Source organism: Elephas maximus, chromosome 14, assembly GCF_024166365.1.
Source record: "Elephas maximus indicus isolate mEleMax1 chromosome 14, mEleMax1 primary haplotype, whole genome shotgun sequence".
Classification (NCBI taxonomy): domain Eukaryota; kingdom Metazoa; phylum Chordata; class Mammalia; order Proboscidea; family Elephantidae; genus Elephas; species Elephas maximus.
In genome coordinates, this window is record NC_064832.1 from 95,786,427 (window position 1) to 96,358,102 (window position 571,676).

The following is a 571,676-nucleotide window of genomic DNA, read 5'->3' on the forward strand; positions in this document are numbered from 1 at the left end:
GCACCCTGGTGGCGCAGTGATTACGAGCTTGGCTGCTAACCCAAAGTTCGGCAGTTTGAATCCACCAGCAGCTCTTTGGCAACCCTATGGGGCACTTCTATCTACTCTGTCCTGGAGGGTTGCTATGAGTCAGAATCAACTCAATGGCAACAGATTTGGTTTGTTTTGGCTTAAAATCCTTTACCTCTGTTCAGAAAAGCAACTCAAAATAATATATTGTTGTTGTTAGATGCCGTCGAGTCGATTCCGACTCCTAGTGACCCTATAGGATAGAGTAGAACTGCCCCACAGGGTTTCCGAGGCTGTCATCTTTATCGAAGCAGGCCTCCATATCTTTCTCCCGAGGAGTGGCTGGTGGGTTCGAATTGCCGACCTTTCAGTTAGCAGCCAAGCGCTTAACCACTGTGGCCCAGGGCTCCTTCTTCTGAGCAAAGACAGGGACAGGACTTCACCAGATGGCCTCTAAGGCTTTTGTGGCTCAAATATTGATTCTGAACACACAGGGAAGGCTGTGGTGCCACAGCTGGGCAAATGTTCACACGGGACCTAGGGGAACTACTAGCTATACCCCACCCCTAAAAAGGATGGAGAATGGCTTCTGTGTGGCCAGTGCTGAGCTCTGGGCTTGCAAACAATGAGTTTGTTTTTCTTTTCTGAGTTTGTGTCGATTAGAAGTCTCACGTGCTCCAGGGCGTTGCGATAAGAACATTCATTCGATGCCTCATTTATCAAAACGATTTGCAAGCGAGGGACAAAGGCTTCCGTCTCAGGAGCAGGTGTTGTGGGATAAGGAGGGACATGCTGGCTGATGTGCTGTCATTCAAATTCACAGAAATTTCTGGGACCCTGGGCAGGCCTGACACCATTCTGGGGAGAGAGCTAAGGGGGCGCATCTCCTGAAGAAATGAGTCCATGTATTCCATTTCTGTTTCTGCAGAAGACAGCCTTGGCAGGAGCCCAAAGAAGCATCGCGGGGGAAAAATTGCCTTATTTTCTGCTTTCGCCGACAGCATTTTCCTGCCCAGGCTCTGCAAAACAGACTTGCCTAGCTTTGCAGGTTCCTCCAGTCGCCACTGTTCCTCTCTGGCCTTCTGGTTCCCCACTCCCCTGGCTTGCTCAGGCATCCTCAGTTCCATGATTTGCCCTCCAAACCATTTTTATTTAATTTTTCCCTCTCTCCACCACACTGGTATCCATTCACCCCTTTCCCTTCCTTCTGTGTCCTTCTACCTTCTATACTCTCTCCCTGTCACCTCTTGGAGTCCCTGGGTGGTGCAGATGGTTAACGCATTGGGCCACTGATGGGAAGGTTGTCGGTTCAAGTCCACCCAGAGGTGCCATGGAAGAAAGGCCTGATGATCTAATTCCAAAAAACCAGCCTCTGAAAACCCTCTGGGGCACAGTTCTGCTCTGACCAGGCAGAGTCACCATGAGTCAGAAGCGGCAGGACAGCAGGGTCACTATTTCCCAAGCACTGCAGTGAATTTACTTCATCTACTAAAAGATGAGTCGGAATTGACTCGACGGTACTGGGTATGCTAGTGAAGTGAAAGTTCATAAATTCACCCCCTAAGGCCAATTACTTCTCTCTGTCTGTGGCCCCTTGGTGGTGCAAACAGTTGATGTGCAACATTGGAGGTTTGAGTCCACCCAGAGGTGCCTTGGAAGAAAGGCCTGGCAATCTACTTTCAAAAAAAACCAGGCACTGAAAGCCCTACAGAACGCAGCTCCACCCTGACACACATAGGAGCACCTTGAGCCGGAGTCGACTGCTTGGCAACTGGTTTACCACCCTCTCCTGTTTCTCTATCACTGCTGTTTGTTTCCAAGGACGGCCGTAACAAAGTACCATAAACTGGGTGGCCTTAAAATGTCACAAATGTATTCTGTCACAGCCCTGGAGGCTAGAAGTCAGAGGAGTCAGCAGGACCGTGTTCTCCCTGAAAGCTCTAGAGGAAGATGCTTCTTTGCCCCTTCCCAGCTCCTGCTGGTTGCCAGCAATCCTTGGCGTTCTTCGGCCTACAGACCCATCACTCGCATCTCTGCCTCCCGTTTCTGTGTCTGAGTTTCCCTATTTCAATAAGGTCACCAGTTGTTGGATTAGGGTTCACTCTATTCCAGGGCGACATCATCTTAACTTGATGATATCTGCAAAGACCGTATTTCCAAATCAGGTCACACACACAGGTACCAGGTATCACGAGTTGAACATGTCTTTTGGGGGGATGCTATTTAACCCACGACAAGCTTCTTAGACCTTCCAGTATCGATGTTCCTAAAATCCACCTAAAATCGCAGTGTTCTGGGCATTAGGAGACACTTGTTCTATCTCTGTCCGGTGGCCTGAGTGACTTAGGCCAGACCCTCGTATGAAGACCTGGCATAATCACACAGAAGTATTTACAAGCTACTATTGAGTTGGAATTGACTAGACGGCAGTGGGTTTATTTGCTGTCCAGAGGGAATGCCAGAGCCAAGACCCCACTGTATTGCACTTGTGGGGTTAGGTAGCAGTATGTTTTAGTTCTGTAAGCATGTTGTATAGAAGTGGAGTTTGTGAAGAAGGGCAAAGATGTGAGCAAAACCAGGCAGAGCAGGGAAGACCACTTGTGCACGTGGGCTTAATTCATTCATTACCAAGTTTGCAAAGCTTTACTGAAGATGGCTGGGGAGCTGGGAAGCCCTGAGCTCCAGACTATGTTGTTGTGTGCTGTCAAGTCAAATCTGGCTCTTAGCGACCCCATGTGTTACAGAGTAGAACTGCCCCATAGAGTTTTCTAGGCTGTAATCTTCCTGGGCAGCCTTGGTGGCACAGTGGTTAAGAGTTCAGGCTGTTAATCAAAAGGTCAGCAGTTCAAATCCACATCCATCAGCTTCTCCTTGGAAACCCTATGGGGCAGTTCTATTCTGTCATGTAGGTCGCTATGAGTAGGAATTGACTTGATGGCAATGGGATTTTTAATCTCTATGGGAACCGATCACCAGGTCTTTCTCTAGCAGAGCCGTTGGGTGGGTTTGAACCACCAACCTTTCGGTTAGCAGCTGAGCACTTAACCATTACTCCACCAGGGCTCCTGACTAATTTTTAGATCCAGTTTATATGTACTACTAGAATTCATAAATTCCTCTAGAAGATTGTAAGGAGAAACAATTGACCTTATCCATAGCTTGTCATCAGGTTCTTCCCTAGAAGAGGGACAGCCTGGAACTGTGAAAGGAAACTTTTCCACTTACAGCAGGCCTTGCCTAGGGGCTAATGAAATTAAGTGTTGTATTTCATTGCAACTGATTCTAACTACCTGGAGTGAACGGAGACCCCAAACTCTTACTGGATCCAACTGAAGGTGCTTTCCTGATCAGTGAATGAGGGGACTTGTTTTAACCAAACAGGCACAGACCTTTGAATGTATTCTCCCCTATCTGAAGGAGCCCTGGTGGCACAGTGGTTAAGTGCTCAGCTATTAACCGAAAGGTTGGCACTTCGCACCCATCGAGTGGCAGGAGAAAAGACTTGGTGATCTGCTCCCATGAAGATTACAGCCTTGGAAACCCCATGGGGTAGTTCTCTGTCACATGGCGTGGCTGTGAGTCAGAATTGACTTGACAGCACCCAAGAAGATCAGGAGTGCTAGTTTTCAAGCTTTAGTCTCTGTGAACCTCCTCTTTCTAGATGAAAAACCTATTAGTACCCTAGAGTTGCTGTAACAGAGTACCACACACAGGATGGCTTGTGTCGTTGTTGTTGTTAGGCTCCATCGAGTTGGTTCCAACTCACAGCAACCCTGTGTACAACAGAACGAAACCCTACCTGGTCCTGCGCCATCCTCACAATCATTGCCGTGCTCGAGCTGATTGTAGCAGCCACTGTGTCAACCCATCTCCCTGAGGGTCTTCCCCTTTTTTTGCTGACCCTCTGCTTTACCAAGCATGACGTCCTTCTCCAGGGACTGATCCCTCCTGATAATGTGTCCAAAATATGTGAGACAAAGTCTCGCCATCCTCTCTTCCAAGGAGCATTCTGGCTGTACTTCTTTCAAGACAGACTTGTTTATTCTTCTGGCAGTCCATGGTATATCCCATATTCTTCACCAACACCATAATTCCAAGTCATCAAGTCTTCTTTGATCTTCTTTATTCATGGTCCAGCTTTCACATGCATACGAGATGACTGAAAATATCATGGCTAGGGGCACCTTAAAAAAAAAAAAAAATTTTTTTTTTTTTAGGGGCACCTTAGTCCTCCAAAATGACATCTTTACTTTTCAACACTTCAAAGAGGTCTTTTGCAGCAGATTTGCCCACTGTGATACATCGTTTGGTTTCTTGACTGCTGCTTCTATGGGTGTTGATTGTGGATCCAAGTAAGATGAAATTCCTGACAACTTCAATATTTTCTCCATTTATCATATAGGGACAGAAATTTATTGTCTTGTTGGCCTGGAGCCTGGGAGTCAGATCAGGGTATTGGCCTTGTTGATTCCATTCAAGGTTTCTGAGGGAGAACCTGTTCCATGCTTCTCTCCCAGCTTCTGATGGTGGCTGACAGTCCTTGGCTTGTAGCCACATCACTCAAATCTCTGCCTCCATCTTCACATGGTTGTCTCCCCCTGAGTCTCTTCTCCTCTTTTATAAAGACACTGTCCATATTGCACCGGGTTAGGACCCACTCTGGTGCAGTATGACCTCATGTCAACTGATAACATTTTCAAAGACCTTATTTCCAAGCAAGGCCACATTCACAGGTTCCAGGAGTTAAGACTTCAACATATCTTTTTGGGAGACATGATTTCATCCATTCCATCCCCACAGCTAACTATTCTATGAATCATTCTTCACTAGCGAATGCATCCTTGCCTGGAAAGTTAGTTAATAAGCTCAGTTTTCTGTGTTTTATTTTATTATTTTATAGCCCTAGTGGTCTTTGCTTTATTCTTTTTCAGAATCTAGGCTGGAGCCAACTAATATTTAACATCTGGAAGCAGCACGTAAATTCTGAACATTGAGAACAACTTGAAAAAACAAGATGAAACAAAACCAGTCCAAACAATAACAGCAGCAGTAACACTGTCATCAAGTCTCACCCGTCAGATAGGGCCTTGCCAGGAAACAGGCCCCAAAGCAACCCAACAGGAGTCCTGGTGGTGCAGGGCTTGAGTGCACAGCTGGGAAGAGGCTGTCCTGATGGAAGAGCTGTATCCTGAGCATTCCTAAACCTGAACTGTAACCTGTTACTTCCCTAATAATCCCTCTAAGTGTGAGTATTGTCTGTGAGTTCTGTGTGGCCATTGCAATGAATTATCGAACCCAACAGAGAAGTAGAGAGTGCGATGGGAGGGACGGTTGGTGTCAGAAAAGGTCAGCAGTTGGAACTCACCAGCTGCTCCTTGGGAGAGAGATATGGCAGTCTGCTTCCATAAAGATTTACAGCCTTGGAAACCCTATTGGAGCACTTAGTTCTACTCTGTCCTATAGGGTCGCTATGAGTCGGAATCGACTTGACAACAATGGATTTGGTTTTGGTTTTGGGTTGTGCAAATGTTAATGTGCTTGTCTGCCAACTAAAAGTTTGGAGGTTCTAGTTCACCCAGAGGCACCTGGGAAGAAAGGCTTGGCGATCCACTTCTGAAAAAATCAGCTATTGAAGACGCTGTGGAACACAGTTCTATTCTGACACATACAGGGTCTCCGTGAGTGGGAGTCCACTCGATGGCAACTGTGTTTTTTTTTTTTTTTCTTTTTACTAAAGAAAAGAGGAATCTATTTCTGGTAGGTGAATGTAGGGTGGAAAATCAGCATATTATAGGGCAACAGTGATCCTGGCTATCCAAATACTAACTTCAGTGGAATGGGTGGCTTTTGTGTGGCCTTTCTCGCTATGGACTTGTAACTGTCACCCACGTGATTGAGCGGAACTGTACAAATAAAGTAATTGTGGACCATTAAGGGGATTGGTCAGGTTTGCCTTAAAAGAGAGCCAATTAAAGAACAGAGAGAGGATCCCACCGCCACCAAGAAAGAACAGCCAGCCAGGAGCAGAGAGCGTGTCTTTTGGACCTGGGATTCCTGCGCTGGCAAGCTCCTGGACCCAGGAGACAGGGAGCAAGCTGTAACCATGAAGACAGTAAGAAGTGGTGGCAGAAGAGATGGGCAGGAGGGAACACGTAGTGGGCTTCTCAGCCCACGGAGCAAGAAAGCTGAGAGCCTTTGGGCAGGGGCAGAGGACCAGGGAGAGGCATGCTTGCAAGAATGGCTGGGAAGAGTCTGTCCTTATGGAAGTACTATATCCTGAACATTCCTAACCCTGGGTTGTAATCTCTTACTTCCCTAATAAATCCCATAGTCGTGAGTATTGTCTGAGTTCTGTGAGGCCATTGCAACGAATTATCTAACCCAGCAGAGAAGTAGAGAGTGCCGTGGGAGGGGCACTTGGTGTCAGAATTGGTAAAGATGGCAGAGAGAGGGGTACGTCTGACTTCCGCCTATAGGAATTAGCCTTGGGCTGTTGATTTTGATTATTCTTCCCCCCTGTGAAGTTAGAGAGGTCAGACACCACCCCCACGCCATTTTTATACTAATTTTCTTTCTCTTTTCTACAAAATAGAATGGCTGAGATAATCATAAATATAAGAATTACTTAAAGATTTTTAGTAACGTGCAGTTGTTGTCAGGTGCTGTTGAGTCAGTTCTGGCTCATAGCGAACCTATGTACAACGGAACTAAACGCTGCCCAGTCCTGCACCATTCTCATGATCATTGTTATGCTTGAGTCCATTGTTGCAGACAGTATGTCAATCCATTTCCTTGAGGGTCTTCCTCTTTTTCTTTGATCCTCCAATTTGCCAAGCATGATGTCCTTCTTCAGAGACTGGTCCCTCCTGATAAACATGTCCAACGTATGTGAGACAGTCTCGTCATCCTTGCTTCTAAGGAGCGTTTTGACTGTACTTCTTCCAAGACAGATTTGTTCTTTTCTTTGGCAGTCCATGGTATATTCAATATTCTTCACCAACACCGTAATTCAAAGGCATCAAATCTTCTGCAGTCTTCCTTATTCATTGTCCAGCTTTCGCCTGCATATGAGGTGACTGAAGATACCATGGCTTCAGTCAGGTGCACCTTAGTCCTCACAGTGACATCTTTGCTTTTTAACATTTCAAAGAGATCTTTTGGAGCACATTTGCCCAATGCAATGTGTCATTTGATTTCTTGACTGTCGCTTCCATGGGTGTAAATTGTGGATCCAAGTAAAATGAAATTCTTGACAATTTCAATCTTTTCTCCGTTCATCATGATGCTGCTTATTGGTCCAGTTATGAAGATTTTTGTTTGCTTTGAGGTATAATCTATACTGAAGGCTGTGGTCTTTGATCTTCATCAGTAAGTGCTTCAAGTTCTCTTCCTTTTTAGCAAGCAAGGTTGTGTCAACTGCATAACCCAAGTCGTTAGTGAGTCTTCTTCCAATCCTGATGCCCCATTCTCCTTCATATAGTCCAGCTTCTCGGATTATTTGCTCAGCATACAGAATGAATAAACATGGTGAAAGGATGTAACCTTGACACACACCTTTCCTGACTTTAAACCATGCCTCCTGATCTATGTACATGTTCCTCATGAGCACAATTAAGTGTTCTGGAATACACATTCTTTGCAATGTTATCCATAATTTGTTATGATCCACACAGTCAAATGCCTTTGCATAGTCAATAAAACAGGTAAACATCTTTCTGCTTTTCTCTGCTTTCAGCCAGTATCCATCTGACATCAGCAATGATATCCCTGGTTCCACGTCTCTTCTGAAACCAGCCTGAATTTCTGGCAGTTCCCTGTCAATGTACTGCTGCAACAGCTTTTGAATGATCTTCAGCAAAATTTTCTTAAGTGAGATATTAATGATATTGTTTGATAATTTCCAAATTCGGTTAAATCACCTTTCTTGGGAATATGTATAAATATGGATCTCTTCCAGTCAGTTGGCCAGGTAGCTATCTTCCCAATTTCTTGGCATAGATGAGTGAGCACTTACAGTGCTGCATCCATTTGTTGAAACATCTTAATTGGTATTCTACCTATCTACCTGCCCACCCACCCACTTACCTCCCTACCTACCCATCTATCTATCCATCTACTCCTACGTATATATATATATATATATATATGAAACACATTAGAATACAGAAGAGATGAAGGGTATATAAGACCCAGGCACACTGAGACAGAAAATTTTATTATTTTATGGATAAAGCTGGTTTTTTTTTTTTTTGACTCATGGTAACCCCATGTGTGTCAGAAGAGAACTGTGCTCCATGGGGTTGTTTTTTTTTAATTGTGGTGAAGTATACATGACAAAACACATACCATCTCAGTATTGCCGACATGCACAGTTCAGTGACATTGATCACGTCCACCAAGGTGTGCACCCATTCTCCCTATCCGTTCCGAATCATCCCACCGCCATTAACAGAAACCCAGTGCCCCCTAAGGAAAAAGCCCCTCTCTCCCCTCACCGCTGCTAACCACTAATAAGCTTCGGTTTCTCTATATAGATGTTCCCAGGCTCTGACCTGCAGGAAGAACGATCTCTGAAGAACAAGGGAGTTCTGCTGGTTTTAGTTCTGATTTCTCTCAGGTCAAACCCATTGCTGTCAAGTCGATTCTGACTCACAGCAACCCTGTAGGACAGAGTACAACTGTCCCATAGGGTTTCCAAGGCTGTATTCTTCACAGAAGCAGGCCGCCACATCTTTCTCCCTTGGAGCGGCTCGTAGGTTCGAACTGCCGACCTTTCGGTTAGCAGCTGAGCACTTAACCACTGTGCCATCAGGGGTCCCCTCTATCTGAGGTAGTCATTAAAAAATCAAGCTTTAAAAATAAGGCCCTCCCCATTATGTGTTCATAACCCTCACTGGCGTTAAGTGACTGATAATGGAAGGTTTTTGTTTAAATATTAAACATGAATGGTTTGGTGCTGCTCGTGAGAGTCGGAAATGAGCACCCAAACTGCCCTGCCCCTGGGGTCCAGGCTGTTTATGAAGGTGACCCTTGAGAAATGGTGGCTATAATCAGAGGGTCTGCCCTCCCCAGCACGACACAGCGGTGCAAGTCTGGTCCCTGGGTGCACCTGCCCCTGGACACGTGGGACTTCACAAAAGGTTTTCACATTTTTGTTTTCCCAGATGACCACCCCTCTGTGAGAGAGAAACCTATTGTCAGTTTCTTCTTTTCTTTGAGGCCCCCAACACGACTGGGAGACTCAGAAAGCCAAATCCTTCATCTTAACAATTGGTGTTAGTTACTGTCCTGTCGGTTCCGACTCATGTCGACCCCGTGTGTGCAGAGTAGGACTGCTCTGTAGGAATGAATAGGACCTATTTTCTGGCACTGAGCTGGCTCTTTATTATTTTATTTAAAGTTTACAAGTGCCCCATGGGTAGGAAATATTATGCCTATTTCTAATAAGAGGATATGGAGGCCTAGGAAGGTTAACTAACATTCCAAGGACACCCAGCTTGTAAGTTGTTGCTGTTAGGTGCTGTTCAGTCAGTTCCAGCTCATAGCGACCCTGTGCACTACAGAATGAAACACTGCCCGGTCCTGCGCCATCCTCACAATCGTTGTTATGCTTGAGCCCATTGTTGCAACCGCTGTGGCAATCCATCCCGTTGAGGGTTTTCTTCTTTTTTGCTGACCCTCTACTTTACCAAGCATGATGTCCCTCTCCAGGGACTGATCCCTCCTGATAACATGTCTAAAGTATGTAAGACATAACTTGTAAGTGGTAGAAGTAAAATTTGGAATAAATTCTTATCTGATTTCAAACAACATGCTCTTTCCAAGGAGCCCTGGTGGTGCAATGGCTAAGTGTTTGGCTGCTAACCAAAAGGCTGGCAGTTCAAACCTACCCAGCAGCTCCAAAGGAGAAAGACCTGTCTATCCGTACCCACGAAGATTACAGACCAGGAAACCCTGTGGGGCAGTTACTCGCGGGGGTCGCTATGAGTTGGAATTGGCTCGATGGCACGCAGCAACAACATCCCATCTAAGTAAATAATAATTAAATAGCCAGTGCAGCCCTCTTGAGACTTGGATTTTCTTCTGCTAGGCCGTTCTGCCTACTCCCTTTTTTTTTTTTTTTGAGTAAGTGTTACGTCTAGGATGATTTCAGGGTGTGAGCAACTGGGAATGGTGGCATAAACATAATAGGAAACATTTTCATTGGGTTTTACTTTGTGCCAGATGCTGTTCTAAGCACTTTATAAGTCTTCAACCATTTCACCCTCACAACAACCCTATGATGTAGGTCCCATTATTATCCTCCCACTTGACAGTTGAGGCACAGAGAGGTTAAGTAACTTTTCAAATGTCACCAGCAGTTGGCAGAGCCAGGATTTGAACGCAGGCATGCTGGGGCAGAGTCCCATGCTCATAACAGTTCACAAGTGGCCTCTCCTGCCTAAGCTTGGAAAGGCTGGGGAGGAGGTTTCAGGACAGGGCAAGGACTGGTGGTTATCAATAGCTGTATTTTAGCATGTTAAGTTTGAGGTAGACTATTGAGTATCTGCTGTGATCCCTAAAGTCTTTATTGGCTGATTTTTTGGAAGTACATTGCCAGGCCTTTCTTCCCAGTCTGTCTTAGCCTGGAAGCTCTGCTGAAACCTGTCCACCACGGGTGACCCTGCTGGTACTTGAAATACTGGTGGCATAGCTTCCAGCATCATAGCAACATGTAAGCCACCACAGTACAACACACTGACAGATACCGAAAATCTAACCCATTGCCATTGATTCGATTCCGACTCACAGTGAACCTATAGGACAGAGTAGAACTGCCCCATAGGGTTTCCAAGGAGCGCCTGGTGGATTCGAACTGCAGCCAAGCTCTTAACCACTACACTGCCAGATTTCCCAACTGATACACTGGTTATCTAGAAATCAAATGATGTACTGCGTTGGCAAATCTGTTGCAAAAGTCATTTTGATGACTAAGACATGGTCTTTTAAATCTTCTCAAGTTATGGTCTTTTTAATCACCTCATATGCATGCAAAACCTGGACAATGAAAAAGGAAGACAGAAGAGGAGCTGATGCGTTTGCATTACGGTGTTGGTGAAAAGACAGACTATATCAAGTGGCACAGCCTGAAGAATGTAACGAATGTCACTGAATTGTACGAGTAGAAATTGTTGAAGTGGTGTGTGTTTTGTTGTGTGTATTTTCACCAAATTTTTTTTTTTTAAGTTGCATGTTAAAAACCCATCATCGTAGCACAACATTGAAACAAGGATAAGTAGGTGTCACTGGCCTGACAGCTGAATTAATTATTCCATCTGTACTAAAAAAAAAAATTTTTTTTTTTTTTTTGTACTGTGGAATATTATTCTGCTGTGATTCATCAGTTAATTAGTGAGAACGGAAGACAGAAGAAGAATCGATGCGCTGAACTGTGGTGATGACAAGGAATACTGAATATGCTGTAGACCGTCAAAAGGACAAACAAATCAGCCTTGTTAGGAATACAACCGGGGTGTTCCTTAGAAGTGCGGATGACAAGACTTCAGCTCACTTGCTTTGGGCACACATGATCAGAAAAGAACAATTGCTAGAAAGGACATCAGTTTTCATGAAGCAGAAGGTCAGCGAAGGTGGAGGAAATCCTCAGTGATATTCATTCACACAAGGGCTGCAACCATGGGCTCCAACACACCAACGATCATGAGATTGATGCAGGATCAGACAACCTTTCATTCTATTGTACATAAGGTTGCCACGAATCAGAGCCGGCTTCACGGCAATTAACAGCAACACGGGATATTATGCGGTCATTCAAAAGAGCAAAGGAGATTTACAAGCATTTTCTGGAAATGCGTCCAGATAGATGACATGAAAGGAGCTTTGGTGGTGCAAAGGTTAAGCACTGGGCTGCTAACCGAAAGGTTGGCTGTTTGAACCGACCCAGCAGCTCCACCAGAGAAAGAGTAGGCCATCTGCTCCTGTAATGATTACAACCTAGGAAACCTCATGGGGCATTCTACTCTGTCCTACAGGGTCACTATGAGTCAGAATGGACTTGACCACAATGGGTTTGGTTTTCTGAATATACATGTGGGTGTAATCCCATCTGGGAATAGGGTTTTCATTGTTAAGTTAATGAGGCAGTATTAATGTAGCATGTGTCTTAAGCCAATCACTTTTTTAAAAAGAATAATATTTTATTATGTGAAGGTTTACACAGCAGTTTACATCCCCATTCAACAATTTCTACACAAGTTGTTCAGTGACATTGGTTATGTTCTTCACAAGGCATGAACATTCTCATTATTTCCATTCTGGTTGTTCCATGCCAAAGACTTTTGAGATCTAAAAGGAGCAGATTAGGCACAGAAACAAGCGACACAAACGGGGGAAGATAGATGCCACGCCTCATGAAGATCGCCAAGGAGCCAAAGAACAGAAGCTGAAAAAAGACAAGGACGTTCCCCCAAAATCCACAGGGAGAGAGAGCCTTCCCCTAGAGCCGGCCACCTGAATTCAGTCTTCTAGCCTCTTAAAAAAAAAAAAAAATTACCTACAAGAAAATAAATTTCTGTTCTTTAAAGCCACCCAATTGTAGTATTTCTGTTACAGCAGCACTCGAGAAGTGAGGCACCTTTCCTGACCAGCTGGGTTGTCCCTGCCTTGGAGAAGTCCTCATTGGCCACTCCCTTCCACCTCCAAGAAGAACGTTGTCTTCCCACAACTGTTTCCATGACACTGTGAGCAGACTCCGGTTGTGGAGCTTACCTTTGAGTCCCCGTGGCTCTGTCCTCACCGTATTCTGTGTCTCTCTTTCACTGCACTATTCATTTCTGTGCCCTTAGCACCCAACGCGGAGCCCTGGGTGTATGATTATATTAAGGAGCCCTGGTGGCTCAATGGTTAAACTTGGCTGCTAACTGAAATGTTGAAATGCACCTGGTGGCTCCATGGGAGAAAGACCTGGCAGTCTGCTCCTGTAAAGATTAAACACACCCCCCCCCGAAAACCAAACCCATTGCCATCAGTGGTTCTGACTCATAGCGACCCCATGTGACAGAGCAGAACCGTCCCATAGGGGTTCCAAGGAGCGGTTGGTGGATTTGAAATGCAGGCCTTTTGGTTAACAGCCGAGCTCTTAACCACTGCGCCACCAGGGCTCTCCTGTAAAGATTACAGCCTAAGAAACCCTATGGGGCAGTTCTACTCTGTCATATGGGGTCGCTGAGTGAGAACCAACTCCAGGGCACCTAACAACAATAGCGCCTAACCCAGCACTTGAGTTGGAGTAGGCAGGTGCTCAGCACGTGTTTGTTGAATCGGTGAGTGAGTGGTTCACAGTGGGGATATCATCCCATGATTCTGCTGTGCCCTCATCCGTCGCCCCGATCGATGACAGACAGCCTACCCACTCACTCACCTCTTTGACTTTTCTCCCCAGTCTACGCAACGGGTTGGCCTGAGAGTTCTAAATCCTGATCCCCATTCTGTCTCTGACTCACTCTAGCCCTAGAAATCATTCACTCCTGGGCTCCGATGGCGTTTGCTGGCTTATAAAGCAAGCTGCCTCTCGAGGGGTGATAATGATTGAGGGTTTATAAAAGATTTCAGAACACCATGAACTGCGTAAATGCTAAATGATGTTATGAATCAATAAAGTGGGTTAGTGAATCGAAACTGCCAAGCCCTCCTCTGCATTGCTAATGACATTACTTGTTAAATTAAAGAAGTCTGAACACCACCCCAAGGGGAGAGTCTTGGTATTCATTCTTCCTCATGACTAATTTCTTATTAAGAATAACAAATAAGAAAAGAAGTCAGAACTCCAGAAGGTGGGCTGTGGGGGTGTCTGTCTCACTCCAGTTCCCACGTTGGGTGTGTTTAAGTCTCTGTCTGCAAAGAGTGTGATGCATAATCGTACCCAAAGGCAGTTCCTGTAGAAGAAGAGAATTTAAATGTTGCCTGGACCAAGGGGTACCGAGTAAATCAAAGGTCACGGAGGATGTTTACCACCTGATTTCCCCTGCTCAGAGGGAGATTTTCAACTCTGGCTTCATTTATCAGCATCTTGTTGTTGTGGCTGGGTGCCATCCAGTCGATTCCTTCTCAGAGTGTCTCCATGTGACAGAGTAGAACTGCCCCACAGGGTTTCCTAGGCTGATTATGCCGTGGACTGCCAGAAGAACAAACATATCTGTCTTGGAGGAAATACAGCCAGAATGCGCCTTAGAAGCGAGGATGGTCAGACTTTGTCTCACATATGTTGGATGTGTTATCAGGAGGGACCAGTCCCTGGAGAAGGACATTACCCTTGGTAAAGCAGAGGGTCAGTGAAAAAGAGGAAGACCCTGAACAAGATGAACAGACACAGTGGCTGCAACAGTGGGCACAAGCATAACAAGGATTGTGAGAATGGTGCAGGACCGGGCAGTGTTTTGTTCTGTTGTACGTGGGGGGCACTATGAGTAGGAAGCGACTCGAGCGCACCTAACAACATTTAGGCGGAGGGTCAGCTTTAATTAAAGGGAACTGTGAAGTGATTTGGACTTAGACTGCTTTCGTTTATTCAGATGCTGTGCTATAAAATGTCATGCTCGGTTCTGATAAGGAAGCTGAATTTATGGCCCAGTGAGCTAAACAATTAAAAAGAAAAAGCTGTTCGCTAACTAATCAGATTGGACCAAGGCCTCAAGTAATTTCAATTTGACTCTGCTCTGTGTTCCTTCACAAGGCACGGATTTCTTGCCTGCTACTCAATGAAAAGAGATAAGGGCCCTCTCATAAGGCATTTTACCGGAAAACATATCTTTACCCACTTGAAATGTATACTTTCCGTGTTTATGATGGTTGGGATTTGTGAAACATACATACATTTAATAGTGGGAAATCAGAAGATAGCAAAAGTAGGTTCGGGGATTATATATCAATTTCACTCAAGATTAATTGTTTCATACGCAACTAACTTAAAATGAGCTGACCAATTTTCTTCCCTGTTTCCTGCCTTAAATTAAATCGCTTGTTTAATGCTCACAACATAAATTCTAGTTGAACTTTTGGTGTTTTTAGATGGTTATCGCTAGGTACAAAGAGCCCTAGTGGAGCAACTGTTAAATCCAGCAGCTCCAAGGGAAAGAAGACTTGGCGATCTGCTCCCATAAAGATTACAGCCTAGGAAATCCCATGGGGCAGTTTCAGTGTGTCACTTTGGTTTGCTAAGAGGTAGAATCGACTCAATGGCACACAACAACGACAACAGTTACTACGGACTGAATGCCCCCTACAGTTACCTTAACAAGCTCGAATCAAATAAAAATGTGCCCAACAGATTCTAATCTGAAATCAATGTGATATTTGATTCTTCCACGATACTCTAGTTTCCCCTACAACAAGGGTCCTCGTATTTGTATACCAGACACTCCAATCCCCAGGCCCTTAGCTGATATCTCCAATTACTGCATTCTTTTCCATTGAATCTTGCCATTACTTCACAGTTCTTCCCAATACAGTGGTCTGTGTGGCTTCCAGCAGTCAACTGGTGTTTGGATAAAGGCTTGACTCCTGTTTGCCATCCTTGATTTACACGGATGTGTGTGTGTCTTGTTTTCAAATCCTTAAGCCATTTGCTCCCATAAAGACTACAGCCAAGAAAGCCCTATGGGGTAGTTCTGCTCTGTCATGTGGGGTTGTTGTGAGTCGGAATCAACTCGACAGCACACATCAAGAAGTAACAAGATGTTTTTCAAATAGTGATTGTATCATTTAGAAATTGCATTTGCCTGCCAAGAACAGAGATGTGACTACGTTGGCTTTAGCAAATTAGAAGTTATTTTCTGTCACAAGAGAATTATGGACTTTGGTAGGCAATCGCGGGAAGACTGGCTTTGTAGTTTTGCCAGGGACCCAGGCTCCTCTGTACTTCATGCTTTGCCATCTTTGGTACCTGGCTTTCATCCTTAAAGTTTCCTTGCGGTACAAGATGGAAAAAGCTGCAGCAGGCGTCACATCTCCATTCCAGGGAAGAAGTGGGAGGGAGAGGGAAAGAGCCTGGGCCACTGGTCTGTGCTTCTGTTAAGAAGCTTTCCCAGAAGGCGCACTCAACACCTGACCATATCTCAGATGCCTCCCACTTGCCTTCTGTTGGCCTCACCTGTCTCTCCTGCTCAGTCACCTGGTCAACTCAGCGTGGACTCTGGCCATCCTTGCGTAGGCACAAACTGGCAGTGCTTCACCCCCTGCCTGTGTCCTGCATCTCTTGTCCCCAGACTTCCTTGTGGCCACTGAGGAGCTACAGAGTCCACCTGACAGCCATGCTCATGTGATCCGAAAGTACAGGAGAGTTGTCGCCGTGGGGCAAAGATTTGGCTAATGGCAGATAAAAGCTGTTGGAAAAATTATTTCCCAGCCCCAGAATGAGTTGTTCATTTGTCTTTTGGAATACGGTCCCATGAAAATGAGCAGTGAGTTGCCCTTGATGCCAAGTGGTAACCAGCTTGGTATACCTACCCATTGCTGCCCAGTCGATTCCAACTCATAGTGACCCTATAGGACAGAGCAGAACTGCCCCAGAGGATTCCCAAAGCTGTAATCTTTATGGAGCAGACTGCCACATCTTTTTCCTGCAGAGTGGTTGGTCAGTTAGAACCACTTTCAGTTGGTAGCCAAGCGCTTTAACCACTGTGCCACTGGGGCTCCTCCAGCTTGGTAACACACCCTCAGATTGGTTCTCTGTCCTTCCCTGTCTTATTTCATTTTTCTTTCACCCCCACTCCCCTAGGATTGCATTCCCCAATGTATTATTGTTGTTGTTTTGGGTGCTGTTGAGTCAATTCCAACCTATGGTGACCCCATGTGACAGAGTAGAGCTGCCCCACAGGGTTTTCTAGGTCTTTCTCCCACGGAGCCACCGGGTGGGTTTGAACCACCAACCTTTTGGTTAGTGGCCTAGTGTTTAACAGTTGCATCACGAGGGCTCCATCCTAATAAACTAGTAGCACACAAACTTTTGCCTCAGGCTCTACTTACTTGGGAACCCAGGTTAAGAGAGGGATGAACTCAGTGACTTGGCCAAGTTCACTTGCTGGGGAAACTGAAAAATGTAGTGGTTTAGCTGGTGATACTGATATTGCAAATAAGTTCAGACTTCTGTTGCCAAAGAAGATGGAAAAAGTCTCTGCCACAGTGGCACACAAAGTAAATAAAGGAAATGAAATGAAGCAGATAGATGGCAGGCAGTGGCCAACACAGGAGACAGACCTTGGAATTCCGTTTGCACCTTGCTCAGTCTCTTCAACTGTAGGCAAAGCCAACCAGCATTGGCAAGTTCCATCGGTTGCATTTAGTTAAACTGGCTGCACTGCTGCCTTTGGGACTGTATCACAGGAACAGAATCAAGAATGAGGTCCATCGCACCAGCTGAGATTTGTTTTTCTCTTCAGCTAGAATGGCCAGGTGGTCTACGGCAGCCTGCAGCTACAGCCCCCCATGGAATGGTGTCATTCAAACCGTGATGCTTCTAGAGGGAAGGCTGAAGTCGTCATCTAGTGCTAGCAGGAAGAAGGGTGTTGTCTTAGTCATCTAGTGCTGCTATAACAGAAATACCATAAGTGGATGGCTTTAGCAAAGAGAAATTTATTCTCTCACAGTCTAGCAGGCTTAGGAGTCCAAATTCAGGGTGTCAGCTCCAGGGGAAGGCTTTCTCTCTCTGTCGGCTCTGGAGAAAGGTCTTTCTCATCAATCTTCCCCAGGACTAGGAGCTCCTCTGAGCAGCAACACTGGGTCTAAAGGACACACTCTGCTCCCAGTGCTTCTTTCTTGGTGGTATGAGATTCCCAACTCTCTGCTTGCTTCCCTTTCCTTTTATCTCTTGAGAGATAAAAGGTGGTGCAGGCTACACTCCAACTCCAGGGGAACTCCCTTTTCATCGAATCAGGAATGTGACCTGATAAGGGTGTTACAATGCCACCCTAATCCTCTTTTACATAAAATTACAAACACAAAAATAGAGGACAGCCAAACTATATGGGGAATCATGGCCAAGCCAAATTGATACACACATTTTTGGGGGGACACAATTCAGTCTATGAGGCCTTATGAGCTCATCTCTAATGCTGCTGGTGAGGGACTTGAGAGTCTGCTGAGCTGCTTCCAAAGGCTGATTATTTTTTATTAGGACTGGAGGAAGTGGTAGACAACAGGTGCAGGTGGTGAGGCTGGAAGAAAAGTCAATGGTCTGGGGTGCTCCCAGATTTAAAAAGTTGTTGCTTTCCAGAGGGAGAAGGAGAGTCGGGAATAGGAGGAAATGAAATGTGTGGCTAACTGCCTGCATGAACAACTGCCTCCTTTGCCATGAGACCAGAATTGGATGGTGCCCTGCTACCATTGCTGAATGTTTTGATCAAAGATTCTACAGAAGAAACGGGGAAAAATGTGGAACAGAACTTCAAATTCTCATGGAATACAGGTTTCCTGGAGCCATGGAGGGTGGATTAATCCCTGAAACTATTGTCCTGAGATGATCTTTAAACCTTTAACCAAAAATATCCCCTGAAGTCTTCATTATACCAAACAATAAAAAATAGTTTAGCTTAATTAGTAAAAATGTATTCCCTGAGCATTGTGCTCTTTTTAGAACTACCTATATGGAATCAAATTGACAACAGCAACTTGAAAGGTTAGATAGGAAGCCCAGGGGGAAGAGAGTTTATGTTAACAATGGAAGAACAATTTGGAAAAGGAAGGTGAGCATAGTTGCACAACTTGAAGAATGTAATCAACTTCACTGAGTTGTACAGATAGAAATTGTTGAATTGGTGTATGTTCTATTGTGTATACTTTCAACAACTGCAAAATAAAATTAGTTATTTTTCAAAGTTGTTACTTTCATGGTCAGAGCCATCAACTACAAGAAAGAAACTGGCTAAGAAGAAACTAAAGAGTTGAAATTGGAGAAACAAAACAGAAGATGAAAACAAAGCACCTGGAATTTGATTTGTCTGAAAGTCTCCCTCGGTGGCTCAGATAGAGGGTAGCATCTTAGGGAGCCAGACAGGGTCCCCATAAGAATGGCTTGATTTTTCCAGGCTCAGCAGCTTTTTATAATTTTGGACATTACTTGTAAAATGCAAAATCTCCCGTTATTGCTCAGTTCATACCTACACAGGGATTAGTTGACAACTGCTGAACGTAATAGGACACTGGGTTGTGGAGTGCAGTGTGAGGAGGGAAATGGGGGAGAAGAGAATGGAAAGTAGCACTCAGGGACTTTAAGTGCAGAAAAGGGATGAAATGACCAGAAAAGATCCAGCTGAGGTCGATGGGCTTTTATTCCCTACCTTAAGCAACTTGGCAAAACTCAAGAATGTAAGAAACATCAGAAAAAGTACAAACAGTAACAATTACACGACAAAGCGCTACTCCAAAAATCCCAGTCCAATCCAGGGAGATCAACATTCGAGCAAAGTTAAGCCAGACTGTTCACAGCCTAATTTTATTAGGTTCTTCCTTCTCAAAGTGCAGCAGTACAGGACAAAACCAGATGGATGCTTTTGGCTGCAAGTAATAGAAAATCCAGATTCACCATCCTTTTTTCTCTTTATTGTCGTTGAAAGTATTCACAGCAAAACATATGCTGATCAATTTCTACATGTACAATTCAGTGACATAGATTACATTCTTCAAGTTGTGTAATGATGCTTGCCTTCATTTTCTTATTTCTCCCCCATTAACATAACTTCACTGCTGCCTACGTTTCCTATCTAACCTTTCGAGTTGCTATTGTAAATTTAACCCCATATAGACAATTCTTCAAAAAAGTGTGATGCTCAAGGCAAACATTCTTTATTAAATGAGTTAACCTCTTATTTGGTTTAAAGACTTCAAAGGATATTTCTGGTTTAAGGTTTAAGGATTATCTTAGAGCAACAATTTTGGGGGTTCACTCAGCCTCAATGGCTCCAAAAAGTTTGGATTCCTTGAGAATTTGGAATTCTATTCTCCATTTCCCCCCCTTTTGATCAGGATTCTTCTATCAGATTCAGCACTCTTAAATAATATGGCCAGGCTCAGAGCTGGCTACTCAGAAGGTCAACAGCATCTTTAGGATCCCAGCATTCTTTCCCTCTTTCTGGGCTGCTTTGCCATCCTCAGGGTAGCAGCTGGTCTTCCTCATGGTGCCAGGATGACTGAGTGGACCCAGACATGGGATGGAGACACAGCCATGTCCAGTGGAAGAAGAGGTGTCTGGTTATCTAGTGCTGCTGAAGCAGAAATACAGGTGGCTGGCTTTAAAGAACAGAAATTTATTTTCTTGCAGTTCAGAAGGCTTCCTGTTTTTGTTGCTGTGTGCCGTTGAGTTGGTTCCAACTCCTAGCAGCTCTGTAGGACAGAGTAGAACTGCCACATGTGGTTTCCTAGGCTGGGGTACTGGGTAGTCATTATGAGAGCTGATCACCAGGTCTTTTCTCCCACAGAGCCACTGGGAGGATTTCAACCTCCAGCTTTTTGGTTAGCAGCTGAGTGCTTAACCATTGCATCACCGGGGCTTAGGAGGCTGGAAGTCTGAATTCAGGGCATGGCTCTAGGGGGAGGTTCTTCCTCGTCTAGTCCAGCTTCTGATCAAACCAAAGAGCCAAAACCGTTGCTGTTGAGTCGACTCTGACTCAATGACCCTACAGAGCAGAGTAGAACTGCTGCACGGGGTTTCAAAACCGTAATGTTTACGGAAGCAGACTACCACATCTTTCTCTTGCAGAGCAGCTGGTGGGTTTGAACTGCAGACCTCTCAGTTAGCAGCTGAGCACATAACCACTGCACCACCAAGGCTCCTTCCAGCTTCTAGTCACCGCCAGCAATCCTTGGCTGTCCTGGGCTTTTAGACGCATCTGTCTCCCTGGTCTGTCTTCCTCCCCCACCGGCCCCTTGTGTATCTCCATGAACTCTGCTCTTTTTAAACTCAGAAGTGATTAGGTTTAGGACCCAGCCTACACTGCTATGACCTCATTAATATCATAAAGAAAACCCTACTTTCAAACAGGGTCACATCCACAGGTATGGGGCCAGGATTTCAATACAGACTCTTGGAGGACACAATTCAATTCATAACAAGAAGTGTCTCCTCTCAAGTGTCTAATTGTATCAGCAAGGATACCTTTTTCTACAAGCCATTCGGCAGACTTTCTTTCATGTCTCATTGGCCAGACCTTCCACTCCCCAAACCTCACACTGGAAAGAGGAAAGGAGCTGCTGAGATTGACTTATTGTGATACACCCCTTAGGACTGGGTTGTTGTTGCTGGTAGCCACCATCCAATTGCCCCTGACTCCTGGTGACCACGCATAACAGAATGAAACGTTGCCCGGTCTTAAGTTAACCCCATGATTGGCTGCAGATTGGACTATTGTGCTCCATAAGGGCTTCCACTGGCTGATTTTTGGAAGTAGATCACCGTGCCTGTCTTCCTAGTTTGTCTTAGTCTGGAAGCTCCATTGAAACCTGTTCAGCACCATAGCAACATGCCAGCCTGCACTGACAGGTGGCAGTCGCTCAAGAGGTGAATTGGACAGGAATCGAAACTGGGTCTCCTGCGTAGAAGGCAAGATTCCACCGCTGAACCACCACTGCCACTTGGTACTGAGACTGGGGCCATTTCCCCTAAAGAGCTCGGCCATGTGGAAAACTGACGGAAATCTTAACCTTTCTGAGGTTCAGTTTGTCTGTAAAACTGAGCTACTAGTTGTATTTCCTCACTGATTTGTGTGAGCAATGAGTGAGGTAATGGCTGCAAAGCGTGAGCCACATGGCAAACGCTTGGCAAGTTGACTTTGACTCAAAGCAACCCTACAGGACAGAGTAGATCTGCCCCATAGGGTTTCCAAGGCTGTAATCTTTATGGGAGCAGACGGCCACATCTGTCTCCCATGGAGTGGCTGGTGAGTTTGAACCACCGACCTTTTAGTTAGAAGCCGAGTACGTAGCTGCTGTGCCACCAGGGCTCTTTGCTCAGTAAGCGGTAGCTATTATTACTGTAAAGGAGGGTCAGTGAAAATGAGGGAAACCCTCAGTGAGATGGAGCGACACAGTAGCTACAATGATGGACTCGAACGTACCAACGATTACGAAGACGGCTCAGGATCAGGCAACATTTGCTTCTCTCGCACATAAGGCTGCCATGACCTGGAGCTGCCTCGGCAGCGGCTGGCAACAACAACAAACTTAAATGAAATAAATTTGGTCTTTAAAAATCCCTGGCTTTTGGTCGAACGATGATTTCTGCACTGTCTTCATCTAATTCTCTTACCCTTAACTTCAGGGTCTCTCCTCCCTCTTTGCCTGCGTACAATGCAACTTCCCACCTTGCACAGATTCCGTTTACCTTCCAAAACCCTTCCAAGACCTCCACACCTCTCTTTAGCAGCTTGTGGCCTGATGTGTTGGTTGCCAAACGCCTGAGGTACCCGTGGACAATGTGGGGGCTTCTGGGCCCCACCCCCACTGATCCTGATTCAGTGCATCTGGGGTGGGACCCAGGAAGGCAAGTGTTTCTTAAACAGCTTTATTGGGATATAATTCACATGGAGTCGTATTTTAGCAGTACCTTTGGGGATTCTGATGAACGCCCAGGCTTGGGAATCACTGGCCTAAATCTGTTATGGATTAAATTGTGTCCCCCCAAAAACGTATGTGGAAGTCCTTACCCCTGAACCTATAAATGTGGCATTGTTTGGAAACAGGGTTTTTCCTTTGTTGTCAGCTAGGTTAACGAGGTCCTGCCATGGGAAGGGGGGGTCCTGATCCTAAATCCTTCTGTGTGGCATCTTATAAAGGCAGAGGACAGACACAGAAACAGGGTCACACAGAGGGGAGACAGGCTCCCTGAGATGACAGAGGCAGACATGTCTACAAGCAGCAAGAGACACCCAGGATTGCCGGCAGCCACCAGAACTCAGAGAGAGGCATGGAGCAGTTCCCTTCTCAAAATCCTCAGAAGAAGCTGACATGGCCAAGGCCTTGATTTGGACTTCCAGTCTCCAGAACTGTGAGAAAGTAACTTTCTGTTCTTTGAATCCACCTACTCTGTGGTACTTTGTTCTGGAAGTCTTGCTAAACTAAGACACAGACAGACCAGGCACTGTTCCAGGGGACACAGACGGGGACAAGTCCTACAAAATCCCACTGTCATGAACTTTATATTCTAGTCAAGTATGTGATAGTCTGGTACTAACCCAAAGGTTGGTGGTTCGAGCCCACCTGGCAGCACTACAGAAGATAGGCCTGGCAAACTGCTTCCATAAATATTGTTGTTGTCGTGTGCCATTGAATCCATTTTTGACTCCTAGTGACCCCATGTGACAGAGTAGAACTCCCTCACAGGGTTTTTCTAGGCTGTAATTTTTACGGGAGCAGAGAGGCAGATCTTTCTCCCACAGAGACAGTGGTGGGTTCGCACTGCCAGCCTTCCAGTTAGCAGCCAAGTGCTTAACCATTGAGCCACCAGGGCTCATTCCATAAAAATTATAGCCAAGCAAACCCTATACAGCAGTTGTACCCTGTAACACATGGGGTGATCCTGAGTTGAGGGCCAACTTAACAGCAGCCAGTAGCAAACAACAGTCTATCTGCAGATAAATGAGAGGATTTCAGGTACTAGAATTGCTATAGAGAAAATAAGGTGAAGCAGAGTGACTGCGCGGCTGCTTTGGGTGGAACCAGGAAGACGCTCTGAGATATTGTTGTTTCTCTTGGCTGTGGCCAAATCCATTCTGACTCACAGCAACCCCGTGTGACAGAGTAGAACTGCCCCACAGGGTTTTCTACGCTGTAATCTGTACAGGATCTGATCACCAGGCCTTTCTCCATGGAGTCACGGGTGCCTTCGAACTGCTAAACTTTCAGTTAGCAGCCTAGCACTTAACTTTTGTGCCACCAGGATGTCTTATGGGGCATGTTGTTGTTATTGTTGTGTGCCATTGAGTCAATTTTGACTCAGAGTGAGCCTAAAGGATAGAGTGGAGCTACCTCATAGGGCATATAACCAAAACCAAACCTGTTGCCACTGAGTTGATTCCAACTAATAGCAACCCTATAAGACACAGTAGAACTGCCCCATAGGTTTTCAAAGAGTGGCTGGTGGATTTGAACTGCCAACCTTTTGGTTAGCAGTCGAGCTCTTAAACACTGCACCACCAGGGCCCCATAGGGCACATAGTTGGTTCAAAAATAAATATTTGTTTACTGAACATCTCTACCTGTCTATCTAGCCATCCGTGCATCATCATCTTCCCTTGAAAGATCTCAAAGCACTTTAAGATATGGGAGATAGCTTGGTCATTTAGATGCCAAATGAAGAAGAAGAAAAAAAAAGTAAGTAATTGACCTTAATATTAGTTAGGGTGAAGAGATAACAAATTAAGTCTAAGTGTCCTCCAAACAGAAAAATGAAGTCCATGCATTCAGCTGCTATGACTGTCTTTGACCTTAAAACACTTAATGTAAAGCAAAAATAAATAAATAAAACAAAGCCCCAATTTAAAGAAAAAAAAAAGAATTATTTGTTGTTGGGTGCTGTCGAGTTGATTCCGACTCCTAGCGCCCCCATGTGACAGAGCAGAATTGCCCCATAGGGTTTCCCGGGCTGCAGTCTTTACAGGAGCAGATGGCCTGATCTTTTCTCCCTGAGAGCGTTTGGTGGGTTCGAGCCACTGACCAGCTGAGTGCTTAAGCACTGCACCACCAGGGCTCTGTCTCCCAAGCTGTAGGTCTTTGTGCTATGATGAGAGTATTTGCATTTCAGCGGAAGGACGGGGGCGGAGCAGGGATATCTGATGCAGACAGCGAAGTGAAGGAAATTGAAGGTAATTACATGCTTCTGAAATACCTTCATGCCTTCTAAAAACCAGAGGAAAGCGCCCATCAGATGCGGCTGACAGATTGCATGTTGTTGCCTAGCACTGGCTTGAAGTGACTGGGCGTTGCTAGGCAACCCATCCTCCTGGGCTTGGTGCTCCAGCAAACTCTAGACAGATGCTGCTCCTCCACTACCCTGCCCCCTCACGATTTTCTCATCTGTGAGATTCACACCTGATTAATGCTTGCTGTGGACTTTTTTCCCCATTTGGCCAGGGCGTCGTGACGTGCAGGACGGCCTGTTCTCTAGTGAGCCTGGCCCGCTGCCTAGAGAACGCCTGGCAGCAGAGAACAAGCGATGCTGAGATTTCAGCTGGAGCTCTGGAGTGGCAGGCGAGAATCAGGACCATTGCTCGTGAAAACGATCCGATTACCATCTGCACCCAAGGTGCATGGATCTGCTGCTGGTCTCAATGCCCTGAGAAAGCCGAATTGCAAAGTCACAGAAGTTTATCCCCATCACTCTGAGTCCCTTGTGTGTGTCTGGGTGTGTGTGTGCTTTTCCCTAGCTGGAAGCTTCTGTAACTGCTCACAGGGCTTATAATTTCTAGCAAATCTGCTCACGTCCTAAGAAAGAGCCGAGTGTAAATAAAATGACTGATAGGAGCTTACTCTTACCCTCGCCCACTCTGCCCAAGAGTACTTTCGTTATTATTAGGATGCAACGGAGAATTTCAGGGAGGAGTTAAAGAAAGCCATCTTTCTTCCCCCTTTTGTCCCTCCTTTTCTTTCGGTGAAACATACATTGTCGCAGGAAAGGGGTGATGTATTTGGCTGGGCTCAGTGCTAGTTCCTGCTCCCCAGGAACTTCTGTTATAAAAGATATTAGTATATTCAAGCTAGTATTGCTGAGCAGACACTGTTAAAGCGATTGTTACTTGCTTTAGTTTTGCCAGGTCTTAGCAGTCCTTGGGTGACAGAAATGGTTGAACACCCAGCTACTATAGCCAAGGTTGGTGATTGGAGTCCACCCAGAGGTGCCTCGGAAGAAAGGCCTGGCGATCTAATTCCCAAAAATCAGCCATTGAAACCCCTGTGGAGCACAGGTCTGCTCTGGCACTCCAGGCGTTGTCGTAAGTGGGCATGGACTCGAAGGTCGCTGGTACTGGTAGGTCTACTGGAGCCATCTGGGGTAACGGGGTGGTGATTTCTACTCTGCGCAGGACATTGCTCTGTTTCCTTCCATTCATTCGGTGTTTATAACTTTCACAGTGTTTCCTCACCTGTTATCCCACTGTTCTAGAAACCCCTATGCTGTGATGCTAAGTTAATGACAAAGTTTTTCACTTAAGAGACAAAGAAAATGAAGAAAGCTATGGAGCATGGTGGGAACGATTCTCAGGCCACAGACTCTATTTAAATCAACTTCATTCTGAATCGAGACCCCACCCCACCCCACTGGGTTTGAAGAAAATTCAGTATCGGTCATTATTGATCTACAATTCAGGAGATGGAGGGGATGCCTGGGAAATGGTGTACACTTTCTGTCTACCTTGGTTGCTGCTGATATTTTCTGATTCAAACTTACGTGGTCTGTTATGGATTGAGTTGTGCCCCTCCAAAATATGTGTGGGTATGCTAACCCTTACACATGTGGAAAAGAGCCCTGGTGGCCCAGTGGTTAAGCCCTCGGCTGCTAATTGAAAGGTCAGCGGTTCTAAGCCATCAGCCACACCTTGGCAGAAAGACGTGACAGTCTGCTTCCGTAAAGATTACAGCCTTGGAAACTGCATGGGGCAGTTCTACTCTGTCCTATAGGATCTCTATGAATTGGAATCCACACAAGGGCAATGGGTTTTGTTTGGGAATAGGCTTTTCTTTGTTATGTTAACGAGGCCATAGGAGTTTAGGGTATGTCTTAAACCTGACCATTTTTGAGATACCGAAAGAGCAGCTTAGGCACAGAAGCAAACGGGGGACGATCGCCAAGGAGCCGAGGAACAGAGGCTGAGAAGAGACGATGACATTCCCTCAGGGCCCACAGAAAGAAAGCCTTCCCCTAGAGTTGGAGCCCTGAATTTGGACTTCTGACTTCTAGCCTCCTAAACTGTGAGAGGAGCCCTGGTGGTAGTGGTTAAGAGCTATGGCTGCTAACCAAAAGGTTGGCTGTTCAAATCCACCAGCCGCTCCTTGGAAACCCTATAGGGCAGTTCTACTCTGTCCTGTAGGGTCGCTATGAGTCAGAATTGGCAAGGGGTAAACTGTGAGAAAGGAGCCCTGTGGTTAAGTGCTGGACTGCTAACTGAAAGGAGGACTGAATCGAATAGATGGCACACCACAACAAGCTGTGAGAAAATAAATTTCTGTCTGTCAAAGCCACCTGTGCCTATGGTGTTTCTGTTCCAGCACCACTAAGAAACAAAGCCAAGGGCTCCTGAAGCTCTTGACTTCCGTCTTGCACGTGAGGCACGAGAATCTTTGCGGAGTCAGGGAAACCAGAGGCTGAAGGCCCCCACACAGGCATTTCCTCTGAGGGCCACAGCGCCCCTCCACTCTCTGACCTCTGGCCCTTCTCCTACTAGGAGGATTGCCCCTCCTTTCTTGATTGACCCCACTTTGCCCCGACCCTTCCAGTCTTGCTCGATCTCTTCAAAGCTTGTTGTTGTTGTTAGCTGCCCTGGAGTTGGCGCCGACTCAAGGCGACCCAATGCATAACAGAGCGAAACGCTGCCCTGTCCTGCTGCATCCCCCTGATGGGCTAAGAATCGGACTGTGGTGATCCACAGGGTCTGCAGTGACTGACTTTCAGAAGTAGAACAGCCTCTCCCACCTGGAAGGCACGAACTCTACCACTGAACCACCGATGCCCTCAAATTTCACCGGTTGTTGTTGGGTGCTGTTTGGTCTATTCCTACTCATAGGGACAGAGCAGAACTGCCCCATGGAGTTTTCTAGGCTGTAGTCTATGCGGAGAAGATTGCCAGGTCTTTCTGCCTTTCAGATAGCAGCTGTTGTACCTAATACCTACCAAAAGTCATAGGAGACATGGTCTTTGCCCATTGGGAAGACTACAATCTAGTTTGGAAATGTGCAACATTTCAGAAATAGTTTTCTTTTTTTAATTTTTGTTTTTGTTTTCAAATCTGAGTCAATATATAATTTAGAGGGATTCAAGAAATGGGAGTCTGTAGTTGGGCTTCACACTGGGATAAGCTTGGATGAGATTTAAAGGATGGAGGAGGGCTTCCAAGCTCTCCCGAGTCCTCGTCTGGTGAAATAATTAAATAGCAGTGGTATCTTTTAGCTCTGCAGGTTGGTCTTGGATTTTCAGTTGGCAGTGCAAAAATGAATAGCAAAGGTGAACCTGAACTGTACTCTGCCCCCCTGGATTTGGCTGAATGTCAGACTCCCAAGTCCATAAGTCCTGGTACGTACAGGTCTGCAATACACTTACTTCTACATGTAGATCCTGGCTGCCAACAGCCACTACCCACCAGAGACTGGGCTGAAATTGAGGTAAATATTAATCTTTCCTGGCAATGAAGTGCTCGGTTCCCCAAGTAGCAACTAGAAAGCAGATAGGAGACATCCAGTGACCTTCAGAACTGAAGATGGCTCCAAGCTCAAATCGAGAAAGGTGAATGTTGTATGTACAATCTATGTTGTAAGTATGAATGTAGGAGGTATCTCCTCGTTTTCAGAATTTTTGTTGTTGTATGCCATCCGGTCGATTCTGACTCATAGCGACCCTATTAGGCAGAGAACTGCCCCACAGGGTTTCCTAGGCTGTAATCTTTATGGGAGCAGATCTCCAGGTCTTTCTCCTGCAGAGTGTCTGGGTGGGTTTGAACCACAGACCTTTCAGTTAGCAGCTGAGTGCTTAACCATTGTGCCACCAGGGCTCCTTCATTTTTAGAATAGTTCCCTTTAAAGCTAATTGCTTTTAGAAAGCAGTTTTTTTTGACGTTTGAATGCTCTAATGTCTGGACACCATACACACACACACACACACACACGTACACATGTGCACACATGTATACACACATGCATACATACACACATACATATATACATGCACACTATACACATGTATACATGCATACACACATGCACATATATACATGCACACTACACACACAAAGCACATACACTCACAAATGTACACACATATACACACATGCACACACACATACACTCACAAATGTACACACATATACACGTATATACACACATGCACACACATACACCCACAAATGTACACACATATACATGTATATACACACGTACACCCACAGATGTACACACATATACATGTATATACACACATATACACACCTGTACACGCACATACACCCACAAATGTACACACATATACGTGTATATACACATGCACACACACATGCACACATACACATATATACTCATACACACATGTACACACACATACACACACATACACACATCCCTCCCCAGCGAGGCCCGCCCAGGTGGAGGGGGAGAGAGCAGGGCCCCTGCTCAACAGGACCACATATGACACCGTTTCAAAAGCTTTTGACAAACTGACAGGCAAGGGGTGTAACACCTCACAGACGGTGGAAAAGGTGGGAGCTGCCGTCGCTGTCAGAATTGACTCGATGGCAGTGGGTTTGGTTTTTTTGTTTTGTGTTTGATGGTGCAATGTTTAAGTGCTTGGCTGCTTACCGAAAGTTTGGCAGTTAGAACCCACTCAGCAGTTTTTGAGAAATAAGAAATAAAAACATATTATGACAGTTTACTCAAATGCGTTTGGTAATGGCCATGAGGTGTGAACAGAGGCAGGAGGGAAGTCAACAATGATGAATAGCGCTGTCTGCTGGGCTGCTCCAGACCTTTATTACATTTTTTCTAGCAGCCTCATTAATGGTCTAGGAGAGGTAGACACTAACAGAACTTGAATTAATTCATGGTGGATATAAAATTGGAAGTGACTGTGAGTCCCAGGGAAGGCGGAAAGGCAACCTGAGTCTGTGATGAGTAAGAGACAATAAATTCCGCACTAAGAGATGATGAGAAACACCGTTAAACACACCTTGCGTGGAAACAGTGAGGGGCCTGGAGAGCTGCTGACTGTGTGTCGGGCACAGCCCTGGGTGCTTTGGGGGGCTCACCCATTGGTTCTTTACAATACCCCAATGGCGTAGGTGCTGCTGTGACTCCTGTTTTGCAGATAAGGAGGTTCTGGCAGGGACAGGGGAAGTGTCTTACACAAGGTACACATGTGGCTAACCGGTTAGAAATTTTAAAAAATTAATAAATCTCCTTGAGTCTTTCTGCTTTTTGTTTCTCTCTAGAATACAAAGAAGGAGCCCTGGTGGCACAGTGGTTAAGCATGCAGCTGCCAACTGAAAGGTCTGTGGCTCGAACCCGCCAGTCGCCCCTAGAGAGAAAGATGTGGCAGTCTGCTTCCGTAAAGATTATAGCCAAGAAAACCCTATGGGGCCGTTCTACTCTGTCACATGGGGTCACTATGAGTAGAAAGTCACTGGCACCTAAGGACAAGAACAGTCTTGGCCAAGTTCCTTATGGAGGTTTCCTTGCTCACAAAGTGGGCACTGTGGTGTGTCCTCTTTCCAGACCTTACAAGATTGGGCGACTGCAACGAGAAGAGGGCTGAGACAGCAAGCGGTAGACTACACAGCACGGTACGAGCATCAGTTACTATCGTGCAATGGTGTTAGGGCCTTGCGCTATGTTTACCAAATTTGATACCCTCCCCAGGCTACTGTTTGGAAAACAGTTAAGCTAATGTAACCACTCAAATGAATTTGCTATCACAAGAAGATAGTCTGATAGTGTGCGGCTCTTTGCTTTAGAGCAGATTGCCACAGACTACCTTTTCTTTCCAGGGTGAACTTCAGAATCTTTGGGGATGGAGCCCTGCAAATGTTATTAAAAATGGTTCCATGTAAATATGACAATTGGTCTCTATTCACCTGGATCAACAGAGGAAGGAGAGCCAGGAATTGGAGAAGGACATGGCTGGCAGGTCTAATTGCCTCCATGAACGATTACCTCCTCTGTCATGAGACCAGAAGAAGTGGAAGGTGCGTGGCTATCATTACTAAAGGCATTGATCAGGGACTGCGATGGTTAAGGTTGTGTGTCAACTTGACTGGGCCATAATTCTCAGCAGTTTGGCAGCTGTGATGTAGTTTGCAGCTGTATGATGATGTGATCACTCCCATGATGAGATTTGATATAATGTGATCACCTCCATGATGGATCTGCTGTGAGTAGCCAATTGGTTGAAAGAAGTTTCCTTGGGTGTGTGGCCTGCATCCAATATAGGTGGACTTCCTGGCAAGGCTTGTGGGCTTTTGCTCGCACTGGATCCTGCAGCTGGCTCCTATTGGTCCGATCTCCGATTCTTGGTACTTGAGCTAGCAGCTTACCTGTGGTCTTGCCTGCCCGCCTTAGGGTTCGTCTGTCTTCACAGCCTGTGAGCCAGAGCCCTGCTATCTGACTTGCCGATTTTGGATTTGCCAGTCCGTGCAGCTACATGCTTCAGTAGAAAGCTCCAGCCTGATCCGTGTTCCAGCCTCTACAACTGTGTGAGCCATTTCCTTAATATAAATCTCTCTGTATATACATTTATATGCATATGCTTTACTGGTTTTGCTTCTCTAGAGAACCCAGCCTGAGACGAATGAAATCAAAATGAAGAAAACTGAGGAATGGAACTTCAAAGTCTTATTGGAAATCATATTCACTGGACACACTGAGACTGGAGGGACCTCCGAATCTATTGCCTGGAAGCAACTTTTGAACTTTGAGCTGAAACTATCCCACAAAGTCATCATTAAATGAACCAACAATTTACCTCAATAAATACAGAATGTCTGACTTGAGCTTTGCGCTGTATTGAAGAATTACCTACATGAGATTGAAATGACAACAGTAACTCTGAAGCAGATGAATGAAGGGAAGAAAGTCTAAGTTAATGGTGAAACCATGGGGACAGAGATAGGGAGAACGGTGATGTAATGTGAAGTAGGTAACCATTGTCTATGAACCATATGTGTAAAAATTATTGAATGGGAGTATGTTTTGTTGTGTATATTTTCACCAAAAAAATTAAAAAAGGCTCCATGTGATTGTGATCAGCAATGTTTGAGGATGATGGGTTGAAGGGAAGAAGTGTATCCTAGGGGGATAATAGAAAGAGGTAGGGCTGGGAGAATGAATGGCCAGAAGGCAAGTAAGTGGCCAAAAGCTTGGGAAAGAGTGGGCAACCTTGACTTTTGGCAGGGAAGGTGTCAAAGCCAAGGTCGGAGAATGTGCCTTGCTTGAGTAGCAAAGATGGCTCCTGTGGCTGAGCCAAGGGTGAGGACTCTTCTAGTCCTGGTAACAGAGCATCATCTTCCCAATAGAGCTTAGTTATTTTAGGCTTGGTTTCATAACTGCCTTAGTTATCTAGTGCTGCTATAACAGAAATACCACAAGTGGGTGACTTTAATCAACACAAATTTATTCTTTCACAGTTTAGGAGGCTAAAAGCCTGAATTCAGGGCATCAGCTCTAGGGGAAGTCTTCCTCTCTCTGCTGGGCTTGGGGAAAGGTCCTTGTTCCTTGGCTCCTCATTGACCTTCATGTGGTGTGGCACCTATCTTCCCTCCACTTCCCTGTTTAAGCTCTCTTATATCTCGGAAGAGATTGACTGAAAACACATCCTGCACTAATATTGTCTCGTTAACATAACAAGGAAAACCTATTTCCAGCAGGATTATAACCGCAGGTGTAGGGTGAGGCTTCACAACACATTTTGGGGGGACACAATTCTATCCACAACAATACCATTGACTGAACTCCCTCCAAACTTTGAGTTGTATTGTTGTTGGGTGCTGTTGAGTCAATTCTGACTCACAGCCACTCCACGTGTGAGAGAGTAGAACTGCCCAATAGGGTTTCATAGGCTGTAATCTTTACAGAAGCAGATCTCCAGCCACGTCTTTCTCCCGAAGAGCCACTGGGTGGGTTTGCACAGCTAGCCTTTCAGTTAGCAGCTGAGCACTTAGCCATCACACCACCAGGGTTCCTTAGAGTTGTATCTGTTCACCTTTTCTTTGTACCTTCTGACCCATTTATTTCCCCATGACCAGCAGTGGCTGAAATTATGGTCATTCATTGGTTCAACAATTATTGATTAAACATCTACTATGTGCTGGGGCCTGGGGTCAGGGAGAATGTTGCTATCGTGTGCCGCCAAGTCAGTTCTGACTCAGAGACTCTATAGGGCAGAGCAGAACTGCCCCATAGGGTTCCCAAGGCTGTAATCTTTATGGGAGCAGACTACCACATCTTTCTCCCACAGAGCAGCTGGTGAATTCAAACCACCAACTGTTCACTTAACAGCCGAGGGCTTAACCACTGTACCACCAGGGCTCTTTTTCAGCAGCCATGACACATAAAAAAATCACTGCAGGTGATTTTTAAGCCTGTAAAGTTTGAGGATCCTTGTCACAGACAAATGTACTGTGTGCTATGTTGTTGTTGTTAGGTGCTGTACAGTCTATTTCAACTTGTAGTCACCCTGTGTACAACAGAATGAAACACTGCCCGGTCCTGCGCCATCCTCACAATCGTTGTTATGCTTGAGCCCGTTGTTGCAGCCACTGTGTCAGTCCATTTAGTTGAGGACTTCCTCTTTTTCTCTGACCCTCTACTTTACTAAATATGATGTCCTTCTGCAGGAACTGGTTCCTCCTGATAACATGTCCAAAGTACATGAGACTATCTTTACTTCTAAGGAGTGTTCTGGCTATACTTCTTCCAAAACAGATTTGTTTGTTAGTCTGGCAGCTCATGGTATATTCACTATTCTTCAACAACACTGTAATTCAAAGGTGCCAATTCTTCTGTCTTCCTTGTTCATTGTCCAGCTTTCACATGCATATAATGTGATTGAAAATACCATAGTTTGGGTCAGTCACACATTCATCTTCAAAGTGACATCTTTGCTTTTTAACACTTTACAGAGGTCTTTTACAGCAGATTTGCCTGATGCAATACATCCTTTGATGTCTTGACTGCTGTTTCCATGGCTGTTGATTGTGGATCCAGGTAAAATGAAATCCTTGACAACTTCAATCTTTTCTCCATTTATCACGATGTTGCTTATCCAGTTGTGAAGATTTCTGTTTTCTTTATGTTGAGATGTAATCTATACTGAATGCTGTAATCTTTACTCTTCATCAGTAAGTGCTTCAAGTCCTCTTCACTTTCAACAAGCAGGATTGTGCCATCTGCATATCACAGGTTGTTAATGAGTCTTCTTCCAATCCTCATGTCTCATTCTTCTTCATATAGCCCAGCTTCTTGGATTATTTGCTCAGCATTCAGATTGAATAAGTATGGTGAAAGGATACAGCCCTGACACACACCTCTCCTGACTTTAAACCACGTAGTATGCCCTTGTTTTATTTGAACGACTGCCTCTTGCTTTACTTACTGGTTCCTCATGAGCACAATTAAGTGTTCTGGAACTCCCTTTCTTCTCAATGTTATCCATAATTTGTTATGATCCACACAACCGAATGCCTTTGCATAGTCAATAAAACACAGGTAAACATCTGAAGGAGAAACAAGCCTTGGGAGGCCAAACCTGAGCACCCTCATGTGGTCAGCCAGCTCTCTACAGTTTGCATTCTTATATAAGCCCTTGGCGTGGAGCCAGTATTGTGCACCACCACTATAAAACCTCTGCCTTCCTGTGGTGTGGAGCAGAAATCCGCTTTGGTCCTGCAGCCACTCAGAACTTGCCTCCTGTGTAAGTTTCCCTAATAAACTTCTTTGCTGCCACCCTGGAGTGGCCTGTCTCAGCACCCTCCATTTTTGGAGACAAATTTCAAGTTACTGGTCCATGCCTGAACAATATCTTTCCGGTATTCTCTGCTTTCAGCCAAGGCCTATCTAATGTCAGCAATGATATCCATCGTTTCACGTCTTCTTCTAAATCTGGCTTGAATTTCTGGCAGTTCCCTGTTGATGTACTACTGCAACTGCCCTTGAATGATCTTCAGCAAAATTTTACTTGCGTGTGATATTAATGATATGGTTTGATAATTTCCCCATTCTGTTGGATCACCTTTCTTTGGAATGGGCAAAAATATGGGTCTCTTTCAGTCAGCTGACTAGGTAGCTGTCTTCCAAATTTCTTGGTATAGACAAGTGAGCACCTCCAGTGCTGCATCCGTTTGCTGAAACATCTCAGTTGGTATTTTGTCAATTCTTGGAGCCTTGTTTTTTGTCAATGCCTCAGTGCAGCCTGGACTCCTTCCTACAGTAACATTTGTTCTTGATCATATGCTACCTCCTGAAATAGTGCTAGATGAGGGGAAAGAAGGGAAATCAATCCCATGTATCTGCCCTGAAGGATTTATTATTAGGTTGAGAAACCTACATGGAAGCATGAAATCAGAAGGAAACACGCTATAGCACAGAATTGCTAAACTTCAAGAGATCTTTGCTGACATCTAGCCCAATCCTTTCTTTTTACAAATGACTAATTAAAACCAAGGAGGCTGACTAACCCAGGTCACACAGTTAGTGTGAGTGCTGGGATTTGGATCCAGGCCCCTAGTTCAGCACTTGGTCCCCTCTATGGTGATACGTCCACCACCATCTGTCAGGTTGTTGTACTACGATGGCTTGTGTGTTGTTATGATGCTAGAAGCTATGCCACTAGTATTTCAAATACCAGCAGGGTCACTCCTGGTGGACAGGTTCTAGCAGAGCCTTCAGACTAAGGCAGACTAGGAAGGAAGCCTGGCAATCTACTTCCAAAAATTAGCCAGTGGAAATTCCACAGATCACAACAGAATATTGTCCAACTTAGTGCTGGGATGTGAGCCCCCTAGGTTGAAAGGAAGTCAAAATACACAGTGGCGTAAACAATGGACTTGAGCAGACCAACGATTGTGAAGATGATGCAGGACCAGGCAGCGTTTCATTCTGTTGTACGTGTTTCATTCTGAGTCAGAGCCAACTCGACGGCAACTTACAACGACGTGGTGATACAATGGTCACTATCCCGTGTCACCTTGTAAAGAAAAAATACTGACAAATAGGGATTGACTAGCTTTCTATTTAGGATGCTTGATTTGTGTTTTTTAAGGGAGCTCTTTTCCAAGTTTGAAATAATAAAATCATGAAAACCTCCTGCAAAGCATGGGGAAAATCTCACCATCAGTTCTGGCTGTTGACTGGAACATTGGTGGAAAAAAGGGTCACCCAGCGTGTACGCGCGTGACCTGTTGAGCTTCAGTGATTCCTGGAATTCTGCAGTAGTCTTCTGGAATTAATCTCTAACTTATGTAAGTGTGTTTCTTAAAATAAGATTTCCATCTTGCTGAGAAAAAAAAAAAAGGGATTGGAGATTACTTTATCCTAAACTATTGAGGGAGATTTACTATCTTTACAAATGCTAAGTGTTTTATATAAGATAGAAATGGAGAAGAAATAATTATAGTGCACCATGAGGAATATGGACTAAAAGCACAGAAAATCTTCCAGATTCAGAGAGTTCCAACTTTAGAAACAGTTGCTGAGGACATGGCTTCAACCACCTCCTATATTCTGTTGTTGTTTTTAGCTGCCGTCAAGTTGTCCCCGACTCATGGCGACCCATGCACAATGGGATGAAATACTGCCTGGTCCTGCACCATCCCCATGATCAGTGGATGACTCCTTCAGTCCTCAGATAGGGGTTCTAGGCAGCACGGCACAGCGTTGTGACGGTCCACCCTTTCACCTCTTGGACCCTTTTGTTGTGTATGGATTCTGGAAAGAGGTCCTCAGGACTCTTTTCCCGGGCAAACTGAAAAGAGGAAGGTTCATGGGCTCTACTACAGCCCTCACTGTGCCATCGGTCAGAGGCTGCAACTCCTCATTATCTCCCTCCTCCGCTCCTCATTCTAGATCCCCTCAGCCTCAGCTTGCCCCTCTGATAACCTAGGAGGCTCAGCTGGTGGGCGATCCAGACCCTTGCCCCTGAGGGATGCCACCTTGTTTGCATTCTGTTCTCAGGCTGTGGTTCTTGTACTGATGCACCAGCTGTCCAGTTGACCAAGGGAGTACAAAGATCCCTACATCTAACAGCAGCTCCATCTCCTCCTGGCAGCCAAGATCCATTTCCTCTGTCAGAGCAGCGACCCTCTTCTTGCCTGCTTGTCGCTTGGTCTAAGGACCCCAAATGCCTGGGCAGCAGATGGAGCTTGAAATCCAGTGAGACTTACCGTGTTCACCGGTGGAGGTATTCTCCCTTTGAAAGCCAGACCTGTTAACCCCCAGAGCTGAGAGGTGCAGGGACAGGAAGCACAAACTCCCCAAATGGTGGTAAGTGGAGGCACTGCTGCACCCACCCCTGGGTTCTAGGACCTGTGTGTTTTTCCAACTGAGGACAATAAATCTCTGTATTAATGATAATTAATTTAGGATAAATGCTGTGTCCTGGAAGATGGCACCCCATCACACAGCTGCACCTTCCACAGAGTATTCTGTCCCTATTTCAGGCCAGCCTAGAAGCCCAGGTGGCACAATGGTTAAGTGTTTGGCTGCTAACCAAAATGTCAACAGTTCAATCCTACCCAGTGGCTCCATGGGAGAAAGACTGGTGATCTCCAGTAAAGACTACAGCCTAGAAAACCCTGTGGGGCAGTTCTACTCTGTCACATGCGGTCACTATGAGTCACAACTGAGTCCATGGCATACGACAGCATCAGACCAGCAGCTCCTGGGTGATGAGTATGAGGACCGTGGATCTCATGGTCATGTGAGGCTCTTAATGTTACACGGGCTGCAGTGTTATGGGGGTGCTGTGACTATACGGGCTGCAGTATTATGGGGGTGCTATGACTGTAGATAGGACAATCTGTAAGCCTTCAGACCGTGGTCCTGGCTGAGACCCTGTGAGCAAGAAAGGCAAAGCCACAGCAGTGTAAGGTCAACTCTGAGGGAATTGTTGAATGGTTGCCCCTTCCAAGTTGGAAGAGGTGTCCCACATAGTCATTTTGCCACCAAGGGGCTGGTTGTTCTCCTTGGGGGAAGGTTTTGTATTGAAGATTTTCACTCAACAGAGACAGTAGCCAGGCTAGCCTAGGCGAGAGGAAGGCTGTGCTGTTGGCCGTGAGTGGCCCCCATCCCTGGCCCACAACTACTCTGTCCATGTGAGTATATTGTGAGCATAACTAATGAATGATTCTTGTAACACTTGCTCAGTTGAGATTTGAAATACAGTTGTTGTGGTTGTTTGCTGCCATTGCATTGACTCTGACTCACGGTGACCCCATGCACAAGAGAATGAAACATTGCCTGGTCCTGCGTCATCCTCACAATCACTAGAACGTTCGATTCCATCGTTACAGCTACTTTGCCAATCCATCTCACCAAAGGTCTTTCTCCCTCTCGTTGACCCTCTACTTCATCAAACATGATGTCCTCCTCCTGATGATGCGTCCAACAATCATGATTGATTCCTCCTGATGATGAGTCCTAAGCAAGCAAATTGGATAATGTTCTGTTGTGAACCATAGGGTTTTCATTTGGTAATTTTTGGAAGTAGATCACGGCCTTTCTTCCTAGTCTGTCTTAGTCTGGGTGCTCCACTGAAACCTGCCCAGCATGGGTGACCTTGCTGGTGTTTGAAATAGATAAAGAAATGAAATGCATACTAATTGCCTGTATGAACAACTGGTCCCTTTGCCATGAGACCAGAAGAACTGTATGATGCCCGGCTACCATTACTAAAAGTTTTGGTTAAAGATTCTATAGAAGAATCCTGATCAAATGGGAGTAAATGCAGAACAGAATTTCAGATTATAATGGAAACCAGACTTTCTGGAACATTTAAGGCTGGATGAACCCCTGAAACTATTGGCAAGAGATAATCTTTGAATCTTAAACCAAAAATATCCCCTGAAGTCTTTTTAAAACTAAGTAATAATTTAGCTTAACTAGTAAACAATGTCCACTGTGCTCTTTTAAAGATCTATCTATATGGGATCAAACTGACAATGCAACTTGAAAGGTTAGATAGGAATCTTAGGGGGCAGTGAGTTTACGTTAATGCTAATAGGGAAGGAACAACTTGGAAAAGGCGAGCGAGAATGGTTGCACAACTCAAGAATGTAATCAGTGTGACTGAATTGTACATGGAAAATGTATTGAATTGCTGTGTGACCTCCTGTGTACATTCTCAACAAAGAAAATAAAATAAAATTTAAAAAGGCATAAAGCACACACACAAAAAAGATGTGGCAGGTGCCTGGGACAGCGAGCAGCATGCATACATCTAGGAGCAAATGCCTTTCAGAAGTGCTGAGTAGTCTGTGTGTCTGAATATTGTCGTTGCTAGGTGCTGTTGAGTCGATTCTGACTCATAGGGACTCCATGCGACAGATGAGAACTGTCCCATAGGGTTTCCTAGGCTGTGATCTTTATGGGAGCAGATCGTCAGGTCTTTCTCCTCAGGAGCCACTAGGTGGGTTTGAACTGCCGACTTTTTGGTTAGCAGCCAAGCACACAGCTGTTGTGCCACCAGAGCTCCTGAATATTAGAGATCTACATTTACAGCTGAATTTACAGGGATTCAGAAAAGAGTGCAACCAATAGAGCCCTGTGGAACTGGGTGGGTGCCAAGCAGCTACAGGGGAAAGTGGCAGAAATGCTTTTAACAAATAATTGCACTGTGGGTGCTCAGGGCAGAGAGACTGCTGGAGTGAGGTTTAAACGAGATTGCTGATCACGTCCCCTGACTCCCCTGACGCAGAGCCACGGGCTCCTGGGCTCACTTGTGCTGCAAGTCCAGCACGAAGCCTGCACAGATTTATTTTCCTTCTGAGAGGGAAGGTCCAGTCCCCAAATGCCCAGAACTGAAATGTGTGAAATTGGGTGTTCCTAGAAATTTTACAGAAGCCGACAAAGCATTTTGAAATTCAAGTAGGGGCTCTATTGCCCAGTAGAGTTGTATAAAACCAAGAACCAAACCGAACTCATTACTGTCGAGTTGACTCTGACTCAGAGCCCTGGTGGCAGAGTGGTTAAGAGTTCAGGCTGCTGTCCAAAATGTTGGCAGCTCGTGTTCACGAGTGCTGGATAGAGGCCTCTGAATTGTCGGAATGGCTCTTGTCGTCGGTATCTAGTGTTGCTATCACAGAAATACCACAAGGGGGTGGCTTTAACAACCAGAAATTCATTTTTCCCACAGTTTAGGAGGCTAGAAGTCCAAATTCAGGGTGCTGGCTCTAGGGAAAGGCTTTCTGTCTCTATCAGCTCTGGGGAAAGGTCTTTGTTTCAACTTCTGTTTCCTGGTTTCTTGGAGATGGCCATGTGGCTTGAGCATCCATCTTCCCTTGTCTCTGCTTGCTTAATCTGTTCCTTAACCTTATGAGGCAGTTCTACTCTGCCACATGGGGTCGCTATGAGTCGGAATCTACTCGACAATACACAACAACATAAGCTATCTAGGAGACTACCACCTCCATTAGAAGAATAATTGCTTGAGGAAGGTCTTTGAACTGGAATTTAGGCCTGAAATACAGAATTATCCTGTATTTTCAGGTTATTTGTCCCCCCATCCCCCACAAATTCTTTTAGAATGGTGGGTGGGTGAGGTTCTATGTGTGAGTGTACATGTATATATATATTTTTTAAAGATACTGAAAGTTCACAACACATTTGAGGGTCGGGAAGATTGAAGCCAATGGAATAGAATTGCGTTAAATGGAGTCTAATTGCAAGGAATAGCCAGAAGAAGGAACAGATCTGTCCTGGAAGAAGCACAGGCAGGATCCTCCTTAGAAGTAAAGATGGTGAGACTTCATCTCATGTACTTTGGACATGTTACCAGGAGGGGTCAGCCCCTGGAGAAGGACATCATGCTTGGTGAAGTAAAGTAGATGGTCAGTGAAAAAGAGGAAGACCCTCAATGAGATGGATTGACTCAATGGCTGCAACAATGGGCTCAAGCATAACAGCCATTGTGAGGGTGGCGCAGGACCAGGCAGTGTTCCGTTCTGTTGTACATAGGGTTGCTGTGAGTCCAAACCAACTTGACAGCACCTAACACACAACAACAAACAGGGAGGCGTGGTGGTGCAGTGGTTAATGCTTGGCTGCTAAGTGAAAGATTGGCAGTTCAAAGTCACCCAGCTACTTCACAGGAGAAAGGCCTGGCTATCTGTTCCCATAAAGATTAACCAAAAACCCAAACCCACTGCCGTCGAGTCAATTCCGACTCATAGCAACCCTGTAGGACAGAGCAGAACTGCCCCATAGAGTTTCCAAGGAGCACCTGGTGGATTTAAACTACTGACCTTTATGGTTAGCAGCCGTAGACTTAACCACTACACCACCAGGGTTTCCACTCATAAAGATTACAGCCTAGGAAACCCTATGGGGCAGTTCTACTGTCACATGGAATGGCTATGAGTAAAGATTACAGCCTGGAAAACCCCATGGGGCAGCTCTACTCTGTCCCATGGGTCACTATGAGTCAGAATCAACCGGAGGGCACCTAACAACAACCACAAAACCAAAACCACTGCTGTTGAGCTGACTTCAACTCATATCAACCCTATAGGACAGAGCAGAACAGCTCCAGAGGGTTCCCAAGGCTTAAATCTTTACCGAAGCAGACTGCCGCCTCTTCCTCCTGTGGAGGAGGGGTTGGTGAGTTTGAACCGCTGACGTTATGGTTAGTGGTGTCTGATCGGATGTGGAATTTAATAGAGAAGGAGGAGTCAAAGGTGGCTTTCTGAGCCCAGGACACAGAGAGGACAAAGTTTCTCTTGTCAGGTGCTTGACCTGAAAATAAAGGACTGAGCTTGAGATGTGGCAAGTCTGAGGCAACAGGAAGTGTTCCAAGAGGACCGTCTGGCATGAGCTTGGGGGTGGATTCTGGTGATAGTTCAAAGCTTCATGGTTGATTTGAGAGTTGCCTACACAGACTAGATCATTGTCATTGAAAATTGAAAGTGAATGAAGTGAGGGAGGGGTTTTGGAGAGAAATGTTTGAGGGGCATGCCTAAAGCAAGTCTACAAAAGGAAGAAGGGACGTTAGTGAATAAGTTCAAAGAAGGTCCCACGAAGAGGGAGGTAGAGAATCAGATGGTGGCTTATAGAAGGACAGCATAGGAAAGAGTTTCAAGGAGGAATCGGTGAGCAATGTTGTGAGTTGACTCGGCGGCAATGGGGGTGGTTTTTTTGGTTCCAGTCTAAAAACATTTGCTCCAATTCTTCATTACTTTTTAAAACTCTGAGAATGTAAATTAATAGTGCTACGTCTACAGCCAGCATGCTGTTGTTGTTGTTGGGTGCCATCCGGTTAGTTCCAACTCATAGCGACCCCATGTGACAGAGTAAAACTGCACCATAGGGTTTTCTAGGCAATAATCTTTACAGGTGCAGATCACCAGGTCTTTCTCCCTCAGGTCTTTCTCCTTCAGTTAGCAGCTGAGTGCTTAACAGGGCTTCTTCGACTGGCATAAGTAACAACAAAGAAATATGTACGGTAAGAAATTTGAGATGATGGAGCTTATAGAAATGAGTATATCCTGGGAGGGAATTGTGGCTGCTCTCTCTGTCTGGGTGATGTTACCTACCAGGAGTGAGACCTGTAGGCACAGCGTGGCATGCTTTGGGAAGAACCCTAGGAGAAGGCACAAAAGAAAGAAAGGAACAGTGGAAGGAAGATAAAGCAAACATAGAGCAACAACAAAAACTATAGTGAGAGCAGTGGTTTACCAGATGGCCCATTCACAGAGAGTTAGGAGTGATAGGGAAGAAAATTTTTCTCAGAAGCATTTTTTTGCTTTCTTGCTTGTAGTACTATGAGCTGTGTAGGAACACTTAGAGGTCACTTTTCTGATAATACTGAACTTTGGACAATACCTATCAGTGCTCAAAGTGAGCACTTTTAAAAAATTGTACTTTAGATGAAGGTTTACAGAACAAACTAGCTTCTCATTAAACAGTTAGTACACATATAGTTTTATGACATTGGTTAACAACCCTACAACATGTCAACACTCTCCTTTCTCGACTTTGGGTCCCCTGTTACCAGTTTTCCTGTCCCCTCCTGCCTTCTAGTCTTTGCCCCTGGGCTGCTCTGCCCCTGTTCTCATTTTGTTTTATGGGCCTGTATAATCTTTGGCTGAAGGGTGAACCTCAGGAATGACATCATTACTGAGCTAAAAGGATGTCCAGGGGCCGTACTCTCACGGTTTCCCCAGTTTCTGTCAGGTCAGCAAGTCTGGTCGTTCTTTTTGAGTTAGAATTTTGTTCTACATTTTTCTCCAGTTCTGTCCAGGACCCTCTATTGTGATCTCTGTCAGAGCAGTCAGTGGTGGTATCCGGGCACCATTTAGGTGTACTGGACTCAGGTTGGTGGAGGCCGTGGTAGGTGTGGTTCATTAGTCCTTTGGAGTAACCTTTCCTTTGTATCTTTAGTTTTCTTCATTCTCATAGTGAGTACTTTTTAAATCTATTGTTGTTGTTAGGTGCTGTCGAGTTAATTCTGACTCATAATGACTCCATGTGACAGCGTAGAACCACCCCATAAGGTTTCCGAAGCTGTAATCTTTACAGAAGCGGATCGCCAGGTCTTTCTCTCATGAAGCAGCTGGTGGGTTCAAACTGCCAAGCTTTGGGTTAGCAGCTGAGTGCTTGCCTGTGGTGCCACCAGGGCTCCTTTTAAAGTGCAGGTAATAAAGTATTTATACGTTTTAAATATAGATAATGCAGACTTTTTGGCACACTTTGGTGCATGGGTAATAATTTACGCTTCCAGAGTACTTAATAATTGTGATCTTTGACAGAAAGAGAGAAATGGCATTAGATGGAGCAGTGTTTCACAAGACCTCAGAAGCTTCCAGAAAAGGGGTCGAAAGCTTTGCCTTCCAAGCTGGGTACAGCTCTATGGCACGGCTCTCCTTTAGACCCTGCACAATGCCGTCCTCGGCATCTGATCCTCTTTCCCACTGTGCTCCGCTCCATCACTCGTTTTTACTATCATAGTCTTTGACCCATCCTTGTGGATCTCATGGGGAAAGGGGACAGTGGTGAGAAAGTGGCTAGAAGTCTAAGCTCATCACTCCCTCATCCCTTGGTTAAAATGAGCCGTTCTCTCTTCGTTCTTTTACTGTGTTTTGTAATCTTGATTAAAACAAAAACAAAAACACCCCAAATTCATTGCTGTCGAATTGATTCTGACTCATAGTGGCCCTGTAGAACAGAGTAGAACCACTCCATAGGGTTACCAAGGAGCAGCTGGTTAGCAACCAAGCTCTATACCACTGCACCACCAGGGCTACCCTCTTGATTACAGCACTTATTATGGTGACAACTATCTGTAACTCCCTGTTTCATTAGGTGGTGAGGGTTAGGGCTGCAAAGTCCTGTCTCATTTACCTTCCCATCTTCTAGGGGACTCGGCACAGGCCTGTTAGATATTGTGTGCATCACAAGCAGTTGGTGAATTGAATTGAGTTGAAATGGAATGACCTAAATTATCCCAGGAAGAAATGGTTGGCCAAGGTCTGCGACAACACAGCATAAACATCAAGGACGTAGAGTTTCCAGTAAGACCAGTGAAGGCCCTAGAATTTCCTCCCATATTGGATGAGTTTAGAAGTGACAATAGAAATCGCATTGTTTTGACTAAATTGAATATTTGCTGCAGATGAGTATGAGTTAAAATCACCAAGCCCCAGTGTTCACATCTGTAAAATGGGAAGAATAATAATAATGACCCCATCAGCATATTGTGAAGATTACTGAGATAATGTGTGGTACCTATTTAATTTTGGCCTGGCACAAAAAAAAAAAAAAAAAAATTTTTTGACACAGTAAGCACTCAGTAAAAGCTAATTGTCATAATTATTGCCATGATATCTTCAGCTGGTGATATTCATAAAATGTTACAGTGTTATAGCTAGACGGGACCTCAGAAACAGCAAAGAATTCTGTCTCTGCTCCTTGCTGGCAGGATGATCTTGGGTAAATTAAAATCAAACAAACAAACAAACAAAAATCCAGTTGTCACTGAGTTGATGCCAACTCATGGTGACTCCATGTGTGTTAGAGAAGAACTGTGCTCCACAGGGTTTTCAGTGGCTGATTTTTGGAAGTAGATTGTCAAGCCTTTCTTCCAAGGCATCTCTGGGTAGATTTGAACTTCCAACCTTTTGGTTAACAGTCAAGACTATACTCAATAAAATCTTGGTTTGCAAGACTCACCCAGACGTGTTAAACTTCAAATTCCAAGGCCTTACCACTAGAAATTCTGATTAAGTCATCTTATAGTGGGGCCTAGGGTCTGCATTTTACAAGTTCCCAGGTGAATCTGATCCATGAACTGTAGAGACCATAGTTTGTGAAGTGTTCATTTAACTCTTGAATTCTCAGGTTTTTCTCCCATAAAGTGGGGACCATGATATATGCCTCACAGTTTTGTCTATGGACATCTGGCTCATCGTAGATCCTCAGAAACTTTTTTTTCCCTTTATTTTTTAAAATTTATTTTATTTTTGTCGTTGTTTTTGAAAATATACACAATAGAACACACATCAATTCAACAGTTTCTACATGTACAATTCAGTGACATTGATTATATTTTTCAAGTTCTGCAACCATTCTCACCCTCTTTTTCCCGGTTGCTCTTCCTGCATTGACATAAACTCTCAGCTCCCTAACTAACCTTTTGAGTTGCTATTGTCAATTTGACTTCATATCGATAGTTCTTTAAAAAAGCAAGATGCTCTTGGCAGACATTCTTTACTAATTAAGCTAAGCTATTGTTTTATTTTATTTATTTATTTATTTTATTGTTTGGTTTAAAGAAGACTTCAGAGGATATTATTGATTTAAGGTTTAAAGATTATCACAAGACAATAGTTTTGGGGCTTCATCTGGCCTCCAAGGCCCTGGAAAGTCTGCATTCCATTAGAATTTGAAATTCCCTTTCACGTTTTCCCCCTTTTGATCAAGATTTTTCTATAGAATCTTTGATCAAAAGGTTCAGTAATGGTAGCTGGGCACCATCCATTTCTTTTGGTCTCATGGTAAAGGAAGCAATTGTTCATGGAGGCAATTACCCACACATTCCTTTTCTCCTCCTATTTCTGACTTTCTTTCTTCCTTTGTTGCTCCAGGCAAATAGAGACCAATTGTTCTACTTTGGATGGCCATGTGCAAGCTTTCAAGACCCTAGGCACTACACAACGAAATAGGAGGTAGAAGAGAAGCACTAAACATGTTATTAGGCCAATAACTGGGATGTCCCATGAAAACATGACCCTAAACCTCAAAACCAAGAAACCAAATCCCATGAGGTGTTTGGTTGTATATAAGCAGCTTCAGCTGCTGTTCTTCTCCTTTGTTGTTGTTGTAAAAATATACATCACACAACATTTGCCAATTCAACTTTTTACAGGTGTTCAACTTAGTGACATCAATTATATTAATCACCTGTGCAATCGTGACTCTTAATGAGAATTTTCCACCACCATAAACAGAAACTTAGTGCTCTACAAGCAATAACCTCCCCTTTCTCCAGTTCTCTTCCTTTTAAATATCATCAGTTCAACTATTTTGTCTAACTATACATTGTCAATTTCAGAAAAGAGACCAAAATCTCTAGAATGTGTTAGAAGTTGATGGAAATCATTTAACAAACGAAGGGCCATCAAACAGGAAGAGTACAAAAAGTCTGTGAAGCCCATCTACCATATTTTGAAGAATATGGGCCAGTAACAGAATGGATTTCCCTCCACAAATCAGCCCTGAAAAGAAGTCAAAGGTTCCACTTGGATGAGCACATTTCTCTGCTGTCAAATGACAGAAACCAAGTGGGCCGTGAGCAAGGCCTATGCCATGAACGTTGGCAGCAACCAGTTTTGTGATGTAATGAGTCTTGGAAATTTCACCACTGGCCTTTCTCTAATTCATTAATGTAATATTAGAATAAAATTAACAGGCTAAGATGACCTCAGGGGATATTTCAGGTGAAGGCTAAGTGCTTGCTGGACAGAGCCAGCTACGAAGAAAACGGAACTTCAGTTTGCCCACGTGCACTGTAGCTTTTCGCGTTCTCGGTTGCCATGTACCCTTCATCTTAGCTGCCAAGTGCGGCTGCTGTTGCCATAGCAGGGGAACCTTTGAAGCTCTGTTCCTATAATAAGCTCCGTGAGCCACCAACTACTGTCTTTTCCTTCCTCTTGTACTTTAAGTATATTAAGCTGCTATTTAACTTTGAATTGTCACCATCTGTGGGAGGCATAATGATATAATTTCTTTGTCATGTAGTTGATAAAGAACTTTCTGATGTTTCTGATTGGAAGGCAAACAACAAAATCCATAGAGAAAGAGAAGGCTGTGCTTATATAAATGCAAAAATGATCAACACGCCCAAAAATGAGTTGGGCAAAAAAAAAAAAAAAACTAAGACTTTCTTTGCTTCCACACAAAGAAAGCATTTTAAATGGATTTTTTTCCTCTTCTACCTGTTGTTGGTGGACAAAGGGTATATAGCTGCAGGGGAGGAAAGAAGAAAAATCTACTGAAAGCTGGTTCCCTTTAACAATCCATGCCTGCTTTATGGAGAAACATTTGCAATTACAAACGCTCAAATAAAGCTTTGAAACAGAGTCTGATTTGTCTATGGCAAGCTTGTTTAAAAAATAACTTATTATTTTCTTGTTGGTCAGAATATGCACAGGAGAACATCCACCAATTTAACAATTTCTACAAGTATAATTCAGTAACACTGATTGCATTCTTCAAGTTGTACAACCATTCTCACCCTCCTTTTCCAAATTGTTCCTCCCCATTAACATAAACTCACTGACCCTAAACTTCCTCTCTAACCCTTTGAGTTGCTGTTGTCAATTGGATCCCATCTAGACAGTTCTTTAAAAGGGCACGATGCTCAAAGCAGACATTATTTACTAATTAAGCTAAACTGTTGTTTGATTTAAAGAAGACTTCAGCGAATATTTTTGGTTCAAAGTTTAAAAATTATCTCAGGGCAATAGTTTCAGGAGTTAGTCCAGCCTCCAGGGACCCAGAAAGTCTAGATTCCATGAGAATTTGAAATTCTGTTCTGAATCTTTCCCCCTTTTGAATAGAATTATTGTATAAAATCTTTGATCCAAATGTTTAGCAGTGGTAGCTGGGCACCATCTAGTTCTTTGGGTCTCGTGGAAAAGGAGGCAATTTTTCATGGAGGCAATTAGCCTTGCTTTCTATTTCTTCCTCCTATTCTTGACTCTCCTTCTTCCTCTGTTGCTCCAGGTGAACTGAGACCATTTATTATATCTTGGATGGATTCTTCTATGGCAAGCTTTTTTTTTTTTTTTTTAATTATTCATACAACAAGCATTGGCTGCCTACATCTGTGCTAGACAGTGGCAAAGGGAGCTAAAGATAGAATTTCTGCCCTCAAGGAGTGCTATGCTACTCCTCTTTTCAGCATCCATGGAGCTCTGTGTGTGTTCTAGACAGCATGCTCTACATTTATTCAAACTACTTATCCCACGAATATTTGTTGAGCATTTCCTCTATGTCAAGAACAGGGCTACACGGTCCCTGCCTATTCTGTGGGGCTTTGGTGAGGATTAGCCAAAATGAAACCAGCTGCCGTGGAGCTGACTCTGACGCCACGTGTGTCGGAGTTGAGCTGCTCTCCACGGGGTTTTCAGTGGCTGATTTTTCAGAAGTAGATCACTAGACCTGTCTTCCGAGACACCTCTGGGTGGACTGGAACCTCCACCTTTCAGTTACCAGCTGAGCTTGTTAACCTTTTGGGCCACTCAGGGACTCCGTGTGAGGATTAAATGGGTTAATATGAGTAAAGTGCTTAGCACCACACCTCTGAGGTGTAACCCCTTGCTCCTGTGTTGATGCTGACTCATGGCGACTCTATAGGACAGGGTAGAACTGCCCCAGAGTGTTTCCAAAGCTGTAATCTTTACAGAAGCAGGCTGCCACATCTTTTTCCTGTGGAGCAGCTGGTGGGCTCAAACCTCTGACAGTTAGCAGCCGAATGCTTAACCGTTGCACCGCCAGGCTCCTGCCTGGGGCACAGAAGGTACTTAACAGAGGATGACTGAATGCCCAGTTGGAAATTATTACTGGGAAAAGATCGATAGTGACCCTGTGGAGGCGGATGTCAACAGCAGCCTCCAGAGATGATGGAGAAGTACCTTAGTCATCTAGTGCTGCTGTAACAGAAATACCACAAGTGGGTGGTTTTAACAAACAGAAATTTATCTTCTCCCAGTTTAGAAGGCTAGGAGTCTGATTCAGGGTGTCCGCTCTCGGGGAAGGGCCTTCTCTGTCTGGTGGCTCCGGGCGCGGGGGGTGGGGCTTCCTCGGCTCCTTGGTTGGTCGTCACGTGGCATCTATCTTCCTTTATCTCTGCTTGCGCTTGCTTCCTTGCTTGCTCCATCTGCTCTTTTTATATCTCAAAAGAGATTAATTTAAGACACACCCTACACTAATGCTGCCTCACTGACATAACAAAGAAAGCTCTCCCAGATGGGACCGCAACCGCTGGAACAGGGGCTAGGATTACAACACACAGTTTCGAGGACACAGTTCAATCCATGACAGACAGACGAAGGGTTTTGTGACCTCTGTCAGTAGTCTGCATTACTTCCTGCACCCACGTTTTTTGATCTTCTGGAACCATCTACTTTGGCTTAGGTTACTCTCTTTGACCTCTGTTCCTTTGTGGCCTTCTCGGTTCTCATGTCCATTCTGTACATACTATTGTCGTGAAACCCAAGCACTGTTTACTCCACCAGATTTTCTCAAAGTGACATGAGGGCAGTCATCGGGGCTAGGCTCCCTGGGAGAACCTCTCAGGGATACCGACTCATTGGCCCCATTACAGTTAAAGCAGAGGGCATGCTCAGCCCCTGCGTGTGAGCTGATCTGAGGACATGTTGCTGTTGCTGGTTGACATGGGGTCGGCTCCAACTCGTGGTGACCCCATGTAAAACAAACAGAATGTTGCTGGTCCTGCGCCACCTTCACGATGGTTGCTGCGTCTGAGTCCATCGTTGTGACTGTGTCAGCCCACCTTGTTGGGATTTCCTCCATTTCCATTGGCGTTAAGGGATAGTTCCAAAGCAGAACTTTAAATCGCCGATATGAGTTCCAGTAAGGTGATAAGTGTTTGAAAAACTCAGAGTTGACAGGATGACACCCATACTAGTACAGGGAAACCCTCAGTGTTGCCCAAGGCTGGCTGTTACTATCAGGATCTAAGCATTCACCCTGTAAGGGGGCTCAGTTCCAGGCTGCAGGAGCGGAGGGAATAATTTATGTGGGAGAGATGAGAAAACAAAACCAAACAAAACCCTGACTGCAGCTTATTGAGAATAATTCTCTAGTTTTAGCATCCGTAAATTAAATTGCCAGACCCGAGGTACTGGAGTAATCCCTGGGTATATGGACACCAAATGGATGAACTCCGCAGGGGTAGTTTAAATGACTGACTTGAATCACTACACATTCTGATTAGTTAGGTGGCATTTGGGTTTAAATCAGATCAAAATATGCGTGAATGGCTAAGAGGTTGATACACCATTTCTTTCTAAGAGACAGTCACATTCTAAGAATCAGACATTTAAAAGAAACTTAAAAAAATTAATACAAATATAAAATAAGATCTCAGAACTGTATCTATCACTAAATTATTGGATTACATTGATAATCGGTTGATAAGAGCTGGCGAACACTTTGATATGATGGATTTTCCTCCCATGAAATCATTTTCCATGACATCATGTTAGTGTTGTTGTTGTCGTTAGCTGTCGTTAGCTCACGATGACCTTATGTACAACAGAACGAAACTTTGCCTGGTCCTGCGTCATCCTCACAATCAAGTCCATTGCTGGGGCTATTGTGCCAATCTATCTCACTGAGGGTCTCCCATACCCTTGTTGGTCCTTGACTTCACCAAACAAGATGCCTGTTATGGACTGAATTGTGTCCCTCAAAAACGTGTGTCAATGTGGCTAGGCCATGATTCCCAGTATTGTGTGGCTGTCTACCATTTTGTCATCTGATGCGATATTCCTGCGTGTTGTGAATCTCCCACTATCGTGTTAATGAGGCGGAATCAGAGGCAGTTATATTAATGAGGCAGGACTTAATCTACAAGATTAGGTTGTGTCTTGAGTTAATCTCTTTTGAGATATAAAATAGAGAAGGGAGCAGAGAGACAGGGGGACCAGCAAGAAAGCAGCACCAGGGGCAGAGCACATCCTTTGGACCCAGGGTTCCTGTGCTGAGAAGGTCCTAGACCAAGGGAAAATTTATGACAAGGACCTTCCCTGAGAGCCGACAGAGAGAGAAACCTTCCCCTGAAGCTGGAGCCCTGAATCTGAACTTCTAGCCTCCTAGGCTGTGAGAGAATAAATTTCTATTTGTCAAAGCCATCCACTTGTGGTATTTCTGTTATAGCAGCGCTAGATAACTAAGACATCCACTTGTGGTATTTCCGTTACAGCAGCACTAGGTGACTAAGGCATCCACTTGTGGTATTTCTATTACAGCAGCACCAGGTGACTAAGACATCCACTTGTGGTATTTCTGTTACAGCAGCACTAGGTGACTGAGACATCCACCTGTGGTATTTCTGTTATAGCAGCACTAGGTGACTAAGACATCCACCTGTGGTATTTCTGTTACAGCAGCACTAGGTGACTAAGACATCCACCTGTGGTATTTCTGTTACAGCAGCACTAGGTGACTAAGGCATCCACCTGTGGTATTTCTGTTACAGCAGCACTAGGTGACTAAGACATCCACTTGTGGTATTTCTGTTACAGCAGCACTAGGTGACTAAGACATCCACTTGTGGTATTTCTGTTATAGCAGCACTAGGTGACTGAGACGTCCACTTGTGGTATTTCTGTTACAGCAGCACTAGGTGACTAAGGCATCCACTTGTGGTATTTCTATTACAGCAGCACTAGGTGACTAAGACATTTACTTGTGGTGTTTCTGTTATAGCAGCACTAGATGACTAAGACATCCACCTGTGGTATTTCTGTTATAGCAGCACTAGGTGACTAAGACATCCACCTGTGGTATTTCTGTTATAGCAGCACTAGGTGACTAAGACATCCACCTGTGGTATTTCTGTTATAGCAGCACTAGGTGACTAAGACATCCACCTGTGGTATTTCTGTTATAGCAGCACTAGGTGACTAAGACATTTACTTGTGGTGTTTCTGTTATAGCAGCACTAGGTGACTAAGACATCCACCTGTGGTATTTCTGTTATAGCAGCACTAGGTGACTAAGACATTTACTTGTGGTGTTTCTGTTATAGCAGCACTAGGTGACTAAGGCATCCACTTGTGGTATTTCTGTTACAGCAGGACTAGGTGACTAAGGCATCCACTTGTAGTATTTCTGTTACAGCAGCACTAGGTGACTAAGACAACCACTTGTGGTATTTCTGTTATAGCAGCACTAGGTGACTAAGACATCCACCTGTGGTATTTCTGTTATAGCAGCACTAGGTGACTAAGACATCCACTTGTGGTATTTCTGTTACAGCAGCACTAGGTGACTAAGACATCCACTTGTGGTATTTCTGTTACAGCAGCACTAGGTGACTAAGGCATCCACTGTGGTATTTCTGTTATAGCAGCACTAGGTGACTAAGACATCCACTTGTGGTATTTCTGTTACAGCAGCACCAGGTGACTAAGACATCCACTTGTGGTATTTCTGTTACAGCAGCACTAGGTGACTAAGACATCCACTTGTGGTATTTCTGTTATAGCAGCACCAGGTGACTACGACATCCACTTGTGGTATTTCTGTTATAGCAGCACTAGGTAACTAAGACGATGCCCTTTTCTAACAATTGATGCCTCCGGATGATGTGTCCAAAGCGAGGTAGGACATCTGCTGAGATCCATAAGGTTTTCATTGTCTAATTTTTAGAAGTATATCGCCAGGCTTTTCTTCCTAGTCTGTCTTAGTCTGGAAGCTCTGCTGAAACCTGTCTAGCATGGGTGACTCTTCTAGTACTTGAAATACGAGTGGCAAGGCTTCTAGCATCGCAGCAACAGGCATGCCACTGTAGTATGACAAATAGACAGTCAAGTCATGGGTGTTATCGATAGAGGTTTCCAAACCATAACTAAGCAGTAGTTACCTCCTGTGTTAAGGATAATGACTAAAGTGCGTTTTAGGGAACTGATGGAGTATGTCTATAAGCAAGCAGCTGAATTGGACACAATTGAAAGCTTTAGTCCTCTAATTTGCTACGCCTCATTAAGATGGTATTTGGAGCAGAGGGACAATTATTCCTTGGCCCCTGGTGATTGCATACTTGTACCCACAGGCCACAGAGAAAAGAAACACCCAAGTCTTGTCCTTGCATCTGTTTAGCCACACACGGATACACATGGCTATTATTTTCAATGCCAGTGAGCCCAAACACAAGAATATTATTTCTGAATATTGCCAATATCCTTAATGGAGCTGCTTACAAAATTAGATTTACAAAATAAGACTATATGAGGGTGTCTTTCTACTACATCATTCCAACTCTTTTTTGTTGTTATTGTTTAGTGTCAATCACTGGCATTTTCCTTTTTGTTAAATTCTCTTGAAATGTGTAGTACTCAAAGACAGAAATAAATGGGTCGAGGGCACCTTTCTCTAAAGGGTACAATTCTGGGCTGTCAAATTTGGTCAAGAATCTTGATGGCAACTGTCATCAGAGCCCACCTGGTCTTGATCTTTTCCCCTTGCAATATCTGAGGGGAGGGGGTCCTTACTTACGATTTGATGAGGACAACAACAGAACTAGCTGAGGATGTACTTCCTCGAGTATCACGTGGCATCTTACACATTCATGAGTAGCCACCCAAGATACGATTGGTCTCTATTCGTCTGGAACAGCAGAGGAAGAAGGAGAGTCAAGAACTGGAGAAGGAAATGGACTGCAGGTCTAACTGCCTCCATGAACTATTGTCTCCTCTGTCATGAGACCAGAAGGACTGGATGGTGCCCAGCTACCATTACTGAACATTTCAATCACGGACCCAACAGATGGATCCTGATCAAATGGAGGAAAAGCGTAGACAGAGCTTCAAACTCATATGGAAACCAGACTTAGTAGATAGTTTGAGGCTGGGGGAACCCCCAAATGTAATACCCAGACATAATCTTCAAACCTTGAACCGAAACTATCCCATGAAGCCATTGTTAAGCTAAACAACAGTTTTGCCCAATTGATAAAGAATGTTTGGCTAGAGTACAGCGCTCTTATGAAGAATTATCTATATGGCTGTAAACTGACAACAGCTAATCTAAAGCACAGATGAGAACTTTAAGAGGAAGAGAGCCTGAACTAATGGTGGTGAGACAATATGGGCAGAGATGGGGAGAATAGTAACACAATGTGAAGTGTGTAACCAGTGTCATTGAACTGCTCTTGTAGAAACTGTGAATGGATGTATGCTTGGTTGTATATATTGACACCAAAAATAAATAAAATATTAAAAAAAAAGAACTAGCTGAGGAGGATTAAAATTGTGCTATAAATTAGAATGACAAAGATACACAGTTCACTTTAAATGTAACTCATGTATGGTTTTATGAAATGGGGCCCCCCAATGACAGAGCCCAAGCTGTGTTTTAAATTTTTAATTTTTTGGATAAAGTTGCCAGTAGCTTCTTTGTATGGGCAGGCATGGGGTCACGTTGGGGCATCTCTTTTTGGATATGACCTCTTTGTGTTATGAAGATGTAAGTAAGGCCAGCAACCCTCTGCCCTGGACTTTTTGTTGAACTCAGTTGGGTCTCTCCCTTTAGTGTTCAGGGCTGGGGACAGGTGGACTAACTGCCACAAGTGCTTAGGGGCCTTATTGATGAGAAGTGGCGCGCAGGCCTAGATCTCAGTCCCTTTCCAGACTGACAGCACAGCACTGGGGCGTCACCACTAGAGAGAAAGGGGAGCACTTTACCACTTGATGTGTTACACCAGTAAGCTTCCTCTCAGTGCACCTGTCAGTGGAGGCTTGCGTGTGGCTGTGATGCTGAACAAGTTTCAGATGAGCTTCCGGACAAAGACGGCCTAGGAAGAAAGGTCTGGTGATCTATTTCCAAACATCAGCAGATGAAAAGCCCATGAATCGCAATGGTCAGATCCACCCACCACCGATCACGGGAATGGTGCAGGACTGGTCAGCGTTTTGTTCTGTTGTACAGGGAGTCGCTATGAGCGGGAGCCAACTTGAGGGCACCTAACAACATAATTTCTGTGGCATACAAAACTCAAGCCCTTAAAACCATACGTGAGTCAGTATATTGGACCATGTCTCTTTTTTTGTTTTTTCTCGTCTAGGTGTATTACTAAATAACTGAATCATCCTTGCTGATAAAGAAAGCTCGGTGACCTCAATTTTCAATCACCTGGATGTAAAATGAGGCAATGTTGCTATTTAGGTCATGTGAAATGATTTTATGTGAGAAACGTATTGAATTAAATTTTAGTGATTATAACATTGACACACATTGAATGTTTAATATTCACCAGATAGTTCTAAGTGTGTCACTTACGTTAGCTAATTTAATTAAAGAGAGGGAACAAGCATCATAGAAAATATAATTTTTATTATTGGCACAGCAATGCATTTTTAAAGAGGCCCTGGTGGCGCGATGGTTAAGTGCTCAGCTGCTAAAAGTTGGCAGTTTGAACCCACCCAGTAGCTCTGCAGGAAGAAGACTTGGTGATCTGTTCTTGTAATGATTACAGACTAGAAAACCCTACGAGACAGTTCTACTCTGTCCTATAGGGTCACTATGAGTCGGAATCAACTTGACAGCAACAGGTTTGTACTCATTCACTTGGCAAAAATCAGAGAGCTGGGTGATGTCTGCTGCTCGTGAGTGTTGGAGGTGAGGCGCTCTCCTCCTACTGGCAGAAGTAAGTATACTAGCGCAGCATCCCGGAGAGCGGGAGACCACACACCCTAGTTAAGTGCGCGCATACCCTACGACCCAGCCATTCTGCCCCAGGGAAGGCCCCTGGGAACTCCCATTTCAGCCCCATAGGAGACACGCACAGGGGTTCACTGCAGGTTGTTTGTGGGGGTGGGGTGGGGGGACAATATATCACAGAGGACTGATTAATTACTGTCTTGGTTATCTAAACTCATTGCCTTTGAGTCATTCTAACTCACAGTGACCCTACAGGACAGAGTAGAACTGCCCCATAGGGTTCCCAAGGAGCGGCTGGTAGATTCTAACTACCGACCTTCTGGTTAGCAGCCGAGCTCTTAACCACTGTGACACCAGGGCTTCTTTCATTATCTAGTGCTGCTATAACAGAAATACCACAAACGGATGGCTTTAACAAACAGAAATTTATTCTCTCACAGTTTAGGAGGCTAGAACTCCAAATTCAAGCCACCAGCTCCAGGGGAAGGCTTTCTCCCCCTGTCGGATTCCGACTGATAGTGACCCTACAGGACAGAGTAGAACTGCCCCATAGGGCTTCCAAGGAGTGTCTGGTGGGTTCAAACTGCTGACCTTTCGGTTAGCAGACATAATTCTTAACCACTACGCCACCAGGGTTTCCACTCGATAGCAACAGGTTTGGTTTTCCTGTGCCACTAGGGCTCCTTAAACACAGGTATAGGGGTTAGGATTTACAACATATATTTTTTGGAGACACAAGTGGTTAACAGATTGACTGGCAGCCAAAAGGTCAGAAGTTCGAATCCACCAGCCGCTCCTTGGAAATCCTATGGGGCTGCTCTACTCTGTCCTATAGCATTGCTAAGAGTCGAAATCAACTTGACAGCAATGGGTTTTGGTTTTAGTGCTGCCTTAATGAAAACAACCACAACGGATGGCTTTAAAGAACAAGAACATATTGTCTCACAGGTTTGGAGGCTGGAAGTCTGAATCAGGGCATCGGCTCTAGGGGAGGAACCTGCCTTGTCAGTAGCCCCAGGAGAGTTCCTTGTTGCTTCTTGGCATTCTTTGACGTCTGTCTTCCCCCTATGTGTGAGCCTCTGTGTCTATTCTGCTTTTTTTATGAAACACCATTCAGAAATGATTAGGTTTAGGATCCACCCTGCTCTGGTATGACCTCATTAACATAACAACAGAAAACCTCTGTTTCCTAACAGGGTCATATTTATAGGTACAGGGGTTAGGACTTCACTATTTTGAGGGGACAAGATTCAGCTTGTACAAGGAATACGCCTCAGTTAGAAACAACAGATTCGATTTTCAAGTAGTGACACAGATCTTTAAATATACTGGTGAGACCAGAAGAACTAGATGGTGCCCAGCCATCACTATGCAACATCCCGATCAGGGACACAATAGATGAATCCTTATAAAAGGGAGAAAAATGTGCAAGAGAACTTCAAATTCTTAAAGAATCCAGACTTACTGGATCTGTTGAGTCTGGGGAAGTCCCTGAGACTACGGCCCTGAGTTGCTCTTCGAACCTTGAATTGAAACTGTTCCTTTAAACTAAGTAACAGTTTAGCCCAAGGGTAAAGATTGTCTCCCTGAGTATTGCGTTCCTGGAAGAAAAAAATTATCTTTATAACGCCAAAGGATCAATAACACCAAAGGATCTTAAAGCACAGATGAGAAAGATGCAGGGGGCAGGGAGTTTAAATAAATGGAAGTGAAACAGCTAGAACAGAAATAAGGAGAATGCTGACACACTGTGAAGAATGTTACTAATGTCACTGGTCATTATGTCTAGAAACTGTGGAAAGGGAGCGGGTTCTGTCATGTGTATTTTCAGACACACACAAAAAAGTAACCATAAAATTGAAATATGGTTAATAGGATGAACACAAGTTCAGTTATATAAATTAATATAAATAGAAAATAACAATAGATCTGCACAAAATACATACGGTTGGCCCTTTGTATCCATGGGTTCTGCATCCACAGATTCAACCAAGCTGGGATCAAAAATTTTTGAAAAAAGAAAGTTACGTTGTTGCTCACATGTACTCTGTAGTTAGGCCTTAGATGGTTGTGTCTGTACTGAACATGTACTATGTAGTCAGGCCTTGGATGGTTGTGTCTGTACTGAACATGTACTGTGTAGTCAGGCCTTGGATGGTTGTGTCTGTACTGAACATGTACTATGTGGTTGGGCCTTGGATGGTTGTGTCTGTACTGTACTATGTAGTTAGGGCTTGGATGGTTGTGTCTGTACTGAATATGTACTGTGTAGTTGTATCTTGGATGGTTGTGTCTGTACTGAACATGTACTATGTGGTTGGGCCTTGGATGGTTGTGTCTGTACTGAACATGTACTATGTGGTTGGGCCTTGGATGGTTGTGGTGTCTGTACTGAACATGTACTATGTGGTCGGGCCTTGGATGGTTGTGTCTGTACTGAACATGTACTGTGTAGTTGTATCTTGGATGGTTGTGTCTGTACTGAACATGTACTATGTGGTCGGGCCTTGGATGGTTGTGTCTGTACTGAACATGTACTATGTAGTCAGGCCTTGGATGTTTGTGTCTGTACTGAACATGTACAGACTCATTTTCTGGTCATTTTATCCCCTAGACAACACAGTATGACAACTATTTTCATGGCATTTACACTGTATTACGTATTATAAGTCATCTGGAGAAGATTGAAAGTATTCAGGAGGATGTGTGTAGGTTATGTGCAATCCTGCGCCGTTTAATATAAAGAGCTTATTTAAGAATCAGGGGATTTTGGGGTCCTCGGGGGTCCTACAACTAAGCCCCTCGGACACCGAGGGACACCTGTATACACATTTTAAAAGAACCCATGTCAAGATATTTATTAAGCACACCAGAATGTTTAATGGGGGGCAGGGAAGGGGCTGGCTCCAAGGCTCAAGAGGAATCATCCAGTAAATGGGAAGGGAGGAAGGAAATATTTGTGATTGCTCATGTCTGCTCAGTGTAATAAACGTGGACTGAGGCTCCGCTCTTTCCAAACATTTTATTTGAATTTGCTCTGTCTGATGGTATCTGAGCCTAAATGTAAATAATGGACACAAGGTAATGAAATTGTTTGTGATTTTAGATCGAGAATTACACGTGCCACAAGAACAGGAGGAAAGATAAAAATTTATTACGGCAAAGAGCATCTTCTAAAGCTCATGAGGTAAAAGAAACTGATTTATAATAAAGGAGATTATATCTTCAATGTGGCTTTTATTGCCAGTGATGCTGGAAACCATTACAAGCCAAGAAATACAATTAAAAATAAGCTATAACATAAATGATGTGTTAGATGTGAGACAGGTTAAATGTTACTTAAGCTATTTCTATAGTTAAGCTTCTATGGAAAATAAAGCCTTGGAGATATACTTGGATATTTCTAAATCTCAAGTTACCACAAACTCAACTTGTCCTAATAAAAAACATTCCTTGGAACCCCCAAGAGCATTCATTCATTAAAAAAATATTTATTAGCTACCATTACTGAATGTTTTATCAAGAACCCAAGAGATGGATGCTGATCAAAAAGAGGAAAAACATGCAACAGTATTTCAAATTCTTGTAGAAACCGGACTTATGGACCCACCGGGACAAGAGAGCCCTAGACTATTGCCCTGAAATAATCTTTAAGCCTTGAACTGAAGCTGTTCCATGTGGCCATCTTTAAACTAAACAACAGTTCAGCTCAACTAGTAAAGAATGTTCGCTTTGAGCAGTGGAGTCTTTTAAATAATTATCTTTATGAGATCAAATTGACAACAGTAGCTCTGAAACACAGAGTAGGAGTTTAGGGGACAGAGAGTCTAAGTCAACGGTGGTCAAACGATGGGGCAGAGACAGAGAGAACGGTGACACAATGCAAAGAATGTAACCAATGTCACTGAACTGTACATGCAGAAAACGTTGAATGGTTGTAGGCTTTGTTACGTATATTTTCACCAAAAATAATCCAAAAAGTATTTATTAAACACTTACCATGTGCCAGATAAAAAAAAAATCAAACCACTGCTGTGGAGTTGATTCTTATCCCACTGACTCATAGTGATCCTACAGGACAGAGTAGAACTACCCCATAGGGTTTCCAAAGCTGTAAATCTTTTTTTTTTTTCTTTCTTTCTACTTTTATCATACTTTAGATGAAGGTTTACAGAACAAACTAGCTTCTCATTAAACAGTACACATATTGTTATATGACATTGGTTAACAACCCCACAACATGTCAACACTCTCCCTTCTCGACCCTGGGTTCCCTATTACCAGCTTTCCTGTCCCCTCCTGCCTTCTAGTCCTTGCCCCTGGGCTGGTGTGCCCCTTTAGTCTCGTTTTGTTTTGTAGGCCTGGCTAATCGTTGGCTGAAAGGGTGAACCTCAGGAACCAAGGCTGTAAATCTTTATGAAAGCAGACTGCCATCTTTCTCCCCTGGAGCCACTGGGTGGGCCCAAACTGCAGCCAAGTGCTTAACCACTGCATCACAAGGTCTCCTATATGCCAGATTAAAAAAAAAAATTTTTTTTTGATACTGGGGCTAAATTCCCGTTTTTACACCATGACTTCCAAATTTATACCTCTACCCAGACTTCTCTGACTTCCAGGCCGAAGCAGCTTTCTTTACATTATTGCTTGGTTGTCTCAAAGGACCTCAAACACAACACGCCCCAAACCAAACCCCTGACTCATCCCCCCGAACTGTTCTTTCAGTTTTCCTCTCAGAGAATGGCTGCAGCACCTGCCTGATCAGCACAAGTCAGACCTTGAGGGGTTGACCTTGACTTTCTCTTCTGCAGTCGCTCACCAAGGCCTGCTGCTTTGATCTTTTTTTAATAATATTTTATTGTGTTTTCAGTGAAGGTTTATACAGCAGTTTAGGTTCCCATTTTAACAGTTTCCACTCAAGTTGTTCAGCGATGTTGGTTACGTTCTTCACAATGTGTGAACATGTTCATTATTTCTGTTCTGGTTGTTCCATTTCCATTCATCTTGTTTCCCTGCCCCCTTACATTCTCATCTTTGTTTTCAAGTAATTGTTTGGTCTCATACAGATGATTTTCTAAGGAAGCACAGTCCTCACGGGTGACATTCTTTATGTCGTGAGCCAATCTGTTATTTAGCTAAAAGGTGACCTCAGGAACTGGGTTCAGTTCAAGGTTTACAGAGCATCTCAGGGTGAGAGTCCTGGGGAGACTTCCAATCTCCACTGGTCCAGCAAGTCTGTTTTTGTTTTTAAAAATATGAGTTCTGTTCCTCATTTGTCACCCATTCTATCGGGGCCCACCTACTGCGACCCCGATCAGCACGGTCAGTGGCGGTGGTTGAACACCATCTGGTGCTTCTGGTCTTGGAGTAGATGAGGCTGTGGTTCACGGAGACTGTTAGTCCCGATGTTGCCTTTATCTTTGAAACGTTTCTCACATTCACCCACTGTCCTTCACCTTCAGCCACCATCCCAGTCCAAGCTACTATTATCTCTCATCTCTTGACTGGACTCCCGGCTTTAAATCTGTCCAACCTTCACCTTTTTCCCTACCCTGAAGACAAATCTGCTCAGGCCTTTGCCTATCCTGCCCACCCCGCCACTCTTCAAAAACCTCCCTTCAGTTGAAGAACAAACTCTCCAAGGTGGCCAGTGATGCCCGGTGTTCTCCCACCCACCTTCCCATCCTCATTGCATCTCACCCACCCCCTCACTCTCTTTGCCCTTCTACACTGGTGTTTTTGTCGTTGTTGTGTGCTATCAAGTCGAGTCTGACTTACAGGCTCCCTGTGACACAGTGGAAGTGCCCCATAGGATTTCCAAGGAGCAGCTGGTGGATTTGAACTGCCAAACTTTGGTTAACAGCCGAGTTCTTAATCACAGTGCCACCAGGGCTCCTCTGTAAAGATTACAGCCTTGGATATCCTATGGGGCAGTTCTACTGTGTCACATGGGATCACTGGGAGTCAGAATCGACTCGATGGCAGCCAACAACAACAACATACAGGATTCAGGTCGTTTCATTCTTACATGTACCCATGTCCTCCCCATTTCAATGTTCCCTGCCCTGAACTCCTCTAAGCCCTAATCTTCTGTCATGATCTTCTGGGACAAGCCAACCACCTCATGCTGGCGAATGTCCCTCAGCAGCATACTTAAGATTCCTGAGGGAACCATCACCCAGTCTCCCTCTTCAGATGACTGCTCATGTTTGAACAGACAGATTTGGGGAAATTGGTTAAAGTACTCAGCTGCTAACCAAAAAGTTGGTGGTTCAAACCCACCCAGTGGCTCTGTGGAAGACAGATGTGGCAATGTGCTTCCATAAAGATTCCAGCCTAGAAAACCCTAAGGGCAGTTCTACTCTATCACATCGGGTTGCTATGAGTCAGAATCAACTTGACGACAACCGGAGCCAGTGGAGAGACAAAAAGGTCCAAGAAAGAAAGACACTTAGAAGGGAGATCACGAGACCTGGAGCCCAGCGAGGCACAGAATTTGTAGACGGAATGACTGTTTGGATTTCTTTCTGGGCTCATCATAGTCCAGCTCTACACTGTCCGATACAGTAGCTCCGGGCCACATGTGACTATTGAGCACTTTCAATGTGACAGGTCCGGATGAGATGATCTAGAAGGGCAAAATACCTATTGAATTTCAAAGACTTAGAGTGCCAAAAATAATGGAATATAGCTCATTAAGAACGTCTATTGATTACATGTTGAAATGATAATATTTTGGATACAGTGGGTTAAATGAAAGGTGCTATTAAAATGAATTCCACTCATTTTTCCTTTTTTAATGTGGCTACTAAGCAATTTAAGGAGTCCTGGCGCCCAAGAGTTAAGAGCCTGGCTGCTAAATGAAAGGCTGGCAGTTCAAACTCACCCAGAGGCTCCACGGGAGAAAGATCTGGCAATCTGTTTCCATAAAGATTATGGCCTAGACAACACTATGGGGCAGTTCTACTCTGTCACGTAGGGTCACTATGAGTTGAAATTGGCTCAATAGCACCCAACAACAACACTAGGCAATTTAAAGCATCATACATGGCTCTCATTGTATTTCCATCGGACAGTGCTGGGCTAGGCCATCTGTTGAGAGCGGGCATCAGAAATGGAATGCGTGATCTTAAATGGAATGGTGAGGGTGGTACCGCCCTCAGACCCAGCACACAGCCCCTCCTGGGAAACGCTATGCTTTGGAGCACCTTCCTCAAAATGTTTGAAGTCTCCCTCTGGTGCCTGGGAACATCCAGGTCTACAGTGCCATTTGGGCAGAGTGCCCTGACCTCCAACAGAGGCTCTGTCTCTCGCCTTTGGGGTGCTCTCCAAACCTTAGGCACCTCGCCGACATGTGGGGTTGACCAGACACCCAAGGAGCTCTGGGACCTTCACCCATGGGGTCGCCCTGGGGTACTACAGAAGACTGGGGTCAAGTGGCTCCCTCCCACTGCCTGGCAGGGTACTTCTTTCATATGATCACACGGGATGGGCCACCAGATTGGTGCCCACGTGGTGATTTTTAGTAACTCTCACTCCTACTGGCCAGGGTCAAGAATCTTCACAGCACTGATTGGACAATTGATTTTGTTGGGCGCCATCTGGAACCGATTCTGGCTCATGGAGACCCCATAGGACAGAGTAGAATTGTCCCATAGGGTTTCCTAGACTGTAATCTTTACCGAAGCAGATTGATATGTCTTTCTCCTGTGAAGCTGCTGATGGGTTCGAACTGTCAACCTTTCAGTTAACAGACAAACACTTAGCCTCTGTGCCACCAGGACTCCTTGACTGGACAATAAACAAGCACATGAAATGCGTACCTCATGTTCACCCATTATTCTAAATTTTTGTCAATAAATCACTATTCCTCATCTGGACCCGTGAATTTATAAAACATTTTAAGATCAATTGGTTCATTTAGTCAGGGGCCCTGGAAACATAGTTGCCTGGCTAGGGCAGCCTCGGTGAGGGTGTGGAATAGCTGTGGTGGAGAATGGAAGAGATTTGGTCAGATACACATAAAAGGGTGCCCTAGAAATGTGAAAATTTAGGGCATAGAAAGCTGAGGGTTCTGTTTGTATTTAAACAGCTTTAGAACAAAGCTGTAGAATGAAGTGAAGGGCTAAGTATTTTTCTTATGCTACACTACCTTTCAGGAGCCCTGGTGGCACAACAGTTAAGTGCTCGGCTGCTAACTGAAAGGTTGGTAGTTCCAATCCACCCAGAGACTCTATGGGAGAAAGACCTGGCTATCTGCTTCCATAAAGATTCCACCCTAGAAAACCCTGTGAGGCAGTTCTACTCTGCCATATGAGTTGGAATCGACTCAAGAGCACACAACAACATCCCAGTACCCAACTCGGTGCCGTCAAGTCGATTCCAACTCATAGTGACCCTACAGGACAGGGTAGAACTGCCCCGTAGAGTTTCCAACACCATACTACCTATTTTTTCCAAACTTCGGGTCAATAAACAACAATTCATAACTGGCTCCCAGGCCCAGGTCCTTGCACCAGGCTAGTGTGCTTCAGACTGGGCTCCCAGAATCCTCCAGGGCCTCTGGCAGTGAGGTGGGGCTGGGAGGAGGGGGGTCTGTGCTCCTTTCACCTCCTCTCAGGTGAGTACTGAGGGTTTCTGGGATGCCTTCATATGTAAGGCTACCCTTAAGAAAATGGATCCTGCAGCTAAAATCACATTTGAAAGCCCTTGCTGTATGTCCTTTAAGCACAAAATCGAGGTGGCTGAGGATAGAATTCCCATGAGGGCTGGTGGTTGCGGCAAAACTGAGCCGAGGATGGCAACGCACCTCTTCCCCTGGGGCTTGACGGCCCTGACTAGGACGGCTATGCCCCAGTGATCCACAATCAACGCACAGGGAAGCAGCAGTCAAGATTGGGAAAATCTTCTGCAAAGGGTCTCTCTAAACTATTAAAAAGCAAAGATGTCACTTTGGAGACTAAGGTGTGCCTGATCCGAGCCATGGTGTTTTCAATTACCTGATATGCATGCAAAGCTGGATAATGACCAAGGACGAGCGAAGGAGAATTAGTGCCTTTGAATGACGGTGTTGGTGAAGAATATTGAATATACCATGGACGGCCAGGAAAAGGAACAAATCCGGCTTGGAAGAAAGACAACCAGAATGTTCTTTAGAAGTGAGGATGACAAGACTTATTTTGCTTATTTTGGACACGTCATCAGAAAAGAACCATCTCTAGAAAAGGACATCATGTTTGGCAAAGCGGAGGGTCAGCAAAAATGCGGGAAACCCTCAGTGAGGTGGACTGAGTCAACAGCTACCACAATGGGCTCAGACGTACCAACAGGCACGAGGATGTCTGAATCCGGCAGCGTCTCGTTCTGTTACCCATAAGGCCACCATGAACCAGAGCCAACCTGAGGGCAGCTGACAACAACGTGGTCTAGCGAGCTTTGCATTGTTAGCTGACTAACTCAAGTGCTTCCTTCATGTCAAATACTTCAGATCTAAAGTGCTGAAAACACTGTTTTCATGATTAGTGACTAGATGCTCTGTTCCACATAAATGAGAGCTCCAAACTAGATTCTCACTCACATTCGGTTGTTCTTTAAAATGATATTTTATTGTGTTTGCGGTGAAGGTTTACACAGCAGTTCAGGTTCCCATTCAACAATTTCTATACAAATTGTTCGGTGACATTGGTTACATTCTTCACAATAAGCAAACATTCCCATTATTTCCATTCTGGTTGTTTCCTTTCCATTAATCTTCTTATCTTCTCATTTTTGTTTAAAATAATTGTTGATCTGTTGACCATTTGGTCTCATCCATGTGATTTTTCAAAGGAGCACAGGACTTATGAGTGATATTTGTTATTTTTCAGCCAATTTTTTGGTTCAGGGTTTAAAGAGTATCTCAGGGCAATAGTCTTAGGGAGTCCTCCAGTCTCAACTGGTTCAGTAAGTCTGGATTTTTCAAGAACTTGAGGTTCTGTTCCATATTTTTCTCCCATTCTCTCAGGGTCCTTCTATTGTGGCCCTGATCAGAGTGGTTGTTAGCGGTAGCCAGGAACCATCTAGTTCTGGTCTCAGGGTAGATGAGGTCATGGTTCCTGTAGGTAGTTAGCCCTGTAGACTAGTTTCTTCTTTGAGTATTTGGTTTCCTCCTTTCTCTTTTGCCCCAGATGAGTAGAGACCAATAGCTATATCTTAGATGGACGCTCACACGCTTTTAAGACCCCAGACACTACTCATCATCACATTTAATTCTTGATTCTTCCTCCCACCCAGTGCTGCCAGAGGTATGTTCTTTAGACATGAGATCACCACAGACAAGAGATGGCCTTTACCTCAGGTCTGACGGCTGGAAAAGTAAATTAAAACGTGAGATTCTCCGTCTTCTTTAGATGGCAGTTGTGAAACACAGATCAATACACTATTCTGATTTTTCCAGGTTATTCTGTCTCACGGGCGTGCCTGTTCTTCTTTACTGCGTTTATCCTTTTTGGTTTTCAATGTAACATAATTGAAGGAAATTTACTTGGGATCCAAGCTGCTGAAAATTTTGAGTATACAGAGTAGCCATTATCGTGTTTTTATTCTTGAGTATTTTGCAGAAAACTACTCTTAGGTAAGTGAGTTTTCAATTTCTTTATTTTTTACATTTGTAAGTGGCTTTCCAGAACAATAGTTCACATAGTGAATTCAGCAATTTCAATTTCATACTCTGTAAAAAAAGGATCTATTTCTTATAGAGGTTTAGAGAAATGTCCCTATTGTCTCATGAGGTACTACTTACCGTGTTCCTTCTCCCACTGCAGGAAAGTTCCACCAGCTTTTCTGTACGTCATCGTCAGAAACTGTCCCTCTACACCTTTTTAAGCAAACCCATCATATCCATGCTGACTTATTCTTATTTAACATATGCTCACAACCTTGATTTCTTGGTGCTTGTTAGGGATTGAATTGTGTCCCCCGCAATATGTACTGTGAGCCCGAACCCCTGTACCTGTGGCTATGATCCCATTTGGGGGTGGGTTTCTTTTGTCACGTTCATGCAGCAGTAACAGTGTAATTTAAAAGAGCAGAGTTAGCAAGCAAGCAAGCATGAACGGAGGGGAAGAGGCAGGCCACGTGAAGATCGCCAAGGAACGGAGAAACAGAAGCTGAAAAGAGACAAGGACCTTCCCCCAGAGCCCACAGAGAGGGAAAGCCTTCCTCTAGGGCAAGTCTAACTGGAGATGTTTATAGAACAGCTTTAATCTTCAAAACCCATGCAATTAATAACGTATAAATATTTTTTACTTCCATAATCCTTAAGTATCTTCCACGTACTGTGTTTCGCGATACAATCGATGCTTGTTATTCACAGATGGCACGTCTGCGAACTTGCCTGCTGATGTGCACTGCTGAGTTGGTTCCAACCCCTAGCGACCCTGTGTGACAGGGCAGAACTGCCCCGTAGGGTTTCCGAGGCTGTAGTCTAAGGGAGCAGATGGCCAGGTCTTTCTCCTGTGGAGCTGCTGAGGGGTCCAACTGCCAACCTTCTGGTTAGCACCTGAGCACTTAACCTAACCTTCCTGCCACCTGGGCTCCTCAGGAGAAATGGTTTAGAGTTTGCTAATTCAGTGTTTGCAGTGACTTCACAGAGCGTGACTACCACGAGCAAGGAGAATCAAGTCTACGTTCATTCTTTGAAACCCCCTTGTCTCCCTCAGAGAAATGACTCAATGAGCAGGCGTCCTCCTGACCTGACTGACAGTCCCTGAGGACAGGGTCCAGGAAGGCGAGTTAGCCTCTCAGCTGCTCAGGAGAGCTTTCAGAGGCGCTGGGAACGTACTGTCTGAGAAGGTGCTTCTCCAACCCCACTTGGAGCAGGAAGTTGAACCAGATGGGCAGGGGCCTCAAGGCCAAGGTAAAGAGTTTGGGCTTTGACCTCTACATGAGGAAGGTCATTAAAGGCTTTTCAAACAGGATCAAAACAAGGTTTTGGAAAGTTAACCAGCAGAGATGGGAGTGGGAAGAGACTGAAGGCAGCCGGGAGGCTTTGGCAATAGGTAATAGGGCCCGAAGGGAGCCCTGGTGGTGCAGTGGTTAAGGCCGTGGCTGCTAACCAAAAGGTGGGTGGTTTGAATCCACCAGCTATTCTGTAGGAGGAAGATGTGGTAGTCTGCTCCTGTAAGGATTACAGCCTAGGAAGTCCTATGGGGCAGTTCTACTCTGTCCCTTAGGGTTGCTATGAGTCAGAATTGACTCAAGGGCAATGGATAATGGGGTCTGAACTGGGGAAGTAGAGGTGTAGACGAGGGGAAGGGAAGAATGTAAGAGGTGTTTTAAAGGGTGAATCAGCACCATCTGACCATGAACATGGAAGGAGTAAAAGTGGAATCCAAGGTTGTAAGACTCATTATGGGAGAACGTCAGCGCCACTGACATAAGCAAGGAAATGAGCAGGAACACTAAATTTGGAAGCAAGGTCATTTTTGAAATTAATTTTTTCTTATTTAAGAAAGCAACACAGGGTCATTGGTGGAATATTTAGAAAATACCAATTGCCGTCACAATTCCAACTCACAGCAGCCCGTGGGTGTCAGAGCAGAACTGTGCTCTGTAGGGTTTTCAGTGGCTGATTCTTCAGAAGTAGGTTGCCAGGCCTTTCTTCTGAGTCATCTCTGGGTAGACTTGAAACTTCAATCTTTCTGTTAGCAGCCGAGCGCATTAACTGTTTGCTCCACTCAGGGATTCCATTTAGAAAACACAGGGAAATAAAAAGAAGAAAATAAAAATCTTTAGAGGTAAAATTCTGGCATAGGCTTCCCGACTGTGAATGCGTGTGTGTACCTTGCCTTTCAAACAAAAATGGAATCATATTTTGCTGAATTTTTCATGACCTGACTTGTTTAAACAACAATATACTGCAAACCATCTTCCATGGCATTGCACAGTTTACTACAATGTCATTCCGAGTAACTGCAGAGTATCCTATTGTATGTAAATTTATTATACCAACCCTCTCTCTCTCTCTTAAAAGATATAATAGAGGTATAAATTTGGAAGTCTTGGTGTAAAAATGGTAACTGAGCTCCAGTATCTGGCACATAAGGATGCCTGCTGGCACAGTGGCTAAAGGCTTGGCTTCTAATAGAAAGGTCGGTGGTTCGAACCCACCCAGCGGTTCCATGGGAGAAAGATGTGGCAGTCTGTTTCCATAAAGGTTTACAGCCTTGGAAACTCTATGGGGCAGCTCTACTCTGTCCTGTGGGGTCTCTATGAGTTGGAATCAACTCGAAGGCAAAGTGTTTGGGTTCTTTTTTTTTTTTTTTTTTTAATCTGGCACATGGTAAGTGTTTAATAAATATTTTTTGTATAATTTTTGGCAAAAATATATGTAACAAAACATACAACCATGCAATATTTTCTACATGCACGGTTCAGTGACATTGGTTACATTCTTCGTTTTGTGTCACCATTCTCACTGTCTCTACTCGTGTCGTTTATCACCGTTGACTTAGACTCTCTGTCTCCTAAACTCCTCCTCAGTGTTTCAGAGCCACTGCTGGCAATCTGATCTCATACAAACAATTCTTTAAAACAGTCCACTGCTCAGGGCCAATGTTCTTTACTAGCTGAGCTAAACTGTTGTTTAGTTTAAGGATGACTTCATGGGATACTTTGAGTTCAGCACACCAACCCTCTCCTGTTGGATATCTACGTTGTTTCAATTCGTCAGTTACATCAATTCTTCGGCAATAGCCATCCATGGAGCCAAAAGCTTGTTCACCTTCAGTATTCTTTCTTTAGGTTAACTGTTAGAAGTGAAATTGTAATTCAACATTTTAAGATTTTCAACCCAAAGGGCCAGTCGCTCTTCAGAAAGGCTGCACCAGCTGTGCTCCCTGGATATCGCTCTGATTCTCCACCATGCCTAATCTCCCTTTTCCTTAAGGTAACAGATACCCCATGTTTTACCTGGGAGCCTAGCTTTCCAAGGGGCAGATTGATTTTCTAGCCTTCTGTCTCAGTTATCTAGTGTGGCTAAAACAGAAATACCACAAGTGCATGGCTTTAACAAACAAATCTATTCTCTCACAGCCTAGTAGCCTAGAAGTTCAAATTCAGGGCTCCAGCTCCAGGGGAAGGCAATCTCTTTCTGTTGACTCTGAGGGAAGGTCGTTGTCATCAATCTTCCCCTGGTCTAGAAGCTTCTCAGCACAAGAGCCCCAAGTCCAAAAGACGCACTCTGCTCCTGGCTCTTCTTGTTTGGTAGTAATGAGGCCTCTCTCCTTTCTGCTCAATTCTCTCTTTTATAGCTCAAAAGAGATTGACTCAAGATACAACATAATTCTATAGCTTGAGTCTTGCCATATTAACTTAACTGTCTCTAATCCTGCCTCACTGACATCATAGAGGGTAGGATTTACAACACGTAGGATAATCACATAAGATTACAAAATGGTGGACAATCACACAATACTGGGGATCATGGCCTAGCCATGCTGACTCACATTTTGGGGGACACAATTCAACCCATAACACCTCCCTTGCAGCCAGGCGTGGCCATGTGATGATGTCTGGGCACGTGGGGTGTGTATGGAAGGTGAGTATGCAGCCTCTAGGTCCTGCCCTTGTAGAGGCTGATGCTTGTTGAAGGCTGAGAAACGGCAACACCTGGGGCAACCTTGGAAACACACGATGGAGACGGCAGGGCCAGCACAGAGCCACAGCGGCCAACCCCTGGACTGTTTTTATATGAGTAGGAAATAAACTTTTTTTTTTTTTATTGTTGAAGGCACTGTATTTTTTTTTTTTTTTGCTGCTGTTACAGCAGCTTAAGCTGCACCCAGTTCATACCCCTGAGAGTGCAAACGGCTAACGTGCTGAGCTCCTCACCAAAAACTCTGAGCTCCAAGTCTACCCAGAGGTGCCTTGGAAGAAAGACCGGGGGATCTCCTTCCAAAAAATCAGCCACTGAAAACCCTATGCAACACAGTTCTACTCTAGCACACACGGGGTGCCAGGGGTCAGAGTCAACTCGATGGCAACTTTTTTTTTTTTTTAACTTACTGCTAAGCTGCAAGAGACCGAACACACTCTGGTTGGTTTAAGCGGGAAAGGGATTTGTTTATTAAACCTGTTAGGTTGCTCACAGAATTGTTGGGAAGCTTTTCACAACCCAGCTGAGGCTGAGCCTCCAGGAACAGTGCCCAGCACCACCACGCTGCAACACCCATCTGATGAGGGAACTGCTCCCTCTCATGTGGCTGGTGCTGCCACCAAGGGCGGGGCGCCAGCATCACCAACAAGGATTAGGTGCTATGGGGAATATTTACCGAGGCCCCCCTCTCCCACCTCCTTCCTTCGCTGCTCCAGCTCTGTGGTTTGTGTCCGCTCCTCGCCCTCTTCCTTTGCTGGCGCTGTCTCTATAAGCAGATGGGTTCCATGCTCAGAATCGCCCTGGGTATGACACCAAACCTCAGCTCTGGGAGATGGGCAGAGCTGGGAAAGAAAGGAGGGTGAGATTAGTGACTGTTCCCATTGATACGACATCACATTCATGTGGTATGACCTTCACACCCTCTGGCACTACAAAACGGGGTTCATCCCACTGTGATCACTTCACTCATGAATTCCTTTTTTTTCTCTTTCTTTTCATACCTCACCCCACCCTGGAGGAAAAAGGGCGAAGAGTAAATATTTATAAAGTAAAAATAAAGAGGAGAAGCAAATTCTCTCCTTTCATTCCTGCCTCAGAGGTAAGCATTTGATAGATCCTCAATGAAGATTTAAAAGAAAAAAAAAAGTGTGTAACATAATTTATTTAACCTTTCCCCTGTTAACAGATATTAGGGGTTTTCCTATCATCTGCTATTAAAAACAGTGCTACACTGTGCACATACGTTCTGTTATGGATTGAACTGTGTCCCCCCTCCCCCACAAAATGTGCTGTAAATCCTAATCCCTATACCTGTGGATAAGAAGCCCTGGTGTCACAATGGTTAAGCACTCAGCAAGGGAGAAAAGACCTGGCAATCTGCTTTTGTAAAGATCACCACCTGGGAAACCCTATGGGGACAGTTCTACTCTGCCACAGGGGGTCACTGTGAGTTGGAATTGACTTGATGGACCTAACAACAAATTTATAGATTATGGATATGAACCCTTTGCAAATATTTTCTTCCAACCTGTCACTCATCTTTTAACTCTGCTAATCATGTTTTTCATCATACAGTAAATTTTACAGTCTTCTCCTTTATGTTGTTTGGGTTTTGTTTTATCCTAGGGAAGGCTTTCTTCACCATGAGATTATAAAAATATTCTCCTACAGTTTTCTAGAATTTCTTATTTTTTTTTTCTATTTATTAGGAATATTTTGTTAGTATAGTGTGGAGTTAGAAGCTAAATTAATGGCCCCTAAGCCTCCCATCTAACCTTTCGAGTTGTTGCTTTCAACTGATTCCATACAGATAGTTCTTAAAAGAGCACAATGCTCAAGGCAGACATTATTTACTCATTAAGTTAAACTACTGTTTGGTTTTAAGAAGGCTTCAGGGGATATATTTGATTTAAAGTTTGAAGTTTACCTCAGGGCAATAGTTCCAGCCTCTGTGGCTCCAGAAAGGCTGGATTCTGTGAGAATCTGGAATTCTCTTCTGTATTTTCCCCTTTTGATCAGGATTCTTCTGTAGAAACTGTGATGAAACTGTTCAATAACATCAGCCAGGCACCACCCCATTCACCTGGTCTCATACCCGAGGAGACAGCTGCGCCTGAAGGCATCCACAGGGCTTCCAATGGCTGGTGTTTTGGAAGCAGATCACCATGGCTTTCTTCCAATGCTCCTCTAGGTGGGTTCGAACCGCCAATCCTTAGGTTAGTGGCCAAGCTCTTAACCGTTTGCAACCCAGGGACTCCCAAACAAGAGGAAGAGAAGACAACTTAGAATCACAAAGCCAGACGCACAAGGTTCCCTCCGTAGAGGTGAAAAGGCAGGGGCCACGCAGGGGAACCCTGATGAGAAAACCAGGTCTTCAAGCTTTCTCTTGAAGACCTGGCTGTCCAAGTGACCAAAACACTGTGGGTGGGTCATCAATATGTTGAGGTGAAGAATTGCAGGGGACTCTGGTGTCACTTGGTGAAGGGGTCAGACCCCACACCCAAGTTTAATTAGCCACACTTGGAGAGTGATGCATCCTGTGTTATTTTTCCATGCTGGTGATACATTCCAACTAATTAGTTCACTTTCCCCCCCAGTCAATGCCCCTGATGACTCACGACACCAATTTTAAGCCTGCAGCCAGGCACAGGGAGGCCTGTGGGATGCTAATTGGGCCATCCAAGCTCTGAACCCTTGACCTGGGTCCTAATTAACACATGGAACTGCCTATATTCAAGGAAACAGCAAGTTTGATTTTGTATTATGTGATAAGTATAGCTGTGTGTGATCTCAGTAATAAATAGGTCATAGAATTGTGAGTTTTTAAATGCAGGCATATAGACAACCCGAAATACTGCATAAGGTAGGATGCTGTTGTTGTCGTTGTGTGTTGTCAATTTGATTCCAACTCCTAGCAACTCCATGTGAGAGTAGAACTAGCCCACAGTGTTTACTAGCCTGTGATCTTTGCTGGTGCAGACCGCCAGGTCATTCTCCCGTGGAGCAGCTGGGTAAGTTCGAACTGCTAACATTTTGGTTACCAGTTGAGCACTTAACTATGTGCGCCACCAGGGCTCCTTCTGGTATTTAAGATAGATGAGGCTTATAGTTGCTTTGAAAATGCATGCTGTCTAGCATGATGGGGGTTTCAATCATCTTTTGTTGACTATTCAGGAAATTCACTAGCTGCTATTCTACTTTTCATACTCAGCTTGCTCACTCTTAGCAGTTCACTCAACGTTCTACTTTACAAGAGGATACGTTGTGGTTGTTAGATGCTGGCCAGTCCGTTCCGGCTCATAGCAACCCCATGTGACAGAGCAGAACTGCCTCGTAGGGTTTCCTAGGCTGCAGTCTTTACGGGAGCGGATTGCCAGATCTTTCTCCTGTGGAGTCACTGGGTGGGTTCAAACCACCGACCTTTCAGTTAGCAGCTGACGCTTAACCGTTTTTGCCACCAGGACTCTACAAGAAGATATGTTGTTGTTGTTGTTGTTAGGTGCCATAGAGTCAGTTCCGACTCATAGCGACCCTATACACAACAGAATGAAACACCACCCGGTCCCGCGCCATCCTTACAATCATTGTTACGCTTCAGCCTATTGTTGCAGCCACTGCGTCAATCTATCTCTTTGAGGTTCTTCCTCTTTTTCGCTGACCCTCTACCAAGCATGATGTCCTTCTCCACGGACTGGCTCCTCCTGCTGACATGTCCAAAGTATGTGAGACGAGGTCTCGCCATCCTTGCTTCTAAGGAACATCCTGGCTGTACTTCCTCCAAGACAGATTGATTCCTTCTTCTGGCAGTCCGTGGTATAGTCAGTGTTCTTTGCCAATTGATTCAAGTCCATCAATTTCTTCAGTCTTCCTTATCCATTGTCCAGTTTTCATATGCTTATGAAGTGACTGAAAATGCCAGGGCTTTGGTCAGGTGCACATTATTCCTCAAAGTGACATCTTTGCTTTTTATCATTTAAAGAGGTTTTTTGCAGCAGATTTGCCCAATGCAATAAGTGGTTTGATTTCTTGACTGCTTCTTCCATGGGGATTGATTATGGATCCAAATAAGATGAAATCCTTGACAATGTCAATCATTTCTCCATTTGTCATGATGTTGCATATTGGTCCAGTTATGAGGATTTTGGAGCCCATGTGGTGCAATGGTTAAGTGATGTGGCTGCTAACCAAGAGGTCGGCAGCCTGAATCCACCAGCCGCTCCTTGGAAACCCTTTGTGGCAGTTCTACTTTCTACTCTATAGTCGCCATAGTTTGGAATCAATGAGAACGGGTTTGGTTTTTTGATATGAGAATTTTTGTTTTCTTTATGTCGAGGTGTAATCATACTGGAGGCTGTAGTCTTTGATCTTCATCCATAAGTGTTTCAAGTCCTCTTCACTTTCAGCAAGTGAGATTGTGTCATCTGCATAACGCAGGTTGTTAATGAATTTTCCTCCCATCTGATGCCCTGTTCTTCCTCACATAGTCCATATAGCAGCTGAGTGCTTAGCTGTTTGTGCCACGGGCTTTCACTTGTTTTGCTTGCAAATAAGCAGAGCAAGGATACTGGTGAGTGGGCCTGCCTGCCAGTTGCCTCTCTTCCTCACGAAGGTGGCCTGCAGTTTCATGGTTTTGAAAACCTCTATGGAGTGGGGAGTTTGCTAGTGCAGAGAACCAAAGTCCCACAGTCACTGCCTTTTACATCCTTCCGGGCTTGTTAGGGATGTACCAAGGGAAGTGGGGTGTGATGGTTAATGTCATGTGTTGACTAGGCTACAATTCTCAGTGGTTTTAGTTTGGCAGACACTGGGCTGGGTGCTCTTCCACAATGTGATATAATGTAATTACCTTCTATGATGTGATCTGATGTGAGCAGCCAATCAGTTGAAAGGGGCGTTTCCTTGGGGGTGTGGCCTGCCTCCAGGTTATAAACGGTGTTCTGGCAATGCTTGCTCTCTCTCGACTCTGCACTCTTCTTCTCACCTGACCTCGGTTCCTGGGACGTAAGGCTGCAGAAGTCTCCGACCTGCTGCCTGACCTGCAGATTTTGGATTCACCAGCCCCCACAACCTGAGCCAGCAAAGGTCTCCAGCCTGCTCTCTGACCTGTGGATTTGGAACTTGCCAGCTCCCATAATTGCGTGAGCCATTTCCTTAAAATAAATCTTTGTTTATATATTTACATATACATTTCACTGGTTTTACTCCTTTAGAGAACCCAGACTAAGACATGTGGTATGGTGGCACTTAAGCCACACCACAGTTACATGCTTTTGTGTTCTATTTCCAGTTTCATCAGACCTACTTGAAGTCTCAGTAGAGTAGGCTTGGGCCATCGCCTACCATAGGATATATGTAGGATGTCCAATATGGTGCTGTGTGACCACTTCCCCCTCCTGGGCCCACGGAAGACATTGCTAATCAATCGCAGCTGCTTTTCCTCAGCCCAGATGTGGCTTCAGAGTTCTCAACACTCTGCCTCAGCCATCCCTCACCAATGGATTCATTCAGTCCACAAATAAAACGTGCAGGGGCTGGAGACGCTGCAAAGAACCAGCCAGAGGCCTACTGTCATGGAGCTTACATCCTAGTAGGGAATAAAGAAAAACAAACAAGCCAACAAGAAGATAATCTGAGAGGGCTGTAGCTCTATGAGGGAAACACAATAGAGCCCTCTGCCTCTGGCTGAGAGTAACTGGGGGTGATGACTTTGGCCTGTAGGTCAGAGGAGGCCGCTTTCAGGGAGTGGCTTCTGTCCTGAGCTCTGACTGAGGAGAAGCAGTCAGCCCTGTGAAGAGCAAGACCAGGGAATTTCAGACAAAGGAAGCACCACGTCAAAGGCCCTGGGGTCGGGAGCGCGTTAGCTTGTTCCAAGCACACCCAGGAGGCCAGTGTGACTGGAACAGAGAGAACAGTGGGGAGACTGGTATGAGAAGATGGCAGAGATTTTTCTTTCCTGTTCTGTTAACTACTTCATTTCTAGTACCTACGATAGTTCCTGGCACAGAACAAGTATTTCCTTAATGAATAAATGAAGGGTTGTTGCTATTGTTGGGTGCTGTTGAGTGGATTTCAACTCACAGCGACCCCATGTGGCAGAGTAGAACTGCCCCATATGGCTTCCTGGGCTGTCATCTTTACGGAAGTAGATCACCAAGTCTGTTCTCCCATGGAGCCGCTGGGTGGGTTTGAACTGCCGACCTTTCAGTTAGTAGCCGAGCGCTTAACTGTTGTGCCACCAGGGCTCCTTTGATCACCTTCAGGTTGTTGAAAATCATCGCCACAACAAAAGTTGGTAAGTAAATTTAAAATTTTCCTTTCCGTTGATGCATCAATAACTTCACCTTCATATTCAAAGCACCGAAAGCAGAAGCCAAACTCAGTGCTGACACGTCGATTCTGACTCACAGCCACCTTACAGGGAAGACGAGAACTGCCCCGTAGGGTTTCCAAGGAGCGGCTGGTGGATTTGAACTGCTGACCTTTGGTTAGCAGCCAAGCTCTTAACCACTGAACCACATGGACTCCATTCAAAGCATAGTAGGTAATAAATCTCTTATTTGCAGAAAGAATGGAATAAAATTCACATTTCCAATGTTTGAAAGTGGTTGTGAAAGATAAGAACCAAAATAAAACTGAACACCTGAGACGCAGCAGCAGCAGCAATTATTCACACTTCAGGAATCCGGAACTCAGTAACCATGAACAGAACTTTTTAAGCAGCGAGTTGTGGAAATACAGTTTAATTGTCACATAATCGTCATTATTGGGCGAAATTAACTGTCACTTAGGAACATCTAGGCGCTCTGGTAACACAGTGGGTAGGAACTCAGCTGCTAAACAAAAGGCTGGCAGTTCGAGTCCACCAGCTGCGCCTTGGAAACCCTACCGGCAGTTCTCCCAGCTGCTACAGGTCGGATTGACTTCACAGCAGCAGGTCTTTTAGGTTTGCGGAAGCATTTCTGCGATTGCTGAAAGCTTCGATGTCCACTTTAGGGTATGTATGTACCGGTTGGGCAGGAGTTAAGTGCTCGACTGCTAACCGAAAGGTGGTTTGAACCGAGTTAGTGGCTCTGGGGAAGAAAGACCTAGTGATCTGCTCCTGTAAGGATCACAGCCTAGGAGACCTCATGGGGGCAGGTCTGCTCTGTCATACGGGCCACTAGGAGTTGGGGGCAGGTCTGCTCTGTCATACGGGCCACTAGGAGTTGGGGGCAGTTCTGCTCTGTCATACGGGCCACTAGGAGTTGGGGGCAGTTCTGCTCTGTCATATAGGCCACTAGGAGTTGGGGGCAGTTCTGCTCTGTCATACGGGCCACTAGGAGTTGGGGGCAGGTCTGCTCTGTCATACGGGCCACTAGGAGTTGGAACTGACCTACCAGCGACAATATGTCCCCCCTCAGAAATAAATAGATTTCAAATGTGCAGCATTTAGCCAACGTGGTCCTTCTTTTTAATCGCTGCTCTAAAAGTCTCTTTTTTAAACAAAACAAAACAAAACAAAAAACCCTAGAAAACCCTGTTGGTTAAATAAAAGCAGCAATAGATACAATCCGCCCTGAGCAAACAGACCAGACATCGGTAAGTAACACTCAGCCTAAGCTGTTTTCTCTGAGATCTAGGCAGCGTTTCTAACTGAAACTTAACAAGCCACAACCCAGCTAACTCTCTAATGTCCAACTCTAGAGGGGGCATGTGATTTTACACATAGCCACAGACTTTTTAAATTAGCTTCCATGTTCATGGTCCAAGGGGTCCTGGTGGCGCAGTGGTTAAGCGCTCGACTGCTAACTGGAAGGTAGGTGGTTTGATCCCATTAGGCGTTCCAGTGGAGATAGGCCTGGCGGTCTGCTCCAGTAAAGGTGATAGCCTGGGAAGCCCTATGGAGCAGTTCTACTCTGTCACATGGGGTCACTGGGAGTCGGAGCCAACTCAACAGCAATGGGTTTTTTCATAGTTTTATTCTTTAAGCCCCAGATGTTACCATACTAAATTAAAAACGTGACTGTGTGGTTTTGTGGCTTAAGTTTTCTAGTTGCTAAAGTGTCCTGATTTGCCATTTCATATTTATTGAAAAATATAAATGCCACACTTAGCAGAAAAACAATGTCTTTGTTCCAGTCTGGTTGTTTAATCTCACTAATCATGATACATGGTACACAGACCAACAGGTAGTTATTCCAACACAACAAGGAGATACTGCGTGGTCTAAAGTCAGGAAAGGTGTGCATCATGGTTGTATTCTTTCACCATACTTATTCAGTCCGTATGCTGAGCAAAAAATCTGAGAAACTGGACTACATGAAGAAGAATGGGGCATCAGGATTGGCGGAAGGCTCATTAGATGACACAGCCTTGCTTCCTAAAAGTGAAGAGGACTTGAAGCACTTACTGATGAAGATCAGAGACTACGGCCTTCAGTATGGACTACACATCAACATAAAGAAAACAAAAAATCCTCACAACTGGACCAATAAGTAATATCATGATAAACAGAGAAAAGATTGAAGTTGTCAAGGATTTTATTTTACTTGGATCCACAATCAATGCCCATAGAAGCAGCAGTCAAGGAATCAAACCATGTATTGCATTGGGCAAATTGCTGCAAAAAACCTATTTAAAGTGTTAAAAGGCAAAGATGCCACTTTGAGTACTAAGTGCGCCTGACCCAAGTCATGGTATTTTCAATCCCCTCATATGCCTGAGAAAGCTGGACGAGTAATAAGGAAGACCAAAGAAGAATTGATGCATTTGAATTATGGTGTTAGTGAAGATACTGAATACAGTATAGACTGCCAGAAGAACGAACAAGGCTGTCTGGGAAGAATTATAGCCAGAAGGCTCCTTAGAAGCAAGGTTGGCGAGACTTTGTCTCACATACTTTGGACATTTTATCAGGAGGAACCTGTTCCTGGAGAAGGGTATCATGCTTGGTAAAGTAGAGGGCCAACAAAAAAGAGGAAGACCCTCAATGAGATGGACTGACACAGTGGCTGCAACAATGGGCGCAAGCATGACAACGACTGTGAGAATGGTTCAGGACTGGGCAGTGTTTCGTTCTGTGGTGCGTAGTGTCATTATGAGTCTGATCCAACTCAACAGCACATAACAACAACAAAAATCATGATAACAGGTGCTAGCTGAAGTTAGGAATATTTAATAAAATACTGGAATATGTTGTGCTTAGACTGTAAGGAAATTAATAAAATCGCCTCACTTGCAACATTTAAAACTATTGATTTTAAACTCATATGAATCAGTGCTGAGACGATCATTGTTGAGAATGGATTACACCTTTGTGAGGATTTTACTCATCCAACAAACGTGTGGGATTGCCAGTACTGAGTCACAGAGTGCTGGAGAGGGAGGTAAAGCAAGATCCCTGGCGGCGCCATGGCTACGCACTTGGCCGCTAACCGAAAGGTTAGCGGTTTGAACCCTGCAGCAGCTCTGTGGGAGAAAAGACCTGGCAATCTGCTCCTGTAAAGATCACAGCCTAGGAGACCCTATGGGGCAATTCTACTGTGTCACATGGGGTCGCTATGAGCTGGAATCGACTGGATGGCACTCAACAACAGTGACATTTTTCTAGGGCTTTCCATGTTTGAGTCAGTTTTGTGCTCATTTTCTCACTTGAGCTTCACAGGTCTCTAAGGTGGTGGGCAGCTACTGCTCCCCTCAGTTAACAGGAATCTTAGGCTTAGAGAGATGGACCTGCCCAAGATTACGATGATGGAGCCCAGGCCTGACTCGCCAACCGAATGCATGTCAGTCATTCACAAATCATACCTACAATTACAAACAAACACCTGACACCACACCCTCTGTCCAAGGGGCTGTTTGGCCACTGGGAAACCTTCACGGCTCTATTTGTTGTAGAGGATGGTGGAGCACTGGTTGGACTCAGTTCCCTCCCCCTCCCTTCCCTTCACAGTTCCCGTGGCATTTGTGGGTCTCAGGGACCCCCAGCTCCAGTCCAGCTGTCTTCACAACTTTTCACAGATAAATGACTCCCTCAGTTCGAGGTGGAAAGTAACACTTGGGATTATTCATAAAGCAGGTGCAACAGAACAACCAAGATAAATGAGATTTACTCAAAGTGGAAATCTTCTGTTATTTGTGTGTGTGTGTTTTAGAAGAACAATCAACAACTGTGTTTTCAAGTTTTCAGGGACTTATGCCAGATCTAACAAAAGAACAAACACTGGGTTGAAATTGTTCAAAGATAAGAGTAAGGAGGAACCCAGACTCAGTCAGCACCAAGCATAAATCTAGTTCATCTTCCGCGAAGTCTTCCTCGACTGGGGAGCTGAGGAAGCATCAGCCCATACCCTGCCCGGCAGTGTGGTCCTCAAGCGCCTCTCCTACCCAAAGGCCCCTCTTACCCAAAGGCCGTCAGGGAAGGTCCACGGCGAGTCCTTCCCCAGGATCTGGCTCTCTCCACCTTGACCTCCCTCTAGAGTGCAGCCAATTCCTAACCTGCTCTAGCAATGCCAATCTCCAGGTTTCCTCGGCCTCAGGTGGAAGACAGGGAGAGCAGGTGCTTCCCGAGGCGGCTGCGGGAGCAGCTTCCCTGGGTGTCAGGGGTTTTCCGGCGGCCAGGCAGAAACCCCGCGTCGGACTGTGCGGAAACTGCTCAGCTGCTTCCCTCCTCTTCTCCCCGGAGGGCGCGTGGATGGAAGAGCAGGCGCACGCAGAGAACTTCAGGGCTGCCCTGTCGTCCTCTCTGCGGCTCCAGGAGCAGGACCGGCATGGGCCGGTGCGCCCAAGTCCGAAGCGGCACCCTCACCTCGCCTAGTGCGCGCCGCTCCCGGGCCCGCTCGCCGGGTGCGCCCCCGCCCCTGGTCCGGGTAATGATTGCCCACGGGGGCGGGGCGCGCGGATAAAGGGCGCGCGCGGCGCTGCCAGCGCCCGGCTCCGCGCAGCATGCCCGCCCGCGCCCTCTATCCGCGCGCCCCGCCGCGCCGCCCCCGGCCGCTGTCTCCGCTGCTGCTCCTGCTGCTGACCCTGGGCGGCCGCCTGCGCGCCGAGCCCGGCGACGGTGTGCGGACCTGGGCCCGTTTCGCGCGCCCCCAGACACCCGAGGCGGCCGGCCTGCTGCACGACGCCTTCCCCGACGGCTTCCTCTGGGCCGTGGGCAGCGCCGCCTACCAGACCGAGGGCGGGTGGCAGCAGCACGGCAAAGGCGCGTCCATCTGGGATACCTTCACCCACCACCCCCCAGGGCTCCCGCGCGACCCTCCGCTCGCTGGCCGGCCGACGGGCGCCCCGTCGTCCTCCCCGCCCGCCACCGGGGACGTGGCCAGCGACAGCTACAACAATGTTTTCCGCGACACGGAGGGGCTGCGCGAACTCGGGGTCACCCACTACCGCTTCTCCATCTCCTGGGCCCGGGTCCTCCCCAATGGCAGCGCGAGCGCCCCCAACCGAGAGGGGCTGCGGTACTACCGGCGCCTGCTGGAGCGGCTTCGGGAGCTGGGCGTGCAGCCCGTGGTCACTCTGTACCACTGGGACCTGCCCCAGCGCCTGCAGGACGCCTATGGCGGCTGGGCCAACCGCGCCCTGGCGGACCTCTTCAGGGACTACGCCGAACTCTGCTTCCGCCACTTCGGCGGCCAGGTCAAGCACTGGATCACCATCGACAACCCCTACGTGGTGGCTTGGCACGGCTACGCCACCGGACGCCTGGCTCCCGGCGTCCGGGGCAGCGCGCGGCTTGGGTACCTGGTGGCGCACAACCTCCTCCTGGTGAGTGCAAGGGGCCGCGGAGGGCGCGCGGAGGAGCGGAGGCGCGCGTGCCATGGGGCGCCCAGATCTCCCCGCGAGCCCAGAGGAGGCCTCCTTTGAAAGCGTTTGAGAGGTTCCCTCTGGGCTCCCACCGCCGGGGCAACTGGGCAGTTTGGACTTCCCTTGGAAGGCGTGGAACTGGAAACGGGAGGGAGAATCTTCAGGGCGCTCGCGAGTGAGTGTCCCCTAGGGCCCCTGCGTCAGTAAGAAACAGGAATCACCCGTTTCTCTGAGGGAAAAGGGAGCTCTTTTCCATGGGGTGTGGAGGGATTATTCTTAGAGGTCAGGGCGGGCGAATTCACAGAGGTAGCGAGGGGAGAGTGACGAGGGTGGAGGAAGGAAACGCGTCTGTCCGAAGCCACGCAGGTAGCTTTGCCCTGGGCCAGAGCTTGTGCCATGTAGGAGTTCAGTAAGGTCTGTCTTGCTTGCGGCACAAGTTCACACTCCATCCACGGTGAACGTGTCCACAGCGCATCTCCAGAATAAGACTGGCAAAAATGTGTTGCCAGTTGCCGAAGGAGGAAGGTTGGGCAGTATATGGTGTTCTTTATAATGTTTCCTCTTTTTACGCATTTTCCAAGAGTTCACTTCCCCCTCCCCCAATTTTTTCTCCGGAGTAAAAAGTTGGGGGAGGGGGAAAGTGCATATCCTGTAGAGCGGGGCTTGAACTGACTTGACTTAAGCTGTCTTTGGAAGTTGGTTCTACGGTAGAGTGTAGAGTCCCTACGGCATCGGCCAACCTTACCCAGTCATCGCTGGTACGAAGGTCTCTTCCACAATCCTCAACAAAGCTGGGCATAAAAATACAGAAACAACTTCAGGGTGACACAGATTGTGTGTTACCATCCCAAAGTCCACAGTGCTCTCTCCAGTTGAAAGGGTCCGTACTTTATGAGATTATTAGCCTGACAACTAATTTTAACAACAGGTTCCCTAAATTTGGACGGTAGGACGTACCGATATGCCACAGTCAAGTTGCTCTGAAAAGATGTCTTTCTCTTTTCTTCCCTTTTCTTAGTGTTCAAAATTAGGTCTCACCTGTTTGGGGCGTTCCTTTATAATGATGTCGGTGGTTGGGTCAGTTTCTACAGATTTTTGGATCACGATAAAATATTTTATGTACACGTGGAAACATTTTAATAAAAGTGTTTAAATGTACACCTCTTTTACCGTATTTTGGTGGACTGTGGGCCTACTGAAAGACCTATTTTTAAATTTAGGATTAAACCACATATTTTGAACAAATTCAAGACAAAGACTACGTCTAAATGCTTTTAATTGAAGCCGTAGAAAATTGAAACAGAACAGTACTGGGTTATTGAGTTGGCTTAATGCCTGGAGCTGGTTGGTAAATGTTAAGTGCTGATAACATGGTTATAAGGGCTAAATTAGATTTCCTGTCAGCTCCACAAAGCTTGTTTGCTACCACCAGTCACAGAAGCCTGTTGGGTTTCTTTGACAAATTGTCATTTTAGTGATTTTACTCTGATGCATACCTTTTTATAAGAGTACTTTAGAGTAATGTCTAAAAACTTTTTCAGTCTGTGAATATTTCAAGGATCAAAAGACCCTAAAAACCACCTACCTGTTTATGGTTGGTGACAGAAACACTAGGGGAAGAACCTGCCCAGCTTTCGAAGAAAAGCACAAGGAAATTATCCATTTAGAAACCCAGAGACCCCATAGGATGGAGTAGGACTGCCCCGTAGGGTTTCCAAGGCTACAGTCTTTATGGGAGCAGACCTCCTGAGCAGGGGCTGGTGGGTTCAAACCACTGACCTTTCGGTTAGCAGCCGAGTGCTTAACCACTGCGTCACCAGGGCTCCTTTTATCAATTCTTACCAGACACTAATAAGTGATTTGTGGACCACCTGGAGGTCCTAATGGACCATTCCTGCAAAATTAGTACTTCAGATTTAAATAATACGCACTCTATTTTTATGGTGTATATAATAAACCCTGTATGTTTACAAAAGAAGACAGTTGTTTTTCTAGTGCCTTCTGTGATCACTTCATGCATACGATAAGGAATTTGGAGTGCCTGAGCTATCTGGTATTCTGACATTTTAAATAATCAACGAGCTTGGGGTTCTTATGCGCATCCTCAGCCCCGATTAACTTTTCAGTTATATTTTTGAGTCCTTACCCAAAATTTTGCCAAACGCTCACCATCCTTCCCAGAAATGCACCGGACTTTGTATTCCTAAGAAATTAGTAACAGATGGACACCTGGTTTTTGCTGATGCCGCACACAAAATGTTAGTTGCTGTAAAATATTAATTTTGCTTTCATGTGTCTTTGGGCTTGAAATTTAGTCATTCTTGTAGCTTATGAAGAAGTAAGTTGCCATTGTCAGAGAAGACTTCTTAATTTTGTTGTGCGAGATGTTTTCATTCTGTCTTCAGTGTTCTTTTTTGATGTGTTTGGGGGCGGTGTGTGATGGGGGATGTTTTGAGCTTCTTTGAAAAGGTAAAGCATATTCTGCAGAGTCTGGTAAGACGACGTCTCAGCCTGGCAGAGCCCTGGCCCTTTACATTGACAGGTATCATCAGCGTCTAGCACATTCCTTGGCCCTCGGGGATCCCATCCTGGTGAAGGTGGAAGCTGGCCAAGGCCTCTCTCCCACCCTTTTCTGTGCTTCCCTTAATTTACACATGGGCTGAGGAGAGCCCCTGGGGAAACGGGGCCTTTATGGGGCAGTACTCCTCTGTCCTATAGGGTTGCTATGAGTCAGAATCGACTCAATTGCAATGGGTTTTTTAGGTACTTGGTGAGCCTTGACACAAAATGGCATGTGTGTGTGTGTGTATGTGCGTGTGTATGTGCATGTGTATGTTTTGTGTGTGAGAGAGAGAGGGAGAAAAGGATCAGGCCACTGTTACTGCTGCTGGTCCTTACCCTGGAGCCACCCTCAGAGGCATTTGTAACAAATTTGGCCTCAACTCTGGCTATGGCCAGCCCTCACTCCCGGGATTCTAGCCAAAGTGACAGTCTTCCTGTTGTTCCTTGGGGGATTTATTGTTTTTAAATTTGTTGTTGTTATTGAGAATATTCACAACAGAACAGACACCAATTCAACAATTTCTACCTGTACAACTCCGTGGAGTTGGTGACATTCTTCTAGTTGGGCAACCATCCTCACCCTCCTTTTCCCAGTTGTTCCTCCGCCATTGACAGGAACTCACTGCCCCCTAATCTTCCTATTAACCTTTTCAGTCGCTGTTGTCAATTTGATCCCATATGGATAGTTCTTAAAAGAGCACAATGGTCAAGATAGACATTTTGTTAGTTAAGCTAAACTATTGTTTGATCTTAAGAAGGCTTCAGGAAATATTTTAGGTTTAAGGTTTACAGATTTTCTCAGGGCAGGAGTTTTAGGGGTTCACGCAGCCTCAGTGGCTCCAGAAAGTCTGAATTCCATGAATATTTGAAATTCCGTTCTGCGTTTTCCCCTTTTTGATCAGAATTCTTCTACAAAATATTCGATCAAAACATTCAGTAATGGTAGCTGAATACCATCCAGCTCTCCTGGTCTCTTGACAAAGGAAGCAGTTGTTGATGGAGGCAATTAGCCACACATTCCATATCCTCCTTCTATTCCTGACCTCCTCCTTCCTCTGTTGTTACAGGCAAATAGAGACCAATTGTCATACGTTGAGGGCTGCTTGCAAGCATTTAGGATCCTAGGCACTAGACAACAAACTAGGAGGTAGAACAGAAGTACTGAACACAATATTAGACTAACTAACTGGGATGTTCCATGAAACCATGACCCTAAACCTCCAAACCAAGAAATTAAATCCCATGAGGTGTTTGGTTGTACACAGGCAGCCTCAGCAGCTGCTGTTTTTTGTTGTTGTTGTGAATATACCTATTACACAACTCCTTGGGGGCCTTGTTACTAACACTTGTCTCTGCCTGGAATGTTCTTCCCACCCGTCCTACCCCCATAGCCACAGAACGAGCTACCCATCTCCTTTCCGTTTTGGATCAGAAGGCACTTTCTCCATGAAGCACACCTGGGCAGCCCTGTTTGAAACTGCTTCCCCGTGCCGCCCAGCCTAAGAGAGTTATTCTTGGCTGCCCAGGAACGCGTGCCGATTTGGGGACCAGTGGGGAGAGAGGGATTCACCCAAATTTCTAGGTATTACAAGTGGAACCCGGGAAGAATTTCTTGGGTCTGATTTTCTAGCCTCAGAATAGAACAAGAACAATTAAAAACAAAAAATCTCTGGCATAATGTAAGCTATTGAAAATGCAATTTGAGGTTCCTTCTGAAATCCCCAGACAGAAGTTAATTCTTTGGATTTAGAAGTTGCTCAGCACTGAAGGCCAGGAGGTTTATGTGTGTTAATTAACACCTCTGGCTGCACGTTGGCAAATCAGTCAGGCCCGAGCACCGGGAGACCAGTGTTTTGGTGAAGAACACCCTTCGGAGGTGATTTATGGTCACAAAGGGGGACCAGAAGGACAGGTTTCCCTAGACCTGGGGCTGGGTGGGGGGATTGCTGCTGCCCTTCCACACCGAGGCTGAGGAGCAGGCCCCTGGGCTCACGTGACTCTGCTTCTTGGGAAGGGAGTGGCTGGGGCTGGAAGGTGAGCTTTCGTTCCGTTTACCGTTGACTGTGCTGCTGCTGCTGCTGTCGCCCTCAGGTGATTCCGACTCCCGGCGACCCCATGTGCAGAGTAGAACTGCTCCATAGGCTTTCAAGGTTGTCACCTTTCAGAAGCAGGCTGCCAGGCCTCTCTTCTGAGGCACCTCTGAGTGGGTTTGAACCGCCAACCTTTCAGGCTAGTCGTTAAGCACTTAACTGTTTGTGCCGTTCAACTGCCTTTGACTCTGGATTAGGGTTTTTTTTTTTTTTAAATTTTTATTGAGCTTCAAGTGAACGTTTACAAATCAAGTCAGACTGTCACATATAAGTTTATTTACACCTTACTCCGTACTCCCACTTGCTCTCCCCCTAATGAGTCAGCCCTTCCAGTCTCTCCTTTCGTGACAATTTTGCCAGTTTCCCACTCTCTCTGTCCTCCCATCCCCCCTCCAGACAGGAGATGCCAACACAGTCTCAAGTGTCCACCTGATACAAGTAGCTCACTCTTCATCAGCATCTCTCTCCCACCCGCTGACCAGTCCCTTTCATGTCTGATGAGTTCCCATCCTGTGCCAACAGAAGGTTTGGGGACCATGACCGCCGGGACTCCTCTAGTCGCAGTCAGACCATTAAGTCTGGTCTTTTTATGAGAATTTGGGGTCTGCATCCCACTGATCTCCTGCTCCCTCAGGGGTTCTCTGTTGTGCTCCCTGTCAGGGCAGTCATCGGTTGTGGCCGGGCACCATCTAGTTCTTCTGGTCTCAGGATGATGTAGGTCTCTGGTTCCTGTGGATTAGGGTATATTAAAATCTGTAAGGGTACATGTTAATTTGTAGAAAATTGATGGCAATGCAAACAAATCTTGTCTGGTAGGAACACGTGAATTTTGTCTGTAGAGTTGCGAATAAAAAGATGACAACCATAGTGTGTTTAACGAAAGGAAAAGAAAAATTCAGTGAGCACCACCACAAACAAACAACATGCCGCTTCTCCTCGGCTCGTGGTTGTCCCTTACCCTGTTCCACATTTCCATGGCACTCATCATCTCCTAGCATATTCACAGAAGCCCTCGCCTACTAACCAAAAGGTCAGTGGTTCAGACCCACCCAGCGGATCCTCAAGAGAAAGACCTGGCAATCTGCTCTGGTAAAGATTATTGTTGTTGTTAGATGCCGTCAAGTCAGTTCCAACTCATAGTGACCCCACAGGACGGAGTAGAACCAGGGGGCTTTCAAGGAGCATCTGGTGCATTTGAACTGCTGACCTTTTGGTTAGCAGCCGAGCTCTTAACCAGGGCTGTGCCACCAGGGCTCTCCGGTAAAGATTACAGCCTAGGAAACCCTATGGGGCAGTTCTAGTCTGTCACATGGGATCGCTGTGAGTCAGAATTGACTTGATGGCGCCTAATGAAGACAACAACAAGCATACTTTATAAGTTATTTATTTGTTGGGTTTGTTGTTCGTTATCCCTCCCTCTGCTAAAATGTAAGCTTCATGAGGGTAGGGATTTTTGTCTGATTTGTTCACTGCTCTACCCCAAAGCACTAGAACCGTACCAGGCATATAGTAGGTGGTCAGTAAGTGCTTGCTGAATAAAAATATCCCTGACTTAGACGAGTGACTTTCAAACTTTCTTGACCTTCACCACAGTAAGAAAGACATTATACATCTTGGCACACACACAGCTGAAACAAATGTTTCAAGACATAATATTTGCCCTTACTGTACGCAGTGTCCTCCCTTGCGTGGTGTAGATGGCTAACGCGCTCGGCTGCCAGCCGAAAGATTGGAGATGCGAGTTCACCCAGAGGCTCCTCAGAAGAAAGGCCTGGTGACCTACGTCTGAAAAATCAGGCGTTGAAAACCCTCTGGGGCACAGTTCTGCTCTGACCCACGTGGGCGCCGTGAGTCAGAGCTGACTCCAGGTCGCTGGCTATGAAGTGCGCCCTGGGGCTTTCTCATCTGTCGTATTTCGTTTCAGTTTTTAAACTTGCCGGGGCTGCCAGGCACCTATTTCACGACTGGGGCCTGTGGCATGAAACACCCTGACTTATGACTGTGGAGCAGCTGCTGCCACGAAGGCAAAACGGGAACGGGGACAGGGTACAGACTGACTTCCCGCCACTCGCTGCTCCACAGGTGTAGCCCCGCAGGGTTTCCTAGGCTGTCATCTTTATGGAGCAGATCACCGGGTCTTTCCTCCTCGGAGCGGCTGAGTGGGTTCGAACCGCCAATCTTTTGTTTAGGAGCCGAGTGCTTCACCGTTGCACCACCAGGGCTCCTTGTGAGGCACAGGGAGAACATTTAAAAAGTCAAGGGGACCATTATGGAAAAAACACATTTTTCTCATTTTTGTTGGAATCAGAGAGCATTGCGGAACTGAAATCCTGAGGGTGCTATCGGGTTACTTTGGCGATTGCGGTGGCTGAGGGACCACGGGACATGCTTGCTGACCTTGCAAATATATCACTTATCTGCGCCCCTCATCCTCTTGTCTTCTCATCTAGCGACACGTCTCCCTAACTGTCCCCTCATGGGGAATTTTGCTGATATTAGAAAAACAGACACACACAAACCAGAAACTGAACCCCTCCGTGTCTCGAATAATAAGGCTGTGATTAACGGACTAGACGAATTCAGGTTACAAGCTGGATATTTTGTTAACAACACAGCACCCACAATTTGGAAGGATTTTTGGGCAGTGGGATTTAGTGTTAAATAGAATGATTTGATTCGACTGAATTTGATTAGTTCTGTGTGGATAAATTAATGAGGCACGAAGCTTAATCTGTCCTTTACTGGTGTATTTATCCAAAGTGAGTTATGAAAACATTTTTATTTCATTTTGAAGGAAGTTTTTAATTAAAAACAAATGAATAAGGTCTTTTATGTAACCTGCTTTGGAAAAGTCCAGACAAAACCTTCTCAAATGACAACTCCAAAATTCAACATGATTTTTAAAAATCAACCTTGGCCTTTATTCTGCCCAGTTGTAAGAGTGAGACCCTGGGTGGCGTAAACAGTTAAGCGCTTGGCTGCTAACTGAAAGGATGGAGGTTCAAACCCTCCGGTAGCACCTTGGAAGAACGTCCTGACAATCTAACTCTGAAAGGTCGCAGCCATAAAAACCCTATGGGTTTTTACTCTGCAACAAATGGTCACCATGACCCAGGATCAACTCAATGGCAGCTGGTTTCGTTTGGTGTTTTGTTTGTCTTTTAGCTGAGTGAATTTTTGTAGAGTCATCAGTTTGGTTATGCATGTATTAAAGAAGCCTATGCTTGCAAATCAGAAGAAAGGCCTGGCAACCTGCTTCTGAAACATCACAGCCTTGAGCGTTCTAGGCAGCACAGCTCTACGTGCACACGTGGTGTCGCCATGAAGCAGAGCTGACTTGTCTTTAATGCTTGAAATGACTAACTTGGAGGAAAGGAGAACTTATTAGAGGGACACGAGAGTCACACACAGAATAGAAGTGCCCCAGGGCTTCCGGACTTTGCCTGGTTGTAAGGGTGAGTCCCTAGGTAGTGCAAATGGTATAGCATGCAGCTGCTAAGCGAAATGTTGGAGGTTCAAACCCACAGAGAGGCACCTCGGGAGAAATGCCTGAGGATCTACTTCCGAAAGGCCACAGCCATGAAGACCCTATTGCACAGTTCTGCAACACACGGGGTCACCGTGAATCGGAACCAACTGGATGATTTTGAAAACCAACCTTGGGCTTTATTCTGCTTAGTTGTAAGAGTGAAACCCATCAAAGAGGGCCCTCTTCTTTCTCCATTACACCACACACACATCACACCCAGACCACCTGCATACACACACACACACCACACATGCCATAAGCACACACACACTAGTCAGGCCCAAACCACCTGCACACACACACTACGGACCACACACACACACTACTGCACACACGTACACCACACATGCACACTACTTGTACACAAACCACTAGCACATACACACCACACACATACTATATACCACGTGTACACATGTATACTGCACGCACACACACACACATACACAGAGTACTCAGCTTGGCTCCCCACTAGCACATACACACCACACATACTATATACCACATGCACACACACACACACACAGTACTCAGCTTGGCTCCTTTCCCTCCACCTGCAGAGGGTCCTTACCTTGTCAGCAACTCCACATTCATTTCCTTCAGCTCCAGGGAGGGAGTGACTCTTGCCTCCAGCAGAAGACTCTCAGGGAAGATGTCTCTTTGCTCTGGCTTGAGTCATTCAGCTTGAAGTAGAAAAGGATCCAATCTTCTTTTACCTTCACAGCTTTCCCCGGAAACTACCGCGTAACACTGAGTGTTTCATGAGAGCAGCTTTTGTACTTTATTCGTGTTCAACATCCTAGAACCTAGTATGATAGTCAGTGCACAAACCAAACACCAAACTCGTTGCCATCCGGTGGATTCTGACCAACAATGACCAACAATGACCCCATGTGAAATGCCCTAAGGCATTTCCAAGGCTGCAGTCTTTATGGGGGTAGATCACCAGGTCTCTCTCCAGTGGAGTGGGTTCAAACTGCCCACCTTTCGGTTAGCAGGGGAAGGTTAACCACAGTGCCACCAGGGCTAAGTACACAGTAAATGCTTGTTGTTGTTAGGTGCCATCAAGTCAGTTCTGACTCATAGTGACCCAATGTACAACAGAACAAAACACTGCCCAGTCCTGCACCATCCTCACAATCCTTGTTACGCTTGAGCCCATTGTGGCAGCCACTGCGTCAATCCATCTCATTGAGGGTCTTCCTCTTTTTCACTGATCCTCTACCTTACCAAGCATGGTGTCCTTCTCCAGGCACTGGTGTCTCCTGATAACATGTTCAAAGTGCATGGGACGAAGTCTCACCATCCTCATTTCTAAGGAGCAGTCTGGCTGTACTTCTTCCAAGACAGATTTGTTCACTCTTGTGGAAAACCAAAAACCAAACCAAACCCAGTGCCATCGAGTCGGAAGTCCATGGTATATTCAATATCCTTAGCCAACACCACAATTCAAAGGCGTCAGTTCTTCTTTGGTCTTCTGTATTCATTGTCCAGCTTTCGCATGCGTCTTCCCGCTAACCACCACTGCCATTGAGTCGATTCCAACTGATAGCGACCCTATAGAACAGAATCTTAGGCGACTGAAAATACCTTGGCTTGTGTCAGGCACACCTCAGTCCGCAAAGTGACATCTCTGCTTTTTAACAATTTAAAGGGATCTTTCGCAGCGGATTTATCCAATGCAGTATGTTATTTGATTTCTCGACTGCTGTTTTCATGGGTATTGATTGTGTATCCAAGTAAAATGAAATCCTTGACAACTTCAGTAGTTTCTCCATTTATAATGATGTTGCTTATTAGTCCAATTGTGAAGATTTTTGTTTTCCTTATGTTGCGGTATAATCCTTACTGAAGGCTATAGTCTTTGATCTTTATCAGTAAGTGCTTCAAGTCCTCTTTGCTTTCAGCAAGCAAGTAGATGCTTAATAAACCTATTATATTATTGTCCATTTCTCAAAACTAGTGGATGCTAGAATTTCTTGTGAGTTCTAGAGGAGATCTAATCTCAAATTTAGTTCTTTCCAAAATCCATTGCTGTTGAGTCAATTCCGACTCATAGAGACCCCATGCGACAGAGTACAACTGTCCCATAGGGGTTCCTAGGCTGTAATCCTTATGGGAGATCACCAGGTTCTTTCTCCTGCAAAGCTGCTGGATGGGTTCGAACTGGCAACCCTTTGGTTATCAACTGAGCTCTCAACCACTGCTCCACTAGGGCTCTTTCTTAGTCCTTTAGGACTGAATAATAAAGAGCTTTAGCAACATATATGCAGCAGGAATTAAGGTTCACCCTGAATACCTTCCTAGAAACCTGAATTAAACGTTACGACCTTTAACACACCAGTGGATTGGCCTGGGTGGAAAAGTCTTCATGTTGGGATGACGCTGTATTTTCTTTTTGGGAGAATATGGAGGTATGTTTTTCTTTCCATGTTATATATGCAGTAAGTAAAGTTATATATGTGGCTTCCAGGGAGAAAGACCTGGTGATATGCTCCCAGAAGGATTACAGCTTAGGAAGCCCTATGGGGCCGTTCTGCTCTGTCACATGGGGTCACCATGAGTTGGAATGGACTTGACAGCACCCAACACAACAACGAGAAGTAATGGCATACCCTGAAGCCCCGTGAGGGCAGAGATTTTGTGAATTTACTCATTCCCAGCAGGTATGGGCCTGAACACATAGTAGGTGTTTAGTAAATATTTGTTGCATAGAGACTAAATTTCTTAGCATGAGAACTAAGCCATTTATCAAACCGAAGCTGTTTTGGGGCGCCATCGAGTTGATTCCGACTCACAGCGACCTCATGTGGCAGAGTAGGACTGCCGCATAGGGTTTCCTGGGCTGTCAACTTTACAGGAGCAGATGGCCAGGTGTTTCTCCCGTTGAACTGCTGACCTTTCGGTTAGCAGCCTAATGCTTAACCATTGCTTCATCAGGGATCCTAAAAAAAACCCTGAAACCAGTCACTTTCAAAAATCTGCGAACTTTTGAGCCTCCGGATCCTGAGAAAGAAGAAGTCTGGCTGAAGGCAGCAGCCATGCCACCTCTCCAGGCAGACTCATTTTTCAGTCTGGTTTTGTATTACATATGAGCCGTCAGCTCTAATATGTCCCCTTTTATTGCCTCGATCGAGTCAGTTACAATGGGATTAGACTGATTGTATTAATGGCCCCTATTTCATTATCCCTTCCTGTATCCTGTGTAGATGACTATTTTTGAAAAATTGCGTGTTATATTTGATGGTTGTTTCGTGGATGGCTGCTTGAAATTCTATCAGAATGGACTGCAGGGCATAAACCACCAAGAAATCCGGATGGGAGCAAGAGGAATCAACTGGTCCCAAACCATGGGCACTACGCTAGTGGGCACACTTGTGTGACGACACCGGATAGGGATTTGCTGGGAAGCAGCCCTCACCCAGTGGCTCCTTGGGAGAAGGACCTGGAGATCTGCCTCCGTAAAGATGGCAGCCTAGGAAACCCTGCGGGGCGCAGCTCTGCTCTGTCGCGTGGCATAGCCAAGAGTCGGAGTCAACTTGACAGCACCTAACAACACAGTAAGTGCCTTCCTGGCACAACGGTTAAGCACTTGGCTGCTCACCGAAAGGTTGGTGGTTTGAACCCACCCAGCGGCTCCAACAGAAGAAAGACCTGGCAATCTGCTCCCGTAAAGGTTACAACCTAGGAAACCCCACGGGGAGGCTCTGCTCTGTCACCGGGGGGCACTATGAGTCAGAGTCGACTCAATGGCACCCAGCAACCAGTCGTTATATGATTGTGATACCTGTTCTTGAAGCTGTGGTGAACCGAGACCAGAAAGAAAAAACAATGAACCTGCAATGCTGCGAAATTCTTCTAGACCTTTGATGTTTTCCAAAAGAGTGCACCTTTAACTTACAACTAACTTAGTATCCTGAGGGCTCTTACCGAGGGGGGAGTAGACACAAAGGAGCCATTTGAATTCTTTTCTTTTTTTGAGCTTCACTTCAGTTCTTTTACCACTGGGCTTAGTAAATGTAATTAAGATATTTGCAGGATTATATTAATCCCTTAAGAATTATTGCATTTCAAATTTTTAAAAATTTAAGGAATGATAACAAAAGGTGCATTGTTGCCACTGAAATGTGTGTGAGTGATTATTAATGCCAGCGTGTCTGCTCCAGTGTTAGACTCCTACTCAGCTGCCGACCAGCATCTCCACTGGGAAATCAGATACACGGTCAGGACAGAGCTTGACCCTTCATCCCTTCCCTTCCTCAGTCCCTTATTTTTTGCTTTCTGAGTTGTCCTTTGATGCTGCTTGTAACATCCAACCCATCAGCAAGTGCTGCTGACCGTGCCTGTAATGACGGTGTAAATATGACCCATTCTCATCATGTAACCAAACCAAAACCAAACGTGTTGCCACTGAGTCAATTCCAACTCATAGCGACCCTATAGAACAGAGTAGAACAGCTGTGGAGCAGCTGGTGGGTTGGAACCGTTTGGTTCGCAGCCAAGCACTTTAACCACTGTGCCACCAGGGCTCCTGGCCTAAACCATGGCCGTCTTTGAATGACAGCAACAACTCTCCTGCTTTCATCCTGCCTTCCGAGGGTCTACTCTCCACGTAGCAGCTGGCCATCTTTTAAAAACCATAAATTAAATTACACTCCTGCCATACCTGAAAAGTAAACAATAACATGCCAGTTACAATTCCAAGAACATTCCATTTATTGGTTTATTGAATCCTCATAAAGGAGTCTGGTGGTACCATAGTTAAGTGCTCAGATGCTAACCGAAAAGTTGGTGGTTCAAACCCACCCAGCGGCTCCATGGGAGAAAGACCTGGCAATCTGCTCCCGTAAGGACTACAGCTAGAAAGCTCTATGGGAAGTTCTACTCTGTCATATGGGGTTGCTATGAGTCAGAATCGACTCGATGATACCTAACAACAATGACAACAATGTGCCAGTCACAGTTTCAAGTGTTTTCCGTATGTTAAGGAGCCCTGGTGTCCCAGTGGTTAAGCACTCAGCTGCGAACAGAAAGGTCAGTGGTTTGAACCCGCCAGCCGCTCCTCAAGAGAAAGACCTGGAGACCTGCTCCGGTAAAGATTACAGCCCTAGGAAACCCTATGGGGCAGTTCTCCTTTGTCTCATGAGGTTGCTAGGAGTCGGAATTGACTCTGTGGCACCCAGCAACAGCTGGTTAGCAGGAGTCCTTGGGGGCTGAAAATAGTTAAGGCACTAAGCTGCTAACTGAAAAACTGGAGGCTTGACTCTGCTCAGGGGCACCTCGCAGAAAGCCCTGATGATTTCCTTCAAAAAAGTCAGCCATCGAAAGTCCTGCGGAGCACACTTCTGCTCTGACATACGTAGGTCGCCGTGACGGGGCACAGCTCTGCTCTGACACGCGTAGGTCGCCGTGGGGTTGTGCTGAGTTGGAATTGTCACGATGGCAACTGCTCAGCTGATTGGCAGAATGGATAAGAAAGACTGTATTCATTCTATCTAGATTTTTCGGACCCCAGATCACGAGGTCTAAATAGATGCTGGGGAGGAAGCGAGGAGGGCATCACAAAGCAGCCTGGGCTGAGCCCCAGATTGCATCATTAACCCACCGGGAGAGAAGACAGCAGTGTCCTCAGCGCTCCCCGTGGCAAACCCCATCACGTATTCCTTTACTGGTGTTTGACCGAAAGTTCCATATTTCAAGGTCTCGGAAGTAAAACAGAGTGAAGCTACCAATGATAGAGAATTTTTCTGCTTGACAAAGGGTTCCCTCTGCCCCGGACCCTGTGACCCGGTTCTTACTGCCCACCTTCAGTCCTCCACGTCTGTGTATTACACACTTACCCTGTCTCAGATATTTTGCTGGAATCTGAGGACACAGAGACAAAAGGCCTGATCCACGTCCTCCAACACCTACCATCTAAACAAAACCACCTAGTGTCGTCGAGTCAGTTAAATAAGTCCAGCGAAATATAGCTAAGTTCACTGAGAGAGGCCAGCTGTGGACACACATGGAATAGATATTTTACGGAGCGGCGGCGGCTCAGTGGTAGATCGGAGCGCTCTATACCCACCATGGACAGGTCAAGCAGGGCCTGCCCATCCAACTGCAATGAGCCATTTTCCTTTTTCGAGTTTTAATTTTTTCCTCTCTCCAAAGCAATGTATATGTATGACGGGAGATGAAGCATAGATGAGCAAAATGAAGAGAATAGTACTGCCTATAATCTTACCCCAAAATCTCTTAGAACAAGTTATAAACACTCCCAGATCTTTAAGCACATATTTTTCTTTATTAAAAGTGCTGTCGATCTGTTTTAAAACCGTTTTTTGTTCAGTCAGTATTTTATAAACATTGGTTACATGACAACGAACATTCTTCTGCATTAGTTATAATGCCTGGGAAGTAGTATTTCTAAGGAGCCCTGGTGGCACAGTGGTTAAGGGCTCAGCTGCTAACCAAAAAGTTGGCGGTTCAAAGCCACTAGCCACTCTGCGGGAGAAAGATGTGGCAGTCTGCTTCCCTAAAGATTACAGCCTTGGAAACCCAGTAGGGCAGTTCTACTCTGTCCTTCAGGACCACTGTTGGAATTGACTTGACAGCACACAACAACAGTAGTATTTCTTTAGTCATGGTGACCCTATGTATGACAGAACAAAACGTTGCCTGGTCCTATGTCATCCTCATGGTCACTAGCATATTCGAGTCCACTGTTGAGGCTGTTGTGCCGATCCATCTCACCGAGGGTCTCCCACGCCCTTGCTGGCCCTCTACTTCACCAAACATGATGTCCTTCTCCAGGGATTGATTCCTCCTGATGGCGTGTCCAAAGCAAGCTAGTCAGACGCTATTCTGTCATGCTCCATAAGGTTTTCATTGGCTAATTTTTGGAAACAAGTGGACAGGCCTTTCTTCCTAGTCTGTCTTAGTCTGGAAGCTCCACTGAAACCTGTCCACCATGAGTGACCCTGCCAGTATTTGAAATACTGGTTGTATACCTTCCAGCATCGTGGTAATGCACAAGCCAACACAGTGTATGGGCGTAAATGCAGCTGAAGATTGGACATTTCAATCGTTTTCAATGTTTTCCTGTTGTAAGTAATATTGAGATAAACATTCTTGTTCATATCCTCATTTCCCTAAATCCTTCTTAATACCTTTATTAAATCTCAGTCTTAAGACAACAAGTTTATAAGATTAACGTACGTGAAATAATTAGAAAGTAACACAAGACCGTATCTTTTCATTATTTTTCCTTGCCTGTTGCAACATCCTAAGTGGTGGCCTGTCCCACACCCTGCCTTATAATATATATATTTTTATGTGTTTTTGGTCAAAGTTTACGTGGCAAATTAGTTTCTCATTTAACAATTTCTCCACAAATCATTCAGTAACGTTAGTTACATTTTTCACAAGTCAACATTCTCTTTAATTGTGTTCTGGTTGTTCCATTTCCAGTACTCTAGTTTCCCTTTCCCCTTGTCTTCTCATTTTGCTTTAGAGTAATTGTTGACCTTTTGGTCTCTTATAGATGGTTTTTTAATGGAGCACCGTATTCAGAGGTGATATCCTTTATTTTGCGTGCCAATCTGTTATTCACTACAAGGTGATCTCAGGGGATAGTTTTGTTCAGGGTTTAAAGAGCATCCCGGGGCAGTAGTCTCAGGGAGTCCTCTGGTCTCAAGTGGTCCAGTAAATCTGTTTTTTTTTTTTTTTTCCCACCCCTAAAGAATTTGAGTTTCATTCCACAATTTTCTCCATTCTATCAGGGTCCATTTATTGTGGCTCTGATCAGAACAGTTGGTAGTTGTAGCCGGGCACCATCTAGTTCTTCTGGTCTCAGAGTAGCCGAAGCTGTGGCTTGTGTAGGCTGTTCGCTCTGTAGACCATTTTCTTCTCTGAGACTTTGGTTTCCTTCTTTCTCTTTTGCTCTTGAGGATGCCTCATAGTATTTGATTGATTCAAATCTACCCACCGGAAAATGGATTGAACTGCCTCGTGAGGAGGTGGGAAGGCAGAGTTCAGTTCGGTTTTACAGACAGTGGGGTCCTCCGTATGCCAGAGAAGGGGAAAGGAAACTCCTTGGGAAGCTCAGTCTGGTGAGGGAGGTGCTATTTTGACATACACTGAGTGATGTTATAAGGTGTGTGTAAGACTCTGAGGGTGCCTGGAGGAGGAAGAGGCAGCTTAGAGAGGAGGACCTGGGTGTGGCGAGGGACGTCCTGGAGGAGATGCTGCACACAGATGACCACTGAAACAGGCTGCTCTACAGAGCAGTCAAGGAGCCCTAGTGGTGCAATGGTTAAGCACTCAGCTGTTAACTGAAAAGTTGATGGTTCAAACCCAACCAGAGGCTCTGTGGGAGAAAGACCTGGCAATCTGATTCCATAAGGATTACCACCTGAGAAACCCTTTGGGCAGTTCTACTTGGTCATGTGGGTTCCCTATGAGTCGGAATCGACTTGACGGCACCTAACAACAAAAACATAGCAGTCAACAGATGAAGAGGGGGTTTGGCGTGGAGTGAATGGTTAAACCAATGATACCCCAGGTGCCTTCCAGTGCTGCACATTTATACTAATGGGTTGCTAAGGGTTGGAATCGACTCGACAGCGATAGGTTTTTTTGGTTTAAAATCATTAACTACTTAACAGGCACTTTCACCTGCATCATATCACTGAATACCCATCATGTTCCTATTACAAAAGAGATATTATTCCCCTTTGTACAGATAAATAACTGTGGCTCACACTGGTAACAAGGAGCCCTGCTGGTGCAATGGTTAAGTACTTGCCTGCTTACTGAAAGGTTGGTGGTTTGAACCCACCCAGTGACTCTCTTGGAAAAAGACCTGTTGATCTTCTCCCATAAAGATTACAACCTAGAAAACCCTATGGGGAAGTTCTGCTGTATCACACGGGGTTGCCATGAGTAGACATTGACTCCATGGCACCTAACAACACCACCACACTGGTCATAGAGAGGTTGTTGGGACCCAAACCCCAGTCTTTTCTACTCCAAACCCCAGGTCATACCCATGACATTGACAGCTGCTGTGGGCTGAACCCTCCGGGTGGTGTCTCTGTTGCCAGAATGCTCTTATCTTTTGGTCTACTCATACTTTTGAGTGAGAAGGAGTAATCATTCATGGAGACTCTACTGTATGCAAATTCTGTGCTAGGTGTTTTACATAAATGATCTCATTTACTCCTCACGACAGTCCTAGGAAGAGACACAGGAGAGTTTGGCTTGCCTAGGCTAAGTAACCATGGCCACGAACACACAAATAAGATGTGAAGAGGCAGGAATTTTATCTGACATCAAAGACCACATGGACACTTCCCTATGGCCCAGGCCATTTGTCATTTCCTTACAAAACATTTCCTGAGTCACATCAGAGTACTCAAGGTTAGAAGAGTGGTCCATGACTGAGCCACATCAAAGCAACCAAAGTTAGAACAGTGGCCCATGACCGAGCGATGTCAAAGAATCCAAAGTTAGAAGAGTGGTCCATGACTGAGCCATGTCAAAGTAGCCAAAGTTAGAAGAGTGGTCCATGACCGTGCCAGGTCAGAGTACTCAGCTTAGAATAGTGGCCCACGACTGAGTCACGTCAGAGTACTCAAGGTTAGAGTAGTGGTCCGTGACTGAGCCATGTCAGAGTACTCAAGGTTAGAAGAGTGGTCAATGACCGAGCCATGTAAAGTACCCAAGGTTAGAAAAGTGGTCCATGACCAAGCCATGTCAGAGTACTCAAGATTAAAAGAATGGTCCATGACTGAGCCATGTCAGAGTAGTCAAGATTAGAAGAGTGGTGCATGACCAAGCCACATGAAGTAACCAAGGTTAGAAGAGTGGTCCATGACCAAGCCATGTCAAAGTACCCAAGGTTAGAAGAGTGGTCCATGACCAAGCCATGTCAAAGTACCCAAGGTTAGAAGAGTGGTCCATGACTGAGTCACGTCAAAGTACCCGTAGTTAGAAGAGTGTTCCATGACCAAGCAAGGTCAGAGTACTCAGAATAGTGACCCATGACCAAGCCAGGTCAAAGTACTCAAGGTTAAAAGAGTGGCTCATGACCAAGCCAGAGTGGTTCATGACCGAGCCACATCAAAGTATTCAAGATTAGTAGAGTGGTCCATGATGATAAACAATTCTATTTTATAAGTCTTACTTCAGCAATCTGAAAATTTACCCTATTAGGAAGTTCTTGGATTGCTCCAACTCCTATCTGACCCCTCCCCTGTCCCACATCCCAACTTTTGATTTACAGAGGGGTGACTTTTATATTTAGGAAATGACCGCCCTGATGATTTCATGACCTAGTGTCCTTATCACTTCAAACTGGGCCAAGTTAAGACAGTGCTTTGGTGGTGAGTCCCAAGAGGTGAATTCCTGAGTACCAGCCTGGACATTCCTTTTCTTTCCTGTTTTTCTCTTAAACAACATCATGAGATTTCCTGTCACTGGAGAAAGAGGGACTAATAAGTGCTCGTGGTGAGGAAGCAAGAGAAGGGATAGGAGATACCACAAAGCTAGAACCTACAGAGCACATAGGCAAATGCCACTGTTCTTCTGATAAACATATCATTCTTTGCTTGTTGAGGGTCTTACTCATTTTTGCTGACCCTCTACTTTACCAAGCGTGTCTTCTTCCATGGACTCATCCCTCCTGAGAGCATGTCCGAAGTACATGAGATGAAGTCTCACCATTCTCACTTCCAAGGAGTACTCTGGCTGTATTTCTTCCAAGACAGACTTACTCGTTCTTCTGGCGGTCCATGGTATATTCAATATCAGAATACATAAAGAAAACCATATGGGGCTGTTCTCTGTCATGTGGGGTCGCTATGAGTTGGTTGGAATCAACTTGACCGTGCTCAACAATAGCAGATACTCATTAAGAAACTAAAAATGAAATTTAGGCATAAAATATTTTATCCCATTGACATGTTTGGCCAAACTCATCAGAATGGTGATGAGGCCATTTTTGGATGCCAGCACTGCAATGAGACACAAGAAAAATACTTAGGAAAAATGAAGATGGTATTTGGCATTCCAAGGGAAAGAGCTTCTTCAGGCCCAGGGATTGGAGTGAAAATTGGCATGATCATCTTGGAGAACAGAAGGAGTAAACAAAGAATGCAAATCGAGTTTCCAAAGAGGATATGCTAGGGAAAAAATAGGCTGATAAGTAGCACTTGTATTTGTAGAAAACTTTAAAAAACAAACAGTTGCCATCAAGTGGATTCCAACTCATGGGGACCACATGTGTGATCTTTCTGGAGCCGACCACCAGGCCTTTCTTCCAGGGTGCCTCTGGGTGAGTTCGAACCACCAACCTTTGAGTTGATAGTCTAGCACGTAACCATTTGTGCCACACAGGGGCTCCTTGTAGAAAAATAAAAACCAAACCAAACCTGTGGCCATCCAGTCAATTTTGACTCATAGCCACCCTGTAGGACAGAGTAGAACTTCCCCATAGGGTTTCCAAGGCTGTAATCTTTACAGAAGCAGACTACCACAGCTGTCTCCTTCGGAGCAACTGGTGGGTTTGAACCGCCGACCTTTCAGTTAGCAGCCAAGCAATTAACCGCTGTGCCACCAGGGCTGCTTTGTAGAAAAATAGGGAGAGCAAATCAAGGAATTTGAAGGTAAAGAGCAACTTGGTTCAAATAGGGGAGAACAAACTATGACCCTTACTATTCTTTTAGATAAAAAGGAAATAAATGAAAACAAGACATTGAAAGTAAGATTTTATGGGAGCGTATCTCTGCTTTTATGGGTGCAAACACTTTTCGTGGCTGTAGGAAACTCCTGGCTGAGTGCTGGCTAAACAGGGAGCCCTGATCTGCTCACAGCGGCAGCACTGTTGGTGTTTTCTGCTCTGGTTTGTAGCCTGAATGCTGGTCCTGCAGGCAGCCAACAATGATGGGGAGCTCTGGAGCATGGGCCAAGGCTAAATATCGGAGCTGGTTCTTTAATTCCTGGAGCTAAGTCTTCTTAGGGAAGAACAAAGATCGTGAGGCCATGTGTTAGAATTTTAGTTATGAGAGAAGAATAGAAAATATAATTGACTCTGACAACTTGAGTCAAATTGGAAAACTCCCCAGGTCTTAGGATAAAAAAAATATAATTCTACTTAGAAATTCCTGGTGTCTTCACAGATGTGGGATTTTTTTTTTAATCCATTAATTAAAAAGCACATAATCCAAAGTCAATTAAATAGTAAGATATTTTAACAAATTCTTATTTCATGAACTTCTCAAAATGTGAATAATAACTACACACACCCAACACAGAAATTCACATGTTTTTTTTCACTGGCAGGAATCATTCTAGTCATGGTTTTGGTGGGAGTTATCTATCTCTAAAATAATTTATTGGTTCTAATTGATTTTTACATTTTGAGGTTCTCTAACCTGTTGCTGTCAAGCCGATTCTGACTCATAGCAACCCCCATGTGCCAGCGCAGAACTGCCCCATAGAGTTTTCTAGGTCATAACTGTTACGGGAATGGATCTGCCAGGTCTTTCTCCCACGAAGTGGCTGGGTGGGTTCAAACCGCCAACCTCTAAGTTAGCAGCAGAGCTCTGTTTATTGTGGCTTTAGTTATTAGGTTATGTGATGAGAAACAGATTGACCTCAATTCAGTGTGTGTTACATTTTTAGTCTCAATCAGAGACAATTCACCGTGGTTTTTCTCTTTGTAGGCTCATGCCAAAGTCTGGCATCTGTACAATACTTCTTTCCGTCCAACTCAAGGAGGCCAGGTGTCCATCGCCCTAAGCTCTCACTGGATCAGTCCTCGAAGAATGACTGATCATGGCATCAAAGAATGCCAGAAATCTCTGGACTTTGTACTCGGCTGGTTTGCGAAACCCGTATTTATTGACGGTGACTACCCTGAGAGTATGAGGAGTAACCTTTCATCTCTTCTGCCTGAGTTTACCGAATCTGAGAGAAAGTTCGTGAAGGGGACAGCTGACTTCTTTGCTCTTTCCTTTGGACCTACCTTGAGTTTCCAGCTGTTGGACCCTCACATGAAGTTCCGGCAGTTAGAATCCCCCAGCCTGAGGCAGCTGCTTTTCTGGATAGACCTTGAATATAACCACCCTCCAATATTTATTGTGGAAAATGGCTGGTTTGTCTCGGGGACCACCAAGAGAGATGATGCCAAATCTATGTATTACCTCAAAAAGTTCATAATGGAAACCTTGAAAGGTAGGACTGCAGCTAGAATTCTAATGTCCTGCCAAAACCCACTGGAATAGCAATCATTAGGATTATCTATAATCAACTGTATGCATTTGTATTGTCTAATAATAACGTAGAAATTCATTTTGGCAATAGCAGGAATGCATTTATGTAATACCTTTCTAAGGTGCCCTGGTAGTACAGTGGTTAGGCACTCAGCTGCTAATTGGAAGTTGGTGGTTTGAACCCATCGGCTGCTCCACTGAAGAAAGATGTGCCAGTCTGCTTCCGTAAAGATGACAGCCTTGGAAACTACTCTGTCCTACAGGGTGGCTATGAGTTGGAATCGACTCAATGACAATTTTTTTTTTCTTAATACCTTTCTAACTTGGGGCCTTGAGGAACTAAAATCAATTTTTAAAACTCATTTTGTAAATAGAGAAACTGGGTTATAATATGTGAAATTACTTGACTTTCAGAGTTACTAATCTAGACTTTCAGATTGTTAAGCATAAAATAAATCCCAAGATTATCTAGCTCTTTGTATATGTCTTTGAGTTCTTACTGCTTTTACTGAACACAAACACGTTTTAAAGAAAAATATCCACATTTTCTAGGGAAAAAAGTAAACATTTCATGCTTTTAAAGACTTTATTCATTTATTGCATCAGGCACAAAGCTAGGTGCCTAGGATAGAAACTGGAACAAGACATCTTTCCTGCCCCTGAGGGGCACACACTGGAAATAAAGAATTATCCAGTCTTGGTGCTGGGGAATCAAAATAAAAACATACTGGAGATAAGCTTATCTTTAAACCAGCTCCATCGAGTCAATTCTGACTCGTGGAGACCCCGAGTGGTTCAGAGTACAGCTGTACCCCATAAGGGTTTTCAATGGTGTAACCTGTCAGAAGTTCATTCGAGGCACTTCTGGGTGGATTTGAACCGTCAAATTGGTTGGTTGACAAGTGCTTAACCGTTTCCATCACCCAGGGACTGCTAAGCAAACTGAGATAAGCTTATTTTTAAAAAATATTTATTTGTAGATTAGGTTTGGTTAGAGCTTTTGTGTATGAGAAAAAACTCTTGATTTGCCAAACAATAAATGTGATGTTTAATTTATTTCAATAAGTAGTAAAACCCTCAAATGCTCTTGAATCATGAGGTGAATGCGCAGTGAAGGGTCATGTTGTTCTTGTCCTTTCTTCCCTTTGCAGCCATCAGACTGGATGGGGTCAATGTCATCGGGTACACTGCGTGGTCGCTCATGGATGGCTTCGAGTGGCACAGAGGGTACAGCGTCAGACGTGGGCTCTTCTATGTTGATTTTCTAAGCCAGGATAAGAAGCTGTGGCCCAAGTCTTCAGCCTTGTTCTACCAAAAACTGATAGAGAAAAATGGCTTCCCGCCTTTACCTGAAAACCAACCCCTAGAAGGGACATTTCCCTGTGACTTTGCATGGGGGATTGTTGATAACCACGTGCAAGTAAGTCGGCTGACAAAACCCTTCAGCAGTCTCACGTGTCCCACCACTAGTAGGTATGGTAATGCGTCCTCATGAGGCTGGGTGTCATGCCACGTGGTTAAGTCTTTGGGCAGAACGTGGCTCTTAATGAGCACATTGAGCAAACCATTTGGAATGTGGCACCCTTCTCTCCAAAAATCTTCCTAGCTACATCTTGCACTCTAAATCAGATCCGAAGGGAAAGAAATTTAAAATATATGAATATCTAAGGTCTGGTAAGAAAGTAACAAGCCCTGGTGGTACAGTGGCTAAACGCGTGGCTGGCGATCAACAGGTCAGTGGTTTGAGCCCACCCACTGCTCCTTGGGAGAGAGATATGGCAGTCTGCTTCTGTAAAGAGAGATTACAGCCTTGGAAACCCTATGGGGCAGTTCTAATCTACCCTATAGGGTCACTATGAGTCAGAGTTGACTCAACAGTGACTTTTTTTTTTCTTTTAAAGAAAGTAAAAAGATAAAATACTCTCGCTTATATAGTGGTTTTTAAGCCTTTTTAAAGCAGTTGAGTTCTTCGATGGACAGGATATTCACAGAACTCCAAAGTGTGCGAGTTTCCACTGGAGCTCCTGAGATTGAAGCAGGAACAGGAGGCAGAGCCCCCTGGATGCAAAACCGAGAATGCACTGAGCTTCAGAAACACGTCAGGAATCAACACCCTTGTTCCAGTCGTTGTGAAACAGTGTGGAAGTTCTTCACAGTCAACCAATATTTATCGAGAGCCTATGTAGTTAGCCCTCAATATCATTTTTAATTTTCCTAATTTTAAAGGGATTTGTTTTCTAGAGTCTGAATAAGTAAGCATTTATTAGATGCCTAGTGTAAATACACCGAGGACTGCCAGAAAAACAAACAAATTTTTCTTGGAAAAAATACAGCCAGAATGCTCCTTAGAAGCGAGGATGGTGAGACTTCATCTCACTTACTTTGGCCACGTTATCAGGAGGGTCCAGTCCCTGGAGAAGGACATCATGCTTGGTAAAGAAGAGGGTCAGCAAAAAAGAGGAAGGCCTTGAGCAAGATGGATTGACACAGTGGCATAACAACCATTGTGAGGATGGTGCGGGACCAGGTGGTGTTTCCTTCTTTTGTATATAGGGTCACTATGAGTTGAAACTGACTCGACTACACCTAACACCAACTAAATAGGAGCCCTGGTGGTGCAGTGGTTAAGTGCTCAGCTGCTATTGGAAAGGTTGGCGGTTAGAACCCACCCAGCGGCTCCGAGGGAGAAAGACCTGGTGACCTGCTCCCGTAAAGGTCAGAGCCTAGGAAGCCCTGTGGGGCGGTTCTGCTCTGTCACATGGGATCGCTGTGAGTCAGAACCGACTCAGGGGCACCCAACACCAACAACAAAAAGTGTGTACAAGGGTTAGTTGCTAGGTCTGCTCAGATAAGGGGAGCGCTGGCAGGGAACACTCTGAGGATGATTGGGCTCCTGCCTTCAAAGGAGCAAAGGAGTCGCTGGCGGGAAGACAGTGGATCACAAATAATGGAATGGAATGAACCACCACCTGGTGGTAGGTAAGCAGGGTAGGTTGGGTGGGAGTGGGTGCTGTTGAATGGAGTCTGAGTATGAAAGTCGTGACCAAAACAGAGACCGCATTCAGTACCCACAGACAAGCAGTGGGGTGCTTCTAGCCAATCCATTGGCTTGACGAGTGAGGGTTTCAAAAGAAGCCCTTGGAAGAGTGGAATCCCTGAGTGGTGCAAAAGGTAAACACACTGGGCTGCTAACAGCAAAGTTGGTGGTTTGGGTCCACCCAGAGGTGCCTCAGAAGAAAGACCTGATGATCTACTTATGAAAAATCAGGCGCTGAGAACCCACGGGGCACAGTTCTTCTCTGACACACATAGGGTCGCCATGAGTTGGAGCTGACCCCACGGCAACTGGTTAAAGTCCCCGTCATCTCTAAAATTGTAAAATTCTGTGCTCACAAGTATTACTTAAAGAGAGAGAGATTTCTTATTTGCATTTTCCATGCTGTGTCATTCAAGGAGCTCTGGTGGTGCAGTAGTTAAGCACTCAGCTGCTAACTGAAAGGTTGATGGTTCAAACCCGCCCCGTGGCTCCACAAGAGAAAGACCTGGCGATGTGCTTCTGTAAAGATTACAGCCTAGGAAACCCTATGGGCCAGTTCTACTCTGTCACATGAAATCACTGGGAATCTCAATGGCACCCCAAAAACAGCAACCCTTCACCTATCAGAGCTTGCCAGTTCTCTCATGCAGAGCCTACCAAACAAAATTAATTTACTTGCAAACCCAAGGTGGATGGAAATGTCTCCAGAAGCTCCCTAGTGGGAATTGGCTGCTATTGCTATTTTCTCCTTCCAGATTTCACTTCGAGCTTTGTATTATATTGGTGGGGTCCTTCCTCAGCTAACTTCCTCATTGATCAGTACCAGTTCTTTGTTATGTCAGTTCTAATATGTGTGTGTTTTATGTTTTTTAAATTTACAAACAATACTCTACATTTTTAATACATTATATTAAAACTCATTTTTCCTCTGCTGCCAGTGTTTCAAACTCTTAATATACACAGGAGTACATGTCTTTGCAAGGACTGCTGGTGGCACAACGATTTAGTGCGTGCTTAGCTGCTAACTGAAAGTTTGGTGGTTTGAACCTACCAGTCAGAAGAAAGACCTGTGTACCTACTCCTGTAAAGATTACAGCCTAGATCAACAAAATTGACAAACCACTGGCCAAACTGACAAGAAAAACAGGAGAGGATGCAAATAACTCAAATAAGAAATGAAATGGGGGACATTACAACAGACCCAACTGAAATAAAAAGGGTCATAACAGAGTATTATGAAAAACTATACTCCAACAAATTTGGAAACCTGGAAGAAACAGACACATTTCTAGAAACACACTACTTACCCAAACTAACACAAAATGATGTTGAAAATCTGAACAGACCCATAACAAGAGAAGAGATTGAAAAGGCAATAAAAAAATCTTTCAACAACAACAACAAAAAGTCCTGGCCCAGATGGCTTCACTGGAGAATTCTACCAAACATTCAAAGAAGAACTTACACCAGTGCTTCTTAAACTACTTCAGAACATAGAAAAAGCAAGTGACACTTCTGAGTTAATTCTATGAAGCCAGTACAACACAACCCTGATACCAAAACCAGGCAAAGACACCACAAAAAAAGAAAACTACAGACCAATATCTCATGAATACAGACACAAAAATTCTCAGCAAAATTCTAGCCAATAGAATTCAGCATCATATCAAAAAAATAATAACACCACGACCAAGTATGATTCATACCAGGTATGCAAGGGTGGCTCAACATTAGAAAATCAATTGACATAGTCCAGCACATAAATAAAAGGAAAGAAAAGGATCACATGATCATATCAATCAATGCAGAAAAGGCATTTGGAAAACGTCCAACACTCATTCCTGATAAAAACTCTCAACAAAATAGGTATAGAAGGGAAGTTTCTGAACATAATAAAGGGCATCTATACAAAAGCAACAGCCAACATCATTCTTAATGGAGAGAGGCTTAAAACATTCCCCTTGAGAACAGGAACAAGACAAGGGTGCCCTTTATCACCACTCCTATTTAACATTGTGCTGGAAGTTCTAGCTAGAGCGATAAGGCAGGAAAAAGAAATAAAGGGCATTCAAATTGATAATGAAGAAGCTAAACTGTCCCTATTTGTGGATGATATGATACTATACGTAGAAAACCCAAAAGACTTCACAAGAAAACTACTGGAACAAACAGAAAGATTCAGCAGAGTAGCAAGATAAAAGATAAACATACAAAAAATCAGTTGGATCCCTGTATACCAATAAAGAGAACGATGAAAAGGAAATCAGAAAAACAATACCATTTTAGTAGCCCCTAAAAAAGTAAAATACTTAGGAATAAATCTAACCAGGGATGTAAAAGACCTATACAAAAAAAACTACAAAACACTACTGCAAGAAATGAAAAGAGATCTCCATAAATGGAAAAACATACCATGCTCATGGATAGGTAGACTCAACATTGTGAAAATGACAATTCTACCCAAAGCAATTTACAAATACAATGCAATACCAATTCAAATACCAACAACATTCTTTAAAGAGATGGAAATCTAATCATTAACTTTATATGGAAAGGGAAGAAGCCATGGATAAATAAAGCACTGTTGAAGAAGAAGAATAAAGTAGGAGGACTCACACTACCTGACCTCAGAACTCACTATACAGCTATGGTCATCAAAACAGTGTGGTAATGGTACAACAACAGATACATTGACCAATGAAACAGAATTGAGAACCCAGATGTAAATCCTTCCACCTACTGTCACCTCATCTTTGACAGGGCCAAAGCCCATCAAGTGGGGAAAAGACAGTCTTTTTAACAAATGGTGCTGGCAAAACTGGATATCCATCTACAAAAAAAAATGAAACAGAACCCATGCCTTGCACCATACACAAAAACTAATTTGAAATGAATCAAAGACCTAAATATAAAGCCAAAAACTATAAAGTTCATAGAAGAAAAAATAGTATCAACGCTAGAGGCCCTAATAAATGGCATTAACAGGATACAAACCATAACCAACAACACACAAACTTCAGAAGATAAGCTAGATAACTGGGTTATTCTAAAAATTAAACACTTAATGCTCATCAAAAGACCTCACCAAAAGAGTAAAAAGAGAAACTACAGACTGGGAAAAAATTTTGGCTATTACAGACAGATCAGACACTGGTCTAATCTCTAAAACCTACAGGAAAATCCAGCACCTCTGCAAGAAAAAACAAATAATCCAATTAAAAAATAGGCAAAGGAAATGAACAGACACTTCACCAAAGAAGACATTCAAGGGGCCAACAGGCACATGAGGAAATGCTCGCAATCACTAGCCATTAGAAAAACGCAAATCAAAACTACAATGAGACATTGTCTCACCCTGGCATTACTGGCACGAATCAAAAACGCAGGAAATAACAAATGCTGGAGAGGCTGTGGGGAGATCTGAACTCTTATGCGCTGCTGGTGGGAATGCAAAATGATACAGCCATTCTGGAAAACAATATGGTGCTTCCTTAGAAAGCTGGACATAGAACTACCATATGATCCAGCAATCCCACTCCCAGGAATATATCCTAGAAAAATAATCATCACACGAATAGACATATGCACATTCATGTTCACTGAGCGATGTTCACAATAGCAAAAAGACGGAAACCACCTAGATGCCCATCAGCAGATGAATGGATAAACAAACTATGGTACATGCACACAATGGAGTATTATACAACGATAAAGAGCAACGGTGAATCTGTGAAGCATCTCATAACATGGATGACTCTGAAGGACATGCTGAGGGAAACAAGTCAATCACAAAAGGACAAACATTGTATGAGACCATTACTGTAAAAACTCATGAGAAGGTTTACACACAAAAAGAAACAATCTTTGATGGTTATGAGGGAGAGGAGGGGTGGCAATGGGAAAGCACTAAATAGACGATAGGTAAGTGGTAACTTTGGTGAAGGGTAAGACAGGACACAATACTGGGGAAGCCAGCAAAACTTGCAGAAGGTAGGGTCATGGAAGGTCCATAGACATATCCAAACTCCCTGAGGGACTGAATTGCTGGGCTGAGGGCTGTGGGGACTATGGTTTCGGGTAACATCTAGCTGAACTGGCATAACATAGTTTATAAAGAAAAAGGTCTACATTTTACTTTGGTGAGTAGCGTCTGGGGTCTTAAAAGCTCGTGAGCGGCCATCTAGACACTCCACTGGTCTTACTCTGTCTGGAGCAAATCAGAATGACGAAAACCAATGACACAAAGAAAGATTGGTCCAAAGGACTAATGGACCACATCTACCAAAGCCTCCATAAGACTGAGTCCAGTACAAATGGGTGGTGCCCGCCTACCACCACTGACTGCTCTGACAAGGATCACAATAGAGGGTCCCAGACAGAGCTGGAGAAAAATGTAGAACAAAATTCTGACTCAAAAAAAAAAGACCAGACTTACTGGCCTGACGGAGACTGGAGAAACTGGGAGAGTATGACCACCGGACGCCCTTTGAGCTCAGTAAGGAGGTCATTCCCAAGGTTCACCCTTCGGCCAAAGATTAGACAGTCCCATAAAGCAAACCAAGACTAAAGGTGAACACCAGCCCAGGGGCAAGGGCTAGGAGGCTGGTGGGGACAGGAAAGCTGGTAATAGGGAACCCAAGGTCGAGAAGGGGGAGTGTTGACATGTCGTGGGGTTGGTAATTAATGTCATAAAACAACACGTGTAGTGTTTAATGAGAAATTAGTTTGTTCTGTAAATCTTCATCTAAAGTACAGCTAAAAAATAAAACAATGCAAAAAAACTAAAAAGATAACAGCCTAGAAAACTCTATGGGGCAGCTCTACTCTGTCACATGGGGTCACTATGAGTCGGAATTGACTCGACGGCACCTAAAAACAATATTAATAAGTCAATGTTTCATCTGAAAAGCTTTAAAAATAATATGCCGGGAAGCACGCAAGCTGTCTGAAGACTGACTTCGGACTTATTCACATAGATTGTCACTTAACTTAGACTCAACTTCCCAGCTAACAGTTTTGTTTTCCAGTAACTACTAACGAGCCCTGGGGGCACAATGGTTAGGCCCTTGGCTGCTAACCCAAAGGTTGACAGTTCGAACCCACCCAGCGGCCCCGTGGGAGGAAAGACCTTGCGATCTGCTCCTGTAAAGATTACAGCCTAGGAAACCCTATGGGCCCGTTCTACTCTGTCACGTGGGGTCATTGTAAGTCTTAATCTACTTGACAGTGCCTAACACCACCACTAGGTACGGAACCTGCTGCATGCCAAGGACACAGAACTCCTGGAACTCTGGACGGCTTTGGGAAGATGTTTCGTCCATAGGGTAGTAAAGATGAGCAATTAACTTTATACCTGTTCTTTCTGAAGGGAAATTGTATTTCTCTTTTTTTTGGTAAAAAACCAGTCAACAAATTAAGGGAGGTTTGATGGAGTGTTGCCTAAAGATTCATTTCTAAATGTCATTTTTTCTTTTTTTTGTAGAAATTATATTTACTTTCACGTATCTGTTTTCAGATGAACTGAATAAAAGCTCTTGTTTTGGAGCAGTTATGGTGGTAAAGTTTTGGATTAAATCAACCCAGAATGTGGTAAACGTAATATAAAAAAATTCCGTCAGGCAATGAACGTTTTTTCCTCAGAAGAGCACGTAAACGTTTTCTGCTGTGAGGCTGAGGGGACATGATTTGTGGGTGTGTGGTGGTGGAAAAAGACTTCTGACAGGATTCCCAGAGTGTGAGGGGAAACGCATGCATGGGTGATCCACAAGGACGGACGATTCTCCAGGAAAAGCGATTTCCCTTTGACATGCTGGCTTTTTATTACTTTCCTTTGTGAACACAGCCCTGAGCCCTCCAGAGAAACAGCAGCTAATTTGCAACAGCCCCATAAAATGCAATGATACAGATTCAAACGTGGATTTGTGTGGGCCCCGATTTTATAACCAAAGCCAAACCAGCTCGAGCTGATTCCGACTCATGGCGACACCATGTGTTACGGAGAACAACTGCCCATAGGGTTTTCTTGGCTGTAATCTCTGCAGCGGATCACCATGCCTTTCTTCCGTGGCACTGCCAGCTGGGTTCAAAGGTTTAGGTTAGTGGTTCAGCAGAAACTGTCTGCACCACCGAGGGACCTCCTTCACACAGGTCAGAGGAAGGATCTGGCTCTCGAGGGGTTGTTAGCTGGAGCCGGAAACTGGAGGAAGCAGTGTGGTCTTGGGGGCAGACTTGCAGTTGGCATTTCCTCTACTGCTTTCACAGGGAAGGAAGATCATGCAATTTTGATTTTACGATTTTTCTGCTTTATCCTTGCTGCAGAAAAAGGATTTGGAAAATTAAACGGTCTACGTTAGCAAATCTCACTGTGGGTGGGTGGCAATAATGTTTCTTGTTTCTGCATTCTCAATCAGGCTTTCTAAGATCAATCAGGTTTAATTTGTTAAATTCTGCCGTGGGCCCTAATGTCAGTAAAGGGCAACAGTTAGGCTTATTTAACACATCCTCTACCTACAGCATGGAGTTCCTGGGTGGGGCAAATGGTTAACGCATTCGACTGCTGAGTAAAAAGTTAGAGACGTGAGTTCATCCAGAGGTGCCTTGGAGGACAGTCCTGGCCATCTACTTCCAAAAATCACCCACTGAGAACCCTCCGGGGCACAGCTCTACTCTGGCACACAGGAGGTTGCCCTGCTTTGGAGTCAACTCTACAACAACTCTATTTTTTTCCTACAGCAAATCTCAATTTAGAAGGAGATTTTAATAAGCACAACTTAATTTTAAATATAACTTCATTTTTTGACTAACTTAGTCCTGTCCTAAGCTTTTGTTTTTTGCCTAGGTTTTTTTTTTTAGTTTGAAAGTTTCATATCATTGTTGATCTCTTAACCGAAAATCATCCAAAAATATTCTGCTTACTTGATGCAGACGGGTGTGCGGGAATTGTTAGTGTTTGTCATCTGAAGTCACCAAACAAATTTGTTTTTTTTTTTCTTTAACGTTACAGTAACAGTTCAAACGTTAGCAAGAACTATGGGTAATCCAAGTGTGTCTAGAAGAACGGGGAGTGTCTCCTTCCTCAGGAACTTACAATTTATGAGAAGCATTTAAGTTTTCAGCTAGAAGGGCGCCAATTTCTGCTCATCCTGTTGCTTGTTTTGTTAGTTGGCGTCGAGTCAATTCCGACTTACGGCGACCCCACGTATGCAGAGTAGAACCACTCCACAGGGTTTTCAAGGCCTGTCTTCCAAGACGCCTCTGGGTGGACTTGAGCCTCCAAACTTCCTGTTAGCAGCTGAGTGCACAGACTCTTTGCACCACCCAGGGACATACCTAATAACTGTTGTTAGCCGCGTGAGCCGCTTCCAACTCATGGCGACCCCACGTGTATGGACTAGAACTGTGCTCCGTAGGGTTCTCAAGGCCATGAACTTTCGAAGGCCTAGGCCTTTCTTCTGAGGTGCCTCTGGGTGGGTTCGAACTGCCAACGTTTCAGCTGGTAACTGAGTGCTTAACTGTGTGCACCACACTGGGATTTTCTCCCTGAAGAGATTTCCCAGACTGTCCAGGTGAATCTAATGCCGACTTTGCTCTTCTCAGGTAGACACCACCCTGTCTCAGTTTACGGACCCGAATGTTTACCTGTGGGATGTCCACCACAGCAAGAGGCTCATTAAAGTGGACGGGGTGGTGACCAAGAAGAGGAAATCCTACTGTGTTGACTTTGCCGCTATCCGGCCCCAGATCGCCTTGCTCCAGGAGACGCACGTCACCCATTTCCACTTCTCCCTGGATTGGGCCCTGGTCCTCCCCTTGGGGAACCAGTCCCAGATCAACGGCACGGTCCTGCGTTACTACCGCTGCCTGGTCGGTGAGCTGGTCCGTGCCAACGTCACCCCAGTGGTGGCGCTGTGGCAGCCAGTAGCCCCACACCAAGGACTGCCAGGCCCCCTGGCCCAGCGCGGTGCCTGGGAGAACCCCCACACGGCCCTGGCATTTGTGGAGTATGCCAGACTGTGCTTTAAGGAGCTCGGCCACTCTGTCAAGCTCTGGATCACCATGAACCAGCCACCTACAAGGAACATGACCTACAGCGCCGGACACAACCTCCTGAGAGCCCACGCGCTGGCGTGGCGTGTGTATGACGAGAACTTCAGGCGTGCTCAGAAAGGCCAGGTATCCATAGCTCTGCAGGCGGACTGGATAGAGCCGGCCTGCCCTTCCTCCCAGAAGGACAAAGAAGTGGCCGACAGGGTTCTGGAGTTCGACATTGGCTGGCTCGCCGAGCCCATTTTCGGCTCTGGAGATTACCCACATGTCATGAGGGATTGGCTGAGCCAGAGAAACAATTTTCTTCTCCCCTATTTCACGGAAGATGACAAGAAGTTGATCCAGGGCTCCTTTGACTTTCTGGCATTAAGCCATTACACTACCATCCTTGTCGACTGGGAGAAGGAGGACCCAGGGAAGTACAATGATTACCTGGAAGTTCAAGAGATGACGGACATCACCTGGCTTAACTCTCCCAGTCAGGTGGCCGTGGTGCCCTGGGGCTTACGCAGAGTGCTGAACTGGCTGAAATCGAAGTACGGAGACCTCCCCATGTACGTGATAGCCAATGGAGTCGATGGCGATCCGCAGGAGACAGAGGACAAGCTGAGGGTGCATTACATACAAAACTACGTAAACGAAGCTCTGAAAGGTAAGGAGCCCCTGAGACAGGGGTCTTTGAACGTCATGTCGCCAGAGGGCATGATACCAGATAACCAGTGGCTGTAGAGTTGATTCTGACCCATGAGGACCCCTTGTGTGTCAGAGTAGAACTGTACTCCATAGGGGTCTCAGTGGCTGATTTTTTGGAAATAGATCCCCAGGCCTTTCTTCCAAGGCGCCTGTGGGTGGACTCAAGCCACCAAGCTTTTGGTTAGCAGCTGTGCTCATTAACCAACCACCTGCACCACCTGCTGTTGTTGGGTGTTGTCGAGTCAATTCCTGCTCACATCAACCCCATGGGACAGAGTAGAACCACTCCGTAGGGTTTTCTAGGCTGTAATCTTTACAGGAGCAGGTCTACAAGTCTTTCTCCAGCCACTGGGTGGGTTCCAACCGCTGACCTTTGTGTTAGCAGGCGAACGCTTAACTGTTACACCATCAGGGCTCCTTGTCTTTGCATAACGGAGCCCTTTTCAAATTTAATTTAGTCTGCAATTTTATTCAAAGGTACTGAAAATTTCCCTGAGGTAACAAAGCTATGTAAAAGTGATGTGCTGTGTGCAAAATGTTTTAATAACTGTTCTCCTGTCTTTTGTTTGTTTGTTTAGCTTACATATTGGATGGTATCAATCTTTGTGGATACTTTGCTTATTCACTGAGTGACCGCACCGCTCCCAAGTTTGGCCTCTTTCGTTATGCCGCGAATCAGTTTGAACCCAAACCGTCCATGAAACACTACAGAAAAATTATTGACAACAATGGCTTCCTGGGCCCTGGAAGTCTGGGAAGGTTCTGTCCGGAAGAATTTACCGTGTGCACAGAGTGCAGCTTCTTTCATTCCAGAAAGACTTTACTGGCTTTCCTAGCTTGCCTATTCTTTGCTTTTATTATTTCCCTTTCCCTTATTTTTTACTACTCTAAGAAAGGTCGAAGAAGTTACAAATAGTTCTGGACATTTCTATTCATTGATTTTGAAATAATTATGCAGTCACACTTCACCGTGTGGTGAAACTGTAGATTTCCTGTGTCTGAGCTTTAGAAAACCTTCTGCGTGGCCTGGGGCAGAGGTTTTGAAATGGGCCTGGTGCTGTCGTTGTTGGGTGCCATCAAGTTGATTCCGACTCACAGCAACCCCACCTGACAGAGTACAGCTGCCCCATAGGGTTTTCTAAGCTGTAAACTTTAAGGAAGCAGATTGCCAAAGCCTTTCTTCCTCAGAGCTGCTGGGTGGCTTCAGACCACCAAACTTTCAGTTAGCAGCGGAGTGCTTAAATGTTGCACCATCAGGGCATAGGTGATTATAAAGTACTGAATCATGTTAATGATGACTGGGTTAGTTCTCTTTTAGGGTGATTAAAAACTTACGGGGACCATCATTTCTGTAACATCATTTTTACTAGAGGCATGGGAATAGAAACCACACCAATGCAGAACTTGTACGGAAATTGAACGAAAAGCTTAAGAATATTTTTATCTGTGCCCTCTTCTAAATTTAATGTTTTCCTTTCAGGAAAAATTGCAAGTGTTAAAATAAAAAGTTAAGCCCCAAATCTCTCAATTGCCATGGTAATCCCTCATGCCTAAATTTCTCTGGAACCAGGTTTCCAAGGAGAAGGAAGACGGCAGATATTGGAGAGATGACAAAGGACCCTAGGTTGGAAGGTTTCATTGAAAAGTAGTATCTGTCAAATGTTGCTAATATTAACATTTGTAACTGGTTAATGGTATACTTAGCAGAGAAAATTACAGAGCCTCACATTTCCTGTGACTTTTGAGGCACTCTCTAAGCCTGAAAAACAAACAAACAAAAACCCATTGTCATCGAGTCAATTCCCTGTAGGACAGAACAGAACTGCCCCATAGGGTTTCCAAGGAGTGCCTGGTGGAGTTGAACTTCCAACCTTTTGTTTAGCAGCCGAGCTCTTAACCACTGCGGTACCAGGGTTTCCCTCTAAGCCTTGGGCCCCTTAAAACCCCAAACCAAATCCGTTGCCATCTAGTGGACTCTAAGTCATGGTGAGCTACGTGTGAGAGAGCAGAATCTAGCTTCATAGGGTTCTCTCTGCCATAATCCCTGGTGGTGCCGTGGTTAAGCACTCAGCTACTAACTGTAAAGGTCGGTGGTTTGAACCCACCCAGAAGCTCTGTGGGGCAAAGACCTGGCAGTCTGCTTCGGTAAAGGTGACAGCCTAAAAAACCCTGTGGGGCAGTTCTCCTCTGTCACATGGGCTCACCGTAGGTAGAAATCAACTTGACGGTGCCTAACAATAACTGCGGCAACAGCAAGTTCTGTGGAAGTAGATTGCCAGGCCTTTCCTCCGTGGTGCCGCTGGCTGGTTCAGACCACAACCGTTCAGCTAGGAGCTGAGCACAAACCATTTGAGCCACCCAGAGACCTTGTTTGGGTCTTTAGGGCTTTGTTTTATTGGCATCTCATTGAGGTCCTGCACATAGGAGACTTCCGATAAATGTCTGCTGAAAAATAAACGTGAATCATAGATGCTGGGCTCCTCAGGAGGCATAAAGGGATTGTGACGTGCGCTGTGTTGCAGTGGTTCTTGCGGGGGAGAGGGTGCTCATTATGATAAACATTGTGACCTCCTGGCTTAAAAAAAACCTTTTATTTAGGAGCACACCTTGGAATGAGGTGACCTTCCTTAAGAGACTAAGAACAAAACGATAGCTCATCGATTTTCTAGTCTTTAGAATGTGCCAATTTCTTTGAATTTGTAGTTTGTAATATTCTTAATTGGTTCAAAGCAGTCTGGTCTGATGAGACTGGGCAATTTGTTCTGGGGTCTCCAAGGCCCGTTTCGTCTTCTCACTGCTGCTACTGTGGAACTGGCTTGGAGCTAGTTTCGTTTTGAACGGGTACACTGAGGCACGCTACTGATTTCCTGAAAGGGCTAACTAGGTTCGGTCCTTGACTGTCCCTTGATAAGCCTCGCTGATCTGGAGACAGGGAAGTCTCTCTATTTCCACTGCAGTTGAGACGATCCGAAGATCTATTTTATAGCTAATATTGCGTCAGGCAAGCTGTGTGATAACAAGCCTCGCTGACACAGGGTGAGAGTGTAAAATAAAATATGGCACTGTAGCCCAAGCCATCTGTAGAGGTGGTATGATTTTTTCCCCCCACGAATAATAAGCTTTTTGTGGCATTCTCTTAAAAATCAGGCTTCTTATTAAAACAGGAGATTAGAAAAACAATCGTTTATGTATATATTTTTCTGATTATAAGAGTAATATATGTTCATTTTAAACAAATTTAAAATAGAAATTATATGTAAAGAAAAATAAAAATGATCTATAATCTCACAACCCAGAGGTAGCCATTATTAACATTTTCTATGTATTTTCTTTCTGTGTTTTCTAACATTTTCTTCTATGACCTGAGAGTCAGTTCATATTGTACATAGTTCTGTATCTTGCTTTATTAATTTTTACTGTATTTCCTTTGTTAGTCATCTTCAAAAAGCATGATTTTAATAGTTGTATAGTGTTCCACTGTATGAATTTGTCACAACTTATTTAATTATTCCTCTCCATTGTATAAGTTTTTTATTGTCAATTACCACTAAATAATGAATATTGTTTAAAAATGTGTTTTCTTGCTACAATATTCAGTATTTACCTTGATTTCCTTGAGTGTAAGCCAAAAACCAAACCTGTTGCAGTCAAGTCAATTCCAACTCACAGCGACCCTGTAGGACAGACTAGCGCTGCCCGTGGAAGCACATCTGTCTCCCGAGGAGCCGCCGGTGGGTTCAAACCGCTGACCTTTGGGTTAGCAGCCTAGTACTTTCACCACTGTGCCACCAGGGCTCCTTTGCTTGAGTGTAAAAAAAGAAACAAAACCCACTGCCATAGAATCAATTCCCGCTCCTAGTGATCCTTGAGTGTAGAGAGAAATAATCTATTTCTGGATAGAGTGTTGTAATATATCTGCCTGCAACTTTGCCTTCTTTCATAACCATACGAAATAAGCCTATTGAGCCACAGAGAATTCGATCCTTGTTTGTTAGGTGCTGTCCAGGGGATTCCTACTCATATCGACCCCAAGTGACAGAGTGGAACTGTCCCACAGGGTTTCCTAGACTCATCTTTAAGGCAGATCACCAGGTATATCTCCTGCAGAGCTGCTGGGTGGGTTTGAACCGCCAACCTTTCAGTTAGCAGCCAAGTACTTAGCCGTTCTGCCAGTATGGCTCCATATTATGATGGTAGTGGTGAGGAGATAGGGCTGACTGCAAGAGGCTGGAAGATGGTAGAGAAGGAGAGGGTCCTCCAGGCTGGTACTTACGGTTGAGCTTGAGAGACCATTTCAGACACATAGAGAACAAAATGGCGGATGAACTGAAAGGGACAAAACAGAGAAGTCGAGTCCCAGAGAGAAATGGCATCTAAAAAGCCTTCAGTGGAATTATAACGAAAGCTGCACGCTAACTTCCAGTTCCCAACCACCTGCAGAGGCAGCAGCTCTCTGCTGGGAGAAAAGGAGACAGCATTTTTTGGGGTCAGCCACTGGCTGGGGGGTCAGCCATGGGCTGGGGGGGCAGGTAGTAGGGGAGATTGGGGATGAGGGCCTTTCTGGTCCAGTGGGCAAAGCACACTCTTCTCTTAAACAGCTTCTCAGAGCACTACTTTCTTTCTGCTCCTGTGCTCATCTTTGAGGCCTTACTCTTGTGGATTCTGGGTTTTGAACCACTTTGTATATATTCCGAAATACAGAGATCAAAACTGGACACTGACTGACCTCGGAACTCCACCTGCTGTTACTTTGTGGGGCCAACTCAGGGGATGGTGTTAGTTGCGGGAACTCTGACTCATGGTGACCCCACGTACAACAAAAGGAAACATAGCCTGGTCCTGTGCCATCTTCACGATCGTTGGTATGAGTCCACTGTTGAGGCCGCTGTGTATTTTGAGTGTCTTCCAACCTAGAGGGCTCGTCTTCCAGCACTATATCAGACAACAGTCTGTTGTGACCCATAGGGTTTTTATTGGCTGATTTCTGGAAGCAGACAGCCAGGCTCTTCTTCCCAGCCTGTCTTAGTCTGGAAGCTCTGCTGAAACCCGTCTATCATGGGTGACCCTGCTGGTATTTGAAATACCGGTGACAAAGCTTCCAGGATCACAGCAACAGGCAAGGCCCCACAGTACAACAGACTGGCAGATGGGTAGTGGTGGCCAGCTCTGTAGGGATATAAGTAACAGTAAGCTGTTGGTTCCCTGAGGCCTCTTGGCTGTTTTCTGCCTTGTCTGCATTTGCCCTATATTCATGGTTCATTCTTGCAAACCAAGGTGGGCCCCTTGTATTTATCCCCAGTTCATTTTGCCTTGATTTGGAAGGATGATTTTTCATGTTCATTAAGGACATTTTTCATTTTATTTTTGTCTTCCATAGATAATAGTTAGAATCCACTAATGCCCTGAAGAAGCCCTGGTGGTGCCATGGTTAAGCACTTGGCTGCTAACTGAAAGGCTGGTGGTTTGAACCCGTATAGCGGCTCCGTGGGAGAAGGACCTGGCCACCTGCTCCCGTAAAAATTACAGCCTAGGAAGCCCTGTGGTCACATGGGGTCACTATGAATCAGAACCGACTCGACATAACCTTTATATTATTTATAACACTGCTATCCAGCAGAGGTAGAATGCAAGCCAGATAGTTTTAACACAATCACATTGGAAAAATAAAGAGTCATAGATGAAGCTCTAAGGATGGGTTGGATGGCAGCAGGGGACAAGGCCTGCAGTAAGGCCAGCCCTGGGTGATGAAAACTGTCAATGCACTGGGTTGCTGACTGAAAGGTTGATGGCTCGAGCCCACCCAGAGGTGCCTCGGAGGAAAGTCCCGGTGATCTGCTTCCGGAAAATCGGCCCCTGAAAACCCTGCAGAGCGTCATTCCACTGCGATGCACGTGGGGGCGCCGTAAGTTGGGACTGACTGCGACTGGTTTTCGCTGGTTTTATACACCAAAAAGCCAAACCCACTGCCACGGAGTCAATTTCCACTCCCAGGAACCCTGTAGGTCCTAGCAGAACTGCCCCTAGGGTTCCCAGGCTGTAATCTTTCCGGAATCAGACGCCACGTCTTTCTCCTGAGAAGCGGCCGCTGGGCTCAAACCACCGCTGTTTCGGACGGTAGCTGAACACTTAACCACCGGGCCACTAGGGCTTCTTCTGGTTTTATAAAGGCTCTAAAATTCATCCATATAATTGACATGGAAATTTACAGTTAAGCTGAACTACTCATTAAAACAAGTATTTTTTAAAGCACCTATGCGGAAGGAAGAATCCTGGAAACCTAGTTCTAAACATTGTAGCAGTTCAGGTGGAATTAAACTGCTTTTCTTTTCATGTAGCCTACAAACTCAGTCTTTTCTCTAACTCAGATTTCCCCTTTTTAAATTAATAGGGTGATTTGATTGCCATGTAGCATCTCCATTTGATATTTAATATTGTGTAGTGCCTGGGGTCTTGAAAGCTTGTTGGCAGCCACCCAAGTTACAATTACGGGTCTCTGTTCACCTGGAGCAACAGAGGAAGAAGAAGGGTCAGGAACAGGAGCGGGGAATGGAGTGTGTGGCTGACTGCCTCCAGGGACGACTGCCTCCTTTACCGCGGGGACAGAAGAACTGGATGGTGCTCCGCTACCATCGCTGGACGCTTGGATCAAAGATTCTTTAGGGAAATCCTGATGAAAAGAGGAAACAATGTGGAAATATTTCACTCTCATGGAATCCAGAATTTCTGGAGCTGTTGAAGCTGGATGAACTCCCAAACTCTTGCCCTGAGATAACCTTTAAACTTAAGCCAAAAATATCCCAACGTCATCTTTAAACCAAATCATAACCCGATAACCCATTGCCATCAAGTCAATGTCAACTCACAGTGACCCTTTAGGACAGAGTAGAACTGCCCCAGAGGGGTTCCAAAGCTGTAATCTTAATGGAAGCAGATGGCCACATCTTTCTCCCCTGGAGCAGTTGGTGGGTTCAAACCGTCAACCTTTTGGTTAGCAGCTGAACACCTAACCACTGTGCCACCAGAGCTCCTTAAACCAAATAATAATATAGATTAATTAGTAAAGTATGTCTGCATGACCATTGAGCTCTTTTAAAGAATTATCTTTATGGGATCATTTGACAACAACAACTCAAAAGGTTAGGTAGGAAGCCTCAAGGGGCACAGAGTTTATGCTAGGAGCCCGGGCGGAGCAGTGGTTAAAAGCTCAAAAGGTCCACAGTTCAAATCCACCAGCGGCTCCTTGGAAACCCTATAGGTCACTATGAGTTGGAATCGACTGGAACACAATGTGTAAGGAGTTTATGTTAATGGGGCGAACAAGCTGGAAAAGTGGGATGAGAATGGTTGCACAACTTGAATGTTATCAATGTTACTGAGTTGCACAGGTAGAAGGTGGTGAACTGGTGGACGTTTTGCTGTGTACATTCTCCACAACAAAGAGTAAAAGAAAGTATTTTAAAAATATTTAGTATTGAACAATGCTGCTTGAAATTTCTGCAGGAAGGAAAATGTTCACTTGACTGACATCAACCATACTTGACAGGAGGGCCTGGCTCGTGCGGTGAAAGTAGAAGCCACATCTTGTTTGTTTGGTTTCTCCGACGTCTAGCACAGTGTCTTATACGTCCTCTTGTTCAATAAATGCCGTTGATTAGCCGAATACACGTAAGAATGAATGAAGGAGCCCTGATAGTGCCACTGCTAAGTGCTCGGCGTTTCAAACCCACCCAGGGGCTCCGTGGAGAAAGACCTGGTCATCTGCTCCTGTAAAATTTACAGCCTAGGAAACCTATGGGGCAGTTCTTCTCTATTACGTGGGGTGGGTATGGGTCACAATCAACTCGACGGCACCCAACAACAACAAGAAGTAATGACAGAATAAAGGAATGAACAGAATTAGTTCATGGACATCACCTTTATCTAGAGACTAATGTAATAAGTGGGGGTTGACTGACAAGAACCAAAAACTGATAAATGATGTTAGGTGCCAAACAGCTCAGTGCTACACATTCAGGGGAAGCCAAAATATAACCTTCCGTGACCATTCTTCTAGGTGACCAAACCAAAACCAAACCCTTTGCTGTCAAGTTGATTCCAACTCATAGCGACCCTACAGAACAGAGTAGAAGTGCCCCATAGGATTTCCAAGGAGTGGCTGCTGGATTTGAACTGCCAACATCTTGGTTAGCAGCTGAGCGCCTATCCACTGCAACACCAAGGCTCCATGACTAGGATAAAAAAAATAGGACAGTAAAAAAAACAAAACAAAAAACCAAACCCGTTGCCGTCGAGTTGATTCCGACTCACAGTGACCCTATAGGACAGAGTAGAACTGCCCCATGGGGTTTCCAAGGAGCGCCTGGTGGAGTCAAACTGCCGACGTTTTGGTTTGCAGCTGTAGTACTTAACCACTATGCCACCTAAAATGCAGCGAAATTCACTTTCACAACATGAATGCTGCACACCAGAAGAGACTTGGGGGTTAACGCTCACGCCCTGTTTTTGACCCAGTAGGTTTGAAAAGGGAACTATGTTCAACTTAACATGTTAATTGAGTCAGAACGGCGTGGAGAGAAAGTCAGCCAGATCCAGGTTCAAATGGCCCCACAGGTGTGTGCTCTGGGGTAACTCAACCCTTGCTGAGCCTCAGTTTCCTCATCTTGAAATGGGAGTGGTAATATCTACCGTAGCACAGACCTAAATATGGTAGGATATAGTAGGTATAATAACCAAAGCACCTGCCCTAAACATATTTTTTTTAAGCCCAGTTACTTGTAATGCACATGTAACTTCTTGTGAATCAGCGATTTCCATCTCAGTAACGTATGATCAGGAGGCACCGGCGGTCCAGTGGTAGAATCCTCCCCTTCCACGCAGGAGACCTGGGTTTGAGTCCCAGCCGAGACACCACATGCACAGCCACCACCTCTGTGGGGTGGGGCCTTGTGTGATGCCGGACAGGTTTCAGCAGAGCGTCCAGACTAAGACAGACTAGGAAGAAAAGCCTGGCGATCTGCTTCCAAAGTCAGCCAATGAAAACCCTATGGACCTCAATGGTCCGATCCACGTTCTTCATGGGGATGGGCTGGGACTGGGCAGGATTTCATTCCACTGCGCGTGGGGTCTACACCACGGGGCTAACAACAACGACGTAAGGCCTGGAACTATCACAGTTAATATGATTAGTTATTTATGACTTCGAATATATGTTCTCATAGAATACCTTCAGTAAAGCCTTTGGTATACTCACATTTACTTGATACTAATACTTCATATGGGTATTGATTCCATTCATTCGGTTTGACCAACGGCAGTGGGTTTTTTTGGTATCGGCTTGGATTAGGAGCCAATGTTGAATTGGTAAAATCCTGAAGACGATTTGACAGAAAAGGTTCCTCTAGCAGCTTGCTGCGCCATCTGACCTTTTCAAACAGTCTAAGGACGCAGAAATGCGTTTATTTGTTATTTAGTTGGTAAACAACTGAAAGCTCATTAACTTATTATGTGATTCAAAAACCTTTGTAGAGTTTCTGATTTTAGCGTAATTTTTCAACATGCTTATTTTAGGTAAAACTCATTGATTTTCCATGACTTGACTTATCTGTATAAATCCTCTGCAGTGGGAACATTGCCCCTTAATAAGCTGCTGGAACTGGCTGTCCTTTTTTCTTCTTTAGGTCTGAGCTGATCAGCTCGTAACGTTCGGGTTCCCTTTAATATTGTAGCAATTGTTATCTGATCATGGCCTGAGGCAGAAATGTCGCCCAAGGCATTTGAGCCAATTTTGATTTGCAGCCACATGTGAATCAAAGCTTTGGCTGATTAAGATCCAAGTTATTAGTTGGCGAGGGCCCCGGTGGCGAAACAGCGCAAACTGAAAGGCAAGTGTTCAAACCCCCGCAGTCGCTCTGAGGGAAAAAGACCTTGTGATCCGCCCCTGTAAGGATTGCGGCTTGGAAACCTTATGGGGGCACTTCTGCTCTGTCACACGGGGTTGTGTGAGCCGAGCTCGGTTTGGGGTTTGTTAGACAGCAAGTTCTAGAGTGTTTCAAGGCCCTGGGGGTTGTATTTATGACATGAATGTTTTATACTTTTTTTTTTCTTTTAAATTATGGGTATCCTCAGGAGAGGTCAACACAACGGGACTAAGCCAAAAGCAAAGAAGTTTCCTGAAAAAAACTGAACGCTTTGAAAGCCAGCGTAGCAAGAACGGGGGTTTGGGGACCATGGTTCCAGGGGACATCTAGGTCAGTTAGCATAATACAATCTGTAATGAAAACATTCTGCATCCCACTTTGGAGCAAGCAGCCATCTAAGATGAATCAATTGGTCTCAACCCACCTGGGGCAGGGAAGGATGAAGACTACCAAAGACTCAAGGTAATCATAAGCCCCAAAGACAGAAAAACAAAACCAAACCCACTGCCGTCAAGTCGATTCCGACTCATAGCGACCCTACAGGACAGAGTACAACTGCCCAATAGAGTTTCCAAGGAGCACCTGGCGGATTCAAACTGTCGACCTCTTGGTTAGCAGCCATAGCACTTAACCACTACTCCACCAGGGTTTCCAAGAGACAGGAAGGATCACTTAAACCAGAGACTACATCAGCCCGAGACCAGAAGAACTAGATGGTGCCCCACCACAACCGATGACTGCCCTTACAGGAAACACAACAGAGAACCCCTGAGGGAGCAGGAGAGCAGTGGGATGCAGACCCCAAATTCTCATAAAAAGGCCAGACTTAATGGTCAGATTGAGCCTAGAAGGACCCCGGAGGTCATGGTCCCCAGACCTTCTGTTAGCCCAAGACAGGAACCATTCCCAAAGCCAACTCTTCAGACAGGAATTGGACTGGATAGAAAATGATACTGGTAAAGAATGAGCTTCTTGGATCAAGGAGACACATGAGACTATCTTGGCATCTCCTGTCTGGAGGCGAGATGAGAGGACAGAAGGGGCCAGAAGCTGGCCAAATGGACACAAGGAGAGAAAGTAGAGGGAAGGAGTGTGCTGTCTCATTAGGGGGAGAGCAATTAGGAGTATAAAACAAGGCGTATATAAATTTTTGTATGAGAGACTGACTTGATCTGTAAACTTTCACTTAAAGCACAATAAAAATTAATTTAAAAAAAGTGTAGTTAAAAAAATTATGGGTATTCTGAGTCTTTGATAAGTACTTCAAAGGCTTCGAGGTATAATATTTCAGTTAAGAGGCAGCAATAGTAAATTGTTGTTGCTGTGTGCCATTGAGTCAATCCCCACGCACAGTGACCCCGGGTGACAGAGTAGAACTGCTCCATACGGTTTCCTAGGTTGTAATCTTTACGGGAGCAGATTGTCAGGTCTTTTTCCCAAGAATTGGCTGGTGAGTTCTAACCGCCGACCTTTCGGTTAGCAGCTGAGCGCTTAACTACTGCGCCACCAGGGCTCCTTACAATAGTGATGACTACTGTAGTTCATTGCATGCAATGTGATAACCTGGAGAGGAGGCATGGGATACAGTTGAGACAGGTGGAAGGGCCAGGGAAAAATATTAGTATAAGACAACAAGAAGAAAAAGGAACCAAACAGGTACCATCCTAAAATGTCCTTAATTTGTCTGTGCCCATTGTCATGGATCTGACAATCCACCAGAACAAACGTGGTGGGGGTTGCTCAGCCAGAAGGTCAACAGGATGAGAGCTGGAAGAGTCCAGCCGTGTTGGGGACCTGGCTGCAATGGTTTAGTGAAGAGGAGGGAAGGTTATGAAGGAAGCCAGAAAGCTGGCCAGGAGCCTGCGGGATCGGGGAGAGCCCGTAGAGATTACAGCCTTGGAAACCCTATGAGGTCCCTGTGAGTCGGAATGGACTTGACGCAGTGGCTTTGCTAGTCTTTACAGAGGCAGACTGGCACATCTTTCTCCCGAGGAGCGGCTGGTGGGTTCGCACAACCAACCTTTATGTTAGCAGCTGAGCGCTTTAGCCACTGTGCCACCAGGGCTCCTTCCAGTGATTACCTTAGGGCTGTGCAAAAACTTCAAATGCTTTCTCCATCATTTAAAAGGCCATCACGTGAAGATGTCTGTTTCTAGTTAACAGAGATTCGTCCTACGTATCATTGTGGCTTATCGATTTTCAAAGAATTAAAATACAAAACAAAATCACACTAATATCACAGGGAACATTACCCTTTCTTTGATGATTAGCTCATTCAGCAGATAATTAGCAAACACTCCAAGCAAGTTAATAGGGTTATTAAGCAGCCTGTCCTACTCTAGACAATTTGTGGATATCCGAAATGCCCTACTCATCAGCTGAGCCAGATAATGGTTTCCTGTAATTAGCACGCAGTGTAATAATCCATTTTTTCAGTAACAGTAAGCAAAATATGGCTGTTTTAATATAGCTTTTTAAAATAATTTATTTCATTGTTGCTGTTAAAAATATACACAGCAGAACATACGCCAACTCCACAATTTCTCCATGTACAACTCAGTGACATTGACGACATTCTTCAACCACCGTCACCCTCCTTTTCTGAATTGTTCCTCCCCCATTAGCATAAACTCACTGCCCTTTAAGCTTCCTATCAAACCTTTCAAGTTGCTGTTGTCAATTCCATCCCATGATAGAATATTTTTGCAGAGCAATTTTTATAAAGTTACCTATAGAACAAAGTTTTCTATAAATCAGGTGTAGCCCCTGGATAGTCCTTCCCAGGGGACTTAGGGCAGGTTGGCTGTTGGGACACCATTTTCTTAAAATGCTCTCTGGAGACTGGACTATGGGATAGAAAATGATACTGGTGAAGAGTGAGCTCTTTGGATCAAGTAGACACATGAGACTATGTGGGCAGCTCCTGTCTGGAGAGGAGATGAGAGGGAGGAGTGGACACAAAAACAGAGAGTGGAGGGAAGGAGTGTGCTGTCGCATTAGAGGGAGAGCAACTAGGAGTCTATAGCAAGGTGTATGTAAGTTTTTATATGAGAGACTAACTTGGTTTGTAAACTTTGACTTAAACCACAATTAAAAAAAAAAAAAAATGCTGCCTTGACCCAGTTCAAAGGCTCTGGCTGGAGGCAGGTCGGTTCTCCTTTTTGAGCAGCTGATTAAATCCACTCTCCAACCTCTTTCCTTGTCAGGTTGTCCCACTCCTGGCCCTCTGTGCACTGTCCCAGTGACCAGGGGATAGGGCAGACTTACACCCCTGAGCCTACAGAATTATTCAAAATGCGTAATCCCCAGAAGCCCGGGAAACCTAGAGAACCTGGCCCTGTTTACCACATGTAAGTATCTCTGGCAATTCCAGCTTGCTGTTACCTTGTCCTGGGCGCTTCCCATGGTGCGCTGTGCCTCCTGTCCCTGGGACTGTCAGTCTAATAAGTGTTGACTCTTCCTCACCTCCCTGACTCCTCCTTCCAGCCTCACACCTGACTTACATCCCACGAGTTTGTTGGAGCAGCAGTCCGATCCACGTGCCTCTGACATCTGCTCCAGACCCTGGAGCGGTGGTTAGGCCTCAGCTGTTCTCCTGGCGTCTGCCCTGTGGGTGGGGAGCAGATTCAACATGAGGGTTGGAGATTCTGGCTGGGCTCTTTAAGCAGGGGCTCTCAGCCTGGAACCACCTAGGGAGCTTTCAAAACTGCTGATGCCCCGGGGACTGTGATGCAGTTGGGCTGTGATGTGGCCATGTGGTGCCAGGACCCAGTGGATGGGGCTGCCGGCCTCTCTCAGGAGACCTGACCTGGGCTCCAGTGGCACCTCCTTCTCCTTTATCCCGCCAGCCCAGAGCAGGTCATGGATTTCTGCTGTTGCTACTCTGAGGCTCCTCACCAGCCCCCGTTGGTCCTCATCCTGTCTATCGCGCTACAACCAATTCTCTGCATAAAATCCCAAATGCTGTAAAATCTCAGCACGGTTCCTCTCTTCTTGTTCACATCCTCATCTCATTGTGGCTGCTGTTTGTGGCTCTCGAGTTGCCCCGACTCCTGGTGACTCCACGCACAATGGAATGAAACACGGCCCAGTCCTGCACCATCCCCACGATGGGTTGCGGATCAGACCATTGCGACCCATATGGTTTTCACCGGGTGACTTTTGGAAGTAGATGACCAGGCCTTTCGTCCTAGTCCTTCTTAGTCTGGAAGTTCAGCTGAAGCCTGTCCAGCAACCTAGCAGCACACAAGCGTCCGCTGACGGACGGGTGGTGGCTGCTCAGGAGCTGCACTGGCCGGGAATACAAGCCGGGTCTCCTGGGTGGAGAGAGAGAATTCCAGCACTGAACCACCGCTGCCCCAAGGGTAATTAACTGTAATGAACACTTCAGCTCGTATTAGTGAAGTTGAAAGGAGCCCTGGTGGTGCAGTGGTTAGAGCAATCGGCTGCTAACGGGAAGGTTGGCGGTTCAAACCCACCAGCTGCTTCATAGAAGAAAGACGTGGCAGTCTGTTTCTGTAAAGATTGCAGCCCAGGAAACTGTCTCAGTCATCTAGTGCTGCCGTAACAGAAACGCCACAAGTGGATGGCTTTAACAAAGAGAAATTCATTTTCTCACAGCCTAGAAGGCTGGAAGTCCAAATTCAGGGCATCAGCTCCAGGGAGAGGCTTTATCTGTGTTGGCTTAGGTGGAAGGTCCCTCTGGTCGATCTTCTCCTGGACTAGGAGCTTCGCTGTGCAAGAGCCCTGGGTCCAAAGGACGCGCTCTGCTCCTGGTGCTTCTTTCTTGGTGGTGTGAGGTCCCCAACTCTCTGCTTGCTTCCCTTTCCTATCTCTTGTAAGATAAAAGGCCACACCCCAGGGAAACTCCTTTTATATTACAGGGATGAGACCTGCTAAGGGTGTTACAATCCCACCCTAATCCTCTTTAACATAAAATTACAATCACAAAATGGAGGACAGCCACACAATACTGGGAATCGTGGCCCAGCCAAGTGGGTACACACATTTCTGGGGGGACATAATTCAATCCATGACAGAAACCCTATGGGTCGGTCCCACTCTGTCCTATAGGGTTGCTACAAGTTGGAATCCACTTGACAGCAGTGGGTGGGACTGAAGTTGATAAAACCCAAAAGAGGATTTCTTCTATAATTCTGAAATCCTTTTTACCTGACTTTTTTATTGGTTTATGTTCCAAATTCACGACCAGACACAAGGTAGTCCTGAAAAGCCTCATCACAGTGAGAAAACAAACCAACACAGCCTGTTCTTTGTCTTAAGTGGTAAGAGGAGGTGGGCTGTTCTATGTTATGTAACGGCACTGTCCCGTTGGAGCTGGGCTGACAGCCCTTTGTAAAGAAGAGGAAGCACCCCCTGTAATCAGACAAAAGCCATGTGTGTTGTTGGCTGTGTGTGTAGACACTTGGGCTCTGCTTTCCAGTAAGAACAGGGCTTTTTATCCTCCCTCTCTCTCTCTCTCATCCTCTCTCAGCGAATCCTGCCTCAGCCTTTACCCAACTGTACCTGGTGGTGCAATGATTAAGTGCTTGGCTGCTAACCCAAAGGTTGGCTGTTCAAGTCCACCTAGTGGCTCCACGGCAGAAAAGACCTGGCAATCTGCTCCCCTAAAAAATATAGCCTAGAAAACCCTATTGGGTGGTTCTACTCTGTCACATGGGATCACCATGACTTGGAATGGAGTCCATAGCACCCAACCACAATAACAGCAACAACAACAAAGGCGCCTGGGCTGAGCAGTCTTTTTCCAATGTCTGGAGAACATCTTGACTCTGGAATGTGGGGACATTAGGAGGTGTTTCTTTGCACTGCCAAATCCTTGAACAACAACATAAAATTACAGGATGTTCTTCTATTTTCTCAGAGAAAGGAGGCCTGCTTCTCATTCCTGTCTGGTTCTGTGAAAGCAGCCGCAGCTGTGTGTACGATTGTTTAAACCCTTTCTTTTCATATTAAAAATATCCTGCTTGATGGCCACCATGCAATAACCTGAAGTCTGGATGGTACTCTAGTCCTCAGGGTTGTCGGGTGACACTTTGGGGTCACCGCCGAGTAGGGCTCTGTTAAATATGGACTTTGAGATTTGTGGGGACGATTAGGACAGCCACACGTTCTTCTGAAAAGTGAGTGTCGCAGCCGAACAACTGCTGCGTCTGTTTAGAATGTGGCAGGGCTCGGGAGTCGTCTTCACCGAGTCAACGGGTGTTTGCCCTTTTCACCGATGTGCGGTGTACATCTGCCACCAGCTTTATGCTGGAAAAGGAGCCCTGGTGGAGAGATGGCTAAGCTGTCAGCTGCTGACCAAAAGGTTGGTGATTCGAACCCACCGAGCGGCTCCGTGAGAGGAAGACCTGGCAGTCTACTCCTGTAAAAATTAAAAACCCAAACCTCTTGTCACTGAGTCAATTCCGGCTCACAGCAACCCTAAAGGACACAGTAGCACCGCCCCATAGGGTTTCCAAGGCTGCCATCTTTATAGAGACAGACTGCTGTGTTTCTCTCTCACGGGGCGGCTGGTGGAGTCAGAACACCCAACTTTCGGCTCAAAGCAGCCGAGTGCTTTCACCACTGTGCCACCAGGGCTCCTTTTAATCACACGGTAGTCATACATGTCTGCAACAATGGTCTCAAGCATCACAACGATTGTGAGGGTGGCGCAGGACCGGGCAGTGTTTCATTCTGTTGTACATAGGGCCGCTATGAGTCGGAACGGACTCGACCCAGCAACCACAGACATACATACATTAATTTCCCTTAGTCTGAGTTGTTGCCCTTGTTAACTGCCCTCAAATTGGCCCCCGATGCATGACAACCCCATGCAAAACAGAACAAAATGCCGCCACGGCCACCCCGTGATCAGTTGCAGACCTTACTGTTGTGATCCACAGGGTTTTCATTGGCCAGTTTTCAGAAAGAGATGTCAGGCCTTTCTTCCTAGTCTGTCTTAGCCTGGAAGCCCCACTGAAACTTCTTCAGCATCATCACAGCAACGCGCGAGTCCCCACTGACAGCTGGGTGGTGGCTGCGCCCGAGATGCATTGGTCATTGTGGAGAGTTGAACCTGGGTCTTGGAAACCCTGGTGGCGCAGTGGTTAAGAGCTCCACTGCTAACCAAAGGGTCAGCGGTTCGAATCCACCAGCCACTCCTTGGAAACACTATGGGGCAGTTCTACTCTGTCCTACAGGGTTGCTATGAGTCGCAGTCAACTCCACGACAACGGTTGTGTTTCTCTGGCATGGAAGGCGAGAATCCCACCACTGAACCACCACTGCTCGCACTGGCCTGGGTTATCTCATAAGAAACAACACTGTTGTTTCCACAGACCAGCTGAAGTGCCAGCCGAGGCAGTCCTGTGAAGAAGGTGCCTCAGGTGCGTGGCTCCTCCGCCCCCTCCTCTACGTTCCTATCCTCACCTCAGGGTTGAGCTGTCTCTCCTTTATCACCACCTTGTTCCAAAGCCCAGGAGCCCTGGTGGTGCAGCGGTTAAGTGCTCAGCTGCTAACCAAAAGGTCGGGGGAGGGGGTACGACCGCCCCACAAGCCGCTCTGTATAGATTTTTTAAAATATTGCCATCAAGTTGATTCTGACTCGTGGCGACCCTATAGGGCAGAATAGAACTGCCCCCTGTGGTGTCCAAGGAGCAGCTGGTAGATTCAAATTGCCAACCTTCTTGTCAGCAGCCACAGCTCTTAACCACTGCACCACCAGGGCTCCTCCATAAAGATTATAGCCTTGGAAGTCCTGTTGGGCTGCTCTGTCCTACAGGGTTGCTATCAGTTAAAATCGACTTGATGGTAATGGGTTTGATTTTGGTTTTGGTTCCAGAATCCCTTACCAGCCTCAGTTTCCAAAAGAGTTTGAATCAGCCACCCCACCTGCTGAACAGGTGATTGATGACATTTTAATATGAATGAGCTCCATACAGTGTTATATCACCATCATTTGCATAATTAGGCCTTTTCTGTTTTATTGGAAATCAGAGGCTTCCTCTCCTGTTACAGCCGTCAGTGGGGAAGTGGCAGCTACTTGGGGCATAAAACAGTGCCCGAAGTTATACAGCGATATAGAACAGCCTACGCCTGAGAGTCGATCTGAGATTGTTCTTCTAAGATAGCTGGATAGGGGCAGTGGTGGTTCAGGGTAGAATTCTCACCCTCCATGCTAGAGACCCGGGTTTGATTCCCAGCCGATGCACCTTGTGCACAGCCACCACCTGTCTGTCAGTGGAGGCTCTCATGTTACTATGATGCGGAACAGGTTTCAGTGGAGTTTACAGGTTAAGACAGACTAGGAAGAAAGGCCTGGCAATCTACTTCTGAAAATTAGTGAAAACCGTATGGATGACAATGGTCCATCAGTAACTGACCATGGAGATGGTGTAGGACTGGGCAGCGTTTCAGTCCATTGTACGTGGGGTTATCATGAGTCAGGCCTGATTGGATGGTAGCTAACAACACCAACAAATGAGTATGTTTTATACAGGAAATCTTGCTTCATAGCAGAAGCGTTACTTGGCATTTTGAGCTTCAGCTAAGTGAGGAGGATGTGGGCTAAGAGGCTTCTTGGTGGCCTGATGAATTAATGAATGATTAGAATGGAGGTGGTGCAAACAGTTGCGTTTGGCTGCTAGCCTAAAGGGTTCGAACCCACCCAGTGGCTCTGCAGGAAGACCTGGAGATCTGCTCCTGTAAAGACGACAGCCTAGGAAACCCTATGGGGCAGTTCTACTCCATCACACGGGGTTGCTATGAGTCTGAATCCACCTGACAGCACACAACAAACGTTACCTAAAAAAAAAAAAACTACAAAAGATTTCGTCTGTGAACCAAAAACCCATTGCCGTTAAGTCGATTCCGACTCATAACCACCCTGTAGGACAGAGCAGAACTGCCCCATAGAGTTTCCAAGGAGCGCCTGGTGGATTTGAACTGCTAACCTTTTGATTAACAGCTGTAGCACTTAACCACTACACCACCAGGGTTTCCTAGTCTGTGGAAGGACCATTAAAAACCTGTACTTCGTCAGCTGTTGAAGATTCATGGCATTGCAACATTGCAAGGTTGTGGTGTCAGGTGTTTATTTCTTCATTCCTTGTGTAGACAGCACATGCTGCCTTAGTGTTCGTGTCAGCACAGAGCAGTCCACTCGGCTGGGGGTCATTTTGTCCTTTGTCCATCACCTTCCCAAGAAGAAGTCACAGAGCCGGTTTTTCTCTGGCCAAATATCAAAAAAGTAGGACAGTATCGTAACAAAGAATTCCATGAAGAATGTTCAGAATCCAGTTTTAATTCTATTGATCCAGGGTCGCCGGGACACCATTTGAGGGCTGTGGCTTCTAGAATGATCACCACATTCTCTTCCTTCCCATAGAAAAAGGAACGGGTCAATGAAATTCCTCCTTTGCCTACTCATTGCCCTCAAGTGGATTCCGACTCGCAGCGACCCTACAGAAGAGAGTAGAACTGCCCCATAGGGTTACCTAGGCTGTAAATCCTTATGGAAACCGACTGCCACATCCTTCTCCCACAGAGCAGTTGGTGAGTTCAAACCTCTGACCTTTTGGTTGATAGCTGAGCGCTTTAACCACTGTGCCACCAGGGCTCCTTCCTCCTTTGCCTATGAAGGCAAAACTTTCAAGTAACAGGAGAAAGCATGAATGGGATGAGCAGGAAGCAGATTGAACAATTCTTGGTGGGTGTGTGCTCTATAAGGAGCCCTGGTGGTTAAGAGAATGGCTGCTTAATGAAAGGTCAAAGCCACCCAGCGGCTCCGCAGGAGAAAAGACCTGGAGACCTATTCCCGTAAAGACTACAGCCTGTCATCATGTGGGGTGGCCTTTGTCTTCCTCCATTTGTGCTTGCATATCTCTGTGTCAGTTCTGCTCCTCGTACCACTCAGGAGTGACTAAGTTTACCACACACACTGAGAGGGCCTCATTAACATAAAAAAACCTCATTTCCAGATAGGATTACATCCGAAGTTACAGTGGGGATGGTGATGATGGGGGATAATGATAATGATGTGGGATGGTGAAGTTGGGGGATGGTGATGATGGGGGATAATGATAACGATGTGGGATGGTGATGGGGATGATAATAATGATGGGGGATGGTGATGATGGGGGATGATGATGATGGGGGATGGTGATGATGGGGATGATGAAAATGATGGGGGATGGTGATGATGGGGGATGGTGATGGAGGATAGTGATGATGGGGGATGATGAAGATGGGGATGATGATGATGGAGGATGATGATGGTGGATGGTGATGATGATGGGGGATGGTGATGATGGAAGATAGTGATGATGGGGGATGATGAAGATGGTGGATGGTGATGATGGGGGATGGTGATGGAGGATGGTGATGGGGGATGGTGATGATGGGGGATAGTTATTGGGGATGGTGATGATGGGGGATGGTGATGATGGGGGATGATGAAAATGATGGGGGGTGGTGATGATGGGGGATGATGAACATTGGGAATGATGATGATGGTGGATGGTGATGGGGGAGATGGTGATGGCAATGCTGACTTTATCTGTTTAACGGAAGGCCCCAAAACATGAATAAGGGATCTAGAAACCGATTACTGGGAATAATTAACTGGATATCCTTGAACTACTCTTTTTTTCTTTTCTGGGCGTCTCATCTATAAAATAAAAACCACTTTTATTAGGTTAAAAAAAAAAAAGATTACAGGATAGGAAGCCCTATGGGACAGGTCTACCTTGTCACACAGGGTTGCCCTGAGTCCAAACCAGCCTGACAGCACACCACAACAACATGCCCTTTAGACTGCTGTGGCTTTTGCAGCCTGCAACTGAGGATGCTTGGGGGTTCCTGCTCGCTTAGCTTGGAGCTACCTTTGTTATGTTTTAAAAGTCGGGCTTGGCTACTGTCCTTGGTCTAGCAGTGAAGTTGTAAATCACTTCAAAGTTTCAATTTCTTTTCTACTCAATGAAATGCAGCTAAAGAGTCCACTAAATCTAATAAAAATTTTGTGTTTTTATAACTCTGGAATTAAGAATAATGAAATGCCTCTTCTCCAAAAAAAAAAAAAAAAAAACTCTGGAGTCCCTGGGTGGTGCAAATAGTTAATGTGCTCAACTTCTAACTGAAAGGTTGGAAGTTCAAGTCCACCCAGAGGTGCCTCAGAAGAAGGGCCTGGTGATCAGATTCTGAGCAATCATCTGTTGACAACCTCAGGGAGCACAGCTGTACTGACACAGCTAGGCGCACCACGAGCTGGGGCTGACGCGACGCAGCGGGTGTGCGGCACGGAGAAGTCCCCACCGACCACCTCACCGTCTGAGACACGGGGTGAGGCCTCTGAGGGCTGGTGAGTGTCAGCTGATAACCACACATTTTGGAGAGGACGTTGGCTGTGGTGCTGAGGTCTCCCGAAGTGGGTTTTCCACTTAAGAGACGAAGCATGAAAATCAACATGTCTTTTGTAGGAAATTGGAAATATTTAATGTATAGAAATTTATTTGCCTTGGCAGTTATTTATTTACAATTGGTGATTGATAGCCAACAACTGAGGTAAAAAATACATGAGGTATAAATACAATAATAAAATGCGATATTATATTTTATTTCCATTGGCAAGATAACAATAATAAAATACTGTGGTATTTGACAAACAAGCTTGACGCATCTTTGTCTTCCTTTTTTTCCCCTTTATTTCCTTCTTTTTTTAAAAGATGCACTGGGTTGTTACACAGCCGTGATGCGATTAGTTTCTGCATAAAAAAGTCAGGTAATTTGAAGAGAAGGGAAGTCTGAAATCCCGTCTACTCAAACTGTGGTCCGTGAACCAGCAGCAAAGGGATACCTGAGGCTCGTTAGAAATGCAGACTCTCAGATCCACCCCAGAGTCTGCAGTCTAACAAGACCCTGGATGATCCTCACACACTTCAGGGTTCGACAAGCTCTGTTGTACGTGATACAACACTCTTCACCCTTACAGTGGACATTATATTTTCCAAACATGTAAGCCCCATTTCTGGGGCAGGGCCAGTGTTTTGCTAACAAAATTATCCATGTGAATTAAAGAAATATAGCAGTTATGGTTAAATTTAAAATGCGAGAGCAGAAGTGAATTTATTTTGCTCACAGCTCATTGCCCAAATAGTAAATTATGGGTTTGCTGTTACCTTCTTAGGTAGGTGTGGAAATGAAAACCCCCTAGAACGTAATTCAAACAGTATGATTTTCTTTGCATCATATTGAACTCATATATAGCACTTTTATCCCTCTCAATAGAACAATTGCACATTGCTGATAAGAAAAAATTACATAAATCCATTTAATAAAAAAGAATGGAAAACACTTAAGTTTTTCTTTTTTGCCTCCAACATCAGTTGCTAAATCCTATCAGTCTCTGTCAGTGGCTACCAAAACAAAACAAACATAAACAAACGAAAAACAACCCTCTCCCTGAAACCAAACACAATAATTTCTCTCTCTCTGCAGTTGTTCAGTTACAGTAAAAACACAACTTATGTCCATTGGCAATTGGTTAGGAGAGTTGATTTGCTTTGTCTGTACAATAATAAATAAAGATGGGTCAAATGCATTGGGAGCTTGAGCTAGCTAACGAAGAAACACAGAATTAATAAACTTGTTTATTTTTTTTTCCAAAACTATTTAAAGAATATAGTTTTGGTCTTATGTTAGTCAAAAACCCTGTCTCTCAGATGACAAGACTTTAATGAGTTATATTTTAAAAGCATCCTATGTAACAATGTGAATTCCCTGAAGGTATATGTCTAGTTCTCTTGGATAACCATTATCTTCCTTTGCTTGTATCCAGAGAAGATTCAGTGCAATCCATGGACACGAAAATATCAATTAATTGTGACCAAACAGGCCACTGGTCAAAGAGAATAACATTTAAGAACCCTAAGAAACATATCTATGAAGACTTTAGAAAGCATGGCGGTTCTATTGGCTGTGAATACGGAAAGGTGATTATATTCAGCTCTAATCTCGGGGGAAACATTGGATCTGTTTCAGTCACTCGCTCTGACTCCAATCAGAATCTGAAATCTCACCGAAACCACATCTGGCCAGGCCCAGTGGCAGCTTGTGACCTAGCCTTAAATTTGGTCATAACTTCTCACATACTGCTCTGCTTTTAGAGAAAGATATCCCTTTCTTCACTTTATTCAACACTCCACTCTCAGTTTTCGAGTGACACAGTCGACACACAAGAACCTTTGAGTGTTATTTCCCTTTGGTTAGCGAATCTTTGGTTAGACATCAAGGCAGACTGACAGGTGACATTTTCACCCCTTGGGGTCGGCAGCAGACACTGCTTGGTGTCTATTGCAGTGGGGAGATGATGGAAAAAGCTCCATGAGGACTGGGTTCACTGAGTCAAGCGCCGCTTTTCAAAGAGCTCAGCTCTGTATAAAATCGGTATCTTACATATATACAGTAAAGATAGAGATATGCACACATATGCTGTACATACATTTATTTACAGTTAAGAATATGCTTCTTGGAAGCCTTTAAATAGCAAATTAGGCAATGCACAAGGAATAATCTATTTAATTTTAAGTAACATAGATAAATGTTCTGATTTTTAAAAATATTATATTAGTAGGAATATAGCCTTCTCCAGGAGGGCTAGGAACAGTTCTCACACCTTCTTGTGTCTTGGACATTCCGACTGTGTGGCGTGTCCATTTTCAGCATGAAGCACACCTGCTGATCTCTCTCTTGCTGCCACATGTTCACGCTGTCCCACAAGTGTCTGCTTTTACTTCCTCTTCCCTGAGCTTGATGACCCACTTGGGGGAAGACTCAGATTTTAGTTTCTGGACCCTCAGCAATGAGGGGCTGAAAAGAGTTTCTGATCCTGGCAACTTCCGCTGTACACAGATGTCCAAAGCCTTTGTTGTACCACTCTGGGGAGTGACCCCTGTGGGGAGAAAAATCAGAAAGGGAGTGGAAACGTCTTTTTCTAAATCAGAATAGTCAGTCCTGGCACACAAGAGCTGTCCTCGTGCTTTGGTTTTTGGTACGTTTGCATACAGCTCGGACATGTCGCCTCGAGGGTATGAGACCCCATTGTGTCGCTGCCAAGTATTTACTGTATCTTTTCAGTACTCCTCAGGTGCTCTAGGATGATACCAGCTCCTCAGGGTGAGAGGAGACGATTCAGACTAAATGGATAATTTACTGAGATAAATCGGTAAATATCTCCCCAGACCAAATCTCTGGTTCAGCCTAATGAATGTCATCAAAAAGCTGGGTTCAAGTGCATTTCTTCCTGAAGAAGGGTGAGTGCAGAGGTCAGCAAAAGGACGCAGGCATCAAAGAAATACAAGAGAAGGGCACTTAGAATTACTGAGTGTCCACTACGGGCTACTGCTTGTGCTTGCTCCCTGCAAGAAGCACGGAGATGTAGTGGAGACAACAGCAAAATAAACCTGTCGCGTGGAGTCGATGGAGACTCCTGGGGCCCCTCACGTGTCAGAGCAGAACTGTGCTGCACAGATGCTCAGTGGCTGTGAGCTTTCAGAAGCAGATTGCCAGGCCTTTCTTCTGATGCACTTCTGGGTGGACCCAAACCGCTAACTTTTCTTTCGGTTGGCAGCCAAGCGTGTGAACTGTCTGCACCACCCAGGGACTTCTAAAATGAAAATAAAAAAAGCGCCAAGGGCTGGAGGGGAAAAGTCAGGAATTTTGAAAAGGGGAGAAGAGAGCTGGGAGAGCCATAAGTAATCGCGTATGGAAGCCTGCTAACGGCAATTAAGGAAAAGTGCAAATGATATAAAATGACAGTACTGTGGTTCCAGTCCATGTATTCTACTCAAATGGAGCACAGTGTCAGCACCCATAACAACCACGTATGCATGTGTGAGTCTGTATGTGTGTGCATATGGGCATATGTGCATGTGTGCACGGGTGAGGGCACCATGTTTTCATGTGTATTGAGTGTATGTGTTCACATGTGTGCGCACGTGTGTGCATATGTGCACATGTGCATGGGTGAGTGCACTGTTTTCATGTGTATATGAGTGTATTTGTGTGTGTGTGGGCATAGGTGAACGTGTGTATGAGTGCACTATGTTTTCATGTGTATGAGTGTGTGTTCATGTGCGTGTGTGCGTATGTGCACATGTGCATGGATGAGTGCACCATGTTTTCATGTGTATATGAGTATGTTCATGTATATGTGTGCATGTGTGCACAGGTGCATGTGTGCATGTATGAGTGCACCGTTTCCACACGTACATGAGTGTGTGTGTGTTCATGTATGTGTGTGCATGCACTGTGTATCCCAACATCTTGAGGGATGTTGGCCCCCCAACAATGCCAAGTATCACTGAGAGCCAGTGCCTTCAACAGGCAGCAAGGTGGTGGGGTAGGTGCTAGGACCAGTGCTCAGGGCATCACCTGCTCTGGAAAGGGGGCCTCTCGGGTCAAGGATATAGTATGTGGAATTCCAAGTTGGCACACCAAACACTTGGTAGGCACTTGACTAATGATGGTGCTAAGGCCGTGGGAGCTGCCAGGAGTCATCAAACATTCGTCAACCACCCCCCTACTAGGGCTTGTCTAAGCCTGAAGCTGACACAGAGGGACATTTCTGATGACACTGCTTGAGCGGTTGGTTCTGTGAGGGCCTGAAATAAAATCTTCCCAGAATTTCCAGCTAAATAAGCCAATAATCAAACCAAAACCACACCCGATTTCGACTCATAGTGACCCTACAGGACACAGTAGAACTGCCCTGTACGGTTTCCAAGGCTGTAACCTTTATGGGAGCAGGCTGCCACATCTTTCTCCCGTGGAGTGGCTGGTGGTTTGAACCACTGACTTTTGGGTTAGCAGCCGAGCACTTAACCACTGTGCCACCAGGACTCCTTAAATATGCCAATACATTATTATTATTATAAAGAAGAAAAGAAGTTAGGGGTGAAAAGCAGGATCCTCATGAATGCGCCATGTGAGCCAATTCACACACTCGCCCACAGCAGCAGTCCTCCTAGTTCATACTTACTTGAGGTCGACCCTGCAGATGTGGGTCAGTCTCGACTTCCCGGAGCCGCATGGCTCTATCAGGTACTGAGAGTCCATCACGACTGCACGCACGCCACCCATCGGCTGGGCTTCCTCATGCTCCACTGACATGGACACCAAGGTGCACATCCCTTTGGGCAGATCCGTCCTCCAGGTCCTGCGGCAAACAACCCACACAGCACAGTGATGGCCAAGTCACGGCCAAGACACACAGAGAAGCCTGAGCTTGGGCTGAGGTGGATGCTCACGTTTCCTGCCCGATGCCTAGGCTCAGACTCCAATCATAGTTATTTGGATAACGGTAATGGTTTCCAAAGGAGCAATGGTGGTGCAGTGGTTAAGCATTCAGCTGCTAACCGAAAGGCTGGGGGTTTGAACCCACCAGCGGCTCCATGGGTGAAAGACCTGGCAATCTGTTCCATAAAGATTACAGCCTAGGAAACTGTATGGGGCAGTTCTACCCTATCACACGGGGTTGCTGTGAGTCAAAATTGACTTGATGGCAATGGGTTTGTTTTGGTTTGGTTTGGAATGGTTTCCATGTAGTCCCTGGGGGTACAAACAGTTAACATGCTTGACTGCTATTGGAAAGGCTGAAGCTTCACGTCCACCCAGAGGTTCCTCAGAAGAAAAACTGGGTGATCTACTTCCTAAAAATCAGTCATTGTAAACCCTCTGACACACATGGGGTTGCCAGGAGTCAGAATCAACTCAATGGCATCTGGTTGGTTGTTGCTGTTGAATGGTTTCCTTCCTTAAGTGCATGTAAAGCTTGAACAATGCAGTTGAAAAGAAGAGTGTCGGCTCTTGGGCCTGGACGCCAGGAATGGTCTCGCAGCTCTCCAAGGTGATGCTGGGGAGGCTCCTGCCGTATTGAAGAGGTGGCCTTGTACAGCTGGAATTAGGATTCATTCATTCAATTCATTCAACAAATGTCTATTGAGCAGGTGGCCAGCTGGGCGCTGGGAAGGTGGCACTGAGGACACAGGAGAGGCCCAGCCCGCAAGAGGCATAGCTGCTCAAACAGAACGTGGGTGCACCGTGGGTCCAGACACTCTGGGATCACTCTGGGGATGGGGCACAGGTGGGGGAGGTGACCTGGAGGAGGGGATGCTTGATTCAAGTCTGACAGGATAAACCAACCAGTGGTGTTCACGTTGAAGAAAACACAGTGGGGCCCCCTAGCTACCTTCAAGTATCTGACGCCTGTTGCTGTCAAGGTGATTATAACTCATAGTGGCCCCCCGTCACAGGGTAGAACTGCCCCATAGGGTTTCCAAGGCTGTAATATGCATTGATTGATGAAGATCAAAGACTACAGCCTTCAGTATGGATTACACCTTAACATAAAGAAAACAAAAATTCTCACAACTGGACCAATAAGCAACATCATGCTAAATGGAGAAAACATTGAAGTTGTAAAGGATTTCATTTTACTTGGATCCACAATCAACACCCATGGAAGCAGCAGTCAAGAAATCAAATGACACATTGCATTGGGCAAATCTGCTGCAAAAGACCTCTTTAAAGTGTTCAAAAGCAAAGATGTCACCTTGAGGACTAAGGTGCACCTGAACCAAGCCATGGTGTTTTCAGTCACCTCATATGCATGTGAAAGCTGGACAATGAATAAGGAAGACCAAAGAAGAATTGATGCCTTTGAATTATGGTGTTGGTGAAGAATAATGAAAATATCATGGACTACCAGAAGAATGAACAAATATGTCTGAGAAGAAGTACAGCCAAAATGCTCCTTAGAAGGGAGGAATGGTGAGACTTTGTCTAATGTACTTTGGATATATTATCAGGAGGGGTAATCCCTGAAGAAGGACCTCATGCATGGTAAAGTAGAGGGTCAGCAAAAAAGAGGAAGATCCTCAATGAGATGGACCGAGACAGTCGCTGCAACAACGGACTCGAGCATAACAAAGATTGTGAGAATGGCTCAGGACCAGGCAGTGTTTCATTCTGTTGTACATAGGATTGCTATGAGTAGGAACTGACTCAACAGCACCTAACAACAACAACAACAACAACAACATTTATGGAAGCAGACTGCCACATCTTTCCCCCACAGATTGATTTGTGAATTCAAACTGCTGACCTTTAGGTTTGCAGCTGAGCACTCAGCCACTGCACCACCAGGGCTCCCTTCAAGTACCTGAGTGGCTCTTGAGTGAGAGAAGTAAATTTCGTCTAATGGGCTCCAGAAGGTATGCTTTACTTCCGTATAGACAATAGCTGTCTAACTGTGTGTGTCACCACACATGGAGTGGGCTGTCTCTGGAGGCAGTGAGTTCCTTGTTCCTGAACTATCCAAGCATGTTGTTGTTCTTAGGTGCCATTAAGTTGATTCCGATTCACAGCGACCCCGTATGACAGAGTAGAACTGCCCTGAAGGGTTTCCAAGGAACGGCTGGTAGATTCGAACTGCTGACCTTTTGGTTAGCAGCCAAGCTCTCAACCACTGCGCCACCAGGGCTCCAAGAGAACCATATAATTAAGAGAAAATCAACCCTTAAAAGTCAAGGTACTTGAGTATCAACCCAAATTCCGATAGTATTCTTTAACGAGATGGTAAAACTAATCACCAACTTTATGTGGAAAGGAAAGAGGTCCTGGATAAACAACAAAGTAGGAGGCCTCACATTGCCTCATCTCAGAACCTTCTATACCACCACAGTAGTCCAAACAGCCTGGTACTGGTACAACAACAGATACACAGACCAATGGAACAGAATTGAGAACCCAGATGTAAATCTATCCAACTATAGCAGCTGATATTTGACAAAGGGCCAAAATCTGTTAAATGGGGAAAAGACAGTCTTTTTAACAATGGTGCCGGCATAACTGGATGTCCACCTGTGAAAAAATGAAACAGGACCCATACCTCACACCATGTACAAAAACTAACTCAAAATAGATCAAAGCCCTAAATATAAAACCTAAAGCAATAAAGATCATGGGAGAAAAAATAGGGACAATGCTAGGGGCCCTAATACATGGCATAAATAGTATACAAACCATAACTAACAACGTACAAACACCAGAAGAGAAACTAGATAACTGGGAGCTCCCAAAAATCAAACAGCTATGCTTACCAAAAGACTTTACCCAAAGAGTAAAAAGAGAACTTACAGGCTGGGAAAAAGTTTTTGGCTACAAAATACTTGACAGGGGTCTAATCTCTAAAATTCATAGAATACTTCAACAACAAAAAGACAAATAATCCAATAAAAAAAATGGGCAAAGGATATGAACAGGCACTTCACCAAAGCAGCAGCTAGCTTACACATGAGGAAATCCTCATGTTCATTAGCCATTAGAGAAATGTAAATCAAAACTACAATGAGATACTATTTTTCCCAGACAATACTCCACTAATTAAAAAAAAAAAAAAGGAAACAACAGAAAATAATAAATGCTGGAGAAGTTGCATGGAGATTGGAACTCTTATGCACTGCTGGTAGGAATGTAAAATGGTACAAACACTATGGAAGAAGATATGACAACTCCTTAAAAAGCTAGAAATAGAAATACCATACAATCCAGTAATCCTACTCCTAGAAATATATCCTAGGGAAATAAGAGAGGTCAAGCAAATAGACATAGGCACATCCATGTTCACTGCAGCATTGTTCACTACAGCAAAAAGATGGAAACAATCTAAGTGTCCATCAACAGATGAATGGACAAATTATGGTATATACACACAATGGAATACTGTGCATAAAGAACAATGATGAATCTGCAGAACATCTCACAACATGGATGAATCTGGAGGGCACTATGCTGAGTGTAATAAGTCAATCACAAAAGGACAAATACTGTATGAGACCACTATTATAAAAACTCAAGAAAAAGTTAACACACAGAAAACAACATTCTTTAATGGTTACAAGGAGGTGGGTGGGGAGAACTCACTAACTAGACAATAGACTAGTGTCAACTTTGGTGAAGGGAAAGACAACACACAATATAGGGGACACCAGCACAACTTGACCAAGGCAAAGTCATAGACGTTTCCTAGGCACAACCAAACACCTTGAGGGACCATGTTGTTGGGGTGGAGGGCTGGGGCCAGAGTATTGGTGGACATCTAGGTCAACTGGCATAACATAGCTCATGAAGAAAATTTTCTACATCCTATTTTGGTGAGTAGAATCTGGGGTCTTAAAAGCTTGTGAGTGGCCACTAAGATATATCTATTGATTCCATCCCATCTGGAGCAAAGGGGAATGAAGAAAACCAAAGGCAGAAGGAAAACATTAGTCCAAAGAACTAATGGACCATATGAACCACAGCCTCCGCTAGCCTGAGCCCAGAAGAACTAGATGGTACCCAGCTACTACCACTGATAGCTCTGACAGGAATCACAACAGAGGGTTCTGGACAGAGCAGGAGAAAAATGTAGAACAAAATTCAAATTCACAAAAACAGACCAGGTCTCCAGGTTTGACAAAGACTGGTGAAACCCTCAAGACTATGGCCCTTGGACACCCTGCTAGCCCACTTTTCTGACAAAGATTAGATAGGCCTATAAAACACACAATAACACATGTGAGAAACGTGCTTCGTGCTTCTTAGTTCAATCAAATATACTAGACGAAATGGGCAACTCCTACCCAAGAGCAAGGGGAGAAGGACAGGAAACCTGGACCCAATGTGGAAAGAGGGAGGGTGCTGTCACCTTTTGAGGACTGCAACTGATGTCACAAAACAATATGTGTATAGATTTTTGAATGAGAAACTAACTTGACCTGTAAACTTTCACCTAAAGCTTAATTATAAAATAAATAAATAAAATAGTACGTAATGATGAACCAGAAAAAAGTAAATAAATAAAAGTCAAGGTACCAAGACCAATTCCAAAGGCATAATCCCTTGTGAAAAGCAACCTTTAGTTTGTCACCAAAACTAATCTCATGGAGAAAGTATTTTAAATATCCATTTGGCAATTTCACTAGTCATTCCTTTTACACTGCTAATCTCTGAGGGGAGAAAGTGCTTGTTTGTTATCAGTAATCAATATAGAAAAGAACTGGATGGTGCTTGCCTACCAGTCCTGATCGTTTTGATCAAAGAGGCTGTAGAAGAATCCTGATCCAAAGGGGGAAAAATGCAGAAGAGAATTTCAAATTCTCAATGGAATCCATACTTTCTGGAGCCATATGAGCTGGATAAAACCCTGAAACCATTGCCCCGAGATAATCTTTAAACTTTAAACTTTGAACCAAAACCGTTAGCTGAAGACTTCTTTGAACCGAAAGTTAGTTTATCTTAATAAGTAGAGTATGTCCGCCTTGAGCATGGTACTCTTTTAAAGAACTATCTATATGGGATCAAATTGACAACAGCAACTCGAAAGGTTAGATGAGAAGCTTAGGGGGCAGTGAGTTTAAGTCAATGGTGATGAAACAATTCGGAGAAGGATAGCGAGAACGTTGGCACAACTTGAAGAATGATCAATGTCACTGAGTTGTACATGTAGAAATTGTTGAAATGGTGTATGACTGTGTATATTTTCACCAAAAACAAAGAAAAAAGATATATTGCTCTAATTACATTTTATTCAAGTTCTTTGGTAGCCTCCATTGATATTCTTCCTGATGGAATACTGACTTAGCATCCCGTTTCTACTGCACCAACTTCAAAACGAGGGTGGGACATCGCATTCCACACCCAGACAGCAGGGGTCTGGAACCCAACCCAGGGATCAATCAGAAGCGGTATTTCAACAGCAGACAGAGTCAGCATGCCTGTCAGATCCTGGAATCTGTGCACATTCGAGAGTCCCACCTGGCTCCAGGCCTTCCAGGCTGTGCCACAGCTCCATCCTCAACAACTAGCTGTGAGCATTTATGTTCACACAAAGGAGTTCGTATAACACTCAAATCTCGAGAGTAACACAAACTGAAGACGTGCTTTCCTGGGGGTGGTGGGCGGGGGCAAGGAAAAATTAGGGCAAAAAGAGCCAGTCAGGCTCAATTGGCTGAATTTGGCAGCAAATGCAACGGGACAAACGGCAGCTATTCTTGGGCCTCTGTTTTGAGGAAACGAGCAATATTTATAGCCTAATAAAATATATATATATATTTTTTAATAAAATGTGTGCACCACCTGAGTGGGGCCATGAAAGAGCCCCGGCAGGCAGAGCTGTGAACTGGGTGACAGAGGCAGGAAGTCAGCAGAAAGGCGGCAAGCTCTCCTGGGGGGAAGTCGCCCGGCTGTGGGGAGTGGAGCGTGAATTTAGGGGGTGGAACGGTGAAGCGCCTGAACTGCATCTCTCCTGCGCCCTGGGTGCACAGCACCACACAACCCAGGCTTACCTGAGGACCACGAAGTCCCTGGACGGGTGGGGGGGCATGCTGTTCAGCACATACTGGTAGACCTCCGTTTGCTTGTCCAGCGCTTCCACCACCTTCCACTGCACAAAGTCCTCATCCCAGAGGTGCCGCTCTCTCAGCACCCGGTTCAGGACGACCGAGGGGGGTGCTTCCACCTCCACAGATGCCTTCCACAGCTTCAGCGGGTGCCTGTCGCCCACCTAGGGAGGATATTGCCCAAGAGCTGCTCAGAGGTGACCCGGTCCACAGAAACCCACTGTGCCTCTTCGGGCATTCAAAAAGCCACCAGTTATGTAACTTGAAACTGATTCTGCGTGCCTCAGTTTTAAAATTAAAAAATGTTAATCCTTGATGCTTAAAATAATAATAAATAACCCCAAGCCCCACCACTCACACACACAGTGGTTACTACGCCGCAGGCGCCGCCCTAACCCATTTGGTTTTTAAACAGCCCTTCTCTGATAGTGAGGAGTCTTGATGCTGCAAACAGTTAATGCGCTCAGCTGCTACCTGAAAAGTTGGAGGTTTGAATCCACGCAGAGGTGCCTTGGAAGAAAGGCCTGGCTATCTACTTCCGAACAATCAGCCATTGAAAACTCCATGGAGCACAGTTGTGCTCTGACACACACACCATTGACTGGATGGCAACTGGTTTTCTGACAGTGATACTATCATCCTGCCCATTTCACAAAGGAGAAAACTGAGGCACAGGGAGGCATGTGAGTGGCCCAGGATCACACAGCTAAGTGGCAGAGACAGGACTGGGATCCAAGCAGCCTGGCTCCATGGTCTGTATTTTTATTATTTGGGACAGGGGTGCCTCACAGTCTCCAGGCTGGTGTTTTACCTGTTTATGCGCCTACACTGTTCGTGCGGCTACCCTGTATACAGAACCAAAACCAATCAGTTGCTGTCAAGTCCCTTCTGACTCATGGTGACCCCGTGTGTCCAGAGTGGAACGGCGCTCCATAGGGTTTTCAAGGGTGCAACCTTTTGTAAGTACAGGTGGTCCCCGACTCACGTATTTGAGTTATGACGAGCCCCAGTTACCATGGTTTTTTTTTTTTGATGTATTTTTTTATGTATGTATTAAAATTATCAATAAGTTTATATGTAATGTTTCCAACCCCCAAAGACAAATAAAGATCAGATTTATAAAGATACGGATAATAAAAGGTAATAATAATGAAAACAAACAAAAAAAAAGAGGTATTCAACTTAATGTCAGAACTGACTTCTGATGGAATTGTCAGAACAGAACCTCCTTGTAAGTCAGGGCTATCTGTAGATCACCAGGCCTTTCTTCCAAGGTGCCTCTGGTTGGACTCGACCCACCAGCCTTTTGGTTAGCAGCTGAGCACTTAACCATTTGAGCCATCCAGGGACTATTGAAAGAAAAAAAAAGGTCCCTGGTGGTTAGAGTGGGCCTCTGGGGGGTACTTTTTTCCAAGCCCTGAGATCACCTTTTTGAAAGCAAGGTCTGTATTGTCTATACTGGGACAGATGACCCATCCTTTGAACTTCTCCTTGGCTTCTTTCTGGAGGCCCTGGACCAGATGCTCCAGGTACGCATGGAACGTCGCTCCGCTCTCCTCCAGATGCTTCCCCAGGTCTTCCAGAGTTGGAGAATGGATTTCAGCCTCCATGTATGAGCTTCGTGACTGTGCTATCATCTCATGAGGGACCTGAACCAACAGATGCACAGAAAGTCACACAGAGTTGAAGAAATGCTGAGACTAATAAAGAAAGCAAAGTCATTTCACCAACAACAACACATGAAGACCACTGAAGACACCATGGACTGCCAGAAGAACAAACAAATCTGTCTTGGAAGAAGTACAGCCAGAATGCTCCTCAGAAGCAAGGATGGTGAGACTTTGTCTCACACACTTTGGACATATTATCAGGAGGGACCAGTCTCTGGAGGACATCATGCTTGGTAAAGTAGAAGGTCAGTGACAAAGAGGAAGTCCCTCAAAGAGATGGACTGACACAGTGGTCACAACGATGGGCTCAAACATAGCAACAGCTGTGAGGATGGTGCAGGACTGCGTAGTGTTTCATTCTGTTGTACACAGGGTTGCTGTGAGTTGGAACCAACTTGATAGCACCTAACAACTGCGAGGTATAAGCAACAGGCTTGTGCCACAGGGGAAGAGACGTTTGCTGAAGATCCATGCCCAGGGTGGGAGGCGCCTTCTCAAGGTCAGGAAGTACAAGCGTATTTCTGAGGTTTTATTTACAGTGACACCTTTGAGAGCCAGACCTCGACAAGACTGCCTTGTTTTTCCAGGTCTCACAAGTTTTCCGCCTTTGACAGGGTGAAGTCTTATCACTTTTGTTACTCTCTGTTAGTGGAAAATATTTAAGTTTTCCTTGTCTGACAGGTTTCTGCCTTAAACAGGGTTCGGCTTTCACAGGTTTTACTGTATTATTCAAACACTGCAATGACTTCCCATTCATCCTTTCCAATTGCCTTCGATTTTACTTCGAATGTATTTTTTTTCATTTTGGCAACATGTGGGCTCAGAAGGTTTTACTAGCTGTCAATAGAGACAAACAGACCTGTTAATTGAAACATTAAATATGACTTCAAAATGTTGTTATTGTTGTTGTTAGGTGCCATGGAGTCGTCTTCGACTCACTGAAACACTGCCAGGTCCTGTGCCATCCTCACAATCGTTCGTTAAGCTTGAGCCCATCGTTACAGCCACTGTGTCAATCCAACTCATTGAGGGTCTTCCTCTTTTTCACTGACCCTCTACTTTACCAAGCATGATATCCTTCTTCAGGGACTGGTCCCTCCTGACAACATGTCCAAAAGTATGTGAGGCAAAATCTTGCTGTCCTCTCTTTCAAGGAGCCTTACCTTTTTAGCACACTTTGCCCATGTACAAATGCCAATTCTACCACAAAAAGTATGCCCCAAGTCCAGTCCACTCACTTCTTTAACATCCCTCTGGCTGTATTCGTGAGCTCACGCACACACACACAGACACGGCACCTAATCAAGTCCCGAGGTAAAGTCAAACATAACATAATTGGTAGATTGGCCTCGAACCTGGCAACCAAAGATGATACAACTGATTTGGTGAAAACCACCATCATGGTAACCCTCAGCATCTTGAAGCTGACTGTACATGTGCTGGGGGCAAAGACCACAGCTACCAAAAGTCTTATCGTCACAAAATCAGGAGTAAACAAACACAGGCCACACGGGTGGCCACCCCAGCAAGCGTCTTCTCTAGTTCTAGAAGCTTAAGAAAGACAGTGAGAGCCTTTTGCGCACCTCAAACAGCCGGTCGCACTCCACGATCATGTGGGCCAGCCCCTGCGCAGCGGCCAGGTTCTCGTTGAGGTCCTTCTGGTCTGGCTTCCCCGTGGCGTACTTCTTCTGTATGACTCTGTAATAGAATACGAGCGTCACAAGCAGACAGGAAACCCTTGTGTTTTCTCTGCGTACCCAGCTGCGGCTCAGGGTCCACACTCTCTCATCTCCACATAAAAACAACGACCATGCATCACAGATGCCCTGGGCCAGGCTGGGGTCTGACAGCTCGATCTAAACTCCCTGGGAAGGGACAAGGGCAGGAATACCTGCTGGTTGTTCACCTGCTTCTTAAAGCTTGAAACCACTTAACGGAAGGTACTTTGGTCTTAAACAAACCAAAAAAACAAAACGCAAAACCGTTTGCTGTGGAGTTGATTCCGACTCGTAGCGACCCTACAGGACAGGGCAGGACTCCCCTACAGGGTTTCCAAGGACTCATAGCGACCCTACAGGACAGGGCAGGACTCCCCTACAGGGTTTCCAAGGACTCATAGCGACCCTACAGGACAGGGCAGGACTCCCCTACAGGGTTTCCAAGGACTCATAGCGACCCTACAGGACAGGGCAGGACTCCCCTACAGGGTTTCCAAGGACTCATAGCGACCCTACAGGACAGGGCAGGACTCCCCTACAGGGTTTCCAAGGAGCGGCTGGCGGATTTGAACTGCCGACCTTTGGGTTAGCAGCTGAGCTCTTAACCACTGTGCCACCAGGGCTCCTGGTCTTCAACAGACCCCTTTTATTAGAGATTATAAAATGCTACTTTCTTTTTTTCCCCTTCCCACTCACACAAACGAAACTCCTCAGGCTTCCTGGATCATCAAAGACATTGTCAACGTGGTGATAACATGGTAAATCTATGAATGTGAGCCACGGGAATCAGGCTGCCTTGAGACATTCTCTGTCATAACATGAGTGTTGACAAATCCTCAAGCAGAAACACAGCATGGAATTTTTTCCTTTTTAATAACTTAGTCCCTGGGTGGTACAAATGGTTAAGTGCTCGACTACTAACCAAAAGGGTGGCAGCTCGAATCGACCCAGAGGTGCTTCAGAAGAAAGGTCACAGCCACGAAAACCGAATGGGGCACAGCTCTACTCTACACACACGGGGTCACCACGAGTCGGAGCTCACTCGATGGCAGCTGGGTATCTCTGTGGGAACGCCTGGTAAGAGATTACTGCGTTGCTGAGGGAAACCCACCTTGGAGAGCTTTCTTTCTTCAATAAATTAAGATGAAAAAGGGAGGGGGCCAGACACACGGCCAGGTTCATGGGTGTCATCTGATTCTCCTGCACCAAGCTGACGACATCATGGAGGAAGCACAGCAGTGTCTGGAGGACCTCCCTGTTCTCGTCAGCCAGCAGCAAGATGGCGGCCTGCACTGCCTGCAGCTGCTGCTCTTTGGGGACGTCTGAGGAAAAGCGGGGGCCAGGTCATTAGAGGAAGCGCCGCAGAAAGAGCCAGTCTCCCTGGCGGCCAGGACACACTCAGAGACAGGTGAGACAACAGGGGTCAACGCCCACTGAGTGTGTACACATTCATGCAGGCACAGGTCAAGTGCCTGTCACCAATCTTCTCAGGCCTCTGAGACTCTGTGAGGTCAGCAGACACCCTTAGTGTCCTGATGTGGGAGAGCAGGAGACAGAGGAACAAAGAAGCAGCCACAGTGTTAGGCTCACAGGTAGCAAGAGGCAGAGCTGGGATCGGAACCCCGGAAGTGCAAACCCACAACCCAGCGTTGTAACCACTAGGCCGCACTGTCAGAAAGGAACAACGCTGCCCCCCGCTTTTCACGCTCTGAGCAGTCAGACCTGCTCACTGGGTTGAAACCAGACAACCGTTTAGCTTAACTGGTAAAAAAAAAAAAAAGTTTGCCTTGTGCTCTTTTAAGATCTATCTATGTGGGATCAAATTGACAACAGCAACTCAAAAGGTTAGAGAAGAAACTTAGGGGGCAGTGCGTTCGTGTTAAGTGGGGAAGGATAACTGAGGAAAGGGTGAGGATGGTTGCCCGACTTGCAGAATGTAATCAGTGTCCCTGTATTGTACACGCAGAAACTGTTGAGCTGGTGCATGTTCTGCTGTGTACACTTTCAACAACAACAAAGAAAAAGCAGTTCTGATGACTGACTCCACGGTAGACACAAGGTTGGCTGCCTGCTAATAACCTTTCTCTCCTTCTTCCTTGCCAAGAAAACACACGTTTTGTGCAGCTAAGGGCTGCAGTGGGTCTGGTCTGGGAAGACGGACGTCTCCTCTAGTTCCAGGAGACGAACCATGTTGGCCTAAACGAAAAATAGTCATCCCACTCTCCTTTCTAGTGATTGGTTTAGGGGAACACGACACTATGGACCATTTCTGGCCAGCGGGACCAAGCAAAATGCTAGGAGCTTCGGCAAGATGTTTCTCCCTGTTAAAAAGAGACAGAGAAGCCCTTGAGCCTTCCTCTTGCCTTTGAACGTGATTCTGAGCAGGTGTGATAATTATATACTGTGGTGATCATCTTGTGATCGTAGCGGGAAGCCAAGAGAATTGCAAAGGGGCTGACTTCAGCCTTGGCATCGTTGAGATGCTGAGTTCGCCAGCTCTGGAATTATTTAAAATTCCAGATTTCTTGTCTTGTGAGATGATAAAATGTCCTTATTGCTTAAACCACTGTTGGCTGGACTTTTGGTTGGGCCTTTACAGTGGAAAGTATCCTACCTGGTATGTCCTTGAATAGCACTGGAGAACCAAGTGTCAACTCTTTACCCAAATACTCAATGCCCTTCCTTGGCATGGTCCCCAGATAATTTTTCAGTGCCATTTTGTGTTGCGTTACACGTTTACGTACACGCAAGCCAAACAGATACCCTGGATTTCCTGACAGGCCCGTGTGATCTGCTGCACCCAGAATGTATACCCCATACACCTCAACCTTTAGCTGTCATGTCCTCCACCAGGTCATCCCCAACTCATCCTCCTTGGACTTTTTTTTCCTTTGGAAACTTTCTTATGAAACTTCTCCAACCTTGTATAGCAGTTATTTATGTACTTGTCTTATCTCCCTCTGCTGTGAGATCTCCAGAGTCAGTCTTGCCCATCCATGCCCTCTGTGGTGTTCAACACGGCGCCCTGTGCACACATGTCGCTCAGTAAATGTTTGCTCAGGTAGAATCCCTGGACGGCACCAATAGTTAACATGCTTGGCTGCTCATGAAAGGGTTGGAGGTCCCCATCCACCTAGAGCTGCCTCAGAAGAAAGGCCTGGCAATCTACTTTTGAAAAATCAGCTGTTGAAATTCCTATGGAACACAGTTCTACTCTGACACACCTGTGGCTGCCATGAGGCAGAGTCCATTTGATGGCACCTGTTTTTTTCTTCTTTTTGTTTGACCTGGTTTCTTGCTATTGAGTCTCAGAAAGGGTGATAGGCATTTCTCTTGTGGAAATAACCTGGCTTCAGCCTTAGACTAGTGCCAACCTCAGCCTGAGAGCTCATTAAAGAATCAAGTCTGATGACTCCAAACGCCAAAGGAGGCATAACTGAAAAATGAGTGTCAATGCTCATGGCAACAACGTCATCAGCTCCCCGCATTTAGGCTCTAGAGTTGCATATGATCAATTAACCTGTTCACTGTGCTTAGGAGCCCTGGCGGTGCTGCTAACTGAAAGGTTGACAGTTCGAACCCACCCACTGTTCTGGGGAAGAAAGAAGTGGCAGTCTGCTTCTTGGAAACCCTGTGGGACAGTTCTACTCTGTCACATGGGGTCACTATGAGTGGGAATTAATGGCAACGGGTTTGGTTTTATTATTCACTTTGCCATGATATTATTTACCCAGTTGGTCACCAGCTTATGCTGTTTTTCCCACTGGTGCTGATGACAATACCTTCTGAACCTGCAACACTGTGGACCCTTTATACACACCGAGGGCAGGACACACCGAGGGCAGGACTCTCTACAGTGATCTTCTCCAAAATGGATCAGCTCCACACTGAGGCCCATTCCAGGCATGTTTTATTGAAAAAATGTAGAGTCCATGGGACAACTGTTTTTTTTTCTCTAAAGAACTGGGATTTGTGCCAACAAAATGTCCTAATTATAACATGAAATCTAGAAAAGAGTCATGTGTCTGTTTCTAATATCCCTCTTTGCAACTACTTGTAGTCAGATGTGCTTTTTAATCAATAATTGTTATTTTTAATGATTATTTTAATTATAGGGACTTTGCTGAGAAATATCAGTTTAATATCACTTAAAAAATTCCAAGTGCAAGTATAGACTACTCAAATTAAGCTTAAGCCTTGATTTGGTTTGCTTACTTTTGACCAGTTAAAATACCTTGTTTCACTTTTTTTTTATTTTGAATCATTTTAATACATTTGACTTTGAATTGCCTATATCCCAAGGAATTGCTTATTATTTTTTTAATTAAATAAGTTTCAATAAATACCTACATACAAAATAAATTCCATGTGTCTTCGTCATATTTTAAACTTGCTGAAAGTTAATTTTAGATCTTATACAAAACCTTACTGAGAAGGATGATCTTGCTGTTGAATGCAGAAAAAAATGGCCTGGAAATTTCCATGTGACTCAGTAAACAACGGTTACTTCTGGAGTGGAGAGGAGGATTATAACTTTTATATACTTCTTCATGGATTTATGAATTACTTGTATAATTAGAACTCTAGACAGATAGCAGGTAGAGGGATGGATGGATGAATGGCTGTGGATAGACAGACAGACAGACAGTGGATGGATGGATGGATGGATGGATGGATGGATGGATGGATGGATGGATGGATGGATGGATGGATGGATGGATGGATGGATACATAGATAGTAGATGGATGGAGGGATGGGTGGATGGATGGATAGATAGTGGATGGATGGATAGATAGAGAGTAGATGGATGGCTGGATGGCTGGATGGCTAGATGATAGATGGTAGGTAGACAAATGGATGGATGGCTAGATGATAGTAGATAGATGAATGGGTGGATGGATGGATAGATAGATAGTAGATGGATGGCTGGATGGACAGATGATAGATGGTAGATAGATGAATGGATGGATGGATAGATGATGGATAGATGATGGATAGTAGACAGATGAATGGTTGGATGGATAGAGAGTAGATGGATGGCTGGATGGCTGGCTGGATAGGTAGATAGACATAGCAAGCAAGTGCACCACTGAGGTTCCTCATGTGAATGGTGATCTACAAGATGTCAACTCACACTGGTAAATGTGGAGGAAGGTGTCGCTGAGCTTGTTGGTGAAGAGTGGCTCTGGGAGGTCCCGGAAGAACTGTTTCACCATGTCCGCCACGTCGTAAGCTGACTGGTCTTCATAGCTGACGTTCTCAGGGAAGTTCTCATTCATCTGGCGTAATGCTTGGATCCGAGACTTCACTCCCGACTTTCGGAAAAGGCCCACCTGAAACAAGCCACACGACCATGTCAGCCAGGCCACCTTTCCCCAGACACCCTCCCAGGGTGAGCACCGTGGGTGCCAGGGGAAGGCATGGGGTCAGAATGGGGTGAGCTGGAACTGCATCCAAACTAGTAACTGTGATTGACTGGCTTAGCCACTTTGGGCAGGTCACCCTCTGGACATTCACTTCGTTCTTCTGTAAAATGAAGATAAAAATAATGCCTGCTGCACAGCGCCGCTGTGGAGATTAAACGAGAAACTACAGGTGGATCTGTTTTCCAATGTGTTAGGTCTTACATAACACTTATTATAATACTGTAGACTTCATTGCTTTACTCATTTATCCAACAAATAATTGATGAATCTGCCTGCCACCCATCAGCCATACTTATAGCTACTCTAAGGGGCCCTAGTGGCACAAAGAGTTAAGCACTCGGCTGCCAACAGAAAGGCTGGTGACCCAGCGGCTCTGCGGGAGAAAGACCTGGGGGTCTGCTGCCATGAAGATTACAGCCTAGAAAACTCGAAGGAGCAGTTCTACTCCGTCCTGTAGGGTCGCTATGAGTCAGAAGGAGCTCCAGGGCAACGGGTGTGATTTTGTTATACCTGTGGGTGTTATTCCATTTGGGAACGGGCTTTTCTTTGTTCTGTTACTGAGGGCCTATCAGTGTGGGGTGTGTCTTAAACCAATCGATTTTGAGATATAAAAGGAGCAGATTAGGCACAGAGGCAAGCAAGGAGGAACTGGGGAAAATACATGCCGCAGGGAGATCTCCAAGAAGAAGCTGAGACAAGGACTTCCCCCAGAGTGGACGAGCTGGTGCCCTTTTTTTTTAGCCACCTAGACTGTGAGAAAATACATGTCGCTTCCTTAGGGCTCCCCAACTGTGGTATCTCTGTTACAGCAGCACTAGGAAACCAAGATGCCAACAAAGACTGAACTTTTCTGGAAGCCCCGGCTTGTTGTGAAATAAGGCTTCTGCTATTTTTAAACGCCTGTGGGGCTTTGACCCTCAACGTCCACTTCTCTCATTCCTCAAGGGCTGGCAGGTGGGCCCACTTGCACAAAGCGAGGTGTGGACATTCCTGAGTGGCCAGACAGGCAGGCGGTGGCCACCGGGGATCCCCTTCCTATCCCAGAAGCAGGGAGTGTCAGGTGGTCTCCCCAGCCACTCTCAGCTCAAGCTCTTTTGACTTTTGTAACAAAGGAGAAGCAACGCTAATTCTTTCAAACTGCAGCAGCAGCAAGGGAAGAATTCCAAGTAATTGGAGAACCCTCAGGGTTTTGAACATGTCAGCCGAACGCACTGAAGGGGAAATTATATCCTGCTACTCTTTTTTTTTTTTTTTTTGTGGCAATAAAAACAGAATTCTTAGTAATGCCTCCTTGCATTCCAAGGCTTCTCACTCTGATTCCACAGGTCAGGATAATCAGGCCTATTGTCCCATAAAATGGTAATTACTTCCTCTTTTATTCTTTAAGTTGGGAATGTTTTCGAGAATGCAAAACTTGGCCATACTTGGGTAGCCTTCCATGAATGACCTAAAGAACATCTGTCTTCCTCTGGTAGCAGCTCCACGTGCTTAGGGGACACTGAGCTTCTCTCAAGGGCGATGGAAGGCCTGGAAACGGAGGGTGGTGATGCCGTACTACACGAAGACGGTGACTAACGTCACTCAACTGTACCGGTGAGGGGTGTTGAAGTGGCAGGTGTTTTGTTGCAGATATATTTTCGCAATTAAAAAAGCCACATGGGATGAAAGCACATACTGTCGAAAGAAAAATCAAGGCTGTCAAATGGGTTATTACCACAGTGAGAGCACATCTTCAGGTTGTTTATATCCATTACCTGGCGGCAAAGTGGTTAAAGGTGCTTGGCTGCTAACCGAAAGGTCGGCGGTTCAAACCCACCAGTTGCTCCGCAGAGAAAGATGTGGCAATTGCCTCCCGTAAAGATTCTAAAGCCAAACCTGTTGTCATGGAGTCGATTCCGACTCATAGCAACCCTACAGGACAGGGTAGAACTGCCCCATGGGGTTTCCTAGGCTGCAGTCTTTACAGAAGCTGACGGCCACATCGTTCTCCCACTGAGCAGCTGGTTGGTTAGAACCACCGACCTTTCAGTTAGCAGCTGAGTGCTTAACCACTGTGCCATCAGGGCTCCTCACATAAAGATGACAGCCTTGGAAACCCTATGGGGCAGTTCTACTCTGTCATATAAGGTCGCTATGAGTCAGAATCGACTCAATGGCACCCAACAACAACAAGAATCTTTCTGATCCTGGAAGCTGGCCCGGCACTGTGCCCTAGGCCTCTGCAGCACTGTAGTTCTCAGATCTAAATACCGGGAAGGTGAACTCTTGAGTGTGACTCACAAATACTTATCCTCACATGACCTGGTATGGGGAGTCCTAGTGGCGCAGTGGCTAAGCACTCCACTGCTAGTAGAAAGGTCAGCAGTTCAAAACTCCACCAGCCACTCTGCAGGAGAAGGATGTGGCATCTGCTCCCATAAAGATTACAACCTTGGAGGCCCTATGGGGCAGCTGTACTCTGTCCTACAGGGTCGCTATGAGTTGGAATTGATTGGATGGCAACGGGGTGGTTTTCGAGTTGGCACGATTCTGTTTGAGACGGACTCCTAGTGATTTTTTTTTAGTACTGAAGAACTTTGGATCGGGAACTATAAAAGGAATGAAACAGGCAAGTTTTTGTGGCTCATCTGCAGAGCTTGCGTCCTCTTTGTCTGCCGCGTCTGTCTGGCTTTGTTTCTGGGTGTCCACCGCCTGACTGCACACACATTCCTGGGTGGTTTTCCTTGTACTGTTCTCTTTCCAAGTCTCCCTCTAGTTTCAGCAAATAGTGTTATTTTAATGATATTAGACTTGTCTGTAGCACTTCGGCGGCCAGCTCGGAGCTGTTTGTTTGAACTCAGATCTCACAGGGTGTCCAGAGGATCATCGGGTATTTATTTGTTGTGCCTCAAATCCTGCTAGTAACCTTCCCACCCCACCCCTGTCTTCCAAGGGAGGTGAGAAATTCTGTGGGTTCTGTGGAGTTCTCGCTGGGAGTGCAGAAAGAAATCTCTTTCCTAAACATAATAAAATCAGTAACCAGCTGCCATGGAGTTGACTCTGACTCATGGCGACCCCATGTGTGTCAGAGTAGAGCTGTGCTCCATAGGGTTTTCTTCTGAGGTGCCTCTGGGTAGACGTGAATCTCCGTCCTTTCAGTTGGCAGCCAAGGGCTTATCATTTCATCACCCAAGGACTTCATTATAAAAAATCAACACCCGTCGCTGAGTTGATTCACACTTACAGTGACCCCATGTGTGTCAGAATAGAACTGGTCTGTAGGGTTTTCAATGTTGGATATTATCAGAAGTAGATGGCCAGGCCTTTCTTCTGAGGTGTCTCTGGGTGGACTGGAACTTCCAATTTTTAGGTTTGCACCCAAGCATGTTAACTGTTGGCTTCACCGGAGGACTCCTGATAAAGGAAATGTAGTCTGACATTAGAGTGGACCCCCAATGTAGTAGTTGAGGATGGCTGAGTGGAAAGATGGAAGATATGACTGCACAGAGGAACCAACAGAGACTGGAACCACCTGCTTCCTGACTTCTTGCTGTTCCTACTGCTTAAGCTTATGGTGACTCCACGTGTCACGAGTTTGCTGCTGTTAAATGCCTTGAGTTGGTTCTGGCTCATAGTGACCCACGTACAACAGAATGAAATGCTGCCTGGTCCTGCGCCATCCCCACAGTTGTTGCTATGTTTGACCCCATTGTTGCAGCCACTGTGTCAATCCATCTCACCGAGGGTCTTCCTCTTCTTCACTGACGCTTTACTTTTCCAAGCATGATGTCCTTCTCTACGGACTGACTGATCCTTCCTGATAACATGTCCAACGTATGTGAGACAAAGTCTTGCCATCTTGGCTTCTATGGAGCATTCTGGCTGTACTTCTTCCAAGACAGATTTGTTTGTTCTTCTTGCCAGTCCACGGAATATTCAATATTCTTTCCCATCACCATAATTCAAAGGCCTCAATTCTTCTTCAGTCTTCCTTTTTCATTGTCCAGCTTTTGTATGCATATGAGGCGATTGAAAACACCATGGCTTGGGTCAGACTCACCTTAGTCCTCAAGGTGACATCTTTGCTTTTTCAAAGAGATCTTTTGAAGTAGATCTGCCCAAGGCAATATGTTGTTTGATTTCTTGACTGCTGTTTGAGCTTAAACAATAGGAAATGGGGTCACCATGAATGGAAATAGACTGGATGGCAACTGGTTTGGCTTTTTGGTTTACTGTCTAAGCCATTTTGGGTTCGTCTTCTGTTACTTGAAGAGGATGGCATCCAGAATACAGTAGGTACGGTATCTTCTTCTTAGGGTACAGAGCCCCTGAGAAAAGGTCCTGGGGCTAGAGAAAAACTCCTTTTATGCCAAACAGGTTTCAGTGGAGCTTCCAGACTAACACAGACTAGGAAGAAAGGCCAGGTGATCTCCTTCTGAAAATCAGCCAGTGATCACAAAGGTCCAATCCCGCTGTGCATGAGGTCGACTTCAGTTGGGGGCAACTTGATGGCAGCTAATGACAACAAACCCACCGTGTGGTGTCATGTGTAACCACCAAGAACTATTCAAAAAGTTTTGAAAACAGAGATAGAAGTTTGCATTTTGACTAGAGGCTTTTTTCCAGGTTAAAAAAAAAAAAAATGAAGAACGGAAGAAACATTTTAAAAAATCTGCTGCTTCTGAGGGCGTCGTCCTCTCTACACAGATGGAAGGCGGTTCCAAGGATTGTGGAACGGCCTCCCTGCGTCTCAGTTCTCCCAGCCGAGGGTGGGCAGTCGGGGTGGGCACTGGGTTTAACGCTGTCATCACTTTGAAATTCGTAATAATTTATGGACAAGGGGGCCCACGTTTTCAGATCGCACTGTCGTCGTTAGGTGCCGTGGAGTCAATTTTCAGCTCATATTGACCCCATGTGACAGAGTAGAACTTCCCCACAGGGTTTTCTAGGTTGTAATCTTTACCTGGTGGTGTAGTGGTTAAGAGCTCGGCTGTTAACCAAAAGGTCGGCAGTTCAAATCCATCAAGTGCTCCTTGGAAACCCTATGGGGTGGTTCTACTCTGTCCTACAGGGTCCCTGTGAGTCCGAATCAACTCAACGGCAATGGGTTTGATTTGCTTTTTTAAAATCTTTATGGGAGCAAATTGCCAGGTCCTTCTGTGGAACCACCGGGTGAATGTGAACCACCAACCTTTTGGTTAGCAGCTGAATGCTTAACCATTTTCCTTCTGCTCTAACCTACCTTTAAAGCTCGGCTCCAATGACCCTCTGTACAATGGGGAGAATGGTGGTTAGCAATGCAAGATTTAGTACATAGTGGGGCTGATTCTGTTACGTCTAGGTTGCATTTCCCGGTTGGCACAGGGCATTTTATAAGCATTTCTCTTGTAAGATCTCTCTCTTTTTAAGAACAATTTCTACGTGTCGATTTCAGCAACACTGACTACACTCTTCACGTGGTACAACCATCGCTGCCATCCTTTCCCAATTGTTCTACCGCCGTTAACATGAGCTCAGGGCCCCCGGCAGCAACCCCCCCCCCACACCCCTGGTGACCACTAAAAATCTTTGGTTTCCATATATTTGCTTATTTTATAGAAGTGAGATCATACAGTATTTGCCCTTTTGGGACTGACTCATTTCACTTAGCATGATGTTTTCCAGGTTCATCCATGTCGGGCATGCATCAGGACTTCATTTCTCTTTATGGCTGAGTGACGTTCCATTGTGTGTATGGACCACATTTTGTTCATCCATTCGTCTGTTGACGGACACTTGGGGTGCTTCCACCTTTTGGCAATTGTAAATAGTGCTGCAATGAACACTGGTGTATGTGTGCCTGTTCATATCCCTGCCTTCAGGTCTTTTGGGCACGTACCCAGGAGTGGAATTGCTGGGTAATACAGTAGCTCCAAAATGTGTCCACAAGTTCTTTGATACTTCTCCCTTCAAGAGGTGGGGTTTAATTCCCCTCCCCTGAGTGTTGGCTGTATTTAGTGACTCCAGTGGCCTGTGGTAGCCATCCATACTAGCATGCTTCAGGACTTCATTTCTCTTTATGGCTGAATAATACTTCATTGTATGGATATACCGCGTGTTGTTCATCCACTCATCTGTTGGTGGACACTTGAGTTGTTTCTACTCTTCGGCTACTGTGAACAGTGGGTGCAGTGACCAATGAGGCGCTGGTTTCTCTGGCTCTTTTTAAAGATAAACAGATGGCGATGAACCTTTCCTTGGTCTTGTCTTTCTCTTCTCTTTCCTTTGTCCTCCACCTAACAACCAAGCTACAGAAACAGGAGAATGCTAAGAATAATTTCGGTAGGGAACCCCGGAGCAGCCCTCGTTTTATCTGTGCTAGACGACAGGGATGTGGTGACCAGGCATGGGGCGAAGGCCACTTGTGCTAAGCACTATCTTCCCAGCGTAATTAGGCTTTTAAAACTCATGGCTCCATTAGCAGATTTGAGCAGGCGTGTGCCATTGGAATTCCAATCTTGTCTAAATGATATGAAATCTCCCACGTGGCACCCTGTGGCTGCTAATCCCCTTTGGTACTTAATGATGTTTATCATAACTGCCATTTCCTCTTCCTCAGACGTGTGCTTTACCTGACGAGAAAGGCTGGTTTCATGCAGAAAGAGAAAGGTTCTCGAACGCAGAAGGTGGCAGTTCTCACCTGGAGCTCTGCAGGGGCCTCGAGCCTTAGTATCCATCAGGAGCCGGTGTCACCTCTCCTGTGCACGGGTGATTTAGGGCAGAAATAAAGCTTCTCAGCCAGGAGGCCAGGCTCCTCTCACGCATTGCCAAGCCTGAGCACAAACAGTTCCTAGCTGAAGGAGCTGTGTCCTCGTTTCGTGTGTGGCCAGCTGCAGGGCTGCAGGGAGACTGTGGTGAGCTTCATCACCCACAGCCACTCCGCCCAGAGTGTGTGCGCTGAGAGCGCAGCGCTGCTCCGAGCCCCTGCGGCTGCGGTCAACGCCCGCGATGGCTGCTTACGCTTAACATGAATGCGCAGACATATTTGTGGAATCAATGACCACATTTCTTAGCATGGGAACTAAGCCATCTGTCAAACTGAAACTGTTGCTGGGTGCCATCGAGTTGATTGTGACTCATAGAGACCTCACGTGGCAGAGTCGAACTGCCCCATAGGGTTTCTGGGCTGCCGTCTTTACGGAAGCAGATCACCAGGTCTTTCTCCCCCGGAGCTGCTGGGTGGGCTCCAACCGACGACCTTTCAGTTAGCAGCCAAGCGCTTAACCTCTGAGCCACCAGGGCTCCTTAACTGCTACTTCTGCTGCCTTATAAAGTAGCAACCGGCTGTTGTGAAAGTCCCGTTGACATTCTACAAAGGCTGCCAGATTCTTACTTTCTTCTTGTTTTTATTGTTGTAAGAATATATATAACGCATTTGCCAATTCGGCGTTTTTCGGGTTTATAACTGAGTGATATCGATTGCAGTCATCACACTCTGCAACCATCATCCATGATCGTCGACACATCTCAGGATCTTCCTTTTGACGGACACAGAGAGAGGAAGCCTTATTCACTGTTGCTACATTTAGAATCAGTATTTATGCTCCTGAAACGAGCCTTGCTTCCTATAAAGCTTTGCTGCACATGGCTTTTCAACTGCAGAACACCAGAGAGGTACACCGTGGCATCCTCCTGGGTTTGGTAAATGGTGACGGGTTCGGTGAGGAAGCAGGACAAGCCAGTGAGAAGGGACTGAAGAGGTGTCAGTGCCCACCGAAGGAGCCCTGGAGCCCTCTTTGGTTAAGAGCTATGGCTGCTAACCAAAAGGTCGGCAGTTCAGATCTACCAGCCGCTCCTTGGAAACACTATGGGACAGTTCTACTCTGTCCTATAGAGTTGCTATGAGTTGGAATGGAATCGACTTGACGGCGAAGAGGTTTTTTGTTTTTTAATAGGGTTTTCTAGGCTGTAATTTTTTTTTTTAGGCTGTAATTTTTATGGAAGCAGACTGTCATGTCTTTCTCCTGTGGAGTGACTGGTGGGTTCGAACCTCTGACCTTTTGGTTAGCAGCCGAATGATTAACCAGTGCACCACCAGGGCTCCTTCCACAGGGACTAGAGCCTTGGAACCCCTATTAAGCAGTTGTACCCTGTCGCATAGGGTCGCTATGAGTAGGAATCAACTCAACAGTACACAATAACAACAACAAGTTATAATTAAAGGTAATCAATAAGAAAATTAAAGCAAAGGGAAAGTGGGGGTGGGAACAGTAGGTGAATCTAGCAATGAGGTTAACGTAGAAAATTCACGCGAAAATATTATGTACGTCTTCTACCGGCATACCGAAATTCGGCCCTAAGCGTCCTACTAGCCAATAAAAAAAAAAAAAAAAAAGCCAATACAGAGAGGAAAATACTCGTTGAATATTGGTCCCTAAATAAAAACAGAGAAGTTGCTCAAAGGAAACACAAGGTTTCCAAGTGCTGGGACCTGTCACAGAAGGGACACTCCATTACGTAATGACCAACATAAGTTGTGTAGGACCCCTCAATGTTGGAAATGGCATCACCCCGAAGTTTCCTGGGGAGAAGCAAATCTAATGGGGCAGCAGAAAACAGTGGTGAGAACTTCGGCTCTGCAGCCAGACAGATCTCAAAGCAAGTGTTAGCTCCATCGCTGCTACCTGTGTGATCACACTGTCCAGGTTGTTGTTGGGTGCCGTCACGTTGATTTCAGCTCACGGCAGCCCCATGTGACAGAGTAGAATGGCCCCATGGGGTTTTCTAGGCTGTAAATCTTTAGAGGAGCAGATCACCAGGTCTTTTTCCTGCAGAGCTGCTGGGTGGGTTCGAACCGCTGACCTCTGGATTAGTAGCTGAGCTCTTAACCGTTTCCACCAGGGCTTTTGGTGATCCTTACCACCAGCTTAGTTTTCTAATCCACTGTCTGTCTAGCCTGTGTTCTGACCATGCAAAACTATATGCAAGTTTCTTAAAGCTGTATTATTTTACTTTTCCCATCTGTGGCTGCAAGCCACCTGGAATAAATTCTTTGTGTCTATTCTCTCCAATACCTAGGCTGTAATCTTTACAGGGGAAGAGTGCCAGGTCTTTCTCCCTTGGAGCGTCTGAGTGGATTTGAACCGCTGGCCTTTCAGTTAGCAGCGGAGTGCTTAACCGCTGAGCCACTAGGCCTCCTTTCTCTGCCAGTGAGCAGGACTAACTCAGTCTGGCATCCCATAAATCCAAGCCCATTTGGGGATTTGTGGCCGTACCTGATCGAGGCAGTTGCTGCGCAGATACCTCAGTGCTTGCTGAATGCTCTGAGGCAGGGGCTGCCCCGTTCTCTGGACGTGAACTATGAGAGGAACGCCAAAGACAGTCTTGTCTTTGTAATCGGGAACTTTCATCCTCTTCATGAACTTTGGCATGGACCTAGAATTCACAGAAACCGGGTCATGCAAGCCTCCTGGGACACACGATGGGGAGAGGCTGTGAAAGCAAGCAAGAGGGAAGCCAAGCTTTGGTTGGAACGCCCGGCAGGCCCCAGAGGACTCAGCCTTTCTCTCTTGACTAATCGTATTACGGTCCGGGGCTACGTGTGCCCTGTGTGCTGTTAGCTCCAACTATTAAATAGCATGATTTGCGTTGTTGTTGTTAGGTGCCGTCAAGTCGGTTCCGGCTCATAGTGACCCCAGGGGACAGAGTAGAACTGCCTCATAGGTTTTCTTACACTGTCCTTGTTATGGGAGCAGATCACCAAGTCCTCCTCCTGGGGAGCCACTGGGTGGGTCTGAACCACTGACCTTTTGGTCAGCAGCCAGTTGCTTAACTGTTGCGCCACCAAGACTCCTTATGATTCACGTTAGCAGAATGTATTTACAGCTCTGTTCTCAAGTTAAGTGGACAACTTTCCAATTTAATTGTGACTGATACATTTTTCAGATGATAAACACTTAAAGGGAAAAAAAAAAAAGTTGCTATTGAGTCGATTCCAACTCGTAGCAACCCCATGTGTTTCAGAGCGGAACTGTACCCTATAGGGTTTTTAATGCTCATTGTTCACAAGCAGATTGCCCGAATTTTCTTCTGAGGCACCTCTGGGTGAACTCAAACCTCCAACCTATTGGTTAGCAGCCAAAGGTGTTAACCGTTTGTACCACCCAGGAGTTCCAGACATTTAAAGTCCTCAAGAAAATGCATGACAAAACCAAAAGAGGAAGGATAAATTTGGCTGGGGTGAGGGAAAGAGGAGAGCAGAGAAGACGGAACACATTTCTTGGCTGTGTCCTGACTTTGTAGAACTAGCTACTGTTTCTTAAAATGACATATTAATAAGCAAGTATATATTCATTTGACCAAATAATTTAGAACCTTCTAAAATATTTTACAAAGCATTATCAATTCCTTTATAAAATAATACATATCGTAGAACAATTTCTGATACTTTTTGTATTTTTTTCAAATACATCCAATCATCTAAAACAGGCCCAGAGTCAAGTTCTGACATTTTTATCGATTCCTTGTATCGACTCTTTATTACAAAGGTTCTCTGAGGGTCTTGGTTTTATTTGCCAGTGAAATAAAAGCAGAACTATCTGAATAATTAAATGCTCCATGAATGAATCAATGCTCCAGGTGCTGAGCGCCGCACCAAGCCGCAGGCACAAGTGACAGATATTCCGTCGCCAACTGCCATACTTATTTTATGGCAAGTTTGTTTTTAATTCCTCTGCTCACATTAATCATCCTCTCCTAGTCCTTTTTCTTCCTCAGGGCCTGATTGCCATGCCTGGCGACCAACCAAGAGCTGCAGATAAACAGGCTTCCTGGAGGCTCTGTCACGCCAGGCTTGGCGGCCGGAGGCCTGGGGGCTGCTGCAGACGGCCAGGCACAGCTCTGAGCGTGGATTTCAGGGCACTGTCGAACCAAATCAAATCAAACTTGCTGCCCTCAAGTTGATGCCAACTCATGACGACCCCACATGTTACAGAGTCAAACTGAGCTCTATAGGGTTTTCTTGGCTGTAGCCCTGGTGGCGCAGTGGTTAAGCACTTGGCTGCTAACCGAAAGGCTTGCAGTGCTCCCAGGGAGAAAGACCTAGTGATTTGCTCCTGTAAAGATCACAGCCTAGAAAACCCTACGGGGCAGCTCTACTCTGTCACATGGAGTCGCTATGAATTGGAATTGACTTGATGGCACCTAACAACAACAATAATCTTTAAGGAAGCAGATCGCCAGAACTTTTTTCCATGCTGCTGGGTGGGTTTGTATGGGGAGGAAACCATTTTTGCCACCCAGGGACCTCAGGGGATTGTCAGTGAAGGTAAAGAGCAGGCTCTTCAGAATTCAGAACAGAAACGCAGAGGCTTTGGCAAGATCACACCAGACCCTCAAAGGACTGATTGGCCCCGAGTGAGCGTGATACGCACCACGTCCAGCCGTGCTTGTTTGACATGGAGTACTTCTCCATGGTGGCCGTCAGGCGCAGCAGGGAGAACCGCTGCAGCAGGTTGAGCTGGCCGGCCGTCTGGCTGCTGATGAGACGGGACGCTGTGGACAGCTGGGGCTGGTGCGAGAGCTGGAAACTGCTCCACCGGAGACGCCTTTACCAGAAAGACCGCCAGAGAAGCCAGTCACAGAGGTCAGGTTATTGCAAAGTACGAGACATCGCTAACTCATTGGAATGCGTTCAGAGCCAAGAAGACCACAGAACAAATGGGACAGAAGACACAAATATCTAGAGAATAAACGGATCAAGCCTGATCAACCTGGAGAAGGTCATTTTATCTGTTTCACTGGGAGGCTTAAGTAAGCTATGTAATGAAGTTTGTTTGCTTGTTTGTGTCCTTGTTCCCAAATTGTTGAAGCAGTTTAGATTGACAGAGAGCAAGAGGGAGATAGAGAGGAAGAGAAAGAGAGGAGAGAGAGGAAACAGAGAGAAGAAAGACAGACAAGGAGAGAGAGAGAGAGAAGGGAGAGGAGAAAGAGGGAGGGAAGAGAGAAAGAGAGGGAGAGAGAAACAAAGAGTGAGCGGAGACAGGGAGTGAGTTCTCAAATTTTGGCGGCTCTAGAAAGCTCCATCTGTATGTTGCTGCAATGGCCCTGAAGTGGCGTCACAGATAAAGCCCGTGCCTGTACTGATGGCACATCCCAGGGCCCCAAGGGAGAGTGCCACATCAACCCGTCAACCGGAAACCAGCAGCAGACCCACCGTAGCTGCCTCTCGAGGTCAGGCCCTTGCAGGGCCGCTTTTCTGGGCTGCTGAAATGGTCTTTGCAAACCAGTTTTTACGGGCTACACAATCGGTATTTTAAAGCCAAACGGAATTTAGGAAGTATGCACCTTAGACCTCGGAAATTTCTCATAGGATAAAAGAAGTTTAAGGTTTTTGGTAGGGACGTGTTAATTAACACTTTTGTAAGGTCACAGTAAGTGCCCTGGGTCTCAGGTACCTGTGATTTCTCTCAGGGCCCAGCATTGTGGTTGGTACATAAGAAGCTCAAAAAAAAAAAAAAAAAAAATTTTTTTTTTTTTTAATAAAAATAAGATTGAAACAAAGGGAAAATGTGAATAAATTTGGATCCAATCACCATTAGATTTTTGCAAAAGATATAAAACCAAGAAAACCAAACCAGTTGCCCTTGAGTCAATTCCTACTTATGGCGACCCCATGTGCTTCAGGGTAGAACTGTACTCTGTGGGGTTTTCAATGGCTGTGACCTTTCAGAAGCTGATTGCCAGGCCTTTCTTCCGAGGCACTTCTGGGTGGGTCCAAACCAGCAACCTTTCAGTTAGTAGCTGCACACTTAACTGCACCACCCAGGGCCTCTGGGAATAAAGTAAATGTTTGTTAAATAAATAATTAATAAACAAACAATAACATAAAAATAATAAAAATTTGGGGAAAAAAATAAACTAAGATTACAAACAAAATTGTGGTTAAGAGTCCTTCCACAACTGCCACCAACCTGTTTGGCCTGGTTAGCGAGGCCCCTACCCCGGAATCCCTCCTTTCTCTGACCCCAGGGGCGTCGGATTCAACCAGAGAGGTTCCATCTCTGTCCACATCGCTGGGGGTGGTCTGGCCTTCGGAGATGGAATTCCCTTCAAAATCTAAGGCGATCTGGCTCGGAGCTGGGACAGGGGCCGCCCCAGGCTCTCCAGCCAGCCCTTCACGGGTTTGCAGTTCAGGCAGGATGCCCCTGGACCAGTCCTCCACCACCTCTTGCAGCCCATTGACCTGCTGCAGAATGTCGTCTAGATGGGGGAAAAGGTTATCCTTCTCCAGGTCCAGAAGGTCTCCCGTGCTGGCGTATAAGTGGGAGCTGGGGACGTTGTCGTAGATGCTCACCCGGCTCTCTCTGGGACAGGAGGCCATGAGCTGGGGCTCCCTGGCATTGGGGCCCTTCTGTTTGCCCAGAGAGAGACCCTCGGTCCTCCAGTTAACCCCGTTGCTGCTGTCTGTAGTAGGCGAAAGGCTTTCGATGGAAAGGGCCTTGGGGAAAGTGCCTGGTTTGTGGTCCTTGGGAATATGCACCACCAAGTCCTCCTGGGAATGGAAGGCATGTGTGTGGTCCCCGGGCTCCCGCAGTGCTGTCCCTGCCAGCACGTCCAGGTCTTCCAGGTACATGCCCCCTCGCTTGTTGGCCTTGTGGCACTTCCGTTCCTGTAGGCAGGGGGTGCTCACCTGGCTGCTGCTGATCTCTGACTCACTGCTGGACTTGCTGGACTTCTTGGAGGCCCCTGGGGATGGGAGCTGGAGGTCTCCGTTCGGCATCTGCACACACAGTAGGGTCTTCAAGGCTTCGGACTCCTGCTGCAGCACGGGCCCACTGATCACCAAGGCCCCCGTCCGCCCTGACCCCTTGTGCCTCCCGGGGCCCCCTTTGGCACGCAGGGTCTCCATGCGCTTCAGAAACGACTTTGCTCTGGTCCTCCCTGGCTTCTCATTCTTTGGGTGGAAAGAGTGGTTGGCAGTGTCTCTGTGGGACGGCGAGAGGAGGCTGTGGGCAGGCGTGGCGTCCAGCATGATCAGGCCTTCCGCCCAGGGCTGGGCCGGGCAGTCCCAGGCCTCGCGGCTGGTGCTGGGCTTCCCCGGCTGGCCCTGGCCCTCACTGCCTGCGCTGCTCCCGCTGTGCACCGAGGAGACCTCGGGCTCGCTCAGCTCGGTGAGCACACTCTCGCTGCTGGGCGTGGCTTTCATCCTAAGGTCTCCCAACGACCCATTTCTGTCTCCTCCTGGAAACAACGTGTGCAGGTCGTCCACGCGAGACCACCTCCGGCTGGTTCTCTGGAAAGTCCATTTGTTGCTGAGACAAAGCTCTTCCTCGTCGGAGTCGTCACCCTGAAAAACAGCAAGGAAGTGCTTGTTACGTGTCTTGTCGTCGTGGGCCCTCGAGCCGATTCCCACTCATGGAACTGCCCTTATGGAAGCAGGTCACCAGGCCTTTCTCCCACAGAGCTGCTGGGTGGGTTCAAACCACCAACCTTTCTGTTAGTAGCTGAGAGCTTAACCAGGGCTCTGCAGGAAGAGTGTTGTCGGCTGCCCGGGGACACTTTCTGTAGGGAAGCTGGTCTGCTCTCCCTTCCCAGTCTTACAGGTAGTAACTTAGGGGTCTGAAGTAGATATTGTTTCACAGAAACAAGTCCAATGCCTACGTTGTTGTTGTCAGGTACCATCGAGTGGGTTCCGACTCATAGCCACCCTGTAGGACAGAGTAGAACTGCCCCATATGGTTTCCAAGGCTGTAATCTTGATGGAAGCAGGTTGCCACATCTCTCTCCTGTGGAGCAGCTGGTGGGTTCAAACTACCAACCTTTCAGTTAGCAGTTGAGTGCTTAACCTCTTCACCACCAGAACTCCTTGGGTGGGTTTGAACTTCTGACCTTTCAGTTAGCAGCCAAGCACTTAACCACTGAGCCACCAGGGCTCCTTCAGGGTGTTATAACCTGTTGTCATTGAGTCAGTTCTGACTCATAGCGACCCCATGTGACAGAGTGGAACAGCCTTATAGGGTTTCCTAGGCAGATTGCCAGGTCTTTCTCTTGAGAAGCTCTGGGTGGGTTCCAGCTGCCAATCTTTCTGTTAGCAGCTGAGTGCTTAACTGTTGTGCCACCTACATGTACCTTGGCAAAAACTAAGTCTAGGGAAATACAGGCAGAAGCTCCCACTTCCTTTTTGTTCTTTGCTCCAATTCACACATGTCCTCGGGTTTTCTGGGCACATTTACTTGGTCCTTCCCTGGTGGTGCAAACTATTTGGGCTGGACTAACTGAAAAGTTTTTGGTTCAAACACACCCAGCGGTGACAGAAAGATCTGGTGATATGCTCTCTCAAAGATTACAGCAGAGAAAACCCTATGGGGCAGTTCTACTCTGTCGCGCATGGGGTTGCCATGAGTCGGAACTGACTTGACGGCGATGGATTTGGTTTGTGGTCCTCAGTCTTCCACTGTCCTGAACGCCTTCTTTCCCCCGATGGCTGGAGGGATCTTGTCTCCATTTGCCAAGCTTTCTTCCTTTCCGTTTTCATAGGGGTTTTGAATCCTACTTCTCTAAGAAAGGAGCCCTGGTGGCACAGTGGTTAAGCGCTCAGCTGCTAACCCAAAGGTTGGTAGTTTGAACCCATCCAGTGGCTCACAGGAGAAAGACCTGGCCATCTGCTCCCGTAAAGATGACAGCCTAGAAGACCCTATGGGGCAGTTCTAGTGTGTCACACGGGTCGCTGTGAGTCGGACTTGACTGGACGGCACCCAGCAACAACCTCTCTCGCAAGCTTTCCTTAGATGATTACAGAGAGTGTGTGGTTACCTCTCACTGGACAGTCTTGACTGTAAACCACCTGCCATGCTCCTTTTATAAAAAACTCAACCCTGCCCTAAGACGCATGTGCTTCTTTCCTGACACCCCTTCACGCAGCCCCAGGACCATGTTTCTGAGCCTCAGAGTCCATATATCCCCCAGTTAATCCTCCACATCTATCTCCTATCACATGCCCCCTTTAGGAGCATGACCTGGGGCCTTTTCTGAGGCCACAAGAGAGTCCACTGCTGCCTCGCTTGACCGGCTTTCTTGTTGACAAAATCTGAACTTTGGTATCGTCCAGGTTGCCACGTCCCCATGGTTTGCACGTCTTACCCTCTGCAGCCTCGTGCATTGATATTCTTTACCTGTTGGGTTTCTGCTCGAATTTTGCAGCCCCTGAAGGAGGAGAAGAAGCCCTGGTGGCACAGTGATTAAGTGCTCACTGCTAACAAAAAGGTCGGTGGTTTGAACCCACAAGATGCTCCGCTGGAGAAAGACCTGGCAGTCTGCTTCCATAAAGATAACAGCCTTGGAAGCCCCACGGGACAGTTCTCCTCTGTCCTATAGGGTTGCTGTGAGTCGGAATCCACTCGACGGCAACGGGTGTGGTTTGGTTGGGTTTATAGGGTTGCTATGAGTTGCAACTGGCTCCACAGCAATGGGTTTGGACAGGGGCTTGAGAGGAGAGACACTGGGCTCCCCACGGGCATCGATGGCCCTGTTAATCCTTGCACCCCCTGGTGCCCAGTACAGAGGCTGCCCTAGGGCACAGAAGCGATCATTTCCTTTTGAAGGGAACTGAACCATCCCTTGACCTCTTTCCGCTCACTGCGCATCACCAAGGCCCGACTCTGAGATGATTTTGTTTCCTCCTTCCAACCATCACTCTCATCCCCTTATTCCAGGCCCTCACCAGCCATCTCCAGCCCTATCACAGGAGCGCTCGTCCAGAGTCCTTGTCTCCAGCACCTGCCCCGTCTAAGCAGCTTCCACAGAGTAAGCCACAGCTCGGTATGTAATGTCCCACTGAGAAACCTCAGCTCCCTGTGGTCTTCCTACCTGTCTCCCCTGTGGCGGCCAAAGCCCTTCCAATTTGGCCACAGTGCACCTTCCTTGCCTCTGGTGTTCCTCTGATTTCGTGCGCTCTCCTCCCTCATCCACAACCTCAGTGTCCCAGCTCTTCTGCGGGATTGAAAGCCTAAACCAAATCAAGCCCACTGCCGCCCAGTCAATTCCAACTCATAGCGACCTATAGGACAGAGCAGAGCTGCCCCACAGGGTTTCCAAGGCTGTAAATCTTTACGGGAGCTGACTGCCATGTCTTTCTCCTGCGGTGTGGCTGGTGGGTTTGAACCACTGACCTTTTGATTAGTAGCCAAGCGCTTTAACCACTGCAGCAGCAGGCCTCTATAAGGGTATAAACGGCCCCCACTGTTGAGAATGTCCTTCCCCTGACCATTCTTGGGCACTCAGCTCACAGGCTGCATTCTCTCTGAAGCCTTTTCTGACTACCCCAAAGCAACAAGCCACTTTCTCCTCTGAGTTTCTATAGCATTTGGATTGTTGCTGTTGATGGGTGCTGTCAAGTCGATTCTGGCTCATAGCGACCCCATGTGGCAGAGTAGAACTGCCCCATGGGGTTTCCTACGCTGTTAATCTTTATGAAAGCAGACTGCCACATCTTTGTCCATGCAGCGGCTGGTGGGTTCAAACTGCTGACCTTTCGGTTAGCAGCTGAGCTCTTGAACCACTGCAGCACCAGGGCTCCTTAGATTCTGTATAGGTTATGCTAAATGACAAATTCAAACATTCCAGTATGAGGTGGAAGAATGTACAAAATCAAGATACTAACTGAGAATTCCATAGTGTTGAGATCACGATGGAACTTGCTTTTTCTTGTTTTTTTTTAACTTCTAATTTTTTTTTTTTAATGTTTAAAAGTTGCACAAAGCTTTAGTAAAAGAGTTTAAAAAGTTGTAATCGTGCCAGTAGAAATAGGGAAAGACTCTGGAATGAAAACTGCAGGAATAAACTTTCTTTGTAATATTTTATATTTCCTTTCTCCCTTTGATCGATAAAATAAAAGCCGACATCTGAGGGCCATCTATATACAAGGCCCGGTGATTGGCAGAACAGTTGAGCTTACTGGATTTTCATATCACATTGCAGGAAGTTAGTGAGAAGAATGTGGTATTAAGTAAGCATTCTGGAAAAAAAAAAAAAAGCCCTTTTAGCAAATGGTTTTTGAGAAGGCAAAAGGATAGTAGAGGAAGCTTTTAAAGAAAATGTGATATTTAAAAATAGAAACCATAATTTTTAGTGTTGACTCCAGCAAGCTGTCTCAAGCGAACCCAAACTTGGTTACAATGTGGTTTTACAGGCACACTCGTTGGATAACGACTCTTTTATTTTGGCTAAGGAGAGAGGCCAGGCTGGACAGTCTGGATGAGGGATGAAAAGCCAGCCCTTGTCTACTAAACTTTAAAAGCTTATTAAACTAACTCTGGCCAGCAGGAAGGTATTTATGACCAGACCAAAGGATAGGAAACGGCAGTAAACTCCTGGAGAAGAAGGCAAAGAGTTCAGGGAAATTTCAGTGTTTAGATGTTAACGTCACGCGTCAGCTTGGCTAGGTTGTAACTAACTCTCAGGGGTCTGACAGACGCTGCGTGACCTCCCGTTCCGTGATCTGATGTGAGCAGCCAATCAGCTGGAAGGGGCGTTTCCTTGGGGGTGTGGCTTACATTCATGATATAAACGGATGTTCTGCAAAGCTCGCACTCTCTCGATCCTGTGTTTATCCCGTTGTTGTCTGACTTCTGGTTCTTGGGACATGGTAAGTCTTCAGCCTGCCACCTGACCTACGGATTTGGGATTTGCCGGCCTCCACAACTGCATGAGCCATTTCCTTGAAGTAAACCTCTCTCTATAAATTTATATATATGCTTCAATGGTTTTGCTCCTCTAGAGAACCCAGCCTAACACAGGTGGTTAGAACCAAGACAAACAAACAAAAACCAAAGCAAACAACACACACACACAAATACCCATTCTTCTTCAGACCCCTCTACATGAAATTCTGTCATGTGCACCAGAGGATATGGAGGTGGCTTTGAGTCTGTTTCTTTCACCTGTGCAGCTTCTAGTGATGCACAGCAAGACATACGTTTTCCAGCATAACTCATGGCACACGTACAAATTAAACTACAGCCAAAAAATTCATGCTGTCTGGGGTCTTAAAAGCTTGTGAGTAGCCATCTAAGACACTCCACTGGTCTTACCCTGTCTGGAGCAAGGGAGAATGAATAAAACCAAGGACACAGGGGAAGGACTGGTCTAAGGGGCTAATGGACCACATCTACCATGGCCTCCACCAGGCTGAGTCCAGCACAACTAGATGACGCCCGGCTACCACCACCAACTGCTCTTACAGGGATCACGACAGAGGGCCCCAGACAGAGTTGAAGAAAAATATAGAACAAACTTATAGCTCACAAGAAAGACCAGACTTGCTGGCCTGACAGAGACTGGAGAAACCCTGAGGGTATGGCCCCCCCGGACACCTTTTCAGCTCAGTAATGAAGTCACTCCCGAGGTTCACCCTTTGGCTGAAGATTAGACGGACCCATAAAACAAAACGAGACAAAAGGGGCATGCCAGCCCAGGGGACTAGAAGGCAGGAGGGGACAGGAAAGCTGGTAATAGGGAGGAGGGGAAAGTGTTGACATGTCGTGGGGTTGTAAACCAATATTGCAAAGCAATATGGGTACTAATTGTTCAATGAAAAGCTAGTTTGTTCTGTAAACCTTCATCTAAAGTACAATAATAAAAAATAAAATAAAAACCCACACCATAATAATTATCCTTATTTGCACACTGATACTTTATAGTCCAGCTTAGTCTGTTTCATTAAAAAAAAAAAATTGTGACTCATTAAATTCATTCGACAACCCACAAATGGGCTGTAATCCACAGTCTGAAGAAGACATGAGTTCTTTCGGGCACTGGGGCCCCGCCAGCATCAGGCACACAGCAGATGCCCCAATAACATTTGCGGAAGTACACTGGTTGTTTAGGAGCCCTAGGGGCGAAATCGGTTAAGTGCTCGGCTGCTACCTGAAAGGTTGTGGGTTCAAACCCACCCTGCGGCTCCATGGGAGAAAGACCTGGAGATCTCCTCCCGTAAAGATTACAGGCAGGAAAACCTTATGGGGAAGTTGTACTCTGTCACATGGGGTTGCTATGACTTGGAACTGACTCAACAGCATCTCACAACCACACCAACACTGATTGTTTAAGAAATTAATCAAATTTTATCTGTTTGATAATTTTTTCAAGGTTAAAAACAGTTTGCAACATGTGAAAATGGATAGCAGTGATGGTTGCATGATATGATAAACATAATCAACGTCCCTGAATTGTATGTTTAAACACGGAAAAATGGCAAAGGTTTTTGCTGTATATATTTTACCACAAAAAAAAGAAAAGAAAAGTTTGTGATTATTTAGAAATGCAAACGGAGACATCCAGGGATCGGATGTGATTACAAAGAAAAAGACACGGCAAGCCAGCTTTCTTCCCAGCTCCGTGGGTTAGCAGACCATGGAGCATCTGGTCTCCCATCAGAGTGTCTGCATTTCAGCAAGGCAGCTGACAAGACCGGCGTGCTGTGGCCAGGATGGCGGACTGTGCTGGGCGCTGCAGACGGTTTGTTGGGAACGGATTGAGGAGCTCCACGAGAGAGTGCAGACCAAAGACTGAAGGGAACCGAGAGGGTCTCTGGAGGCGTCCCTCCAGGTTATGTCCATTTCTAAGAACAACTTGAGCAGAGCCAGAAGAACTCATGTTTTTAAAAAGTGAAGATGGCACAAGACCATTTGCTAAGTGATCTTGAGACAGGCACCCTCTCTGAGACTTAGTTTTCTCAGCTGCAAAATGGAAATGATAATATAAATCTAGCATGACCTGTCAACAGAACCAAATGAGATCACATACGAAATGCCACACAAACTTTAAAGTGCTAGGTAACACGTAGTATTGTTAACAGGGAGGGCTCTGGTGGAGCAGTGGTCAAGCACTCGACCTGCTCTGTGGGAGAAAGGTGGTTCAAACCTCCACCTGCTCTGTGGGAGAAAGCTGTGGCAACCTGCTTCTATAAAGATGAGAGCCTTGGAAACCCTACAGGGCAGTTCCACCCTGTCCCATAGGGTCGGCTATGAGTCAGAATCAACTCAGTGGCAAGGGGTTTGGTTTTTCATTGTCGTTAACAGAGAACAGCAATATTTAGATTCTGAAAGATCTTAACAGAACTGAAGGATGTCTGTTAATAAAATGGAATTCCATGAAGTAAAATTAAAAGACTTTAATTTCAGTAATTAACTACAGGATACATAGGATGGGACAAACTTGGTTCATATGTACTGCCTTGAGAACTGTAGGCAATTTAGCTCAGTGTGAGTTACCCATGTCACATGGAGCAGCGGTTGGCTCAGTGGCAGAGTTCTCCCCTTCCACGCGGGAAGACACCAGTTCAACCCCAGCCAAGGCACCTCAGGAGCAGCCATCACCCACTCTTCTGTCAGCGGAGCTGTGTGTGTTGCTACGGCGTTTCAGCAGAGCTTTCAGATTAAGGCAGACTAGGAGGAAAGGCCTGGGGATCTGCTTCAAAGATCAGCCAGCGAGAACGCTATGGATCATGATGGTGTGACCTCATTGTGCGTGGGGCTGCCGTGAGCCGGAGCCAATTTCACGGCAGGTAACAACAACAACACGGCTGTCGAACAAAGAGAAGCTAAGAGGTGTGACCAGTAGCAAGGAACACAGGACTCAGAAGTTCAGAGCCTCTGTCTTGTTGGCCATATATGCCCAGGACAATGGGCTCTTTCTAAGGGCCACGTTTAAGGAGCCCATGGAAAGGGGTGTCTTTCTAGAGAGGAGCAATCAGGATGGCTAGGGATCTAGCAGCCACATCCTCTGTAAAGGATGCTCGAAAGAACTAACAGTTTGGCTTGGAATCGGGAACTCCAGAGCAACGCTACCCACAGAGTGGCCTGTGGACTGGTGCCAGTCCCCACCTGTTAGCAGCCCTCAGTGAGATGAGCTGAGAACAAGATAAACTAAGAACAGGCATTTAAAGCTGTCACAGTTTGACAACCCTGCACTATCCAAGGTAGAGATCAGTGAGCTTGTCTCACTGAGCAGGGCAGGAGCAGCTTGGGTGTGGTCTAACCCCCACGGCGAGCTGCACGTGGTAAGAGTTGCATATTAGGTGTGCACAGTAAGTCAACGTTACAACGCGTGCCAGCTTAGGGGGAGTTTACGCCGCTCCCGCAGTCCCTGGGTGGTGCAAATGATTCACGTATGTGACTGCTAACTGAAAGGCTGGAGGTTCAAGACCATCCAGAGGCACCTCCCAGCACTGGAAACCCCATGGAACACAGCTGTACTCTGACACACATCGCACATGAGGTCACCGTGACTCGGAGTCGGCTTGACGGCAACTTGCTGTTTAAGGTTACCTCGAGGCGTATAATGTCCAGGGTCCAAGTTTTTCACAGAAAGATAATTTAAATTTCTACTGGTATAATTGTAGCACTTGGCGACTGATGAAGGATTGAAGGTGAATTTTGAAAATACAGCATTACTTCGTTTTGAATAAAAGGTCAAAAGGAACACCCTAAGCTTTTTGTTGTTGATTTTGCTTCTGTGGTTGATTTGTGACCTAAGAGACCCCTGAGATGGATAGAAGTGCCCCATGGGGTTTTTTGGCTGTAATCTTTTTTCTTAAATTGTGCTTTAGGTGAAAGTTTAGAGAGCAAATTAATTTCTCATTAAACAATTAATACACATTGTTTTGTTACATTGGTTGCCAGCCCTGTGACATGTCAACACTCTCCCCTTCTCGACCTTGGGTTCCCCATTTCCATTCGTCCAGCTTTCCTATCCCCTCCTGCCTTCTCGTCCTTGTCCCTGGGCTGGCACACATAATTCAACCACGTATGTGAGGCTAAATTGGCTGTAGTCTTTATGGGAGCAGAGAGCCAGGTCTTGACTCCCACAGAGCCACTGGGTGGGTTCGAACAACCAAGCTTTTGGTTACTAGCTGAGTGCAAACCATTTGCACTACCCAAGGACTTTACACCCTAAGCTTTTTGAAACTGCTTTTAAAAATCTCTTCTTTTATCTAGGACAGGTACTCTGTTAAGCCTGGTTTCTCCAGGAAGAGGGCTTTAAATTCAAAACAAAACATAGAAACATTTTAGATACACATTACCTGTGAGTAGCGTGGTTGTCAATCCAACCAAAATCATCTAACAAGCAAGAAACCCATATCACCTTAAAATTTTATATACTGAAGTTTTACGTAGTGTTTGTTCGCAGTGTGCAGATAAACACGTTGAAAATGAAGACGTCCGAAGTGTAATCGCGATTCTTCCTACGAATTGCCTACACCCACACTCTCAACAACAAACGGAACACTTTTTCTAATTCTTTCCTATTTCCTCATTTTTGTTTTGATTATATGTACTGGAATCTCAATCTAATATAACATTTTGACTTGTATATTGTGTAACTTTTTTTTCATTTCATATATCTAGTAATTTGCTTTTATTAATTTTACAAAAGTATCTTGGTCTGTGGCAGACTAGAAATTAAAAATAAAATAAAAATTGGGTCCTTCACCATTGCTGTTGTTGCTGGATGCCACCGAGTTGACTCCGACCCGCAGGGACCCGTGCGACAGAGCAGAGCTGCCACAGCGTTTCCCGGGCTGTGATCTTTTCAGGAGCAGATCGCCAAGTCTTTCTTCCTCGGACCCACTGCGTGGGTTCAAACTGCCTATTTTCTGGTTAGTAACCAAGTGCTTAAACATTGTGCCACCAGGGCGCCTTCATTGTGGCCCTACAGGGGAGAGGAGAACTGCCCCATAGGGTTTCCAAGGAGCGGCTGGTAGATGTGAACCGTCGACCTTTCGGTCAGCAGCCAAGCACTTAACCACTGTACCACCAGGGCTCCTCCTTCACTGTCGATAGTTGAAAATCTTTGCTCTGGATTGAGCGTTGTTGTTGTTAGGTGCTGTTGAGTCGGTCCCGACTCATAGTGACCCCTGTGCACAACAGAACAAAACACTGCCTGGTCCTGTGCCATCCTAACAGTCGTTGCTATGCTTGAGCCCATTGTTGCAGCCACTGTGTCAATCCACCTCGTTGAGGGTCTAGACTGAGCAGATGTGGGCCAAATTTTTCCATAAAAGGCCAGATAGCAAATATTTTAGGTTTTATGAGCCAAGTGGTCTCTGTCGCAACTATTCAACTCTGCCATTGTTACAAAGCAGATGGGCGTAGCTGTGTTTCAATAAAACTTTATTAACAAAAACAGGTGCAGGCAGGATTTGGCCCTTTTGGTAGCTAGCCAAGCTCTGCTTTCCAGGACAGCTGAAGGGCTGCTGTGTGAAAGGAGAAATACATATTCTGTGCTTCTCCAGAGAAAAGAGCTAGAATCAGAAGGTCAAGTTTTCGCAGGATCAGATTTTAGCTTATTATAGGAAAGACTTTTCTAGTAATTAAAACTCAGTTGCCGTCGAGTTGATACGAACTCATGGCAACCCCCATGTATGTCGGAGTAGAACTATGCTCCATAGGGTTTTCTTTTTTAATAATTTATTTTATTTTTGTTGTTGTTGAGAATATACACAGCAAAACATACAGCAATTCAACAGTTTCTATGTGTGCAATTCAACAGTTTCTATGTGTACAATTCAGTGACACGGATTGCACCCTTTGAACTGCGAAGCCATTCTCACGCTCCTTTTCCGAATTATCCTCCACCATTAACATAAACCCGCTGCCCCTTAAACTTCCTATCTAACCTTCCAAGTTGCTCTTGTCAGTTTGATCCTACATAGGTAGTTCTTTAAAAGACCACAAAGCTCCAGGCAGACATTCTTCACTAGATAAGCTAAACCATTATTTGGTTGAAAGACTTCGGGGGATATTTTTGGTTTAAGGCTTAAAATTGTTTCAGGGGTTCATCCAGCCTCAATGGCTCCAGGAAGTCTGGCTTCCATGAAAACAGGAAATTCTGTTCCCCATTTCCTCCACCTTCGATCACGATTCTTCTTAGGGTTTTTGTGTTTTTTTTTTAATTGCACTTTAGATGAAGATTTACAGAACAAACTCGCTTCTCATTAAACAGTCAGTACACATATTGTTTTATGACATTGGTTCTTAGGGTTTTTAGTGGCTGATTTTTCAGAAGTAGATCACCAGGCCTACCCTCTGAGGCACCTCTGGGTGGACTTGAACCTCCAACCTTTTGGCTCTCAGGTGAAAGTGTTAACTATTTACACCACACAGGGACTCCTTCTAACAAGTAGAGTAAAATAAGTCGCCTTGTCACGAGTTAGTCACGTCTAGACGCTTCCAAGCAGACGCTGAATGAACCCTGAGAGATGCTCCGAGAAGTAAACCTTGTACTGAGTTATTGCTGTGTGCCGTGGAGTCGACTCGGACTCAGGGCGACCCTGTGACACAGTAGAACTGCCCCCTAGGGTTTTCTAGGCTGGACTCTTCCAGGAGCAGAGTAGCAGGCCTTTCTCCTGACTTGCTGCCGGGTGGGTGTGAACCACCACCCTTGTGGTTAGCAGGCGTGGTGCCACCACGGCTCCTTCCTGTACTGCGTGAGAGGCTGGAGAAGAGGATCATCATTATGGGACCCCTCCCAACTCAAAAATCCTACGGCTCTGGGACATAAACATTCAGTTATCTTCAATTCAAGACCCTGGTACTCTGCAGCCGGATGAATTATTGAACACAGTTTAGTTTTCCTCTTTGGCTCTGCTGCTTGGAAGGGCCAGGAGATGTTTTAGTTGGTGGGAGCTGTATGGTGTGAAAGGCAGCTGGGAAGGCGGGCGGAGTTGGGTAGAGACGGGCCCTTGCTGTAGCCGCAACTCCTCCGAGCTGACTGTCAGGTCCAGGCCAGGAGGTGGTGGCTGCAGGGTGAAATCAGTCACTGTTCTGTGTTGTTCTCCACTTTTGGCCATGATTGCAGAGGGCTTTATTAAAACAATAACTCCAACCAGTGCCTTCTTCTGAAGCCGCTCTTTCTCTCTGGGGTAATCTTCTTAGGTAGAGGACAGAGCTCGGTGAGTGTACAGGTCCTTCTCATTCCTCATCGAATACACAGCTCACTGTAGGCTTCTGTCCCTGACAAGGAGCCCTGGTGGCACAAAGGTTAAGCACTCAACTGCTAGCCAAAAGGCTGGTGGTTGGAATCCACCCAGCAGCTCTGTAAAAGAACTGATGATCTGTTCCCTAAAGACTACAGCCTATGAAGTTCTAGGGGGCAGCTCTTCTCTGTCCTACAGGGTCACTATGAGTCAGAATCACAGTGGCAACACAACGCAGTGGCACACAACAACAGTCTCTGTTATTTACTTGAACAGAAGTCATAGCACACTAACTATAACTGGGATTTCCATGTCATCACTGGGGAGTGAATTTCATAGGTACGAAATAACGAAGAAGAGGAGTCCCTGGGTAGTGCAACCGGTTAACATGTTAGGCTGTTAACTGACAGCTTGGAGGTTCATATCCACTCAGAGGCACCTCGGAAGAAAGGCCTGGCCATCTACTGAAACATCAGCCATTAAACCCTATGGAGCACATTTCTACTCTGACACGCGTGGGTTTGCCGTGAATCAGTTTGACGGCAACTGGTTTTGGATATTTGGTTTTTTAAAGAAGAAACACATCCCTGAGAGTAAGCAGCTTTGCATACACCTTGAGGTTTTTAATTTTGATGGGCTCTTCCACGTTTGGCTTTTGCTAAGAATGAGAACGTTCGTGACTGAAATTATATATTGCTCAGAAACAGATGCCAACCAGATATTCAAAAAGAAAGTTTTTTTTTTTTTTTTTTAAAGTTGAATTTGGCCCTATTTTTACACTGAAAACATGAGCCTACATGGATCCACAGCTGCGAGAGGCAGTTAATCCACAGTCACACAGAATTTTAGAAATGTGTCTTCCTTCAAGAACAGCTGAGAAGAAGACCCAGGAATCGGAGAAGGGAATAGACTGCAGGTCTAACTGCCTCCGTGGGTTACTGCTTCCTTTGCTATAAGAGCAGAACTGGACGGTGCCTGGCTACCATTACTGAGCGTTTCAGTCAAGACATCAATATATGAAAGCTGATCAAAAGGGGGGAATATGGCTCAGAGTTTCAAATTCTTACAGAATCCAGACTTGCTGCATCTACTGGACCTGGAGGAAACCTCTGAATTGACCGCTCTGAGAAAACCTTCAAACCATGAGCCATAATTAGCAACAGTTTAGCTAAATTAGCAAATAATGTTCACCACGAGTGTTGTGCTCTTTTAAAGACCTATCTATATGAGACCAAACTGTCAACAGTAACTCTGAAGCACAGATGAGAAGTTTAAGGGGTGTCATTGTTGTGTGCCACTGAGCTGATTCCAAACCATACCAATCCTATATAATAGTGTTTTCTAGGCTGTAATCTTTATGGGAGCTGACCGACAGGTCTTTCCACCACGGAACCGCTGGGTGGGTCCGAAGTCCCAACCCTTCAGTTAGCAGTGGAGCACTTAACCATTGCACCACCAAGGCTTCTTTTAGGAGGTAGTGAGTCTAAGTCAATGGTGGTGAAGCAATATGGGTAGAGATGGCAAGAACGGTGACACAAAGTGAAGAAGGTAACCAATGTCATTGAACTGTACATGTAGAAACTGATGAATGGGTATATGTTCTGCTGTGTATATTTTCATCAAAATTAAACAAAAAACACAAGAAGTGTACCTTCTGCTCAAGGTAACTGAAGTTATGTGGTTGTCTGTTCAGAGGCACCAATGTGGCAGTCAGAATTCTGCAGGGGTGAGGGGCTCGCAGCCCAGGCTGGAGGACAGTAGTGCTGTCCAGCTCTCCTGAAAGGAGGCTTGGTGGGCCTTAGGAAATCTCTCAGTACATGTGAGGCCAGGGTCCAGAGCAGTCTTCTCCACCTGACCCTCACAGAGAATTGGGAGGTCATCTCAAACCCTTAAAGGACCACTTTTCTCATCTGCCAAATGGTCAGATCTCTAGTTTTTATACCATATTTTATACATACTTATAGTTTAAAGAAGGAGCCCTGGTGGCATGTGGTTAAGTGCTCCCCTGCTAACTGAAAGGTTGGTGGTTCAAATCTACCCAGTGGCTCCATGGGAGAAAGATGTGGCAATCTGCTCCCATAAAGATTACGGCCTAGAAAACCCTATGGGGCAGTTCTATTCTGTCACAAGGGGTCACTAGGAGTTGGATAGTTTAAAAGCAACGATAAGAGGAGGACCCACACACCCACCATACACCTTAACAAATAATAGGACATCAACGGTAGCTTTGAAGGCCACTGTGTGCCCCTCCCTGGTGATAAGGAGTTTCTGTTATATAAGGTTTCCATGAACGAACACCCTGATAATGGAGAGACTCGATGGGCAAAATCACACAAGACAGAGATTGGACACTTCGAGCCAAGCCAGCAGCTTCCTTTCTCTTGGAGGCTGAGATTACAGTTTGGAATATAACATTCCAAGGTTGGCCAAGAAGACAGTTGTGAAAACTGCTGTTAATAAAAACCAAACAAAACCCACTGCTGTCAAGCTGATTCCGACTCATAGCAACCCTATAGGACAGAGTAGAACTGCTCCATAGGTTTCCAAGGCTGTCATCTTTATGGAAGTAGACTGCCACATCTTTCTCCTGTGGAATGGCTGGAGGGTTCAAACTGCTGACCTTTCAGTTAGCAGCCAAGTGCTAAATCAACAATAAATAGTAGACTTCTAAAAGAAAACAAATGGTTCGGTCTTAGATCCTGTGAGGGCAAGTGCGACTCCATTTCTCACAGCGTTTTCAGAGTGGCATCTGAGGCACAAGACAGTCTGCTGAACCAGGCAGTGAGCCATCACCCTGAGGACCTTCTGGTGGACTTCTCACTTTCTGTGGTCAGCCCACCAAAACCTTGACATGTAAACAAAACCAGAGAAGGACAAGCAAAGTGTAGCAATGAGATTGGTGACTCAGTCGCTTCTAGAGAGCCAGAGGAAACGTGCCATGGAGACAATAAATACATCAATTGAGGGCTTTAGGACAGATGAAAGAAACTGCCTCTTCTCAGAGAGGGACAGGAGCTGGCTAAATGGACACAGGAAATCTCGGGTGGAAATCAGGAGTGTGCTGTCACATTACAGGGAGAGCAACTAGGGTCACACAACAATGTGTGTATGAGTTTTTGTATGAGAAACTAACTTGAGCTGTAAACTTTCACTTAAAGCACTATATATATATCAATGCAGATTCTTAAAAAAAGAAAAGAAAAAAGAAAAAGCCTCTTCTGCTTAGGTGCCTGGCTACCATCACTGACCCTTCTCACTGGGATCACAGTACATGGTCTTGGATAGAGTGGGAGAAAAGTCTAGAACGCAACTCAGGTTCTTATACAAAAGGCCAGACTTACTGGACTACCTGAGACCAGAGGACTCCCTGATACTGACACTCTTTAAACCTTGAACCAAAACTATCCCCTGAGATGACCTTTCAGTAAAACAGCAGAGTGGCGCACAGAATAAAGAATATCACCCGTAAGATTGGCAACCTACTAAAAGACCATCTAAAACAAAGATGAGAAGAAAAAGGGGCTGGAAAACTAGAGCACTGGGAATAGAACAACCTGAACGCAATTAAAGAGAAGGCTGACATATTGTGAACAATCTAACTAATGTGACTGAAGGATGTGTGGAAATCCTCAACTGGGAGCCTAACTTGCTGTGTAAACTTTCACCAGAAACAATAAAACACTAAAAAAAAAAAAAAATATATATCCCTCTTTTAAAAAACAAAACGAAACTGATAGCATCGACAGTATTAATAAGGAAATCTGACACCCTTTAGGGTTTCAGGCCAAGGACAAGAAGCTCACTCAGGTTCTGATACATTTCTGAACACCTTTGAAAGGCCAGGAGGAGTAATCTGCTGCCAAAATAAACCAAAACCAAACCCAGTGCCGTCGTCAAGTTGATTCCGACTCATAGTGACCCTACAGGACAGAAGAGAACTGCCCTATAGGGTTTCCAAGGCTAGAAATCTTTACAGAAGCAGGCTGCCACATCTTTCTCCCACAGAGCGACTGGTGGGTTCAAACCGCCAAGCTTTGGGTTAGCAGCCGATACTTAACCACTGCGCCACCAGGGCTCCTTGGTGCCACACTACCTGGGTTCAAATTCTGCCTCTCCTGTGTCTGTGTGGCTTTGGGCAAGTTGCTTCTCTGCCCTTCAGTCTGCATCTGGGAAGTGGAGATGATGACAGTGAAGTACCAGCTTAGAGTAGGCACTGGGTCAAATGTTTATTGACCCAAATGGTTAACGTGCTCGGCTGCTAACTGAAAGGCTGGTGGTTCAAGTCCACCCAGAAGTGCCTTGAAAGAAAGGCCTGGCGATCTGCTTCTGAAAAATCAGATACTGAAGAACTTATGGAGTACAGTTCTACTCTGACATACACGGGGTGGCCACGAGTTGGGGTTGACAAGACAGTAATGGGTTACTGGTTAACGTTTATTAAACAACAAACTGAACTGGGAAGCAAGCACACACAATCCCCATGGGCCCAAAGCCCCAGGCAGGAGGAGGATGACTGTGGTGCTATTCGGGGACTTCGGTCCACAGAATGAAAAGCCTGGGCCTCCATACAATGGAGGTGAGAATTCTGTTTCCATTTTTTTTTTTTTTTAATAATTTTTAAAATTTATTTTGGTTGAGAAAACACACATTGCAAAACATACACCAATTCAACAATTTCTACATGTACAATTCGGTGACACTGATTACATTCTTCAAGTTGTGCAACCATCCTCACTTTCCTCCTCCTAACTGTTCCTCCCGCATTAACGTAACCTCAGTGCCCCCCCGCCAAGTTCCCTGTCTAACCTTTTGAGTTGCTGTTGTCAGTTTGATCCCATATAGATAGCTCTTAAAAGAGCACAGTACTCAAAGCAGATATTCTTTACTAGTTAAGCTAAATTGTTGTTTGGTTTAAAGATGACTTTAGGGGATATTTTTGGTTTAAGGTTTAAAGTTTATCTCAGGGAAATAGTTTTGGGGGTTCATACAGCCTCAGTGGCTCCAGAAAGACTGGATTCCATGAGAATTTGAAATTCAGTTCTGTATTTTCTCCCTTTTGATCAAGATTCTTCTATAGAATCTTTGATCAAAACGTTCAGTAATGGTAGCTGGGCACCATCCAGTTCTAGTCTCATGGCAAAGGAGGCAGTTGTTCATGGAGGCAATCAGCCAGACATTCCACAACCTCCCTCTATCCCTGGCTCTCCTTCTTCCCCTGTTGCTCTCTATTTCTATGTCTTGATTCACTGAAAACGGGGACATACCAACAGGAAATGGTGCTGTCTCTATTTTTCTTCCAAATAAATGAAATCCAAAGTTATTCGATGTGTCATGTAGGGCCCAGTTCTCCAGTTTCACTTTCTGGTTTCAATCATTTGGTCTATTCTTAGCTCCTATTCACTCTCTAAGGAGCCCTGGTGACACAGTGGTTAAGTGCTTGGCTGTTAACCAGAAGGCGGCCGTTCAAGCCGACTCAGAGGCTCCATGGGATAAAAACCTGATGGTCTGCTCCCATAAAGACTACAGCCATGAAAACCTATGGAGTAGTTTCTACTCTGTCATATAGGTTTGCTGTGAGTCAAAATCAACTTGACAGTACCTAACAACAGCATTCATTCTCCCTATTTATTTGCAGTAAGGGGCAGATCACGGAGCACAGCCCACTGCCCAACGTCTCCTGTGTGGCTGCACAGGCCTGAGCTGTGATGATGGCTGTTATGGATTGAATTGTGTCCCCCCAAAATATGTGCTGTAAATCCTAGCCCCTATACCTGTGAAGGAGCCCTGGTGGAGCAGTGGTTAAGAGCTCGGCTTCTAACCAAATGGTCAGTGGTAAGAATCCACCAGCTGCTCCTTGGAAACCCTATGGGGCAGTTCTACTCCATCCTACAGGGTCACTATGAGTTAGGATCGACTCGACAGCAATGGGTTTTTTTGTATGCCTGTGGTTATAATAATGGATTATTATATAAATGGAAACCCTGGTGGTGTAGTGGTTAAGAGCTACAGCTGCTAACCAAAAGGTTGGCAGTTCGAATCCACCAGACCCTCCTTGGAAACTCTATGGGGCAGTTCTACTCTGTCCTATAGGGTCGCTGTGAGTCGGAATTGACTTGACGGCAACGGGTTTGGTTTTTTGGTGTTGTGTGGTTATAATCCCATTTGGGAATGGGTTTTCTTTGTTATGTTAATGAGGCAGTATTAGTGCGCAGTGTGTTAAGTCAATCTCTTCTGAGATATAAAAGAGATTAAACAAGCAAGCGGGGGAAGACAGGTGCCACACCATATGAAGACCACCAAGGAGCCAATGAGCAGAAGCTGAAGAGACAAGGACCTTCCCCCAGAGCCAACAGACAGAACACCTTCCCTGACAGCTGGTGCCCTGAATTCAGACTACCAGCCTCCTAAACGGTGAGAAAATAAACTTGTTTGTTAAAGCCCCCCACTTGTGGAATTTCTAACACTAGATAACTAAGACACTGGTCATTATTGAGTTTCATGAGTGGGGAGGAATCCCCAAGCAAGAATTATTTATTTGAAAATTTAGGCCATTTCTCCCAAGTTTACAATGTGAGAGGCAACCCTTTTATTCCAGGGGATGCAGGTGTGAGCCTTGGCTAAGCAGGGGATGGAAGGGCGTGTGCCAGACAGCCAATCAAAAGAATAAACTGGAATGTAGGATCCTGAAGTACTGGATAGTAACCTGTTCACAGAGGAACACACAGAGTCTAACAAATGTTGTTATTCAAGGCTGCCTCACACGTGGTCTTGAAAAAATGAAAGAATACAAATCCAAAGACTCAAGTTTGTTTTAAACAAACATGTCACTAGGGGCTCAAACAGAACCGAGTCCATCAGAGTTCACTTTAATACTAGTCACAATCGCCAAAAGGGAGCAACAACCCAAGTGTCCGCCAGCGGAGGACTGGATGAACAAAACGTGGTCCACACACACAATGCGATGTTACTCAGCCCTAAAGAGAAAGAGGTCCTGATATATGCTGCAGCACGGGTGAGCCTGGACAACATGACGCTAGTGAAGTCAGTCAGATGTAACGACAAATGGCATATGATGGCACTTACAGAAAATGTCTAGAATAGGCAAACGCATGAAGACCAAAGTTTATTGGTGGTCTCCAGGGGCAGGTAAGAGGGAGAAAGGTGGAGCCATTGATTAAGGGGCATCAATTTCTGTCTGAGGTGACAAAAAATTCCAGAAATGGATAGTGATAATGTTTGTACAACATATTGCTGTCATGTGCCATTGAGTCGATTTCGATTCACAGTGACCATACAGGACAGAGTAGAACTTCACCCACAGGCTTCTTAGGCTGTAATCTTTACAGGAAGAGATTGCCAGGTCTTGCCAGGTCTTTACTCCTGAGGCGCGGATGGTGGGTTCAGACTGCCGACCTTTCTGTTAGCAACTGTGTGCTTATCCATCGTGCCACCATGGCTCCTTTGTACGACATGGTGAACATAATTAATGTCTCTGGACTGTACACGTAAAAAGAGCTGAGATGGCAATATATGTCACCACAATAAAAATTTCTTAAAAAAGAAAACCAAAACACAAATCGTGTCATTAATTTTTGTGATAATTTTTCTTTTTTGATAAATTGCAGCTAATGGTCTATGCTGGCAGTATCTGGACCAGCCATTGGTGGTTCCCAGTGATCTATGCTGGCGGTACCTGGACCAGCCGTTGGTGGCACCCAGTGATCTACGGTGGCAGTTTCTGGACCAGCCGTTGGTGGTACCCACCCTTCAGGCACACAGGCATGGCTGTTTTCAGCTCTAACAAGAACCGTGTGTTACAATCCAAACAACATCTGTCCCTCTTGCTTCAAACAGCATGCATATTTCTCAAGGGGTCTCTTCAGCAAGACAGCTGTTGGGAGGTTGATTCCCACATTTTGAATTTGTCTTCGCTTGAACAAAATGCTCAGGTTTTAATATTTCTCTGGATATTGCTCTGCAGTCTTTTACCTTTATCTTGAATCTCGTGTTTCTAGCTCAAATCCCAAAGTGTTCAGAAGGTGGAGTCAATCAAAATTCATTTGATTTTTTGTGTGCTATTTCAGAGCAGAAATCCAGGTTAAAGTTATTTTTAAAGACTGGGTTACTCGGGGGTGACTTAAAACCCATTGTATTTAATGATTTCTCTGTGCAGAGTGGAATAAAGAACACTTTCTTTTGACTCAAAGATGCTTTCTCTGCTCCTTCAAAATATGCTGAGGCTTGGCTTGTAACAAATTGGAGATGTTAAACAAAAAAAAGTCACTAGTAATTTTAACTTCTAGATTTCCCAGAAGGATGAACTCAGGAGAAAGTCAGGAGCTCGGCAGGTGGTTAGGAACCTTGGTCTTGGCGTTACACACACCTGAGGTCGAAACCCTGATCTGAAAGATCTTGGGCCAATTTTTTAACCTCCTAACCTTTGTGTGTGTGGGGGGGGGTGGGCAGCAATGGCTCACAGGTAGAGTTCTTTCCTTCCATGCGGGAGGCCCGGGTTTGGTTCCCAGCCAGTGTACCTCATGCATAGCCACCACCCCTCTGTCAGTGGCTTCAGTGTTGCTAGGATCCTGAATAGGTTTCAACAGTGCTTCCAAACTAAGAAAGACTAGGAAGAAAGGCCTGGTAATCTACTTCTGAAAATTGGCCAGTGGAAACCCTATGACTTCCCAGATATAACCAAAAACCTCACAGAATTGGTTTACTGGGTTTGAAAGCTTAGGACCATAGTCTCATGGGACAACTTGGTCAACTGGCACAACATAGTCTATAAAGTTTATCTCCTACATCCTAGTTTGGTGAGTAGAGCTTATGGGGTCTTAAAAGCTTGCCACCCACCATCTAATATACAACCATTGGTCCCTATTCCTCTGGAGTGAAGAGGATGAAGGAAACCAAAGACTCAAAGAAAAAACTAGTCTTCAGGACTAATCGCCTATACAAACCACTGCCTCATCTATCCTGAGACCAGGAGAACTAGATGGTGCCTGGCTACCTCTATTGATCATTCTGATCAGGGTCACCATAGATGGTCCCAGACAGAATGGAAGAAAATTGTAGAACAGAACTCAAATTCTTAAAAAAAAGGCCAGACTTACTGGACTGGTTGAAACTAGAGGAACCCCTGAGACTATCGCCCTCAGATACTCTTTAAAATTTGAACTGATATCACATCCCGAGGTCATCTTTTGGCTAAATAACAGATTGGCTCATAAAAATAAATAACATTACCCATGAGTACTGTGCTCCTCTAAAAAAAAAAAAAAATCATCCACATAAGACTAAACGGTCAGCATTTACCCTAAAGCAAATATGAGAAGGTAAGGGAGGGCAGGGAAGCCAGATTAATGGAAACAGAGCAACCAGAAGGAGAACAATGAGAATGTTGACACAATGTGGAAAATGTAACCAGTGTCAATGAACAATATGTATCAAAATTATTAAATGGAAACCTAATCTGCTGTGTAAACTTTCACCAAAAACACAGTAAAATATTGAAAAGAAAAAGAAAACTCGATTGAGTATAATAGTCTGATTTGCAAAAGATCACGGGGATGGTGCAGAGCCAGGACTTGTGGTGTGTGGGGTTGCCCTGAGTCAGGGGCTGGTTCAAGGGCAGCTAACAATGATACCCAAGCTTACTTTCCTTATGGAGAAAATGGGGAGAATCCCTACCTCAATGGATTAAATATGATAATGCATGCTAAGCACTTATCACAGCTCCTGGAGAACAGCTAGTACTCAATAAAGTATGGTTTTGTTTCAGACTGAAATTTCCTGTCTCATTCATGCAGAGGGCATTGCACAAGCAAAGTCCTGCAAGTGAAAGGGTGCACAGTGACTTTGCAAACTGAGAGGTGTTCCCTAGAACTTCTAGAGAAAAGTCAAAAGGGAGGATGGAGGAAGATGAGGTGTCTTGGTGCTGTTACACTGTCCCCGGCCCCCTCACACCACTATGAAATGGACCCACCTGAGAACAAACACACACTTGAAATGAAATGTTGTTGGAAAGAATGAAGGAAAAGACACTTGGCATGAACCCACAGACCCGCTCCTGAACTCTCTTAATGTGCTAATCTCTGTGTGGTATTTGGTTCTCATATGGGGTTGACGTATTCAACTAAACAAACGTCTGAAAGATCACCATAAGGAACTGAGATATTGGATGTCTTTAAGGAAACCCTTTGATAAAAATGAAAGCAAAATGAAATGCCGGGGCAAACTTCTCAAAGGTTACCATAAAGAACTGAGATATTTTACATCTTTATGCAAACACTTTGATAAAAATTAAAGCAAAATGAAATGCTGGAGCAAAACCAACCTCACCGTGGGTTTATAATGGACTTATTTACGATGGTAATGATAATAACAGGATATCAGGAGGACAAACATAGATGGTCTGCTGTTCCAGCATTTGGGTTCGGTTCATCTGTTTTTAATCTATGCTGGTGAGCTGCTCCTGCTGGGACAGCTAATGGTGGCGTGAGGCATGGACACCTACCTTTTTCCTTTGGAAGTTCACATCAAGTTTCATTGAGGCACACTTGTTCAGTGTATTTAGTCGTCTAAAAAGAAAAAAAAATGGGATGATTACTACCATCAATGAACCTAAAGCTTCTTTCAGCTTGATAACCAAAAACCACCAAGCTGTAGAGCTGACTCAACTCATGGAGACCTCATGTGTGTCAGAGTAGACCTGTGCTGCACAGGGTTTTCATTGGCTGATTTTCTGGAAGTAGATTGCTTACCCTTTCTTCAGAGGTGTCTCTGGGTGGACTGGGACCTCCAGCCTTTCATTTAGCAGTTGAGCACATTAACTGTTTGTACCCCCCAGGGATTCCTTCCTGATGGATTCCCTACAGCCTTCAGTACGGATTGCACCAAACATAAAGAAAACAAAAATCCTCACCAATGGACCAATAAGCAACATCATGATAAATGGAGAAAAGATAGAAGTTGTCAAGGATTTCTTTTACTTGGATCCACAATCAATGCCCATGGAAGCAGCAGTCAAGAAATCAAAGGATGTGTTGCATTGGACAAACCTGCTGCAAAAGATCTCTTTAAAGTGTTGAAAAGCAAAGATGTCAGTTTGAGGGCTAAGATGCACCTGACCCAAGCCATGATGTTTTCAATCATCTCATATGCATGCGATAGCTGGACAATGAATAAGGAAGATGGAAGCAGAACTCATGCTTTGAATTATGGTGTTAGCAAAGAATACTGAATATACCACGGACTGCCAGAAGCGTAAACAAATTTGTCTTGGGAGAAGGATAGCCAGAATGCTCCTTAGAAGTATGGACGGTAAGACTATGTCTCATGTACTTTGGACACGTTATCAGAAGAGACCAGTCCCTGGAGAAGGATATCATGCTTGGTAAAGTAGAGGGTCAGAAAAAAGGAGGAAGACCCTCAAGGAGATGGATTGACACAGTGGCTGCAACAATGGGCTCAAGCATAATGATTGTGAAGATGGCACAGGATCAGGCAGTGTTTTGTTCTTTTGTACGTAAGGTCTCTGTGACTTGGAACCAACTCGATGGCACTTAAGAACAACAACAGCAACAACAGGGAATTCTTCCAGTTTGATAGCCAGTTGCTGTCCAGCAGAATCTGACTCATGGTGACCCCATGTGTGTCAGAGTAGAACTGTGCTCCATGGGGTTTTCAATGGCTGATTATTTGGAAGCAAGTCACCAGGCCTTACTTCCAAGGTGCCTCTAGGTGGGTTTGAACTGCCAGCCTTTCATTAGTAAGTCAAGTGTTTAACTGTTTTCATCACCCAGGGACTCCTTCCAGTTTGATAGAAACCAAACCAACTCATAGCGACACTATAGGACACAGTAGAACTGCCCCATACAGTTTCCAAGGCTGTAATCTATAGGAAAACAGGCTGGGGTTTGAGGGTTTAAAACCTTAATCTCACAGGACAATTCAGTCAACTCTCATAATACAGTTCTTAAAGTTCATGTTTTGAATCCTGGTTAGGTGAGTAGTGTCTGGGGTCTTAAAAGCTCACAAGCAGCCATCTAAGATACAACTATTGGCCTTTACTTGTTAAGAGCAAAAGAAAAAGAAGGAAACCAGAGTCTCAGAGAAGAAACCAGTCTATAGGGCTAATAGCCTACATGAGCCACAGCCTCATCTACCCTGAGGCCAGAAGAACTAGATGGTTCTGATCATGGCCATGATGTATGGATCCTAATAGAATGAGAGAAAAATGCAGAACAGAGCTCAAATTCTTAAAAAGTCCAGACTTACTGGACTAGTTGAGACCAGAAGACTCCCTGAGACAACTGCCCTGAGACACTCTTTAAACCTTGAACTGAAACTATCCCCTGAGGTCACTTTGTAGCATAATAACAGAATGGCACACAAAATAAAGGATATTATCTGTGAGTACAGTGCTCCATTAAAAAGTCATTTATTTGAGACCAAAAGGTCAACAATCACTCTAAAGCAAAGATGAGAAGGTAAGAAGGCAGGGAAACTAGAGTACTGGAAATGGAAAAACCAGAGCACAACTAAAGAGAATGGTGACACATTGTGAAAAACATAACTGATGTCACTGAACAATTTGTGTAGAAATTGTCAACGGGAGCCTAATTCGCTGGTTAGACTTTCATGAGGAACACAATAAAATATTATTAGAAAAAAAAATTGCTTCTCTGTGGGGAGAAAACATTTGTAAAACAGACACCTGACACAGAGCATATTCAGAATACATATAGACACTCTTAAACTGAATAATAAGTGAAATAATCTTATTAAGAAAAAATGAGCAAATTATTTCAGCAGACACTTCCAGCTACTGGAAGAAGCAGAACTGGTTTGTCATTCCCCAAGTGCTCCACCCCCAGAGATTTGCTATTATCTCACCTGTCTGGCTGCTCCCTGGAAACCCGACTTATAGTATTTTTCTTTGACCAGGCTCAGAGCTCATCACTGAGAATAGCTGTTTCCAAGGGTGTATGTCAAAAGTAACCAGGGACAATTATTTAACATTGTAATTGCTTGAGACAGTGATAACTGTTGAAGCAAACAAGAAGCTGACCAAAACGTAAAAGGAACAGCTGGAATGAGCTGTCCATAGAGGGCTTGGTAAAGTTCTGACATGTATAAATCTAAATGGCCATATGCATGTGTAGGACTGTGTACATTCCCAGGAAAGACCTGAGAAGGCCCTAATCTCTCACCTCTGGTTGGCCTTGACACTCTTCATAAGCAGGACGTAAATTGATGGCTGGAGCCTTGAAGATGTGCCCAGCATGTATACAGGGCCTCTTGGCAAAGGCATTTCAGGACATTTCTGTCCAATCCTTTACTGACTACTAAGGAAACTTGAGTAGAGAATTAGGAGGCCATACATGACAGAGAATACAGATTTTAGAGAATTAGTTGAGGGAAGTTACTAAACAGATATTAACAACAAATTTTGGGAAGCAGGGCTCTGATTTTTACGGTTGCCGCATAATATCTAAAGTGTCCGAATAGTCAACAAAAAATTATGAGACATAATTATGAGACAAAAAGAAACAAACCAAAAAAAGAAAAAGAAAAAAAAAAAACCCAAGAAAGTATGTTCCACACACAGGAAAAAAAGCAGTCAACACAGCTGTCACAGAGGAAGTTCAGACATTGGAGTTAGTAGACAACAACTTTAAATTAGGTATTTCAAGTATCTTCAAAGAGCTAAAGGAAACCATGTCTAAATAACTAAAGAAGTATGAGAATGATGTCTCACCAAGTTAATAATACCAATAAAGAGACAGAAATTATGAAAAAATAACCAAATAGAAATTCTGAGTTGAAAAGTACAGCAAGTGAGATGACAAATTCACTAGAGGGGCTCAACAGCAGCCTTGAGTAGACAAAAGAAAAAATCAGCAAACTTAAAGAGGTCAGTTGAGACTATACAGTCTATGGTACAGAAAGAAAAAAGATGGAAGGAAATGAAAAGAGCTTCAGGGGTCTGTGTAACACCACCAAGTGTGCCAACATATACATAGTGGGAATTCCCGAAGCAGAGGGGAGTGAGAAAAAGGACAAGGAATATTTGAAGAAATAATGGCCAAAATTTTCCCCAAATTTAAATTCAAGAAAGTCAACAAACTCCACATGAGGTAACTCAAAAAGATCCACACCTAGACGCACCATAATCAAACTGCTAAAAGCTAAAGACAAAGAGAATCGTGAAGGCAGCCAGAGAGAAGTGAGTCATCACCTAAAAGGGATTCCCAGTAAGATTAACAGCTGATTTCCAATAAGAAATCATGGAGACCAGAAGGCGGTGAGATGGTATATTCAAAGTGCTGAGAGAAAAGACTGTTAACCAAAAACTGTATCTCCAAAAAACTATCCTTCAAAAGTGAAAGAGAAATTAAGATATTCCTAGATAAACAAAAACTGAGAGAATCCATTGCTAGCCCTATAAGAAATGCTAAAAGAATCTTTCAGACTGAAATGAAAGGACACTGAACAGTAATTTGAATCCATATGAAAAAAATAAAGAGATGGGAATATATATAATACAGTAGGTTGTTGTTGTCAGGTGCCGTCAAGTCGATTTCAACCCACAGTGACCCATGTACAACAGAACGAAATACTGCCTGGTCCTGCACCGTTTTCATAATCATTGCTATGTTTGAGCCTATTGTTGCAGCCACTGTGTCGATTCATCTGGTTGAGGGTCTTCCTCTTTTTTGTTGATCCTCTGCTTTACCAAGCATAATGTCCTTCTCCAGGGACTAGTCCCTCCTGATAACATGTCCAAACTATGTCTCATCAACCTCGCTTCTAAGAAACACTCTGGCTGTACTTCCTCCAAGATAGATTTGTTTGTTCCTCTGGCACTCACTAAATGTTAGCTAGAGGTCTCTGGGTAGTACAAACAGTTAATGGGCTCAGCTGCTAACTGAAAGGTTGGAAGTTTGAGTCTACCCAGAGGACTCAAAAGGCCTGGCAATCTATTTCAGAAAAATCAGCCATTGAAAATCCTATGGAGAAAAATTATATGCAGTTGCCATGAGACAGAATCGACTTGACGGCAACTCCTTCTTCTTCTTCTTCTTTTTTTTAATATTCAGCACTATTATCTATTATCTGGCAAAGCAAGACTTTTAATGCTGCTAATTTTTTTAAATGATGAAATATAAATATCTAAAAGAAGAAAGGATAGAAGTAAATATCATTAAAAGCATAAACCCTCTCCACTCCCTCAGCCTCCCAGCTGACTTTAGTAGCTTCTCAGGGACTGCTCTTGAAAGTGTAGGCACATAAATGTCATTTGGAGCAGCTCTTTGGAAAAGGTCACATAAAAAGTCCATCAAAAAATACAAAATCAATGTTTTTTATATAAAATAATCCACACTAGTGAAATCCTCTATCTTTGACCCTACCATGTCCGTACATGACGGTGCCCCAGACTTGAGCCCCATACCATATAATTTATCATCGGGGTGAGGTTCACTGGGGGAAGGGGAAGAAGATGCTTTTTCCTGTATGTCAGTTTTATTAAAAATAAAATTTTGCTCCAGGTTGCATTAAAGTAGAAGAGTTCTGGTGGCGTGGTGGTTAAGTGCTCGGCTGCTAACCAAAAGGTTGGTGGTTCAAACCCACTAGCCCCTCTGCAGGAGAAAGACTTGGCGACCTGCTTCTGTAAAGATCAGCCTTGGAAATCCTTTGGAGCAGTTCTGTTCCACAGGATAGGGTCGCTATAAGTTGGAATCAACTCCATGGCAATGGGTTGCATTAAAGTGTTTTGGAGTTAAAATGTCTGGGTCAAAACAGCGACATCAAAATATCACGTGTTCTTATCTGGATAATTCCTACTGGCCTTAAGGTCCTTGTTCTGGGAGGCCTGTCTACCCCCCTTCCCCCATTAGGTACTCCACATCTGTACTTAACAGCGGTCATGCCATCTGTCAAAATAAATCATCATTTATTCATTTATCAACCTTGGCACTATGGGCATTTGGGGCCAGATAATCTTTTGCCTTCAGCAAAGACAGCAAACTTGAATTGTTTCTGGGCTCTAGAATTGAAAGCTACACACCCGATAATCAGGGCTGGGCTTGGGTCCTTCCTGCCATGGAGCCCTTTAGTACAATTCATCCAAACCAATAAAAAAAGGTAATACAGTTCGACAACTCTCCAAGACTAACTGCACCTAGTCCATTCATTGTCCCTGGTGGCACGAATGGCTAAGTGCTTGGCTACTAATGGAAAGGTTGGAGATTCGAGTCCACCCAGAGGCACCTTGAAGAAAGGGCTGGCCATCTACTTAAAAAAAGTAGAAATCAGCCACAGAAAATCCATAACTCTACTCTGACACATATGGGGTGGCTACGAGTCAGAACTGACTTGGCAGCAATAGGTTTGGCTTTTTTTAAAAAATCCATTTACCGTCTGTCAGAAAACCAAAGGTGAACCAGATTCTTGCCATGGATAACAACAGCAGGAGACCTTCTTCCTTTATCTACCTGGCAGAACCTACCTACCCTCCAGCTCTGGTAACTTTCACAGCCTGTACCAGCTCAGCATTTCAAACACCTGTAACCAAGGCACAGCCAAGGGAACTGTGAAAACAAAGCAGGAGCCCAGCTCCCCTCTGTGACTGCAGAGCACACCTTAGAAGAAAACACCTGTAAGCAAGGCACAGCCCAGGGAACTGTGAGAATGAGGCAGGAGCCCGGCCCCGCTCTGTGACTGCAGCGCACATAGCAGAAGAGGAACAAGATCACAACTGCTTGCTACTCTCCCAGTATAAATCATTACTTACTATCTGAATGGGCAGGCGTCTAATTAGCCACTTATCAATCTCAAAGTTTGCAAAGTGCTGGCATTCCCCTGGGGCTAGAGATCTCCCTTCTGCCTGCTTTCTGCTGTTTGCCACACGGGAATCTGCATCTTGGTGGCAGAGTGCGTGCAGAAGGCAAAGCAGCTCCATGCCTTTTCCCTTCAGCCCCCGCCTCCATCCCTGCCGACCTCCTCTGCCTGTGTCCTTTGATCCACCCCCCCATGTGCCAACTCCCTCGGCCTCTGTTCTACCCACAGCTCTGTGTCTTTTTAGCGCCTACGCCCTAAGCATCTCAGTTCACACACCTACAGCCAAACGGTTTTCTTACTTCATAATATTTTTGGAGGCATAGCTGTCATAAGAGTTATTCCAGTTATAACAGCCTCCTGCCACTGTATCTGTTTTTATCCACGCTGAACCGTTATCAACAGGTTTGTGTTGTCTGGCATAGCTGCAGTGCTACTGTTTATGCAGTGGCGCAGTGGTTAAGCACTTGGCTGCTAGCTGAAAAGTAAGCGGTTCGAACCCACCCATCGGCTCCACGGGACAAAGGCCTGTTGATCTGCTCCCATAAAGATTACAGCCTAGAAAACCAATGGGGCAGGTCTACTCTGTCACACTGGGTGGCTATGAGTCGGAGCAAACTCAGCGGCACCCAACAACAACAACAATGATTTCACATAATTATACTGGCTTGTCCCTGTAAGGTGTCCAAAAGGCTTTTTTTTTTTTTTTTTAAGAGTAGACATCGACGGAAAATTCCACAACTTAGCCAGGTACCTCAGATAACATGCAGTGGTGAGTGGGTAAGGACTTACCACCCACACGTTTGAGCTTCAAAGTTGGGCCCACTAAGTCTCATAGTCATCCTATGAATAGAACTGCACAGCCTGAGAGGATGTTTGCCTCTGAAATTCTGATTTAAAAATGTGATAGAATTTTTATTCTCAGTTTACAATATCATCTTTCATTAAAATTTTATATTTAAGCTCAAGGATTCTATGAAAAAGCTACCAGAATAATGACTGAGTTTAAAAAGATTCCAGGATATAAGGACAATACACAAAACATCTTTATAATGAACAATTGAAATTTAAAATAATTTTTTAAAAAAAGTATCGATTTTTTTTTTTTTTATCATTTAAAATAGCACCAAATCTAAAAATAAAAACAACAAAAAAAAAACCCAAACCAAGGGCTGTTTGGTTGACCCTGACTCATGGCAACCCCACGTGTATCCGAGCAGAGCTGTGCTTCGGGAGGTTTTCAGTCGTTGGCAAAAAACACGAAACCCTTAGGCACTGACGAACGTGTGCAGATCTGCCGGCAAAAAACATGAAACCCTTAGGCACTGACGAACGTGTGCGGATCTGCATGTTGACAGCTGTGAATCACGGTTGGAAAATTAACGGGATCTAAATATATATAGAGACATATACTATGTTTATGTATTGAAGACTCAATATTGTTAACATGTCAATTTTCCCCAAACTGATCTATAGATTCAACAAATTCTATTCAAAACTACAGTAAGATTTTCTTTTTATAGATCTTAATGACCGTTTCTAAAATTTATATGGAAAGGCAAAGGAACTGGAGTAGCCAAACCATCCTGACGGAGAAGAAGAAAGCAGGATTCACACCACCTGACTCTAAGACTTACCTAAAGCTAAAGTATTCCAGACAGAGCCATCCTGAAGAAAGGACAGGCACACAGATAAATGAAACAGAACAGAGTCTACGATAGACTCATACATACATGGTCAGTTGATTCACAATAAAACTGAAAGGGAAAATCCAATGAAGAAAGTATAGTCTTTTCACCTGGGTGCTGAAACAAACGGCCATCACATGCAAAAAAATGAATCTCGAGCCATACTTTGTACCACATACATCTTTGTGACCTCATGTTAGACAAAAGTTTACTAGATATCACATTAAAAGCACGAAAGGAAAAAACTGATAAAACTGGACTTGAGCAAAATTCAACACTTTTGTCTCATAAAAGAGATTGTTAAGAGATTGGAAACACAAGCTATACACTGGTAGACAGTATCTTCAAAATTCCTATTTAGCAAAGGACTTATGTCTATAACATATAAAGAACTCTCAAAGTGAAATAAGAAAATATACAACCCAGTTTAAAAAAATGGGTAAAAGATTTGAACAGACGGTTCAAATAAATGGCAAATAAACACACGAAAAAATGTTTAACACCATTAGTCACTAAGGAAATGTTGGGTGCCATCAAGTCGATTCTGACTCATAGCAACCCCATGTGACAAAGTAGGACTGCCCCACAGGGTTTCCTAGGCTGCAATCTTTACGGAAGCCAACTGCCACATATTTTTCCTCATCAACTTTTGCAAATGGCATTTTGTTCTTGTTTGTTTTCTAGTCCAAGTAGCCCATCTCTGGAATTCAGGATTTGAAGACAGCTGCTAACCAAAGGGTTGGCAGTTTGAATCCTCCAGGAGCTCCTTGGAAAATCTATGAAGCAGTTCTACTCTGTCCTGTAGGGTTGCTATGAGTTGGAATCGACTCGACGGTACTGGGTTTTGCTCTTTTACCCACTTAAGTCATTTAATTAAGGAAATTAAATTAAAATGACAATGAGATATGACTAGACACCTATTACCAAAACCGAAAACTAAACCCGTTGCTGTAGCGTCGATTCTGACTCATAGTGACCCTATTAGGATCCCTGAAAACAAAACAAAAACTGACAATACCAAGTACTGACAAAGAGGTGGGGCAACTGGAACTCTCATGCATTGTGGGTGCGAATACAAAATAGTATGGCCCATTTGGAGAACAGTTACGTGGCTTCTTGTAAAGTTAAAATACACTTATCATATTTTAACCATAATCCCATTCATAAGTTTTTATCCAAAAGAAATGAAAGCTTGTGCTAACACAAAACTTGGATATGAATGTTTACAGTGGCTTTATAATCACCTAAACTGGAAACAACTCAAATATCCTTCCACCGTTGAGTGGAAGAGTAAACTCCAGTACATCTATACAATGGTATACTAAAAAAAACAAACCAAACCCAGTGCCGTCGAGTCGATTCCGACTCATAGCGACCCTATAGAACAGAGTAGAACTGCCCCACAGAGTTTCCAAGGAGCACCTGGCAGATTCGAACTGCCGACCTTTGGTCAGCAGCTATAGCACTTAACCACTACGCCACCAGGGCTTCCAGCAGTATACCACTCGGTGATAAAAAGGAAAGAATTACCAATACGCACAACAGCACGGATGAATCTTGAGTGCTTTATTCTAAGTGAAAGAAGCCAGACTCAAAAAGTTAGTTACTTTTTTTATTTCACTTGTATGACATTCCGGAAAAAGAAAACTATAGGAACAAAAAATAATTAGTGTTTGGCAGGGGCTAGGAGTAGAGACTGAAGACAAAGGAGGACCTGGAATTTTGGGGGGTGATGCCTTTGGTGGTGGTTACATGATGGTACGCATTTGTCAAAACTCAAAAAACTGTACATGGAGAACAGTGGATTTTACTTTATACATATATGACTTAATTTAAGGACACTTGGTGGTGCAATGGTTAAGCACTCGGCTGTTAAAGGAAAGGTTGGTGCTTCAAACCCATCTAGCAGCCCCTCAGGAGAAAGACCTGGAGATCTGCTCCCACAAAGATTAAAAAAAAAAACTAAATCCATTGCCATTGAGTTGATTCCGACACACTGTGACGTTATAGGACAAAGTAGAACTGCCCCATAGGGATGGCTACGCCGTCTACTGCTAACCAGTTGCTCCGCAGGAGAAGTATGTGGCAGTTGGCATCCATAAAGACTGCAGCCTAGGAAACCCTATGGGGCAGTTCTACTCTGTCACATGGGGTCGCTATGAGTCAGAATCGACTTGATGGCACCCAACAACAACAGCAAAGAATAAGAACCTCATCAACTTTTGCAAATGGCATTTTGTTCTTGTTTGTTTCTAGTCCCAATAGCACATTTCTGGAATTTGCGATTTGAAGATTGCTTTGCTCTTTTACCCACTTAAGTAAATCCATTGTATTATTTTCCTTGAACATTCAGAGACCATTTCTTAACATAAACATATTTTTCCTCCGTATAGAAACCCTAGAGTGGCTGCCTTAAGACAAGCATATATATGTGTCTTGTTGTTGCTGTTAGGCGCCATCGAGTCGGGTCCAACTCATAGCGACCCATGCACAACAGAACGAACACTGCCCGGTCCTGCGCCATCCTCACAATCGTTATGCTTGAGCTCATTGTTGCAGCCACTGTGTCAGTCCACCTCGTTGAGGGTCTTCCTCTTTTCCGCTGACCCTGTACTCTGCCAAGCATGATGTCCTTCTCCAGGTACTGATCCCTCCTGACATGTCCAAAGTATGTAAGACACAGTCTCGCCATCCTTGCCTCTAAGGAGCATTCTGGCCGTACTTCTTCCAGGACAGATTTGTTTGTTCTTTTGGCAGTCCAAGGTATATTCAATATTCTTCGCCAACACCACAATTCAAAGGCATCAACTCTTCTTCAGTCTTCCTTATTCATTGTCCAGCTTTCACATGCATGTCCTCTTCACTTTCAGCAAGCAAGGTTGTGTCATCTGCATAACGCAGGATGTTAACGAGCCTTCCTCCAATCCTGATGCCCCGTTCTTCTTCATATAGTCCAGCTTCTTGGATTATTTGTTCAGCATACAGATTGGATTATTTGTTCAGCATACAGATTAAATAGGTATGGTGAAAGAATACAACCCTGACGCACACCTTTCCTGACTTTAAACCAATCAGTATCCCCTTGTTCTGTCTAAACAACTGCCTCTTGATATATGTAAAGGTTCCTCATGAGCACAATTAAGTGTTCTGGAATTCCCATTCTTCGCAATGTCATCCATAATTTGTTATGATCCACACAGTCGAATGCCTTTGCATAGTCAATAAAACACAGGTAAACATCCTTCTGGTATTCTCTGCTTTCAGCCAGGATCCATCTGACATCAGCAATGATATCCCTGGTTCCATGTCCTCTTCTGAAACCGGCCTGAATTTCTGGCAGTTCCCTGTTGATACACTGCTGCAGCTGTTTTTGAATGATCTTCAGCAAAATTTTGCTTGCGTGTGATATTGATGATATTGTTCTATAATTTCCACATTCGGTTGGATCACGTGTCTTGGCAATAGGCATAAACATGGATCTGTTCCAGTCAGTTGGCCAGGTACCTGTCTTTCACATTTCTTGGCATAGACGAATGAGCACCTCCAGCACTGCATCTGTTTGTTGAAACATCTCAGTTGATATTCCATCAATTCCTGGAGCCTTGTTTTTCACCAATGCCTTCAGAGCAGCTCGGACTTCTTCCTTCAGTACCATCGGTTCCTGATCATATGCCACCTCTTGAAATGGTTGAACATCGACTAATTCTTTTTGGTATAATGACTCTGTGTATTCCTTCCATCTTCTTTTGATGCTTCCTGTGTCGTTTAATATTTTCGCCATGGAATCCTTCACTATTGTAACTCGAGGCTTGAATTTTTTCTTCAGTTTTTTCAGCTTGAGAAACGCCGAGCGTGTTCTTCCCTTTTGGTTTTCCATCTCCAGCTCTTTGCACATGTCATTGTAATATTTTACTTTGTCTTCTCGAGAGGCCCTTTGAAATCTTCTGTTCAGTTCTTTTACTTTTTCAATTCTTCCTTGTGCTTTAGCTGCTTGACGCTCAAGAGCAAGTCTCAGAGTCTCCTCTGACATCCATCTTGGTCTTTTCTTTCTTTCCTGTCTTTTCAGTGACCTCTTGCTTTCTTCATGGATGATGTCCTTGACGTCATTCCACAACTTGTCTGGTCTTTGATCACTAGTGGTCAGTGCATCAAATCTGTTCTTCAGATGGTCTCTAAATTCAGGTGGGATATACTCAAGGTCATATTTTGGCTCTCGTGGACTTGCTCCGATTTTCTTCAGTTTCAGCTTGAACTTGCATATGAGCACTTGATGGCCTGTTCCACAGTCAGCCCCTGGCCTTGTTCTGACTGATGATATTGAGCTTTTCCAGCGTCTCTTTCCACAGGTGTAGTCCATTTGCTTTCTTTGTGTTCCATCTGGCGAGGTCCATGTATACAGTCACTGTTTATGTTGGTGAAAGAAGGTATTTGCAATGATGAAGTCGTTGGTCTTGTAAAATGCTCTCATTCGATCTCCGGGATTGTTTCTATCACCAAGGCCATATTTTCCAACTACTGATCCTTCTTCTTTGTTTCCAACTTTCGCATTCTAATCACCAGTAATTATCAATGCATCTTGACTGCATGTTCGATCAATTTCAGACTGCAGCAGCTGATAAAAATCTATTTCTTCATCTTTGGCCCTAGTGGTTGGTGCGTAAATTTGAATAATAGTCGTATTAACTGGTCTTCCTTGTAGGCGTATGGATATTATCCTATCACTAACAGCATTGTACTTCAGGATAGATCTTGAAACGTTCTTTTTGACGATGAACACAATATCATTCCTCTTCGAGTTGTCATTCCCAGCATAGTAGACTATATGATTGTCTGATTCCAAATGGCCAATACCAGTCCATTTCAGCTCACTAATGCCTAGGATATTGATGTTTATGCGTTCCATTTCATTTTTGACGATTTCCAATTTTCCTAGATTCATACTTCATACATTCCAGGTTCCGATTATTAATGGATGCTTGCATTTGTTTCTTCTCATTTTGAATCGTGCCACATCAGCAAATGAAGGTCCCGAAAGCTTTACTCCATCCACGTCATTAAGGTTGACTCTACTTTGAGGAGGCAGCTCTTCCCCAGTCATCTTATGAGTGCTTTCCAACCTGGGGGGTCATCATCTAGCTTTACTCTGTATGTGCCTTAAGACCAGACAAGTCTAGGACTATGTACACAGTATTCTAACATGAATGAGTCCTGGTGGAGCAACAGGTAAGCCTTGGCTGCTAACCGAAGGGTCAGTGAATCAAACCCACCCAGAGGCTGCAAGGGAGAAAGACCTGACAATCTGCTCCTGTAAAGATCACAGTCAAGAAAAACCTATGGGGTAGCTTCTACTCTATCATATGGGGTCACTATGAGTCGAAATGGACTTGATGGCAACTAATAACAGCATCTATCATAGACTGGTCTCCTTCTTGACAAAAGTTTTGCTCATTACTTTCACCTTAAGCTGCCGTCTTTCCTACATCAAATGCAGAGTCTACTAGAAAGAATGTTGGGTGGAAAGTTACAAGTACTGGGTTGATGATCAGTTCTGCCCATAACTAGCTGTGGCCTCAGAAAAACAACTCACATCTGCCAAGGTAACATTTCTCTCCAGCTCTGACTTCTCTCCAGTGCCCTAGTTAGATGACTTCAAACACCTACTGTTACAATGATATATTTTATTAAAATCCAAATTATAATTGTGACTTATTTGTTCATGTATTCATACCTGATTTCTTCACCTAGATTTCTCTAATCAGACTAGGAACTTGTTCAGGGGAGGGAATTAAGGTCTTTGCATCCTTACGGCAGATGTCACATAGCGAGATCTTCACTATACTCTGCTTTGCTGATATAATTACTGGACTTTGCAGAAAATACAGCCAAGTTCGACTACTCATGGAATTTCTCAGGGTCTTCCCTGACACTCATGCTGTGGCCGCCCATGTTGCCTCCTCCCACTGATTTGCCTGTGCCCCCAATAGCTCTCTATATCATTATCTTATACATTTGTTTAATAGCATTTAACACTCTCTGAAGTTCTCTCTATCGATCAATTGATCTATCGCTCTATCATCTATCTACCAATCACATCTGTGAATCATATCTATCATCTATATCATCTCTATTATCTCTCTCTATCATCTCTGTCTATCCTCTCTCTATCTGTATCACCTCTCTCATCTCCCTCTACGTCTTTCATCTCTATCTCTACATCTCTCTCTATTATCTCTAGCTTCATCTCTCTATATCTGTCATCTCTATCATCTCTTTCACCTGTCTGTATCATCTCTATGATCTCATTTCTATTTCATCTCTATCTCTATCATCTGTATAATCTGTTTCTCTATCATCTCTCTGTATCTATCATCTATCATCTTTATCATCTCTCTCTAACATGTCTCTATCATCTTTATCTCTATGATCTCTTTCATTTCTATCTCTTCCACCTCTATCTCTATCATCTCTCTATATCATCTCTATAATCTCTGTCTCTATCATCTTTAACATCTCTATGATTTCTGTCACTATCATTTCTATATCTGTCATCTCTGTCTCTACTATCTGTATAATCTCTATCTCTACCATCTCTATAATCTGTCACTATCATCTCTACATCTATCATCTATCTACATCATCTCTCTCATCTCTATCTCTTTCACCTCTAGCTCTATCATCTCTATAATCTCGTTCTTATCATCTCTCTCTGTATCTCATCTCTCTCTCCTTTTTCCTAATCTATATATTTTTTTATTGTCTGAAGCCTCCCACCAGGAGTCAAGCTCCATGAGATCAGGGACTGAGCATGCTCACTGCAGTACATTTAGAACCTGGACCCAGGCCTGGCATGCGGTAGGCAGTAAAAAAATAAACATACATTGAATTGTTGAATTAGCTCCTCAACAGAGAGATATGCATCGCAGACTGAACAATTAAAACAAAAATACTTCACAAGCTTTACCTGCAAAGAGGTTCTACAAGGTCCTTCTCAAGAAAATCATGATCATTCCTGACGGCCACGATGTTGATGGGGAATTGTGAATCTGAGAGAGAGAGAAAGGTATTAACACACCTGGTTTTATCTGAACGGGCACCAAAGCATCGTGGCCACCAAGGTCCTGGACAAGCCACTGATCTTAATCCAGCCGCTCCCCCTCAGGGGCATGTTGGCAGTGCTCGAGACAGCAGGTAGTCTTATTTTTACAACAACAAATGCTTTTAAGAGTACAAAGGAAGGGTGATATAGGAGAATAATCAAGTACTAGACACTGAGTACAGCTGAATACCGAGTGGCAAGTTTTTCCAGCTCACCATGGTCCCAAACATGCTGATAGGAACTCGGAGACAAGCTTCTACACTCCACCGCCTAAAGCGTAGGTCGCTGCCTTCTATCCTGATGAAGTCATGAAATATTCAGTTTTTTCTCAAGAAGGAAATTTCCCAAAACATCCCAAGCTCCGTGGTCTCAAATGCTTTCTTTCATAGCAAAATCCTGAGTCTCTTTGGAGTGGCAGCAGAATACTCAGATAACTGAATCTACCCACAGAGAAGAAGAAATTCCAGTGCCAGAACTTCTCTCCAAAAGGCTATTCAGGCCAGTGCTGGACGTCAAAGGCAACCCTTGGAGCACGGTGTTACCTGAAGGTACCCTATCCATGGAGGTAGGAGTCTGGAGATTACAGGAGTAGAGGCCATGCTTAATCTAACAGACAACGGCGGTTCATTCTCATAGCCCTCTACTCCTTTCTCTTTTTTATATTTTGCACTATCTCTTGCCATTACGACACCTATGTTGATGTTGTGTGCTGCCGAGGCAATCCCGCCACACAGCAACCTCATGGGACAGAGGAGAACTGCCCCAGGGTTTTCCAGGCCGCAGTCGCTAGGAGTCGGTATCGATTCAACGGCAATGGGTTTGGTTTGGTTTTGGTTTAATCTTTACCGGAGCAGATCACCAGGTCTTTCTCCCATGGAGCCCCTGGGTGGATTCAAACCACCAACCTTTGGGCTAGCAGCCAAGTGCTTACCCACTGCATCATCAGAGCTCCTTTGGGAAGGGATACTCATTTCTAAATTGGTATCAGCATAAGCCCTAGGCTTTGCCAAGGCTGAGGAGAAAAAGGAAGCAAAGAAAACTGGTTGAGAAAAGACCAGAAGTCAAAACACAGCCTAATTACACGAGGCTCATTTCATAAGTCTCCCCTCTGGAAGGGGCGATGTAAAGGGAAGGCTGACGTACCCTCGTAGAGCTGACAGTACTGTGGGAAGCCAGCAGCGCGGAGCCAGTCACATGCTTCCTTTGCCTCAATTTCTGAAAAACACAAGAAAGAGAAATGGATGAGTCCACCAGGCGCCCACCGGCACTCTGCCTCATTAAGCCGGGAAAGGACACTAGTGAGCATTGTGCCCAGTGATCACAAAGCAGGATTGTTCTCAGGTGAGTCTGCGCAGGCAGGCAGGCCCAGAAATGGGCTTCTTGTCACGGGGTCTATTAGGATTACCTCCAGTACTGATGCCTAAGTACTTGGATAACAACAAACCCGCAGATTACAAAACACAAAGGCTGAGCTTCAGGCAGGGAAAAGGTTTTATTTACACCCCAAGCAACCAGGGGGCTGGGCAGAGGAGGAAATACGTTATAGTCCCTTTTTTTAAGGTTTTTTTTTTTTTAAGATTTTTCTTTTTTACGTTCCAAAGATAATGATAAGAGTACTTATTCAACACCCTTTTTTCTTTCAGTCTTTGGATAACGGAAGAAGGACTAAAGCTTGTTGCCCTCAAGTGGATTCCAACTCACAGCGACCCTGTAAGACAGAGGAGAATGCCCTACGGGGTTTCTGAGGCTGTGATCTTTATGGAAGCAGACCGCCACAGCTTTCTCCCGGGGAGCAGCTGGTGGCACCGAACTGGCGACCTCTTGGTTAGTAGCTGGGCACTTAACTGTGGCACCACCAGGGCTCCTCTAAAACTGGGCAGTCTATGGAAATACATTTTCTCAAGAAGAAAGGTACTACAAAAATCCAATGTAGTAGTATTTCTTTAATTTTATTAACGACCTGAAGGCTAGATGCATTATTAATAAAAACAAACCAGTCGCCTTCGAGTCGATTCCGACCCACAGTGACTCCATGTGGGTCACAGTAGAGCTGTGCTCCATGGGGTTTTCAATGGCTGTGACCTTAGGAAGTAGACAGCCAGGCCTTTCTTCCAAGGTGCCTCGGGATGGGTTTGAAGTGCCAACCTTTTGGTTAGTTGTTGCTGTTGTTGGTACCCTGAGTCGATTCTGGCTCCTAGCAATCCTGTAGGACAGAGGGCTTAACTGCTAACACCACCACAGACTGTTCATTAGTCACGCACACTGTAAGTGTTTTAGGAGGCACAGAGCAGGAGGCCAGAGCAATGCTGATTATCACAAACTGAGAAACGAGCGTGATGGGGCTGCCCATGCCTCTGAAAGCCAAGGCCAGACCATGTCCTCTGGGTGACATTTTTTGGCAGATACAGACAGCAACGGCCCCCGTGATCACCTTCCTGGAGAAGCTGCGGGTGAGATGGGAGGGGTGCACCGTATGTGAACCAGGTCAGCATCTGACCCTGCGGATCCTGGACCACTTCCCAACCACAACTCTGCTAGAAGAATACAAACACAGGGCACAAGAGGTTCATCTGTCAAAGGGCCAGTTTCCCCAAAGGAAATTAAACAGCCCATTCTAACAGGCCCTACCCAGCCCCTCCTCTCCTGCTGGGATAGGTCCTGGGCAGGTCATTGCGTTTCCATGGAATCGGGGGCTCGTTTTTCTCCTCGGTCCAAAGCCAGAGAGGACAGGGCGTTCCTGGGACCACTGCACACGGAGGATCTGAACTAACATGGGCTGTGGCAGAGACTGTACATCTGGGCTGCACACGGGAAGTCTGAACAGCATAATGCTGAGTCTAATGGAGCTGTTTGGTGTTTGAAAACAGACCAAAGGCCTGATCTTAGCCGAAAGGGAAGAACAAAAACCTACAGCTCTGTCCCACTGATCGGGTTGCATCTGGATTAAAATTTGTCATTACATTAAGGAAAACAGAGCCTGTGGCGGCCGCTGGCCCAGGGTGCCTGTTTCTTTTGGCATCCCCTAATCCACTGTCCCTGAGGATGCCCTGGGTGGTACGAATGGTTAACCGGATTGGCTGCTACAGAAAGGTCAGAGGTTCAAGTCCACCTAGAGGTGCCTAGGAATAAAGCCCTGAAAATCTACTTCTGAAAAACTAGCCACTGGAAACCCTATGGATCAGAGTTCTACTCTGACACACATGCGGTCGCCATGAGTCGGAGTTGACTTGATGGCAGCTGGTACTGGTAAGCCACTGTCACTCCAAATATGGATAATTCTGAATCTCCAGTTTTGTCTCCGACATGAGGGTTTTTCAAGGAATAGCTACCAGCACAGACCTCGTGGGTACTCATGGCTGCTGTGTACACAGCATTCAAGGGCCCTGGTAGTGCAGTAGTTAAAAGCTTGAAAGCCAGCCAAAAGTTTGGCAGTTCTAACTTACCCAGTGGCTCTTCAAGAGAAGAGACCTGGTGCTCTTGTTCTGTAAAGATGACAGCCTAGGAGGACCTATGGGGCAGCTCTACTCTGTCACATGGGGCCACAGACTTGATCATACCCAACAACAACCTCAACCAGCCTTCAGAAACACCGGTGGTGCCGAGCTGGAAATACAGTTTTGGAAAGCATTGCTGTCAGGACGGGTGCCTCTGAGACCCACCAGTGCCAGGCAAGTGCTGTATCTGCGCTTTGTCAGCTACCTTGGGCTTTCTCTGCTGAAGGCACGAGGCGCAGTCATTGCATGGCCCGGAACTTGTCTAGTACTGGTGTGCGAATCCTCTCTGAGGGCTTCCACTTTGATAACCACACAGGTATGTCAAGGGGAGAGGGGCGCCCACTCTTCCTGCAACACGCATAATACTGGGTGAGTTCCCGTCGAGTCGCAGGTCAGCTCCTGCCTTCTCAATTTTTAAGCTTCAGGCTTGCTCTCCCTGTCAGTACAATACAGTCATCGATGTTGTTGTTGGGTTCCATCTACACATGGTGACTCACAGCAACCCCATGCAACAGAATAGAACTACCCCATAGGGCTCCCTAGGCTGTTCTCTTAATGGGAGCAGATGGATAGGTCTTTTCTCTTGTGCAGAGGCTGGGTGGGTTCGAACTGCCAACCTTCTGGTTATCAGCTGAGCGCTTAACATGTGTGTCACCAAAAGCCCGTTGCTGCCAAGTCAAATCCTACTCATAGAGACCCCGTGTGACAGAGAACTGCCCCACAGGGTTTCCAAGGCTGGAATCTTTACAGGAGCAGAGCCACCGAGATCTTTTCACCCTCAGAGCCCCTGGGTGAGCTTGAACCACCACCGTTTCAGTTAGCAGCTGAGCACTTAACCGCTGTGCTACAAGGGCTCCTTATTTATCTACAAAACCAATAAACTCAACTTGATGGACATAATTAACCAATACCAAATTTGACTTCACCCATCAAGTTGAGTTAAAAAAAAAAAGTCTTGCAATTTCTACTGAGTCCCCCACAGCCAAACACTACTGTTTCCCCAGGGTGTGTGCCCTTTCCAATGGTCAAAATGATTCGAGAATTAAAAAAGAATCATTGTTGCCATTGCCATTGTTTCACAAAGATCTCTGTAATGAGATTTAAATGACATTTAAGGAAAATGCTGTGAGGATATCTTTGTAGTTGTGCTCTTGCTGTTTTGTTGTTGGTGTCAGGTACTGCTGAGTTGTTTCTGACTTGTAGTGACCCCCCGTACAACACAACAAACCGCTGCCTGATCCTGTGCCATCCTCACAATTGTCGCTGTGTTAGAGCCCATTGTGGCAGCCACTGTATTTTGAGTGCCTTCCAACCTGGGGGACTCATCTGCCAGCACTGTACCAGACAACATTCTGTTGGGAACCGTAGGGTTTCTGTTGGATAACTTTTGGGAGTCGGTCATCCTCCAACCTGGGGGACTCACCTGCCAGCACTGTACCAGACAACATTCTGTTGGGAACCGTAGGGTTTCTGTTGGATAACTTTTGGGAGTCGGTCGTCCTCCAACCTGGGGGACTCATCTGCCAGCACTGTACCAGACAATATTCTGTTGGGAACCGCAGGGTTTCTGTTGGATAACCTTTGGGAGTCAGTCGTCAGGCCTTTCTTCGAAGTCTGTTTTTGTCTGGGAGCTCCACTGAAACCCATCCACCATGGGTGACCTGCTGGTGTTTGAAATGTTGGCAGCCTAGCTTCCAGCATCACAGCAACATGCAAACCACCGCAGGACGACAAACTGCACGAAAATGAGGCAAAACTTCTCACTTGTCGCCTCAAGCAAGTCACGAGGTGGCTTTTTGCTTAGCATGTGTTTCTGCACGTGTGTGCATGTGCTCCTCAGAGAAAGGGCACACACGACTGCCTCACTCACACGCGGGGAACATGGAGACCAGGCTCCTCAGAGCAAGAGCACACTCGACTGCCTTACTTACACACGAAGAACACGGAGACCAGGCTGGCTGAGGGGGCCCGGCTCTCTGGGTGCCTCGGGGTGTGCACTACTAGGGCCCCGAGAACAAAGGCGCCCTGTGAACAAATCGGTGCAAGTGGCGCTGTTTTTATAGTTTCATGGTTCTTCACAGCGGCTCCATGATTCGGAAATCGGCTCCCTGACACCTAACAACAACAATGTCATGTTTCTTAATTATACGTGCTCAATGTTGAAGACTTTAAAAAAGAAAGAAAGAAAGAAAAAAGTCTACTTTTGCCCCATACTAAACACATATTTTGCTGTATATTATTTGTTTCCTGGAATTGTAACATGGAACTTAATACCTTCGGCTGGCCGTCTTATTCACGCAATAATACATTGTGAATCATTTTCCATATACTACTGTTGTTTGTAAAAATGGGAAATTTACTCTCTTTTGGGCATGATGTTTACTTTTTAAATTGTTGGAATACAAAAACCCATTGCCGTTGAGTCGAGTCTGACTCTTAGCGACCCCACAGGGTTTCCAAGGCTGTAAATCTCTACGGAAGCAGACTGCCACATCTTTCTCCCACAGAGCAGCTAGTGGTTTCGAACTGCTGACCTTTCTGCTAGCAGTCCACGGCTTTAACCACTGGGCCACCAGGGCTCCTATTCTTTCTAAACTACCATAAAAATGCAAGTGAGGGACAAATTAAATTTTATGATCAGACAATTAACTGGCTAGAAGGCACCTGATCTAACCCATGCAGTTTATGAAATCTTTATGTAAGGGCATATATATGTATTTCTGTTGTTCTTACAAATCTCCCCAGATTTCTGTTGGGCAAACTGGCTCCAAGTTAAGTAGGTCTTCTTTCTTCAACGCTAATTAAAAGTGCTCTAGAAAGGCGAGGTGGAGGGCAGGGAGAGAGAAAGGCGAGGATGCATCTCCACGGGACTCAGAAAAGCGGACTTGAGAGACAGTGTTTTGTCTTTTCATTTAAACTGGCTAGCTCCGTGGGCACCCCGCTTCTGAGGGATTCCTGTTCTCACACAGCAGATGATTCAGGCACCACGAAGTGTCTGCAGTGGGTACAATGATCTCTATTAAAGCCAATCCAAGGCCTTAAAGCTTCAACAGCGCTCGTGGTTGTCGGCTTTGGACGACTCACACGGCCGAGTCAGCGTCATTACTGACGTGCTGCTGAAGATGGGAGACTCCTTGGTCTTCAGACAGAACTTCTAAAGTGAAGCTTCTATTTCTGAAGGTGTATTTCTTTGATCGCACACTAGGCCAGTTTTGTTCAAGTCAATGTCAGAATATCCATTCCGTCTATAAAGATATAGGAACCCTGGTGGCACAGTGGCTAAGAGCTTGGCTGCTGACCAAAAATGCTGGCAGTTCAAATCCACCAGCTGCTCCTTGGAAACCCAATGGGGCAGTTCTACTCTGTCCTCTACGGTCACTATGAGTAGGAAATCAACTCAATGGCAACAGGTTTGTCGTTTGTTTTCTTGGTAGCACAATGGTTAAGTTCTCGGCTGTTAACCAAAAGGTTAGAAGTTCGAACCCACCCAGCAGCTCCAAGAGAGAAAGACCTGGTGATCTGCTGCCGTAAAGATTACAGCCTAGAAAACCCTATGAGGCAATTCAACTCTGTCCTATGGGGTCGCTATGAGTTGGAATCGACTTGACGGCACCCAGTGACAACAATAACAGTAACTCAAAATATCATAGCAAGGAAATGCTACACGTGTAAGGAAAACATACTTGGTATATATTTCAGACTTATTCAGGCCATTTACACACTGCAATAAACTCATATTATTCAGAGAGTTCACAAAGGTGTGTCCTGATGCCACGCCATGGGGCTGAAATCAAAGTCTGTTACCACCGCAATACCTGGCGTCCCATCTGCACAGGTGATTAGGGCTGTAAACGCCCTCCTGGCAGAAGAGCACGGTGGTAACATAAGGTTTGGTGTAATATTAATACGCCATCATTCATATCCACATACAGTGCCATTGTTGTTGTTAGGTGCCATCAAGTGGATGCTGACTCATAGTGACCCTATGTGACGGGCTAGAACTGCCCCAATGGGTTTTCTAGGCTGTAATCTTTGTGGGGGCAGGTTGCCAGGTCTTACTCCCATGTAGCTGTTGGGTGGGTTAGAACTGCTGACCTTTTGGTTAGCAGCTGAGCACTTAACCATTGTGCCACCAGGGCTCCTCAAGCATGTCCTAGATAAAAGATCTTCCTTCCTATGGGCTCTGGAATGATGACACTTGGACATGAGGAACGACACCACAGCTGACCAGCCACTGGCATGTAATATGAGCAAGAAATAAACTTGTGCTGTTTTATGCCACCATGACTTGGGGGATGATTAGTTACAGCAGCTTCATCTAGCATAAGCTAACTAACACAGCCGCCAGCCATCTGTTCTATAGATGAAGCACGTAGGCCTTTATTTCAACTTTAAATTGCTACTGGATCTCCGTTAGTGTGTCGCAGACATGAACACAGTCAGTCTCAATGTCATCTCTGCTTGGAATCCTGCTTCCCAGCTTTCGATGCATGCTCTATATGAATTAAACAACCCTTTCATGCTCATCTCTCACACGTGTGAACGTGTGGGTGCTCACACACACGCACACACGTTCTCTCTCTCACACAAACACACTTACACCACAGAAGAACCAAAAGTTCTACTGCAAAGAACGAGAAAACTCTTCAGGAATATGATTACATGTGTATTCCCAACAGCATAAAAAGGAAAGAATTTACAACCCTCTCTAACCCATCACAAAGAAAACCAAGCAGAAACGCATGCTCTAGCGGCCAAATAGATCATTTCTACCCAGACTGTTCCGACTCAAGTTCTTCACGAGGCAGAAGTAGTCCTTTCTTCTCTTCTTTCCTTTGTGAAGCTTGTTCCTATCGGACGTTTGTGGTATTCCTCAGGGCGGCTGCACACAAGCACACGCGCAGCCCAGCTTTCTGAAGTTCTGGCACCACTGGCTACCGCTAAGTTCCAGGGGGTTCCACAGGAGGGCAGGCCGTGGACTGAAGCGCAAGGTAGCGGACCAGACGGATGATTTAGACTATTAGACCCCGTTGCCGTCAGGTCGATTCCGGCTCATAGCGACCCTGCAGGACACAGCAGAACTGCCCCATGGGGCTTCTAAGGCTGTAATCTTTACCGAAGCTGGCTGTCACATCTTTCTCCTGTGCAGCAGCGGTTGAGTTCCAACAACTGACCTTTTCAGTTTGCAGCTGAGTACTCAACCACTGTGCCACAAGGGCTCCTTTAGACAATTAGAAAGAGGTTCAGCATTTGTAGGCGTCAGCCAAAGTGCCTCCATGTTGGCTGGCCAAGACTTTTGAGTCTTGAGTAAGCTTCTTGGGACAACAGTATGAGATTCTGGAGGTGGCCTCTCTCTCTCTCACTTGGTGTCTCCGGCTCCTCTTGGAAAGGTGGGGAACAAGAGTCCACAGTAGCTGACACGATGGTGGTTCTGATCCACCCAGAGGCACCTTGGAATGGCGCCTTATAAAAAATCAGCCATTGAAAACCCTGTGGAGCGAAGTTTCCTCCAACACACACGGGGTCACCATGAGTTGGAATTGACTGGAAGGCAACTTGTCAACTGGTTCTTCTACATTGATTTAAGGCAGTTTACTTTTTAAATGTTAAAAAAAAAAAAAAAAAGTGTGAATGTTCTTAGGGAATCAGCCCTCTTCTATACCTGTTTTCAGACATATCCAAATGGCCGTAGTTGTAGAAGGTTCTCTGCTATTTCATCTGCTTGACCCACCTATTTACAGCTCTGAGCACTCTAGTTAAGCCATTGCCCTCAAGTGGATGCTGACTCATAGCAACGCTATAGGGCAGAGTAGAGTCGCCCCATAGGGTTTTCAAGGCTGTAAATCTTTACTGAAGCAAGTCGACTGCCTCATCTTTCTCCCGACAAGTGGCTGGTGGGTTCAAACCACAGATCTTTCAGTTAGCAGCCGAGTACTTAACCACCGGGGCTCCTTTCATGGACTCTGGGAAAACTATGTCCAGTAGAAGGAACACAGACTCTGTCAGGATAAAGTAACTCCAAGAATCTTGCAGTCCATTTTCTATTTTTTTTTTACTCCTAGTAGGGCAGGAATTGCTAAATGAAAGGTTAGTGATTCGAACTCAGCCAGAGGCTCCATAGGAGAAAAACCTGGTGATCTGCTCCTGTAACGATTTCAGCCTAGGAAACCCTATGGGAAAGTTCGACTCTGTCACACAGGATCACTGTGAGTCGAACTGACTCCACGGACCCGGCAGCAACAGGGGCGGGAACGGTAGGATGCAACTTGGCCAAAGCTTCTAACTCCCAACTCGAGGCTTTATGCATTGATCTCTACAGCAACTGTAATAAGTGGATCAATCAAAACTAGTTTTTGCTAACTCATGAAAAGGTTTGCACACAAGAAGAAACAATCCTTGATGGTTACGAGAGAGTGGAGGGGTGGGGATGGAGAAACACTAAATAAGACAATAGGTAAGTGGTAGCTTTGGTGAAGGGTAAGACAGTACACAATACTGGGGAAGCCAGCACAGCCTGTACAAGTCAGGGTCATGGAAGCTCCAGACACATCCAAACTCCCTGAGGGACTGAACTGCTGGGCTGAGGGCTGTGGGGACCATGGCCTCAGGGAATGTCTATCTCAATTGGCATAACATAGATTATAAAGAAAATGTTCTACATTCTACTTTGGTGAGCAGCGTCTGGGGTCTTAAAAGCCTGTGTGGGCCCATCTAAGATCCTCCACTGGTCTCACCCCTTTGGGAGCAAGGGAGAAAGGAGAAAACTAAAGTCACAACAGAAAGATTAGTCCAAAGGACTAATGGGCCACATCTACTACGGCCTCCATCAGACTGCATCCAGTACAGCTAGATGGTGCCTGGCTGTCACCACTGACTGCTCTGACAGGGATCACAATAGAGGGTCCCAGACAGAACCTACAAAAACGTAGAACAAAACTCTAACTCACACCAAACCAAAACCCAGTGCCGTCAAGTCGATTCCGACTTGTAGCGACCCTATAGGACAGAGTAGAACTGCCCCATAGAGTTTCCAAGGAGTGCCTGGCGGATTTGAACTGCCGGCCTTTTGGTTAGCAGCCATAGCACTTAACCACTACGTCGCCCCTAACTCACACACACACACACACACACACACACACACACACACACACACACACACACACACAAAGACCAGACTTACCAGCCTGTCAGAGAATGGAGAAATCCCGACAGTATAGGCCCCAGACGCCCTTTAGCTCAGAAATGAAGTCATTCCTGAGGTTCACCCTTCAGCCAAAGATTAGACAGGTCCATAAAACAAAATGAGACTAAAGAGGCACACCATCCCAGGAGCAAGGACTAGAAGGCAGGAGGGGACAGGAAAGCTAGTAATAGGGAACCCAGGGTCGAGAAGGGAGAGCGTTGACACGTCGCAGCGTTGTTAATCAATGTTACAAAACAATATGTGTTCTGTTTAATGAGAAACTGGTTTGTTCTGTAAACCTTTATCTAAAGTACAGTTAAATAAAGTGTTAAAAAGCAAAAAAAGAACACTAGCTTTTGCTTAATTTTATCCAAAGAAAAAATGTGTATGGTTCCAATGTAATTTCATTATCTGCCTGGTATATCAAAAAAGTTGCTTTCTTCCCCCTTTCTAAATTCCTTGCCACTGGTTTAGATTGTATATAAAATATTTACCGGGAATTTTTAATGTGTCTTTGCTAGTTTTCTGGAATGCTTTCTACATGTCTGATGAATATGAGTAATGGCACTGACTCTGTGTGTGATTGTGTGTGTGTGTGTGTGTGTGATAAAAACATACATAACAGAACACTTTCCCATCCAACAACTATTACAGAACAATTCAGTGACATTGATTGCATTCATCACATTGTGCAACCACTGTGGTTGCTGTTGCTGGGTGCTGTCGAGTCGATTTCGACTCATAGTGACGCCATGTGTTGCAGACACAGTAGAACTGCCCCATAGGGTTTTGATTGCCAAGTCTTTCTCGCGCAGAGCCATTGAGTGGGTTTGAACCGCTGACCTTTTGGTTAGCAGCTGAGCACTTAACTGCTGTACCACCAGGGTTTCTTGTGTAGCCATTACTACTATTCTTTTCCAGATTATTCCACCACCATGATCTGTGCATGATTTTCTAAGCATATAACACTCACCCTAGAATATAAGGATCAGATTTAAGAAATCACATTTTTATTTGATTTTCAGCTGCCTGTTCATTTTCCTCCATGTTTTTCAAGGCCAGACAGGCTGCTGAGCTAATAGCCTTGCTTTTTAAGTATTGGGATTTTCATTTTACAATTCATTAATAAACACTGGCACATTACAGAAAGAAATTTAAAATGAGTTCAGGTAGCTGAAATAGCTTTATGTGATTTGGGGTGGGGAGATTAAGCTTTCAACTAAAGAGGCGGGAAATTGAACTGGGTGTTGGAAACCCCCCTTTGCATATTCATAGAAATGCATCGTGACTTGTGTCATACTATGATCTAACCACATAGAGCAGTGATATTCAAGTCCATTGAGACATCCCACAAACACACTACAAATGTAATCAAATACACCCCACTCCTCACTTACCAGCATGGTTAGGTTCCAAAGTCCAGGTCATTATGTGAAAATTGGCTTTATGTGAAAATGGAGGATGACCACATCAGATCACAGAATGGAGGATGACTACATCATTACACAACTGCTGAATTACATCATTCCATAACCGCCAAACCACTGAGAATCATGGCCCAGCCAAGCTGAGACATAACCTTAACTATCACAGCCAGCGTTACTCTCGCCTCACACCTCAGTGTTCATTACTGCCAGATGGATGTCAATGTGCAAAACAGTTGAATAGTAGAGTTTTTACTATTGTCGTAAATGTGAAATGTCAGGTAACAAGACAGTCGATAGGTGAGGTGTAGGTAAAAAGAGTTACATAAATTACTAAAAAGTTTAATAGTTTAAAACTTATAGTAAAATTTTTGCCGTTGTTGTGTGCCACTGAATCGATTTTTGGCTCATAGCGACCCCATGTGACAGAGTAGAACTGCCCCATAGGATTTCCTAAACTGTAATCTTTATAGGAGCAGGTTGCCAGGTCTTTCTACTGCAGAGTGGAAGGGTGGGTTCAAACCCCCAACCTTTTGGTTAGCAGCTGAGTGCTTAACCATTTGTATCACCAGGGCTCATTTTGTAAAAGTTTTTGAACTTTCAAATAGTTCAATTTGTATCCTAGATAATGTAGAATTTTAAAGAAATCTTTGCGCCTTAATAATTATTGTCACTAAATCTTAATTGGTGCTCGTCAAGTCTGTAAGCAGTTTAAAAACAAACTAGGAAATGGCAGGAATATGTGTCGTGCAAACACACAGCTACTCCAAATGTAGGTCCAGGTAGCTACTTGTACAATAGGAATGCAATCTGATGACCTCGCAAGCTTGGAGGATGTAACACGCTTTACCAGTGTAGTCAAAACGATGGCCTTGGCTAGTATGCTTGCCCAGATACGGAGTTCGGGTATTAAAAAGGTCATTTTACAGAGACTGAAGGAGCCCCCAGAACTATGGCCCCCCGATGCTCTGCTAACCCAGAACTGAATCCATTCCTGAAGCCCACTTTTCAGGCAAAGATTAGACAACCCTGTAAAATAAAAAATAACACGCGTGAGGAACATGCTTCTTAGTTCAAATATATGAGACCAAATGGGCAGCTCCTGTCCAAAGGCAGGATGAGAAGGCAGGAAGGGACAGGAACTGAATGAATGGAGACAGGGAACCTGGGGTGGAAAGGCGGGGCGTGCTGTCACATTGCGGGGATAGCAGCCAATGTCACAAAACAATATGTGTATAAATTTCTGAATGATAAATTAACTTGAGCTGTAAACTTTCACCTAAAGTGCAATAAATTAAAAAAAAAAAAAAGGCCATTTTCCCTGATAACAAGCCTGAAACAAGGGAGAAAGCTAGTTAAAATCGCCCTTTAAACGAAATCTAAAGGGGTAGGAGAGGAGGGAAATCTAAACCTGAGATGGAAAACATAACACACACACACTCAAACCGAGGTTCAAGTGTGCAAATAAAACAGAAGATCACAAACAATTTAGCTATCGAGGAATCAAGGAGCGTTGGTGTCAAAGTGGTTAAAACACCCGGCTACTGACTGAAATCTGGCAATCCAACCCCCTAAAGATTACAGTCTTGGAAGCCCCATGGAGCAGTTTTACTCTGTCCTACACGGTCACTGTGAGTCAGAATCCACCCGATGGCAATTGGTCTTTTTTTTTTTTGAGTTTACCAAAGAAACTTTATTTACCAAAATACCGACAAACTTGACACTATTGCCCAATTTTGGTGGTGCTGGTTACTGATGGCCCTGACCCTCCCTTGGCCCCCTGCGCAGGCAGGGGAGGGTGAGAACCAACTCGAGAGCGGGCTGAGCAAGGAAAGCACAGGCTTCTGGCTGCATTTGAGCAGGGAGGTAGGACACACAAGGAAACGTGGCCTATCCAGCCAGCGGAGTATTGTTCAGCCACACAGAGACTGAAGTTCGGGTATATGCTATGACATGGATGAAGCTTGAAAACAGTGAAGAAAGTCGAATGCTAAAGGATAAATACGTATGATTCCACGGGTATGGGTTATCCAGATTGGGCAAATGTACAGAGACAAAAGTTTATTAGCGGCCTCCAGAGGATGGGGGGTGGGCAGTTATTTTTTAGGGAGGACTGAGTTTCTGTCGGGAGTGATGGAAAACATTTGGCAATGGACAGTGGTGACTACAATGAACATAACCAATGTCACTGACTTGCACACTTAAAAACGGTACACTGAAAATATTTTAAAAAATAATATAAAAATTACTTCATTTTTTGTTACTAAGTACAAAGATAAGCATAACTGAAAGAATGAATGAAAAGAACAATCACCCTAATTATACCACGCAGAGATTCCCACCTTTTGTTATAACGATGTAAATGCGTAGCTATACTAAGTATACTATCTATGTTACATAATCTTTAAATAAAATGGTATTCCTATTGGATATCCTGATCTGTAACCTGCTTTTTCATTTGACAATGAATTTTGAACACCTTTCCATGCCAAGAGACATCTTTCTGAACATCATTTGGGACGGCTGGATTGCATTCCTCCTGCCAGCCCTTCAAAAGGATCTCCTTTTAGCAACGTAGGCTTCCAGAACCATGGGTCAAAAATAATAAACCCCGCTCTCTGGAGGCTTTCGCTCTAAATAAAGACCCTCTTCAGAGCATGCATCCTGGTGGACGTATTTCAGGGAGTGCTTCTGGGTTGACATTTCTCATGTTATTTTACATTCTAGATGAAGACACATCTCATATGGTTTTGATTTATAGTCTCAGCAGACTTCAAAAAGGAAATTCCAAGTGGAAGTTTATTCATTCGCTACAACTATGTTTAAATGATGCTACAGGGATGGCTTAACCCAACACAAGTCAGGAAGTTCAAAGAGAAGGTTAGATTCCCAACCATGTTCCCACCTAGCCCTTGAACGTTGAAGGTATTTGGAAAGTGGAAATTTTATGTAACAGCTGTTCCCTCATCTTGAACCTCTTGCATTATGTATTTACACAATTTCCAAGATGTGTTTTGTTTTATGCAATAAAGTGCTATTTTCTAAAGGGCGTTGCTGAAGTTTCAAGGTTACACTTAAAAAACAAATAAATGAGACCAAATAAAGAAAAACTCCACATCTTGTTTTAATCACTAGATGACTATCTGGATTCTTTGTGATTCCCCAAATCCTTTAAATAACCAAAACAAACATGACTCAAAATTCTAAAACTAGCAAATTTACAACAGTCGAACTCTTCAGCACAAGACAGTTTTATTTTTGTGTAGGGTTAATGTTATTACTTTAAAAGGGAGTTTAAAATGGAGATATATACTAACTTCATTTTGCTCTTAACTAATGACCCTGGTGGTGCAGTGGTTAAGAGCTCAGCTAGTTAGCCCAAAGGTTGGCTGTTGGAACCCACCCAGCGGCTCTGCAGCACAAAGACCCAGTGATCTGCTCCGGTGAGGATCACAGCCCAGAAAGCCCCGTGGGGCAGTTTTACTCTGTCACATGGGGTCACCATGAATCAGAATCGACTTGACAGCACCCAAAAACAACGGCATATTTATTGTTTAAATAAAAGTCAAGTGTCTCCTCTTGTTGAACACATGTATTTAGTCTCAAGGATTCAGTTTTTAAGAGACTCTGTTGATTTGTTTAGAAATGGTTCCTTTGTTTTGAGGGCATAAACAGACTAATCGGAGACAAGAGGGGTCACGTGGCATAAAGTGGTCAAAGGCAAGGGCTGAGGTCAAAGTCTGGCTCCATTTTTCACTGTCTTTGTGACCCTGGTTAGTTAACTTCAGCATGCCTCGGTTACTTCATCTGTCAAATGGGAATAACAGCAGAGCCTACCTTACAGAGTTGTTATGGGGACTGAACGAGTTACTGGAGGAAAAGTGACAGATGAGATATTCGTTTCCCAGGGCTGCAATAAGGAGCCTGGTGGCACGATGGTTAAGCACTCAGCTTCTAACCCAAAGGCTGGAGATTTGAACCCCCAGTGGCTCCATAAAGATGACAGCCTAGGAAAAAACCTAAGGGGCAGCTCTACTCTGTCATGTATGGTTGCTGTGAGTCAGAATTGACTCGACTGGTGGCTTAAAACAACAGAAATGTATTCTCTCACAGTTCTGGAGGCTAGAAGTAAAAAATCAAGGTGTCTAGAAGCTCTGGGGGAAATCTGTTCCCTGCCTCTCGGCTTGTGGTGACTGCTGGCCTTCTTTGGCTTGTGACCACATCACTCCAATCTCTGTCTTCTATACTGGTGGAGCCCAATCACTCTCTTCCTCTCCTTCCAAAGGACACTCGTGATCAGATTTGGGCCCACCAGACAATCTAGGACAATCTCCCCATGCCAAATCTCTTCAATTCATCACACCAGCAAACCCTTTACCATGTGAGGTCACATTCACAGGTTCCAGGGACGTGGGTGTGTTTCTGGGAGCCACTGTCAGCCCACCATGAATGAGCACGTGGAATGCAGCATTTGCCCCTATTACTACAGCAGAGGTCCTTATTGCTGTTGTCAGGTGCCATTGAGTCAATCGCGGCTCATCACGACCCCGTGTGACAGACGAGAACTCCCTGCAGGGTTTCCTAGGCTGTAATCTTTCCAAAAGCACGCGTCCAGGCTTTCTCCCACGGAGCCGCTGGGTCGGTTCGAACTGCCAGTCTTTCGGATAGCAGTAGAGTGCTGAACCGTGTCATTTCCCGGAAATAGGAAGCAGTGAGTGCGATGGCCTCTGATTCTCCCTACAGCTCATCTTTGCTGGGTCTGCAGAAGGCCAAGCGATTTGCATCATTTATTTATTCAACAGACATCTGTTGGGTGCTTGGCAGTTGCCACTGTCTCCGACTCATGGCGACCCCACGTGCGTCAGAGTACAACTGTGCTCCACAGGGTTTTCAGTGGCCGAATTTTTGGAAGCAGATCACCAGGCCTTCCCTCTGAGGTGCCTCTGGGTGGACTAGAACCTCCAACCTTTCAGTTAGCAGCCAAGCCTGTTAACCATTTGCACCACCCAGGGACTCCTGCTGAGTGCCTAGGATGTGAAAAGTCTCCTGCAAAAAGCACTGTGGGAGGATGCAAGGCCGCGGGCTACAGGGTCCCACCTTGCAGGTCTCTGAGCCTAGCAGGGAAGACAAAGACATTATATCGCTGCAACCCAATAAAACAAAAGTCCTCCAGAGCAGGTCGCAGCCCTCCAGAGTAGGTCACAGCCCTCCAGAGCAGGTCACAGCCCTCCAGAGTGGGTCATAGCCCTCTAGGGCAGGTCACAGCCCTTCAGAGCAGGTCACAGCCCTCCAGAGCAGGTCACAGCCCTTCAGAGCAGGTCACAGCCCTCCAGAGCAGGTCACAGCCCTCCAGAGCAGGTCACAGCCCTCCAGAGCGGGTCACAGCCTTCCAGAGTGGGTCATAGCCCTCTAGGGCAGGTCACAGCCCTTCAGGGCAGGTCACAGCCCTTCAGAGCAGGTCACAGCCCTCCAGAGTGGGTCACAGCCCTCCAGAGCAGGTCACAGCCCTCCAGAGCAGGTCACAGCCCTCCAGAGCAGGTCATAGCCCTCCAGAGCGGGTCACAGCCCTCCAGAGTGGGTCATAGCCCTCTAGGGCAGGACACAGCCCTTCAGGGCAGGTCACAGCCCTTCAGAGCAGGTCACAGCCCTCCAGAGCAGGTCACAGCCCTCCAGAGCAGGTCACAGCCCTCCAGAGTGGGTCATAGCACTCTAGGGCAGGTCACAGCCCTCCAGAGCAGGACACAGCCCTCCAGAGCAACACAGAACCCTCCAGAGCAGGACAGAGCCCTCCAGAAGCTCAGAGCTAGAGGACGGCACTTTGGATAAGGTGGCCAGGAAAAGCTTTGCACAGGAGGTGAGATTTAAGCCAGGAGGCAGTTGGCTGAACAGTTCTGCCCATAGGCAATTCCTCATCTGCCCACACCCTGATACTGAAGCTGGGGTTCTCTCAGTGAACTCAGTGCTGGAAGTAAAAGCTCCTGAGCCTGGATCTGTGGTTGCAGGAGGGGGGAGTGTGGGGCCAAATGGCTCTCATCCTTTGCATCCAGATTGCTATTTTTAAATAATATTTTATTGTGTTTTCAATGAAGGTTTACACAACAGTTTAGGTTCTCATTCATCAATTTCTACCCAAGTTGTTCAGTGACATTGGTTCCATTCCTTACAGTGCGTGAACATTCTCATTATTTTCGTTCTGGTTGTTCTGTTTCTATTAATCTAGTTTCCCTGGCTCTTTACTTTCTTATCTTTGTTTGAAAGCATTTGTTGACCATTTGGTCTTGTGTTCCATTGCTGTCGAGTTGGTTCTGACTCCTAGCGACCCTGTACAGATGACATTTTAAAGGAGCACATTTCTTATGGGTGATATTCTTTATTTTGTGAGCCAATTTGTTACATTGCTAAAAGGTGACCTCAAGGGCGTGTTTTGGTTCAAAGTTTAAAGAATATCTCAGGGGAACAGTCTTGGGTAGCCTTCCAGTCTCAACCAGCCCAGCAGGTCTGAATTTTTGGTTTTTTTTTTTTAGGACTTTCAGGTTCTGTTCCACATTTTTTTCCTGTTCTCTCAGGGTCCGTCTACCGTGGCCCTGATCAGAACGGTCCGTACCTGTAGACAGATTGCCTTTTATGACAAGTATCTAATGGACGATTCCTTTTTTACATTCTATGAAACTTTTCTTACTCTGCCAAATAAATTACCACAGGAAGCCTTGTTCCACGAATGCAATGTTACAATGAGACTCTTACATGAAACCGAGGCTTGGGGAACAGTAGCGAGAGCCCCCTCAGGCCGTGGCTTTTAAGTCAGGAACTCCAGGCGGGGGAAGACAGTGTGGCCGTTGTAGTCTACAGCCCGGTTACTGGTTAACAAGTAAAATGAGTCATCCCAGACTGACATATGAGGGTCTCAGGGCTGAGAAGTGTTAGCACATACCCAAGCACTCCAGAGCCCTGGGAAAAAAACCAGCGTCAGACATGTGGGCTTCATTAAGGGAAATGCCTTCACTAGATTATTTTTCCATGTTATGAGAAAAAAAAAATCTGAACAAATACTGGAGTAATTATGATCGGGGGAACCGGGGCTTCCTGTGTGTCAGTGACTGGGAGAAGCTGAGGGTGAACAGAGCCCAAGGTCACTGCCTCCAGGGGTCATCAGCCTCCCACAAACACTTCCTGAAAAGGTCGTTCTCACTGTTAAAACCTTCAGATGGAAGGAAAGAACAAATCCTGGGTGGATATTCAAGGAGTCCTGGTGGTACCACGGTTATGTGCTCGGCTTTAACTGAAAGGTCGGCAGTGGTTCAAACCTACCCAGAGGCTCCGTGGGAAGAAGACCTGGAGATTAGCTCCCATGAAGATTACAGCCTAGAAAACCCTACGGGACAGCTCTACTCTGTCCTATATGGTCACTCTGTGTTGGATTCAACTCAACGGCAATGGAGCAGATCACCAGGTCTTTCTCCTGTGGTGCTGCTGGGGGGGGGGGGGGCTCGAACCACTGACCTCTTGGTTAGTAGCTGAAGGCTTAATGGTTGGGCCACCAGGGGTCCTTAAATATGGAACACTGTTTGATATTTTCTGTCCTATTCTATTGTATTAAAAATTGTTGGAAATACCTACCAACTGCCCTCACGAGGCCCCGTTTAAAGAGCTCTGTCATGATGACTCCTGCTTCTGTGAGAAGCATCTGGTTAAATAAATTAATGAACTAACTGAACACAGTTGTAGTAGTCTGACACCTGGGGGTTTGCGCAGCCCCTCCCCCCCCCCAATAACCCCAGGATCAGTTGACCGCTCTCTTAAATGTATTTCTCAAATTCACGCTCCTTCCCAGCCCAGCTCCCTCTGCCCTGTTTACGGGCCCTCATCTCTCCCTAGCAGGGGTCTCTGTTTCCTTTCTTGCCTTCCTTACTGACTCAAATACAAACGTGGCCCCTCGGCTTTCTCCCTGAAACTCCTTCCCGGCCTCCTGTCACCTGCTTGTGGAGAGCCAGCCCGTGACCACAGCGCGTAATGCCCGCCCTGGTCCAGCTTCTGCCTGCTTCCCTGGGACCATGGCCACTCTGGGTTCAGTTACGCAGAAGGCTGGTACACGACAAACTGACAGACAGGCGATGGCCAAGTGCTCTGCCAGGTACAAAAAGGAGGGTGACCTCTGCCCCTGAAGAGCTGATAGTCTACTGGGGAGACAGACGTGTAGCAAGGGAATCTGTGTAAGGTGCCTTACGGTGCTGGACCCTGCCCCAGCCTGTGGTGCTGGACCCTGCCCCAGCCCGGTGCTCTGGCTGCCTCCCCTCCTTTGTCACCCCTCCTACTCCTTGACACTTCAATCTTTTCTCCGTTTATTGGTCCGTTTGTGAGGTGTTCTGTTCTTTATGTTGAGGTGTAATCCATACTGAAGGCTGTGGGCTTTGATCTTCATCACTAAGTGCTTCAAGTCCTCTTCACTTTCAGCAAGCAAGGTTGTGTCACCTGCAGAATGCAGGATGTTAACGAGTCTTCCTCCAATCCTGATGCCCCGTTCTTCTTCATATAGCCCAGCTTCTCGGATTATTTGCTCAGCATACAGATTGAATAGGTATGGTGAAAGAATATAACCCTGATGCACACCTTTCCTGACTTTAAACCAATCGGCATCCCCTTGTTCTGTCTGAACAACTGCCTCTTGATCTACATGCAGGTTCTTCATGAGCACAATTAAGTGTTCTGGAATTCCCATTCTTCACAGTATTATCCACAAAGTAAAGATTACAGCTTTGGGAACCCTATGGGGCAGTTCTACTCGGTCCTATAAGGTCACTATGAATCGACTGGCCAGCAAGGGGTTTGGGTGTTTGGTTTTACTGTTGTGGTTACCAGATTATATAGAAATTCCCTTGCCACATGCCTGTCTTCCCCACTAGACTGCAAGCTCTTCAAGGGAAGATGTCACTCCACTTTTTGCACCTAGCAGAGCACTTGGCCACCATCTGTCTGTCAGTTTATGGTACCGTGGTAGCTTGTGTGTTGCTGTGATGTCACTGGTATGTCAAATACCAGCAGGGTCACCTGTGGTGGACAGGTTTCAGTGGAGCTTCCAGACTAGGGCAGACCAGGAAGAAGGGCCTGCAGATCTACTTCTGAAAATTAGCCAGTGAAAACCCTACGGATCATAACAGAACATCGTCTGATAAGAGTCCTGGAAGACAAGCTTCCTAGGTTAGAAGGGACTCAAAATACACAGCAGTCAGATCAATGGGCTCACGCATAGCAATGATCATGAAGGTGCACAGGGCCGGACAAGGCTCTGTCCTGTCGTGCACGGGGTTGCCATGAGTCAGAGCTGACTCGACAGCAGTTAACAACAGGGCACTCAGAACGCAGTGGCCAGCAAATGACGGGTTGAAGAGGAGCCTAGAATTGCTGCTTCTGTTCCAGGTACCCTCGGACATCCATCTTCACTGACTTTCTCTGTGTTAATTCCAACTCAGATAGGCTGCGGCTTCTGGCGCTCACTCCCAGTGTAGGCTCGCCACACCCCCAAGAGCCAAAGGTACCTTCTGCCTCCTGAAAATGCTCTCCTGCTTTCTCTCCTTTCCTGGGAGGATGATGGTCACTATTTGTCCCCGTCTACTTGAGAACTCGACTGCTGCCGTTGCTGGGGCTGTGTCAGCCTCCGCCTGAATCAACGACAAATCAAGGCATGGAAACTGGCATTGTGCGTGTAGCTTAGGGACCTGCTAAGTGTGTGTTTGGAAAAGCACTTGGGAGTCAGGTTGGGTTCAGGGTCATTTCCAAACTAGAGGACCCAGAGGAAGTGGGCAGTTCTGGTGATGAGCAAAGGCGTAGGTCCTCTCAAGAGCAGCTGTGAGGCGTCCTGGTGGTGCAGTGGTTAAAGTGCTCAACTGCTAACCAGAAGATCAGCAGTTTGAACCCGCCAGCTGCTCTGCAAGAGAGAGATGTGGTTGTCTGCTTCCGTGAAGACTACAGCCTTGGAAACCCTAGGAGGCAGTTCTACCCTGTCCTATAGGTGGCTATGAGTCAGAAACATCTCGACAGCAACTTTTTTTTTAACGGCTGGGGAGAGCCCTGGTGGCACAATGGTTAAGTGCTCAGCTGCTAACCAAAGAGTTGGCAGCTCAAACCCACCCAGTGGGAGAAAAGACCTGGCAATCTGTTCCCATTAAGATTACAGCCTAGGAAACCCTATGTGGGCAGTTCTACTCTGTCGCATGGGGTCACTGTGAGTCTGGATATGAGCAGATCCGAGGCCTAGTTCTGTCTGGACTATCAAGATCTCCCTGAATGTGGCCTGGAGGAAGCCCAGCTCCCATGGGCTGCCCATTCGTACCTACCATGATGGCGGCCCTAGGGTGTGGGGTGCTCTCAGTCCGTCTGCCTCTCTTCCCTGACTGTGCTTACTCTCAGGAGCAGAGGGAAGGTCTGAGACATGCTGGGTGAGCATCTTTCGGGCAGTGGACCCAGCTGGGCCTGCCTAGGCCACCTTCCCTCTCACCTGCTCAGCTGAAGCCTCTCGCTCCTGGAAGGCCTAGCTGTGGAACATTTTCTCCAAGAAGCCTCCTCCCAACCCTCTGTTACGGATTGAATTTTGTCCACCCAAAATGTATGTTGTCAATTCTAATCCCTATACCTGTGGCTGGAGCCCTGGCAGCGTGGTGGTTAAAGATCTTGACCAAAGGTCAGCAGTTAGAATCCACCAGCTGTGCTGGCTGGACAACAAAGGCCTTCTTGAATACTTTTCTATAAAATCGCTGGGGTGCTCACGTTCAGAAGGCAATCTGAGCATTTTATCCAGGAGGGCAGCCAACACCACAAAAAGGTACCTTCAGAAATGGAACCCACATCGGATAACTCCCGCCCTCCTTAAAATCCTTCATAGCTCTCAAATTCCTCTGAAGTAAAACTCAAACTTCTGAAGACAGCATAGAACTCTTGAGCTCAGCATGGGTCCCTGGTAAGTTCTGCTCCTTGCTGTTGTTGTTGGGTGCCTTCGAGTCCATTCTGACTCGTAGACGCCCCATGTGACAGAGTAGAACTGCCCCATAGGGTTTCCTAAGCTGTAGTCTTCACAGGAGCAGATGGCCAAATCTTTCTTCCACAGAGCTGCTGGGTGGGTTCGAACGACAGCCTTTCGGTTAGCAGCCGAGCGCTTTACTCTTGTACCACCACAACTCTTTTCCACGTCTCGGGAAGCCAGGTGTACTAGATAACATGCGATTCTCTAGTACCACTGCCCCCTACGTGCCCACCCTCCTCCCTGTAGGTACAGTGGAGCCTGTGAGAGCTGGAACTCACCGGGACTGCCTTGTTTTTCCAGGTCTTGCAAGTTTTCCATCTTCGACAGGGTGAAGTATTACCACTCTCAATTAGAAGAAAATATTTGCATTTTCCTTCTCGGACAGGTTTCCGCCTTATGCAGGTTCCGGCTACTGCAGATTTTACTGTACTTTGCCTTCTGTCTATAATGACCTTCTCCTGCCTCATCTGACTAGGTGATTCTTCTTTCCCCCCTACACATCTTTGAGCCCTCACTCAAGTCTGATCTCCTCTGCCAGGTCCTTGCTGACCACCCCACTCCCACCCAAGATGAAGCAAGACTCCCACCTTCCCCTGGCACCCTCTGTGGACTGCTGGTCCGGCACTCACCCCCACGCTGGCATTTTCCTTGTATTTGACTTCTCTGTTTTCCTCCTCGAGAACTGTTCACATTCTCTGCAGATGCACAGTGCCTGCACTGCAAAGGGCCTGAGAGAATTTGTGGGGAGAAGCTTCCAACACAGAGGCTCACAGCGATTCTGAGCGTGGAGCAGTCAGGAAGCTGCTCACCGCTGCTCCGCGACCTCTGAGGCATCCTGGGATTCCCAGCCTCCACACTTCCTCTCACTGTTTCCCTTCATATTAAAAGGAACACCAAGGATGCACATCGGAGATGCCAAAGACGGTCCCGGGGAGAAAGGGTTCGGTTCCCGGCAGAGCGAGTCACAAACTTTCTAAGGCACCAAAACTCTAAATATAACTGGGATGTAAGGTGGAGTGAGTGTCACAGTGGAACCTCCGAGAGCCGGAACTTGACGGGGACTGCCTTGTTCTTCCAGGCCTTGAGGGTTTTCCGCCTTTGACAGGGTATGATCTTGCCACTTTCCTATATTTGAGTTTTCCTTCTCTTAAGGTTTCCCCGTTTCACAGGTTCCAACTTTCACAGGTTTTTATTTATATAATTTATTTGTTGTTGTTCTTGTTGAGAATACACACAGCAGAACACAAACCAATTCAACAATTTCTGCCTGTACGATTCAGGGACATTGACTACTTTCTTCACGTTACGCAACCGTTGCTGTGGTCAGTTTGGCCCACACAGGTAATTCTTTAAGGGAGCACAACGCTCAAGGCAGACATGCTTTGCTAACTAACCTAAATAACGGTTGTTGGCTGCCTTGGAGTCACCCCGACTCGTGGCGACCCCATGCACGGTGGAATAAAATGCTTCCTGGTCCTGTGCCATCCCCCCAATCGGCTGCAGATCAGAGTATTGGGACCCACAGGGTTTTCACTGGCTGATTTTCAGAAGCAGATCACCAGGCCTTTCTTCCTAGTCTTAGTCTGGAAAAGCTCCGCTGAAACCTGTTCAGCATCACACAAGCCCCCGCTGACAGAGGGGTGGTGGCTACGCGTGAGGTGCACCGGCCGAGAGTAGAACCTGGGTCTCCTGCAACGAAGGCAAGAATTCTACCAGTGAACCACCTCTGCCCCCATCGGAAATAAGTAATCCCCAAGATAGCAAAAATATCCCTACAGTTTCTGTTTACCGAATTCTAGGTTTTAAAATGCTATCTGGCATAAAAGTTTCTATTTGCAAAACCTGGACACCAATGAACCACCAATAGCTTCTGCCAGCAACCCCCTATGAAGCTCTGCTTCAGGTATGTACAAACGTTCTCTTCACACTTTATCCCCTCATTTCCAATGAGGCTGTGAACATAAATGGGGCAATCCACAGAAGTGCTTTGGGATGTCTGTCTGGGAACGTGGAGGAACGTGACTCATGCTGATGTCATTCCTGAAATCCCAGCCGTGGTTGCTCCTCCGTCTGTGTTCCTTTTGTAATCTGGAATTCCCTCTCCCAGCTTACCCTCTCTACCCACTCACCTGACCCCTGGGAGAGCCACTGAGTCACTTCCTTCCTTTAAACCAGTGTAAGGACTTTCCCTTACCTAAGATCCTTGAAATAGGGTTGGGGGGAGGATAACCAGGAGGGGAGAGGGCTGCAGGGAAGGTGGGGAGACAGGAAAGAAGATCCCTTTCATATAAGTACCAGAGACAGAAAAGCTGTCAACTCTTGTGGTGCAGTGGTTAGTGTTTGGCTATTAACCGACAGGCTGGCAATTCAAACCCACCCAATGGCTCTGTGAGGGAAAGACCTGGCCATCTGTTCCCATAAAGACAGTTGTAGTTAGATGCCATCGACTTGGTTTCGACTCATAGCAACCCTATGTACAAGAGAATAAAACACTGCCCAGTTCTGCACCATCCTCACAATCGTTGTGCTTAAGCTCATTGTTGCAGCCACTGGGTCAATCCATCTCATTGAGGGTCTTCCTCTTTTTCGATGACCCTGTACTTTACCAAGCACGAAGTTCTTCTCCAGGGACTGGTTCCTCCTGATAACATGTCCAAAGTATGTGAGACGAAGTCTCGCTACCCTTGCTTCCAAGGAGTATACTGGTTGTACTTCTTCCAAGACAGATTTGTTCATTCTTCTGGCAGTCCATGGTATAGTCAGTATCGTTCACCAAAACCATAATCCAAAGGCATGAATTCTTAGATCTTCCTTCTTCGTTGTCCAGTTTTCACATGCATATGAGGCATGAAAATACCATGGCTTGGGTCAGGCACACCTTAGTCCTCAAAGTTCTACTTAGTCCTATAGGGTCACTATAAGTCAGAATCGAGTCGATGTCAAAGGGTTTTTGTTGTTGGGTGCCATCGAGTCAGTTCCAACTCATAGTGACCCAAGTGAAAAAGTAACGAACCGTAGGGTTTCATCCCACAGGGTTTCCCAGGCTATAATCTTTACAGAGGCAGACCTTTCTTCCAAGGAGCTACTTCCAAGCGCCAACCTTTTGGTTAGCCGTTGAGCTGTTAACCATGGCTCCACCAGGGCTCCTTGATGTTTTCGGAGGTGATTATTGCCAGTACAGTAATGACCCGAGTTGTGGATTATTTCACACTTTATCTCCCGTATGCTGACTTAACATATTTCCCTTTTCAGTGTTTATTTGCCACTTCAAAAAGAACGGAGGATCAAAGGAATACAAAGCACATTGACCAGGTTTACATTTATGAGAAGTCTGGTTAGGAAAACCTGAGACCTGATCACAAGTAGGTTATTGGATGGGCATGGATTTTACTGAGACTTGTATCCTTATTCATAAGGAGCCCTGGTAGTGCAGTGGTTAAATGCTTGGCTACTAACCCAAAGGCTGGCGGCTCGAACCTACCAGCTGTTCCACGGGAGAAAAAATGTGGCTATTTGCTGCCATAAAGAATACAGCATAGGAAATGCTTCGGGGCAGTTCTACTCTGTCATATGGGGTCACTACGAGTTGGAATCGGCTCGACAACACATGAAAACATCCTTATTTGTAAGAAGTCCTGGAGGTGCAATGGTTAAGTGCTTGGCTGCTAACCAAAAGGTGGGTGACTTGAACCTACCAGCCACTCCATGGGAGAAAACTCTGGTGATCTGCTCCCGTAAAAATTACAGCCAAGAAAACCCTGTGGGATAGCTGCACTGTGTCACACTGGTCACAATGAGTTGCGACGAGTCGGGATCGACTGGACGGCACACGAGAACAACACCCTCCCTTATTTACCATTAATATTCAGAAACAGGACATCATACTTGGGTCTTGAATTTCTAGGTCAGTTAATAAGCATAATATATATTTTTTTACCCATGGAAAAACTTTTTTTTTTCTAATTAAGAATTTTTAAATAATATGGTGACACAGAAGTGTTAAATGTTTAACAAGCACTCAGGTGGATGGTGGCTCCCAGACTCCCCTGTGGTTACAGCATGTGAAAGCATTCTCACCAAGGTCTGTGGGTGAGTTGGCCACGTGACCTGCACCCCTCCTCTCTATCAACCAGCCAGACCCAGTGACCAGCTGGCCTCAGACAGGTCAAGGTGGCTGAGTTTCAGTTGGCCCTGGTGTGGGGCAGTCTTCCGCCTCTGGTGTGAGCTGGAGACAAATTTTTAGGTGGTTAAGATTATAAACACTTTGGGAGCCAAAGACTCAAAGAAGCAGCTAGCCTACAGGACAAACAGTCTACACAAACCACGGCCTCGTCTGCCCTGAGCCCAGAAGAGCTAGATGGTGCCCGGCTACTACTGACCCTTCTGATAAGGGCCACAACAGACAGACCCTGATAGAACGGGAGAAAAATGTGGACTAGAACCTTAAATTCCTAAAAAAACAAAACAAAGAAACAAAAACCCCACAAACCAGACTTATTGGACTAGTTGAGACTAGAGGACCCTATTGCTCTAAAGTACTCTTCAAACAGAAACTAACCCTCTCCCAAGTTACCTTGTAACTAAATAATAGATTGGCTCAAAAAACAATGTATATCACCTGTAACTACTGTGCTCCTTTAAAAAAAATCACCTATGAGACAAAATAGCCAGTAATGACTTTAAAACAAAGATGAGAATGTAAGGGAAACTAGACTAATGGAAGCAGAGTGACCAGAATGGAAATACTGAGAACGTTCACGCAGGTTGAGGAAATAGTGAGGACGTTCACGTATGGTGAGGAAATAGTGAGGACGTTCACGTATGGTGAGGAAATAGTGAGGACGTTCACGCATGGTGAGGAAATAGTGAGAATGTTCACGCATGTTGAGGAAATAGTGAGGACGTTCACGCATGGTGAGGAAATAGTGAGGACGTTCACGCATGGTGAGGAAATAGTGAGGACGTTCACGCATGGTGAGGAAATAGTGAGGACGTTCACGCATGGTGAGGAAATAGTGAGGACGTTCACGCATGGTGAGGAAATAGTGAGGACGTTCACGCATGGTGAGGAAATAGTGAGGACGTTCACGCATGGTGAGGAAATAGTGCGGACGTTCACGCATGGTGAGGAAATAATGAGAATGTTCACGCATGGTGAGGAAATAGTGAGAATGTTCACGCATGTTGAGGAAGTAGTGAGAATGTTCACGCATGTTGAGGAAGTAGTGAGAATGCTGATGCATTGTGAAGAATGTAACCGTTGTCACCAATTTGTGCCGAAATTGTTGAATGGGAATCTAAACTGCTGTGTACACCTTCACGGAAAACACAATAAAATATTATTAAAAAAAAGATTATAAACACTTTGAGGGCAGGGACCACTGCCTTCCATGATGCTGAATCCCTACATGTCCATCATAAGTGTGGAAGAGAGTAGGCGTGTGGCCAGCGTTTCTGGGAATCATGAATGCTGAGTGCGACACGAGAGTATACACATGAAAACTCAAAATCAGCCCAGAGGATTAATTCTGAGAAAAATGTCCGGGATGCTTTCTTACAAGCACAGGCACACACACTCCATGTGCACACACACACACACAATCCACGCGAGCACACACACACCCCCACCCACCCACATGCACACACACAGGCAACGCACTCACACGCACACGCACACTATCAACCTCACTTTAAATATTGCTCAAAAACTCTTCTGTCTTTTATGCTCAGTTTTCGTTTTCATGGAGAGAATCCAGCTTTCAGTACGTACCACACGAACAGATTATGAAACAGCTTCTTTGAAGAGGGTCAGTGAAGGAGAAGACCCTTAAAGAGATGGATGGACACGGTAGATGCAACACTGGGCTCAGACCTAACAATGATGGTGAGGATGGCACAGCACTAGGCAGTGTTTCATTCTGTTGTGCACAGGGTCATCATGTGTAATGGACTGGATTGTGTCCCCACTAAAATACGTATCAACTTGGTTAGGCCATGTGTGGTTGTCCTCCATTTTGTGATTGTAATTTTATGTTGAAAGCATTAGGGTGGGATTGTAACACTACCCTTACTCAGGTCACCTCCCTGAGCCAAGGTAAAGAGAGTTTCCCGGGGGTGTGGCCTGCGCCACCTTTTATCTCTAAAGAGATGAAAGGGAAGCAAGCAGAGTTGGGGACCTCCTACCACTCAGAAAGCAGTACCAGGAGCAGAGCATGTCCTTTGGACCTGAGGTCCCTGTACCCGAGAAGCTCCTAGTCCAGGGGAAGATTGAGGACAAGGACTTTCCTCCAGAGCCGACAGAGAAGAAAGCCTCCCCTGGAGCCGATGCCCTGAATTTGGACTTGTAACCTACCAGGCTGTGAGAAAATAAATTTCTCTTTGTTAAGGCCATCCACTTCCGGTATTTTTGTTATGGCAGCACTAGATGACGGAGACACTACGAGTGGGAACCTTATGGGGAAGTTCTACTCTGTCCTGCGGGGTTGCTGTGAGTAGGAACGGAGTGGACGCAATGCGTAGGTAGTAGTAACAACAGGAAATAAAGCCCTAAGTGTATTCAGTAGTAGTGATGAAACTTTGTCGTTGTTGTTGGGGGCCATCGAGGCAATTCTGACTCACGGCGGCCCCGTGTGACTGGGTGGAACTCCCCCTAGGGTTTCGTAGGCTGAAATCTGTATGGGAGCAGATCGCCAGGTCCTTCTACTGCAGAGCTGCTGGGAGGGTTTGACCCACCAACCTTTCTGTTAGCAGTTGAGCCCTTAACCAAGGATTATAGGCAAGAAAGCAATAAAATAAAATGAAGTAAAAATAAAATAATAAATATATGGTTGGAATATTGCACCCCCTTCTCAATATGCCCAATGTAAATCACATATTCTTTAAAAAGTCCATGTATTCAAAGAGCTAAGAACAGTTTTACCCTAATGCATTATTATACTCAAGTTTCCAGCAAGATTTTGAAATTTTAAAAACATTTCACAAGGCATATTTATTTTAGTAAATTATGACACAAAGAGTAACCAAAGTGAAGTCATATCAAAACTACGTGTATGATTAATGACAAAAAGATAAATGATCCAATTAAAAAATGGGCAAAGGTTCTAGTAAAAAGACCAGATTCCTGGTCTGAGACTGGAGGGACCCCAGAGGACATGGCCCCCAGACTCTCTGTTAGCCCCAAACTAAAACCATTCCTGAAGCCAACTCTTCAGACAAAGATTAGACTGGACTATAAAACATAAAATGATACTGTGAAGAGTGAGCTTCTTAGCTCAAGTAGACACATGAGATGAGGCTATGTGGGCAGCTCCTGTCTGGAAGCGAGATGAGAAGGCAGAGGGGGACAGAAGCTGGTTGTATGGACATGGGGAATACCAGGTGGAGAGGAGTAGGCTGTCACGTTGTAGGGAGAGCAGCTAGGGTCACAAAACAATGTGTGTATAAGCTTTTGTATGAGAAACTGATATGAACTGTAAACTTTCACTTAAAGCACAATAAAAACAAAATGAGCTAAGGACTTGAATAGACAGTTTTCAAAGAAGATATACAAATGGCCAATGAGCACATGAGAAGATGCTCAACATCATTAGGGAAGCGCAATTGAAAACCACAAGGAGATACCACTTCCCATCCGCTAGCTAGGATGGCTATTACCAGAAAAAGGGACAAGAATAAGCCTTGTTGGGGATGTAGAGAACGGTCCCCCAGTGCTGGAGAGAATGGGAAATGGTGCAGCCACTGTAGAAAACAGCTTGGTGGTTCCTTAAAAATTAAACATAGAATCCCTCACCAGTACCAACTCTGATTCACGGCAACCCCGTGTGTGTCAGAATAGAACTGTGCTCCACAGGGTTTTCAACGGCTGGTTTTTTGAAAGTCGATTGCCAAGGCTTTTTTCTGAGGTGCATCTGGGTAGACTCAAACCACCAACCTTCCAGATAGTAAGTGAGCGCTTTAACGATTTGCACTACTCAGGAATGCCAGAATAACCATGGGATCCAGCACTCCACTCCTAGGTTTACACTTAAAAGTCTTGAAAGCGGATAGGTAAACAGATACTGGTACAGCACTGTCCACTGCAGCAGTATTCACAATAGCCAAGAGGTGGAAACAACCTAAATGTCCATCAACGGATGAGTGGACAAACCAAATGTGGTCTAGGCCTACAATGAAATACTATTGTTATGTGCCAGTGAGTTGATTCTGACTCCTAGCGACCCCCTGTGACAGAGTAGAGCTGCCCCATAGTGTTTCCCAGGCTGTAATCATTATGGCAGTAGATTGCTAGGCTTTATCCCGAGTAGCTGCTGGTGGGTTCAAGACACTGACCCTTTGGTTAGCAGCCAAGCCCTTAACCCCTGCACCACCAGGGCTCTTTAACAGCATTTACTCAACTATAAATAGAAATAAAGTCCTGATACATGCTAGACATGGATGGGCCTTGAAAACATGCTGACTGAAATAAGTCATTCACAAAAGGAAAGCCCACGTGAGCTCTGCAGCTGTGGGTTGTGTAAAACTGCGTTGCCAGGAAGGCGGGGCTGACAAGTTCTCATCCAAACTGCTTACATGATTTCATATCGTGGTCTCGGACATGACGAACCTAACATCGGACAAACCACAGCCTCAGCTGCCACCGCTGTCCCTGACATCCACCCAGCTCCTCTCAATTTCATTCTTTTTTTTTCTTTTAATAATTTATTTTATTTGTGTTGTTGTTGAGAATATACACAGCAGAACGTGCACCAATTCAACTGTTTCTACCTGTACGGCTCAGTGACCTTGATCACATTCTTCAGGTTGTACAACCATCCTCACCCTCCTTTTCTGAATTGTTCCTCCCCCATTGACATGAACTTACTGCCCCCTAAGCTTCCTTCCTATCTAGTCTTTCGAGTTGCAGTTGTCAACTTGATCCCATACAGGAAGTTCTTTAAAGAGCACAGTGTCCAAGGCAGGCATTCTTTACTAGTGAAACTAAACTACTGTTTGGTTGGAAGAAGACCTCAGGGGATATTTTTGGTTTAAGGTTTAAAGATTATCTCAGGGCAATAGTTTGGGGGTTCGTCCAGCCAGCCTCCGTGGCTCCCGAATCTCAATTTTATTCTGAAATGTAGAATTTCTCATTCTCTCCCTGCTCTGAAATCTGATAGTGACAAAAATGAGAAGACACACAGGGTTCTGACCGTCGGGCGATGAAGAACAAAACTGCAAATGTTTTTTCAGGCAGGCAGTTATTATAAGACAGTTGCTAAAATTTCGGGGTAAATGACGTCATATTGCAGGCCCTGCCAATCAGCTGGCCATCTAGCCCTTGGTTGCACATGGCCTTGGGCTGCTTTCTCTGAAATCAAGTTACAGGAGTCTGCAAACTTGAGTCTTGTCTCTTTTCCAGCAGTTCTCATTGCAACTGGCAGTCTGAGGCACACAGTAGCCTGGCCAAACTCAAGGACTTACCAAACTGTATTCAATAATTAGACTATTTCCCAAGTAGGGTATAAACTAATGCTGTGGATTGAATTGTGACCCACCTCAAAAAAAAAAAAAATGTGTTGTAAATACTGACCCCTATGCCTGTGGCTCAAGGAACCCTGGTGGGACAGGGGTTAAGTGTTCAGCTGCTAACCAAGAGGTCAGTGGTTCAAACCCATCAGCTGCTCTTTGGGAGGAAGACGTGGCAGTCTGCTTCCATAAAGATTATGGCCTCGGAAATTCCACGGGTCGGTTCTACTCTGTCCTATAGGGTCGCTGAGTTGTAACTGACTGGATGGCAATGGGTATACCTGTGGTTACAATCCCATTTGGAAGTAGGTTGCCTTTGTTATGTTAATGAGGCAGGATTAGTGCAGGGTGTGTCTTAAATCAATCTCTTTTTAGATATAAAAGAGCAGAGATGGGGGAAGATAGATGCCACGCCACATGGAGATTACCAAGGAACCATGAAGCAGAAGCTGAAGAGACAAGGACCTTCCTCCAGAGCAGAGACAGAAAGCCTTCTCCTAGAGCTGGCACCCTAAATGTCGACTGCTAGCCTCCTAAACTGCAAGAAAATAAATTTCTATTTGTTAATAGAGGCTAAATCAGTATATTTGTAACATTGCTTGCATTAATCCTTAATTTGTTAACCATAATCATGCCCACCTATTATTGGAATTTATCTTCTTTGAAATAAATACTATCACTAGAATGCTGCATGCCTTTTTAATGCATATTCAGGGGTAATCTACCTAACAGAAGGTCCCTGAGTGGCACAAATAGTTTTTACTTGACTATTAACCTAAAGGTTGGGGGTTCGAACCCACCCAGCGGCACCGTGTAAGAAAGGCTGGGCGATCTGCTTCCATAAAGACCGCAGCCAGGAAAATCGTGTGGGCAGCTCACCCCTGTTGCAGAGGTCACCACGAGTCAGAGTCCACCTGACAGCAGCAGGTCTGGTTTTTCGTTTTTCCACCTGATACAAACTGTATGAGGAAGTTTGATTTTATTCTTTCTTTAATTCTCTCTTATTCCATTCACACGCTGTACTAGAAAGGACGTTCACTGTTATTGTAGATACCCTGTGCCAGGTATTTCGCTAAAGCTTTACGTACGAGGGCTCATTTGGTCCTCACAACAACCTCTAAAAAGATACCACCCCTGCTTACAGGAGAAGAAAGGAAGGCTAAGGAATGTTAAATAAATTGCCCAACCTAATATTGATTTTAGTGCTTCTGTTCTACCCCCTAGTTTGATGCTTAGGGCCTGGGGTCTTAAGGGATTGCAAGTGGCCATCCAAAGTACCACAATTGGTATCTTTTCACCTGAAACAGCAGAGGAAGAAGGTAAGCCAGGAATTGGAAGAGGAACTGGAAAACATGTCCAACTGCCTTCATGAACAACTATCCCCTTTGCCATGAGACCAGAAGAACTGCATGGTGCCCAGCTACTCTTACTGAAAAATTTGGCCAAAGATTCCACAGAAGAATCCTGATCAAAAGGGGGAATACATGGAACAGAACCTGAAATTCTAATAGAATCCAGAATCTTTGGAGCCATTGAGGCTAAATGACCTCCCAAAACTTGTCTGAGGAAATCTTCAAACTTAAACTAACACTATCCCCTGAAGTCATCTTTAAACCAAACAGCAACCCGTTGCCATCGAGTGGATCCCAACTCAAGTAGTTTAGCTTAATTAGAGAAGAATATCTGCCTTGAGCACTCTGATCTTTTACAGAACCATCTATATGAGATCAAGTTGACAACAGCATCTCAAAAGGTGAGATGAGAAGTTTAGGGGGCAGCGAGTTTGTGTTGATGGTGAAACATCTAGGAAAAGGAAATGGAAAAGGGCAACACAACTTGAAGAATGTCACCAAACTGTACATGTAGAAATTGTTGAATTGGTCTATGTTTTGCTGCACACATCTTCACCAAAATAAAACAACAATAAAAAGAAAATAAGATGCCCAGTTCACACAGTGGGGACCCTACAACTCAAACCTAGGGCTTCTTCACCAATTCTAGTCCTCATTCACTCCCTAAATGGGAATGCTGTATTTTTACACAAATAAAAAGCCCCTTCTCCATTTGTTTGCCAACCGCCTTTCCCTACCTGAGGCATGTTTGTAAGCAGTATATGCTAACCTTTTCACAGCAGCATGTAAAAAACATCGGCATAGCGGCACTTACTAGACTATCTTGCAGAGGTAGGGCACAGTTGGCAAACAAACTAGGAGACACACGTTATTCACGTAAAAATATGGTCGGTAGGTAATAAACAACAAAGCTTTTCCAAATTTTTTTGAAGGGAAACCAAAACACCAAACCCATTGCTGTTGAGTTGATTCTGACTCATAGCGACTCCATGGGACAGAGTAGAACTGCCCCCACAGGGTTTCTGAGGCTGTAATCTTTACGGAAGCAGACTGCCACATCTTTCTTCCGAAGAGCAGCTGGTGGGTTTGAACTGCTCACCTTTCAGTTAGCAGCTGAGTGCTTAACCACTGTGTCACCAGGGCTCCTTTTTTTTTTTTTTTTTTTAAGGTATAAATAAAAAATAACAGAAGAAAAATAAAATACACAATTTCCCCAATTACTGATACATATTTTAACAAAGTACATAAACCAGAAAACTAGTTGCCTTGACTCCACTCCAACTCGTAGTGACCCCATGTGTGTCGGAGTAGAACTGTGCGCGCCATAGGATTTTCAATGGCTCATTTTTTGGAAGTACATTGCCAGGCCTTTCTCCCAAGTTACCTCTGGGTGGACTTGAACCTCCAACCTTTCGGTTAGCAGCTGGGTGCCCATTAGCAAACCTAGGGCTCCATTAAATACGTGTGTTGTTGTTGTGTGGCGTCAAGTCGATTCTGACTCACAGCAACCCTATGACAGAGCAGAACGGCCCCATTAGGCTTCCCAGGCTGTAATCTCTACGGGAGCAGATCGCCAGGTCTTTCTCCCATGACGCCACTGGGTAGATTCGAACTGCCGATCTTTTGATTAGCAGCCAAATACTTAACTTGGCTGTCGTGCCACAGGGCTCCTTCCATTAAATATGTACTAATTTTTTTTTTAATTGTCTATTATACATTCACCACTGTACCAGGTACTATGAGGAGTAGAAAGAGGACAACCGTTTGGCAGTGCTTGAGCTCTGAAGCAAACGAGGGTTGTCAACGATAAGAAGAAAAAGCTGAATTATCAAGCCATATTCTTCCAAAGGTCCTTGGAGAAGGTTCCATGTAGAGCACTAAGGATCCCCGTCAGCCTGAAGCCTCTAAGGTTTTGTAAGAGGAGGCCAGCAGTAACGATGAGGTCATCATCACAGCAGAGTTCGTTAGTGAACATACAACCAGGGCTAGCACAGCCAAAAAAAAAAAATCCAAACACAGCACTGGGCCCTTTATTATCTCTCCTGGTGGTGCAGTGGTTAAGAGCTTGGCTGCTGACCAAAAGATTGGCAGTTCACATCCACCAGCCACTCCTTGGAAACTCTATGGGGCAGTTCTACTCAACCCTTTCCTACAGGGTTGCTGTGAGTTGGAATCGACTCAAGGGCAATGGGTTTGGTTTTTGACACTCTGAGGTGGGCATGGTGGCCGCCATTTTGGAGATGAGCAATCCAAACTCAGTGCGGTAAGAAAGCACAACCACGCTACTTGCAAGTAACAGTGTTGGGATCCAAAGTCTTCCCACCTTTCCAGGAAGTCATGCTGCTCAAAGCTGCCTTTCTGCACTGTTGTTCTTGGCCACTACCCAGTACTTACACCAGAAAAATGAGGAAACCAAAAGCAGGATCTTAAGTTGAGGGGTGGGGGAAGGAGGAGAAAGTACAGGGCTTAGTTAAGGTGCTTATCCAGCAATCTGTACTAGTAATTAAATCCAGCCATCTACCACCTGAGTGCTAGAAGGCTCCGTGGTGGTTATCAAGGCAATCAGGATGTCAAATGGCGCTGTTAGCTAAGCATCATTGGATTATACTTTATTTTCCTCAGAACTGAAGCAAAGTTTCTTTAAGCTTAGGTTTTTATGTGTGTTTTTCTCTTTTTTTTCCTGTTAGTAACCAGGCCAGAATTATGCCAGAGACCTCGAGGGTTGTTTATGCTTATTTTCACTTATACAGGAAAACAGGGAAGTGTTCTTGCCAGGTGGAAGCAAAAGCCAAAATCATGCTTTTCCTGTGCTGCGTTGCCTCAGTCTGTACTAGCGTCCAAGTGACCGACACACGGCAGAGCGACAGGCGGCAGAAACGCCACGGGAACCCTGTAACCAACAAGGCATATGCCTCATAACTGCATTTTTGTTTGATGACTTTGGAACCATAAATATACTTAAAAAAAAACCTTTCCTTAAAGTTGCATGTTAAATACATTCTTGGGAATAAAATCTAATTTAAATATGGAGGGCTGGTTCCCATAGAGTAAAACCTGTGAAAACCAGGGACCGTGTAAGGCGCAACCCTATTGGAGAAGGAAAACGCAAATATCTTCCACTAAAGCGAGTGATAGAAAAGTGGTGACTGCACCCTGTCAAAGGCAGAAAACTTGTGAGACCTGGGAAAGCAAGGCAGTCCTGTCAAGTTCTGGCTCTCGCATGTTTCACGGTATTTCGTTTTGGAAATATTCTGTGCTTTAAAAAAAAAAAAAAAAGTTTGAAATTCAGTTTGCTAAGAGGATTAATTTTTTCACTTAAAGAAATATTTTGACTGGATCTTGAAAAAAAAATAACTGATTTATGCATCTTGTAAATGCAGATTCTTTTATGTTAAGAATATTTAAATTAACTAGAATTTGTTTCTAGATTTGAAGGAACCGCGTTCCACAAGGTTTTCCATGGCTGATTTTTCGGAAGCACATTGCTAGGCTTTTCTCCCAAGGCACTTCTGGGTGGTTTATAATTAAAGTCATACGTTAAAGCATTTAGCACAGAATGAAGCTGCTTTAATATAAACGAGATGTAATTGGCCATGTTTGTTAGTAGAAAAAATTTTAATGCTATAATGCTTTGTCAATATTTAGCAAAATAGAAGACAAAATCAAAATAGGGAAGAATCTAGAGGAAAGGAAAAAAGTTTCTCCGCTTGCAGATACGGGCTTTGGAGGGAGTGAAAACGGAGCTTTTTGTTTAGTGAGAAATGAACGACAAACTGCTTTTTAAAAGGAGATTATGTACGCTGCTAGTCCTTTAAAAAAATAAGACCATATAGCATTGGAGCGGCTCTGAGACCACATTTTTCTGGTGATACAGTCGCCTCTTGTACAAACATACACGCATACCAACATGCGATGTGAACTGCAGTTTTGCAGTGAGTTCAAGGGAAAACTTTGGTTTTATAAAAGCACTCATATTTTCCCATGCTTCTTCACATCTTGGGCAAGAGCTTTTATGGGATTCTAGGAAACTGTGTTTTCTTTAGTTTCCTTTGTTCTTCCTCTCTTACTGGAAGAGAACATTATCTGGACGTAACCACAGTCTGTAAGGAGAAATTCTGACGAAAGGGATGATTTAAATCAATGACCAAGAATTAAAATACCCAATCCCCATGCCACTTTGGATATTGCAACATAATTTTCCTGGGTCAACACGTTCGGTTATTGTGTTGTTATTGTGTGCCATCGAGCCGGTTTCCATTCACAGCGACCCCACGTGACAGAGTAGAACTGCCCCATAGGGGTTTCCAGGCTGCATCTTTACGGGAGCAGGTTGCCAGGTCTTCCTCCTGCGGAGCTGCTGAGTGGGTTCAAACAGTCAATCTTTCATTTAGCAGCCAAGCGCTTAACCGCTGCACCACCGGGGCTCCTTTCACTTACACTCACGCAGTTTGTATGTTCTTCCACAGGAAGGACGCTGTTTCAGCGACCTCCGGTTTCATCTTGGCAGGACTCAGCCACTCTGTCATAACCCTGCTACCAAAGCTGAAGTTTTATCGCCGTAGAAACAAAATGTGAGAATCACTGGCCTACTCCATCCAAGCCCCTGGAGAACATGCTCTCTTCTCGGGATCTCCTCCAGACACCTGGGGCTGACAAATATTTTCCTAATGTGAAGGACACCATGGCAACTAGACTTGTGGCGTGGGCGCAGACCAGCTACGACGGTATCACCATTCAAGCTGGAGGCAACATGTGGCACTCACAGCGGTACTATCGTTTAAGGACTTTTTTAAAAAAATAGTTTATTTTATTTTGGTGGTGGTGGTGGTGAGAACATACACAGCAGAACGTATACCAGTTTAATAGTTTCTACACTACAGTTCAGTGACATTGATGACTTTCTTCCTGTTGTGCTGTCATTCTCCCTTTCTGAGTTGTTCCTCCCCCATTCACGGAAACTCGCTGCCCCTAAGCTTCCTATCATATATTTAGAGCTGCTGTTGTCAATTCCACCCCATATAGGCAGATCTTAAAAGAGCATGATGCTCAAGGCCGACATTCTTTACTAGCTAAGCCGAACTATTATTTGGTGTCAAGAAGACTTCAGGGGATAGTTTTGGGTTAAAGGTTTAAAGATTATTTCAGGGCGATAGTTTCAGGGGAATCGTAAAGATTGAGAACTCCAAATTCCACGTTTTTTTGTGAGTCAGTTCTTTGGACACAAGAATAGAAATAACCCCAGATGCTAAGAGAAGGGAGGCAGTAGTTAAGGGCTGGAGAGACCTCGTGTTTCAAATCCATCTATTTCTTACAAACAATGCTAACTCACAGAGAAACCATGGCAAGAAGATAATATTGGTTACTAGCACAAATGGCCAATATGAAAGTGGCAGAGATGAAATTTCCCTACTCTTAGCATTGCTGTCGCAGGAGTTAAGCGCTTGGCTGTTAATGGAAAAGTCAGCAGTTGGAATCCACCAGCCCCTCCAAGGTATCTTTCTGCTTCTGTAAAGATTACAGCTTTGGAATCCCTATGGGGCAGTTCTGCTCTGACCTACAGGGTCCCTGTGAGTTGCAATCAACAGCAACAGGTTGGTTTTAGTTGAATTATTGAAGAATGCAGCTATCTGGTGCTGAGTCAGCTCCACAGACCTAGGAGAGAGAGTCTTAAAAAAAAAAAAGGACCTTTTCAGAGTCAGCCCCATAAAACTTGTCTGCATCAGAAGTGAGCTTGTTGTCAGAAGTAATTATTTATGCTCCTTCATTCTTCGCAATCTAATAAAGGAACAAACTGGGCGCATTTACAAATATTCTGTTGCCTCTCTGTCAAGAGCACATTTCATTTCTGAGGGTTCAGCATTCAGCAGTGGCCCTCACAGTGAGCACTGACACGTGCTTGCTGAGCAGAGAAAAGACGGATCCCTACACCAAAAACACCGTCCACTGGGTCTTGTATTCATGTCTAGTAAGGCCCATTTCTTATTCCTCTCAGCAGCTATTCCCAAACTCTGCCACTAATTTCCAACTCTCAGCCCTAATACCATGTGTTATGAATTGAATTGTGTTCCCCAAATATACGTGGAACAAATCCTAACCTTTCTGGCTATGGTTATTATCCCATTTGGGAATGGGTGGTCTCTGTTGTGTTAATAAGACAGCATTCCTGCATGGTGTTCCTTAAATCAATCTCCTTTGAGATATAAAAGAGATTAAACAAGCAATGGAGAGAAGCAGAGACAGGGGAAGAGAGATGCCAAGCCACGTGAAGATCGCGTAGGGGGAGAAGCTCAAAGATGCAAGGACCTTCCACCAGAGCCCAGGGAGAGAGAATGTTGTTTCTTAGAGCCAGCACCTTGAATTTGGACTTCCAGCCTCCTAACTGTGAGAAAAGTTTCTGTTTGTTAAAGCTCCCCCACTTGTGGTGTTTCTGTTATTGCCGGACTAGCTGACTGAGACATGGTGCTACTCACTCAGTTGCTTCATCTTTTCCCATGGTGAGACCATCAAGGACACCAGCAAAAGCTGTTTTAGCACCAAATATTTCTACTTAAAGGAGCCCTGGTGGTGCAGTGGTTAAGCACTCGGCTGCTAGCCAGAAGGTTGGCAGTTCAAATCCATCCAGCCATTTTGCAGGAGAGAGGCCTGGCCATCTGCTCCCATAGAGATTACAGCCTAGGAAACGCTATTGGACAGTTCTACTCTGTCACATTGGGTCGCCACGAATTGACACACAACAACATTTCTACCTAAGTCATTCAGGTTAAAAATTCCCCAGTTAGAATGGTAGAAAATATTTGCAAATCATATATCTGATAAAGGTTTGTTGTTGTTGGGTGTGGTCAAGCTGAATGTACTAAATGCCATAGAATTATATACTTCAAAATGGTACATTTTATGTTATATGTATTTTATCCCAATTAAAAAATAATCCCCAAGTTGTCTTTGACGTATTCTTTATTAACAAAATCCCATCAGTCACTATAGGATGGTTTTCTTGAACTAGCTTTTCTCCCGTCTCCTCCTTCTTCTGTCCAGCACTGACCAAATTAGACAGCCAACTCTTGAGCCTGCCTGTGGTAGAGACTTCATACTTTGTTTCCTTGGCTTGTCATGCTCTTGCCCCAGACATCCAAAGATCTTCCCAGTCCCTCCTCTTCCATCAGATCTTCGCTCCAAGAGGCCTTCTCTGGCCATTGTTTCAAAAGTCTAACCCCTCTTCCTCACATTCTATCACCCTTCCTGGTTTTAGTCTTTCTCTTTATCAACTGTCACTAAAATAAACATATTTTATTTATTTTTTATTGCTCAATGTGTGTCTTCTCCACTAGAATGTAAGGTCTGTGAGAACAGGAATATTTGCTTTTTTCTGTTTTTGTTCATTGCTATATCTCTACAGACTGAAATTGGCCCTGGCACGGTAGGTGCTCAATTAATATCTGTTGAATGGATAGAGGGATGGATGGGTGGGTGGATAGATGGATTGATGGACAGATGGGTGGATGAATGATGGATGGGATGATGGGGGAGGATGATGGATGGATAGATGGAGGATGGATGAACAGATGAATGGATGAATGATGGATGAGTGGATGGAGGATGGATGATAGACAAAGGGACAGATGTATGTATGTATGTATGGATGGGTGGGTGGATGGGTGAAGGATGGGTAGATGGATAGATGAGTGAAGGATGGATGGGTGGAGGATGGATGGATGCATAAGTGGAGGGTGGATGGGTGCATGGATGGATGACGGATGAGTGGGTGGGTGGGGAGAAGGGTGGTTGGGTGAATGGATAGATGGATGACTGCAAAGGATTTATAAATGGGGTACCTACTTCCTCTCTAATCCACCTTTCACACCAGAACATTTGTCCTAAACTTCAAGTCAAAATATCACTCCCCTCCCCAAAAGTTGTCAATAGCTACCTATGATTCATAAAATAATATCTAAAAGCCTTCAAGGATCTGGCCCTATCCTCTCTCTCAGGCCCCATTTCCCAATGAACACGGTCCCCAAACAGCCCGAGGCCCAGTCGTGCCGGGGGACCACTCATTTATTCTTGAACACATCCAATACTTTGTCTTTGCGTTTTTAGACTTATGTCCCTCTGTCCTAGATTATCTGTTCCCTACTGCATCTTCTACTGAAACTGACTGATGTTTCCATGCCCTGCATTTAACGTTCCCATTTTCCCGATGAGATTTAAACACGTGCTCCAGAGTTGCTGTCTCATTCCTCTAATTAGCACAACTCTTTCTCCTTTCAATTGTGTCTATCTCTGTCCCCAGGGTGGGACTGTAACGTCCTTGAGAAGATGTTAGAGTCTGTCTCTTTTTAACTGTGCCTTGCTCATGGTCCTGGTGGTTAAGTGCTCAGCTGCTAACTGAAAGGTTGGTGGTTTGAACCCACCCAGCAGCTCCGTGGGAGAAAGACCTGGTGATCTGCTCCCATAAAGATTACAGCCTAGAAAACTCTATGGGGCAGCTCCACTCTGTCACATGGGGGCACTACAAGTTGGAATTGACTGGACAGCACCCATCAACAACAACAACAACAATGCCCTGTTGTAGGCACGGGATTGGAACACTTGCTATTCTCTGGACATGTGGTGCTGACCCACTCCTTGTTCCTTTGCTCGGGGTCCCCTCATCTGCCTGGTGAACTTGCTCTCATTGCAGAGAGGAGGGCCTTCCTTTCCCATTCCCCTCTCCATCAGGAAGCGTTGACCAAGAGGCTTTACAGTGTCCCCTCTACACAGAGTAGGAGCCCTGATGGCACAATAGTTAAACACTCAGCTGCTAACCGAAAGGTTGGTGGTTCAAACCCACCCAGCAGCTCCGTGGGAGAAACACCTGGGGATCTGCTCCCGTAAAGATTACAGCCTAGGAAACCCCACGGGGCAGCTCGACTCTGTCACGCGAGTGGAATCAGCTCTACGGTGGTGGGTTTGGAATTGTTTGTTTTGCTTACAGTGCGTGCTCAGTAAATATTTGTTGAAATAAAATATACAATGTCACTAGCTATGGAATTTGAGACAACAAAATTGTAGTAATTCAAACATTTAGGCCTTTTGTAAAAACAATACAACACCAAATAAATGAACGTCAGTGAGACTAACAAGAAAAATAAAATGATAGCTCAGAACAGCACCAAGTGGGAGATTTTAACAGCAGACTCTCAAGTTGTGGTATCTCATTTCTTTCTTTCTGCTGTGTGGCCTGGCACAGAGAGGTCACTTAATCTGGAGTTTGATCCCCAGCTAAAAATAAACTGCTTTTATTTAAACTGAGATCCCACGATTGTTGTTGAGCTCTTTTGTGGTTTTATTCGAGTACTTGCAAGGCCCAAAACACGCCAGTCAGGATGCCTCAGTGTTACGTAAGGGTTCGTTTCACGGGGTGATTTCTGGTTAATTGTAGAAATTGCATCTCATCTGCCTGCCGGGTTTCTCGCTGTAATGCATGGAGCCAGTCATCAGCTGGGCCCAGTACACACGGTCCAGGATGCAGGATAATACATACATGTGGAAAGATCAGCCATTCTCAGGAGATGGTTCTAAATCATTGTTTTCTTGTGGGAACTAGAGAACCAGTAGTTGCAAGAAGCTCTTGTAGTATGCTCTGCGCTAAGGCAGTAGTGCTTCCAAGCCCTGCATTTAACTTCCCATTTTCCCGATGAGATTTAAACACATACTCCATAGCTGCTGTCTCATTCCTCTAATTAGCACAACTCCTTCTTCTTTCAGTTGTGTCCATCTCTGTCCCCAAGGTGGGACTGTAACGTCCTTGAGAAGGCGTTAGAGTCTGTCTCTTTTTAACCGTGCCTAGCTCACGGTCCTGGTGGTTAAGCACTCAGCTGCTAACTGAAAGGTTGTAGCAGACACCTGCATTCACTTATTCTGCCACACACGGAACACAGCTATTTAGAAACATCTGCAAGGAAGCACATGTTTCTGTGTGCTTTTGAGAAAAGAGGGACAGGCCTGTGGAGGAACTCTACCTGCCCACTGGCAATCCTTTGCCTGGCCGCTTTTTTTCTATTTTATTTTAAAAATTATTTATTTATTTTTGTTGCTTTAAACATGCACACCAGAACATACACCAATTCAACAGTTTCTACATATTCAATTCAGCAACACTGATTATATTCTTCAAGTTGTACAATCACTCTCATCCTTCTCTTCTGAGTTGTTCCTCCCTTATTAACATAAACTCACTGCCCCCCCGAGTTTCCTGTCTAACCTTTCAAGTTGCTGTTGTCAATTCATATAGACAGATCTTAAAAGAGCATAGTGCTCAAGGCAGACATTCTTTAATAAATTAAGCTAAACTATTGTCTGGTTTGGAAACCCTGGTGGCGTAGTGGTTAAGAGTTAGACTGCTAACCAAAAGGTCAGCAGTTCGAATCCACCAGCTGCTCCATGGACACCCTAGGGGGCACTTCCACTCTGTCCTATAGGGTGCTATGAGTCGGAATTGACTCAATGGCACTGAGTTTTTTTTTTTGGTTTATTGTCTCGTTTAAAGATGGCTTCAGGGAATGTTTTCGCTTTAAGGTTTAAAGATTATCTCAGGGCAAGAGTTTTGGGGGTTCATCCAGCCTCCATGAATCCAAGAGTGTTGGGGGTTCATCTAGCCTCTGTCTGGATTCCATGAGAATCTGAAATTCTCTGCTGCATTTTCTCCCTTTTTCTCACAATTCTTCTATAGATTCTTTGATCCAAACGTTCAGTAATGGTAGTGCCCTGGCCTCTTTTTTCAGTGTGTCAGCAGGTAGTACTATCAGTGGTGATACATTTTATATATTATCCCAAGAATTAAAAAAATATATAAAAACATCCTTCTTTAACACAGAGGCAGGTAATGGGTGCTGGTGTCTCAGCTGCATGGTGCTTCCTGGCCCCCTTTCCAGAACTTTACTGTTGTTGGGTGCCATCTTGTGGATTCCAACTCTTAGATAACCCATGTAACAGAGTAGAACTGCCCCATAGGGTTTCCTAGGCTGTAATCTTTACAGTTCTCCCATGGAACTGCTGGGTGGGTTCGAACCGCCGACCTTTCAGTTAACAACTGAGCACTCAACCACTGTACCACCAAGGCTCCTTAAATGGAGCTTGGACCTTCCAATTCTACCGTGTTCAACTGACTTCATGACCCCTGATTTGGTATAAGACTGTTTCAAGCATCTCTGTGATTTATCCTGATGTAACACGCAGAAACTATTATGGTAACGTGGCTTTACCTCTGCCGGTTACTCCGAGTAAGAAAAAGATTAAATCAGAGATTACAGAAAGCTTCCACAATTTACATAGTTTTCTTCACAGTCACTTAACAAGTAGACTCAAGTTTTCTCTTTTTAAACTGTTTTTAACTGAAGTTCAAAAGAAAAGATAAAACATCCAGACTTCCCATCTCAAATAGGCCCCTCCTAGCTCTAAGATTATTGTTTCATCGAAGTTTTCAACTTTGGCCTCAAAGGTTGTCTTATGTTTAACCTTTAGCAAATTCAAGGATAGCTGGTGAGCGTTTCACCACTGCAACACCAGTGCTCCATATTGTAATGATACGCCCTGTTTCCCACTGCTGTGGAGTCGATGCTGACTCACAGTGACCCTATAGAATGGAGTAGAACTGTCCCATAGGGTTTCCAAGGCTGTAATCTTCACAGGAGCAGACAGCCACATCTTTCTCCCATGGAGCTGCTGGTGGATTCAAACCGCTGAACTTTCAGAAAGGTAGGGACAGACTGACTTTCTCATTCATTCAACAGGCATAATTTGAGCTCCAACAGGTTAGGAGAAGCTAGGGTAAGCACGGGGGAATCAAAGAAACAGGGCACATCCCCCGTGTTTGTGAGCTCAGCTCTGAGGAGCAGAGAAAGAGGTAAATAATGAACTAGGAGAACAAGAGAAGGACTTCATTAGATACTAAGCACCTGGCTGTTAACCTAAAGGTTGGCAGTTGGAACCCACCCAGCAGCTCTGTGAGAGAAAGACCTGGCAATCTGCTCCCGTAAAGATTACAGCCTAGGAAACCCGATGGGGCAGCTCTACTATGTCACATGGGATGGCTATGAGTCCAAATTGACTCGACAGCACCCAACGACATCAACAATTTACATCAACATCTGTCCAGATGAGAGGAGCATCAGAGATGTCTGGAGGTTGCTGAGTTTCTGTGAAGGGTGACGAAAACACTTGGGAATGGATAGCGGTGACGGTCGAACAACATGGTTGAACAACGCTGAACCGTACACACAGATTGCTGAAGAGGTGAATGTTTTTGTTATATATATATTAATCCCCAAAACTCGTTGCCATCAAGTCGATTCTGACTTATAAGTGACCCACAGGACAGAGAAGAACTGCTCCATGGGGTTTCCAAGGAGCGGCTGGTGGATTGGAACTGCTGACCTTTTGACTAGCGGTCTGAGTTCTTAACTGCTGCGCCACCAGGGCTCCATATTAACCACACACACACACACACGCACGCACAAAAATATTCAATAATTTAAACAGAGTGAGGCCTAGGTTTTTTTGCTTCAAAAAAAGTAATTTTATGACCTTTAAAACAGCATCATCTGTGTGGCTGACCCCCCAAATCTATCAACATTTCCTTATCCCTAGGAAACCCTGATGGCGTACTGGTTAAGTGCTACAGCTGCTAACCAAAAGGTCAGCAGTTCAAATCTACCATGCACTCCTTGGAAACTCTATGGGGCAATTCTACTCTGCCCTGTAGGGTTGCTATGAGCTGGAATTGACTAGATGGTAACGGGTAATGGGTAGGTCTCTTGTAAGGAGCCCTAGTGGTGTAATGGTGAAGTGCTCGGATGTTAACCTAAAGGTTGGAACTTTAAATCTACCAGAGGCTCCACGGGAGAAAGACTGGCCATCTGCTCCCATAAAGATTATAGCCTAGAAAACCCTATGGGGCGGTTCTACTCTGTCACATGGGGTCTCTGTGAGTCGAAATTGACTTGACAACACCTAGCAACAGCAGCATACTAAGTGGAACCATAAATGAAGACTCCTCAAATTCTGAGGAGGAATCGAGTTGGAAAAGCTTTCAAAGAGAAGTGATGTTTCAGGTGGTGCTGGAGGAGGAAGAGCAGGTCAAAAAGTAGCAGAGACAGTACTTCACAGAGGCCAAAACCAAAAAAACCCACTGGTGTTGAGCCGATTCCGACTCATAGTGACCCTATAGGACAGAGTAGAGCTGCCCCGTAGAGTTTCCAAGGAGCGGCTGATGGATTCGAACTGCTGACCTTTTGTTTAGCAGCTGAGCTCTTAACTACCACGCCACCAGGGCTCCACTTCTTAGAGACGGTTGGTTCAAATGAGGAGAGGACAGAGGTGTGAAAATAGGCGGCATCTGAGAGTCCCGCAGTCAAATGGTGTGGTTCCGGGGCTGCTGTGCTTCACAACTCTGGGGGCCACCCTGCACCCTGGGTCCTGTGATGGAGCCCATGGGTATGGTGCCTCTGAGCACCCTGACTTCTATGCCGTTTGCCCTACACTAAGTTGAAAAAGAGGAAGACCCTTGAGGAGATGGATTGACACAGTGGCTGCAACAACGGGCTCAAGTATAACAATGATTGTGAGGATGGCACAGGACGGGGCAGTGTTTCGTTCTGTTGTGCAGTGGGTCGCTATGAGTCAGAACTGACTCCATGGCATCTAAAAACAACAACAAGCTGCTACCAAGGAGCCCTGGTGGTGCAACAAGTTATCAGCACTCAGCTGCTAACAGTAAATTGATGGTTCGAACTCACTCAGCTGCTTTGCCGAAGAAAGACCTGGCGATCTGCCCCGTGACGATTACAGCCCAGAAAGCCCTACGGGGCAGGTCTCGTCTGTCACAACTCGACAGCACCTAACAACAACAACAAGCTGTTACCACGTTTATCATCTAAAATGGTTAAAATGAAAATGCATTACGGGCTTCTATCTTTTACTCGTAATATCTTATATGCTGTTGCTTTTATTGCAATAATTTTGAAAGATAAAAAATAAAGATAAACATATATTTCTATAGATGCGATCACACCTATGATAGAAAAATGTAGGAAAATATTAGGCATCTTAACTGACGTTATCACCAATTTTCCTTCCTTACATTAGGAAGTAAAAAAAATTATATATATTCAACCATACTAAATCAAATCAGTATTGTACCAATTTCAACCCCATTTCTAAAAACTTTGACCTGCTTGGGGAAATGGGTAGCTTTTCAAAACATCCAGAATTATGATGAGAAAAATCAAAGAATACTTGTACATGGCGGGGGGAGGGGGAGAGGTGTGGAAATTGGCTTAACCAAAATCAAACCCAGTGCCGTCGAGTCAATTCTGACTCATAGCAACCCTATAGAACAGAGTAGAACTGCCCCATAGAGTTTACCTTCAAAAGTAGGCCCCCGAACAAAACTACTATCACAGAGGATTATACGGAGCCTGGGTGGCACAAATGGTTTGCAATCTGATGCCAACTGAGAAGTTGATGGTTCAAATCCACCCAATGGTGTCACGGAAGAAAGGCCGGGTGATCTGCTCTTGTGACGATTACAGCCTAGAAAGCCATATGGGGCAGTTCTACTCTGTCACACATGAGTTCACCATGAGTTCGGGGCTGACTTGATGGCTGCTAACAACAACAATCGCATGAGGTTGTAGAATTCTGTTTTTCACGACCTGGAGTTTCTCAGCTTTTTCCCCGCCGTGTAGAAGTTCTGTCTAAGGAAATGGGGGTGACTTCATGAAGGACACGCACTACAAGCTAACAGCACAAGCCGCATTATAAATACCCTGCTAACATTTGGAATGTCCCTGGGAGACAAAGAGATGGCTGGAATTATTTGCCAAGCTTTCAAGCAGCGAAACAGATTTATTAAAAGGTGAATTCTCTTCCCAAGGTCACAAGGTTAGGCAGCGTAAGGGTAGTGGCTGGAATCCAAGGCTTGGTCCCTGCAACAAATTCCAAACATCCTTGTGAGGTCTAACACGGCTAGTCGAAGAAACTGGGGTTCACACATTAGAATAGTAGGTCTGTCTGCTCCCCTGGAAGGAGCCCTGGTGGGGCAGCGGTTAAAGCGCTTGGTTGCTAACCAAAAGGTTGGAAGTTTGAACCCATCAGTTGTACTGCAGGAGAAAGATGTGGCAGTCTGCTTTCATAAAGATTCCAGCCTTTGAAACACTATGGGGCAGTTCTACTCTGTCCTATAGGGTCGCTTTGAGTTGGAATCAACTCAATGGCAATGGGTTTGGTTTGTTTTTGTATTTTTTCATCATCACAATCAGGAACCCTGGTAGCGAAAACGGTTCAGCACTCTGCTGCTAACCGATTTGGTGGTTTGAACTCACCAGTGGCTCCGCAGAAGACAGACCTGAGGACCTGCTTCCATAAAGATTACAGCTTAGGGACTGTGCAGTTCTACTCTGTCACGTGGGGTTGCTACGAGTCGAAAATCGACTTGGTCGTACCCAACAAAAACTGTTAAACTCCTTGTCATTGAGTAGCTTCCGACTCATGGCGACCCCATGTGACAGAGTAGAACTGCCCCATAGGGTTTTCTAGGCTGAAATTTTATGGATCGGATTGCCAGGTCTTTCTACTGCAAAGCCACTGGTGGGTTCGAACCAACAACCTTTCAGTTAGTAGCTGAGCACTTAACCACTATGCCACCAGGGCTCTAACAACAACCAAAAAACAAAAAAACAAACCCACTGATATGGAGTTGATTTCAACTCACAGCGGCCCTATAGGTCAGAGTAGAACTGCCCCATAGGGTTTCCAAGGCTCTAATCTTTACGGAAACAGACTGCCACATCTTTCTTTGAACCACTGATCTCTTGGTTGGCAGCCTAGTGCTTTAACCACTGCACTACCAGGGCTCCTAACAACAACAATCCCCTTCAAATCAAGGCTAAGGGAAACAGGCTAAACTACTCAGAGGACAGTAAGGCAAAACGTTCACCTTTCAGCTTCTGGGTCCCTCAACACAGAAAGACGTAAAGGTGGCATTTGCCACCAGGTGTGTGGCAAGGGCCCCGTGGGAGCCACGTGGTTGTCAGTGACCTCACTCAAAGGCGTCAAGGACACTAATGAGGTCAGGGTGTCAGAAAAAGCAGAAAGAGATCAATGCTCCTCCCCCACGTCTGGCTGCCCCACCACCCCTGGCTGGGCTTGCTCCATGTAAAATGGAACCAACCAGTGAGGGTTTCTGTAAAATGCAGAAAACAGTTGTCTTATAAGCTCGACCAGAAGATAAATGATTCCAGACCTTGGATTGTGGCCATTTCCCACACAGGCCGCAGAGCCCTGCCATCCATATTGGGCCATAACACTGAGTGGTTTCTGCTTTCGCCAGCTTCCCGCCAGGGCTTTCCCTTCTGCTCTGGACTAGATAGCCGGCTCCAAAGTCAGTGTAGAGTAAGTCACTCCTTCCCACGTAAACCACGAGAGAACTGCCTTTTCCAAATAAAGAGACTCTTGTGCTTCCTCTCCGAGCTTGTGCTCTTGCCCCTATAATCTTATCATTCCAAAACACTGCTTCAGACCCCTCTGGAGTTCCAAGACAAATCTGGGCCTGAGAGAAGCCACGGTGATGGCATCAACGCAGAGGGAACGCACATCAAACAGTGAAGTCCAGCTTGGTTTGAAAAATAGTAAGTTTGAAAAGGAATTGACAATAAACAGTAGGATTGTTATTTAGGGTAGCTTACGCTCTGGAAGAGAAGAATGGATTTTTTTTTTGAGGAAGAAAAACTAAAAGCAGAACCAGAAGCAGCTTCCTTTACAAATTCCGCGAACACCAGTGAAATTAACTGAAAGGCACAGAGGAAATCTAGGGAACACTGATGGCTATTTCAGTCGTGTATGCCCCAGAATTAAACATTCTAACAGGCGGGGTTTACAGCCAGCCTCTTCGATCTGAAAGATGGGCCAGTCATTGAATTGCCTTGTAGGGAGGATACCCAATGATTTTGCCCACAGTTGAAAAAATAAAATAAAAAGTTCTGTATCCATATTCATAATCCAACTGAGATTAAACAATTCCCTGAGGTTAAATAAAAGTACAGTCAATCTTATTGTAACTTCCAAATGTTTTTAAAGCAAATAATCAAAATGACAGGCACTGCTTTTTAACTTAAATCAAGATCTCCTTAAAAGAATGTTTTTCTGTCAGACCCCCTGCAAAGAGAACTTTAAAGACCAATAGCAAACCTCACCGTCCAAACAGGCAGTGACTGTCGTCCCACCCCTCACCGCGACTTCTTTTTCTGTGGGCTACAAACTTACTTTGTTCAAATGTGTCCCGGGGCTGGGCTAAGCCTTTGAAACACCACCCCTGTCTTCTTCATTTCTCGCTCTGCCTTCTTGGAAATCGCCCCGCAGAAGCCGACAGATGGTGCGTCTGTCACCCAGCGTTTCCGCTGTTATCTGGACCAGCTAATATTTCCTCTTGCTTAGCTGTCGGCTGCAAGGCTGTCCCACATCATTCTAGCCTGATCAATGTGAGCCTGGTTCCAGGCTGGCTGTAGCCCCGCCTTCAGCTCTGAGAGAAAAAACAAGAACTCACAGCTGGCTTTCCTATAAATCCTCTCTTTTAAAACTGGCTCTGCAGCTATGGCGCATGCCAGAGGGACAGGCTGCCGCTCCATCTCCAACCAAGAAGGGTGGCCCTTCTCGGAGGCCCCCCCACCGCAGGGTCAAGCGTGCATGTTACGTAACAAATTCCATTTCAGTTCACCTGAAACTTCCCACAAAGGGAGGAAGGGTTTAAAACCGGGCTTCGGTTTTTCCATGCTTTTTTAATAAGACTCAAAGGAGCCCTGGTGGCGCAGTGGTTAAGAGCTCAGCTGCTAACCAAAAGGTTGGCAGTTCATATCCACCAGCCCCTCCTTGGAAACCCTATGGGGCAGTTCTACGCTGTCATATAGGGTCACTATGAGTTGGGATAGACTCGGTGGCACACAACAAAGAACTGCCTACATGGGATCAAACTGATAACAGCAACTTGTAAGTTTAGGTAGGAAGCTTAGGGGACAGCGAGTTTATGTTAGTGGGGGAGGAACAATCTGGAACAGGAGGGTGAGAAGGGTTGCACAACCTGAAGAGTGTAATCAATGTCACTGAACTGTACATGTAGAAACTGTTCAACTGCTGTATGTTTTGCTATGTATATTTTCAAATACAACGACAAAATAAATTATTTTTTTTTAAAAATTGTGCCAACTGATTCCAAGGAGAAAAAGGAAAAGAACACGCCGAAAAAGTACATCGCAAGACTGGTACACATAGTTATCTATTCTAAAGCACAAGCCCTCATTTTATGTTCAGACAGCATTAAATTCTAACCAACAGGATTTGCTGGTATTTATACAAAACGAACTTGGTGTATCAGGAGAGCCCCTGGTATGCATTTTGGTTTTTAGATGACAGAAAATTGCATTGCTGAGTTAACTGCTACCCCGTGGGGAGGAGCCAGCCAGCCACTGTGTCCCCAGGCTGCTCTGTAAATCACTAAGACAAACCAGCCCTTTTTAGCCGTATGTATTCTGCACAGCCAGTGGGGCCACAAGTTAACAGCAAATAACTCAAAACCAAACCCAACCCATTGCCATGGAGTCGATTCCGGCTCATGGAGATTCCATGTGTTGCAGAGTAGAGCTGTGCTCCATAGGGTTTCCTTGGCTGTAATCTTTATGGAAGCAGGTTGCCAGGCGTTTCTTCTGCAGTACCACTGGGCAGGTTTGAACCACTGATATTTAGGTTAGTAGTTGAGGGCAAACTGTTTGTGCCACCCAGGGACCGAAGAGCAAATAGCATAGGTATTATTAAAATAAGGCAAAAGATCTGAATACTGTATTAGGGCTTGAATTCGAGTCTCAGCATTATTTCCTGGACGGTATCCCGAAATATGGAAACCGTCGTGGCGTAGTGGTTAAGTGCTATTGCTGCTAACCAAAGGGTTGGCAGTTCGAATCCGCCAGGCGCTCATTGGGAACTCTATGGGGCAGTTCTACTCTGTCCTATAGGGTTGCTATGAGTCGGAATCGACTCGGCACTGGGTTTGGTTTGGTTTGGTATCCCTAAATATCAGAGGCAACGCGTAATCTAAAGACCTCACAGGCGATGGCAAGATTCGATCCAGATAGCAGATGATAAAGTTCTTTGTGGTTATCACTCCTATGGTTCTCTTCAACAACAGAGGGAGTATTAAATAAATATAAACGTTTAATCTGGCACAGGGTAGCACCCAGCTATTACACTCACTTGTGATAAGGGGAACTCAGGATGGAAGGATGATGGAAGACTGTGCAGTGTACAAAGAGCAGGGTGAGGAGAACAGTGACGCGGGTTTGGAGCACTCGAAATCTACAGTGGCAGAGGATACACAGCAAGTGTAGGTCACAGTGGGTGGAGTGGCAAACGTTTGGTATGTTAATTATCCTTCGATGGTTCCACACTTAATAAAACCCTGGGGCCATCTCTGCTGTTGCTCTGTGGCTTCTGTGGGGCAGAGACCTCCACAACTGGTGGTGAAAAAAATGAATGACTGAGGCATCGAGCCAGCTAAGAGTTACCCCCTCTAAGGGAGGGAGTGGAGGTTATTGTGGGAAGCCTGATCTTGAAGCCACCTGTGGCTGAGACTACCTGTGCCTACCTGTGCACCCCCCAACTGTGGAGCTGGGATTTGCAGGGGAAGAGGCTCTTGGGGTCACTGAAGAGGTAGAGGAGTCCTTGGGTGTTACAGTTAACACTCTTGCCTGCCCACCGAAAGGCTGGAGGTTCAAGTCCACTGAGAGGTGTCTTGGAAGAAAGGCCTGGCAATCTATGTCTGAAAAAACGAGCCATTGAGAACCCTAAGGAGCACAGTTCTACTCTGACACACACAGGGTCGTCCTGAGTTGGAGTCAATGTGGTGACAGCTGATTTTGGTTTTGGTTTGAAGAGGTAGAGAGATTTTGTGCAGAGGCCTCTGAACTGATGCAGTTTTCTGCAGCACCTCCCAGCTCCTCCCCTGCCCCTTCCTCCCGGGACAGCCTCATGCCGCTGACAATGAGCTTGGGCCAAGAACCAGGATGTCTGTGAACACCCACTTTGATGACATGAAGCTCTTTAATAAATTGCTAGGGTAAATCTCCTAAACGGTGATGCGATCCCTTGCTTGTTGTGGTTAGCAAGAATCACCAGCTGTCATTGATTTGGTTCCGGCAACTACAGAGGGCAGTGGTAGTTCAGCGGTAGAATTCTCCCCTTCTGTGTGGGAGACTCAGGTTCAGTTCCTGGCCAACAGACTCATGGGCAGCCACCATCTGTCTGACAATGGAGGCCTGGTGTTGCTGTGATGCTGAAAAGGTTTCAGTGGAGCTTTCAGACTAAAATGACCTAGGAGGAAAGACCTGGTGCTCTACATCTGAAAGTCGGCCAGTGAGTACCCTATGGATCACGACGGTCCATCTTACTGTGAACGGGGTCGCCATGAGTCCGTTCCAATTCAACAGCACTAACAACAGTGGGTAGCACTAATTGACTCAAGAGGCCATTTCAGCTTGAACAGGAAGAGGAGGGTAAAAAAGGCAGGGGCTAGAGGTGGCTGCAAGAATATGAGAGCTGAGTCAAAGAAAATCCTCCTTTGTGGAATTTTGCAGACAGGTGTACAAATATTTACAGGTTTTCCTTTCATCACTAATTGTAAGGGCACAGGATTGGAAACCACCAACAGGGAATTTACAAAGAGGTGATGGTGCAGCCATACAGCGTAACAGTTCACAGCTGCTTAAAACACACGCACAGGAACCTTGAAAATGTTATACTGTTGAAACAAGTCAGACATAAAAGGACAACTATTTCATGACCCCACTTACACGAAATATCTAGAACTGGCAAATGACAGAGAGCTCAGTTTATCTAGTGGTTACCAGGGGCTGCGGGGAGGGGAGAAAGGGGAGTTATTGCTTAAGGGGTGCTGGCTGCAGAACATGGTCAGTGTCATTGACTTCACTGAACTGCATAATTAAAATTGTTAAAATGGCATGCATTTAGTTATATATATACATATTTATCATATTTATACATGTATTTTGTCATAGTACAATGGCTTGCGTGTTGCTGTGACACTAGAAGCTTTGCCACTGGTGTTTCAAATACCATCAGGGTCACCCATGGTGGACAGGTTTCAGTGGAGCTTGTAGACTAAGACAGACTAGGAAGAAAGGCCTGGTGATCAACTTCTGAAAATCAGCCAATGAAAACCCTGTGGGTCACAAATGGGCTTAAAAATACCAACGATCGCAAAGGCGGCACAGGACCAGGCAATGTTTCACTCTGTTGTACATAAGGTCACCGTGAATCAGAGCTGACTTGATGGCAACTAACACCAAATATATAAAACCAAACCCGGTGCTGTCGAGTCGATTCTGACTCATAGCTATAGGACAGAGCAGAACTGCCCCATAGGGTTCCCAAGGAGTGGCTAGCGGATTCGAACCGCCAACCTTTTGGTTAGCAGCCGGGCTCTTAACTGTTGCACCACCAGGGCTCATATGTGTATATATACATATATACATATGTATGTATGTATGTGTGTATATATATATATAATATATACATACCTATTTATACACACACATATATATGTATATATACATATGAGCCCTGGTGGCTCAATGGTTAAGCACTCAGCTGCTAACCAAAATGTTGGTGGTTGGAACTCATCCAGCAGATCTGTGGGGGAAAGCTTGGTGACCTGCTTCCATAAAGATTACAGCCTAGAAAACCCTCTGTCACATGGGGTCACTATGAGTTGGAATCAACTTGATGGCACCTGCCTAGAAGCTGTCACCTCACCTAGGGCATTCAGCTACACCGTGGAGCCCAGCTTGAACCCCATCGCTCCTCCTCCCACACTTGCAGCTGCATGTCCTTGTCTCCCTGCACAGTCCCTTCCAGTGTACGGCTTCAGTGCTTCCAGGCCAAGCTCTCTTGGACACGCTGGTTTTCAGTGCCAGCCACCCCAGAGGTTGACTTCCAGGCCAGGCTGCTCCTCACTTCTCCTCTGTGGACCCCACTGAGGTTCTGGCACAGTTCCTGGCTGCAGCGTGAACCCCTGAAGATGGACCTCAAAGTTGGGGAAGGAAGTGTGCTGACGGAGATGTGGGGGACACCTGAAAGGACAGGACACCCTTCCAGACTGTGAGGCTGGCACTGGGCTGCACATCTAACTCCCAGTTGCTGCTGAGCCGGCTCCGACCATGGTGCCCCCAAGTGTGTCGGAGAACAACTGTGCCCCGTAGGGTTTTCAATGGCTGATTTTTCAGGAGATCACCAGGCCTTTCTTCAGAGCTGCCGCTGGGTGGACTTGCACCTCCAGCCTTTGGGTTAGCAGCCGAAGGTGTTAACCATTTGCACCTCTCATGGACTCCCCATAGCTAATGGATCAAATAAAATTTGGGCAACTTCTTCCCTTTCTCTGGGCCTCAATTTGCCCCTCTGAAAAGTGAGGAGGTTCAGCTGGATGGCCTTTTAAGCTCTTTCGGCATCAATACGTACACGCTAAAGGGAAACTAGAGCAACTGAGAAGAGGCCAGTTTGCTGTCTACTGCTGACTCACAGGTAACCGCGTAAGATTTTTTTTTTCAACAACAGCTGGTTGTTGCGTGCCTGTTGGTGGATTCTGACTCATACTGGCCTCACGTGACAAGAGTAGAACTGCCCTATAGGGTCTCCTAGGCTGAAATCTTTATGGAAGTAGATCCTCAGGCCTTTCCTCCTGTACAGCGGCTAACCCAAAACCCAGTGCCCTCGAGTCGATTCCAACTTATAGCGACCCTATAGGACCGAGTAGAACTGCCCCACAGAGTTTCCAAGGAGCGCCTGGCAGATTAAAACTGCCTACCCTTTGGTTAGCAGCCTGTACAGCCGCTTGTAGGTTCAGACTGCCGATCTTTCAGTTAATAGCTGAGCGCTTAACCACTGCGCCACCAGGACTCACTTCACATTAAAATCTCTCTCTACCCAGCATTTGAAAAGGAAACCAATGCCAATGCTACCCATGCTTGGGACCTGAAGGTGCTTTTAGAAATTATACTAGATAGCAAAACAAACGGATTAGGGTTGGAAACTCCTTTGTTTTAGTAGAAGGCATGATATTTGAAGCTTCCCGTTTTTAACGTGCTCCGCGCACACCAGGTTAGTTAGCCATCCCAACAATGTCCAGGAGATGTGACTGCAGAGAAAGCTTGTGAACTAGGGGTGGCAGTGCTACGTAGGACAGACCTGCTGGTCTTCAGTGGTACAAACCACAAACTGTGGTGGTGGTTGTTGGGTGCCATCGAGCTGACTCCAACTCATAGCCTCCCCAGATGACTGAGGAGAGCTGCCCATGGAGTCTTCTAGGCTGTAATCTTTACCGGAGTAGATTCGCAGGGCTTTTCTTTTGTGCAGCCACTGAGTGGGCTCAAACCACCAATCTCTCAGTGAGCAGCTGAGCACGTAACGTTTTTGCCACCAGGGCTCCTTGAACCATAAGCTAGAGACCAATATTTGAATCATTAACCCTTCCTTTTCATTAGAGACATACAAGAAGTCAAGTCTAGCCCGGAAGAGGGGGCAGGAGGCTTACTCAGCAAGGCCCTGGGGTCTTCAGCAGCCATGCGTTGTTTGAAAGGGTAGTAATAGGATGGTGTTTAGAAGCAAGAATATATGGCTCCCTAGGGGCTTTGTGTGGAACTCTGGTGACACAGTGGTTAAGCGCTCAGCTGCTAACTGGAAGGTTAGCAATTTGAACCCACCCAGCAATTCCACAGAAGAAAGACATGGTGATCTGCTTGCCAAAAATTTGCTGCTGTTGTTGTTGTTAGGTGCTGTCAGTCAGTTCCGACTCGTAGCGACCCTACATACAACAGAACGAAACACTGCCCGGTCCTGCGCCATCCTCATAATCGTTGTTACGCTTGAGTCCACTGTTGCCATCACTGTGTCAATCCATCTCATCAAGGGTCTTCCTCTTTTCCGCTGACCCTGTACTCTGCCAAGCATGATGTCTTTCTCCAGGGACTGATCCCTCCTGACAACATGTCCAAAGTATGTAAGCTGCAGTCTTGCCAACCTCGCTTCTAAGGAGCATTCTGGTTGTACTTCTTCCAAGACAGACTTGTTCGTTCTTTTGGCAGTCCACGGTATATTCAATATTCTTCGCCAACACCAGAATTCAAAAGCATCAATTCTTCTTCCGTCTTCCTTATTCATTGTCCAGCCTTCACATGCGTGTGAGGGGATGTAGAATACTGTTGGTCTTATTTATGGAAGTGGAAATGTCTGGCTTTCGGACAGGCCACATATGGACCCGGTGCAGGAGCGAGTGGCCACACGTCGCAGTCTGCAGGTTCCACACAGACAGGTCCAGGCGAGCACAGAGGTGTAGAATGAGGGCTGGGGGACTTCCCAAAGTCTCTAATGTCATGGAACCCATTTTCAAGTGGCAACTTGTGACTCTCAGGTTCTTAGAACATTTTGTATACCTCTGACACAATTTCAGTAGCAAGCATTCCAGGTAAAGCTGCAAACCAAACAAACCCATGTTTATATTGCGCTCTAAAAACAAACTTGCCACAAACCCCTCTTCCAGGATTTACATTCTTAAACAGGCACAGCCATCTACCATATAATTTCCACGATTATTGAATTCCTTTCTTTTCCTGGGGGAACAGGAGGGGCATTACTTTCCATTATAAAATTATAAATGTTCACTTGACTGTTAGTACATGTGCTTATAAAATGGACACGTTTTTTGAAGTCAGGCTGTTTCTAGAAAGAGGCAACCAACACGCTATCTCTGGTTTTGAAGCAAATCAAGGTAACAGGGTCGGCTACTTGGATAAGTGACCCTGATGTGTGAAAGTTCTTTAACCAGGAAGATTACATGAGAAAAATCTGGCAAGAAAACCGCAGCAGGAGGGCTCTGAAAATACACTGAAGGAATAAGGACACTCAGACCTGGAGTTTGAAGGAGGACTTCATTCCGCCTTAGGTAGTCTGAAAATGTCCGCACTGCCTTATTCTATTTGGACATTTCACTGTAAATATGGGAGTTTTATTTCAAGACTTTTAGAATCCAAAATTTAGAAACCTTTGGCTTATATCAGCCACTCCTTCTCAAAAAAAAAAAAAAAAAATGGAGAGAAATGGGGAAAAAAATATTGTCAGCAAGTAGTTAATTGTACATCGGGTAGTAGTATTAAAAACTGAGAAAATGTAACCACGTGGTACAAAGATAGCTTTGTTCACAATCCGCTCAGAAGGACAGAAGCAGCTGTAGTTGTTGTTAAGTGCCACTGAGTCAGTTCTGACTCATAGTGACACTATGTAGAACAGAAGTAAGCCCTGCCCAGTCCTGTGCCATCCTCACAATCATTGTTATGCTTGAGCCCATTGTTGCAGCCACTGTGTCAATCCATCTCACTGAGGGTCTTCCTCTTTTTCACTGACCCTCCACTTAACCAAGCATGATGTCCTTCTCCAGGGACTGGTCCCTCCTGATAACATGTCCAAAGTATGTGAGACAAAGTCTCACCATCCTCCCTTCTAAGGAGTATTCCGGCTGTACTTCTTCCAAGACAGGTTTATTCATTCTTCTGGCGGTCCGTGGTACAGTCAATATTCTTCGCCAACACCGTGATTCAAAGGCACAGACTCTTCTTCAGTCTTCCTTACTCATCGCCCAGCTTTTGGATGCATATGGGATGAATGAAAATACCATGACTTCGGTCAGGCACACCTTAGTCTTCAAGGTGACATCTTTGCTTTTTAACACTTTAAAGGGGACTTTTGTAGCAAATTTCCAATACAATACGTCGTTTGATTTCTTAACTGTTGCTTCTAGGGGTGTTGATTGTGGATTCAAGTAAAACAAAATCCTTGACAACATCAACCTTTTCTCCGTTTATCATGATGTAGCTTATTGGTCCAGTTGTGAGGATTTTCGTTTTAAGTTGAGATGTAATCTGTACTGAAGGCTGTAGTCTTTGATCTCCATCAGTAAGGGCTTCAAGTCCTCTTCACATTCAGCAAGCAAGGTTGTGTCATCTGCATAACGCAGGTTGTTAATGAGTCTTCCTCCAATCCTGACGCCCCGTTCTTCTTCATATAGTCCACTTTCTAGGATTATTTGCTCAGCACACAGATTGAATACGTATGGTGAAGGGATACAGTCCTGACACACATCTTTCCTGACTTTAAAGCACGTGGTATCCCTTTGTTCTGTTCGAACGACTGCCTCTTGATCTATGTACGGGTTCCTCAAGAGCACAATTAAGTGATCTGGAATTCCTATTCTTCGTAATGTTATCCAGAATTTGTTATGGTCCCCACAGTTGAATGCCTGTGCATCGTCAATAACACACAGATCAACATCCCTCTGGTATTTTCTGCTTTCATCCAGGATCCACCTGACATCAGCAGTGATACCCTTCATTCCATGTCCTCTTCTGAATTGGGCTTGAATTTCTGGCACTTCTTTGTCGAAGTGTTGCTGCAACTGTTTTGAATGATCTTCAGCAATATTTTACTCCCGTGTGGTATTAATGATATTGGTTGAAAATTTCTGCATTCTGTTGGCTCGCCTTTCTTTAGAATGGGCATAAATATGAATCTCTTGCAGTCAGTTGGCCAGGTAGCTATCTCCCAAATTTCTTGGCATAGACGAGTGAGCGCTTTCAGCATTGCATCCATTTGTTGAAATGTCTCAATTGGTATTCCGTCAATTCCTGAAGCCTTGTTTTCCACTACTGCCTTCAGTGCAGCTTGGACTTCTCCCTTCAGTGCCAATCAAGTCTTGATGATAGCCTACCTCCTGAAATGGTTGAAAGTGGACCAATTCTTTTTGGTGCACTGACTGTGTGTATTCCTTCCATCTTCTTTTGATACTTCCTGCATCATTCAATATTTTGCCCATAGAGTCCTTCAATATTGCAACTAGAGGTTTGATTTTTTCTTTTTCTTTTTCAGTTCTTTCAGCTTGAAAAATGCCGAGAATGTTCTTTCCTTTGGTTCTCTAACTCCAAGTCTTTACACATGTCATTATAATGCTTTATTTTGTCTTCTGGAGCCACCCTTTGAAATCTTCTGTTCAGATCTTTTATTTCATCATTTCTTTCATTGGCTTTAGCTACTCTATATTCAAGAGCAAGTTTCCAAGTCTCTTCTGACATCCATTTTGGTGTTTTCTGTTTTTTAAATGACCTTTTGCTTTCTTCATATATGATGTCATTGCACAACTCATCTGGTTTTCAGACTTAGTGTTCAATTTGTCAAATCCATTCTTGAGATGGTCTCTTAATTCAGGTGGGATATACTCCAGGTCGTATTTTGGTTCTCATGGACTTGTTTTAATTTTCTTCAGCTTCGACTTGAACTTGCATATGAGCAACTGATGGTCTGTACTGCAGTTGGTCCCTGGCCTTGTTCTGGCTGATGATATTGAGCTTCTCCATGGTCTCTTTCCATCAAACCAAAAAATGAAATCATTGTTCTCAAATCGATTCTGACTCATAGCAAGTCATAGAACTGCCCCATAGGGTTTCCAAGGAGCAGCTGGTGGATTTGAACTGTCGACCTTTTGGTTAGCAGCTGATCTCTTAACCACTGTGCTGTCAGGGCTCCTCTCTTTCCACAGATGTACTCTATCTGATTCCTGTGTTTTCCATCCAGTGAGGTTTACGTTTATAGTCACCATTTATGTAGTTGAAAAAAGGTATTTTGGGTGAGAGAAAAACCAAGGTCAGAAGTGGTAAGAAAAAAAAAAAAACAGAAAGAAAGAAACTCAGAGAGGTCCCATCAGCATCTTTTTTACAAACATGGTGCTATATGGAGCGGGCGTGTTGTTTCCGTTGCCAAAGGCCTGAGTCGACGCTGGCTCTCACATGGTCTGGAAGGGTTGTGACGTCTGGTACTCAGTGGCTGCAGACCAGGGCGAGTCAGCAGTCTGGCAGAAAGCATACAACACCTGCCGCGGCAGTGCCAGCTTCAGGTACTGTGTTAGTAACAACGCGGCGAGAATAGGTTTGCCTCTTGGAACCCTGCACTACTATTCTGCAGGACTGTCTATCCAAATTCTGGCTTGTCTATTCCTCTTCGCCCCAACTCCCCACCACCCTCATTGTGCAATGGTTAAGTGCTCAGCTGCTAACTGAAAGGTTGTCAGTTGGAACCCACCAGCCACTCCATGGGAGAAAGACCTGACAATCTGCTTCTGTAAAGATGTGCTGTTGCTGCTAGCCGCCATCGAGTGCGTTCTGACTCATAGTGACCCCAGGTACAACAGAAAGAAACACGGCCCAGTCCTGCGCCATTCTCACAATCGTTGTTATGCTAGAGCCCATCTTTGCAGCCACTGTGTGAATTCTTCTTATTGAGGGGCTTCCTCTTTTTTGCTGACCCTCTCCTTTACAAGCATGATGTCCTTCTCCAGCGACTGGTCCCTCCTGATCACACGCCCAAAGTACGTGAGACGAGTCTCACCATCCTTGCTTCTAAGGAGCACTCTGGCTGTACTTCTTCCAAGACAGATCTGTTCATTCTTCTGGCAGTCCATGTATATTCGATATTGTTCACCAACAGCATAATTCAAAGGCATCAATTCTTCTTCGGTCTTACATAAAGATTACAACCAAGAAAACCTTATGAGGCAGTTCTACTTTTTCACATGGGGTCACTATGCATCAGAATAGGCTCGGTGACACACAACTATAACAACAACCCTTGACTTCTGTCAAAGAGAGGTTGATAGCAGATATCTTGCTTTGATTTTGGGGTTTTCTTACTCAGGAAACCAAATAGTCATGCTAAAGAAATTCCTGACCAAAATTAATTCTGCCAGGTGTTGTCTCTACCCCAAAGATGCAAAATCCTTTCTTTCTTGTTCAAAGCCAGGCTTACTAAATTTAAATTTCAAAAGACATGGCTGGGCGGAGGGGCAGAGACCACCTTGTGCCATCAGTTGATCTCAGCCAAAGAAGAAGGGGGCAGGATTCAGTCGATCACGTTAAGGTTAGCCAGTGGCTGATGATCTATTCTTCCTCCTCCTCCTCTCTGATTAGCCTCATTGTACCTAGCTTCTTCCATCCATTTGCTTTTTCTGGGATCAAGATGGTCTCCCTACATGCATATAGAATAACTTCTCAGAATGAACACTGTGCTGAAATTTCATCGAGTTTTGATTATTTGTAACACTCTTAAATATCAAATCTTATACTGGTCTAAGTTCCTGGGTGATGCAAACGGTTCAGCGTTCAGCTACTAATTGAAAGGCTGGTGGTTCAAAAGCATCCAGAGGTGCCTTGGAAGAAAGGCCTGACGATCTGCTTCTAAAGGTCAAACTGAAAAAACCAAACCTGTTTGCTGTTGAGTCTGCTCTGACCCCTGGCGACCCCGTGTGTGTCAGAGCAGAACTGCTCCATAGTTTTCTGGGCTACGACGGTTACAGAAGCAGATTGCCAGGCCTTTCATCCACAGGGCCCTTGAGTGGGTTCAAACCACCAGTCTTAGGCTGGCGGCCATACGCACACTGTGCCAGCGGCCAGTGAAAACCCTAAGGAGCACAGTTCTACTCTGACACGCGTGGGGTCGCCATGAGCCGGGGTTGACTCAGTGACAATTGCTTTTTTCCTTTTGGGAGTCCTGGCGGCACAGTGGTTAAGCGCTTGGCTGCTAACAGAGAAGACAGCAGTTCCAGCCCAACAGCCGCTCCAAGGGAGAAAGATGCGGCAGTCTGCTTCTGTCAAGATTTATGGCCTTGGAAACACGGTAGGGCAGTTCTGCTCTAAAATTCAACCCTGTTAGCTTTAAGCCTGGGCGGAGAAATCCAGAATTCCAGGGTAGGACACTCAGCGCAGAGGTCACCTTGACTTATAATACTAGTGGCCATCCTTGATGAACCTGAGGGCCAGACTGAACTCAGCCCCGGTCCGTCACAGGGCAAGCCCGGCTGATGGCTCCCTAAGCTGGGTTTCTCCCTGTTTTAAAGACTGAACTCAGTCCCCGTCCGTCACAGGGCAAGCCCGGCTGATGGCTCCCTAAGCTGGGTTCCTCCCTGCTTTAAAGACTGAACTCAGCCCCCGTCCGTCACAGGGCAAGGCCGGCTGATGGCTCCCTAAGCTGGGTTTCTCCCTGTTTTAAAGACTGAACTCAGTCTCCGTCCGTCACAGGGCAAGCCCGGCTGATGGCTCCCTAAGCTGGGTTTCTCCCTGTTTTAAAGACTGAACTCAGCCCCGGTCCGTCACAGGGCAAGGCCGGCTGATGGCTCCCTAAGCTGGGTTTCTCCCTGTTTTAAAGACTGAACTCAGCCCCGGTCCGTCACAGGGCAAGGCCGGCTGATGGCTCCCTAAGCTGGGTTTCTCCCTGTTTTAAAGACTGAACTCAGTCTCCGTCCGTCACAGGGCAAGCCCGGCTGATGGCTCCCTAAGCTGGGTTCCTCCCTGCTTTAAAGACTGAACTCAGCCCCCGTCCGTCACAGGGCAAGCCCGGCTGATGGCTCCCTAAGCTGGGTTTCTCCCTGTTTTAAAGACTGAACTCAGCCCCCGTCCGTCACAGGGCAAGCCCGGCTGATGGCTCCCTAAGCTGGGTTCCTCCCTGCTTTAAAGACTGAACTCAGCCCCCGTCCGTCACAGGGCAAGCCCGGCTGATGGCTCCCTAAGCTGGGTTCCTCCCTGCTTTAAAGACTGAACTCAGCCCCCGTCCGTCACAGGGCAAGCCCGGCTGATGGCTCCCTAAGCTGGGTTTCTCCCTGTTTTACAGGTTGCTTCACCTGTTATTGCCTCGCCCAATTTGGATGCAGTCTAGAGTTTGGACTTTTATTCAAGGTTAGTATCAAAAATTGGATTATGCAATGCTATTTCTAAAAAAAATCTAGTGTCTATTTTGAAGTTCACTTGGAAATTTAAGGGACAAAGACCCATTGCTGTCAAGTTGATTCTGACTTACAGCGACCCTATAAGACAGAGTAGCTCTGCCCCACAGGGTTTCCAAGGAGGGGCTGGTGGATTCGAACTGTTGGCTCTTTGGTTAGCAGCCGGGCTCTTAACCACAGAGCCACCAGGGTTCCGAGGGACAAAAGTTGACCTGAAGAAGATTCTGGAACTATAATTACACTGTCTTTTTACCACCTCTCAGACAAAAAGCACATTCCTCAGTTTTTTTGCTTCTGTCTGGTTGCTTTTCTAACAATAGTTCTCTAAGAGTTGATTGAAACCAGCTTAAAAACCAATCTTGGAGGCACACTTCTCTAACAGGTCTAGGGACCCGGGCCCCTGAAGCTTGGTTGTAGGGTTTCTTTCTCCTTTTAGTGTGAAGCACGAGTGGCCCTGAGCATCCCTGGCAGCTACGGGGCATCTGCTAATGCCTTTGGCTTTTAATGCTGTTCCTCTGATTCAGCAACATAGGCAAGTGGCGCCGGCCACAAAAGATGAGCTACTCTGCGGTAACACTACTCCCAGTAACCCGAATTCTGGGGCGTCAGCACCCCAGGGTAACTATCTAAGGCAGCTCCAGCCCTTCCATGATCAAAATGGATTAAAACTTGGGTATTGGTGGGTGCCATAGAGTTGCTTCCTTCTCATAGCGACCCGAGGGGACAGAGTAGAACTGCCCACAGGGTATGCACTTCTACTCGCCCTATTACAGGGTGGCTACGAGCCAGAATCAACTGGACAGCAAAGGTTTCTTTTTTTTTTTTTTAATCTTTATGGGAAAAGATTGCCAGGCCTTTCTCCTGTGGAGCTGCTGCGTGGGTTCAAACCACCAACCATTCATTTAGCAGCCAGGCACTTAAATGTTTCGCCACCAGGACTCCTTATTAAAAGGCTTTGCTTTTAATAAATCCCACATTCGCTCTTCCGTCACCTTAGACAACACACACACGCACACAAATGCACACACACGCACACAAATGCACACACACAGGCACGCACACAAACGCACACACATACGCACACACACACCACACACACACGCACACATGCACACACACACCCCCTCCCACACGCACACACACACGCAAACACGTGCGCATGAGCACACACAGACACACACACGCAGCCCTCCCTTCTCCTGTGACGGTAACTAAAGCCAAAAGCACGGGGGCCGTGTAGATCTGGGGTCTCCTCCACAGCTAGGATGTGCCGCAGAACACCACCCACATTTTGAGTTCAAGGTGGCCTTTACTGCCCAGAGACTCGGAGGCCACAGATCTCATGAAAAATGTGTCCAGCGGGCAGGAAGGACCTGGTTTCCAGGGAAACAAAATCTTGTTTAAATCCTGTGGAAGCATTGGTCTCTGACTGTAGTTTCTCCCCTAAGACAGAAACAGTTGCTCCTGGGAAAGAATGCATTCAGAGAACAAAAACAGCTTCGTAGGCTCCGAGGTGTGTGCTGAGCGTAAGGAATTCAGGAACGGAACGGAAATGGGCGTTTGGGGGAAATGAAGGTTTGCTGCTGAGCCTGCTAGTCTCTGATTGGTGGAATTTTCTTGCTTTCACTTAAAGCGGTTGTTGTTAGGTGCTTTCGGGTCGATTCTGACTCACAGTGGCCCTACAGGACAGAGTAGAACGGCCCCATTGGGTTTCCAAGGTTGTCATCCTTATGGAAGCAGATCACCCGATCTTCCTCCTGTGGAGCCACTGGTGGATTCGAACCACCTATCTTTTGGTTAGCAGCCGAGCGCTTAAATGCTTCGCCACCAGGGCTTGTCGTTGCTATCGTTGTGTGTTGCCAGGTGGATTGAGACTCACAGTGACCCCATGTAACAGAGTAGGACAATGTGTAACTGCCCTGTAGGGTTTTCCTGGCTGTAAACTTTACAGGAGCAGATCACTGGGTCTTTCTCCTGAGGAACGGCTGAGTGGATTTGAACCGCCAACCTTTTGGTCAGGAGCCGAGCACTTAACCATTGCACAGCCGGGTAGGCATAACCATCCCTGTTTTACATATGCAGGAACCGAAGCTCAGGGATTTAAGTGGCGCCAAAGGCTTCACGGAAGTAACCAACATCGCATTCAAATTTAAGTCTCCGTCCAGCACACGTAATTCCAACAACAACAACAACAACCAGCCAGAGCTGTCAGGTCGATCCCGCTCGTGGCGACAAGCCCAGCTGTTTCTGTGCTCCGAGGCCCGTTTCCCTTCACTGGTCTGACTGAGAGCAGCACGACGCTGTAAGAAATGCTGTCGCCTGTTTTAACACAGCAGGGGCTCGGCATAAGCTCAAGGCAACATTGCTGTGAAGTGTCCACTTCTGTCTTAGTTTTCATAAAGAACAGACAATAATTTATACATCCTTGATTCTCAGCTTAGAGAATTTGTTACGGAAAAGACAGAGAAGGACTCTTTGTGATCAACACTTACTGGCTCACATCATTCTGTGCTTGGTTGTGCTGAACAATATAAACCAAAACCAAACCCGTTGTCGTGGAGTTGATACCGACTCACAGCAACCCTATAGCACAGAGTAGAACTGCCCTGCAGGGTTTCCAAGGAAAGGCTGGTGGATATCAACTGTCAACCTTTTGGTTAGCAGCTGAGCTCTTCACCTGTACAATCATTTCTTTAAAAAGGAACTCTGGAGGTAAACATAGAACTTGGATGACTCTAAAAATAAGGGCGTTAGAAATATGCAGAGTATGTCATTGATGTTAGCTGCCACCAAGTGTCGCCCCACGCCCCATGGTGACCCCATGCCCAATGGAGCTGAACGCTGCCCAGTCCTGTGCCATCCCCATGATCGGCTGTGGGTCGGACACTTGTGCTCTGTAGTGTTTTCATAGGTGGATTTTCAGACGTTGATCGCCAGGCCTTTCTTCCTAGTCCCTGTCAGTCTGCAAGCTCTGCTGAAACCTGTTCCGCGTCACAGCAACACACAAACCTCCACTAACAGATGGGTGGTCACTGTGTATGAGGTGCACTGGCCGGGAATTGAACCCACATGAAAGGCGAGAATTCTACCACTGATGCCTCAGACACAGTATGTGTTCTTCATTTTTAAAATATAACACATCTGTGTTTACTATGTCTATTGAATACAGAGCCCTGTGTGAGCTGCTAGGGGGTGGACACGAGAATGATTAAAAGAAACCTTCAAGCAGCTTCAGTGGCACAAGGGAGAACACCCCACCGCTCCTCATAGTAGAAGGGCGCGACCACAGAGAGGGAAGCTGGATGGGCCAGCACGAAGCCAGACAGCTGCGGGGGCCAAGACTGAAATCCTGATGGGCAGAAAGGCTATTTTGAAGTTACGTCACTGTAAACACAAAAGCCAAACCGCTGCTGTCAAGTCGATTCCGACTCATAGCGACCCCGGAAGCACCTGCACAGTGAGACCCTCCCTTTCTGCTTTGCCTTCCCCTCTCTCGTGAGGCACTGAGACAGTATTCCTTCTTGTGACAGAGCAAACTGCATTAGGATAAACGAAAGGCACTCTGGTGGCATAACGCTTAAGCACTCTGCTGTTAACTGAAAGGTCAGCAGTTCAAACCCATCCAGTGGCTCCACAGGAGAAAGGCCTGGCCATCTGCTCCCATAAGGATTACAGCCTAGGAAACCCTATGGGGCGGTTCTGCTCTGTCATGTGGGGTCACCACGAATCGACTTCACAGCAGCTGTCAACAACCACAACAACTTGCACCTTCCATCATACTGTTTGCTCGCTATGTTTAACGTTCATCTCCCCCCGGATAAAGGGCCCGGGAGGCAGGGACTTGTGTATTTTACGCACACTGATGTATCTTTGGAGCGCTGGGTGCACAGTGGTTAAGAATTTGGCTGCTAACTGAAAGGTTAGCAGTTGAAATCCACCAGCCGCTCCTTGGAAAGTCTATGGGGCCCTGCACTCTGTCCTGCAGGGTCGCTGTGAGTCAGAATCCACTCAACGGCCAACTTTTGTTTGTATCTTCAGTGGCTAGAACATTGTCTAGCACATAGCAACCAACTAGCTGCTGCAGAGCCGACCCTGGCTCGTGGAGACCCTGTGTGTGTCAGAGTAAATCTGTGCTTGTCGGCTTTTCAATGGCTCATTTTAGAAACTGATTGCCAGGCCTTTCTTCCGAGGCAGCTCTGGGTGGACTCAAATTGCCAACCTTTCGGTTAGCTGCTGAGTTCACTAACCATTGCAGCACCCAGGTGATCAATATAAACCAAATGAATGAACAGCATAATCGATGAACACATTGTTTTATGTTGTAGACGATGAGTATTAGCTGGCTCTACAGAAGGAGTACTAGCTACAAGGGTGAAGATGACCCCTACTTAAAAATTAAAGAATTTAAAACACAACAGAAAACAGACAACTGAGAGTTACCAGGCTCTGATTCTAGCAGACTACACTGTGTCACCAGGAGCCCTGGTGGCACAACAGCTAAGTGCTCGGATGCTAACCTTTCTGTTTGCAGCCAAAAATGTAAACCGTTTGCACCAACAGGGACTCCACTAAAACTCCACTATCATATTTTTCCACCAATAACGCTTGCCTTATACGTTTGTTCTGCCAACCACACAACCTCCCACCCCCACACACATGCACTATTTTCATAAGGGAGGCATGCCAATTTTATAAATATGTTGCTGACTTCAATTGACCCTATGAAGACACAATTAGACTGTGAAATAAGCAGACCCAGCCTAACCTAATGGTTTCACTTCAGGTGATCTGACAAGGTTTTTGCATTCAACTCTTGAGCTAAACAGCCATAATCATCAACTTAAATTTACAGAAACAAACACACAGTTGTGGTTATTTTCCGATTACAGCGGGACTACCGAACGTGATCCACGACTTCTTGACCGTGGCTTGTCCCTTTATTATACAATTATGATAAAAAAGTAACATTTTCTTACTATTTTTATACACATAAGCAGGGGATTAAAGAAAATAAACAGAAAGAAAGAAAATGAACAGAATGATAGGATTTACCTGTAATATGGGAGGACAGGTAAATGAGGCAGAAATCCCCTTCTGGAAATGTCACAGGACACCAGTGGTATATGCCTGGGTGCGCTATGCCAGAATCGTTTTGCTTAATTTCACCATTCGGGTGTTATATGTGCGTGCGCGTTATTTACATGGACACGTTATTTGTGAAAAACATGGTATTTATCTGTATGTGGAAATATCCTCCCACTAAACTGTGAATTCCTTGAGGGCAAGAATTTATTCATTTTTAAATTTTCTTTCACTGTTTACCATTTTTTGGATGCTAGAAGGTATTCAATGCACTTTTTGGAATTAATTCTTCGCATTACGTAATGACAAAGCCCCGTCAAGGCTCAAAATAGAACAGAACAAGTTCACAACATCCCAGGGTACCTGTTGTCACCTTTCCCTACAACACACTTTATGTCCATTTCTATTGCATTTTTTTCCCTCATAGATTTCTGCATTATGGAAGAAGGGACACACCCATATGTGTTATCGTGATATACATAAATGGCAAGGCCCTAAAAATTCTCAGCCATTTGCAATTTTTAGCAATTTGTAAAATATTCAGAATCTGTTTTTGGTCATGAATAATGTCACAGATGGACAGCAGCAGTAATCTGAAGAAACACAGCCCTGAGTCCAACAGTTACCCTTCTTACTTCTTCCCAGGCTGACTTACCCTGAGACTTGATTAATGTCATGTTGATCACTGGCCTGTGCAGCTCTGAAAAGTTAAGTGGCTGCTAAAGACAACGGCTTTCAAAGAGAAAGAGAGGTTAGAAATTCATTTCTGCTTTGGAATCACTACAGAACTGAAATTTCTGAAAACAGACCACGGACCAGTTTAGTTAGGACCTGGGAGTCCACCCAAACGTGGAAGCCGTCCAACGCGCCTGAGACTACCCAGCATTTGTCGGCCGGCCCAGCGCGTGCAGACAGAGGTGAGAAGGGTTGTCTGAGGACAGGGGTCAGACAATGCCCTGGGACACACGTTCCAATGCTGGTTCCTCAAAAATAGTGTTTCTACGTTGCTGTCCTAAATTAGAAACAACCTGAATACATTCTAAAAGCTCACACATGCAACACATTTCTGGTTCTATGCTGCTGTGAGTCCGAGGCAACCCCACAGCAATGGGTTTGGTTTGGTTGGTTTTGGTATAAACACTGCCCCCCCCCACAAAAAGCAATGCTCTGTACAGTAGTTATAAGTGTGAACTCTGGTGATACACTGTCGTTGTGGTTGTTGTGTCCCGTCAAGTCGATTCTAACTCATAGTGACCCAGTTTGACAGAGCAGAACTGCCCCAGGGGGTTTCCTTGGCTGTAGTCTTTCTCCCTTGAAGCCGTTGGTGGGTTCAAACTGCTGACCTTTTGGTTAGCAGCTGAATGCTTAACCATTGCATCAGCAGGAGCCACAATGCCCAGGTTCAAATCCTGCCTCTACCACTCCTAGCAGTGTGCCCTGAACAAGTTATTTACCTTTTCCATGCCTCGGTCTACACATTTGTAAAATTGATTTTGTTTGGTTGTTACGAGGATTAAATGAATTCACGCTTGTAAGCACAGAGAACAGCGCCTGGTGTATACTAAGTGGACAGTCAAGGTCAGCCATTACTTTTCCTAGATATCTGTACCACCTCTTGCTTGCGGAGCGATGGTCACAGCTGATTGGAGGAAGACACCTCGCTCAGGGGTCCTTAACACGGGCTTATGGGGCCCGACTCCCAGTGACCCCATGAGGCAGAATAGACATGGCTGCACTCTTCAAGGGAGCAGGCCACCAGGTCTTTCTCTGAGGAGCCACCGGGTGGGTTTGAACAGCCAAACTTTCCGCTAGCAGCCAAGCACTTAACCGATTTGCAAAGTAAGAGTCAGCACGGTGATGTGCAAGGCTCTCGGGTGCTCTCCTCTGAGTAAGCACGGGAGCTCCTGTACATGTCCTCTGTGCTGTTTGGTTGACAGGCTTCTTCCACCTAACCGACGCTGCAGGAGCCCTGCTAGCTGTCTAGGGTAAGCTGGTGACGAGAATACTGCAAAACACACCACCATACTCATCGGTGGGAAGCTGAAGGTTCGGCGACAGAGACTGACAGCCCCTTCACAACTTGCGATAGCATCTTGGACATCGGCAACAAAACCGAAAGGAGCCCTGGTTGCGCAGTGGTTACGTGCTCGGCTGCTAACCGAACGGTTGACAGTTCGAACCCACTCAGCGGCTCTGCAGGAGAAAGACCTGGCAATCTGCTCCCATAAAGATGACAGCCCCCGAAACCCCATGGGGCATTTCTACTCTGTCATGGGGAGTCGCCATGAATCAGAATCGACTTGACAGGACCCAACAAACAGCCGTTTGGTTGTGTAGTGTGTATACGGTGGGGAGGGAGAAGGGGGGCAAAACGCCATTTGACTTGGGTTTGTGAAGCTACGAAGAATTTCACCAGGTGGGGAAGTGGCGGGGGGAGTAGTTTCAGCAAAGAAAACCCAGCAGCGCAGAGGTATGTGGAGGACTGGCTGCTCACAGAGACTGGCTGGGGCTGCCTGTGGACAGCAGCGGGTCCCACGCAATCCCTCCCGGGGACGTCGTTCTCCACACCCTCAGTGATGAAGCAACTAAATCGGCGGTTTCTTAATCAACTTGTGAACCAGTCAGTCATTTCGGATTGCTGATTAAAAAGCAAAAATGAATCAGTAATACAGCTGACATAAAACCATTATTTGAAGTTAAAATCATCATTCTCAACTCTCCTGAGATGAAACAGCTAGACTGATGGCTTCTTACTCAGATAATGAATCTATGAACATAGCAGTCATCTCAGATTATTGATAACAATTATGGCTTTAAAAAAAAATGAATTATGAAGACAGGTGACTGAAAGCTATCCTTTGAAGTTGAAATTGAACTGCTGTTTTACAACAGTGACTAGAATGACCCCTTTGTCAAAGAAAACTCAATTCAGTTGACCATAGGCCACAGTTGAGAACTCAATACTTTGTAGTCAAATTCAACCAAGAATTTGATTTCACCATTCTTCTTAATTTCCTTGCCCTCAAGCATGCTATTTATTTTTACATTCAATATCAAATGAAGAACATACTTCCTGGATCGACTAATTCCTACCTCAGGAATTAATACACCTGAATTCCAGATTTCCGCAGTTCCTCAACATGTCCACTAGAGGCCTGTGGAGAGCTTCTTTCTCCCATTACATGGAGTCTTGCAACAAAAGAGGCCAGAAATAACACAAATAAGAAATATTGATCAAACATCAATAAAGAACTCACTGACAGGTAACTTCACAATAAGAACCATAATTATGGATAAAATCAAGAAGATGCAATACGCTTTCAAAACTTATAAGATAATGATTTGCAAAACCCACACAACTGCTAATAACCAAAACCAAACTGGTTGTAGTTGAGTTGAATTGCCCCATAGGGTTTCCAAGGAGCAGCTGGTGGATTCGAACTTCTGCCCTTTTGGTTAGCACCTGAACGCTGAACCCCTGCGCCAGCAGAGAACCTCTACTAATACTGGCGGGAAAAAGTAAACTTAAAAGAAATGGAGTTTTAGAGGCTCCAGCCATGATCCCAAAAGGCCACCAGACCCTGGCAGGTTTTGACTACTTGGGAGTGTGCACCCCATGGTGGAGGCTGGGGAATAGAAAGCCCCGGCACCTCTTGAAGGAAGGGGGCTTTGGGCTTTTCAAGTGCATACTAAACACAAGAGAAGCCCTCATGACACAGCGGTTAAGCGCTCGGCTCTTAACCCACCACCTGTTCTGTGGAAAAAAGATGTGGCAATCTGCTCCTGTAAAGATTACAGTCTTGGAAGCTATGGGGCAGCTCTGCTCTGTCCTGTAGGGTCTCTATGAGTCAGAATGGACCCGACGGCAGTGGGTTTGGTTTTTGGTTTTTACAAAACATAAAAGGCACCCAGAGAAGGTTCCTGGGTGGGAAAGCGGCTTAGAATATAAACGGAGCAGTAATTTAAGGCAGACGGGCCAAGGAGGGACTTCCTAAATTGTGCCTATATGGAAATAAACACGGAGGAGACAGATGAGACATAGCCAGAGTGCTGAAAGGGCGCAGCCCAACACAGACCCCAGCAGCGGGGAGACTGGGGTAATTCTCAACTTGGGGAAGACAGTGGCTTCACGCAAAATGCAGAGCATATTCAATACACTAAGGCAGCTTTCTGATGAAAAGTGGATAACCAGGCTGGGAGTAAGTTAAGCTGCAAGACTGTGTACAGGAAAAATTACTAGAAGAGATGACAGGGCCTGCGACAGTCCCCTTCCCTTCTCATCAGAATGAAAGCAGGACTTCATTCACTGTCTCCACAAACAAAAACAAAAAACACTACAGCTCACGTCAACCCCTACACACATGTACACACGTCCACTGCTGTGGGTGATGTCACCTCTGTTCTGACTCCCAGCGACCCCACACGACCGAGTGGTACCGCCCCACAGGCAGCAGATCACCAGGTCTTTCTCTCGAGGAGCTGCAGGGTGGGTCTGAACCACCAACCTTTTGGTTAGCAGCAGCCAAGTGCTTCACCTTTGGGCCACCAGGGCACCACACACACACACACAGCTTCCATTTTATTTATAGCAAAGGCCTATCTTCCACCAGGTTTGGTTAATTAGCAATCTGAAAAAGAGCTGTGGGGGGTGGGGAGGGTTGAAGAAAGAACCTTTTGTTTGGGAATCCTGCGAAAATACAGCCCCAGAAGCCTGTACCTTTCCCTGCAGACCAGCGGGCCCTGAGGACAAGCCCAGGTGCCAGGTCCTCCCAGATCCCACACAGAGCTCACCGTCAGAGGCCGCACTTTCTGCTGCCCCAAGGAGCTCCACCTTTCTGGGTTTACGGTTTGCAGACTTTTCTGGAAAGCAGCTTGGCAAGTGTCGCCTGCTGCCAGGAATGGAGCAGAGACAAACCCTGGTGAATCCCACAGCTGCTGCGGCTGCGTCCTCGGTGGGGGAAGCGCAGTTGCCTGAGGCATTTCAGAGATGCCTAAGAACACAGAGGGGCTTTATGAATCCTGGAAGTGGATTTGCAATTATCGCCAGCAGATGGTCAGTCCACATAGAGCAAGGAGTTTGGAGTGGTCGTTCTCAAGTGAGGGGCATGGCAAATGGTAATTCACCAAGTCTTAGTCCATGTGCACCCCAACTGCCTGTATGGGAAAGACCCATCATCGGCTGCTAGCTAACTTTACTATCTCCTGATTTCTAACCCTAAGCAATCACGACATACAAATCTTTTTGTTGCTGACCCTATATGACAAAGTAGAGCTGCCCCATAGCGTTTCCTAAGCTGTCATCTTTATGGGAGCAGATCGCCAGGTCTTTCTCCCGTGGAGCCACTGGGCGGGTTCGAACTGCCAACCTTTCAGTTAGCACCCCAACACTTAACCACTGCACCATCAGGGCTCCTTTATGGTTTTTGTTTGTTCACCCTGGCTAAAGAGACAGACAGGTCTGGCGCCTCTGGTGGGAACACAGAGAACACCCATTCTGGCCCGCTGGGTTCCATGGAGACAGCCTCCCTCAACAGTGCCTCCAACATTATTTCATCCACTCCCTGAGTTTAGAAAATCTTCACCTTAAACCCAGACGCACGGGTGCTACAGCTTTTAACAAGTTGCATGCCGTACCCACTGTTCTTCATCATCCTTCTGGTCAGGAGCTTTCTTTTGATAAGTGGAACCCTCTTTGCTGAAACCTTGGCCTACTTCTTCCTGTTATCTTCCTGTTGGTTCATCTGAGAACCAACTTATCTCTTCGGAACACTGTTTATTTAGTCCATTATGATGCCCAGGGTCAGTATTTACTCATTTTGAACCTGACTGATTAAGTTCTTCAGTTCAAGCAAAGTACTCCTAAGTGTTCCCGACATGGAAAGGACCAGCTACGCACTGTGGAGGATGCCAGGACCAGGACTGTAAGACGCTAAATAGCTTGTGAGGAAACAGAGGCTCTAGCATGTAAATAATTCCAATATCCTAGGAAGGCTAAGATAGAAGCATCTTCAAAATGCTGTGGCAGCAACAAAAGATAAAATAGATAAGGTTGACTTCATCTCAGTGAAAACCTTTTGTGTGTCACAGGACTTTATTAGCAAAGTGAACAGACAACCTATAGAATGGGATAAAAGAGTCGGTAACCAAGCATCTGATAAGGTTTAATATGCAGAATATAGAAAGAACCTTAGTAACTCAACAAAAAAAGGCTTAAAAAAATAGGCAAATGGCTTGCATAGACATTTTTCCAAAGAATATATACGCATGGCCAATAAGCACATGAAAAGATGTCAGCATCATTAGTCATTAAGGAAATGCAAATCAAAACCACAATGAAAACCCACTGCTAAACCAAAAAACACCTGTTGCCCTCAAGTAGATTCTGACTCATAGCAACCCTATACCTGGTGGTGTAGTGCTTAAGAGCTACGGCTGCTAACCAAAAGGTCAGCAGTTCGAATCCACCAGGTGCCCCTTAGAAACACTATGGGGCAGTTCTACTCTGTCCTATAGGGTCGCTATGAGTCACACCCACTAGGATGGCTATTATCAGAAAAATGGAAAAGAACAAGGATTGGAGAGATGTGGAGAAATTGGAACCCTCGTGCATTGCTGGAATGTAAAATGGTGCAGCCACTGTGGAGAACAGTGTGATGGTTCTTCAAAAAGTTAAACATAGAATTATGATCCAAATAAAAAAAACCAAATCCATTGCTATTGAGTCAATTCCGACTTATAGCGACCCTGTAGGACAGAGCAGAACTGCTCAATAGGATTTCCAAGGAGGGGCTGATGGATACGAGCTGCCGTCTTTTTGGTTAGCAGCCAAGCTCTTAACCACTGTGCTGCCCTTCTGTGAATATACGCAAAAAAATTGAAAGCAGGGACACAAACTGATACTTGTACACCAATATTCATTGCAGCCTTATTCACAATAGAGGAAAGGTGGGAACAAACCAAGTGTCCATCAACAGATGAATGGATAAACTAAACACACAATAGAATATTGGTCAGCCATAAAGAACAATGAGGTCCAGGAGCCAAGATGAAGGAATAGGCAGACGCTTCCAGCAAGCCCTCTTACAACAAAGTCCCGAAAAAACAAGTGAAACAAGTATATTTATGACAAGCTAGGGGCTCTGAATATCAAAGGCAAGCTTAGAAAATGAACTGAGAGGCAGGGGGAGGAAGAGATGGTTCAGAAGCAGAGAGGAGTTATCGGACCTGAATCGTGGGGAGCCCGCAGGCACCATTCCTGGGAGCGGCAGTGGCAGGCGGGTACTAGTGTTTGGCCGCAGTTTCCTCAGGGAGAAGCAGCCAGCCACACAGCCTACTCACACCTCCAGAACCAGAGAAGAATGGCACTCTTGGCAAAAGCTAAGTACTTGCGTATATTTTACCATGCCCCTCGCCCCACCGCTCCCAAGCCGGCTTCAGCGGCTGATTTCCCTGGGCCTGAGATAGGCCCTGCTGGGCGCTTAGAACCATCTTCCCGGCCTTGGAGAAGGAATAAATTTGCATTCGGGGGAAAAGATAATTTGCCAGCTTCACTAACTGGGGGAGCTCAGGACAGAAGCAGCTCCTGTCCAGGCATAAACAGTCTGTGGACTTTGAGTACCTTTCCTCCCTGCATGGGCCTGTGTGGGCCTATTTCATGAGAATTGGCCCTTGTTGGCAGATTCCAACGGTTTCAGCTGTGCAGCAGAAAGATGGGTGTTTGATGTCTGACACTGCTTTGCCTATTAAACAGGGTCCTCACCTACCCACATCAGGGGCCTAAGGACTGGTGGCTCCACTCAGGTCACCCAGCCACCCATGACAGGGTCCAAGAATAACTGGTACCTCCCAGTCCTTACAACCAAAAACATTGGGTGCCCATGGTGCATCTGCAGAACCCACCCACTTATACGCTCCAGGAAAGAGGGACACGCTTCCCTCAGAAACACTTGGGGGAATGATTCTTAGCCCCCTGCCTTGTTCAGAGTGTGACCTCCTGCTGCAACCAGAAACCGGTACCTACACCAATCACCCCTGCCCTTCTAAGACTGTAGGACAGGGCCTGTACGACACACTTGATGATCAGCTACCTGGACACCTGAGCTGAATTCATACAAGAAAAGGGAATGGACTCCTAGACTGATATACCTGATAATAGATCTAGCCATCTGGGGACAGGACGTCAAAGCTCCAAAGGTAAAAATAATCAAGCTAGCTCACTCAAGCAACCCATATGGGAATATCAAAACAAAACAAAGCAAGAAGCTACAACACAGTAAGCAAACATAAATAAACTAATAAAATAACATATAGATGGCTTGAAGACAACAGTCAATATCAAGTCACATAAAGAAACAGACCATGATCACCTCAACAGGCTCTCAAAACAAAGAATCAAGGGATCTTCTAGATGAATTCCTGGAATTACCAGAGGGAGAATACAAAAGATTAATATACAGAGCCCTTCAAGACATCAGGAAGGAAATGAGGCAAAACACAGAACAAGCCAAGGAACACACAGATAAAGCAATTGAAGAAATTAAAGAGATTATTCAGGAACATAATGAAAAATTTAATAAGCTGGAAAAATCCATAGACAGACAGCAATCAGAAATTCAGAAGATTTAAAATAGAATTACAGAATTAGACAATTCAACAGAAAGTCAGAGGAGCAGAATTGAGCAAGTGGAAGGCAGAATTTCTGAACTTAAAGATAAAGCACTTGGCACTAACATATCTGAAGGAAAATCAGATAAAAGAACTTAAAAAAAAAGAAGAAATCTTAAGAATAATGTGGGACTCTATCAAGAGAAATAACCTACAAGTGATTGGAGTACCAGAACAGGGAGGGATAACAGAAAATACAGAGAGAATTGTTAAAGATTTGTTGGCAGAAAACTTCCCTGATATCGTGAAAGATGAGAAGATATCTATCTAAGATGCTCGTTGAACTCCACATAAGGTAGATTTTAAAAGAAAGTCAAACTTGCTAAAACCAAAGATAAAGAGAAATTCAAGAGCAGCTAGGATAAATAAAAAGTCACCTACAAAGGAGAGCCAATAAGAATAAGCTCGGACTACTTGGCAGAAACCATGCAGGCAAGAAGGCAATGGGATGACTTGCATAAAAAACTGAAGGAAAAAAATTGCCTGCCAAGAATCTTATATCCAGCAAAACTGTCTCTCAAATATGAATGTGAAATTATGACATTTCCAGATAAACGGAAGTTTAGGGAATTCGTAAAAAACAAACCAAAACTACAAGAAATACTAAAGGGAGTTTTTTGGTTAGAAAATCAATAATATCAGGTATCGACCCAAGACTAGAACACTAGGCAGAGCAATCAGAAGTCAACCCAAACAGGGAAATCACAAAAATAAATCAAGATTAAAAAAAAACGCTCAAAATAGGGAAACAGCAATGTTATTATATAAAAGAAGACAACATTAAAACAATAAACAGGGTTTTTTTTTTTAAGAAGTGTAGTCATAGATTTTCCATATGGAGAGGAAGACAAGGTGACACAAAGAAATAAAAGTTAGGTTTAAATTTAGAAAAATAGGGGTAAATAATAAGGTAACCACAAAGGAGACAAACTATTCTACATGTCAAAATAAAATACAGGAAAAAAATGGAGACTCAGCAGAAACAAAATCAACAACAATGAATATGAGGAAAGGACAATATATAAAGATAAGCTACTCAGCACATAAAATCAAGTGGGAAAAAGAAACTGTCAACAACACACAAAAAAAGACATCAAAATGATAGCACTAAATTCATACCTATCCATAATTACGCTGAATGTAAATGGACTAGATGCACCAATAAAGAGACAGAGAGTGGCAGAATGGATTGAAAAACAAGATCCGTCTATATGCTGCCTACAAGAGACACACCTTAGACTTAGAAACACAAACAAACTAAAACTCAAAGGATGGAAAAAAATATATCAAGCAAACAACAATCAAAAAAGAGCAGGAGTCGCAACATTAATTTCTGACAAAATAGACTTTAAAGTTAAATCCATCAGAAAGGATAAGGAAGGACACTATAAAATGATTAAAGGGATAATATACCAAGAAGATATAACCATATTAAATACTGATGCACCCAATGACAGGGCTGAAAGGTACATTAAAACAAACTCTATCAGCATTGAAAAGTGAGATAGACAGCTCCACAATAATAGTAGGAGACTTCAACACACCACTTTTGGTGAAGGACAGGACATCCAGAAAGAAGCTCAATAAAGACACAGAAGATCTAAATGCCACAATCAACCAACTTGACCTCGTAGACATATACAGAACACTCCACCCAACAGCAACCAACTATACTTTCTTTTCTAGTGCACATGGAACATTCTCTAGAATAGACCACATATTAGGTCATAAAGCAAGCCTTAGAATCCAAAACATTGAAATATTACAAAGCATCTTCTCTGACCATAAGGCCATAAAAGGGGAAATCAATAACAGGAAAAGCAGGGAAAAGAAATCAAACACTTGGAAACTGAACAATAACCTGCTCAAAAAAGACTGGATTATAGAAGACATTAAGGATGGAATAAAGAAACTCATAGAATCCAATGAGAATGAGAACACTTCCAATCAGAACCTTTGGGACACAGTGAACACAGTGGTCAGAGGTCAATTTATATCAACAAATACACACATACAAAAAGAAGAAAGGGCCAAAATCAAAGAATTATCCCTATAACTTGGATAAATAGAAAGACACCAACAAAAGAAACCCCCAGGCACCAGAAGAAAACAAATAATAAAAATTAGAGCAGAACTAAATGAAATAGAAAACTGAAAGAATTAACAAGACCAAAAGCTAGTTCTTTGAAAAAATTAACAAAATTGATAAACCATTGGCCAAACCGACAAAAGAAAAACAGGAGAGGAAGCAAATAACCTGAATGAGAAGTGAGATGGGCTATATTACAAGAGACCCAACTGAAATTAAAAGAATCATATTAGATTACTATGAAAAACTGTACTCTAATAAATTTGAAAACCTAGAAGAAATGGATGAATTCCTAGGAACACACTATCTACCTAAACTAACACAAACAGAGGTAGAACAACTAAATAGACCCATAACAAAAGAGATTGAAAAGCTAATCAAAACACTCCCAACAAAAAAAAGCCCTGGCCTGGATGGCTTCACTGCAGAGTTCTACCAAACTTTCAGAGAAGAGTTAACACCACTACTACTATAGGTATTTCAGAGCATAGAAAAGGACAGAATACTACCAAACTCATTCTATGAAGCCACCATATCCCTGATACCAAAACCAGGTAAAGACAACACAATAAAATAAAATTACAGACCTATATCCCTCATGAACTTAGATGCAAAAATCCTCAACAAAATTCTAGCCAATAGAATTCAACAACATATCAAAAAAAGAATTCACCATGACCAAGTGGGATTCATACCAGGTATGCAGGGATGGTTCAACATTAGAAAAACAATTAATGTAATCCATCATATAAATAAAACGAAAGACAAGAATCACATGATTTTATCAATTGGTGCAGAAAAGGCATTTGTCAAAGTTCAACACCCATTCATGATAAAAAGTCTCAGCAAAATAGGAATAGAAGGAAAATTCCTCAACATAATAAAGGGCATTTATACAAAGCCAACAGCCAACATCACCCTAAATGGAGGGAGTCTCAAAGCATTCCCCTTGAGATCGGGAACCAGACAAGGATGCCCTTTATCACCACTCTTACTCAACATTGTGCTGGAAGTCCTAGCCAGAGCAATTAGGCTAGATAAAGAAATAAAGGGCATCCAGATGGGCAAGGAAGAAGTAAAAGTATCTCTATTTGCAGAACACATGATCTTATAAAGAAAACCCTAAGGAATCTTCAAGAAAACTACTAAAATTAATAGAAGAGTTCAGCAGAGTATCGGGATACAAGATAAACATACAAAAATCAGCTGGATTCCTCTACACCAACAAAAAGAACATCGAAGAGGAAACCACCAAATCAATACCATTTACAGTAGCCCCCAAGGAGATAAAACACTTAGGCATAAATCTTACCAGAGATGTAAAAGACTTATACATAGAAAACTACAACCATTCTCACTCTCCTTTTCCAAGCTGTTCCCCCCTATTAACATAAATTCATCGTCCTTTAAGTTTTCCATCTAACCTTTTGAGTTACTGTTCTCAGTAACTCAACTTTACTAATTAAGCTAAGCTATTTTTTTTTTTTTATTGTTAAGCTATTAAGAAGACTTCGGGGGATATTTTTGGCTTAAGATTTCAAGATTATCTCAGGGCAACAGTTTCAGAATTCATCCAGCCTGCGTGGCCCCAGAAAGTCTGGATTTCATGAGAATTTGAAACTCTGTTCTGCATTTTCCCTCTTTTGATCAAGGTTCTTCTATAGAAACTTTGATCAAAACATTCAGTAATGGTCGCTGGGCACCATCCAGTTCTTCTGGCCTCATGGCAAAGGGGACAACTGTTCCTTCTCCTATTCCTGACTCTCTTTCTTCCTCTGTTGCTTTTTGACTTTTTGAAGACTGTCATGTAGTGAAAATGTTTTCTTCCCTTGGACATTCTCCTATTTTTAAAATGACTTTTGGTCTTCTTGGCTTTCTTTTCTTTGTTCTCCCTCTCCTTATATATGCTCTGCCCAAAGAGCTACACATTAGCCTCTTCTCTTTTCTGCCTAGAACCAGCCCTTCATAATCACATGCCGAGGAATTCAACTTCCTCCGTTGACTGGTGGCCTCTGAGTCCCTCTCCTGAAACCCCACTTGTCCTCTTTCCAAGGCCCAGTGTCAGATTTCCAACTGCTACCTGCCTATCAAATTCACCCCAACCAAAGCTGGGCTCCGTATCTTTCCCATGAAAATCTGGATTTGTCCTCCTCCGTACTTAATATTCTTAACAGAACCATCACTTTTAGCTAACAAGACCAAAAAAAAAAAAAAAGTAATCGTCTTATAATCCTTATTTTTCCTCTCACCTTCCATCCATTTCTGAATTCATAAAAGACCTACAGAGTACCTGCCAGGTGAAGGCACTGTGCTTAGTGCTGGAGACCTGAGACTTAGTCCTGTCTTCAGAAAGCTACAAGAAAACACCAGTTGCTGTCGAGTCGATCCCAGCTCATGACGACCCCGCATGTGTCAGAGTAGACCTGTGCTCCAACGGGATTTCATGGCTGTGAGCTTTCAGAAGCAGATCATCAGGTCGTTGCCCTGAGGAGCCTCTGGGTGAGTTCGAATCTCCAACCTTTCAGTTAATAGCTGAGCGCTTAACTGTTTGTGCCACCCAAGGATTTGTTCAAAAAGGTAAACAGCCCCATTTTGTAATATGTCTTATTTCTTTCTGTTTCCAACACTGCCTTAGTTATCTACTGCTGCTATAACAGAAATATTCCAAGTGTGTGGCTTTAACGAACAGAAATTTATTTCCTGACAATTTAGGAGGCTAGAAGTCTGAATTCAGAGTGCCAGCTCTAGGGAAAGGCTTTCTCTCTATGTCGGTTCTGGCGGAAGTTCCTTGTCTCTTTTGAGTTTCTGCTCCTGGGCGATCTTCATGGGGCTTGGCATCTCTCACCCCCTTCTCCGCTTCTCTTGCTTGCTTGTTTAATCTCTTTTATATCTCAAAAGAGATTGACTCAAGATATGCCCTAATCTTGCCTCATTATTATAATAAACATAACCTCATTCTCAGTGACACAGCTTAATCCAGCCTCATTAACATAAGAAACACAACCTATTCACCAACGGGATTATAATCACAGGCAGAAGTCAGGATTCACAACACATAAAATGGAGGATAATTATATAATATCACAACGTGGAGAACAATGACATCGGATCACAAAATGGCAGACAATTACATAATATTGGGAATCATAGCCTACCCAAGTTGATACATATTTTGGGGGGACACAATTCAATCCTTGACACCACCGTTGACCCATTTTAGAGAATCCTTGTTTCCTACCTGAACTATTTCAAACTGCCTCCTTTTCTGGTCTTCCTGCCTCCAGCTTCTTTCTTCTCCAGGTAATCCTACATCTGGCTGCTACATGGGGCCCTGGTGGCTCCGTGGTTAAACATTTGACTGCTAACCAAAAGATCGGCAGTTCAAATCCACCAGCCACTCCTAGGAAACCCTGGCGTAGTTCTACTCATTCCTATAGGGTCACTATGAGTAGAAATTGACTAGACAGCAATGGGTTGGCTGCTAGATACCCCTTTGTGTGATCCCTTACTCAAAAACTTCCGAGACTCCTCAAACTACTTTGTCAAAAACTCCTAAGGAAAACCCTGTCTTGATCATTACTGATGCTTGGGAAACACTCCATCTCCTCTGGATGGATTTTTACCTTTCATAATAAACTTAACCGATCTAACAAAAAAATACACTTAATCCAATGGGGACCAAGATCGGAGTACGCCAGATACAGAAAATTGCTTCATTTCTGTCTACGGCATTGTCACAAAAAAGAGACAGACCAAATTATGGCTTTCAGGAATACATCTTAGGTAAGACATACAGAGTAACTGATCACTACTATTTCTGTGAAGGGGCCCTGGTGGCACTATGGTTAAGCACTCGGCTACTAACTGAAAGGTTGGCGGTTTGAACCCACCTAGCTGCTCCCTAGGAGAAAAACCTGTCTATCTGCTTCTGTAAAGATTACAGCCTAGGAAACCCTATGGGGCAGTTCTACTCTGTCACATGGGGTCACTGTGAGTCAAAACAGACTTGATGACACACAACAACAACAACAACGTTATTTACGTACAGACCAGCAGAAAGTAGAAATGTGTATTAGGATTGCTTGTCCACTGACTACCTGTGGGAAACTCTGCATTAATTCCAGGTCAGATGTCCTAAGATTCTGTTCTAAACAGCATTTACTTTCATTTCATTCATTCACTTAATAGATAAATACAACTGACTGCTCTGACAGGGATCACAATAGAGGGTCCTGGGCAGAGCTAGAGAAAAATATAGAACAAAATTCTAGCTCACAAAGAAAGACCAGACTTACTGGTCTGACAGAGACTGGAGAAACCCCAACAGCACGGCCCCCGGATACCATTATAGCTCAGTAATGAAGTCACTCCTGAGGTTCACCCTTCAGTCAAAGATTAGACAGGCCCATAAAACAAAACAAGACTAAATGGGCACACCCGCCCAAAGGCAAGGACTAGAAGGCAGGAGGGGACGGGAAAGCTGGTACTAGGGAACCCAAGGTCCAGGTCCAGAAGGGAGAGTGTTGACATGTCGTGGGGTTGTTAACCGATGTCAGAAAATAATATGTGTATTAATTATTTAATGAGAAATTAATTTGCTCTGTAAACCTTCATCTAAAGTACAATTAAAAAAAAAAAAAAAAGAAGGGCCCTTGAATCTGGGTTTGGCCACGTGACTTGCTTTGACCAACAGTTGATGCAAAAGTGATCTTGTGCAACTTAGGAGCCTAAGCCTCAGGAGGTCTCACAGCTTCAAATATTACCCTCTTGGGATTCTGAGATCATCATTTGAAAAGAGGCCCAGGCCAGCCTCCTTGAGTTTGAGGGACCACATAGAGAGAGCAGCCTGGCTGGCAGCCGGCACAAACCACCAGACTTGTCAGTAAGGGCCACCCAGACTCCACTAAGTCACTGTATGGCTGAGCCTAGGAGACACCAGCAGAAGAACCTGCCAGCTGAGCCCTGACCCAACTGCCCACACACAGAACTGTGAGCTGACAAATGACTGTTACTTTAAGTCTTTAAGCTTCGGGTGGTTTGTTACACAGCAACAGACAAGTGACATACCCTACATCCAGCACACCACATCAAGCTGCCTCTGATGAGAGGGAGGAAGAGGGATCTCCTTGTTGCTGGCAGGTAGGAGGGAACTGGTAAATGTCAGAAGCCGCTCTGGGCATTTCAAGTTCTCATTTGAAACGCAGGCTCCTTTTTGCTAGAAGGATAGTAAACTATAACTACTGTGGATCCCCCAAGTAGTACAAATGGTTAATGGGCTCAGCTGCTAACTGAAAGGGTGGAGGTTCAATCCACCCAGGGTGTCTTGGAAGAAAGGCCTGGAGAACTACTTCCAAAAAACCAGCCATTGACAACCCTACGGAGCCCAGTTCTACCTGGACACACACGGGGTCGCCAGGAGTTGGAGTCGACTTGAAGATAAGTGGTTTTCACTATTTTATAGTTCAACCTCACTGTGAGCTAGCATTTGCTACTATTGGTGCTATAGGAGAATATTTCTCATTTGAATCAACTGATGTAGAAGCTAATTTGTGGGCAGATCGAGGGTAATTTGTTCAAACATGCTTCAGTCTGTAAAAGCAGAGGAGCGAGAAGAATGAGAAGATGGAGCCTGCTCCTCGTATCCATTTACGTCTTGGAGGGAATACTCATGAAAAAATAAAAAATCCTGTGAACATGAAAGCCTGCAGATGGGCTTTCAGAGTCCCAGTTCCAGGAAGAAAGTGTTTTTCAGCCGTAATTGAATCATTTGGGGCCACACTATGCGGGTATCCTAAGGTGATTATGTTCAGAATGGAGGCTTTCAGGCTGCCATTCGGCAGAGGAAAGCAGGACTGGATCCCAGTAATAAACTAAAGCCCTGAGGAGCTCATTGTTTATGGTACCCTAATTGAAACATATAAATGGAATCAGGCTCCTGCTGGTGACAGGGATCCGACTGACGTGTAGATGAGGGATTCGGAAATTTCGCTGCTAAGACAGGGTTTCTTCTTTGACAGAGAATATGTGATTGATCTAATTTCTGAGCCGCCAAGACGAGTGGGACTGTCACTCTGTCCTCTTACTGCAAAGATTCTTTGTCTTTTCACGTGAGAAGAATGCTGCAGAGATGCGTCTATGTGCCTGAAATAGATTTTCTTTTTTTTAAATTACTTGGAAGAAAGAAGGAAAGGAAGGAAAGAAAGAAAGAAAGGGAAGGAGGAAGGGAAGAAGAAAGAGAGAAGGAAGGAAGGACCAGCCCAGCCTATTGAGGTCAAGTCAATTCTGACTCACAGCGACCCTATAGGACAGAGTAGAACTGCCCCATTAGAGTTTCCAAGAAGCACCTGGAAGGAAGGCAGGAAGGGAAAATAATTAGAGAGAGTTGATGAAACGAACTGGTAAACTCAGGAGGTAGGTTCTCCTTCAGACGCACACGTGTGGCTACCTTACACAGCAGGAGAAGGACATGGCCCAAGGACAGCACTGACGTTTTAGTTCCTGTAAAAGAAGGAACATTTAGACAGTGCGGGGGGTGGTGGGGTGGCCTGCCTTCTAGAGGATCCTGGTCAAGAAAAAGCTCACGTGTGCCAATTCCTTAAGAATGATAATCACTCTGTGTGTGTGTGTATGTGGGGGTGTGTGTGAGGGTAACTGCACTGTATTCCTTCATATAAATGCTTGCTTTTTTCTGAAGCGAAATGATAATAAATCTTGCCATTATAATTCAAGATGTAAACATCAAACTGAAGCAAGGTGAAGTGACTCAGAGGGACAGATGACTGTCTTGTTTCACACAAGGGAGGCACTGCAGTACTGAGCATGCGGTGGAGAAAATTTCACCTATTCATTCACCTCGTGTGTCCCTGATGCACACCAGGAGCCTACACGTTGACCTCTCCAGTGTTGGCTGGAACTTAGTAGAGACCATGAGATTCTATAGCGGCGTCTAGGCCTGCTCGCGTCCCTCCAGAGGTACCTCGGAAGAAAAGCCTGGTGATCTACTTCAGAAAACCAGTCATTGAAAACCCTATGGAGCAGAGTCCTCCTCTGACACACATGGGGTCACCATGAGCTAGAATCAACTAGAAACAGAAAAACATCTCCTAAAACTGCTGGCCCATTTCAACAAACATACCTGTCCAAATTTCACTTTCATATATCTCAATCAACACTAATTTTGATTTTTATTAAAAGCTGAATGAATGTTTGCTGAGAACTTTCTACACAAAGCACGGTGCTAGGGAGACACAACAGAAAATCCAAGGGAATGTAAGATATTCACAAACCTCAGTCAGCTTATTAGATAATTAAGCTTAGAAAAAACAAAAGCAAGGGTGAAAACAACAACAGTAAAGAAAAAACTCCTGGTCATGAAACAAAAACAGATAAGTCCACAGGAAGAGAGAGGGAGAGAGAAGAAAAAAAAAAAAAAAAGTGGAGAATTTCAAAGACAAGATGGGTTATTTGTATCTGCTGGCAAGAGAATTAAGACTGCTTCATGGAAGAAGGGTCTGGAAGGTGGATAGACTGTCAACAGGCAATGACAGGGGTATGGTTAGCATGAGTCATACATACGGCCATGTAAAAGGAATGGCCAAGGAGCGCAGGTGGCACAATGATTAAATGCTCGACTGCTAAACGAAAGGTTGGCAGTTCAAAACCACCCAGCAGCTCCACAGAAGAAAGACCTGGCCGTCTGCTCCTGTAAAGATTACAGCCTAGGAAACCCAACGCAGCAGTTCTACTCTGTCACATGGGGCCGCTATGAGCCAGGATCGACGCAACCCCCAAAATAACAACAACGAAGGAATGGCCAGAAAAAGACCCGAAAGAGAATGTATTGTAGCTGGGTTTGGCTGGAGCCCGGAGAAAGGGGCAGACTCAGAGCGAAGGAACATCCCAGTGAGAAGTTTGTGCTCGCTTCAGAAAGCAGTGAGAACCATGTGAAGCCCCTGGGAAGTGCAAATGGTTAACACACTCAGCTGCTAACCAGAGGTTGGAGGTTCAAGTCCCCCCAGAGGTGCCTCAGAAGAAAGGCCTGGCAAGCTACTTCTGAAGAATCACCCCTGGAACACCCTCCCGAGCACAGTCGCGCTCTGACCCCACGGGGCCACCACGAGTCAGAGTCGGCCTGATGGCAACTGTTCAGTCCGTCTTGGGGCAATGTGATAAGCACTGTGCTTAGATGATGGAAAAGTAAACAGACTCCAGCAACGTCCCCACAGACATGGCTCCACGTGACTCGCCCCCTTCACTTTTTGGAGCTAGTCTTTTCACAGCATTTTCCAGGATACCCAAAGATTTGACCAACTTAAAAAAAAAAAAAAGTTACAAAACAATATGGTCCCAGTTATCTATACAAACCCTTAGTAGATGTGCTAGAGTCAAGGTTCACACACTCTACTACCATCGCCTAAGAGACCTGGTTCTCAGCGCTGGCCGCACAACACATCACCCACACCAGGTGCCATGGTGTTGATTCCGACCCCGTGGTGGCCCTAGAGGGTCAGTGTAGAGTGTAGAGCTGTGCTCCACAGGGTCTTCAACGGCTGATTTTTCAGAAACAGACTGCCAGGCCTTTCTCCCAAGGTGCCTCTGGGTGGACTCCAACCTCTAACCTTTCAGTTAGTAGCCGAGCGCTTAACAGTCTATACTACGCAGGGACTTCCCTCATATCATCCAAGGTACTTAAAAAATAAGCCCCACCTCAGAGCACCCCAGAGGGTGGGTCCAGATACTCTTTTTTTTTTTTTTTTAAAGTCATGCATGCCTTACTATAACTGACTTGATGGTAGCATCTTGTTCACGCTTGAGGTGCACTGGTCTGGAATCAAACTTGGGTCTCCCGCGTGGAAGGTGAGAATTCTACCATGCCTCCCCAGACAGCCTCATTTTTAATAGCTAGAAACCACCGAAGCCAAGGGTTTCTCATTCGGGTGATTTTACGTTCTCTATTGAGGGCTCCTTATATCATTATTATTTATTTATTTTTTTTATTGAGGGCTCCTTATATCATTATACTTCAAGGCCCAACTAGGCTCAAAGGAAAAATCTGAATAAATGAGCATATGATATTTTAAACAGATTTCTACTGTTGTCGTGAATTTTGCATGAGTCAGGGCTGTCATCTGGTAAAAAGGAAGAAAGAAGGAAATGTAACCAAGGCCTGTAGATCGTTATAGGAATATTTAGGACATACTTACAACCGGAAGTCGGTGACGATCCTGGGCATGTGACAACCTGTTAGAGACTCTGATGTTGTTCTTTCAGATCTAGGGCTACTTCCTCAGTGGGGTCAAGATTTGGATGGCGAGATGGGAAAGAGAGGCAGCGTGTCTGGGAGTAGAGGGACCCCCCCACCCCACACTGGGTCCTGCCCATTCCTCTTTCCCAATCTTTATGTCTCCTTTTCCTTGTGCTGGAAACCCTGGCGGCACGGTGGTTAAGTTTTGGTTGCTAACCAAAAGGTCAGCAGTTCAAATCCACCAAGCTCTCCTTGGAAACCCTATGGGGCAGTTCTACTCTGTCCTATAGGGTCACTATAAGTCAGAAACGACTCGATGGCAACAGGTTTGGTTTGGCTCCTCATGCTTTCTTCTTTCTTCTCCCGTTCCTCCATTGTTTCTCTCCCTTTCTTACCCTACATTTTCTCTGTTTCTCTTTCTTCCGATCCCTTCTTCCTCGATCATTTGTTTCTTTTTCACTTACACCTTCTCCCTTATTAACCAAAAAACCCCCCAAAACAAAAAGCCCCGAATCACAGAATATGTTAAGTATTTGGTTGTATTTACTGAATGACCTTCAGGCTCTGTATTCTTAGATTTTAAGGTGGCAAATTGAACATATCTAGTTTAAATAAGCTGCTTTTCATTAATGAATGGAACAGTAGCTCCTGATAAAGAAAACTAAACAAAACTCCTTGCTTCCTCGCCAGCTATTGCTGATAAAGGAAATGAACTGAGCGGTACATGTTAAAGGCAGCTACCGCCAGGAAATGTGCTTCCTACAAACCCTCATGGAAAATAGCTGACACTAAACTGGATGCCAGTTCCATAAATGAAAGTGAGAAATACAAGCTGATAACAATATAATGACATTTCCCAAACGTCAGAAGTGGAAACTCTTCGAGAATTCCAGCTGCCGTCACATCAGCTCACGGCGACCTCGTGTGTGTCAGAGTAGAACTGTGCTCCACAGGGTTTTCAATGGCTGATTTTTCAGAAGGAGATCGCCAGGCCTTTCTTCCAAGGCTTCTCTGGGTGTACTCAAAGCTCCAATGTTTTGGTTAGCAGCTGAGTGCATTAACTATTCGCACCCCCCAGGGCCTGGCTAAGAGGATTCAGGAGGAAGGAAATCGACATACAGCCAGAGGTGCTCATCACTGACCCTTTTAACCCCAGAGAAGCACACTATTAATCCATCCTAACCCCAGAGAAGCATGCTACTAATCCGTCCTAACCCCAGAGAAGCACGCTATTAATCCGTCCTAACCCCAGAGAAGCACGCTATTAATCCGTCCTAACCCCAGAGAAGCACGCTATTAATCCGTCCTAACCCCAGAGAAGCACGCTATTAATCCGTCCTAACCCCAGAGAAGCAAGCTATTAATCCGTCCTAACCCCAGAGAAGCACGCTATTAATCCGTCCTAACCCCAGAGAAGCACGCTATTAATCCGTCCTAACCCCAGAGAAGCACGCTATTAATCCGTCCTAACCCCAGAGAAGCACGCTATTAATCCATCCTAACCCCAGAGAAGCACGCTATCAATCTGTTTTAACCCCAGAGGAGCACGCTATTAATCCGTCCTAACCCCAGAGAAGCACACTATTAATCCGTCCTAACCCCAGAGAAGCACACTATTAATCCGTCCTAACCCCAGAGAAGCACACTATTAATCCGTCCTAACCCCAGAGGAGCACACTATCAATCTGTTCTAACCCCAGAGGAGCACACTATCAATCTGTTTTAACCCCAGAGGAGCACGCTATTAATCCGTCCTAACCCCAGAGGAGCACACTATCAATCTGTTCTAACCCCAGAGGAGCACACTATCAATCTGTTTTAACCCCAGAGGAGCACACTATCAAATGATGACCCGGCGGACACAAGAGGAAACACAACAGCACACACACAAACGCTTGACCTTGTGTCTTCGTTTTGTCATTTTCCCTGGTTGTCCTGGGTTCCTCAACACTCAGTCAGTTGTGCCCTTGACTGCCTAAGGATGAATCTCAGAAAGCATTTCTTCAAGAATCCTTCCTTGACTCGCCCCCCTTTCTTCCAATGATCTGTTTTCTCAGTTTCCTCAGCCACGGCGATGGTTAATGTCATGTGTCAACTTGGGTAGGCTGATTCTCAGTGGTTTGGCAGACACTGGACTGGGTGCTCTCCCATAATGTGGTATAATGTAATCACCTTCCATGATGTGTTTCATGTGAACAGCCAATTAGTTAAAAGGGGAGTTTCCTTGGTCAATTGCCTAACAAAGGACCTTTCACATTGTACGTGGCTGTCTTAGTCTAGGTTCTCTAGAGGAGTAAAACCAGTGAAATATATGTATAAATAGAGAGATTTACTTCAAGGAAATAGCTCACGCAATTGTGGGGTGGCACAAGGGTTAAAGCACTCAGCTGCTAACCGAAAGGTCAGTGGTTCAAACCCACTAGCTGCTCCGTGGGAGAAAGATGGGGCAGTCTGCTTCCATAAAGATGACAGCCTTGGAAACCCTACGGCACAGTTCTACTCTGACCTTCAGGGTCACTGTCAGTTGGAATCAACCTGATGGCAGTGGGTTTGATTTTTTTTGTCATTGTTACCAAGTCCCAAATCTGTAGGTTTGGAAGCAGGCTGGAGGCCTCTGCAGGCTCATGGGGTTGCTGGGGACTGGGGGATCCAACATCTGCAGGTCAGGCAGCAGGCTGAAGGCCTCTGCTGGGTTAAGACCCAGGAACCAGCAGAGGTGGAATGAGGAGGAGAATGCAGGGCTGAGCGAGAGTGGGATTTGCTAGAACTCCCATTTATACACTGGAAACAGACCCCCCAAGGCTATTTGCAATGAGGAAACTGAGGCGCTGAGAGATTAAAGAGCTTGTCTACGTCACAGTGACCCCATGCAGAGCTGGAGCCCACACCAGGTGTCTGACTCTAAGGCCAGTGTTCTTTCCACAACTTCACACTGTCTCTCCTCTGTTTCTTCCCATTGCTACCACAAGCACATCATAGACTAGCTTACTCTCTTACAGCAGCATCTCCACACCCATTTTGTCTCAGAAAACAGACTAAAATACAGTCGGCCCCCTCCACACCTATGGGTTCCACATGGCAGATTCAACCAACCTCGAATGGAAAATATTAGGGGAAAAAAAAAGCCTTCTTTTTCTTGTCATTATTCTCTAAACAGTACAGTAAAACTACTATTTACATAAAATTTACATGGTATTAGGTATTATAAGTAATGAAGAGATGTTTAAAGTATTCGGGAGGAGTGTGTAGGTTATACGCAAATACCACGCCATTTTATACAAGTAAGGGACTCAAGCATCCCCACCTATACTGAGGGACAACTGTAGTAAAAATTACTAGTGCAAGTTTGTACCCTACACATTTTGAGCAATAAGTAGACTTTACTAGGTTTGTTAAGGAAAAGCCGCTACTTTAGAAAACCAATTAATGCCTGTTTTTTTTTTTTTTATTTCATGTATACCCACTGCCGTCGAGTTGATTCTGATTCACAGACACTCCACAGGGTGTCCTAGGCTGTAGTCTCTATGGAAGCACATTGTCACATCGTTCTCCCTCGGTGGGTTCGAACCTTTTCTTTAGCAGCCGATTGTTTTAACCACTGCACCACCAAAGCCGCCTCATTTCCAAACCCAAATTCCCTATGGGGAAAGTTTATTCCTGTTGCCGTCGAGTGGATTCCAACTCATAAGGACCCTACGGCACAGAGGAGAGTTGCCCCATAGAGTTTCCAAGGCTGTAATTGTTACGGAAGCAGACTGCCACATCTTTTTCCCAGCAGCTGGCGGGTTCAAACCACCAACCTTCCGGTTAGCAGCCGAGTGCTTAACCACTGTGAGCTTATTAAAAAAAAAAAAAAGTTTCTGTCGAGTAGATTCCGATGCATAGCAACCCTATAGGACAGAGTAGAACTGCCCTATAGGGCTTCCAAGGAGTGGCTGGTGGATTTGAGCTGCTTACCTTTTGGTTAGCAGCTGAGCGCTTAACCACTTCACCACCAGGGCTCCTTAAAGCTTACTAGGGGAGAAGAATTAAATAAGCATTCTCACCTTCTACCAGGGGAAAGAGAATTGTGGGGAGTTTTATTCTCCCAAAAACAAAAAACAGAATATGCTTTCCTCAGAGTTAAACATGGAATACAACCCAGCAATTCAACTCCAAGTTATATACCCAAAAGACTTGAGATCAGGGACTCAAACAGAGACTTGTACACCAATGGTCACTGTAGCCCTGCTCACGATAGACAGCCAAAAGGGGGAAAGAATAGCCAAGTGTCCACCAAATGGTAAACAAAACTTGGTACCTACATACAAAGGAGTATTACTCCGCCATAAAGACAAACCAAGTCCTGACACACGCTACAGCATGGGTGAACCTGGAAAACATTGCACTAAGTGAAATAAGTCAGACACAAAAGGCCAAATATTATATGAAAGTAGACTGGCAGCTGGGGGTGGGAGGGATGGGCAGGTGATGATTAAAGGGCAGAGTCTACATTTGGGACAATGGAAAAGTTTGGAAACAAACCTTGACGGCTGCAAACATTGAGAGTGTGATTAATGCCATAGGACGGTGCACTTAAAAAATGATTAAAATGGCAAATCTTAGGTCATAGAATGAAAAAAAAAAAGACCAATATGTGCTATTTATTCATCAGTGTCTCCCTAAAAACAGAGAAGCCCTGTAGAAGGCTCTGGATGTGGCTCGGACACGCTGCAGACGCAGCCTAAGGCTGCACGGCTTTGAAGGCGTAACTCATCCTACTATGAAGTTGCGTCTTCCTGGTGTTGGTTTATATATTGATAAACCTGAGTGAAAGACTTGATATTTATTCCTGCTTAACTTCTTTTTAACTTCAACCAGTGGTTGTGTCTGGCCCATTGTTCCGTCCTGTTGAAATGTCTTCAAATTCTTACTCTGTCAGCGAATACACTAGCCACCTTTCCCAGGAAGCACACTGTCTACAAGCGGTTCCCCGCACCCCACTCCTGAGTCTCTACTTCGGCTCCCACTGGTTCTTGTCTGCTGCGTTATAAGCTCCATGAGGATGAGGTCCTTGTCTGTCTTCTTCCCTGTGATATCCCAGCACCTCCCACAGGCCTGCCGTGGCATAGAAGCTCTAACCAGCAACCAACTGCCGTTGGGGTGACTCCGACTCGTGGCTATCCGGTGTGTGTCAGAGTAGAACTGTGCTCCGTAGGGTTTTCAGTGGCTGAGGTTTTGGAAGTGGTTTGCCAGGACTTTCTTCCAAGGCACCTCTGGGTGGACCTGAACCTCCAAACTTCCAATGAGCAGCCGAGCTCATTAAACGTTTCACCATCCAGTGACTCCACAGAAGCTCTAACTCTTTGGCATTGAGCCAATTCTGCAACACAGCACCCCCGTGTGACAGAGCAGAGCTGCCCCCTAGGGTTTCCCAGGCTGTAATCTTTATGGGAGCAGATCACCAGGTCTTTCTCCTGCAGAGCTGCTGGACGGGTTTGAACTGCCAACCTTTAGGATAATGTTGTTGTGTGCTGTCGAGTGGAGCACAACCATTTGCGCCACAGGGACCAGCAGAAGCTCTGGATGTTTTGAATAAAGGAATGAATAAAGGGATGGGGACATGGTGACTGGATAGGACAGAATAAGGATGGGAAGGACAGACAGGGGAGCGGGGGAGAAAGGAAGAGAGAGGTAGGAGGGGTGGCAGGCTGAGACTGCAGGGCTCCGACATTCCAGGCCTTATCCTCATTTTACCAGCTCTCTGAATCATGTCTTTAAAATGGAAAATGTAGTGAAACTGCTTGCCAGGTCAGGGTGAGTCACCATCCCCAGCTGTGTCATCATCAGGAAACCATGTGGCTCAGTACAGCTGGAAAGCCTGAAGAGCCACTCGTTTGCAGGGCTCTTGGTCTCTGCGTCATTTATTTGTGCATTTTAAAGGAGGAATAGCACAGGACTTGATGTCAGCACCACATCAGAGCCCGGGGGACCTTTACAGGCTGTGTTCACATGTTGACATTTCCCAAAATTTCTCCTTTCTTCAAAAGAAAATATACACGTCTAACTGGCTATTTATATAAAGTACCAGGACAAAGGGAAAACACGAGATGCTGTCACGTCGACCCCGACTCGTGGCGCCCCCAGGTGTGTCATGAGATGCTGTCACGTCAGCCCCGACTCATGGCGCCCCCCGGTGTGTCACGAGATGCTGTCACGTCGACTCCGACTCATGGCGCCCCCAGGTGTGTCACGAGATGCTGTCACATCAGCCCCGACTCATGGCGCCCCCAGGTGTGTCACGAGATGCTGTCACGTCAGCCCCGACTCATGGCGCCCCCAGGTGTGTCACGAGATGCTGTCACGTCAGCCCCGACTCATGGCGCCCCCAGGTGTGTCACGAGATGCTGTCACGTCATCCGACTCGTGGCGCCCCCCGGTGTGTCAGGGTGGAACTGTGCTCCACAGAATTTTCAGTGGCTGGGTTTTCAGAAGCAGATCGCCGGGCCTTCCTCCAAGGTACTGCTGGCTCCGACCTTTCAGTTAGCAGCTGAGCGGGTTAACTGTTTGCACCACCCGGGGACTCTGCATAAAGTACCAAAAAACCAAAAACCAAGCCTGCTGCCATAGAGTCGGTTCTGACTCATACCGACCCGATGGGACAGAGTAGAACTGCCTCATGGGGTTTCCAAGAAGTGGCTGGTGGGTTCAAATTGCCAGTCTTTTGGTTAGCAGCCAAGCTCTTAACCACTGCGCCACCAGAGCTCCGTGCAAAGTACAGGCCTATCTATATGCTAAGGCCCCTGGGTAGAGCCAACGGTTTGTTCTCAGCTACTAACCTAAAGGAACCCTCGTGGCGCAGTGGTTAAGTGCTTGGCTGCTAACTGAAAGGTTGATGGTTTGAACTCACCAGCACCTCCATGGGAGAAAGACGTGGCAGTCTGCTTCCTTAAAGATTATAGCCCTGGAAACCCTTTAGGGCAGTTCTACTCTGTGCTGCGAGTCAGACTCAACTCAGTCGCACTGGGTTTGGTCTTTCTGATACTAACCTAAATGTTCCTGGTTCAGACTCTTCCAGTGGTGTCAAAGAAGAAAGGCCGGGCGATCAGCTTCTATAAAGATTACAGCCAAGAAAACCCTATGGAGCAGTTCTACTCTGTAACAGGTGGGGCCGCCATGAGTTGGAATCGACTCAACGGCAATGGATTTTTCTGGTTTAGCTATACGCTAGGTAATTACTTGCCTCTACAGTAAGCTGTGATGAAGTATATTTTTAATATATTAGATTAGAACTTGAAAGTCTACTTTCTGGGAACATAAGATTTAGCACCCTATTTGGCTTGTCAAATCAACCTGCTACACATATTAAGCAAGTAACCTTTATTCTTGAACAGTTTCCAGAGGAGATTACCTTCCTCTTCAAAATAGACAAACTAGCAAAAACCCTACTCTGCAGATTTCTGATAAAGGCTAAAAATCAAAACAATAAGCTTTATCCATCCAGAAAGACTGCACATATTTTTTAAAAACTAACATATTCAATAAGCTAATCTATCATTACTATAGGAGTCGCTGGGTGGCCAAAATGATTATGCGATCCACCACTAGCCAAAAGGTTGCTGGTTTGAATCCACTCAGAGGTGCTTCGGAAGACAGGCCTGGTGATCTTCTTCCGAAAGGTCACAGCCTTGAAAACCCTGTGCAGTAGCTCTTCTCTGACACAAATGGGGTCGCCATGAGTTGAATTAAACTTGACACCAAGTAACAATCATTACTGGAGTTAATATTTCCTGCATGCTAACAGGCCCTCTGGTGCTCAAAGGAAATATCTTCTAATTCAATTTATTCTGCTTAAATCTGAGATTTATCCCGGATTCTGAGTAGCTTTTACATGTCAGAAGCTGTCCTTTATTTGGAATGCCCTGCCTGTTTGTGACGAGGGGATGATGGGAACACAGGTGAGGCCACCACAAAGACAGTGATAACAGAGCACTGGGCGATCTGTGCAGGAGCCTGGAATAACTGCACCACAGCCTCCTTTTTTTTTTTTTAACCACACTGAGTGTCTGAGAAGGTTTTCACCCTCTGGGCTTTATTTAGTTTTCTCCCTTCTGCATATATTTAAATGTAGTAAACCACCAGTCTGAGCTCTGAATAAATCCCAGCATCTAAGATTGCTAAGAAGGAGTCCTAGCGGTGCAGTGGTTAAGTGCCCAGATGCTAACTGAAAGGCTGGCAGTTCGAACCCACCAGCTGCTGCAAGAGAGAAAGATCTGGCAATCTGCTTCCGTAAAGATTGTTGTTGTATGCCATTGAGTTGATCACCAGGTCTTAGCTGCTGGGTGGGTTCAAACCACCAACCTTTCAGTTAGCAGCCAGGCGCTTTACCACTGCGCAGCCAGAACTCTCCTGTAAAGATTACAGCCTAGGAAACCCTATGGTGCAGGTCTACTCTGTCACGTGGGTCACTTGTTGTCATTGTTAGGTGCTGTCGAGTTGGTTCTGACTCACAGCAACCCTATGCACAACAGAACGAAACACTGCCTGGTCCTGAGCCATCCTTACAATCGTTGTTATGCTTGAGCTCATTGTTGCAGCCACTGTGTCAATCCACCTCATTGAGGGTCTTCCTCTTTTCCACTGACCCTGTACTTTGCCAAGTGTGATGTCCTTCTCCAGGGACTGATCCCTCCTGACAACATGTCCAAAGTATGTAAGATGCAGTCTCGCCATCCTTGCTTCTAAGGAGCATTCTGGTTGTACTTCTTCTAAGACAGACTTGTTCGTTCTTTTGGCAGTCCATGGTATATTCAATATTCTTCACCAACACCACAATTCAAAGGCATCAATTCTTCTTCGGTCTTCCTTATTCACTGTCCAGCTTTCACATGCATATGATGCAATTGAAAATACCATGGCTTGTGTCAGGTGCACCTTAGTCTTCAAGGTGACATCTTTGCTCTTCAACACCTTAAAGAGGTCCTTTGTAGCAGATTTGCCCAATGCAACGCATCTTTTGATTTCTTGACTGCTGTTCCCATGGCTGTTGATTGTGGATCCAAGGAAAATGAAATCCTTGACAACTTCAATCTTTTCTCTGTTTATCATGATGTTGCTCATTGGTCCAGTTGTGAGGATTTTTGTTTTCTTTATGTTGAGGTGTAATCCATACTGAAGGCTGTGGTCTTTGATCTTCACATGGGGTTGCTACGAGTTGAAATACACTCAACAGCACCCAACAACAAGCTTGTTAATCTGATGTTGAAGTTGCTGGAGGAAAACCAATTTTGCCCCTATGAATAGCCAGATTTTCATCAAAGTGCTTTTGCAATAAAACCGGAGTGATCCATGCAAGGCACAGGAGTTCACAGTCCTGCCCACGTGTGGAATGATGAGGGCTGTATAGGACAGCACTGTGGCTCCCTGGTAAGCGCAAGGGAGTGGACCAGCCACCACAAGGTCGCCTCAACATACCAACCCTGCGCCCACTCCTTGCCCAACAATGATCTGGCCCTTCCCTATTTCCAGACTGCCTGGGAGGACAGCAGGAGCTGATACCAAATGACTTTCACATAACACCTAGATCACAACTTGGTGGTGCGGTGGGCTTTGTTTTCTTTTGGTTATGCTCACCTTGAAGGGGCCCTGGTGGTGCAGTGGTTAAAGCACTCAGCTGCTAACCAAAAGGTCAGACATTTGAGCCCACGGGAAAAAGGCTTGGGAATCTGCTTCCATAAAGATTACAGCCTAGGAAACCCTACGGGGCAGTTCTACTCTGTCACATGAGGTCACCATCAGTTGGAGTCGACTTGATGGCACCCGACAACAGCAACGTATGTACAAAGCGTGTACATGAAAGTGGTGAATGAACTTATTGGATATCATGGGTCAAGGGCAGAGTGAGCCCTGAGCTGTAGGCAGCGTCCAGGCTCAGCCTCAGTAAGGTGTCTGCCATACTTCAGAGCCACACTGTTCAACCTGTGCTTAGCAGTAACAGACAAACATGGATGCTGACACTCTGGACTTCAGGTTCTGAGAACCTCCCCACAGAATGGAGAGAAAAGTAAAATGAAATGAAAATACACTTGCTTCAAGTGGTAAAGAATTGTTGACAACAAAACAAAACAAACCCAAAAAACCCAAACCTGTTGCTGTTGAGCTGCTGCAGGTAAAGGACCCAAGGTCAGCAAGCCCACACTGGACAGTCCCATGTAAACAGAGATCAACGAAGCCTTTAAATGTATCTCCAGTTCAGGAATCATTAGGAACCTCAGCAGTGATTTCTAAATGCAAGCAAAAGTGTCCCTTTTTTGGGCAAATTCATGGCTGGGATCCACCCATAAACAGAGAATGCCTTTGCCCTTAACCACTGAGACTTAAGAATGTGCCCAGAACAGCACAACAGAGTATATACCTGAAGTCTAACTTCAACTGTTTCAGCTATATGGTGGAGAGGTAGGTTCATGACGTTTGACACTGCTCTGCCTGTTAAGCAGGGTCCTCACTTACCAACATCAGGGGCCTGAGGACTGGTGGCTCCACCTACACCACCTAGCCACCTGTGACAAGGGTTCAAGGATGAGTGCTGCCTCCCAGTCCTCATAGCCAACAGTGCTGAGTGCCCATCATCTAGCTGCAAAACCCACGCACCTAGGTGACCTAGGGAACAGGGACATGCTTTCCTCACAGACACTCTAGGGCAGTTGTCAGCCTCCTGCCTTGCTCAGCACGTGACCTCCTACCACAGCCAGATAACTGTGCCTACACCAATCACCCCTGCTCATCTAATTGTAGGTAAGAGCCTGCACGACACACCTGGTGACTGACTACCTGGACACCTGAGCTGAATCCATACAAGAAAAGTAAATGGACTCCTGGGCTCATATACCTAGTAGCAGATCTAACCACCTGGTGACAGGATGTTAGAACTTCAGAGGTGCCAATAATCAAACTAGCTCACTTGAGCAGCCTACTTGGGCATATCAAAACAAAACAAAACAAGAAGCTAGGACACAGTAATCAAACATAAATAAATAAATACAAGAACTTATTGATGGCTTGGAGACAACAGTCAATATCAAATCACATAAAGAGGCAGATCATGATGGTTTCAGCAAGCTCCCAGAACTAAGGCTGAAGAAATCTTCCAGATGAAGAGAATTAACTGGAATTAAAAAAATTACCAGAGGTAAAATACAAAGGATTAATATACAGAACTCTTCAAGAAATCAAAGAGATCTGGCAAAATGCAGAACAAGCCAAGCAGCACACAGACAAGGCACACGAGGAACTTAAGAAGTTTAGAGAAGAGCATAATGACAAATTTAATAGGCTGCAAGAATCCATAGAGAGACAGCAAACAGAAATCCAGGAGAATAACAATAAAATTTCAGAATTAGACAAATCAATAGAAAGTCATAGGAGCAGAAGTGAGGAAATGGAAGTCAGAATTAGTGAGACTGAAGATAAAGCACTTGAAACCAATATACTTGAGGAAAAATCAGATAAAAGAATTTTTAAAAAATGAATAAACTCTAAGAATTATGTAGAACTTTCTCAAGAGAAACAACCTACGAGTGACTGGAGTACCAGAACGGGGTGGGGGGAGGATAACAGAAAATACAGAGAGAATTGTTGAATATTTGTTGGCAGAAAACTTCTCTGATATCGTGAAAGATGAGAAGATATCTATCCAAGATGCTTATCGAACAACACACAAGGTAGATCCCAAAAGAAAGTCACCAAGACATATTATAATCAAACTTACCAAAACCAAAGATAGAGAATTTTAAGAGCGGCTTGGGATAAATGAAAAGTTACCTACAAAGGAGAGTCAATAAGACTAAGCTTGGACTATTCAGCAGAAGCCATGCAGGCAAGAAGGCAATGGATGACATATATAAAGCCTTGAAGGAAAAAAAATTGCCAGCCAAGAATTACATATCAAGCAAAACTGTCTCTCAAATATGAAGGTGAAATTAGGACATTTCCAGATAAACAGAAGTTTATGGAATTTGCAAAAACCAAATCAAAATTACAAGAAATACTAAAGGGAGTCCTCTGGTTAGAAACTCAGATAACAGCCCAAGACTAGAACACATGACAGAGCAACAAGATATCAACCCAGATAGGCAAACCACAAAAATAAATCAAAGCAAAAACACTCCTAACAGGGAAACAGAGATGACATTATGTAAAAGATGACAACAATAAAACAAAAAAGAGGGGCTAAAAAATGTAGTCATAGATCTTTCCTATTGGGAAGAAGTCAAGGCGATATGAAGAAATAAAAGAATGGTTTAAATTTAGAAAAATACAGGTAAGTATTAAGGTAACCACAATGGAAACTAACAATCTTACACATCAAAATAAAAAAAATAAGAAAAATGTAAAGACTCGGCAAATACAAAAGCAACAATAATGAAAAAGAGGAAAAGAAAATGCATAAAGAAAAATCACTCAGCACAGAAAATTAAATGGAAAAAAGAAACTGTCAACAACAGACACACACAAAAGACACCAAAATGATAGCAGTAAACTCATACCTATTCATAATCTTGCTGAATGTAAATGGACTAAATGCACAAATAAAGAGACAGAGAGTGGCACAATGCATAAAAAATCATGATTCATGTATAAACTTCCTACAAGAGACACACCTTAGACTTAGAAACACAAACTAAAACTCAAAGGATAGAAAAATATGTATCTAGCAAACAACAGTCAAAAAAGAGCAGGAGTAACAATGTTAATTTCTGACAAAATAGCCTTTAAAGTAAAATCTAACACAAAGGGTAATGATGGACACTACATAATGATTAAAGGGTCAATATAGCAGGAGGATATAACCATAATAAATACTTATGCACCCAACGACAGTTCTCCAAAATACATTAAAAAATCTCTAACAGAATTGAAAAGAGAGACAGACAGCTCCACAATAATAGTAGGAGACTTCAATAAACCACTTTTGGTAAAGGACAGAACATCCAGAAAGAAGCTCAATAAAGACATGGAAGATCTAAATGCCACAATCAACCAACTTGACTTCATAGACATATACATAACATGCAACAGCAGCCAAGTATACTTTCTTGTCCAAAGCACATGGAACATTCTCCGGAACAGACCATGTATTAGGCCATAAAGCAAGCCTTAACAGAATCCAAAACATCAAAATATTACAAGGCATCTTTTCTGATCATAAGGCCATAAAAGTAGAAATCAATAACATAAAAAGCCAGGAAAAAAAAATTAAACACATGGAAACTGAAGAACACCTTGCTAAAAACCCACCAGTTTACAGAAGAAATTAAGGACAAAATAAAGAAATTCATATAATCAAATGAGAATGAAAACACTTCTTACCAGAACTTTTGGGACACAGCTAAAGCAGTGCTCAGAGGTCAATTTATAGCAATAAAAGCACACATCCAAAAAGAAGAAAAGGCCAAAATCAAAGAATTATCCCTGCAACTCAAAGAAATAGAGAACAACAAAAGGAGCCCTCAGGCACCAGAAGAAAACAATAAAAATTAGAGCAGAATTAAATGAAATAAAGAACAGAAAAACAACTAAAAGAATTAACAAGATCATTGACAAACCACTGGTCAAACTGACAAAAGAAAAAAAAAAAGGAGAGGAAGCAAAACACCTGAATAAGAAATGAGATGGGTGATATCAAAACAGATCTAACTGAGATTAAGAGTCATAACAGAATACTATGAAAAAATGTACTCTTACAAATTTGAAAACCTAGAGAAAATGGACAAATTTCTGGAAACACACTACCTACATAAGCTAACACAACAGAGGTGGAACTAAATAAACCCATAACAAAGAGGTGATTTAAAAACTTCCAACCAAAAAAGCCCTGATCCTGACGGCTTCACTGGAGAATTCTACCAAAATTACAGAGAAGAGTTAACACCACTACTTACTAAGGTATTTCAAAGCAAAGAAAAGGATGGAATACTCCCATACTCATTCTATGAAGCCAGCATAACCCTGATACCAAAGCCAGGTAAAGACACCACAAAAAAAGAAAATTACAGACCAATATCCCTCATGAAATTAAGATGCGAAAATCTTTAACAAAATTCTAGCCAATAGAATTCAACAACACATCAAAAAAAAAAAAATTCAGCATGATCAAGTGGGATTCATACCAGGTATGCAGCGATGGTTCAACATTAGAAAAACAATCAATGTAATCCATCACATAAATAAAAGAAAAGAGCCACATGATCTTATCAATTGATGCAGAAAAGGCATTTGAGAAAGTCCAACATCCATTCCTGATAAAAACTCTCAGCAAATAGGAGTAGAAGAGAAATTCTTCAACATAATAAACGGCATTTATACAAAGCCAACAGCTAGCATCATCCTAAATGGAGAGAGTCTGAAAGTATTCCCCTCAAGAACAGGAACCAGACAAGGATGCCCTTCATTACCACTCTTATTCAACATTGTGCTGGAGGTCCTAGCCAGCATAATTAAAAAAAAAAAAATTAGGTTAGAAAAAAATAAATAAATAAAGGGCATCCAAACTGGCAAAAAAGAAGTAAAGGTATCTCTATTTACAGATGATATGCTCTTATATGCAGAAAACCCTAAAGAATCCAAAAGAAAACTACTGGAACTAATAGAAGAGTTCAGCAGAGTATCAGGATACAAGTTAAACATACAAAAATCAGTTGGATTCCTCTACACCACCAAAGAGAATGTCAGAGGAAATCACCAAATCAATACCATTTACAATAGCTCCCAGGAAGATAAAATACTTAGGAATAAATCTTACCAGAGATGTGAAAGACCTATACAAAGAAAACTACAAGATGCTACTGTAAGAAACCAAAAGAGGCCTACATAAGTGGAAAAACATACCTTGCTCATGGATAGGAAGACTCAACATTGTGAAAATGTCTATTCTACCCAAAACGATCTATAGATACAATGCAATCCCGATCCAAATTCCAATGGCATTTTTCAATGAGATGGAGAAACAAGTCACCAACTTCATATGCAAAGGGACGCGGCCCCAGATAAGTAAAAAAAAAAAAAATTTTTTACTGAAAAGGAAGATCAAAGTGGGAGGCCTCACACTACCTGATTTTAGAACCTATTATACCACCACAACAGTCAAAACAGCCTTGTACGGGTACAACAACAGATACATAGACCAATGGAACAGAACTGAGAATCCAGACGTAAATTCACCCACTTATGAGCAGTTGGTATTTGACAAAGGCCCAAAGTCCGTTAACTGGGGAAAAGACAGGCTCTTTAACAAATGGTGCTGGCATTACTGGATATCCATCTGCAAAAAAATGAAACAAGACCCATACCCCACAGCATGCACAAAACTAACTCAAAAGACCTAAATATAAAATCTAAAGTGATAAAGATCATGGAAGAAAAAAATAGGGACAATGCTAGGAGCCCTAATACATGGCATAAACAGCATACAAAACATTACTAACAATGCAGAAACACCAGAAGAGAACCTTGATAGCTGCAAGCTCCTAAAAATCAAACACCTATGCTCATCAAAAGACTTCACCAAAAGAGTAAAAAGATTATCTACAGGCTGGGAAAAAAATTATGGCTACAACAAACCTGATCAGCATCTAATCTTTAAAATCTACAAGATACTGCAAAATCTCAACAACAAAAGGACAAATAACTCCTTTCAAAAATGGACAAAGGATACGAACAGGTGCTTCACCAAAAAAGACATTCAGGCGGCTAACAGATACATTAGGAAATGCTCACAATCATTATCCATTAAAGAAATGCTAATCAAAACTACAATGAGATTCCATCTCACTCCAACAAGGCTAGCATTAATCCAAAAAACACAAAATAATAAATTTTGGAGAGGTTGTGGAGAGACTGGAACACTTATACACTGCTGGTGGGAATGTAAAATGGTACAACCACTTTGGAAATCCATTTGGCACTTCCTTAAAAAGCTGGAAATAGAGCTACCATATGATCCAGCAACCCCACTCCTTGGGATATATCCTAGAGAAAGAAGAGCCCTCACATGAATAGATATACGCATGCCCATGTTCACTGCAGCACTGTTTACAATAGGAGAAAGATGGAAACAGCCTTGGTGCCCGTGGACGGATGAATGGATAAACAAATTATGGTATATTCACACAATGGAATACTACACAACGATAAGGAACAATGATGAATCCGTGAAACATCTCATAACAAAAAGCAGTATGGTGAGTGAAATTACTCAGTCCCAAAAGGACAAATATTGTATCAGACCAATGACATTGACAAATGAACTCAAGAAAAGGTTTAAACGCAGAAGAAAACATTCTTTGATGGTTACGAGGGTGGGGAGGGAGGGAGAGGGTTATTCATAAACTAGATAAAACCAAAACCCATAGTTGTTGAGTCGATTCTGACTCATGACGACCCTACAGGACAGAGCAAAACTGCTCCATAGAGTTTCCAAGGAGTGCCTGGTGGGTTTGAACTGACGACCTTTTGGTTAGTAGCTGTAGCTCTTAAACAGTACACCACCAGGGTTTCCAACTAGATAGTAAAGTAGATAGTAGACAGGAATTATTTTAGGTGAAGGGAAGGACAACACACAATACAGGGGAGGTCAACACAACTGGACTAAACCAAAAGCTAAGAAGTTTGCTAAATACAACCAAGCAATTTGAGGGACAGAGTAGAAGGGACGGGGGTCTAGGGACCATGGTTTCAGGGGATATCCAGGTCAATTAGCATAATAAAATCTTTTAAGAAAATGTTCTGCATCCCACTTTGGTGAGTGGCATCTGAGGTCTTAAAACCTAGCAAGTGGCCATCTAAGATGCATCAGTTGGTCTCAACCCACCAACTGACAAATACCAAAGACACAAGGAAAATATGAGCTCAGGAGACAAAAAGGTCCACGTAAATCAGAGACTCCATCAGCCAGAGACCTGAAGAACTAGATGGTGCCTGGCTACCACCAGCGACCACCCTCACAGGGAACACAACACAGAGTCCCTGATGCAGCAGGAGAAAAGTGGCGTGCAGACCTCAAATTCTAGTAAAAAGACCAGGCTTAATGGTCTGACTGAGACTGGAGGAACCCCAGAGGACATGGCCCCCAAACTCTCTGTTAGCCCAAAACTAAAGCCATTCCTGAAGCCAACTCTTCAGCCTAAGATTAGACTGGACTATAAGACACAAAATGATGCTTGTGAATAACACGTTTCTTGGCTCAAGTAGACACATGAGACTATATGGGCAGCTCCTGTCTGGAGGCGAGATGAGAAGGCAGGGGATACAGGAGCTGGTTGAATGGACACAGGAAATACAGGGTGGAGAGGAGTGTGCTGTCACATTGTATAGGGAGAGCAACTAGGGTCACATAACAACGTGTGTTTAAGTTTTTGTATGAGAAACTGCCTTGAGTGTAAACTTTCACTTAAAGCACAAAAAAAAAAAGAATGTGCCCACAGCACTTCCGGTTCTCTTCGCTTGACGGCTGTGTAGATGAGGCTGAGTTTAGGGACGCAGGGTCATGAGAGACGGCTGACACCACATCCCACAGGGGCACCTACAGCAAAGCAAGCTAGCAGGTTAATAGTAGAGATGCTGGTGGGGAGGCTCTTTTCCGTGACCATTCTTGCTTGGATAGCCTCCTTATTGGTATGTTTCTCTATTAATTATAAATTCCTACCAGTTGGTTTTTACCAGTATCTTAAACCAAAAAACCCATTGCCATCAAGTCGATTCCACCTCATAGCGACCCTATAGGACCAGCTGGTGGATATGAACTGCCGACCTTTTGGTTAGCAGTCTGAGCTCTTAACCACTGCGCCACCAGGGCTCCCTGGTATCTTAGAAAGAGCAATATTGTCAGTCCCTATGAAAATTAGGACACTGTTGCTGTTAGTTGCCATTGAATTAGCTCTAAATCACGGAGACCCCGTGTACAACAGAACGAAACGTTGTCTGGTCCTGTACCACCTTCAGGATCTCCACTAGTGCAGCCCCTTGGTCTTTTGAGTGCTTCCAACGTTGGGGCTCACCTCAGCACTACTGTAGTTTTACACAAGTAACGCAAGCCTTCTGCGTTTGCCAACCTTCTCCCCTCCGCACGAGGTACTTCTGTAAGTGCTGTTAGGCCAACTGTTTTTTTGTTTTTTTTTACATGTTTCTGTAAAACAAAATTAGCATAGTGCACTTACTTACAAAAATACCTCAAGAAAGGAGGGTGCAGTTGGCAAGCAAATGTAGAAGGCGCGTATTATCTGTGTAAAACATGGTATACTGTGCAACATTCTGCTATGATCCATAGGGTTTTCGCTGGCTGATTCTCAGAAAGACTTAATTTTCATAGTGACCCCATGTGACAGAGTAGAACTGCCCCATAGTGTGTTCTAGACTGCAGTTTTTATGGAAGAAGATTGCCAGGCGTTTCCTCCACAACACCACTGAGTGAGTTTGAACCATCAACATTTAGGTTAGGAATGCAATGCAAACCATTTGCCCCACCCAGCTGCCTTCAAATATCATAAGAAAAAAAAAAAAAAAAAAACAAGAACAATTCTTCTCCCTGTTTCCTATGTTTACTATTTTTGAGCCCATTTTTGCAGCCATTGTTGCAGTCTGATTCTGACTCATAGCGACCCCATGTGACAGAGTGGAACTGCCCCATAGGGCTTCCTAGGCTGTAATCTTTACAGGAGCAGATCACCAGGTCTTTCTCCCACAGAACTGCTAGTGGGTTCGAACCACTGACTCTTCATTTAGCAGCCGAGCACTTAACCATTGCACCACCAGGGCTCCTGGTATTGGGATTATTATAATCACAATGAAACTCATAAATTACCAATAAGAAGGAGTCTGGTTACTATTATCGGGTTTGTCAGCCTTTTCTGTTCCATGCCAGAGGGCAACAGGCACGAATCCAGGAGGCCAGATTTAGTTTGAACCTCTCTGGGAGTTTGCATCGAGCAAGAGGAGATCACTGGCTGTAAACACATTTTGCAGTTTATAAAACCTGGGACTCACAAACTGAGATTGCATGGCATATGACAGCTGCCGTGCTATCAGCATGTGTTGGCAAGAGCCCTTTAGCTATTAAAGATATATATTTTTTTAAAGCTCACTGTAATCTCCCACCTGCTGCATTTAGTCATCTTGTTTTACATGCAGGATAAGGCCTTGACTCATTTTAAATGGACGTCTCCGCTTTACCAGCTTCTTGGGGTCTGTTTGTTGTACTGTGGTGGCTTGTGTGTTACTGTGATGTTGGAAGCTGTGCTGCCATGTTTCAAACACCAGCAGGGTCACCCATGGTAGACAGGTTTCAGCGGAGCTTCCAGACTAAGACAGACTAGGAAGAAAGGCCTGGTGATCTAGTTCTTACCTTCTCATCTCTGCCTTCGAGTAATTGCTGATCTTTTGGTTTTATATAGATGTTTTTTAATGCAGCCTTGTACTCACAGATAATATCCTTTATTTTGTGTGCCAGTCTGTTATTTCACTAAAAAGTGACCTCAGGGTAGTTTCGGTTCAAGGCTTAAAGAACATCTCAGGGCAATAGTCTCAGGGAGTCCTGGTCTCAACTGGTAGATTGAATACTCTATTTCCTCCGCAAACGTTGTGATTCAAATGCAGCAGCTCCTCTCCTTACGCTTAAAAAAATGAACGTATGAAACAAATTCTGCTTTACTGAAACTCTCACGGGCCCTAGCCACCACCACAGGTAGGGTTAGCAGCAATGGGTCGTCTTTTTGCTTCTGCCATCACCTTTGTTAACGTGCTTGTCATTTTTAAGCTTAATTAGGAAGCATTTACAATCACTGTGAACTGCTTCTGGTCTGTTAAATAAAATGTTTGAAAGGCGCCCTGGTGGTACAATGGTTAAGTGCTAGGCTCATAACCGAAAGACTAGTGGTTCAAATCTACCCAATGGCTTTGCAGGAGAAAACACCTGGTGATTTGCTTCTGTAGCAACTCCCATTGTCATTGGATTGATTCCAACTCATAGGGACCCTATAGGACAAAGCAGAACTGCTCCAGAGGGTTTCCAAGGCTTTAATCTTTTTTTCTTTCTTTATTGTGCTTTAGGTGAAAGTTTACAGTCTAAGTTAATCTCTCATACAAAAATTTATACACATTGTTATGTGACCCTACTTGCAATCCCCATAACGTGACAGCGCACTCCCCCAGTCTGCCAAGGCTGTAATCTTGACGAAAGCAGACTGCCACATCTTTCTCCTGTGGAGCAGGCTGGTGGGTTTGAACCATCAAACTTCCGATTTGCAGCTGAACGCTTAACCACCGTGTCACCTGAATACAGACCTATTATTCTAATGCGAGACCCAATTTCTTAGACAACTCACGTCAGACCAGTTTCTTAGACTAGCCACATTAGACCACGAACACATTTGGAATTTGTTGCAGGGACCAAGCCTTGGATTCCAGCCACTACCCTTACGCTGCCTAGCTCTGTGACCTTGGGAAGAGAATTCACTTTTCAATAAATCTGTTTTGCTGCTTGAAAGCCTGGAGAATAATTCCGGCCATCTCTTTGTCTCCCAGGGACATTCCAAATGTCAGCAGGGTATTTATAATGCGGCTTGTGCTGTTAGCTTGTAGTGCGTGTCCTTCATGAAGTCACCCCCATTTCCTTAGACAGAGCTTCAACACAGCGGTGAAAACGCCGAGAAACTCCAGATCACGGTCATTTCTAAGAGCTTTAATTCCCACTTATGGTATAGTTGAATTAGAAAAATCTTTAAGAAATTTATCCATCACTATGGCACAAATAGCAGACGAAGCTACTAATGGGATGGGAACACAACAGCGATCTCTGACCTCCTTAGCCAAGGTGACATTAAACTAATTGCCATCAAATCGATTCCGACTCATACTGACCCCATAGGACAGAGTAGAACTGCCCCATAGGGTTTCCAAGGAGTGGCTGCTGACTCGAACTGCTGACCTCTTGGTTAGCAGCTGAGCTCTTAGCCACTGTGCCACCAGGGCTCCAAGGAGAGAGCAGGTAACAGGACAGCCTTAGATTCTTTATTAGCCCAAGAAGGTGGGGTCTGGGCTGTAGCAATTACCTCTTGTTGCATTTGTATAACTAACACAGGAGAAGTAAAACAGGATAACACAGAATTAGACAGCAAGCCACTTGGTCACACGCTACGGCACCCCTACAAACACCGCATTTGTCTGGTTGGTTACCATCAGGAACAAGTACATGGGCTAGACCACTACTGCCAAGGAACAGTAATATTCTTAGTCTCCATCCTGATAGTATTAGGCTAATAAAACTTATCTTCTATTGTCTCACACTCTTAAAAGGCAAAAGAAGGCCTTGGGCTAAATTGCTGCTGTACACGGACTGCTCATTTCTGCAATGTGATTGATGAGAACGGTGCTCTTACTTTACTTAAGATCCTGGTGAGGAACTAGATGCTGTCCCGTGGAAAACCGGCACCTGCATGGCTGCCACCCAGGATCTCCACTAAGTCCAGGTTTTGATCATGGATGTGTCATCTCCAATCTCCAATCAAAAGGAGGGAGTAATTTAGGAAATAAAATTGGAGCCATTATTCCCTGTCGTTGCGTGTAAAGAACATAACCCACCTGGAGCTGGACTCCGTCAACTGGGCCCTGAGGTATAAAGACAATAGCTAAGGCAATCTTGGAAAACATCTTTTAGGAAACCTTTCACATAAACAAATACTTAGGGCACAAAGACCCACCTATTTTCTGCTCTTATCTACTTCTATTAGCATTTACTAACTAGTAAGATTTGTTGGACCAATGATAGCCCTTCTGACTGTAGTTACTGAAACTTGTACCCACGATTATTAAGAAAGACAATTCAAATGTGGAGTCATGGTGACTTAACAGATCTTACCCAGTCTGTGAAAAGATGAAGCTTTAGAAGGTGTTACCCATTCGTAAGGCCTATACACATACTGATAATTCTGTAACTTTCTGCCGACTCGGGGCAGGCACAGCTCTGGGAGCATGCTTGCTCGTTTCCCACTTTTGCCTCTTGGCACATATGCCAAATAAAATCTTTTTGTTTTACAAAAAGAAAAAAAAAAAGACTCCAGCTCATAAAATCCAAAATTCTACAATCTCAGGTGATTGTGGCTGTTGTTAGGTGCCATGGAATCGATTCTGACTCCTAGCGACCCCATGTGACAGAGTAGAACTGCCTCATGATGGGGTTTCCAAGACTGTAACCTTTACAAAGTCTTTCTCCCAGGGAATTGCTGGGTAAATTCGAACCACCAACCTTTTGGTTAGCAGCTGAGCACTTAACCATTGTGCCACCAGGGCTCCTTGTACATACAATCATATTTAGATATTACGGTATTTTCTATCTACATTTGACAGCGAAAATTCAACTTACTAAAAAAAAAATTATGAAAGAATTTATAAGTTTAGTTTTGGAATTCTCTCTGGTTAAATGTCTTGATAAATGGCCATTTTCCCCTGGAAAAGGTACTTCCTGAAACAACGGGAAATTAGAATTCCCAGGAAGTCTCATAAGGCGGTGCAGAGCTGAGAGTCTCTGCTGAGCTCCCAAGTAGATGCCTTCATATCTTTATCTGAGCACGGCCTGGGTGTAATTATTTAGATTTATGTCTGTCTTTCTCACAAGTCCCTGGAGGGCGGTAGCTATGATCTCCTCACCTCCTGAGGGCAAGGTGATTCAGCGGTAATATTCCCTCCTTCCATGCAGGAGACCTGGGTTCTATTCCTGGTCAAGGCATCTCCTACACCACCACCACCCATCTGTCAGTAGGGGCTCGTGTATTGCTGAACAGGTTTCCTCAGAGCTTCCAGACTAAGACAGGCTAGGAAGAAAGGCCTGGCAACCTATTTTTGAAAATTGGCCAGTAGAAACCCTGTGGATCACAACGCTCTGATCCACAACCCATCCTGGGCATGTTGCAGGAGCTGGCAGGGTTTCACTCCGTTGTGCATGGGGTCGCCATGAGTCAGGATGGCAGCTAACGACAACATTTACTCTCAATTTTCAGTCTCTGAAGAAGCTTCTGGCACACAGTAGGGGTTCAAGAGACATTTGTAGAAACCATACGTAGAGGAATGAATTCACTTGTATACAGGTACTCTTCCTTTATGGAAATCAGCGGTTATCAGCCAGACAACGCGTGGCAATGTCTGTAGACATGTTTGGTTTTGAAACTGCAGGGGAGGGGTTGCTGCCGATATGTAGTGAGTTGAGGCCAGGGATGCCACTTAACACCCTCCGACTCACAAGAAGCTCCCACAAAAACAGGACTGTCTGCCCCAGACGTCAGTCGTGCTGAAGTTGAGAAATCTTGATCCACAAAGCTACCACAGGCAACGTAAGAGAGCTCAGAAACAAACCAGCAACCATGGTAGGAAAAATGCCCAGACACCCACTCATACCATTTATAGAAAAATCTACTTCATGGAAATGTAAACCAAATCCGGGGTCACAGGTGGCCATTCTCATCTCATTGCTCGTTTTGTCCTTCTAACGTAAGCCTGAACCAGATCAGGTCTTTGCACTTTCAGGGGTCAGCGTCTATATGCCGACCCCTTAGCCCAGAATAGCCCAAGAACAGGACTTTCATTAAGTAACAGTGGCATTATTTTTTACTGTGGGTCACGGCTCATAATATACAATTCAGCTGAAAATGGAAGGTACAAAACACTCGAGAGGGCTAGCGAGGAAAACGCGAACGTGCTCCAGCACAAAAGGGGATTAAAATGTCACAGGAAATTTTTTTCTTGAAAATGCAACGGCTTATGAATGCTTCATTCTTTCCAGAACAGTTAAAACACTGTATGCGCAGGCCACTCGAGGACAGAAGGCAGGGCCGGCTTTTCCCTTTGTTCTGGGAGTGGCCCTAGAAGACTCTCCCTGGCCAATCCAGCCCCTGAGCAGTGAGAAAACAGGGGCAGAGGACACTCGATCTAGGAGGACAATCTGGATTGTATTTATCCTCCTCTCTGGAAATGAAGACAGGTGGCCTCAAACTGGGAAGCAAAAGACACTGAGCAGAGATACCAGGCCTTTTACGGGAGACAGCATTTGTCTGACATTTTAACTGGCACTGATGACCTGAAGCCTCGTTTGTCCTGGACGTGGAATGTCAAGTAATGAATGGGCCAACCAGAAAGGCTGACTCACAGCAGGTGCTGTGTATCCATGACATTCATCAGGTGTGGACGGGAGCTGGCCCGTCTGCCCGGGCCCGCCTTTGCCAGGCTGTCTGTCCTGCCTTCTGGCCAGTTCCTGGTGGCACCGTGAGCCTGGTATGGAGGTGGCAGCACTTCATGGCAGCTTTAGTCTCCAGCCAGCTGTTAGATGGGAGGGGTGGGATCTGAGGGGAGAACAAGCCTGTCTTTCCTGACAATCCGTGGACGACCCAAACTTTGTGAGTTTAATTTCCTGCTCGTTGTGCTTGCAGGATGAGAAAATAATTATCTCCAAAATTACAAGTAATTAGCCACTTGCCTGTCACTGTGAGATGAGATCTCACTGCCCTCCCACGATATACCCAGACCGCACACGTGCATAAACACACACACACACGCACGTATGAACACAAGCCTGTGCACATATACAATGCACACATGTGCACGTGCACAACACACATGTACGTACTTGTGTGCACATGAACACATGCACATAAGCACACATACACACAAGCACAAATGGATGCACACAAACACACGTGAATGCACACACGCAGACACGTACACAAACACATATGCACATACATGAGCAGGTATGAATGCACACACATGAACACACACATGAACATATGCACACATGCACGCACATGAATCCTCACACATGAACACACACATGAATGCATACACACTTGCACACACACATGAGTGCACACACATGAACACACACATATCCACACATGCACATGCCTCGGGCTCCAGCTTTTCCGGTGGTATTCCTAGGTCTCCCTCTGGGAGGGTTAGAGTCCAGCTCCCACCTACACCCTACTAAAGTCTTAACTACCCCATGAGAGCACCGTACCGGCTTCCTGGAGAGGGAGGGAAACTGCTGGGAACACCGTGTCCACTGCAGTGAAACGTGCTCATTAAGGAGGGTGTGGTGCCTTTCACACCAACCAGGATACATGAAAAATGAGGAAACCTGCTTCCCTCTCTGAGTACTTCCTCTGGGCAGAGGACAAGGCTAGGCAAAGTACAACCAAAAAAAAAAAAAAAGAAAGAAATACCAAACCCATTGCCGGCAAGTCGATTCTGACTCAGTGACCCCATGTGAAAAAGCAGAACTGCCCCATGGGGTTTTCTAGGCTGTACTCTTTACGAAGCAGATCACCAGGTCTTTCTTTCACAGAGTCTCTGGTGGGTTGGAACCACTAGCATTATCGGTTAGCACTCAACCACTTAACTGTTGCAACACCAGGGCTCCTAAATGTCCCTTCGGGAGTAAAACTCTTCCTGTTTGAGAACCACCGCTGTAAAGGAACCCCATCTTCTTAAATTTCTTAATACAATGGCACTCAGAAACTTTAGTTCTACCCCAGGAAATCAGAGATGGCAGCAGGAAAAACAATTACAGTGAAAGGAGAGAACCAGGAAGAAAACAGGGTCTGCAATAATGTCAGGAACCAACTCTTCTCCAGCCCCAAACCTTGAAGGTCCTAGATTCTGCTTTAATTGTGGGAATATTCGCCTTTGCTATCTCACAGGGCTGTGGGTGAGCAAAGATGAGGTGTGTGCAAATATGTACAACAATGCCAGCACATGTCTACACAACACGCACTTGCAACCAAGGAATTAGTGCAAGTTAGCACGCAAAGGGGGAGCCCTGGTGGCACAGTGGCTTTAAGCGCTCAGCTGCTCACCGGAAGGTTGGCGGCTGAAATCTATCCAGCGGCTCTGAGGGAGAATGACAGGGCCATCTGCTCCCATAACAATTACAGCCTAGGAAACCCTATGTGGCAGTTCTCTGTCACGTGGGGTCGCTATGGGTTGATATCAAATCAAGGGCACCCAACAACGACGACAACAGTACCCAAGGGAACGTCACCGGGGCACTCTTCACACCTGGGGTAAGTCCACACTGGCGACGATTCTAGTTGTACTGCTGCTTCCTGGCGTATCCTGGCGTAGCGTCCAGTTAAAGGAATCAGTCAAGGGACAACCACCTGCCACCAAGAATGGCAGAAATCTGGGATTATCAAGTGTGTCAAACATGCCCTATAGCTGTCATGAAATAGACTATGAATTCTTTGGCCCTCTTCCTATGGATGCTTCCCTTGAACCTGGGTACTCTTTTATGATTATCTTGACCAGTGTTGCTGTTGTTAGCTGCTGGAGTCAACTCATGGAGATCCCATGTACAACAGAACGAAACCTTGCCCGGTCCTGTGCCAGCTTTACTATCGTTGGCATGCCCAAGTTCACTGTTGCAGCTACTGTGTATTTTCAGTGCCTTCCCACCTACAGGGCTCATCTTCCAACACTCTATCAGACAATTTTCTGTTGTGATCCACAGGGATTTCACTGGCTAATTTTCAGAAGTAGATCACCAGGCCTTTCTTCCCAGTCTGTCTTAGTCTGGAAGCTCCGCCAAAACCTGTCCACCACGGGCAACCCTCCTGGTGTCTGAAATTCCGGTGGCATAGCTTTTAGCATCACAGCAACAGGCAGGCCACCACAGTACAAGAAATTGACAGACAGGCGGTGGAACTCAACCAATAAAATGCAGCAAAAGGGACACTATGCATTGTCCCAAGCTAGGTCATAAAAATGCCATGCATTTCCGTGGTTAACTGCCTCCAGGAACAACTGCCTCCTCTGCCAGGAGACCAGAAGAACTGGGTGGTACCTGGATGCCATTACTGAACATTTTGATCAAAGACTCTACAGAAGAATCCCTATCAAACGGGGGATAAATGCAGAATTTCAAATTCTCATGGAATCCAGACTTGCTGGAGCCATTGAGGTGGGATGAATCCCTGAAACTATTGCCCTGAGATAACCTTTAAACCTTAAACTTCAAACCAAAACTATCCCCTGAAGTCTCCTTCAAACTGAGCAATAGTTTAGCTGTATTAGAAAAGAATGTCTGTCTTGAGCGTTGTGTTTTTTTAAAAAACTATCTAAACGGGATCAAAGTGTCAATAGCAACTCAAAAGTTTAGATAGGAAGTTTAGGGGGCAGTGAGTTTTTGTTAATGGGGGAGGAACAATTTGGAACAGGAGGGCGAGAATGGTGCACAGCTCGAGGAATACAGTCAATATCACTGAGCTGTATGTGCGGAATTTGTTGGATTGGTGTATGTTTTGCTGCGGGTATTCTCACCACCAACAACAAAAATGCCAGATATTCAATTGGCATCGTAAAGTCTATTAAAAAACATTCTACATCCCACTTTGGCGAGCAACTTCTGGGGTCATAAAGGGTAGCAAGCAGCCATCTAAGATGCATCAATGGGTCTCAACCCACCGGGAGCAAAGGAGAATGAGGAACACCAAAGACACAAGGTAATTATGAGCCCAACAGACAGAAAGGACCACGTAAACCAGAGACTACATCAGCCTGAGACCAGAAGAACTAGATGGTGCCTGGCCACAACCGATGACTGCCCTGAGAGGGAACACAACAGAGAGCCCCCGAGGGGGCAGAAGAGCAGTGGGATGCAGACCCAAATTCTCATAAAAAGACCAGACTTAATGGTCTGACTGAGACTAGAAGGACCCCGGTGGTCATGGCCCCCAGACCTTCTGTTGCCACAGGACAGGAACCACTCCCAAAGCCAACTCTTCAGACATGGATTGGACTGGACAATGGGTTGGAGAGGAATGCTGGTGAGGCGTGAGCTTCTTGGATCAGGTGGACACTTGAGACTATGTTGGCATCTCCTCCCTGGAGGGGAGATGAGAGGGTGGAGGGGGTTAGAAGCTGGCAAAATGGACACGAAAAGAGAGAGTGGAGGGAGGGAACGGGCTGTCTCTTTAGTGGGAGAGCAATTGGGAGTACGTAGCAAAGTGTTTTAGCAAGGCGTATATAAGTTTTTGTGTGAGAGACCGACTTGATCTATAAACTTTCACTAAAAGCACAATACAAATTAAAAAAAAAATCCCAGACATTTCTGCCTTGCTCACTTTTGCAGTGTGCTCCCCATGTGGTAGGAGCCTCAGTGCCGCAGAAAGGCCACATGTAGACAGATGTCCCAGATGGCAGTGCCTGCTGAGGTCCTGACCCACAGCCAGGGTCAACTGCCCGCTGGGGCACACGAGGCTTTGGATAGTCCCACCCCCAGTTACTGAGCCAGCCCCATCTTTAGGTCACAGCCATGGTGGGACAGAGATCAGTCCTCCCTGCTGTCTTTTCCAAATTCCTGACCCACTGAATCCATAAGCACAACAAACGGCCATTGTTTTATGCCACTAAGTTGGGGGTGGTTTACTCTAGAGCAAGTCACTGAAGCATGCCTCCATGAAGTTCAGCCACTGCCCCCCAAAGAGGGTATTCAACTGGTGAACTTGGGCTTTCCATGATTCACTCAGCCTGAGGTTACATCAATAAAGTCAGGGAATGGGCTTCCCTGACCTTGGTGGGGATCTGAATTCCAGAATTTTGAGGTCTTCCTTTATACATCGTAGTTGGAGAGCTTGTGGTGTCTTTCATGCCACCCATCTACAGAGCAGCTGGCCAGCAGGAAAGAGAGAATTGGGTCTGGCAAGAAAGGAAGAGTGAACCTTGAATCCTGACCAAGAGGGGAAAAAGCATGGAACAGAAATTCAAACTCATATGAAAACCAGCCTTCTTGGATCCACTGAGACTGGGAGAACCACTGAATTCAAAGCCTGGAAATGATCTTTAACCTTGAACTGATACTGTCCCATGAGGCCATCATTAAACTAAACAATACTTTAGCTCAATTGATAAAGAATGTTTGGCTAGAGTACAGCACTCTTATGAAGAATTACCTATGTGAGTGTAAACTGGCAACAGTTAATCTGAAGCACAGAGGAGAACTGTAAGAGGAAGAGAGCCTGAACTAATGGTGATGAGACAATATGGGCAGAGATGGGGAGAATGGTGACACGGTGTGAAGTGTGTAACCGATGCCATTGAACTGTTCATGTAAATTGTGAATGGAGTATGCTGGGTTGTATATATTGCCTATATATATATATATGCGTGTGTGTGTGTGTGCACACATATACACACACAGAGATATATATATGTGTGTGTATATATATATGTGTGTGTGTGTATATATATATATACATACACAATAGTGAACCTCGAGAGAAGAATGCCCTCTCGGTAAGCAGTGACCCTTCCAGCACATGTCACCTGTCCTGGAGAATAACCTGGCATGGAAGCAGAAGTTGGCCAGTGACCGCCAGTGTTTGCTCTATTGGGAGAGGTCACACTGTGGTCATGGCGTGCCAAGAAGAGAGTTTGGCCGATGCCAACATGGCCTTGAGCCATCTTGATCTGCAGGCATAGCCCGTCTTGAAGAAGGAAGATACAAGTGGACTAGACTTGAGGGAGACAGTAAAGTCACTTTCTGTGCAGCCATTGCCGTCAAGTCGGCTCTGACTCATAGTGACCCAACAGGACAGAGCAGAACTTCCCCACAGTGTTTTTTAGGCTGTAATCTTTATGGGAGCAGATTGCCAAGGCTTTCTCCCATGGAACTGCTGGGTGGGTTTGAACTGCCAGCCTTTGGGTTAGCAGCTGAGTGCTTAACTGTTGTGCCACAGGGCTCTTTCATTCATATATTATGGGAGAAAGATGTGGCAGTCTGTTTCTGTAAAGAAGATTATAGCCTTGGAAACCCCATGGGGCAGTTCTACTCTGTCCTATAGAGCCACTATGAGTCGGAATCAACTCGACAGCACCCAACAACAACATATGTGTATACATATATCAAAAACCCATTGCTGTCAAGTCAATTCCCACTCATAGTGACCCTATAAGACAGAGTAGAACTGCCCCAAGGAGCTTCCAGGGAGTGCCTGGTGGATTTGAACTGCTGACCTTTTCGTCAGCAACCATATCTCTTAACCAGTACCCTACCAGGATTTCCATGTGTGTGTATGTGTGTGTGTTTGTGTGTATATATAAACTAGTTTAACAATGGCTTCATGAGCTATGTATACATAGTTGTTGTTGTTAGGTGCCACCAAGTTGATTTTCAACTCATAGCGACCCCATGTGACAGAGTAGACATACCTCGAAGGGTTTCCTAGGCTGCAATCTTTACAAAGGCAGATTGTCAGGTCTTTTCTCCCATGGAGCATCGGGTAGATTTGAACTGCCGACCTTTCAGTTAGCAGCAGAGCAGCTTAACCACTGTGCCAACAGGGCTCCTTACTGGAGCCCAGAAACTAGCGGGTGTTGGGAAAATAATAGGCAGTGTACGTACTGAATAAATCGATATCATTTATGCATTTCAGAGTAAAGAACTTCTCCAGTGTGGCTTCTTCCCCTCAGCACAGGCTGCTCCCTGGAGGCTCTTCAGTCTTCCTTCATTTGGATTTAACCTGCAGCCAGACTCAGAGTGTGGACTTCAGCTCAGGGAGGGAAGTAAAACTTTGCATTAACAGCTCCTATAAAACACCGTTTGGGCAGTTTTTACTCAGTTTCATCGGGAGCCTGCTGGAGGCAGCTATGTGCAGCTTCACACTTCATAAAATATTTACGGAGTTTTCAGTTACTTCGGAAGAGTTCACATTCCAGGTTCTCTTTCTTGATAAAATGCTGACTCTCCTCCAAAGAACTTGGTATAAACAGCAAGAACAGGGTCCTATGGAGACATGTGTTTACTGAGTGGCTCTACAGATTAATTTTGTGGTTTTAAGCTATTTCATCCCAGTTGGCCCAATCTAACCAGCATTTTGGTTTATCCACATTTCTAAAAACAGGCACTAAATTATATTTGTATTTAGTCATATTATACTATTAGAAAAAACATTTTTTAAAGAAAAAATATCATTCAAGCTCATTTGTGATGTCTTCCTGTTGTTAGTGCCGTCAGGCCGATTACGCTCGTGGCAACCCCACATGTGCAGAATAGAACTGTTCCACAGGGTTTCAAGGCTGTCACCTTTCGGAAGCAGATTGCCAGGCCTGTCTTCTGAGGTGCCTTGGGGCGGGTTTGAACCGCCAACCTTTCAGCTAGTAGTTGAGCACTTAACCATCCGTGCCATGCAGGGGACTCCTTGTGATATCTAGGGTTTTAAAACTCAAACCTCCTTACCACAAACGATAAATTCACTTAATGATAGTAGTTGATTTCATTTACCCCTTACCAATTGATGTTTAGCGGATTATACCTAAAGCAGACAGGAAATGGATGTAGTCTGCTGTGAGGTGACACCCCCTTCACTGAGGGAGAATTACTGCTAACACAAATCACTGACCAAGTGTCTTAAAGTAAAACGAAAACCTCAAGTAGAAGGAACAGTAACAAAACAAACTCAAGTAATGGGTTCTTATCATGGTGAGCGAGAAAAAACACGGAGAGTAAGTTGGGACCTGGACACACTGAAATCTTATCAAGCACTTTAATATCTTGCCATTCTGAAAAGTTGCAAAGATACAGCCTATATTTATCATTTTCCCATCGATGTAGGTAACAGCCTCATCCCTCATGATGTTCGTTTAGTCAGTCATGGCGACAATGGCAACAGCAGCTATAAAGGGAAGCCGTGACCAGTAGAAGAGCATAGACTTGATCAGACCTGGGTTCAAATCCTGACTCTGTTGGTTCTTTTGGTTTAGCTTGAAGAAGTGACTCTAACCTCTGGGTCTCAATTTCTTCACCTGCAAAATGAGAATAACAATACTATCTACTGTTGTGAGGACTCAATGAGATAACTGGTTAATATGTTTACACAGAGCCTGGGCTTAACACTAGGAGCCCTGGTGAAGCAACAGTTAAATGAACAGAAAGGTTGGCAGTTCGAACCCGCCCAGCATTTCAAGTGGGAGAAAGACCTGGCAATCTGTTCCCGTAAAGATTACAGCCTAGAGGAACCCCTGAGACTATGGTTTCCGGACATCCTGCTGACTCAGAACTGAGGCCACTCCTGCTGTCCACTTTTCAGTCAAAGGTTACACAGGCCTATAAAACAGACAATAAAACACATGAGGAATGTGCTTCTTAGTTCAATCAAGTACATGAGACCAAATGGGCAGGCAATACCTGCCCAAAATCAAAGACAAGGAGGCAGGAAGGGACAGAAAAACTGTGTGAAAGGACATGGGGAACCTGGGTGGAAAGGGAAAGGGGGAGAGTGCTGACACATTGCTGGGATTGTAACTGAAGTCACAAAACAATTTGTGTATAAAATGTTTGAATGAGAAACTAATCTGAGCAGTAAACTCTCACCTAAAGGATAATAAAATTAAAAAAAAAAAAAGATTACATCCTAGAAAGCCCTATGGGGCAGTTCTACTCTGTCATATAGGGTCAGGATAAGTCGGAATGGATGACACCCAACAACAGGCGTAATACATGCTCAGTAATTATTACCATCTCTCCACCATGCCAATCCACCTCACTGAGGGTCTTCCTCTTTTTTGCTGACCCTCTACTTTACCAAGCATGATGTCCTTCTCCAGAGACTGGTCCCTCTTGATAACATGTCCAGAGTATGTGAGATGAAGTCTCACCTTTCTTGCTTCTAAGGAGCACTCTGGCTGTACTTCTTCCAAGACAGATTTGTTCGTTCTTTTGGTTGTCCGTGGTATATTTGATATCCTTCGACAACACCATAATGCAAAGGCATCAATTCTTCTTCAATCTTTCTTAGTCATTGTCCAGCTTTCACATGCACATGAGGCGATTTGAAAATATGGCTTGGGTCACCTTAGTCCTCAAGGTGACATCTTTGCTTTTGAACACTTTAACGAGGTCTTTTGCAGCAGATTTGCCCAATGCAAACTGTTTGATTTCTTGACTGTTACTTCCATGGGTGGTGATTGTAGATCCAAGTGAAATGCAATCTTCAACAACTTCAATATTTTCTCAGTTTACCATGACCACTTTCTATAGTTCAGGCCAAGTGTTTCGTCTTCTTTACCTTACTGCCCTGCTGACAAGACGTTCTTCTCCTTCTGAACACCTATATTTTGATGGCCTTTTAGTCCCCGAACCAGAGGCTCCCCTGACCTGTGTTAGCACTGACTGTTGGTATGTCTTATTTAATTGCAATCTCGAGCAGTGGCTGTGTGTGATATAATTTTGCCTCACACACAACACCAGCAAAGTTCTCTGCACATGATTGACTTTGAACATATATCCGTTGAATTATTGACAAGGTTGGTTTCTCCACTAGTTTAGGAGGTGCAAAAAAAGTGATATTTATTTCTAAAATGTTGTTGTTATTGGGTGCCATCAAGTCAATTCCACCTCATAGCGACCCCATATGACAGAGCAGAACTGCCAAATAGTATTGTCTCGGCTGTGTAATCTTGACGGGAGCAGATCACTGGGTCTTTCTCCCAAGGAGCCGCTGGGTGGTTTCTAACCTCCAACCTTTCAGTTAGCAGCTGAGCATGAAGTTACAAGTAGGACAACACTTCATTCTCCTAACAACACGATGTGGTCAATGGTAGCATTACGATTCTCAGTTTATACACGGAGACAGGATTATGAAGGTCTTGGTGCTCTCTCAAGATCACATGGCCAATCCGTGCTGGAATTAGGACTTGAACCCAGGTCTAGATAATACCAAAACCCTTGCCTTTCAGCAACACACATTTCATCTACAAACCACAAGTTTCAGAAATGCTACAGCCTCCCAGAGCCAAAGAAAAAAACATCTGGAAGATTCTTTCTCTGATAAAGCAAGGATCTGAGAGCTTCATAACTCCCAAGTCAAATTATTAACATCAGTCACAACACGTGGTAATTTATCTACACAGCTGTTCATTGAGTGGAGCCAGGTACAAACCAGAAACACGCTCTGCTGAACCAAAGGCTGCAGGGAAACCCAGCTGCGTTACATACCTGTGTGGTGCTGGAGAGAACTTAGTCTCACCCTCCTGTGAGGAGGGAGTCACTTGAATCCTGACAGGTCCCATTTTTCTGAGGCCTAAGAGTTTTGGTGTGTCATTCCTCCTACTTGGAAATTCCTCCAGCAAACAAGCTTCAGTCAAGTTCCCCTCCAATTCTACTTCATTCCAGAAACCCAAGCCTTTCCAAATAACCTCATGTACACTGTGCTTGAAGGAGTCCTGGTGGTGCAATATTTAAGTACTCAGCTGCTAACCAAAAAGTAAGCAGTTCCAACCCACCCAGAGGTTCTGCAGGAGAAAGGCCTGGCGATCTGCTTTCCTAAAGATTACAGCCTAGAAAATTCTACAGAGGCCGTTCTACTCTGTCACATGGGGTCACTGTGAGTCGAAAATTGACTCAACAGCACCCAGCTAGAACAGCAATTCCCAAAGACTTTCACACAAGTCTTAGCTTAGTAACTGCCCTTTTCCCTGGAATCTCCCATCGTCGGCACTCAAACTGTTTAAAACAAACAAAATTAAGCTGCCATCAAAACGATCAAACAGAACCCGAATGCTTTAGCAGGGTATGTTTACAAAGTGTGTGTTCCTTTCGCCTTACTTCCTAGGACTTGCCAGGCCGGCCTGTGCTGGCAACGGTAGCTGGAACAGCACTGGGCACGTCTTCCCTTCAGCAGGGCCCTGGCTGAGTGACCAGGGCTCCTCCGGTCCCTGTCAGAGGCAATCAGCTGTGACCACCGTGGGCTCTGTCGGCCTCCGTCCAGCTCCACGACCACACCAGGCCATCTGTCCACAGGAGTAACTAGCCACGTAAGATCTGAGCCCTGGGCAGGAAGCCCAGTTTATCTCTGGAAATTCATAACTCTGAAAGTGTATGATTTATGACACTTTGATGTGCCAATGGCCCTGAGTCTACAACACAGTATCTTTCACTTTAAAAGGCTCTCTTCATGGTTACGGGAAATTATTCATTAAGGGTAAAACGATACTTATTGCTGAGTAAAAATCCAAAATAAAATTCTTGATACCTCAGCATTGAAGAAAAATAAGACGAATAAGGCGAAGTTCAAAATGACCCCAATTAATTACATAGATTCACTCACAACACTTCAAACACATAAAAGGAAGGTGTAAAATAAAACAAAGAATCAGTAGACTTTACCTCCTTGGGAACCAGTTAAAAAACAAAACATAGAGATAAAGCACACGTTACTGCACTGTTCTCACATCGCTGAAGAGTGATATAAGTTATTAAATTATAGAAATACTTTTCAGAGAAGTGCTTTGTGTCCAACTCAAAGAGCTGGATCTTGGTCTTTCCGGCTGCTGTGTCCCAGCAAGTGGAGACCTTGGGGGTACAAACGGTTACCATACCACAAGGTTGGAAGTTCAAGCACATGCAGAGACACCTTGGAAGAAAGGCCTGGTGATGATCTTCCCCAAAAATGAGCCACTGAAAACCCTATGGAGGAAACTTCTAGAGATAAGGGCAGAATTTAGCAAAGTACCAGGGCACAAGGTCAATAAACCAAAATCAGGTGGGTCTATATACACCAGCAATGAGAAACCTCAAAGGCAAGCCAGAGAAACAATTCCATTTACAGCAGCATCTAAGAGAATGGAATGCCTCAGAGTAAATCTAACCAGGAACACGAAGGACTTACACAACGAAAACTGTAAAACACTGCTGAAAGAGACTGAAGACGACTAAATGAATGGGAAGATGTTCCACGTTCGTTGAAGACTTAATATGGTCGGGATGTCAAATACCCAAAGCCATCTACAGAGTCAATGCAAGCCCGATAAGAATTCTAACAGCCTTCATTACAGAAATAGAAAAACTATCCTCAACGTTACATGGGAAGGTAAGAGGCCCCAAATAGCTAACGCAACACTGAAAGAGAAGAACAAAGTAGCAGGACTCAAACTTTCTGATTTTAAAACATACCATACAGCTACAGTAATCCAAACAGCCTGGTACTGACGTAACAATAGACACACAGACCAATGGGATAGAATTGGTAGTCCAGAAATAAATGCACACGTACATGGTCAACTGATTTTTTACAAGGCTGCTAAGTCCATTCAATGGGGAAAGAAGAATCTCTTCAATAAATGGTGCTGGGAAAATTGGATTTCCACATGTATAAAAACGAAACAGAATCCATGCCTCACACCATGCACAAAAACATTCTTCAAAATGAATTAAGAACCTAAATGTGCAAACTAAAACCATAAAATTCTTAGAAGAAAAATCAGGGGCAATGCTGTCAGGCCCAGCTTTGAACAATGGATTATCTAATGACAGAAGTACAAGGATCAAAAGACAAAATAAGTAAATGAGACCTCATAAAAATTAAAAATTTTATTCATCAAAAGACTTTACCAAACAAGTCATTATGCTGAGTGAAACAAGTCAATCAGAAAGGGCAAACACTGTATGAGGCCACTATTATAAAACACATGAAAAGGTTTCCGCACAAGAAGAAACAATCTTTGATGGTTACGAGGGAGGGGATGGGGAGGAGGGAAAAACACTGACTAGACAATAGATAAGTGGTAGCTTTGATGAAGGGTAAGACAGTACACAATACTGAGGAGGCCCGCACAAGTTGACCACGGCAAAGTCATAGAAGCCTCACAGGCACATCCAAAAAAAAAGTAAACTGACAAGATACAAACTGGGAGACTATCTTCTGAAACCATGTGTCTGACAAGTACCTAACAACCAATACATATATAAAACTTCAACAACTTCACAACAAAAAGACAAATAACCCAATCATAAAATGGGAGAAGGACTTGAATAGACATTTCACCAAAGAGGACATTCAAATGGCCACCAAAAACATGAAAAAACATTCAGCATCATTAGCCATCAAAGAGATGCAAATCAAAACCAGAATGAGATACCATTTTACTCCCACTACAGCTAAGAAAGAAAACAACAAATGTTGGTGAGGATGTGAGGAAGTTGGAACCCTTATCCATTGCTGGTAGAAATGCAAAATGGTACAGCCATTGTGGAAAACAGTGTGGCAGTTCCTCAAAAAACTAAAAATAGAACTACCATATGACCCAGCAATTCCACTCCTAGGTATACACCCAAAAGACTTTAAAGCAGAGACTCAAAAAGAGACTTATACTCCAATGTTCACTGCAGCTCTATTCACAATAGCCCAAAGCGGGAAATGACTTAAATGTTCTTCAGCAGATGAACGGATAGACAAAATGTGGTACCTATATACAATGGAATACTACTCAGCCAGTAGGAGAAATGAAGTCTTGACAAATGCTACAATATGGGTGGAGCCGGAAGACATTATGCTGAGTGAAGTAAGTCAATCGCAAAGGACAAAAATTGTATGACCTCACTTATATAAAATGACAAGAACAGATAAATGTACAGAGACCAAAGTTTATTAGTGGTTACCAGGGGCAGGAGGGAGAGGTAAGGGGGGTTAATGGTGATGGAAATATTGTATTGATTAAGGGCAGGTTTGCACAGCTGATTACTGTAATTGCGGGTCAATAAGTTGTACAAGTCGTACACCTGTAAAAAGTTGAATTGGCAAAAGTTGTGTGATTAATATGTTTACAACAACTCTATTCTGACAAAAAAAAAAAAAAAAAAAAGAGTAGCTGCTGAGGCTGATTATGTACTACCAAAACCTCATGGGATTTGGTTCTTTGGTTTGGAGGTTTAGGGTCATGGCTTCAAGGGACATTCTAGTTAATTGGCCTAATAATGTGTTTAGTGTTTCTGTTCTGCCTCCTAGTTTGAGACATAGTACCTGGGGTCTTAAAAACTTGAAAGTGGCCATCAGCAGCACAACAATTGGTCTCTATTTGCCTGAAGCAACAGAGGAAGGGGAGTCAGGAATAGGAGAAGGAAATGGTATGTGAGGCTAATTGCCTCCATGAACAACTGCCTCCTTTGCCATGAGACCAGGAGAACTGGATGGTGCCCAGCTACCATTACTGAACATTTTGATCGAAGATTCTGAAGGAGAATTCTGATCAAAAGGGGGAAAACCCTGAACAGAATTTTAAATTCTCATGGATTCCAGACTTCCCAGAACCATGAAGGTTGGATGAACTCCTGACACTTTTTCCCTGAGATAATCTTTAAACCTTAAACCAAAAACATCCCCTGAAGTCTTCTTAAAACAAAACAATAATTTAGTTTAACTAGCTTTGAGCATTATGCTCTTTTAAGAGCTACCTATATGGGATCAAACTGACAACAGCAACTCGAAAGATTAGATAGAGACTTTAGGGGGCAGTGAATTTAAGTCAATAGTGGAAGAACAACTCTGAAAATGAGGGTGAGAATGATTACACAACTCGAAAAATGTAACCAATGTCACTAAATGGTACCTGTAGAAACTGTTGAATTGGTATATGTTTTCCTGTGTATATTCTCAACAATAACAAAAGAAAGAAAAATACTGGAATTAATGGATTAGGAAAAAAAGAAGAAAGCCCTATGGAGCACAGCTCTACCCTGACGCACATGGGGTCGCCATGAGATGGAGTCCACTCCGTGCCAACTGGTTTGGTTTGGTTTTGGTATTCAGGCAAGCACAGTGATCCCTAACAGGTGCCCTAACATTGCTTAAAAACATCAAGCGTGTTGACATCGAGTTGATTCTGACTCATAGTGACCCAATGTTTCTTCCCCACCCCTACTGCCATCAAGTTTGTTCCCACTCATAATGACCCTAAAGGACAGAGTAGAGATGCCCCACAGGGTTCCCAAGGAGCAGCTGATGGATCCAAACCACCGACCCTTTGGCCAGCAGCTGAGCTCTTTAGCCACTACATCACCAGGGCCCCTAGCCTGTTGCTATGAGTTGATTGCGACTTATAGCAACCCTATGTTGCTTTGCCACTCCATTTAATTTGATTCCCCAGGTGGCAAAACAGTTAAGCTCTCAGCTGCTCACTGAAAGGTTGGCGTCGGTTTGAACCCCCCACAGTGGATCCTCAGGAGAAAGACTTGACCTAAGGATTGCAGCCTAGAAAAACCCTCTGGGGCACTTCTACTCTGTGGTATGGGGTTGCCATGAGTCAGAATCGCTTCCATGGCACCTCACAATAACAACGATTTTATGGAATAGCAGAGGCTACTATCATTCCCGTTTGACAGATGGAGAAACTGAGTCACCAGCAGGTTAAATAAAAACATCCAAGATCACCAGGCTAGCTGACGCAAAGATGCCCTGGGATCCAGCCCTTCAGCCTTCTAGCTCCCTGTGTGTGGCCTGCAGGCCAGGTTTCTGGCTCTGCTGGAATCCTGACTATCCCACCTAGAGCTCACTTTGTTCCCTGGTTTCTCCTATGGAAGTATCAGTACTTTCAGGAAGCTGTGTTACAGGCTGTTTTAGCCTCAGTTTAGGCTGCAGTACTTTTGGAGAGGCAGGGCTACTTATACTCCAGGCTGCCTCTTTGGAAAAACGATTATTTGAGAGAGCCCTGAATCGCGTGCAAGCGATCACCCCCAAATTAACCTCTCATTCAGAAGCCCCTCCCCTAGCACTCACACACAGGCAGTCAGGTCACCCGCCTCTGCATAAATAGCAGCCACACAGCCAGGGAAGAGGGCTGTTTATTATTTTTGATCCTGTTTTGCTTCTGGCAAAATTTCACAAACAGAAGAAGTTGGCAGAACACTGATATTTTCTTCTGACTGGCTACTGTTGTCTGGCTAAAAGTGCAGAGGACAACTACCTCTATTCTGGTTCCACAGGTCTCAGGCGGGGCTGAGGTCAGAATTGCAAAATCTGGAAAAAAAAAATCTCCACCCAGGCCTCGTCTCCAGAAATGGAGACCCTCGCTCAATGTGCTGCTTTCATGGCAGGATGGAGGTGACAAGCTGGGACACCCTGGTCCAGAGAACCACCCAGGTCTAGCCCGGTTCCTGCTCGCCCCTCTGAAAAGGCCCACTGTGAATGCCCAGTGGGCCACTTAGCTCTGTGGGCCTGGGGGTCCTGCGAAAATGTGGAGGAGAAGGGTCCTCCACCCCCTGCCTTTCCTAGGGAGAAAGTGACCTTTTGAAGGGTCAGAAGTAGGAAAGGGGGCTGGGGGCGGCAGAATCTTGTTCCTTCCTAACTTCACTAGATTCCTTGCCAGACACAGGAATGTCACTGCTGGGACATTTACACAGGACAGAGTGTCCCAGATAAAGGGCAGACAGCCCTCCAGAGGGCAGCGGGAGAGGAGGTAGTGGAGGACGGTGATGCCAAGTTGCCGCAGGTTTGGGTGGCACCCTGAGGTCCCCCACAGGCCCTTCAAGAGGGGACCGACCGGGTCTGTAAAACAAAAACCAAACCCACTGCCACTGAGTTGATCCCTAGTCCGGAGCAGAATTGCCCTACAGGGTTTCCAAGGAGTGCCTGGTGGATTTGAACCACCAACCTTTTGATTAGCAGTCAAGTTCTTAACCACTGAGCCATCAGCCCTCCATATAATACAGTGATGAAAAACTAAATCCATCATTGGCTCAGTGTAATGTAAACATGTCACCTGTAATTAGGAAGGGGATAAGTACGCAAAGTGGTGAGAAGCACGGGCTCCCAAGTCACACAGACTGGCCTTTGAAGCCCTGCTTTACTACCTACAACCAGGGCAGCTTAGGGAGTTCATTTAACTCTCTGAGCCTTTGTTTACACATCTAAGTCCCTGGGCGGTACAAAGGGCCAACCAGCTCGGCTGTTAACCAAAAGGCCGGAGGTTTGAGTTCACCAGAGGTGCCTTGAAAGAGAGGCCTGGCAATCTACTTCCAGAAGTTTAGCCACTGCGAACCTTACGGAGCGCAGTTCTCCCCTGACACACGTGGGCTCACCAGGAGTCAGAGCTGGCTCAGTGGCAACCGGTAACAACTGGTAAAGGCCTTACTGTGGTTAAGAGTGAGGTCTTACTACGTTCATTTTCCAGTGAAGTAAGCCTAACTCTCACGTCTCCATGAAAATGAAATGCAATAATAATATACGTAGTGCTTAAATCGCCTTGGTACAGCTCAGTAAACCCTCGATATAGGTAGCTCCAAGTACATTGCCAGGCAGTGCATTTGACCGCTAACCTAAAAGTTGGTGTGGTTTGAACCCATCCAGCTGTACTGCAGAAGAAACGCCTGGCAACCTTCCTCCATAAAGATTACAGCTGAGGAAACCCTATGGAGCACCGTTCTACTCGGGAATACATGAGGCCGCCATGAGGGAGAAAGATGTGGCAGTCTGCTTCCATAAAGATTAAACCAAACCAAGGCCGTTACCATTGAGTCAATCCCGACTCATAGTGACCCTATAGGACAGAGTAGAACTGCCCCACTGGGTTTCCAAAGAGCAGATGGTGGACTCGAACTGCCGACCTTTTGTTTAGTGACCAAGCTCTTAACCATTGCACCATCAGGGCTCCCCATGAAGATTACAGCCTTGGAAACTCTATGGGGGCAGTTCTACGAGTTGGAATCGACCGGACGGCAACGGGCTCCAAGAGTTAAAAATTGTGGCAGGAAATTTGTAATGACAAATTACCAATCCCCAGACTCAAATCTTCTATCGAAACGCACATGAATGTTAGTAAACTCTGCTGACAACCCGCCTTTCCATCCCCAAGGCCAAGTCTTCTCACATCGGGAACTCACAGGGAGATGCACTCTCCCTGTCCAGCCATCATGGCTCACTGGGACCCGGGGACAGTTCGCCAGCTGAGAAGAACCTGTCTCAACTGAGCACAGCAAACAGGCCTGACAGAACAGACGCTGTAGCAGCCAGGCACGGCTTGGCCAAGGGACCCAAGGGTCGGGGGAGACGAGAGAGACAGCTCGGAGAAACCTCAGGCAAGACAGGAGTGTAAGGGCCGTGTCAGAAATTCCCCTGTGAAGCTGCATGTGAGGAAGTAATTTTACTACAGAAGGAAAGGAAAAGGGAAAACTGGACTCTGCAACAACCTGCCAATGAGTTAATGTTTTACAAACACAGCAGCTCAACGCCAAGTTTCCTTATTACCGTAAAACCTGCGAAAGCCGGGACCTGTGTAAGGAGGAAGCCTGTCGGACAAGGAAAACGCAAATATTTTCCACTGACATGAGCGGTAGAAAACTGGTAAGACTGCACCGTGGCAAAGGTGGAAAACTTTCGAGACCAGGGGAAGCAAGGCAGTTCCATCAAGTTCCGGCTCTCACAGCTGACCCTGTACATCTATAGGGCCCACTGAGGTAAACGCACCTTTACATACAACGGCAAAACAAAGTCAAACTCCATTTCCAAAGGAATGATTCAGGAAAACATTAGAAATATTTCAAAGCAGAAAGCTTGAATAGGTATTTGTCAGGTCTCTGAAAGACAGATTCCAGGGGAATACGTTTCATTTTGTTGTCCATGGAGTACCTGTGAGTCGGAGCTGACTCGATGGCACCTAAAAACAACAACATGCTCCTTAAAAACAAACAAACAACCCAAACTTGTTGCCATTGAGATTGTACAATGAAACCAGTGAGACCCGGAACTCAACGGGACTGGCTGTTTTTCTGGATCTGGCGAATTTTCCACCTTTGACGGGTGCAGTCTTACGACTTTTCTATGGCTCATTTTAGTGGAAAATATTTGAGTTTTCCTTCTTGGACAGGCTTTCTCCTCACACAGGTTCTGGCTTTCCTAGGTTTTAGTATAATCCCACCTTACACATGTTTTCAAAAGGATCGCATACGTGGAATTCTTCACAAACCATCACGCGCTGTCCAAGTGAAGGGATTATTATCATAGTAGCTCTCCAGGTTTACAAACACTGGCTGCTGGTGCCATCGAGTTGATTCCAACTCATACCGACCCCATGTGACAGAGCAGAGCTACCCCATAGGGTTTCCTAGGCTGTAATCTTTACAGAAGCAGATTGCCAGGTCTTTCTCCCGCAGAGCTGCTGGGTGGGTTCAATTAGTAGCCAATTGCTTAACCTTTGTGCCATTAGGCCTGCTGAAAACATCAAATATTTTATCCTATAAAACAAGGGTTTTACAAGGTTCAAGATTAATTTAAATTTAACATATGGTTGACTGTACTAGCAAATGCCTCTATTCCTTTGTGGGGGTTCCCCTAAATGGGACCATAAACTACATATATATATATTTTATATATGTATATATATATGTGTGTGTGTGTGTGTATATATATATATATGATAAACAGAGAAAAGATCGAAGTTGTCAAGGATTTCATTTTACTTGGATCCACAATCAGCAGCCATGGAAGCAGCAGTCAAGAAATCAAAAGATGCATTGCATTGGGTAAATCTGCTGCAAAGGGCCTTTTCAAAGTGTTGAAGAGCAAAGATGTCACCCTGAAGACTAATGTGCGCCCGACCCAAGCCATGGTGTTTTCAATCGCATCATATGCATGTGAAAGCTGGACAATGAATAAGGAAGACTGAAGAAGAGTTGACGCCTTTGAATTGTGTTGGCGAAGAATATTGAATATCCCACGGACTGCCAAAAGAACGAACAAATCTGTCTTAGAAGAAGTACAACCAGAATGCTCCTCAGAAGCAAGGATAGTGAGGCTGTGTCTTATATACTTTGGACATGTTGTCAGGAGGGATCAGTCCCTGGAGAAGGACATCATGCTTGGCAGAGTACAGGGTCAGCGGAAAAGAGGAAGACCCTCAACGAGGTGGATTGACACAGTGGCTGCAACAATGAGCTCAAGCATAACAACTATTGTGGGGATGGAGCAGGACATGGCAGTGTTTCGTTCTATCGTGCATGGGGTCGCTATGAGCCAGAACTGACTCAACGGCACCCAACAACAACAACAAATTATATATATGTTATATATTATATTACACATATTATATATGCTATACATATATTCAGGAGGCCTGGTGGCGCAGTGGTTGAGTGCTTGGCTGCTAACCAAAAGGACACAGATGTGGCAGTCTGCTTCCATAAAGATTACAGCCTTGGAAACCCTATGGAGAAGCTCTACTCTGTCCTATAGGGTTGCTGTGAGTCAGAATTGACTCAGTGGCAACGAATTGGGCTATATGTATATTAAAGAATCCTTATGGTGCAATGCTTAAGCACTCGGTTGCTGACCGAAACGCTGTTGGTTTGAACCAGCCCAGTGGCTCCCGGGGAGAAAAGACCTGGTGACCTGCTCCTGTAAAGGTTAAAGACCAAAAAACCCAAGCCCACTGGCGTCAATTCCAACTCATACCGACCCTGTAAAGGTTACAGCCTAGAAAATCTGATGGGGCAGTTCTACTCTGTCACACGAGGTCCCTGTGAGTCAGATCCCCTCCACGGCACCCAACAACAACACATATATGCTATATATAGTCCATAAAATAAAAGAGAAATAATCCACAATGTTTAGTTGTTAGGATTTTAATCTGTTCGACACTAAAAACAAAGTTCAGCAGATGATAATGACATCCTCACGCAGTCTTCCTTAGCTGAAGAATCCAATAAATATGACGAACACTCCTCACTGGAGCAGAAGGACATCCTTCGAGGAAACGGCAATGAAAGTTTCTTAGGTAATTCGTTTGAATCAGTGTGAGAAACACAAGGTTAGTTTTTAAGTTGCTAAGCGGGCATTAGGACGTTTATCTACATTTTGAGTGCATTTTTTAATATATAAATTTCTGTACACAAAGACTTATAAAACTTGAAAGTTTCCATAAAAGTAACAAAAACCTCAAAACGAACTCAGCAGTTTAGAGAATCATACGGTCTGGGGGTGGCTTTCATACAATGCTGCTCGAATGTACTTCTATTTCATTCGTTTACCTGCAGCTCGAGATTATCTGTTCTCAGCTTGCTCTGCTAAAAAAAAAAAAAAAAAAAGAGGATAGTAACATCTTCAAGTGTTCTGAGTCTTAAATAAGGTAAAAATACCGATTTTAGAGCAACTAGCACAGTGCCCAGTAAGCAAAAACCCACCGCTGTCAAGGTGATTTCGGCTCACAGTGGCCCTAGAGAGAGCAGAACTCCCTCAGAGGGTTTTCTAGGCTGCAGTCTTTAAGGCAGCAGGTCACCAGGTCTTTCTGCCATGGAGTTGCTGGTAGGCTTGAACCGCCGACATTTGGGTTAGCATCTGAGCACTTAACCATTGTACTACCAGGGCTCTTCAGCTGGTGAGCATAGGCCCACCATAAAATCAGTTTCCATTCTCTCTTTGTATGTGTCAAATAAAACTGGACAATAACATCAAATAAACTTTTGGTCCCGGCGCAGCATTAGTGTGTCCTGTAATTTATCACTATTATAATTATTCTCCGTGACCAATTTACCGCTGGGCTTTGGGGAGGGACGGAATTGATGATTCCACGGTAGAGCTCTCCTCTTCCACGTGAGAGACCCCGGTTCCATTCCCGCCTACTACACCTCGTGTTTAGCCACCACCCGTCTGCCAGTGCCGGCTTGTGTGTTGCTGTGATGCTGAACAAGTTTCAGGGCAGCTTCCAGACTGAGACTAGGAAGAAAGGCCTGGTGATCTTCCAAAAATCAGCCAATGGAAACCCAACGGATCCCAAGGGTCCAACTCCCAAGGGTCCAACACACAGCTGGTCATGGGAGGAAGGCAAGAACAAAAGCCCAGGTCTACGCCTTCACTTCGTGAGCTCCTCCAGGCGCCCTCGGCAGACTGGCTGCAGCGGCCAGGGATGCCGCCATTATTCCTGCTGTTGGGTGCCATCAAGTCAGTTCTGACTCACTCTAACCCTGTGCCACAGAGAACAAAGACCTGGTGACCTACTTCTGAAAATCAAACAGCAGAAGCCCAGTGGGTCACACCAGTCCAATACACAACTGATTGTGGGAATGGCTCAGGGCCAGGTAGTGTTTCGTTCTGTTGTGCGTGGAGTCAGGGGCTGACTGGTCCACAGCCAACAACACGTACTTCTCCCAGTGTGTCATGTGGCGGACACAAAGGGACGTGCAGTGTTACTGGTCACTTAGAGAGACTGCACGCTGATCACAGATTCTTCCCTGACATCCCAGTGTTTCCCACCAGAAAGAGGGGCGTTGCAATGTATGAGGACAATTTCTCCTTCAGCTCAAAATTCCGACGTCAGTCAGGCACCTTGACTGCCAAGTTCTTTTACAAGTCCACCTCTCTCCCCTCCACTGTCTCACCCTTGTGTTTCGTTAGAGAGTACAGACCTGTACCTTAGCCAGCTCTGTCTCTGTCAGACCTTTAATATTGGCAGGATTTCTGCTACCTGCAAGGAAAATATTTGACAGTCTAGTCTAGCCAGATATTTCGGATTTATTTCTATCGATTTCCTTTTTCTAGCCAAAGGGCCCTATTTAAATTCCTTCAGATCCTAAGCTTCTCAAAAATGGGAATTTATGTCTTTTCAAAGAAGAGTGTGTACATGCCTACAGTCAGTTCGACACCAATTCTGCCCTGTTTGTTGTTGTTGTTGGGCTCTGTCAAGTCAGTTTCGGCTCACAGTGACCCCATGTGACAGAGCAGAACTTCCCCACAGCGTTTTCTGGGCTGTAATCTTTACGGAAGCCATTCAGCAGGCCCTTCGTCCCCGATACCACTGAGAGGGTCCGCACTGCCAGACTAAGTCAGTAGTCCAGGGCAAACGGTCCGCACCACACAGCCGCCTTCAAGTGTCATGAGAAAAAGAGAAAAACCAATTGTTGTTGTTGTTGTTGTCAGCTTCCATGCAGCCGCATCACAGTGACTCACAGTGACCCCGCGTGACAGGGCAGAGCTGCTGTTGTTGTTGTTGTTGTTGTCAGCTTCCATGCAGCTGCATCACAGTGACTCACAGTGACCCCACGTGACAGGGCAGAGCTGTTGTTGTTGTTGTTGTTGTCAGCTTCCATCCAGCTGCGTCACAGCGACTCACAGTGACCCCACGTGACAGGGCAGAGCTGTTGTTGTTGTTGTTGTTGTCAGCTTCCATGCAGCTGCATCACAGCGACTCCCAGTGACCCCACGTGACAGGGCAGAGCTGTTGTTGTTGTTGTTGTTGTTGTCAGCTTCCATGCAGCTGCGTCACAGCGACTCACAGTGACCCCATGTGACAGGGCAGAGCTGTTGTTGTTGTTGTTGTTGTCAGCTTCCATCCAGCTGCATCACAGCGAGTCACAGTGACCCCGCGTGACAGGGCAGAGCTGTTGTTGTTGTTGTTGTCACCTTCCATCCAGCTGCGTCACAGCGACTCACAGTGACCCCCTGTGACAGGCCAGAGCTGCTGTTGTTGTTGTTGTTGTTGTTGTTGTTGTCAGCTTCCATCCAGCTGCATCACAGCGACTCCCAGTGACCCGACGTGACAGGGCAGAGCTGTTGTTGTTGTTGTTGTCAGCTTCCATCCAGCTGAGTCACAGTGACTCCCAGTGACCCCACGTGACAGGGCAGAGCAGCTATTGTTGTTGTTGTTGTTGTTGTCAGCTTCCATCCAGCTGCGTCACAGCGAGTCACAGTGACCCCACGTGACAGGCCAGAGCTGCTGTTGTTGTTGTTGTTGTTGTTGTTGTTGTTGTTGTCAGCTTCCATGCAGCTGCGTCACAGTGACTCCCAGTGACCCCACGTGACAGGGCAGAGCTGTTGTTGTTGTTGTTGTTGTCAGCTTCCATGCAGCTGCATCACAGCGACTCCCAGTGACCCCACGTGACAGGGCAGAGCTGTTGTTGTTGTTGTTGTTGTTGTCAGCTTCCATGCAGCTGCATCACAGCGACTCCCAGTGACCCCACGTGACAGGGCAGAGCTGTTGTTGTTGTTGTTGTTGTCAGCTTCCATCCAGCTGCATCACAGTGACTCACAGTGACCCCACGTGACAGGACAAAGCTGCTGTTGTTGTTGTTGTTGTTGTCAGCTTCCATCCAGTCGTGTCACAGCGACTCACAGTGACCCCACGTGACAGGGCAGGACTGCTGTTGTTGTTGTCGTTGTTGTTGCTGTCAGCTTCCACCCGGTCATGTCATAGTGACTCACAGTGACCCCACATGACAGGGCAGAGCTGCTGTTGTTGTTGTCGTTGTTGTTCGCTTCGACCCAGCTGCGTCACAGCGACTCACAGTGACCCCACGTGACAGGGCAGAGGTGCCCCACAGGAAATGCTGTAATCTTCACAGGAGCAGACGGCCAGGTCTTTCTCTCGCAGCTCTGCCCTCGACTGCCCCCTTCTAGAGTGATTGCAAAATGGTCCCATGTGGCTTTACGGCTCAGGGGTTTAGGCTACACCAACCAAAAGACAAACCTGTTGCCGTTGAGTCAATTCTGACCGTGGCAACCCTATAGGAAAGAGTGGAATTGCCCCATGGGGTTTCCAAGGCTGTAAGGCTTTAAGGAAGCAGACTGCCACATCTCTCTCCCTCAGAGCAGCTGGTGGGTTTGAACCGCTGACATTTCAGTCAGCAGCCAAGCGTTTGACCACTGTACCACCAGGGCTCCTTTTAGGCTAATTCCTTATGCATTCTGTTGTCACTTGTTGAAAGTTTGTGGGGTTCTCTCAAAAAGCATCATTCATAATGTCAATGCCAACATGTTATCTCTTTGCCAGCAAGAGGAAAAATAGAAAATATTTGTAGACATCCTGGGAAACTTGATAAGTTGCTTATACAATGAACCCAACAGATTTTACTATTAACATAATCCACCAATTCACTTTCCTCTGTCATACAGAGAGAGATTTTATGTAATCAAAAATATGTCTGGACGATGTAGTCAGAAATCAACTCAAAGCCACCCAGGTCTGGACCTCAGAGAGGCCCTATCCCACATTACCCAGAGCCTGGGAGAATTGTAGACTCCTGAAGAGTTTCCTGCCTCTTTCCTGTGGATGGCAGCTCCACTTTCCAGCAGTAATGGAATATCCTGAATTAGCTGCAGCAACGTCAGACCTTTCTAGAACTCACTCAGGGCCTCAGCTCTGTCATAAACCCATTGCTGTCAAGTCGATTCCGACTCACTGTGACACAGTAGAACTGCCCCACAGCGTTTCCTGGGCTGTAATCTTTATGGGAGCAGATTGCCAGATCTTTCTCCCATGAAGCTGCTGGGTGAGTTTGAACCACTAACATTTCGCTTAGAACCACTAACCTTTCACTTAGCAGGCAAGCACTTAACCATTGCACCATCAGGGCTCCTTGAATGACACAATAAGGAAAATGTAAATAAGAAACGTCTCTCTCTTTAGGTAATACTTGTGATCACAGAATCCCAGAATTTTAGAGATGATGGGGAGTTGAACCAACCACTTGGCTTTCAAGTCAGTTCAGACTCATGGCAACCCTGTGTGCTCCGTAGGGTTTTTGATGGCTGACCTTTCTTAAGTAGATCACCAGGCCTTTCTTTCCGGGTGTCTCTGGGTGGACTTAAACCTCCAAGTTTTCAGTTAACAGCTGCACATATTAACTGTGTGCACCACCCAAGGACTACAATGGAGACTTCAAGAGATTGTTTAATCCAAATCCTTTATTTCAAGGAAGAAAAAAAGATAGCACAGAGAAATTACGACTTGCCCCAGACCGCTCATTAATGAGTGGCAGAAGTAGGGCTAGAGTCTGACTTCCGCCTTCCCCTCTCCTTGGTGAAGTGTGCCGCTTATCTCCCTGATGGCGATTCTCTAACTAGTATCAGCAAACCCGAACCTGGTGACGGCCTGCATCTGAGATATGTGTTTGTGAGACCAGAGCTGATCAAAGCTGCAGCCACAGTCTGGCTGGAGTTAAACTCTCGAGCTCTGCATGGTACAAGCCCATGGCTCATTCTCTAATGTCCCTCTAGTACTCACTCTTCACTGTTCCCGTTTCCACTACGTAATAATTTGCTGAATGTTACACTAAAGTTAGTTGGCTTAATTAGCTCAGCAGATTTTCCTACAACTTTTGGTTAAACAGTATCCTTTCTACACAGGCCCCACAGTGAGCAAGAGCCCCGGTGTCACAACCATCAAGCACCTGGCTGCTAACTGAAAGGTTGGCTGTTCAAACCCACGAGCGGCTCTGCAGGAGAAAAGACCTGGTGATCTGCTCCCTTAGAGATTACAGCCTAGGGAGCTCTGGGGGACAGTTCTACTCTGCAATACATGGGGTCACCATTAGGCAAGAATGATTCACCACTACCCACCAACAACCACCTCACTGAGCAGCCGTGGACGGAAAGAAGCCCCGCGTCCTGAAAGAGGAAGCTGTGATGGTCACCACTCATTAGTTTCCATGAGAACTTGTGCAACCCACAAAGGAGGCACTCAGTGTGCTTTCTGTGTTCCTTCCGTCTTCCCACCAGTGTCTTCACCCTTCCTTTCTGAAAGCAGTGGGGTAAGAAATACTAAAGACAGGGAGAGGGCAATTCCAAAAGGACAAAGGGCTGTTTACTCCAGGCTGATGGCAACTGAGCGGTGGTCCCCTATGCTGGTGGAGGGCAGCGCTCACCACTGAGGTTGGGCAAATTCCCAAGATGCCATTTGATGGAGCAAAGAGGGCGCAGACATCACAAGTGCTCACTTCATTCTCTGGGAACATACCATACCCACACCGTACCCGGGGCTGTGCAGTGTGTTCTGACTCAGAGAGACCCTGTAGGGCAGAGTAGAACTGCCCCATAGGGTTTTCAAGGCTGGAATCTTTATGGAAGCAGACTGCCACGTTTTTCTCCCTAGAAGTGGCTGGTGGGTTCGAACTACTGACCTTTTGGTTAGCAGCCAAGCACTTTAACCATTGTGCCACCAGGGCTCCTGTGAACATAAAAAAGGCAGTTTATTCCACTCTAGTGACATTCCTGCAGATGCGATCTATATTCAAAAATAGTCAAAAACAAAAAAAAGCAGACAGAGCCAATGAAAAGGCAAATGTGACCTTCACTACCTCCCTTAGTAGTAAACCCTGGTGCCGCAGTGGTTAAGAACTACAGCTGCTAACCAAAAGGTCCGCAGTTCAAATCCACCAGCTGCTCCTTGGAAGCCCTGTGGGTCAGCTCTACTCTGTCTTATAGGGTCCCTATGAGTCGGAATCGACATGACGGCAATGTTTTTTGTTTTTTGTTTTTTTTTTGGTTTAGTAGTGAAAGTGACTACATTTTACATCTTCCATCAAGCATAGGTGCGCGCATACATGGGCATCCCCTAGGCTCCCAGTCCTTGTAACAGGCCAGGCATCCCATCACTCTGCTTCACAGCCCTGGTCTCCTGAGAAAGCAAGCCTGCTACAAGTTCTTTTGAATTATAGATTATGTTGTTGTTGGTAGCTGTCATAGTTGCTCCCTGTCTCATGACGACCCCATGCACGACAGAACAAAATACTGCCCGGTCCTGCGCCATCCCCATGATACACTGTGGATTGGAGCATTGTTGTCCACAGGGTTTTCGCTGGCTGATTTTCAGAAGTCGATCGCCAGGCCTTTCTTCCCAGTCTGCCTTAGTCTGCCAGCTCCGCTGAAACCTGTTCAGCATCACAGCAACACATAAACCTCCGCTGACAGGTGGGTGGTGGCTGTGCACGTGGTGCACCGGCCGGGAATGGAACCCAGGTCTCCCACATGGAAGGCAAGAATTCTACTATGGAACCACCACTGCCTTGCACATTGAAATAGTCCCCAAGCCCAGACCTCCTAATGCTCCTGTGAAGTGGGTAATAAGCCTTAGACAGGTGTCATGAAGCAGGACCAGGTATATGCTGACTCACACAGCAAGGAAAACGTAAGAACTCTCCCTCTCTCTAGGTCAGACTGTGATCACAGGATCCCAGAGGCTGAGAGATGATGGGGACTGCAGGGGTGATTTAAAACAAACCCTTTATTTTTATTGGAGAAGAAAAGAAGGCGCAGAGACATTATGACGTGGCCCAGATACAGAGGTAGAGCTAAAATCTGATTTCCACATTACCGTTTCCTTGACAAGTTGCAGAAGAAGTATAAGCCATTATTTACATTATCAAGCTGCTGTTTTCTTTCCAGCTTGCATTAGTTTAGGTTTAAGTTCTCCTGCCTTCCCACACTCTAGTGCAAAGAGTGACTGACTGAGCTACAGAGAGAATTAGAGAACTTGAGAACTAGAGTAGGAAGCCCTGGTAGTGCAGTGGTTAAGCACTCAGCTGCTAACCAAAAGGTTGGCAGTTGGAACCCGCTCAGAGGCTTCACAGAAGAAAGACCTGGCAATCTGCTCTTGTAAAGATTACAGCCTAAGAAACCCTCTGGGACAGTTCTACTCTGTCACATGGGGCTGCCACGAGCTGGGGTCAACTCGACAGCACGCAACAACAGTAACAAGAGAACCAGAACAAGCCTTAGCAATCATAGTCCAACTCTTCCTTTTCTAATCAAGAAATGAGGGCCCAGGGAAGCTCTAAAACTGGCCACAGTGAGAGTGAAGGGGTGTCTACAAAGGGTTTGGGTCCCTGGGCACCTTTTCTCCTGGATCCATGTGTTTACCGCAATCCGGTCTACAGCATGCTGTTTTTAAGCATTTAAAATAAAAAAAAGGTTTAATAGCATAGTGAATCCTTTCACAAAGCAAGCAATCACATTCATATATTTGCACAGATCTGGATTTTCCAAATAGCATGTGTATATGTACATTATCTTTTTTTAAATTGTATTTTAGATGAAGGTTTACAGAAGTCGCTTCTAATTAAACAGTTAGTACACGTACTGTTTTGTGACATTGGTTGCCAACCCCACGACATGTCAACATTCTCCTTTCTCGACCTTGGGTTCCCTGTTACCAGCTTTCCTGTCCCCTCCTGCCTTCTGGTCCTTGGCCCTGGGCTGGTGTGCCCACTTAGTCTCGTTTTGTTTTACGGGCCTGTCTAACCCTTGGCTGAAGGGTGAACCTCAGGAGTGACTTCATTACTGAGCTAAAAGGGTGTCCTGGGGCCATACTCTCGGGGTTTCTCCAGTCTCTGTCAGACCAGTAAGTCTGGTCTTTTTTTTTAGTTAGAATTTTGATCTACATTTTCTCCAGCTCTGCCCAGGACCCACTATTGTGATGTCTCTCAGAGCAGTCAGTGGTGGTAGCCAGGCACCATCTAGTTGTGCTGGACTCAGTGTGGTCGAGGCAGTGGTAGATGTGGTCCATTAGTCCTTTGGACTAATCTTTCCCTTGTATCTTTAGTTTTCTTCATTCTCCCTCGTTCTCGAAGGAATGAGACCAGAGGAGTATCTTAGATGGCCGCTCACAAGCTTTTAATTCCCCAGACGCTAGTCACCAAAGTAGAATGTAGAATATTTTCTTTATAAACTATCTTATGCCAATTGAGCTAGATGTTTCCTGAGACCACGGTCCCATAGCCTTCAGCCCAGCAATTCGGTCCCTCAGGGCATCTGGATGTGTCTCTGGAGCTTCCATGACTTGGCCTTTGTACATGGTCTTTTTTAAAAATATATTTTATTGCATTTTTGGTGAAAACTTGCACAGGAAGTTTAGGTTCTCACTCAATAATTTCTACACACTTTGTTGAGCAACATTGGTTACACTCCACAATATATCAGCATTCTTGTTATTTCCATTTTGGTTGTTCTGTCATGTACATGGTATTCAAAGCACCTGTAGCCAATAAGTAATGTTCTCTTTTTTTACTTTAGATGAAGGTTTACAGAACAAACTAACAAGTCATGTTCTCGTTGGCTGCCATCAAGCCGGTTCCGATTCCGACGGCCCCACGTGAGAGTAGAACTGCCCCACAGGGTTTCCTAGGCTGTAATCTTTACAGGAGCAGATCCCCACGTCTTTCTCTTGTGGAGCTGCTGGTGGGTTCAAACCATTAACCTTTTAGTTTAACAACTGAGTGTTTAACCATTGTGCCACCAAAGCTCCTTCAGTAAGTCATAACCATGAAATAGTGTTATAAAAGTGGAATCTCCCCTCCCTTGGCCTACCATGGTTCTCTCTACCTCCTCAGCACCCTCTCCCTGACCCAGTCCCAAGTGCCTGCCCGGGAGGAAATAAGGACCGTTATTATTCCATTCTCTCTCCCAACAACAATTTCCCTATTGATTCAAGCAAAGAATGCAGGGTGGGGATTATGGGCAGTATGACTGGCGATAAACTTGAACTCCGCAAAACAAGACCCTCCATTTTAAACAGCTCCTCCTTTCTGACTGGCCTTAGCACTCGAGAAGCAGAGAGCAGGCAGGAGAAAAGGATGCCTTGTGTATTTTGGAGTGCACCCTAGATGAGCAAGCTTAGATTCATCCTGGGTTTGGGTAACTGATTCTAATCCTATGTATCATCAAAGATGTCTTTATTTCTCCTCCTTATTTTTCCTCCCTGTGAGTGTATCTGCTGTTGAATCACGCCCATACCATCCAACCATTATCTCACTGTAATGAGGTCAGTGCTGAGCAACTCGCTCTCATTTGCACTGTTCCCAAGAGCCCTGAGAGATGGTGACTGTAATTACCCCCCAAATTACACTAATATAATGCTAAGTTTTCCTTGAAGCATCTAAAGCAGAGTCATGCCAATAATTTTACTGACGTAGCTGTCATTTCAAGACACTGCTATGTGAACTACAAAACTTAGTGGAATTCATGTAATACGCACTTGACAGACTTTAATGCATGATTATAGAGCGTTAAGGAGTCCTGGTGGCACAGTGGTTAAGCACTAGGCTGCTAACCATAAGGTTTGTGGTTGGAACCCACCAACTGTTTCACAGAAGAAAGATGTGGCGCTGAGCCTCCGTGAAGATTCCAAAACAGAACAAAAACCCAAGCCCATTGCTGTGGGGTCGATTCTGACGCATAGCAACCCTATAGGACAAGGTAGAACTGCCCGTAGAGCTTTCTAGGCTGTGCTCTTTACCGGAGCAAATTTCCACATCTTTCTCCTGCACAGCAGCTTGTGGATATGAACTGCCGACCTTTCAGTTAACAGCTGAATGCTTTAACCACTGTGCCACCAGGGCTCCTTGCATAAGGATTACAGCCTAGGAAACCCTGCAGAGCAGCTCTACTCTCTCCTACAGAATTGCTATCAGCCAGAACTGATTTGTGGCAACAGGTTTGGTTTGGAGTTTGGTTACAGACCATTCATTAGTAAAATCAGTTGGCACCACACACTATTAGGGGCTACCTGTTCAGGAAAACTAACACACATGCCCCTTGGCTTCCCGGAGAGATAACAGCTGACTGAGAACCTCAGCGTGAATTTCTGATTCTGTAACGCAGCTCTTTGCTGGACATCAAAGACGGGAAGGTCTTTGGCATATTATCTAATTCGAAAAACTAATCTTAGGTTCAGTACTTCAGCACTCATCATAAAAACGAGAAAACAATACCTTGGACAAGCTACTTTAACTCCAATGTGCCTCGGTTTTGTCACCTTTAAAATGGTTATAACAGTAACGCTTAACTACAAGGAATTTTTTGGCAGATAAAATACATGTAAAGCTCTCAGCACACGTAGTGAATGCTCAGCCAAAACCCTCCACTGTTACCTTAAACCAATCTTCTTAAAAACCTCCAGCCCACATGGTCATTTTCCATCTGCGTTCTCACGTGTCTTCCTATAAGGCTGCGTGACATCAACAGATAAAGGTTTCCCATCACTGGACGGCTGAAGTTCTCTTCCCTAATGGTCTTAATTGTCACTTTCATTTTCAGGCATTCATCGTCCCAAACAGTCCACCATCTCACGATTACAAAAAGAAAAAAGTAGTTGAGACTCCTCAAACTCTCTAAGTAATTGGAATGACACTGACCCAGAGAACGCGCGTGTCTACAGAAGAGGGTGCTTCTGAGATAATGTATGCATTCATAACATCAAATCTTAAATAGGGAAAAAAAAGAACAGTTATTTCTTTAATGATATCAATTACTGTGAACGCACCTAAGGAGGTGTGCAAAGCAATTTCAAACTTGTGGCTGCTGGGTGCCCCGTCAATCCCCAGTCACAGCGACCCCACGTGACAGAGTAGAACTGCCCAGTAGGGTTTTCTAGGCAGTGATCTTTACAGGAGCAGCTCGCCAGGCCTTTTTCCAGCAGAGCCACTGGGTGGATTTGAACTGCCAACCTTTCAGTTAGCTGCTGAGTGCTTGACTGTCGCACCACCAGGTCTCCTTATTTTGAAGCAGTTTTACGCAGTATTTCTAACATAATCCTCTCTATATGCATGTGGAGGAAATGCTCCCAACCATAGATTATAGATCGTCACCAAACATTTACTATGCCCCTGCATCCACAATGGTAAGCAGCCCTAGTGGCGCAATGGTTAAGTACTCGGTTGCTAATCAAAAGATCATCAGTTTGAGCCCACCAGCCACTCCTCGGGAGAAAGATCTGGCAGTTGGCTTCCATAAAGAGATTACAGCCTTGTAAACCCTATGGGGCAGTTCTATTCTGTCACATCGGGTCGCTATGAGTCGGAATTGACTCGACGACACCCAACAGCAACAACATCCATAATAGTAAAAGAAGCACCACCGTGTAAACCTTACATAGAGCTGGTTTTTACTCTCAGCCAAATTTATTTTTAAATCAAGCCACAGGGAAATGATGACTTTTGTTTCTATTCAATCCAGGCTCGCACACAGAGTTTATGGAATGACATAATATCCTTCCTGAAATCAGGTTGGTATGCAGGACTAGCATCCTTCACATATCACCGGTTCCGGAGCCTCTGCAAACAAACCCTAATTTCCAAGGAAACAATCTCATCAAACCTTGCTCACTAGACTACATATTGTTCCTTTTCGATAGAATACAAAAAGATCTCAGCGATTACAAACCCCAACTTCCCCTCTAAAATTCAGTAATCACCCCAAACTCGTTCATTTCAGTGGAAACTATATTTTTGTAATGGCTCTAGAAATCTCTGGGAAACTTATCACCGATATAGTAATTCAGTTATTATGTTTTTTAGTCCGGAAGGGGGGTGGTGGCTAACTGGCTGTCTATCTGTGAATATGTGTGTCTTTTAAATGGGCACCGGTTACGGGTTTCTTAAGAATGTTCAACTTTCTACTTCCTTCGATCTATCCTAAGATAAGAAGCACGGTTTAAACTTTTTTTTTTTTGAGAATGATAAATTTTAGTGATTTCCAGGCTTTTTGGGGCTGAGAGTTAAAAACAAACCAACCAACCCACCAACCATACCTGGTTACTCGTAGGTAATATCACCTTTCCCTTCTGCTTTATGAAGCCAGTGCTTCTGGGCACAGGTCACAGGATTTTTTTGAGATTAGCAGACACTTGTATCCTTCACCAGAAAAACTGTATCAACAAAGCAGTGGCAACTACGGACAGAAACACACCAGTGGGCAAAGACTGAGATTCTGGCTGTCAGCCTGATGGGCCTCGGAACACAACTGGGATTTTTGCTGCCTCCACTTAAGCCAGCCTTCTGGGAAACCTTTGCCCGGTAAAATCATTTTTCACCAGCCTGCCAGGCGTCCCCCTACAAGGCTGTGCGATACCACACATGATTCCCTACACTGGGCTGCTGGGATACTCTCGGGCTTCCAGTGATCTTAACTGTCACTTTTCCCTTTTTGTTGCCTTCACTGACAGTGTTCGAACTAACTGGGCAGGGTAGGGGCTTGGTTTCCTTCCCTTCTCCCCTAGTTAAATCCTCTAATGTCCATGTTTTAAATGTCACAGAGAGTGAGGAACCTGCCAAAAAGCTCCTGTAATATACGCTAAGTCAATCCTTCTGGCTTGCTGTACAGACACACACATACACACACACACACACACACACACACGTGTCCTGGAAATTCACAGCTCACTGTTGCCTGCTGTGGACTTTTCTGTGCACTTTATGTCAGGTCACGTGGCAGTGAAACGCTGTCACCGTTTGCTTAAAACTTGAGCCTGAAGTTACTTTTCAAAGCTATGCGCAGTGTGGCACAGAAATCCATCTGTTGTAAAGTGAAGACGATAATTAAAAAAAAAAAACAAAAAACTGGGTTAGCATGAAATCGAACCAAGAGGAATCAGAATCAGCAACAAACAGCCTTCTGCCGTTTTCATTTCGGGCAACTCACCTTGCTGGATTTTTGTCACTAGCTGATGGCGTGCTAGGATCCGGCTGACCCTGTACGAGGAGCGTCTTGCAGTCTGATCAAATCGCAAGTACATCTCCTGGCCCTCAGGTGACATGGCATTTAGGTAGTAGCAGCCTGAAGCTGGGGTCCTGGGCACCTGACTGAACATCCCGGCTGGCTGTCCAAGTGTCACCTCGGTCTGCCTGCTGGTGGCTGTTTTGTCGTCTCCAGTCTCAGTCAAAGAGTAAGGCACCAAGCCCAGGAGAGCTCAACAGACAGAGCGATTTTTAAAAAAGAAAAAGGAGTGCCAAAGCCACAACTCAGAATTCCAGCCCCCGGGCCCTCATGTGACCTCAGGGACCAATCGGAGGCAGGGAACAAAGTAGGAACATCCACAGTCGTCTGCCTGAACCCACAGAGGCAGCAGCCCAGGCAGCTACAACCCCCACACAAAGCTGAGAGCAAATGCAAATATCAATGGCATGCCTCAGAGCTGAGTAAGCACCCAGCAAGCACCCTGAGAGAGGCGAGAGAAAAGACGCTCAGAGGAAAATAAACCCTGGGTGGAGGAACTCTTGGGCTGCACAAGTTCCAGAAAGTCCTCTGGCTTTCCACAAGGCTGCTGCAGCCAGGTAAGACGGATGTGATCCATGTCTTAAGTAAGAATCTACTTCAAACAAGCATAAGTAGCTGAATGCCAACTGCCACCCTGCATGGAAAAGCACTAGATCAAACAAAGCCTTTCCAACAAAAAATAAACATGAAGTGCTTTAGCACCCAGGGTAAACAGCACAGAGAGCCGAGGCTCTCCCAGGATGGAACCGGAGGGCTCTTACAGACAACACTCAGGCAAACTTCCGAAGTGTTATTTATTAAGTGTCCATTCCCCTTTAAGTTTTCCACTTCGCCAATTTTGTTTTTAACGAAAAAGAATTTTTTTTTTTTTTTTACATAAAACCACATTTTTATTTATTTCCTTCCAGATTTTCTTCCCTATGCATATACAGTAAAACTTCTGAAAGCTGGAACCTGTGTAAGAAGGAAATCTGTCAGAAGGGAAATGCAAGTATTTTCCGCTAGCGGTAATATTAAAGTGGTAAGACTGCCCCTGCCAAAGGCGGAAAATTTGCGAGGCCTGGAGAAAGAAGGTGGTCTGGTTGAGTTCTGGCTCTCACAGGTGTCACTGTATTGGGACGCACACACACTCAAACACACACGGTTATTATCTGGTTCAATATCATACTGTATGTACTGCCGCATAGGCTGCTTTTTACACTTAAGGATTACAAACATTTTTCTTTTTTTTTTGCCACTAAAAATTGTAAAGCGATGGTTGTGAAGTGATAAAGTGATGATAAACAGATCTGACTGCCTTCCACGGTATTCTACTTCCTGGACCTGAGAGAGAGCTGATCCTGAGAGACTGTTAACTGCAGTTTCCACTGCTCCCTACCGTCCTCCACCTGAGATGAAATAGGAATCCTCTGATAACTGAAAGGTCAGCGGTTCAAGGCCATGCAGTGGATCCTTGGGAGAAAGACTTGGTGATCTGTTCCCATAAAGATTACAGCCTAGGAAACTCTACAGGGCAGTTGTACTCTGTCACATGGAGTTGTTATAAGTCAGAATCGACTTGACAGCACCCAACAACAACAAATTTTTTATTTCACTTGTACTGTCTTTTAATGACATAGTTAAGAGGTGCAGTCCGGTGAATTACTTAATGTGGCCCTTTTTGCCATGCATGGTCTGATAACTCCCACCAAATGACTGGGTAAATCAAAATCAAGCCAAGCCCGTTGCCATCGAGTTGATTCCAATTCATTGCAGCCCTAGAGGGTTTCCAAGGAGCACCTGGTGGATTCAAACTGCCAACCTTTTGATTAGCAGCCAAACTCTTAAACACTATGCCACCAGGGTTTCCAAATGATTGGGTGACACTATGCAAATACAGTGTTTGTGGCCCACCAAGGGGATTGGACAGCTTGCTAACAATGCAAATAAGATGCACAGAACCCTCGAAGGGAGAAGCAGGAGACCAGCCTGAGATGGCATGGTGGGCTTACTGGCCCACAGAGTGAGGTGGCTATAATGGGTGTGCCGATTCACGGAGCCAGAGAGCTGATTGTCTCTGGGCAGGAGGTTTGTTGGCAGCGTGGGGTACCTTCGGGCACTTACTGGTGGAGCTAAAGAGCTTCGTAACACCTGCCGGAAAAGGGCAGGGGCTGAGGGTCAAGAGAGGCCTGCCTGCGGGCACAGCTGAGGGGAAGCTGTCCTGATCCAAGAGCTATATCCTGAGTCAATTGCTGATGCTGAATTGTTACCTATCGAGCCCAGCAGAAGACAGTGCTGTGGGAGGGATGGCTGGTGTCAGAACTGATAAAAGGTCGCAGGGTGGAGGTATGTCTGATCCCCGCTTCAGAGCAAGCACCTTGGGCTGCTGAAGGTGATGACTCCGCCCCTTCTGACGAGGTCACAAGGCCCTGCCAGGCCATTTCCACAAGAGGAAGACGAAATACGTTTCCATTGTCTCCATTTTATATCCAGCCTACATCATTCACTTCTGCTGCTACGTGGCACCCAGGTTTGGGATTCTTTTTCTAAAGCATGTTTTGTAAGGGTGTCAGCAAATACCGTATTTCATGATGACTCCAGCTTTTAACTGAACCACTGGTGCTGGGCAGTGAAGTTGTTTCCAATCTATTGATGTTATCAATTATGTTAGAAGGAATATCTTTCTACACAAATGTAAAAGACAAATTCCTACCCTTCCCTAATTTTTAATTGCCAAGAAGCAAAATACTCATTTAGTACCCATCACATTGACAACATTATGCTAAGAACCATTGTAGTAAATGCAAAAATAAATATCCAAGCCCTGCCGGCAAGGTGCTAACAGTCAGTAGAGAAGTTATGGAAAGCTTATAAACAAGGCCTTACAAGAAAGAGCTCAGCTGCTAACCAAAAGGTCGGCAGTTCAAATCTACCAGTCGCTCCTTGGAAACCCTAAGGGGCAGTTCTACCCTGTCTTGTAGGGTCGCTATGAATCAGAAGAGACTCGATGGTACAAAACAACAACAACAGGTTAAAGGAGAGTCCCTGGGTGATGGAAACAGTTAACACAGTCAGCTGCTAACCACAAGGCTGGCTGTTCGAGTTCACCCAGAGGCGCCTCAGAAGAAGGTCCTAGTGATCTACTCGGAAAAACCACCCGCTGAAACTCCTAGGGCCGCTGTGAGTCAGCATCGACTCCAGGCCAGCTAGTACCGGTACGCGAAGGGCGGCCCATAGAAGGTGCAGACACCATGTTGGGTAAGCATTATTATCTGTGACTAGGGCCATCAGACCGGGCCACGCCAGCGAAGAAAATTTGTGGGAGGGCTTTAAAACATGGGTGGGATTCCGACAGGCAGAAGTGGGCGGGGGCTTTGCAGGAGAGTCTGTGCCCAGGAATACGCAGATGGGGAGTCGGAGGGCCTGCTGAGGGCCCTGCCTGTAATGAGATTCGGCCATACCCCTGTCTATGTGCGGGGAGGGGGCGGGGAGGACCCCTGTCTATGTGCGGAGGGGGGGAGGACCCCTGTCTATCTGCGGGGGGGGAGGACCCCTGTCTATGTGCGGGGGGGAGGGAGGACCCCTGTCTATGTGCGGGGGGGAGGGGGAGGACCCCTGTCTATGTGCGGGGGGAGGGGGGGACCCCTGTCTATGTGCGGGGGGGAGGGGGGACCCCTGTCTATGTGCGGGGGGGAGGGGGGAGGACCCCTGTCTATGTGTGTGTGGGGGGGGGAGGACCCCTGTCTATGTGTGTGTGGGGGGGGAGGACCCCTGTCTATGTGTGTGTGTGGGGGGGAGGACCCCTGTCTATGTGCGGGGCGGGGGGGGAGGGGGGAGGACCCCTGTCTATGTGTGTGTGGGGGGGGAGGACCCCTGTCTATGTGCGGGGCGGGGGGGGGGGAGGGGGGAGGACCCCTGTCCATGGGCGGGGCGGGGGGAGGGGGGAGGACCCCTGTCTGTGTGCGGGGGGGGGGGCGGGGGAGGACCCCTGTCTATGTGTGGGGGGTGGGGGGGAGGGGTGGTCACTGGGATTTTCTTTTCTATTTTCCCTTTTTAACATTGTTTGATGTGAAGACGGACGAAAAGTCCACACAGAACATGTTAATGAATCCTGAGCCTGTGGCTGAGTGAATACAGTTCTTTGATAAAGAACCTATTATGGATTGAAATGGATTGAATTGGTCCCCCAAAAATATGTGTTGTAAATTCTAACCTTTATGCCTGTGGTAGAAACCCTGGTGGTATAGTGGTTAAGAGCTATGGCTGCTAACCAAAAGGTCGGCAGTTCGAATCCACCAGCAGCTCCTTGGAAACTCTATGGGGCAGTTCTACTCTATCCTATAGGGTCGCTATGAATCGGAACCAACTTGACGGCAACAGGTTTGGTTTTTTGGTATGCCTGTAGTTATAATCCCATTTTGGAATGGCTTGTCTTTGTTATGTTAATAAGGTAGGGTTAATATAGGGTGTATTTTGAGTCAATCTCTTTTGAGATATAAGAGATCAAACATGAGAGCAGAGCAGAGGTAGGGGAAGAGAGATGCCGAGCCACGCGAAGACTGCCCAGGAGCAGAAGCTCCAAAGAGACAAGGACCTTTCTCCAAAGCTGACAGAGAGAGAAAGCCTTCCCTAGAGCTGGTGCCCCGAATGAGGACTTCTAGCCTCCTAACTGTGAGAAAATACATTCCTGTTTGTATAAACCACCCACTTGTGGTATTTCGGTCACAACAACACTAGATAACCGAGACAATCGTATGGACAAGTTGTTCTTATATTTGGCTGACTCAGACTACAGCCTAGTCTGGCCTGAGATTTATGGTCCTAGTGAAGGACAAAATCTCAGTTAAAAGTTTAGCAGGACTTAACGAGAACCTCAGTTCTTGTGACTGTGACCCTCTATGGCTGGCCTTAACTCTTCACTGATATTGCCCTGATTGGAGAAGCTGTCCATCCTGTATAACTGCCCCACTGTCACAGCGACCCCGTAGGACAGAGTAGAACTCCCCCATAGCTGTCCATCCTGTATAACTGCCCCACTGTTATAGTGACCCTGTAGGACAGCATAGAACTGCCCCACAGCTGTCCATCCTGTATAACTGCCTCACTGTCACAGCGACCCTGTAGGACAGAGTAGAACTGCCCCATAGGGTTTCCAAGGAACGGCTGGTGGATTCCAACTGCCAACCTTTTGGTTAACAGCAGAGCTCTTAACCACTGTGTCACCAGGGCTCCATGTAAAAGAGCAAGTTAATAACGGTCTCTAGGCCTAGCACTAAGGAGCCTTGGTGGCGCAACTGTTAAGCACTCAGCTGCGAACCTAAAGGGCGATGGTTTCAACCCACCTAGCGGCTTCGTGGGAGAAAGGCCTGGCAATCTGCTCCTGTAAAGATGACAGCCTAGGAAACCCTATGGGCAGTTCTACTCTGTCACGTGGGGCCGCTATGAGTCAAACGTGACTCAGTGGCACCCAGCAACCACAAGAGGCCCAGCACTAGAACATAATCTCACTAGTGGCCAAGGCGAGCCTCTTCCCAGGGACTCTGCAAGAGGACGTAAGCATTAGGTTTTGAAGTCAACGTCCTAGGGAAAAAACGAAAGGGGGCACTCGCTGGACTAGGCTGCTCCTTTCCGTTCGTAGTTAGGGTTTGATCAGAGACTTTTCTGTCTCACAGCGTCCCGTGTGGAAGGCAAAAGGGATCTGCAGTCTAGCAACCCTGGTATGCGAGAAGCGCGAGAGGTAACGCAGAGAAGTTTAGCACTATCCTGCCGTCTTATAGAGTCCCTGGGTGGTGCAAACGACCAACGTGCTTGGCTGCTGATGGAAAGGTTGGAGGTTTGAGTCCACCCTGAGATGTCTCCGAAGAAAGGTTTGGTGGTCAACTTTTGAAAAATCAACCACTGAAACCTTGTGGAGCACAGTTCTGATCTGACCCATGTAGGGTCGCCATGAGTCAGAGTTAGGAGTACAGTTCTACTCTGACCCACGTGGGGTCGCCATGAGCCAGAGTTAACTTGATGGCAAATAGTTTTCATGGTCCATTAGCCAAGGTCAAAAGGAGCCCTGGTGCTAAAATGGTTAAACACTCCACTGCTAACCAAAAGGTTGGCAGTTTGAACCCTCCCAGCGGCTCAACGGCTCAACGGGAAAGGTCACAGCCAAGATTACCCGAGGGGCAGTCACTATGAGTTGGAATCGACTAGAGGGCACACAACAACACCCAAGGTCACAGAGCTAGCACTGGCTTGCATCTGAGTGTGATGGTAACGTCAGCCACTGTTTGCACATGCTTTTGACTTGATCTTGATAGTCCAGTGCTGGGGACTCCCCTGCCACACACCTGGCAGTTGTCACCCTTCCACTGGGACAGAAAAAGAAGAGAACAAAGAGCATGGAATTTGGGAACAGGCTCTAGTGGCACGGTGGTTAAGTGCTCAGCTGCTAACCAAAAGGTTGGTGGCAGTCTGCTTGCGTAAAGATTTAAAACAAAAGGCCGTTGCGGTCGAGTCAAGTCTGACTCATAGCAACCCTATAAGACAGAGCAGAACTGCCCCATTGGATTTCCAAGGAGCGGCTCATGGATTCGAAGTGCCAACCTTTTGGTTAACAGCTGAGCTTTTAACCATGCACTACCTTGGAACCCCTACGGGGCAGCTCTACTCTGTCCTGTAGGGTTGTTATGAGTCAGAATCAACTCGACAGCAATGGGTTTGATTTTGTTTGGTTTTTCCACTTGTCTAATTTTCAATTACATTACTTTTAAAGTAAAAAAAAAAAGAAAAATATGTATTTATTTATAGAAAAAAAAATTTTTTTTTTATAGAGATGAGGAAAATGTCCCCACTTTCAGCTTTCACCCACTTGTGCTCTCTCCCAGCACACTGTAAGGAAAGCGAAGCCTCACAGAGGTGACGCGCATCCAGGTCACACAGTGCCGTTGTCATTAGTCACCATCCAGTCAGTTCCGACTCGTGGCGACCCCATGTGTGCAGGGTCAAACAGCTATGGAGGGTTTTCAAGGCTGTGACCTTTCGGAAGCAAAATCATCAGGCCTGTCTTCCATGTCGGTGCTGGGTGGGTTCAAACTGTCAACCTTGCAGCTAGTAGTCGAATGCTTAACCACCTGTACCACCCAGGTTTCTCTCCAAGCTGAAGATATTTTAGCTGATTTCCACTAAACCACACATGAAGGACAGGGAAGGAAAAACCAAGGCTTTCCAAAGGATGCTGGAGAAATTGGGTAGCGGAGAAATTTTGCAAGAATATACTAAAAATCACCCTAATCCTACTTAACCATACGTGATGTGCTGTTGAGGGGCCCTGGTGGGGCAGTGGTTAAGCACTTGGCTGCTAACCGGAAGGTTGGCAGTTCTCTATGGGAGAAAGACCTGCTTCCATAAAGATTTACAGCCTTGGAAACCCTATGGGGCAGGTCTACTCTGTCTTGTAGGGTTGCCATGAGTTGGGATTGACTCCACGGCAACAAGTTTGTCTTCTGAGGTTTTTTGGATATGTTGTTGTTGTTAGTTGTGGTCAAGTCGGCCACCAATTCATGGCAGCCTCATGTACAATGGAATAAAATGCTGCCCAATCCTGTGCCATGCCCATGATGGGCTGCAAATCGGATCACTGGGATCCACAGGGCTTTCACTGGCTGATTTTCAGAAGTAGATTGCCAGGCCTTTCTTCCTAGTCCACCTAGTCTGGAAGCTCCGTTGAAACCTGTTCAGCATCATAGCAACAGGCAAGCCTCCACTGACAGACAGGTGACAGCTGAGCATGAGGCATCCTGGCTGGGAATTGAACCCAAGTCTCCCGTGTGGAAGGTGAGAATTCTACCACTGACCCACCATGGCCTCGTGAACGTGATGTTGGAGGTCTACATGGAAATGAGGGTATGGAATGGCTAACACGCTGGGGTGGGTGAGATCTGGGTGCTCAGAGAGCCCAGAGCCCTTAATTAACCAGTGAGAGCCACGTGCCCTCTTCAGGGGTGACCCGGGGCCGAGGGACTGAAGCGCCTCCCCCAGTGAGAGCCACGTGCCCTCTTCAGGGGTGACCCGGGGCCGAGGGACTGAAGCGCCTCCCCCAGTGAGAGCCACGTGCCCTCTTCAGGGGTGACCCGGGGCCGAGGGACTGAAGCGCCTCCCTGCCCGCCGGGGCCCAGAGCTGCAGAGGCAGCTCTGCTGAGCGCAGCCTGCCGGCCTTGCCGCAGAGCGGGAGATTTCATCCTTCGCTCTCTGTTCATCCCCAGGCTAAATCTCCAGGGCACTCTTCCCCAGTGCAAACACTCCAAATATAGTCAAGCTCTGAAATTGACCCTCCAAACAAAACTTTGGGTATTTAGATTTTTTAAATCTTTTGATAGATGATCCCAGATTAGCACTCCATGGAATCTCGTGTACCCAGGGCAGCAAGCTAAGAGCATTTTTACAGAAGCCAGGAGCTGCTCACCGGGCTTTCCGTCTGTGTGCTGATCCAGCTACTCCTTCACACACATCCCAGCTTCTCTGTCAGTCTGTCCTGAGCAAGCCAAGGCCTTCTGCCAAGTAGAAAAATGTTTGAGATACATGTGGTAGGCAGAAAAATTGCAGGCCTGATCTGGAGGGCTGCTTTCAAAATTACATGAACCCATAGGTTGGGGGTGAAGGTCAAAGCTTTCTTTTGGGCCTGGAAGCTCAGGTTTTGAGGATTTCCACCTATTCAGTGATTTGTAACACGTACACCCGACTCCGTACACTGTTGCTGCTGGGTGCCTTGGAGTTGATTCCAACTTAGAGCGGCCCCATGTGACAGAGCAGAACTGCCCCGCAGGGTTTCACAGGCTGTAATCTTTACGGGAGCAGAGTGCCTGGTTTTTCTCCCGCAGAGACCCTGGGTGGGTTCAAACCTCCGGCCTCTCGGTTAACAGCCGAGCACTTAAACCACTGCATCACCCTGGCTCTCACTATGCATGCACTTCTTGCCCAGTGATCAGTGAGGCAAGCCAGAGATTTTAGGATTCTTAGCCATGAACGAGGACCCTGCAGAAAAGGCTGTAGACCAAATCCTATTCTTCACCAGCCCCTCCAGCTCTAGGCCACCTCCCATCTGGAGTCTGACCCGGCCACACATGGGTGGTAACACATGTCCTCTATTTGTCTCTCAGCCCTCCCGACTGCCCTCAGCTTAACTTCACCCCAGAATCCTCCAGGGGGAACGTGCTCTGCCCTCACACCAGCCCCCAGGAACCCAAGCTCACACGGCAGCAACCTGGTCTAGCCCATTCTGGGCTCACTGCCGACTGGATCCATCCAGCCAAACCAGCATTCTTTCCCCTTCCTGAGAGGTTTCCAAAACCTGGGACTGTGAGATTCCCTAGTCTTCCACCTTACAAGGCTCAGATGAAGCCTACTGCCTTCAGAAACACTGTCGTGACAAATACGAAACCGTTTAGTATCAACCATCATGTTGATTCCTGTGACTACTCAGCTCCTTGATAGCACTGACCTGACCTGTTGCAGGCTCAGATGCGTGTTGGCTGCGACCATCTGAGCATAAGGTTCTTACATCTCGGATTTGGGAGGTATCTTACACATCCTCTGATCCGACCACTCAACTACAATGAATACTCTACCCACACACCCTGAATTCAGACTTGTACTCTCCTAAACTGTGAGAAAATAAATTTCTCTTCCTTAAAGCAACTCACTTGTGGTATTTCTGGGATATCAGCACTACAGAACTAAGACACTTGGCCTCATGATCTTTTCAAAATTGGCACAATTCTACTTTCTCAGACAAAGCAGACCTCCCAAGCTATACCCACGGTACTGTCCCTGCAAGGCTCCTTCCCCTGGTGCTACTCTGACTTAGGGAAAGAAAGGAGAGATGCTTGCCTGTTGTGCCTGTCTGCACAGCCTTTCTAGAAAGTTCTTTTCTGTTAGAAAATATGTTTGTGTGTGTGTGCGCACGTGTAAATATACACAGACTCTCCTGAGAGGTCACATTCTGTTATTTTTTCAGAGCTTGATGTTTATCAAAGCACGCAGTGGCCTCTGGCCAACCTCAGAGAGCACCTACATGATCACACTGTGTTTTACGACACAGACTTGTTTAAACAGACCAACCGTAGCACAGGTAGCGGGGCGTGGCCCCCTTCTCCTGGGGCGCCCCACCAAGATGACTCAACACTGATCAATCACAGGAAAACACTTACTAAGCTCCAAAACGATTCGCTGCACAGAAGGACAGAACATACCAGATGTGGGTCTCCATCGACAATGAACTTGTAATTTCCTCTTTACTCCCAGGCGTTGGGGGTCTCAGGGCCCTTCTCGGCCTTGGCTTGTTTCTCAGCAAGCACTCACTGACAACATCCCACCGGTCAATCCGTGTATTGTTGTCAACGGAGAAAGTAAGATGCAAATGGAGTGGTGTAGGCTACAATTACAATGTTGTGGAAAATGTATAGTTAAAAAAGAAGACAAGACACTGAAAAGATAATCACGACCATTTTCAAAAAAACAAAAAAAAAAAAACCATTGCCGGCCAGCCGATTCTGACTCACGGCGACCCTACAGGACACAGTAGAACTGCCCTACAGGGTTTCCAAAGAGTGCCTAGTGGATTCAAACCATCAGCTTTTTGTTTAGCAGCCATAGCCCTTAAACACTACGCCACCAGGGTTTCCCCCGGCACATAGTAAGGCTCAATAAATTATTGTTAGAAGTTTTGGTTGATAGATGATACAATAACTATGGGCCAGATTCCCAAAAGAATCTAAATTCACACAAGACATATTATATCATGCATGTACTGGTATTTAAGTACCAGCCCCTGGGTGGTGCAAACAGGTACTGCACTCAACTGCCAACAAAAAGGCTGGAGGTTCGTCCACCCAGAGGCGCCTTGGGAGAAAGTCCTGGCAATCTATTTCTGAAAAATCAGCCATCGAAAGCCCTATGAAGCACAGCTCTACTCTGACATACATGCGGTCGCCAGGAGTCCGAGTCCGCTCCATGGCAACCGGTTTGTTCCGGCCAGTAAACGGGACGGGAAAGGCGAGGACTGCAGGGAAGGCTATCTAAGCCTTCCCTGGTAAAGGAAGGAGGAGCACTGGGCACGGCCAAGGAGAAGGGTTTGTAGAAGGACCCGCAGCTGAACCACCAGCCGGTCTATTTCTAACAAAGTTCTCACACTAGATACCTCACCTGGCACCCTGGGGCTGCAGGGAGCCCCAAATGACTGCTCACACTTCTGACTCACGAGGGAGCAACCAGCGGCAACTGCTTCCCCCGGGGGCTTCTTAAATGCAGACTCAGCCCCTGCCACCCCAGGCGCTCAGAATCTGCTTTCTAAACAGGAGCCCAGGCAATTCCTGCATACATTAAGGCTTTAGAGACACTGTCCTAATAAACCTCCTCCTTTTTTCTGATAAACAAGGAAGATGAGCTTGTGGGCTCTCTCAGGTTGTGAAATCAGCTGACAGAGGAGACAGCACAGACCCAGAGCCCTTGATTTCAGGGTCTCAGATCTTGCTACTGAGCCACAGGTGTCTCACAGGGCTCCTACCCTGTTGCCATCGAGTCGATTCCGACTCATAGCGACCCTACAGGACAGAGCAGAACTGCCCCATAGAGTTTCCAAGGAGCACCTGGTGGATTCAAACTGCCAACCTTTTGGTTAGCAGCCGTAGCTCTTAACCACTACGCCACCGGGGTTTCCCTCATGGGGTTAGGAAGGTATTTTAGAGATCGCTTCATTTCTGTTTTATTTAGGTCATAGCTTCTGTATGATCGATCATTAAAAGTAAAAGTATTCTCCTTAAAGGTCTCACTGACTAGGTGTTTAGCTCTGAGAAAGAGCCGAAGTCGATCATCTGCTACCAAAATACTTTCAACTCTGACAGGAATGTGTTCACAGAATTAAATTCCAAGTCCCTCCCTTTAAATCTTAAAAGGAAACATTTATTAACATTCCATGTGATGAAAAAGAAATTTCACTTAAAAATACTAGATTTTCCCTGCAGACATAAAGATAAGATTACTGTATAATGTTTTAATGCCACATCTCTAAATGAAGACATTCTGTAATGGTGGAAGTCAGAGTTTTCTAAAAAAGTGACAATCTCCGACAATCTCCACCTGTTGAAATTCGACCAGACTCTTCAAGACCCATCCAAATTATTACAACGATTTATAAATTTTATTTATAAACATGTGTCCCCACAATTGGACGTGAATTTGACCACAAGTGAACCCCCAAAACATTTTGTTTACACTTCTCTTTTGATCCCACTTTTTCTATCACAGCTGTTTGTTTACCTTTATCATCTCCCCTACAGGGACCTGAAAGAAAACGTTGAAAACTTCACTCATTCAGCAAATATTTACTGATCATCTCCTATGTTTTGACACTGAGAATACAATGACCAACACGATTAACACAATATCTGCCTTTGAAGATCTCAGGAAAAGCAGGGGCTGCAGAGTCGACCCCAAGTGAGTCAGAGTAGAACTGGGCTCCATACAGTTTTCAATGGCCAATTTTTCCAGATGTAGATGGCCAGGCCTTTCTTCTGAGGCACCCCTGGGTGGACTCGGGCCGTCAACCTTTTGGTTTGCAGTTCGGGGTGAGAAAGACTGGTGGTTTGATCTTACTCAGTGGATCTGCAGAAGAAAGATCGGGAGATCTGCCTCCATGAAGATTACAGCCTAGAAAACCCTAAAGGGCAGTCCTACTCTGTCACACGGGGGTGCCATGAGTCCAGACTGACTTGGCTGCAGCTGGTTTTGATTTACAGTTGCTCTTTAGAAAGCTGTACATTGAAACACTGTATGAATCTTTCATGTTTTGTTTCTATATATGCCTATGTATGATGAGCCCTGGTGGCATACTGGTTAAAGCACTCAGCTGGCACTGAAAGTTGGTGGTTCTAACCCACTAGCCACTCAGCACGAGACAGCTGTGGCAGTGTGCTTCCATAAAGATGACAGCCTCGGAAGCCTTACGGGGCAGTTGTGCTCTGTCCTACAGGGCCTCTATGAGTTGGAATCGACTTGACGGCAATGGGTTTGGGATGTATGTGTGTATATACACACACACACACACACACACATATAAGCTGAAATACCATCTAATCAACAAAGCATTTTTACAGTTGATCTTAAGGTTTCCTCCATTTTGACAATAAAACTCTGAGGTTCCATATTTAAGTCCCTGCTTTTATTAAAGAAAAACAACTCATTTTACCCTAAGGAGAAAATGATAAAAATGCTGTATTCCTTGTTCCTTTTCCCTGAATGGCAATCATCACCTCTAGATGCCACCTGGCTGGGGGACATAGTCTTTCAAGTTGAAATTCCCTCGTCAGGGCATTAACTGCCTGCACTTCTATCTCGAGAAACTATAACCAACTCTGCCTGCTCCCCCTCAGCTGCCTCCCCCACCCCCCACCTGACCCCCTCATTTCCCACGGTTCTACACGTCAGCATGTGTGTTTGTCACACAGGAAAAAGGCCAAAAGATGGCACCTCGAGTCTTATTAAAACCAAATATCGGCTTAGCTTAATTAGTGAAGAATGTCTGCCTTGAGCATTGTACTCTTTCAAGATCTATCTAAAAAAGAAAAAATCAAACCCATTACTGTCAAGTCAATTCTGAGTCATAGTGACCCTATAGAACAGACTAGAACTGCCCCATAGGGTTTCCAGGGAGCGTCTGATGGATTCAAACTGCCAACCTTCTGGTTAGCAGCCAAACTCTTAACCACTGCACTACCAGGGTTTCCAAGATCTATTTATATGGGATCAAATTGACAACAGCAACTGGAAAGGTTAGATAGGAAACTTAGGGGGCAGTGAGTTCATGTCAATGGGGGAGGAACAACTCAGAAAAGGAGGGTGAGGACGGTTGTACAACTTGAAGAATGTGATCAAGGTCACTGAGCCCTACAGGTAGAAACTGTTGAGTTGGTGCACGTTCTGCTGCGGATACTCTCAACAACAACACAAATAAAATAAGTTATAAAGTTTTAAAAATAAAAAAAGAAGAAAATGAGCCATCTGCCAGTTCTCAGTGTTCTTCACTGATATGTTTTACGCTTTTTGCTCTGTGGACGAGTTTCTTCCAAGAGTTGGCTTAGATGACAACCTAATTTATTTGAGTGGACATGTGGCAACACGGCTTTCCTTTGTAAATCAAAAAAACAAAACAAAACGAAACAAAAACTGTGCCGAATATGTATGCAAGTACCTGCTATTGGACTCAGAGACAAATTTCATTTTGGAACATCCCATCCAGATCAAAGAAATGACCAAAACTGTAATAACAAAACAAGAATTCCATGAAGAGCGATCCACCTGTTGAGCTAGCTCGCTCCCCATGTCTTCTCTGGGGTCATAATAGCCATTCCACCCAGTCCCAGTTCCCTTGATTCTATATCCTCCTTTACTCAGTGTAGTGTGTTCCAACAAGCTTAGATCCTAGTTAGCAGAATTGAAGTTCTAAACCAAACCCATTCTATCCTTTTAATCTCCTCGTATAACGACTGTTTTTGCTGTTGAATACTTTCAAAACGCTATAGATCATCTGGGAACGTGGATAAATAAGAACTGTATAAACATCTGATAAAAATTAACGTAATAATTTTTCAAAATGTCATTGTTGGGAAGATTTTTTTTTTTTTTTTTTTTATCATGAGCGCATCGCCGTGGATATCTAGCTTTAGAAAAACAGGGTATTTAGAATGAAACAAGGAGCCCTGGTGGCACAACAGTTCAGCAGGCAGCTGGTAACTGAAAGCTTGGCAGTTCAAACCCATCTAGCAGCTCCGTGACAGAAAGGTCTGGAGATCTGCTTCCGTAAAGGGTACAGCCAAGAAAACCCTATAGAGCAGTTCCACTCTGTAATACACGGGGTTGTTAGGAGTCAGAATCGACTCAATGACATCCAGCAACAACAGAATGAAGAAAGTACTACCCCACTGCAAAACTTCATTCCCATAAAACGTGAATAAAAGCTTGCTTTCTTAATTAAAAATTTACATAAGTAAAACCCACCATCCCATTAAATAACCCATTTGCTTATCCTTCAGGAACCTTGGTTTTGAGTCAGCAATCCCAGTCCCTTCCTTTCCCACGTGCTGTGTCTTGGTGCCTAAATATCACCGTACACAGAGCTGTCTCTGCCGAGAGCACCTCCTCACCCCAATCTTTGGTCCTTCAACGGATGAATTTCTATTTATTTTTAAAAATTCATCCTGAGAGTAACCTCTTCTGGAGAGCATTTCCCAATCTCCTCCTCCAAACTCCCTTCATCTAGTCTGTTGCCTCTCCATCGTATGCCCACAGAACCCCAAAGACATCGTCAGCTCTCGGTACAATTCCACTCTTCCACATGACGGTGTTAGTAAGGAACCCTGCTGCCTCAACCGTTCGAACCCACTCAGTGGCTCTGGGGGAGAGAGACCTGGTGATCTGCTCCTCATTTGGACTTATATTGACCCCATAGGACAGAGCAGGACTTCCCCATGGGGTTTCCAAGGCTCTCATCTTTATGGAAGCAGATTGCCACACTTGGTTAGCAACCAAGTGCGTAACCACTGCACCACCAGGGCTCCTTGTTTATGCATATAGTAGGTGCTTAATAAATATTTGCCGAGTGAATGAATACACTGTCTCATGTAATTCTTATAACAACCTATAATAAACCAAATACCTGATGAAATCAGTGTTATTACCCCTACATTACAGACAATGACAGGACAGAAGGATTAAGTCTAGCACCAGAACTCAAACCCAGGTCTGCTGCACACTGAAGTTCGGGGTCTTCCCAAGACTAGCTTCCATTAGGGCTTATTCCCTCCTATCCAATACCTGAGAGCCCTGGTGGGGCTCAGCTGCTATCAGAAAGGCCAGCACTTTGAAGCCTTTCAGTGGCTACGCAGGAGAAAGACCAGGGGATCTGCTCCTGTAAAGATGACAGCCTAGAAAACCCTATAGGGCTTTCTACTCTGTCACATGGGGTCACGATGAGTCGGAATCAACTCGACAGCACTTAATGAGAACACCTAATACCTGGTAACCGAGATCTTGACACCGAAAGTTATATCATCACCTCCAGTGCCTGGTAACATATTCTGTGTAGAGTGTATGTGACTGACTGAGGTTTATTTAGGTTACAGAATGAGGCAGAGCTAAAACAAATTACACACGCGCGTACACGCACACACACACGCACACCATTCATTGATAGTTACAAAGGCTTGCACAGATTTGGATAAGATGTGCAATCTATACCATCCTTGGTGTCATGGATTGATTGTGTCCCCCAAAATGTCTGTCAACTTGGCTAGGCCGTGATTTCCATTATCGTGTGATTGCGCACCATTTTGTCATCTGATATGATTTTCCTATGTGTTGTAAATCCTACCTCTAAGATGTTGAGGTGGGATTAATGGCAGTTATGTTAACAAGAAAGGACTCAATCTACAAGATCAGATTGTGTCTTAAACCAATCTCTTTTGAGCTATAAAAGAGAAAAGTGAGCAGAGAGACACAGGGACCTCATACCTCCTGGAAAGCAGCTCCGGGAGCAGAGCACATCTTTGGACCTAAGGTTCCTGCATGGAGAAGCTCCTAGACCAGGGGAAGATAGATGACAAGGACCTTCCTCCAGAACCTACAGAGAGAGGGAGCCTTCTCCTGGAGTTAACGTCCTCAATTCGGACTTCTGGTCTCCTAGAGAATAAATTTCTCTTTTTTAAAGCTGTCCTTTTGTGGTATTCCTGTTATAGCGGCACTAGATAACTAAGACACTTGGGGACACAGCCTAAAACACTTTCTAAAGCATTTTATCAAGAGACTGACATACATCCATCTTCACTGATGTGAATAAAACAAGCTCACTCTACAGCGCAGTTACCTTTGGACACCTCTCTTTGTGACACAAATGTGAACTAAAAACTACAGAAACCTGACTTAGCGTGTGTCTGCCCCGGCAAGCCCTCCCTTCTTCATTTCATATCATCTAACTCAGTAGCTCCTTCCACTGAGCTGAGGTCTTGCCAAAGTCGTCAGTGTTCTCAGAGCATCCGGTCAACTTCTCTCAGTAGAGGTTGGAAGTTAAACCAGCATAGTTGTGAATTTATTTGCCTATTACCAGACCTCACGTTTTGGGACTTTAGAACGGGTGCCTCCAGCCTGAGAACATCCTAAAAGAACACTGAGACCCACGCTGGCTCAACCATTATCTACTAACAGCAATGGCAGGAAGAGACACCTTGAGATCCCTTCGTAATTAAGTCAAACCATGTTTCCAGACTTGACGATTAGAGGATCCCAGACTTCGGGATTTTACAGATTGGGTAAAATTTTAAAATAAAGTTTGGGATTAAAACTAGAATTGTTGCTGTCGTTGAGTGCCGTCAAGTTGATTCCAACACATGGCAACGCCATGTGACACAGTAGAACTGCCCCATAGGGTTTTCTAGGCTGTAATCTTTACGAGCAGGGGGGTGGATAGAAAACCAAAAGGGAAGAACAGGCTCGGTGTTTCTCAAGCTGAAGAACTGAGGAAAAAATTCAAGCCTCATGTTGCAACAGTAAAGGATTCTAAGGGAAAAATATTAAACAATGCAAGAAGCATCAAAAGAAGATAGAAGGAAAAAACAGTCATTATACAAAAAGAATTAGTCGATATTCAAACTTTTCAAGAGGTAGCATGTGATCAGGAACCGATGGTACTGAAGGAAGAAGTCCAAGCTGCTCTGAAGGCATTGGCGAAAAACAAGGCTCCAGGAATTGATGGAATATCAATTGAGATGTTTCAACAAACAGATGCAGCGTTGGAGGTGCTCACTCATCTATGCCAAGAAATATGGAATACAGCTTCCTGGCCAATTGACTGGAAGAGATCCATATTTATGCCTATTCCCAAGAAAGGTGATCCAATCTAGTGTGGAAATTATAGAACAATATCATTAATACCACATGCAAGCAAAAGTTTGCTGAAGATCAATCAAAAATAGATGCAGCAGTGTATCGACAGGGAACTGCCAGAAATTCAGGCCGGTTTCAGAAGAGGATGTGGAACCAGGGATATCATTGCTGATGTCAGATGGATCCTGGCTGAAAGCAAGAATACCAGAAAGATGTTTACCTGTGTTTTATTGACTATGCAAAGGCATTCGACTGTGTGGATCATAACAAATTATGGGTAACATTGTGAAGAATGGGAATTCCAGAACACTTAATTGTGCTCATGAGGAAACTTAACATAGATCAAAAGGCAGTTGTTTGGACAGAACAAGGGGATACTGATTGGTTTAAAGTTAGGAAAGGTGTGTGTCAGGGTTATATTCTTTCACCATACCTATTCAATCTGTATGCTGAGCAAACAATCTGAAAAGCTGGACTATATGAAGAAGAACAGGGCATTAGGATTGGAGGAAGACTCATTAACAACCTGCGTTATGCAGATGACACAACCTTGCTTGCTGAAAGTGAAGAGGACTTGAAGCACTTGACTAACAAAGATCAGAGACCACAGCCTTCAGTATGGATTACACCTCAACATAAACAAAAATCCTCACAACTGGACCAATAAGCAACATCATGATAAATGCAGAAAAGATTGAAATTGTCAAGGATTTCATTTTACTTGGATCCACAATCAACAGCCATGGACACAGCAGTCAAGAAATCAAACGACACACTGCATTGGGTAAATCTGCTGCAAAGGACCTCTTTCAAGTGTTGAAGAGCAAACATGTCACCTTGAAGACTAAGGTGCGCCTGACCCAAGCCATGGTATTTTCAATCGCATCATATGCATGTGATAGCTGGACAATGAATAAGGAAGACCGAAGAAGAGTTGACGCCTTTGAATTGTGGTGTTGGTGAAGAATATTGAATATCCCACCGACTGCCAAAAGAACGAACAAATCTGTCTTAGAAGAAGTACAACCAGAATGCTCCTTAGGAGCAAGGATGGCGAGACTGCGTCTTACATACTTTGGACATGTTGTCAGGAGGCATCAGTCCCTGGAGAAGGACATCATGCTGGGCAAAGTACAGGGTCAGCGGAAAAGAGGAAGACCCTCAACGAGGTGGATTGACACAGTGGCTGCAACAACGAGCTCAAGCATAACAATCGTAAGGATGGCGCAGGACTGGGCAGTGTTCCGTTCTGTTGTGCGTAGGGTCTCTATGAGTCGGAACCAACTCGACGGCACCTAACAACAACCTAACAACAGTCTTTACGGGAGCAGATCACCAGGTCTTTCTCCCGAGGAGCCACTGTGTGGGGTTCACACCACCAACATTTTGGCTAGCAGCAGAGCACTTAACCATTGTGCCACCAGAGCTCCTTATACGTGTACAGTCCTTGCTGTACATCCAGTATACATGAGCCCCTATAGTTATGATGGGTAAGAGCATGGCTTTGGAAGAACGACGCTGAGTTCAAATCCCTGCTCACCCTCTTGCTAAATGGGTGACCTTAGACAAGTTACTTCCCCTCAGTCTGCCTCAGTTTCTTTCCCTGTAAAATGGAAGAGTAGTGTCCACTCTTATAAATATTAAATGAGTTTGCATATATAAAGTACTAATGACAGAACATAGTAATAAAGGTCTAAAAACAGAACAAGGTGATTATATCAACAATTACCCTAAAGAGAAGATGAGAAGACAAGGAGGACAGGGAAACTAGAGTACTGGAAACAGAAAAACCAGAAGGCATTTAAAAAGAATGTTGACTCATTGTGAAAAACGTAACAAATGTCACTGAACAATTTGTATAGAAGTTGTCAAATGGGAACCTAATTTGCTGGGTAAATTTTGCTAGAAACACAATGAAATATTATTAAACAAACAAACCAAAAAAAAAAAAAACCAAGGTGATTGAGCCCTGGCTACTTCTAGAAGAGCAATTGTTGCGCATTCAGATGACACCAGGTGGTGTGTCCAACGACACTCTGTAAACGTTGTTGCTTCAGGGCCTCACACGAAGTCTACCAGTTGCCCTTGAGTTGATCCGCTTCGGGGGGACCCCATGGGCGTCGAAGCAGGATGGTGTTCTGTCGGGTCTCCAACGGTACCAGTCGCCCTTGAGTTGATCCGCTTCAGGGGGCCCCATGGGCGTCGAAGCAGGATGGCGTTCTGTCGGGTCTCCAACGGCAGATTTTTTTTCCGGGGTAGATCACCAGGCCTTTCTTCCGAGGCGTCTCTGGTTGGACTCAAACCTGCAACCTTTCAGTTGGCAGACAAAGTGCAATTAACTGTGCACCATGTAGGGACTAGAAGAACACAGAGAAGCGAGCCATTCCTATTCTCTGGCCCCCAGCTCTAAGCATCAGTCCATGTTGTTTTTCTTGTTTCCTGCTAACCCAAATCCATGTCCTTTGAGAAGTCTTCTGCAAGTAATCCTTCCTGATAGGAGTTTGTTTTTTCCTCTATTCTGACTATCAATAAACTCAGTTTTGTAGACAGTAATTAGTAAATTTTGTTGCTTTATTAGTATCATCAAAGATGCATACGCTACGTGTCAAGGTCAATTTCTCTTTTACTTGCAAAGAGGAGACAGTGTTCTCCCTTTTCTTATTTTTCTGCTCTGACCTGTGAACGCAAGAATGTTCTGAATAAAGCGGGTGTTCAGCAGATACCATCAATTCCCCGCTCATTAATCACAGCAGATTGTGAGATTAGCACACGCAGCTGTCTGACGAGAATATCCCATTCCAAACCCAGCTCGGCGACCAAATTCAGAGTGCTATTCGCCTTTGTATCGGGTAGCTCCCTTTATGTAACTTTTAAAATCTGATTATGTCACCCAGCAGAGTGGCTTATAGTTCTCCATAATGTACACAATGTACAAATAAACACCTCAGACTCCTGGTAACATGAGTCTTCAAAACAACGCCATCAGTAGAATCTTGTCCTGCGGGGGAATCGGCCCACCCGCCCTGTTGACGCCATTTTCCACACAGGTTGGCTGAGAACTCAAACCACCGTAAGGACATTTACAATTTTATCTGATAATTTTCTTTCCTGACAAATGAACCTGAAATTGTATTTGGCAACTTGGAAGGGCATGTTTTCTTCAGATAAAACTTAAAAATTGACGTCTGCCCATAAAAATGTTGAACATCTTAACATATGAACAAATGAACAAATGCTTAACGTATGAACAAATGCTGGGGCCTCAGGAACGGCCCAGCAGCTGCCGCACATTCAAACGTGACGTAAAAGCTGCAGAAATTCCATTCGGCTACTCAGAAATGGGATCCGGGAAGCCTTCTATTTCAGTACACGAGAGCTGATTTATTTTCCCCTTTATAAACCAGACCTTCCAAAATTTAAAAAGAAGGGGCTGCCCCCTTTAAAAGCTAAACCCGTAAGTGCTACAGTAATGTTCAAATTTCAATAATGTTCAAATATAGTTCCAATTTCTAGGAATTGGGACAAGCAGCTCAGTTTTTGAAGGATATACAACTTAAACAAGGCCCCTGTAGATAATAAATTAGTTGAAACTGCCAGGTCGTTATGAGCATGAAGGAGTATGATTTTCTTATGAGGCACAAAGAAATCACACTTTATTTTTTAGCAGTGTAGCGAGGGAGATAGACACAAACCAAACCCAAACCCATTGCAATCGAGTCCATGCCAACTCATAACAACCCTACAGGACAGAGTAGGGGCTGGTGAGTTTGAACTGTCAACCTTTTGGTTGGCAGCCAAGCACTTTAAGCACTGCACCACCAGGGCTCCTTATAGAGACACAAACAGGACCTATAACAGAATAATACAACAAATTTGAAGTTCCAATATTTTTTTTTCCAACCACGAAATAAGTAGCACCAACCAGAGTGGGCATGTTCTGCACAGAACAGCACGCGGCTGGTCCCCAGAGCTGACGACGCTGTGTCAATGGCACCCACCTCCTCCACGTGGCTCACGGGCCTGGGCAGTCTGCCCTGCCTCCCTCGGCAGCCTTGTCTCAGGCCAATCTCCTCCGTATTCTCTGGGCTCCTTTACACCATCTGTCCTCCACCCCCGCTCCGAGCCACATGCTTTCTTGATCCCGAGCCGTCGCAATGCTTGCTTCCTCTGCCTAAAATCCTCTTTCTCACCCTTTCTTCTGAGTAATTTACACTACCCTCCAGACCTTAGCTCAAGGGTCACATCCTCAGAGAAGCATCCTCTAGTCCTCCAGATGCGTGGGGTCCCCTTGCTACACTGGCACTGTCCCTTTTCTTTACTTACACAGCACGTGTTGGTGGTGTTTGCTGCCACTGAGGCAGCCCCAACTCACAGCAATCCCATGAACAAGGGCACAGAATGTTGGCTGCTCCTGTGCCATCCCCGTAATCAGTGGGAGATCCGACCATTGTGATCCTCTGGGTTTTCATTGGCTGATTTTTAGAAGTTGATCGCCAGGCCTTTCTTCCTAGTCTTAGTCTGGAAGCACCACTGAAACCTGTTCAGCATCGTAGCAACACACAGTCCTCCCCGACAGATGGGTGGTGACTGCGAGTGAGGTGCACCAGCTGGGAATCAAACCCAGGTCTCCGCAATGGAAGGTGAGCATTCTACCACTGAGCCACCACTGCCCCTCACACAGCAACTACCACAATTATAATTAAAGAATTAAACACACAACTTGTTGTACAAAGTGTGTCACTTAGGCTGTAAGTCTTACGAGAGCTTTTCTTTTTCAGCTGCTCCCACAGCACCCAGCAAAGTGCCTTGCCCAAGAAAGACCCCAACGGTTTTAATACATGTCCTCATGTGTTGATCCGACTGCCACATGGCACTATTTCCAATCTCTCTCTTTCCCCTTTTCCTGTCATTTAAGCTCAATGTTCTGGCATTCAATTAAGTTAATGGCCAGGAGAAAACGGTCCTGGGCAAACAATACCACAGAGATACATGTACCTCTGTGCATTGGATCGCTAGGCTCCACAGAAGGTTCTAGTAAGAAATGACCACTTGTGGCTAATGCCTCCATGAACAAGTGCCTCCTCTGCCATGAGACCAGAAGAACTGGATGGTGCCAGATACCATTACTGAACATTTTGGTTACACATTCTATACAAGAATCCTGATTAAAACGGGGGAAAAGGCAGAACTGGATTCCAAATTTTCATGGAATTCAGAGTTTCTGGAGCCAGGGAGGAAAGATGAACCCCTGAAACTATTGCCCTGAGATAATCTTTAAACCTTAAATCAAAAATATTCCCTGAAGTCTTCTTTAAGCCAAACAAGAGTTTGGCTTAGTTAGTAAAAAAAAAGTCTGCTTTAAAAAAAAAAAACAAAAAAAGGGTATCTGCCTTGAGCATTGTGCACATTTAAGAACTATCAATATAGGGTCAAATTGACAACAGCCACTAGAAAGGTTAGATATGAACCTTAGGGGGCAGTGAGTTTATGTTAATGGGGGAGGAACAACTCAGAAAAGGAGGGTGAGAATGCTTATACAACTTGAAGAATGTGATCAATGTCACTGAACTGTACACACAGAAATTGTTCAAATGGCGTGTGTTCTATGTATATTCTCAACAACAGCAACAACAAATAAAAAAAAAAAAACGAAGAAGAAATGACACCTTGCTCCTTGGGCCAGTGTGACTTCTATTTCAGTGTTCTCCCTTGTGGTCTGGTTTCACAGTCTCAGCTGAGGGGAAAATGAGTAAACAACAGCGGGATCTTCTTGCACTCCCCTGGGGGGTTTCATAAGGCTATGTCCACAGCTGACGAGCACTCTGACTTTGGGCAAGGGGGGTGGGGGTGGGGCAAAAAAAAAGTGCCTTATTTCACAGCAGCTGCAATAATTTCCTGCCAACGCCTGTTTTAAATTCAGAGTATGTCTTCTCTGTATGCACAAAGCATGTCTTCTCTGTATGCACAAAGCATGTCTTCTCTGTATGCACAAAGCATGTCTTCTCTGTATGCACAAAGTATGTCTTCTCCGTATGCACAAAGTATGCTTTCTCTGTATGCACAAGGCAGCTAACGGACTGGAGACATGAGGTGACATATGAATTCAGCACTGTGAGATGGAAAAGCAGAACAGATATTTTTATATACGACTAATGATAATAATTACCATTGACTCCACAGTAAGCAAACCCATATTTGTTTTCAAGTTAAGTGTGTTACTTGAGAATATTCAAAAACATTTGCTAAAGGGGCGTGAACATTCTAGACTCTCCTCAAAATCCATCTGTCTGAATCTATTAGCCCGTGTGTCCCCAGCTGTGGCATTCCTGGGGTTCCGCACAACAAAAGCTCCTTATGCCAGAGAAGGGCTGATCCCTGACTTTGAACCTGGATTCGTTTTATGCAGAACTCAAAGTTCCAAAGAGATTCTGTAAACGTGTTTCTTTATGAACCAACTGTATCAAACACAAAACCAAAAGCTGGTGTTGCGTAGAGAAATAGAATTTGAGCTTCAAAATCAAGGCGTTCATTGTAACTACTATTCAATTTCTGTTTTTTTAAATCTTCCACATTTGTTCACAAAAACTTTCTGAAAAAGCGTGTCCTTACCTCCAGATTCCCCATTGGCCTCATGGCTTTCTATTTTTTACTGAAATGATAAAAAGATATTGTATGTGACTTTTGAAATTTGTGTATTTTTTTATTGTGTTTTAGATGAAGGTTTACAGATCAAACTAGCTTCTTATTAAACAATTAAGACACATACTGTTTTGTGACATTGGCTGCCAACCCCATGACATGTCGACTCTCTTCTGTTCTTGACCTTGGCTTCCCCATTGCTGGCTTTCTTGTCCTCTCCTGCCTTCTCGTCCTTGGCCCCAGGCTGGACGTTTGTTTTATTGGCCTGTCTAATCTTTGGCTGAAGGGTGAACCTTAGGAGTGACTTCATTACTGAGGGCGTCCAGGGCCATAATCTTGGGTTTCCTCCAGTCTCTGTCAGACCAGTAAGTCTGGTCTTTTTTTTTGAGTTAGAATTTTGTTCTACATTTTTCTCCAGGTCTGTCCAGGACCCACTATTGTGATGTCTCTCAGAGCAGTCAGTGGTGGTAGCCGGGCACCACCTAGTTGTGCTGAACTCAGTCCTGTGGAGGCCGTGGTAGATGTGGTCCATTAGTCCTTTGGACTAATCTTTCCTCTGTATCTTTGGTTTTCTCCATTCTCCTTTGCTCCCAATGGGGTGAGACCCACAGCGTATCTTAGATGGCTGCTCACAATCTTTAAGGACCCTAGACATTACTCACCAAAGTAGAATGTAGAACATTTTCTTTATGGACTATATTATGCCAATTGAGCTAGATGTTCCCTGAGACCATGGTCCCCACAGCCCTCAGCCCAGTTTGGATGAAATTTATGTATTTTTGAGAGACTAAAATACTTGGGTTAGTACTTTAATTCAAAAATGATCTATTTCCATCAGTTAAGAAGATCATATGTGTCTTGTGAATACATTTAAAAAAAGACAATTGCAATCAAGCGTGTGTCCGAGCAGAACTGTGCTCCACAGGGCTCTTGATGGCTGACTTCTCAGAAGCACATCACCAGGCTTTTCTTCTGGGGCACCTCTGGGTGGACTCGAACTTCCAGCCTTTCGGTTAGCAGCCGAGTATGTTAACCGTTTGCACCACCCAGGGGCTCCTGTGAGCACGCAGATGGTGGCAATAAATCCTTGAAGGCTGATGGTCATATATTTACAGTGAGCGTCCACATCATGTCAGGTTTATCCCTAAAACCTTCCCTTCTGAAAACGGGTGCCGCTTCTCCCACCTAAGCCATAAATGTCATCCTCATGGCCCTGTATGTGCAGACCCTGGAACGCCACGCTTTTTTCTGCCTTAATATCAAAAGTGTGTGTATGCCTATAGGGGAGACACACGTACACAGGAGACATGTATACATGCGTGTATATATATCTCTCCTTGGAGACCCTACGGGGCAGTTCTACTCTGTCCTGTAGGACCGCTATGTGTTGGAATCGACTCGACGGCAATGGGTTTGGTTTGGTTTCTACATATACACTCCTATATGGTGGCACAGTGGTTAAGACCTTGTCTGCTAACCAAAAGGTAGGCAGTTCAAATCCACCAGCTGCTCCTCGGAAACCTTATGGGGCAGTTCTACTCTGTCCTGTAGGGTTGCTATGAGTCAGAATCGGCTCCATGGCAACAGGTCTTTTTGGTTGGTATATGCCTATATGTACATATACATAGGAGTCCCTAGGTGGTGGGAATGGTTAAGCGCTGGCTACTAACCAAAAGGTCTGCAGTCTGAGTCTGTTCAAAGGTGCTTTGGAAGGAAGATCTGATGATCCACTTCTGAAAACTAGCCCTGAAAACACGGAGCACAGTTCTACTCTGACACACGGGGGCGTTGCCATGATGATGTGGGATCAACTCCACTGCAAGGGTTTGGTTTTGGGTGTGTATGAGATATATACATTATACCAACCCACTGCCGTCGAGCCGATTCCGACTCATAGCGACCCTGTAGGACAGAGTAGAACTGCCCCATAGAGTTTCCAAGGAGCGCCTGGCAGATTTCAACTGCTGACCTCTTGGTTAGCAGCCGTAGCACTTAACCACTACGCCACCAGAGTTTCCATATACATTATACATATACATAAACCAAAAACACCAGACCCACTGCCGATGACTCATAGCGAGCCTACAGGACAGAGTAGAACTGCCCCATGGAGTTTCCAAGGAGCAGCTGGTTGATTAGAACTGCCGATCTTTTGGTTAGCAGCCGAACACTTAACCACTGTGCCATCAGGGCTCTGTATATATATATATGTATGTATGTGAGATGTATATCATTTTTTTTCCTCTCCTTTTAAGATGGAATCAAGAGGATTCTGACTCTACACATCAAAAAGCTTGACACTAGTTTGCTTGAGCACCACAAGTGGCTTTTGGTTTCCTCCCCAAACCTCAGGGGCACAACTATGCTTTTAGTGCAACCAAAATTATTTTCTGCTGATGCTAAATCAGCAAAGGCTCGACTCAACTTCACCCCAACCCTACAAGGGCTGGCGTATCAGACCTCAGTGGCTCCCACGGCAAGTGGGGGCAGGCCTCCTTCCGGACACTCTGCTTTGTGTTGTGAACCGGGGGTTCACCCCACAGATGTCTCTTGATTATTTCACGTGGGGAGAGGGCGGAAAAGGGGTGGAGACGAACCAAACCTCGTCTAAAACCTTGTAATAACCTAGGCGTTCGAATCCCTTTCCTCACAAAACTCTTTTTTGTCTAGTATTTTCCGAAGGTTTTTTCCCTTCCCTTGTCCATCATGTTGTTGGGTGCTGTCAAGTCGATTCCGGCTCACAGCGACGCCATCTGACAGCACAGAACTGACCCGTGGGGTTTCTTAGGCCGTAATCTTTATGGGAGCAGGTTGCCAGTCCTTTCTCCCTTGGTGTTGCTGGATGGGTTCAAACTGCTGAGCTTTCAGTTAGCAGGAGAGTGCCAGCCGTCTGTGCCAAAGCGGAATTAAACTATGCAAAAGCTACACATCCAAAGGACAGGAAAAGAGGAGGAAAAATGCGTATTGCCCCCTGAGCTTCCTGTCAGACACAGAACTTGTGAATCTCAGAAATTCACTGTCAGTGCTATGAAGCCCAGCTTTGTTCAAAGCCTCACTTTTCTGTTACCACCAAGTAGAGAAGCGAGGCTGAAAGAATTCATTAATTCACGAAAAGAACAAAGGCGATTTATTCTCATCTTCCTCTCCTCCAAAAACACAGGCACTGCATTTCAATGGAGTTAAATATAAGTGCTTCCTTCCAGAACAACTGTACAAAGGACAGGATGTATAAACTCATTTTAAATAGGTAAAACAAATCAACAGGAAATCTCCCTCGCCCCCACCTGGCATTACTGTAGCTGCTCTTTATGCTGTGAGGGTCCTGAAGCTATCTATCATGCCAGAGTCTCTGTGAGCATTTTCTTTGCGTGTTAAACACCATTTTAGTACACTAAAGTTTACAAAGGAGCCTAACTGAAAGGTTAGTAGTTCTAACCCACCCAGCAGCTCCATGGGAGAAAGACCTGGTACTCTGCTCCTGTAAAGACTAAATCAAAACACACACACACACACACACACACACACACACAATGTTGCTGTCAAGTCAGTTCTGACTCATAGTGACCCTACAGGACAGAGGAGAACTAACTGCCTTTACAGGGTTTCCAAGGAGCGGCTGGTGGATTTGAACTGCCAACCTTCTGATTAGCAGCCTGAGCTGTTAACCACTGTGCCACCGGGGCTCCCCTGTAAAGATTACAGCCTCGAAACCCCACGGGGCAGTTTTACTCTGTCACATGGGGTCACCACGAGTCGAAATTACCTGGATGACACCTAACCACGATAACAACAATTGTCGGGCCTTGCAGCATCTCCACGGTGTGGAGTAATGGTTTCCACCAGAGTGGGAATCCCAGTTGTCTTTTTGGAAGGTTGACCAAGAGAGAATAAGAGGGACAGGGTTAAGGGACAGATGGGGTTTTCCCCTAACAACCCCGACAGGCTCCTAATTCAGCGCACAATTCCCTGAGGTCCTAAGTACAGGATTCATAGTTCTCACATTCCAAACAGCACATGGGGGTCGCAGCACGATTGCCGGAGGTGCCAGTAAGTTCTTAGTGGAGGTAGGATCAACTCAGCATTGCTTCTGCTGGGTTCTCCAACAATTCACTGCCTTTCACACGCAGATGGCTCGTTCTGCAATAATTCAATTCAGTGCTTGTCATAAAGAAGACTACAGAGGGTCTGCTTCATGTGGGTTACTTTGCTGCTGCCCTGGTGACATCTGAAGAGCCCTCCGGGGACCACCAGGATCTGAGGATTCCAGAGAGCAAGGCTCTGGGAACACACAGGATAAGTGGTCCAATGAGACTGCTCTGTGGAGAGTCTTAAGTTGTGCACCCCGAATTAATACTTTCCTTCTGGCACTTTATTCTTTTTCTCTTGTCTGTAGTCAGTAGGTTAAAATGAGCCCTGGTGGCGTAATAGTTATGGGCTTGGCTGCTAACCAAAATGTTGGCAGTTCAAACCCACCCAGCAGCACTGTGGAAGAAAGACCTGGCGATCTGCTTCCATAAAGATTACAGCCTAGGAAACCCTAGGGGGCAGTTCTGCTCTGTCACATGGGGTCGCCGTGAGTCCGAACAGACTTGATGGCACCCAACAACAACAACAGTATGTTAGATAAAGACAATCTGCTGTCCACCAGAGGTGGGGTTTATGAATAATCAAAGAACTCAAAAAAAATTTAGTGAAATTTTGTCAAACTTCTTCGAACCATTGACCCAAAAGCAGTCTGCAAATATACTGAAGTGACAGAATTATAAGATTTCCTCTGGAAGTCATAAATGGTGTAAGTTCCTTGAAAGAAAGGATCTGAAGTCTTCTATGTTGCGTCCCCAGTACCCTATCTGGGTAAGACAGGTCACCAGTGACTGCTTTAAAAAAAGACAGAAGTTGCCCTGTGGCGTCAGTTTTGACTTAGGACAGCCCCCTGGGTATCAGAGTACAGCCGTGCTCCATAGGGTTTTCCTGGCTGTAATCTTTACGGAAGCAGATCGCCAGCCCTTCCTTTGCAGTACCTCCGGGTGGATTTAAACCACCAAACTTCTGGTTTGTTGTTGGTGTTGTTAGTTGCCATCAAGTCGACTCCGGCTCATGACGACCCCATGTGTGTCAGAGCAGAGCAGAGATCCATAGGGTTTTCAATGAGTGATTTTTCAGAAGTAGATGGCCAGGCCTTTCTTCTGAGGCACCTCTTGGCAACTCTAACTTTTCGGTTAACAGCTAAACCATTTGCACCACCCAGGGACTCCCTTAATATTATAATTATTGCTTATCTGTTCACTTGGTAAGTGTTTATTTTGCACCTCATGTATTCCAGCTCCGGCTGGAAACCCTGGTAGCAGTTAAGGGCTACAGTTGCTAACCAAATGTAGGCAGTTCAAATCCACCAGGTGTTCCTTGGAAACCATATGGGGCAGTTCTACTCTGTCCTATAGGGTCGCTAGGAGTTGGAATCAACTAGATGGCAATGAGTTTGGTTTTCGTTTGGTATTTCAGCTGGAGCCCTGGTGGCACAGTGGTTAAGAGCTCAGCTGTTAACCAAAAGGTCAGCAGTTGGAATCCACCAGCAGTTCCTTGGAAACCCTATGGGGCAGTTCTACTCTGTCCTATGGGATCACTGTGAGTTGAACCAACTTGACAGCACAGAACAATCTTTTTAAAAGGAGCCCTGGTGGCTCAATGGTTAAACAGTCACTGTTAACTTAAAGGTTGGCAGTTCAAATCCACCCAGTGGCTCCTCGGGAGAAAGACCTGGAGATCTGCTCCCGTAAAGATTACAACCTAGGAAGCCCAATGGGGCAGTCCTACTCCGTCATATGGGGTCGCTATGAGTCAGAATCCACTTGAAGCCATCCAACAACAACCTGCATAGTTCTGCTAGCAAAGCAGGATCTGACCTACGTGACTTTACGAGCCTGGATTCTGGGCAGCTTTAGAACTCTCTGCAGACCCAGACGGGCGTGACAACACAATAAGATGCTGGCAGATCCGTACTGAAAATCCTGTGATGAATGGCAGGCTTTATCACTGCCTCTGCTCTTTTCCTTTTTTGAGTAAGTGGCCCCGGGTGAAACCTAGACAGGAAATAGCTTCAATGGTCTTAATAGAAGTCGTTTAATGAATTAATCTATCGCGGGCATGATAAATAAAATTTTAATTAAGAAATAGCTTAATTAGGAAGTTTTCCAAACAAGGATCTAAAAGTCTAGCACAGCAAGAGATGCACTTTGTCCCAATTTCTTAATTTACTTACTTGCTGTGATACTAAAAAAGAAAACAAATAAAAGTATTTGCTTCAATATGTGTAATAACCAAAATGTAATAATTATAACTCTGTAAACACCGGAGGCAGTGCTATTGCCTTACTTCATAATGGCGCTGTCAGAATCAACAAACAATCGAATAAAACAAACAGGCTTTCTCTCCTGGGAATTCACTTTCTCCAAGGCCTTAAGGCACACAGCATGAGCCTGGACACACTGACGACGCTCAAAAAGACTTCCAAGTTCCCTCCTACATCCAATATCCTGTGGGTTTATACACTGCTTTTGTCCTACCTATAGGCTCTGGGTGGCACAGTTTGCCCTTGGCTGGTAGCCAAAAGGTTGGTGGTTTGAACCTCCCCGGCAGTGCCAAGGAAGAAAGTCCTGGCTATCTGCCTCTGTAAAGAATATAGTCAAGAAAACCCTATGGGGCAGTTCTACTCTGTGACAAATGGGGTTGCCATGAGTCGGAACTGACTCAATGGCAACGGGTTTTTGGTTTATATAACAGCAGAGGTAGTGGTTGTTCACATTCCATGCTGGAGACCTAGGTTCAAACCCCAGCAAATACAGCTCGTGTGTAGCCACCATCCACCTGTCAGTGGAAGCTTGTGGGCTGACACGATGCTGAACAGGTTTCAGTGGAGTGTCCAGACCAAGAGGGACTAGGAAGAAAGGTGTGGCAACCTACTTTCAAAAATGAGCCAGTGAAAACCCTAGAGATCACAACAGTCTGATCCACAGCCGATCATGAAGATGGCTCAGGACCAGGCAGCATTTTGTTCCACTGTGCATGGGGTTACCATGAGTCAGGGGCCAACTTGACAGTCACTAACAACAACAACATACAACAACAAATAACCAATGAAGGGCTCATGGACTGTCTTGCAGATTCCCCGACTGCAAGTTGTCTACGTGATTTCCAGGGATGCTGCAAAATGAAAATATGAGGGCCTTTGTCAAAAATTACTGAGAATTTCCATTTCGAGGGACAGAGGAGCAGGGGCAGGGATCCGGGGACCATGGTTTCAGGGGACATCTAGGTCAACTGGCATAACAAAGTTTATCAAAATGTTCTGCATCCCACTTTGGTGAGTGGCATCTGGGGTCTTAAACGCTAGCAAGTTGCCATCTGAGATGCATCAATTGGTCCCAACCCACCTGGAGCAAAGGAGAATGAAGAACACCAAAGACACAAGGAAAACATGAGCCCAAGAGATAGAAACGCCCACATAAGCCAAAGACTCCATCAGCTTGAGACCGGAAGAATTAGATGTGCCCAGCTACCACCAATGACCACCCTGACAGGGAACACAACAGGGAGTCCCTGATGAAGCAAGAGAAAAGCGGGGTGCAGACCCCAAATTCTAGTAGAAAGAACAGACGTAATGATCTGACTGAGACTGGAGGGACCCCAGAGGACAAGGCCCCCGGACTCTCTGTTAGCCCAAAACTAAAACCATTCCTAAGGCCAATTCTTCAGACAAAAATTAGACTGGACTATTAGACATAAAATGATACTGGTAAGGAGTGTGCTTCTTAGCTCAAGCAGACACTTGAGACTATGTGGGCAGCTCCTGTCCGGAGGTGAGATGAGAAGGCAGAGGGGGACAGGAGCTGGTTGAACGGACATGGAAAATACAGGGCGGAAAGGAGGAGTGTACTGTCACATGATAGAGAGAGCAACTAGGGTCATATAACAAAGTGTGTATAAATTTTTGTATGCGAAACTAACTTGAACTGTAAACTTTCACTTAAAGCACAATAAAAACAAAAAATTACTGAGAATTTCAAGATAGTGGAAACACAGCATGCGGCCAGCAGCGAGCCTTTCTGAGCAAGGGGCCCCATGTGGCCACACAGGTCACATCCCTCACAGCCGGCCCTGAGCGTTGAGAAGACTTGAGATGCTAGGGGTGTCTGCAGGACCCTGACCTTCTCCGGCTCCTTTCCTCCTCTCTTTAATTACAGCAGGTGTTGTTCCAAGAACAGAAGTGGTTGTTGTTGCGGTTGCCACCGAGTCAGCGCTGACTCGCAGAGACCCCTGTGTGAAGAGTAGAACTGCTCCGTAGGGTTTGAGAGGCTGTGAGCTTTAGGAAGCAGACTCCCAGGGCTTTCTTCCAAGGTGCCTCTGGGCGGGTTTGAACTGTTAATCCTTCAGCTAGTAGTCGAGTGCTTAACCATTTGCAGCACCCGGGGCTCCATAACAGAAGGTACTAGTAATAAGTTACTGCTGTTTATCTGGGCCAGGAAGCCACGGGGAGTGACTTTGGTAGGAGGAATCTGGGGGTATACTTTTGGGCTTCTGACTTCTCTCTCACCTCTTGGGGTGTTCTTATGAAATTCACAGAGAAATAGAACTAAAAGACCTAGAATATTAAGTGTTTTTTTCGGCTGACTCTGTAGTCTTATGGACTCATTGATCTTTAAAGCTAAATAGGGCCTTAGAAGTTCTCTGGCCCAACCTCCCTCATTTTAATTACAGCTCCAGCAGATTCCACTTAGGCCAAGGGCACGCGGGTGGTTTCTTAGCTGCATAACTCTAAAGCTGACGGTGACTCTGATGAACGAACCATAACAGATGATCTTTCAGAAAGACAAACTGTTAGTATAACGCACGATTCCTGCCACAGTACTAATGGATTTGTGCAGGATGCTGCCAACCACGCTAAGAACACATTTAGCATTTAATGATGTTAGCTCAGTCAGAGCAAGGGGAGGGGCCTGAGGTCTTGGGACTAGGAAATCGCTGGAGATGGGATCTGGAATGCATTCATGAGATATGGGTAGAAAAAGTCTCAGGTGGCAAAAATGGTTTGTGCTCAGCTGGCAAGCAAGAGGTTGCCGGTTCAAACCCACCCAGTGGCACTGTGGACGATACAGACGGAGAGATGGTAAGAAGCTTATTATAAAACTTTCCAGTTTAGTATCATTGCTAGTAAATGTTTTACTTTTTATGAATTTGCACAATTATTGTCAGTTAAGGAACCCTGGTGGTTAATGGTTAAGCGCTCGGCTGCTAACTTGAAGGCTGATGGCTCAAATCCACCCAGTGGCTCTGTGGGAAAAAGACCTGGTGACCTGCTTCCCTAAAGATGACAGCCTAGAAAACCCTACGGGGAAGTTCTACTCTGTCACACAGGGTCGCTATGAGTTGGAATCAACTCGACGGCACCCAACAACGACGACAACATTGTTCACTTAATTTCCAACTTATGGAGGAGAAAGAGGAAATACTGAAAAATTCAGGATGCCATGATGAAATAAAGACAAAACATTCTTTACTAAACAAAATAACAGAGCCATCAGGTTCTGCGAATTTTATTTTGGATAAAAATGTTGCTCAGGATAGATGCTGTCTGAGAAAGTAGGACGGTTTGGCACAGCAGATTTGCAAATCCAGTATTTTGGAGTTACGGGACATTCTACACTGTCCTTTGCAGTTTCTGGAAGCTTGCTCTATTTCTGGTCAAACAGATAAGTGATTTGAGCAGCCTGACAGAATTTATGAGCTTATGAGGCAGGATGCAACCACCGTGCTGAATTCATATCCTGCACTGTGGCCCCAATGTGCTTTGGCCCAGATGCTGCTTCACAGCTCAATAAATGCTGATTGACTACAAACACGACAAAAATGTCTGCCCTTCAACTAGACTGTCTTAGGACTAACCCCTGGAGGCACAGCCTAGGAACTTCTACTCTGTCACATGGGGCTCTAGTAGTCGGGATTGACTCGATGGCACCCAACAACAGCTGGGCGTGTGCCTCGTTTGGTCAGAGCAACCACCAGCCACTAATGAACACTGCCCTTCCCTTATAGGAGCTCTGGTGGTGCAGTGGTTAAGCACTCAGCTGCTAACCCAAAGGTCCGCAGCTCAAACCCACCAGCGGATCCCCAGGAGGACGATGTGGCAGTCTGCTCCCGTAAGGATTACAGCCTTGGAAAACCCATGGAGCAGCTCTGCTCTGTCCTGCAGGGTGGTGAGGAGTCGGAATCGACTCAACACCAGGGAGTTTACAGGTCCTTCCTTTGCTCCAATGCCCAAGGAATTCTGTTGCCTCCGAGGGTCACCCAGCACATAGATTAGGTCAGGTTCAAGCTGCTCTCCTTACAAACCCAAAAATTCAAGACGTTGGTAACCTACTTTTCTCTGGGATTCACCTCAAACAACTTTATCAGGGCAAAGCCTAACTGATAATGGCTGGTAAGTGGATGCAATACTAGAAAAATCAATATATAGAACCTTTCTTAGGAGGTAAGCTTTTTTAAATTAGACTGGGTCTGGGTATCACAACAATGAAGAAGTCGTTGATACAAAGCTCTAACTCGATTATCTCTAGACCCCACAAGCTATAGTAACCACAGAAGCAGTGAGGTGAAGACTATCTTGTATGTAATTTACTACATTTTTCTTTTTGAATATGTATTATGGAGCAACCTTAAGAAGTTGTTTCTTCTAATGTTATTTAAAATTTTTATTTTCACTTTGCAATTTTTTATTACATACTTATTTTTATTAGTGGCACATGTATTTTTGGTAATTTTTATTCATCAACAGTTCTGTGACCAAATAAGTAAATCTGTCACAAAAAACCATTCCGTCTAGTACTACTAGTGTTATGCTGTAAGAACTGTGGATTTAGGAACAGTTTCCTTGTTTTTCTCATTCCCAGTAACTCAGGACACGCATATGTGTTTTTATACATATGGAGCCCTGCTGGTGTAAAGGCTAAGTGTTTGGCTGCTCACCAAAACGTTGGTGGTTCAAACCACCCAGCGGCTCCACGAGAGAGAGGCCTAGCAATCCGCTCCTGTAAAGATCACAGCCAAGAAAACCCTATGGGGCAGTTCTACTCTGTCACATGGGGTCACTATGAGTCGGAATCGGCCAGACGGCACCTAAGAACAAGAATAAAACTGTATATGTAGTCTACATCTAAAGACTGCGTTCTCCTGGGCCCTGGTCCTTGGCCTTTCTCTTATCTGTATTCTCTTCCTGAGTAAGCCCAACTTCCCCAAGGCTTTCTAGGGCAGCATACTGCAATGACACCCACATTTCCATCTCCGGCTCTGACTTTTCTCCCCAGTCTATGCCTGTACATCCAATTCGTTATTTGACTTTTACTTTTGGCTGTCTAATTGTTGTTGGTTGTCGTGTGCCATTGAGTTGATTCCGACTCGCAGCGAGCCTATATGACAGAGTAGAACTGCCCCATAGGGTTTCCTAGGCTGGAATCTCTACAGGAGCAGATCGCCAGGTCTTTCTCCCATGGAGTTGCTGGGCACATTCAAACCGCCAACCTTTTGGTCATCAGCCAAGCACTTAACCATTGCACCACTAGGGCTCCTTGGATGTCTAAAAAGCGTCCCACACTTAACATGGCCAGGAGGGAAGGCCTCACTCTGCACCCTTCACATGCAAAGCTGCTCCTCTAGGTGTCCCATCTCAGCAGACAGCACTGCCCTCCGCTTAGTCACCTGGATGAAAAAGCCTACAAGTCTTGGTTCCTCTCCCCACTTCCAAAAAAAACAGTCTCTCAGCATCATGGTCTCCAGACGCATCCCTTTCTCTCCCTCGCTCTCACTCTGGTCCAGGTCACTGTCTCATCTTTCACCAGGGCCACTGCAGGTAGTAATTTATCCAGCTGTGGTCACTTCCCTGTTTAAAATCGTCTGCTTCTTATCCCAGGAGCCCTGGTGGCACAGTGGTTAAGTGCTATGGCTGCTAATCAAAAGGCTGGCTAGTTCAAATCCAACAGCCGCTCCTTGGAAACTCTATGGGGCAGTTTCCTCTGTCCTCCAGGATTGCTAGTGGTTGGAATTAACTTGAAGGCAATGGATTTTTTTTTTTGGTCTTATCAGACATAGAAGCAAATGAAAACTTCCTGACGTGGCAGCAGGATCTAACCTGATCTTACACCTGGCCCCTGACCTTATCACCTGGCCCATGACTATACCTCTGACACCCTTTCCTACACTTCTGCCTACCACCTTTTGTACCTTATGTTCCTGCCACGCTGGCCTTTTTTCCTGCCCCTGCCATATGACAGTATCGTTCTGGCCTCTTCTTAGGAGCTTCAGTATGACCTTGTACTAGACTGAACTCTGTGGTCATCACATGTCAGTCAGTGAGCCTCAGCCCTGACTGCACAGTAGAGTCCTCCTGGAAGTTCAGAAAGTACTGACACCCAGGCCCCACGCAGACTGAGTCAGACTCCCTGGGGACGGTCCAGAGCATCAGTAGTTTTGAAAAGTTCTGGCTCCACAGGAGAAATCTTGCCATTGAGTCGATTCCAACTCATAAAGATACTATAGGACAGAGTAGAACTGCCCCATAGGGCTTCCAAGGAGCAGCTGGTGGATTTGAACTTTTGGTTAACAGCTGAGCTCTAAGATGTAGAGATTACGGCCTAGAAAACTCTAAGGGACAGTTCTGCTCCATCACATGGGTTCAGTGTGAGATGAAATCCAGTTGATGGCACACAACAACAATAACAACAATAGTTAACATCTATTAGGGACCCTGGTAGCACAGTGGTTAAGAATTCAGGCTGCTAATCAAACAGTTGACAGTTCAAATCCACCGGCCGCTCCTTGGAAACCCTATGGGGCAGCTCTACTCTGTCCTATGGGGTCGCTATGAGTCGGAATCGACTCGAAGGCAGTGGGCTTAGCATGTGTCTTAGTTGTTCCTCTTGGAACCATTCAGACAACCCTCGACGCCTCTTCTGTTGAACGTGTGGCTCAAAGCGTGGCATCTACAACCAAGCAGTACTGCCTGCAGGGAAAGGAACAGAACTCTCTTCTCTCTCCACGAACGAGTCCCCTGGGGCCACTGTAACAGATTACCACAAACTAGTCCTTTAAAAAAGGACCCAGCTGGTGCAGTGGTGAAGTGCTTGGCTGCTAACAGAAGGGCCAGTGGTTTGAACCCACCCAGCGGCTCCTCGGACAAAAGACCTGGTGACCTGCTCTGTAAAGAGTACAGCCTAGGACACCCTACGGGGCTGCTCTACTCTGTCACGTGGGGTCGCTGTGAGTCAGACTCGACTTGACCGCCCCCGACAATGACAACAGATGATGCTTCTGTGCCGCTTCGGTCAGGAACACTGGTATCCCTGATGCGCCCTCCCCGTTTTCACTGCATAATCAGCAGCTCAGATTTTTTTTTTTAATTGTAAGTATAAATCACATCTAAATGTACTCCCCCTTTTTAGAGATACTAAAGAAAGAAAGAAAGAGCTGACAGGGTAGAATGCCTGTTCTCCACGGGAAGTGGCTGTGAAAGGAAAGGACGCGGACGTAAAACACTTGAAAAGGTTCTCTGTCAACCTGTACTTTCCGCTATTGTAGAACACACTGAGGTTTTAATGAGGGGCTTTTTTACAGCTTGGAATGTGTTCTTCAGCCTGCTCTGCCCTGAAGTCTCAATCCCACATTTACATCACATCACAGGGTGCTACTGTTGATACTGAGAAAGAAGGAACCTGTTTTAACATGACAAGAACTCACTGAAATTTAGTGGAATTAGCGTTTCTAATGAAACTCAAACTTTTCAGTGTTTCAAGTTAGTTTATTCTTGGCAGCAATATAACTTCCTGTGTGTCTAGCGGAATGATTTAAAATGAGACTATAAAAGAGATCAAAAGACCCTGGACATCAATGAGTTCATAAGCTACCTAAATATTGTTTTGTGAGCATAAGGAATCAAACATATGGATTAAACTTCCATTAAAACAGAGTGGGTTTGAAAGGAAAGGAGCAAAAGTCTTCGGAACTCATTTGGATTTTCTCAGACCTGAACACTGAAAAGTAGTTCAAGCCGCCTACAGACAGCAAGACCTAAAATGCGTGTTCTTGTCTAGAGGATTTCAGGATGCGATTAGAAAGGTCAGAACTGCCACCAGTGGTGGCTCATTAGGGAACTGGAGAAGCCAAAGGGCCTGTCACTCACCCACCTGGCAGAGACCTGGGTCTTGCAACGTCTGCCTCTGTACTGAGAGCAGGAGCACTGGGCGCCACACGGGCTGCCTGTTTCCACGCTCTACAAGCACCCTCAAGGAGCTCTGGTGGCACGGTGGGTAAGAGCTCGACTGATAACTGAAAGGCTGGAGGTTCAAACCCACCCAGTGGCTCTGCAGGAGAAAGACCTGGCAATCTGCTCCCGTAAAGACTCTCCCTTCCTGTGGAGCAGATTCTGACTCCTAGTGAAGCTATATGACAGAGGAGAACTGCCCCATAGAGTTTTCAAGGCTGTCATCTTTTTTATTTATTTAATTTTATTGTCTTTCAGGTGAAAGTTTACAAGACAAATTAGTTCTCCATTGAAACATTTTATACACAAATTGTTTTATGACATTGGTTTTGATGTCCGCAATGTGTCAGCACTCTCCCCCTTTCCCTTTCCACCCGGGTTCCCCATGTCCATTCCTCCAGCTTCCTTGTCCCTTCCTGCCTTCTTGTCTTTGCTTCTGGATGGCGCTTTTTTCTCCCGGGGAGCAGCTGAGTGGGTTCAAACTGCCCACCTTTTAGTGAGCAGCCGAGCGCTTAACCACTATACCACCAGGCTCCTTTCCTTAAAGCCTAGGAAACCCTATATGGCACACAACAACAACACAAGCCCATACAGTCAACAGCCCAATGGGATCACTAGGGGGCAAGCTATTTTACGTGCATACACAACAGTTATGGTTAAGTCTTGGCATAAGTGTAGCCAGGATGGTCCTTAGAAGCGAGGATGGTGAGACTTCATCTTAGGTATTTTGGACATGTTATCAGGAGGAATCAGTCCCTGGAGAAGGACATCATGCTTGGTACAGTAGAGAGTCAGCAAAAAAGTAGAAGACCCTCAGCAAACTGGATTGACACAGTGAATGCAACAATGGCTCAAGCATGACGACGGTGAGGACGGCGCAGGACAGGGCAGTGTTCTGTTCTGTAGCACGCAGGGCCGCTGTGAGTAGGAACTGACTCGAGGGCACCGAACACCACCACCACCACAATGGTTACAGGTTCGGCTGCTAACCGAAGGGTTGGTGGGTCAAACCCACGCAGTGGCCTCTGCAGGTGAAAGCTCTGGCGACCTGTTCCCATAAAGATTAAAAAATAAATAAAAATAAAGACTACAGCCTAGAAGACCTTATGGGGCCGTTCTACTTCGTACATGGCGTCATTACAAGTCAAAATGGACTCGACGGCACCCAGCGACAGGAGGGTGAGCCTGATCACCCCAGGAGGAAAGAAAGGGTGCATTTTCCAGTTCTTCTCATTACTGTTTTTAGGCTAATTGTAAGTGACACGGAGCCTTAGAAAAAGGATTTGAGGGTCCATGAGTCTCCATAAAAAGGAGTCCTGATGGTGCAGTAGCTAATTACTCAGCCGCTCACTGAAAGGTCGGGGGTTCCAACCCGCCAGCTGCTCCTCAGAAGAAGCCGGGGCACTCTGCCTCTGCACAGATCACAGCCTCGGAAACCCCACGGGGCAGCTCTCCTCTGTCCTGTAGGCTCGCTGTGAGTTGGAATCGACTCTACGGCAGTGGGTTTGGTTTGGTTATTTTGGCGTCTCCATGAAACCTAGGGAGGAGGCTGCGTGACGCAGCAGAAACTGGGCACAGATGGCCTTGCCTCCTGCTTTGAACGCTTGGGAGTCCTCTGGGAATCAACATAATTACCAGCATTACTGAAAATTTGCAGCTGCAACAGTGGACACTGAGATGACAGAAAACTGCTGCTGACCCAAATAAGGAGAACAACCATGGAAAACTAAGTATACATCAGCACAAATGCCCCAATGTGGTGAAAATAGCAGCCACCAAGGAGCCCTGGTGGCACAACAGTTAAGTGCCTGCTGCTAACCAAAAGGTCAGCGCTTTGGGCCCACCCAGTGGCTCCACAGGAGAAAGACCTGATCTGCGTCCGTAAAGATTACAACCTGGGAGACCACATGGGACAGCTCTGCTCTGTGGTACAGGGTCGCCATGAGTCACAGTCGACTCGATGGCACCCAGCACCACCACCACAGGAGAAGAAAGCCTAGAAAATGCTCCGAATGACAGCTCTTCTTTAGCAGCAATGACTTCCTTATTATTTTTCAATGAAATGAACATATTTGAACATCATTCACATCTTACCCTTCCATGGGTTTCATTATTTGTGTCACTGTGACCTGTGTTAAGAAATTTTTTTTTTCTGTATGTATGAGCCCTTTCTTTCTAAATATGGTCCCACAGCACAGGAGTCCACAGGGTCCAATATGTTTAAATTAATATTCTTGTCTTTTAGTTGACAAGATAGCCTTTCATGAAGAAAAGCAAGAGCAAGTGAGAATAAACATTTCCTCCCTTCTTCTGATCCTATGTTGTTGTGTCGTCAGGTCAACTCGGACTCACAGCGATCCCACGTGACCAAGCAGAGCTGCCCGTGGGCTTTCCTGGGCTCTCATCTTCACTGGAGCAGATCGCCAAGTCTTTTTCCTGCGGAGCCGCTGGGTGGGTTTCAACCACCAACCTGGTTAGCTGCCAAATGCTTAAATCACTGTGCCACCAGGGCTCCTTTTAAAAGGACATAGAAAAGCAGAGAGGAGACTCAAATACCTCCAACAAGCTCTAGACAACACACACAAGTTTGTTCTACGGAACACTATACTATTTACCTATAAGAGGAACATTTCAGGAATGTTAGAGACGCCCAAGCCCTGGGTGGTGTAAACAGTTTGCGCTCAACTACTAACCTAAAGGTTGGTGGCTCGAACCCACACATCCGTGCAGTGGAAGAAATGCCTGGCAATCTGCTTCTGTAAAGAATATAGCCAAGAAAACCCTATGGAGAAATTCCACTGTGTAACACATGGGGTTGCCATAAGTTGTAACCGACTCGATGGCAATGGGTTTTTTTTTTTTTTGGTTGCTTTTTTAAGAGGTTTCAGCACACAACTTTGACATGACTGGAAAGAGGAAAAAAAAAAAAAAAGTGCCAAGAGCCCCATACCCTGTCTTGGCAGGGCAGACGTCCTCTGGAGTACATTCAAACAGTTGGTTACTCTGCTATTATAAGCTCAACTATATAAAGGGCACTTTTACAAACGAAGAACACTTTCACCTAGAACTGACGCCAGCATCAATAACCAAAGTATTTCAGTGTCTCGTTGCCAAAATTCCATATTTTAGCTACCTTAGAGAAAACCCAAGAAAATCAATTTGCATCTAAAAGCTCCTTCATGAGGCTGGCTAGGTTTTGTGGCAAGCATTCCAGCTTGCTGAGAACAGCCCAAGATGCGGTCTGTTTCCAGAGGATTGTTTGGTCCTGGCTGAATAACCTGCTGGTATCCACTGTTTGTGGAGGGGTAAGTAGCTTATGGGTAAACAGATATTAATATTCTGATTAAACATTTTTAAGCCCCTTTCCGCTATTTTAATAATTGCACGACCCTGGGAGAATTCAGAGCTCCCGTTCTGAAGCCACTTTCAGCCCTGATTTCTATACGCCCATGTCTGAAAAACTCTACCTGTGGTTTACTTAGGCATCCCGGTGGTGCAATCGTTAAGTGCTTAGTTGCTAGCTAAAAGGTCAGCAGTTTGAACCCACTAGCGGCTCTGTGGGATAAACACCTGGCAATCCGCTCCTGTAAAGACGACAGTCTAGAAAACCCTATGGGGCTGTTCTACTTTATCATATGGGGTCACTATGAGTCGGAATTGACTGGATGGCACCCAACAACAACAACGTGGTTTACTTGACAGAATCAAAACCTTTTCTCTCCACCACATGAGCTGAACAGCAATGTCTAAAATCTGTGTGAATAAAGGACTTTCCTGGGCAATATGGGCACTTTTAAATCTTTATGTGGCACCCTCTTCCCTTCAACACTTCCTTTTGTAAGACAGGGCTGCAGTCATCTCTGGACTCGGTTTCTATAAAAACTCAGCGCAGTCTTGGCAGCTCTCCTGGAAACACTTCTTGCTTCCCGACGATCCATTGATTTAACAAACTTACACGACAGAAGCAATGAAAGAGACATTTGCAGCGAGCACTGTGAAGAAGCAACAAAAGTTTACTAAACCACAGAAGTTTTTCTAACCCTGCCCAACGTATAGATTCTACAGTCCAGCACGATAGCCCTGAGCGTCACTGTTATCACTGGGGTCTGGAATGAACGTTCAGGTCTTTAATAATCCACAGTCAAAACCACAGCTAGTTCTGGGTCCAGACCGAAACTTCTGTTTAGTTCTTGGGTGTTTACTAAACAGGGCCGCTGTGTTGGAAAGAAAACACGGGGTGGACGTTTATGCTCACAGCGGGAGTGTAAGGCTCATCTGTAATCCCCACCTCCAAATTAAAGCAGTTCGGTTGAACACGGAGCCCCTGGTGATGCACCTGGTCAACACACTCAGCTGCTGACTAAAAGCTTGGAGGGTCCAGTCCACCCAGAGGTGCCTCAGAAGGAAGACCTGGTGATCTGCTTCTGAAAAACCAGCCACTGAGAACTCTGTGGGGCACGTTCCACTCTGGCACACGTGGGGTCGCCACGACTTGGAGTGAATTCGATGACCACTCCCGGGGTTTTGGGCTTAGGCTGATAAGACCATGCAGCTCAAAGACAAGAAAACTCAGCATCTGCTGGAGAATGGTGCTCGGCTGACAGGACAGATGGCTGCTCTGGTGCACAGCCACACCGACAGCCAAGGACGTCTGTCAAAGTATAAACACAGGAAACCAGGAGGAGCCCTGAGAAGGTTTAATCTCCCCATCTCCCTCTCATCATCCTCTCTCTCTGCCCAGGCTTCATGTCTTCTGCTCTACAACTCTCTTCCAGCCAGCAGCACCGCTGGCGAGGCCCAGGGCAGCCAGGGTGAGAGGCCGGACTCAGGGTCACCTCAGAGGCCCTTCCGGTCACGCCTCCCTCGGCGGGACTCAGGGTCACCTCAGAGGTCCTTCGGGTCACACCTCCCTCGGCGGGACTCAGGGTCACCTCAGGGGTCCTTCGGGTCACACCTCCCTCGGCGGGACTCAGGGTCACCTCAGAGGTCCTTCGGGTCACACCTCCCTCGGCGGGACTCAGGGTCACCTCAGAGGTCCTTCGGGTCACACCTCCCCCAGCCAGACTCAGGGTCACCTCAGAGGTCCTTCCAGTCACACCCCCCTCGATTCCTGTAGCATTTTCTAATGCTAACACTTGGGGAACAAGGGTCCCAAACCCTAAACTGCTCGGGAGCTGTACTGTGGGTAGGGTCACTTTCCCTTATTGGGTCACGTATGCGGTGACCAGGGGAACCTAAGGCTCTTGTGGACCACTCACTGCCCACCAGCCCTGGGCCAAGGAAATGATTCCACTGAGCCTACCCAAAAGGAAGCCAGTGTGGAGGCCAAGGACCGGCTACCATGCTGCTGGTGTTCTGGCCAAGGCAAGATTCTCAAGGACCCCTCAACGGGGGGTCCTGGTGTTCCCACCAAGGCAAGGTTCCCAAAGGCCCCTCAGAACAATCACCTCCTTCCTTCTGATTCGTGGGCAATGGATTCCAAAAGGGAGTTCCTTCCTTTGCACCCCCCAAAAGAGGAGAGCTTGTCCACAGCTGGACCAGGGTTGTGAATAGCTATCTATTTGCACCAGCAATCATCCGTCAAGCCCCCCAAAACGCCTGGTCTCCCGGAGGTTTGGGTATACTTCACTCCCAAGCACGCGGTGACATGTCCCCCGCGGGAAAACAAAGTTAGGAGAGGTGAAGCCTGAGGGCCACTTATGCAGAGCATTCCTTCCCTGGGATGGGGTGGGATGGTGCCAGAGCCAGGGCCTCTCAGGGGAAGCAGCCACCAAAAGACTCCCCGGTGACACCTGCCATGGGCTCCCCAGCTGTGCTGAGCCCAGAGCCTGCACCAAGTGGAGCGCCCTGCACCTCTGGCTGTGGAAACAAGCGGGACACAGAGCCAAACCTGCAGCGGGGCGCACTGGGCGTGGCGTGGCGAATCACTGCGCGGCGTGGGGGGTCGCCGGGCACAAAGGGGGTACGGGGCGCGCAGGGTGCGGCGTCGGGAGCTCGGCGCGCGGCGGAAGGCGCGGGGTGGCGGGGGCGCGTGCGGGACTCCCCCTGTCCTCGCCGGGCCCCTGCCGACTCTGAGCCCCGCACGGAGCCCGGATGCGGGGCGCACGCTGGCCGGGTGGTCGCGCGGTCCCCAGCCGCGCCGGCCTGGAGGCGCACACTGACCTGCCAGCCGCCTCTCCCGGACGTTTCTCCACAGCAGATCCCAGGCGCGGGCCGTGGAGTCCCGGAGCTGCTCGCTGATGGACCTCCGGAGCCGAGTCCTGGATGGTTTCCGTGTGCTGGTCATTTTAGGGCCGTCCTCATCACGACCCCCGGGGACCGCCGCCCGGATCCCCGGCGGCCCGGCGCGCCAGGCACGTGGCTCCCGCCGAGGTCCCGGGACATGGAGCCGCCGCCCACGGGTGCGCTCCCACCGCGCGCAGGCAGCCCGGGCCTCACCCCAGCCGCGCCATTCTAGTGCCGGCTCCGCGGCTCCCGGGCTCGGTCCTCCGCCCGCCCTCCCGCAGTCTGACAGCCTGGTCCTGTGGCCCCGCTTTCGGGGTTCCCACCCCTTCCAGCCGCGCGCCCAGATCCGGGGCTGCGCTACGTGCCTCTTGTTTCTTGATAACCTCAGCTTGTCGGGCTCAGAACCAGCCGCCGCCACCACAACTGGAACACATCTTTAAAACTATGCCACGGTTCGTACCACAGTAAAGCATCATGGTTTTTCTGAGTTCAAGGCACTTGAAGTCAGCTGAGTTTAGCGGATTTTTTTTGGGGGGGGGGAGGGCGGGGAGGAGTTTGACACTAGCGCAAGTTTCGGCTTTTCGCGTATTTTGTGTTCCTTCTTCCTGGTTTATCAGTGGCCTTGTGATCTGGCTGTAATCCACAATCAAATTAAAATAGTTTAAAGAACCAAAATATGATAAATTGCACATCCAATGTGTAGGATGAAACTAACTTTTAACTATGGAGGTGGAAACATGATGAGCCTACATAAAACAGATTCATATACCCTGTTATTGTTTGGAGCCCTGGTGGCGCAGTGGTTAAGAGCTCGGCTGCTAACGAAAAGGTCAGCAGTTCAAATCCACTAGCTGCTCCTGGGAAGCCCTGTCCAATAGGGTGGCTATGAATCCAATTGACTGATGGCAACGGGTTCGGTTTTGGTTTGGGTTGTTGTTGTTCGTTGCCACGGAATAGATTCCAACTCATAGGGACCCCATGTGTGCAGAGTAGAGCTGCTCCATGGGGTTCCTTTACTGATTGCCAGGAGCTTGCCTGGCCTTTCTTCCGAGGCTCCTCTGAGGGGGTTCAAACCCTCAACCTTTCGGTGAGAATTCCAGCACTTAACTGTTGGCACCACCCAGGGACTCCTTCATATGTTATAGCGAAACATCAAGAAGAATTAAAATACAAAAATAGAAGAATTTTAAGGTATTTTAGCCAATAACATAAAGTAGGCTTATAGCTAAAATTAACTCTGATTACTGAAGGGGAGATGGAGAAAATGTGCTGGCCCTTTAGGAAATATGTAGTGAGGTGCTGCCAGGGTCACTTTCCCTCCACTGCAGTTCCACGTTCATGGAAGACAGCGCTAGTCAGGCCAGTCACAGCTTTTGTTTCCAAAGTGCTCTGAGGCCGTAAGGGGAAAGTAGCTATGACGACGTTTGATGTGACGCGGCTCTGTGATTATTCACGTTATATATCTGAGGTTTGACGAGGAGAAATGAAATGTTTCCAAAGACAATTTAGGAATTTTTTAAACAGTAAATTTAGTTGAATCCCATTTCTTCTTAACTGTCTCTCTACCAGATTGCCACACACACACACACACACACACAAAAGACCAAAGTTTAGTCAGCTGTTTATTTCTTTTATTTATTTATATTAGGTTCATGGGTGGTACAAACATAAGCACTCAACTACCAACCTAAAGGCTAGGGGTTCGAAGCCATGCAGTGATAGTGCAGAAGGAAGGCCTGAAAACCCAGTGGAGCAGTTCTACTCTGCAGTACACGGGGTTGTGATGGGATGGCAACAGTTGTTCTCTTTTTCCTCTTTAGTTTAATGTCAGGCACTGCACATGAAGCTTGAAAATTAGAGAAAATGCTTTGATCTTCCCTCTATTAAGTAAATTGCTGCTGATTTAAGGAGTGGAAACTAACCACTACCCGAAGCAGTCTATGGTTCTGTACCAAAAAAACAAGCCCGTTGCTGTCCATTCGGCTCCGACTCACAGTGACCCCGCAGGACAGGGTAGAACTGCCTGCCCCATAGGGTTTGCCAGGTTGTCGTCTTCGCAACAGCAGACTGCTACATCTTTCTCCCGAGGAGCAGCTTGTGGGTTCGAACCGATGACCTTCCAGTTAGCAGCCAAGCACTTAACCACTGCACCACTAGGGCTTCTAGATATAACGGTTGTGTGCTTTTAGTGAATATTCCCTCCACCAGTTTATACTGTTGGTGGAAAAGGAGGGAGGAAATGAAGGTGAAATACAGTATTACCTTTACTGTGTTTTTACTTTATCTTAAATGTTCAGAAATTTTCACGGGTGAAACACTTTAGACTAAGCTAGAAATTTATTTATTTTTTATTGTACTTTAAATGAAGGTTTACAGAACAAACTAGTTTCTCATTAAACAATCAGTACACATACTGCTTTGTGACATTGGTTGTCAACCCTTTACGACACGTCAACACTCTCCCTTCTCGACCTTGGGTTCCCTATTACCAGCTTTCCTGTCCCTTCCTGCCTTCTGGTCCTTGTCCTTGGGCTGGTGTGCCCCTTTATTCTTGTTTTGTTTTATGGGCCTGTCTAATCCTTGGCTGAAGGGTAAACCTCGGGAGTGACTTCATTACTGAGCTATAAGGGTGTCCAGGGGCCATACTCACGGGGTTTCCTAGTTTTTGTCAGGCCAGTAAGTCTGGTCTTTTTTTTTTGTGAGTTAGAATTTTGTTCTACATTTTTCTCCATCTCTGTCCAGTACCCTCTACTGTGATCCCTGATAGAGCAGTCGGTGGTGATAGCCGGGCACCATCTAGTTGTGCTGGACTCAATCTGGTGGAGGCTGTGGTATTGTGGTCCATTAGTCCTTTGGACTGCTCTTTCCCTTGTGTCTTTGGTTTTCTTCATTCTCCCTTGCTCCTGAAGGGGTGGGACCAGTGGAGTATTTTAGATGGCTGCTCACAAGCTTTTAAGACTCCCAGACAATACTTACCAAAGTAGAATGTAGAATATTTACAAACTATGTTATACCAGTTGAGCTAGATGTTCCCCGAGACCATGATCCATACAGCTCTCACCCTTGGTCTTTCAGGGAGCTTGGATGTGTCTATGGAGCTTCCATGACCTTTTAACTAGAAATGTATGAATAGCTTTTTGTTCCATCCCAGTAAACCTCTGAGGTTGTCAGTTATGAAGCAATAGTCATGGATCCGAAAGGGATTTGAAACTGTGGAAGACCAGTTACAGAGCAACCCAGATGGCTTTCTGGACACACGCCAAATACCCTTTTGATTACATCCTCTGTTTTGTGTGCATGTGTGTAACGAAACGTCCTGCAAGGGCCGGGATTTGTGTTATCTTAAAGTGACTGCTATATAGTGTACCAGCAAAACATTTAACAATTACATTCTCACAGGAGCTGTGTATGTGACTTTACAAAGAGCTCTCTAATTGATTTAAATAGGGGCAGTCATTGTAACATTATTTATATCCAAAAAAAGAAAAACCCAAACCTTCTGCTATCAAGTGGATTCCGACTCACAGTGACCCCATGTAGCAGAGTAAAACTGCCCCCTAGGGTTTCCTAGGCAGTCATCTTTATGGGAGCAGATTGCCAGGCCCTTTTCCTGGGGAATGGCTGGGTGGGTTCAAACCCCTGACCTTCGGTTAGTAGGAATAAAAAAGTACAAGGAACATTTAAATGATTTCATGGTCATTTAGCTCTAAGGATCCTGGGACCCTACGACTTCTATTCTAGTACAGATTTTACAGTCTGATGTCATGGGATGGAGGTTCTTCTTAAGTGGCTCACTTGAGGATCCATTCTGGCATTGCAAATCTGTGTGGTTCTGGCTGTTGAAGGGTGCAGGGATTCAGGAAGGCACAAGAGAAGGCAGATGAAAGACGGACGGCAGCTGCCCAGGACAGGTGCTGCCCACGCCTCCCGCCCACAGCAGAGGCCAGCTCTCTGCCTGTGCCCAGCTGCTGACCCCTACCGGGGAGACCTCACAGCTGTGCAGATGGTGCTGCTCAAGACACAAAGGTCCCAAACTCAACGGGAACCTTGGGCTGTTGGGAGTCTTTGTTACAGATCCAAGGAGCCGAGGTGGTGCAATGGTTAAGCGCTCAGCTGCTAACCAAAAAATTGGCAGTTCGAATCCATTCAGCAGCTCCAAGGGAAAAAGGCCTGGCAACCTGCTAACAGATTAAGCCTAGAAAACTCTATGGGGCAGTTCTACTCTGTCACGTGGGGTCGCTATGAGTCTGAGTTGACTGGAGGGCACCTAACAACAACAACAGCTAGTGTTGGTTACCGTTCTTCACAAAACCTGTTTCAAGCTTGAACCTTAGCTGAGAACCTGTCCCGCCCCTGGGGCCTCAGGCTTTAGTGGACGACACCACCTCCTCCTTCAGAGGAAATAAATCAGGCAATTCCCTAACCTTGTCTTCCTTCTTGGAGGCTCTGGGTGGTGCAAACAATGAACGTGCTCGGCTGTCAGCTGAAAGGTTGGTGGTTCAAGTCCACCCAGAGGCACCTGAAAACCCTGTAGAGCGCAGTTCTGCCGTGACACACACGAGGGCGCCATGAGTCTGAGTGGACTCTATGGCAACTGGACAGCCCGCCTTCGTATTTACTCCCCCCCCCCAGGACACCGGGAGACCCGATGAAGACCTGCTCAGCACGCACACCTGGACAGCCCGCCTTCGTATTTACTCCCCCCCCAGGACACCGGGAGACCCGGTGAAGACCTGCTCAGCACGCACACCTGGACAGCCCGCCTTCGTATTTACTCCCCCCCCAGGACACCGGGAGACCCAGTGAAGACCTGCTCAGCACGCATACCTGGACAGCCCGCCTTCGTATTTACTCCCCCCCCAGGACACCGGGAGACCCGGTGAAGACCTGCTCAGCACGCACACCTGGACAGCCCGCCTTCGTATTTACTCCCCCCCCAGGACACCGGGAGACCCGGTGAAGACCTGCTCAGCACGCACACCTGGACAGCCCGCCTTCTTATTTACTCCCCTCCCCCAGGACACCGGGAGACCCGGTGAAGACCTGCTCAGCACACACACCTGGACAGCCCGCCTTCTTATTTACTCCCCCCCCAGGACACCGGGAGACCCGGTGAAGACCTGCTCAGCATGCACAACTGGACAGCCAGCCTTCGTATTTACTCCCCCCCCAGGACACCGGGAGACCCGATGAAGACCTGCTCAGCACGCACACCTGGACAGCCCGCCTTCGTATTTACTCCCCCCCCAGGACACCGGGAGACCCGATGAAGACCTGCGAAGCACGCACACCTGGACAGCCGCCTTCTTATTTACTCCCCCCCCAGGACACCGGGAGACCCGGTGAAGACCTGCTCAGCATGCACAACTGGACAGCCCGCCTTCGTATTTACTCCCCCCCAGGACACTGGGAGACCCAGTGAAGACCTGCTCAGCATGCACAACTGGACAGCCTGCCTTCGTATTTACTCCCCCCCCCCAGGACACTGGGAGACCCGATGAAGACCTGCTCAGCACGCGCACCTGGACAGCCCGCCTTCGTATTTACTCCCCCCCCCCAGGACACCGGGAGACCCGATGAAGACCTGCGAAGCACGCACACCTGGACAGCCGCCTTCTTATTTACTCCCCGCCCAGGACACTGGGAGACCCAGTGAAGACCTGCTCAGCATGCACAACTGGACAGCCGCCTTCGTATTTACTCCCCCCCCAGGACACTGGGAGACCCGATGAAGACCTGCGAAGCACGCACACCTGGACAGGCCGCCTTCTTATTTACTCCCCCCCTCCAGGACACTAGGAGACCCGATGAAGACCTGCTCAGCACGCACAACTGGACAGCCCGCCTTCTTATTTACTCCCCCCCCTCCAGGACACCGGGAGACCCGATGAAGACCTGCTCAGCACGCACAACTGGACAGCCCGCCTTCTTATTTACTCCCCCCCCTCCAGGACACCGGGAGACCCGATGAAGACCTGCTCAGCACGCACAACAGGACAGCCCGCCTTCGTATTTACTCCCCCCCCAGGACACTGGGAGACCCGATGAAGACCTGCTCAGCACGCACAACTGGACAGCCCGCCTTCTTATTTACTCCCCCCCCCCCCCCACCCAGGACACCGGGAGACCCGATGAAGACCTGCTCAGCACGCGCACCCTCTCTCCCTACAGGCACTTCACCACCGAAGTTGCTCCCTCTGCGCCCCACACCTACAGCCCCTCACCCTTAGGGGCAACCCTCAAGTCTCGCCCTTCTTTAAACCAAACGCCAGAACCACAGCTTCACCGATTCACATTGCAGTCTGGGTCCCCTACCCACCTCACTGAGACTGTTCTGGCCAAGGTCATCGATAATTTTCTGGTTGCTAAATCAATATGGAGAGGAACCCCAGTGGTGCAGTGGTTAAGCGCTCAACTGCAAACCGAAAGGTTGGAGGTTTGAACCCACCCAGTGGCTCTGGGAGGAAGACCTCGCGATCTGCTCCTGTAAAGATCATGGCCTAGGAAACCCTATGGGGCAGTTCTGCTGTGTCGCACGGGGTCACCATGAGTTGGGATCAACTTTACAGCACCCAACAACAGCAACAAATCTAATGGACGTTTCCCAGGTGTTGTCCTTCCCTGGGCATGTGGCCCAGTGGACACTACTGACCATTCCCCAGCTCTTGGCACTGCCCTCTCCCTTGGCAGACCCACTACCACCGTCTCTGAGTTCCCTCCTTCTCACACTCTGCCCCGTGTGGTGGTGGTGGTTCTCTTCAGAGCACTCTCCCACCCTCTCCAGTGTGGCCATTTCCCAGGCCTCAGTTCTTAGCCCCTTCTTCTTCTCATGCTTCAGTCTCGCTGAGCAGTTTTATTCCTTCCCATGACTTCACCCTTCACCTCTCAAAGCCCAACTTGGTACAGACAGAAAAACATGTGTTCAAGAATATGGCTCAATGGAATCCAGAGTTTTAGGAGCTGTTAAGGCTGGATGAATCCCAAAACTATTGTCCTGAGATAATCTTTAAACCTTAAACCTTTATCCCCAGAGTCTTCTCTGAACCAAAAAAAAAAAAAAAGCTTTTCTTAATTTGTGAAGTACATCTGCTTTGGGCATTGTACTCTTTTGAAGAATTGTCTATGTCAGATCAAATTGAAAAGGGCAACTGGAAAGGTGGGATGGGAAGTTTAGGGGTGGTGAATTTAAGAGAACGGTGGCAGGAGAGTTCGGAAAAGGATAGCAAGAATGATAGTGCTACTTGAAGAATGTAACCACTGTCCCTGAATTGTACATGTAGAAACTGTTGAAATGGTGTATCTTTGGTTATGTATACTTTCACCAAAATAAAAACATTAATAAAAATAAAAGAATATGGCACTGATGCAGATAGAATCAGGCCTGAGCCTGCGTTCAGTCACTTGCTGGCTTTGTAACTCGGGGCATGTTTCTATACTTCATTAGACCTACGTACAGGACTATATTGTAGATTAAAATAAATAATCCGTTTGGCCCTTAGTTACCTAGTGCTGCTGTAACAGGAGTATCACCAGGGGATGATTTTAACAGAACTGATCCTTTCACAGCCTGGTAGGCCAGAAATCCCAATTCAGAGTGTCAGCTCCAGGGAAAGGCTTTCTCTCTGTCGGCTCTGGGGGAGGCCCTTGTCATTAAGCTTCCCTGATCGAGAAGCTTCTCAGCTCAGGGACCCCAGGTCCAAAGGACGTCCTCTGCTCCTGGCTCCTGTTTCTTGGTGGTATGAGGTCCCCCGGTGTCTTTGCTCGCTTCTCTATCTCAAAAGAGACTGACTCAAGATGCAACTTAATTTTGTAGATTGAGTCCTGCCTCATTAACACAACTGCCTCTAATCCTGCCTCATTAACATCATACAGGTAGGATTTACAACACATAGGAAAGTCACATCAGGTGACAAAATGGTGGACAATCACACAGTACTGGAAACCATGGCCTAGCCAAGTTGACACGTATTTTGGGGGACACAATTCAACCCTTGACACCACCCTAATCCTCTTTACCATAGCCTCATCTTGCCTCATTAACCACAGGCAGAGACTAGGATTTACAACACACAGGAAAATCGTATCGAATCACAAGACAAAGGACAGCCATGCAATACTGGGAACCGTGGCCTAGCCAACTGGACACATATTGGGGGGACACATTCAATCTGCCACAGGCACCTGGAAGGGGCCAATCGGTGCCAGCTGTCAGTGATCACTAGGCTGTCACTATCTCCAGCCCAAAGCTCTCCTGGGCTCCTCGGGAGGCCCTGCCCGACGCCCGGTCTGAATAACCCTGTTACGCTCATCAAGGCCTCCAGCTCGAGTTTCTTCACAGCGGTTCCCACTTCCTGCCATTTTTTGTCTGTCTGTTTGTGGTCTGTCTCCTTGGAACGTTGCTGGTGTTAGCCTGCCGTAGAGTTGGCCCCCAGCTCAGCTCGTAGCGACCCCAAGCACGATGGGATTGGAGCGTTGTGATCCATGGAGTGTCCATTGGCTGGTTTTTGGGAAGTCCACTGCCAGGGCTTTCTTCCTAGTCTTAGTCTGGAAGCTCTGCTGAGACCTGTTCAGCATCCTAGCAACACAGCAGCCTCCACTGACAGATGGGGTGGCTGCGCCTGAGGTGCAGTGGCTGGGAATCGAACCTGGGTCTCCCACCTGGAAGGCAAGCATTCTACCTCGGAGCCACCACTGCTCCCTCTCCCTGGCACCCTACCAGCTTCACGGGAGCAGAGGCTGCCTGATTTATCCGTCAGTGGCCCCTCTGCACCTAGGACAGAGTCGCACTAACAGATGCTTGTAGAGTAAACAACTGACTGTGTTACCCAGCCATACACTGTCTACCTGCCCGCTTGATTCTTCTAAAACTTTCCCTCCAAACCAGCTCCTCCTTCTGGGTTAGCAACTGACATTACCACCCACTGAGTGCCCAGGAGAGAACTCTAGAAGACGGCCTAAACTTCTCCACGAGTCCTTGTACTGCTTGAATCTTTGCCCACGCGGCTCTGGCCCCAAAGCTTAGGTCAGACTCCTTCTTTTCTCCCCTGAATTTCAGCACAGTGAGATTTACGTTGGAACGCTATTGCCATCTCTCAAGTCTGCGTTTTCACACATTCCCTCTGCCTAAATGCCCTCCCACCAATGAACTCAGGTATCCGCTTGTCCTGGGAGCCTCCCACAAATCCCAGTGGCTGGATATGCTGTAGCCCACTGTGCTCCCAGGGCACCACAGGCGTACCAGCAGAAGAGGGCTCAGCACTGCAAAGACCCTCTGTTACCTCTCAGCTGCCCACTGGCTCCTGAGTACTCAGCCACAGCACTTGTTGTTGTTGTTAGGTGCTGAGTGTATTCCAACTCACAGCAACCCCATGTGACAGAGTGTAATCACCCCATAGGGTTTTCTGGGCTGTAATCTTTATGGGAGCAGGTTGCCAGGCCTTTCTCCAGTGGAGCCGCTGGGTGGGTCAAATCACTAACCTTTTGGTTAGCAGCCTGACGCTTAACCACTGCCCCACCAGGGCTCGTCTTTCATTTCTGAATCCCTTGAGCCTTTTTCAGTGAACACATAGTAAGATCATTTATTGACGAAATGAACAGCCCTGTATAGTTCTAGATGACTGGTTACTAGAAATACCCTTAGCACGCGTGTAAAGTTTAATTGCACTGATGGTGGTGCTGATTCACTGTCATAAATTACCGTCCTCTCTCCTTCAACAGGGAGCTCTGGTGACAAGATGGTTAAGTGCTCAGCTGCTAACAGAAAGGTCGGCGGTTCGAATCCACCCAGTAGCTCCTCAGGAGAAAGACCTGGTGATCTGCTCCCATAAAGACTACAGCCTAGAAAACCCTGTGGGACAGTTCTGTTCTGTAACATGAGATCACTATGACTAGGAACCGACTTGACAGCAGACAACAACTCCTTCAACAGTTCACTGGTTTTAAATATAGAAATAAAAGCATATCTTAAATATTAGTCTTTTTTATTTAAACATAGAAAACTATGAATAGAACATTTAAAATCAGGTAGATTTTAAACAAGTAGAGAGATCTGACAATATTTTTAAATTTCCTTTTCAGTTTTAACATTTTGACTATGTTTAAAAATTAGAATAACTTTCATACAAACCCTTGCGTTTTTCTTTTCCATTTAGCATTAAATTGTGAGCATTTTCCCATTTTATTAGATTGTTTCCTAAAATATAGTTTTTAATAAACATGTAAAATTTTGTTGGATAGACACAGCGTGAGTTATTTTAAAGCTTTTATACTCTGGCATTTTCCCCAGTTTTCTCTGGCACTTTTGGACGTTTCTTCCCAGTTTTGTGTAATTATAAATAACACTGTGATGAACAACTTTGGAAATAGCAAAAAAAAAAAAAAAAAAGTTCTCTTTCTCTTCTTAAATACCAGTACCAGCTGCTGTTGACTCTGACTAGTGCGTCAGACTAGAACTGTGCTCTATAGGGTTTTCAATGGCGATTTTTTCAGAGGTAGACTGCCAGGCCTTTCTTCTGAGGTGCCTCTCGGTGGACTCGAACCTCCAAACTTTCAGTTAGTAGCCAGGGGCATTAACCATTCGCATCACCACTGAGAATCATAGCCTAGCCTAGCTGACTCATAACATCAACCATCACAGTCCACCCCTTGTCAACTTGGCACCTATACACATTTCCTTAAACCATACATAATCTCTAAAAATGTCCTACCCTTTTCTTAGCACTAGATAATTAAGACCTATCTCTAGTGTCACCTACAAGCATCCACGGGCAACAATGATCAGGACTTGCCACCCCCCCCCCGCCACCTACGCACCTGAGTGCCAAGGACTCTACGATCCCCTGTACTTCTTGGCTCTCCAACTGTCCTTGCTGTGTCCGGCTCTGGATTTGTGCCATCACCCCTCACTCAAGAGCCGAGAAACACTCTCCACTTGCTGCGTGCGTTGTCGTCTGAAGCCTTTGCTTAAGGAAATAATCCTATTTCTAGCTGTAGCAAGCCAGTGATCCTTTTCCAGGACTACATGGCTGTGGTTCCTGATTTCATGGAGCTCCAGCTTTCCTGTTGGAGGTCACCTTGCTTGCAGGGACCCATTCCCATGGACTGTGAGATCAGAAGGTAAGGAGCTCGTTGCAACTTTCTCTGCATATTCGCTCCCCAAGAGAGATGGAATGTGGCAACCCATGCACTCTCCAGGCAACATTTCAGGGCCTTGTTGGTGGAGAGTCTGTAATGCAATCTCATATTATTTGTTTCCTCATAGAAACTGTTGCCGAATCTTCTGGAGAAGTTGGCTCTCATGCTGGTGCTTGGCTCACCATCACCCATCTGTGCCTGGCCTGTCTGACGTGTCTCTGTGCCCCACTGCCACACTCTGAATCCACCAGCCCTCTGATGCCCACAGTCTCCATTCCGTCGTTGTTTTGTTTTTCTAATTAAAATATCACTAGGCTCTAATATCGTGTTTAGCATTTCTGCTCTACCTTCTAGTTTGTTGCATCGTGCCTGGGGTCTTAAAAGTTTGCAAGTAGCAATCCAAGGTGCAACAATTGGTCTCTATTGATATCTATCTGTCTCTCTATTATCTGTCTATCCATCTATTATCTATTATTTATCTGTCTATTATCTATCTACCCATCTGTCTATCTTTCACTGGACTCCATGCTTCCGTGATAGCAGGGTTTAGTGTTAGCTGCAAGCTCTGCATTGCCAATGAATATCTTTGGTTACACTGAGGATTTTCCTGATACAGACTGGAAAATGCCTTGAACCTACAGAAGCCCTGGTGGCACAGTGATTAAAAGCTACGGCTCCTAACCAAAGGTCTGCAGTTCGAATCCAGCAGCTGCTCTTTGGAAACCCTATGGGGGAGCTCTACTCTGTCCTATAGGGTTACCGTGAGTCTGAATCAACCCAACGGCAGTGGGTTTGATTTGGTTTTCAGGCTTATTAAGGCCTTTACATAGTACCCCACTGACTTTGTACATGCACTACAATCCTTGCCACAGTTTTCACGTACAATCTCAGGAACTGTTGTCATCGTGTTGGAGATCCTGGGTCAGTGTCTCATAAATAATGTTGCTCATAGGTTGCTGACCTGCAGAAGTTTCTAGCAGTTGAAATCATCTCGACCCTCACTTGTGGATCCCCTGGGTCATCCTTGCGCCTGTCTGCCGCATACGGGTTGAGTGAACCTGACTCACCACATAGCCTTGCTTGGTTACACTGGCATAGGCAAACTGGCCAATTCAGATCCACCTGTCTTGCTATATGACTCCCAGTGTACGTAGAAGCACTTCAGTGAAGACCACAGTAAGTTTCGAGGGGGATCCTCGGGCGGTGCAAACGGCTAAAGTGCTGGACTACTAACTAACTGAGAGGCTGGAGGTTGGGGCCCACCAAGTGGCTCCTCAGAAGAAAGGCCTGGCATCTGCTTCCGAAAAATCAGCCACTGAAAACCCTGTGGAGCACAGCTCTACTCTGACACACACGGGGTCACCGCGACTCGGAGCTGACTCGACGGCAACTGGTGTGTGTTTGTGTGTGTGTGTTTTTTAATGTTTTGGGCACTCAAACGGATATCATGAAGTACCCTTCAGGGCAGAGAGCTCTAAGGTTCATGAACACATCATCTGAAGAGCCGTGAAAGCTGCCCTGCGCGACCTCAGGCAGGATGGTGAACGGGCTGAAGGCACAGGTGGAGGAGGCAGCCAGCGAGGTTCGCGCCTGCTCCACACCTGCTGGCTGTGCGTCTCAGGTAAGTACCTGTCTTTTCTTCCTCAGTCTCTGCATCTATAAACAAGGACAACAGTGGTGTTCCCTTCCTCGGGGTGTTGACGGGGATTAAACACAATAACACATGCAGAGCGCTTAGAATGGTGCCTGGGGTGTAATTACAGTCACTGAATGTAGCTAAGGAGACATGGTGGCACCGTGGCTAAGTGCTGGGCTGCTTTACTGAAAGGTCGGGGGTTTCAGCTCACCCAGCGGCTCTGCAGAAGAAAGGCCTGGCGCTCTGCTCCTATAAAGATGACAGCCTAGGAAACCCTCGGGGGCCGTTCTGCTCAGCCACATGGGGTCGCTACGAGTCGGAACTGATGCGCCCTCACCCAACAACAACAAATGTTAGTTAGTATTATTAGTATTTGGCCTAAACCAATCTTGCAGCTCTCAAAACATTCCAGTCCAGATAAATTCGAGGTAGCGTAATAGCAAGGAGATACTGCAAAGTGGTGGAAAACAGCAACGAGGGCTGTTTAGAATAGAATGAGTCCTATTCTCGGGAGCCATCAGAACAGAACGCAAGTCTCGGCTCTGAGCCTGATAAGCAGTAGGACTGGAAGAAGCCCCTTAATCCCCCTAACACTTGCTTTCCTCGTCTGTCAATGCAGAAAAGAAGAGCTGGTTATATTTAAAGCATACGTTAGTGTTTTTAAATTCAAAGTGCTATCCAATGAAGCTGGTGGAAGCTATATGAAAGATTAAGGGGGAGTCCACATTTGCAGCAGTGCATTTCCCATTTGCGTGTTAAAAATATTCTTATCCAACAAGGATCCACCAGGTTTCTGGTGGCCTTAACTGGGCTCCAGCTGCAGGCAGGATTTAAGGTCAGTTCCATGTGTTTATTGGTGTGGACAGTTGGAAGTGGTTTGGACCTCTTCCACGGGGTTGAAAACATTCCAGTTGCCTTCGCGTGAACTCCGACTCATGGCAATCCTATTTGTGTCAGAGTAGAGCTGCATTCCATAGGGTTTTCAATGGCTGGTGTTTTTGGAAATAGATAGCCAGGCCTTTCTTCTGAGGTGGCTTTAGGTAGACTTGAACCTCCAACCATCATTGAGCAGTTGAGCACATTAACTGCTCCACCTGGGATCCCTTTCATGGGGTCATACCCCTCCCCCCAACTATATTTATTCCAGAAATATGTATTGGACAAACATATAGCAGTGCCTTTGGCATCTTTAAATCCAAGTGGCTTATATTCCGCACACTGGAAGAACACTTTTGGAGATATCTCAGTAGTAACTCCCACCTTGTTACTAAATCTGAGCAGCTATGGCATCTTCTTTAGGCGCTTTGTCAGTAATAAGCCCTTGCTCTCGAGCAAATAATCGGAGAAGCCAGGCTATATGAAGAAGAACGTGGCATCGGGATTGATGGAAGACCTTTAACAACCCGCGATCTGCAGATGACAAAACCTTGCTTGCTGAAAGTAAACAGGACTTGAAGCACTTACTGATGAAGATCAAAGACTACAGCCTTCAGTATGGATTACGCCTCAGCATAAAGAAAACAAAAATCCTCACAATTGGACCAATAAGCAACATAATGATAAATGGAGAAAAGATAAATGTTGTCAAAGATTTCTTTTTACTTGGATCCACAATCAACGCTCATGGAAACTGCAGCAAGAAATCAAACCATGTATTGCATTGGGCAAATCTGGTGCAAAAGACCTCTTTAAAGTGTTAAAAAAGAAAAAAAAAAAAAATAGAAAGGAAATATGTCACTTTGAGGACTAAGTTGCGTCTGACCCAAGCCATGGTATTTTTAATCACCTGATATGCATGCAAAAGCTGGACAATGAATAAGGAAGACTGAAGAAGAATTGACGCCTTTGAATTACGGTGTTGATGAAGAATATTGAAAATACCATGGACTGCCAGAAAAATGAAGGAGTCTGTCTTGGAAGAAGTACAGCCAACATGTTCCTTAAAAGTGAGGATGATGAGACTTCATCTCATGTTCTTTGGACATGCTATCAGGAGGCACCAGTCCCCAGAGAAGGATATCATGCTTGGCGAAGTAGAGGGTCCGTGAAAAAGAGGAAGACCCTCAAAGAGATGGGTTGACATAGTGGCTGCAACAACGGTCTCAAGCATAACAACCACCAGGGCAGTGTTTCGTTCTGTTGTACGTAGGGTGCTATGAGTTGGAACCGACTGGACGGCACCTAACAACAACAGCAACAGAGTTAAAATTTATTCAAATCTATTGTTAAGCCGCAGAAAAAGGTCTAACTAATTTCCACCAGGTTTTACAACTGCCCCCTTTGCCATGAAACCAGAAAAACTGGGTGGTTCCTGGCTACCATTACTAAACATTTCGATCAAAGATTCTATAGAAGGATCCTGATCAAAAGCAGAGTGAGGGGTGCAGCAGAATTTCAGATTTTCTGGAACCATCGAGGCTAGATGAACCCCCAAAACTATTACGCTGACGTCATCATTAAACCTTAAACTTTCAACTAAAAATATCCCTTGAAGTTTTCTTTAAACCACACAACAGTGTAACTTAATTAGTAAAGAGTGTCTGCCTTGAGCATTGTGCTCTTTAAGATCTATCTATATGGGATCAAACTGACGACAACAACTCAGAAGGTCAGACAGGAAGCTTAGGGGGCAGTGAGTTTCTGTTAATGGAGAGAACAACTTGGAAAAGGAGGGGGAGGATGGCTGCACACCTTGAAGAATGTGATCAGTGTCACTGAATTGCACATGTAGAAACTGCTGAATGGTGTATGTTATTCTGTGTATATTCTCAACAACAAAAAATAAAATGGCTTCTGGGATTGAACTTCCTTTAATGGAATGATTACTTCAAAATAAAGCCCAGTTTCCCAGGTCTCTAATTCCTTCAGATGAGATGAGGGTCTACGAAGACAAGTTTTCTGTGAAGACCCTGTGACATTTCACTGTTATCAATAAGAAAGCCCTAGAGAGTGAAAGATATGATGAAGTATTTTAATTTATGATATTTTAAAAAGTGAAAGCCACAGGATTTAATTTCCTATTTCCTCAACAAAAATACTTTAAAAGTAGTTGATTTGGTTAAATTTGTAAATGTTTTCCTATCAGTAGGAAGAGAGTTATTATGAGACAATGGAAATTACTTTCATCATCTAATATGTATTTTTCTTCTTTCCACTCCCCACAGTCAAACATTCTTCCTTCCATGTGAAAAAATTACCGTATTTTCTCCTGCACTTCAGTTGTACCTCATATTGGCTGTTCACTGCTACTAGTATATATATTTTTGGTACTTTTTTTTTTTTTTGGTAAAATATCTTGCAGATCCCATTTAAAATAAAACACCTGATATTAACTAGGAAAAACTACAAAACCAAATCCTTCTTTGAACTCCCAGGAGATCTTTTTTTTTTTTTCCAATTGAATTGAGTTTACTAGTATCCGTCGGTCCCTGGCACAAACAGCAGAAACAGTTAAGCGCTCAGCTGCTAATATAAAGTTGGCAGTTTGAACCCAAGCAGCGAGGCCACGAAAGAAAGCACGCGATCTGCTTCTGTGGAGACACCAGCCACGAAGTCCCAGTGGAGCAGCTCTACTCTGTAACACGCGGGTTGCCATGAGTCGAAATCTGCTCGAAGGAAATAGGTATTTTTATTATCATTATTTTATTTTATTTAGTTTACTAATGTTGTCGTTGTTGGTAGGTGCCATTCAGTCATTTCCAGCTCCTAGCGACCCCATGTGACAGAGCAGAACTGCCCCTCAGGGATTTCTAGGTTGTGATCTTTACACCAGCAGATTGCCAGGTCTTCTTCCCCCCCGTGTAGCCTCTGGGTAGGTTTGAACCGCCAACCTTTCAGTTAGCGGCTGAGCACTTAACCGTTTGAGCTAGCACAGCTCCTTTTGTTTACTAATAACTACACTAAACTTGAAGGAGCCCTGGTAGCGCAGTGGTTAAGCACTCGGCTGCTAACCAAAAAGTCGGCGGTTCAATCCCTCCAGCCACTCCTTGGGAGAAAGACGTGGCAGTCTGCTTCTGTAAAGATTATAACCAAAAGAAAAAAAGCCAAGCCCGTGGCCATTGAGTCGATTCCAATTCATAGCAATCCTATAGGACAAAGTAGAACTGCCCCACAGGGTTTCCAAGGAGCGACTGGTAGATTCGAACTGCCAACCTTTTGGTTAGCAGGCCTGCTCTGTGTCTTCCCAAGGAAACCTGGTGGCACAGTGCTTGAGAGCTCGGCTGTTAACTGAAAGGTTGGTGGTTCAGACCCACCCAGCGGCTCCTCAGGAGAAAGACCTGGCAATTCGCTTCTGTAAAGATCACTGCCGAGGAAACCCTACGAGGCAGTTCTACTTGGAGTCCCTGTGAATGGGAATCAACTGGATGGCAATGGGGGTTTGGGTGTGTCTTCCTGAGAACTGAGTTCTTCCAATTTACAGCTCCTGGGACCTTTGTCTCCACTTCACCCAACCGCCCTCTCCCACAGACACACCCTGGGCTAGGTCACCAGCAACACCTGCTGTACCTCTGTAACAGCTTCTGTTCTTCCAGCGCGCCTCACCTCTTCTCCTGCTCTTCGCTTTCCTTTCCCATAATCACATCCTTCTGGGCTTTATATATACCCTTCTATCCTCAGTTATGGAGCCCTGATGGCTCAGTGTTAATTGCTCGGCTGCTAACTGGCAGGTTGGCCGTTGAAACCCACAGCCCCTCTGCAGGAGAAAGATGTGGCTGTCTGCTTCCATAAAGATTCCCAGCTTTGGAAACCCTACGGAGCAGCTCTCTTCTGTCACATGGGGTCGCTAGGAGTCAACAATAATAAATTCCATCTTTAACATGTAAGAGCGTACGGTAAGTTTAACATGCAAACTTATTATGAGTTTGAATGAGGATACAGTACAGGTAGTCTCCAACTTGTGACGTATTCGAGTTATGACGAACCACACTTACGACCGTCTGTTTCTTTGTACTCTTATCATTACTAATATGTACTACATACATTGCAGCGTGTAATTTGCTGATGTCATCATTCTTAGGTATAATGTTTCCAACTCCCAAAGACAACTAAAACCGGATTTATAAAGACATTGATAATAAAAGGCAATAATAATGGAAACTTAAAAAAAATGAGGTATTTGACTTACGTCAGAACCAACTTACGATTGAGCCATTGTCAGAATGGAAACCCATTGTAAGTCAGGGACTACCTGTATTGTAAAATTAATAAATGATGTCCCATCTAGGGGAAAACACGTCGTTCCTGTGGGCAAAGTTGTGTGTAGTTTTAAAGGAGAATAACGATCAAGAAAAAAGGAAAGAGAGAGAAACCTTAGGGCGTGGATAATAGCAGAACGGCAGCAATGAAATCAGAAGGGACAGAACGGGGCTCCAATACAACACGTGGAAGTGGGGAGACAGGGAACAGAACCTTCTAGAATATACTGTGGGGACTAAGGCCTATGACAAGAAAAAAAAAAGAGCTGGAGGTAAACACTCTAGAGTAAGAACCACTTGGGCACCTTCCACTTGAGTGTGAGGTGATCACAAAACAAACTGATTTAGGCCCACTCGAGTTCCATCAGGAAAGGACCGCAGTCCCCAGGGTGGAAGGAGGAGGTGGCCCAAGCAAAATCCATAGCCTGGAAGGATTCTAGCAGCAAAATCTGAGAGTAAAAGGAATTGGGAAGAGGTGGTGGAGGGAAGGGGTTGTGGTGTAGTGCCTTTAAGTTGGGCAGAGAAAGCTAAGCAACACAAAACTACAATGGATGGTGCCTGGCTACCATTATGGAACTTTTAAAAAATTTTTTTATTGTGCTTTAGGTGAAAGCCTACAGAGCAAATTAGTTTCTCATTCAACAATTTGTACACAAATTGTTTTGTGATGTTGGTCACGATCCCCGTGATGTGTCAACGCTCTCCCTTCCCCACTCTGGGTTCCCCGTTTCCATCAATTCATTTTTCTTGTCCATTCCTACCTCCTCGTCTTTGCTTTTGTGCAGGTGTTGCCCATTTGGTCTCGAATACATGACTGAACTAGGAAGTGCTTTCCTCACGTGTGTTACTCTTTGTTTTACAGATCTGTCTAATCTTTGGCTGAAGGGTGAGCTTTGGGATACTGAACATTCTGATCAAAGATTCTATAGAAGAATCTTGATCAAAGAGTGGAAAAGGGTGGAACAGAATTTCAAATTCTCAATGGAATCCAGACTTTCTGGAGCCACTGAGGCTCGATAAACCCGTGAAACTATTGCTCAGAGATACTCTTTAAACCTTAAAACAAAACTAATACCTTGAAGTTTTCTTTAAACCAAACAGTAGTTCAGTTCAACTAGTAAAGGATGTTTGCCTTGAGCATTGTGCTCTTTTAAAGAATTGGCTAAGTGAGATCAAACTGACAACATCAACTTGAAAGTTTAGATGGGAAGGTTGGGGGGGCAGTAAGTTCAGATAAGGGTGGTGGAATAATCTGAAAAAGGATGGCAAGAATAGTAGCACAGCTTGAGGAGTGTACCCAATGTCACTGAATTGTATGTGGAGACATTGTGGACATGGTGTATCTTTGGCTTTGTATACTTCCACCAAAAAAAAATTAATAGAAAACAAAGTACACTTTTGGTGCTCATCACCAGTATATATCTGGCTGGTATCCCAACATTCCTTTTCACGGTTATGAGGTTAAACTGTGCGTGTGAACTGCTGGGTTCGCCAGACGAGGGCAATCAGGGCTGGAAAAGTTCACGCTGCCAGGGAACATAAGGCAGGGCAGCACCATGTGAGATAGTTCCCCCTTGGCCGTTAGCTGGTGGCGGCCCAGAGTGAGCACAAGGTTTTCCTAGCAGATAAAATATCATGTATTTATCAAAAGTCCTTTGTAGGTGAATCATGAGAGAACTAATACAAAACACAGCCCCTCGATGTTCAGTGCCCTCAAAACAAGTCATGCTCGCTGCAGCCCTCCTGTACGAGCCTCAGATTCACTGTGGGTCAAGTGTCTGACCAGCAACACAAATTTAGTCTGACTGCCTTCTATTTTCTTGGAGTAACCACAAAAAACATAAGAGTTTTTAATGGAGACGTTAATTATCTCTGCTCTCAGTTCTTCCTGTTCTTTGTCCTAATTGCTCTGCAATGATTTTATCTTCTGTGCTACCTTTAAACGTTTTTCAAAAAAAACCGAAACCAAGGCCGTTGCTGCTGAGTCGACTCCAACCCAGAGCGACCTCGTAGGACAGAGCGGAACTGCCCCGTAGGGCGTCCGAGGCTGTAATCTTTGCGAAGTAGCCTGCCACATCTTTCTTTCACAAGCTGCTGGTGGATTCAAACCGCCAACCTTTGGGATAAAGCTGAGTGCTTCAACAACTGCGCCACCAGGGCTCCTTTAAATATTTTTGCTAACATGTAATTCACATACCATAAAATTCACCCGTCCATAGTTTTATTTTAAGCAAATGCTTTCTTCATACTGTCAGTTGTAGACACCTATCAAAGGGAAGTCCCTGGGTGGAGCAGATGGTAACATGCTTGGCTGCTAACTGAAATGCCGGAGGGTCGAGTCCATGCAGAGGCCTGGGAAGAAAGGCCTGACCATCTACTTCCCAAAAAATCAGCCATTGGAAACTCCATGGAGCACAGTTCTATTCTGACACACATAGGGTCACTATAAGCCTGAGAAGACCCAGTGACAGCTGGTTTCTATCAAAGGGTTATGTGGCTTTTTTCCCACGTACAGTAGGACATAAACACGGGATGGCTAAAACTTGTTCAGTCAGCAAGCGTACATATGATTTATATGTATATACTGTATTTTTACACAAATAATGCACACCTTCTACATTTGTTTGCCAACAGCTCCATCCCCCCACAAGGTATTTTTGTAAGCGCACTCTGCAGTTTTTTCGTTTTTACAGCACCATGTAAAAAAATTTGGCATAGCGGTGCTTACAAAAATACCTCATGGGGTTGGCAAACAAACGTAGAAGGTACGTGTTATTTGCATACAATACAATATATTGCTTGGCTGCAATTATTATAAATGCTTGCAAATAATACTACCTGAGATGACATTATGGTTAATTTAAGAAAGACAGGGGAGGGGAGGGGGGGTTCACTCTCTAGAGAGAGACGCTTGTTATTTTTGGTGATGGGAAAGGTAACATCAAATGAGGGTGAAGTGTGCACAGTTTGACAAAGATAAACGATGTCACTAAAAAGTACACAAGAAGAAAAGACCCTTTGGTAACTGCTATGGCATATATAATTTTTAAACAAAAGCAACAACAACCAAAAAATACATGTGCCGGTATATATATAGGCACATACGTGTATAGGTATGTATATGTGAGTATATATGTGTATATATATAAAAAAACCAATTCAAACCCATTGCCATAGAGTTGATTGTGACTCATAGCGACCCTACAGGACAGAGTAGAACTGCCCCATAGGGTTTCCAAGGAGCGCCTGGTGGATTAAAACTGCCAACTTTTGGTTAGCAGCCATAGCTCTTAGCCACTACACCACCAGGGTTTCCATGTATATATATAGGTTTACACATATGTGTATGCATCTGTGTGACTATATGGACATATATTCATACATATATATAGAAAATAAAGTGCATGGGGGCACAGTTTCAGATATTTCTTAGATATAACCAAACACCTCACAGGATTGGTTTCCTGGATTTGAAGGATTAGGACCATAGTTTCACGGACATCTCAGTCAGTTGGCATAATATAGTTCGTAAGGTTTATGTTCCACATCCTAGTTTCGTGAGTAGTGTCTGGGGTCTTAAAAACTTGTGAGTGGCCATCTAAGATACAACTATTGGTCTCTACTCATCCAGAGCAAAAGAGATAAAAGGAAATCAAATTCTCAGAGAAGACATTAGTCTACAGGACTAATAGTCTACATGAACCACGTTCTCATCTACCCTGAGACCAGAAGAACTGGATGGTGCCCTGCTGTTCTAATCAGGGCCACAGTAGATAAACCGTGATAGAGTGGGAGAAAAATGTGGAACGGAAGCTCAAATTCCTAAAAAAAAAAAAACAAAACAGATTTACTGGACTGGTTGAGACTGTAGAATTCCCTGAGACTACTGCCCTGAGATATTCTTTAAGCCAAAACTAACCCCTTAGGTCACCTTGTAGCTAAATAACAAATTGGCTCAGAAGATAAAAGAATATCACCCGTAAGCACTGTGCGCCTTTAAAAAATCGACTATATGAGACCAGTCAATAATTACTTTAAAATAAAGATAAGAATGTAAAGGGACAGGGAAACTAGATTAATGGAAATGGAACACCTAGAACAGAAATAACGAGAAAGCTCACGCATTGTGAAGAATGTAACCGACATCACTGAACAACCTTGGTAGAAATTGTTGAATGGGAACCTAACTGCTGTGTAAACTTTCACTGAAAACACAATATCATTAAAAAAAAAAATGAGGCAGTTCTACTCCGTCCTATGGGGTCACTATGAGTTGAAATTGACTCAATGGCCCCCAACAACAATCACAACTGCCTAGAAATGTCCCACTGCTAGCACCTTCCATGGCTGAGTTAAAGACTCCTGGTGCATCAAGACTCGGTTTAGCTGTTTTCTCCTCAGAAAAAGTTCTTAACCCTCTGCTGGACTCTTGCAGAATGCTGTGGACAAGCCCATCACAGCACCCATTATAACTAGACTGTACACTTTGTCTCCCCAGCTAAGAGTGTAGCTCTCTAAAGGCAGGGACCAACCTTACTAACTTAACATCATCAGTATTTCACATAGGGTTCCTGGCGTGTGTTTGGTGCGTAATATTTAGATGGATTCAGAACAACAAGATGGAAATAACGAGAACGTCTACACACCGTGGATTGTAACCAATGTCACTGAACAACTTGTGTAGAAACTGTTGAATGGGAACCAAACTGCTGTGTAAACCTTCACCAAAAACACAATATTATTAAAAAAAAAAAAAAAAGACAGACAGGATAGCAGCTAGAACTCCATCACAGACACTGGCTGGATTTAATAAACATTTCTAAGGCTGACGGGAAGTATGTTTCTCATAGATAACTGGGTTTCCCTGTAGTTAATCTGGACACAATGAATTCTTACAGCAGAGTTACCGCCAAAGCTTTCATTTTCTTCTTTCAAAATGAGATTTCTTAGAAATACCTATTTTAATCTTCGTGTTCTAAAACTCAGCTATCTTATTGTTTCTAGTAAAGCCATAAAAATTTAACCAAGACCAGTGAGTAATGCCTGAAGTCTTAAAAACTTGCTAGCAGCCACCCAAAATACAATTGGTCTGTATTTGCCTGGAGCAACAGAGGAAGAAGGAGACCAGGGATTGGAAAAGGAAATGGGCTGCATGTCTAACTGCCTCTGTGAAGTACTACCTCCTTCTCCAGGAGACCAGAAGAGCTGGATGGTGCCCGGCTACCATCAGGTTTTACTGCCTCCATGAACAGCGTCCATTGCCATGAGAGCAGAAGAGCTGGATGGTGCCCGGCTGCCGTCAGGTTTTACTGCCTCCATGAACAACGTCCATTGCCATGAGACCAGAAGAGCTGGATGGTGCCCGGCTGCTGTCAGGTTTTACTGCCTCCATGAACAACATCCATTGCCATGAAAGCAGAAGAGCTGGATGGTGCCCGGCTGCCGTCAGGTTTTACTGCCTCCATGAACAACATCCATTGCCATGAGAGCAGAAGAGCTGGATGGTGCCCGGCTACCACTACTGAACATTTTAATCAAGGACCCAACAGATGGATTCTGATCAAGAGGAAGAGAAATATGGGACAGACTTCAAATTCATATGGAACCCAGACTTGCTGGATTCATTGAGACTGGAGAGACCACAGAATCTAATGCCTGGGAACGACTTTTAAGCCTTGAACTGAAATTACCCCATGAAGTCATCTTTAAGTTAAATAACAATTTGACTCATTTCATAAAGAATGTTCACCTTGAGCACTGTGAGATTTTAAACAATTATATGAGATTAAACACACAACAGTAACTCTAAAGCACAGACAAGAACTTTAAGGGGCAGAGAGTCTAAGTTAACGGTGGTGAAACACTACAGGCAGAGACGGAGAACAATGACACAACATGAAGTTCCATATTTTACGCAAATAATGCACACCTTCTACGTTTGTTTGCCAGCTGCGCCCTCCCCCCATGAGGGACTTTTATAAGCATCACTATGTCAATCTATTTTACATGTTGCTGTAAAAAATTAACATAGTGTGTTTACAAAAATACCCTTAAGGGGGAAGGGCATCATTGGTACACAAGCATAGAAGCTGCACACTATTTGCATAAAATACAGTATGTAACCATTGTCAGTGAACTGTACGTGTAAAAATTGTTGACCTGGTATATGTTTTGTCGTGTATATTCTCACAAAAACAAACAAAAAACACTTCACCAGGCACCTGCTATTGATGTTAGATTTCTATTTTCTCTTTTAAATTTCACAAAAAATCCATTGCCATTGAGTCAATTCTGACTCATAGTGACCCTATAAGACAGAGCAAAACTTCCCTATAGGATTTCCAAGGCTGTAATCTTTACGGGAGCAGACCGTCACACCTTTCTTCCATGGGGCGGCTGGTGGGTTCAAACCTCTGACCTTTTGGTTAGCAGCTGGGGGCTTAATCAGTGCACGACCAGGGCTCCTTAAATTTCCATAAGCACCCACCTAGCCAACTAACCAAGCCCCGCTTCCCTCCTTACCATCCATTCCTGCCACCTGATGCTGCTAAGTTTCCCCCTTCAGTTCGTTTAGCTTTCTAAACACCTGCAGCTCAATAACAAGGAGAGCATTGTCTAGCAATTGTACTGAGCAAGGAGCTGACTGGCCTGTCAAGATAAACTACACTGTGGATATTATTGGGTTCTCTGGATTAATGCCTTATAAAACAGAACCTCGCACAGTTCTATGCCTTTCGTAAGCCTTGAACACTGATTTCATTTCAGAGGCTGGATATTATATCAACACTGAGTGAAAGAAGTTTATTGCTGGGTGTACAAAGATGAACTGTTCAGAAAGCCTACCTTTCAGGTTCAAGCTGAAAGTGTATTTCCTACAGAGGATCTTCAGAAGTTATGATGGGACGTGATCCATGACCTGTAAAAGAATACTGCGTAAGTATCTGGTAGCCCAAGTCTGTTTTTAAAAATACGCTAAAATAAACAGACAGCTGAATGATTAATGACAGGGACTCTCGGCCTCTTCTGTTGCCATGGGAGTAAGAAATACATCAAGAAAAAGGAAAAAGCACCACGTTCAGCAGGTCAGCAGATGAGCAGTACACCATAGTCCAAATGACTTCAACTTTGACCATGTCTCTTTTACAAAATGTATGTTAAACATAAAAAAGAACATTTCTGGCTGTTCCTGGATCTTCCTTTCATTTATTTCTAATAAAGCATAGATGTGAGTAGAAACTTCAAGCTAAGTTGGAAAGCTGTTGACAGTTTTCTGCCTTAAACAGTTCGTGCCACATGCAAGCTGGGGCAGCTGGTGGATTGGAAGCACTGACTTTTTGATTAGCAGCCAAACACTTAACCATTGAGCAACCCAGGCTCCTAGTTAAATCTAACAGGGAGAAGAAGATATTATGACTATCCCTTCCCAGGGATGAGTGGCTCTTAAAAAGAGAGAGAGAGAGAGAGAAAAAAAAAAATATATATATATAGTAAAAACAACAATAAAACTTGCCTGAAATATATAAAGCCTTTCTTTATGGTTTACTAGCCATTTGCTTAAATCTTGAGTGTTTTATTTTTAAATTTAATTTAACCAAGAGTTGGAATAAACTCAATAGCAATGGGTTGGATTCTATTTCTCCTTTCATCCTGGCAGGTAAAGTACCCCAATTAAAATGGAAGCTAGCTACCTAATAGGTCTTTACCTTCTTGTACAGTAACAATCAGAGAAGATTTGGGGGGAAATCAGATCTCACTGACAACATTTTTCTTGCCTGTAACCAATATTTTATTTGAGTGTGATAAGTATTTCAAATTGAACTATATTCAACAAGGTTTGTTGTTTTATTTATATTTAAGAAATTAGTAATCTCTCGTCCAGAGTGGGTAATCCCTAACTTGTTGTTGGGTGCTGTAAAAGTCGATTCCAACTCATAGTGACCCCATGTGACAGGGTAGAATTGTCCCATAGGGTCTCCTAGGGTGTAATCTTTATGAGAGCAGATTCCCCAGGTCATTTCTTCCCCTCAGCCACTGGGTGGGCTCAAACTGCCAGCCTTTTGCTTTGCAGCGAAGCACTTAACTGTTGAGCCACCATGGGTCCTTTAATCCCTAACTAATACACATCACTTCCACATATATGGTCATTTGGGATAATGCCCAAAGGGCCCAGGAGTTGTGAGCATTCTCCTCCCCTCCCTGATAATATGGTTTGCGATTTCCTTCCCCTTCCTCCTTCTGTTACTGATGTTTGGTACCACTTCTGCTCCCAGCCACTCCCTCTACTTCAAGCCCTTCTTATCTCGGGGAAGTAACCCCATGACTAATCCCTGCCCTACTTCCGCATAGCACCTACCAACCCTTCTCCTCCATATGAGCCTAGCCGTGTCACGTCCCACCGGCCCCGCTCCATCCTGACCATGCTTCGGGAACACAGAAAAGCTTTTCCAGTGAAATGGTGTTCTTGCCACATGTTATTAAATCTTCCTCCATCCCTCTTTGTATTCAAGGATCCGAAGTACCACTCATCACTCACTTGACAAAGATGTGTGGAGTGCTTCCTGGGTAATAGACAATGGCTGGCACGAAGTATAATGGCATCAGTATGCAACTCTGTCTTTTTCTGTGTTGTTGTTGTTGTTGTTGGATGCTGTTGAGTCAATTCTGACTCGAATGACCCTACAGAATACAGCAGAACTGTCCCACAGGGTTCTCTAGTTGCAGGCTTTATGGAAGCAGATCACCAAGTGTTTCTCCTATGGAGCTGCTGGGGGCATTCAAACCACCAACCCTTCAGTTACCAGTGGGGTCGGAGTCCTTACTTTCCTTGTAGGCTTTTAAAAGTACAGAAAAATAATGAGGGTTTTTGAGGGGACAATTTTATCCCTGTTTCCTCATCATTAGTAACAGGAAAACAACAACAACAGAAAACTTTGGTAAACCTCAAGCTCAGTAAATATTTCTGGGTCCTCTATTATGTCCTCACTCAGTGCTTGGTGCTGGGGCTAGAAATAAAAGTAAAAAGGAACCTGGGCCACGAGGATCTTAAATAAGAGTGTGGAATAGGAAAGCTTTGACAATGGTAGTCATCTTAGTCAGAAACAAGATGGTGGCCGAAGACATGAAAGCAGGCTGACAAACGCGGGGGCCAGAAGGGTCATAAGAAGTTAGCCCAACATTTGGTATGTCTTTCAGGGGGTTAGATAATCAGGTGTTTCTAGTCTCCAACTACTCCAACCTGAGTGTCTTCTTGGAGGATCTCTTAGTCTGGGTTCTCCAGAGAGGCAAAATCAGTGTATGTATAGATATACCAGTGACATACGTGTATATATATGTGTGTGCGTGTATATATATACACGCACACACATACATATATACGTAGGTGTCACGTAGTCGATTCCGATTCACAGTGACCCTATGTACAGCAGAATAAAACATTGTTTGTCCTGCACCATCCTCACGATTGCTGCTGTGCTTAAGCTCGTTGTTGCAGCCACTGTGTCAATCCATCTCACTGAGGATCTTTCTCTTTTTCTTTTTACAGAGAGAGACGGATTTACTTCAAGGAAATGGCTCATGCAATTGGGGGGCAATCAAGTCCCAAATCCATAGGTCCGGCGGCAGGCTGGAGACTTGTGTTGGCTCATGGAATTTTGGGGGTTGGTAAATCCAGAATCTGCAGATTCGGTGGCAGGCTGGAGTCCTCTGCAGGCTTATGTCCCAGGAAGTGGCGGTCAGGCAACGAGAGGAGTGCAGGGTCGAGAGAGAGCGAGCTCTGCCAGAACATCCGTTTATATCCTGGAGGCAGGCCACACCCCCAAGGAAATGCCTCTCTCAACTGATTGGCTGACCACCTCAGATCACATCATGGAAAGTAGCTACATCATATTACATTATGGAACAGCACTGAATCCAGTATCTGCCAAACCACTGAGAATCACAGCCTGACCACATTGACACATAACATTAGCCATCACAGAGGTCTACCCGGTATTCCTTGTTGGTGATCCCATCACAGCATGCCCTTCCTATCACCACACACATCCCCTTCTGGGTTGTCTGACCAAGACTAGGGGAGCCACCTATTTGGAGTTTCCCTCCAGACTTGAGAAGTGAGTAGGGCTGCCAGATTTAGCAAATAAAAACCCAGGATGTCCAGTTAAATTTGAATTTTAGATACATGACAAAAATTGTTTCCATATAAATATGTCCCATGTGATATTGATATTTTTATGCTCTATATTTTACCTGGCAGGTAGGTCCCTGGGTGGCAAAATCGGTTTGTGCTCCACTATTAATGTAAAGGTTGGTGGTTCAAACCTACCCAGTGATGCCACAAAAGAAAGGCCTGGTGATCTGCTTCAGTAAAGATTCAGAAAAGAAACAACAACAAAACCCACTGCCATTGGGTCAACTCTGACTCCTGGCGACTCTACAAACAGAGCAGAGCTGCCCCCCGGCTTTCCAAGGTTGTAACCTTGACGGAAGCAGAGCGGCCCCCCGAGGCTTTCCAAGGTTGTAAGCTTGACGGAAGCAGACCTGCCCCCCCAGGCTTTCCAAGGCTGTAAGCTTGACGGAAGCAGACCGCCACATCTGTCTCCTGTGGGACGGGCTGCTGGGTTCAACCAGCGGACCTTCTGGTTAGCAGCCAGGTGCTTAACCCCTCTGCCAGCAGGCTTTCACCAAGAGCAGCTCTACGCTGCAGCACGTGGGGTTGCCAGGAGTCGGAATCCACGTGATAGCAATGGGTATTTCATCTGCCAGCCTCAGAAGGGGTGTAGTGTCTTCACGTTTAGCCTCACTGGGCAGACACCAAGTCCAAAGTACTTTCTCCCACTTCTGACTCTGAGCTTCTCCAAATACTGAGAGATTTAGCAGGTGCCGTTTTATTTTTTGTCCAACACAGATGAAGCTCCATCTGCTCCTGGATCTTCATAACCCAACTGGATTTGCTTTTTTGCAGTTAAAATGCCTATCTTTCTTATTAAGGTTTTCTCCCTTCAAATACCTTGAAAAGTCGCCATCTTCATTTCATTTCAATGCACTTGACGAAAGCCACCAGGTAAATAATGCCCACTCCAAAAGAGCTTGTACTACGTCAAGAAACTTTTCTAATGGGTTCTTATTTATCTGTCCTGAGCAAAGTCAATGGTCTGGAAACAAGTCTAGTAGTTCAAGGCAAACTGAAAGCAACTTGAGACAATCTTTATTGGAAAAGCATTTGTCTCCTAACCAACGGCCACTTATTTTAGGATTGTGTACAGGAAGGATCTGAAAGCTCACTTTCTCTTCGTTTAAAAACGTGTGTATACCTCACGGGATTTGGTTTGTAGGTTTAGGGTCATGGTTTTATGGAACATCCCAGGCAGTTGGCTTAATATAATGTTTAGTGCTTCTGTTCTGCCTCCTAGTTCATTGTGTAATGCCTGGGACCTCAAAAGATTGCAATGGCCATACAAGGCACAATTGGTCTCTATTTACCTGGAACAACAAAGGAAGGAGAGTGAGGAATAGGAGGAGGAAATGGAATGTGTGGCTAATTGCCTCCAGGAACAACTGCCTCCTTTGCCATGAGACCAGAAGAACTGGATGGTGTCCGACTACCACTACTGAATGTTTTGATCAAAGATTTTATAGAAGAATTCTGATCAAAAGGAGAAAAGATTCAGAACAGAGTTTCAAATTCTCATGGAATCCAGAATTGCTAGAGCCACTGAGTCAGAATAAAACCCCAAAACTATTGTCCTCAGATAATCTTTAAACCTGAAACCTTAAACTAAAAATGTTCCCTAATGTCTTCTTTAAACCAAACAAAAATGGCTTAGCTTAATTAGTAAAGGACGTCTGCTGTGAGCATTATATTCTTTTAAAGAACTACCTACATGGGATCAAACTGATAACAGCAACTCAAAATGTTAGAGGAGAAACTTAGGGGCAGTGAGTTCATGTTAACCAGGGAGGAACAATTCAGAAAAGGAGGCTGAGAATGGTCACACGACTTGCAGAACGTAATCGATGTCACCGAGTTGTACCTGTAGAAACTGTTGAAGCGGTGCATGTTCTGCTGTGTATACTTTCAACAACAATTAGAAAAAACAGTGTGTATATATTCATATACAACACCTATATATGATATATATTTTAGATAATGATTATTTTGAAGGCTGTTGGAACGGAAATCTTCTTTGTTTTGGGAGCTACTTGCCACTAATCACTGGGCTTGGCACATAGTTGTCCCTCAATATATATTTGTTAAATGCAGGGCTTTGGATGGGTTCATTCTGGTTCCAAAACCTGCTGAGAATTTGCATTTCTAACAAGTTTCCAGGTGATGCCAATGCTGCTGGTTAGGGATCAATTCTTTTTTTTTTAAATTGTACTTTAGATGAAGGTTTACAGAACAAACTAGTTTCTCATTAAAGAGCTAGTACACATATTGTTTTATGACATTGGTTAGCAACCCCATGACATGTCAACACTCTCCCTTCTCAACCTTGGGTTCCCTATTACCAGCTTTCCTGTCCCCTCCTGCCTTCTCGTCCTTGCCCCAGAGCTGGTGTGCCCCTTTAGTCTCATTTTGTTCCATGGGCCTGTCTAATCTTTGGCTGAAGGGTGAACCTTGGGAGTGACTTCATTACTGAGCTAAAAGGGTATCTGGGGGCCATATTCTTGGGGTTTCTCCAGTCTCTGTCAGGCCAGTAAGTCTGGTGTTTTTTTGTGAGTTAAAAGTTTCTACATTTCTCTCTAGCTCTGTCCAGGACCCTCTATTGTGATCCCTGTCAGAGCAGCCAGTGGTAGTAGCCGGGCACCATCTAGCTGTACTGGACTCAGTCTGGTGGAGGCTGCAGTAGATGTGGCCCATTAGTCCTCTGGACTAATCTTTCCCTTGTATCTTTAGTTTTCTTCATTCTTCCTTGCTTCTGAAGGGGTGAGACCAGTGGAGTATCTTAGATGGCCGCTCACAGGCTTTTAAGACCACAGACACTACTCACCCAAGTAGAATGTAGAACATTTTCTTTATAAACTCTTTTATGACAATTGAGCTAGGTGTTTCCCGAGACCATGGTCCCCCCAGCTCTCAGCCCTGGTTTGGGACCTGTTCTGAGAACCACTAGTAGAGCAGTGGTTCTCAAAATTTATCATACATAAGAATCACCTGGGGATCTGGTTAAACCGTAGATCCTGATTCAGTATATCTGGACATGCAAATTCTCAGCAGGAATCTGAACTAAAATGAACTGGCTGGAAGCCCTGGTTAAATAATTTAAGAAATAGCCACCTACAGTCATAGTCTTTTAATTTCTCCACACAGTCGTGATTTTATACTCAAAAACTAAATTATCATGATAGCTCAGAATACAGGAAATGGATCTAAGCTACATGAAAAACTACATGGCCTTTAATCAACATGTTTCCAGTCTAGCTCTGCCACACTTGTTAGGATAAGTTATAGCTTCTCTGCGTCTCTGCTTTCTCTCCTATAAAATGGGGATAATATTCTCCCTACTTCATGTTTATAAATAGGACCTCATAGCTTGAATGTGATCATATTTATAAAGCTTTTATAACAAGGCCTGGCCCAAAATAATGACCAATCACCATGAGTTCTTTCATAGCAATGTGTTATGGACAATTCTACCTACAACTTTTGAGGAAATTAGAAAAGGGAATCAATTTTGGTATTTATGGGTCACTTTGGCTGAATTTTCATTTCAGCATAACTTTCCCATTCTTAGCTGGGTTTGGGAATAACCCAAAACCCACTGCTGTCAAGTGGACTCTGACTTAGTTTCCACCTTACACAGGTCCTAGTGACCCCATGTGACAGAGCAGACCTCCCCATAGGGTTTACAAGGCTGTGATCTTTATGGAAGCAGACCACCAGGTCTTTCTCTTGTGGAGATGCTGGGTGGGTTCAAACCACTGACACTGCAGTTATCAGCCTAGCCTTTAAACACTGCACCACCAGGACTCCCTAAACATATACAGTAAATGCTGCTAAAGCCAGAACCTGTGTAAGGTGGAAAAACCTGTCAGAGAAGGAAAACGCAAATATTTTCCAATAACAGAGAGCGATATAAAGGTGGCAAGCTGTACCCTGTCAAAGGCGGAACATTTGTGAGACCCAGAAAAACAAGACAGTCTAGTCCTGTTCTGGCTCTCACAGGTGCTGCAGTCAAGTCGATCCCCACTCCTAGCGACGCTGTAAGACAGGGTAGAACTGCCCCATAGGGTTTCCAAGGTTGTCATCTTTAGGGGAACAGACTGCCACATCTTTCTGCCACGGAGTGGCACATGGGTTCTAACCAATGACTTCACAGTTCGCAGCCGAGCACTTAACCACTGCACCACCAGGGCTCCTTGGTTTGGGAGTAGGGAAGAATATTTTGCACAATTACTTTCAGGAGTGCAGCAAGAAATGAATATAGAGTGGAAATCTGCCAATACCATTTTTGTTTTAACGCCCAAGGATTTATTCTGGTGTTTGGTTATAATTTAACAGATTCACCGGGGATTTTCTGGAGCATTAATATGCAGAACAAAACTATACTTTCCAAGTGTTGCTCTGTTTTAATTTGATATTTTTTTAATTAGAGTGATAATAGTGTCAAAGAAATACTCAGTTTCATTGAAAATCTGTCTCACAGTTCTCTCAGGATCAATTCACCCCATTCCTAAAGAGGCTGGAACAAATCGTGCTGACAGACGCTCAGATGGCTCCTCCTCGGCAGGAGAAATGATTTACTGTACGTTTGTCCGTCTGCGTTGCCAGTGCTCCCACCATGTGAGCAAAGAGAGAGCTGGGATGCTAGCGAAGTCTAGCCTACGTTCACCATCACTAATGCCTGAAAGCATACAACTGAAAACGTCAGCTTTTTGGGTTTTTTTCTCTCTCATATCTGCTTTGGTTAAACACCTGCTGAATACTATGCCCTTTCTGAGCTCCTGTTAAGAAGGGTACCCTCCTTGAGTCCATATGTGTAAATGTCAAGGCTTATGAATTTTAGACTGATGTCATGAAGAGTTTCAGGATAGACAGCCAGAAGGCTCCTTAGAAGCAAGGATGGCGAGACTTCATCTCACGTACTTTGGACATGTTATCAGGAGGGACCAGTACCTGGAGAAGAACATCAAGCTTGGTAAAGTAGAGGGTCAGCAAAAAAGAGAGGAAGACCCTCAACGAGATGGACTGACACAATGGCTGCAACAGTGGGCTCAAGTATAACAATGATCATGAGGATGGCTCAGGACCCGGCAGTGTTTAGTTCTGTTGTGCACAGGGTCACTGTGAGTCAGAGCTGACTTGATGGTACCTAAAACAGGCATGTTATTGTCTTGTCAAAAATATTTGCTATTTTTAGCATTCTTCTTTCATTGTGAAGGCGGTTGTTGTTGTTAGTTGCTGTCAAGTCAGCTCTGACTCATGGTGACCCCATGTACAACAGAATGAAATGTTCCCTGGTCCTGCACCATCTTCATGATCATTGGTATGTTTGAGTCCATTGTTTCGACTAATGTGTCACTCCATGTCATGGAGAGTTCCCCTCACTTTTGTTGGCCGTCTATATAACCAAACATGATGTCCTTTTCTAATGATTGGTCTTTCTGAAGACACGTTCAAAGGTTATATCTCTTCTAAGACCGATTTGTTCCTTCTCTGGCAGGCCACAGTATATTCAGCATTCTTTACTAACGCCACAGATCGAATGTATCAGTTCTTCTTCTGTCTTCTCTTTTCATTGTCCAGCTTCCCATGCATATGAGGCGATTGAAAAGGCCGTGGCTAGGGTCAGGCGCGCCTTAGTCTTCAAAGCGACATCTTTGCTTTCTAATTTAACACTTTAAAGAGGTCTTGTGCAGTGGATTTGCCCAGTGTGATATGTTGTTTGAGTTCTTGACTGCTGTTTCCATGGATGTTGATTACTGACCCCCATCGTAAGTAAGTCAGGGACTCCCTATATTGATTAATATAGCACTTGCCAAAAGGATAAACTGAGGAAGACAATATGCAGTAGTGAAAAGGGTACTGAACTATGATACACCCTGGCCTGAGTTCCAGTCTGAGCTCTGCCCTTAGACAGCTGTATAATTTCAAGCCAGTCACTTAAACTCTCACGTTCTCCCTTGTTTCCTCCTTTGTAAAGTGGGAGAAGCACAATAGATGTCGTCTGAGTTCTCGTTTAGATCTGAAATTGTATGAATTCAGGTACTTGTTTGATATCCAGCCATGAGCTCTTCATATTCAATTTAGGATTTTTCTACACCAAAGGAGACCTGGAGGCACAGTGGCTAAGTGCCCGGCTGGTAACCAAAAGGTTGGTGGTTGGAACCCTCCAGCCACTCAGTGGGAGAAAGACATTGCTTCTATTCCTGAACTGAAATTGGGAAAATGTAACCACAAAGTTTATTTCTGTTTAAGTTCCAATTAAGGCTCAGACAAAGAAACTTAAAACAATAGACGGTGTCTCAGAAACACCTGCCTTATTTTAGACTTAAGTTGCCACCAATCAGACACATAAGGTCAACAGAATCCTTGTTCTGCTAGTGTTCATTTATTTTAATGTAAAAAAGATCAGACAAATCATTTCAGAACACAGGTAGTGAATAAAACAAAGGCTGTGGTTTTAACCAAGATCTGTGCATACACAGGGGTCAGTGGTTGTCCAGTGGTAGAATTCTTGCCTTCCATGTAGGAGACCAGGTTTGATTCCTGGCCAATGTACCTCATGCACAGCCACCACCCATCTGTCAGTGGAGGCGTGCATGTTGATGGAATGCTGAACAGGTTTCAGTGTTTCCAGAATAAGACAGACTAGGAAGAAAGGCCTGGCAATCTACTTCCAAAAATGAGTCAATGAAAATCCTATGGATCACAAGGGTTCAGTCTGCAAACGATCATGGGGATGATGCAGGATCGGGCAGTTTTTGTCCTACTGTGCATGGGGTGGTCATGAATTGGAGACTGACTTGTTGGCAACTAACAACAACCTCCAGAAATGGTGCTTAAAAGTTGAAGAAAAAAAAAGTTTAAAGTATTAGATTGTCTGAGTTATCTAGCGCTGCTATAACAGAAATATCACAAGTGGACGGCTTTAACAAAGAGAATTTTATTCTCCCACAGTCTAGGAGGCTAGAAGTCTGAATTCAGGGCGTCAGCTCCAGGGGAAGGCTTTCTCTGTCTATCAACTCTGGGGGAAGGTCTTTGTCATCTATCTTTCCCTGTCGAGGAGCTTTCAAGCACAGGGAGCCCAGGTCCAAAGGACATGCTATTCTCCTGGCTCTTGTTTCTTGGTGGTATGAAGTCCCCTTGTCTCTCTGCTCCCTTCTCTCTTTTATATCTCAAGAGAGATTGACTTAAAACACAACCCAGTCTTATGGATTTAGTTCTGACTCATTAACATAACTGCCCCTAACCCCACCTCATTAACGTTAAAAAAAAATGGAGGTAGAATTTACAACACATAGGAAAATCGCGTCAAATGACAAAATGGTAGACAATCATGCAACACTGGAAATCACGGCCTAGCCAAGTTGACATATATTTTGAGGAGACAAAATTCAATGCATAACATAGATGTAAGTATTCAATGGGAAATACGTAACCTTTTTGTACCTGGAAGAGTAGAGAATGTTCATTCCAAATGAACTGTTCATCACAAAGTCAAGGGTTGAGTACGTGGGGATTACCAGAAAGGGTGAGTGAGTGTGACACTGGTTAACGTACCCACGTGTACCCTTTAAGCGCGCCTACATGTCTGCAGAATGGACTTTTATTTGTTCTCATTTATGTTAACCCAGGAGAGATGCCTCCTTGAACCACAGTTACTCAATAGTAATGTTTTACTCCAGAAATACTAAGCACTTGACTCATGCCTTTGAAGTTGTTTCATAATTCAGAATAAAAATTACCCCGAGAAGGCAATCCCTTATGCCTTCTAAGTGACTTTCTCTTGCCTGACCTTTTACTATAAAAAAAAATCAACTGATCCTTTGTTGGGATGATGTGCTAATCACTCAAAGGAGTTTTATATGGTCCTTTCACATAGGAACCAACCAGAACAATGAGAATTTCCACTAATCCTTTCCACAGTGGGCACAAGGCTGCGTCAGTACGCGAGCAATGTGACTCTACAGTCTAGAGATAACTCCTGGCACAAAGTTCAGGAACTAAAAAGAAATCACACACAAAAAAGGCCAGTGCGAGACAATAAAACTGAATCACAGCTTTTATGGCTATTATTGTAGTTCTCTTGGCCCATAAATTAACCGATTAACGCAGCACAGAAATAATAAAGAACCTACTAACCTTATTCATTGACCAGCTTTCACATGCATACCAGGTGAATAAAAACACCATGGCTTGGGTCAGGCACATCTTGGTCCTCAAAGTGACATCTTTGCTTTTTAACACTTTAAAGAGGTCTTTTGCAGCAGATTTGCCCAATGCAATACCTGGTTTGACTTCTTGACTGCTGCTTCCATGGGCACTGATTGCGTGTCCCAAGTAAAAAGAAATCCTTGTCAACTTCAGTCTTTTCTGTGTTTATCATGATGTTGCTTATTGGTCCAATTGTGAAGGTTTTTGTTTTTTTATGTCGAAGTGTAATCCATTCTGAAGGTTGTAGTCTTTGATCTTCATCAGTAAGTGCTTCAAGTCCTCTCCACTTTCAGCAAGCAGGGTTGTGTCATCTGCATATCTCAGGCTGTTAATGAGTCTTCCTCCAATCCTGATGCCATGTTCTTCTTCATATAGTACAGTTTCTTGCATTACTTGCTCAGCACACAGATTGAAAAAGTATGGTGAAAGGATACAACCCTGACACATACCTTTCCTGACTTTAAATAATGCAGTATCCCCTTGTTCTGTTTGAACGACTGCCTCTTGATCCATGCAGATTCCTCATGAGCACAACTGAGTGTTCTGGAATTCCTATTCTTTACAATGTTATCCATGATTCGTTATAATCCACATAATCAAATGCCTTTACATAGTCAATAAAACATAGGAAAATATCTTTCCGGTATTCTCTACATTTAGCCAAGATCCATCTGATATCAGCAAAGATATCCCTAATTCCATGTCCTCTTCAATTTGGCTTGAATTTCTGGCAGTTCCCTATAGATGTACTGCTGCAACTATTTTTAAATTATCTTCAGCAAAATTTTACTTGAGTGTGATATTAATATCATTCGATAATTTGCACATTCTGTTGAATCACCTTTCTTCGGAATGGGCATAAGCATGGATCTCTTCCAGTTGATTGGCCAGGTAGCTGTATTCCAAATTTCTTGACATAGATGAGTGGGGGCTTCCAGCGTTCATCTGTTCTTTGAAACATCTCAATTGGTATTCTGTCAATTCCTGGAGCCTTGTTTTATGCGAATGGCTTCAGTGGAGCTTGGACTTCTTCCTTCAATACCATTGGCTCTTGATCATATGCTACCTCCTGAAATAGTTGAATGTCGACCAATTCTTTTTGGTATACTGACTCTGTGTATCCCTTCCATCTTCTTTTGATGCTTCAACATTTTGCCCATAGAATCCTTCAGTATTGCAACTCAAGGCTTGAATTTTTTCTTCAATTTTTTCCGCTTGAGAAATGCAAAGCGTGTTCTTCCCTTTTTGTTCTCTAACTTCAGGTCTTTGCACAGTTCATTATTATACTTTACTTTGTCTTCTGGAGCCACCCTTTGAAATCTTCCAGTCAGCTCTTTCATTTCGTTATATCTTCCATTTGCTTTAGCTACTGTGTGTTCAAGAGCAAGTTTCAGAGTCTCTTCTGACATCAGTTTTGGTCTTTTGTTTCTTTCCTATCTTTTAATGACCTTTTGTTTTCTTCATGTTGGATGTTCTTGATTTCATTTTACCAACTCTTTTGGTCTTCAGTCATTTGTGTTCAATGTGTCAAATCTATTCTTGACATGGTCTCTAAATTCTGGTGGGATATAGTCAAGGTCATATTTTGGCTCTTGTGGACTGTTTTGATTTTCTTCAGCTTCAACTTGAACTTGCATATGAGTAATTGATGGTCTGTTCCGATTTTGGCCTCTGGCCTTGTTCTAACTGATGATATTGAGCTTTTTCATCGTCTCTTTTCACAGATGTAGTTGATTTGATTACTGTGTATTCCATCTGGTGAGGTCCATGTGTATAGTCACAATTTATGTTGTTGAAAGAAGGTATTTCCAATGAATAGGTGGTTGGTCTTGCAAAATTCTATCATGGAATTTCTATCACCAAAGCCAAATTTTCTATCAATCCTACCTTCTTGTTTTCAACTTTTGCATTCTAATAACCAATAATTATCAATGCATCTTGATAGCATGTTTGATCAATTTCAGACTGCAGAAGTTGGTAAAAATCTTCCATCTCTTCATCTTTGGCCTTAGCTCTTGGTGGGTAGATTTTAATAACATTCACATTAACTGGTCTTCCTTGTAGGTGTATGGATATTACCCTGTCACTGACAGAGATGTACTTCAGGACAGATCTTGAAATGTTCTTTTTGAAAATGAATGTGAAGCCATTCCTCTTCTATTTGTCACTCCTGGCATAGTAGAAGATATAATTGTCCATTTCAGCTCACTAATGCCTGGAATATCTATGTTCAAACATTCCATTTCATTTTTCACACCTTCTAGTTTTCTTAGATTCATACTTTGTACCTACTATGTTCCCATTATTAATGGATGTTTGCAGCTGTTTCTTCTCCTTTTGAGTCTTGCCACATCAGCAAATGCAGGTCCCAAAATCTTGACTCCATCCATGCCATTAAGGTCGACTCTATTTTGAGGAGGCAGCTTTCCCCCAGTCGTATTTTGAGTGCCTTCCCAACCTGAGGGGCTCATCTTCCAGCACTGTACCAGGCAATGTTCCGCTGCTATTCTTAAGGTTTTCACTGGCCAGATTTTTTAGAAATAGATCACCTGGTCATTCTTACTAGTCTGTCTTACTGGAAGCTCCACTGAAATCTGCCCACCATGTATGGTCCTCCTGGTATTTGAAATACCAGTGATAGCTTCCAGCATCACAGCAACATGCATGCCACTACGGTACGACAAACTGACAGACGAGTGGATGGATAAGAAGGACTGCAGAAGAAATGGTGCCCTTGAATTATGATGCTGTCGAAGGATATTGAATATACCATGGACTGCCAGAAGAACAAATAAATCTGTCTTGGAAAAATTACAGCCAGAATGCTCTTTAGAATCAAGGATAGTGACACTTCATCTCATGTACTTTGGACATGTTATCAGGAGTCCCTGGAGAAGGACATCATGCTTGGTAAAGTAGAGAGTCAGCAAAAGAGAGGAAGACCCTCAATGAGATGGACTGACACAGTTGCTGCAACAATGGGCTCAAATATAGTAAGAATTGTGAGGATGGCGCAGGACAGGACAGTGTTTCTTTCTTTTGTACACAGGATCACTATGAGTTGGAACTGAGTCAGTAGCATCTAACAATAAGTAACCAGGCCAGCTGCAATTGAGTTGATTCCTACTCATGGCATCCCATGTGTGTCAGAGTAGAAGTGTGCTCCATAGGATTTCAAAGGCAGATTTTTCAGAAGGAGATCGTCAGGCCTTTCTTTTGAGGCCCCCTGTGTGGATGGAACCTCCAGCCGTTCAGTCAGCAGCCGAATGTGTTAACCGTGTGTACCACCCAGGGACTTGGAAGAACCTACTACCCATTTCTTTTTACCATCTCACAAATGTTTGCTAGCTTTTCTTGCTTACTACTATGTTAGCAATGACACATCTGGGTATATAGTTCGAGCAACAAGAGTCATGCTTCAGGTAACATTTTTAATTTTTACATACATCCTTTATTCCCCGAAAATTCATTTCTTTCAGAGCTACTTTCTATTTCCCAGCTGTCTTTCATCATGGTACAGCCCCTAGCCAAATACAGGAAGTTAAACTTTCATGTAATTGTCTCACGTGTAATTTCTCACCACTTTCTAGCTGTATGGCAGCAATTAATATTCTAAGCCTCCCTGTGGGAGTGTCAGAATTCTAAACCTAGGGACAAGGACCAGAGTGTTCAGTACACGTTTTGAAGCATCCTTTGTATTTCCTACCAGAGCTCAAGTCTGAAAATGTTCAAAGTTATATTTGAAGTAACTCAATCTCATTGGATTTGTCCTTATTTAATTTGAGGACAAAGTTAATTTATAGTTAACCAGATTTTATAATAAAGTTAAACACAGTGATAACTCACTAATTCAGCATTATTTAAGACCTCAATTAAATTAAAATTATGTGAGACACCATTTCAAGGCACTGAGGATTCCATGAGGGATACAAAGGAATTCCTGTCCGCATTGGGCTTACAACATAGTAGGGAGAGGAACGTGTGCATAGACAACGTGTTGTTGTTACTATAGTTGTGTGCTGTGGAGTCCATTCTAACTCATAGCGACCCCATGTGACAGAGTAGAACTGTCCCATAGGGTTTCCTAGACTGTAATCTTTATGAGAACTAATTTCCAGGTCTTTCTCCTGCAGAGCTGCAAGGTGGGTTCGAACTGACAACCTTTTTGTTGGCAGCCAAGTGCTTAACTGTTGTGCCAGCAGGGCTCCTTGTGTATGAAATTAATACCTCAGTAACTATAATACAAGGTAAGTGACATAGTGACAAAAGAGTAGAAAAAAACACTATGGTGTTCAGAGAATGAAAGATAATATTTTGTTGTTTCAGGAAAGTTTCATGGAGTAGATAGTGATCAGGGTTTACCTTTGGAAACTGGATACCATTTCAATTAGTAGAGATGGTGAGGGCAGGTATCCTACACAAAAAGACCATATAAACTAGGCATGGAAGTGAAAACCTTGGGGTGTGATTTTGGAATTGTGTGATTCCATCCAGCTAACTTGTAAAAGGGTCTGGAGATCTACTTCCAAAAATCGGCCAGTGAAAGCCCTATGGATCACAATAATCCAATCTGCAACCAATCATGGAGATGGCGCAGGACCGGGCAGCGTTTTCTTCCATTGTGCGTGGGGTTGCCATGAGTTGGGGGCTGACTCAATGGCCGGTAACAACAACAGCAGTGCTTCTCAAATACGAATCACTTGAGAATCTTGCTAAAATGTGAGCTCTGATTCCATAGGTCTAGTGTGGAGTCCAAAAATTTTCATTTCTAAGAAGTTCCCAGCTGATGGCAATGCTGCTGTGAGTAGCTAGGGTCTCAGGTATAAGAAATATGCCTCCACATGTAGACTGGTTGAAAGTTGAGGGCTTTGACAGTTACAAATCTGTACTTACTTAAGAGGTAATGAAATTCTTTATCGGTAGGGAAATCAGTGTTGGAGTTCTCCCTTAAGACGATGAATCTGGCAGCTCTGGGTATGTGTAGCTGGGAACAGAATGGACAGAGACTGACGCTGAGAAGACTGGCTAGGGCTCTGGGGGACTGGGGGTCTGGGAGACCAGTCAAGAGGCTATCAGGCTAGATGGGGTGAGGGCAGAAAGCGGAAGGCCAAGTGAGAAGCTAGGAGCCCTGGTTGCACAATGGTTAAGCACTTGGCTGCTAACTGAAAGGTTGGAGGTTCAAAACCATACAGTGGCTCTGTGAGAGAAGGACCTGGTGATCTTCTCCTGTAAAGGTTATAATCTACCCTGTCACACGGGATCACTATGAGTTGAAAATTGACTTGATGGAACCCAGCCACAACAGAGAAAAGGCAGAAGAAGTATGTCTTGGCAGATGACAATGCAGGGGCTACTGAGGAGGAAAAGTAAAAAATGCTGGTGATTAAGGTGAGGTTTTTCCAAGACAGTACCAGTTCATGGCTACTACCCAGTATAATTATTAATAGTGACACCTTTCACACTAAAAAAAATCCAGTTTGGCAATAAGGAAACTTGATGGTACAATGGTTAAAAAGTTTGGCTTCTAACCAAAAGTTCGGCAGTTTGCATCCACCAGCCACTCCTTGGAAACCTGTTGGAGCAGTTCTACTCTGACCTATAGGGTTGCTGTCAGTTGGGATTGAACTCAATGGCAACAAGTTGGTTTTTTAACAGGTTTTGGGCAGTAAATGACATGGTCACCCTAGCTATGAGTACAGGTGACTAACAATGTAGTTAGGCTGGTAGAGATGGGGCGATGTCACTCAATCACTCATTCATTCAATGTTTATCCAAAGTCAACTGACTATGTGCCATGCCTTTTTCTAAGTGCTGAGGGTATCTATGTTTAAATAAAAATGACAACAACCAGAAGGCTTGCCCTCACAGAATTCATGATCCAGTGGGAATTTACAGTCCAGAAGTGGTGGGTGGGGGTGGGGGGGAATACAAAGCGAGTAAGGTGCCAGAAAGACTTGGAGCCAAGGACAGTGTCAAGAACAGAATTAAGAATGAGGGATTGGAATCTGAAATGGAGGTGGATGCAGGTCTGAGGGTGGCTGAAGCTTCGAGAGCGGAGGCAATGGCTCTCTGAAAGTAGATGGAAGGAGAAGGAAGAGGCCTTGGGTGAAGGCCTCACTTATGGGACAGTCAGAGGAGTCAATGAGCCTATGAAGGAGCCACCAGAGAGGTAAAGAAGAGCCAACATATGGCTCCATGGTGGTGGCTAAGGAGATGGGAGGTCAAGGTTCCTCTAGTTAACATGATCAAATGCTGCCGAGAGCCCAAGGAGACAAGGTCTGGGCACAGGTGGCAGTGCAGGAAAGGGGAGGGGCAGCTTTGGGAAGCAAGGCAATATGCCCTGGAGGGCTGGTCAGTAAGGTGCGAAGTGGTAATACAGAAACAGTTACAGAGGATCTCAAAGCATCCAGCTTACTCTTAGATGATAATTTCCTGTCATAATTATGGATTTCTCATTTTTTGATTGTTAATAAAGAGGTTTTTGTTGTTATTTCCTAAATTTAGGGACAGAATAAATCAAAAGCTCTAAGCATCTCATTTTTCATCAACAACTAATGTATAATTTTTGCTCACAAGACCACTCTGAGAATAGATCATAAATGACACCTGTGCACTTAAAATCTAAAGTGGCAAATGAGAGCCGTGTTTCAGTAAAGACATTCAGTTTTACTTTACGTCTTCTTTCTGATATGGGAGTGAGATGTAAGGTAGTAAGAGGGATGTGTGTGAACGTAACGGCACTGCGTGAAAAGTACCAGCCATTCTCTGGAAAGCAAAAATTCATTCCTCTGTCCAGAACTGTCGGTACTGTTATTACAGGTATTCATTTCAGTGGTTTGCCACGTAGTGATAGAAAAATGTTATCTTAGTCTTATGGGGCTAAAATAAGTCTTAGCAGAGCATTTAAATTCCACCACCACTGCCCCTTAGCCGCCACCCCTAGACACACTAACACACATATGGGGCCACAAACGTGCTGCCTGGGAAGGATGAAAACGCATCCTATCTATAATGCTTCCAGGGAAGATTATACACTATCCCACCCCTGGGTGGTACAAATGGGTAATGCACTCAGCTGGCTTGTGGACAGTCCTCATATGGCGTCTGTCTTTCCCTGTGTCTGTGTCTCTGTCTATTCTGGGCTTTTTATAACTCAGAAGGGATCAGGTTTAGGAGGTACCCTCCTCTGCCACATGCGGTCACTATGAGACGGAATCGACTTGACCCAACAACAACAACAACACGCGTTACAGTCGAAGAAGAACAAAGTGCAGGGAGAGTACAAGTGGGGACAGTTTCCCAGAGAAGATATTTGAACTTGATCTTGAAGAAAGAACGCCTTTGACAAGCGAAGTCGGACAGGGCCAGAGTGAGATGGAAAGTAGGGGCCAAGCATCTGCCAAGCTGAGGGCAGTTGTGTGAGGCTGAGGATGGTGAGAGGCTGCATTCAGGGCAAGTGTGAGGTGGGGTAAGTACGTGGGCAAGGTGGCAAAGGACAGAAGACAGGATGGCACTGGCTCCAAAGAGTCGACCGTCTCATAGACTCAGCTAAGGTTGGGAGACGTAGTCACCAAGGCAGAGAGCAGCAACGAACTCTAGGCCAAAAATACTAACAGCTTTTGTCTAATTTTAGATCACCTCTGAAGCCATGTTCTGAGAAATGTATATCTCAAAGAAAAAAAAAAAAAGACTGCACCTTCTGACAATGTAAGTATGGGAGTTCTTCAAGACAGATTTGTTCACTCTTCTGGCAGTCTGTGGTGTACTGAGTGTTCCTCGGCAACCCCGCAATTCAAAGGCGTCAATCCTTCTTCGGTCTTCCATATTCATTGCCCAGCTTTCTCATGCTTATGATGCGATTGAAAACACCATGGCTCGGGTCAGGTGCACTCTGGGGATACCATGTGTCTTCTCCTACTTAGCATTGATATCGGCTGTCAGTTTATTTACATGCCTATTGGTTTACTGTTGGTCCTGTGTGTAGGCTATGAGCCCCATGAGGTAGGGGCTCTGTCTGTTTCCCCTCAGTGTTTACTGCAGTGTCTAGCACACAGATGCATTCGACAAAAGCTGAAGGTTCACATCAGTTGTTGTTGTGCACTGTTGAGTCGATTCCAGCTCATGTCAACCCCACGTGACAGAGTAGAACTGCCCCATGGGTTTTCCTAGGCTGTAATCTTTGTGGGAGCAGATTGCCAGGTCTTTCTCCAAGCTGCTGAGTGGGTTCAAACTGCCAACCTTTTGGTTATCGGTCCAGTGCTTAACCATGCCATCAAATCAATTCCAACTCACTGTCACCCTGTAGGACAGAGTAGAACTGCCCCCGTAGGGCTTCCAAGGCTGTAAATCTTTACAGAAGTAGACTGCCACATCTTTCATCCACGCTGTGTGGTTGGTGAGTTGGAACTGCCGACCTTTCCCTTAGCAGCCCAGTGCTTAACCACTGCACAACCAGGGCTCCTGGTTTATAAGTTAAGAGAGGATAAATAGTAAGACTCCTCATAAATAGACTACAGACTGCAGCTCGTTTCTAAGTTCAGGCTATTGTAAATTTAAAATTATAGAGAAACACTCTTCCAGTGATGACTGTTCATCAACATAACAGTTTCATTTCTCTAATGATTAATAAACATTAGCTATTAAAATAACTTATAATTCAGGAACAACCTAAACGTACCTGCCTTGAATTTCATTCCATCATGCCTAGCTGGCGCTTTCTCTGCGTGTGTAACATAGTTCTTCTCTTTGGCATTTACACACTTCACGTTTTAGCCTCGTGTCTTCCATTAACTCTCACTTAACCACGCCACACGTGGCTAGTTCCTCTAATCTCCTCCATAAATCACTCTCCTCTCTCCTTTTATTATTCCTGCGGCGCTTTCAAAACTTCTTCCAATGTTTCAAACCCTTTGAGGCACCAGAGCATTAAACCCAACACAGAATTCTACATGTTTAGGAACCAAAGACGTCTAGGCTCGGTCTGGTATTGAGCCCTGGTGGCGCAGTGGTTAAAGTGCTTGGCTGCTAACTGAAAGGTCGGTGGTTGAACCCATCAGCTGCTTGGCAGGAGAAAGATGTGGCGGTCTGCTTCTGTAAAGGTTTACAGCCTTGGAAACCCTGTGGGGCAGTTCTCCTCTGCCCTGCAGGGTTACTGGGGGTCAGGGTGGACTGGATGGCAGTGGGTTTGGTTAAGTTTGTTTTGGTCAATAAAGTCTAGGCAGGCCTTCTACTATGTGAATGAAAAAAGAAAAAAATTCCAGAAAGTCAAACTTTCAAAATACATTTGGTTTTGCCTACTAGACACTCAATGTTTTCATCACTGCTTTCCCTGGTTGTTCCACAGTAATGCCACGAGGGGAGCGAAGGTTTCCTTTGACGCTAACCTCACCGCGGAATACCTAAGACCCAGGAGGAGCTGGCAGCGGCTTTGGCAGTGAAGGGTGGAAACATGTTTCGTCTGAAAAACAACACTGTGCACCCTCTTGCTAGTCCTCCTCCTGCCCAGCTTGCCTTGTACCTTAGTCCTTTGTGCGTTTATTTTCCTACCAGAAGATTTTCCCATGGGGATAGGCAGGGAGAGTTCAGACAGCTAAATGTACCCATCAGGCAGCTGGTTCAAGGGCGTGACGGCACAAAACACTGGATGATGGATTTGGCCTGCCGGAGCAGGGCAAGTCAGAGGTGGGAATTCAAACTTTAACTGTGTGGTTCTATTTACCGTGTCACCTACAGGCTAAGTTAGCCACGGGAGAGCAATTTGCTTGGCTAGTCTAGCTGTAGAGCAGAGACAAAAGGCCTCAAGAACAGCGCCTAATCTGATAAGGTCCAGCCACAGGTGATGCTCCACGAATGAATAGAAAAGTGAGATTTTCGGAAAGGTTGATAGTTGGAGTCCACCCAGAGGTGCCTTGGAAGAAAGGCCTGGCAATCAACGTCTGAAAAACCAGCCATGGAAAATCCTGTGGCGCACAGGTCTGCTCTGACACACATGGGGCACCCTGAGTCAGAGCCGACTCAACTGCACCTGGTTGGGTTTGTATACAGTCATCCCGGGGTCACACCCACATTGGGCATTAGCATAGGTCAAGTGAAGACTTTAATTGGCGTTCTGTGAAAAAACAAAACCAAAAAGTTCAGTGGTTCAGCAAGCTTAGCAAAGGCTGGATTGAATAAAGTAAATAGGCTTCCTTACTGCCAGACTGGTCCAAGTGTTTAGTACTTTTATATCAATATAAACTGTAAAACTCCAGTAAGGCTGTACTCAGATGAGTTTTAATGTAAAAACGCTTTGAATCTGAGAACCAACAGCAGTAACTTGGTGGCCCTTCCTTCAGCTTTCATCCCTTTTCACTTACCACATTGTGATAATTGAAGAAAAATCATCTTGGTCAGTTCTCTAAACACGTGGTTAAAGCTCTGCAGAGTTGCTGCCCAAACCAAGAACCAGTGAGGCCGACTGTGAACTGGACTCACAGAAAACCCCTCAGCGTGGCTTGTCAGACACTAGCCAGTGCTCCTTGAGAGTATGCTGCTGGAGCCCTGGTGGCACAACGGTTAAGCACTAGGCAGCTAACCCAACAGTCAGTGTTTCAAACCCACCCAATGGCTCCTCGGCAGAAAAAACTGGCGATCTGCTTCTGAAAAGATGACAGCCTAGGAAACCCTATGGGGCAGCCCTACTCTGGCACACAGGGTCACAGGGAGTTGGAATCGACTCGATGGCATCCAACAACAACAACAAAGAGTATGCTGAGTCAAAAGGAAGTGCTTCTGAATCGAATCATTTAATATTAGTCAGCTATGAAGAACTTTAAAATCCAACAGTGAGCTCTGCAGGACGGGAGTAAATAAGCTCATAAACACAATCACACAGAAGTAATTCCGCACAGAAATAGGCCTGATGATATCCCAATGTGAATTGTTGAATCAGGATTCAAAGTATTAGAACTGTGCTTAAAAGTGCTTACGGCAAGTTAATTCCTCCATTGTCTGGACGGATGTGGTCCACGAACTGCTGAACCCCTCATCCTCTGTGGCACCACGTGGGGCCAATCTCCGTAATCCTTACTCCATCCTCCTCTACCACAGAGTCTGCTGTTTGAGGGAGGAGGGAGTTAGTTAATGTGCCCATTACCATAAGGTCCCTAAACCCAAAACCAAACCTGCTATAGGACAGCACTTGGCTGTTAACGAAAAGGTTGGTCGTTTGAACCCACCCACTGGCTCTGCAGAAGAAGAGACCTGGTGATCTGCTCCGGTAAAGATTTGTTGTTGTCTTTGTTAGGTGTGGTAGAGTCGGTTCAGACTCATAGCGACCTTATGCACAATAGAAGGAAACACGGCCTGGTCCTGCACCATCCCCACAATCGTTGTTATGCTCGAGCCCATAATATGCCTTTAGGGCCTATATGCCTATAGAGCCGTATAGGGTCATTATGATGAGTATGATAAGGTCCCTAGGTGGCACAAATGGACTGTGCCTGACGGCTAGCCTAAAGGTTGGAGTTTGTCCCCACGCGGCAGTGAGCAGGCGAAAAGGCAGCTAACAAAGCCCGTGCCCACGGGAAGGCCTGACGGTGGGAAGGCCTGAGATGGTGGCAGTCTGCCTCTGCAGAGGTTACAGCCTTGGAAACCCAGCTCTACTCTGCCCTACACAGTCGCTTTGAGTAGAAATTGACTTGATGGCAACGGGTTTGGTTTTGGCTTTATGTAGGTTGTTTGGCAGCTGAGCACTTGTTGTTGTGCCACCTTGGCGGTTTGAACCCAGCCAGCAGCTCTGTGGGAGGAAGACCTGGTGATCTGCTCCCACAAAGATGACAGCCCAGGAAACCTCATGGGGCAGTTCTGCTCTGTCACATGGGGTCGCTGTGAGTCAGAATCCACTGCTCGGCACCCAGCAACAGAAGAGCTCACGTGTGGCATTTTCAGGTGAATTTCACAGACTACTTCCCGCTGCTGCATGTCTTTTCCAGGACACACGATTTTGTCACTTGGAACACCTCAATCACTCAGCAGGTGACTTCTTAAGTAGTGTGTGTGAGTAAGTGTGAGGTGTGAGTGTGCATGTGTGTGAGTGTGTGTATGTGTGTGTGTGTGAGTGTGCGTCTGTGTGTGTACGTGTGTGTTGTATGTATATATGTGTAAGAGTGTGTATGTATGTGTATATATGAATTGTGTGTGTGTATGTGTTTGCATGTGTATGTGTGTGAGTGTGTGTCTGTGTGTACATGTGTATGTGGGTGTGACTGTGTGTATATGAATGTGTGTGAGTGTGTGAGTGTATTTACCCTATCAGTGACTAGAAAATCAGAGTCTGAGTTACAGTCAAAATAAAGAAAATTTCATTACATCAAGTAAATTTACCAAGAATGCACTACTTGATTTTGTTTTAAAGCAAGTGTCCATTTCTTAAGAAGTGGAAGACAATTTAGACAAAGTTTAACATTGTTGTTGCTTGTTCTAGATACAGAAACCAGAGCAGACAGCACCAACAATTAGAAAAACAAACCACAACAAGGAGCCCTGTAAAACAAGCAGGCCGCGTGCCACCAGTTCTGTGTTTCAACATTCCGTTCATTTACCAATATTGTGCTTGATTGCAACTTTGTGCAATTAATTTTTAAATCTAAGTCAAGGTTTTCCTGTTCCATTTCACAAGCAGAGGCGTTACCGTGAATCAAGGCTGCAGAAGCAGTGTTCCCTTAGCAAGACAAACGTGCAGAGTATGTCATCATGGGTGTTAACTGCCCCCAACTCACGGCGACCCCATCCCCACGATCAGTTATGAATTGGACCGCTGTGATCCATAAGGAAGGTTTCCATTGGCTGCTTTCTAGAAGTCGATCGCCAGGCCTTTCTTCCAAGTCCATCTAGCACAACCGAACCTGTTCAGCAACACAGCAGCAGACAAGCCTCTACTGACTGATGGCTGGTGGCTGGGCAGGAGGCACGCGGGCCAGGCGTGGCATCCGGGTCTCCCTCATGGAAGGCGAGAGTTCTACCTCTGAGCCACCGCTGCCTCCAGATTTACTAATGATGAAATTAAAATGAAAAGAGGGCCCTTAGAGTCCTGTTACTTATCCTGCAAGCCAGTCGTGTTTGGCTTCTTTAGTGTTTTACTGACTAGAACAACTACTAGGACGATTCATACCTGCTGTTTTGTCTGTCTACATAAGGAAATAATTAACACAATAGATAATGAAGATGATTGTTTCAGGGTGACAGCACGTGCTTACAGGGGATAGACTTCATTCGTTTCATGGCTGAATAATATCCCATTGCATGTATAATTCACAGTTGGTTTATCCACTCACCTGTTGGTGGACATTTGGGTTCTTTCCACCTCTTGACTACTGTGTATGATGCTGCAGTGAACGTCGGTGTGCAAGCGTCTCTCTGTCTCAGTCCCTGCTTTCAGTCCGTTTGGATTTATACCTAGGAGTGGAGCTGATGGGTCAATGGTAATTCTCTGTCTAACTTTTTGAGGAAGCACCAAACTGTCTTCCACGGTGGCTGCACCATTTTGCATTCCCACCATCTGCGGACGAGGGTTCTCAGTTCTTCCCATCCCCACCAACACTTCAGTTTCTGTGTTTTTTAATCACAGACATCCTAGTGAGTGTGAAGTGGTTTTGATTTGTGTTTCCCTAAGGACTGATGTTAACCACTTTTTCATGTATGTGTGTAAAGCCATTAAAATAACATTAAAAAGGGGAAAAATACAATATGAAAACTGGTGCTACGTCAATGCAGGCTAGATGGTAGATCATTAATTCCTGGTGATGGAGAAAGAAAAGGAATCTCAGTCACATGATCCCACTAGCACCTTAATTGTTGTGACCGAAAGTCTCTTTTTTTGTTGATTCCTTTGTTTATTTATTTTTAACTAGTAAAGGCCCTGGTCACACAGTGGTTAAGAGCTCAGCTGCTAACCAAAAGGTCAGCACTTGGAATCCACCAGCTGCCCCTTGGAAACCCTATGGGGCAGTTCTACTCTGTCCTATAGGGTCGCTGTGAGTCAGAACTGACTGGACAGCAATGAGTTTGGTTTGGGTTTTAAAGGCCTAGCAATCCCTGGGAAAACACTCCTATCAGTTGGCCTATGGAGATTTTAAAATTGCAGTGTCCAATTTTAATACAGTAGCTACTTGCTATATACAGCAATCTAAGTTATACTTAGATTAATTAAACAAAAAAATTCAGTTCTCGTATCACACCAGCAGAAGCCCTGGTGGCACAATGGTTAAGCGCCCAGCTGCTAACCAAAAGGTTGGTGGTTCAAACCCACCAGCAGCTCTACAGGATAAAGACTTGGTGATCTGCTCCCATAAAGATGACAGCCTAGGAAACCCTATGGGGCAGTTCTACCATGACACATGGGGTCGTTATGAGTCAGAATCAACTTGACAGCACCCAGCAACAACATCACATTAGCCACGTGTCAAGTACTCGGCAGCCAGGTACGGCTACAGGCTGCCACGTTGGGCAGTACAGATACCGCTCCCTCACCACAGAAAGCTGTGCTGGCGACCACTGCTCTACAACATAAAGCCAGAAACCTCTCTGCCTTGGTCTAGTCTCCCATGTAACCACACCAGGAGGTCTGTGGGAATGCGTAGGGTGCACACTTTTGGAAGGAGATGGGACTTATTGTTGGTCAGGAGGGTAGAAGTTTGAGGCATCAAGGTCTGCAGAATTATGGTAGCTGGACTCTGCTGCATTCAATGGCTGGTGAGATGCAGGACAGATCAGGGAGGCTAACAGGACCCCTGGTGGTGCAAAGGTTAAGCTCTCAGTTGCTACCTGAAAGGTAAGTGTTTCGAACCCACCCAGCAGCTCCTCAAGCCAAAGACCTAGTGATCTGCTCCCGTAAAGATGACAGCCTAGGAAACCCTGTAGGGCAGGTCTACTCTGTCACATGGGGCTACTATGAGTTGAAATCACTTGATGACACCCAACAGCAATGACGATAGGGTCATAAGTTTATTACTGATTACTGGGGCGCGGTTGGGAGGCAAAAGGGGGACTCATTGCTTTAGGGACACTGAGCTTCTGTTAAGGGTGAAGGCAAAATTTGGAAGTGGATAGTGGTGATGGCTGGCCAAGATGGACGTTATTAATGTCACTGAATTGCACATGTAAAAACTGCTGAAATGGCAAATGTTTTGTTACATATATATTTGCCACAATAAAATAAAAGTGCATTATGGCTAATATACAAGGGCAATAAATAAACATACAAAAAAAAAAAAAGAACATTTTATGCTTCAGTATAACTGTCCTGTTATTCTGTCCCATTTTAAGTATGCGACTAAATTCAGTTTTATGTATAAGAAACGTAAAAGCTAAATTATTTTTAATGACTGTCCCAGAACCTGCTAAAAAACAAAACAGGAAAAAGAGGTTGTTTACTTCTACCGTGCTGCTGAATTGGTAGTGAACTTGCAATCCTGTTGTAAACAGTAGAAAATTGGACTAATCAAAAGGTTAGCAGTTCAAACCCAGCCAGAGGCACTTCAAAAGAAAGGCCTGTCAATCTGCTGCTGAAAGTTTTCACAGCCATGAAAATTCCATGGAGCCGAGTTCTACTCTGCACACATGGGGTCGCCATGAATTGTAGATTTTCTCACAACATTATAAAAAAAAAAAGCAGCACAAAGCTGTGGTCCCTGAGAGAAGGGAAGGAGATGGGGTGAGCTCTACAATCACCCCAGCTTTCTGTCTAGAAGCATTTTCTGAATTGAGGTGCGGGGCCGGGTGCTGGGGATGAGGTAGGGGACTCTGACAAAGCACAACAGGCATGTTACGTTAAAAAGACAGAGATAAGAATTCAGAGAAGACAACGCTGAGTCTGCTTATGTAAAACCAAACACCTCATGGAATTTGGTTCCTGGGTTTGGAGGTTTAGGGTCATAGTTTCATGGGACATCCCAGTTAATTGGTCTAATAACGTGCTTGGGGCTTCTATTCTCCCTGCTAGTTTGTTCATAGTGCCTGGGGTCTTAAAAGCTTGCAAGGGGCCATCCAAGGTGCAACACTTTGTCTGTATTCATCTGAAGCAAAGGAGGAAGAAGGAGAGACAGGAATAGGGGGAGGATATGAAACGTGGGGCTAATGGCCTCCATGAATGACTGCATCCTTTGCCATGAGACCAGAAGAACTGGACGGTGCCCAGCTACCATTACTGAACATACGGATCAAAGATTCTATAACAGAATCCTGACCCAAAAGGGGGAATACACGGACCAGAATTTCAAATGCTCATGGACTCCAGACTTTCTGGAACCGTGGAGGCTGGATGAACCCCAGGAAATATTGCCACGAGGTAATCTTTAAACCTTAAGCCAAAAATATCATCTAAAATCTTAAACCAAAGACCAGTTTAGCTTAACCAGCAAAAAAATGCCTGCCTTGAGCCACTGAAAGCAGCAACTTGAAAGATTACAGAGAAACCTTAGGGGCAGTGAGTTTATGTTAATTATGTTAATGTGGAGGGCCTCCTCCGAACAGGAGGGTGAGAATGGCTGTACAGCTTGAAGAATGTGATCAGTGTCACTGAATTGTACACACAAAAACTGCTGAATTGGTGTATGATTTGCTGTGAATATTTTCAACAACAAAGTTAAAAAAAAAAAAAAGGAGTTTGGAGAAGTTGAAATGGCTGGAATTTCCAGGGAATCAGAGAGAAGGGAACTATCCAGATAAAAGCCTACAGAAGGCTGGACAGGATCTTCTTGAATCTGCTGTGGGGTGCTAGGGTGGGTGTGCATGGAAGGAACCTCATGGGGCCAGAGAAGAACAAGCAGGGGCTGTAAGTGCTAGATGACAACCCCCCACCAGTCTCTCACATCCAGTGTGTCTTGCAAGCAGAGGCACTGGCTGCAGCTCTTCTGGACTGTTGCTGCAAGGAGGTTTGTATAGCAAACAGCCTCAGAGGACAGAGCTGGTGTCTCCCTCAAGGAGCAAAGGGCAGGCACACTTACTGTCCATTATAAAAGACCCAAGTTCCCCAAGGGAACTATAGGGTCACTGTGAGTTGGAATCAACTTGATGACAATGTTTTTTGTTTTTTTTTTTTAAGTAACACCTCAAAAAAGTTGATTTTAAAAGTCACAAGTTTAAAAAGTTAACCTGCTATGCCAAAATAACCCATAAGCCAACCAGAAAAGGGCTCCCACTGTCAAAAAGTTGACAATTTATGCATCAAAAAGAGAATAATATTATGTATGCTTGAAGTAGAAGGGAGATATATATATATATATATATATATATATATATATATATATATAAAAGGCATTATTCCATAGTTACACACACACACACACATCAAAGAACACAATCCTTTTTTTCTTAAAGAATATTTTCAGTGAGCAGTGACTGCTCCAAGCCTAGAAATCCTAACAGGATTGCATTTTTAAGACCTCAGATTTGTTTGGCTTTGAGTCACTTGTGTTTAAAACACTTTTGTCATAGTTTATGAGTAAAACTTGGATACAGTTTGGAAAAGCTGAACTTCACAGACATTTGCTCCTATGTGCTTTGAGAATGCACCTTACAAACTTCCAACCACATGGAGCTTACCCGACCGTGGGCCCTCTCTGCGTTCTCTAGAGTAGCAAAACCAGTGTAGCCTATATAAACACACACACAGAGAAGTTTATTTCAAGGGGATGGTTCACACAATTGTGGGGGCTGGAAAGTCCCAAATCTGTAGGTTAGGCAAAAGGCTGAAGACTCCAGCTGGCTCACGGGATTGCAGGGACTGATGAATCCAAAACCTCGAAGGTGGCAGGCTGGAGGCCTCTGCTGGCTCATGGGATTGTGGGGTCTGATGAACCCAAAATGTGCAGGTCAGGCAGCAGGGTGGTGACCCCTGCAGGCTTACATCCCAGAAACCAGAAGTGAGGTGATGAGAAAAGTGCAGGATCAAGAGAGTGAGCTCTTCCAGAACATCCATTTATATACTGGAGGCAGGCCACACCCCCAAGGAAACTCCCCTTCCAACCCGTTGGCTGATCACAGCATGGAAATTGATTACATCATATTACATTATGGAAGAGCACCCAGTCCGGTGTCTGCCAAACCACTGAGAATCACAGCCCAGACCAGACAAGTTGATACACAACCTTGACCATCACAGGCCCCAACTGTCACACCCTGAAACACACGGAGATGCATCTGTGGGGAGTCCAGGCTTCCCAAGAGTGGCTCTAGCTGATGACAGAGCAGCAGACTTACTAAGGGCCGTTCTGAGAGCCACAGAAATCTCCCACAGACCTGAGGGCCTTCCTGAACTTTCATTAGACTTCACAGAAGTTTGGGACCACTTCATTCAACCTTCCTTCCTCTCCTTCACTGGGAGTCAGACTTGCATCTTAGTCTGATGGCTCTTCCAGCCTTTTCCAGCTTCTTCACCACTTTCTCTCCTAGGCAGTTGTTTTTTCCAACAAAATCCTTTCAAGCTTGAGCTCACCTTGGTGTCTCCTTCGCAGAGGACCTGAACAAATACACAGTCCAACATTTGTTTAAGGAGCCCTGGCGGAGCAACGATTAGGCTAAGTGCTTGGGTACTAACCTAACAGTTGGCAGTTTGAACCCACCTAGTGGCTCCACAGGAGAAAGACCTGGAGATCTGCTCCTGTAAAGATGACAGCCTAGGAAACCCTTTGGGGAAGTTCTACTCTGTCACATGGGGTTGCTATGAGTCAGAATCAACTTGATGGCACCCAACACCAACACCATTTGATTATCTCTTACAACAATCATGAACACTCATGGTGCTAATGCTTTTATTACCCCCATTAAATTACATCTTGTTGGTTTAAGGACAATGGTTCCAGTATGTAATTATTTTTGAAGCTTGACTCCATTATCCTCTACATCTGTTATGTTTCCCAACTTTGCGACATCCAGAAATTTGGTGAGTAGTTCTAAAATGTCTTCTTCAAGTTGTGCATAAAACATTAAACTTGAGCAGCCAAATGACAGACCCTTTTGGTAAGGCACCAAAGACCCATAATAGGCCCAAAAGCACAAAGAGGCCTGTTCTTAAATTGAGTATCTGACAATTATGAGAATACTAAATTATATATAGCTGGAAGATAGATGAAGGAGTCCTGGTGGTTCAGTGGTTAAGTGCTCAGCTGCCAACCTAAAGGTCAGCAGTTCAAACCCACCAGCTACTCCTTGAAAGAAAGACCTGGTGATCTGCTCATGTAAAGATTACAGCTTAAGAAACCCTGTGTGGCGTGGGGATGGTATGAATCGAAATCAACTTGACAGCACCAAACAACAATGACAGAAGATAGATAGACAACATCCTTATAATGAAATTGTACATCTGTTTACACAGCATTTTGCATAAGAAGGTGTTTATAATTCCCACCACCAGGCCAGCAATGACAGCAGAAAGCAGGTAAAGGAATACTCTTCACAAGTGGTCCTTCGTGGTTTGCTTTAAAAACAAGCTGTGCAGTCGAGAGCACAGCAGGTAAACGCCAGCTTTTAAAGAAGCAAGAACTATGCAGTAAATGAAATAGCTTTTGTAAAACAATGTACAGTCATGCAGTACCTGACATCCACGACATGTTCTGTGAATCAGGACTTTATGTGATTTGGATGTTGGGTGAACATGCCTAAACGGCGAGCAAGAGCGTTCACTGATTTTCCGTCCTGATGGTATGTAATAGCCTTTTGTTTGGCTTCCAGATCGATCCTTCTCCTTTGCCTCTTGCTGCAGCTATCACTAGCACTGGTTTTGTTGCATTCGGTAGCCATGATGCACTTCATGGTGATATTTTCAAAAGAAAATTAAACAGGGAGATAACGCTACAACACTCAAGAATGGGCGATACACCAGGTTGGATGCTGCTGCCTATGAGTCAAGGCAAACACTGGAATACGGTAAACTTTTCATCTGTAAGTAGTGAATGTTCACATCAAAGTAACCATAGAAAGTGCAGCACAGTACATATATAAACAAGTAACATAGGCATTTATTATGACTATCAAGACACACATGTTACAGGTTATGTATGTACTGTACTGTTATACACCTGGCAGCACAATGGCTTTGTACACAAGAGGCGTGAGATACACGTGTTGCGTGTGGGAAACTATTGTGTTACTAAATCCAGTTACATAGCTATGTCCCCTTCTCCAACCAGAATTTCTGAGCTCTATTATCATAATCTTACGGGACTACAGACGTATATGCGGTGGGACGTTGCCTGAATGGACATTATGTGGTGTGTGACTGCAGTTAGATTCCTGTAAATAAGGATTTGGTGGTTTGAGTCATTGTGTATTGTGATAATTCAAGAAATAAACAATCTGGTAATAAGTCAGATTTTATGTTTAGACTTAAGAATGATGATGTGTGCGAGTTATGGTTTTCCAAATTAATTTTTTTAAGGACAATTAGGGCAGAGGTCAAAAGAATACCTGGCAAGTAAGTGAGTGAGGGGCCCTAGTGGTGCAATGGTTAAGCGCTCAGCTACTAACTGAAAGGTCAGAGGTTCAAACCCACCCAGCAGCTCCACAGGAGAAAGACCTGTTAATTTGCTCCTGTAAAGATTACAGCCTAGAAAGCCCTATGGGGCAGTTCTACTCTGTCACATGGGGTCGCTATGAGTTGTAATTGACTCAATGGCACAAAACAACAGCAATAACAAGCAGAAAAGTGTAAACCATTCTGAAAACTCTTCCTTATCATGAATATCCACACTCACATTAAAATTAATTAATTAAAATTAATTCTGCTGTAACACCACTTAGGAGAATTCATCTTTCCTTGAAGATTTCATGGGATTTATTAAAAGAAATGCAATAGGCCAGAAAAAATTATTTCATGGTAAGCTTTGTCATTCCTGAGAGGCAGAACCTGGACATGACTTCAGAGACGCATTCCAACCTGACATCATTGCAGAGCGTTACCACCGTATAAATGGCCATCGTCCCTCAATACACCTGCAGTGTAACTGGTTACCAAGCTACCAGGTACAGACTCTTATCCTCCACAATCCACTCTGAAAACTTTTAAAAATAGAAAATAGTTCACAAAAGAAACCAAACACCCTTTAACTTCCACTCACTATGTGGATAAAAAAAAAAATCAATATCAGCCCTGTGGTTTAATTCTCTATGTAAATTCTGGTAAAACTACCATTTTTAAAACTTCCTTTTATTCTCCTGAGTCTCCAAGTGCTTCATATGGTTGATGCTCTCTGATGCTAACCAGAACCCACCTGGAGGCACTTTGGAAGGAAGCCCTGGCTATCTACTTCGGAAAAATCGGGCACTGAAAACCCTATGGAGCACAGACAGGGTCTCCATAAATCGGAATCAACTCGGGGCAACTGGTAGACTTTGCTTTTTGTTTTTTGTATTCTCCTGTTACTCTGGATGCGATTAACAGGCATGTCCTATCATCTGTTTCTCTTCAGATCTCTTGAGTCATAAGCACTGTTTCATCTTTAGTGAGTGGGATTGCGAGCGTTAATGACGAGTAGTAATAAGCAAAAGAAGCCGACGATCACTGATTTTGTGTACCTGAAATGGATTATAACAAGGTAGGGTTTTCACAGATGGTGGGAAAGGCCTCTCAAAGGCTCCTAGAGCACAGACGAAGAAATGTGGTGTAACAGAGGGCCTTTTGGTGAGGAGAAGATTCACAGAGCACAGGAAGCGACTGGCTATCGGCTGACGTAAGTCTTTTCTCAACTGTCTTATTTCCTTTCAAGTCTTTTTTTAAAAAAGGCAAGCTTCGCAAAAGGATGTGCTTCCCCACTGACAACGAAGACCAACGTAAAACACTCTTCTTTTATTTAGCTTCAAAACAAAAGGAAAGATCCTCGTGGAAGAAATCGGGGGCTGCAGACAGTCGCGGCAGAACGTATTTATACAGGAAAGAGAATTTCTGACATTTAGAGAGCGTGGGTGGCGGCTTGGAAGAGGCAGTGATCCAGAGAGAGAACCTAAGCTATGCCCTTCAAGTCACCCAAAGGCATGACCAAGAGCAACTCACTCTGAACAGTAAAGTGAGATCAAGGGCTAGAAACACTCCAAGTGTGGGCACTGAGTTAGAACTGAACGCTTCGTGAAGAGACAAGGTATGCCTGCCCTCCTTCCTCGCCACCCAGTAATGCAAGAAGGCAGTGTGCAGAGGGAGGAGTGGCTGTCACATCACCTCTGAGACTTTTTCAACCTACGTTTGCCTCAAAGAAATTCTAACAACTCTTCCCTACCACCACCACCATGCCTCCTAAAGAATGAATGCCCATACAAGCCGCTGTAGGAGTCCCTGGAGGTGCAAACAGTTAATGAGCTTGGAAGCAAATGGAAAAGTTGAAGGTTGGAGTTCATCCAGAGATGCCTTGGAAGAAAGGCCTGGTGATCAACTTCTGAGAAATCAGCCATTAAAAACCTGGAGCTCAGTCACACTCTGACATACATGGTATCACCATGCGCTGGAGTTCACGGCAACTGGTGTTCTCAGTCACACTCTGACATACATGGTATCACCATGCGCTGGAGTTCCCGGCGACTGGTGTTCTCAGTCACACTCTGACATACATGGTATCACCATGCGCTGGAGTTCCCGGCGACTGGTGTTCTCAGTCACACTCTGACATACATGGTATCACCATGCGCTGGAGTTCCCGGCGACTGGTGTTCTCAGTCACACTCTGACATACATGGTATCACCACGCGCTGGAGTTCACAGCGACTGGTGTTCTCAGTCACACTCTGACATACATGGTATCACCATGCGCTGGAGTTCCCGGCGACTGGTGTTCTCAGTCACACTCTGACATACATGGTATCACCACGCGCTGGAGTTCCCGGCGACTGGTGTTCTCAGTCACACTCTGACATACATGGTATCACCATGCGCTGGAGTTCCCGGCGACTGGTGTTCTCAGTCACACTCTGACATACATGGTATCACCACGCGCTGGAGTTCCCGGCGACTGGTGTTCTCAGTCACACTCTGACATACATGGTATCACCACGCGCTGGAGTTCCCGGTGACTGGTGTTCTCAGTCACACTCTGACATACATGGTATCACCACGCGCTGGAGTTCCCGGCGACTGGTGTTCTCAGTCACACTCTGACATACATGGTATCACCATGCGCTGGAGTTCCCGGCGACTGGTGTTCTCAGTCACACTCTGACATACATGGTATCACCACGCGCTGGAGTTCCCGGCGACTGGCGTTCTCAGTCACACTCTGACATACATGGTATCACCATGCGCTGGAGTTCACGGCGACTGGTGTTCTCAGTCACAGTCTGACATACATGGTATCACCATGCGCTGGAGCTCCCGGCGACTGGTTTTGCAGCCACTGTTGCTTACTACCAGGTCCTCACGCCCTTCGGGCGGGATGGGGCAGGGAGCACACTGAGACTGCTTCAGCAAGTTTCTGTCTCTCCACACTTCAGGTGATCCGGTTTGTGCTGCTGGGAGGGCGTCCCAGCTCTGCTGGGCTGAGGGTGGGGTGTGTGAGCATGCACCAGACATCCCACTTTCCACAGACCTTCCCCATTCTGCAAATGTTCCCCATGTTCATGACAGGGCTTTGAACCAGTTCAATTATGGCCAAAGAAGTGAAATCAGAATGGACACAAGTTTTTAAAATTTGAGTGAAGTGGGCCAATAACCAGAATGGGAAAAATTACAGGTCCAAGCCCTGGAATGGGAGATTCAGAAGAGGGGTAGTGAGCCCCTTCAGATGCCTGGAGGGTGAGATTGGATTACTGTCAGGACTGTGGAGAGCAACACGCATTCAAAGTGGCGCAGTTGCCCGCCATCTTTGAGTGGGGCACCACTGTTTCCGACTCTGCCGGTCAAGAGATGTGGTTGCTATGTAACACGCACACTGTGCTGGTTTTCTAAGAGGGAGATTAACTTTCTTGCAGGCTTTGACCCATAATTTTCCCCATTCCAGGTATGGTTCCAGTTTGCCCACATTTTAAAAATTCAGATCCATTTGGGTTTTGCATCCTCGACCATGACTGAACTGGGCAGAAGCAGTTCAAAGTCCTGATTCATAATGTTCCCAAAAGGAGACACACAGGATGGAGAGGACATGAGCGCTGCCCCTGAGGATCTTTGGGGCTCTGAAATTTCCGCTTTCTGGTCCTTAACTAAACATGGTCCCTAGACAGTATGACCTGGGTCTAACTCAATGGGTTTAGAAAGTTAATATAAGTGTTGACAACTGTGTGCATAACAAATGTTTGTTGAATGAGTAATAAATACACAGACACAGGCATAGCTCACCTCAGTCAGGTAGGTAAACAATAGTTAAAGATTCAAAAGAGCTTCTAATTTTTATTCCACCGAGGATGTGCTTCCTCCATTACCTCAAATACCCCAAGCACAAACTCTGTGTGGAACAGTTCAGAGACAAGCTTTCTTCCAATTCTCACATTGTTTCTGACCCAGGAAATAATAATAATCGTAATAGTTAACATGTATTGAGCCCTGGTATATGCCAGAAAGGAGCCCTGGTGGCACAGTGGTTAAATGCTATAGCTGCTAACCAAAAGGTCAGCAGTAAGAATCCACCAGCTGCTCCTTGGAAGCCCTATGGGACAGTTCTATTCTGTCTTATAGGGTCGCTATGAGTTGGAATCAACTCGATGGCAATGGTATATATATATATATATATATATACACACACACACACACACCAGAAAAGGAGCCCTGGTGGTACAATGGTTAAGTGCTCAGCTGCTCACCGAAAGGTTGGCAGTACGAACCCACCAGTGCTTCACAGGAGAAAGACCTGCTTCTGTAAAGATTACAGCCTAGAAAATTCTATGGGGCAGTTCTACTCTGTCACGTGGGGTCGCTGAGTTGGAGTCGCTGCTTATATATCAGCTTAACTGCTACAATTTCCTTATAAACATATACATAAATCACTATATATATATACACACACATACATATATATACGCACATATATATATCACACATATATATAGTGTTGTGTCAGGTGCCACCAAGTGGATTCCGACTCAGAGCAGCCTTATATGGCAGAGGAGAGCTGCTGAATAGGGTTTTCCAGGCTGTAATCTTTACAGGAGCAGATCTCCAGGTCTCTCTCCCGCAGAGCCACTTGGTGGGTTCAAACAGCTGTCCTTCAGGTTAGCAGGCGAGCGCTTAACCCTTTGTCCCACCAGGGCTCTTTGTGTTTGTGTATACACACACAAACACACATATGTATACACACACATCTGTATACATACACACACACATACACATGGACACATATATACACATACATATATATATACACACACACATATACACACATACCCCCAGACACACACACACATACACACAAACACACATATATACACACATACACACACACATACACACACAAACCTCCACACAGATATACAGAATTAAGATACTATTTAAAACTAACAAAGGCTTTCCAAGACTATGATTTCATCCATATAAATGTGGTTGATAATCGACATAGCCTAAGAAAAATATTTTACTTTGAAGCACTTACTGTTTTAGTTACTACACTTGTCTTTCTAATTAAAAAAAAATCTTTTTCAGAGGAATTTTTTTTTTAAATATATATAAATTACTTGAAGAAAAGCATGACAGTTGAGTGAAGCCAATGTTATACTAGTTCATTCTTTGAAATAGCAGCTGAAAAAATTGGTTCTCAATGTAGCTGTAGCCAGTTGAAACCATTATCCGAACAACACACATCTGGTACAATTTCTCACCTTCTGGCTGCGGAGGATAAAGGTACTATGCTCTTGGAATTCATGTATAATAGTATGCTCTCCAACATGTGGGCCTCCTTCAAGCCAGCTGTTGAAGCCTGGTTTCCTTGCTCCTTGGCTGCCTACATCATGTTCAGGGCCTGTACTGCCCCTCCAAGGAAAAGCCTGAGGGTAGGTCCCACGGTCTGGGAGCATCTCAGTGCAGGAACTTCAGGTCCAAAGGACAGGCTCTGTTCCCAGTGCTGTTTTCTTAGTGGTACAAGGTCCCCATGTCTCTCTGCTCGCTTCTCTTTTTTATATCTCAAAGAGATTGGCTTAAGACACTCTCTAATCTTGTAGATCTCATCAATGTAACTGCCACTAATCCATCTCATTTCATCATAATGATAGGATTTACAACACATAGGGAAATCACATAAAATGGTGGACAATCACAAAATACTGGGACTCATGGCCCAGGTAAGTAAACAGATACTTTGGGGGGACACAATTCAATCCATGACAAAACCCTGTAGGACAGTTCCTCCCTGTCCTACAGAGTTACTATGAGCTGGAATCGACTCAATGGCACCCAACAACAAGATATTTCCCACAGAAATGGAATACACGCACAGGGCTTTTTGCATTTTCATTTTTATTTTGTATTTCTTCCTATTGTGATGGTATGTTTCCAAGCAATACTGAGTGCAGCAACTCAGTCATAAAACCCAAAAATCCATTGCTGTTGAGTCGATCTCAACTCATAGCGGTGCTATAGGACAGAGTAGAACTGCCCCATAGGGTTACCAAGGCTGTGAATCTTGACAGAAGCAGACCGCCACATCTTACTTCCACGGAGATGCTGGGTGGGTTTGAACCACTAACCTTTTGGTTAGCAGCTGAGCTTTTAACCGCAGTGCAACCGGGGCTCCTTAAATTAATCACAATTATGAAAAATGCTATTTAAAAGTGTCATTTCAGATAGACATCACGGCTTTTTGTAGCGATGGGTAATACAGAAATGTACAGATACACGTGTCCCCTGAAAGTCTTCAGTATCCTTTTCTCTGAGCTTAAATGGGCCTTGTTATTTTCTCCATTAGGGCTCAGGTCACATCCAGGAGCTGCTTAGAAATGCTTGGCCTGGAAGTTAGGATGCTCAGCCCTAACCACCTGGAGATTCTGCAGGTGGGTGGAGCCAGTGCCTCAAAGAGAGTCACAGCTATGGAAGGGAGAGAAACCCATTGTTAGGAAGCTATAAAGGCTACAAATGGAGGATCTCTGGTGGCGCAATGGTTAAGCACTCAGCTGCTAATCAAAAGGTTGGCAATTCAAACCAACCCAGTGGCTCTGCATGAGAAAAGACCTGGAAAACTGCTCCCATAAAGATTACAGACTAGGAAACCCTATGGGGTAATTCTACTCTGTCACGTGGGGTCACTATGAGTCAGAATTGACTCAGCAGCAACGGGTTTACTCTCACAGAATCTAGGCTTGCGAACAGTGGTGGCTCAGTGGTAGGATTCTCGCCTTCCGTGAGGGAGGCTTGGGTTCGATTCCCAGCCAACACACTGCATGCACAGTCACCACCCAGCTGTCAGTGGGGGTTCGTGTGTTGCTATGATGCTGAGCAGGTTTCAGCGAAGCTTGCAGGCTAAGGCAGACTGGGAAGAAAGACCTGGTGATCTTCTTCCAAAAATCAGCCAATGAAAACCCTGTGGATCACAATGCTCCAACCTCCAGTTGACTGACCATAGAATGGCGCAGAACCAGCTGACATTTTGTTCCATTGTGCATGGGACTGCAATGAGTTGGGGCCACCTAGATGGCAGCAACAACAGCAATGTACTTTAATCAATTGTTTGAGTCATTTGTATTTACTAACCCCATCCTGAAAGGAAACCCACCTTCAAGAGCGGGAATTCTCAGGGAGATGCCCCTTTCTGTGGTCTCCTTGAGGCACACCCTCAGAGAGAGCAGAGTTCTGTCACATTGTCTGGGGCTGAGCCTTCGGGTGTTCATGGTATGAAGTGAATTCCGCTTCTGCTTTACTTTAGTTAAAATCTTGTAAGAGAAAGGCATGACAGTATGTATATGTGATGTAAAGAATTTAGCTTTACCTAAAGCAATGTTGTCTTGCCCCATTTCCTGAGGAATAATTCCAAACCTTTGGAATTTCCTGAGTGTCTTAGGCTGCAGCTGTGGAGGCTGGACAGTCCCAAATATGTGGGTCATATATCAGGCTGGAGGCTTCTCCTGATTCACATGTTCGAAAGGGCTGACAAACCCAAAATCAACAGGTCAGACATCAGGCTGCTGGTTCATGCGGCTGCAGGAGCTGGAAAACTCCAAAATCTGAAGTCAGGCAGCAGGCTGCTTGCTCACACACATCCCAAGAACCAGAGTTTAGAGGATAACAAGTAGGATGCAGGATCCAGAGATGGCGAGCTTTGCTAAAACATCTATATATATTGGATGCAGGCCACATCCCCAAGGAAATTCCTCTTTCCACTGATTGGCTGCTTGTATCAGATCACAAAATGGAGGATGATTACATCAAATACAAAATGGAGGATGATTACATAATGTCAGCCAAACCACTGAGGCTCATGGCCTAGCCAAGTTGACACACACCCATCACACTGAGTAACTGAGGTACCTTTATTATCTAAAACCTCCAGGCTACACCTGAGAATTTGTGCTAATGAGTGGGGTCTGGCCAGATTAAAAAGACCACCTGGTAGCCTTATATCAACTAATCTTAGGAGGCATGATTTCACCTACCATGCATATACAATAAGGTCTCAATCATGACGATGTAATGACTGAGACCAGTAAATGCTCTGAACACTGAAGCTCTGAGAGCTTCCTGGTTGGTGAAGTGAGAGTGACACATCCTCTTTGGGATATGGAAGCTGCACATTCAGAACCCTCTCAGCTCCCACCCATACGTCCCTTCCTCTGATGACCCTGATTTGTATCCTTCTGCTATAGTAAGTCTGTAATCATAAGTACACCCTCGCCTCACTTATTGACATGGTTAGGTTCCAAAGACCCTGTTATGCAAAATTGGTGTTATGTGAAAATGGAAGATGACTATATCAGATTACAAAAATGGAGGATGACTACATCATTACATAATTTACAAAGTACACCATTACACAACTCCCAAGTTACATCATTACATAACTACCAAATTACATCATTGCATAACTGCCAAACCACTGAGAATCATGGCCCAGCCAAACTGACATATAACCTTAACCTTCAAAGCCAGCGTTACTCTTACCTGGCACCTCAGTGTTCATTACTGCCAGATATACATTGTTAATGTGCAAAACTGGATAGTAGATTTTTTTACCATTGTCGTAAATGTGAAATATCAGGTAATGAGATAGTTGCTAAGTGAGGAGTAGGTCTGAAGGACAGTGTTCTTTTAACTTTGGGCTCTGACTCAGCTCTGGGTGGTCAGGGGCAGAGAGAGAGTGCCACATGAGTGGCGGTGTCAGAGATGATGGAGGAGTGGGAAAGTAGGGATTTGATTAATCTTCACGTTTTGGGGATTGGATTTATGTGGATTCTTATCCACAGATGAAGTTGATTATTATGCTCTCCTTAAACTTAAGAACTAAGCTTTAGTTCTCATTATTTTCTGGATATAATGATCTCGCCATGGCTTATATGATCCTGGCCCCATTTCCTCTCTCACCTCGTCTCTCACTCCTACTCTTGGAGTAACAGATCAAGCTCACTCAGACCTGGACACCTTTCCCAGTGGTGTTCCCTCTCCTTGGAATGTTCTCTCTCCCCAGATAGGTGATAGTTCTCTCCCTTCCTCCGGATATTGTCTGAGCCACTGCTAACCATTCTCTACCAACAGCCATCAGCCCCCACACCCTCACTTTCCCTCTTCTCTCTTTTACTTGATTTTTCTGTAACTATTTATATCACCCTAACCTATATTATACATTCACTTCCTTTTATCAGCAATTTTCCCCACTAGATTGAGAATGCGCTTTGAGTTCAGGGCTTTGTTTAATTCACCTCACTATGTGCAGTAGCCAGAACTGGGCCTGGAAAATAAGAGGCTCACAACATATTAATTATTATTCTTATTATTTATGCATCACTACCTGCCAAAAATTTTTTTTTTTTTTTTTTTTTTTACCTGCCGGGCATTGTTTTAAGCACTTTTTACATGCTAACCCAGTTGATCCTCATAAAAAGTCTGACAGGCAGGTACTACAATTATCCATATTTTACCGATAAAGAAAATGAGGGCACAGAGATGGCGTTGCACTCTTATACAGAATTATCTATATAAATGCAAACCGACAACAGTTAATCTAAAACACAGGTGAGAATTTTAAGAGCAGAGAGTCTAACTTGATGGCAATGAAACAATATAGGTAGAGATAGTGAGAACAGTGATACAATATGAAGTGTGTAACCAAAGTCATTGAATTGTACATGTAGAAACTGTGAATGGATGAATGTTTGGTTGTGTATGTTGCCAACAAATAATTAAAACCAATTTTTTTAGTTTAAAAAATGACCCTCAAATTACAAAACGAAAGGGAAAAGCTGGTACGTGTTCTCCTTCCCATAATGCATCTTGCTGTGTGACATTTCATACTGCGAATTATAGATTCTGAAGAGCAGGGGATGGACAAAGTGAATTTTTCGACTGCCTTTTCCCCTCTACTGGTAGAGAAAAGCCTTGGTCTGTGAGGTTACATGTCTGCCCATGCTGGACAGCCTATTCGGAGGTTGGTCGTAGGCAGTGAGAAGCAGTATATGCCTCCTGCCTGACCAGAGTGAAATTCATGTAAGAACATGGCAGGTCAGGGCACACTAAGAGCCTTCTGGGAATAAGATTCAGTCATGTATGTTTACCAGTCCTAACTGCAAGTGCAAATACCTTACCAAGAAAGGAAGACACTGCAATTTCAACTTCGCTCTGTTATACACAAACGTCAGCCTTCAGAGCGATGGCTTTTTCCAGCACGTTCTCCTTACATTTGCACAATTAGATCTTTCTCCCACCTCCCTTGCCCCGTGTCCTTCTCCGTGGAGTGTGTATTTGGTACAGTGTCTCAGAATTCCTCTAATGTGCCAGTTCAGTTGAAACTGAAAAACCCTGGGGTGATTACTAATTTATTGCTATGCTATCGTCTGCTAAGTGCTTAACACAAGCTGCATAAAAATCAAAGCTGTGCGTGCCTTCCAATGGCAGAAATACGCATCTGTCCAGGCCTCTTATAGATGGCCAGGTTAGGTAGCTGTCAGGGGATTTATTGAAAATCTTTTATGATAATCTACCACCTCTAGTTTTGGTGTCAAGGAAGACGCTAAGAGTCATATGGTGGAAGCAGAGAGCCAACACCACAGAAGGGCAGGTAATGGACACTCTCTCCTTCAGAAGGCTTGTTGTGGACGAAAAGCTTAGTCACACTGAACCCACCACCAGCCTGTCAGCCTGTGACCTGCGTGTTGCTGTGATGCTAGAAGCTATGCCACCGGTATTTCAGACACCAGTAAGGTCACCCATAGTGGACAGGTTTCAGTGGAGCTTCCACACTCAGACAGACTAGGAGGAAAGGCCTGGAGATCTACTTCCAAAAATTAGCCTATGAAAATTTTAGGAATCACCACAGAACACTGTCCAACTCGCTTGCTTTGGACATGTCATCAAGAGGGATCAATAGATGGAGGAGGACATCATGTTTGATGAAGCAAAGAGCCAGTGAGGGTGAGGGAGACCTTAGTGGGATTGATTGGTCCAGTAGCTGCATCAATGGACTCGAAAGTGCTGGCGATGGCCAGGATAACACAGGACCAGGTGTCGTTTTGTTCTGTTGCACATAAGACTATCATGAGTCACAGCTGACTTGAAGGGCAGCTATCTATTCATATTGAATGGGGACATCTTGTTTGATCTAAATAACACTAAAACAGAAATAAAGTTAGGATACAGTACGTGCATCTCCAATCAAAGTGCCAACGTCTTAACCTTCCTCAGCCACCAGGCTTCCTAAGGCCAGGTGGCTTTATCTCCTACCAGAAAATTCACTCATGTCTCATAACAAAGGAGTACCTGCCTTTCTCTCCTCACCTGCTGCAGGGCTCATGCAGATGCTTGACCTTTTGCTCCTTCTGTGTTGGAGGAGTGGAGCCCTGGTGCTGCAGCAGGTAAGCGCTGAGCTGCTAACCGAAATGTCAGCAGTTCAAATCCACCGGTGGTTTGAATCCACCAGCCGCTCTGTGGGAAAAAGATGTGGCAGTCTGCTTCCGTAAAGATTACTGCCCTGGAAGCCCTATGGGGTAGTTCTGGGAAGTTGGAATCAACTCGACGGCAGTGGTTTTGGTTTGGTCTAATGTTGGAGGAAAGCCTTCCTTTCCCAAAGCGGGACCGCCTCTCAGGGATACTTAAACCCATCTGCCTGCACTAAGACAGGAGGCCTGGTGGTCGAGCTCAGCTGCTAACCAAAAGGTTGGCAGTTCAAACTCACCAGCTGGTCCTTGGAAACCCTATGGGGCAGTTTTACCATGTCCTGCAGGGTTGCTATGAGTTGGAATTGACTCGATGGCAATGAGCTTTTGCACCAATAGAGAACTGGACACTCCAACAAAATATTTTTAACACTCTCTTTTGAACTATCCTCACGCTGAGCATGGTATGATGTAGTTACAAACTGCCTGAGCCCATGTTTTCCTGGAACCATGCAGAACCCTTCTGCCCCCTGGCAGAACTTCCGCCATCTGTGCCAAATATGGAGTGGGCAGGAGGCAACGTCTCTGGCCACAGACATTCTGTCACCAGCTCAAGAGAGAATGTGGCTCATTTTTCTTTAAAACTCCCAGAACTTTGACCTTTCTTCCCAGCCACCCTCCTCATTCCAGCTACTTTGAGAATCAAAATTTCCTCCCAAACTTTTCACCCTTGGAGAGGTTTTTCAAGGAGTTCTCTAATTTGCTACTTCTGCCACTACAGTGTCTATGGTTTCCACTATTTCAAAGAATATTTCTGATGCAAAATATGTGAACACTTCAAAATATTGGGGCACAGCAAGATGTATTATATTGTTTGGGGCCACTTCGTGGCTCAGCGGTGGAATTCTTGCCCTCCATGCAGAAGACCCAGGTTCGATTCCCGGCCGAGGCACCTCATGTGCAGCCCCCATCTGCCTGTCAGTGGAGTCTTTGTGCTGCTTTGATGCTGAACAGGCTTCAGGGGAGCTTCCAGACTAAGATAGACTAGGAAGAAGGGTCTGGTGATCTATTTCCAAAAATCAGCCAGCGAAAACCCTATGGATCACCATGGTCTGATCCACAACTGATCATGGGAATGGTGAAGGATGGGGCAGTCTTTTGTTCCCTCATGCACGGGTTCTCCATGAGTCGGGGGCTGACTGGATGGCATCTAACAACTACGACTGCATCATTTATTTTATTGGAAATAACATACTAACAGACACCTTCAGCTTCTTAAATTAAATTTAGGAAATTAACTGGCAGAGTAAGCCCGTGTCCATGAAAACAGGCTCATTCTCTAGAATAAAAGGCACACACATGGCAGGTACACAGAGATTCTCCTTCCTTTATACCTTTTCCCAATTTGTTCTGCTTCCTTAGTGCTGCTGTAACAGAAATACGACACGTGGGTGGCCTTGGCAAACAGAGATTTACTTTCTCACAGCCTAGGAGGCTAGAAGTCCAAATTCAGGGCACTGGTTCTAGGGGAAGGCTGTTTCTCTGTTGGCTCTGGGGGAAGGTCCTTGTCTCTTTCAGCTTGTGTTCCTGGTTCCTTGGTGATCTTCGCGGTGTACCATGTATCCCCCCCAACCGTGCTTCCTTGTGTTCCTGGTTCCTTGGTGATCTTCGCGGTGTACCACGTATTCCCCCCATCTGTGCTTCCTTGTGTTCCTGGTTCCTTGGTGATCTTCGCGGTGTACCATGTATCTCCCCCATCTGTGCTTCCTTGTGTTCCTGGTTCCTTGGTGATCTTCACGCTGTACCATGTATCTCCCCTATCTGTGCTTCCTTGCCTGAACTGCTCCATTTATATCTCAAAGATGATTGGTTTAAAACACATTCTTCTGGCCTCACTGACATAACAAAGAAACCCTATTCCCAATGGGATTATACCCACATGTATAAACCTGTTGCCATCTAGTTGAATCCAACCCATAGTGACCCTATAGGACAGAGAAGAACGGTCCCATAGGGTTGCCAAGGCTGTAATCTCTACGGAAGCAGACTCCCACATCTTTCTCCCACGGAGCCACTGGTGGGTTTGAACAGCCAACCACAGGTATAGGAGTTAGAATTCACAACACAGATTTTTGGGGGACCCAATTCAATTCATAACAACAACCTTGGTACTCTCTTTTAAGAGGCCTGAACTAGTGGAGGGTGGGGGGGTGGGGGTGGGAAGGAGGCATGGCTACTCCAACAGGCAAAGGTAACAGGAAAGGAGGTAGCTTTTCCAGCAGAAAATTCCATTCAATCCATAACACACTTCCTTCCTTATTTGCCAGAAGTGGACTAATCGGGTCAGGATTCATGCCTTTACCTGGGATTTCAGCTGACTCTCCGCTCTCCAGATAAACCAAACTCTTCTCAAAAACTCATCTCAAATTCTCAGACTTTCCAAGGGAGCCTTAAAGGCCCAGCCCTGCAGGCACACAGCTGCACCACTCCACACTCCCAGGACCCGTCTGACGTTCTGAAGAAACACAGGAAGGTGGGAAGCGTCTCCCGCGCAGAGGAAAACCAGATCTCTCAGCTGCAGCAAGCATAGAAAGAGATGGGTGTCTTTGGAAAGAGACTTTGAGGAAATGAAGAAGCACTGTCTTTAGAAATATCGAAGGCAGAATCTTCATCTGGATCTTTCTCTTTGTTCTTTAAACTGCAAGGCAGCTGCTGGCTTTGCTGGTGCTGGTTCAGTTTTGCATTTTGCATTGTGTTTGAGTGACTTGCAACCAAAACCAAACTCGTCAAGTCACCCTGCAGGACAGAGTGGAACTGCCCCACAGGGTTTCCAAGGTTGTAATCTTTACAGAAGCAGACTGCCACACGGTTGTCCTGTGCAGCTGCTGGTGGGGTTAAACCACTGATCTCTTAGTTGGCAACTGAGTGCACAACCACTGCACCACCAGGGCTCCTGTGACGTCAGAAGCAGTTGGCAAATGGCTGAGACCCTTTCCTGAGTCCTGTGTTTCTGAGGACACCACCTGCAGACTTTCCCCAGGCCTGACTGCAATCGCAGATGTATACCTTCTTCATTAGATTCTCAGCAGAATTTTGACAGTCACGTGATAGAAGCCTTGATGCTGTGTGTAAGTGCACAGTCTTGGTGAAGGTCATTTGAGGACTCTGAGGATCTTTAGGGAAAGTACCCAATGGGACAGACTAAGACAGACCAGGAAGAAAGGCCTGGTGATCTATTCTGAAAATCAGCCAATGAAAACCCTACGGATCGTAACAGAATATTACCCGATATGGTACTTGAAGATGAGCCCCCTAAGCTGGAAGGCACTCAAAATACACAGTGGCCACAACCATGGACTCGAGCATACCAACGCTTGTGGAGATGGTGCAGGACCAAGCCATGTTTCCTTCTGTTGTACGTGGGGTCACCATGAGCTGGAGCCGACTGGAAGGCAACTGACAACGACGAGGATCAACAGACCTTTCTTTCTTCTGCTGGGCTTCTGATGGTAAGTGAGCTTTAGTAACAGAGAAATAGCGTCACCACAAAGCTGGATTCCGAATTTCTGAATGTGCATCTCTTCCCTAGAGACGCATCTCTTCTTTGGCTGCCTGGATTCACTCTGACCGAAGCCAGAGGCCTGAAGGATTCTGCACTAAACACAACAGGCGAACATTTACCTTAAAGCAGGGAGGTGGGACCACGTGAGGGAAAGGGCTCTGCGCTTGAAGGCAGGAGGCAGGAGGCAGGGACGACAGCTTCTCGTCCTGTGTCAACCACAAACCACGCATGAGCGATGGTGATAGAGCCGGTCAACCCTGTCAAGGTGTCCATTTCCTCGTTTATAGGGTGAAAAAAAAAATTTCTTTTTTTTTTTGGTTGGATTAATTAGCGCTAATCCTTTTTCAACCTCTAATATTCTCTGTTGAGGCCCATAGAGTGTTCATTGGCTAATTTTCAGAAGCAGATTACCAGGCCTTTCTTCCTAGTCTGCCTTAGTCTGGAAGCTCTGCTGAAACCTGTCCATCATGATTGACACTGCCAGTATTCCAAATGCCAGCGGCATATAGCTAACAGCATCACAGCTGCAGGCAAGCCCCACAGACGGGGGGTGGTGACTCACATAAATGCCTTGCATTGTATTTTTATTGGCCACTCCTGTGTAGACTATGCATCTTTTCAAATACACAACCCTTAAAATCAAATCAGAGAAAAAAATTTGAAAGAAAAAGAGCAAAGCAACAAACAACAAAATACCCAATACTCGTTGTTGTTGTTAGCTGCTATCAAGTTGGCCCAACTCATGGGGCCCTTATGTGTAACAGAACAAAACGTGCCCGGTCCTGCATCATCTTCATGATATCTAGTGTTCTAGAAAAAAAAACTACTTGACTAAAGTTCTGGTCTTAGCTTTTGTCGACCACTTAATAGAGGTATAAACTTTGACAGGCTATTTAATCTCTATTCACCTCAGTTTAGTATTAAGATGGTAACTATACTGTTTACCTCAAGGGGTTGTTAAAATTATAAAATGGATAATTATATCCTCTGTTCACTTGTTCAATGAAATATATTAAGTCTACTATGCGGCAGATACTAGAGATACAAAGCGTAGTAAGTCCTGGTGCATGTTCTCCAAGAGCTTACGGTAGAAACTACAGAATGTTACAGGAGAGATGACAGACCACCACCAACTAATATGTGACTGGTTAACTCTCGTTGTTGGGTGCTGTCAAGTTAATTTTTGAGTCATAGCTGCCCTATGTGACAGAGTAGAACTGCCCCACAGGGTTTTCTAAGCCGTTATCTTTACAGAAAGAGTCCTGGTTGCATAGTAGTTAAAGCATCAGGCTGCTAACCAGGAGGTCAGCAGTTTGAACCCAACAGCCGCTCCTCTGAAGAAAGATGTGGCTTCTGTAAAGATTACAGCGTGGGAAAACCTATGGGGTAGTTCTACTCTGTCCTACAGGGTTGCTACGAGTTGGAACCAACTCGATGGCAATGAGTCAGCCTTTATGGCAGCAGATGGTCAGATCTTTCTCTGTTGAGCCAATGGGTTGGTTGGAACTGCCAACCTTTCAATTAGCAGCTGAGTGCTTAACTGTTGCAGCACAAACGCATTAATGGAATATTCAAAAGAGGAATGGGCCTCCGAGCTCTTGAATGTGAGAGGGAGTTTGCCAGGTGGAGAAGCCAGCCTAAGACAGGTTGTGTTAAGAATGAATAAATATATGTAAATATATGTAAAGAATGTATCATAATGCTTCCTTGGCACATAATACACAAAAAGAAAAAGAAAACCTGTGCCATCAAGTCGATGCTGACTCATATGGACCCTGTGTGACAGAGTGGAGCTGTCCCAGAGGGCTTCCTAGGCTGTATTCTCTACGGAGAGATTGCAAAGTCTTTCTACTGCGGAACCAAATGCTGAACTCTTTTTCTCTCAGAGCAACTTTCAAGGGGGTAAACTGGTACAAGGCAAAAACGAAGGGAAAGACTGTATTTTAACTAGATTTATATGGTCACTATGAGTTGGAATCAACTTAAAGGCATCTGAATAACAACAGACTAGAATTTCTTGGGCTCTGAGATTTATCACAACTAAATTCTAGTGAAATACAAGAATCCATACATTCCATAGTACGTATATTTTTTGAATTGTGGTAAAAATATATATAATAAAACACTCGTCATCTCCACATTTTTTATGTGTACAATTCAGTGACATTAATCACATTCACGATGTTCTACAACCATCACCCTATCCATTTTTAATTTTTTTCATCACTTAACAGGAACTCAGAACCCCTTCCGCAATACTTCCCATCTCCTCCTCCCACCCACCGCTGTTATTGGGTGCCATCGAGTCAATTCCGACTCATGCCAACCCCATGTGGCAGAGTAGAACTGCCTCATAGGGTTTCCTAGGCTGTAATCTTTATGGGAGCAGATCGCCAGGTCTTTCTCCTATGGAGCCACTGGGGGTTTGAACCGCCAACCTTTTGGTTAGTAGCCGAGTACTTAATCATTGTCTGGTGTTTTTGAATCTCTACATACTGTATGTCTCTAACGATTTGTTAAATTTTCTTCTCGACAGATCCTTCATATTCCTGATTATGGGCCTAACAAAAAGCCGTAACACAATGAAACTGAGAAAGCAGATAGTAAAAGGGTTTCGAACTGGTTCTGCCCAGTTTGGTCTTGGCCAACAAAGTGATACCTGAATGGACCTGAATTTTCAAAATGTGGGTGAAGTGGAACAATAATCAGAACAGGAAAAATTACGAGTCAAAGCCCTACTGGAAACTTAATCTCCGTCTTAGAAAACAAGGGCAGAGTGCACATTGCAGAGAAACCAAATCTCTTAATTGGCACATTGCATAGAAACCAAATCTCTTAATTGGCAGAGTCCGAAACCGCGGTGCCCCGCTCAAAGATGGCGGCCCATCAAGCCACTTTGAATGTGGGTCGCTCTCCTCAGCCCCAGCAATAACCCAAATTCCTGCATCAGGCTCTTGAAAGGACTCATTACACCTCTTCTGAGTCTCCCATTCCAGGGCTTTGACAAGTAATTTTTCCCATTCCAGTTTTATAGGTCTGTTTCACACAAATTTAAAAATTTGAGTCTGCTTAGATTTCGCTTTGTCAGCCATGACTGAACTGGTTCTAACTGGTTCAAAGCCCTGGATAGTAGTCACTGTGCTTGAAGGAAGATGAATCGCTATGGCCATGAAACCTCCTTTGCAGCTGTTCTTAGAGCAGCTGTCCCTGTGACTTCACTGAAGTTACTAAGGCAAAATGTGAGGGATTTCTTCACAGGAGCCCTGGTGGCGCAGTAGTTAAGCTCTCAGCTGGTAACTGAAAAGTTGGCAGTTTCAACCTATGAGCCACTCCATGGGAGAGAGATGTGGCAGTCTGCTTCCATAAAGATTTCCGGTCTTGGAAACCCTATGGGACAGTTCTAATCTGCCACAGAGGGTCACTGTGAGTTTAAAACAACTCAACAGCACCCAACAACAACAACCAGTGATTCGGAGGCTTGCTAAAATTTAAGAACCACTACTCCAGACTGAAGGAGCCCTGGTGATGCAGCGGCTAAAGTGCTCATCCGTTCACTGAAAGGTCTGCAGTTTGAACACACCAGTCACTCCTTGGGAGAAAGACCTGGGAGTTGGCTTCCGTAAAGATTACAGCTTTGGAAACTCTATGAGGCAATTCTACCTGTCCTATAGGGTCTCTATGAGTCGGCATCGACTTGATGGCAAGAGGTTTATGGTTTTGGTTTAGGCTTTGAAATAGTTATTTTTATACTAAAGAGAAATTGATGATGATCTTTAAATGAAGTGTGTATTTTGTGCCAGGAACGGCACATAATTCAGATATTCTGAGTAGTGAGCAACACTGGGATCTAGCTGCAGTCTGCTGTTTGTAAATTTGAAGAAATGAACAACACATACAATGAGAGACTGAATTTAAAGGCAGATTAAGTCAACTATAGCTATCTTGGTTCTTTTTAAAGCACGTGTATATTTATGAACACATATATTCAATCTTCAAAAATCAATACATTTTTTGTTCTATTAGGGAAAGCATATAAAATATTGACTATACCATGGACTGCCAGGAGAACAAACAAATTTAACTTGGAAGAAGTATAGCCAGAATGCTCCTTAGAAGCAAGGATGGCAAGGTGTCGTCTCATGTACTTTGGACATGTTATCAGAAGGGACCAGTCCCTGGAGAAGGACACCATGCTGGGTAAAGTAGAGGGTCAGTGAAAAAGAGGAAGACTCTCAATGAGATGGCTTGACACAGTGGCAGCAACAATAGGCTCAGACACAGCAAAGGTTGTGAGGATGGCGCACAACCAGGCATTGTTTCGCTCTGTTGTACGTGGGGTCACTATGAGTTGGAGAGACTCGACGGCACCTAACATCAACAACACCATTCAACCATTCACTTTTATTTTGACTTTTGATAGACAAAGACCCCACAGCATGAGAGAATGGAGAGAATTCAGGCTCACTGTTCCTAGAATAGTTATTTCTTCTGGGTTAAGATCCTTTGGCCTTAGTTGACAATTTAAACTACTTAGAAAAGAATGGTTGTATAGTGAAGTCATCTCTTGTTTTGTTAATGAAAGCGAGACTAGTGACTGGCCTTTGGGCCAGCTCATTGTGCGTCTGCTTTTCTGCTCTGGATCTCGGTCAGGATGACCTTCACGCTTATGCCCCACCAGTGACTGAGACCAAAGGAAAATACCCACTAGGCCATTTCAAAACACTCGAAAGAACCATAAGGAATCACCTACAAGTGAAAACAGGAAAAAAAAACCAAACCCATTGCTGTCGAGTTGATTCCAACTCATAGTGGCCCTATAGGACAGAGTAGAGCGTGCCCCACAGGGTTTCCAAGGAGTGCCTGGCGGATTTGAACTGCCAACTCTTTGGTTAGCAGCCGTAGCACTTACCCACTACACCACCACGGTTTCCACAAACAGCAAGCATGGGCCAAAATCACTCCCTTCTTTCTATGTCAGGTTACAGGGAGCCCAGGTGGCACAGTGTTTAAGCACTGGGCTGCTAACCAAAAGGTTGGCAGTTTGAACCCACCAGTTGCTCCACAAGAGAAAAGACCTGGAAATCTGTTTCTGTAAAGATTAAAACCAAACAAGCCAAATTTGTTGCTGTCGAGGCAATTTCAACTCATTAACGACCCTGTAGGACAGAGTAGAACTGCCCCACAGGGTTTCCAAAGAGCAGCTGCCAAATTAGAACTGCTGATCTTTTGGTTAACAGCTGAGCTCTTAACCACCATGCCTTGGGAACTCTATGGGTGGCTCTACTCTGTCACATGGGGCCACTATGAATTGGAATCGACTCGATGGTAACGGGTTATGTCAGGTTACCCCTTGGTGCTGTTAGTTGCCATCAAGTAGGCCTTGACTCATGATAACCCCATGCACAAGGAAACCTGCAAAACAGAAGGATGTGATCATTGTGTCCATAGGGTTTTCACTGGCTGATTTTTGGAAGTAGATGGGCAGGCCTTTCTTCCAAATCCCTCTTAGTCTGGAAGCTCTGTGGAAACCTGTTCAGCATCATAGCAACACGCAGTCCTCCACTGACAGACGGGTGGTGGCTGTGCATGTGGTGTGTTAGCTGGGAATCGAACCTGGGTCTCTCACATGGAAGGGGACAATTCTACCACTGAACCACCACTGCTCCATGGTGGCCATATTACATCTCTGGCAAAACTTACAGAGAGAAGCTCTTAGACATTCTAATCCAGAAACGATGATGGGGAGCTGTCTTAGTCATGTGTCCAGTACTGCTGTAACAGAAATACCACAAGTGGATGGCTTTAACAAAGAGAATTAATTTTCTCACAGTCTAGTAGGCTCCAAGTCCAAATTCAGGGCATCAGCTCCAGAGGAAGGCTTTCTCTCTCCGTTGGCTCTGGAGGGAAGTCCTTCTCGTCAATCTTCCCCTGGACTAGGAGCTTCTCCATGCAGGAACCCTGGGTCCAAAGGACATGCTCTGCTCCCAGTACTTCTTTCTTGGTGGTATGAGGTCCCCAACTCTCTGCTTGATTCCCTTTCCTTTTATCTCTTATAAGATAAAAGGTGATGCAAGCCACATTCCAGGGAAACTCCCTTTACATCTGATCAGGGATATGACCTTAGTAAGGATGTTACAATCCCACCCTAATCTTCTTTAACATAAAATTACAATCACAAAATGGAGAACAACCACACAATACTGAGAATCATGGCCTAACCAAATTGACACATATTTTGGGGGACACAATTCAATCCATGACAGGAGCCAAGTTAGAAATTAGGGGATCCAGCAACAAAAAAGAACAACGAGAAATCTGCAAAGCATCTCACAACATGGATGAATCTGGAGGGCATTATGCTGAGTGAAATAAGTCAATCACAAAAGGACAAATGTTGTATGAGACCCTTACTGTAAATACTCATGAAAAGGTTTCTGCAGAAAAGAAACAATCTTTGGTGGTTACAAAGGAGAGGAGGGGTGAGGATGGGAAAACACTAAATACACAATAGATAAGTGGTAACTTTGGTGAAGGATAAGACAGTACAGAATACTGGGGAAGCCTGCACAACTTGTACAAGTCAAGGTCATGGAAGCTCCACAGACACATCCAAACTCTGTGAGGGGCTGAATTACTGGGCTGAGGGCTGTGGGGACCAGGGTCTTGGGGAACATCTAGCTCAACTGGCATAACATAGCTTATAAAGAAGATGTTCTACATTCTACTTTGGTGAGTAGCATCTAGGATCTTAAAAGCTTGTGAGTGGCTATCTAAGATACTCCACTGGTCTCACCCCATCTGGAGCAAGGGAGAAAGAAGAAAACCAAAGACACAAGGGAAAGATTAGTCCAAAGGACTAATGGATCACAACTACCACAGCTTCCACCAGACTGAGTCTAGCACAACTAGATGATGCCTGGCTACAACCACCGACTGCTCTGATAGGGATCGCCATAGAAGGACAGAGCTGGGGGAAAATGTAGAACAAAATTCTAACTCACACAAATAAAAAAAGGATCAGACTTACTCGTCTGATAGAGACCAGAGAAACCCCAAGAGTAAGGTCCCCTGGACACCCTTATAGCTCTGTAATGAAGTTACTCCTGAGGTTCACTCTTCAGCCAAAGATTAGACAAGCCCATAAAACAAAATGAGACTAAAGGGGCACGCCAGCCCAGGGGCTAGGATGAGAAGGCAGGAGGGGACAGGAAAGCGGATAACATGGAACCCACGGTGAAGAAGGAGAGAGTGTTGACATGTCATCGGGTTGGCAACCAATGTCACAAAACAACATGTGTATTGATTGTTTAATGAGAAACTTCTTTGCTCTGTAAACCTTCATCTAAAGTACAATAAAAAAAGAAAAGAAAGGGGAGCTGGTTTCACATTCTAACATCAGCAGAAAGGAATGACCACCAAAAATTTAAATTGTGAAGATAACGTAATTTGAAAGATGAGGTAAAAAAAAAAAAAAAAGTCCTCTTAAAATCATATGAATCTGCCCAATAGGAAATTATGTCGTGCATGGAGCCCCTAAAGTCCCTGGGTGGTGCAAACAGTTTGCACTCTGCTACTAACCTATGAGCAGGAATCAATCAATAGCAATTGGCTTGGTTTTTTTGCTACTAACCTAAAACTCCAGCCAAGCACTTAACGGTTACACCGTCAGGGCTCCTTTTGGTGTTAGTAAACTGGGCATGGACAAAATCACGTACACATGATGCTGTTCGCACCTCACAGTATGGCAGCGGAAGACTGTTAGGATGGTTCTAATGGTCCCATCACTCATTCCCCAGAACACTCAGGAGAGACATTTCCACCACAGAGTTCCAGCCACTGTCTTGCCTGCTGGTCCAGGAGTAAAGGTTCCCTTGCAAATCTCTCCAGGAGATGGAAAACCAGCAGATGATTACATCCCAGAGACCCAATACGGATATTAATCTGAACTTTAACTGAGATCTTGGGTTTTATAATAATTAAGATAATCTTGCTCTCCAACAAACACAAAGGAGTGTAAGAAAATGAAAATAAAGATGACTACCGATACAGATATAAAGGCAGCATTAGAGCCTTACATTTTTGTAGTGTTATTTAAGATTATTTCAAAACGAGGAGCCCTGGTGGCACAATGGTGAAGCACTTGGCTGCTAATCCAAAGGTTGGTAGTTCAAGCCCATCCAGCGGCTCCACGGGAGAAAGACCTTGTAATATGCTCCGTAAAGATGACAGCCTAGAAAATTCAATGGGGGAGGCCTACCCTGTAATGCGGGGTCACCATGAGTCAGAATCGACTCAATGACACCCAACAACATTTCAAAAGCAGGTTTTAAACATATAAACACAGAGAGAAGATGTTTTAACTTTTATATTGAACCTTCGCAGAAATATAATTTCCAAGATATGGAGAATACTCATACTCAGATTACACTGTGTGGTTCCCTTCTACGCATAAGTATGTAAATGCTCACATAAAGTCACACTGACTGATCTATAATGACTGTCCAAATAGAGAGAAAAACAATCGCTACTAAAGAGTTGGTAAAGAGGGGTGATTTAGAGAGTTATCAACTGCTATTTTATGCAGTCCCCCACATGTCTGTCAGTTTGTCGTACTGTGGTGGCTTCCGTGTTGCTGTGATGCTGGAAGCCATGCCACCGATATTCAGATACCAGCAGGGTCACCCATGGAGGACAGGTTTCAGCTGAGCTTCCAGACTAAGACAGAATAGGAAGAAGGACCCGGCAGTCTACTTCTGAAAAGCATTAGGCAGTGAAAACCTTATGAATAGCAGCAGAACACTGATATAGTGCTGGAAGATGAGCCACCCAAGGTGGAAGACAATCAAAAGATGACTGGGGAAGAGCTGCCTCCTCAAAGCAGAGTCGACCTTAATGACGTAGAAGGAGTAAAGCTTTCGGGACCTTCATTCACTGATGTGGCACGACTCAAAATGAGAACAAACAGCTGCAAACATCCATTAATAAAAGGAACCTGAAATGTAAGAAGTATGAATCTAGGAAAATTAGAAATCGTAAAAATGAAATGGAATGCATAAACATTAACATCCTAGGCATTAGTGAACTGAAATGGACTGGTATTGGCCATTTGGAATCATACAATCATATAGTCTACTATGCTGGGAATGACAACTTGAAGAGGAATGGTGTTGCATTCATCGTCAAAAAGAACATTTCAAGATCTATCCTGAAGTACAACGCTGTCAGTGATAGGATAATATCCATAAGCCTACAAGGAAGACGACTATTATTCAAATTTACACACCAACTACTAGGGCCAAAGATGAAGAAATAGAAGATTTTTATCAGCTGCTGTGGTCTGAAATTGATAGAACATGCAATCAAGATGCATTGATAATTACTGGTGATTGGAATGTGAAAGTTGGAAACAAAGAAGGATCAGTGGTTGGAAAATATGGCCTTGGTGATAGAAACAATGCTGGAGATCGAATGATAGAATTTTGCAAGACCAATGACTTCTTCATTCTTCATTGCAAATACCTTCTTTCACCAACATAAACGGCGACTATACACACGGACCTCGCCAGATGGAACGCACAGAAATCAAACTGACTACATCTGTGGAAAGAGACGCTGGAAAAGCTCAATATCATCAGTCAGAACAAGGGCAGGGGCCGACTGTGGAACAGACAATCAATTGCTCATATGCAAGTTCAAGCTGAAACTGAAGAAAATCAGAGCAAGTCCACGAGAGCCAAAATATGACCTTGAGTATATCCCACCTGAATTTAGAGACCATCTGAAGAACAGATTTGATGCATTGAACACTAGTGACTGAAGACCAGACAAGTTGTGGAATGACATCAAGGACATCATCCATGAAGAAAGCAAGAGGTAAATCCCACTCCTCGGAATATACCCTAGAGAAATAAGAGCCTTCACATGAACAGATATATGCACACTCATGTTTATTGCAGCTCTGTTTACAATAGCAAAAACCCGGAAGCAACCAAGGTGTCCATCAACGGATGAATGGTTAAATAAATTGTGGTATATTCACACAATGGAATACTATGCATCGATAAAGAACAGTGACGAATCAAAGAAGTTTCCAGGATAAAATGAATGCTTCAAAGGTCAGCGGATCAAGGGTGGGGGTTTGGGGACCATGGTTTAAGGGGACTTCTAAGTCAATTGGCAAAATAATTCTATTATGAAAACATTCTGCATCCCACTTTGAAATGTGGCGTCTGGGGTCTTAAATGCTAACAAGCGGCCATCTAAGATGCATCAATTGGTCTCAACCCACCTGGAGCAAAGGAGAATGAAGAACACCAAGGTCACATGACAACTAAGAGCCCAAGAGACAGAGAGGGCCACATGAACCAGAGACCTACGTCATCCTGAGACCAGAAGAACTAGTTGGTGCCCGGCCACAATCGATGACTGCCCTGACACGGAGCACAACAGAAAACCCCTGAGGGAGCAGGAGATCAGTGGGATGCAGACCCCAAATTCTCATAAAAAGACCATACTTAATGGTCTGACTGAGACTAGAGGAATCCCGGCGGTCATGGTCCCCAAACCTTCTGTTGGCACAGGACAGGAACCATCCCCGAAGACAACTCATCAGACATGAAAGGGACTGGACAGTGGGTAGGTGAGAGATGCTGATGAAGAGTGAGCTAATTATATCAAGTGGTCACTTGAGACAGTGTTGGCATCTCCTGTCTGGAGGGGGGATGGGAGGATAGAGAGAGTTGGAGGCTGGCAAAGTTTTCACGAAAGGAGAGACTGGAAGGGCTGACTCATTAGGGGGAGAGCAAGTGGGAATACGGAATAAGGTGTATATAAACTTATATGTGACAGCCTGACTTGATTTGTAAACGTTCATTTGAAGCTCAATAAAAGTTAATAAAAAAAAAAAAGAAAGCAAGAGGTCACTAAAAAGACAGGAAAGAAAGAAAAGACCAAGATGGATGTCAGAGGAAACTCTGAAACTTGCTCTCAAACGTCCAGCAGCTAAAGCAAAAGGAAGAATTGATGAAGTAAAAGAACTGGACAAAGATTTCAAAGGGCGGCTCGAGAAGACAACATAAAGTACTACAATGACATGTGCAAAGAGCTGGAAATGGAAAACAAAAAAAGGAAGAACATGCTCAGTGTTTCTCAAGCTAAAAGAACTGAAGAAAAAATTCAAGCCTCAAGTTGCAACAGTGAAGGATTCTATGGGGAAAATATTAAATGATGCAGAAAGCATCAAAAGAAGATGGAAGGAATACACAGAGTCATTATACCAAAAAGAATTAATTGATATTCAACCATTTCAAGAGGTAGCATATGATCAGGAACTGATGGTACTGAAGGAAGAAGTCCAAGCTGCTCTGAAGGCATTGGTGAAAAACAAGGCTCCAGGAATTGATGGAATATCAACTGAGATGTTTCAACAAACAGATGCAGTGCTGGAGGTGCTCACTTGTCTATGCCAAGAAATATGGAAGACAGCTTCCTGGCCAATTGACTGGAAGAGATCCACATTTATGCCTATTCCCAAGAAAGGTGATCCAACCGAATGTGGAAATTATAGAACAATCACACACAAGCAAAATTTTGCTGACAATCATTCAAAAACAGCTGCAGCAGTGTATCAACAGGGAAGTGCCAGAAATTCAGGCCGGTTTCAGAAGAGGACGTGGAACCAGGGATATCATTGCTGATGTCAGAGGGATCCTGGCAGAAAGCAGAGAATACCAGAAGGATGTTTACCTGTGTTTTATTGACTATGCAAAGGCATTCGACTGTGTGGATCATAACAAATTATGGATAACATTGCGAAGAATGGAAATTCCAGAACACTTAATTGTGCTCATGAGGAAGCTTAACATAGATCAAGAGGCAGTTGTTCAGACAGAACAAGGGGATACTGACTGGTTTAAAGTCAGGAAAGGTGTGTGTCAGCGTTGTATTCTTCCACCATACCTATTCAATCTGTATGCTGAGCAAATAATACAAGAAGCTGGACTATATGAAGAAGAACGGGGCATCAGGATTGGAGGAAGGCTCATTAACAACATGCGTTACACAGATGGCACAACCTTGCTTGCTGAAAGTGAAGAGGACTTGAAGCATTTACTAATGAAGATCAAAGACCACAGCCTTCAGTATGGATTGCACCTCAACATAGAACACAAAAATCCTCACAACTGGACCAATGAGCAACATCATGATAAATGGAGAAAAGATTGAGGTTGTCAAGAATTTCATTTTACTTGGATCCACAAGCAACACCCATGGAAGCAGCAGTCAAGAAATCAAAAGATGCGTTGCATTGGGTAAATCTGATGCAAAGGACCTCTTTAAAGTGTTGAAGAGCAAAGATGTCACCTTGAAGACCAAGGGATGCCTGACCCAAGCCATGGTATTTTCAATTGCATCATATGCATGTGAAAGCTGGACAGTGAATAAGGAAGACCGAAGAAGAATTGATGCCTTTGAATTGTGGTGTTGGTGAAGAATATTGAATATACCATGGACTGCCAGAAGAACGAATAAACCTGTCTTGGACGAAGCACAACCAGAATGCTCCTTGGAAGCAAGGATGGCGAGACTGCGTCTTACATACTTTGGACATGTTGTCAGGAGGGATCAGTCCCTGGAGAAGGACATCATGCTTGGCAGAGTACAGGGTCAGCGGAAAAGAGGAAGACCCTCAACGAGGTGGATTGATGCAGTGGCTGCAACAGTGGGCTCAAGCATAACAACGATTGTGAGGATGGCTCAGGACCAGACAGTGTTTCGCTCTGTTGTGCGTAGGGTCACTATGAGTCAGAACCGACTCGACGGCACCTAACAACAACACCAACATTTTACGTAGTCGTTGAAATAAGAAACTCAATGAATTAAGATGTAAAACATTTTGCCATAACACAGAGCATTTCCAAATATTAAAAAAAACACATAAATAAACACTGCTACATTCACCTATGCCTCTTGTTCGGCAGGCCTCACCTTGTAAGTGGATGGGTTAGTACAGGTGTAATCTTGTTTTCAATTCCTACTTTGTTGTTGTTAGGTGCTGTGATATGGGTTTCAACTCATAATGGCCCCATGTGACAGAGTAGAACTGCCCCAGAGGGTCTCCTAGGCTGTAATCTTTACAGAAGCAGGTGGCCAGGACTTTCTCCCACGGAGCCACTGGGTGGGTTCTAACTGCCAACCTTTCGGTTAGCAGCCGAGTGCTTAACCGTTGCACCACCAGGGCTCTTATTTAATCTATGGCATGTATTTTCAAATAAAGACTGGTTATGCAATGCAATTTCTTTCTGTATGAAATCAGCAAAATGGAGATTAAATCTACTACCGTGGTTCCCTGGCCCGGTCCACGAGATGCGTGACGTATTCGGATGGGAGGTCGTACTGCGGCCATCACATTTCTGTAGCTTATTCAGCAAGACGCACGGCACGCTCAGATTTGTGGTGACCAGAAATGGTCGCCAGACAATGCTTATCAACAAATACTAAAACATATACTTCATCGAGGCAGCTTACCTGCTCTGTCTTCACTTCCTTTTTCAGAGAGCACCTGTAAATAAATCACAACCAGCTTAATATCTCAGTTTACACCATTCTTCAAGAATGTCATCAGCCAGCTTGGAAAAACAACAACAACAACAGACTGCATAATGAGTATCAGGTGGAAACGAGAATAAAATGCAAACCAGGGCATTAGGACTGAGGGATTTCAGAGCTGCAGAAATCATTTGGAAGAATAAAAGTCATTAAAATACTCTTTCACACGGGAGGGTACATTCAAGTTCATTTTTCCCTGACTTACGTAACAATTTGTTGTCTCGTTATGCGCCATCGAGTGGATTCTGACCATAGGGATCCTATAGGACAGAGTAGAACTACCCCATAGGGTGTCCTAGACTGTAATCTCTGTGGAAGCAGACTGCCACATCTCTCTCTCGGAGGGGCTGGTGGGTTCAAACTGCCAACCATTTGGTGAGCAGCCGAGCGCTTTAACCACTGTGCCACCAGGGCTCCTTATAAAAAGATTTACACAATACCAGAGAGGCAACTTGTAGCTGAAGAACAGACTGAAGTCTGGTTTCTGCCCACTCCTCCAGTGCCCTCACATCATCAACAAACTCCTTATTTGGAAATCCACCCCTTGCGTTACTCTGTCTCTGTTACAATACAGTAAAGTCCCTGGGTGATGCAAGTAGTTAACACGCTCACTGCTAACCAAAAGGTTGAAGGTTTGAGTTCACCTAGAGGCAGTTTGGAAGAAAGCCCTGGAGATCTACTTCCAAAAAGTCAGCAACTGAAAATGGGGTCACATGAGTTGGAGTCAACTGGACAGCAACTCAGATGAACATGGTGGCAGAACTGCTGAGCACCCCTATTTTCCGAAAATGCGTCCTTTGGGCTTCAGTACGCCACACTGTCCTGGCACCTTTTCCATCTCTCTGGCTGTTCCTTCTCGTTTTCCTGGTGGGCTCCCCCTTTGCCTGTGCCCTCGTTATACTCTGATTTAGTTTACTTTTCTTTTGTGTCATCCAGGGTTAGTGGTGAGCTAACTTGTCTTCTCATGCTGCACCGCCTTCCTGGGTGATCTTGTCTACTCTCTGTGTTCTGATGATAAACCTCCACATCTCTGTCTCTGGCCCAGACATCCCTGCTTTGAAGTTCCAGGCCAATAAACAGAGAAAGCTGTGTATCTGCAGTTCCATGTGTCCTAACTCAACACTATCCACCCCCACCCACCACACACGCTCAGCCCAAAATGACCTATGTCACTGTCCTAGTGAATGATACCACCGTCTAGCAATTGCTCAAATCAGAAACCCAAGGACCATCTTTGACTCCTTCCTGTCCTTCTCACTAACTCCTGGTATATATATACATCTATAGTTACCCAGAGGAAGAAGAAGAGTTACCAATAGGAGGAGGAATGGACTGTGTGGCTGACTGCCTCTGTGAACCAGTGCCTCCTTCGCTATGAGACCAGAAGAGCTGGATGGTGCCCAGCTACCATTACCGAACATTTTGATCAATGGTTCTAAAGAAGAATTCTGATCAAAAAGGGTAGGGGGAATGTGGTACAGAAATTAAAATTCTCATAGATTCCAGATCTTTCTGGATCCATGGAGGCTGAATGAACCCCTGAAACTATTGCCCGGAGATAGTCTTTAAACCTTAAACCAAAAACATCCCCTGAAGTCTTCTTAAAACCAAGCAGTAGTTTAGTTTACCTAGTAAATAATGTCTGCCTTGAGCATTATGCTCCTTTAAGATCTATCTACATGGAATCGAATTGACAAATGCAACTCAAAAGATTAGATAAGAACCTTTGGGGGCAGTGAGTTTATGTTGATGGGAAAGGAACAACTAGGAAAAGGAGGGTGAGAATGGTTGTACAATTTGATGAATCTAATCAATGTCACTTAATTGTACATGTAGAAACTGTTGAATCGATGTATGTTCTGCTGTGTATATTCTCAACAACAACAACAACAAAACTCCAGTTGCCATGGAGTTGACTCCGACTCATGGTGACCCCAACGTGTGTCAGAGTAAACTGTGCTCTGTAGGGTTTTCACAGATGATTTTTTGTAAGTAGGTCACCAGGCCTTTCTCCTGAGGTGCCTCTGGGTGGCCTTGAACATCCAAACTTTTGGTTAGCAGCTGAGCGTGTTAATGTTTTGCGCCTCCCGGTGACTCCAAATCCTGCTGGATCTGCTCCTGAATATTGCATGAATCCATCCACTTCTTTTCGCTCCTAGTTCTACCTCCTGGGCAACGTTCAGGTCTTGTCTAGGTAATTGCAATAGCTGCCTAATGTCTACCCTGATCCTAGTCTTATTCCCTTCTGATCTTTTCACAATCAGTGCCACCTTCCTAAAACACAACTTGAGCATGTCACTCTCTTAAAACACTTCAATGGTTACCCCGTTACCAACAGAATGAATAGTTCATTGTCGTGAGTGCCATCGAGTCAAATCTGACTCATAGCAACCCCACGTGACAGAGAAGAACTGCCCTATAGGGTTTTGTTGTCTGTAGTCTTTATGGGAGCAGATCACCAGGTCTTTCCCCCATAGAGCAGTGGGTGGGTTGGAACCACCAACCTTTCAGTTAGCAGGTAAGTGCTTATCCGCTGTGCCACCGGGGCTCCTTTAAATACATTTTGGTGGAGAAGGTTGCGTGTTTAGCAACCAGAAAGATATAACTAGCTGCATGACCACTGGAAAGTTAGCTAATTTTTCCCAGTCATTTTCACATTAGTAAAACGGGGTTGCTTGGATTAGTGAGCACCACGTGTGGTTGAGAGGAAGCGTATGATAAACATTTGTTGATTATTTTGAAGGCAATTCTGAAAAACAGAGGCTTCCACTTCACTCATTTTTCAAAGCATCATATAAATAATACTGTACCAGAGCTAGGAATGCAAGCATCAAATGTGGACACAAACCAAGCTTTGCCCGTGGGTCTACCCACTCCCCCTCCCCCCATTATTTACCATTTCTCTCTCCCCTCTCTGCCTCTGTTCTCTACTGTGCTCATGCTTGCCCTGGGGCAGAAGAAAATCCACAAAACAGTTAGTGATGGCTCATGAAAGGGTCACTTCTTCCAAGAATATTCACCTGTTAAAGGGGGACCAACTGATAACAAAGGAGCCCTGGTGGTGATTGGTTAATCACTTGGCTGCTAACGGAAAGGTCTGAAGTTAATGCCACCAGCAGCTAAGAGGGAGAAAAGACCTGGCAATCTGCTCCTGTAAAGATCACAGGCTAAGAAACCCCATGGGGCGGTTCTACTCTGCCATGTGGGGTTACTATGAGTCAAAGTCAATCCGACAGCACCTGGTAACTGCAATGTCTGATAACAAACACCGAGTAATGGTAAAGAATCAGAAGAGGAGAAATATTTTTCCATAACTCTCAAATAAGATCATGCTTGAGGCTGGCTACTGCTCCAAGAACCCAATCCAGTTAGAAGCACAACTCAAAATAAGAAGAAACAGCTGCAAACATCCACTAATAATCCAATCATGGAATGTATGAAGTATGAATCTAGGAAAATAGGAAGCTGTCAAAAATGAAATAGAATGCGGACGTTTCTGTCCACTTGTCCACTATGCTGGGAATGATACATTAAACAAGAAAGACATTGCATTCGTTGTCAAAAAGAACATTTCAAGATCTATCCTGAAGCATAAAGCTGTCAATGATAGGATAATATCCATAGGCCTACAAGGAAGACCAGTTAATACGACTATTATTCAAATTTACGCTCCAACCACTAGGGCCAGGGTGAAGAAATGGAAGATTTTTACAAACTTCTGCAGTCTGAAATTGATCAAATGTGCATTGATAATTACCGATGCTTGGAATGCAAAAGTTGGAAACAAAGAAGAAGGATCAGTAGTTGGAAAATATGACCTTGGTGATAGAAATGATGCTGGAGATTGCGTGATAGAATTTTGCAAGACCAGCAACTTCTTCATTGCAAATGCCTTTTTTCAACAACATAAACAGTGACCCTACATGTGGACCTCACCAGATGGAATACACAGGAATCAGACCGACTACCTCTGTGGAAAGAGATGAAGGAGAAGCTCAGTATTGTCAGTCAGAAAAAGGCCAGGGGTAGACTGTGGAACAGATCATCAGTTGCTCATGTATAATTTCAAGTTGAATCTGAAGAAAATTAGAACAAGTTGACAAGAGTCAAGGTACAACCCCGAGTACACCCACCTGAATTTGGAGACCTGGCCGCTCCCTGACGTGGTGCCGCACCACCCTTGCGGTCACCGGTATGGTCAAGGCCATCGTTGTGGCTGCTTTGTCTACCCATCTCGTGGAGGGTTGAGTCACTCGGCTCATTTGGGAGATTCCCCCAAAACCAAGCCACGCCTGTGGCTGTCCAGTCAATTCCGACTCACAGCGACCCCATGTGGCAGTGGGGAATTGCTCCATAGAGTTTTCTAGGCTGTGTCCTTTACTGAAGTAGATCGCCAGGTCTTTCTCCTGTGGAGCCGCTGGGTAGGTGCGAACCACCAATCGTTCAGTTAGCAGCTGAGTGTTTAATTGATGCACCACCAGGGCTCCTTTTGGAGATTCCCCAGAAGGTGTTAAAGTTTGTAATACAGGCAGTCCTGGGCTATGAACTCGCGACTTATGTACAACCTGTAGTTACAGACCCACCCCCGTAAAGCCTATGAAATATTCGAGGTAACGGAATGGTGTGTAATAACAAAGAGGTGCTAACTTGTGACGTGCATCAAAACATTATTATTATTGCTGTAGTGCTGTTAAGGATGTTTTAGTATATAATGTAGTACATATACATTATATACCACTGTACCCCAAGACAAACACGTGACTAACTGACGGTAGATACGCACCGTACCTAACTGCTCAGACTTATGTACAAACCTGACTTAAAGATAGATTTAGGAACGGAACGCGTCCATAATCTGGGCGCTGCCTGTATCAATACAGTCAGAGTAACTGTAAATCCTTGTGCGCACAGTCTAAGAATAAACACCATGTTAGCAACTTGTTGTATGAGCGCTGCATTTAAAATACAGCTGCTTTTAGGAACAAATTTACCCAGACATGTATCCTTTGCCCACGTAAATATATATGCCAGATTAAAATAACAAAATTACACTAGATAATCATAAAACTATCCAAAAAAATTTTGGAAGTGTATGTCCTTGGGGCATATAATAATCGATTGAGTCAATAAATACGTAAACTGCTTTTGTCCAACGGAAACTAGGAAGTGGTTTCTACACCTGGCTTCTGAAACACAAAGGGCCCATTTGTTTCGTGTACCCTCTAGTAAACCTTTAAAACCAGAAGCAGCAAATAAAATCCCAAAGTAAACAAACTCTTAGATAAACATATAAGCCATTTAACTATTTGTCCTTTACTTTGTGCAGAATCCACCTGCTGGTTTCAAACACCATAAATTATAATCAGTAGTGACAGTTTTAAGTACAGGTAAGCCTCGACTTATAACGTATTTGAGTTACAACCAACCACGCTTACAACTGTCTGTGTCTTTTTTTTTTTTTTTTGTACATCCAGCACTTTTTTTCCCCCTGCGGAAGTTCTGTATACTGTTTCCTGCCTAATTATGAATGCTATCCATTTCCCAACACTTTAACTTGACAAAAGGCTAATGGTAACTCTCGGTTGGGACAGGCAGGCAGGGAAAGTCAAAAATTTCCTCACAAATAAGTAGGTTATGAAAGCCAAAGAAAAAGTTGCTAAGAGGATATAGAGACTACATTATTATGATTTTAAACCTCCTCTTTATTTAGTCTTCCCTGATTTCCTTTAGACCTGAGATCTAGAAAATAATGCTTCTTTGCAGCACTATATAAAAACCTCAAAAAACCTTAAATGTTCATCTGCCTTTGTGAACTTAAACATATTTCAATTCGGCCCACAATTTATAAACCTTTCTAAATTTAAATTTTGATATTAGCATCCACCTATGCGAGTAGTAGTCAATAATACACACTTTCAGACACTTGTTGGGTGCCCTCAAGTCGATTTTGACTCATGGTGACCCCATGTGACAGAGGAGAACTGCCCCACAGGGTTTCCTAGGCTGTTATCTTCACAGAAGCCAATCGCCAGGTCTCTCTCCCTTGGAGTCGCTGGGTGGGTTCGACCTGCCAACCTTTCTGTTAGCAGCTGAGTGCTTAAGCCTTGTACTACCAGGGCTCCTTCAAGTTTTAGCTCCTTAACCCATGGGCCTGATTCAAGGACATCTTCGATCTGCTGTTCAAGATGATGGTCGTTAGGATCTTTACACTCCAATCACCCTTTGGAAAACTCCAACAAGTTACAAGATTTTTGCCACTTCTGTAGGGTTGCTGTGAGTCTGAATTGAATCCACGGCAACAGGTTTTGTTTTTTTGGTTTGTTTTAAGCAAAGCTGGTGGCAAGGGAGCCAGAAATAGCACAAGTTAAAATGAACGCGTCACCTTTTGGCAGCTGCATCCAGTCACTGGGGCGTGAGCCTTAGCTCCATGTGGATGATCCCCAAGGACGCTGCCAGCACCCTGAGCGCTTCCCCCGACCCTAACCCCGCACCCTGAGCGCTTCCCCCGACCCTAACCCCGCACCCTGAGCGCTTCCCCCGACCCTAACCCCGCACCCTGAGCGCTTCCCCCGACCCTAACCCCGCACCCTGAGCGCTTCCCCCGACCCTAACCCCGCACCCTGAGCGCTTCCCCCGACCCTAACCCCGCACCCTGAGCGCTTCCCCCGACCCTAACCCTGCATTCCCAACCACCGGGAAGACGCTTCCAAGAAGACATTCTTCTGTGCACCTAGTTCAGTGTTCTAAGTCGGGGCTGAGACTGTTCTCTTCCCACCCCACGTACCCTCTTGTGCTCCCAATTGTTACTGAAGACACCGGCGTCTCTCAGGCCACCTGACTGGAAACACTTTACCTTTCGTTTTACCTTTACTGCTTCCTCCACCCAATCAATCCGGTGCCAATTCGTGTAATATCGAGCAATTATCTGTTCTTCCTTCTCCATATGAGTAACTCTCGCCAATGCAATGACAGCAGAAGTGATAATGTAACTTGTGGTCATGGCCTTCTGGCCTCTCTTTCCATTTCTGCTCATTGAACAAAGGTGCCAGCAAGGCTCTAGATGACGAAGGCCCATTAGAAGAAAGGGGCCTGGACTCCTCAACACTTCATAAAGAAGTGCCACCTGCTAACCAAGAACGTGGGCCTCAAAGTGTTATGAGAAAGAATCCTGATCAAAACGGGAGAAATGTGGAACAGCATTTCAAATTCTCATCGAATCCAGACTTTCAGGATCCATGGAGGCTGGACAAACCCCCAAAATTATTGCCTTGAGATAATCTTTCAACTTTAAACCAAAACTATCCCCTGAAATCTTTAAACTGAGCAATAAAAAATAGTTTACCCTAATTAGTAAAAAATGGCAGCCTTGAGCATTATGCTCTTTTAAAAGCAATAGTACCTAGATAGGAGCCTTAGGGGGCAGTGAATTTATGTTAATGGGGGAGAAACAATTCAAAAATGGAAAGTTGAGACTGGTTGTACAACTCAAAGAATGTAATCAATCTCACTAAATTGTACTTGTAGAAATTGTTGAATTGCTATATGTTCTGCTGTGTTTATTCTCAACAAGAACAAAAGAAAATAAATTTTAAAAAGTGTTATGAGAGCAAAACATGAGCTCCTATTGTACTGGAGTCATTGTTTATTTGGGGGTCTATTTGTCACCACAGCCTAACCTACTCTAATTCGCATACTTACTATGTGCCAGGCTTTGTGCTAAGCACTCTGTAGGAATTACCTCGTTTAATCCTCGTATAAAAATATGAGGAATGGATTATTATTATTTCTATTATACAGAAACAAAACTGCAGATTATACAGTTCAAGGAACTTTTACAATGTCACAAGGAAGTTCCAGAAGTGAGATTCAGCCCAGGATCACCCCATTCCAGTGCCCCGGTCTTTACCACGTAGTCCCCTCACCTGCCCGGGTCTTCACTACATGCTCCCCTCACGTGCCCACGTCTTCACTACATGGTCCCCTTGCCTGCCCAGGTCTTCACTACACGGTCCTCTCACCTGCCCAGGTCTTCACTACATGGTCCTCACCTGCCCAGGTCTTCACTACACGGTCCTCTCACCTGCCCAGGTCTTCACTACATGGTCCCCTCACCTGCCCAGGTCTTCACTACATGGTCCTCACCTGCCTAGGTCTTCACTACATGGCCCCCTCACCTCTAATAAAAGAACTCTAGTGCTTTTAAGAGTCAAAGTTGAGATGCCATGGTTTCTCTCTCTTTGGACTCTGTTGAGAAGTGTTTTCAACGTTTTGGCTCATCAAAGCACTAGAAGTCTGTTTAACATGGAGTCCCCCTCACCTTGAATATTGGTAGAAAGAATTATAAACTGAAATAAATAACTTACAGTCAATTCAACAAATATCTAAGGAAAAAAATTATTTACCGAGCACTACCATTTTTACCATAGACATAGCAATATTACAGCAGAAAAAAAAAAAAAAACAGTTGCCATTGACTTGACCCCAACTCATGGTGAACCCATGTGTGTCAGAGTAGAACTGTGTTCCACAGGGTTTTCAATGGCTGATTTTTTGGAAGTAGATCACCAGGCCTTTCTTCCGAGGTACCTCTTCGTGGACTTGAACCGCCAACGTCTCAGTTAGCAGCCAAGCAGGTTAATGGTTTGTACCACCCAGGGACTCCATGATAGCAGAGTGGATAAGAAAATTTAATAAAGGTCTCAGTCATTGACAACAACTCTGTAAACTAGCAAGGGCAGGCACTACTGCCCCTTTGTACATATGGGAAAACAGAGACATTGGGTTTCAAATGGGTTCAGTCTTCCACAATGAGTACACGATGGAGCATAAGTAGGACCCTGGCCACCTGACCTCAGACATCCCCAAGTGTCTCTCCAAAGCAGGATAGGGATGAGTGGAGGTGATGTTCACAAGGCACCACCTGTACTTTTTTTTTTCTTTAAATTTTCAAACGTGCTTTATTTCTTCAATAATGACAAATTTAGTGGACAGGCAGTGATTTTACTTGGCATCAATTGTAAGTTGGTTTGGAAACAGTTGGGTATTACACAGCCAGCTGGGTTGAGTACTGATTTCTCTATTCCTACAGGGCAACTCAGCCCACAGGGGACCGTTCCCTTCTGCTCCAATGTGTGTTGCTGTGTACGTCCATATAGCACCACAAAAAGTGGCTCCACTAGACAATAGGGCATTGCCGTATTTGTCATGGGAATCATGAGCACGCTTGGTGGCTCTGCCTTGCCATTGTTTACTGCGTGCTCGAAGCTTCAAGAGAGCTTTTGGCCAAGGAAAACATCGTGATGAAGTGAACAGAACTGGGGCAACCGCAGCTGCTGGCTAGGTGCGATTCACATCCTGTACCCTTGCAAAGAGTGCTCTACCGCCTGTACTGTTTTTAAGGGTCACTTTCAGGGTTATCTTCACATACGTGTAAGACTTCAGGCAAACACATCTATTTTTTTCACAGGAAAAGATGGAGGATGAGAATTGCCCCTGCCATGTAGTCCCATAGACAGCGGCAGACACTGCCTGCAGAAGATGCTCCTGGAGATGTCACTGCATTGTGCTCCTGGAGGTGTCCCTGCATCGTGCTCCAGGAGATGTCCCTGCAGAAGATGCTCCTGGAGATGTCACTGCATTGTGCTCCTGGAGGTGTCCCTGCATCGTGCTCCAGGAGATGTCCCTGCAGAAGATGCTGCTGGAGATGTCCCTGCATCGTGCTCCTGGAGATGTCCCTGGCTTGTGCTCCAGGGGATGTCCCTGCAGAAGATGCTCCTGAGATGTCCCTGCCTTGTGCTCCTCGAGATGTCCCTGCATCGTGCTAAAACAGCAATCAGCACTGCCAGCACCAACGTGAGGTTTCTGCAAATGTGTCACAGGTGATGGCTGAGTCACGGTATCTCATCTCTAGCTTCCATGCACACAAAGCAATCTAAATACACTCCCAGCTCTTTTTTATTCGCGGGGTTCAGAACGCAGCTTCTACTTCTAGAACGGGAAGGAATACCTAACACTCCCTCAGGGGGCTCTTTCCTTTTTAAAAACATGACAGGTGCCTGGCTGTGTTTGAGAAGCAACTGGTTACCAGAGTGGATGCATTCACAATTCAGCCAGGTTAGCTCCCTGCTCGTCCGCCTCCTTGGAGAAAAAGCCACGTGACCAACTGAATTGCTGCCTACCCGCAATGCAGACAAACACATTTCATTTCATTTAAAGCAAAACGGAATGACCTTCCTGAGAAATGTTTAAGGATTCTTTCAAAGCGCAACACATCTTGGCAGCATCAATAAGTCAAGCTGCGTTATAGACACTCTGAAACTAAATTTGATACTTATCCAGAAAGCTGAAGAAGGAAATGAAGAGAAATATATTGAAAGAATGTTCTTTCATTATAAAGGCTTTACATGAAGCCAATTATTCAGAGACAGATACAGTGTCTATGTATTCATTTCTGAAATAACAGCCTGGTGAGTGGAAGAACACAGCATAGTCTTCTGACTTTGATCAAATTATAAAACAGACAATGGCTTTCTTTCTTTTCAAGGAGGCCTGGTGGTGCAGTGGTTAAAGCGCTCAGCTGCTAATTGAAATATTGTCCTCTAGTGCTTGACTTATTCATTCAGCATAATGTCCTCCAGGTTCATCCATGTTGTAAGATATTTCACAGACTCGTCATTATTCTTCATTGTTGAGTAGTATTCCGTTGCATGTGTGACTACACTCTGTTTATCCATTCACCTGTTGGTAAGCACTTAGGTTGTCTCCATCTTCTTCCTATCGTGGGTAATGCTGCAGGGAACAGAGATGAGCGTGTGTCTACCCATGTCAAGGCCCTTACGTCTCTGGGACGTAGGCCTAGGAGTGGGATTGAGGGGTCCTGAGGCATTTCCAGCTTGTTGAGGAAGCACCACACCACTTTCCATGGTGGTTTTACCATGACATAATCCCACCAGCAGTGTGTAAGAGTTCCAGTCTCCCAAAAAACTCCTCAGCATTTGTTTTCTGTTTTTTGAATCAGTGCCGTTTTTGCAGGGATGAAATATTTACCTTTTTGTCATTGAATTGTTGACGTTTCTATATGTTTTAGCTATTAGACCCTTGTCAGGTATGTCATTGTGCCCAGATTTTTTTTCCCAGTATGTACATTCTCTTTTTACTCTTTTGGCAAAGTCTTTTGATGAGTGTAAATATTACTTTTTCGGCTGCCCCAGTTACCTAGTTTATCTTGTGTTTTTACTTGGGTTTGATAATGTATTTATGCCCAAAATTAGGATCCCTAGCTTTGTCCCTGTGTTATCTTCCAGGCACTTTATGGTTTTAGCTTTAACAGTCAGTACATGGATCCATTCTGAGTTAGTTTTTGTGTATGGTGTAGGTACGGTTGCTGTTTCATTTTTCTGCCAATGGATATCCAGTTCTGCCAGCACTATTTGCTGAAGAGACTGTCTCTTCCCCATTGAAAGGGCTTTCACACTTTGTGGAGGATCAGTCGTCCATAGATGGATGAACTTACTTCTGGGTTCTCAAAGTGACCAGTGAGATTCTGACTGCGCTTCCACCCTTGTTTACCGTGAGGTCCTGAGTGTGCTTCAGTAGTAAATTATACAAGCCAATCAGAAATAAGAGTCTTTGCCTCCTAGTTTTTTTCAGTGACAAGCCAATCGCTGCCGATACTTAGTTGAGTACCATTCCACATGTGGTTTGGTGCTGCCGGATTTGAGAATGTTCTGCCCCAATAAACCTCATCTAATAGATTAAATTTATTACTGGCTCAGATTCTTCTGACAGCCCAAGCCCACAATTATAGGCAGTCACAGAAGCCAATTAAAATACAGCATGAAAGGTAACTTAAGTGCCAAAGCCAAACAAAAAGTGAGCAATCAGTAAAAAAAAAAAAAAGGAGGGGAAGAAAATTAGGGCTTGAAAATAATTAACCAATTTTGACCATATCCCAGGATTCTTAAAAATTACCACAAATTCTGGTTATATAAGATGTATGCAGTTTTACTTAAGAAAAGGAAATGAAACAAGGCGTGATAAAGCTCATTCTTATTTAGTGCTTTAGGGTTACAGGACATATAAAAATTATTATTGTAAAAAAATCCCAATATTGCAAGTTTAATATTTCACATAAAATCAGGATACAGTCATTTCCAAGGGTGGAGTGTATAGAGGTAGGGTTGGAGGAAAGCAAGGCAAAAAATAAAGCTAATGCAGCCTGATAAGACAATGCTTCAAGATCTAAACTGATGCTTAATTTCAAAGCCTGAGACCAGCTAAGCCAAAAAACAAAAAAAAAAAACTGCTAAAGAAGACACTGTCATTCAACCCTGGCTTTCTGTCTTGTCACCATTCATAACTTTTATGACCACTAGCTCCTACCCAAGAGAAACAGAATAAGAAAACCAATATTAAAAAAAAAAAAAAAACAATTGCCATGGTGACCTCATGGTTGGTGGCACAGTAGAAATTTGCTCCGCTGGGTTTTCAATGGCTGATTTTTCAGACATAGAGAGCCAGGCCTTTCTTCTGAGTTGCCTCTGGGTGGACTTGACTCTCCAACCTTTCGGTTAGCAGCCGAGCATGTTAACTGTTTGCACCACCCAGGGGCTCACTGCAGTATGAGAAGTCAAAAATGGCAGACCTGCATCCTGAGGATCCCATCTTTGTTATTTAAAATCGCTTATTATGAGAGATTTGCAAACGAAGCCTAAGAATATTTTCCCCAAAACTACAATTTGGTAAACTGCAAATGCAATTAGCGGAAATGCACTGGCATGGATTTAAGTTAGACGAATGTCAAAAATAAGCAGATGACGAATAATTTTCTTAGTTTCATTCTTCCGAAACTCAAAGGTGCTTTTAATTACCAAAGTGAAATGGTCCATGAGTTGAAAATGCTTTCAAGTGAAACCAGTTTAAAATATAAAACATACCTGTTTTTAAAATATCTCTGACTTTCAGAAAACACTCCCGGAAATTAGAAAATTATGTTAGCACGTGTAACATATTCACAATATTCAGTCCTGAAACTTTAAAAAAAAAAATGCTTCGGTGGCATAAATTCATTAAAGAAGAACTAAGGACTAATGTTTTGAAATGAGAGCAACATAGATTATAAAACAATTTCTAGCCCTGGAAAATTCCTTATGCTTTATGAAGGCATTACACAAATGACAAAGTCTCACTAATTTCCTGAAAAAAGAGCTCGGAAACTGGTCCTCCATGGACTAAAATCCCCATTATTTACTTCGGAAAGTCTCAGATGAGGTCATGGACACACAAAGACTTATAACTGTAAGAGTTTCTATACAAATATGAGGCGCCACCATTGTAAGTAGCAGTTAAATTATCATGCAATCTTTCTATTTTAAATAACTGCAAGGGCAAAGAGCCCATCCAGTGGCTGTGGGAGAAAGGCTTGGTAATCTGCTGAAGGAAAGACAACAGCGTAGCAAACCCTAGGGGACAGTTCTACTCTGTCACATGGGGTCACCATGAGTTCCAAGTCTGTTGAACAACGCTGTGTGATCCTAGGGCAAGTCTGTACTTATGAACAGGTTAGGTCTCCCAGAGAGAATTGGAATTGACTCAATGGCAATTTTTTTGTGCATTTGCCTGCTTGTTTTTAGTAAAAATAAGGGTGACCAGACAGGCACTAAGTGCAATTGCTAAACAGTCAATGCCAATCACTCTCTGGAGGTTACCACATTGAGGTTTTCTCTGCCGCCACACCAAAAAAAAAAAAAAAATTAACCCAAACCACTTAAACATGGTAGGAAACATAAAAACAAATGCCCCCCAAAAGGGTAAGGACTCAACTTAGGGTTCCCACGACAAATGTCCCAGAGTCAACAGTGTGGTGGCTGACTGTCATCAGAGTTCACTGGCCTTGCATTCCGACCACTCGATGACTCTCCACTTCCTGCCTGCACTTCCGTTCACTCTGGGCCTCCCTGTGTGTGTCGCTCTCCTGTGGGAATGTCCGAGATCTCCAGCTCAGCTTCCTGCAGGCCCTCAAAGCTGTTCAGAGAACGTACAGCACGATGAAGAAAATCAGAAATCACTTTACTATCTCATCCATTCTCATAAATGTACCTGGCAATCAAAACACATTCAGAGCTCTTCCACGTCAGGTTTCCTGTGATGACTGGATGTTTGGAAGGAGCCCTGGTGGTGCAGTGGTAAAGCACTCAGCTGCTAACCAAAAGGTCGGTGGTTCAAGCCTACCAGGTATTCCACAGGAAAATGGTGTAGCAGTCTGCATCCATAAAGATTACAGCCTTGGAAACCCTGTGGGGCAATTCTACACTGTCCTAGAGGGTTGCCATGAGTTGGAATTGACTCAATGGCAACAGGTTTTTTTGCCATCTTTTATAAAAAAATAAAAATATAGTGGGGAATAATATGAGATCCTCTATTCAAAAACAAATGAAACAAAACAAAATACTATTGCAACTCATAGCTACCCTCTAGGACAGAGCAGAACTGCCCCACAGGGTTTCCAAGGCTGTAATCTTTGCGGAAGCAGGCTGCCACATCTTTCTCCTGTGGAGCAGTTGCTGGGTTCGAGCTGTTGGTCCTTCTGTTAGCAGGCGAACACTTTAACCCCTGCACTACCAGGGTCTTCAGACTCTATACGTGGTGCTATTTGAGAACCCTCAAAGATAAATGATGAACATCACAAAGGGGCAGCATGACCAAAAGTTAAAGAATTAAAAAGCTTGGATCACTTAGCTTCTTATTAGTTTTGAGATAAATATTTAAATATTTGAGATAAATATTTAAATAGTGTGTCCATCCTCAAGACAGGAGAGAGTGCCTTACCATGCGCATATAACCTTTGAGTGAAGCTGGTACAAAGGAGGCAGAGGGTGTGTGTGGTTCTGAGTTGTTTTGTAGTATTCTGTCTTTCCACCCTTCTCCTATAATTGAAGATTTAAATCAATTCTCATCTAGAAGTAACTACCGCCTTGCTTTTGCATTTAATATGACTTATTTTTTATTTCAGACAAGGATAAATGTATTTGAATAAGCTGTAAAATAAATCACGAGAGCATTGTAAATATACTTCCACTTAATATGCCATATTTTTACAAAAATAACACTTGTGTTATACATTTTTTTGCAAACCATGCAACCCCCTCCCCAAGCTATTTTCCTAAGTGTGGCCACGTGTTCTATGTGTGGGCATGTTGTTTACATGAGGCTTTTATTTGCAAAAAAACACGGTAGTACTTCACTATTATCACTATTAAATAATTTAGAATAATTTGTCAGTTTCAACAATATCCTCGTGGTGGAAACTCCTCGTTGGTCTCACTCTTTGTAAACAAATCTCAAATCTCTCCCTAAATCAGCATTCTACTCTATTACACAATTTCACTTTTTCTTACACACTGTATTAATATTTTTACCTAAATATTTATTCACATTCACACTTGTGTAATATTAATTCCTTTGTGAATGGTTTTAAGCATTAAGTACCCAGATGGCATCCGTGCTTGTTAACCATCCTTGTACAACATGCAAGCTTCTGCAGAGGGTGCTTTTAAATCTCATCACGACGGTGATATAAAAAAGTCTCTACATATTCATTGCTATTTCTAAATAATCAATTGAGCTGTTTTGTCCCTGTTTTCAAATGGCAAATTTCAAACTCTATTAGATCTTGGATTAAAAAAAAAATACAGTGAGACCTGTGACAGCTGGAACTTGACAGGACTGCCTTGTTTTTCTGGGTCTCGAAGTTTTCCACCTTCTACACGGTGCAGTCTTACCACTTTTCTGTGGCTCGTTTTAGTGGAAAATATTTTCATTTTCCTTCTCTGACAGGTTTCCGCCTTACACAGATCCCAGCTTTCACCGGTTTCCTCTATACATTGTCATTTCGGGATAGATTTTGGTTACATGAAAAACTAACCTCTTGTTTTTGTTGATATTTTCCTACAAGCATCATTTGTCTCAGCTAAATCCTAACTCTACAAGAAACAGATGTTTTCTAAGAGAAATCCATTTTGGCTTATTTTCACACCATACATCCTTTGTGGTTATTGTTTTAGGCAAGAAGAATAGACGTAGGCTACCCTTACTAATTTGGAGAAGAATAAAAAACATGCTTAGCTGAAGTAGGACGACCTCAAATGAGTCCCATCGTATCCCGAGACCTCCTAGTTTCCAAAGTCACTCATCTACTTGCTGTCCTGAAAACACGGATCCAGCGCATCCCTTCAAGCTCAAACATATGCTGTTGATGTCATGTGCTAGACACTCAGATGTGACCAAAACACACAGTGGACTTCCTTTCCATGAAGACTAACTGTGCTGTGTGCTCTCAGTAACTGCAGTCATCTGAAAGACTGCCTGCAAACCATACCCCGTGGAGTCAATTCCGACTGATAGGGACCCTACAGGAGAGCAGAACTGCCCCACAGGGTTTCCAAGGCTGTAATCTTTACGGACGCAGACTGCCACATCTTTCTCCAGCAGAGCAACTGGTAGGTTCAAACCAATGACCTTTCCGTTAGCAGCCGAACATTTAACCACTGCACCACAAGGGTTCTTTACAATGTCCCTAAGACCCACTGCCGTCGAGTCAATTCAGACTGATAGCAACCCTATAGGACAGAGTAGAGCTGCCCCACAGGGTTTCCAAGGCTGTAATCTTTGTGGAAGCAGACTGTCACATCTTTCCCCCGTTGAGCGGCTGGTGGGTTGGAACCACTGGCCCCTCCATTAGCAGCCGAGTGCTTACCCGCTCTGCCACCAGGCTCCTGCCGACAAAATAACCTCACACTGAAATTCCTTCTCCATCATCAGCCAAAACAGTGGAAGCTTCTGACAAAGAGCATTCTGCTGCCAACCCCAGGCTGGCCATGAGCTTCACTGGCCATTAAAACAATTACTTGGGACAATCTCTGTCTTTCTCAAGGAAGTGAGAAAGGTTTTCCAAAACCATAAAAATATTTAGTAAACAGGTGGGAATCCTAGTCTGTAGCACTAATTCACAGCTAAGCCACCCCTCTTATTTATCTTTACATCAATCCATTTATTTATCTTGCCTCTTCTATATGAAAACTCTTGTAAGTTCATTTGGTGGCAAATTATCTGACTTACGTGTTTTATGTATTATCCGCTTCAATGACCACTGTCAGTTTTCCCCCGTCTACTCAGAGCAAGGAGCCCTGGTGGCGCAATGGTTAAGCATTCGGCTGCAAACCAAATGATAGGAGGTTTGAATCCACCCGGCGCATCATGGGACAAAGACCTGGTGATCTGCTCCTATAAAGATCACAGCCTAGAAAACCCCATGGGGCAGTTCTCCTCTGCCCCAAGGCATCATGAGTTGGAATCGACTCCACAGCACCCAACAACGATAACTACCTTGAGCTAATTACCACGATTCAGCATCCACCAAACACCAAGAACAGCAGGTAGGGCTGTACTTTCTCACTGGCCCAGGCAGCCCTCGTCACTGTGGAGAGGATCAGGTTTGGTGGAGAAAGGGTTAAATGTGTGAGGGCTTCTTGGAGTGCGTAACCCTGGAAACCCTGGAATAAGAAATGATTGGGGTGATGTGTGCTGATTTTTGTGGTTCTAGTATGTTACTTTAGGGTCACTATGCATCAGAATTGACTTCCTTGCAATGGTTTTTTTTTTTTTTTTGGTTTTCAGTATGTTACTTTAGTACCACGGGAATGATAAAAACAGACATACAAGATTCTGTAAGCTGAAATGATGAGTCTTTTCACCATGTGCATTGATCACAATCAGCTTTTTATCCGTATAATGTGATATAAGACATTAAAGCAGCCATCGCCATAGAGTCGATTCCAACTCACAGCGGCCTGGCGTGATGCAGCAGAACTGCCCCAGAGGGTCTCCTAGGCTGTCATCGTCATGGGAGCAGATCACCAGGTCTTTCTCCCCCTGAGCCACTGGGTGGGTTCGAACTGCTAACCTTTCAGTTAGTAGCTGAGTGGTTAACCATTGAGCTGCCGGGGCTCCTAGACATTAAAATAGTGACCAATACAAGAAAGCTGTGGAACCAACAGACTGATTTCAGTGAAACCAACAAGAATGCCCCCAGTACTTCCACATTCCTGAAGTGAAGCTTTAAAAGCATCTAGTTCTTTGCAAACAGAATAATACACTGACTCTGAAGTCCCAAGCCCACAGAAGGCGTTCACAAGCACAGCAGCAGAGAGGGGACATAAGATTGACAACTTTTTGTCACAGTTCTATATGAGTATACGCATCAAAATTTCTTCACGCTTTCTGGGGTCCATCTGATATCGTTTAGCTATGTGCCTCTTTTTTGATATTATTATCAGCCTTAAGAGTACTTCCACAGGATATTTTACAAATGCTAATGAAAATTTTTTGGCTTGCTGCTAAATAAACCCACCCTGTGCTCTTTGGCTCATTATTTCATCAGGCACAATCGACTGAATGCTTGATAAAATCCTTTCTGCCTAGACTGTGGTGACTTCTTCAAACCTTTTATTTATATATTTAGCAGCAAAAGGAACGAAGGGCTCCCAAGGGTTAATAAAGGAGAAGTAAGTCCGGCAGAGTCCGCCACGAGGGCAGCATCACTCCTGAAGTTAAGCTAACAGTAATCTTCACAATAACATAGGAAGCAGGTTTTAATGTTCCCGTTTTCATCAAATGAGGAAACTGAGGCATAAACCCAAAAAAAAAAAACCATTGTCCTTGAGTCGATTCTGACTCATAGAGACCCTATAAGACAGAGTAGAACTGCCCTGTAGGGTTTCCAAGGCTGTAGTCTTTACCGATGTGGACTGCCACATCTTTATCCCACTGAGCAGCTGGTGGGCTCGAATCTCCAACCTTTCGGTTAGGAGCCAAGCACTTAATCACTGAGCCACCAGGGCTCCTAATGGAGGCTTACCAAAAAAAAAAAAAACTCATTCCCATCAAGTCGATTTCCACTCACAGTAATCCTAGAGAAAAGAGTAGAACTGCCCCATAGTGTTCCCAAGGAACACCTAGTGGATTTGAACTGCCAACTTTTTGGTTAGCAGCCATAGCTCTTAACCACTACGCCACCAGGGTTTCCAATTTAGGAAGGTTTAAAATCCAACATCAATTAGTAAGTAAACAATGTGGCTGGAATTCAAATCCAAGTATCTCTATTCCTGAAAAAGAATTCAGAAATTAAATAAATAAGTAATAAAACAATAACTCATACAGAATAAACTCATGAATATTTCACAAAAATGAAATTTTATATAGAACCCACCCAGAGGCTCCATGGAAGAAAGACCTGGCCATTTGCTCCCATAAAGATTACAGCCTAGAAATTCCTATGGGGCAGTTCTACTCTGTCACATGGAGTCGCTATGAGTCAGAATGGGCTAGAAAGCACACAACAAGGACAGGACAAAATTAAATAAAATAAACCAGAAAAACCACCCACCTTCCATTCTCAGTCCAAGTCATTCAGTGGAGCTGATTCTACCCCCCGGATCCAGAGTAGGTCAACAGTTCTGCATAGATATGTACATATTCTTTAAAAAAAATTACTAAAACATTAATAAAAAAAAAATGTATTAACCTTAAATTTTTTAGACAACTAAGTATTTTAAAATAAGTTAAGACAATTTTTAAACGTATCTGGCAGAGAAATTTGCCAAGGATCAGTATTTCCTGGCTTAAATACTTCTGGTAAACTGACTTTTATTTCCAGCTCTCAAAGGAAATTCTGAATGGGGTATTTTCAAGTCCAGTTAGGCGTGTAGTATCACAATGATGGCGTCCCCGCGTGGTGCAAATGCTTAATGTGCTTGGATGCCAACTGAAAGGTTGGAGGTTCAAGTTCACCCAGAGGAACCTCAGAAGAAAGGCCTGGAGATCTACTTCTTAAAACCAGCCACCGAAAACCCCATGGAGCACGGTTCTACTCTGACACACGTGGGGCAACCATGAGTCAGGATCTACTCGACAGCAGCTGGCTCTTCATTTGGCCCCAGTGACACTTGCATGTTTCTGTGATCCTTTCAGGGGGTCTGTGAGGTCAAAATTATTTTCTTAATAATAACACTAAGATCTTATTTGCCTGGTTCACTTGTACTGATGGTACAAAAAACAATGATGGGTAAATCTGTTGGCCCCTTAGCACAGTCTAGTCAGGGGCTTCAATGTCGTTGTGGTTATAGTATTCCTCACTGCTGTGGCTCACAGAAAACAAGAAGAAAAACAAGTTCCATTTAAGAATGCCCTTTCCTCCAAAGTCATCTTGTTTAGCTGAATTAGTAAAGAACATTCTCCTTGAGCATTGCACTCTTGAAAATAATTATCTCTATCAGATCCAATTGTCAGCAGTAACTCTAAAACACCTATGAGTTGTTTACGGGGCAATGAGCCTACATCAATGGTGGCAAAGCAATACGGGTAGAAAGGGAGAACGTGAGAACGGTGACAGAACATGGACAATGTAACCAATGGCGTTGAACTGTACAAGCAGAAACTGTTGAATGAGTATAAGACACACTAGGTATAATTTCACCAAAAAGAAAATATTTTTAAAAATAAAAAAGAATGTCCAGTAAAAATTACTTACTTTATTACTTTTCAGCCCGTGTGTACACATCTTTTTAGTATTCTGCATGACAAAATAGGAAGCATGCACAAAGTACTTTTATTGCACAGGGAAAAACATGGCTGGCTTGAGGAAACGCACGTGTGAGTGTTTGAATTGCACGGTGAACTGGGTGCTTCTTCTGTGGAAGACCATTTTTACATAAGAACAACTGACAGCCTTCCTATGCTAATCAGACTTGGCTATTGTGCACATATTTTCTGGAAAATGAATGAAGTGAGCTTGCCACTTAAAGGAAAACAACTGACAATATGTGTAGCCAATGATAAAATAAGAACTTTCAGAAGAAAATTAGAATTTTGGAACACTTGGACCTACCACTATGAGCTTTTCACCTTCCCAGTATTTAAAGACTTTTTAAGAGACTTTTCTGAGGAGATTGGTGGTGATGAATGTGATTTTTTTTTTTTTTTTTTTTGTATAACGAAATGTGTCAAAATTTGGAAGAGCTACTTAACTCAGTGAACCAAAATCCACAAAATAACCCAGAATGATGTTAAAAAATGATGCAAGGGTAAAAGAGACATTCAAAACACAAGTCTGACCAATGGATTTTCATGGATTTTCATAACAGAGTATGAAAAGCTCATTGATACGGTTTCAGTGCCTACAAGTCAAGAAACTACCACTTGTCAAGTTTTGTTGTGGTATAAAAGAAGAATACCCACATCATATGAAAAAGCTATTAAAATATTTCTCTTTTTTCCAACTACATAGCTATATGAGGTCAGATTTTCTTCATGTGCTACCACCAAAACAACAAAGTGACAGATTGAAGCAGAATCAGATAGGAAATTCCAGGTGCCTTCTATTAAGCCATTTATTAAAGAGATTTACAAAGATATATCAAATCAGCCAATTTAAAAAATGTGAAACTCCTCTTGCTAAATCCTTTTTTTGAAATACGATTATGTTTTATAAAAATAAGCTAATTTTGTTAGCGTGTAATAGATTTATTATTGATATTTTTAATTAAAGAATAATAATTTTCAAATTTCTGTTCTAATTTCTACTGTAGTAAATATTGATAGCTATAATTCACATAAACAATAGGTCTTTGGGATTCTCAACAATTTTGAATATCCTGAGATCAATACATTTAAGAACAGCTATTCTGTAGAAGTCATATATGTTCAAAAATCATATGATGTACTATAACTAAGAATGAATTGTGTTTAGTATTTACCTTCTCGTCTTCAAAGGACTTAGCCAATGCGAGGGGGCAGTGGCACTTCAGTGGTGGAATCCCCACCTTCCATGTGGGAGACCCGAACTTGATTCCTGGCCAGTGCACCTTAGGTGTGGCCACCACCCGTCTGTCATTGGAAACTTGCATGTTGTTATGATGCTGAACAGGTTTCCGTGGAGCTTCCAGGCTAAGACAGACTAAATCCTGGTGATCGACTTCCAAAAATCAGTCAGTGAGAATGCCGTGGGTCACAATGGCCTGACCTCCTCGGGCCTGGGGTCGCTATGAGTCAGGGCTCAAACAACGGCAGCTAACAACAATCGGTGTAAGGGACAAAGGCCTTTGGACTAGCATCTCCTCAGGAAAACCATTCACCTGCTATTCTCAGTGCAAGTGGTTTAAGTTGGGCTGAGCCTGTTCCCTGGAGGGAGAGGAGGCTGATGTGTGCCACAGACCTCACGCATCTGAACATCCCCCCGGCCACGGGACAGCAAGCGGGTCTCTGCATTTCCAATTCTGCCTGTGTTGCCAGCTCTGAGAATGAGGTAAGCATAACCTGCTAGTGCCTGTCTTTACTGTAGGAGACCTAGTGGCACACGGGTCAAGTGCTCGGCTGGTAACCTAAAGGTTAGCCATTTGAACCTACCCAGTGGCTCTGCAGGAGAAAGACCCGGCAATCTGCTTTCTGAAAGATTAAAAAAATATTACAGCCTAGGAAATCCCATGGGGCCATTCTCTGAGCCAGAATCAACTCGTCGGCAACTAACAACAAGTGTGATTAGTCCAGGGATGGTCACATGACCAAAGCCAGGTTCTCCCTGGGACTTTAGTTAGAACTATTGTAAAAAAAAAAAGACGTTTTTTCCCACTAGGAATCCCAACTGTGAGCACAATGTAAACCCACAGCTGTTGCTGCTAGTCATTTTGCTACATGGTACAGACAGCCTGTCCACTCACGGAGCCCACACCCAGGACAGCAGAGAGGTGAGAGAAAGAGCCTGAGTCAGAGGCCCTGCACCTGGTCACACCTATAGCTGGACAGAAAAGTCCCGGCACTCCAGGTTATTTGAGTCAATAAACACATTTTTGCTCTTTGAATGTGCTTAGATGAGTCTGAAGGAGCGCTGGTAGTACAATAGTTAAGCTCTTGGATGCTAATGAAAAGGTTGGTGGTATGAATCCTACCCAATGGCTCCATGGGAGAAAGACCTGGCAATCTGTTTCCATGAAGATTGAAACCAAAAAACCAAACCTCTTTCCATCGAGTGGATTCCGACTCATAGCGACCCTATAGAGCAGAGTAGAACTGCTCTACAGGGTTTCCAAGCAGTAGCTAGTGGATTTGAACTGCCAACATTTTGGTTAGCAGCCAAGCTCTTAACCACTGCACCACCAGGCTCCTCTGTAAAGATTATAGCCTAAGAATCCCTATGGGGCAGTTCTACTCTGTCACATGTGGTCACCAGGTGTCAGAATCGGCTTGACGGCACCCAACAACAGCAGATGAGTCTGATTGAGCTTCTGTCACTTTCAAGCAAGAGAATCCCAGTGAATACAACTAATTAGAGTGATTCTTATTTCACTTTAATTCTTCCAAAGAGAAATAATTTAAGTACCACCACCTAAAAAATAATTTCTTTAAAATAGCTGATAAATTTCTGGAGTCCAATACGTATTCGTTTCTTTAACAAGATATAATATTCCAGAAGAGAAACCCTTGAGTAAGAAATCTGTGGGGGGAAATTACTGTAACCTAAGGAATCATTTTTTTTTTTTTTTTTTAAGGAATCATTAGAAGCTGCGGAGGTCACAAACTCTGCATCAGAGGATTAGCCCCCAGACAAAGCAAGAAGAGACAATCATTTATTATTTATATGTTACTTGCTTCCAAAAAATTTTTGTCTCTTTATAATAAAAGGTACTATGTAATAAAACCACTGAAACTACTTACAAGAAAAATATCCAAACAATAAATTGGGGGAGAAGAAAAGCCTACATGCAGAAATTGTTGAAATGGTATATCTTTGGCTGTGTCTATGTACATTCACCAATATACAAACTTTTAAAAATCAGCCATTGAAAACCCTATGGAGCACAGTTGTACTCTGACACACACATGGGGTCACCATGAGCCAAGGTCGACTAGATGGCAACAGGTTTACCTTAGCCAAAGAAGAGTTTCTCAGCCTACCTAGTCTATGGGATAGATATATGCACCTAATGCCATTCATAGCAAATATTCCCGAAGTTATTCCGTTAGGAATAATAAAAATTATACTCATTTTTCCTGAAATATTACCAGCCAGATACCAACCTAGGAAATGAACTCTCAAGGACTATCCAGAACGAAAAGAATTACAACAGGGAACCAGAGAGTTTAATATGTAAATGACAACAAAATCAGAACAATAAAAGAGGGAATAAATGGTGTAGGTATAGAACTTTCTAATGGAGAGGAAGGCAAGGTGATACCAAGTAATAATAGATTGGTTCAAACCTAAGAAGGTAAGGGTAAATTTCAAGGTAACCACAAAGAAAGTTAACAAACTTTCTCATCAAAATAAAAAAAAAAAAAAACTCTTGGTTAAAAAAAAAGAAAACAAAATAAATGAAAAAAAATCCACAAAAAAAAAAAAAAAAAAAGGAATTCAGCACAGCAGAGTAAGAGGAACAAAGAAAATGTCAGCACCACAAAAAAAAAGCACTACAAAATGACAGCAATAAACTCACACCTATCAATAATTACACTGAACATAAATGGCTTAAATGCACCTGTAAAGAGACAGTGGCAGAATGGATAAAAAACAGAATCCATCAATATGTTGTCTACAAGAGACACACCTTAGAAACAAAGATGTAAATTTATTAAAAATCAAAAGAGGGAAGAAAATATATCAAGCAAACAGCTACCAAAAAAGAGCAGGAGTGGCAATACTGATCTCAGATAAAATAGACTTTAAAACAAAATCTACCATAAAAGACAAAGAAGGGCACTATATAATGATTAAAGGGATGATCCCTCATGAAGACTTAATCATAATAAATATCTATGCACCCAGTGACTGGGCTCGAAAGTGCATGAAACAAACTTTAACAGGGCTGAAAAGAGAAATTGGCAGTTCCACAATAATAGTAGGATACTTCAACACACCACTCTTGGTAAAAGACAGAACATCTAGAAAGAAACTCAGCAAAGATACAGAAGAGCTACAGAGCACAATCAGCCAGCTTGACATCACAGACATATATACAACACTCCACTCAACAACTGCAAAGTACACATTCTTTTCCGATGCACATGGAACAGTCTCCAGAATAGACCACATCTTAGGCCACAGAGTAACCCTCAACAAAATCCAAAACACTGACATAATACAAAGTATCTTCTCTGACCACAATGCCATCAAAGAAGAAATTAACAACAGGAGAGCAAGGGGAAAAAAAAAATCAATTACATGGAAACTGAATAACACCATGCTTAAAAATCACCGGGTAATAGAAGACATCAGAGATGGAATAAAGAAATTCCTAGAATCACATGAGAATGAAAACACATCATACCAAAATCTCTGGGACATAGCAACAGCAGTCCTCAAAGGTCAATTTATATCAATAGATGCACACATCAAAAAAGAAGAAAGGGACAAAATCAAAACATTAGCCACACAACTCGAACAAACAGAAAGAGAACAGCAAAAGAAGCCCACAGCCACCTGAAGAAAGTAGATAATAAAGATCAGAGCAAAAATAAATGAAATAGGAATAGAAAAATAATAGAATCAACAAAACCAAAAGCTGATTCTTTGAAAGAATGAACAAAATTGACAAGCCACGGGCCAAAATGACCGAAGAAAACAGGAGAGGATGCAAACAGCCCAAACAAGAAATAAAATGGAGGACATTACAACAGACCCAACTAAATAGAAAGAATCAAAACAGAGTATTATGAAAAACTGTACTCCCACAATTTGAAAACCTAGAGGAACTGGACAAATTTCCAGAAACATACTACCTACCCAAATTAACACAAAATGATGTTGAAAATCTTAACAGACCCATAACAGAGAAGAGATTGAAAAGGTAAAAAGTCCCAACATAAAAAACCCTGGCCCAGATGGCTTCACTGGAGAATTCTACCAAACATTTAGAGAAGAGATTACACTAGTATTCTCAAACTATTTCAGGACATAGAAAAGGAAGTGATACTTCTGAATTCATTCTATGAAGCCAGCATAACCCTGATACCAAAACCAAGCAAAGACACCACAAAAAAAGACAATTACAGACTAATACCTCTCATGGATATAGATGCAAAAATTCTCAACAAAACTCTAGCCATGGAATTCAGCATCATATCAAAAAAACAATACACTACAACCAAGTAGGATTCATACCAGGTATGTAAGAATGGTTCAACATTAGAAAATCAACGTACTAAACCACATAAATAAAAAGAAAGAAAAGATGATCATGTGATCATCTCAAGCAACACAGAAAGGGCATTTGACAAAGTCCAACACCCATTCCTGATAAAAACTCTCAATAAAACAGGTATAGAAAGGAAATTTCTTGACACAATAAAGGTCATCTATGCGAAACCAAAGGCCAACATCATTCTTAATGGGAAGAGGCTGAAAACATTTACCTTGAGAACAGGAACAAGACAAGGATGCCCTTTATCACCACTCCTATTTAACACTGTGCTGGAAGTTCCAGCTAGAGCAATAAGGCAAGATAAAGAAATACAGGGCATCCAAATTAGTAATGAAGAAGTAAAACTGTCCCTATTTGTGGATAATATGATACTGTACATAGAAAACCCAAAAGACTCCATGGGAAAATTACTGAACTAACAGAAAGATTCAGCAGAATGGCAGGGTACAAGATAAACAAACAAAAATCAGTTGGACTCCTATACACCAATATTGAGAATGATGAAAAGGAAATTAGGAAAACAAGATCATTTATAATAGCCCCTAAAAAATAGCTGGGGTTGGATGAGGTGGGGTGGAGCACCAATTTGTGGTTCCATGCTTTTAGCAGGAGCCCCCATCCAGTGATTAAGCACTCAGCTGCTAACTGAAAGGCTGACAGTTCAAATCCAACCAGTGGCTCCTTGGGACAAAGACCTGGCAAGCTGCTCCCATAAAGATCACAGCCTGGAAAACTCTATGGGGCAGTCCTGCTCCATCCCACGTGTTAGCCGTGAGTCAGAATCTACTCAATTTCAACTTTTTTTTTTTTTTTAATGGTCTTAGCCAAGGGGAAGGGAATTTCACCTTTGGCTGCATCTGTTTGAGGGGGGCAGGGAGACAGACAAGGTGCAGGTGGTGGGGTGAGTGGCATGGTTTGCTACCGCCTCCCCCCACCCCACTCCCTGTGAACAGTTGCGTAATTACTGAAGAACGTGTACTTCAGGTCACTGACATTTACAGCTGGAAATTCAGTTACTTTTGAACTTTGTATATCTCGATGGAGGCTTTTCTTGTTGCTAAAAGTCTCCAGAACTTGTTATGTTGCTCAGAGACTGTGTCTATTTGCATCATCTGATTGGACCCTGCCCACAAGCTGGGCCATCCCAGTGAGTCCTGCTTCCACAGGTCAGTTAGGGTCACATGCCCAACTTGAAGACCACAGGAGACCCTCTCCCTGATGGTTGTTGTTGTTAGTTGTCGTCAAGTCGATTCCAACTTGTGGCGACTCCATGTAGAACAGCTACATAGGGTTTTGAAGGCTGTGGCCTTCTGGAAGCAGATCACCAGGCTCGTCTTCACAGGCCACCTCTGGATGGGTTCGAACTGGCAGTCTATCCTCTAGTAGTCGAGTGCTTGACCATGGGCGCCACCTAGGGACTCCCCTTGATGGGTACAATGTTCTTAATCCCTGAGCCAAATTCATAACAGAAAATCAACAGTGCAGAGACTTGAAAACCGAGAAAGCCATTATTTTCTAGCCTTCTTGTAAGGGATGATGTATTAGAGACACTTTGAAGCCCTCTACACAGACAACACAAAAAGATCAAATCTTATAAGGTTCTACACAGAGGAAACCAAAAACCAGTTGCCATGGAGTGGACTCCAACTCGTGGCACCCCCATGTATGTCAGGGTAGAACTGTACTCCATGGGGTTTTCAATGGCTGATTGGAAATGGATCACCAGGCCTTTCTTCCAAGGCGCTTCTATGTGGGTTCAAACTGCCAACGTTTTGGTTAGTAGCTGGGTGCTTAACCATCTGTGCCACCCAGGGTCCCCCCTCCACAGAGAGGCACACAGTAAATCCTGCAGACTGCCTCGCTCAGTGTGTTTTTAGAAGCTCCGCAGAAGCACATCCTCCTTGCTTCTTATAGACACACTATCCTTAAATGCTACCTCTCCGTGGGTCCCTGCCATGTGGTACATTGCTTTGGCACTGGCTGATGTACTGCAGAGGTCTCTAGACTGAGAACTTACTGCAGCCAGGGATGCTGCTATCCATTTTAGACCAAGAGGGGACTTGTGTAATCAGCCAAGGCTATAAACACCCCAAAAATAAAGCCTTGGATTTTCCAGACATGTCATGTTTAAAAATAAAAACAAAAACCCATGGTCTCTGAGTCGATCCTGACTCATAGCGGCCCTGTAGGACAGAGGAGAACTGCCCCATAGAGCTTCCCAGGTGGTCATCTTTACAGGAGAAGACTGTCACATCTTTCTCCCGCGGATTGGCTGGTGGGTTGCAACCGCTGATCTTTCAGTTAGCAGCCAAGCAGTTAACTGTTTGTGCCACCAGGACTCACGGGAGAAATATGTTGGTTTGGTGCCAGCATACTTCATGGGCAGACATACCTAGCTGGAGCTGGAAGAATGCAGTGACCACCTGTGGCTCGTGGCTGCATGTTTTCAACCACACAACTGGGCTGCCTTCTTGAGACAGGTGTTGTTTTACACAGGACCTGGCTCTGGATGCATTAGCTATGACACATTCCCCTAAAGCTGCAGGCAACAGAAGCAAGAGACTGAACCTCCTGGGAGGATTCCTAGTGGCACAGTGGTTAGGTACTCGGTTGCCAACCAAAAGGTTGGTGGTTCGAACCCAGCAGCAGCTCTTCAGGAGACAGACCTGGAGATCTGCTCCTGTAGAGATTACACCCCAGAAAACCCTATGGGGCAGCTCCACTCTGTCCCCTGGGGTTGCTGATTTGATGGCACCCAACAACAGAATAAAGATAGAGATTAAAGAGTGCTATAAGTCAGAATTGACTGGATGGCAGTGGGTTTTTGGTGGGTTTTTAATTTATGCATATTCTGTTCTTTGATCAAATCATAATGAACAATTTTCAAATGTTTTGTTGTTGTTATTAGGTGCCGTAGAGTCGTTTCCAATTCATAGCAACCCCATGTGACAGAGTAGAACTGCCCCATAGGGTGTTTTAAACTGTGATCTCTGCAGGAGCAGATAGCCAGGTCTTTGTCCCGAGGAGCCACCGGGTGGTTCGAACCAGCAACCTTTTGGTAAGCAGCTGTTGCACTGCCAGGGCTCCTTCTCTCAACTCTGCTGGACCATTATTAATATGCAGATAGCAATCTGGGCCTCAGCCTGGCTGTTGAAGCAACTGCCTCCCCTACAGCTGCTGCTATTCATGTATCCTTCCCCTCACCCCTTTGACCTTACAAAGTGCTTCTTAATCACCCCACTATGGGTCCCAGGCAGCAGGTGCTGGTCGTGCTGGAAATAATGGCAAGGTCGTGCCCCATTCCATGGCTGCTTCTCTTCCAGCTGAGGGGCAGCCCTCATCTGTCCTATCTCCAGCCCCTGCTCTATACCAGCTCTTGCAAAGCACCCAGTTATTCCATCACTCTTCCTTGTTGGTAGGTGCTCTGTAGTTGGCTCTGACTCCTGGCGATCTCATGTACAACAGAACGGAAATGTTGCCCGGACCTGCGCCATCTTCATGATTATCAATATACTTGATCCCATTGTTGCAGCCACTGTGAGTTCTGAGTGCCTTCCAACCTAGGGGGCTCATCTTCCAGCACTATTTCAGACAATACTCTGTTGTCGTCTGTCTTAGGCTGGGTTCTCTAGAGAAGCAAAACCAGTAAAGTGTATAAATATATACAGAGATTTATATCAAGGAAATGGCTCATGCAGTTGTAGAGGCTGGAACGTCCCAATTCCATGGATTAGGATAGAGGCTTCTCCTGATTCACGTAGTAGCAGGGGCTGGAGAACCCAAGATTGGCAGGTGGGAGAGCAGGGCTCTTGATCACAGGCTGTGAAGATCGACAAATCCCAAGATCGGCAGGTAAGCTGCTAGCTCAAGTCCCAAGACGGGAGGTCAGACAAACAGGGGCAGCTACAGGGTCCAGAGTGAGCAAAAGCCAGAAGGTCCACTTATATGCAGATGCAGTCCACAGGCCCAAGGAAACTCCCTTTCAACAGACTGGCTGCTTACAGCAGATCCCATCATGGCAGTGATCACACATCAAATCTCAACAGGGAAGTGATTGCCACATTACACCCATTCATCCAGTGCTGTCAAGTTGATTCCGACTCACATGGGGGTGATCACATATCAGATCTCAACAGGCAAGTGATTACAACATTACACCCATTCACCCAGTGCTGTCAAGTTGATTCCGACTCACATGGGGGTGATCACACATCAAATCTCAACAGGCAAGTGATTACAACATTACACCCATTCACCCAGTGCTGTCAAGTTGATTCCGACTCACATGGGGGTGATCACACATCAAATCTCAACAGGGAAGTGATTACAACATTATAACCATTCACCCAGTGCTGTCAAGTTGATTCCGACTCACATGGGGGTGATCACATATCAAATCTCAACAGGGAAGTGCTTACAACATTACACCCATTCACCCAGTGCTGTCAAGTCGATTCCGACTCATGGCAACTCTATAGGACAGAGGAGAACTGCCCCACAGAGTTTCCAAGGAGCGCCCTGGTAGATTCAAACTGCCAATCTTTTGGTTAGCAGCCATAGCACTTAACTACTTTGCCACCAAGGTTTCCAAATACGACTGCCAAAACACTGAGAATCATGGCCCAGCCAAGCTGACACACAATCTTAACCACTGCATCATCCACAGGGTTTTCATCAGCTAATTTTCAGAAGCAGTTCTCCAGGCCTTTCTTACTCTATGGAGCAGTTCTACTCTGACCTGTAGGGTCACTATGAGTCAGAATCAACTTGACAGCAATTTTGTTTGTTTGTTTGTTTTCTGAATGAGCTAATTGGGAAATACCTGCCTCCGGATAATCAAAAGAGAATGAAAAAATAAATTAAATAAACACACGCATTAGAAAAGCAGCTAAGACAGGTCCCAAATGCATCTTTAATAAATTACATTCCCTCAACAGGCAATAGGCAGTAGCATCGTATTAAAGATAATGGTTTTCTCCTTTTTATCTTTCATTGTTAATCTGAAAAAAAAAAAAAAAATCAATAGATTTGTCATAAATATTTTCTTCTCGGGCAGGGATGCTTTGAGAAGCCTTGTATCTGAATTTCATATTATTTAGCACCTATTCAAGGAGCCCTGGTGGTGCAATGGTTGAGTGCTCAGTTGCTCACTGGAAGATTGGAGGTTCCAACCCACCCAGCGGCAAAATGGAAGAAAGACCTGGCGATCTGCTCCCATAAAGATTACAGCTTAGAAAGCCCTATGGAGCAGTTCTACTCTATCATGTGGAGTTGCTGTGAGTTGGAATCGACTCCACGCCACCAAAAACCAACAATGGCTACCTTGTAGGATTGTGGTACTGCATAAATAAGCAATGTGTGTGAATTGCTTACCTGAAAACCCAATGCTGTTGAGTTGATTCTGACTCACAGCACCACTGTGCCACCGTGGCTCAGTGAATTGCTTAGTGGTTGAGAGCTATGGCTGCTAACCAAAAGGTCACAGTTCAAATCCACCAGCCGCTCCTTGGAAACTCTATGGGGCAGTTCTACTCTGTCTTCTAGGGTCACTGTGGGTTGGAATCGACTCGACGGCAACACATTTGGCTTTATTTTGGTTTGGTACCTGGAACATACTACGTTTTCAACACTGGTAGCTAATGATGTTGTTTGTATTGTAATATGTGCTGCATATTTTCTGTGTGACCCTCTACAACTACTCTCTTCTCTTTCCCGCCTTGCCCTGTGGAGCACACTTTCTAGAGAATGCATCAGTTGGGTCCCCGTCTTTTCTGATTTCCTTTTAACTCACCCAATGCGGGGTATGGAACGAGGCTGAAGGTGGGAAGTGAGACAGTGTAAGGTTGTGATTCCCTCAGCTTCATCTCTGTCAGGCCGTGGTTTGGTTGTGGCTACATTTCTCCTTGAATACCAAAGACTGTGCTGGGTCACTGTCTTAGACTGGTTGGTTTCTCCTAACCTTGTCCATATCTTTGTAAATAATCTCTGAGATTATAACTACCCTTTTGTGGTAATTTAGAAAGCTTCTGTTTCCTGTAAGGAAGACACACAGTGTTTGCCCTTCATTTGCTGTTCTTGTTGGCTGCCATCAAGTCAATTCTGACTCATAGTGCCCCCTTGTGACACAGTAGAGCTGCCCAATATGATTTGCTAGGCTGTCATCTTTACGGGAGTAGATTGCCAGGTCTTTCTCCAATGAAGCCACTGGGTGGGTTCGAACCGCCAGCCTTTTGGTTAGCAGCTGAGTGCTTAACCATTGCACCGCAAGGGCTCCTTTGCCCTTCATACTTACTCATAGAATTATTATTGCTCTTTTGAAATTGTAAACTAGTCAGAGCATCATAAAATCAAGATAAGCATAAGAACTTCTATAACGTCTTGGAAATTATTACTAATGTCTCTCTACATCCAACACCTGTCAGAGTTTATGAAGATCTATGTTGGGATTCAATTAAAATATGTGAAAAAATTTAGCAGATATGGAAAAAAGTTATAAAGATAATTAAAATTTGTAAAATATCCATAAGAAAGGCTGGTCAAATTTTCCTCATCTATACATACCTCATTAATATAAAACAAAATCTAAAAAATGAATGAACCAATTGATCCTTGGCTATTATCCCATTTGATAGAACAAACGTAATTATTTAAACAAACAATATGCACTGAACATGAGCAGCTGGTGTTTTGCAGACGTGTTCCCAATCCAACGCCTCTTTTTTGGAACCCTGACATGTGAGAAACAGACTCTTCCAGTAGGGGAGATTTTTATCCTAATAGTTCCAGAAAAATTGCAACTGCAGTGTGAATTATCACTAGTAATGGAGAAATTAAGGAGGTGGTACAACGCTTAAGTACTCAGCTGCTAACCGGGAGGTCAGTGGTTTGAATGCACCCAGGCGCTCTGCGGGAGAAAGACCTGGTACTCTGCTCCTGCAGAGATTACAGCCTAGAAAACACTATGGGGTAGTTCTACTCTGTCACATGGGGCCACTATGAGTTGGACTCAGTTGACGGCACCCAACACCAACAATAACAATGGAGAAATTAACCTGAAGTGTATAAATCCACCACTAACAACAGGGCTCCACCCATCACAACAAACCGCGACAACAACCCCATTGCCATCAAATCAATTCTGGCTCCTAGTGACCAAGTAGGACAGAGTAGAACTGCCCCACAGGGTTTCCTTGCCTGTAATCTTTACGGGAGCAGATCGCCAGGTCTTTCTCCTGCTGAATGGTTGGATGTGTTCGAATCGCCGACCTCTTGGTTAGCGGCTGAGCGATTCACCACTGTGCCACCAGGGCTCCACCCATCACAATAGTCTGACCATATTACCTTAAGGACAAAACCATTGTCTGTATTTTTTCCCCTTTTTCAATATGAACAACTTTCTAAGTTTTTTGTTACAAATCTCTTATGAAACAAAAGACTAGTAAACGCTAATGCTAAATTTAAAATTAAAAATGGAAACAGAGGATGGGCACATATGTTGGTGTCATCTGTACCTTGGTGCCGAATACCATTCGAGGGGGCACTCCAGCCGGGCTGTTCTGTTATTCCGGAATAAAGCCACCTACTTTAGGCCTTGGGGGAGCTCCCACTGACATCGATTTGACACACTATCACGATGTTGGATGTTTCTGGTTTTATTTCTGCAAATTTCTTTCTGATGATGACTTTCTTAAGATCACTCCTCAGGTTTATAGAATTCTGTAGAAAAAAATGTTAAACAGGCTTTTCACATATAAAGAACTATTCCTAGGCAATAGTTTAAGCTGATTAATTATTGTTAAGTCCGTAAAAATATTTTTTAAAACTGTAATGATTTTGAATTAAATATTAACATAAAATATTCTTATTGTTCTTGTTGTTTGGTGATGTTCAGTCTATTCCAACTCATAGCAACCCCATGTGACAGAGTAGAGCTGTCCCATAGGGTTTCCTAGGCTGTGCTCTTTATGGGAGGAGCCCTGGTGGCACAGTGGTAAAATGCTTGGTGGCTAACCAAAAGGTCATCGGTTCAAAAGCACCAGCCACTCCTCAGGATAAAGATGTGACAGTCTGCTTCCGTAAAGATTACAGCCTTGGAAACCCTACGGGCCAGTTCTACCCTGTCCTATAGGGTGGCTATGAGTCAGAATCAACTGCAGTGGGTTTACATAATTGACTTAGGTATCTGCACTTTTTCCCTGAATCCAACAGCTTCCTTTGACAAACCGTGAAGTAGACAAAGTATAGAGTCCCTCAGTTCTGGTCTCTTCTTCGCATTCATTCATTCATATTCCAAGAACTGTCCAGGCATTGGGAAAACAATGTAGATTCTTGAATACCTCTAGTTTAGGGAAAGAGAATCACGTAGACAGATAATATCGTAAGAATTCAAGCCCAAGTATGTACAAATCTGTCTTGGAAGAAGTATAGCCGAAGTGCTCATTAGAAGCGAGGACATGTTGTCAGGAGGGATCAGTCCCTGGAGAAGGACATCATGCTTGGCAAAGTAGAGGGTCAGCGGAAAACAGGAAGACCTTCAACGAGATGGATTGACACAGTGGCTGCAACAATGGGCTCAGGCATAACATTGATTGTGAAGATGGCGCAGGACCGGGCAGTGTTTTGTTCTGTTGTACATCGGGTTGCTATGAGTCAGAACTGACTCAACCTCACCTAACAACGACACGAACAAAGAGATATGGAAACACAGACAAAAGAGTAAATCATTTCCCCTAGGGGGGAAGAAGGAACTTATAGAGGAGGAAAACTTTAAATTGATTTTTGAAGGAAGAATAATAGTATTTCAGGGGCAGGGTATCCCCAAAGCATTAATGCACAAAGGTAGTACAGCATGCTCAAAGAACAGTGAAGATTTTTATCTGACAACATTTGATGGAGCCTAGGGGATAATGGAAGCATCAGTTCCTGGAGGAGGGCAGCATACTTGGTAAAATAGAAGGTCAGCGAAAAAGAGGAAGTCCCTCAACGAGATGCATTGACACAGTGGCTGCAACAATGGGCTCAAGCATGAGAACAATTGTGTGCATGGCATAGGACTGGGCAGTGTTTCCTTCTGTTGTGCACAGGGTTGCTATGAGTCAGAATTGACTCGATGGCACCTAACAACAATGACAGGGGATAATGGCAGTGAAAGATGTCTGAAAGGTACATGGAGGCCCCCAGATACAAACTATCATACTAAGGCATTTGATTTTCCTCTTAGGTTTTGGGACCTGTGGATATTTTTGATTGTTGTATTTTACAACTTGGATAATTAAAAAATATATAGGAAGACTATATAAATATCAAAGGTTTTTAAACACACAAAATAATCATCAGATTTTTTAATTTCAGCTTAACTTTCCTTTTCTGCTCCCCCTTTTCTGTGAATACTTTAAAAAAAATTATTGTAAAATATCCAGAGATACAGAAAAAAATCTCACAAAGCAGATAAATGACAAAATGAATAACTTCAAGGTGAACACGGAGGATCCCTGGTGGCACAACAGTCAAGAGCTCAGCTGCTAACATAAATGTTGGTGGTTCAGACCCACTTAGTGGCTCCACGGGAGAAAGGCCTGGCAAGCTGCTCCCGTAAAGATTACAGCCAAGAAAACTCTATGGGGCTGTTCTCTGTCCTGTAGGGTCACTATGAATCAAAAATCAACTCGATAGCACCTAACAACAAAGGTAAGCATGATTTTAACTACCATCAGGTAAAAAATAAGACAGGGTCCCAGCTTCCCACCAAAGCCCCCACAGGCCCACTCCGATTACAGTACCCTTCCCGCCCCCACAGAGAACCATTATCCTGACTTCTGTAGTTATTATTCCTTCCCCTGCTTGCATTTTTCATCGTCTTATCTCCCAAACATGCATCCCTAAAATTTACTCATTGATAACAATTTTTTGACACGTCTTTTAAGTTTCGTTTAATCTATTTGTTATTCTCCCTACATTTATCTGTGGAGTTCCCCAGTCTGAATTTTTCTTGTTAACAACACACTCACTGTGCAGTCCAACTTGTTCCTTTGCTTCCATTTTTCTGAAAATCATCAGCTGAATCAGATTGAGGCAAGCCTGTAGGTGGTGTTGAGTTATTCCATTAAGAGGTATATAATGTCCGATTCTGAATGGCTTTTTTTAAATGATATGAGCAGCCAACCATGCTAACTGCCTATATTTATTAATTCACTGAAGAAACACTGGTGGTGCAATGGCTGAGAGCTCGGCTGCTCACTGAAAGGTTGGTGGTTCAAACCCACCCAGTGGCTCCTTGGGAAAAAGACCTGGCAATCTGCTCCTGTAAAGATTACAGCCTAGAAAACTCTATGGGGCAGTTCTGCTCTGTCTCATGGGATCACTGTGAGTCAGAATCAACTCGATGGCACCTATCAACATTATTAATTTATTGGGGGCTGCAACACAGCAATCTTTTCTTGTCTCTTCATTTGTTATTTGGGATGCATATATATAGACGTTTTCCCTCATTTGATATCTTGTTGCCCTGTGTAATAGTTTATATAGGAAAGCAGGTTAGACGCTTGAATAGTTTCTAAGATAATGAATTGGTTCCCTATTATCCTCCAAGGGTCAGTAATTTTTCTTCTTTATAAAATATCATGTATCATGAACTCACGGATTTAAACATTTTTGATGAGTTTGAATCCATTCAATTATTCTTGTGACTGAAGTTCAAATTGGCCTATCTTTGGCCGGTGGAACAGTCTTCAGGTTGGCTCTTGAACCCTTTTGACATAACCCTAGTAGTCTTTGATAGCTTCCTTGGTATGACAAATGTCCCAGGCTCATCCTGTACATTTCTCGACTTAGACCTAGAATTAGACATTTCTCCAAGAGCCTTGGTTTCTTTAGTGAGGAATGATATTTCAAGAGCACAATCTGGGCATTAGGGGTGGTAATTGCTACCGTGTTGGTCATTGTTTCTAGGTGATTTTAATGAAGATAGAGAGATAGGCACATTGATAGATCGGTAGATAATTAAATAATGATGAGAGATAAATAATAGACAATTATGGAGAGAGAGATCTATTTATGATAGGTAGATCTATAGATGATAAACAAACAGAAAGATAATTAGATAATGATGGAGAGATATAAATTGATAGATTGAATAGATGGAGAGATAGAAATCCATTGCTGTCAAGTTGATTCTGACTTATAGAGACCCCATAGGACAGAGTAGCACTGCCCCATAGGCTTTCCAAGGCTGTAATCTTTACGGAAGCAGACCGCCACATCTTTCTCCAGTGAAGCGGCCGGTGGGTTTGAACCGCAGACCTTTCAGTTAGCAGCCAACTGAGCACTTTAACCATTGTGGCACCAGGGCTCCTGACAGATAGATAGATGGATAGATAGATAGAGGGATAGATAGATGGATGGATAGATAGATGGATGGATGGATAGACAGATGGAGAGATAGACGGATGGACAGACGGACAGATGGATGGAAAAGATAGATGGATAATGACAGATATAGATTGATAGATTGATAAGTAGATAATGATGGAGAGGTAAAAATCCTTCCTGAGTTCATATTGGTACTTTCAATTCAAATTTAATATTACAGAATTTTTACTTAACCTCAACTCTGTTACATCAGTATTTTCTTTCTTCTATACTGAGAATCCTTGTTCTCAAGGACACAGGCTATGATAGAATTAGAATATTACATAATTAGCCGTTTTCTGCTTCCTTGATTTAGTTTTCTTCTTCTTCTCTTATTGCTTATGTTTTCTTAGTCCCTTTTACTCTCTATTCTTATTTTAAAACTACTTTATTGTGTTTTAGGTGAAAGTTTACATAGCAAATTAGAATCCCATTTAACAATTTTTATACAAATTTTTCCATGACATTGGTGACATTTTTCACGTGTGCTGGTAACATTCTCATTATTTCCATTCCGTTTGCTCTATTTCCATTAATCTAGCTTCCCTGCCTCTCCTTAGCTTCTCATCTTTGTTTTCGGCTAAGTGTTGCCCATTTGGTCTCATATAGTTGATTGTTTAAGGGAGCACATTCCTCTCAGGTGTTATTGTTTACTTTATAGGCCAACCTATTATTTGGCTGAAAGGCGACCTCCGGGAGTAGATTTAGTTCCAAGTTCAAAGGGTATCTTAGAGTGACAGTCTTGAGGGTTCCTCTAGTCTCTATCGGTCCAATAAGTCTGTCCTTTTTTAGGAATCTGAATTTTGTTCTACGTTTTTCTCCCATTCTGTCTGGTACCTTCTGTCGTGTGCCTGGTCAGAGTGGTCAGTAGTGGTAGCTTAGCACCGTCTAGCTCCTCTGATCTCAGGCTAGAAGAGGCTGTGGTTTATGCGTGCTATTAGTCCTATGGACTAGTTTCTTCTTTGAGTCTTTGGTTCTCTTCTTTCTCCTTTGCTCCAAATGAGTAGAGACCAATAGTTTATCTTAGAAGGCTGTGCACAAGCTTTTAAGACCCCAGATGGAATTCACCAAACTAGGATGTAGAACACTATCTTTATGAATTGTTACGCCAGTTGACCAACTGTCCCAAGAGACTACGGTCTGAAGCCTTCAAACCCAGTAAACCAATCCTATAAGGTGTTTGGTTATGTCTAGGAACGTTCTATAATGGTGCTCCCTATGTGGTTAATTATACATATGAATACATATGCAGCACACATAAACACGTACATACATATGCCTATAGATACGCCTGCAGATGGACACCCATATACTCACAGGTGCCTTCCTGTACACATGTATGCATACATGTCTACCTGTGTAACCACACACGTATTTTTTTGGTTATTCTTGTTGTTGCAAAATTGTATGTTATAGCATTCACCAACATTGTCCCTTTTCCTTGTGTACTTATTAGTGTCTTCATCTACCTTGGACAAGTTGTGCAGACTTCACCCATATTGGGTATTGCTTTTCCCATCACCGAAAATAACAAGTGTCTACTATCTAGAAAGTGATTCCCTCTGTCTCCCCCTCCCATCTCTGGCAACCATCAAAGAACTTTGTTTTCTGTGTGTATACTATTCTTGACTTTTTATAAAAGTGAGACCATACGATATTTGTCCTTTTGTGATCGACTTATTTCACTCAGCATAATGTCCTCCAGATTCACCCATGTTATGTTTTGTGGACTCCTCATTATTCCTTGCTGTTGTGTAGTTTTCCACTGTGTGTATGTACCATGATTTGTTTATCCGTTCCTCTGTGGATGGGCACTTAGGTTGTTTCCACCTTCTTGCTGTGGTGAATAATACTGCAGTGAACACGGGTGTGCATGTGTCTATTCCTGTGACGGCTCTTACATCTCTGGGATATACACCTAGGAGTGGGATGGCTGGATCACAAGGTTTAAGAAATTATTCTCTATTTTGAAGTCAAAAACATTCTCAAAGTTTTAAAGTTTTGCTTTCATTCTTAAGTTCTCAATTGTGTTTTGTGTGATACATATACAAAATTACTTGAAAGTGTGAGAAAGAAATTCATGTTTGGGTAATGAGAAAAGTTCTACTTCTGAGCAAATGTTTATTTGTATGTCATAGAATTGTGAATTAGTCTGACTCAGGCCTGGTGTTTGACTCAGACATAAGGAACCTAAGGTGTATCCGTGCCCACTGTTGGCTTTAGGTGGCAAAGAGAAAGACGGCCATGTTAGCAGCCAACTCTACCTCCATACACAACGAGGCCAAGGAAGTACAAGTGGTTCTTGTGGACCAGATGGGCGCCCTCCCACCCACTACACCACCAGGGCTGTATTAGGCCTTTAAAAACTATATTACTTTTGGGTATCAGACTTTTGGAATAGAATAGAATAGAATCTTTTGAACGGTACTCAAGCTCCTCGAGAGCCATAAAACGTAACTGGGTGACACACTGCTGTTCATAAAGTTGTGTTTATGCAGTTTAAGAATATCCCGCGTAAGAGAAAGAAAATAGTTGAAGAAGTAAGATGGAAAAAAATGGTATGTTTTCCATCTGGATTCAAATGTAATTCAACAGGTAGACTTTGGAACCCAACATTCTTAAAAAGGTCTCTTGCTTTTCAGTTTTTTAATCTTATAATCCTTGTCTTAAAAATGCTTGAAATTGTACATTTTTTCTTGCATTTTTCATGCCCGTACTTTGTTATGTACAACATTATGCAAGGAGAAAAACATTTTCTTTTCTAGTATGCTGTCTTTATACTAGAATCCACTGTGGAGACACCATTAAAAACAGCTAGTGAACATTACTATGGGCCTTTGGGTATATTTACCTTCTGCTTAATCTGGCATCATGAGGGTAGAGATTGTGCCTATTTTAACATTCTTTTTTTGTGTGTGGCCTGTATGGGGATTAAATTAACACTTTTTTCCCTAAAAACTTAATTTTCTATCATTATTCTAGAAGTTATGGCTATCTGTCATCAAACTACTAATTACAAATTTAATACTAACTCTAATGTTAGAAAGTAGGAAAAATTAAAATGTACTGTTTTCATGATGAAAAAAGATATCATTCTTTTCTAGCCTAGTAACTTTTCCAACTTCTGGACAAAGTATATGGAGAAGCAAAATAGGTTTCATTATTTCATAAATCTGAATATGAATAGCCTAAAATAAAAAAGCAAACAAACAACTAATTGGAAATTTTAGCCCCCAGTCTTCATTTAAACATCATGTGAATGCCTTAAAGGCAGTTTAGGAAGAACGACTCAAATCACTTTGAAACTACAAAAATTTCAAATTAGTACACTTAAAGACATTTTGTATTGTAGGTTTTACCACTGCGAATCAAAGGCAATCCATTAAGGACCTAATTGTTTTTGTAACTTCAAAGTAAAACTTTAAGAAGCAGATGATTGAGAGAAAGTGTCAATTTATTGTGGCAATTTTAAAAATAACTCAACTATATGAACCACAGGGACATAACAAAGAGCTGCTCCCATGAAGGAAAAAGCACTTAAAATATAGTGGTTGTTCTGTACTAAGGTCAGCTTTATTTTGAACACGAAAAACTTAAATTCTTCTTCTTATCACAAAAAGCTGAGGTAAATACATTCTAAGCTCTCAATATGACTATTTGTGTTTGGGGGGATAAAGGGAATGTTGTGTCTTACTGATGGCTTCTTATTTCTCTACAATAACCCCATTCAGGGAAATAAGAGGCATATTTGTTTTACAGATTTCCTTCAAAGTACATTGCAAAAAAGCAAGATGGCGGCCAGGAAATCGATCCCTGAACCGCTGGAATGCAGTGAGACTGAGGAATCTTTTATGTAACACCTAGAGATCAGAATCGACTCTCCAGCTGGACCTCGTCAGGATGTGGAGTAAGAGTATCTGGTGATTTTTCAGGCATAAATACAGTAGGGTTATGGGAAAGCTCCTCTAGATTTGACATTTCCATTTTCAGTACATGTAAATGAATTCAATATATGATTGCTCCAACATAATACCAAACCATACCATTGTCTTCAAGTTGATTCCAACTCACAGCAACCCTATAGGACAGAGTAGAACTGCCCCGTAGGGTTTCCAAGGCTATAAATCTTTATGGGAGTAGACTGCCCCATCTTTCTCCTGTGGAGCGGCTGGTTGGTTCAAACCATTGACCTTCGCGTTAGCAGTTCAACAATTAACCACTGCACGACCAGGGTTCCTTAACAATCCAAAAAGAGAGTTGAAAGGCAAAGCTGACAAACAGCAAATCCTTTAATAAACATTCAGCTATCAAAAAAAGCTGGGTTTCCTCGTTAGAGAAAGCTGTTCTGCCAGCACACTGAACGGGAAGGACTTCCCTGTGAGGTCTGATGACAGCCTTGCCTCCAACCTTACACGAGCCAGGCTAATTACCAATACACTGGAGCAGACAGCGTCTTTTCAGTGAAGCTGCCTCATTATACTGTCCTGCTGGTTTGTTAGCAACAAAATCCTCCCGGATGTTATTCACATTAGAGCTGCTTTATAGTCAGCTTTATTCCAGGTTAACGAGTGCTAAAAAAAATTCCAAGGTATTTACATGTTCCCAGAAAAGAACTAGTTCAGGATGTATTAAATACCATAGCAACAGGAGAACGAATAGCACAAAGTCTTCTACTTGAACCCTATGGGTGATAAAACTGTTTCGCAACAGTGCTGACCATGGCTTTCCATAAAACTGGTACGCTACGCCTACATAGCTGTGAGTCAGGTATACTGTCAAGGTTTTTGCCTTCTGGTACATCAATGCACTGTTCAGCAGTTAATAAAACCAAACCAAAATTCTTGTTGTCAAGTTGATTCCAATTTAGAGTGACCCTGTGTAACAGAGTAGAACTGCCCCACAGGGTTCCCTACACACTGTAATCTTTATGGAAGCGAATCGCCAGGTCTTTTCTCCTGTGCAGTGGCTGATGGGTTCAAACCGCGAAGTTTTTGGTTAGCAGCCTAGAGCTTAATAACCACTGTCTCAGGAAGGCCACTTAGAAGCAAGAGAAAAACCACTATTGTGTCTCCTGGGCAGCTTCTGATGTCTGGGACAAAAAGTGGTACAGAAGATGGGTATTACCTTTATTTTATTAGCATCACTGAGACTCTCAGATTAACATGGACTTCCAATTCTGCCTATGACGGACACTTAAAAAAAAAAAATCAGAACCATCCTCTTACATGCGGACAACTAGAAAAGCAGGATAAAATATAAAAAGGATCTTTTTGATGGCATCTTTGGAGGCCAAGACTCTGGAAAGAAGATACAGAGAAGTCAGGACATCTTGAAAGCTGACTTTTCCCTTGTCGCATGTGCCAGCTTGGAAGCTGTTCGAGGGGCTGAAGAGTCACTCAGAAAGTGGCAGCTAAAAGGCACCGAAACTGGGAAGACCTTTCAGAGTCCCATGGGTTGTGAGAAAATAAAAAATTGGGAGTTCTGTCCCACCAAGGAGGGAGAGCCTCTGAGAACACCCTAGCCTTTTAGCTGGGAAAAAAAAAGGGTCACACCCTAGAAGTAAGGATGAACCTGAAAATAGACCAGACCTAACAAAGAATAAAGACCAGTTTGAAACCATCTCAATTCCAGATTAATGTGCTGTGCCTAGCTGCCAAAATCCATGGTGGAAATTTAAAAAAAAAAAAATCTCAGAGCAGTTTTTGTTTTTTCAAAAACAAAGACAGTATTCCATTGAGAGATTTCCAGGTAAACTGGAAGACAGAAATGAGAGAAAGACTACAGAAACAAGATCCACAGATGACCCAAATACTGGAGTTACTAGACACAGACTTTAGAATTTCACCGGAGAAGTAGGATATATAAGTGAGAATCAAAGGAAAATTACAGAACTGAAAAATAAGACTCAACAAACACCTAGAAATTTAGATAAAAATGTTTACAACAGCTTGAAAATCACTAAATAATTAAAAACAAATTTAAGGAAATATGTGCAAGACCTATACGCTGAAAATTACAAAGAGAAATTAAAGGCCAAAATAAATGGAAAGATACGCCATGATCATGGGTTGGAAAACTCAATATTGTTAAGATGCCAATTCTCTCCAGACTTAACGATAGTCACAAGAATCCCAATCAAAATCCTAGCAGACTTCTTTAGAAATTGAAAGCCAATTCTAAAATTATATTAAAATGCAAAGGACTTTGAACGGTCAAAAAATCTGAAAAAAGAACAAAGCTGGATGCCTTTTGCTACTCAAAGATTTGCAATAAAACTATAGTAATCAATATAGTGTGGCACTGGCTAAGGATTCCGTTGCCATGGGGTCAATTCCGACTCATAGCGACCCCATAGGACAGAGCAGAAGTGCCCCATAGGGTTCCAAGGCTGTAATTTTTACGGAAGCAGACTGCCACATCTGTCTCCCACGGAGCAGCTGGTGGGTTCCATACACTGACCTTACAATTAGCAGACAAGTGCTTAACCACTGAGCCACCAGGGCTCCTTGGCATAAGGATAGACATATATTTATAAGTGGGACAGAACAGAGATCGAGAAACACAGTCAGCTGATTTCTGACAGAGCTGCTAAGTGAATGCAATGGAGGAAGGGATGATTTTTTCAACAAATGTTGCTGGAATAACTGACCATTTTGAAAAACATGAACAATAACCCCTATGTTATGCCATACAGAAAAATTCTCTTTAAATGGATCACAGGCTAAAATGTAATTATAAACATTAAAAATAATAATGGTTTATGAACAACTGTATATCTGAATATTTGGATAATACGTACAAATTCCCAGAAAAACACGACTTACAAAAAAATGCTCTTCAGCCCCATTAAAAAATCATCTATATGAAACCAAAAAGTGAACAATTACTTTAAAAAAAAAAAAAAATGGGGTTGGGGCAGGGAAACGAGATTACTAGAAATGGAATATCCAGAACAGAAATGATGAGATTTTTCAGGCATTGTGAAGAGTGTCACCAATGTCACTAAACCATCTGTGTAGAAATTGCTGAATGGGAACCTAACCTGCTGTGTAAACTGCCACCAAAAAGACAACAAAATGCTATCTCAAAAAAAAAAAAAAAAAAATTCATCGCAGTGATTAAAGCTACATTTTATTACTTTGACTATTTAGGTTAAAAATCTAGGAAAAAGTGCTTATATTTATTCATTTTTCCTAATTTTAAAATAACCTTCTCTTTAATACAGAAAATCCTGGAGTGGTTTTTGATAAACACTGTTTTGATTTTAATTATATCTCATTCTTTTGGATTTATAAATGGTATCGTAATCATCTGTGGCTTTTATATAGTTGAAAATAAATATTTCTGCAAAAATGGGAAAAAAATGCTCCTGTGGCACAGTGCTTAAGTGGCAACCAAAAGGTCGGCGGCCTGAGCCCACCAGATGCTCCGAGGGAGAAAGGCGTGGCAGTCTGCTTCTGTGAGATTACAACCTACCAAACATCATGGGGCAGTTCTACTCTGTCCTATAGGGTCTCTGAGTCAGAATCGACCCCATGGTAGTGGGTTTAGGTTTTTTTTTTTTTTCTTTTGGATGTAAATGCCACTCAATCAATAGAAAAGAAAATCGTGGTAGGTAGCGGGTCAGCAAAAAGGAAGGAAGCCTTCTGGGATGGATGAACACAAAAACCACAACAATGGACTCACACACCAACGATCGTGAAGTTGCAGCAGGACCGGGCAACATTTCCTTCTATTATACATAACGTCACTGAGTCAGAGCCAACTCATTGGCACCTAACATTATATGAGATTTTAATTGTGTTTATGTGTGTGTGTGTAAACCCTGTCGGCACAGTGGTTAAGAGCTATGGCTCCTAAGCAAAAGGCTGGCCATTTGAATTCACCAGGCGCCCCTTGGGAACCCTATGGGGCAGTTCTACTCTGTCCTATAGGGTCGCTATGAGTTGGAATCCACTTGACTGCAATGGGTTTGGGTTTTTTTTTTTTTGGCTTATGTGCATATACATGGAAACCCTGGTGGCATAGCAGTTAAGAGTTCAGCTGCTAACTACAAAGTCGGCAGTTTGAATCCACCAGGCACTCCCTGGAAACCCTATGGGGCAGTTTCTACTCTGTCCTATAGGGTCGATGAGTCGGAATCGACACCAAGGCAACAGATTTTTTTTATTTTTGGTGTGATTACATACATAGACACAGATGCCCTCTGAACTGTGAAGAGCTATGTTCGTTAAAAAAAAAAAGTTACTAGTAAACTGTGGCAAAATGCAGCACTCCCTCAATTTAAGCTGTGCATGAGGTACAGTTGGTTTAAACACGGCAATGACTGTGAGAGTGATGCACGACCAGGCAGTGTTTTATTCTGTCCACAAGGTCCCTGAATGGGAACTGACTGGACAGCACCTAATAACAACATAAAGTACAGGGAAAATAGAAATACACTAAAAAATTAAAATAAGCTACTAAATGAGAAATGGCTGAAGATGAAATGTCTAATAATGCAATAAACTAGAATGCTACTCCACACGTTTTGTTTTGAAGTCTATAACTATTTCTTCCCCTCCCATCTTCCAAATCACCTTCTTTTAAAATATACTACAGCTTTACGTCTGATACCTTTTTCATGTGTTTTGTAATGTCTTCCACTATGCTTTTTCTTTCTTTCCTGGACTCCTTGTTTCCTATCCTATTCTGACCAGTCTTCAATGCTGTGATCAAACCCTGGTGGCGAGTGGTTAAGAGCTACGGCTGCTAACCCAAAGGTTGGCAGCTGGAATCCACCAGGCGCTCCCTGGAAACCCTATGGGGCAGTTCTCCCAGTTCTCTGTCCTCTAAGGTCACTATGACAGGGAATGGACTAAAGGCAGTGGGTGGGGTTTGGTTTAACATAAACATAGGTTATGGAACTCCTTACGCCACAGTAACTTTCTTTACAACTTCTACCAAGACGAACAAAAGCTTTTACTGAAAACAGTAAAATTTCCTCATGGCTACTGTACAAAATCCAACTTTCTTTTTAATTTCCCAGCTCACCGCTTTCTCTTCAGTTACTTGCTTAAAAGTCTATATTCCTTTTTTTTTTCTTTTCCTGGCTTTCAGTATTCCATTTCATCCAGGCCTCAGAATATTAAGAGCTCTGAAATAAAACGATAACGTGTTTATCAGGGCTGCAGCCATTTCCTGGGAGAACAGAGCACCTTGCAGCTGACAGTTTTAGAATTCCGGTCTAAAATTAAAACAGGGTGACAGAGATTCACAGATTTTATTTCTGCAACATTCTCTGTTCTTTCCGTGGGTGCCGCCTCTAAAAGCGAAGCCAGAGCGTTCTAACTGTTTATGGTTCATCTACTAAAAACGGTTTGCCTGTTGGGTAAAAATGGAAAAGGGATAAAACTTTCCTTTGGAACACCTTTTTACAAGCGGCCTGCTGTAGCTAAGGAGATATGATTCAAAAAAACAGGGTCACGTTATAAAATTGCTTATTCTACAAAAGCTAAAAATAGTCAAAAGAATTTAAGTTCTCAGGAGACTCGCTGCTGAAAAGCCCGAAGACGCGTTTCTTCGGAGACTGTTTTCGGCTCCACACGAACAGCCCCCGCGCCCCCGTTCCCTCCCCGGGACACCCCGGCGCCTCAGCAGCCATGTTGACACACGGGCAGCGGTGAGGTGCCAGCCGCCTTACAAAGAGCTACAGGCAAAGGCTGGGCCCGGCCCGGAGCGAACAGGAAAACGCAACTCGCGTTTTTACCTCGTACACCACTAACTTTCCACCAAGATTGCCAGAAACCTGAAACCCAGCCAGCGGCCCTGTGGGCGGGAGGAAACGCCTCCCTCGGCCGCCATTTCCGCCTCGCGGGGCTGCAAACTGGCTAAGATGGAGACAGACGCACCGCCCGCGCGCCCACGTCCCTGCCCAGAGTGCGCAAGCGCACGGCAGGCCCCGCCTCCTCGTGTTCCCGCCAAGACGAGGCGCGCGCGCCAGAACCCCCCGCCCACTGGCTCCGCCCGGGCTTCCGCCCCGAGGCCGGACGGTCGCCGTTCGGTTCTGGCGCTGGCCCCGCCCCCGCGCGGAAATCTTCCGACGTCCTAATATCCGGGGCGGGAACCTGGCGCCAGCGCGCGTTTCCGGCGACGCCTTCTCCCTCTCGCAGGCGGCCCAGGCTGTGGCTCTCGGTGCGGCAGCGCCATCTGGTGCTGAGTCCGGCCGCTCGCGGAGAGCGCGCGCCCCCGGCTCGCAGAACCTTCTAGAGAAAGCGCGGCCCCGGCCTCTTTTCCATCCGCCCTTGAGAAGGCAGGAACCCGAGTCTGCGCCCTGCCGAGTTCCCGAGGGGGAGGGATTTGCGGCTACTCCGGAGGCGGAAGTTGTTTTTATGAGGCGCCCTGGTGGCGCAGTGGTTAAGGGCTGGCCTGTTAACCAAAAGACCAACCTATTCAAACCCAGCAGCCGCCTGTGGAAGCCCTGGGGCAGCTCTCCTCCGACCTGTAGGGTCGCCATCAGTGGGACTCGGCTGGCCGTGGGCTGGGTTTGGGCGCAGCGAGATGGAGAGCCCGGGAAGCCGGCGCCTGTCCCCAGCTGCGCCCCTGACCTCGCGTCCTCGGTGGGCTGGCCGGGTCCTGGGGTCGGCGGGGACGGGGACGGGGCTGCTGGCCTCGCGTGGCAGCCGTAAGACCTGTGCCTCCTTCCCTGCTGAACCCTGCTGCGGAGCTCTGAGGGCCTGTGGTGTGTGGCTGGGCCCCAGAAGCTTGGGGCATGGACGATGGTTGGCGTGAACCCAGGCTAGCGACTCGATGTAACGGGAACCAGGACAGAACAGAGGGGCCCCCAAATCTGCAAGCAAAGCAACAAGAAATGGGCCCCGGGCACAGAAACAAAGCCATTCCCCAGAGCAGTGGGGCAGGGCATCTAAAAATAGCCCACAAACTTCTCTAAAGTTGCCTTTCAGAAGCAGGTGGAGAAAACCAGGCCCAGGGACATGCGCAGAACATCCACCTGTGACCACTGTGTGACTTTCCACCAGGGGCAGTGAGGGGCTGCAGCCCCAGCCAGGGAATCGAACCAGAGAGCAGAGCGAGAGACTGTGCAGGCGCGACACCCTATGATAAGTCCTGCGAAGACTGTTGTCAGGAGGGATTAGTCCCTGGAGAAGGACATCATGCTTGGCAAGGTACAGGGTCAGCGGAAAAGAGGAAGACCCTCAACGAGGTGGATTGACACAGTGGCCGCAACAATGGGCTCAAGCATAACAATGATTGTGAGATTGGTGTAGGACCGGCAGTGTTTCTTTCTGCTGTGCACAGGGTCCTGTTGAGTCAGAACCAACTCCAGGGCACTTAACAACAACACGAATCCCAGAGGCCTCCAGGACAGGAGCCATCTTGGAAAGCTGCTGTGCGTGCACCTTAGTTAACATGTCCCCACCTGTGCCTGTGAATAAACATGAATTTTTTCCCCACCCAAGAACTTTTAAAAACTCGGGCCTGTCTTTTGTTCTGTGAGACGGGGGTATGCGTTGCTCTAGGCCCTCCTCGTCTCTGCCTGTAAGCCTCTTAAAGCTTTGGTCATGTGGAAAACTACCTGCCTTACCTGGTCATTCTTGACCAGTGAGAGGCAAGAACCTTATTCGGGTAACAGAACTGCCCCATAGGGTTTCCAAGGTTGTCATCTTTATGGGAGCAGCTGACAGGTCTTCTTGTGGAGCAGCTGGTGTGTTCTGACTACCTGTGCTGCCAAGGCTCCTTATTAGTTAGCTAGCATAAAGTTTTTTATTTCAGTGTTTTACTGAAATGAATTAATAGATATATGTATATGTATCATATATATGGAACCGTGGTGGTGCAGTGGTTAAGAGTTCATCTGCTAACCAAAAGGCCGGCAGTTCGAATCCAGCAGCCACTCCTTGGAAACTCTATGGGGCAGTTCTACACTGTCCTGTAGGGCTGTATGAGTCGGAATCGACCAGATGGCAGTGGGTTTGGTTTCTCCTTTTTTTGCATCTCCCTCTTAGGTTCCCTCCTTGACTGAGGCCTGTACCTGTCCACTACTACCAGCCGTTTACAAATGTGCACAGTGCTTTCATTTGTAACAATGGTCCTCTCAGAACTTGTTTGTCCCATCCTTTCAACAGGCATTTTCACTTGTTAATTTGGTCAAATTCAGACTATAGGACTGCATTTATTGATGCTGACAAGAGAGGTATATTGAACTGCACACCATAACTTTTGCTCCTAATAGAAATACAAACATTTTTAGTTAGATTTGTTCAAAGCTGAAATTATTCCTAAAACTGGAAAAAAAAATTTGCAGTGCTTGCTCTGGTGTGACTGACTTTACTATAAAAATAATTGCTGTACCCTCGATTTAACAAATTCATGTAAATACCAACCAAGACAACTGCAATGGTGGTTTTGTAGTAATCCAGAAAGGTTTCTGTTAATCAAAAGCAATTTCAATAGCTTCACTGAAGCAGCGACGAGTGAATTTATTGTGAATTTGAGAAACGAGTCCATATAGTTAAAATGCAAGTAGTTTATCACAAAATTACATCAAATCAATGAGATTATACTTTATAGGTTTTTATAAAATCAGTTATTAATAGTGTTAATCACACTTCTTGTTTTCTTTATGTTGTAGGTCCAAGCGCTGTATTACTGATTTCTCTCTTTCTGACAGGCGCCACTCACTAAATCAATCTTGGTCCAGGGCAACTTCACGGGCCTAGAGAGCCCTTCTTTGGAAGACCGCAAGGCCTGTTTTCTGTACTTACATATGAACGAGCCCGGTTTTGTGGACTCTGATTTTGCTGACAGCTAAAGACTTCTTAGTAGAAATCTGCTGAATGAGTTATTCAGGGTTACTAAATTGGGTATTCATAGACTAAAATTATTGCATTACAACAAATAACTGAGGATTTTAAATCACTACCCATTTAAGATGTCTGGTGCCACCACCTCCTGGCAACTTCACAAACTCTTGCTCTATATGCATAATACCAAAAAACAAAAACAAAAACCAAACCCAGTGCCGCCGAGTCGATCCCGACTCATAGTGACCCTACACAGAGTAGAACTGCCCCGTAGAGTTTCCAAGGAGTGCCTGGCAGATTTGAACTGCCAACCGTTTGGTTAGCAGCCGTAGCACTTAGCTACGACGCCACCAGGGTTTCCATGGATGATACAGGCAGTTGGAATTCCCATAATATTCAAGAAGGGTACCCTCCTATCTGTATCCTCATTGTCATATCCAGTTGCTGTTGTTGTTAGGTGCCCATTGAGTCGGTTCCAACAGACCTATCCTATCAGAACATAACACTGTCTGGTCCTGCACCACCCTCGCAATCCTGCCTGTGTTTGAGCCCATTGTTGTAGCCACTGTATCAATCCATCTTAGTGAGGGTCTTCCTCTTTTTCACTGACCCTCTACTTCACCAAGAATGATGAGTGGTCCCTCCTGATAACATGTCCGAAGTAAGCTGTTCTGAATTATTGCTATTCTTCCATTTATTACATTTTTAGAATTACTTGTGGTTTTGTTGTTGTTTTTGTGTGCCTTTGAGTCGATTCTGACTCAGGGTTGCTGTAGGGCAGAGTAGAACTGCCCCACAGAGTTTCCTAGGTTGCGAACTTTACAGAAGCAGACTGCTACATCTTTCTCCCCTGGAGCTCTTGGTGGATTTGAACCACTGACCTTTCAGTTAGCAGCCAAGTGCTTAACCACTGGGCCACTGGGGCTCCTTATGGGATGTTTTACAATTGTGAAAGTGTTTTGTACTTTTGAAATTGCTGAGTGTTATAATTTGGTTGTCATTTTCTTTCTCTCAATTTTTTATCACCTAACTGTTTCGTATCTTGTCCGCTGGGATGCAGTGTTTTCTAGACATTTAGCCACATGCTAAAGGTGTTATAATTAAAATAATGTCATAGTGGTAGAGGCATAAGGCAACATTAATTAAACAAAATATCCAAGAAATATACGCTTGTAGCCTCAGTGTTTGGCAGAGATCCTCAACATCTGCAGTGTGGACAACTCCACAGATTCTGACTGAGCGCACGAGGCCCTACCACGTGTTTCCAGAAGGCAGCGATCATGGCAGCAGTCCCACGGCAGTGACTCCCACTTGGCTATGCGTCAGGATCACCTGAGGGCTTGGACTTCTGCCACTACGTGACCTTGAGCAAGTTACCTAAAGCTGTATGTCAGGATCCAGCTCTGAAGAGGAACGGAGCTAATAGTGCCTCTTCACAGGGTTATTGTGGTATCATCATCACCCCCAAAAAACCCATTGCCCTCAAGGCGACACAAATTCATAGCAGCCCTGTAGCCAACCAACTCACCCATTGCCGTCGAGTCGATTCCGGCTCATAGCGACCCTACAGGGCAGAGTAGAACTGCCCCATAGAGTTCCCAAGGAGCGCCTGGTGGATTCGAACTACTGACCTTGGGTTAGTAGCCATAGCACTTAACCACTACGCCACCAGAGCAACCCTGTAAGACAGAGTAAAACTGCCATAGGGTTTCCAAAGCTGTCATCTTTATGGGAAGGAGTCCTGGTTGTGCAGTGGTTAAAGTGCTCGGCTGCTAACCAGAAAGGTCAGCGTCACCCAGTGCAGTAACTTATGGTGTCACCCTCCACCCATGGATTTCCTCCCGTGACAGACCACACAGAATCCTTTGTAATGTTTTCTGTGTCAATGTTACTCATAAATCGTACTTCCCTTCTATCGCTCCTCGTTTCCCTTTATTACTACTTCATTCTGAGAAAAAGTTACTGATATAGCTCCACAAACACTAATTACCACAATATTGTAGCCGAAACACCAGAAAAATTGACAAAATCAGCCACCGTAAAAACACTGGCAGCAACGAAAACAACAGTGTGTGCTCGTAGCGCCTGCTGACAGAATGGCAGGATCCAGAGAGCCGCTGTAGCTGGTCGTCGCGGCAGCTCTGACCAGAGCCAGCGCGTTAGAAGGTTCCAAAAGTACATGAGCATGGAGTGTTGGCCTGGTAGGCACACTGATCTTTGTGAGCCGGGCTTAGCAAAAATGTTTTTGTTATAACTCCAGGGATATTCTTATAAAAAATAATAAATCCCTGCTGAAACACTGCACAAATAGACAATCATTTTGCTGTCACCCCCTCTGCTGGTGTCACCCAGTGTGGTCTGCACCCCCTGTGCCTCCCTAGTGACCCTACTGGGTGGGTGGTTCAAACCCACCAGCTGGGGGAGAGATGTGGCAGTCTGCTTCTGTAAAAATTTACAGCCTCGGAAACCCTACGGGGCAGTTCTCCTCTGTCCCACAGGGTTGCCTTGAGTCAGCATTGACCTTATGGCAGTGGGTAATCTTTATGGGAGCAGATTGCCATGACAGTCTCCTGAGGAGCCACCAGGTGGGTCCCAACTGCCGACCTTTTGGTTAGCAGTTGAGTGCTTAACCATGACTCCAGGGCGGCTTCCATTAGTATTAGGAACATTTTTGTAGTCTGATGCTGCCGCATCTGTTTCTAAGGCCCCAAATTTGGGGATGGTCATGTTTCTTCCACAGAAAAATAACAGAAAATGGCTGTAGGATTTTCACAGCAACTGATCAGGCTTCTTAACTAGTGAAGCAAAACTGGCAGACGTGGCATTAAATAAAGGTTAACACTGGCGCGTTTGCTGTTAAGACTGTCTAGCATTTGGGACAATGCAGTGGACTTTCAGTATATCAGACTTCTTGTAGAGAAATACAGACATGCAGATGTAAGTTACACAATCTAGGAGATGTCTGATTGCTCTTTTGGAGTGATGTTTAGATGTTCATAAAGAATGCTTGCAATGTTTACTCAGTCTTCCTGCCGCTCTCCTTTCCTTTTTCCCTGGTCATTCTTATTTCTCACATATTGATCCCCTTACAGAAATAAATGTGCTTTTATAAAAAGCCACCTTAAATGTTCTGAATTCATGTAGAGTCAACCAACTTCTCCCACATGTTTAAATTACCTCCCTGATAATGACTTACAGACTTAGAGAAGGCCCTAATTCTTTCCAGAAGAGAGTGAATATGACCGGGGAAAATGCAGAATAAAATTTTAAATTCTCATGGAATCCAGACTATCTGGAGTCGTGGAGGCTGGAGGAACCCCCAGAGCTATTGCCCTGAGATAATCTTTAAACTTTAAACCAAAAATATCCCCTGAAGTCTTCTTAAAATCAAACAATAGTTTAGCTTAACTGGTCAAGAATGTCTGCCTTGAGCACTCGGTTCTTCTAAGATTTGTCTATATGGGATCAAACTGACAACAGCAACTCAAAAAACTAGATAGGAAACTTAGGGGAGGGTGAGTTTATGTTAGTCGGGGAGGAACCACTCAGAAAAGGAGCAAAAATGGCCGCACAACTTGAAGAATGTGATCAATGCCCCGAATTGTACTGGTAGAAGCTGTTGAAGTGGTGTATGTTCTGCTGTGTGTATTCCCAACAACAACAAAAATAAAATAGTTATTAAAAAAGGAAAGTATAAGACTTCTTACATAAAGTAGATTTTTGATAATTCCCCAATGTGAACAGAGAAATAGATCCACCGTCAAAGCAGCACCCAGCCAGATAGAATCACCCGCCTCCCACTCGGGTTGTGGGGCCCCACTGAGAGCATAAGGACGAGACCTTATGCAAAGAAAGCACCAGTGTTGCTCTTTCGCCCTTCTGTAGCTGAGAAGATGCTCTCAGCATCCCACCCCACACCCTTTGACAACTGGGATAATATCTGGGTTTTTCAGAAGTTTAAATCACTCGATATTTTCTAATCTGAACTTCACCCAAACACTTCAATGAGCTGTGGAAAGAAGTCCTTTTAAATCTTGCAGCCATTAGTTTTGCAATGATCTTATTCAGGAAAATTATTTCTTGCTTTTTTGAAGAAGAATTTAAATTTTTAATGAGATTTTGTGTTTCCTTATTTGGTATAATTCCTCTAGGATGGCAATTGTGTCTTATTTATCTTTATCACCCCAGTACTAGCACTGGGCCTCTTAGATAGTAGATGTTCTGTAAATGTTTTTTGGACTGCTATTTTTGTTCTTTAGGAGCCCTGGTGGTACAATTAATGGTTAAGTGCTGGGCTGCTAACAAAAAGGTTGATGGTTCAAACCCACCCAGCGGCCCCTTGGGAGAAAGACCTGGCGATTTGCTCCTGTAAAGATTACAGCCTAGGAAGCCCTATGGGGCAGTTCTACTTTGTCACACGGGGTTGCTATGAGTCAGAATTGACTCGATGGCACCCAACACCAACATTTGTGTTCTTTATTGGTAACTCAAAAGGGGAAGCTTTTGGAAGGATACTAGTTTTATAAAAATGATTTAATCCTTTCCCACCCCCCTGAGTCTTTTGAAGTCATGAGAGCTTCCTTGCATTTGGGTCAGAGTGGTCTCGTGTGGATGACAGAGAAGCACAAAGGAGTGAGCCACCATGTAATTTAAATTTATAAAATGACATTTTATAAGGATAAAAATAAGTCGAGATTTTAAAAAGCCAACTGTCATCAAAACTTACTTCATTAAAAAAAAAAAAAAAACCACAGGAGCTTCTCCCATTTTTAACTATCGTGAACATAGGCGAGACACAGGAAATTAGTCTTCTGGGGCCCTGGAGGTACGGGGGAGCCCAGACAATTGGGTTAGAAAGTAATGGAAATGTAATACCGTGGATTTCTGTGCAGTCCTGCCTGTCTTTATTGAGGTGGATTGTGCCTGCTTGGATAGCTATTTATAGCCTAGCAGGATCTATGTAATAAAGGACTCATTAAAGAAACAAACAAGCTTAATTTGTAATTAAGGCTGGAGTATAGTTCATTTACAAGACAAAAACAAAACAGAACTTAAAAAAGAAAAAAGAAGAAGAGACCACCACCTTTTCATCCATAATCCTTTTTTCCTTCACTTGCTTGCTCTATGACCTTGGGTAAGTTACTTAACTCTCTATGCCTCGGTTTTCTGGTCTGTAAATTGGGGTGATTATAAATGTACTTACTTCACAGGGTTGTTAGGGTGAAATCTGTCAATATTTTTAAAACACTTAGAAAAGTGTCTGGAAAATAGGAACAATTAATGCTTGGTAAATAGGCACTAGTAAATAAAATTTTAAAAATATCCTAACTAAAGCACATTGATACAGATTCCTTTTAAAACACAGTCCTGTTGGTGTATTTTTTCCCAGTTTGCTTTTAACTATTTGTATTTATTTCTTAAAATTAAAAATATATATATACTAACTTATTGCTATTATAGAGAGCAAGAAGGGCAAGGTGGAAATAAATAAAGGGAAGAGTCTAAAGGAATTTTTGTTTTCTTTAAGAAAAAGAATACAAATTTTGGCCTTTCTCATAAGATGATGGTATGCTGATTTTTCTCACATTCTAGTTTTCCTTGTAATATATGCCTTCCTCAGCCTGAAAAAGAGCCCCAGATGGCACATGTGGTTAGGCACTTGGCTACTAACGGAAAGGTTGGTGGTTTGAATCCAGCCAGAGGTGCCTTGGAGGAAAGCCCTGGCAATCTATTTCAGAAAGATCACAGCCACTGAAAACCCTACGGAGCCAAATTCTACTCTGAGGCACATGGGGTCACCAGCTGTCAGAACTGACTCAGCAGCAACTGAGTTTTTGGTTTTGGGCCTGAAAATGATGATAATTATGATGAAAAGTGACTAGTATAATTCAGTCTTTTAAATAAAAAAATGATTATAGTAATACTTTATATAGTAATATAAAGCTACTCCTGATATCAAACATATAACTCAGTATTAGAGTTTTATTTTTAGTTATCAGTAATCTGCAGGTTCAGTGCCACTCCTAATTGTGAAAATTAGCACATGTCATAAGGATTGAAAACAATGAAATGTTAAAAGTACTAAGGTTGACTTTTTTTTAAATGATATTTTTTAAACTTTCGGTGAAAATTTACACAGCAAATCAGGTTCCCATCTGGCAATTTATACACAAATGTTCAGTGACGTTAGTTACTTTTTCCACAATATGTCAACATTCTCTTTAATTTCATTCTGCTTGTTCCGTTTCCGGTACTCTAGTTTCCCTGCCCCCTTATTTTCTCATCTTTCTGTAACTATTGATCACATGGTGTCATATAGATGGATTTTTAATGGAGTTCTGTGCTCACGAGTAATACCCTTTATTTTGAGCCAATCTGTTATTTTGCTAAAAGGTGAGCTCAAGGGCTAGTTTTGGTTCAAGGCTTAAAGAGTATCTCAGGGCGATAGTCTCGGGGAGCACTCTAGTCTCAACTAGTGGAGTAAGTCTGGAATTTTTTTTAAATTAGAGTTTTGTTCCACATTTTTCTCTCATTCTATCAGGGTCCATCCATCGTGGCCCTGGTCGGAATGGTCAGTAGTGATAGCTGGGCACCATCTACTTCTGGTCTCAAGGTAGATGAGGCCATGGCTTGTGTAGACTATTAGCCCTGTAGACTAATTTCTTATAGGTGAAGTTTTAATAATGTTTCTAGGCACATGACAGGTATGTTTATATTATAATACTTAAAGGACCTTTCATTTAAATTCTCTGTTTCCCAGAAAAATAATCGTTTTAGGTGATTAGCAAAGAGTAGGTCATTTGACTCTCTGTGTCAACAAATTAGAGATTTGTAAAACGTTTAGAAAGGCTAATACTCTTAGATAATTGTTTTCTGAACTGCATTAACCTGCCACATTTACTTATAATACTTTTTTATAGTACAAGGGAACCTGTGAGAGCCAGAACTTGCTGGGACTGCCTTGTTTTCCTAGGTCTCGCAAGTTTTCTGCCTTTGACAGGGTGCAGTCTTACTGCTTGTCTATCACTCTCTTTTAGTGGAAGAGAATTTGAGTTTTCCTCCTCTGACATGTTTCCACCTTATACGGATTACAACTTTCACAGGTTTCACTGTATTATATTTTGCTTCCCCAAAAGCACCACACATTTTATCCAACCAGAAAAAGTTCCATTTAAATACAAGTCACAAAATTCAGATACACGTCAGTTTTGAACGGATTTGAGTACAACTGAAGTACAGTAAAGCTGGAGATTCGACACTTCAAGAGGCAACAAATATATATTTGGATAGCATTCTCAGGTTCTTGAAGTTTTATGAGATAAGACAGTCAGGAGACAACACAGATAATGTCCTAAGGGTAGTCGGTATTTTCTTACCCATCTGTTCACCCAGCTGTACCACAGTATTGCTTGACATTTATGAGCGGGATGGGAAATATAAGTGAAACATTAGCTCTTTAACAATTTTTTTTCCCTCTGACTGAACTTTAACGTGGCTTGGAAACTTAAATTCATAGATTTGTGTTTTAATTTTTTTTTTTTTTTTAAGCTAAACAATCCATTTGTAACCTGTTGTCAGCCATAATAGCTTAAGGAAATGGGAAATTATAAGAGGATTAGCCTTCAAAAGAAGAAAAGCCTAGGTTTTTTTTTTTTTTCCTTTCTCTTTCCACATAATCTAGAGTGGGAGGGGACATGAGAAAGGCCACCTCCAAATGTGTAGGGACTGGACGTAATCAGCCTCGCACAACTCACAACAAAGGGGCCTTTTCAGGATCCAGCAATTCATGGCCAAGCGCCCTGGAACAGCTTCCGGCAGAAACAGCCAGGAGAGAAGTAACCACCTTGAGAGCATGTAACTGAAGAAGCCGTTTGTAAACACACATGCTATCTACCCTTTTAAAATTCTTCAATTTATTGCCTGTATTTAATTTAGGGGAGGCACCTGCTGACTAAAAGGTCAGCAGTTCGAATCCACCAGTCGCTCCTGGGAAACACTATGGGGCAGTTCTACTCTGTCCTCTAAGGTCACTATGGGTTGGAATCAACTCAATGGCAATGGGTTTTTTGTTTTCTTTTTTTTTAAGCTAAACTATTATTTGGCTTTAAGAAGACTCCAGACCATTTTTGATTAAAGTTTCAAAGCTTATCTCAGGGCAATAGTTTTGGGGGTTGTCTAGCCTCCATGGTTCCAGGAAGCCTGGATTTCATGAGAGCTTTTTTTTTTTTCATTTTAAAAAAGTTTTTATTGTGCTTTAAGTAAAAATTTACAAATCAAGTCAGTCTCTCATACAAAAATTTATATACACCTTGCTATTTTTTTTTTTATATACTCCTAACTGCCCTCGCTCTAATGAGACAGCCTGCTCCGTCCTTCCACTCTCTCTTTTTGTGTCTTTTCCGCCAGCTTCTAACCCCCTCTACCCTCTCATCTCCCCTCCAGATAGGAGATGCCAACATAGTCTCAAGTGTCTACTTGCATTTAATCATCACTTTAATTCCATGTGGCAGATATTATTATCCCCATCTTGTTGTTGTTAGGTGCCATTGAGTTGATTTTGACTCCTACTGACCCCATGTGAAAGAGTAGAACTGCCTCATAGGGTTTTTTTTTTTTTTTAAATAACTTTTATTAAGCTTCAAGTGAACGTTTACAAATCCAATCAGTCTGTCACATATAAGTTTACATACATCTCACTCCCTACTCCCACTTACTCTCCCCCTCTTGAGTCAGCCCTTTCAGTCTCTCCTTTCTTGACAATTTTGCCTGCTTCCCTCTCTCTCTATCCTCCCATCCCCCCTCCAGACAAGAGTTGCCAACACAATCTCAAGTGTCCACCTGATATAAATAGCTCACTCTTCATCAGCGTCTCTCCCCCACCCACTGACCAGTCCCTTTCATTTCTGATGAGTTGTCTTCGGGGATGGTTCCTGTCCTGTGTCAACAGAAGGTCTGGGGAGCATGGCCGCCGGGATTCCTCCAGTCTCAGTCAGACCATTAAGTTTGGTCTTTTTATGAGAATTTGGGGTCTGCATCCCACTGATCTCCTGCTGCCTCAGGGGTCCTCTGCTGTGCTCCCTGTCAGGGCAGTCATCTATTGTGGCCGGGCACCAACTAGTTCTTCTGGTCTCAGGATGATGTAGGTCTCTGGTTCATGTGGCCGTTTCTGTCTCTTGGGCTCTTAGTTGTCGTGTGGCCTTGGTGTTCTTCATTTTCCTTTGCTCCAGGTGGGTTGAGACCAATTGCTGCATCTTAGATGGCTGCTTGTTAGCATTTAAGACCCCAGACGCCACATTTCAAAGTGGGATGCAGAATGATTTCATAATAGAATTATTTTGCCAATTGACTTAGAAGTCCCCGCAAACCATGTTCCCCAGACCCCCGCGCTTGCTCCGCTGACCTTTGAAGCATTCATTTTATCCCGGAAACTTCTTTGCTTTTGGTCCAGTCCAATTGAGCTGACCTTCCATGTATTGAGTGTTGTCTTTCCCTTCACCTAAAGCAGTTCTTATCTACTGATTAATCAATAAAAAACCCTCTCCCACCCTGCCTCCCTCCCCCCCTCGTAACCACAAAAGTATGTGTTCTTCTCAGGTTTACTATTTCTCAAGATCTTATAATAGTGGTCTTATACAATATTTGTCCTTTTGCCTCTGACTCATTTCGCTCAGCATAATGCCTTCCAGGTTCCTCCATGTTATGAAATGTTTCAGAGATTCGTCACTGTTCTTTATCGATGCGTAGTATTCCATTGTGTGAATATACCACAATTTATTTACCCATTCATCCGTTGATGGACACCTTGGTTGCTTCCAACTTTTTGCTATTGTAAACAGAGCTGCAATAAACATGGGTGTGCATATATCTGTTTGTATGAAGGCTCTTGTATCTCTAGGGTATATTCCTAGGAGTGGGATTTCTGGGTTGTATGGTAGTTCTATTTCTAACTGTTTAAGATAACGACAGATAGATTTCCAAAGTGGTTGTACCATTTTACATTCCCACCAGCAGTGTATGAGAGTTCCAATCTCTCCGCAGTCTCTCCAACATTTATTATTTTGTGTTTTTTGGATTAATGCCAGCCTTGCTGGTGTGAGATGGAATCTCATCGTAGTTTTAATTTGCATTTCTCTAATGGCTAATGATCGAGAGCATTTTCTCATGTATCTGTTGGCTGCCTGAATATCGTCTTTAGTGAAATGTGTGTTCATATCCTTTGCCCACTTCTTGATTGGGTTGTTTGTCTTTTTGTGGTTGAGTTTTGACAGAATCATGTAGATTTTAGAGATCAGGCGCTGGTCGGAGATGTCATAGCTGAAAATTCTTTCCCAATCTGTAGGTGGTCTTTTTACTCTTTTGGTGAAGTCTTTAGATGAGCATAGGTGTTTGATTTTTAGGAGCTCCAAGTTATCGGGTTTCTCTTCATCATTTTTGGTAATGTTTTGTATTCTGTTTATACCTTGTATTAGGGCTCCTAGGGTTGTCCCAATTTTTTCTTCCATGATCTTTATCGTTTTAGTCTTTATGTTTAGGTCTTTGATCCACTTGGAGTTAGTTTTTGTGCATGGTGTGAGGTATGGGTCCTGTTTCATTTTTTTGCAAATGGATATCCAGTTATGCCAGCACCATTTGTTAAAAAGGCTATCTTTTCCCCAGTTAATTGACACTGGTCCTTTGTCAAATATCAGCTGCTCATACGTGGATGGATCTATGTCTGGGTTCTCAATTCTGTTCCATTGGTCTATGTGTCTGTTGTTGTACCAATACCAGGCTGTTTTGACTACTGTGGCTGTATAATAGGTTCTGAAGTCAGGTAAGGTGAGGCCTCCCACTTTCTTCTTCTTTTTCAGTAGTGCTTTGCTTATCCGGGGCTTCTTTCCCTTCCATATGAAATTGGTGATTTGTTTCTCTATCCCCTTAAAATATGACATTGGAATTTGGATCGGAAGTGCGTTGAATGTATAGATGGCTTTTGGTAGAATAGACATTTTTATTATGTTAAGTCTTCCTATCCATGAGCAAGGTATGTTTTTCCACTTAAGTATGTCCTTTTGAATTTCTTGTAGTAGAGCTTTGTAGTTTTCTTTGTATAGGTCTTTTACATCCTTGGTAAGATTTATTCCTAAGTATCTTATCTTCTTGGGGGCTACTGTGAATGGTATTGATTGGGTTATTTCCTCTTCGGTGTTCTTTTTGTTGATGTAGAGGAATCCAAGTGATTTTTGTATATTTATTTTATAACCTGAGACTCTGCCAAACTCTTCTATTAGTTTCAGTAGTTTTCTGGAGGATTCCTTAGGGTTTTCTGTGTATATAATCATGTCATCTGCAAATAGTGATAACTTTACTTCTTCCTTGCCAATCCGGATACCTTTTATTTCTTTGTGTAGCCTAATTGCCCTGGCTAAGACTTCCAACACGATGTTGAATAAGAGCGGTGATAAAGGGCATCCTTGTCTGGTTCCCGTTCTCAAGGGAAATGCTTTCAGGTTCTCTCCGTTTAGAGTGATATTGGCTGTTGGCTTTGCATAGATGCCCTTTATTATGTTGAGGAATTTTCCTTCAATTCCTATTTTTGTAAGAGTTTTTATCATGAATGGGTGTTGGACTTTGTCAAATGCCTTTTCTGCATCAATTGATAAGATCATGTGGTTTTTGTCTTTTGTTTTATTTATGTGATGGATTACATTAATGGTTTTTCTGATATTAAACCAGCCTTGCATACCTGGTATAAATCCCACTTGATCAGGGTGAATTATTTTTTTGATGTGTTGTTGGATTCTATTGGCTAGAATTTTGTTGAGGATTTTTGCATCAATGTTCATGAGGGATATAGGTCTATAATTTTCTTTTTTTGTAATGTCTTTACCTGGTTTTGGTATCAGGGAGATGGTGGCTTCATAGAATGAGTTGGGTAGTATTCCGTCATTTTCTATGCTTTGGAATACCTTTAGTAGTAGTGGTGTTAACTCTTCTCTGAAAGTTTGGTAGAACTCTGCAGTGAAGCCGTCCGGGCCAGGGCTTTTTTTTGTTGGGAGTTTTTTGATTACCATTTCAATCTCTTTTTTTGTTATGGGTCTATTTAGTTGTTCTACTTCTGAATGTGTTAGTTTAGGTAGGTAGTGTTTTTCCAGGAATTCATCCATTTCTTCTAGGTTTTCAAATTTGTTAGAGTACAATTTTTCATAATAATCTGAAATGATTCTTTTAATTTCATTTGGTTCTGTTGTGATGTAGTCCTTCTCATTTCTTATTCGGGTTATTTGTTTCCTTTCCTGTATTTCTTTAGTCAGTCTAGCCAATGGTTTATCAATTTTGTTAATTTTTTCAAAGAACCAGCTTTTGGCTTTGTTAATTCTTTCAATTGTTTTTCTGTTCTCTAATTCATTTAGTTCAGCTCTAATTTTTATTATTTGTTTTCTTCTGGTGCCTGATGGATTCTTTTGTTGCTCACTTTCTATTTGTTCAAGTTGTAGGGATAGTTCTCTGATTTTGGCTCTTTCTTCTTTTTGTATGTGTGCATTTATTGATATAAATTGGCCTCTGAGTACTGCTTTTGCTGTGTCCCAGAGGTTTTGATAGGAAGTATTTTCATTCTCGTTGCTTTCTATGAATTTCCTTATTCCCTCCTTGATGTCTTCTATAACCCAGTCTTTTTTCAGGAGGGTATTGTTCATTTTCCAAGTATTTGATTTCTTTTCCCTAGTTTTTCTGTTATTGATCTCTAGTTTTATTGCCTTGTGGTCTGAGAAGATGCTTTGTAATATTTCGATGTTTTGGACTCTGCAAAGGTTTGTTTTATGACCTAATATGTGGTCTATTCTAGAGAATGTTCCATGTGCACTAGAAAAAAAAGTATATTTTGCAGCAGTTGGGTGGAGAGTTCTGTATAAGTCAATGAGGTCAAGTTGGTTGATTGTTGTAATTAGATCTTCCGTGTCTCTGTTGAGCTTCTTACTGGATGTCCTGTCCTTCTCCGAACGTGGTGTGTTGAAGTCTCCTACTATAATTGTGGAGGTATCTATCTCGCTTTTCAATTCTGTTAAAATTTGATTTATGTATCTTGCAGCCCTGTCATTGGGTGCGTAAATATTTAATATGGTTATGTCTTCCTGATCAATTGTCCCTTTTATCATTATATAGTGTCCTTCTTTATCCTTTGTGGTGGATTTAAGTCTAAAGTCTATTTTGTCAGAAATTAATATTGCTACTCCTCTTCTCTTTTGCTTATTGTTTGCTTGATATACTTTTTTCCATCCTTTGAGTTTTAGTTTGTTTGTGTCTCTAAGTCTAAGGTGTGTCTCTTGTAGGCAGCATATAGATGGATCGTGTTTCTTTATCCAGTCTGTGACTCTCTGTCTCTTTATTGGTGCATTTAGTCCATTTACATTCAGGGTAATTATAGATAAATAAGTTTTTAGTGCTGTCATTTTGATGCCTTTTTATGGGTGTTGTCGACAATTTCATTTTTCCACATACTTTTTTGTGCTGAGGCATTTTTCTTAGTAAATTGTGAGATCCTCATTTTCATAGTGCTTGACTTTATGTTAGTTGAGTCGTTATGTTTTTCTTGGTTTTTATCTTGAGTTATAGAGTTGTTATACCTTTTTGTGGTTACCTTATTATTTACCCCTATTTTTCTAAGTAAAAACCTAACTTGTATTGTTCTATATCGCCTTGTATCACTCTCCATATGGCAGTTCAATGCCTCCTGTATTTAGTCCCTCTTATTGATTATTGTGATCTTTTACCTATTGACTTCCATGATTCCCTGTTATGTGTATTTATTATTTTTTTTTTTAATTAATCTTAATTTGTTTGTTTTTGTGATTTCCCTATTTGAGTTGATATCAGGATGATCTGTTTTGTGACCTTGTGTTGTGCTGATATCTGATATTATTGGTTCTCTGACCAAACAATATCCTTTAGTATTTCTTGTAGCTTTGGTTTGGTTTTTGCAAATTCTCTAAACTTGTGTTTGTCTGTAAATATCTTAATTTCGCCTTCATATTTCAGAGAGAGTTTTGCTGGATATATGATCCTTGGCTGGCAGTTTTTCTCCTTCAGTGTTCTGTATATGTCGTCCCATTCCCTTCTTGCCTGCATGGTTTCTGCTGAGTAGTCAGAACATATTCTTATTGATTCTCCCTTGAAGGAAACCTTTCTTTTCTCCCTGGCTGCTTTTAAAATTTTCTGTTTATCTTTGGTTTTGGTGAGTTTGATGATAATATGTCTTGGTGTTTTTCTTTTTGGATCAATTTTAAATGGGGTTCGATGAGCATCTTGGATAGCTATCCTTTCGTCTTTCACAATGTCAGGGAAGTTTTCTGTCAGGAGTTCTTCAACTATTTTCTCTGTGTTTTCTGTCCCCCTTCCCTGTTCTGGGACTCCAATCACCCACAGGTTATCCTTCTTGATAGAGTCCCACATAATTCTTAGGGTTTCTTCATTTTTTTTAATTCTTTTATCTGATTTTTTTTCAGCTATGTTGGTGTTGATTCCCTGGTCCTCCAGATGTCCCAGTCTGCATTCTAATTGCTCGAGTCTGCTCCTCTGACTTCCTAGTGCGTTGTCTAATTCTGTTATTTTATTGTTAATCTTTTGGATTTCTACATGCTGTCTCTCTATGGATTCTTGCAACTTATTAATTTTTCCAGTATGTTCTTGAATAATCTTTTTGAGTTCTTCAACAGTTTTATCAGTGTGTTCCTTGGCTTTTTCTGCAGTTATCCGAATTTCATTTGTGATATCATTAAGCATTCTGTAAATTAGTTTTTTATATTCTGTATCTGATAATTCCAAGATTGTATCTTCATTTGGGAAAGATTTTGATACTTTTGTTTGGGGGTTTGGAGAAGCTGTCACGGTCTGCTTCTTTAAGTGGTTTGATATGGATTGTTGTCTTCGAGCCATCACTGGGAAACTAGTTTTTCCAGAAAATCCGCTAAAAAAAAAAATGCAGTCAGATCCCTATCAGAGTTCTCCCTCTGGCTCAGGCTATCCAGATGTTAATGAAGCCGCCTGGGGAGGGTGGGGGAGGGAACAGAGAGGTAGGAGAGTAGCACCTCAGAATATAGCCAGAGTTGCTTGTCTTGCTTGGAATGACTATTATATCTGAGAATCCCGCGGGCGCATCGCCTATGTGTGCTGGCTGTGTGGAGTTTGCCCCCGGGGGGTCTGGCCCGCTGGAGTCACGGTCAGATCCTCTGCTTCCAGCCCCACGCCCAGCGTCAAGGCTCCCCTACTGGGATGGTGCACTCTCATCTCCAAAATCAGTCGCTGCCTCCCGGGGACTTCTCGTCCCTCCAGCCGCGTGGCCTTGCCGCCCCCGAGAACCAGTTTGGCCTCCTCCCGGGGTTAGTTCAGATGGGTGGAGCAGCTCCCCGTGCTTGTGCCGTAACCGAGTGTCCCGGCTGGGATGCTGTTCTCCCCGCTCCAATACCAGTCACTGCCTCCCGGGGACTTCTCCTACCGGCTGCGTCCCACGCCGCCCGCGCGACCCGGCTGGTCCCCTTCCCGGGGTTAGTTCAGGGGGGTGGAGCAACTCTCTGTGTTTATGGCGTACCTGCGTCCAGTCCAAATCCCTGCGGGACGGTTCCCCGGCTCGGATGCTGCTCTTTCTGCTCCAAGACCAGTCACTGCCTCCCGGGGACTTCTCCTACCAGCTGCGTCCCACGCCGCCTGTGGAACCGGCTGGTCCCCCTCCCGGGGTTAGTTCAGGGGGGTGGAGCAGGTCTCTGTGCTTGTGCCGTACCTGAGTGGTACGCTGGCTCCAGGCTCTGGAAACAATCGCTGCTTCCCCGTATTAGTTCGTTCTCCGTCTCTAAATCTGTGTTTGTTGTTCAGGGTTCGTAGATTGTTATGTATGTGATCGATTCACTTGTTTTTCCGTGTCTTTGTTGTAAGAGGGATCCGAGGTAGCGTCTGCCTAGTCCGCCATCTTGGCTCCGCCTCCCTCCACATGAGAGCTTTTTAAAACTTTTTTTTTTTTTGGTTTTTATGGAAGCATTAGGAGCCTTGGTGGCGCAGTGGTTAAGAGCTTGCCTGCTAACCGAAAGGTCGGCAGTTTGAATCTACCAGTTGCTCCTTGGAAACCCTACGGGGAAGCTCTACTCTGTCCTATAGCGTCGCTATGAGTTGGAATTGACTCAACCGCAAAGGGTTTGGTTTATGGAAGCATTAATAAGTTTTAGAACAGTGTCGTTCTTCCTGGAGGCCCCTGTTGCTACTGTTACATTAAAAATGTATATAACAGAGTGTTACGGATTGACTTGTGTCCCCCCACAAAATGTGTGTCAACTTGGCCCGGCCGTGATTCCCAGTATTCTGTGAGTGTCCACCATTTTGTGATCTGATGTGATTATCCTACGTGTTGTAAATCCTACCTCTACGATGTTAATAAGGCAGGACACAATCTGCAAGATTAGGTTGTATCTTGAGTCGATCTCTTTTAGGATTTAAAAGACAGAAGTGGGCAGAGAGACGGGGGACCTCCTACCACCAAGAAAGCAGAGCTGGGAGCAGACCCGGAGTCCCTGCAATGAGAAGCTCCTAGACCAGGGGAAGACTGATGAAAAGAAACTTCCCCCAGAGCAGACAGAGACAGAAAGCTTTCTTCTGGAGCTGGTGTCCTGAATTCATACTTCTAGCCTCCTAGACTGTGAGAGAAAAATTTCTTAAAGCCATCCACTTGAGGTGTTTCTGTTACAGGGGCGCTAGATTACTAAGACACAGAGTAACATTGTGTCTGTGTTACCTCCCTAACCTTCTACATTCTTATTTTAGTTTGCTATACAAGTTCATATGCTTTTAAAGCCATTCATCCAAATAAACTTGGAAGACTTTTCACTTTTTTTAGTTTGGATTTCTAACAGATAGATGTCAGTTTTGCTTGGAGCCAAAATCCTGAATGTTGTTCAGTCAGTAAGAAAATAAAATGACATGGTCTGTAGAATACAGTCTGGTTTCCAAACTTTTGCAAAGTCTGAACTTTTTTTTTTTTGGCCATGTTGATAAAAAGTATTTGACTGCATTCTTTTATTCCGTTCAATTTGCAACTATTTTCTTCCAAATGGAAGACTTTTCTTCTCTGACAGGCTCTTTGTGTAAATATGATTCCTGGGGTCATTGCTGGAGATACTCTATCTTCCTGTTTTCTGATTCTATGTCTCTTTTTTCCCTATTACATTTCTCCTCCTTTAAAAAAAACATTTTTGTGAATGCCTTTAGATGTGTATTGCAAATTGGATTTAAGAGATCTAGGCCCCCGTGTACCTGACCTAAATTCTTCACTGCCTTCTGCCAGTGTATCCAGGTTAATGGCATCAGGGAGCCCTGGTGGTGCAGTGGTTAAGTGCTCTGCTGCTAACCAAAAGGTTGTCATTTCAAACCTTCCCAGTGGCTCCGTGGGAGAAAGAAAAAGAATTGACATCTTCGAGTTATGGTATAGGTGAAGAATATTGAATATACCATGGACTGCCAGAAGAACAGACAAATCTGTCTTGGAGGAAGCACAGCCAGAATGCTCCTTGGAAGTGCAGACAGCGAGACTTCCTCTAAAGTACTTTGAACGTGTTGTCAGGAAGGACCAGTCCCTGGAGAAGGACATCATGCTTGGTAAAGTAGAGAGTCAGCAAAAGAGAGGAAGACCCTCAATGAGATGGACTGACACAGTGGCTGTAACAGTGGGCTCAAACAAAGTAATGATTGTGTGGATGGTGCAGGACCAGGCAGTATTTCCTTCTGTTGTCCATAGGGTCCCTATGAGTTGGAAACAACTTGACAGCACCTAACAACAACAAGCCCACTAAATTCTCTTAAATTCTAGAGATCCTGTCATCATATGCCCTAGAGTACCAAGTAACTTATCAGGATACGTGTGTTGAGTAAACGCACCACGTACACAGCCCTAGAGTACCAAGTAACTTATCAAGATATGTGTGTTGAATATATGCACCATGTACACAGCCCTAGAGTACCAAGTAACTCATCAGGATACGTGTGTTGAGTAAACGCACCATGTACACAGCAAAACAGTGTTAATTTCAAGGGTATTGTCGTTGCTTAGGGTTGAGCCGGTTCCATTTTATAGTGACCCTATAGGACAGAGTAGAACTGCCACATAGGGTTTCCTAGGCTGTCATATACATGGCAGCAGATCACCATGTCTTTGTCTTGAACAGCCACTGGTGGGTTTGAACGGCTAACTTTCCGGTTTGCAACTAAGTGCTTAACCATTGTACCACCAGAGCTCCAATTTTGTGGGTAAAAGGATGAATTTACCTAAATTGGTTTATTTAAAAAAACATGTCATAAATATGTTATATAATATGATAAAATATCAATGAATAATTATTAGAAAAATTATATAAATTACAGAGGATTTCCTAGAATGATAGCTATGAATTGGGAAGAAAAACAAACCAACGGACAACCAAGAGAAGCCTTGTCACAGGTAAAATTATGTTTAGGATAAGCCGTTTCAGGAGCTGCTGGATTGAGTGTAGTTAGATACTGCTGGGTCCTCTCTCTTGTCTCCCACTGTGGTTTGTTGAAAAAAAGAAACAACAAGAAAGATGGGTTTTTTGCTTATGGTCAAGTTTATAAAAATATTTTTTAAAAGATTTATTTTGATACAATGTGTAATATATTAGGTGACATTTTGGTGCAGTGGTTAAGCGCTTGGCTCCTAACCACTAAAGGTTGACAGTTCGAATCCATCCATCAGTTCCATGGGAGAAAGACCTGGCAGTTGGCTCCCATAAAGATTACAGCCTAGGAAACCTTATGGGGCATTTCTACTCTGCCACATGGGGTCGCTATGAGTTGGAATTGCCTCTACCAAACCTAATGACAACCACCCTGGTAAAGCTTAAGGAAGCAAACTCACTATGGGTCTTGTGAGCTTTGTATACAGGTATCGCTGCAATCGGTAACCCTGGCCTCCTCACCCAAGAATGGAGAGGACATGAGAACTCATTAGTCATCTCATTACTGCTCAGCCCAGGACTCTGCCTCTAAAGAGCACAGAAGAATGTCGTAGAAGGACACGTTTACCTGCATGAACGTCAACCATCAGCCTGGGTCCTGACCCCAAATATCCTAGGTATTCTTTTCTCTCTCCTTCTCTACCTAGTAAGCACCTTCTTTTTTATTCAACCTCCATGGCCACAATCAAACGTTACCTTCTTTGAAAACCTTTCCCAAGCACAATCAATCATTTGGTTAACAGGTTAAGATATAGATAAAGTAAAATGAACAAAGAGGGTTATGTTTGTTCGTGCTTTTAAAGCACTTGTACCGATATCTTTATAGAACTTGGCATAATATTTGTATCTTCTAATATTCTTTCTGTAACTGCCTGAGACTCGGAGACTATGACTCGTTTCTGTGTAGCTAGCAGTCTCTGGCCTTCATGAAGACTCTGTATAAGCAAGGAATTTCCCCTCTCATCATAACTGTAGTACTTCATTTTACTGTAAACTGTATCTTATCATCTTTTCAGGTTGCTTTCATCTTCATTGCACATGAGATGCATAAAGGAGCACGTGATCAAGGACATGATGAGGATAGCCATCTCTCCCCATGGCCACTGAAATTTGTGAGTCAAAATAACCTGGGAGCAGTGAGAAATTTTCCAGAGCAAGAAACCTAGATTTCCAGCTGGAGGCCTTCCATAGAAACAGCTGTGGGTGGGACCTGCAAAACTCGCTGCTGTTGAGTCAGTCCTGACTCATAGCGAACCTATAGGACAGGGTAGAGCTGTCCCATAGAGTTTCCAAGGAGCAGCTGGTGGGCTTGAACTGCCAACCTCCTGGTTAGCAGCCAAGCTCTTAACCACTTTGCCACCAGGGCCAAAGGAGGGACCACTGCCCTAAATGGCCTACCTGTTACTAGGCAACCCTTGTTGTTGTTGGATGCCATCAAGTTGATTACAACTCATAGTGACCCCATGTGACAGAGTAGAACTGCCACACAGGGTTTCAGAGGCTGTAATCTTTACAGATGAACAGGTCTTTCTCCAGCAGAGCCACTGGGGTGGGTTCCAAATGACAGCCTTTTGTTAACAGCTGAGTGTTTAGCTGTTTTACAACCAGGTCCTGCTGTGGCACAATTCCATCCTTTCATAGCCTGTTTCTTATTTCATTAGTTTACAGCAGGCTTGCCATCACCTACCATATTATACAGGCTTTAGCATGTACGCAAAATTATTTGGTATTTTGGCTTCAGTTTTCAGCTCTTCCCCACTGGCTAATTTGATGGTTTAGTAGTTTCTTCTTCCTCTACGCCTTAAGCAGGCCATGCTGTGCCTTCCCAATATTCCCTCAGTGCAACTTTTGTGCTTTACTGTACTCACTAGTAAAGACGGAAGACCCTCGACAAGATGGATTGACACGATGGCTGAAACAATGGGCTCAAACATAGCAATGATTGTGAGAATGGCGCAGGACTGGGCAGCGTTTGTTGTGTTTTACGTAGAGTTGCTATCAGTCGGAACTGACTCAATGGCACCTAACAACATGGTACCTACCAGCTTTTCTCTAAAACTTGATTTAAGCTTCTCTAAAACTCCATTTAAACTTCACTTGGTCCTGGTTTGGGGGCCTGGTGGTGCAGTGGTTAAGCATTTGGCTGCTAACCAAAATCCACCAGCCACTCTTTGGAAACCATACGGAGCAGCTCTACTCTGACCTACAGGATTGCTAGGAGTCGGAATCTACTCGAAGGCAACAAGTTTGGTTTCTGGTTTTGGTCATAACTTAAATGTGCAATAATACCTGCAAAAGCCGGAAACTATGTAAAGTAGAAACCTTTCAGTGGAGGAAATCTCAAATATTTACCACTAAATAGAGAGTGATAGAGAAGTTGTGAGTGCACCTGTTGAAGGTGGAACACTTTTGAGACCCAGAAAAACAAGGCAGGCCCGGTGAGTTCCGGCTCCCCCAGGTTTCACTGTGTGTTGCTAGAGCAGAATGCTTTGACCCCGCCGTGTATCCACATATAACACGCTTACCTCTTTGCCCCAAGAAAAAAAAAGCAAAATACCAAGTTTTAAAAGATTTCATAATAAAAAAACCTAATAGAAATAAGAAGCACAGAATAAAACTGACAGTGGCTGAAAGAGCTGGAGAGCACAGAGCAGAATCATTGCGTCTGTGAGAAAACAGGTGACGGCAACCCAGGGAAAACCAGAGCTAATGGAAACAGCAGACACAGAACAACTGACAGCGGCTAATGGGGCTTCAGACCAATGCTGTCACAGACTACACACGGACAGAGCACTCAAGTCCTGATGGCAGTTTGGTCTCAGAAAATGGAATTTCATGGAAATAATGGCCAAAAGAGTAGACTTACAATGGAAAAAGCTGTAACTGGTAACATTTAAGACGGACAAACAGTGTTCTGTGAATCAAATCTTCATTTTATTTATACAGAAAAGTGACAGCAATGGATCATTGCAGAAGAACCACAATGAAAGCGGACATAGGGGGACTTGGCTCAGCTGCACTGTACGGAGAATCGACCTAGTAGTTAAATTTGTTCAATGAAATTTTCTCAGGAACATACCTTTCTCGACAAAAATGTGTCCATCAGTTTACTTCTGATTGAAATACTTGTAATTATTGCAATTACTATAAATAAAACCAGGGCTCCTTGAGTTTCCCCACAGATCTACCTTACACACACACACACACTCATATTTTAAACTACTGATAACCATTACCCTCTTAAAAGAAATAAGCTTCACAGATCTAACTGTGAAGGAGAAGCCTAATAGACTAATATGAGAACTTCTCTGTGGATAGATTAGCCATTCTCTTCAAAAAACCAAAAATCCAACCAATTGCTGTCGAGTCAATGTTGACTCAGAGTGACCCTATAGGATAGAGTACAAACCGCCCCATAGGGTTTCCAAGGCTGTCATGAGTCAATGTTGACTCAGGGTGACCCTATAGGATAGAGTACAAACCGCACCATAGGGTTTCCAAGGCTGTCATGAGTCAATGTTGACTCAGAGTGACCCCATAGGATAGAGTACAAACTGCCCCATAGGGTTTCCAAGGCTGTCATGAGTCAATGTTGACTCAGAGTGACCCTCTAGGGTAGAGTACAAACCGCCCCATAGGGTTTCCGAGGCTGTCATCCTTACGGGAGCAGGCTTCCACATCTTTATCCCACAGAGCGGCTGGTGGCTTTGAACAGCTGACCTTTTGGTTAGCAGCCGAGCGCTTAACCCCTGCACCACCAGGGCTCCTCTGTTCCTCTTTAACTGGGTGCAAAGGCAGCTTTCATTCAGCCTTAGGTTTAGAAAATGTTTATGTTGAACCAAACCCAAAAAACAAACGTCAGAGTCGATTCCAACTCCTAGTGACCCTACAGGACAGAGCAGAACTCCCCTATAGGGTTTCCAAGGGGCAGCTGGTGGATTCAAACTGCTGCAGCCATAGCACTGAACACTGTGCCACCAGGGCTCCACGTACTGATGGTGGGGAGAACGTTAACTTATACACGCGGTCTGTTAGATGCCTAGTTGAAGTATACCAGATCATCTTGTGTGTGATGGTGTGAACACTGGATTCTTTGTCACAAAGTAAGAGGGACAACGTACACTTCCAGGGCTAGTGCCAACCCACACCTCCCTGGTGGAAGGGCAAATTGGTTGAATTCTTTGAAAAGCACTTTGATAGTATTGAACATGAGCTGTAAAATCATTTAACCTTTATTACCTAAGAAGCTTATGCTTCTGGATATAAAGGTGATGACTCAATTGAAAGGAAGAAGGTTGCGGAACAACGGCATCAGTTAAGAAATGGGTAATTACACTAGTATTTCATTATCAATTTAAATTGTAATTGACTTACATAATTTGACTTTCAAACTATATTATACAGCCTAGATTATGCAGGATATTTTTTGTACTGTATCTTATTTATGATGAAGTGACAGTAAATTATTAACTGAACTTTCGGATGGAAATGTTGTTTTTCCCTTTGGTTAACGATGAAATAAAATGAATTCTCTGATCATCCTGAGCAGAAATCAGCATGTGGGTATGCTCTAAGCACATCAAGTTTGAGTAATGGACGTTCTGTCTCGTGTGACTTACTGGAAGCTAGACCTCGCCCTGGCATTGCTGAAGGAGACGTGAGACAGCAGGCAAAAGAAGCCACAATCCTAAACTCTACTCACTTTCAAGTGCAAATTAGATTATTGGGGGGCTCAGATTTTTATCTATTAGGTGGCAATACTGTTGGTGCTTTGCTATGAATAAGCAAAAATGTTGAACGTATCAAGACATCCATCTTGTTGTTGTTAGGTGTCATCGAGTTGATTTCAACTCATAGTGACCCCATGGGACAGAGTAGAACTTCCCCATGGGCTTTTCTTGGCTTTAATCTTTATAGGAGCAGATCAATAGGTTTTTCTCCCATGGAGAAATCCACTGCCAGGTGGGCTCAAACCGCCAACCTTTTGGTACTTAACCTTTGGGCAACCAGGGGTCCTTATGCCATCCATATATGTCAACCAATTTCCTCACAGACCTAAAGCACAGTCTACAAGGCAATGTGGATGCTCCGTACATAATATGCCCTAGGAAAGGCTTACTAGCCAATGTGTTCTATTGAATAAATGATCTGTATCTTAGGAGTTGCTGAAAATACCTTTATATACATTGAAAAAAGGAATATATATATACATATATATTCTATATTCCTTTCTCTACTTATTTTATTTGACTTTTGTTTTTATCTTTTGTATAATCTTGCAGTTTGCCAGATAACCCTTACCCAAAATAGGATAAATATTATGGAGAATGAGATAAAAAATCCAGGGATAACTAGAACTCTTAAGAAACTAGATCCTAAACACCCACAAGGCTTTTATATTTTGAAAGAGAATCATTATAGATTTTTTTCACCCTATGGTTTTGTATTTATGGTTTTGCATTTAGACCAGATCAATTTTCCCTAAGTTCATACTATTTCAACACAGTAGCTTGAATAAGAAACAATTTCTACAGCCCTGATACATATTTTAATAGTCTTTATTTTTGATATTTTTCTCATGTATTTTCCTAAAGAAATTTTTATTACTCTACAAAAAACCATATACACAAAATAACTACTTAAATTAACAATTCCAGGCTGCTTTAAAAAATGAACGCCAAATTAAATTGAAAAAGTTGCCTCTTGATTCATTTCCTGTTCTAGAAACTTGCTCCCTGCCTGGGCAAAACAGAAAGAAAGAAAAAGAAGTCTAAAGGAATTACGAGCCTGGAATGGTTTTATGAAACCTTTATCAAACAACTGCAAAAATACGAAATACAAGCCTTTGTAGAATTTTTGTATAAGGAGGTCAGTCGCAGGATGAAAGAATTCTAATACTGGCATTTAATCAACATAAAATAAATTCAGCCTCGTCGAGTTACATCAGGTACACAACTTGGTGGGTGCATGTACTTTTTCATTTACTGGTTCATGTTTATCACTTTTGCCCTCCCATCAGGTTTGTAAAAACCTTTGAAATGAGGGATCCTATTTTATAGAGGATCCTTATGTAGGAATCAACTTGACAGCAGTTAGTTTTGGTATTTTTTTTTTTAATGATATCAATTAATCAAATTTACTTTTATACGTGGCATATGGGAATTTGTCACATTATATTATAATCAAGCGTTCTATATTTAGTTCATCTGGAGGCAAAAAAACTACCAAAAAAACAAACAAACAAACAAAAACATATGAGCTAATTGTACTTAAAAAAAGGCGAATCCATTGCCCTCACATCGATTCCGACTCATAACCACCCCATGCGACAGAGTAGAACTGCCCCACAGGGTTTCGAGGCCGTAATCTTTACGAGAGCAGATTGTCACGTCTTTTCTCCTGAGGAGCTGCAGGTGGGTTCAAACTGACAACCTTTTGACTAGCAGCAGAGTGCTTTAACCACTGTACCATCATGGCCCCAATTCTACTTAGGGATAGCAATTTTATTTTGCCAAAATGCAGGTTACTGCCAATTTTGCCCTGAACTCTTTAGGGAAAAATATGAGAGTCTTTTCCACGGCATAAAATATGTGACAATGTCGTTAAAGTCCCACAAGACCAGGGCCATTGGTGACTAGACAGAGAACACAAACTGCATGGCTAAAAATCTGGCTGCATTTTTGTACGCAAAAGTCTTGGTTCTCCTGAGAAAGCCAGTTCGCATCTCTGGTAACAATTAGGCCTTATGTTATGGCAACAGATATTAAGGCTCCACTGGATGTATTTCAAAGTAAATGGGTGATCTGGGAGGTGTTCCAGGGAGAAGGGGCAGGCAGTCTGTGAACTGTACCTCATAAGGATGTCAAGTATTACCATTTACATGGACTGCTGTGACATTACTTCAGGTGGGGACACTGGATTCAATCAGGGCATCCTCTCCCTGGACTTTACCTCCTCGGTGTCCCAGGATCCTGCCTTTGCGCATCTGTCTCCCAAAGCAAATTGTGTATAGCATTGGTGGACATAAACAAACATTTTCATATGTATTTATAGAAAGTGTGTTGTTGTTATTGTTGGTAGGTGCCACCGAGTCAGTTCCGACTCATAGCAACCCTGTGTACCACAGAACAAAAGACTGCCTGGTCCTGTGCCATGCTCACAATCATTGTTATGCGAGCCCATTGTGCAGCCACTGTGTCAATCCATCTCGTTGAGGGTCTTCCTCTTTATCGCTGACCTACTTTACCCGGCATGATGTCCTTCTTCCGGGACTGGTTCCTCCTGACAACATGTCCAAAGTATGTGAGACATAGTCTCGTGATCCTTGCTTCTAAGGAGCATTCTGGTTGTACTTCTTCCAAGACAGATTTGTTCATTCTTCGCCAACACCACAATTCAAAGGTGTCAATTTTTCTTCAGTCTTCCTTATTCATTGTCCAGCTTTCACGTGCCTATGATGTGATTGAAAAATACCATGGCTTGGGTCAGGTGCACCTTAGTCTTTAAGGTGACATCTTTGATTTTCAACACTTTACAGAAGTCCTTTGCAGCAGATTGGCCAGTGCAATGCGTCTTTTGATTTCTTGACTGCTTCTTCCGTGGGTGTTGATTGTGGATTCAAGTAAAATGAAATCCCTGACAACTTCAATCTTTTCTCCATTTATCATGATGTTGCTTATTGGTCCAGTTGTGAGGATTTTTGTTTTCTTTATGTTGAGGTGTAATCTTTGACTTTCATCAGTAAGTGCTTCAAGTCCTCTTCCCTTTCAGCAAGCAAGGTTGTGCCATCTGAATAAGGCAGGTTGTTACTAAGTCTTCCTCCAATCCTGATGCCCCATTCTTCTTCATACGGTATAGTTTCTCAGGTTATTTGCTCAGCATACCGGTTGAATAGGTATGGTGAAAGGATACAACCCTAACGCACAGCTTCCCTGACTTTAAACCATGCAGCATTCCCTTGTTCTGTTCAAACGATCGCTGTCTTCTAAATCTTGACATAGACGAGCGAGCACTTCCAGTGCTGCATCTGTTTGTTGAAACATCTCAACGGATATTCCATCAACACCTGGAGCCTTGTTTTTCTCCGATGCCTTCAGTGCAGCTTGGACTTCTTCCTTCAGTACCATCGGTTCCTGATCATCTGCTACCACTTGAAACGGTTCAACATCGACCGATTTTTTTGGTATAATGACTCTGTATTCCTTCCATCTTCTTTTGATGCTTCTTACATTGTTTAATATTTTCTGTCTAGAAACCTTCATTATTGCAACTCAGGGCTTGAATTTTTTCTTCAGTCCTTTCAGCTTGAGAAATGGTGAGTGTGTTCTTCCCTTTTAGGTTTCTATCTCCAGGTCTTTGCACATGTCATTATAATCTTTGTGTTCTCAAGCTGCCCTTTGAAATTTTCTTGTTCGGTTCTTTTATTTCATCGCTTCTTCCTTTTGCTTTAGCTGAACATGTTCAGAGTCTCTTCTGACATTCATTTTAGTCTTTTCTTTCTGTCCTCTCTTTTTAATGACATTTTGCTTCATGAATGATGTCCTTGATGTTATTCTACAACTCGTCTGGTCTGTGGTGACTAGTGTTCAATGCATCAAATCTATTCTTGAGATGGTCTCTAAATCCAGGTGGGATGTACTCAAGGTCATATTTTGGCTCTCGTGGACTTGCTGTGATTTTCTTCAGTTTCAGCTTGAACTTGCGTATGAGCAATTGATGGTCTGTTCCACAGTTGGCCCCCGGCCTTGTTCTGACTGATGATATTGAGCTTTTCCATCGTCTCTTTCCACAGACGGAGTTGATTTGATTCCTGTGTGTTCCACCTGGAGAGGTCCATGTGTATAGTCTCTGTTTATGTTGGGGGCACAGCATCCAGCATCACAGCGTCACGCAAGCCCTCACGGCACAGCAAACTGACAGACGTGTGGGGGGAGGACGTGTATTAGAAAGATAATGAGCACATGAAACTATGATTTTAGAGTAAGCAGCTGAGGTGGTTCTATGGTAGAATTCTTCCCTTCCATGCAGGAGAAAAAGGTTCGATTCCCGGCCAATGCACCTCACGTGCAGCTACCACCCACCTGTCTGTCAGTGGAGGCCTGAGTGTTGCTGTGACGCTGAACAGGTTTCAGCAGAGCTTCCAGACTAAGACGTGCAAAGAAGAAAGGCCTGGTGATCTGCTTCTGGAAAGCAGCCAATGAAAACCCTATGGAGCACAAAGGTCTGATCTGCAACTGATCTTGGGGATGGTGTAGGGCCAGGCAGTATTTTGTTCTTTTGTACGTGGGGTCACTATGAGTTGGCCTCATCATATTCAGGAGATTTTGTCACAATAGTTAAATGCTCGCTGCTAACTGAAAGGTTGGCAGTTCGAACCACCAGCGGCTCTGCTGGAGAAAGACCTGGTGATGTGCTTCAGTAAAGATTCCAACCACCCCCTCATCAAACCCATTGCTGTGGAGTCCATTCCAACTCATAGCGACCCTATAAGACAGAGCTGAACTGCCACATAGAGGTCCCAAGGCTGTAACTCTTTATGGAAGCAGATTGCCATATCTTTCTCCTGCAGAGCACTGGTGGGCTTGAACCGACAAACTTTCAGTTAGCAGCTGAGTGCTTAACCACTGAGCCAGTCTAGAAAAGCTTATGGGGCATCTTTACTCTGTCACATGGAGTCACTATGAGTTGAAATCGACTTGATGGCACGAAACAATGAAGGCCATTTTGGCAATTTGTCAGATTATGAATATACCCTCTCTTTGCTTATTGACATGTTTGGTTCCAAAGACCAGGTCATTTTGCAAAATTGGTGTTATGCAAACATGGAGGATGACCCCATCAGATCACAAAATGGAGGATGACTACATGGTTATATAACTGCCAGATTACATCATTACATAACTGCCAAGTTACATCATTACCTATCTGCCAAGTTACATCATTACCTATGTGCCAAGTTACGTCATTATATAATGGCCAAATTATATCATTATATAATGGCCAAACCACTGAGAATCATGGCCTGGTCAAGTTGACACATAACCTTGACCATCACAGCCAGCATTACTCTCAACTCACAACTTGGCCTTTGTTAGTACCAGATTTCCATCGTTAATGCAAAAGATAGATAGCAGATTTACTACTGTTGAAAGCGTAAATGTCGGATACCAAGAGAGTTGATAAGTGAGGAGGCCTACTTTCAAACTATTTCACAGACAAAAGAATATTTCCACTCTACTTAGAAATATGGGAAAAGAATGAATGAAAAGGAGGCAAGACATAGTTGGGACATATTTCTTGTTTGAATTTTTTATTTATTAGGGAGGTAGACCCAAATCACACAAATTGTTGCATTGTCCACCTAAAATCTTTGTACTCTGATGGTCTATATACCTGCATATTTTTATATGTGTACATATTTGCCTATAGTATATAAAAACAGCCCCAGAGACCCTAGTAGGATTTCCCTAAAATATAATTCGTTCGAGAAATTTTTTAAAATGCACATAACTTCAGTTTTCAGGTTCATTTTCTGGAGATATTGTCATGTTGATTGTCTACATGATTTCTTTTCATATTAAATACGGAATTGAAAATTTTCATTGCAGTTTATGAGAACATTGACTTGTAACATAACCTTTAATGAATGTCTTCTAATGCTTATTGGTAGTGTTGACAGAAAGTGAAGCTTAACATGGTAAACATTAATAGGACTGAGAATGAAATGGTCTACCTGACATACTCCCATCACATTCCTTTTTGGTTTTGCCCCACAACAAAGTCCAGGACAACCCAACATAGTACATTTCACGTGTGCTTAGTTAAGTGGCTTTATAGATTATGCTATCTAGTCTTAACTTAGGAGCCCTGGTGGTGTAGTAGTTAAGAGCTTGGCTGCTAACCAAAAGGTTGGCAGTTCAAATCCTCCAGGCACTCCTTGGAAACCCTATGGGGCAGTTCTACTCTGTCCTGTAGGGCCACTATCAGTTGGAACCGACTTGACGGCACCAAACAACAAGTTTTAATGAACTTTCACAAAAGCGAGAAGTGAATAAAAGAATTCCTGCCAAAATACGGAGGAATGCAGACAATACTGACATTCTAAGACAAAAATCGAACAAGAAAATGGGCTGAACTAGCCATGCTCCTGGCCCAACTATCAGCTCTACCTCACCTCTGTTAAGAGGTAAAAATCACCTAAATTTGTTCTTACAAGAACTGGTCAATGATCTTCAGAAATTTTCAACAAGACAATTTTAAATACGGATTTTATCCATTGTTGTGAACTTTACTCCAGGCATACGCTCTGGCTTTACCTCTTAGCTAACGATAGTATAAAACCAGAACCTCTTGCTGCCTAGTCAATTCTGACTCACAGGGGCCCTATAGGACAGAGCAGAACTGCCCCATAGGATTTCCTAGGCTGAGTGCTTAACCACTGTACCACAATGATAGCATAAAGGCATAAAATGAAGAAATCATAAAGTATTGTTTATTTACTCATTTTAAATTTTCTATATTTGTGTGTGTTTATAACATGTACAATAATAAGTAATGTTGTTGTTAGGTGCCATCGAGTTGGTTCTGACTCAGTGATCCCAAGTGACAGAGTAGAACGGCCCTATAGGGTTTCCTAGGCTGTAATCTTTACAGGAGCAGATCGCCAGGCCTTTCCCGCGCAGAGCCGCTGGGTGGGTTCAAATAACTGATCTTTCAGGTAGCAGCTGAGCACTTAACCAGCTGCACCACAAATGAATATAATTTATGAGTACATTGATGGATACATATATAGAGGGCACAGTAAGGTAAGCTATCAAAAATGTTTAGAGAATACTGGTAATAGGTTTGCCACCAGCAGATTGTCTTGTTCTGGTTACTGAAGAGCCTAACATTCATTTCACATAGATCATATTAAAGATTTAGTTGCGAACAGCTTTTGAAAGATGTGACTAAATGTATACATTTGGATGAAATCTGTCAAACACAACTGTCAAGTAGTGTTTCACATTTCAACATACTGGATATATTAGAATTTAGCTGTCAGATTTGCTCCTAGCTGCATAGCCAGTGAAATCACTCCAGATAGGTATTGTTGTTGTTGGGTGCCATCAAGTTGATTCAGTCTCATAGCGACCCCATGTGACAGAGTACAGTAGCCCCTTAGGGTGTTCACAGGTAATCTTTACGGGAGCAGGTCACTAGGTCTTTCTCCACAGAGCAGCTGGTGGGTTAGAATCTCCCACCTGAAAGTTAGCTGCTGAGTGCTTAACTATTGCACCACCATGGCTCCTTAGTAGGTATTTAAAGTTTTTTTCTTTTCTTCTTTTATTGTGTTTTAGGTGAAAGTTTATACAGAAAATCAGGTTTGCATTTAACGGTTTTTATATAAATTGCTCTGTGTCATTAGTTACAATTTTCAAAATGTGTCAATATTCCCATTATTTCCATTCTGTCTGTTCTGTTTTCATTGATCTAGCTTCCCTGGCCCTCCTTGCCTTCTCATTTTTTCTTTTGGGTAAATGTTGACCATGTGGTCTCATATAGTAGATTGTTCAAGGCAGCACATCACTCATGGGTGATACTATTTATTTTATAAGACAATCTATTATTTGGCCAAAAGGTGACTTCTGGGAGTGGCTTCAGTTCCAAGTCAAAAAGGTATCTTAGGGCAATAGCCTTTGTGGTTCCTCTAGTCTCTATTATTCCAGTAAGCCTTGTCTTTTTTTAGAAATTTGAGCTTTGTTCTACATTTTTTTCCTATTCTATTCAGGGCCTTCTCTTGTGTCCCTGATCAGAATAGTTGGTAGTGGTAGCCGGGCACTATCTAGTTCTTCTGGTCTCAGGCAGCCACTCGTAAACTTTTAAGGCCCCAGATGCTGCTCACCAAACTAGGATATAGAACACTATCATTGTGAGCTATGTTATGCTAAGTGACTGAATGGTCCAAACGTGCTGTGGTCCCAAGCCCCTTAACCCAGTAAACCAACCCTGCAAGGTGTTTGGCTGTGACTAGGCGGTTTCTGTAACCGTGCCTTCTGTGTGTTTGGTTACTTATATGAACATATATGTAACATGTATATACTTGTGTACTCCATACACCTTCCCAAGCCCATATAGAATACATATCTACCACTCTAGCCACTCACACATATATATGTGTATTTTTATTGTGCTTTAGATGAAACTTTACAGAGCAAATTATTTTCTCATCCAACAGGTTATACAGAAATTGTTTGTGACGTTGGTTACAGTCCCCACAATATTTCAACACTCTCCCCTTCCACACCCCAATTCCCCATTTCCATCCATCCGTTATTCCTGTCTCTTCTTGCCTTCTCGTCATTGCTTTTGGGCAGGTGTTACCCTTTTGGTCTCTTATACATGATTGAACTAAGAAGCACGTTCCTCATGTCTGTTATTGTTTATTTTATAGATCTGACTAATCTTTGGCTGAAAGGTGGACTTCAGGAGTGGCTTAAGTTCTGAGTTGGCAGGGTGTCCAGGGGCATAGTTTTGGGGGTTCTTCCAGTCTCTGTCAGGCCAGTAAGTCTGGTCTTTTTTGTGTGTGTGCGTGAATTTGAATTTTGTTGTACATTTTTCTCCCACACCATCTAGTTCTTCTGGGCCTGGGCTGCTGGAGGCTGCATACACATATTTATTGGTTGTTATTACTATTGTTGTAAGATTGTGTATGTTACAGAATTTACCATAATTGTCCTTTATTTTTGTGTGCCTCTCAGTGTCTTCATTTCCCTTGGTCAGTTGTGCTGACTTCCCCACATTGTGTATTGTCTTTCCCATCACCACAAATAACAGGCGTCAAGCGGTTCCCAATCTCCCTCTTCCATCCCCGGTAACCATCAGTGAACATTGCTTTCTGTATATAAACCTATTCTTGACTTTTTATAAAAGTGAGGCCATACAATATTTGTCCTTTTGTGATTCACTTATTTCACTCAGCATAATGTCCTCCAGATTCATCCATGTTACGTTTCCTTGGCTCATCAGGTACTAAGTTCTTGAAGCTAATCCCATGGCCACTATCTCCTTGCTGCTTTTCATTAGAGGAAGCAGGGACGCAGGGTCTTGCTCAGGAAAAATCTCAGAGACAGATTTGATCATTTCTTTAAAACGTAGCTCCTTCTTAGATTCCAAACCAAAAAAGCTTACTTGGTGACCAATAGAACTGCATGGTTGGAACATTTAGAAAAGAAGATATTTGGGTTTAAGGAAAAATTATTACCTTTTTCATCCTTCAAAAAACAGTATTAATTATTTTAGTTAACATGATACGGATTATAAAGTGCTTTCACGTTTACAGCATCTACTATCACTTGGCTTCTAGTTTTTAGAAAAAAATACATCTATGGGTTAAGAAAAATGTGGATATCTTACATTTGAGGACTTCCCCAAAAAGTTTTTTTTATTCACCAAATTGTTACAGTGTCTTATCTGTATTAGATTTACACATTTGCAGGTAGTTTCCTTTTCTGCAGCTGAGCAAATAGCTGGCCCAGCCCCTGGGCCCTGGAGCAATAGCACTTGCATGCACTTTCCTCTACTGCTGGGTCAGCTGGGCTGTCATTGAGCTCCAAAGATGGAAGAGATAGCCTGCCCTCCTGCCACATCGACCAAAATTCTACGTTTTACATGACGGGAAAAGAGGAAACAGATGCAGAGACGCCAGGGCCCTGACCTCTGGTGCTTTTGCACATGCTGTTCCTTGTGCCTGGAATGCCCCGTCCCTCCCTGCCCCCCACCTTAGGCTCAAGGTAAATGGTGTTTATGAGGCTAAGTAATTGTACAAGAGAAATCCGTGTTGGACTGACCTCTTCAACCTCAAAGGCCTTGAGCTGACAGGTCTGTTTCTAGTATGAGTCCAGCAGACCACATAGCCCACTGGGAGCCTTACAAGGAGCAGGACTTGTTAACTCCGCGTCGAACGACTTAATGAATTAGTGGATGGACTAATGGAATCAGATCTCTGAAAGGAACACACTGTTTCTAAACTAGTTAGCTGTTCTCAGTTCAAATATTTTAAAATTGTTGCTGTGGCTGCCTGTAATTGACTCATCTGCTTTCAGTGGCCAATTATCTCATTAAGACAAATGAAAACCACCTATCAGTCATCCACAGATTCATATCAGGCCTGGGTTGTTGTTCTTGTGTGCCATTGAGTTGATTCCAACTCATAGCAACCCCATGTAACAGATTGGAACTGCCCCATAGGGTTTCCAAGGAGCGGCTGGTGGACTCGAACCACCGACCTTTTTGTTAGCAGCCAAACGCTTAACCACTGTGCCATGAGGGCCCCCCAATAGTTACAGTAGCCCTATTACATTCTATATAAATATGTTGCTGTTGTTAGATCTGTCTAGTCTGCTCCGATTCATAGCACTTCCATGTACAACAGAACAAAACCCTACCCAGTCCTGCACCATCCTCACAATCTTTGCTATGCTTTTGCCCATCGTTGCAGCCACTGTGTCAATCCATCTGGTTGAGGATCTTACTCTTTTTCGATGATCCTCTACTTTACCAAACATGAGGGCCTTCTCCAGGGACTGGTCCCTCCTGACAACCTGTCCAAAGTATGTGAGACGAAGTCTCATCATCCATGTTTCTAAGGAGCATCCTGGCTGTGCTTCTTCCAAGACAGACTTGTTCATTCTTCTGGCAGTCCGTGATATATTCAATATTCTTCACCAACACCGTAATTCAAAGTCATCGATTCTTTTTTGGTCTTCCTTATTCATTGTACATCTTTCACATATATATGAGGTGATTGAAAATACCATGGCTTTGGTCAAGTGCACCTTAGTCCTCAAAGTGACATTTTTTCTTTTCAACACTTTAAAGAGCTCTCTTGGAGCAGATTTGCCCAATGCAATGCATCTTTTGATTTCTTGATTGCTGCTTCCATGGGTGTTGATTGTGGATCCAAGTGAAATGAAATCTTTGACAACTTCAATCTTTTCTCTGTTTATC

General features: G+C 44.7%; 2 protein-coding genes and 2 long non-coding RNA genes across 9 annotated transcripts; 1 reads left to right on the forward strand and 3 right to left on the reverse strand.

Annotated features, from left to right (window-relative positions):
* Nucleotides 1–81,415: 81,415 nt before the first annotated feature.
* Nucleotides 81,416–116,408, forward strand: KL (klotho). The gene is made up of 5 exons (XM_049853079.1): nucleotides 81,416–82,237; nucleotides 103,168–103,678; nucleotides 104,868–105,136; nucleotides 114,350–115,451; nucleotides 116,071–116,408. The coding sequence occupies exons 1-5, from the start codon at nucleotides 81,416–81,418 to the stop codon at nucleotides 116,406–116,408; spliced, it is 3,042 nt and encodes a 1,013-aa protein (XP_049709036.1).
* Nucleotides 116,409–136,925: 20,517 nt separating this feature from the next.
* Nucleotides 136,926–401,344, reverse strand: STARD13 (StAR related lipid transfer domain containing 13). 4 transcript variants are annotated; one of them, XM_049853067.1, is made up of 14 exons: nucleotides 401,221–401,344; nucleotides 209,369–209,440; nucleotides 208,091–208,172; nucleotides 193,116–193,179; nucleotides 169,596–170,971; nucleotides 168,057–168,230; nucleotides 165,900–166,116; nucleotides 156,375–156,573; nucleotides 152,351–152,561; nucleotides 151,105–151,219; nucleotides 149,279–149,500; nucleotides 147,798–148,015; nucleotides 141,449–141,625; nucleotides 136,926–139,360 (listed from the first exon to the last, which is right to left on the reverse strand). In XM_049853067.1, the coding sequence occupies exons 1-14, from the start codon at nucleotides 401,342–401,344 to the stop codon at nucleotides 139,243–139,245; spliced, it is 3,369 nt and encodes a 1,122-aa protein (XP_049709024.1). In that variant the 3' UTR covers nucleotides 136,926–139,242. The 4 variants fall into 4 exon arrangements, with proteins under 4 accessions (XP_049709024.1, XP_049709022.1, XP_049709025.1 ...); XM_049853065.1 differs by lacking the exon at nucleotides 401,221–401,344 and adding an exon at nucleotides 356,142–359,658 and having other exon boundaries at nucleotides 136,927–139,360; XM_049853068.1 differs by having other exon boundaries at nucleotides 136,928–139,360; nucleotides 165,900–166,059.
* A 14,469-nt stretch (nucleotides 401,345–415,813) lies between these two features.
* On the reverse strand, nucleotides 415,814–511,147 carry LOC126058075 (uncharacterized). 3 transcript variants are annotated; one of them, XR_007513085.1, is made up of 5 exons: nucleotides 508,556–511,147; nucleotides 506,188–506,257; nucleotides 486,666–486,699; nucleotides 426,091–426,163; nucleotides 415,814–417,657 (listed from the first exon to the last, which is right to left on the reverse strand). It is a non-coding gene; the product is annotated as an uncharacterized LOC126058075 (long non-coding RNA). The 3 variants fall into 3 exon arrangements; XR_007513086.1 differs by lacking the exons at nucleotides 486,666–486,699; nucleotides 506,188–506,257; nucleotides 508,556–511,147 and adding exons at nucleotides 448,591–448,714; nucleotides 450,937–451,315; XR_007513084.1 differs by lacking the exons at nucleotides 486,666–486,699; nucleotides 506,188–506,257; nucleotides 508,556–511,147 and adding exons at nucleotides 448,591–448,717; nucleotides 450,937–451,315.
* A 297-nt stretch (nucleotides 511,148–511,444) lies between these two features.
* LOC126058073 (uncharacterized) lies at nucleotides 511,445–536,177 on the reverse strand. The gene is made up of 4 exons (XR_007513081.1): nucleotides 534,147–536,177; nucleotides 533,432–533,534; nucleotides 520,504–520,708; nucleotides 511,445–516,620 (listed from the first exon to the last, which is right to left on the reverse strand). It is a non-coding gene; the product is annotated as an uncharacterized LOC126058073 (long non-coding RNA).
* Nucleotides 536,178–571,676: the final 35,499 nt, after the last annotated feature.

Bases quoted from the DNA above. Each gene is read 5' to 3' on its own strand.
- STARD13 (XM_049853065.1), bottom strand. From the start codon at position 356,310: ATGTTCAGTCAGGTGCCCAGGACCCCAGCTTCAGGCTGCTACTACCTA. The intron at 193,180-208,090 runs GTAAAGCTTGTG...TTTTCTTTTTAG, and splicing joins CTTGTAGAACCTCTTTGCAG to ACGACTAAATACACTGAACA. The intron at 166,117-168,056 runs GTGCGTATCACG...TTGCTTTCACAG, and splicing joins AACAAGCACGGCTGGACGTG to CCTCTCCCCATCGTGTGTCC.
- KL (XM_049853079.1), top strand. From the start codon at position 81,416: ATGCCCGCCCGCGCCCTCTATCCGCGCGCCCCGCCGCGCCGCCCCCGG. The intron at 103,679-104,867 runs GTAGGACTGCAG...TTCCCTTTGCAG, and splicing joins CATAATGGAAACCTTGAAAG to CCATCAGACTGGATGGGGTC. The intron at 115,452-116,070 runs GTAAGGAGCCCC...TTGTTTGTTTAG, and splicing joins CGTAAACGAAGCTCTGAAAG to CTTACATATTGGATGGTATC.